Source organism: Pan troglodytes, chromosome 12, assembly GCF_028858775.2.
Source record: "Pan troglodytes isolate AG18354 chromosome 12, NHGRI_mPanTro3-v2.0_pri, whole genome shotgun sequence".
Taxonomy (NCBI): domain Eukaryota; kingdom Metazoa; phylum Chordata; class Mammalia; order Primates; family Hominidae; genus Pan; species Pan troglodytes.
In genome coordinates, this window is record NC_072410.2 from 85,969,769 (window position 1) to 86,546,484 (window position 576,716).

At 40.5% G+C, this 576,716-nt stretch overlaps 3 protein-coding genes across 12 annotated transcripts; 1 reads left to right on the forward strand and 2 right to left on the reverse strand.

The window, feature by feature from the left end:
* Nucleotides 1–13,293: 13,293 nt before the first annotated feature.
* VIT (vitrin) lies at nucleotides 13,294–127,605 on the reverse strand. 3 transcript variants are annotated; one of them, XM_016948349.3, is made up of 16 exons: nucleotides 127,342–127,605; nucleotides 110,902–110,971; nucleotides 98,175–98,240; nucleotides 84,363–84,519; nucleotides 73,083–73,216; nucleotides 69,068–69,145; nucleotides 60,850–61,041; nucleotides 54,265–54,321; nucleotides 53,046–53,111; nucleotides 46,340–46,384; nucleotides 44,709–44,771; nucleotides 40,837–40,984; nucleotides 26,686–26,789; nucleotides 22,429–22,655; nucleotides 19,107–19,620; nucleotides 13,294–13,900 (listed from the first exon to the last, which is right to left on the reverse strand). In XM_016948349.3, the coding sequence occupies exons 2-16, from the start codon at nucleotides 110,951–110,953 to the stop codon at nucleotides 13,722–13,724; spliced, it is 2,082 nt and encodes a 693-aa protein (XP_016803838.1). In that variant the 5' UTR covers nucleotides 110,954–110,971; nucleotides 127,342–127,605; the 3' UTR covers nucleotides 13,294–13,721. The 3 variants fall into 3 exon arrangements, 2 of the variants coding, with proteins under 2 accessions (XP_016803838.1, XP_016803839.1); XM_016948350.3 differs by lacking the exon at nucleotides 46,340–46,384; XR_010149152.1 differs by lacking the exons at nucleotides 13,294–13,900; nucleotides 19,107–19,620; nucleotides 22,429–22,655; ... (5 more) ...; nucleotides 54,265–54,321; nucleotides 60,850–61,041 and adding an exon at nucleotides 66,005–66,465 and having other exon boundaries at nucleotides 68,454–69,145; nucleotides 127,342–127,598.
* Nucleotides 127,606–226,999: 99,394 nt separating this feature from the next.
* FEZ2 (fasciculation and elongation protein zeta 2) lies at nucleotides 227,000–274,774 on the forward strand. Of its 5 annotated transcripts, none has more exons than XM_054677771.1 (9): nucleotides 227,000–227,292; nucleotides 234,826–234,934; nucleotides 242,361–242,477; nucleotides 244,401–244,542; nucleotides 246,970–247,238; nucleotides 265,852–265,932; nucleotides 268,208–268,283; nucleotides 270,981–271,046; nucleotides 273,539–274,461. In XM_054677771.1, the coding sequence occupies exons 1-9, from the start codon at nucleotides 227,027–227,029 to the stop codon at nucleotides 273,553–273,555; spliced, it is 1,143 nt and encodes a 380-aa protein (XP_054533746.1). In that variant the 5' UTR covers nucleotides 227,000–227,026; the 3' UTR covers nucleotides 273,556–274,461. The 5 variants fall into 5 exon arrangements, with proteins under 5 accessions (XP_054533746.1, XP_054533748.1, XP_054533745.1 ...); XM_054677770.2 differs by lacking the exon at nucleotides 273,539–274,461 and adding an exon at nucleotides 274,550–274,774 and having other exon boundaries at nucleotides 227,001–227,292; XM_016948345.4 differs by lacking the exon at nucleotides 273,539–274,461 and adding an exon at nucleotides 272,466–273,448 and having other exon boundaries at nucleotides 227,001–227,292.
* A 907-nt stretch (nucleotides 274,775–275,681) lies between these two features.
* CRIM1 (cysteine rich transmembrane BMP regulator 1) lies at nucleotides 275,682–470,696 on the reverse strand. 4 transcript variants are annotated; one of them, XM_016948339.3, is made up of 17 exons: nucleotides 469,842–470,696; nucleotides 429,691–429,864; nucleotides 384,973–385,215; nucleotides 383,739–383,859; nucleotides 361,753–361,874; nucleotides 349,323–349,505; nucleotides 346,703–346,900; nucleotides 327,075–327,203; nucleotides 316,544–316,700; nucleotides 314,300–314,421; nucleotides 312,932–313,141; nucleotides 309,161–309,376; nucleotides 304,395–304,616; nucleotides 289,153–289,347; nucleotides 282,189–282,311; nucleotides 279,539–279,726; nucleotides 275,682–278,185 (listed from the first exon to the last, which is right to left on the reverse strand). In XM_016948339.3, exons 1-17 carry the CDS (start codon nucleotides 470,170–470,172, stop codon nucleotides 278,009–278,011), a joined length of 3,111 nt encoding a protein of 1,036 aa, XP_016803828.3. In that variant the 5' UTR covers nucleotides 470,173–470,696; the 3' UTR covers nucleotides 275,682–278,008. The 4 variants fall into 4 exon arrangements, with proteins under 4 accessions (XP_016803828.3, XP_016803831.3, XP_016803830.3 ...); XM_016948342.3 differs by lacking the exon at nucleotides 384,973–385,215 and having other exon boundaries at nucleotides 469,842–470,234; XM_016948341.3 differs by lacking the exon at nucleotides 289,153–289,347 and having other exon boundaries at nucleotides 469,842–470,234.
* Nucleotides 470,697–576,716: the final 106,020 nt, after the last annotated feature.

Consider the following 576,716-nt stretch of genomic DNA (forward strand, 5'->3'; position numbering starts at 1 on the left):
CCCTCATGAACATAGATATAAAAATATTTAATAAAATTTAGCAAATCAAATCAAACAATATATAAAAAGGATGATACAGCATGACTAAGTGAAGTTTATCCTTGTAAGGGTGTTTCAACATTTGAAAATCAATGTTATTCACCACATCAACAGACTATGGTAGAAAAACCGAATGCTTATCTTAAAAGATGCAGAAGAGGATAGTATAATCTAGACACAGAGTATGAGTATTTTCATGAATATATGTGGTTCAGATAAAAGTGAGAGTGAATATCCCACACTCAGGCTGCTAGGTGCTAAGAATATGGAGAAATACAAGTTATTGTCAGCTTGACCTTAGTCACCACCTCCCATTTCTGTAAATGGGACTTATCAAAAAGTTATTCCTGGAATTTGTTATAGGCTCTCTCCTTTCTGACACATCAGATTGTGTAGCAGTCGCTTGTCTGATTTTTAAGAAGGCTTTCTACTGCTTAGATACACGCTCCTGAAGTCTGTTCTGCAGGCTCTCCAGACAAGCTCCTGCCAGAATAGGTCAAGGAATGGACTTATAATGCCGCATTTCACGCAGGAAAAATTTTAAAAGAAGTCTGTGGTTAATGAGAAATGCCTAGTTCCTACAAGCTGATGGTGTTGTTTCCAAAAACAAGTAACGTCTAGTGTGGTTCTTCAGTGAGAAAAGAGTACAAGATTTCTTGCCTCTTCCAAGAAAGTTATTCTAATCAAGTCATTTGAGAAGTTTCTATAAATACTGTTTTGAAAGTTCTAAAACAGTATTCTTTAATTAATTCTGTATTCCTGACTTCACATTTTAGACATCCTTATTTCGTTTTCACTCCGTTATTCTGAATTTATAAATTTGAACTGTCTTCTTAACTTCACCTGATTTTGTTCCATGACTTTTAGCTCATTAGTGTCATGTGTTTTCTTCTATGAGGAGCAAACCTTAAAAAATTGGTGTTACTTTTTCTTCAAAATATCAGTGTACAATTTTGTTGTATTTACTTAAATAATTTTTCAGAGACAGACTTGGTTTGGAACCTGACATTTAACAGATGTGTTTCTGAATCCAAGATAACCTTTAAAAAAACAAAAACAAACAAAAACAGAGGTGTGGCCCTGGGACAAGTTATTTAACCTCTGTAAGTCTCAGCTTTATCCTTTATGAAGTCATGCCTGGAATTCTGCTCTTAATTATATATTTAAAACAAAAAATAATCAGTATGTCGAAGAGATATCTGCACTCCTGTGTTTATTGCAGCACTATGCACGATGGCCAAGATATGGAATCAAACTAAGTGTCCATCAACAAATGAATGGATAAAGAAAATGTGGTACATATATGCAATGGAGTACTATTCAGCCATGGAAAAGAATGAAATTCTGTCATTTGCGGCAACGTGGATGAGCTTGAAGGACAGTATAGTAAATGAAATAAGCCAGGCACCGAAAGGTAAATACTGTATGTCCTCATTCATATGTGGAAGCTAAAAAAAAAGTTAATCTCATAAAAGTAGAGCATAGAATAGTGGTCACTAGAGGAAAAGAAGGAGCAGGGGCAAGAGGGCATAGCCAGAGATTGGCTACTGGATACAAAAGTACACTAGCTATAGGGTTTTTTTGTTTGTTTGTTTTCGTTTTTTTGGGACAGAGTCTCGCTCTGTCGCCCAGGCTGGAGTGCACTGGCACAATCTCTGCTCACTGCAAGCTCTGCCTCCCGGGTTCACGCCATTCTCCTGCCTCAGCCTCCCAAGTAGCTGGGACTACAGGCACCCGCCACCACCCCAGGCTAATGTTTTTTGTGTTTTTAGTAGAGACAGGGTTTCACCGTGTTAGCCAGGATGGTCTCGATCTCCTGCCCTCGTGATCCACCCGCCTCGGCCTCCCAAAGTGCTGGGATTATGGGCATGAGCCACTCCCGGCCAGCTATAGGTTTATTATAATAAACAATAGGTTATTACATATTTTCAAATAGCTAGAAGAGTGGATTTTGAATGTTCTCAACATAAAGAAATGATAAACATTTGAGAAGATGACTTGATCATTATGCGTTATACACATGTACTGAAACATCACACTATACCTCATAAATATGTATAATTATTATGTGTCAATTAAAAAAATAATAAAATGGTGCCAGAAGTGTCACTGTGGGAGTTAATCGGGATAACAGATGCGAAGGCAGCCAAGATGGTGCCAGGCACAGAAAACCTCCTTAGGAAGAAACCCACTCAATTCTCTTTCTCCCATCCCAACCCTCTGCAAACCTTGGGCAGTTGTTAACAGTGTCCAGCCTGAAGCGAGAAACTTTACTCTGAGGAATTCTCGACTTGGTAACCAAATGCAACACATTACAACAGAACTCTTGGTTTAGAACCATACATAACCTGAATGTTTCCAGGGGACTTATTTAGAAACCTCCTTAGAAAAGAATCAAACTAAAGGAAAACTAATTTTATCCATTCCTAATTTTTTCCAGTAAATAAAGAGATCTGTTCAAGAGAATTTATAGGCAATGCCACATTCAGGAAAAAAAGCAAAGAAAGCTCCCTTTTAGTTCTCCAAATGTGCTTCTTTAAGATGCTGTCTTGCTCCTTTAACCTTAAAGATGAGTAACTCAGCCCAGGCATGGTGGCTCACACCTGTAATTCCAGCACTTTGGGAGGCTGAGGCAGGCGGATCACGAGGTCAGGAGATCGAGACCATTCTGGCTATCACAGTGAGCCCTCGTCTCTACTAAAAAATACAAAATATTAGCCAGGTGTGGTGGCACGCACCTGTAGTCCCAGCTACTCAGGAGGCTGAGGCAGGAGAATCGCTTGAACCCGGGAGGCGGAGGTTGCAGTGAGCCGAGATCATGCCCCTGCATTCCAGCCTGTGTGGCAGAGTGAGACGCTGTCTCAAAAAAAAAAAAAAAAAAAAAAAAAAAAACCAACAAAAAAACAAAGATGAGTAAATCAGCCAGGTATGGTGGCTCATGCCTGTAATTCCAGCGCTTTGGGAGGCTGAGGTGGGAGGATCACTTGAGCCCAGTAGTTCAAGACCAGCTTAGGCAACAAAGTGAGACCATGTCTCCACAAAAAAGTTTTAAAAAAAAGCTTGGCATGGTGGCACATGACTGTGGTCCCACCCAGCCACTTGCTAGGCTGAGGTGGGAGGATCACCTGAGCCCAGGAGGTCAAGGCTGCAGTGAGCCATGATTGTGCCATTGCACTCCAGCCTGGGCAACATAGCGAGACCCTGTCTCAAAAAAAAAAAAAGTAGGGTAAATGCCAACTGTGAGAACTGACCCTGCCCTATCAGTCTCCCATGACAGACATGGATAATTGATTTTAGCATCTCTTTCTTTAAGAGAACCCTAAAGATTCACAATCTTTCTTCTTGTGGTTCTTCAGGCAATCATGACATCTCGACCCGCCAAGGCAAAACCTGCATATTATCCCAGCCCGTGGGCTTTTAGGGAACCATCCCGAGTGTGGTGAAGGCAGTGTAATTGCAAACATTCACAGATCTGAAGGAAGAATTCTTCGTTCTGCTCTTTGCTTCTTAGTGAGAAACAGTTCCCTGGTCACTGGCAGATGATCTGCAGCTGGGGTACGATTCGGCATTGTTATGGATGTGTAGGGGGAGGGGTGTTCAGAAGTCTCCTGGGAGACAATGTGGTATGGAGGGCATCTTCCTAGGGCATCTCAGGAAACAGTTGCTGTCAAGCAGCCCCTAATAAACAGTGATTACTGCTGCAGTGGGCTTGCCACGCTGCCACAGGTTTGGCAGTTAAAGACATGATAGACCCAAATGGATTCAGACGGTGTATTACTTACGTAGTCAGCAAAAGCAAGATCAGCATGATGCTAGCTCCCTCATCCCACAGGACAGCACAAAAACAAGGAGCCAGGTGATGGACGTCATGTGTGGTGGGATACCAATTCTAGAGGGCAATGAATGATTTTTTTTTTTTTTTTTTTTTTTGAGAGAGGGTCTTGCTCTGTGGCTCAGGCTGGAGTGCAGTGGCGTGATCAATGAACACATTTTAAAGCCTGCAGCTGGGGCGGGCGCGGTGGCTTATGCCTGTAATCCTAGCACTTGCAGAGGCCGAGGCGGGCCGACTGCCTGAGCTCAGGAGTTCGAGACCAGCCTGGGCAACACAGTAAAACCACGTCTCTACTAAAATACAAAAATTAGCCGGGCATGGCGGCATGTGCCTGTACTCCCAGCTACTCAGGAGGCTGAGGCAGGAGAATTGCTGAAATCCGGGAGGCAGAGGTTGCAGTGAGCCGAGATGGTGCCACTGCACTCTAGCCTGGGCAACAGAGCAGGACTCTGTCTCAAAAGAAAAAAAAGCCTGCAGCTGTACTCTAAAGAGGAGTGAGGAGCGAGGTATAAAGTCCTAGCCTTCACTGAAACCAGGAAAGCTAAAAACAAAGTGCTTTGGAGAAATCTCCTACAAGATAGAGAGAAAGATGGATGACAGCGGCATTGGGACAGCTCCCCACAAACTACATGTCTCGCCATGTTCCTGGGATGATATCACGGTATTCCAACAAGACTTAGGTCCCACTGCAGTGGAGCCTGGTCCACGTGGCCTACGTGGAGGCATGCAAGGTTGCCAGGGTACCGGGCCGGAGCCATTTCCCTAGAGCTGCCACCTGACTGTGCTCTGTGGAAGGAACTGGACATGGGAAAGCTTTTTACCATGGAGTCTGGATTGGAGGGTGCCTCATCGTCCTACACTGGCTTGCACCCAAGGAAACTCTCCTGAGACAGAACTACAGTTTGGTCAAGAAAAATTTCTCAGATCGACTTGTTTTTAAAATGCTTAGTTTTTAAAAATATTCAGAGTCACTTGAAATTCAAAACAATTCATTAATGAAATGACTTTTTAAAAAAATTAAAAGTGAGGTTTCCACATTAAGGACTCCTGCTCTTTCTTTTCACCCCTCAGCTGCCCAGAACATGCATAGTCTCTGCCCCTTATTCTGTATGAAACCATTTTTAGAGCCTGGAGTAACTCTTGAGCTGGCGAGCAACCCTTATGTAATGATCAGGGAAATAAGACAAGGGACACGGAGGGCAAAAGGCAACTGACAACTTCTAAGTAACTTTCCAGTCTGCCACTGGAATGCCATGGACCTGGGACTCCCTGTTGTAGGGTGAAAAACAGGGTGAAAATATGGGCACAAAATGTGTAAAGCTGAAAAGATGGTTCTGTATTATGTGACTGGAAAGATGGCCGCTGGGGGAAGAGGGAAACAGGGCTGAGAGAAAAGTGGCTGATGAAGCCAGGGAGGAAAAAGCAGACAGGGCAAGGTGGCTATTCTGTACTGAAGACAGCACTGAATCCAGGGTCAGGAGACCCAGGTTCATGGCCCAGCTCTCCATCCTACCTGCTGTGTGACCTCGGGCAACTCCTTAATCTCTCTGTGTCTCACTGTTCTCATTGGAAAATTGAATAGTAATTGAGGCTGTAATGAATTATGAAAATATGTTTGGCACATGGCGGACTTCCCATTATGTTTGATTGTCTTTCAAGACCAATCTCTCCCAAAAGAAGTATGGAAGAAGGATGGTTTTGAAATATGTATTTATTCAACAACATGAATTTTGTGTGTATTCAACGACAAAGTGTATACAGTTGCTAGTTCAGTTCATGGCACATTGGGACTTCATAACTGAGATCAATGATTGGTTTTACTATTGTCACCAAAATTTCCCTAGGCCTTTCAGCCTGTCTGTCCGTGCAAACGAAGTTACATGGACAATAACTACTCAGTGATGTTGGCTTGTCTTCACTGGCATACTGCAGGACCAAGTATTTAGGGGGTTCTCTGAGGGATGCCCCTAATCTGCTCATGAACAAGCCTGCAGGCCCCTCTGGGACAGTCTTGGCTGCTGTCCGTGTGGGCAAATCCCTGCTGAGGCTGACACAACTCCACTAGTATTTTGCTTCCAGAGATCTTCGCTGACTGTCCAGGATTAGAAAGTCTCCAGGATGAAAGGTTGATTTTCCACCTTAGGAGAATGCCCCCTGTCTGAAGGTAGAACAGGTATGTGGGTGTTCCAGGCCTTGCATTTAGGTCATAGAGCTGGAAAGGTCCCCTGCAGTTTCCACACTGCAGTTGTCATCCAGTTCAATGAGGGTGTTTTCTTAGAAGAAAACAAATTACACTGACTCTTTGCCCTTTAAGAAGCTCCGTCTGCTCATTTGTTTTGCTTGGTGTGTGTCTTAGACAGTCGTTACTAAGTTTGCAACCTTTTGATTTGTCCCTGTTCCCTCTTTGGCTTTAAAACACTGCATAACCCTCCTATTGAGGTTGGAAAGAAACTCCCTTTTACTATGATTTCAAGGAGAACTTGTAGAGTTACTAACGTCATTAAAAAAATCGTTATCATGGGATCAGGGTACAGGTTTAAGAATGCCTTGGGGATGTCAGACCAACAACAATTCAATTGGTCTTGGGTCTTGTTCTGGCGTTTGCACAGTTTCTATGGCTTACGAACCCTCCCAGTTTCTGTGCCCTGGACAGTCATGTATGAGCTCTTTGTTGAGAAACCAGATTCCAGTTTGCCGTTAACCTGAATACACCCTGCTCACCTCAACCAAGTGTGAGGCTGGAGTTGTCGCAGAAAGGAGCTATTCAGTGGGGATTGTGTTTTTTATAGCAGGATCTCAGCTGCCAAGCTGGATAGAGTATTTGCTTACTTGGGCAGCTTATTGCCCGCAGGACCTGTTTGTGTAAGAGGGATGGCAGGGATAAAGTTCAGCTCAGTATTTTTCAATTAAAGGACATTAAACAAAAAGCAAAGACTTCCTTGAAACTGTGGTCTTTGAACCTTATTGGTTTTCCATGTGGATGGTTATTTATATAGGACATTTCTCCTCAGTTAAGCCTTTATACTAGAAACAGAAGTGGATCCCAGAAGCATCACATCTGCCGCCCTGGCAGTCTGAATAGCTCTTCAGCAGTTAATGGTGTATAACAAGTAACATCTTGTAGTCATTGCAGGCAAGAGAAGTGAAAGGGAGTCTTAGAGAGGAGGTCATTGGCTTTCTATGGTTAAGCTAAGCAAAACAAAGGAAGACTATAGAGCTGGAAGACCATCACTCAGCCTGCGTTTGGCCTTCCAGACTCAGAAACTTGAGGACATGCATTCATTGGCATTCAAAGCAACTTGATGCTTCAAGGAACTTCAAAAGGTTGTGGGTGATCACATAGAAGAATGTGGGTGCTCACCTCCTTTCAGCCACGTCAGCTTGGATTGCTGGGTGGCCTTGCTGAAGGGCCTGCATTGTGGGCTCAGCCCCTAAGTGGAGGGAAGTTTCACTCTATTCCTTCTCTCCAGAGTTGTTCACCTACTTCCAGATGAAGACCACCCTGGAGGAGGGTGGAGTGAGAGGGTTCCTGGCTCTCCTGTCCTGCTCCTGTCCCTCGTCCTGTTCCTGAGGCTCTGCTGTCTTCCTGATCCTAGAGTTCATGAATTATTCCAGTTATCTTCAAACAATTGCCTTTTTGCCTGAGCTACTACAAATTGAGTTTCTGTTTCTTGCAGCCCAGAGAACCTTAACCACCACAGCGTTAGGTGGCCTGGCTCCTGCCTCTCTAGCTTCATTTCCTGGCCCCTTGCCTTAAGTTCCACACTGTCATTCTCTCTGGGCCCGACACTGTTTCATATCTCCTTGCCTTTGCTTCTATCGTTCGCTCTGCTGGACCACCTTTTCCACTTTTCTTTGCCTGGTAGAAATGGACTCTTCCCAGAAAACCTAGCCCAGGAAGCTTTCCCAAGCTTGCTTGTCACCTATCACATTAGTCACCTCTCACCAGTCACATTATCTGTTTATTTGTGTCTCTCTCATACTAGCCTATAGGTTCTTCGGGTAGGAGCAAGTCATATTCCTCTTCGTATCTCAGTGCCCACCTCAATGCCTGGCACATAATAGACAGCTAAAACATGTTTGTTGAATAAAACTCAGAAAAATAAACAAACAAAAAAAAGAGTTTGCATTTCTGGCTGGGCACGGTGTCTCACGCCTGTAATCCTAGCACTCTGGGAGGCCGAGGTGGGTGGATCACTTGAGGTCAGGAGTTTGAGACTAGCCTGGCCAAGCCCATCTCTACTAATAATACAAAACAAAATTAGCTGGGTATGGTGATGTACGCTTGTAACCCTAGCTACTTGGGAGGCTGAGGCATGAGAATCACTTGAACCCAGGAGGCAGAGGTTGCAGCGAGCTGAGATGGTGCCATTGCACTCCAGCCTGGGTGACAGAGTGAAACTGTGTATTAAAAAAAAAAAAAATAGAGTTTGCCTTTCTGCAGAAGAAATGAGAACAGACGGTGAGGAACAGAGTTACCCCATGGGTAGATACCCAAAGAAGATTCTGGTCCTAGAAAAACCATGACTGTAGTATACAATGAATAGGAGGGCATTGGGAAGGGTGGTGTAGTCTGGATGGAATAAGAGCCTCTCTTTCTCTTGCCATCATATTCTGTTTCTTTCCTGCTGAAATGTCTGCCTCGCATTCTACCAGTACCAATGTATCTGTGGTTGGTGCCATCAGGTGACTTAGGGTCAAAGTTTTCATTTTCTGGATCCCATGTCCTTAATGATGTGTATAGGTTGTGTCTCCTCGTGAGAAGGGATCAAGTTTCTGGAGAATAGGTGGGTCAGGGTTCTGTATCCAGAGAGCCTAAATCTATTTGGAACCAGGGAAGGCCCCAAAAAGGAAGTAGCATTTGGACTGAGACTTGAAGAATGAGTCAGAGTTTATCAAGCTAATAGGGGAGTCCAAAGTCTTCAATCATCTACAGGGACTGTGGACTTCAGCTGCAAATCACCCACTTTAAATGAGGGCAGGATGGCTGTCCAGAGAATCAGGATGAGTGACGGGAGAAAGTGGAGTTTGCATTGAATATTTAACAGACTCTGTTCACATTGTACATTTCATAGACTTTGGGAGTACATTTTTTGGAATTATATGTATATTTTAAATTGAGACACTTAATAGATAACTCCCTATGCAGCCACTTGGGTTATTTTTTGGGGCCACTGTTGTAAGGAGCCAAGTGGCTGCTGAGTAGTTGGAGCCTGGATTCAGGTTGCCTGAGCTTCCTTTTCAGATCTGCCTCATATCAGTGATAAGACCTTGGGCAAGTTACTGATGTCTCCATGCCTCAGTTGCAGGATGTGTTCAGTGACAATAAGAAGAGTATCTCTGCTATGGTTGGAATGCATCCCCCAAAGTTTATGCATTGGAAACTTAATTCCCAATGCAGCTGTGTTGAGAGGTAGGATCTTTGAGAGGTGATTAGATCAGGAGGGCATTGCCCTCATAAATGGATTAATGACGTCACGGGAGTGGGTTTGTTATGGCAGGAGTAGATTCCTGATAAAAGGATGAATTCAGCCTCCTTTCTCTCTCCTGTTCTCTCTCACCATTCTAGTCTTAGGTATTCTGTTATAGCAGCATAAAATGGACTAAGGCAATCTTTCTCAGCAAATCATAGGGATAAGTGAGTTAATACATATGAAGTCCTTAGAACAGGGCCCAGCATATGACAAACACTCACTGTCAGGCATTATCCCAACTTTATTTCTCATGAGATTGTTTGCAATTGCCAGTCATGCACTTTGCGCATAATTCCATGATAGCAATTGTATGATTTTAATTATTCATTTGTGTGTGGTTTCTCACTGGACTGTGAATTCCTCAAAGGCATTACTTGCATAAATGTCTCTTTTCAAGGTAATTGAATTTGTGCTTTCAAGCATATTTCCTACTTACCACATTTATATATTGGTAATCTAAGGGAGGATCTTTTCTTAGGATTTTGATCGGAAAACATTATTGTTTGTAAATTCATTTTGTAAGCTGGAATATCCTTGGACACAGAAGCATTATCTTGTCGATAAACCCATGCTGGCCCCTTGAGACTGCTGCTGGGAGGCTTTTGCTTTATGGAGGTTTTGTCCTGTTCAAAATGTTTAAAGAGCCCAGAGAAACCAGTAGCCTCTGAACACTGTCAGTTTGGCCAGAAAGTTTTTTAGCAGAGCCTTATTGCAAAACTTTGAGCCTCAGTAAAGAAAAGTCTGCCAGAGGGCCTTAACTCCTGAGAAATGGGAAAATTAAGTCAAGTGAAGTTTAGATGTGATATGCACAGAGCAGCTGGACTGATGGCCCTTGTGTGCTTGTGTTGGTTGAGTTTGAGGGGAAAGGGCTTGGAAGAGATTTTTCTATTGAGACCACGGAATGAAGGATGGAGTTGCCTTAGGAGACTGGCTCCAGAGTCTGCAGGACCCAGAGAGCTTTGCAAAGGCCAGTCGAGAGCCCAGGAGTGTGCAGAGCCAAGTTGGGTGGGGATGGGGATGGGGTGGGGGTCTCTGACCCCGACAAAAGTGGTCACATGAGCCAGTAGGTCAGCAGACAGATCCAAATTCTGGTTCTGTCCCTCCATATCTGCACAACCTTCTTGTGGCCTGGGTTTCCTCTTTTGCAATTTGAGGGATTGACATAGATTGTCTCTAAGGCTCTGTTTCTAGTGTTAAGATTTTAGGCCTGCCTCAGCAACATTAGGCACAGTTTAGGTTGCGGGAGGTGACAGTCATTTCCAAGCCTCTCACTCATCCAACATCCCCAGAACTTTTATTCCCAAACTGCTCTGTGCAAACTCTGATTTGACCTACCCCACTCCCCAGCCAGCCTTCCCCCTGGGACTCAGGGAGCTCCTCTCTGCTGTCAGCAAGCTCCCAGAAGCCTCAGCCCCTTCACCTTCCTGGCCTGCTTCTCTGAAACCAGGTTGTCTCTTGCAAACTCCCAAGTGGAGGCTGTTTTTTATCTCTCACCCCATGTATTTCGGGTCTGGAATGGGGGATAGGTCTGCCCTTTGCTCCACTGCCCCTTCCTCACTCTCCCCTTCCTAGTCCTCCTTCAAAGTCTCAGCTCCCTTGAAGGTCTCGCCTCAGATTGTATTCAGCCCCTCAAACTCATCACTGTTGCCTTCTACGAATCTCTGAGTCACTTCCTCTCATTTGCAGAAGGTGCCAGAGCCTGGCTATATTCTCTCCATCCCGACTCCCGTCATTGTCTTTGGTGACTGGAACATCCATACCGACAATTCTGATGACACCATAGCCTTTGAGTGTCTCACTCCCTATGACCTTTGTCCCCGCCCCCATAGCATACACTCAATATTTGTTGACAATGCGTAGACAACAGACTCATTGGAAGAGGTGCCAGTTATCCTCAAATTTATAATGCCTATAACTAGGGTGACCATATCATTTATTTTCCTAACTGAGACAGGTTTGTGAGTGAAAGAGGACACCAAAATAATTAAAATTATATTACTTTTGGAAATATTTACTTATTGATGACAAATTGGTTTTTATATTAAGGCCCCTATAAAATAACTAGATTCAAAAACCATTTTCCAAAATAAAATATTTCTTTAAAAAATCCAAATAACTTGTATGTGTACATGGAAGCAATGTTGAAAAACTCCTTTATGGGGTTTGTCTTCACATGCAAAGATGTAGGCGGAATAATCGTTCTTAGTCCTTCTTTAAGTTTTTATTTTTTTTTTATTTTTATTTATTTATTTATTTTTTGACGGAGTCTCAAACTCACTCTGCTCACTCTGTCACCCAGGTCACCCAGGCTGGAGTGCAGTGGCACCATCTCGGCTCATGCAACCTCCACCTCCCAGATTCAAGCGATTCTCCTTCCTCAGCCTTTCAAGCAGCTGAGACTACAGACATGCACCACCATGCCCAGCTAATTTTGTATTTTGAGTAGAGACGGGGTTTCACTATGTTGGTCAGGCTGCTCTTGAACTCCTGATCTCCTGTGATCCACCTGTCTTGGCCTCCCAAAGTGCTGGGATTACAGGCATGAGCCACCATGCCCGGCCTAAATTAGCTTCTTAGCTGAGTCTGGCATGAATAGAGTGTCACCAGTATCTTTCTGAAGAATTTCCTTTAAAAAAAACCCAGATTTATATTTTGAAGTTTTTGGACAAAATTGTAATTGCATTCAAAGTAAATTTTATGGCAAATAAATCTGAAATTGTTGACACCTTTAATTGTTTCTTCTCTGTGGACCACAATATTTTCAATTGACAATATACTCTCTCTTCAGCTATTAAGAAATATGGTAAGCTCAGTATAAATTCTGCTGACTGAATGATATCCTCGATTCTAATTTTTTATGTAAATATTTTGTCCCAAATATTGACACAATTACTGTTTCTGTTCCCACTCAGAGTAGTATTCTTCACAATATATTTTTATAAAACATAACCTATCAACTAAGTCATCTCTATTTATAATTCTTTTGGACATTTCCCAATTACACATATATTTCACATGCTGATAGGTGAGTCTTTGGAGAAGCTGGAAGTAAAAAGTGAAGTGCAACCAAACTCATCCCAGCTTATTTTAATGCAGCTAGCAATAATATTTGGTTAACAAATGAGAAATCCAAGAGAAATGCTCAACTGGATGGACCCAGGGCAGCAGGTAAAAATGGGGCCTCTTTGAGGAAATGTAACACTAACTCCTCAAGGGTAGCTCAGTGCTTCTAGATCACGGCAGCAGATACAAATCACCAGAGAGCTCTTAAAACGTGCCAATGTTCAAGCTCCAATCCCAGGGACTCAGATTTCACTGGTACTGCGGTGGAGCCTGGGAACCAGCACTGTAGTCTCCTAAGTGATTCTAATGCACAGCCTACTACACCACTTTTGGTTTTGGAGACAGAGTCTCACTCTGTCGCCCAGGCTGGAGTGCAGTGGCACAATCTCAGCTCACTGCAACCTTCACCTACTGGGTTCAAGCAATTCTTGTGTCTCAGCCTCCCGAGTAGCTGGGACTACAGGTTGGTGCCACCATGCTAATTTTTGTATTTTTAGTAGAGACGAGGTTTCACCATGTTGGCCAGGCTGTTCTCGAACTCCTCACCTCAGGCGATCCATCTGCCTCAGCCTCTGAAAGTGCTGGGATTACAAACGTGAGCCCCCGCGCCAGGTCTACTGCCCCACTTTTAAGCAAGATCAGCTTGGTCCTCAAGAGCCGGCTGCTCCTAAAGCATCATGTGGCAAGTATTCATCAACTCAGACAACAGCGAGGGAGGCACATCAGGAGAAGCAACACCACTGTACATTGTCTCTGCACCTCTGCAGGTGTGTTGTTACCTTAGGCCAGTTGTGAGCCCAGAGAAGGTGCTCTGGGAACTGAGGAGAGCAAATGGTGGCCCTGCCACGAACCTTGTGTACACAAGACACAGTCAGAAACATTGCATGTCATCCTTCTAAACATTTAATCCAGCAATTCCTACATTGTCATGACAAAAATGAAACTTGCTGAGGTTTACAGAGTTCTAATCAGAAATAACAACTTAAAAATCTCACAAAAGCTCTACGTAAGCCTGTCGTAAGGGCTGCACTGTATTCCCAACATTTATTTTGAAAACAATTGTCAAAATGTAAAATCTCCAGCACCCTCAACATGATGTAGCCTTTTGGCTCATTCTATACGTTTGTGATCATCTTTGTAACTCCAAGTTTTGGAATATGAAAAAGCATGATGGCAAAGAATAATAACAAGACATTTGTTTCTCCATGCCCTGCCCAAGACTTGATGCACCGTGCGTGCCCCATTAAGCGCTGGGGTGGTCCAACACGTCAGTCAGTAAAGCAGCACTTGCTGGTGCTCTGCCTGCTCTGAATTCAGTTCCGAGGCTGTGAGTTGAACTCTGTACAAATGTTCTGGATGATCCTGGGGACATACTGGTAGAGGTTGTCAAACTCGTCCACAAAGAAGGAGTGGTCTCTGGCGGGGTGAGTGGCAATGACTTCTAGCTCCTCTTGGGCAGCCCAGGCAACGCCTATCGCATAGGTGATCACTCCTGTGGGGACAAAGGTTAGATGAACAAATGTCCCCAAGTAAAGGTGCTGCTAAAGAATCTCTCTCTTCTTGTGGCCCTGTTGGCACAGCCAAATCCAAAATCAGAAATATGCCCAAACAAAACAAAACCAAAAATACCCTACAGGCCTCTAGGTTTCCAGAATAAAGACTAAGTATGGCCATTCATTCATTCACTCAATAAATGCCTTTGAGCATACACTCTATGCCAACAGTAACAACGTTTATATAATTGTTATCTCAGGAGTTTATAGTATTTTAGGAAAAAATGAACAAAATGGAGTAAATAACATGGTAAGAATTTCATGTTTGGGAATAGAAGAGGGGAAGATATTTTGGGACAAGTGAAACTTTTGGGGCCATGCAGATCAGGATACATGACACATGCCTGCTCTACCAGTGGGAAGAGCCAAGCCAAATCTGAGAGAGCCTTAAATGCCATCAAAAGCTGGTTCAAGATCTTTTAAACTAAAACGGTGGAATGGAATCACTTTAGGCTTGAGGGTGACTTTACAAACCATTGAATCCAACCTCATTTCCAGTGCAGGAACCCTTGCCAAAGGTGCCAGAGAGATGGTCCCCAGCATCTGTTTCAACATTGTGATGAAGAAAGGCTTCCAAGATAAAGAAGGGGGTGTCCAACACTGTTGGGTGCTACAGGGCAGTCATGTAAGATGAACATGAAAAAGTGCTCAATGGGTTTTTGTTTGTTTGTTTGAGACAGAATCTCACTCTGTCACCCAGACTAGAGTGCAATGGTGTGATCTCCACTCACTGCAACCTCCGCTTCCCAGGTTCAAGAGATTTTTGTGCCTCAGCCTCCCGAGTAGCTAGGATTACGGCATGTGCTACTGCACCTGGCTAATTTTTGTACTTTTAGTAGAGACAGGGTTTCACCATGTTAGCCAGGCTGGTCTCGAACTCCTGACCTCAAGTGATCCTCCTGCCTCGGCCTCCCAAAGTGCTGGGATTACAGGCATGAGCCACCGCGCCTGGCCTCATTGGATTTTTAAAAAAGCAAAAACAGGCTGGGTGCGGTGGCGTATGCCTGTAATCCCAGCACTTTGGGAGGCTGAGGTGGGTGGATCACGAGGTCACAAAAAATCCTATATATATATATATTTTTTTTGCAAAAAATTAGCCAGGGGTGGTGGCACATGCCTGTAGTCCCAGCTACTCGGGAGGCTGAGACAGGAGAATCACTTGAACCTCAGAGGCATAAGGTTGCAGTGAGCCGAGATGGCACTGCTGCACTCCAGCCTGGGTGACAGAGCGAGACTCCATCTCAAAAAAAAAAAAAAAAAAAAAAAGAAGAAGAAAAAACAAAACCAAGACACTGGTAGTTTCGTGAGAACAGTTTCAGGGAAGAAGATGCCGAAGAAACCAAATGAACTACTGTGAGTTGAGACTGAAAAAGAAGTGAGCATGTGGGGTCAGCATCTCCTTTCCTGAAGTCTGGCTGTGAAAGGGAGTCAGTAGGTGGTAACTGGAGCAGAACATGGAGTCACAGAGAATGTTTTATTTATAGGGAGGGAGGAACTTGAGCATGTCTAGGTGCAAATGGGAAGGAGTAAAATAAGACTGCAGGTGTTGGATTGCAGTGGGGAGAAGATGACCCAGGGAGGAGAGGACGGGATTCAGAGACAAGGCATCCATTCTTAGTGGGAAAACTGGGAGACTGCCTGGGGTGGTGGGTCTTGATTTGGGTTGTGGGCAGCTGGTCAGCAGGTCCTTGACCTTACTCTACAATAGCCTATTCTCGCGCCACCTTCAGGCTGGTCTGAGTAGGGTAAGCAAAATGGCCATGAAACAGAGGGCAGAGCCTGGATGTAGCCTTCCTGCCCTGGCACCTCCCCCCGAGTCCCCCACAGTGTTGTCACTATTTCTAGCATCTTCTGGGTGCCTGGGAGAGCCGTGCATACCTCACGTGGCTCTGACCTAAGCTGCTTTTTGATTGTGGCCCATTAAATTGCATTTAAGCTGCCAGTCCCCTTTCTCCCTCCTCCAGTTTCTTTTCTCGGAATATTGTCTAGATTGGAAGGAGCCAGCTTTGGGCTTTAAAGTGCTGCCAGGTGTCAGTGAGAGCAGCTTTGCTGCAGAGCTGGGTTTAGACAGTCTAAGCCCTCCTTCCCGCTCAAAGATGGAGAGGTTGCCCTTAAAAAACTACGCAAACAGTATTAGAAATTTAGCTCTCCGGGCCGGGCGTGGTGGCTCACACCTGTAATCCCAGCACTTTGGGAGGCTGAGGTGGGTGGATCACCTGAGGTTAGGAGTTCAAGACCAGCCTAGCCAACATGGTGAAACCCCGTCTCCACTAAAAATACAAAAAAAATTAGCTGGGTGTGGTGGCAGGTTCCTGTAATTCCAGCTACTCGGGAGACTGAGGCAGGAGAATCGCTTGAACCCAGGAGGTGGAGGTTGCAATGAGCCAAGATTGTGCCATTGCACTTCAGCCTGGGCAACCAGAGCGAAACTCCATCTCAAAAGAAAAAAAAAAAAGAAAGAAAGAAAAAAAAGAAAAGAAATTTAGTTTTCCAGATCCCAAGTCCACTCTTGTTGTAGAGAATCTCCTACTGGCAATTCTAACAGATGGTCACCCAGCCTTGACTTGGATACTCCCAGGAACACAATGCTCATTACATTTGCAGACAAATCTCAGTGTTAAGCTGAGTAAGAATCTGCCTCCAGGTAATTTGCATATTTTGGTCCTAGTTCATTAAGTCTGCGCTGACAGCACCTCAGCCATTTCCCTCAGTCTTCATTTTTTCTGATGAGTAGGCCAAGGATACCCTCTGGTTGAGGCCCAAAAGACATACATCTAGAAAAATAAGTGATGATGCAGCTGAGCACAAACTGGGGACAGATGTTTGGAGAAAGCAGGAGAGCCTTGGGCTTGCCGTCAAAGCTGGCCCATCTGGCTCTGCCCATTCAATCTAGGAGTTTGGGCCAGTTGCTTCTGAGCCTTAATCCGTCTTCACTCTGCTGATATGAGCCTGGTGGACCTTGTGATTGTTGGCATGCAGGCCATCAGCCATCCCACCATTATGAGGGTGCCCTACAGGCTCCATAAACGGTAAGTCACCGGGAAGACTCTGCCTGAACCCCGTCTCCGGCTACTTTGGATTCTAGAAACCAGCATTGTTGATTCATTAAGGCTTGTTTTAGGAAGAAATGAAAGTAGCTTTCAACCATTCAGAAAATCCTGCCAAATAACTGAAATTAAATGTAGGCACAGAAGCCAGGTGCAGTGGCTCATGCCTGTGATCCCAGCACTTTGGGAAGCTGAGGTAGGTGGATGGCTATAGGTCAGGAGTTCAAGAAAAGCCTGGCCAACGTGGTGAAACCCCGTCTCTACCAAAAATACAAAAATTAGCTGGGCGTGGTGGTGTGTGCCTGTAATCCCAGCTACTTGGGAGGCTGAGCCAGAAGAATCGCTTGAATCCGGGAGGCAGAGGTTGCAGTGAGTAGAGATCGTGCTACTGCACTCCAGTCTGGGTGACAGAGCAAGACACTGCCTCAGAAAAAAAAAAAAAATTTAGGCACTGAAGAAGAAATAACAACCACAGCACTGAGTGAGTTGTGTATATTCACATTTGTCTACAGGGCATTGGTGTTCATTGACTACTTGGTTTACTTTTATTAGTAGTAGTAGTAGTATTATCACTTGGGGTTTTCTCCAGGCTGTTTATGTTCTTGATAACTTATGACACTTTTTGGATCAGTGATTATACATAAATTCTGCAATAAAGGCATAAATGTGGCTGATTTTCTAAACATTTACAGACATATTTTGCTCATTTTTCATATTTTAAAATTTTGTTGCCCTCTTAGAAATTTTTATGTGGACATAGCTCTTTGAACATTTTATTTTTTTGAGACGGAGTTTTGCTCTTGTTGCCCAGGCTGGAGTGCAATGGTGCGATCTCGGCTCACCAGCAAACTCCACCTCTGGGGTTCAAGCAATTCTCCTGCCTCAGCCTCCTGAGTAGCTGGGATTACAGGTGTGTGCCTCCTTGCCTGGCCAATTTTGTATTTTTAGTAGCGACGGGGTTTCTGCATGTTGATCAGGCTAGTCTCGAACTCCCAACCTCAGGTGATCCGCCCGCCTCAGCCTCCCAAAGTGCTGGGATTACAGGCGTGAGCCATTGTGCCTGGCCCTTTTTTTTTTTTTTTTTTTTTTTTTGAGACAGGATCTTGCTCTGTTGCCCAGGCTGGAGTGTGGTGGTGCAATCATAGATCACTGCAGCCTCCAACCCCAGGGCTCAAGTAATCCTCCCACCTCAGCCTGCCGAGTAGCTGGGATAATAGGCGTGCACCACCATGCCTGGTCTCTTTAAATATTTTGAATCGAAATTCCTTTCAGGTTTCCCTGAAGCCCCACGAATCTGGTTAACAGTTGCTTACAGAAAAAGTACTTGTCTTTAAAAACATTATTTTTCCTTAAAAGGTACCAATACATGGCTAGGCATGGTGACTCACTACTGTAATTCTGGCACTTTGGGAGGCCAAGGCAGGAGGATCACCTGTCAGGAGTTCGAGACCATCATGACCAACATGGCGAAATCCCATCTCTACTAAAAATACAAAAATTAGCCGGGTGTGGTGGCACATGTCTGTAATCCCAGCTACTTGGGAGGCTGAGGCAGGAGAATTGCTTCAACCTGGGAGGCAGAGGTTGCAGTGATTGGAGATGGCACCGTTGCACTACAGCCTGGACGACTGAGTGAGATTCTGTCTCAAAATAAATAAATAAATAAAGAAAAGTTACTAACACAATTTGGTGGTCTAAGTACCAGTACAATTTGACATACTCAATAGAGATGGAGGTTTGGTGTTTTTAATAGAGGTAAAGTGATGAGTCAAATTCCGTTTTAATGTATCATGCTCTTGTGGGAAATGCCTCAGGGTGCAGGATGTAAAGGAAAGGGTTAATGCGCCCAGTTATCCACAGGCCATGGGTTTGTAATGACACTTAGGAGACCACCTTGCTGCCCCATCCTTGTTCCTTCTCCCTACTCAGAGGGGCTTGCAGTGTTTCTACCCCTAATGCCCTCCCTGCGGCTTTGAACATTTTTATTAAGTCGCAGAAAAAACCAATGCATAAAAAGACAATACCTTCCTTGTCCCACTGGCCCACCAAGCCCCAGAAAGCAGCCTCAGCACCAGGCTGCTTGGCCAGCCCAGCTTACCCTTCAGATGGGCAGCCATGGCTGGGATCCGGACGTCGTCGTAGGACCTCCCGTCGGTGATGAGGATCATTAACTTCCTCTTGTTGGGCTTGGACTTCTTGAAGAGCTGCTCCAGGGCGAAGTTGATGGCAGCCCCCGTGCTGGTGCCACCACTCCAGTAGCCCACCCTCTTGATGGCGTTGAGGATGTCAGGCTTGCTGCTGTACTTGTCGAACCCAAACTCCAGCCGCTGTTCGTAGGTGTACTGCACGGCCCCGATGCGCGTGTCCGTGTCGGAAATCTCAAACTCTTTGGTGAGGTTGGTCACAAACTGGAGGACGGTGCGGAAGTTGCCCGTCCCCACACTGCTGGAGCCGTCGATGACGAAGCCAATGTCAGCCGAGTTCAAGCAGGTCTTGCTGCAGGCCAGGCGGTCAGTGTCGCAGACCCGCTTCACCAGAGGCTGTAGGGTCTTGTGGAGGCCAAACCAGCTCTGCACGTGGAGCGAGTAGAAGCCGTTTGTTCTGCACACGGCCTAGAAGACAGAGGGGAGGGACCCACGCCACGTCAGGGTCAAATCCTCCAGTGTCACCATTAGGCTTGATCCCCCACGCAGGTGAAGAAGCAAGCAGGCCCTTGTTTTCTGCACTAGCCCTCCTACCGTGTTCTTCCATCTCGGTTCACCCAGCAGCCACTCACTGAGGCGAAGCCCCCGGGTTATCGCTGGACTCAGTCCTACTCCCTCAGCTGAGTCCCTGCCTGCGTTAGTGGAAAGCTGCCTGCTAAGCAAATTCATAGGGAGATATTAAATCTCTGGTGTCAGCTTCACATTTATGCTTCTCCAGGCTCCTCCTTTGTACTGGCAGCCAGCCATAAGATTGGCATTCGTGGGTACCACGGCATGAGAGGACTAAAGAAAGCTTTTATTCCAGTTGGGAAAAGAGATGACATACACAAGAAATCGCTATGGAAATGTCTCCAGAGCAGCCCTGTTCCAGGCGGGAAGGGATCCCACAGTTGCTGAATGACCACATGTTAGGGGTCCCATCAGATGCTCTTGGAATGATTCTCTCGTTAAATCCCCACCCTCACCCTACAAGGTGGAATCATAACCCCCTGCCACAAAGGAACAAACCAAGCTATGAGTGGACTTCCCTGAGTCCCTGAGATTGGAACACAAATCAATTCACCTTCAGAACCAGACAACTCTGCCTCCAGGCAAATGAATATTTATTTACCAGTGCCTAAGCTTATTCCAGAAAAAAATAAGGCAGCTGCAAATACACCTTAAGCAAACTGATTGTTGCGCTCTCGGAAGCGGCTGGTATAATGTTCCCAAGGCGTGGTGTTTCTTCCTTACCCCTGCCTCTGGGTCACAGAAAGAGTCAGACCAGACAACTACCCTTGTATAATTAAAAGATTATTTTAGAACAAGAGATGGCTTCAAACTTTCCTGGAAAATATTTTTCAAAAATTGATTTGTAAAAACCTAAATGGAGTTCACAAAACTTTCCATGGAGCTCATGACATGTGAGGTAAGTGCTGAGCTTGAGCTGAATTCTGGCCAACAGATGGAGGGAGGGATTTCCACCAGGCAGTGAAGTCACAGCAGGAGACAGAGGCGGAGCTGGGTGTGGATGGGAGACCAGCTGACCGGAACACAGGGCTGTGGGGGGTCATAATAGATGGGCCAGGAGAGTAGGTTGGGACTGCACCCCAGAAGGCCTTGAGAGCAATGGGTAGCAATGAAGGATTTGGAGCAAGGACCCCACAGGACTGAGGGAACCCATCAGAAATGTGAGTTGGGCTTCATTGTGAAATCTAAACTAGCCTGGGGAGCACCAGGAGGGAGAAGGGCCAGATGGAGGGTACCAGCTTGAACTGGGGAGGGGGCGTCAGGCGAGGGAAAGAGGAGGGAGAAGGATCTGTGATGTGGGAGCTGATGAGGAGTTCTGGGGTGACACTGCTCTCTGGGATGGGTGTGTGGTCATTCATGTAAAGTCCAGAGGAGGAAACAGTTCAGCGGGAAGGATGATGAACTTGGCTTGTTACAGGTGGGATTTAAGGTTCTGATAGAACATCAGGTGGAGAAAAGTCAGTCAGCTGAAAATGGATGGCTACAGAGCTCAAGAGATGAAGGTAGGGCCGGGCGCAGTGGCCCACGCCTGTAATCCCAGCACTTTGGGAGGCTGAAGCGGGAGGATCAAGAGGTCAGGAGATCGAGACCATCCTGGCTAACATGGTGAAACCCCATCTCTACTAAAAATAAAAAAATAAAATAAAATAAAAAAACTAGCTGGGCGTGGTGGTGTGTGCCTGTAGTCCCAGCTATTTGGGAGGCTGAGGCAGGAGAATTGCTTCAAGCTGGGAGGCGGAGACTGCAGTGAGCCGAGATCGCGCCACTGCATTCCAGCCTGGGCGACAGAGTGAGACTCCGTCTGAAAAAAAAAAAAAAAGAGATAAAGGCGGAAGCAGTGACCCTGGGAGGGATCCTGCAGGAGAGGGCCTCTTAAACAGGAGGGTGTAGACCTGGGGAGGTCAACATTGAGGGTAGAAAAAAGGCAAGAGGCAATGAAATAAGAGCCATACAGCATCCTGGAAGTCCAGGGAGAAGGGCATTTCAAGGAGCAGGAAGTGGTCATCAGTTTGAGGTGGTGCAGGAGGTTGAGCCCTGCTGGCTGTAGACACATAGAATATTAAAGCTGGAAGGGCCTCAAAGACAAACCTGTCCAAGGCTCGCTTTCTGTTTTAAAGCTGGAGCCTTTTCTTTGGAGGAAGGTTTATGTGGTGTTCCACTGTACAAAGGGAACAGCTTTGGTGGAGTGAGTGAGGGAGGCCTTGCTCCACATCTCCTGCTGGGCATCTCCACAGAACCCAGGAGGAGCATCTGAAAACGCGATCTCACTGCTGTGGTTCAGTGCCTCCTTTCTCTGGTTTATCAGGTTGATGAATCGGCAATGTGTGTATACAGGAGAAAGCGTGTGTGTGTGTGCGTGTGTGTGTGTGTGTGTGAGAGAGAGAGAGAGTATGTTCGCTTGCATGCATGTGTGAAGGCTCCTTGGGCTGCCTGGGTGAGACTCCCCTGGGGCTGTGGAAGGAGCAAGGGAGAACCTAGCTGAGAATTCGAGTACACTGCTCCTCCACAGCTGCTGGTGGGTGTGGGGTTTTGCTTTGAGAGGGTAATTGCAGGTTTCGGATTGACCAGTCCCTCCCTGGAGGCCTTACTGCCTAGAAATGAGCTTCATGCACATTTAAAGGCATGGGAAAACCACTGCAACGGCGTTACAATTTTTCAGAGTGCAGAAAATCCTGATGTTGGGTAGGTCTCCGGGCAGTCATCTACCTTGTTTGCAAAGTTGGGCTCCACCACATACTGCTTCTCATTTTCAGCAGCACCTTCAATGGTGATGAAGAAAATGTTGATTCCTGACTCTCTCGCAAGTCTTGAAGCCTCCTCCACTTTGTCCGTGGGCCAGCCATCCACCAACACCACCACCACATTGGGAGCGCCGCTTCTGTTTCCATTGGCTTTGGAAAAGAAGTTCTTGGTCACAAAGGAGATGGCCCGACCTGGAAGAAAAAGAAAATTCATGCTTGGAGTGATCATGCTGATTATAAATACAGGAAGAGATCACAGCAGCACAAAGAGGTCCAGAAAAACACACTCATTCCCTCCCTAGTTTTTTTTTTTTTTTTTTCCTTTGAGACAGGGTCTTGCTCTGTTGCCCAGGCTGGAATGAAGTGGTTTGATCACAGCTCACTACAGCCTCAACCTCCCGAGTTTAATCAACCCTCCCACCTCAGCCTCCTGAGTAGAAGGGGCTACAGGCGTGTGCCACTGTACCTGGTTAATTTTGTGTTTTTTTTGTAGAGACGAGGTTTTGCCATGCTGCCTAGGCTGGTCTCAAACTCATGGGCTCAAGTGATCCACCCACCTCAGCCTGCCAAAGTGCTGAGATTACAGGCATGAGCCACTGCACCCGGCCTGTTTCTTTTTTAAAATCACTTCAACTATTTTTATGTGTACAATTCAGTGGCATTAAGTACATTCACAATGTGCAGCCGTTACCACTGTCCATTTTGGTTTCATTTCAAGCCTTCAACTTCTAATTGTCTCCGCTTTGAAGAAAGTTTTAGGGACAGCAAGCAGGTGAGAAAGACTTTTTTTTTTTTCCCTGAGACAGATTCTCACTCTGTTGCCAGGCTGGAGTGCAGTGGCACAATCTCGACTCACTGCAACCTCCACCTCCCAGGTTCAAGTGATTCTCCTGCCTCAGCCTGCCAAGTAGCTGGGACTACAGGCATGCACCACCACACCCAGCTAATTTTTGTATTTTTAGTAGAGATGGGGTTTCACCATGTTGGCCAGGATGGTCTCGATCTCTTGATCTTGTGATCTGCCCGCCTCAGCCTCCCAAAGTGCTGGGATTACAGGTTTGAACCACCGTGCCCGGCCAAAGACTTTCATGCGAGCAGAAGTGCCCCTTTTCTGCTGGACCCACACTAAGCCCCTAAGCCAGCCCCATGTTGTTTCCAAGAGTGTAGGGTGGGAGGAGTTGACCTGGAGTGACAGTAGCCTCTTCTTGGCCCCCTGCAGCCTGGGGTGAGCCTGAGGCTCCTGCTGGCTGTACAGAGCTGTGTTCTGGGGTCAGGAGTGTTTTTCCTCCAGTTCCAGGCCAAGGGCACAGGTCTGGTTGGGCAGAGAAGAGTTGCACCCACTGGGAACTGACAGACTGTGTTCTAGCCCTGGCTGTGCTACCTGCTAGCTGTGTGGCCCTAAGTAGGTCACCCTACATCTCTGGGCCTAGCTTTCCATAACAGCAATCTACTTCAGCTGAGTGCAGCAGCCATGAAGTGCTACAAAGCCTCCTGCCATGACTTTTCCAAGTGCATATTTCACACTGAGAAGGGCTTCAGGAAATTTTCAGAGTCAACTAGACAATGACCAATTGTCTCAGTTTGCCAGGACTTTCCCAGTTTTAGTACTGAAAGCCCCAGGTTCTTCTGGGAAAACTGGGATGACTGTTCACCCTAGAGTCAGCATGGCTGTATAGAGTAGGCAGAGCTCTTAACCTGGGCTCTGTGAACCCCAGGGCACTTGAAATTATACACAGTATTTTGTGTATATAAGTATCTGTCTGGATAGAAGGGCCATAGCTTTCACGGAATTCTCAAAGGAGTCCTCAATCTCCATAAAAGTTAAGAAGCACCTTCTTTAGACTTTAGGATTAGTAGTATTATACTCAATGCATTTCTGATTTTGGCCAGCATCCTGTCTCCACTAGCTGGTATTATCTTACCTGTCAAATGAAACATCAAATGGTTACATATACAGATGCTGCAGAAATGTCTTGGAAAACCCATGTGATCTGGCTGCACAGAACCCAGTTGCTAAGGAAAAACCTTGGCTGCTAAGAATTGCTTTTATAGCCAATGGACAATTTTTCCCAAAGCACAAAGCACCCGGAAGTCCTCTCTGGCCTAATATTAGGCACCTATAGGGCAGAGCACAAGATGCCATGAGAAGATCCCCTCAACCCCACCTAACCTTATACCTGGAGGCCATGGTGTATAGTGCTCAACACACATTCCATCCACCTTCCAGTGGGTCTTGAAAATAGAGGCTGGAAATCAGAAAACTACATTTTCCAGACTCCCTTGCAGCTAGGGATTTAGCTTTGTTTTAGTTCCATGAATTGATGCACTTGCATGAGATTTAGAAGATAAAAGTGAGGCAGAGACTGTACTTTTGTTTATATTTCTGCTGACAAATATCTTTAGTATCTGACTTCTCTGGGATACTGTCCGCAGAGGTGCTTGGGGTTGGTTGCTAGCTGCAGTGGTTTGGGGCGGCAGGGTGTGGAGATCCATGTTGTGGGTGTGAATGGCACAGGGAGGGCGTGGTTCTGGAGCTGGCAGCTCTAGAAGAAGCTTCCTGATCTCCTGATCATGCTGGCTTCCTGGACAAAGCAGGTTTCTGAAGAGGTTGCCATGGCAAAATTCAGAAAGTGATTTCCTAATCTTGGAAGAAGGAGCAGCTCCCTTGGAGGTCCTACTTCTGCAGGAAGCCTTCAGACATCATCTCTTAAAGCTCAGCCTACAGTCTGCTTCTTCAGTTCTTACAGTGATTCTCCAAACTACTTAATAGCCTGAAATAAATCCCTTTCTGTTGGAATCAGTTGAATGGATTCTGTCCTCAGAACCCAAACTCTGGACAATACAGAGGCAAAGTCAGAACATGTCATCCACTGAAAAACGTATGCTGATTGGATTGAGACCCATCGCTAACCTCGTCAAGGAACGAGAGTGCCTTCTGACGTTTGTCTCCACTGGGATTTTACTAATGTAAGCATTAAGTTATAAACAAACCAGAAATCAACTCTGTCATGTGTGTGATGAAGGTAATACTGCTTTGGGGGCATGGAGAGTGACTTGGCTAGTGTTTATTTAGCATTGTTCAAAGGTGAAAAGCTCTGTATGTGTTAGATACTAATGTTCTGGTCACTACAGAGACATACACTGAAGTGGGAAGGGAAATCATTAATCAGATTTACTGTAACTCTGAGGATGCTCCCTCAAAGACAGCTCAATTCCCTGCATGTACTCTAAGCCAAGCAACTGTGGCTCATGTCTCCATTTCTTTGGATTTTGATGACAGAAACACTTTCCCCGAGAGGTGGACAGTCTCCCTCCAGTGCCCCCAAAGCCAATCTTTCATTTACAAATGAATACACTGACATGGGCTCTTTGACAGTCTTTGAGCTTGGTTAGTGTGAAACTGTTTCCTAATGGCCAATCACCTCTGGATAAACATAAAATGGAATTTCTGGACATGCCCCACTGAGGACTAGACTTTGGATTTCTGGTGAGACCCCAAAGGCTCAGATATCACAGAAGACCTAGCTTGAAACAGAGAACATGTTTCTCTTTGCACAATCATCACTACAACGGTAGTTGATTGGAACAAGATTCTCAAGGGGCACTGAGGGGCTTCCTTAACTGGTCACAAAATTTAATGAAACAAGTGATGACTTGTAGGCCAACAAAAAAATAGTCAGGACAGCAGACTTGATTGCCCTGAAGAATGCTACCCCTTCTTGCAAACCAAGCATGCTGGGACTGTACAGTGTGTGTGTGTTAAAGATTCTTGCCCTCTGAAGCCATGATAACTTTAGAAAAGATATAGATGTTGCAGGAGTAATTTCTTTGTCTTTTTTTTTTTTTTTTTTGAGATGGAGTCTCGCTCTGCCACCCAGGCTGGAGTGCAGTGGCGCCATCTTGGCTCACTGCAACCTCAGCCTCCCAAGTAGCTGGGATTATAGGCACCCGCCACCACACCCAGCTAATTTTTGTATTTTTAGTAGAAAGAGGGTTTAACCATGCTGGCCAGGCTGATCTTGAATTCCTGACCTCAAGTGATCTGCTAGCTTCAGCCTCCCAAAGTGCTGGGATAACAGGTGTGAACCACCACGCCTGACCAGAAGTTATTTCTTGACGGATTATTATTATTTTTTCCTTTTATATAGAATGGTTAGAAGACAATCACGTAGAAAGAGAACGATGGTAGCAAGATAGTATAATTTGAATCCGGATCACATACCCACATTAGAAAGTCCTCCTCTCTGGGTAATTTTCTCTATGGCTGTCTTCAGATCTCGAGAATTCGTGTGTGTCTTGAGGTTAAAGTGAGTAGCAGGGTTGTCTCTGAAGAGTCAGAACAAGAAATACAAATTAGCTGGAAAGTTAATACCTTTGGAGGAAGGCAGAGATCATGGTTGATTCTTTTATATACAAATAGAAGCTGCTTCAAAGCCTTCTGCTATGGCTTGTAAAATGTCCCATTGTGGACTGGTGTGTGTAGAGAAAAGGAGGCTATTTCAAGGCTCAGAAGGCGTGTGTTGACTGTGCCATTTCCTGGCTGTGTGATCTTGAGGAGACAACTTCTCTGGGCTTCAGATTCCTCATGTAGATGAAAACATCGTTATAACACCCATATTGCTAATGAACGGGACTGTTGTCAAGTGGGATTTTGCAAATGTCAGGATCCCATCTGTGGAGTGCTCAGCGTTCTCAGCCTACCCCAGACCCCCCTCTCCAGAAAGAGAATCTCAGCTGTCAGCCACTCTCTGGGTTACCCTTAGCACTGGAATTGCACGTGAATAGTGGTACCAAGGAGACCTCTCTCTGTTTCTCATCCTGCAACCGGGTGACACTACTCAAACTCATCTAGAAGGTCAACATCTATTTTGCTGAAGACTGAAAAAGATTAACTGGGGAGGAGTTGGAGTGAATTCAGTGGAAAAACACAATAAGAATCCCTCTCTAGAAATGAATCCCCACGAAGCGGCGGAGTGGAGGGTGTGGAGGCGTGCAGGAGGGCGGGTGTGTGTGCATCGCACCCAAGATGAGGTGTGAGATCACATCTCACAAAGCGCTGACACTCAGCCACAGGCAGTGCTGACTTCGTGGGCGTGAGACCTGCGCAGTCACACAGGGCTCCATGCTCCAGAAGAGCCTCAGTCAGAAAGGCCCAGGCTTGGCATAGTGCTCTGCTGCTGCCGTCTTGAAATTCTTCATCATTTTTGAACAAGCTGCCCTGCATATTATGTAGTCAGTCCAGGCTAGAGGTTACTGTTTTCTTTTTTCTTTCTTTTTTTTTTAACATGGAGTCTCACTCTGTCACCCAGGCTGGAGTGCAGTGGCGCGATCTCAGCTCACTGTAACCTCTGCCGCCCAGGTTGAAGCAATTCTCCTGCCTCAGCCTCCCGAGTAGCTGGGATTACAGGCACCTGCCACCGCGCCTGGCTAATTTTTGTATTTTTAGTAGAGACAGGGTTTCACCATCTTGGCCAGGCTGGTCTTGAACTCCTGACCTCGTGATCCACCTGCCTTGGCCTCCCAGAGTGCTAGGATTACAGGCATGAGCCACCGTGCCCGGCCATTTTTTTTTTTTTTTTTTTTGAGACGGAGTCTCGCTGTGTCTCCAGGCTGTAGTGCACTGGCACGATCTTGGCTCACTGCAATCTCCACCTCCCGGGTTCAAGTGATTCTCCTGCCTCAGTCTCCCAAGTAGCTGGGACTACCGGTGCGTGTCACCACACCCAGCTAATTTTTGTATTTTTAGTAGAGATGGGGTTTTGCCATGTTGGCCAGGGTGGTCTCCAACTCCTCACCTCTGGTGATCTGCCTGCCTCGTCTCCCAAAGTGCTGGAATTACAGGCATGAGCCACCAAGCCTGGCCATAGAGGCTACTAAGTTTTCAAGAAGGAGAAGACTTTTTTTTTTTTTTTTTTCAGAGACAGGGTTTCATTCTGTTGCTCAACCTGGAGTGCAGTGGCCCCATCTTGGCTCACTGCAGCCTCAACTTCCTGGGCTCAAGCAATCCTCCCACCTCAGCCTCCCAAGTAGGTGAGACCACAGTTGCATGCCACCACACCCAGCAAATTTTTTCATTTTTTGTAAAGACAAGGTCTTGCTATGTTGCCCCTGGCTGGTCTTAAACGTGTGGACTCAAGCAGCTTATTGTCCTGTTTTGGCCTCCCAAAGTGCCAAGATTACAGATGTGAGCCACCATGCCTGGCCAAGAAAACTTTTTAAAGTAGCCTTTCTACAAACACCAGAAATGGATCCAGGAAGAAGCGGTTGTGGGCAGTTTCAGGTGGGAACCTCAAGGATGCTGACTATGGGTGGATTCTTAGTGAGTCCATGCGGACCGGGACAAGTGGTGCAGTCACAAGGAAACCAGTCAGCAGGACCTGGGAGAGAGGAGAAAGTGTCTGCCTCCCCGCTTCCTTTCCTCCATCCCTGTTTTCCAAACTGCTCTCTGTCTCAAAATGATCTATGCTATCCCCAGAGGGTGGCTTATTTACAAGGCAAGGGATGAAAAACAGAAAGAGTGGACACCTTCAGGGAAGACAGGGAATTTAAAACAAGCTTAACCAAAGTGGGGCACTGGGGAAAAACCCAAATAGATGAAATTTCACCAGAAGAAAACCAGGTTCTATGGTTGGGACTAAACAGAAACAAACAACAACACAGCAATCAGCAGAATGGGGAAATGCGGGTGTTGAGCTGGGCGTGACCTTCCTATCAACCTACAGTGTGAAGTGTCTTGATCTGAGGCTAAAGTCACAAATTCAGGGAGGAGGAGTCACACAGTGGAGGAGCACTGTGGCTTTCACTCTGTATTCTTCCCCTCGGGTTCTAGGGCTTATGGGTTCATTTTTTTAAAATTTTATCTATTTATTTTTTTCGAGATGGAGTCTTGCTCTGTTGCCCAGGCTGGAGTGCAGTGGCTTGATTTTGGTTCACTGCAACCTCTGCCTCCAGGGTTTAGGCAATTCTCCTGCCTCAGCCTCTGGAGTAGCTGGGATTACAGGCACCTTTCACCATGCCTGGCTAATTTTTTTTTGTATTTTTAATAGAGACGGGGTTTCACTATGTTGGCCAGGCTGGTCTCGAACTCCTGACCTCGTGATCCATCTGCCTTGGCCTCCCAAAGTGCTGGGATTACAGGCCTGAGCCACTGCACCTGGCTGGGTTTATATTTTTACAAAGCAATTTCAGTAAATGCTATGTACACTTTTACTTATACAGCCCATCAGCCACCATCCCTCAGGTCCTGGCCATTCCTCTACATACACTCATTCGCTTTTATTCCCTACCCTGTATGTCTACTGTAACACCGGGAGTCCTGGCCCCCATGCTTCTGGCTGCCCCTAAGAATCCCTGTGTTGGTCTCTGTAGTGTTAGTTGTGTGGCCATCTGCTAGAGGAACCTTCAGTCCTCAGTTCTGCCCGCAAAATTCCCCTGCTTGGAAATCATCAGAAATTCCCATTGCTAAACTTGGTATTTTGGCTTTCAAAGCATCCATAATTTAATTTCCAACTATCATGTTAAGGCTGTTCTCTTTCTTATTCTCTCTTTCACTCTCTTTTTTAGGATATTCCATGTTCTAGTCAAAATGAACTGTTCACCCTTTCCCACTTTTCTAGCTTTGTGCATTTGCTCACTTCTTCCCTCATCTGGAAAGCCCCAGTCGTGCCCACCCTCCAAGCTCAGCGACCCATCTCCCTTACCCCCAGCCCCAGCTGACAATCTCTCTGCCTGACTCAGCTTTCTCTAACCAACACCTTGCATAATATGTGGCGCCTACAGGCACTCAATTAACAGCATTAACATTTCTTTGTTCTATTTCTGTGCATCTCTAAACCTCTAAACTTTGGTTTTCCCTAGGGTGCTAGCCCCATCATGCATCTCTTCTTGGCTTATGCACATCCCTGGGAGATTTCATCAACTCCCAGGACTCACAGACCATTCATGTGCCAAAAGCTGTCTGTGCACTGGTTGGTCCCCTTTCTTGAACCTCACATATACATAAAATGGCTTCCATACAGCTTCCTCTGGAAGGCACCTCAGGTTAGATATTTCCAAACCTGAAGTCATTTATCTTCCAAGCCTGATCCACCCAACCACCCATCTCCCCATCTGCCTTCCTCTCTGACTCACTCAGTCATCCAGCAGTGTGTGTTCCTGACACTCTCCTCATCAAATACCACGTCCTGTCAGACCTACCTCTAAATATCTCTCACATTTCTCCCATCCTTTCCGTCCCCAAGTTTGGGCTTTCATCTCTTTCCTGAATATTGCCAGTTTCCTACCTGGTCCTAACCAGGGCAGCTTCTGCAGTGGATGTTTTATCCAGTTGGCTCTAAGTGTTTCACAGAAACAGATTAACTAAGAAGTTATAATGCCTCTTCCAAGAAGTCTAATTGTGTACAGTATTTGTCATTTTGTGATCTTCACCTTAAGAGAGCCCCCAAACTGTATAAGCTTCAGAGTCCTTAAAGTCTGGATCTTCCCCTAGTGACCAAGGGTTATCAACATTTTCAGAGCCAAAAAAAAAAAAAAAAAAAAAAAAATTGGTTGAAACAAAAAAACATATTGGCTACAAAATGAAAAATTGCAAAATTGACACTGACAATAATAAATATGTAATTGTCCATCAAACATAATGTTATTTGTACATTTTTACATTAGTTATAATGTAAAACATTAATAGTAAAATTTTTAATTTATAAAAACTGAATTACATTTGAAAATGATTTGTGGGCTAGATTTTCTCACTTTGCACAATTTCCTGAGGGTGTCTGGTGACTGTCAAGAAATAGTAGCCAATCATAAATTAAACATTGCTCATCGACAAATAATTTAAAAAGCAAAAATATAAAGGTTCCTTTCAAAAGTTTTTACAGGCCAGGTATGCTGGTTCACGCCTGTAATCCTAGCACTTTGAGAGGCCAAGACAGGAGGATCCTTTGAGCCCAGGAGTTGGAGACCAGCCTGGGCAAACAAACACAAACAACAACAAAAAAAACTAAAAAAAAAAAAGTTTTTACAGAAAAAAAGTAATGTTGAACCTCTTCACTTAGTCATTTTCATGATATTCTTAATATTGATCATTAAGGTGCTGGGTTGATGTTGATCACTTTATAGAGCAATTGTCGATTCCCTGTCTCTTTCCCATACCACATACACAGCTGAGTCTTGTTAGTTTTGGCAGTTACATTCTATAAATTTGCAGTTGCCATGAGCACTGAATTAGCAAGTACTGAGCCATTCCTTCCAATGGAAATACAAGTTTTGGTTCCTGTGAGCCTCTGGTCACAACATTTTCATCAACAGAACAATATATAACCTTGTTTTACATGTGTTTTTCTTTGAAGACATTGAATTTAATATATGCTTCTTACAAATAGTTAATTATATGCAGTATATCTTTATAATAAGATATTAGCTGAGAAGGGTTTACCATTTTCCTGAATTTGGATAACATGACCTTAAATTTCTTTGGCTTTTAGCCTTACAACTATGCTGCCCACTATGTTTTTTTTTTTTTTTTTAATCAGTCATCATCTCATGAATTCGTAAGTTTAGGCTCTTTTCCATAGCTTCATCACACCCTTTAGATATTATTTCAGTACTTTCTGGAGTGGACTCATATACAGACTAGCAAATTTCCTCTTCTTTTTCTGAATGCACCAAATTATTGATTCATTAACATTGAGCTCACAACCAATAGCATTGTCACTCATGTCTGAACAAAGCTAATTGAACACACTTGTTTTCTCTGCAAGCCACAACCCAGCTTCTTGCACTTAAGAAAGCTAGCTAGCATTTCAGCGCTACATTTGGAGTCCATTTTAAATAGCAAAATCACCAAAGACAAGCACAAAAATGTAAAAAATGTGGCACTAAAAAAAGACTGCAAAAAGGACACTTGAAGAGAGTTGAAACAAGAAGGCAGAGTGGGCTGGGCGCCTGTAATCCCAGCACTTTGGGAGGCCAAGGCAGGCGGATCACCTGAGGTCAGGAGTTCGAGACCAGCTTGATCAATATGATGAAACCCAGTCTCTACTAAAAATACAAAAAAATTAGCCGGGCGTGGTGGCATGTGCCTGTAATCCCAGCTACTCGGGAGGCTGAGACAGGAGAATCGCTTGAACCTGGGAGGTGGAGGTTGCAGTAAGCTGAGATTGCACCAGGGCAACAAGATCCAGCCTGGGCAACAAGAGCGAAACTCCGTCTCAAAATAAAATATAAAATAAAATAAAATAAAATAAAATAAAATAATAAAATAAATAAAATAAAATAAAAAAATAAAATAAAATGAAGGCAGAGTGTTGTCTTGTTTGACCTTAGCTGGGAAGATGTGCATCAGGTGACTCCATTTTTTTCTCCACCTCTACACATGTCCAAAAAATGACTGCAAATGTTCCTGGAATTACAAGTTTGAGGTTACAAATAAATTTAAAGTTTAAGGAGTAGGCAAATTTGCAAATACAGAATCCAGAGATCATGAGATTTGACTGCAACCTACTTGAGAACAAGCACTTTCTCCTAGCTTCCAATCCCTAGTGCTTAGCATCCAGGAGGTACTAAATAGATAATTGTGAAATAAACAAATGGAAGAAAGGAAGCTCAAACATCCTCTCCTGTCTCGGTTCATCCCCAGTGGAGGTGAACACTCTACTTCTGAGCTCCACACTGACCACCCCTTGCTTCTATTACATCCCAGATGATGAATCCATCTTCAGAGGCATACAGATGAGCTACTCATATAATGAATGAATAGGTGCTTCTAATTTTTTTAACGGTATTTCTTTTAAAAATATTGCCTCCCTGGATGGATTGTGAGGTCCTAAAGAACAGAACCTGTACCACAGTTATTTATTTAAACAGATTGAAAGGTTGGATCAGAGGACCTCTGAAACCCTTTCTGATTGCTAAAATTATAATTAGGGGCAAAGGCATGGAAGTCATCTACCAAGGGAATTAAAGTAAAATGTAATCAAACCACTTAGATGAATTTTTCATCAGATCCTCTGCAAATGACCAAGGGCGCAGTACATGGCAAACACTTAAGAAATATTTGTTAAATTTCACTCTAATCATAATAATGAATAAGAAATCATTAATCTGCAGTCCGTGGCAGGTCTCAGGACCACAGTATATGTGTCCTTTTCCGAGATACATAGGCTGATGGCCTAATTAACTCTAGCCTGGTTACTCTTCAGACTTGGAGACTGTTTTAAAAGTTCAAAGAGGTAAGCCACTAAATTTTTATGCAAGCAATCTTTTAATTTGTAATTTTATTACAGGTTCTTATTAAATGCAAACACAAAATTTTTTTTCTAGGGAATATCAAAGATTTCCTTTGAAAATAAGAGAAGAAAACATAGAGGTTGATAGCTCACAGAGAAAATTTAGATTGTTCTGTGTTTGGAGGAAGACCTAGGATTAATGAAGAGGAATGACAGGGAGCCAGAAGTTGGCCATGCCTAAAAAGAAGGAATTTGTGTAATAGTAAATGGCTACGCTGCAAGGGTTTAAGAAGCAAACACCTGTCAGAAATGGGCACAGGTGTTTGATTCCTAGGAAGGCTTGAGGGCTAGTGACAGGGAAATTGGATGGATCATCAGTGTTTCCAGACCTACCTGATGATAAAACTCACCTAAGGCACTTACTAAACTATATAGGTTACCATTCCTCTCCTTGAAAGAAAATCCATGGGGCTGGGAGATCCAGGTGATTCTTATTCTCAGGAAAGTTTGTAAAGCTCTGGATTCTAGAAGGCTTCTGAGGCCCTTTCAGTCCTAAAGTACCTATTCTGTTTAAGCCCCAGGGTCTACTGGTTTACCCCATGACACTCTGAGTCACACAGAATGAGCCTCTCAAATGGATTTTTGTGCCAGTAGAGAAATATTAACTAATCATAATTCCCTCCAACAAGAACTTTTCTAAACTATTTTCTCAAACAAGCCATCAACTTAAGGTTACAATCAAATAACATAACTATTTAGCCTTTTAATTGTTTTACTAGCTAATATGTGATGCTTTACGGACTTAGTCAATGAGATGGACCATGCCTGTAAGATCAGGAGGATGTTTCAGGTCACACGACAGTGGCTGCAGACTTGTCCCTTGAGGGTATTACCTGGTTCAGATGGAAAATCATTCTGCCCCCATCCCTTCAGACAGCTATGAGCTCTGCTAGAGCAGCTATTACTAGCCCAGGGTGCAGTGGCCTGGGCCAATCTGCTCAGGAACTTTGCACAACTAGCCCTCGATGAATGGGAACTGGTCTTTTCCACATTTCCCAGCATCAGAGAAGGAGGAGCATGGTCTTAATAATCAAATTTCGTTTTTAAGTGAGTGGGGTTTTTTTTTTCTGCAATAACTATGAGAATTCCACTCATCTACCAAAAAGGGTAGAAAATTGAGCTGCATGAACCTCTTCCTGCTGGAGTAAATGTGAATCACGTGCAATATGCTGATCTGAGAGCCACTCCTGAACAAACTGGCTCACCAGCTGCTAATCTGCAACCACATCACAGGGCTCAGTGAGTGCTGGGGAAGTGGGGCATCTTGGCAACAGAGCTTCCCAAGCTCAGATGTGCATCTGATCACCTGGGGATCTTGTTAAAATGTAGAGTCTGACTCTGTAGAACCCGAGTGAGGTCTGAGGTTCTGCATTTCTAACAGCCTCCCAGATGATACTGTGGATCACACTTTGAGTAGCAATGTCTTAGAGGATGCTTTAGTAATAATAATAATAATAAAAATCAGCAATGGGGCTTCCAGTGATAAAACGAAGGGAGGAAAATAAATAAGTCTAGAGAAGGGAAATGAAAGGCAGAGAAAAAGGGAGGAGGGTGGAGCTCCCCCAGCCCTCTGGACTGGTCACTGTGGGGGTCAGGGGTCACTGGGGGACTGGGCTTCACTGGAGGACAGCACAGGCCCATGAGAATATTCCGGTCTTCACTCTGGTTGCACCACAGAATCAGCTGGGGAACTCTAAAAAATAATGATACCTGGGCTCTACACTCAGACAATCTGATTTAACTGATGTGAAGTTTGGTCTGGGCATCTGGAGTTTTAGGACCTCCCAGGTGGTTCTATTGGGCATCAGGGTGCCCATCTGCTTCTCTGGGGGGAGACTGATCTCAGGGACCCCAGATAAACCCAGTGGATGTGTGAGGAGAGCTGAAAGGGGAGGGGTGGAAGTCAAGCGCAGTCGTTTGTATGTACCTCCAGGAGCCCTGCATGACAGGGAAAAAAAAGCATGGGAGGAAGAAGAAAAACCTCAGAATCTTATGATTCTTGGGCATATTGTATTCACAGTTCACTTGGTCTTGAGACTCTGTGTTCCTGAGGAGTGCGGCTTGTGGGCCTTACCTGCCTGTCTCTCAGAGAGGAGAGAAGTGGCATGGTGGGGTCTTTGCAAGGGGCACTAGGCTCTGGGAAATCAGGCCAGGCAGGTGACAGGGAGCTGTTCTGAGATCTTGAGAATTACAGATTAAAATACCAAGCTCTGGGTCTCATCCCCTTGCCAGATTCTGGTTTGATAGGTCTGAGGCAGGACCCAGGCATCAGCATTTTAAAAAGCTCCCCAGGTAATGCCAACGTGAAGTCAAGGCCCAGACAGCCCCTTCCTGCTCTGAAGTCTGAGGGTGGGTGCTGTAATTCACCTCTGCCAGCCCCCATCCCAGCTGCATTTCATGCCCCGGCCCCTCCCACTCCCTTTTTTTTTGGCTGCAGACTCAGAGAATGAGACAGAGTGGTCCTCGTTGCCAGTTGTATTAGCTTCCTATTGCTGTTGTAACAAATGATCATAAACTTGGGGGCTTAAACAACACACACTTAGTTGAGAGTTCCGGAGGTCCCAAGTCCGACGTGGGTCTCCATGACTGAAACTAAGGTGTGGCCAGAGCTGTGCCCCTCTCTAGAGGCTCCAGGGAGAATCTGTTTCCTGGTGTTTCCCAGCTTCTAGAGGATGCCTGCACTTCTTGCTCATGTCCCTTTCCTCCATCTTCAAAGCTAGCAATGTCACATCTCTCTGACTATGTTTCCATCGTCACACCTCCCTTTGAATGACAATAGCTGGGAAAGCTTCTCCACTTCTAAGGACACGTGTGGCTACACTGCAACATCCCTATAATCCAGGAGAACCCCCCCATCTCAGAGTTGTTAACTTTAATCACATCTGCAAAGTCCCTTCTGCTGTGTGAGGTAAAACATTCACGGTTTCCAGGGATTTGGACATTGACAACTTCGGGGTCATTATTTTGCCTAACATACCAGACACGGCATTTTGCTTCTTCCCCTCAACTCTGACTGTCCTGCACTTGGTGGCTCAGCCGACCTATGGAAGCTGCTCTGCCCAGCTGAATGCATGACCACGAGTCTTCAGTCCACGGGCTGAGGTTGGGTGGGCTGAGAAGTGAGAAGACTAAGGAGATGCGGCCAATTCAGAGCCACTCACTAAACCACAGGACAGCTATTATAGACTCATGAGCAAGGAAAAGTCTATTTGATTTTCAAATGAAGAAAAAACCAACAGTTCCCTTCATCCCACAACTGTTTCCAATTTTGATATCCTAGGGTTGATTACAAAGAACGTGTGCAATTATGTTCCATTTATACTGAGATGGGGGCCTGAAATGAAAGTGTAGTGAAGGTCTGGAGGACATTTAGCACCTGTGGGTCTGGGATGCAGCTCAAATGCAAGGTGTTTGGCCACGTTACTAGACTTCACCTAATGGCTTGCCCTGGCTGTTCTTTCATTGACTCTTTCCGTGTTCCTGTTGGTATTAGGTGCAATTATAAGCCTTTTGGTTGTATAATTTGAACTTAGAATTCATGTGCAAGACAGGGGCTTGATCCTTGGCCTTTTGTCCACACACGATGTCTCAGTCTTTAGGAGGTGAAAAGTAGCAATTATCAGACTCTTTCCTGGCAGATGAGCGAAATCTCTGCTTTCAAGACAGTTTTGTTTGACATTTTAGGGATTAACTCAAGACTAATATTTGTCCTCTGCCCCAGTCATGCATTTAGCTGTGTGTTCTTGGGAAAGTCAGTCAACCTCTCTGACTCTGTATCAAAAGCTGCCTCTATTCCTGGAGGCGTGTGATGAGTGTGGTAGGAATGCTGTGGTTGCTGACAGGTTAATGTGATTGTGGGTTATGGGCCCTGCAGGTGGAGAACATGGGAGAGGGTGCTTGCCCAGTTCCATGGTGGTTGAAACTTCTGTTGGGCCCAGACCAGAGGTAGGATCTCAGCCAGTGCAAAGTGAAGTTATGAAGGAGCAGAAACCAAGAGCCCGGCAGAGGATGCTGGTCAGCTGAGAGAAGATCAGAATGGAGAGGCAGAGAGGTGTAGAGATGCAGGCAGAGGAGGGGAAGGGGATGGCCAATGTCTCATCAGTCCTGTGAACACTTTCCTTTCCATGAATCTCCCTTCACCTGGGCTACCTGGAGTGGTTTTCTGTTCCGTGTACCCAAAATGTCTTTGAGTAGGAGACTGAGGAGTCAAGATGTGTTGCATTTTGTAAATGAGACCATTTTTATAGGTCTTATATTTTTCTTTACCTTTTTCCCAGTTAATATTTAGTATGAGTCTTTTAACTTCTAAATTTGTCTTTCAAGTTCTAAATTTATAAGTCTAAATTCTGACTCAGCTCTCCTAAGGAAACCCAAGGAAGGAATCTTCCAGGAAGCTGTGTGGACCAGGGGCAGTGGTAACAGAGGGGAGAAGGGAGGGAAGGAGCAGTTCTGAGCTCCGGAGTCCTCCTCCCTTGGCCAGGTCCTTCTCAACTTGAGTCTCTCCTTCCAGTGCTAGTTCTTGATGAGGCGGTCATTTGTTTATAGGGCCTCATTTCCTCACTACAACACAAAGAGGTAGAATCAGGTGCTCTCAAGGCCTCAGCCTGTGATTCCAAGAGTGCAGGGATGATTTTAAGGGGGAGCAAAGAGGGCGTTAGAATCTGGTGAGAACCCAAATCACCAGGATGCCCCACTTCCTTCCTCTGTGTGCTCTCATGCATACAGTGGGGATTGAAGGGGACCATCCAGGAGAGGAAGCTGGGCAAGTGAAACCAATAGCAGTTTCTGCTGAATAAATGTGTCTCCCCCTCAGCCTCATCATACCCTTCTCGGGCCGCCCTCTCATTTGTTTTGTTTCCCACGCTCCACGGATGGTTGTATCACCGCTGTGCAACACATCAATTCGTCACTGATCACCCCACCTCCTCGGGACCCTGAGACTGAAAGGAAGGGAAAGGCAGTTATCTGGTCTGTTAGTCCCACATTCATTGATTGGATGTCTTCTGAATACAGAGCTGGTCACTGAATTACAGGACGCCAGGGCTGGCAGAGCCCTAATAAATCATCTAGTCTGACCCTCTTGCTATGCAGATGGCAGCACTTACAAGGAGAGGTTAAGTGACTGGCTTAAGGTCACACAGAGGAGCTAAGGCCCGAATTCAGATCAACTGTCAGCGGTTCATTGCGCTTTCCACTCCACCCTGCTGCTGGAGGAGGGCGAAGATGATAGATTAGCTTATGTGAGCATAAAACAGTGGAAAACACACACATTTCCCTAAGTGCTCCAAATTAATAAGAACCCCGTGAAAAAGGCAGACACAAGGGATTTTTTTAGATAGTAAAACTGAAAAGCATGGGGGTAAACTCTTGCTTGTGAATGGCGATCACATTAGGAGTATGTGGGGAAAATGTTTTGGGGGAAGGTGTCTTTATTCTTCTTCCTTCCCTGCAACATTTGTTCTCTAATCCATGCTCTCATCAGCAACACTATTCTCATGCCATTTTTCTTTTCCCTGACATATTTATCATCTTATTTTCATATTATACTATAAAGCTTGGTATATACAAGCTTTTAAAGCAGCTATTTTTAATGCAAGATAACACAGCAAGCTTTGAGCCTCCCAGTAAAATTAACTAAGGACATTTGGCATTAAAACGCGTATGTTTCCTCTCTAGTAAAACCTGTCATCCATTGGCTATCTGTAAAAAGTAACATAGGAATGAAAATGGGTTGGCATTTTGAAACCAAAAAATACCCCCTAAAACTGCACTTTTCTTATTTCAACTCAAAAACTTCAAGATAGATCACCTGAGCTTGAGAGGTGACATTTGCAGCAATGGGTTATTTTTATCTAATTGAGTGTGACTACATACAAGTGCCAGTTAACTCATCTATTAATTTTTCCTGACAGGAATAGAAGGTAGTATCAAATGTGTTATCGGAATTAAATTCTAAAAACACAAATGTAGGTTCTTATGAAAATAAAGCATTTTATTTATTTCTCTTGACAACTCAAAAATAAATATTGATCTCTTTGATAGAACAACCTTGGTTAAAATAAAACCTCTGAAGGCACTGGAGACCCCGCGGGTGTTGTCAGGTATGGATAGTTTTTCTTTTCAGGAGGGTGAGTAAGCTGTGACCGCACTTCTAAGCAATAGGCACCAAAGGTTATGATGGTTTCCACTTCCATCACCCCTTCCACACCCACTGGTCCTTTGTAGAAGGCATGATACCCATCCTGCCCTCAATGATTCTTGGTCAAAAGGCTACCTATTTAAGATGTGTGTATAAATTTAAGATTATGCACGCTTGTTCTTTTGATTGTTTATTATCAGTATCTGTGTATCTGTTTCAGTGAGAAACCTATTCATATCTGAAATAAGAGTGATTTATTACCGCCAAATGAAAGATTGAGACTGGATGTCAACATGAGCCCTCCATTTCTACCCTAAGTATAATAATAGAGCAGGTTGGTGAAAGTCATCTAGGTGCTCAGCTGACTGATGGGGGCCGTCTCTCTTCCCACCCATTCTTCTCCATTGCCTAGTGAGTTTTTCCAGTACCAGTGCAGGGGCCTAAGGTTATTTGGAGAAAAGAGAAGATACAACCTAAAGCACCATGTTCTCTAGGCGTCTAACCTATAGGTGGATAGGTTGTAGCACAGGGTGGAGTCCCTCAAACAAGTGCTGTAATAGGGTTGAAACCAGATCCAACCTTCATGATCTACAGATGAGGAAACTGACAATCAGAGAGGTGAAGGCCTAGCCCAAGGCCACACAGCTGGTTATTGGCTAAGTTAACACTCACACGCATCTCTCCTGTTTGCCAGACAAATAAATATTCTTGAGTGCAAATGCCATCTACTTACAAGTGTTTTTTAATCTGTCCCTTCAGGAAGTCTCAGATTTCTTAAAGGCATCTGGATTCCTTCAGTTTTTTTCATTTACATTTGCATTAGGGAAGAGAACAAATCTGTGCTCAAGGACATGTTGGTAATATTTGTGGCATAAAATTAAGCACGTGGCATAAAATTAAGCACATGGCATGACTTCCTTTCTGGATTCAGAACATTAACTGCACTTACCCATACTGGACAACACCCATCAGTGGACCGGCAGGGCCAATGTCAAGAGCTTGGGCAACATCAGCCAGGAGCTGCTTCTGGATTCGGAATCGCCGTTTGCCAATGCTGGTGCTCCCATCAATTAAAAACGACAAGTCAATTTTGCAGTCTGAGGAACGGAAAAAGACTCTATTATTCTCATGATCTCTCACTGCATTTACCTGGGCATCCTCTTGTTCTTCTTTCTCCAACAGAGCCCCCTGAGAAATGAAAAGAAAGGGAAAAAGAGGTAGGAAGATGCAGGATATATTTATTTACATCCCACAGGGGTTTCCCTGAGCACCGGGGTCTTGGACACTTAGGCTAGTCCTTCTTTCCATAACTGTTTAAAACTCTATGTATCTGCCACAGTTATGGGTTTCAGAAGCAGCGACGTCCTAGCCAAGCTTGGGAAGGCTGTCAATGGTTTCCTAGGCTAAGATCTTGTAAGTGCAGACTCCCCGTTGTGAGAATTCATCAAGACTGAGTCTCAAGAGCGTGTGGCTTTTTGCTCTCATCCTAACTTTTTAGAAACAAGTGTTGGATTTTTATAAGGTGTGAGAGATCTGCAAGGCCAGCACTGAGGGAGGGCAGGAATTATAGAATAAGAAATTGATATCAATCTTCTCCTTCATTTCCCTGGGCAAGGGAACCAAAGAAATTATCTACATAGTATAGGATGTCAGCCCTTGTTCGTAGCTATCTGAGATTTTTTTTCTTTCTTTCTTTTAGTTGTGATGAGGACTAGGATAGTTATTCTGGCTTAGGATCTCTGGATTTCTGTGGATATATGAAGGTTATAAGAGAGGTAAAGGGATGGATAGGCTGCAAGCTCTTTTCACCCTCTCAAACATCAAAAGGAACTAGTGAAAAGCCACACAGGCTAATGGAAATTAGTGTTTCCTTTGCTGTAGACAGGAATGATATCATCTCAGTATAAAACTGACTATTCAGTGCTGATCAGAGGTTCTTATTGGGAGCTATAGATCCCTTTGATTAGTAAAAAGTGAAAAATAAATTATTTAACAGTTGCAATTTAGAAGACAAAAATGTTTCAAAACAGAGCTCCATATAGGAAAAAAAAAAAAGAGTGAGTAAAGTTGGAAATTTCTAGGCTGGTGTATCCGAGAGGACACTGGGGCACTGCCCATTGTGGGTGGGGAGCAGCGGCCAGATAGGCCTGCACCTCTCTAATCTGCACACAACCACCCATGTTCTCCACGGTGCATTGTTGCCACAGAGCTGGAGTCTTCCCATTCTTCAGGAGGAGAAGCTCTGTAGGTGGAGAGGGTTGTTGCTGGTTTTAAAAAATTGTTTTAAAGATGAAAGCAATAAATGAACATGAGTTGACAAAGTTTTGAGCAGAAGAATTGATGAGAAATATTTATTGCTGAGTGCTACTGCAGAACTGTGATTAGGAGAAAAGTTATACCTGAGAATGTGTTTTATTATCTTGCAGTGTTGCATGGCAATCAAAACCAGGGAAGTAGGAGATGAGAGGGACCCGTCTGGGACTGGCTGACTTCACTCCATCTAGAATCAGGGCACCTGTTTGTACCTTGGCTCAGTAGCAAATCTCAAAAGAAAAGCTTTTACCTCCTGTCTGCCTGGGCGTTCAGTGCCTACCAATTCATCCTTTTCAACTGGCTTCCCTTGTCCTTTGCTGTCCCCAAACTGCCTATACCCAAGCATGATCTTGAGATGAAGAATGAAAGAGGCAAATAAAGTCCAGAAGCAGAGTTTAAAAATGCCACTAAAACCTGGGGTAAAGGAAAGAAGAAGCAGCATGTGATTCTCATATGCAGCTTATCATGTTGTGGATTCCCAAGCAAGGCCAACTCATTTTTTTTTCCTGGCAGGGCTTGCAGTGTGAATTGTTGCCAGCAGGTGGCAGTGGAGTTCTTCAGGGCTTGCCGCCTACTAGCACCTACAGTTTGCTAGACTCTCAGGCCCCACCCAAACCTATAGAGACAGATGTGCATTTTAACAAGATCCCCAGGTGATTCCTGTGCACAGTAAAGTTGGAGAAGTAATCCTGAGGTGGAGTTTCCCTTCCAGATGTCAGCAGATTAGTTCAATATGCCTTTTGGAATAAAGTATTTTTGGGAACAAGTGTTAATTAGAGTAAGGGCCAGAGGGGATTTTCTTTTTACATGAATAAAGTACATGGATATTGTAGCATCTATTTTGATTCCTCACAGGCAGTTTTTCTCCTTATTTCTTACATCTGGAATTGTTTTCAGGATTAACGTATTCATCTTATAGTTAGGTCTTAAGAAGGTGAGCTGTTTCTCTATTTGCTTAATTCTCTTTACTCATTAGCCTGATGGCTGATACCACGGTTCCCTTTGCTCCTCTTTTAAATGACAATGGTTCCAGCTCAGGGCATGTTTTGACTGAGACCCATGACTTTCTTATATAGAGGTGAAAACATTCTGATCTGAAGATGCCAACATCAGTGCTAACAGGTAGAATTGGGTTATACAATGTTCAGTGTGAGCAATTTATTATGGCTAAAGAAGAGATCAGAGGTTGAAAGTCAAGGAAGAGAAAGTAAGATATAGTATCTATGGGAATCACTCTACCAATGTATTTAATTGCTGTAGTTTCCTTCAACATGGTACCATTTTATAGACTAATGCTTTGTGTTGTCCAATACATCAGGCCAGTGTTTCTTAACTCTGGATACATACCAGAGTCATGTACATATCAGGGTTGCTAATGCAGCTTCAACAAATGAAGACTCCTGGGATTCACTCTGTAAAGTGCTTCTCAAGGGTAAATGTGCAAAGGAATCAATCACTGTAGAACCAGCAGATCTGTGTTTCTAACAAGCTCCCTGGTTGATGCTGATGCTGATTCTGCTGGTCTCCAGACCACACTTTGGGTAGCAAGGTCTAGGGAGAACCTGATACAGTAGGTATGAGGCAGGAATGTGGGCATCTTTAATAATGTCTTCAGGTGATTCTCATATGCAGCAAGGTTGAGCCTCACTGTCCATTGGTGGCTGACTAGTAGTGACTTTCTAGCGGAATATGCAGGTGCTTTCTTTCCATACCTTGCAGGCTACTACTTTGTCTTTCTCATTTTCCTTGTTTTTCTCTGGTTCTTCCTTTCTGATATCCTCAGGTGGTTTCTCCTCCACCCAGTGTTGTTCTCCAGGCTTAAGTCTTCTGTATCTTCTTACTTTACTGTGTCTCCCTAAGTCACATTTTCTGTTCTCATAGCCTCGGTTTCGAACCATAGCTCATCGTCTTACAACTCTAAATTTCTGATTGGGCTGTTCCTTCTGAATATCAGACCTGGGTAGTCTTCTCTCTACCAGATCAAATGTCTCGAAGAAAATGATAGACATAAACCTGCTTCATCCCCAGTGTTCCTCATTGTAGTACCATTTACCTAGTCGCTCAACTCATCTTTAACTTCTCCCTCTCTCGAACCTCCACCTTCCATCTTATAGATTCTCCCTTCTCTGTATCTCTTGAATATGCCCATTTATCTTCATTTCCACTTCCAACTCCGAGTTCTGGCCACCATCATTTGCACTAGACCATTGCCCCTGCTAACCTGCCCGTCTCCTCCTTTCATCCTTCCTTGTCTTTCCGTTCCATCCCATTCTTCACCCTGTTGCCATAGTGATGTTAAAACATTTTGATCCTCTCCCCCTCATGCACATAGACAGTTTATATCCTTCAAAAGCTTCCCTTTCCCCTTAGAACAAGGTGTCAGAAGAGGGGAGATAAACAGATCCACGGTAGGAGAGAGGCAGGTTTGAGTGGGAGTGAGTGGGAAGAGAGGAGAGAGCAGTTCAGATGTCAAAGACACCGTGGGTTTCTAGTTGTCAATTAACTTACTTGGATCTCCCAGGGATACTGGCTCCAAAGACTGTGTGCTCAATTCTTCTTTTGGAACAAGTCCTGGAAAGAGCAGTAAAACTTTTGGTGACTTACAAGGAAAGGAAGCAGCTGGCCTTACCCCATGGGAGGGGACATAATGGATATTCACACCCAGCTTGGGGGCTTGGCTTAAAGCTAACTGTGCTTTTTTTCACATTACCCCCATCCTGAGAAAAATAATAAATTAATATTTACTTACAGCCTATCAAAAACATAGTACTCTGCTGGGGGATTTGAAATCAGGAGACTTGAGTTCCGTTCTTGTTAATTTATTCTTTATTCTGAGCCTTAGTTTTGTTATCTGAAAGCGTTAAGCACTTGGCCATTGTAAATTATGTCTCTGTAAAATTCTGAAAATCTTGAGCCACAGAATGTGTCTTGCTCGAATAAACCTCCACCGTGCCAAGATCATGTAGGTCCTCAGTCAACATTTGGTGATTGAGACAATGAACGAAGATGAGTAAGGCACAAGAAGGACAATCTAATGAGGATTGGATGTGGACTGGAGGAAGACAGTTTATTTAAAAGTAACTCAAATAAGAGGGCTTAAAATGCAACTCCTCCCTCCCAGGTGTTTGAGACTAGAAGTAGAGATTCAAAAAGGTTTCATGCTCTCAGAAGCTGTGTGTGTGAGTTGCATTTCAGCCTTGGGGAAGGGGGTGTCTTTAGAGCCATTTACATGGGAGCCAAGTTCATAAATATACCATTTAAAGAAATAAAGACAATGAAAGCGAATCCTTTTAGGCTTGGTAACACGAATGGGCTTCCCAGGCAGAGCACGCTTGCAGCACTGGAAGTGAGTCTCCCCGTTTTCAGGATGCCCGGAAGTTCCGGGATTCCCCGGAGTGGAGGAAGGTGCGGGGGTCTCTGCTCGCGCTTGGCTGCAGTGAGCTTTCTACTGGCTTGTTATTTTTTCCAGTTTGCAAAGCACATGATTTCATCCTTCCGTTAAAGGTCAGCTAGCTCATCCCACTTCCTCACATCATTTTAAACATTCACTTTGGGTGGCTAACGGCATTTCGCAGCCAGGAGCCTGTCGTGGAAACGCCCCAAGACTCTGCGTTGGAGGAAGGGGAGAAGTACAAGTCCAGAGGCGGAGTCCTCTCCTTCACCTCCTTCTTCCCCTACCAGTACAATCTTCCCTCCCATGAAGAGCTGGAAGGTCTAGTGTGTTGGAGTTTCAAATATTTAATGCAGTACGCAGCAAACAACACCCATTCTTGTGAAGGGAAAACCTGAAAGCCATTTTGCAAAGGAGGAAGTGGAGTTGGAGGAAGTTAAAGTGTGCTGCCAGATGGAGTCAGGGTCCAAACCCATTTTGAGGGTGGGAAACTAGCTCCCTTCTGGCTTTTTGTCTTCACGTTTCCTCTCTCCCTTTTGTTATCCAGTATTGCTCCTTACCCCAGGCCTCCCTAGGGAGGGAGTTTCAATGTGCCCTTTGTAGGACCCTTAAATCAGAGGCGGGAGCCATTAGAAATCCTAGGCTAGTGGAGCTCGGCCGCTATGCCAGCTGGATTATTAGACTCTTAGTTCTGCTATCCTGCGCATCTTGATCCACGCGTGGCTGAGAGGTTGGGCTGTATAATTACCTTCATCTAAAAGGACCGATCCAGGTTTCCATGAGTCCATCTCTCCTGATTTTCAAAATTGAAAAGAAACAAACTTGTTACTTAAACCAAACCAGCAGAAACTCTTGAGTGAATTGCCGGGATGATAAGGTTTCCCAATTGTGTCTGAAAGTTCAATAAAGGAATAGAGGGCCAGAATTTTGGATGAAGCAACCTGAAATCTGTATGATTTTTTAAAATCTGAAGCTCTTAAAGTCAAAGGCGTAAACATCTTTACCAATTTCTTTTTCATTATGCACCAAGAATCTTGGAATAATGGGAATCCTTGGATTCAAAAGGAACTAAAAATTCATCCACTCCAAACCACCTCCCAATCTGTTTTTGCAACATCTCTGGCCTGTGAGTGGCTGGCTAGTGCTTGATACCTCCAGAGACAGGGGATTCATTACATATTCAACCAAAGCAGTAGATTCCTTCTTGCACTGTTGAGACTGAATCTTTTGCCCTAAATCCTTTCCCATCTATCCATACATCCACACTTATTAAGCACTCACTATATGCCTAATATCGTTCTAGGTACATTTGTCCCACCTGTTTGAATTTCCTTCCTTGGAACTACACTGAACAAATATGGCCCCTTCAGGGATCAGGCAATCCGCTTATTTCCCGAGATTCTGCTTCTCACTGTGTGACTCAAGCAGAATAAAGGAAAGTGGCACCTGGACCTGTATGCAGTAAGATGTTTAATGGCCTTCACCACAAACTGGTGCTAATGAAGTAGAAGGGGTGGAGGGGAGGAGGAGAGTCTTACTCAATAATCTCTGATCTTTTTTGGAAAATCATGGCTGAGAGGGGCTCAGGGACAGCACAAATGTGTCAGGAAGCCTTATAACACACAAATGGCTATTTCCCTTTCTTTCTGCCCCTCTCCCTCCTTTCCTCTCTTTTCCATGTCTCCCCTCCCTCCCTCCATCCCACCCTCCCTCCTTCTCTATTTTAGCTCAGAAAGTTGAAAGCATGATCAACTGTTTTATTTCTTAAAGGCTATCAGCTTTTCTGCCAGCTGAAATTACTAACACACTGAAAAAAGGGTGATATTTTTCTTTATGTGATGAAGATGCCAGACAGTTTTGAAAGGCAATCTGTTACTGCACATTCTGGTTTAATGGTGAGACCTGAGTTTAATCTAGTTCAGTCATTAACCAGGTGTGTGACCTTGAGCTAGTCACATACCCTTTGTGAGCCTTAATTTCTTTGTAAGTAATATAAGCAGATTGGGCAAGATAGTCTCCGCATTCAAGATATTTATGACATGCTTCAACATTCTGATCAAGAACATTCTGCTTCTTTAGCCTTATTACTTTATCGCCACCTACTGGTGAAAATATGCACTTTACCCTTTTCCTAAAAAAATGTGCTGCTGGCTTCCCTCACTTTTTGCCCAAGGCTTGCTTGCTTTCTCTTTCCTTCTTCCGATGCACTCTTGAATGTCAGGAAGATTAGGATGCTGGGTGCTCTCTTACTTTATCAAGAGATAAACAGTCCCCCAACATCAGGGATTTCCAAGCGTCTTGCTCCTGTCCTAGAAGCCTGTCCTTATATTCATGCCACTTTCGGTTTGTTTGGGACAAGTTTGAACCAAATTACATTCATCCAAAAGCCAAAGGCTGAAAAATATTTGGACAGCTGAGACTTGGTGTTTTTTGGACTCAGTAGTAATGAGAAGTAAATTTGTGAGAACATTTGTATTCTGGCGTCAAGGAGGAACAGGGTGGTATCAAGAAAAGACATCAGAAGCCCATCCTGGGTCAACCAAAGACCAACTGGGAGCCTGGGGGGCTCACTTACTTTCTTTCCAGGTTTGCCTCCAGTTTTTTGCAGTGTAGGATTGTCATAAAGACTTTCCCTACACTGTCACATGGAGGAGACTTGAAGGAGGTAAATGTGTATAAAATCACTCTGAAAAGTGTAAGTCACTCTTAGAAAACCAGGGAATTATTTTTGTGTTTTTGTGACAATTCTTGCTTGGTCATCTCATAGATACAGTCAGGTCTAAAAGAAGTGTTGGTTCTAATACTGCATGTTCTCACTTACAAGTGGGAGCTGAATGATGAGAACACACGGTGGGGAACAGCACGTGCTGGGGCCTGTTGGAGGGTTGGGAGGTGGGAGGAGGGAGAGCATCAGGAAGAATAGCTAATGGATGCTGGGTTTAATACCTAGGTGATGGGATGATCTGTATAGAAAACCACCATGGCACCCATTTACTTATGTAACAAACCTGCACCTTTGGCACATGTACCCCTGAGCTTAGAATACAAGTTGGAAATTAAAAAAACAAAGGTGTATTGGTTCTGAATGATTTCTGGGGTAAAAATGTAGAAGCCATTGGTGTTTATGGAGAGCTTGCTTAGTGTCAGGCACTGACTGAGCACTTTCTACGTATTAAGTCACAATCATCCAGTGAGTTAGGTGCAGCTATGATCCCATTTTACAGGTGAGGAAACTCATGCACAGGGAGCGGCAGAACAGAACTTTAAGCCCATGCGGGCAGGCTCCAAAGCCTACCCCTAACCACCATCTGTTTATCACAAACGAGGAGTCATCATCGCTTCAGCACCTCGGGGTACTTGGTTAGGGCACTGAAGAGCTGGGCCTGGCCCAGCCACCTGCAACTCATGCTAATGTAGTCAAGTCTTCAAAAGGGCCCAGAAGGATGCCTGCTCCTAAGACTGTGGTGTGATCTTGGTGCTGGTTCCAGCTCCTTCTGTTCCATCTAGAAGTCACCAACACAGGACCCAAGCAAGAGCTGCAAACATGGCCCTTTGGGCTCTCAAATTTTATAAGACAGAAGCCCGAGTGTCCCTTCAGCTCCCTCGTTTCTTCCCAGTGACTCCCCTGGGGTGTAGTTTTTAGGAGGAAGTGGCTCTGAAAGGCAGCAGGAATCTGGACCAGCAGAATTTCTAGGCTTCCCTTCCCTTCACCTGGCTTCATGTCCCAAGGGCTGCACTTTCCCTGGAGGGCTGCTTCTTGCTGTACTGAAGTGGGGAGCACTAAGAGGGTGGGCTGTTGCAGCTGTGCCCAAGGTGTCGCCATGCTGGTAGCGCATCACACAAGGACTCTCAGAGAAGGCTGAGGACAGTCTGGGGTCCTGGGCGTAAGCCATCATGCCAACAAAGCGTCGACAGTCCCAGGTTTATAAATGGGCTACCATCCAAGGCTCGGTGTGGGGTATTTTTTGGGAAACCTGGCAGCCTTTTCTCTTGGAAACATTAACTCCATGGTTAGGTTTCCAGACCAGTGAAGCTTCTTTGACTCAAACACAGCTCATGGTACCAAGAAGCCAACCAGCATAAGGATGGTTCTGAGGAAAAGCCACCAGGTTTTAACTTGAATTATCAGGAGCCCACCAGCCCTGCCTCCTCCATACAGCAGGAGTAGCCTGCCCCAACTCCCAGAACCGTGGTAGGAGGGGTAAAGGCTGGCAGTGGGGGACGCAGTGTGTAGGAGGCAGTGGTGTTGCTGATGACTCTGGAGTAGGAGAGTGTGGGGCCTGTGAAGGCAAAAGCCCCAGCAGCATAATTCTAGAATTTGAAAATATTTGATTCGTGTTTGTAGCTCTAATGCACAGGACAGTATCTGACATATAGTATGCTCAGTACATTTTTTAAAAATTAAATAACAGATCCCCTTCATATGAGAGCTTCAGCTTAAATGGGGGGTGCATGAATTTATATCTGTGGCTGAAAGCATAGTGGGAGAGAGTGGCAGGAATCACTCATGGGTGACACCTGGTGTCCTGTAGAAAGGAGGATGACAGATCATCAGGTCCACATGTAATTGCTTGTGTCTGGGTTGATCTAAACACAAAGGAGGTGTTTAGTGTGGATCGCAGGATTCGGTTGCCCCGTGTGATATATTTTTATCAGTAAAGGGAATGGAGACAGGTGGCACGTTTATCCATTTTTCAGATGACACAAAGATTACAAGGATGTTAACACACTAAATGACAGAACTAATACTCAGGAAGATTGCAGCCGACTAAACGAAGGAAGGATTTAATAGAGATATGTGATTTTCCAGTGTGGGCTTCAAAAACTCGATTGTGTCTAGACAGGATTGAGGTGACCTGCTTCTACAGAGGTATATGATAAAAAATCCCAGCGACTTTAGGTATTGCAAGCTCAGTAGGAGATGAGCCAGTGGTGAGACAAGGCTTACCCCAAATGGAAGTTGGGATGTTTTAGTGGGAGCAGAGTATTGAGGACTAGAGAGGCAATTGCCTGGCACACTACCCTGGCAGCACTGTGTTCTGCTCGGGGTGCCCTGGTGTATGAATTATTAATAGTCTACAGCATAGTTAGAGGGTGTACTGCCAAGTCCAGCAAAGACCTATTGGAGGGATTAAAGAGATATCCTGGAAAAGATGAGATATAAAAAAAGACATGAAGTCTAGCTTCATGTATTTGAAAGGCTCTCAAATTTAAGGCACTCTCAAAGGTTCTCAGCCTTTTTATGCTCTCAAAAATTGTCAAAGACCCCAAAGACCTTTAGTTTGTACGAGTTATATCTGTTAATTTTTATCATTTAGAAATTACAACTATGCACTTTCTCATTTGAAACAGAATACTGACAATTTATTTAACTATTAATTTACTTTATTTTTACTTATTTTATTTTATTATTTAATTTTAATTTTAATTTTAATTTTTTTGAGACAGAGTCTCGCTCTGTCACCCAGGCTGGAGTGCAGTGGCGTGATCTCGGCTCACTGCAAGCTCCGCCTCCTGGGTTCATGCCATTCTCCTGCCTCAGCCTCCCAAGTAGCTTGGACTACAGGCGCCCACCACCACGCCTGGCTAATTTTTTGTGTTTTTAGTAGAGACGGAGTTTCACCATGTTAGCCAGGATGGTCTTGATCTCCTGACCTCGTGATCTGCCCTCCTCGGCCTCCCAAAGTGCTGGGATACAGGCGTGAGCCACTGCGCCAGGCCATTTTATTTTTTTTGAGACGGAGTCTCACTCTGTGACCTAGGTTGGAGTGCAGTGGCGCCATCTCAGCTTACTGCACCCTCCGCCTCCCAGGTTTAAGTGATTCTCCTGCCTCAGCCTCCCGAGTAACTGGGATTACAGGCGCGCACCACCGGCTCATTGTTGTATTTTTAATAGAGACGGGGTCTCACTATGTTGGCCAAACTGGTCTCGAACTCTTGAGCTCAAATGATCCACCTGCCTTGGCCTCCCAAACTGCTGGGATTACAGGCATGAACCACCGCACCCGGCCTAACTATTAATTTACTTCAAAGTGACAATAGAATTAGTATATTTTAATGTAAGCATTAATTTTTACCAAAAAATAACTGTTTTCTAAAACCAAGGGTTCAGTGAGAAGAGTGACAAATGTCTCCAATGTCTATCATAATAGAAGATAGCTGGAGTCTGTTATCAGCTCCTGCAGTCAGTTGTGATATGTTGTTGTTGTTGAAATATGTGGAGAAAATCTGTCCTCACAACAACATGTAGTCAGAGAAGGGAAGATGTCACAGAATCTCTGAAAGCGGGGTCTTTGGACCACACTTTGAGAACCACTGGTTTAGACAAATTAGTAATGAGGAGCTGAAGTTCTGGATAGTTACGTCTAATAGTGCCACCCACCACATGAAGGGGCTGGGAATTCCCTACCACTTGAAGTTATTCGATATAGGGTAAAGGCCTCTGTCTGGCACACCATAAGTGATTCATTTTTAGGTGAGCAGTTAGACCAGATGTACTTTATACAATTCTTTCCAATTCCATAATCTGACGATTTTATAGCTGAGGAACTGGGCAGCTTGCCTTGTATACATGACTGCATCTGAGATGAGAGTTGGTCGAAGGATATCTAAGAACTCCAAATGTTCTTACCTGCCTTTACTCAGGGTATGCAAATGGCTTCCTTCCCCTGTAGGAGCCATAATGGAGCTTCATAACTAGTCTAGGTCTGAGCACCTAGAGGGTGTTGGGGGAGTCCTTTAAGTCAGGAACACTCTGAGAGTTCATGGGAGACACTCAGAGCAAAGTTGCAGGGATGATGGTGAGGAGAGAAGCCGCAGAAATTGGGTAGGATTTGAAGGTAAAGGAACATCTAGGAACATCTGTGTGGGTCGAGACAGAGTGGCATTATTGGGAGCATAAAGGAGAATGGAGAAGAAACAGAGAATCCCAGAGCTATAGAACTGGAGGATGGTAAACTCAGAAAACGGGAATGAGGCCAAATACATTCAGCAGAATACAGCATTGAAACAAACCCAACATTGTCAGGCAGTAAAAAATTGAAGATGCAAATCAGGTAATGTGCCTCCTTGCCAACCATCCCCCATGCCATATCCGAACCATGTGCTGTGTCTGGGTATTTGTGCTTTATCCTGGAGGACTGTCTGAGGATGGGCCTGGTAGGTGCAGAGAGGCAAAGAGGCTGCTTAGTGAGGGAACCTCTTGAGGAGACATAAAGTAATGACAGCCCTTGGATGTCTTCGTTGACAAAGATTTTCTCTTTGATGCACTGAGAACAGATCAATCAAAGAGACATTTTCTCGAGGTTAAAATATCTTAGCATGCTCCCAAACTCTGGTGACCTGAAGTTGAGCTGCAGAGGCCAGGAACAAGTGTGTGGGGAGGCCCTCATGTTTGCAAAGTGCCACAGAGCAAATTCCTAGGGAGCAGAGATGGTAAGCAGTGGGCAGCTTACCCAGGCTGACATCCGCTCCAACAGGTTTCTGGAAGGCAGCTCCTGAAGGATCTTGCCTTTGGGTACCTGAGGGGATTATACAGGGTCAGCCGATTTACACACAACCAGCAGGCTGCTTTCTTTCCTTATTTTGCCCCCGGTGAAAATTACCTTAGTTCAGATTTTCCTTGGAAGTCGGCCGAGCTCTCTGTGCCTGGCTGTACTTCTGGGGGTTGCAGAGGAGGCAAAAATCTTGGCCAGGGGGACAGGAGGAAACAGTGCTCCATGGATTGGGCTCCTGTAGAGTCCCACAAGTCTGTAGAGGCCTAAGATGGCCTTGGAGTCCTTGCCCTGGCCAGTGTTCTCATTCTCAAGCCTTTTTGTCCAGGACAACAGCATGTGCATTGGCAAAGGTGCAATTGTGAAGCTCATAGAAGCTGCTCGCCCTGACCAGAGGAGCCCATTGGGCCCCTGTTCCTATCCAGTAGCAAGCAAAACAGAACCTACAGTTTCTAAGAACATGTGGAGAGTGGACGAATATCCCCCAGCAGGGAGAAGACCTGCTTCTGATCCTAGTGTCCTGTGGCTTCAGAGGGAATGGTATACTTCCACCAAGTCTATCAGCTCATAGACCGGGCTGTGCGTAGAGTTTGTGGAGACCATCAAACCCTGCTAGATTTTCCTTTCTAATCTCTGCAGGCCTTAACAGTGCTGCAGAGAAGAGAATTTGCTGGATTCCTAGTTCTTCGGCCAAACCATACAGAAATGAAGACAGCCAGGGGCATTTCAGAATTCATAGGTGAACTCCCGGGGAGAGAGAATGTGTTTCTGTCCCCCGTGGCATAGAATTACTTAGGCAAAAAAGAGAGAAAAAAATCCTCTTTCCTGGGAGATGATACAAATTTCCCTTTGTGTTTTACCGTAGTTCCTCAAAAATAAGCCCCAGAGAGTGTCCCTTTTCAGGTCTGTAAGAGCCCGGTTACTGAATCCTGAGACATTCCTATCACAACCTCTACAGACTCGCTTCAAGGGAACAGAGAGTGGGACAGGGCTTTGCTTACTTAACCACTTCTTTACATGTTTTCTTAGAAGTTGGGCCCTTGAGTGGCATCTTCTGTTGGCCTAACTGGTTTAATAGTCCTTGTCCAAATCTAAATTAAATGGCAAAGATGTGGAGAGGAACTGCATGTAAACAAGCTTAACTTTCATCAGTGGCTGGAAAGGGAGTTTAAGGTCTTACCTGGATCAGCTCCGGGCCTGTTTTGGCTGCTTGTGTAGGTGGCAGTGGACCAGAGATCTGTAAGGACATTTGACTGGTCAGAGCATGAATTTTATTTAATTAATTAATTTATTTATTTATTTTTGAGTCGGAGTCTCGCTGTATGCCCAGAGCTGGAGTGCAGTGGCGCGATCTCAGCTCACTGCAACCTCCGGGTTCAAGCGATTCTCCCACCTCAGCCTCCCGAGTAGCTGGGATTACAGGTGCGTACCACTAGGCTCAACTAATTTTTTACATTTTTAGTAGAGATGGGGTTTCACCATGTTGGCCAGGCTGGTCTTGAACTCCTGACCTCAAGAGATCTGGCTGCCTCAGCCTCCCAAGGCATGAGCCACCACGCCCGGCCAATAAATTTTAACCTGACTGTTTTCATTCTTTCTATGATCCAACCTAGCAAGACATTACCAAGGTCGGAAACAAGGTGAAGCTCTATATTTGGGCAGTCCAAACCTGCCTTGGAAGAGGAATTCAAATGAAAAAAAAAAAAAAGAGTATTTAACCTAAAACACCAACTAAAAACTACAGGTAATAATAACCTTTGTATTTCACAACTATCAAAGTATCTATCTTTTAGTCAAATGCCATATTTCTTTACACTTCATTATTCTTACAATAATTCTCAACTGTGCCACTCATGGGGAGGTTGAAGTAATCCTTCAGTAGAAATGTCACTTAACATTCAGCAATTTGCTTAAGCTGCGTTAACATGGTATTGATGCAAATAGCATTAGCTTTTCATCATTTTTAGAGGTACACAATGGGTTATCCTTAATTACTCTGTGAGCGAAGGAAACACACTTCAACATTCATTATTTATTGAGCAATTTCTCTAAAGCAAGGTTTTAAAAGGGAGAAGGGAGATAAAGCATTCTGTTAAGAGAAATGCAAAGCCTTTGGAAGGGAAAGAGGCACGTAAAACCCAGCTGACGGAAATAACCAAATGTCATGAAGGGGAAGAGCAAGAGGGCATGGAAAAAAATATCAATTTGTCTTAGAACTGGAGTTATCCAAAATCAGCTTTTGACTCTTTTTGTCTATGTTCTAATTATTTGGCACAATTTCAAAGTAGGTTTCTTTGTTTGTTTGGTTATTTTTTGTTTTCAGTCAGGCTCTCACTCTGTCCCCCAGGCTGGGGTACAGTGGTGTGATCAAAGCTCACTGCAGCCTTGAACTCCTGGGCTCAAGTGATCCTCCTGCCTCAGCCTCCTGAGTAGCTGAGACTACAAGTGCACATCACCATGCTCTGCTAAGTTTTTGTTTTGTTTTGTTTTTGAGATGGAGTTTCGCTCTTGTTGCCCAGGCTGGAGTGCAATGGCATGATCTCGGCTCCCCACAACTTCCGCCTTCCAGGTTCAAGTGATCTCCTGCCTCAGCCTCCCGAGTAGCTGGGATTACAAGCATGTGCCACCATGCCCGGCTAATTTTGTATTTTTATTAGAGATGGGTTTTCTCCATGTCGGTCAGGCTGGTCTTGAACTCCTGACCTCAGGTGATCTGCCTGCCTTAGCCTCCCGAAGTGTTGGGATTACAGGCGTGAGCCACGGAAGCTTTTTTTTATTTTTGTAGAGTCAGGGGTCTTGCTCTGTTGCCCAGGCTGGTATTGAACTCCTGGCCTCAAGTGATCCTCCTGCCTCGGCCTCCCAAAGTGTTGGAATTAGGGAGGCATGAGCCACCACGCCCAGCCTCAAAGCAGCCTTATTTTCTGTTTAATTATGCAGATAACATAGGCTTACTGTAAAAATAAGATGATATACTATGCATAGTAAGCAATCACCTTTTATCCTCTAGCCAGCAGTTACTGGTATACAATTCTGGCATACAGAGTTGTATCCCTTTTTCTGTGGGATGTACATGCTCTCATGTACAACACACGTTGCAAAAATGAGATTGGTTCCCATGCTGTTTTGTAGCCTGCTTCTTTGACTGAATGATCTGCCCCAGGCCAATTCTCTTGTGGCACTAAGCGCACATATTTCTCAACATTTTACTACCTGTATAGTAACTTCTTTAACCATTCTTCTAGTGATAAACAATTAAATTATCTCCTTTAAAAAATTATGAACAGCATCTGTTCTCACCCCGGGTTGATAATTACCTTAGGATATATTCCTGGAAGTGTGAATTCTGGGTCATTTCTCCACACTCTCATCCAAACTGTGTATTATCGATTTCCAATGAGAGTTGCTGAGAAATGATATTTTGTTGTTTAATTTGTACTTACTTGATTCCTGGTGAAGCTGAACATCTTTTTTTTTTTTTTTCTTTTTCTTTTTCTTTTTTTTTTTTTTTGAGACGAAGTCTCACTCTATTACCCAGGCTGGAGTGCAGTGGCACGACCTCGGCTCACTGCAACTTCTGCTGCCCGGGTTCAGGCGATTCTCCTGGCTCAGCCTCCTGAGTAGCCGGTATTACAGGTGCACACCACTGCATCTGGCTAATTTTTGTATTTTTAGTAGAGATGGGGTTTCACCATCTTGGCCAGACTGGTCGAACTTCTGATCTCGTGATCCGCCCGCCTTGGCCTCCCAAAGTGCTGAGATTACAGGCGTCAGCCACCGGGCCCGGCAAAGCCGAACATTTTTATAACAATTTTTTTTTTTTTATTGGCCATTTGTAGTTCTTCTACTGTGGCTTGCCTGGTTATGACCTTTCCCCATCTTTCTTTTGGAATATTTGTCTTTTTCTTACTATTTGTAAGACTGGATTTTAAGAAAAGCCTTCTCCAAATACCTTAAGGAAGATAAGCCTTCACTGGTGAGATGAGTGTTGGTAAGGGAAACTGTATGTGGAAGGAATGAGCTGTGATAGATGCTGGCCTCTCTTCCTGCCTCAAATTTCACTTTCTCTCGCTTAGCGGTCCTTGGTCAGAAGGTGGAGCCCAGGGTAGAGAGGTGTAGGATCTCTGTCATCGCTATTCCCTGCCACTAGGCGGCGCTCTTCTCCCCTCCCTGGTCTACCCTTGGTTGTGGACAAGTTCAATGCTAGCTCAGCTGAGGCAACCATGGCATGTCTTGAAATGAACCTGATTAAGAAAACAAAGGAAGACACAGCCACTCCACCTCCTTAGCCTGTGGTAGATTCACCCAGACCTGTAGCTGAACCTGGAGGGATTTTCTGTCTTTTCCAGAACTCTTTCCTAAGCATATCTATAGATCTGGCTCTCCCGGCTTCCCCCTCTGTCCCTGGGGATGCCATTGTCCTTGGCCTTTCCCATGAAGAACAGCCTCCTTCCTGCACCTGTAGGAAGTCTCTATTGCTCTGGCTTTCGGCTCCCTTACCCCCAGCCTTGACTCACTCCCTTCTGTCTTGCTGGTGTGCACATTTATGGGTCAGTTAAGGGGCCATGATGCGGCTTTGGTGTCCAGCCCCACCTTCCACCTGCATCAGCTCCTCTGCATGGGCTGGAAGAACCCCTGTCTCTTCCTGCTATGTACTTTCCGCTCTCCCTTGAGCCCTCTCCAAGTTCCCATGTCTTGTATCAGAGGCAGATCTTGATCCCATTGTGGAGTACAAATGAATCACAGACCCCAAACACAGGTAGCTCCTGTTTTGGCTACATACTCTTCAGGTGTCCTAAGCCGAAGCGACTTGCTGCAGGGATCTTGATGGGATGTGTTCATCGATGTAGCCCAGATTTAGAACAGTGCCTGACACATAGTGGGCATTCCATAAAACGTTTGTTGAATGAATAAGTGAATTAGGTTTTGCTTGAACACCCTGTCCACAACCAGTTCTAGAACCTTTTGCCTACAGCCACATATATAAGAGGAAAAATCTTTAATAAGTGCAATAACAGCAGCTCACTTGTCTATCACAGTATAAGGAGATTTGCTTTCCAATTTTCAGCCCATTTGAAGGAAAAACATGACTTATCTAAATATTATTTAATATAGTTGGACTGAAATATCACAGCAAATATCTATAGCCTTAAGATAGGCATTCATGCAAGTCAATTGGCTGCCTAGTGCTGGGGAGGAGGGGTTGGGGAAATGATGAGTAACTGTTTATGGGCACGGGATTTCTTTTGGGGGATGAAAATGTTCTAGAATTGATTGTGGTGATGGTCACACAACCCTATGAATATATGAAAAACCATTGATTTGTACTTTACATGAGTGATTTGTATGGTTTCTGGAAAGTCTCTCATGAATACTTTTATTTTAAGAAGACATAAGCAATTAAATATTAATTTTCACTTCTTTCTAGGCCTTCAGAAACTCCTTTGAATAGGCAATACAACTTTTAAAAAGCTCTCCCCCCTTCCCCAGTTTGGTTCCTATCCTAGCCATTGTGGTGAATGCTTCATGGCTTGCTTGCTCCGAGCGTTTGTCTAGCAGTCTGTGGATCACCATAGAAGTGGGTGCTGGACAAGGATGAAGAAGGAACACTGATGGGCCAGGAGGCTGTTGTCCAAAGCTCCTGTTCCCAAGCCAGGAATAAAGAAGCTTTGCCAGGTTAGGAGCCACTACTGCAAGTTTCTTAGGTTTTCCACCAGCAGAGCCCAACTTGCAACAGATTTCCAAGCTCCCAGCGTAGCCAAATAAATATGCCACATGTTTAATTATATGTGTTATGTAAGAATTTAAAGTCCTCTAAGGAGAAAACAGGAGCAAACAACTAACTCAGATACTCAAAAATCTTTGAAAGAATCAAGGCATCTGAAGTCAAGAGCCTGAAATTTTAGAAAGGAGAACTTCTGGCTACAGAACCCCTCTTAACCCTTGCCATCCAGCATCCTTCCTGTTTCTCTTTTGCTGTCAAGTATTGTGCACCTGTGTTAATATTATCCTGAGTTAAACAGGAACAGAATGGTGGAGGAGTGTTTGATGTATTTCAGAACACCAAAAATTCTTTTTGCGGTATTCTTATTTTGGGACTTTATATCATAGCTTCTTCAAAGAGTCGTCCATAAAATACCATAATAATAATTCTTATTTCAAAAAGTTATTGGGAAGATTAAATAAGAAAATACATGCAGTATACCTGGTAAATGAGATATATGTACTACATGCATTCTGTTATTTATTATTAATTCAAGAAGAAGTTGGCTGTGCTGAGCACCTTTTAATTTTGCCATACTAATCATGCCAAGATGTGCTCTGCCTGGGCCTGGGGTGTTCATTTTTGGCAGGGATGCTCCCCTGCAAGGAAGAGGAGAGCCGGGCTGCTGGAGTTTGAATTCCAGTTCTGCCACTTCCCAGCTGTGTAGGCTGGAACCAGTTTCCTCACTGCCTTACTCCTTGGTTTCCTCATCAATACAATGGATTATTGAAATTGGAAGTCATAAATCTACTTCATAGGGTTGTTATGGAGGATTCAATAGGCTAATATTTGTAAGGTGTTCAGAAGATGGGCTAGCACATTCAAAGTGCTGATTTGCATTTTTATTTATTTATTTATTGAAACGGAGTCTCTTTCTGTCACCCAGGGTGGAGTGCAGTGGTGCGATCTCGGCTCACTGGAACCTCTGCCTCCCAGGTTCAAGCGACTCTCCAGCTTCAGCCTCCCAAGTAGCTGGGACTATAGGCACATGCCACCACACCTGGCTAATATTTGCATTTTTAGTACAGATGGGGTTTCACCATGTTGGCCGGGCTGGTCTTGAACTCCAGGCCTCAAGTGATCTGCTTGCCTCGGCCTCCCAAAGTGCTGGGATTACAGGCATGAGCCACCGTGCCCAGCCTGATATGCATTTTTTAAATAAGAAGATGGATAGGTAGGTAGCTGGCCTCTGCTATGGGAGTGGAGAGGGGGAAGGGTCATGCTACGTGGCAGTAGTGACTGGAAGCTGGAGGCGAGCCTGAAAAGAACAAGTCCAGAGCACTTCCTCCTGGAAGGAAAAAGTGGCACCAGGTGGGAAATATTCAGAAAACATTGCTAAGACAATAGTGGAACTCCAGCTGCAGAAGTTTTCGGCCCCTTGCTAGAAAAGTTCTGGAAGTGAGATAGATGCTTATTAACTTAGGATGGTGTAGATATAAGTCTGTGCAGAAATGAGATCAGATGATCAGATGGGCTCCTTAGGCCCTATTTGATGTAGTACGAGATGAAGTCCATAAACTGGACCTTGATAAAACCTTCAACATGATTTGAGCAATGGGTAAAAGTAGTAAGACAAAAAACCATCAGAAAAGGAACAAAAACATTAGCTGACTTTTCCTAAAGGGATTCTTTTGGTTTTGTTTGCTTTTAATATTTGAAGACTTCCAAGTCTGTACCATTTGTCACTTAAAAACCAGTAACAACAACAATAAACCCCAACAATGTTTACATAGAAATCTACCATCCCTTCAACTGAGCTTTTGGAGAAATGAAGATTTTGCAATGGGAAAGTATTCTATCTTCAGAAGTACGGTGACAGCAGTCTTATTTTTGAATCTACATCCTCCCTTGAATCTAGGAGGAGGACACAATCACATACCCCCGGCCCAGTTCTCCAGTGCTCCCCATTCACCCAGCCCAGTAGATGCTCAGACAGAGCTGTTACTCTAAAAGCCCAATTTCCCATTTCCCTAGCACAAAGCAACACATGGTCTACCTACTGACCCATCTCCTGGCTCCTGTGGCCCACTGATTGTGGTCTGGGGATGCTGGTGGTAGAAGCAGCAGAAGGGGATGGCCTTGGCAAGGTGGTGGGGGTGGCCACAGCTACAGTGACAGCCAGAAGCTGCATCAGAGTGACCGGCTGTGCAGTTGTCCCTGGAATAGGTGGCCTCTGATAGGCTTTTGTGGTCTCACCTGTAAGAAAATGGAATTATACCAGGGCCCACAAAATAACCTGTACACTCTTATAGAACTAGAAATAAAATAAATGTTGATTGAACACTAGCTATGAGCACAGAGCTGTACTAGCCACGGCGAAGGGTGAAACCCAGGTAATAGCCACATTCTTGCCTGAAAGAATGTATGCTCTCAGAGCAATCACTCAATCAACCAAAGATTCAATAGCAATAAAATAAATGACAGGTCAAAACTATAGCAACATAGAACATAGACAAGGCAGAACATGATTAATTGCTGAATTACTTTGCCTGGCACCACTAGCAATGGTTTATGTACATATTTTTTTGTTTTTGATTTTTGCTGATTTGATTAGCATTGGCCTTGGAATAGAAGACAGAAAGGTGCATTTGGGACTTTCACTATGACTTAGTCTTAGAGAATACGTTTCAGATGCTCTGGTTTAGGTTGGTTCATGACTAGTCAACTCCTCTGGGCCCCAGTTTCCTAATATGTAAAATGGGGTAATAGAACTAACTGGATGGTAAGAATCATCCAGATTCTACATTTTTTTTCTTTTTTGAGACAGGATCTTGCTCTGTCACCCAGGCTGCAGTGCAGTGGCACAATTATAGCTCACTGCAGCCTCGAACTTCTGGGGTACAGTGATCCTCCCACCTAACCTCCCAAGTAGCTGGGACTACAGGTGCAAGACACCATACCTGCCTAATTAAAAATTTTTTTTTTTGTAGAGAAAGCATCTTCCTGTTTTGCCTAGGCTGATCTTGAACACGTGGCCTCAAACAATTCTTCCATCTCAGCCTCCCAAAGCTCTGGGATTACAGGTGCAAGCCACGTGCTCGGCCTAGATTCTACTTCTAAATGGTGCTCTTCATCCACGTGTGATGATTTAGATCACTTCTCTCCTTTTAAACACCGCTGTAGTTGGCTCCCTATAAAGCAAGTCTCAGTTTGTTAGTGCTCTGAGAATATCTCTGAAGGTTTAGAGCAAGGGGACAAGTGGCTACCCACTGGGCATTGGGGTTTGTCTTGAGAACTGTGGGTTCTCAGGGAGACACACAATGGCCCCCAGAGTGAACAGCTCCTCGGTCCTGGGAAGGAACAACTCACTGTTGCTTGTGCCTGCTGGGCCCCATTGGGGCATGCCAGCTTCTGTCCCTGTGTACCTGTATCGACTGCTAGGGCTGCTGTAACAAACTACCACAAACTGGGTGGCTTAAAATGACAGAAATTTATTCTCTCACAGTTCTGGAAGCCAGAAGTCAGACATCAGCATCACTGGGTCAAACTCAAGGTGTCAGCAACACTGAGCTTTCTCAGGAGGCTATAGGGTAGACTCTGTGTCTTGCCTCTTCTGGTTTCTGCTGACTTCTGGCATTCCTTGGCTTGTGGCCATGCCACTTTAGTTTTCAAGGCCAGCATCCTCAGTTGTTTCTCTGCTCCGTCGTCATATGACCTCTGATATGGTTTGGCTCCGTGTCCACCCAAATGTCACCTCAAATTGTAATCCCCATAATCCCCACCTGTCAAGGGAGGGACAAGGTGGAAGGTGATTGGATCATGGGGGCGGTGTCCCTCATGCTGTTTTCGTGATAGTGAGTGAGTTCTCACAAGCTCTGATGGTTTTATAAGGCAGTTTTTCCTCTCTCTCTCTCTCACCTGCTGCCATGTAAGACATGCCTGCTTCCCCTTCTGCCATGATTGTATGTTTCCTGAGGCTTCCCCAGCCATGTGGAACTGTGAGTCAACTAAATCTCCTTTGTTTGTAAATTACCCAGTCTTGGGTAGTGTCTTTATAGCAGTGTGAGAACGAACTAATACAACCTCCTCCTCTATGGATGTGAAATAATCTCCCTCTGCCTTCCTTTTACAAAGATGCCAGTGATTGCATTTAGAGCCCACCTGGGGAATCCAGAATAACCGCCCCGTCACGATCTCAGGATCCTTAATTTAATCACATTAGCAAAGCCTCCCCACATTTTTTCCATATAAGGAAACATTCAATGGTTCCAGGGATTAGGACATGGATATCTTTTCCAGGGTGTTTTTCAGCCTACCACAGCATCCTAGCTCTGGCCTTAACTCTGCTTGGGGTTGATACATTTTTGTTACACAGCACAGCAGACCAAGAAGATAGCATCTGAAATAAGAAGGTGCTTCTGTCTTGGGGGGAACCATCCACCTTCCCCTTTGACATTGTATAACATCCAGGAAAATAGTGCCAGAATCATAGTCCTGGACAAGTGATGCAAACAAATGTGTGGTGGGGTGTTTAGACCCACAGCCAACACCAGCACCTGCTCATTTCCCCACCCTGACTCTGCCGTCTTTTGCAGGAATCACAGCACTGACTTAAGACAGCAGGTCAGCAAACAGTGTTCCTGGAATCGGGTTGGAATTCAGCCATTCGGTCTGCTCTTGCAGGCATTAGCTGATCAAGGTAGGAAACTGATCTTTCAATTGCCTTGTTTCTTGCTAAGTTGGTCACCTTTAAATTTGCCTGTAGCCTGTGTCAGACAAATCACTAAAGAGCTCACAGCAGCCTCCTTCAAGCCATCCTCAGGCAAAAGTGAATCTGCCTGATTTATGACATTTTCATTATTTTAAAGAGTTTGAGCTTTCATAACAAGTACTAGGGAAGTTTCTAATTTCTCCAAAGTACTTCTCCGTCTTACCCTCTGGTAATGCTACCAGGCATTATTGCCTCTTTAGGGAGATGCAGGCCCGGGTTTGACCTACTTCATCTAGGGAAAAGCCATTTAACAAATCCACTTGTATATTTTATGAAATAGGATGTAATTAATAATTTGGAAAGAAACATACATAAACTGACAATCTATTTTACTTGTAAATGATTCATGAAACTGCAATGTACTAAAAATAAAACTTCTACTTGCAAATAGTGAACACTTTTTGCCACCTAAAACTTATTATATATTGAAAATCGGAATTATCTTTTTGTCACAGCATTGGCTAATCCCAAGGCTGCTGACTATCCCAGTCTGCCTTTGCTAAAATTGATTTGCTAAAGAAAGGCTGAAGATCCTGAGGGCAGTCTTTGTATCACTTGCTCATAATGCAGATGCTTTCAAGTGTATCATAAATTCAACTAACAGCCATGGGCTTCCACGGGCTTCCGTGGGCTGTTGTTTTTGCCTGCTCTCCTTCATGGATTAGAACTGTCTTTAAGAGGGAAGATAGACGCCTGTAATCCTAGCACTTTGAGGGGCCGAGACGGGTGGATCACTTGAGGTCAGAAGTCTGAGACCAGCCTGACCAACATGGAGAAACTCTGTCTCTACTAAAAATACAAAATTAGCCAGAGGTGGTGGCACATCCCTGTAATCCTAGTTACTCCAGAGGCTGAGGCAGGAGAATGGCTTGAACCCGGGAGGCGGAGGTTGTGGAGAGCCGAGATCGAGCCATTGCACTCCAGCCTGGGCAACAAGAGCAAAACTTCATCTCAAAAAAAAAAAAAAAAAAAAGGGAAGATAGAGAAAAATTACTCCTCCTATCCCAATTGCTCCCAATTCCTCACTGAACATAATACCCTTGATTTGATCCAAGGTGAATTCTTCATGGAACCAAGTTCTTTTTGAGCCATTTGAAAAAAAACTAGTAAAATAGTTTCTTCCTGCAATCTCAGCTACATAAAGGTTTGATCTTTTTTCAAAGATTTTTATGGGAAAGCATTTCAAAACTTCCCTTAAACTCTACACATATTCCTCATTTGGGTGTGGTCGGAAGAGCTCCAGGCAGCCACCTTCTCAAACGTAGCAGGTGGTGCCACACCGCTCCCCACACCTGGCTCATCGTTAGAACCACACTGGAGGTGTTAAAATGCAGGTTCCAGGGCCCTGGTCGCGGAGATTCTGACTCACTGGACCCAGGGTGGGCCGTGGAATTCTGATTTGAGAACCACAGTGGGGGACTCAGCAGACAGCCAGGGAAGGCAGAAGAGGTTTTTCCCATGCTAGCTCAGTAGCCTCTAACAAAGATTTACTTTCCCTTTTCTTGCTGTGATACTAGGAATGTGCCTTCCTAGCTTTTTTAAAAAAACTTCTACAAAGCAACACTTCCCTGTTTTTATTTAGCTCAAGGCTCTAGCCAAAAAGCAGCTGCCTGCCTAATGGTTGCTAAATGCCAGGGCAGTTGGGGCGCGGTGGTGGTGGAACAGTATTTAAACCTCAGGGAACGCCTGTTCTCAGTGTGAGCCGCACAGGGCAAATCAAAGTGCCTTCTATTTTTTGAGGGGGATAATTTCCCATGGTAGAAGGTTGTCATGCTTTTGGGGGTCATCCTAGCCTGATTAGCCTGTTAATTCATATTCTCAGAGAGATGGGACACATTTTTTAGGGTCATGCGGAGACCTGAACAGCTGCTCAGCCTTCATCTCTTCTGCTTCCCCAATGACTAAAGGAATTCTATCGTTTAAGGAAGACCAAGGGGACCACTCCTTTAATTGTACTCATTGAAATTTTTTATTTGAATTCGTGAAAACTTACTGCTAAGTAAGACTAAGGACTTAGGACTTGGGGACTAAGACTTTACAGAGAGAGGCTCTTCTATCCCCAAGAATCCCTTTTATGTTGGAATGCTGGTAGTTTAGCTCAGGGTCTTGCACGTAGGAGATGCTCACTCAATGTAAACATTGAATGAATGAATAAAATGAAGGAGTAAATAATTTTTCCGACTCTGACCGTCATAGATCATCTAGTAACAAGGAGATGATAGTAATGCCTAGTGATACTGTCATCAAAAGTTTAAACGGTTTGGTAAAGGGGACAAGTGACATCAGCAATGCTTGGCTCTTGCTAGTTTATAAATTTCACGAAAAGCTCCCTTGGCTACCCACACTCATTGTGGATGTCAATGACTCAGGCATCTGGAACAAGTGCTTGCTGGGGGTGAATGGTGCTTGGGGTAAATAGGTAGTTTTAGAAATTGTCTCTGCTGCGGAGAACGTACAAACCAAGTAGACTTTTATTATCCGAGTTATCATTTGGCTATAGTTTCTCTGCCCTACACTCTTTTCCCTGCAACTTTCCCTGCTTTAAGGTGATACCGAGTTTGCATACTTTTTGGGCTGCTTAGAACTATGGCCTTGGGTGAGTTACTAAACCTCTCTCAAGGTCAGCTTCCTTATCTGAAAAGGGAAGATACTGGCACTCTACCTCAGGGTTACTGTAGTGCAGGTGTGTGGCACAGAGAAAGTACTGGACAGACGACTACAGTCACAGAAGATTATGTGGCCCTCCCTGCTGTCCAGATACAGCCCAAAGCTGAAGCCAGAAGGGCACACGTACTCCTTTCTTTTTTCTTTTTTTTTTAGATGGAGTCTCGTTCTGTCACCCAGGCTGGAGTGCAGTGCCGTGATCTTGGCTCACTGCAACCTCCACCTCCCGGGTTCAAGCGATTCTCCTGCCTCAGCCTCCCGAGTAGCTGGGACTACAGGCGCGTGTCACCACGCCCGGCTAATTTTTTGTATTTTTAGTAGAGACGGAGTTTCACCATGTTAGCCAGGATGGTCTCCATCTCCTGACCTCGTGATCTGCCTGCCTCGGCCTCCCAAAGTGCTGGGATTACAGGTGTGAGCCACTGCGCCCGGCCACAAGTACCCCTTTCCAAAACAGGAGAGATGCCACTGAACTTCCCACGGGTGAGGCCATTCCAGTAGAACCTGCACAACACCCCCGACACCCCCATCCCAGGCCAGTGGACAGAAGGAAAGGACCCGAAAAACAGGAGGGGTCAGAAGCCACCTTTTAGAGGGTGCTGTGTTCAGAGTCAGAAGATATTTCCTCCCTTCCTTCACACTTTGTCGTACCCAAGCCAAATGAAGGTGCTTTAAGAGAGTCATTCGTCAAGATTGTGGGGACCTGCCAGGAGGGCAGGTGGGCATCTTATTTCCCACCAATCTTTCTGCAGATCCATCACACGTGTGCAATACAGCAACAGAGCTTGCAGAGTTTTGGGGGTGTATTCTGGGAGTCTAGAAATGCTCTTCCACTCATGGTAAAAATAGGGGGTGCTTGACATGTGGTCCCTGAAGTTGGGGGCTTTATGTGAACCTGGGGACTGTTTCTGCCCTAGGGATCTCTGAGAGAGGGAGGGGTGCAGCTGGAGTGGCTCGTGCCAGCAGGGCTCATGCAGCAAAATGCGAGGAGGGAGGTGACCTCACCCCATCCCAGTTCTCAGACCTGAGGGTGCCAAAGAGAAGCCTGGCTGTTCCCATGGCTCTGTGGGAAGGGGCTGCCCCAGGGGGCTGCTGGAACCAGGCATCCGTATCTACCTTGGAGAAAGGAGTGAGGGGCACAGATTTCTGGCCCAACAAGAGGGTGCCAGGATGAAACTAAACACTGTCTCCTTGCCTTCGATATCTACACACATCACCTACCCAGGAATCAGTCTTTCCTCTGGCTCTGCAGAGCCACAGGGCCAGATGAAACAACAGAGATGCCAGCCACTTAAGGAGACCTGTCACCCATTCTTCGTCTCTGTGCCCAGGTCAAAAGAGGACAAGCGATATCTCAGAAATGGCCCACGAGGCACCAGACCCACTGCCAGTTCACGGGTGGAGGTGGGGAACAGCTCTATCCTTGAAACTAAACAAACAGGACTAGACCACTGGATCCATTAAAAAGTAATTAAAGATAGAGCTGGAGCAGTAATTAAGAGAAAAGACAAAAAAAATTCCTTATTTGTATGCTAAGTCTCCTCAAATCAGGAAATCAGCGATCTATATACATACTATTAGCATAAGAAAATCTAGAATGGGCCAGGAACAGTGGCTCATGCCTGTAATCCTAGCATTTTGGAAGGCCGAGGCGGGAGGATCATGAGGTCAAGAGATCGAGACCATCCTGGCCAACATGGTGAAACCCCGTCTCTATTAAAAATACAAATATTAGCCAGGCGTGGTGGCAGGCGCCTGTAGTCACAGCTACTCGGGAGGCTGAGGCAGGAGAATCGCTTGAACCTGGGAGGCAGAGGTTGTAGGGAGCTGAGATCGCACCACTGCACTCCAGCCTGGCAACAGAGTGAAACTCTGTCTCGAAAAAAGAAAAAAAAAAAAAAAGAGAAAGAAAATATAGAATGGTGGTTTAGAGAGGGGTTTCTGTTTGATGGAAGTTAATTTAGTTAACTTCTCTGTGCTGCATTTTCCTCAGCCAGAGTAATAGTATAGGCCAATGGTTGTCTACGGTGATTAAACACAATGATCAGGTAAAATTCTTGGAATGATGCCTGGCATACAGCAAATGCTCAATAAATGCTAAGTTCTACTGCTATTCTTAAACCATGTTCACCTTAAGTACATGAATAGAACCTGAACTATCAGGCTCATAATGTATTAGCTAGCCTATCAAGTTTCTGGAAGCAATGCAAAATCCCGTTATAAAGCGACTCACAGTTTCTCTTTGTGTGGGAAATCAAAACACCTCTGGAGATACAATAATGCATAGTACAGTTCTTGATTTAACACAGAAACCTGGAAAAAGGTCTTTTCTTGGCCTGAGGTCTACCGATACTCCCTTTTGTGGTTCACATGAAAGCTGAGTTGGCACAACCTTGTAGACAGTGTATTTTTGGCCTGGGTTATTTGGATGAGCAGCTTGCTGTTATCACATAAACCACCTCGTTCTCTTTGCTTCTCTTCATTTCATACCTAAGTAGATACAGCTTTTTCCTTTTAGCTGCCAGGAAACATTTCCGGACAGAATGTCATGTCATTTTCTAAAGTAACAGTACATTAAAACTCAAGGCAACAGTCAATCTGAATGAAAATGACACAAATATAGAGACACAATCTCGGAATTGCAAAAACAAAAAATAAAGCTTTCATTCTTCAGCCCCAGCCATGATCTCATTGATTTCTGTGCCCATGTTCCTGGCATCTGTTAAAATATTGCCAGAGCCAGTGGAGCTTGACCGGTTAAGATGTTAATTTCTCCGCTATCTCCCAAAACACGTCGCGTGTTCATGGACTCAGAAGGTTTAGATTCAATCACACGTGAGCACTTGCCTGCTTGGGCAGCTGGACTTTTCGATGATGAGTATGTAAGAGCTGATGGGTAGGTTACACCCTTTTTGGGTTTACTTTCTGCAAAAAAGAAAAAAAAAACGAGATTTATTTCTAGAGCTAGAGGTTTTAGATGGTTCTGTACTAAGTTGATTCTCTCCTTTCAATTTATCTCTCTTCAGTTCAATAAAATCAGTCTCCCTCATGCTGAATAGTTGATTACAATGAGAATGTCAAGTGGCATTTTGTTTTCCTATATAGCTTGTGTCTTATTACTATTAGAATGGAAGCAACCAACTCTCCATGATTCAGAGTTGCTTAACATCAGCAATCCTTCTTTCACCCGTGAAGATGTGACATGGAAGTGAAGGTTTTTATCTGTGTGGCTTCGAATGTTTAATTGTATCAGTAGGTGAACGGGAAAGCCCTCCACATGCTCTCCTTTGAGATGATGGAGTGCTCCGGTCATAGGCTCACTTTCACAGACCCTGTGGGATTCATTTGAATTTCATAGCAGTAGTAAAACCTAAAAGTAGGTAAATATAGGTCAACCTTGAAAATAACCATGATAACCATGTGTTGCTCACCCAGGGGGAGACACGGTAGCTAGCAGGCAAGGAGGAGGAATGGTAACGTCTATTAGGGAAAAAAAAAAGCATAAAAAAATTGCCAAAGTCTTCTTCTGACCATAAAAGGACGCCTGAAATTCCACCATATGGTCTTTGTTCCACAAGTAAAGTGAGAATGCCACTGGAATACAGTAAGCCCCCTGAAGGCAAGTCATTTTTCTGACTTGGTAATGGTTGAATTTTCAGAGCTCAAAGCAATTTGTTCCTGGCGTGAAGCAGTTGCTCAAGAAGTATTTATTCAGTGGGGGAATATCTTAAAGCTTAGATCTCTGTTAAAATTAAAATACCTTGGTAGGGGTACTACCTGTTAGCCAATATTACATCTAGTAATGAAAGCATTTCTTCTCCCATCTGGAGGGAATACTTTTACAGGATGTGAAGATGGTAAGCAGTGTGGCACAGAGAACCTAGGTGGGTGGAGGAGGATCTAGGGCACTATCTTGCCAACCATCCTGCTGGCACAGGGATCGTAGGGTCATGAAGCAGAAAGAATAGCAGGGTCTAGGTAAGAAACTAGGATTAGGAGTAAGACAATCTAGGTTTCCGTTTCTATTTTACCTTTAATTAACTGCCCCAACCTTTGAGGCTCTTGTGTTTTCTTTCACAAAAGAGGAATAATGACATGGCCCTGCTTACTACACAAGATTGTAGACATCTAATGGAAAAAATGTTAAAATGTTTTGGAACTATGTATCTCCATAGAGATGCAAAAATTTATTCTGGTGTTACCTATAAATGCCACGTGTTTGGGCTTACTTGCATTACTTTACCTCATTAGAATCACCTGGGGAACAGGATTGGCCTTTCCAAGTCCTCCACCAATGTCAAGGCCTGCTCCAAATGACAATGATTGAGGTTATTTTAGGCCCAGAGAGGGCCCCATGGCTGTGGGCCACACTTTATCTGCAGAAAGCGAGGAAGAGACATCTTCTCTCTCTATTTATTGATCTAAAACGTGATTTTTTTGTGTGTGTTTCTATTCAGAAGGAAAAGGAGCATGAGCTCAGTTCCCTGAAATGTGGATCAAAGAATAAAAGGGAAGTATTAGGGGGTCCCTCACTGACATTTCATATCCCTGGACTGTGTAAAGATCATGCGGGCCGTAAACATACATCTCCTCTTTTGCTCCCCCTCTTAGCTCACCAAAGTGAATTAGTTAAGTAGCTCAGGGGCATATGAAAATTAGAAATAAAAACCTAGAGAAAGATCATGGTGGCACCTGAGCCTTCAGAAGAGGATTCGGACATCATGCAGTTAAACTTGCTGGCCATGAACCTCTGAATAATGGGAAGCATTCCTTGGCTGCCAGTCAGTTATCAATGCTTATGCTGCAGTGAGCTCCTAACTCATCCATTCAAGAGAGGCTTCCAAGCCATTGCAGAAGCACAAATGTTTATTATCATTGGCAAAAAGTATTTTCGGTTAACTGTCACTAGGTCGAATGAGGGGAGATGGAAGTCGAGATTTATAGGGAATAATATCAGCAGATTGATTTTCACTTAAAAAGCCCAAAACATCTCTACTGCCATAGAATTAATTTTTCTTTTAAACCTCTGTTGAGATTCTTGGATTGCAGACTGAGCACTTAAGGCTGAAATGCTCTTATTCAGCCAGGATCTACTTGGTGAACACCTATGCGGAGATTATATTTCTCTCTGTCTCAACATATTTGTATTCGAGACATTAGCATTTTTATATGGCTCCCGTTGTGAATTTTTTGTTACAAGGCAAAAACCCCACAGTACTGCGGTTGATACTCTTCCACTATCTGACAAAGAAACCAGTCTAATTTGAACTGTGGGCGTGTAGAATTTGGCAGGCAAAAGGAAACAAGGATTGCTCAAGTTGAGAAGAATAGTAAAAGGTCTGTTTGTTGTCCTGCTAACGACTCTAATCAGTGGAGGACGGTAGGGGCTTGAGGCATGGGGTGCCTAGCAGTGCTAGAAAACCACCCGGATTGGAAGACCTACTGTTTTATGAAACATTTCTCTCTTCCCTGTTCAGCTAGTTTTCTATAAGTGGCTCCTTCTCAGGACAGTCCCAAGGCGCCTAATTTTGTTGGGAGGCCAGGAAGTTGGCTACAATCTAGTTTAAAATCCCATGGAACCGCCTTAGAGAAAATGGGAGATTCAGGTTTAGAGTAGGGTAAGTATAAGGTGAGTATAGAACACTGTTAGGCCGGGCGTGGTGGCTCATGCCTGTAATCCCAGCACTTTGGGAGGCCGAGGCGGGCGGGTCACCTGAGGTCAGGAGTTCGAGACCAGCCTGACAAACACAGAGAAACCCCGTCTGCACTAAAAATACAAAAATTAGCCAGGCATGGTGGCACATGCCTGTAATCCCAGCTACTCAGGAGGCTGAGGCAGGAAAATCGCTTGAACCCAGGAGGCAGAGGTTGCGGTGAGCCGAGATCGTGTCATTACGCTCCAACCTGGGCAACAAGATTGAAACTCCGTCTCAAAAAAAAAAACAAAAAAAAAAAACACTGTGTTGTCCTCAAGCACTACCGTGAACATGTCAAAAGCCTGAAGGTCTCCCACTGGGCAATCTCAGAAAATATGAGCACCAAAAAGAAAAATAAAGATAATAGATGATAACATTATATTATATTTTTAAAAACAATCTATGAATCCATAGTCCACTTAAAAATAATAGGTGCAGAGGGGGAAAGCAACTCTTCTTTATATAAGAACACTAGCTAACAAATGTGGAAGGAATGACAGAATTAGAAAAAATTATAATTTTGCAATTACTAATGTAATACTTGTTACAGTGAGGATCAGCAATGGATGTTAAAATCACTGGGTGAAATTTGTTGGGGAACAAGCTACTCGAGCATGTTAAAGCATTACCCTACAGATGCTTACTAATTACGAGGTATCTTTGCCATGGAGAGATATGGTAAAATATCCAATGAATCAAACTTAGCATCACCAACAATGGAACAGACTGCCATTATATGCCTCTTGATATGGCCATTGTGTATGACACAATGGATTTGCTGTGACAATACCTATCTATCCACTTAAAAGAAATCTCAAGGAATAAGGTTCTAGACATGAGGCACATTTGGCATAACTAAAGGACTGGTTTAAAAACCCAAGCTATTAAATGTGATTAATGTAATTAAAAATCTGATTGGACTTACAGATAACTGCAGTGTAATTAAAACAAGCATGTGGAGCCTTTTAGTATTTTCAGATATGACTTTGTGGTGATTTATCATGTAATTCTAATTTATTGTATCATGATTCTAATTATCAGAAAAACGAATGCTTCAGATTTTTATGAAATGAGGTGTGCCATAAACAAAAACCAACAGCACAATGAAAAGAGCACATTTCATCTTGTGGTAGGTTTAGCAGCGTTTCTCCAGTGTGTGGTCATACCTAAGACGATAAAGGATTCTCTCCATCGTGGTAGGGATAACGATTGGACACCGTTGGAATAACTCCCTTTGTAACCAGACTGTCCAGCAACCTTCCGAACAAGTATTTTCCCTCCTGAATTATCAAGCACACCACTATGAAGAGAAAAAATAATTTTTCAGGAAAGAACAGAAATATTTTTTGACGGGATCAACAGGCTAGAAAACCAGTCGCCATCTTTATTTACACATAGGAAAGCAGCAAGGTTAAGCAAAGTTTACCTTGACATGAAGCCCAACCCACAAGAATGGTGCCTCCACCAGCAGACCCAGCATCTGAGCTCCCAGGGTCAATGTCCTTCTCTTTCTTCTTACAGGAGCTGATTGTTCTGTCAGGGATTTCTTTTTGCCACCATGCCTCAAATTTCTTTTCCTTGGTTTTCTCATTCCCACTAGCTCTTTTAAGTAAAGCCTCTTTCTTGACAGTTTCCAGTTTGGTTTTGTGATGGCACAGAATGAATTTAGTTATTCCAAAGGGTGATATAAAATGATGAAAAGTAAACACTCCTTTTTTTTGGGTCAGGGAGGAAAGGTGTGCAGCTAAGTTAAACTCATTAAAAAAGCATCCCCCAAAGATGGAAAATTGTTTCTTTAAATTTCTGGGATTTTGCCAGGTTTTAGATCCTGATGGGACGGTGACTGACATATGAATGTCTTTCCTTTGATGTTAGGCAGGGTCTCCATCTGGTTGCTAGATTGCACTTTTACGTTGTCATTTCTTGCCCCAGAGTCGAACATGCATGGCTCCTTTGGGTATCCTTAATTTATGGCACCGGGAGATGTAGATTTCTCCCCATCAACACCCTTCCTTCCCTCCAGGAGTGAAAGTTGCCATTTCCTGCCCTCCCACCTTCCTGATGAGTCAACAACGTGCAACCCTCAACCTCCCAGTGGCATAGAAGGAAAGAAAGTGCTAATACTACTCAACATGTAAAGCACTTAATTGCTTTAAAACTGTTCTCAACGTGTGGTGTCCCACTGGGTTCTCCCAGCAAACCTGAGTTGTGGAGTGGAAGGAATGCTATTATTGCCATTCATTCCATAGAAACAGGCTGTGTGAGGTTGCATGACTCACCTGGGATTTTCTAACTAGTAAATTGCAAGAGGGATTTAAACCCAGGTTGAACTCACCTTAAGTCCTCAGTTTGTCCCTCTTGCTCCCATCTACCTCTCAAGAGTTCAAAAGCACAGGCACCTCCCTAAGCCAACTCCTCCTCACTCGCTCTCTTCTCTCCGGGCTCCCTGTGATTGAGTTCCCTCACATCTCCCGATGGCAGGCAGGCTGGTTTCAGCCATTCCCACTCCCACGGCTCTGACGATGCTGCTGTTTCACCCCAGAAGACCTGATTCCCTCTGCCTGACCAGGCCTGTGCTGCTGTCAAAGGGCAGTGAGTTCCCAATTTCTCCTTCCCCACAGAGACTCTGACATGACTTTGCTACCTCCTTCCCTCCTTAGAATCTTGTTCTCACAACTTAAACTCTGATTTTGTTCCGTCTTGTACTACTTCCTAAAAATTTCTGGAGTTTATTTTGTCTCTCAACAAAATGGAAATATTTCTTATGGAAAGGATAGCATGTTATGTTTCCACATGAGAAGGTGCCGCGGACACCTGCTTTTGAGAGCCAATTTTTTTTCTTCAACTTTTATTTTAAGTTCAGGGGTACATGTGCCAGATGTGCAGGTTTGTTACATAAGTAAACACGTGCCATGGTGTTTTTGCTGCACAGATCATCCCATCACCTGGGTATTCGGCCCAGCATCCATTAGTTATTCTTCCTGATGCTCTCCCTCCCCCACCCCCAACTCTGACAGGCCCCAGTGTGTGTTGCTCCCCAACTCATGTGTCCGTGTGTTCTCATCAGCAGCTCCCACGTATAAGTGAGAACATGCGGTGTTTGGTTTTCTGTTCTTATGTTAGTTTGCTGAGGATAATGGTTTCCAATTTAATCCATGTCCCTGCCAAGGACATGATCTCATTCCTTTTATGGCTGCATAGTATTCCATGGTGTATATGTACCATATTTTCTTTATCCAGTCTATCATCGATGGGCATTTAGGTTGATTCCATGTTTTTGCTATTGTGAATAGTGCTGCAATGAACATATGTATGCATGTATCTTTGTAATAGAATGATTTGTATTCCTTTGGGTATGTACCCCGTAATGGGATTGCTGGGTCAAATGGTATTTCTGCTTCTATGTCTTTGAAGGATTGCCACACTGTTTTCCACAATGGTTGAACTAATTCACACTCTGTGAGAGCCAATTGTTATGCTTTCAGGATTGGGTGAGCTGGCAAAGAAGCAGGATGCACAGGAGGCTTGACCAATGTAGGAGACACTGGAGGAGGAGGGAGAGAGTCTGAAAAAAGCTGTGGTTCCACTTACGAGGCAGATGGGGGCTCAGAGCCATGGTAATTTGGAAAATTTATGTAAATACCACCTCATCATTTGTATCACTCAGATGTAGGCACTTCATAGATATTCTCTGGAAAAGCAAACCCAGTTCCACTTCCTTGCATTCCTCAGGTGCCCTGCATGGTGCTGAGCATGGCCTTGATGTTCGCCTCCTCCCTGATTGCAGTGCCAGGGGACTGGGATAACTGAGGGTCAGTCCCTTGGCTCAGAGAGAAGGGATAGTCCACCACTAGGGCCAGGTGTCGAATGGCTGCTGTTCTGAGGGTGGGCACTGGTCAGAGATCAGCGTGAAGAGTGTCCTGCATGGAGCTGGTCTTTTCATTGCACCTTCTCAGAGAAATCTCTCCTCTCCCCTGCACTTGGCCATGCTTTAAACATAGGAGTTAGTTTAGGATAAGCCTGAGCCAAAATATGGTGCCTCAAATATGTTCATTATCCCTTTGGTTTGAAGAAATTAAGGGAATTTCTTGTACTAAGACCTCTGATCATGATATAGAATATGAACATTAAACCCTTTAGTGCAAATTAATCTGAGTTTCTAAACCAAAGTATACTGTCTCCAGTCTCCCACTTCTGACTGTTGGGACTCTGGCAGGACAATGGTTATAGATCCCCAATATACTTTCTGCTCATGTTCTCTACATCTTAAATCCTGCCTTCGAAAACAGATTTGCACTGTTTGTGAAAAAAAAAAAAAAACAGATAGCTTCCAAAATTCCTATCTGTTTCCCCTTAAGACTTTTATTTATCTTCCCTTTGAATAGTGGTACCTCTTTCCAAATAGATTTTCCACTATATCAGTCACTAGTCTGGGAAGTCACAGTGGCACTCAATTGCTCAAGCAGCAAATCTTGTTTTTTGCAAAACAAGCGAATCAAGCTCTTCTCTTCTGCCCTTCTCCCCTCATTTATATTTTTCCCACCAAGTTCCTACACTCTAACCCAAAAGCTGGAATTATAGAGCCTTGGTCCTGTCAATGCCCTTCTTATTTTCTCCACAGGGCGCCTCCTTCTACCATAAAGCATTTCCCAACTTTCACTACTGTAAAGTCTACACCTTGCTTGAGTCCTCACTTTGTACGCTAAGTAGTGCTGGGACTCCCCAGTTCTTATGTCAATATATCACCTGGGCTCCGGGCTGGAAGTAAGGGGGCATGAGTTTTAATCCTCAATGTGGATCTAACTAGGAATTTATTTATTTATTTTGAGATAGGGTCTCACTCTGTTACCCAGGCTGGAGTGCAGTGGCGAGATCTCAGCTCACTGCAACCTCCGCCTTCCAGGTTTAAGCGATTCTTGTGCCTCAGCCTCCTGAGTAGCTGGGATTATAGGCACCCACCACCACACCCAGCTGATTTTCATATTTTTAGTAGAGATGGGGTTTCACCACGTTGGCCAGGCTGGTCTTGAACTCCTGACCTCAGGTGATCTGCCAGCCTTGGCCTCCCAAAGTGTTGGGATTACAAGCGTGAGCCACCACACCCAGCTAAATTTTTTTGTATTTAGTAGAGATGGGGTTTTGCCATGTTGGCCTGGCTGGTCTTGAACTCCTGACCTCAGGTGATCTTCCCGCCTTGGCCTCCCAAAGTGTTGGGATTACGGGCATGAGCCACCACGCCTAGCCCTAACTAGGAATTTAATTAGCTTTTTGATACCTCGGTTTCTTATATAACAAATGAGGATGCTAACAATAACCTCATGAGGGTGATGAGATGCTGCTAGAAGGAGAGAATCACAGTGCAAAAGATTACATGTTATTTTTTTTTCTTCTTTTTTTTTTTTTGAGACAGAGTCTTGTTCTGTCACCCAGGCTGGAGTGCAATAGTATGATCTTGGCTCACCGCAACCTCCGCCTCCCAGGTTCAAGCGATTCTCCTGCCTCAGCCTCCCGAGTAGCTGGGATTACATGTGTGCACCGCCATGCCCAGCTAATTTTTGTATTTTTAGTAGAGACGGAGTTTCACCATGTTGGCCAGGCTGGTCTCGAATTCCTGACCTCGTGATCCGCCCATCTTGGCCTCCCAAAGTGCTGGGATTACAGGCGTGAGCCACTGCACCTAGTGATTACATGTTATTTTAATGTCATCTTTGGCGAGGTCAAATTTACTCTTGTGGCTGTATACTGCCTCGGAAGTGTGAAAGTGCAAGAGAGACCCAGCAAGTGCCAGAGGAAGCAAGAACGAATCATCTAGGATCAAAATTGAAAAAAATACAAGCAACCTTAAGACAGGCTCACCCTTTGCAGCAGATGTCACTTTCTACACAGACACTGGAGTGTGTACAAAGACACAGACTGGAGAGGGCTGATGGTGCTGTGGGCTGGAAGTATGTGTGGGAGGCATGCATGGGTGTGCAAACACGTGTGTGTAGATCTGTATAACTTTTCCCTTTTAGTATGAAATTGATTTCAGGGTGAAAGCAAAATATTTTTATTTCATAGTCTGAAGTTATGAAATAGCATTCAGTGATTTTTATTCCATAGTCTGGAGTTATGGAACAGCTTTTCGTGTTGTTTTTCTTTAATGTTTTACTACTTATCCTTAATAGAGCTTTTGTAATCCCATTCCCTTTGAAAAACCAGTTCACTCCTCGTCCCTCTGCAGTAATGGGGAAAAGATTACTATAGCCAATGAAATCTACTAGTAATTCTTAAACTTTATTTTATGCATAGTTTTTGTCTTACTGCTCTCTCAAATTTCAGAGAGTCTACTAACTAGACACCTTGAAATAGAATGAATTTTATATATTTTCTCTCCCTTGCAGAGGTACAACTGAACAATCAACCCACTTATGTGCAAAAAAGGAAAAGGAAAAAGACACCAGAAATCTGAATAATTCAGAAACTTTATCCAGCATCCAGTAGCCAAGTATCGACTCCCGAGTCACATCTCAAAGCTGTCCTGGGCAGCAGTTAGGAGTACAGGTGCTGCAGTCAGCTGGACTTGGGTTTGAGTTCCCACTATGATACTTTTTAATAGTATGGCTTTAGAAAAGTGATTCAACCTACCTTCATCTTTAAGATGTGCATAAGAGTAGTAGAAACTGCACAGAGGAATTATTGTCAGGATTAAATAAGATAAAGAAGGTAAAGTGCTTGGCACATACAGGCTAGTCTTAATTCCAAAGATATTAAGTAAGCATGCATTTATCTATGTTTTGACTGTAAACTTAAGCAAGAGTGGTATGAGGATTCTGTTACGGTATCTTCATTTAGGTAGTGACTTAATCCAAAGCATGCCATGCCTCCTGTCTTCCTTCCTGCATCCCAGACCAACAGCTGACCAAGTGGTATTACCTGTCACCCTTCTCCACTTTCCCCATCCCCATTTTTCTCCAACCCATCACCATAGCTGTGATATTTCTTCCTCCAAACTTTTGGGCCTTCCTTGGTAACATCTCCATAATTTCCTTGCTCAGCACATACAGGTAGAAAAAAATGAGTTTATATCATCAAGAACTTTGGATTCCTTGTCATGAACATGAAAGAGTAAAATTCTCTTCCTCTCCCCATCAAAGTTTAAAGAGAAGTCAGTTGTCCTTTTTTATGGAGTGCTATGATGAAAGATGCAGGACCATGCATGACTTCCAAGTCATCCCTCCACAGTAAGGTCGACGGAGAAAACACAGGATGCTCAGTTAAGTTTGTACGTTTTTCAGGGAGGGCGTCAAGATGATTGACTACACAGCTGGGAAGTGCTTCTCTCACAGAAAAACCAAATATCAAGTAAACCAGCACACTTTGAACAGATGTTTTGAGAGAAAACACTGAAACTCAATAGAGAGGCAATGCAGACACAGAGGTGAAAAAAGGAGGAAGCTAGCAACCTTGCACGAAGTTGCTGAGTGCCAGGACCAGCTCAGTCCTGAACAGGACCTGACGAAGATGTTAGTGAAGAAACTGTGAGGCAAAGAAGCTCAACGAGATTCAGAAGATAGTTGAAACCCAATCCAAGGAAGCCAATGAAATGATCCAAGACTTGAAAGACTACATAGCCATTTTAAGAAAGAACCAAACTGAACTTCTGGGATTGAAAAATTTACTACAGGAATTTCATAATACATTTGGAAGCATTAACAACAGAGTAGATCAAGCTGAGGAAAGAATCTCCAAGCTTGAAGACCAGTTCTTTGAATCAATGCAGTCAGATAAAAATAAAGAAAAAACAATTTAAGAAATGAAGAAAACCTCTGAGAAATACAGACTTACGTAAAGTGACCAACCAAAGGAGGCTGTGACTCACTGGCCTTCCTGAGAGAGAAGGAGAGTAAGCAACTTAGAAAAGACATTTGAGGATATATAGTTCATGAAAATTCCCCCAGTCTCACCGGAGAGGTCAACATACAAATTCAAGAAATTCAGCAAATCTCTGTGAGTGAGACGCTATGCAAGATGACCATTCTGAAGGTAGATAGTCATCTGATTCTCCAAGGTCAAAGTGAAAGAAAAAAGTCTTAAAGGTAATCAAAGGGTCAGACCACCTACAAAGGGAACCCCATCAGGCCAACAGTGGACTTCTCAGCAGAAAGTTTACAAGCCAGAAGAGATTGGGAGCCTATTCTCAGCATCCTTAAAGAAAAGAAATCCCAACAAAAATTTCATATTCTGCCAAACTAAGCTTCATAAGCAAAGGAGAAATAAAACAATTTTCAGATAAGCAAATGCTAAGGGAATTCATTGCCACTAGATGAGCCTTACAAGAGGGCCTTAAGGGAGTTCTAAACATGGAAATGAAAGAACGATACCTGCTACCACAAAAACACACTTAAGTTCATAGCCCAGAGACCCTATAAAGCAACTACACAACCAAGTCTACAAAACAACCAGCTGACAACATTATGATCAGGTCGAAACCTCATATATCAATATTAACCTTGAATGTAAATGGTCTAAATGCTCCAATTAAAAGGCACAGTGTGGCAAGTTGGATTAAGAAACAAGACCCAGCCATCTACTGTCTTCAAGAGACCATCTCACACGTAATAACACCCATAGGCTCAAAGTAAAGGGATGAAGAAAGATCTACAGAGGTCACTATTCTTATATCAGATTTTAAACCAACAACAGTAAACAGACAAAGAAGGGTATTACATAATGATAAAGAGTTTAATTCAACAAGAAAACTATCCTAAATATATACAGACCCAATATTGGAGGACCCAGATTCATAAAACAAGTACTTCCAGTCCCATGGAAAGGCTTAGACAGCCACACGATAATAGTAGGGGACTTCAACACTCCACTGACAGTGTTGGATCCTTGAGACAGAAAACTGACAAAGAAATTCTGGACTTAAACTCAACATTTGATCAGTTGGCTCTAATAGACATCTACAGAATACTCCACCAAACAACCACAGATATACATTCTTCTCATCTGCACGTAGAACATACTCTATGATTGACCACATGTTTAGCTATAAAGCAAGTCTCAATAAATTAAAAAAATTTGAAATCACACCAATCATACTCTTGGAACACAGTGCAATAAAAATAAAAATCAATACCAAGAAGATCTCTCAAAGCCACACAATTATATGGAAATTAAACAACCTACTCCTGAATGACTTTTGGGTAAACAATGAAATTAAAGCAGAAATAAAAAACTATTGAAATTAATGAAAATAGAGACACAACATACCAAAATCTCTGGGTTGCAGTGAAAGCGTTTTCAGTGGAAATTTCATAGTACAAAATGCCTATATCAAGAAGTTCTAAATATCTCATATTAACAATCTAATATCACACCTTAGAGGAAATATAAAAATAAGAACACACTAACATAAAAGCCAGTGGGAGAAAAGAAATAACTAAAATTAGAGCAGAACTGAATGAAATTGAATTGTGAAAATCCATATAAAACATCAATGAAACCAAAAGTTTGTTTTTTGAAAGGATAAACAAGATTGATAGACCACTTTATATCCCAGGAATAAAGTAGGCTTTATTCCTGGGATGCAAGGTTGGTTCAACCTATGCAAATCAATAAAAATGATTTACCATATAAACAGAATTAAAAACCATATGATCATCTCAATAGACACAGAAAAAGCTTTTGATAAGATCCAATATCCTTTCATGATAAAAACTCTCAACTGACTAGATATTATAGGAGCATAACCTCAAAATAATAAGAGCTATCTATGACAAATCCACAGCCAACATCATACTGAATGGGCAAAAGCTGGAAGCATTCCCTTTGAGAACTGGAACAAGACAAGGATGTTCACTCTCACCACTCCTATTTCACATAGTACTAGAAGTCCTAGCCAAAGCAACCAGGCAAGAGAAATACACAAAAGGAATTTAAATAGGAAAAGAAGAAGTTAAACTCTCTCTCTTCACTGACGATATGACTCTATACCTAGAAAACCCTAAAGACTCCACCAAAAGGCTCCTTGAGCTGATAAATGATTTCAGTAAAGTTTCCGAATACAAAACCGATATATAAAAATCAGTAGCATTTCTGTATATAATGTTCAAGCTGAGAGCCAAATCAGAACACAATCCCATTTACAGTAGCCACAAGAAGAAGAAAATGCTTAGGAATACATCTAACTGAGGAGGTGAAAGATCTCCACAAGGAGAATTGTAAAACACTCCCGGAAGAAGTCAGAGATGACATGAACAAATGGAAAAATATTCCATGCTCATGGAGCGGATGAATCAATATTGTTAAAATGACCATACTGCCCAAAGCAATGTACAGATCCAACATTATTTTTATCAAACTGCCAATGAATTTTTTCACAGAATTAGAAAAAACTATTCTAAAATCCATATGGAACAATAAAAGAGCCTGAAGAGCCAAAATAATTCTAAGCAAAAAGAAAAAAGCTGGAGGTATCACATTATCAGACTTAATACTACAAGGCTACAGCAACCAAAACAACATGGTGTCAGTACAAAAACCAGACATGTAGACGATGGAAAAGAATAGAAAACTCAGGAATAAAGCCATACACCTGCAACTATCTGATTGTCCACAAAGTTGACACAAATAAGCAATAGGGAAAGGATTCCCTATTCAATAAATAGTGCTGGGGATAACTGGCTATCCATATGCAAAAGAATGAAACTGGATCCCTCCCTATCAACATATACAAAAATTAACTCAAGATGGATTAAAGACTTACATGTAAGACTTCAAACTATAAAAATCCTAGAAGAAAACCTAGGAAATACCCTTCTCGACATTGGTCTTGGCAAAGAATTTATGTCTAAGTCCTCAAAAGCAATTGCAACAAAAACAAAAATTGATGAGCAGGATCTAATTAAACTAAAGAGCTCTGCACAGCAAAGGAACCTATCAGTGGAGTAAATAGAAAACCTATAGAAAGAGAGAAAATATTTGCAAACTATGCATCCAACAAAGGTCTAATATCCAGAATCTATAAGGGACTTAATCAAACAATCAAAAAACAGCCGCATTAAAAAGTGGGCAAAGGACACGAACAGACATTTCTCAAAAGAAAACATACAAGCAGCCAACAAACATATGAAAAAATACTCATCATCACTAATCATCAGAGAAATGCAAATCAAAACCACAATGAGATACCATCTTACACCAGTCAGAATGGCTTTTGTTAAAAAGCCAAAAAATAATAGATGTTGGTGGGCTGCAGAGAAAAGGGAATGCTTATACATTGTTGGTGGGAATGTAAATTAGTTCAGCCAATGTGGAGAGCAGTTTGGAGATTTCTCAAAGAACTAATGTACAACCATTTGACTAGCAATCCCATTGCTGACTATATATACCCATTGCAGGGTATATACCAAAAGGAAAATAAATCCTTCCACCAAAAAGATACATGCACCAGTGTGTTCGTTGCAGCACTATTCACAATAGCAAAGACAATGGAACCAACTAAGGTGTCTATCAGTGATGGATTGGATAAAGAAAATGTGGTACATATACACCATGGAATACTATGCAGCCATAAAAAAGAACAAATTTTGTCCTTTGCAGCAACATGCATGCAGCTGGAGGCCATTATCCTAAGTGAACTAATGCAGAGACAGAACACCAAATATTGCATGTTCTCACTTATAAGTGGGAGCTAAGTATGGAGTACTCATGGATGCAAAGATGGGAACAACAGATACTGGGGAATACAAGAAGGGGGAAGGAGGGCGGTGAAGCCTGAAAAGCTACCTATTTAATACTATGCTCACTTCCTGGGTGATGGGTTCATTTGTACTCCAAACCCCAGCATCATGTAATATGCCTTTGTAACAAACCTGCACGTGTACTCCTGGAATTTAAAATAAGAGTTGAAAAAAAAATAAAAAAAGAGCAATGTCTCAGTGACCTGTGGGATAATTTGAAGTAGTGTTAACATGAAGTTTCAGAAGGAGAGGCTGGGGCCAGGGCAAACAAGAATATTTGGAGACAATTGCTTAAAATCCCCAAATTTGATGAACTATTTAAGCTCTATGACTCTCAATTGGGATAACAAAGAAAACTCCACAAGAGCACATTATAACCACATCTTTGAGAACAAATGATCAAGAGAAAATCTTAAAAGTAACCAAAGGAAAATGACACATTATGTATAGAGGAACAACGATAAAAAATGAATACAGACTTGTCATCTGAAACTATGCAAGGAGACAATGAAGCATAATAAAGTGCTGAATGAAAGAAGAAAAAAACAACTGTTGGCTAGATTTCTATATCCAGTAAAAGCACTTTTTAAGTGAAGATTAAAAAAGATTTTGAGCTAAAAAATATTTGTATATTTTTGCTTGCTAAATATGGCAACCTTGCATGGGGGCTCCCCCCCTGATTTCTAGTTAGTTATTAAGTAGCTCAGGACCACTCACCTGTGTACGGCAGCGCCACACACACTGGAGTAGGATGCATATACGTCAGTGCCATAAACGTGGTATTTGGGGTCTTGGCATCCTGCTGGACATTTCACAATGAACTCAGGATTGATGATCTTTCCGGCTTTGACATCGCAGTTGATCTGAGGCACAGCTGGGAATACAAAATGAGGTCAAAATTACACCTTGTGCTATTAGTTTATCTGTGGGGTGACTCTGTTAGGTCTTAACTATTGACTTAATCTCTAAAAGCCAGAGCCTGGGCTGACTCTACATCCCCTCCCTATAATGAAAGCAAAGATGTAATTAAGACATTTCCCAGACCAAAAGAACCACAATGACCGTTCATTGCCTTTAACCTCTTGAGAACAAAAGCAAAAGGCTGATTCCTGTGCTTATTGAAATAATCAATTAACAAAGCAGAGATCTCTGAGAAAAGACCACGCATCTCCAGTGGCAGAAATGTTATCTTGAGTCAATGGCAGGAGAGTACTGGTCTTTCAGATGCTCTATAGCTAACCCAGCCTTACAAAAGGAAGGAAAAGTATTCCAGGAAGGGCATACGGTGGGAGCATTGGAGTTAGGAATGACCTGGACAAGATTGGCTTGCTGGGTGGGGACTCCATTATGGGGCCTGGTGGGAGGATGGTAGATTGGTAGGGATGGACCAAATTAAGAAGGCTTACATGCTTGTGTTCTATGTAGGATGTGGGAGGCAATGAAAGACTTCTGGACAGGGAAGACAGGTCAAAAACATGATATTTTGTCTTGGTCCTAGAGGATCCTCTAGGCTTAGATCTGAAGTCATAATGGGAGAGATCTTTTCTTATCTGCCTGAATGCTTGATAGAAAGCTGGGAACTCTCTGGCTGAGCATCCAGGGGAAGCTCATTCATTCTTTCCTCCCTCTGTTTTGGCTTTGCTATTGCTACTGCCAGCCTCACATCATCCAGTAGGCAAGTTTGCTGAAGCTGAAAGGTTGCCTGAGGATGAGGTGGAGTAGATGCTCTATTGACTGTATCCAAGAAGGGGTAGGACTGCAATTTTCCTGCAAAGATTTTTCCTCAATAACTCCAGAAGGAAAAGGTCCAAGGTCCCCTAGAGGACACTTTACTGGTGCCTTTTGATCTGGGAATATATTCAGTTCTGGCCCCCATTCTTCAGAGGGAACTTTAAAACATGAGCACAGTCCAAAGAGGCAGCAGGCTTGGGAATGGTCTGGAAATTACCAAATGAAAGGGATGGTTTGTAGAAATGGGTCATTTGGGCATGAGGAAGCAAGAATTGGAGGCAATGATAGTTATCTTCACAAGTAGGATTGTTGTGTGCTGTGATGCCAGAGGGTGAGCTAGAACTTAAAGAACAGACTTTCTATAGAGGCAAATTTTGCCAAGAAGAACTTTCTAGGAACTGAAATTGTCCGTGAAGGACTGAGCTGCCCCAGGAAGCAGTGAGTGGGGTGTTGGTGGAAGTATGCAAGTGGAGACTGAACAGTTACAGAGAGGATTTCTACATTGGGTGAGAAGTAGAATAAAACCTCTCCCAATGCTAAGAGTCTGTAATTCACAGACTCTTGGATCCAGGAGCTCTGCCAGGCCACCCACCCTCTAACTGGGTTCCTGAGATGGTCTCAGAGTTGCTAATGGCTTCCAGCTGTATCCAAAAAGCATATTCTTTTTTAACCCTTGTGTACCTGAATGAGGAGAATTGCATTTCATTCAGGCTGGAGAGAGAACTGAAGTTTTCTGCTCTTTTCTTAAACACCCATCCCAGACAATCTTTGCTACTCAGGGCTGGGCCAACAGGGAACTTCTCCTGGGAACCGAGGGGTTGAGTTTGATCACAGGCTTAAGCAATTAGTGGTTTACATTAAGAAGTAGAACGCTGTGCTTCAAACAGTTTTGTGGTTTCATTCTCCGCATCAAAGGTTGCCTCCTCACTGGCTATTTTCTTTTTACCTTTCATTCTTTTAAACTCTGATACTCAAGGCTGCATTTACTATTATGAGTCTCAGAGTATTTTTTAAAGGCACATTTTGGGATGAAGACGCCAGTGTGGTCTCTCTTCAAATTAGTGAATTGTTTGATTCCTGGATGTAACTGTGTGTTCAACTCTCCTCTTTTCCCCAGATCACTTCCTCACTCCCAAATGCATCCCCCGCTTAGAGGTAAAGAAAATGAAAGATTTCTTCTTTGTTCTTAATTTTTTGAAATAGGAAGTGACAAGCTGTGTGCATTAAGATTAAATTTTGATGTGACCCTGGCACTGTGAGATTTTGAATGTCCTGTCAGACCACCTAAATATTTTGGGGTTGCGTAAACGAGTCTCTATCTGGAAGCTTATTTCATGAGTATTAGACAATGATCAAACCTGTTGAAAGACTTCTGGGTGCACATATTACATGCAGTAGGATTTTCCATGAAATAATTGGTTTAAAAGATAAGGGAAAATGTCACATTTTACTTCCTGCTAATCAATTTTCCCTCCTTTCTTTAAGGGGGCATTTGTTTTTTGTTTGCTTGTTTATTTTGTCTTTTTTTTTTCCCCTTACAAATGTCAGGGAAGTACCTTAAATAAGATCTGCTTTATGTGCACCTAACCAGATTAGCAAAATTTGTGGATTCACTCATTAATTTGTCGCACGGGGGAAAAAAATGAAATCAGGCACATGTGTTCATGCACTTTGAAAAAACAGGGAGCCACGGCAAAGTGTGGCTAAAGGTAAAAAATTTGTTAAATTTGTACAGAAAATTAAGCTGGAGAGAGTGAACTAGTTAAATTTTGCACAGTGATTGCCAAAATTATTAAAAAGTGTAATGTCTATGTTCAGCCAGGAAAAAGCAGGCATTTGCATCTTTCTGGCAGCTCTTCTTTAAGTATATGGAAACTATGGTTTGTTTCTCTACAATATTTTCCCAGTTATTTGTGAGGTAGTCTGTTTTCTTGTAACAGTCAAAGAATCTTCCACCGCTCCACTTAAGGCCCAGATGAAACGAATGTTGGCCTTTCCTCTGAAGGTCTTTGAACTATTCAGTGCTTGCAGCTTAGGTTTTCCTTTCTTCCTCTTTCTTTGGTTGTTAAGGTTTATTCATATCTCCCTTCCCCCTTCTCTGAGTTTGATCCTAAAAGTGCAGAAAATCAGATTTCCTTAAGAAGATAAGCTAAAATTAAGGCAGCTCAAGAAGTATCAGTTTTAGGTCTAAAGGGAGCAGGAAGACATTTGGCAAATGCCAGGTCAGAGGGGAATGCTGTGTCCCCACAGCTAACCTCAGGTGAAAAATTATTTGTAAGTTCTAAAAAGAACTTATTCTGGAACATTTGAAGAAAGCAAGACAAAAGCCTCTTCTATTCCTTCCTGACTGGACAGTTGCTAGCGTCCGTGAGGGAAAGTCCACACCAAAGTCACAGAGAGCCGTGGGGAGCCCAGACCTCTTGAGTGGTACCTTTGCACAGAAACCTGTTGCTTGGCCACCTGCTTTGCTTCTCCCTTTGTGACCCCACCCACCCACTGTCTCATATGATTCCTTAGGATAATCTTGCCTTCTCATAGACACTCTCACTTTCGTATCAGAAATCACATTAGAGCATCTCAGTATCTGCCAAGGGTTCCTTCCCAAAGGCCCTTGGAACTAGCCACAGGGAAAAGAGAACCACTTGCAAACCAGATCGAATTGTAGGATTACCTTTAGGTCACTGAGGTTCATGTGTCTGCTGTAGTGATCTCACAAGGGTTCCTGGGCAAAAGGTCTCATCTCAGAACAGAAAACTGGTACTATTTGAGTCAATTTTTAGTACAAAATTGGAATCTGAGAGGAAGAACTGCAAATATTTCTGCTGTTGGTTGGGTCTCCTGCCTAGGCTAATAACAGTGATTATTAGATGATGTCACATACAACAAGCCGATTATGTAGTAGGCCAAATCAAACTGTAGATTCCTTATTTTGCCACTCATCTTTTCAGTAATCCCAGGCAAGCCACATTGCTTCTGGAGAACAAGTTTCCCTATCAACAAGCAATCATCGTAAGCTTGCCTCATGCCTGTTAATAAGGAAGAATTATTATTATTTTTTTTAATGAAGAAGAATTATAACATAAAAAATCACTTATGTATGAAAACTTTTAATATTAAACTTAATTTTGTTGCACTGTGATATTCAACTGGAGTAAAATCCTGTTTTTAAGAGAATTGTGCAAAAAGTCCTCAGTTTAATGAAATAAAAATATCATTAATTTGAAGATGAATGCATTGTTCTCCTTGCTCCTGACATCTAGGTCACTTTAATTCTTCCTTTGAAGCACCTTCTTTTGCAAAGCATTCTTATCCATTTTTCTTAAACAGTCTTTGATCACATTGAATCTTTGCTCAAAAACCACCACTAGGTTTTTGCTGCCATTAGGAAAAATTCCAAAATCCTTAAGGCCTTTCCATAGTTTCTTCCATGGAACGTCTGGGCTTGCCAATACTTGCCAATAAAGTCTTTACTTTCTAAATGCATGTTGTCTTGCACACTTAGCTTGAATCATTTCTCACCTCTGAAACCCTTTTTCCTTTCATCTGTTTGAATGTTACAATCTTTTAGGTCCCAGTTCCAGTTAACGTCTTCATTCATCTCCTAGAATATAAAATTCATGAGGGCAGGGACTTTTGTCTGTTTTGTTCACTGCTGTTCAAGAGAATGTCTGCTGAGTGAATAAATGAATGGATGGAGTGATTGGATGACAGAGGGTAACTGGCCTGTGGCAACACAGTTTTGGGGCAGCTGCAGAAGTTTGTGTCTCTAAAAATACATATTTTAGTTTACAAAGGACCCTAATATAGGTTCTTTCATTTGGTCCTTACAAAACCCTAAAAGGCATTAGTCTTCATTTTTCAGAGAGGCAAGTTAATTTGTTCAATTAACAATTGAACAATTGTTCAGATATCAAGTGGCAGAACTAAGACCTGAACTCAGGCCTATAAACCCAAAGCTTTGCCTGGTTGCCACTTCCATGACTGAAGGGAAGAAGTTAAACTGCAGCTTCTCTAGTCTAATCTTACAGGCTTTTCTGAACTTGAAGATTGCTGACAACCACTAGTGGGTGAATGCAGTATATATCTTACAAATAGGTTGTGTGTATGCGTGTGTGTGTGTGTGTTTATGTGAATACATGCATGCATCTGTGCATTTACCCCAAATACCTGCAAAGTAACTCTTCTAGCGTAATTTTCCATTGTATTGTTTTCCCGTTATTTCTGAGAATTGCCACGGTAGAGTCTACTCAACTGAAAATCTGTAACACAGACAGTCTCTGCCTTCTTTCTCACCCATATCAGAAGAAGGGCTAGAAAGTTAATCCTCTTCCTTTTTCATGGTCTGAGAAAGGGCCCACATACCAATCTGTGTGGAGAACCCACTGGTGTTGGCGCCAGGTGTCTAAGAAGCAAGAAACACTGGGGATTACTTACAAGTTGCTACATATAAACCTACCCAAGAAGCTGTGTGCATGCTATACCAAATCTTACAACCACGGAGTTGTATTTCTCTTCATCAGTGTCCAATGCATTAAGTAAGTCCCAGAACAATGACCTCTTCATGCCCAAGGCAGTAGGTTCAGGAATCATCTACTCTTTCAAGGTTGATTGCAAAAATCTTTCCATGCCCTACAAGGTATTAAGATTAACTCATTGGAGAGAACTATGTGAACTACATGTTGTATGCTTCACCCCAAATTAAGTGTATTTCAACAGACTTCAAAGTAAATGGGAATATTTCAGAATGTAGCTCTACTGCCTGTGGAGAATATCGTGTTTATCTCACTGATTGTTGTCTTCATCATGTAAATTTCCTGCTTAGAAAACTCTCAGGAGTCCCCGCCCTCTAGTGAATGACAAAGAAAAAAAGCTTCTCAGATTAGCGTTGCCTGGTGGGTCCTAATCCACCTTGCAGCTGCATTTCTGTGACTCCTCAGTGCTTAAACCCAACCGTGCCTTTCACTGCTTCCTGACCTCATCCTCCACTTGTTTCCCATGGTATGTGGGCTTAGTCCACCTAGAAAGCCCTTTCCCAACCTCTGCCTGTAAAAATTCACTTATTTTTCAGGTCTTATCTTGAATGTTCTTTCATAAGACCAATAGGAGTCCTATGGTAGACTCCTTGTTTGTTATTCTGCTATAGAATTTACCACATTTTGCTTTATTTTATAGTAGCTTTTGTTGTTGTTCATTTGTCCATACATCAAACAATTACCTAATGAGCACTAATTGGATCTTCATGGTACTTTTGGTCTTGCTGGGAAGATAGACTGTATAAAAAAAGCTCTTAGAGTAATACGTGGTAAATACAGACAGTCCCTGATTTACAATGGTTTGACTTCAGATTTTTCAACTTTATGAAAGGTTTTTCAGGGTATTAAATGCATTTGTGACTTACTATGGACTTATGAAAACACAACCCCATTGTAAGTCAAGGAGCATCAGTACTTGACGGAGAAAGTGCAGTGCATACAGGAGGCATCTAACCTACTTCTGAGTGTGTGTTGGGGATAGGGATTGGGTCCAGCAAGGCTTTCCTTTACATACTTTTGTTTCATCTTATACAAGATTGATGCTTACTGAGGACACAGACTTTGCAGGATGGGCAGCCAGTAACACGTTGCATGGAATCATCAATGGCTCCCATCTGCATAATGTGATCTCGCCTGACACCACTTTGGACTAAGGCCATTGCTTCTGGGGCTCTTCTGCAGCTTCATTATGTGTGAAAAGCCATTGATGAGATTTTACAACTTAAAAGCTTTTCTCCCTCTAGCACAGACACTTTGCCAGGCAGGAATTGTTCTAGAGTCTGGTGGACATAATTTATGTGAAAATATATGATGTATTTATTACAGTATGGACTGAAAGTCTCACAAGTTAAAGAGTAGGCCTTTTTTGAATGAGTAACCTCCACATAAATGAAATTAATCCTTAAAATGTATAAGGTATTATGACTGCCTTAGGAAGTGTCTTATGAACACACCTAAGCCCTTCAGTCTTTACTTGTAGCCTTAAACAATCAAGAAAAATGCAGCCACACTTTGGTAATCTGTTAGAAACTGCTTGAGTAGGTTTATGCTGACTAAACCTACCACTAAGGTGCCTCTGGCTAAGGTTAGATCTATGGCTCTAAGTCTTATCAGGAAAATGAGAGCCTTGAAAATGTCACCTCTAAAAATAAAGTGATAAAACTCTCATTACTGCAGTAAGGTAAACTTTACCTTGGATTAAACAGTCCGTTAATTTATTAAGTCATTAACTTACGTTTCTTCCCATTGCATTTTTTCCCTCTTACTATTCTAAGAAGGTAGACAGGCTCATGTTTTCCCACCTCTGTTTCTCAAGGTTGCAGGAGAGAGGGCAGTGTGTCGCAAAGACAACACTCTCTCCAGGCTTTGAGAAGTAGACTCTCCAAATTCCCCTTGTTTCAGAGGATTGGGCTTGTTCAGCCCAAAGAGTGATGGAGACACAATGATCTTCTAAGACTGGGAAGGTGGGAGTGGCCAAATAGGTTCCAGTAAAGGAAATGTCCCTTGCCCTAGCAGCTGCTTTGAGAAGCACCCAACTCAGGGCAGCATCTGGTGTGATGCACCTTGGGGTGGAGATTTAGGTACAGGGCTTCCCCACCTCTGCCAACATCCCATCATCCAGGAAACAGTGGGGTTGCCCACCTTCTAGAGATAACATGGACTTGGACACTGAGTAGCTGAAGGGACCACCCCGAATCTTCTAGACTGCACAAGCCCACTCTGCTGGAGCAAAGAGGGAGGAAGCCTTTGTAATTAAGGAATTTGAATTCCACCCCCTACCCCAGCAATTGGCAGTTTGGAGTCAGACTTAATTTGATTTAGAAAATAATGTGATAAGCCAAATATGGTGGGATAAAATTGTATCCAATACAACTGAGCACACAAAAGCAAAATATTAGCTTGGAATGAATGGGCCTATGGGTTTGTGGAGTAGAGCTGTGAGAATCCATCCAACTGATTTTTTATATCTTTGTTTTTCTTCTTTGTAAGACCCCCATGCCAGATTATTTTCTTTTTTCTTTTTTTCTTTTTCTTTTTTTTTTTGAGACAGAGTCTCGCCCTGTTGCCTCGGCTGGAGAGCAGTGGTGCAGTCTTGGCTCACTGCAACCTCTGCCTCCCAGGTTCAAGCAATTCTGCCTCAGCCTCCCAAGTAGCTGGGATTACAGGCGCCTGCCACCACGCCCGGCAAATTTTTATATTTTTAGTAGAGACGGGGTTTCATCATGTTGGCCAGGCTGGTCTCGAACTCCTGACCTCAGGCAATCCACCCGCCTCGGCCTCCCAAAGTGCTGGGATTATAGGTGTGCCCAGCCTGCCAGATTATTTTCAACATGCTCTTAAGTATTACCTCCTTGGTGCAAAGGGCCCCCCCACCAGTGGTGCTAAGTAACATCCATGGGGGGGCACTGGAGCCCATGGACAGACCAAAGAAATGCAAAGAAGGAAAAAGGGGTGAGAAGACAAAGAAGTGACAAAGAAGGGAAAGTAGAGAGGAGAGAAAGAGATAACTACCAAAATCAGTGGGAACCCCATGAGTAGGCAGAATAGATGTACTGGAATGGCAGGCGTTTTCAAGCCAAGTCCAAGGAAGACAGTTATGCTCTTCTCCTTCTCCCATTTTTCCCATACGTCTTCTACTTTACTTTCTACTTGGTCAGCCTTTGATTATGCAACACCCTTATCTGCTACCAGGCAACAGACACCTCATTCTTTAGTCCCACCCAGCTTGAGAGGAGGCCACTGGGGAAACATCAGGGGTTGAATCTAACCCAGACCTGAGTTTCAAATCTGGCCCTGCCAACTAGTGTCACCGTGCCTCAGGCACTAGATCCTCAAGAGTCTAGGAGAGTGCCCCCTGTCTAGGAGGGGTCAGGATATTAATCACTGACCAACACTACCAAACTACCTTCTCCTTGTTATTTCACTTAAGACTTCTCGGTTGTGAAGATTGTGAGTCTTGAAAAAACACTGGTGAAAACTGAGAGCTTCTAAAAGAGAGGTTAGAGGGCACTAAAGGGAACCTACCTAAAATGATTTCACATTCATATTTGTACGACGCCTTTGTCTTGGTCCTCTCTCTAGTCCACCGGTTATCACATTTTACAAGTTCTCAGAATCACCTGGAGAGCTGGTTAAAGCACAGATTGCTGGGCCCACCCCTGTAGTTTTTGACTCAGGATGTCTGGGCTGGGTGAGACAAAAGGTCCCGGATGATGCTGATGCTGCCGGTCCAGGAGCCACACATTGAGAACCACTGACCTAGTCCAATCTCACATTAAAGCTAAAGTGATTTGTTTAAAGCCCTGCTTTTATCATTTCACTTTCTGTTTAAAACTCTTCAATAGCATCCTGTAAGATATATTTTGAGGTATCGACGCTAACGGTTAGATGATCAAGCTTTTTTTATTTAGTGAAGAGGAGAGAGCCACTGCCCCCCACCACCCTGTCCTCTTAGGATGTTTTCTAAAAGACGTAAGACATAAGAGGCCAGACTTTTGATTTTACAATGCGAGGGCTCCGGCCTTCTGTAAGGATCTGTAAGCCCTTACCTCCAGAACGGCAAGAGAAATTGTAATTGTCTGTCTTCCAACTTACTATATAAAGTTGTATGAAATTCTGTCCAGACTTTGTACACACTTTCATACGATCTGTATATGCATGTAAATCTGCAATGCTTACTCACAAGTTGTGTTCTCTCTCTTCTCTCTTCATAACTTCAAATATTGCTACAAAGGAGTTGTTGTTAATGTTGGCAGGATTGTTTCATTTCCCTAACACAACCTTCCTTAACACTTTACTATTCTCTGAGGACCATGCTCCTTTTATAGGGGTGGACCCCTGCCAGGCTCGCCTGATGCAATTAGATTCTCTCTCCCAGGAATTTGGGATCAGGACTGAGAGACATGGTCTGGAGAGAGAGAGAGAGACAGCAAGAGAGAGAAAGAGAGAGATGCACAGAGAGAAGAAGCAGGGGTGCCGGTTCCTGAGGACTTTCCATCTGCAGTCCAACCGGAGGGAACTGGAGGGAGTTACAGCTGTATTTCCTGCCTTGGGTTCTGTGAGCTACCCCACGTCCTGCCCAAATCCCCCTTTTTGCTTAAGCAGATTGGCCGTGGAGTTCTGCTAATTGCAACCAAAATAACCCACATGAAGACACTTCCCATTGCCCTCTCGAAGAAGTCCAGATCCCCTGAACATGGCAGTAAAACTCTTCACCATCTGGTGTCTCTTTGCTTTTCATCTTTTTCCTCAACACATTCACCTTCTATTCTCTATTTCTGTATGTTGAACTACTTTTTAGCTTTTTCTACCCTTCAGGCCTTGGGCATGATGTGTTCTTTCTGCTTATTACACTTTTCTCCTTGTCTTTGCCTGGCCAATCCCTATTTGGCCTTCAGAATCCGTGTGTGTCATTTCCTCCAGGAAGCCCTCCCAGATACACAACTTCTTTTCCTAACTCTCTGAGTACCTTTAGCTCCTCTTGTCCTAGCACTTATGTGGACATTATCATTGCCTGTTGACTTGTCTTTCTTCCACCTTCGATTGTGAGCTCTGTGAGGGCATAGATTGAGTCTGGATTGCTGTTGTTTCTGAGTGTCTAACAGTGCCTGGTACTTGGCCAGCACCCAATAAATACTTATCAAATGAATGAATAATGTGCCTTCCTTGCCATCAGTCACCTCCCCCAGCAGCAGACTGACAGTGTTGAATAGAAAAAAAAAGAAAGAAAATGACTTTGGCCTCAAGCTATAGACTATGATTTGGAAATACTCTGGAGATCAAGAATCAGATATCTCCGTGGTTTGGGAATATCCAATTACCTTCATTGTATCTTTTTTTCCCTATTTAATAATTGTGCCAGAGTTTCTAATTAGAGAAAAGACCTCATGCATTTACTGATTCCAATGTGCTGCATCACTAGGGAGATTTTGAGAATAAGGCTAGAATTTAGCATATCAGAAATTCAATCCATTTGAGATCTCTCAAAGAGGTTTGCCCTTGGGTCATTTAGCACAGACTTTCATAGTCACTGCAAACTGTTGTCATGGTAATCATGGAACCTTTCGTGATTTTTGTATATGAGTTAATGAAGATACTGGAAACAGCCCAAAGGAATTCATACTTGGGCGTGCATTTGTCTCCATATTAACCTAATCATTGTTTTGAACACACATCTGCCCCAGGGCTGGTCCTCTTGGCTCTTGGTCCTGACAGAAATAAATAAACAACTGATTCCTTTTTAGTATTTCTGCCTAGGAGGCTGTGGATGGTTGCCCTTTTGGTCTCATTTCAACAGGAAATCTCACATGGAAGGTTTAAAAGAGCAGAAGAAAAAAGGAGGCTGTGTGAAGCAAATCTTTCTTTTATTTCAAATGATTAATGTGGTTGATTTCAAGGTACCTAAATTTAATGCCTATAAGAAAGTTTCAGTTGTGGAGAGCACAGAATGTTGACTGCATCTAAAGCCTTTTTTATGGTTCTTTATAAACACACTTTAACTTAAGCTTCCATCAAGACTACAAATTTGGATACAGATATCCCAGTGTGTTTACAATATTTGAGTGTGAGTTTTCCATCTGTGTCTTCTTTTGTGAGTGATTTCCCAATATCAATTCTTCTCTTTTTTCATAGTAATAATAGCCCTTACTTTTAGCAAGGGACGTGGATGTTTAAAATCAAGACATGGCCGGTTGCGGTGGCTCACGCCTGTAATCCCAGCACTTTGTGAGGCCAAGGCAGGTGGATCATGAGGTCAGGAGATCGAGACCATCCTGGCCAACATGGTGAAACCCCATCTCTACTAAAAATACAAAAAATTGGCCGGGTGTGGTGGCTGGCACCTGTAGTCCCAGCTACTTGGGAGGCTGAGGCAGAAGAATCACTTGAACCCGGGAGGTGGAGGTCGCAGTTAGCCGAGATTGCGCCACTGTACTCCAGCCTGGCGACAGAGTGAGACTCCGTCTCAAAAATAAATAAATAAATAAAAATCAAGACATTTCCCACTCTGCCTTACTACTGGCCAATAATACTTTAAGAGAGGGGTTCTACTGAACTTTCTGGATGTAGCTTTAAAGGGAGCTATTGAGAGCTGTAGGAGGCAGCCAAATGCCTAGGCAGATAGGGGTGGGTCCCTGGTGAAACCCCACCTCCAAGCAGAAGACAGTTTAAATCCTGAAAGCCAAGCTACAAATTAAATCCTCAGACTGGATTGAGAACCTGTCTTCCTGTTTGGTGCACTTTCCTCTGATGGATCCCCACCCTTCACCTATTTTACATATACCTACCCTTTTCCTAATTGGTTTTCTACACTGTCATGCCCACCTTTGAGTGGTGTCTTTGCTGTAACCTTTTTTGCATACTCGCAAGCCAATCAGCACGTACTCCCCATTCTGAGTCCGTAAAAGTCCTCAGACTCAGCCACATTAGGGACTTTCACGCCTTTGGGTAGGGGAACCACCCCTCATGTCCCCTCTCTGCTGAGAGCTGCTCCCTCACTCAATAAAATTCGTCTCAGCCCTCCTCACCCTTCAATGTCCAGCTTATCCTCATTCTTCTTGGGCATGGTACAAGAGCTCAGGAACTGCTGAACATGAGTATAAGCTATAACACAGGTGAGCTGGGGCATGCCAATGTGGCTGAGCAAGGCCCAGGTGAGGCATCACCGGCTGGGGTTCCCTGGCTTGCAAAATGACTGAGAAGAAAAATCCTGCATCCCTATTATGTGCCCTTCGTCATCCCTTCCTACTGACTGGAATGTGGACATGATGGATGGAGCTGGGGCAGCCATTTTGGGCAATGAATTGGGAGGCACATGGAAAATGGCAGAATTAGAAGACAGAAGTCTGGGTCCCTGGAGATTGTGGAACTTCCATAAAAGCCAAGACCAGGAGAGAGAAAGAAACTGCAGTCTTAAGTAAGCATCTATTATTCCAGATTTTCTTTTTTTTTCCCTGTTTTTTTTTTTTTTTTTTCACACAGTCTCACTCTGTGGCCCAGGCTGGAGTTCAGTGGTATGATCTGGGCTCACTGCAATCTGCATCTCCCAGGTTCAAGTGATTCTCGTGCCTCAGCCTCCCTAATGGCTGGGATTACAGGCATGTGCCATCAGGCCTGGCTAATTTTTGAATTTTTAATAGAGACACCGTGTTGGCCAGGCTGGTCTCGAACTCCTGACTTCAAGTGATCCGCCCGCCTCAGCCTCTCAAAGTGCTGGGATTACAGGCATGAGCCACCGTCCCTGGCCTTATTCCAGATTTTCTGTCATCTAATCTTAACTGATACACCACTCAAAAGTGAAATTTATGTTTTCTCCTTCCACTGATTGGGTGTGAAATTGCATGGGCTTTTTTGCGAGATTTGCCTTCTGCTCCCAGGGTCTGTTGGAAGGTGGGCAGTTTTGCTAGACCTTTGCATTAGCCAAAATAAGTTTTCTGGTATGGGGAATTGAGACAACATTTCAATGTCAGGGCTAAGCTTTTTCCGCTTAGCCATAGAGACATACTGTTGCCTGGTCTTTGGATGTGCATTTTGAGTTTTCCTAGTGCAGGGGAACTACATATCTTTTACCCTAAAGTCAGGGCTCCTATCTCAAAGACTTTTTGGAATGTGGTAGGGGATAAGACTTATCACTAATTAATCTGAGTGGAAATTAATTGACATAGAGACAAAAACCAAACCAAAACAAAAATTATCTAAAACAAGTATAATAACCCTCCATGTGGGAGAAACAAGCATTATGCCAGCAAGGAATTGTGATTTTACTTACTGAACTTGGGCCTTTTAATCTTCTTTGCCGTTTCTTTGTTTGAATGTACTCCAGTCAGCAGCAAAACTACATAAAGAAAATTTTTAAACATTTAATCAATATTATTTTACTTAAATTCTTTCTCTTTTGACTCATACTTGCTTCGATCATCCACAAAATATTCTCCATGGCAGAACTAATTTTCCCTCTTACAGTCATGCATCACTTAATGATGGGGCTACTCTCTGAAAAATGTGTCAACAGGTGATTTCATCATTGTGCCGATATTGTAGAGTGTACTTGCACAAACCTAGATGGTCTACTACAAACCTAGGCTGTATGATATGGTCTATTGCCTCTTAGGTCAAAAACCTGTACAGCATGTTACTGTACTGAATACTGTAAACAATTGTTAACAACTGATAAATATTTATGTATCGAAATATATCTAAACATAAAAAAGGTATAGTAAAAATACAGTATAAAAGATAAAAAGTGGTACACCTTTAGAGGACACTTAGCATGAACAGAGCTTGCAGGACTGGAAGTTGCTCTAGGTGAGTCAGTGAGTGAGGGGTGAGTGAGTGTGAAGGCCTAGGATATTACTGTACAAAGCCGTAGATTTTATAACCACTGTATACGTCATCTACACTAAATTTATAAAAAATATTTTTTCTTTAATTTAATATTAATCTTAGCTTACTGTATCTTTTTCACCTTATAAACTTTTAAATTTTTTAACTGTTTGCCTCTTTTGTAATAACGCTTAGCTTAAAACACACACATTTTACAGCTGTACAAAAATATTGTCTTTCCTTATATCCTTATTCCATAAGCTTTTTTCTATTTTTGAGATTTTTAAATTTTTTACTTTTAAAATCTTTTGGTTAAATGTTATAACTTTTCTTTAAGTAAGTAAAAGGAGTATACTCTAAAATAATGATAAAAATGTAGGATAGAAAATACAGGCTGGACGTGGTGGCTCACGCCTGTAATCCCAGCACTTTGGGAGGCAGGGGTGGGTGGATCGCCTGAGGTCAGGAGTTTGAGACGAGTGTGGCCAACATGGTGAAACCCTGTCTGTACTAAAAATAAAAAAATATTAGCTGGGAGTGGCGGCACACGCCTGTAATTCCAGCTACTTGGGAGGCTGAGGCAGGAGAATCGCTTGAACCCAGGAGGCAGAAATTGCAGTGAGCCGAGATCACGCCACTGCACCCCAGCCTGGGCGACAGAGTGAGACTTCATCTCAAAAAAAAGAAAACACACACGCCAGCAACATAGCTGTTACTTGTTATCAAGTAATCATTATCAAGTATTATGTACTGTACATGACGGTATGTGCTATACATTTATTTGGCAGCTGGTGGCTCAGTAGGCTTGTTTACACAACATCACCACACACATGTGAGTAATGTGTTATACTACATCAGTGGCTACAATGTCACTAGGCAATAGGAATTTTTCATCTCCATTACAATCTTACAGGCGGCTGTTGACTGAGACATTGTTATGAAGTGGATGACTGTATTAAGATTGGAGAAATGAGATGTCTAGTTTGTATACTTTTCTCAGCCCCTGCTGAAAGGTCCCTTGAAAGGCACCTCTTGGATACTTGTCCTTTTTTTTGCTGTGTTTAAATTTGACCACACCAACCTGACAAATCTCCATTTTCCAGAGGAAGGAATGTGGGTCTGGAGAAGTCCACTAATTTGTCTCATCCCATGAATTAATGATGGAGGTGGGATGAGCACCCTGGCCCTTCCTGTACTCTGTCTTCCCTTCCACAGCAGGTTTCCAGATGGCCAATTTCCAAATAGCCAGAGAACTGCATGTGCATGTGTGTGCACCTATGTGTGTGCACGCTATATTTGTGTGCACCTATTGTGTGCACCCATGTGTGTGTGCATATGAGTGTGCCTGAGGGAAGGCTGAATGCAGGGAACATAAAAGCCTCAGAAGAGAGGCTGTCTGGGAAAGAAAGGCACAGAGAAAGGGGCTAGGGAGAAGAAGGAGACTCATCACAATGTCTGAGAAGTGACCTGAGTATTCCCTCCTAGTTCCCTGGCAGCCCTGGTTCTGTGTCCCATCGAGGCAACTGCAGATAGTTGAACTTCCTCCTTAGAAACAGGAGCAGAACCTCCAATAGCATTTGGACACCACTCTCCTTCAAGTATATCAATAGGTGAAGAAGGGAGAATTCTGTATCCTTTCTAATTTAAAGTCTGGTTCCTTTTCAAGCACATAAAATGAAATAGAGCTTTCTCAGACCTCGTGATGAGTCTCTCCTTCTTCTCCCCACCCCCTTTCTCCTTGCCTTTCTTTCCCAGACAGCCTCTCTTCTGAGGTTTTTTTTTGTTTTGTTTTTTGTTTTTTGTTTTTTTTTTTGAGACAGAGTCCCACTCTGTTGCCCATGCTGGAGTGCAGTAGTGTGATTTCGGCCCACTGCAAACTCCGCCTCCCGGGTTCAAGTGATTCTCCTACCTCAGCCTCCTGAGTAGCTGGGATTACAGGCGCCCGTCACCACACCTGGCTAATTTTTGTATTTTTAGTAGAGATGGGGTTTTCGCCATGTTGGCCAGGCTAGTCTCGAACTCCTGACCTCAGGTGATCCACCTGCCTCGGCATGGGCCACCACACCCGGCCTGAGGCTTTTTATATATTCTCTCCATTCATTAAAAAGTGAATGTTGGCTGTTTTTATTATTGAAAAAAATCATGTTCTTTGTAGAAAAACGTAAACAACACAAATGTGGATGAATACAAAAGTATAATATTTTCCAGTCTTTTTCTATATGTATACAGGTATTCATATGAATACCTTTAAACAAACATTTGATCCCTCATGTTTTTTACAATGTTTAATAACTTATTTCTACTTAATGATCTATATCGACATTTTTTCATGTCATTAAATGTTCTTTCTACAGTAATTTTAATTGCCTTCAAAGTATTGCACTATATGGATGTATCATAACTTAACCAAACTTTAATATAAATAGTGTAATCTTTGCATCGATCCATTATTTCCTTAAAATAAATTTCCAAATAGAATTTCTTGTCTGAAATGTATGCTCACTTAAAATTTTGATACATATTGTGAAAATTTCTGATAGCATTTTTTTTTTTTTTTTTTGAGACAGAGTCTCGCTCTGTCACCCAGGCTGGATTGTAGTAGTGCAATCTCGACTCACTGCAACCTCCACCTCCTGTTCAAGCGATTCTCCTGACCCAGCTTCCTGAATAGCTGGGATTATAGGTGGACACCAACACGCCTGGCTAATTTTTGTATATTACCAGAGACGGGGTTTCACCATGTTGGCCAGGCTGGTCTTGAACTCCTGACCTCAGGCGATCCTCCTGCCTCGGCCTCTCAAAGTGCTGGGATTACAGGCATGAGCCACTGTGCCCGGCGGGTGTGTTTGTTTTTAACTGAACACAGATCATCAATTTAGGTATAAATGGACTTAGGAGTTCTTGGATTGGCAATTATTTTTGAAGAAAAACGTGGCAATGCCACCAAGTGTTTAAAAAAACTTTTTATTTATCTTATGATTATTCAGCTACTATGGTCTCAATGTTTGTTTACCCACCCCCCCACCCCCCAACTAGAGTTCCTACATTGACATCCTAACCCCCAGTGTGATGATATTAGAAGGTGGAGCCTTTGGGAGGTCACAGGTCTTGACAGTGAGCCCTCATGATGGGATAAGTGCCCTTATAAAAGGGGCCCCAGAGAGCTAGTTTGCCTCTTCTGTCATGTGAGGACACAGCAAAAAGATGCCTCTCTAGGAACCAGGAAGCTGACCCTGACCAGACTCTGAATCCATCAGCACCCTGATCTTGGACTCCCCAGCCTCCACAACGGTTAGAAATAAACTTCTGTTTTTCTAAGCCACTCAGTCTATAGCAGTTTTGTATAGCAGACTGCATGAACTAAGACACTAGCTAACCTGTGCCAATGATGTGGCCATTGAATTATCTCCAATTTTGACTGTTAGCACTAGTTGAGGCCTGAGTAATTGACGTACCGTATCCTAGGAGAACAGAAACATGAAAGAGAACTGAGTGAGAACCAGAAGTCTAGCCAGGCAGAATGAAGGCAGACGTTTTTTAGGTGTATTTACTTCTGGGGTTTGAGTGGGTGTGAGTGTCCCGGAGGTCTAATTTTTATAGTAGCCTCTTGTCAATTAACTGTGCAAAGACCATGTTTTCACTTAATGCTCAAAAATAAATATCTATAATCCTATAATATTTTTAAAACAAGCACTAAATACATACATAGAAAGAAAATGAGCAAGGAGAGGGAGTAAGTGAAATAATAAATTTGGGTATCAATTTTTGTGGAAAACCAAAAACTGTTCTTGGCCTCTGTGCCTGAGGCAAGTGGCTTATAAGTCCTGGTATCATTAGGACTATAAATATTTTAGTAAGAACACCCCATCGTTTGCTTTTGGTTGCCCAAGACCTTTTAAGCTGAAAACATGCAGAGCTGGGTTCAGTTGAACAGCAGTAATTAATAAAGTCATTATCTTCGATGGCACAAATAGGCCCTCCCCTCAGCTTCTGTGCTTATAATTAAAGCTCCTCAGAAACCATTCCTCCAGGGGACGGCTGGTCTGCAAATGTGCTTGTGCCCTGGAGAAAGTCTTCACTCCTCCCCAGCAATCCCCTCTTGCTACATTGGAAATGGTAAATTGCATGTTGAAGTTGGGGAAGAGAAAAATCAGTCTTGTGTTCGTTTTCCTAGGACGCCTAGCAGAGCACCAGAATGGATGGCTGATGCCCACTTCAAAGTGCAAAGCCGCAGACAGGTCTGAGAGCCAGTCCCTGGGTGAGAGTAGTTGGCAATGGAGGCCATGCATGTCAAGAAAACTTGAAGAGAGTTAAGTCTGGAACCCCAAATTCCAAGGCAATCATGCAGCAATGCTTCTCAGCAATGCTTCTCAGTCCTTAAAAATCCAGTGTTCTCTGGCCAACATGGTGAAACCCCGTCTCTACTAAAAATACAAAAATTAGCCAGGCATGGTGGCTGGCGCCTGTACCCAGCTACTCGGGAGGCTGAGGTAGGAGAATCACTTGAAACCAGAAGGTGGAGGTTGCAATGAGCCGAGATCGCACCACTGCACTCCAGCCTGGGCAACAAGAGTGAAATTCTGTGGGAAAAAAAAAAAAAATTCCTGTGTTTCAGTTTTGAATAACATAAATAATCCCTCCCCTCCCCTCCCCTCTCTTTTCTTTTCTTTTCTTTCTTTTCTTTTCTTATCTTGCCCAGGCTAGAATGCAGTGGTATGATCACAGCGTACTGCTACCTTGAACTCCTGGGCTCAAGGGATCCTCCTGCCTCAACCTCCCAGATAGTTGGGCTTACAGACGTGTGCCACCGTGCCTGGCTACTTTTTTATTTTTTATAGAGACAGAGCCTCACTATGTTACCCAGGCTGTCTTTTCCTTCTTTAGTAGTGCCTGAAATGTTGAAGCATATTAAATACTAAAATTTCTCTTTCAGAAAAAAATTTCTCCCACTTCACTTTCTCCCTCTCTGATGTGACAAAAAGGACAGTTAAAATATTGATTTTTAAAATTTATTGTTTAATGCATAGAGAAAATATAAATGAATAAGCTTGAAACTATGTTTAATCTTGTTAATGTTAAAAATGCAAGCTAAAGCAAAATGAGGGGGTGTTTTCCTGTATCATGCTAGTAAATATGGAACATAAAATTATATTTAATCCTGGCAGGGATTTGAGATTAGGGCTTCCCTGAACACTGTTGGTGAAGTATAAGCAGGCAGGGCCATTCCGGAAAGCAATTTCAAGAGCCTTAAAAACTTTTATATTGTTTGACCTAGAAAACAAACTCCTAGGAATATATCCCAAGTTATAATCAGAGGTATAGACAAAGATTTATGTAAAAAAATGCTCATTAGAGCATTATTTCTAATGGATCTGGAAATAATAAAATGTTGAAAACACGCCAACAATAGGAAATCCTAGGCATTTATTACAAATGGTGTGTAGTAGAATATTAAATTACCTGTGAAGTGTTCAGCTCTAACCTTAAGAATGACTCTGACAAGGTTAAAATATATGCAGATAAATAACTGGAACAAATATACTAACATGTTAATAATGGAGGAATTATTATTTCCATTTTATGTTTTCTGTATTTTCCCCTTTTACATTTGTATTTAATATAAAATATATATTTTATATAGACATAATTTATATAATTAGAATCTTATATAAATGATAAATTGATATAATTACAAAAAACAATTATTTTTTAATCTGGTCATACTGAAATCATATAGATTTATAATAATGAAAATTGCTTTCTAAAATTATTGGCATGATTAATCTGTGCTCATGTTTTCCAGTTTTCCTGTCAGTAATGAATTGTAATCAGAATCCACATTATGTTCAAGAAAAGACATGAAATACCAGAACATCTAATCAATAATCAAATCAGTAGGTACTTACTGAATATTTGTGTACCTAAAACTTTTATAAACATGCCTCATTCTAGCCCATAAACTTCCTGTTAGATCTTTTTGGAGACCCTCTGTTTGCTAACATAGATAGTATCCACAATGCCTTCTTGAAAACCAATTTATAAGGCAGATCCTTTAAACATAGTTCAGGTTTCCCTGATGCTTTAATATAGGATTATATACTCAATGAAACATTTAGCATCAAATAAATCAGAACTTCATAGCAAAGCCATGACAGCTTATTCTCTACAATCACATAAATCATAAAATTATGCTTCAAATCATAGGATATTTAAAGCTAGGAGGAGCTTTGGAGGTCATCCTTTTTTTTATAGAAAGGAAACCAGAGCCAGTTTTAACCCCTTGGCTAATGCTGCAGTCGTTTGGGGGAAGAAGTTGGAACCAGAATGCGAGTTTGCTGGCTACAGTGTCGGCCTCTTTACTCCACTTGCTCCCTGTCAGAACACACGTGGATGATAAACAATACTCCAATGACAATGAGCAGTATAAAACTCTGCTCTATCATGCATTGAAACATATCTAAAGCAAGCATGCTACCTCTTAAATATATTAATTAAACACATTAAACACTTAATTGACATTAATTTAGAGAGCTTTTGAGGGATCCTTGGATGGCTCCAATACCTTAAAAATCCAGCGTCCTTAAGGACAATTATTTGTTTAGAAATATTTATTGAGTGCCTATGATATGTGGTGAGCACTAGAGATACAACACTGAGCACGACACAGCTCCCACCCTTAGTGAGTTAACAGATTTTGGAGACTCAGAAAAATGACAAGGTCAATATCTTGCAGCTATGGTGAGAATAAACACAGGACACCAAGGAAGTGCTTAGGAAGATGGCCCAACCTAAAGGGGGTGGAGGGAAGCTTCCTGGAGGATAGCATGGTTGGTGGGAGGAAGTGAGAGGAAGAGCATTCCAGGAAGGGGAACGGCATGTTCAAAGGCTTGTAGGTGAGAAATGATGCATTCCCCAGGGAAATCAGAAGTTCAGTGCCAGAGTGGGGGCTACGGTGAGTGACAAGAGCAGGGGAGGAGAGCAAGAGCCATATCAGGAAGGCTCCACAAGCAAGGCACTTGAAGAAACTTGCACTGCATCCTAAAGGCAAAGGGAAAACACTGAGTTTGCATGGAGAGCAAGAGTGGAGGTCAGATGTGGGCTTTAAGAGATTAATAGGGGTATGGTAGAAAATGAGGTAAAGGCGTAAGGATTTGGGGCAGGGAAGCCATCACAGCACCCAGAGGAGGGGTAGGGGGACTTAAGCAAATGGCCCTGAGGTGGAGACATGTGAGCAGAGGAGAGAGATGGCAGGGAGGCAGACACATGAGGACCTGGAGAGGGGACTATGTGAACGCAAGCCTCCTTGTTTTTCATTAATAGAGTGATTTATTATTCCCCCCAGCTTCATTAAGGTATAATTGACAAAAATCGTCTATATTTATGATGTTTTGATATATGTGTATGTTGTGAAATGATTAAATCAAGCTAATTAACATAGCCATCACCTCACATACTTAACAATTTTTATGTGTGTGGTGAGTACATTTTAACTCTACTCTCGTAGCAAATTTCAAGTAAACAATGCGGTTTTATAAGCTGTAGTCACTGTGCTGTACATTAGATCACCAGAACATATTCATCTTATAACTGAAAGTTTGTACCTTTTTTTTTTTTGAGATGGAGTCTCGCTGTTGTTGCCCGGGCTGGAGTGTAAAGGTGCAATGTCAGCTCACTGCGAGCTCTGCCTCCTGGGTTCCAGCAATTCTCTTGCCTCAGCCTCCCAAGTAGCTTAGATTACATGTGCCCGCTACCATACCTGGCTAATTTTTATATTTTTAGTAGAGATGGGGATTTTGCCATGTTGGCCAGGCTGATCTCAAACTCCTGACCTCAGGTGATCCACCCACCTTGGCCTCCCAAAGTGCTGGGATTACAGGCATGAGCCACCACTTCTGGCCTGAAAGTCTGTACTCTTTGACCAGCATCTCCCTATTTCCCTGGCTCCCCAGCCCCTGGAAACCATTGTTCTACTTTCTGCTTCCATCAGTTTGGCTTTTGTAGATTCGATACAGTATGTAAATGAAATCATACAGTATTTGTCTTTCTGTGCCTGGTTTATTTCACTTAGTATAACATCCTTTGGTACACTTACATTGTAAATGACAGGATTTCTTTTTTTTAAGGCAGAATAATATTCCATTGTATATGTACAGTGTGAGCTAAGGGCCCAATTACATTCTTCTGCGTGTGGATATATTATTTTCCCAATAACACTTATTGAAGAGGTTGTTCTTTCCCCATTGTGTGTTCTTGTCACCTTTGTTAAAAATCAGTTAACTATAAATGTGTGGGTTTCTTTCTGGGCTCTTTATTTTGTTTCATGGGTTTATATGTCTGGTTTTATGCCAGTAGCATGCTGTTTTGATTACTATAGCTTTGTAGTGTATTCGGATGTTGGGTATTTGATGCCTCCACCTTTGTTCTTTTTGCTCAGGATTGCTTTGGCCTTTTGGAATCTTTTCTGTTTCCATATGAATTTAGAATTTTTTTTCCAAATTTCTGTGAAAAATGCCTTCGGAATTTCAATAGGGATTCTACTGAGGATTGCATTGAAGAATCTGTAGCTTGCTTTGGATAGTATAGGCATTTTAACAATATTAATTCTTCCAATCCATGAACATGGAATATCTTTCCATTTATGTACGTCTTCTTTAATTTTCTGCATCTTTTTGTGTGTGTGTGTGAGTCAGGGCCTCACTCTGTCACCCATGCTGGAGTGCAGTGGCATGATCATGGCTCACTATAGCCTCAATCTCCCTGAGCTCAGGTGATCTTCCCACCTCAGACTCCCCAGTAGCTAGGACTACAGTCACATGCCACCACACCTGGATAATTTTTAAAATTTATTGGTAGATACAGGGTTTCTCCATGCTTTGCAAGCTGGTCTCAAACTCCTGGGCTCAAGTGATCTGCCCACTTCAGCCACGCAAGGTGCTGGGATTACAGGTGTGAGCCACTGTGCCTGGCCTCATCAATGTTTTATAATTTTCAATGCAGAGATCTTTCACTTCTATGGTTAAATTTATTCCTAAGTAGTTTTTTTTTGATACTATCGTAAATGAGATTGTTTCTTTTTCAGATAGTTCATTGTTAGTGTATAAAGGTGCTACAGATTTTTGTATGTTGATTTTGTATTCTATAACTTTACTGAATTCATTTATTAGTTCTAACAGGTTTTTGGTGGAGTCTTTAGGGCTTTCTGTATATAATATCATGTTATCTGCAGAGGAAATTTTATTTCTTTTTCACTTTGAATGTCTTTATTTCCTTTCCTTGTCTAATTGCTCTGGGTAGGACTTCCAGTACTATGCTGAACAGAAGTAGCAAGAGTAGGCATCCTTGTCTCATTTCTGATCTTAGAGGAAAAGCTTTTAGGTTTTCACCATTGATTATGATATTAGCTGTGGCCCTGTCATACCTGGCCTTTATTGTGTTGAGGTATAGGAGTCTCCTTTTTCTACTTTGATTTCTTGCTATCTGAATAAGCAAGCCAGAAGGGCAAGGGCAGGCTGAGAAAGGCAGGGGACAAAGGACAGCCAGATCTTCCTTTCTTGGTTCTGTGATGCTGGGAACATGCAGAAGGTGAAATGGCCTCAGTTTGTTTGTTTGTTTTATTTGTTCGACTAAACCCTATTCCTAACCTCTTGTCCCACCCTCAACCCATTCTTAAGTTAGAAACCTACTAACTTGTATGTTAGAATGAAAAGAGAGGTAGCCTCCCAAAGGGGCAAGGTAGAAATGAAGGACCTTGTGCTTTCAAGTTGTAGTTCCCCAGTGTGCTAGCCCATTTTTTTGTTTGCTAAAGCAAGCCAGGCATATACAGCCATTGTAGAGGCAGTGTTGGGATGGTTGACCCCTGGAACTTGCCCAGTCTCTGAGGATAATAGCAGTGGTTGGGGGAGGGCTCCTGGTCCAGGTACCTAGAAGTTCCTCAGGGCTTCTCATGGCCATCTGACAGGAGCCAGGGAATAGTGCCGCTGGCTCCTGAGAGTGCCTGCTATCCTTGAGGACCTATCCAAAGTGAAGAGAGGGCATTGTTTGTGGCCTTTTCTTTGGCTCCAGGAGAAAGTAGCTTACCTGAGAGACAAGTAGCTTGGACAGAGCTGCCCTAGGTCTCTGGCAGCCATGTTACATAGGGTTGGGTGATTAATAGCTCAAACATATAATTTGCAGGAAGCTCTGAGAAGATGAGTGACTTGACAAAATTGGCAAGTTGATGGTGGAGTCAGGACTAGAACCCATATCCTCCTTTTGACTCCTGGTCCAATACTCCTTCCACCATGCCTGGAGCCCCCTTGCCTTCCCAGCTGTATTACCTTCTTCTCTTCCAGTCCCCAGTTCTGCCAGGTACACACCCTCTGAACAGACCTTAAGCACTCTCATTATATTATGAGTTGAATTATGTGCCCTCAAATTTATATGTTGAAGACCTAAGCCCCCGTATCTTAGAATGTGACCTTATTTGGAAATGGGCTCATTGCAGATATAATGTTAAGTTAGGATGAGGTCATACTGGAGTAGGGTGTGCCTCTAATCCAATATGACTGATGTCATTATAAAAAGGGAAAATGTGCAGACAGACACAGCTACAGGGAGAATACCATGTGAAGATGAAGGCAGCGATCAGGGTGATACATGTACAGGCCAAAGAAACCCAAAGATTGCCAGCAAACAGCCAGAAGCTAGGGGAGAGACATGGAACAGATTCCTCCCTTGCAGCCTTCTGAAAGAACCAACCCTCTTGACACTGATTTTGGACTTCTAGTCTCCAGACGGTGGAGGGAATGGGTTTTCGTTGTCCTAATCCACCCAGATTGTGGTGTTTTGTTACAGCAGCCCTGGCAAACTAACTAACAGGCTGTCTGAAAGGCTTCTGTGCTCCTTCCTGGCAGTAGTTTCACAATGCTCCACAGGGTTACTCTACCTGATAAGGCACAGTGGGGCCAAGCTTAATGGAAGATTACCCTTGGGCTTGGCTCTGAACCCCTCAGCACTTCAGCTGAGCACTTCTAGTTGACCTACTGCTCTTCAAGGGCCTATCCAAGATTGCGTACTCTGGTGATAATGGATTCTTTTTTAAAAAATCATCTCTGGGCCGGGTGCGGTGGCTCATGCCTGTAATCCCAGCACTTTGGGAGGCTGAGGCAGGAGGATCACAAGGTCAGGAGATCGAGACCATCCTGGCTAACACGGTGAAACCCTGTCTCACACAGTGAAACCCCATCTCTACTAAACACACACACACACACACACACACACACATTAGCCGGGCGTGGTGGTGGGAGCCTGTAGTCCCAGGCTGAGGCAGGAGAATGGGGTGAACCCGGGAGGCAGAGCTTGCAGTGAGCCAAGATTGTGCCACTGCACTCCAGCCTGGGCGACAGAGTGAGACTCCGTCTCAAAAAAAAAAAAAAATCATCTCTGGCCGGGCGTGGTGGCTCACGCCTGTAATCCCAGCACTTTGGGAGGCTGAGGTGGGCGGATCACGAGGTCAGGAGTTCAAGACCAGCCTGGCCAGCATGGTGAAACCCCGTCTCTACTAAAAATGCAAAAATTAACCAGGCATGGTGGCATGCACCTGTAATCCCAGCTACTTGGGAGGCTGAGGTGGGAGAATCGCTTGACCCTGGGAGGCAGAGGTTGCAGTGAGCCAAGATCACTCCACTGCCTTCCAGCCTGGGTAAGAGAGTGAGATTCTATCTCAAAAAAAAAAAAAAAAAAAAAAAAAATCATCTCTAAAAGCGTGAGTTGCTAATGCTATAGGTAGAGCCATGTCAGCGGTAAGAATTTTTGTTCATTTGTTTGCAAAATTAAGAAATAAGAAGATCCTTAAATTTACAATCTGCAAATATGCTGTATCTGAAATACTTGCTAATTGCTGAGGAATACACAAGCTAGGTGTGTGTATGTGTGTGTGCAATAGGTAATATACCAAGACATATATGTAATATATATACAGTATTTGCTTTACATAAAAACACATACACATGCATCCTGAATTTGATCTTTGCTTAACATTCTTACTTAAAACATCTCTTCAAAATGTTTCTTATAAAATGATACACTGTATTGCTTATATGTTCTGTCTTGGTTTAAAACTTTTCTTGGCTAGATTCTTTGGATCTTAGGAAAATTTTAAAAGGGTATCCAGATACACATATAAAAGTACTTACCAAGGAACATTTCAATAACAGATGCCTTCATAGTGAGAACAACAGTCCTCATAAATATCAGAATGACACCCTGGAGAGAAAGAAACAATAACATCATCATATTTCAGCCAGGGGTTCTGATTTGGATGCACAGAGTGTGTGGGGATGGACTGCATCATTTTGCATTGCCCTCTGGAGTCTTACGATTCCAGGCTATAGATTTCCATAAGCAGCACATAATGATGTCAGTGGCTGGCCTTGCTGGTACCCAGAGATGCTACTCTCAGTTAGAAAGCCCATTCTGGCCACCAGCCTCCAATTCTTCAAATATTTGATGTTTACTTAGAACTGAAGAGGAAATAACTCTACAATTTTGAGAATATGTCCAAGTAGTCTTCTAATTAGGATGAAAGCCACATTTATGGCATTCAGAAAACATATTTAGATTACAATTATTAATACTTCACTATTCATTCGATAAATATTTATTAAACTCCTATTACATGGCTACGTTTTGTTAGAAAGTGCTAAAAATTGAATTAAAAAACAATTCTCACCCTTGAAAGACTTACAGTTTAATATAGGTGGAAAAACATAAGTGGACACAAATAACCATGTTAAATTGCAAAACAGAATGTTAAGGCCTCGTAAGAGAGTATAAGGGAAGTTTGTAGAGCAGTGGTTCTCAAACTTTGCTGCATATTATTTAATAGTATCACCTGGGAGTTTAAAAAAATTCTGATGCCCAAGCTGTACCCCAGACCAATTGAATAAGTCTCTCTTGGGTTGGGGTCTAGTTAATTAAGTTTTTAACAACTTCTCGAGTAAATCCAACATACACCCAAGTTTGAGAACCAGTGGTTTTGAGTCGGGCTTCTTAAATTTTTTTTTTTTTTTTTTTACACGTAGTCCCTCTCTGTCACCCAGGCTGGAGTACAGTGGTGTGATCTCGGCTCACTATAACCTCTGCCTCCCGAGTTCAAGCAATTCTGTGCCTCAGCCTCCCAAGTAGCTGGGATTACAGGCATGTGCCACCATGCCTGGCTGAGTTTTGTATTTTTAGTAGAGACTGGGTTTCACCATCTTGGCCATATGGTCTTGAACTCCTGACCTTGTGATCCACCTGCCTCGGCCTCCCAAAGTGCTGGAATTATAGGCATGAGCCCCTGAGCCCAGCTGGCTTCTTAAATCTTAATGTGTTTGCTCATCACCTGGGGCTCTTGTTGAAGTGCAGGTTCTAATCCAGTAGGTGTGGGGTAGTGCTAGAGAGTCCCCAAGGGCCAGAAATTTTAGAAGGAGAGAGACTATGGCAGCCATGGGAATAAGAGAAAGCCTCATAGAGATGGTAGCAACTGGGTCAACTTTGAAGAATGAACAGACTTTGAACATGCAGAAATAGGAGAGAAGTGGCTCCAAGTGGGGGAACAATGCCAACAGAGACCCAGATGCTGGAGAGTGCAATAGATATGAAAATGCTGATGATCTATAAGGGAGTTTCTCATCTTTCTCTTAAGGCTATGATGACACTGCCAAAGGTTTGCTGATACTGCTATTAATTGAGTATATTCTGTGCATTCTGTATTGTTTTGAATCCACACAATACGTCACCATGGTAGGTTTTATGATCCTCATTGAACAGATGAGGAAACTAAGACTTAGAGAAGTTAAATGTCATAACCGTGGTCCAAGGTGGTGAATAGGATTGGAATGGAGGTAAAAGTGGGTGGAGGAATCTGCCCTGGGCACAGGCAATAAGGGAGAAGTTTGTGGAGAATGAAAAGACTTAAAGTTGGTCTGCTTTTTATTATCCTTATGAGCTAACAATTTTAAACAATGTCAATGGTAGTAAAACACTCCTCCCCTCTGGACAGATGGCTTCCACTATATCCCCCCTCCCTCCAGTGCCATGGTTGTGTGGCCCAAAGCTGGCATTCATAACTCTACCCTCTGCTGTGTTCAGTGGTGTACTGGTTAAAAAAAACAAGAGATAAAAGCCCTGATCTGCAGAGCTTGTCGATTTCTGTGGTAGCAAATCCTCCTACCATGGCTGATTTTGAAGCCGCCAAAGTAACATCACTGAATGGAGATCTAGAAGGAGATAATCACAATCTAGTACTAGCTAGGCCCAGTATAAGCTTCTATCCAATATTTGATACACTGCTATGCATATTTATTAATAAAAAGCAATTATTAGATTATGGGTTGAGATAATATACAAGTACTCAATGCAATTAACTTAAAGTTGTTTAGTATATGAAAGCTTTATTACAAGCAATTAAATTAAACAGCAAGAGTAACCCCAAACAGAACTGATCACTTTGTTATTTTCCAACAACAATTGCAATGTGTTAAATTTCCCAATTAAGGTAGCTGGCCACTGGTTACGTCTTTAGCTTCAAAATAAAAACAAAATCACATTACAATCTGTTTGGCAACTTGGTGTTTAAGTAGCCAGATTGTATTTTGGAAATAGTGTGATAACAGGTACTTTTTTTGTTTTTTATTAACTTGAGAAACTCCAGAACAATTTATGTATCTTCAAGCCTGAGTGTTTAACTTTCCTATTGGATAAATGCAGTATGCCAAGTTGTCCTATTGGACCCACCTATGCAGCCCCATTAATTGGCTGTTACCACTCAAGACTGCAGATTTCATCTGAGTTATCCTTGACTTCTCTTTCTCTTTCTCTTACACCCCACATGCTCTCCACCAGCCAATCCTGTTGGCGCTGTATTCAAAGTCTATCCAGAAACTGACCATTTCTCAGCATCTCAGCATTACCAATGCCATCTGTGGTAGGTTCTGGCCTGTGCCACCTAGATTATTGCAATTAGCCTCATAACTAGGCGGTTCCCTTCTGCCTTTGTCCTCTGCAGTCCACAGAGCAGCCAGCATGATCCTATTCAAAGTAAATTGGTTCATGGCATTTCTCGGCTGACACTCCACAGTGGCTCCCCATCTTACTCAGAAGAAAAGCCGAAGTCTTTACAAGTGGCTCAAGACCCTGCTTGATTTGGCCTCCGTCGACCCTTCTGTTCTCATTTCTCACGATTCTCCTGCTCAGTTAGTAATCTTCAGCCACACCAGCCTCTTGGCTGTTTCTGGAACACCTCTTACCTCAGGGTCTCTGCACTTGTTGTACTACCTTTTCCTCTGGCTGGATGCCATTCCCCTGGATAAGCACATGACTTGCTCCCTCATTTCTTTCAAATCTTTGCTTAAATGTTACCTGTCATGAGACATTCCCTAGTTATCCAATTTAAAATCACAATCCTCCTCCCACCTCACCCACCACCAATGAATATACCCTATCCCTTTCCTACTGTCTTCTTCTCCATTGACTTATCACTTCCACCACCAAATTTAGCAGTGATTCAATTAACATAAACCAGATAGAGTCTGCAGAGCTTCATTATATGTGGTCTGTTAGGAAGACAACATATACAGACAATGTTGATCTCAAATGGGAAGCTGCAGCAATCTCCTAATTCACTCTTGCTCATTGCTCCAGGTCACTCTCTCTTTCAGTTGGAAAGGATCATCTTCCTAAAGCACAGGTCTGATTGTGCATTCACCTGTTCAGAATTCTTCTTCATAGTCCACTCATTCTCTACAGAATAAAGCTCAAATTCCTTAGTGAGGCATTACAAACTCTTCATGAAATGGCCTGCCTTCCCTTTCAACACCACCTCACTGCAATTCTCCTGAGTAATCCTCTCTTTTGACCCCAGCACACCTGGGCTTTTGGTCTTTTCTCCACACTCTGCATGTCAGTACCTTGGCTCACATTCACATTATTGTTCTATCTGGACTACTTTACCAACCCTCACCACAAACCCATCCATCTTTCAAGCTTCAGCTCCTGGGCCACCTCTTCTATATAAATCGCCCTGATTTCCTAAAAGCAAAATTCATCTTCTTTCATGCATCCATTAATCATTAAAAAACAAAAGTATACGTACTATGTGCCAGGCAGAAACAAGATGCAGGTCCTGGCATCAAGTTGCTTTGAGTCTTCCTGCGGGAGACTGGCATGCATGCATCATAAGTAACATTTGCTGAACATATACTAAGTGTCAGTAATATATTAACTCATTTAATCTTCACAACAACCTGATGAGGTAGAGACTATTTCTTGCCTTCATTTTAGAGGTAAGGAATTGGAAGCACGCAAAGGTTACGGACTTTCCAAGGCTAGGAAGAAGAGGAGCTGGATTCAAACATTCTAAGTCCAGAAGCTCTGCATTTCTCCCCTTGCCATAGCTGTTTCATAGTACGTGCACTTACTCCATCTTCATTCTAATTTAATTGACCTGAGTTGACATCGATATTGTTTTATTTATTTATTTCTGAGACGGAGTTTCGCTCTGTCACTCAGGCTGGAGTGTAGTGGCGTGATCTGGGCTCACTGCAGCCTCCACCTCCCGGGTTCAAGCGATTCTCCTGCCTCAACCTCCCAAGTAGCTGGGATTACAGGCATCCACCACCATACCTGGCTAATTTTTGTATTTTTAGTAGAGATGAGGTTTCACCATGTTGGTCACGCTCGTCTCAAACTTCTGACTTCAGGTGATCTGCCCGCTTCGGCCTCCCAAAGTGCTGGGATTACAGGTGTGAGTCATTGTGCCTGGCCCAATATTGTTTTAAAGCTTTCTAGGTGACTCTACTGTGCAGACAGCATTGGGAACCTCTGCTGCTAGGGGTGCAGTGATGGCAAAAGGGTGGATGGGCACATACGCCTGAAACGTGGGGACTGGGAGGGGCTCGAATTTCTTTAATTGGCAGGTTGGAAAACAATGAATGAGTGAACAGGAAAGGACAGGACTCAGCGACAGAGGAGCTTCAGAACTGGGAGTTGTTCAGCCAGGCTGGGAGAGGAATCAGACTGTCAGAGAGGGATGAAGGGCCATGTCAGCCTTGAATGTCATGCCTAAAGAATGTGGAACTGATCCTTTAGGCAACAGGGAGACATGGAGGGCTTAAAAATTACTTTTGCATTCATCATTTTTAATAAGCCCCCTAGAGGCTTACTTGAGCCACTCGCTTGGAAAAAAATCTGCCCTAGCAGACATGTAGGATTTATGTAATGTTGGTGTTTGTCTGATCTACAGTGCTACATCGGGGAGCACCCAACCATACTCTTTGTCCATGAGGTAGAAAGAGCCAGTATCCATCTGGAAACATTTACGAGTTATAAGAGGCTTGTGCTATGTTTCCAAAATGCCAAAAATCCCTTGAGGACAGACATCTCTGAATGGGGAGAGGCCACATCTGCAGCCTTGCTTTCTTCATCTCTGCCTGACCGTAAAGCCTCCTCCGCTTGTCAGCGGATGTGGGTTGATCTGGTGAGGACGGGAAAAGGAAGCTGGCACTAGGTGGGGGGTGTGGAGGTCCTTTACAATGTGGTGGTGGCCTCTATCTGTTCATAAACCTTCATACAGATGTATTCCTCTGGCTGAGGTCTGAAACACTGCATTTCCTGTTGCCACAACACCAGCAGCCACCTTAGGGTCATCACTACAATCCCCCAGGATTCTGTGAAAGAGAGAGAGAGTGCCAGAGGGGACAGTAGTTTTTCTTTCTTTCTTGATTTTTCTTCTCTTCCCAATTCTTCTTTACTTCCCTTTTTTTTTTCCTAAAGAAATTCCGGCAGAAAATGTGAGCCAAGTAGGTAAGGAAGGCAGGGGAAATTTTGTCTTTTCTCAATATGGTGGTTCCTAAGAATGCACAAGGCTATTGAAGATATACTCTGAGTCAGGCTACGTGGACTGGATGGACACTGTTGGTGGCCTACGCAGAGCATCGTTTTCCCTTTCCTCCTTCCTAACAGAATCCCGATTTGGTAAAGGAAATCAGTGCAGCCCAGCCACTGAGAGGAAGCGGGTCCATCCACAGCTCCTGGGCGGATGCCAATTCGAGGCATAAGGCAAGGATGGTTAAACATCCCCGCTTGCTGGCAATTGCTCCAGGCTTGGGCCCATCAGCACCAGGCCCTTGCCAGGTGATCATACTAGTTACTAGTCCAGGTGGGCTGTGTCCTGGGTTGTAACAGGCAGAATGGAAGGACCTGAAGCCTGTGTTTTTTGGGGAGAGGGTGCCTCTCTTGTTGGAAATGAACAAGGGGGCAGGTTGTTGGGGGTCTGCTGGCTGCCATCTTGTGACCACGAGAAAAGTCCAGCCGAGGAAAATGCTAACTCGAGGGGAGGAGGGCAGCCAGGCAAATCACAGAGAAATGAGTCAGAGCTATGATTTGTCTTGTGCCTGGGGGCTGGGCCTGCCCCTGGACTGTCTGTTATGTGAGATAATACATTTCCCTTTCACTTGGCTGGCAGCTGAAAAATTATTCCTAACTGCTACCTAACTCGCAGTGGCCGTCCATACAGTGGTTTTAACTAGAGAAGGCTATAATAATAGGGGTTTATACCAGAGTCTGCAGAGAGTTTTCTCACTAAACTGTTTTCTCATTTGAACCACCAAAGAGCCCCTTGAGGAGGTGAAATGGACATTATAATTCCTATAATTCAGAGCAGGGAAGTGACTTGGCCAAAGTCACAGAGCCCAGGTCTCCAACTTAATATTGCGCACTTTCTACCCTGCCAACTCCTCACACGGTTGTCACTGTAAGTTTCAAATGATTCTATGATCTGTAATGCTATAATAAAATAAAAATGCCACTCTTCATTTGCATAGTACTTTTCATTTTTCAAAGCCTGGTTACATCTACAACTGAAGCAGCTCAATTATTATTGTCAGCTGCAGAGATGACAGTCACTGAAATGTAAATGACTCAGCTGGTCAAAAGCTTGTGATCTAGCAAAAAAAGAAACTGAAGCCAATTGAGGTCTCCCCTGGGATTTTGGAATCGGGATTCTGAAAGCTTCAGAAGCTGTGAGCGCCAAGTTGCAGGTCATATGGGGCCCTGAATAAGATGTATAAGAGGACGGCAGAGAGAGATGGAGAGAATAAGTGTGTGGCCCTGGGAGGAGCAGGGGGAGAAGATCCCTTCATTTCTCACCACTTTCCAGGTTCTATTTCCAGTCTGAAGAAGGTCCAGCTGGACTCTGTCTCCTGTGCATGATATTGATGTTTTTGGGCCTTTGACTTGAGCCAGTTTAAGTTGGTTTCTGTTTCCTGCAGCTTTAATTAAAACCCTTTTCATATTTATTGTTCTAGTTATGTCCTGTTCCCCTGAAATGATCAGTAGTAAAATGAAAACACTCAAAATGAAAAGAACACATGTGCTTGTCTTTTGGTAGCATCAAAGCAGAAGGTCCCTAGAGAGGCTGCGCCAACCCTGAAGCCAAGCTCTGGGAAGAAGTGTGGCAAGAAATCCTGTGAGCTGTCGCAGCCACTGAGAAGGTCCAGGATAATCAGGAAATAAAAAGTGGAAGTGGGTGACCTTGAAACCATGCTGTCAGAATGTTGCTGTAGAGTTTCCTCATATATTTATGACAGTAGTTCACAACCAGAGGTGATATGGTCCTGCAGGAGACATATAATAGTGTTTGGAGACTTTTTGGGTTGTCACAACTTTGACAAGAGAGGGGGATGCCGCTGGCACCTAGTGGGTGGAGGCCAGAGTAGAGATACTGCTGACCATCCTGCAATGCCCAGGACAGCCTCCACAACAAAGAAGCGCTCAGCCCCACAGGCCAATAGCGCCAGGGCTGAGAAACTGATTTATGAGAATGTTTATTTCTTGATGTATTTATGAGAACGTTATGCTTACTGACATTCCAATCTAGGAACTTCCCATAAATATTCTATGTACTTTTGTGATAACTAGAATGTGTATCCCCTTCTCCAGGATCACCTTTCACCACCAATAGTTAGAGAAAATCCTGCAGCAAAGATGTTTCCTCATGGGCAGTTGGGTGGGGTTTAAGACCTCATCCATGTACACAGCTGATGTATGCCTGTGCCATTAGGTTCATTGATTCATGTGGCATGTTTCTACATGTCAGAAAACCAAAAAGGGAAAGCCTTTTTTGGTCGTGTGTTTCAGATGGTTATTTTGTACTGTGTTAGGAACCTGACATATGGTAATGCTTACCACATCCACAAAGGCTTCGACCAATGGTGATTTCTAGAGACACTGCAAACAGTAATTACATTTCTGAAGTGGTAGTTTAGATCTTATATTGCCAGTGGGAAAAAATACTAGTTTGCAGGCATGCCCCAAATGAGCTCTAAAGAACCCCTTCCAAGAGTTATTTATCCTGTGTAATGGAAAGGGGCACGAAGATCAGTAAATCTAAAGGAAAGAGGCTAGGACCTCAAAAAGACGAGGGTGGGCCATGATTGCTCCTCTTAGTTACCCTGGAAACCATGAGTGGTTTAAAGATTCTCATGAAGCTTTGGAAGATGAGTTTCTGTCATCACAAACTTCTTTGCCTAATGTGTTTGACACTGTGGATTAGCCTTGCCTCCTCCCCGTTCTTCCCTTTGGGCTTTGAGGTTTGTAGTTGCCAAAGGGCCGTCTACTGTGAATTTGGAGCTGGGTGTTTGGTTCTGCTCAACTATGATCCCTAGAGCCTGGACTAGCCTGAACACTGTGTGCTTTTTGGTCTGCCTTCAATTCTGAAGCACAGCAAAACATTCTCAGGTCCGGCAAAACTTTCCAGCTGAGATAGGAAGGAAGATGAGGGTGCGTCTGCAAGATCCACACCCTCCCCTCTGCTGCTCGGTAGAGAATGGGCTCCTCTCAGATGACAGAGTTCTGAGAGGCAGACATAGAGCTGCCTCTCAGAAGCACATTCTTGAATCCCAGCAACCAGAGACCTGGGTAAAATGGAGGGTGTGGAGGATGGTGTCTGTGGCTCAGGAATTGAGGGCTGTGGAGGATTAAGCCTCAGGAATTTCCAGGGACCAGTAGAAACAGAGTCATTTAGAAGCAGGAGACCCAGCTCTCCAAAGGCAGCCACCAAATGTCCTACTTCAGAGGCCTTCCTGGGAACAATCCCTGCTCTGAAGGAGCCCTCAGACTCTCCTGCAGGGGCCCCTGACTATTTTGGCCTGGATATATAGCGGCCTGTTAAATGAGATGGGATTGATCCCTTTGCTCTTCTTCCTGGGAAGTTTTAGAAGTGTAGAGTTCATGCCCATAGTAATAACTATCATTTACTACATGTTTCCTATATGCTGCACACGGTACACAGGTGATTTTACTTAATTGTCATGGTGATCCTATTGGGTAAGGACTATTGCGCCCATTCATCAGAGCAGGAAATTGAGACTTAAAGAACTTTAATAAACTGCTCAAGCTGGCCGGGAGTGGTGGCTCATGCCTATAATCCGAGCACTTTGGGAGGCCGAGGTGGGTGGATCACCTAAGGTCAGGAGTTCGAGACCAGCCTAGCCAACATGGTGAAACCCCAGCTCTACTAAAAATACAAAAATTAGCCAGGCATGGTGGCGTGCACCTGTAATCCCAGCTACTCCTGAGGCTGAGGCAGGAGAATCAATCAAACCCCGGAAGGCAGAAGTTGTAGTGAGCCGAGATCGTACCACTGCACTCCAGCCTGGCGACAGAGCAAGACTCCAAAAAAAAAAAAAAAAAAAAAACCCCAAACAAACAAACAAAAAAACTTGCCCAAGCTTATAGAATAAATATGTAGCAGAACCAGAATTCTATCCCAAACCTCAAACACTGAACTCCATTTAACATCTAATTTTCCCACTGTACAAGATGATTTTATCTTTGTTTTTACCTTGGTGCCAATATCCCAGGCTTTTTGAGATACTTTGCTGACAATTGTTAAAACACACACTGTAAAGTACATACCTTCTATAATAAAGTGATCTTAGTTACAAGGTTAAGTGATTTTTCAAGCGTCATATTTGAGCCTGAACTCACTCACAACTCTGTCTCACACACAAACGTTATTTAGGGTAGAATGATGCACCAGGCATATTTTTAAGTGTAACCAGGCATAACACACCCATCTAAGTAAACATTTGAGTGTATTGTAATTGACTGTGTAATGGGATGTTAAAATAAGATGATCCTTTGGTCTTAGTTTCGGTTGAGGCCTCAAGACAATAGGTGCCAACCACTTCCATGTTCCAAAGTGGTCTCTTTGAAGCTCCTCTCACTATTGCCTGAAGTGGGCTGGGTGTGGGGGGGTGGGGGTGGGGGAGCCACCTGCTCCTCTTCTGCATCTAGGTAGGGGAAAGAGGAGGGAAAATGCCTACAACTTGTCTTTAAGAAGTTTTTGCTCTCTGATCTCTGACTCCCTCTCTCAGCTTCTGCAACCTCTTGCATGGAGAGGTCATCAGCCAGAGATCTTGGTTCTCAATCAGCTCCTTTGAAAAGACAGCTTGGATGCCCAGTAACCCAATTTGAAGTGGCTGAGTAGTTGTGTCTCTGGAGCTGATGTCTGCCTCCGTGGACTTGGTGTCTGTCCCTTGATTAAGTCCTCTACAGGAGAGGGGAAGAGCTTGTGGCAATCAGGACTCTCTGTGTGACAGAGTCAGCCTGGGGTTGTTTTAGCTCTGGTCTGAGTCAGGTGCATGGAGGGCTGAGGAGCCTAGGCAGAAAGCAGCCAGACAGAGCTTACCAGTTGCCCAAGGGCTGAGGGAGGAACTGTAAACCCCCAGACAGAACGGATTTATTTCATAACGTCTAGGGAACTACAGGTGAGGAATCCCCAACGCAGTAGGGGAGGGTATCTTCACAGCACCCATAGACATGCCCTATGGGAACAGGAAGCAGCTGTAAACCCCTGTGAAGCTCAGGGAACCTGGATGCTGGCTCACAACAGTACCAACTAGTGAGGCCTGTCCCTGCCTCTCACCTTTCCTCCCTGTACCCACTTCAACTCTGGACATGAAGAGACTACCGTTGGTGGCCAAGGGGAAGAGAGGTAAAGGCGCAAGGCAGAGAAAGAAAATTCAATCATGCCCCCTTTCCACTGCAGAAAGCAAGCCTGGATGTGGAGGATGAGAATTTAAGCTTGAATATCATCTTTATGTTTTTAAGGATCACGTAGTATTACATACATGTTAATGACTGAATTAAGATTGTTTGGGAGTGGAATATGAACAGGGTCTTTTTAAAAAAAAAAAATCCTCTGAGCATGGCCTGACAGATTTCATCCAGAGCAGAGGCAAGAACTGCCCCCTAGTGTGTGAGTGAGCGGTAGGCGGTGTCTGGGGGAAATTGAGGCATGTGAGGATGGCACGCTCTGTGTCTGCTTGTCCAAAGCACACCCTTGGGCTTCCCTTTCCTGCTCCTTCAGCTTGCTGCAGACACACTGGCCTCCCAAGCATGATTCCACTCAGGGCTGTTTCATTTGCTTTTCCCTCTGCCTGGAATGCTCTTCCCTGAGGGACCCACATAGGTTGCCTCCTGGCTTCCTTCATCTCTCTGTTTAACATTCACTAAATCATGCAATGCAAATCATCACCCTGACTGCTCTCTGCATCCTACTTTGCTACTTACATTTTTCACAGCCCATTATCACCACCAGGCCTCTTACTTTTTTTGTTTATTATGTGCCCCCAGATTGGGAAAATGGAAATGATTTTGTTCACTCTTCTTCCCAAGCACATGGGATTGGGAATAGCACATGGAGGTGGCCCAAAAAATATTTGCTCCTGCTGTTGTTGAATGTTATCTCTCTTCCCCCGAATTCTTTTTGTCTTTTGGAGTGCAGATTTACTCACTATGGTGTATAAACACGGCCGGTCTGGGCAAGTTAACTTGCACCTTTATGTCCAAAGCATGTTTTCTCTGTCTGGAACAAAAAGAAGGCTGGTGGAGGGAATTCACATAGCATTAAGGTGCCAGTGACCTGATCCCTTGGAAACTAGATGTAAGGTTCCCCCGAGGGCATAGGTATATATTTTTTCTTTTTGAATAAGAGAAGAAAGAATGTAGAAACAGAATGCCTTCTCACTATAGCCTGAAGGGCAGTTTTTATGAATTTTACCACACGTCCACACAGAAGTTTAGCCTTTCTCAAACTGAAGGAAAGAATTTGAGAAATGTTTACTAGAGTCTTGTCAATGTAGAGACCCTTATCAGGGAAAGTGATTGGCTGAAGTAGTTTGAGTCATAAGGAAGCATGATTCTTTCTGCGACAAGCTGCTGAGTTAACCTTCCAGTGAAGATAAAGGAAAGGTTTTGGAGACTGGCTACACAGAGGGTTTCATGATGGAGTCTCCTCAGTGTTCCCTCCACTCGCACCACCTAACTCCCCCTAGTCAGCTTTTCCCCATCCACCCAAAAAGGAGATTATCCAAGAATGACAGAAATAAAAGCCCTCTTCTCCTGACAAAACTTCCCCTGTGAGTTCCTTGCCTCCACGCCTCTCCATTGTTATTACTACGGTGTCTCTACCTGCAAGGAGGTACATTTTTTTTTTTAAAGAAATTTCACTTGGCTTGATAATTATGTTCTCAGGGATGGCAAAGACTAATTTAGTGCTGTCACAGAAAAACCAGGGCCATGTGTAATTGTTGCCTGGCAGGTTAAGAGTATGACTTTGGAAGTAGACCTCTTGGATTTGAAGCTGAGCTCCATCCCTTACTAGCTGTGTGGCTTCGGACAACTTACACAACTTATCAGTGCCTTCGTTTTTTTCATCTGTATAATGGTGATGGTAAGAGCCCACTTCATATGTTTGCTGTTAGGGTTAAATGAATTGATATATGAAAAGGGCTTGAACAGTGGGTGGCACATAAGAATAGCTCTGTAAGTGTTAGCAGTTATTATTATTATTATTATTTAATTGAGATAGGGTCTTGCTCTGTCGCCCAGGCTGGAGTGCATGATCATAGCTCATTGCAACCTCGAATGCCTGGGCTCAAGTTATCTTCCTGCCTCAGCCTCTTTAGTAGCTGGGACTACAGGCGAGCACAGCCATGCCTGGCTAATTTTTTAATTTTTAGTAGGGACAAGGTCTCACTATGTTGCCTGGGCTGGTCTCAAACTCCTGGCCTCAAGCAATTCTCCTGCCTCAGCCACCCAAAGTGTTGGATTCACAGGTATGAGCCACCACACCTGTCCTATTATTATTGTTGTTGTTGTTGGGGTGATGGTTAATCATTATAACATCGCCACCACCACTGCCACCATCATCATCATCACCACCAACATCTTGCAAAATGCTATGTGTGTTTGAGGGCCAGGATTTTCACTGTCTTCTGCAAACCACAGGGAGATACATTTTAAGACAGTGAGAGGGAGACCTTTTGAGGTTTCTCAGATTATGACCATCACAGAAGTTGCCTCTCTTATTTATTATTTATTGATTGACTAGCTCAGATTCCCTGGATAAAGAGATGGCAACTAGTTTCTAATGATCATATTAATATCACATAATTCCATGAATCTATTTGCTAAATGTATCCGATGAGTTAATGTGTAAAAGTTTGAAGATTATTACAAATGGTATGTTTCACAGCTTATCTGATTTCTTTATTATAGTCACATATAATTTTAAAAAATTAACTAACATTTGGCACTGATCAAACCTCTTTGCCACAGCTCTGTGGGGTAGGCAGTAATAATAGACCCATTTTATAGATGAGAAAACTGAGGCCAAGAGCCTTTAAGTAACTTGCCAATGTTAACACATTGAAAAAGTAACAGAGCTTCCTGCCTAACACCCACATGACCCATAGCACAGGAAGGGCTATTTTTGCCTTGACCTCACATGTAAGGCTTTAAATTAAGGCATTTGACATTCTTTCCGAATGGGGTTATTGACAGTCACAGAAATACAGCAGAAAACTGAAAAAAGTCTTTCATACAACTTGGACCCACAGTCTCCAGTACACTATGTATATGTGTGTGCATATCTATCTATCTATCTATATATCTATCTATATCTATATCTATATCTATAATCTCCTCTAATCATCTTCTGAAGAATATGGAGACATCTATATATATGTGTGTGTGTGTGTATATATATAACCTCCTCTAATTGTCTTGTGAAGAATATAATCATGTCAAATTTCATTTTTGTATACATGTAAGTCTCTGGTTAGGTAAACATGCATATTTAAAATATACCATAATTTTCATAGCACTATTTCGATACTTCTTCATTTACCAATGTACAGAGAGTCTCAACAATGAAATTTTCCTGGCCACATTTTGACACTGGAGAGGTCCCAGTGCATAGAACCATAGGATTGAGAGGGAAGCTTAGAGACTATCTTGTGTAACTTCTTCATTTCGTATGTGATGAAATAGAGATGGAGACATTGAGTGACCTCTCCAATGCACCACGGCTAAATGCCCTTCTACTGACAGACAGGCCCATTGTGTTCTGTCTTGTCCCCACTGCTGCTGATACTTGGCTCACACCTCCAAGTGTTAGCAAGGAGAGGGGAAGTTGCACATGTGGACACGGCATCATGGGAACATGTTGGGGGCCATGAGGTTTTTATTATATAAATGCTTTCTAAAGTAATCTTTTTTTTTAATATGTGTGGAATAAAAGATTACATTTCTTTTCTTTTCTTTTTTTGAGACCAAGTCTCACTTTGTTACCCAGGCTGGAGTGTAGTGGCGTGATCTCAGCTCACTGCAACCTCTGCCTCCCAGGTTCAAGTGATTCTCCTGCCTCAGCCTCCCGAGTAGCTGGGATTACAGGCACCCGCCACCATGCCTGGCTAATTTTTGTATTTTTAGTAGAGATGGGGTTTCACCATGTTGGCCAGGCTGGTCTCGAACTCCTGACCTCAGGTGATCCACCCACCTCGGCCTCCCAAAGTGCTGGGATTACAGGTGTGAGCCACTGCGCCAGGCCAAGATTACATTGCTATAGAAGTTTTGACATTTCAAAACTCCTTTGGAGCTGAGAATCACTATTGACCCTTGTGGCCGCCCTGGGAGGGAGGGTGTACAGGCATTGCTATTTCTGTTTTTCAAAGAGGGAAACAAAAGTCAAGAAATGTTATATACATTTTCCAAGGTAATAGGTAGTGGCAGAGCTGTTACTATAATTTAGGACTCCTGGCTTGGCGCATGCATTGAACCATACTGCTTTCCTGTATTCAATGTGTCTTATAGGAATCATAGCTGAGAACCATTCTCAAACCTCATGTATTTTCTCTGAAAGAAACTATTCTTCATGTGATCAGTAACTTGGTGGAAAAGACAGATCTTCTTAACAATATTCATGAATTAAACAGTTTTAGGATAGATATTAAGCATTTCCAATCTTCCTAAGGTATTTTTATTTTTTTTAGTGGTGAGGCATAAGATATATTTAAATGAAGCTTAGTCTGGGAAACCAGCATATTGCAGTAAAAAATGCAAGTCCTTGCAATCTTGTAATTCTTTGTCTAAAGCTTTTTGTACAAAAGAGGGTATTTTAATTCAATAAATAAAAGATGGGCACTTCCAGCTCTCCTACCAGCACTAGCTACCATTTGCAGCTAACACACATAGAGAGAAAATACACAAACAAACAGTGTTTGATCCTGCTTTGCTGCAGGGTGTTTTCATCTTTCAAGAGACCAAGGGAAAAACAACCTCAGAACTTTACCACCAAAACTTCCAAATTTATTGCAACACAACGTAACGGCAAAATACTATTTTCTTAGCACACGCAATTTTGAGCAACCACCACGGCCAAGGATGCTTGGTTTTATTTTTACAATAAGTCCAAAGAAAATTTTTAATTCCACTCTTGATTTAGGAATGGCAAAGATGCTGTGGGTTGTTCGGAGAAAACTGTCATGTCTAATTATTCAGTCTTATCCTCTCTCTTTAACCTGTGCTTGAGGCGTTTATTTCATGTTTATACTAGTTGGACACAAATCATACTTAAAAGAGATTTCATATCCTGTCTTCCTGTGAAAAGCTGAGCTACAATGGCAGACTTAACAATGCCAGCCTCTTCTTGGGCTTATCAGTAACAGAAGCATTCAGCCTAAGAAAACACTTTAAGTGTAAACAAGACACAGAATCGCACATCTAGCCACATTCCACTGAAATCTGTCTGAATAGAGAGAAGTAGAGATCCACGCGAAATAGTTTCTCTTTTAAGTTAGCATCAACGTGCCCATTTCTCATACTGCCATTCACAATCTTTATAAGCAATTTGCTATATTGCTATTACATTCCACATATTCCAAGCAAAGTTTCTAAAAAAGCAAGAAAATAGAGACTTAAATTACTTTAAAATTCTACACAAATGTCATACTTTTCAACTTATTTGTAACCATAATTAAATTGGTTTAAAGGAACAGTAAAAATCTTGTTATGATATCAATATCAATGCAGTTTATTTATAATTGATAAATATATATGTATATTACTAGTTGTTTACAAGGATGCCAAGTACCATCCACTTTCATCTCAACTCTCTTGAAACTGAAATTTGTACAGGCTGCTTACTCGGTCAAGCTTTGTATTGTAGTTTCTTGAAGTCAAATACATTTCAATGATAATGAATGGAAAGTAACTATATACACAGCTTAGAAATTCATCAGACATACCTTGTTTGAAGAAGGCAATTTTTTTTTCAAAAAATTTTCACCACACAGAATGAATATTCTTTTTCCCTTAGGCTTTTCTGCATCACAAATCCCATTCAAATTATTCTAAGGAAGAAACAGGGAGAGGTCCAAGAACCTTTTCTCTTCTCAGAGGAGCTAATCGAACAGCCCCATCAACCTCTCAGTACTTTGAAAAACACATTTTACACCCCCCCACACACACATACACACACACACATGCTCACACATACTGCTTCTCACACTGGTTTTAGTGCTGAATTAGGCGGTCCTCTTTCAAATTTCCACTCCCACTGCTTTTTTTTTTTTTTGGTAAGGATTTCTAAATATTCCTTTGTAGCCCAAAGCACAAACTTTCAGTAAGCAAATTCTACAATTTGACATTCTAAAAAGTAGAGGAGGACCACTTAGATAAAAATGGAAAGTAAAAGATATGTTTTAAAAATTACTTCAGCAGGGGCAATTCAATTTTTTCTTTCTTTTTCAAAAGCTAGTGAACAGCTGGACTGAACTGCACAAAGAAGGAAAACTGTGCAAACACTCTCAAACTTATTCTACTGGACTCCCACTTTTGAATTGAAAATATGTACTTTTTCCTACATATTAATGCTATTTTTTTGTTTTGTTTTGCTTCAGTCCTTTCTGCGTTTTGGCAAGTTTTATGAAATGACTCAATTATATGCTGGTAGTTACAGGACACAAGATAATCATAGTGGGAAGCAAAACCTGACTCATGTTTCAAAAAAAATACTGATGGATAATCTCACATGAAATCTGCCAGTTTTAGTTATTTATATATTAGTGTCATCAATGAAATCTAAGAGATTCAGATTCAAAATGTGTATTAACGTATCACAGCATTAAAAAAAAATCAGACCAAAAAAAAAGTACATCTGGCAGATCTTGAGATTCCAGTGTCCATCAGTGTGGCAGAGCATCTGTTTTCAAGCACAGGAGAAGGTAGCAAAGAGTCATTCCTCCTCCTGCTGGGGAGTGTGCACTCACGCAGCTAGGGAGGAGAACCTTCTTCCATTCGAGAAGCCTGCTGTCCTCATCTGTTGGCCCTGGAACTGCTCCTTCTTTAAGATAATTGTTTGACAGATCTTGTGCTCTAATGCCAAGTTATACATGGGATGGTTGCTGGCACGTCTTCATTGGCTATATAAAATGTGGCCGAGAAGATAGGCTCTCACGGTAAGAAGTCTGTGTTGATTAGGAGTAACTTTGGTCCAGCTCTCTGGTCTAAAGCTCTCAAATGTGACTATGTGAATCTGGGTGGGATTCATCTGCTCAATGCCATTGTGCAGAGATGCATAAGCTTTTTAATGCTGTAAAACATGGTAGCTGAAATTAAATGCCACTTTTTCAGAGGTGAATTAATGAAGAGCCTGATGAAATTCAAAGCTTTTTGATGTATAAAACTTGATAAATGGAATGATTCCATCAATAGGCGAAGTGTAGCAAGCTATCTAGATGGATAGTATGTAATTTCTGCACAGGTCACTGTTGAATAAATACATCACCGTACACTGATCAGGAATCTTGCTCCAATAAAGGAACATGAAGACTAAAAAAAGGGAGATAATGATTTGAATGTTATTTAATCATTTTTACCCTTACTTCTTTTGGTTCTGCAATGAAATTATTTCTCAATCCTCTTTATTCCTCCACTAAATTCTGAGCCCAGGTTCTTTGGTGGTAAGGATGATAATGCTGTAACACTGAGGATCCCCTGTCCTACCATTTGAATTAGGGAAGGTTCAGATGAAATGGCAGCCTAAGCATAATTCATGATCACATTATTCCTAATACTACTACTACTAATGCTGCCGGACTCGGTGGCTCAAGCCTGTAATCCCAGCACTTTGGGAGGCCGGGGCAGGCAGATCACCTAAGGTCAGGAGTTCAAGACCAGCCTGGCCAACATGGTGAAACCCCGTCTCTACCGAAAATACAAAAATTAGCCAGGCGTGTGATGGCGGGTGCCTGTAATCCCAGCTACTCGGGAGGCTGAGGCAGGAGAATCGCTTGAACCTGGGAGGTGGAGGTTGCAGTGAGCCGAGATCACACCACTGCACTCCAGCCTGGTTGACAGAGCAAGACTTGGTCTCAAAAAAAAAAAAAAAAATAATAATAATAATAATAATGCTAGTTGCTATTTATCAAATACTTACTTTTACTAAGGACAGCAACCCTGTACATATATCATTACATTTAATATTTAGAAGAATGTAGAAGGATTAGTAGTATAATCTCCATTCTATAGATAAGAGAACTGAGGCCTAAAGAGATTCAGCAACTTTCCCAGGGTCATGCAGCCAATAAGGCAAGATATTGGATTCAAATCCAAGGCTTCTTGACTCCAAAGCAATGGTGCTCTATTAAGACTTAGAGCTTCTTTTCTTTTACTATAATAGTTTAACTTGTTTTCTTATGGTAAATAAGGCAAAATCAAATATAAATGTATTGAAAAGCATATGAAGAGATGCTCACTTGCAGTGATGAAGAATTTTGGAAATAGTAGTGATGGTTGCACAATATTATGAATGTAATTACTGCTACTGTATTGTACACTTAAAAATGGAAAAAATGGCAAATTTTATTACATTTTTTACCACAGTTAAAAATGGTAAAAAAAGAGCCATTCTCTTTTAAAAAACAATGAAATATCATTTTGTTTTCATCATCTTGGCAAAAATTAGAAATCTGAACAAAGATCATGGCAGACATGTCATAACCATGATGAGCTGCTACTGGTGAAGACAAATGTGGCTATTCTAGAGGAAGATCCAGAAGTACTTGGTTGAATTACCTGTGTACCCCAGGATCCATCCACCTCTTTCTGGGGGTATATTCGTCAGTGAGCTTCTCACACAGGGCCACTAGAAGTCCATTGCCAGAGAATTCATGAGTTAAGTATGGGAGAAGCACACCATGAAGTACTGTTCCGAAGCTGGAAGCAAAGGCCTGGAGCCTTCGTACGTGCTGTCCCCGAAGTATTCTCTCAGATATCTGCGTGGCTCCCATGCTCACCTTCTTAAAATCTAGGCTCAAATGTTACCTCTTGAGTGAGCCCTTTCCTGGCTGTCCTGTTTAAAATGGCACCAACATTCCAAGCCTTTCCTTTCCTTTTCCCTGTTTTATTCTTCTCTCTAGTGCTTATTGTCCTTTAATAATATTTACTACTTGATTTTTTTTTTTTTTTTTTTGAGACGGAGTCTCGCTCTATCGCCCAGGCTGGAGTGCAGTGGTGCGATCTCGGCTCACTGCAAGCTCCGCCTCCCGGGTTCACGCCATTCTCCTGCCTCAGCCTCCCGCGTAGCTGGGACCACAGGCGCCCGCTACCGCGCCCGGCTAATTTTTTGTGTTTTTAGTAGAGACGGGGTTTCACCGTGTTAGCCAGGATGGTCTCGAGCTCCTGAGCTCGTGATCCGCCCGCCTCGGACTCCCAAAGTGTTGGGATTACAGGTGTGAGCCACTGCGCCCGGCCCTACTACTTGATTTTTTAATCGAGCGTCCCCCTCTAGAAAATAGGATCCGGGAAGGCAGGAGTTTTTATCTGCTTTGATCAGTGATGCATTCCTAGCCGTTGAAGCCAACATATAATAGGGCATACAATAAGTATTAACTAAAAAATGATTGAAAATACATTAGAATGGCTGCCTATGGGAAAATAGGATGGGAATGGAGAATTGGGATAAAATGGAATAAAAAACATTAAGGCAAAAGTCCTGGGGCCTTGCATGGACCACTAGTGATGGTGCCAGGAGTGGAATCAACCCTCCATCCCAGACGTCTGGCAGCAACAAAAACACTTACAACAAAATCAATCAAGGTGGTGGCCTTGGGGAAATCTTTTCTCTTTTTAAAGTAAAACAAGATCACAACTTCCTGGTGAGTGGCCTTGAGCTTGCTACTTGGCATAAACTGAACTATGTTATTTCAAGTTGAGAACAAGAATTGTGATGTTCACTTTTTCCTGCTATTACTACTTAAAATTCTGTTTTACTTATAAATCACCTATGGTTGCTTGAATGCATCAGTTCTTTCTTAAATAACTGTTTATCACCACGTAAACTTAGTATCCCAGTCTTGTATTGTATCCAGTACAAAAACTCGAATCTCTTTTAGAACATTCTCTATTAAAAGTTTTTATTATTGTCATAGACATTGAACTTGATGACTCTTTAGTATACTGCCTCATTTTTTTCTTCATTCCGGAGACAGAATGTGGAGAAATCAATGCATTCTTCATATCACAAATCCATTCTTTTATGTGACTTTTAAAAATTCAGTGTGGCAATTTAAGAGTCTAAGTAATGAGATAGTCTTTTCAGACACTCCTGATAGTTTTACTGTGTGCAGGTATAAAACACAAGAGTTACACCTTTCATAACACAAGCTCACTTAACTGTCTAAGGCAACATCATCTTTGATGCTGCATCAATATTTCATAGAAATGTGATTTGCCTTGAACGCTTCTACAACAGTTTTGAGACTGTTTTCTCCCTGCACTTTGGCAGATGTTTACTGCAAGCATCCATCAGTTGTTATTTCAGTTTCCTGGACACTGCTGAATATGACTGCTAAGTATACATGTTTGGTGTAGTTTCAATGTGAATGGGAAATTTGCCAGTGTAATTTGTTTTTGTTAAATGTACACTATCACCATCAAAAGAGATTTTGCTGAGCAATGTAAAAAAAGCCTCCAAAACTAGAATGAAGAGTTTCTTAAGAATATGTCAGGGAGCAAAACATGATTATTAGATAGGAGTCATTGATTACTAGGTAAAAGGTAGGCTCTGAGAAGAGCAAATGATGAACCTGTAGAATTCATTTTCTTTAGGCTATTTTTTTACAAAAGGATGTCAGAAAGATCACTACTCCCAAATGCTTCCTTGAAAGAAATGAGCTGAGAACCACTCTATCAAGTATTAGACAATACCTACAATATTCTAGGCCAAACTAACAAAAAATGAATGTGGGTAAGTCACTGTGATTGTAAGAATATAAAAGAGATTAAAAGACCTAAAGGATGATACTGGGAGCTGGAAGCTATCCTGTAGATCCTACACTACAGAGCGTTGCTGGTCTGGCAGATTAGAAAAATACAAAAGTGCCTTATACAAAAACGAGGGCTCAAAATGGTGGGCATGAGATTATAGGCCTTATATCTCCCTATTATGCCAAATAAGCACATGAAGGCTAAAATAAAAGATTGGTTCACAGAACACTGGTCAGCTGGGGCTCTGCTGATCTAAGCTGTTCTGTGCTGTGCGACTCTGCTTCCCATTATATGTCTATGGGTTGGCTGGGGAACCTCTGCTCTACATGTGTTTATTTTGTTGTCCATGCTGCTGGGACAGCAGCTATACAGGAGATCTCATGGCAATGGCAAAGTCGCAAGGGGGCAATGGAAAATATGTGAGGTTTCATAAGGCCTAGTCTTAGAATTGGCATACTATTATTTCTGGTCCATTCCAGAGTAAGTTCCATGACCAAGCCCAAAGTCAAGGGGTGGGGAACTAGGCTGCCCATAAAGAAGCTATGGTAAGAGTGTGAACGAAGAGGGAATGAAGAATTAGGATGAATAGTTCAACTTACCCCACCATCTCTCCCCTTTCAACCTTTCTGTATCCTTACATTTTAGTTGTATATCTTGTAAATAACATTCAACAGGATTTATTAAAAAAAATTGTCAATCTCTGCATTTTATTGGGTAAATTTAATCTATTTATTTTTATTATGATTACTGATACAGTTGGTTGCATTTATGTACCTTATTTGTATTTTTTATTTACTCTCTTTATTTTCTTCTTCTGTTTCTGCTAGATTAATGAAGTTTTCTATGTTTCCTCCTCTCCCTACCTGCAATGCTGTTTTTGTAATCTACAGATTGTATTTCTAAACTTTTAGTGTCTACCTTTTAAATTTTAATCTATATATGCAACTGTAATTTTTTGAAGTTTAAAGTTATTTATTATTTTTACTCCTCTCTTAAACTCGAAAAGAATCTTAGGCCACTTTAACTAGGTTCTCTGCAACTTGTCCTTTTGTTAATAATTTTAGTGTTACCTTTTTAAAACACAAAATTAGATTGTTATTGCTAATATTATTTTTTTAAAGGGTTTTCACAATTAATATATTGGCATATTTTATCAGTGTGCATTTTTGCCATTGTGTCTTTTTTCCCATGCCTTCCTTATAAATTTAGATTGCCTCTTTATTGAAAACATTCAAGAAAATAAGAAATGATGGGTACTTTAACATAATAAAGTATATATGCCTTTGTCATAAAACCCATCATCTTACTTAATGGGAAAACTCTAGAGGCATTTCCACTAACATCAGGAATTCAACAAGGATAACCACTCTATCTACTACTATTCAACATTGTGTTAAAAATATTAGCCAGTGCAACTTGACAAGAAAAATCCATTAAAGGAAAAAGAATTGGTAAAGAAGGAATAACGTTATCTCTATTTACAGATATGTAAATAGATGTGTGTGTGTGTGTGTGTGTGTGTGTGTCTGTCTGTCTCTTAGTTCTGCTTATTGAAAAGGCCTAGAATCAATGAAACCTCACTACCAATGAGCACACACAGTATTAAGAGCTTGGTTTCTAATATTGTTTGATACATAGAATCAGAGCTCCTTGAAAAATAGCTGATTCTAGAACTGGGGATGGGAAATTACAAGTGTGCCTGGAACATTTTGGAGCCAAAAAGCAGGAAATGCTCAAAAGATAATGGTAATGCCAAAAGGAAACAGGAGCTAACCTGAAGTAGCTCTCAGCCAAATCTGGGACAATTTGAACAAAGTAAATAATGATATCAATGAATTACAACACAATAAGATAATATTTTATGGGTCTATACTGACACAAATAATAAATAAATAGGGAGAAGGAATAACTTCATTACAAAAGAATTCCAATTAATAAATAAATATTAGTTGGAATAAAGAATAATGAAAGAAATAATAATGGTAGAAGAGAGAATAATAGAAATAGAAAATTATTGTTTGGCAAACAACAAAGTAGTGGGTAAAAAGATGATAAGAAACAGGACATTTATTGGTCTCAAAGTATCTCCCCTAAAAGATATTTGTTAACTAAATACGGAAAAATAGTGTCTTTACAGTGGAGAAACCTGGAGAAACCAAGTGATCACAATTGACATTGTGAGTAATTAGACAAATTGACATCATGTGCCTCCTTACATGCAGGGAGAAGAATACGACATCATTTCTGTGGTGTTCTTGCCAAAAATACATAACCGACTTTAATTATGAGGAAACACCCGACAAACACAAATGGAGAAACAGTCTCTACATTAACTGGCTAGTACTTTTCAAGAATGTCCAAGTCATGAAAGACAAAGACCCATGGATTATTACAGATTAGAGAAGACTAAGGAGATATTGTGTCCGGAATTGGTGGGTTCTTGGTCTCACTGACTTCAAGAATGAAGCCGCGGATCCTCGCGGTAAGTGTTATAGCTCTTAAGGTGGCGCATCTGGAGTTTGTTTCTTCTGATGTTCAGATGTGTTCGGAGTTTCTTCCTTCTGGTGGGTTCGTGGTCTCGCTGGCTCAGGAGTGAAGCTGCAGACCTTCGCGGTGAGTGTTACAGCTCTTAAGGCAGCGTGTCTGGAGTTGTCCGTTCCTCCCGGTGGGCTTGTGGTCTCGCTGGCTTCAGGAGTGAAGCTGCAGATCTTCGCAGTGAGTGTTACCGCTCATAAAAGCAGCGTGGACCCAAAGAGTGAGCAGTAGCAAGATTTATTGCAAAGATTGAAAGAACAAAGCTTCCACACTGTGGAAGGCGACCCAAGCGGGTTGCCACTGCTGGCTCAGGCAGCCTGCTTTTATTCTCTTATCTGGCCCCACCCACATCCTGCTGATTGGTAGAGCCGAGTGGTCAGTTTTGACAGGGTGCTGATTGGTGTGTTTACAATCCCTGAGCTAGACACAAAGGTTCTCCACGTCCCCACCAGATTAGCTAGATACAGAGTGTGGACACAAAGGTTCTCCAAGGCCCCACCAGAGTAGCTAGATACAGAGTGTCGATTGGTGCATTCACAAACCCTGAGCTAGACACAGTGTGCTGATTGGTGTATTTACAATCCCTGAGCTAGACATAAAGGTTCTCCACGTTCCCACCAGACTCAGGAGCCCAGCTGGCTTCACCCAGTGGATCCTGCACTGGGGCTGCAGGTGGAGCTGCCTGCCAGTCCCTCGCCGTGCACCTGCACTCCTTAGCCCTTGGGTGGTTGATGGGACTGGGCACCGTGGAGCAGGAGGTGGCGCTCGTCGGGGAGGCTCGGGCCGCACAGGAGCCCATGGAGGGCAGGGGGGGCTCAGGCATGGCAGGCTGCAGGTCCCGAGCCCTGCCCCGCGGGAAGGCAGCTAAGGCCCGGTGAGAAATCGAGCGCAGCGCCGTTGGGCTGGCGCTGCTGGGGGACCCAGTACACCCTCCACAGCCGCTAGCCCGGGTGCTAAGCCCCTCATTGCCCGGGACCGGCAGGGCCAGCCGGCTGCTCGGAGTGCGGGGCCCGCCAAGCCCACGCCCACCCGGAACTCCAGCTGGCCCGCAAGCGCCGCGCGCAGCCCTAGTTCCCGCTCGCGCCTCTCCCTCCACACCTCCCTGCAAGCTGAGGGAGCCGGCTCTGGCCTTGGCCAGCCCAGAAAGGGGCTCCCACAGTGCAGCGGTGGGCTGAAGGGCTTCTCAAGTGCCGCCAAAGTGGGAGCCCAGGCCTAGGAGGCACAGAGAGAGAGGGAGGGCTGTGAGGACTGCCAGCACGCTGTCACCTCTCAATATGACAATTAGATGCAACATGTGATCTTAGATTTGACCTTGAACCAGAAAAAGGACATTAGTGGGAAACTGATGAAATTTAAATGAGGTCTGTAGACCAGATAATGGTCGTGAATCAGTGCTAATTTTCTGTTTTGATAATTGCATTGTAGTTACATGGAAATATTAATATTTGGGAAGCGGATGAAGAGTGTACAGAAATTCTTTGTATTAATTTTACAACATTTTTGGTAAATTTGAAATTATTTCAATATAAAAAGACAAATTTTTAAAACCAAAAAAGATGGTGTCATGAATGGAAAATTGGATTAGAAATAAGAAACATGTTTTATTAAATATGATATTACATCTGTGTCATGGCTGTATTCATGGCTTTTGGCTCTTTAGCCTCCAACAAGTCACTTGAACACTCAGTTTCTTCATTTGTAAAATGAAAAAATTAACTTGCCTTTTGATTTGGAGTATCAAATTAGATAATCTTGATAAAAGGCTTCCCATGCCTTCTTTATGGATTTAGATTGCTTTCTTATTGAAAACGTTCAAGAAAATAAGAAATGATGGGTACTTTAACGTAATAAAGTATATATGCCTTAGTCCTAAAATCCATCATCTTACTTAATTGGGAAAACTCTAGAGGCATTTCCACTAACATCAGGAATTCAACAAGGATAATCCCTCTATCTGCTACTATTCAACATTGTGTTATAAATATTAGCCAATGCTGATATTAGCCAATGCAATCTTGATAAAGATTAGCCCATGCAATCTTGATAAAATACCCTATGATCCATAAATAGCTATGCAAAATATCATTAATAATAATTATTATATAACTCATTCTAGAGATTAGAGTATTCAGGAACCAGACTTTTTGTTTTTTTAGAGACAGGGGTCTCACTATGTTGCTCAAGATGGTCTTGAACTCCTGGCCGCAAGTGATTCTCCCACCAGAATCTCCCAAAGTTCTGGGATTACAGGCATAAGCCACACGATTGCTGGCCAAGATCTTTTTCTCAGTGGTTATAGCTACCGTGGAAGAGAAGCACATAGCAAATTTTAAAGTTTCTCATGACATCCAACTACTCTGGCTGATAAATCTAAGTGAATGAGAAGCAAACAGAAGCCAAATCTTGATGGAGAGCAACACAGTGTGATGTATCTGGAGGTAAACCAAATTCCCTGCCTCATGTATAAATGAAGGGCTCATAGTGCCTTTTAAATGACAGAGAAAAAGGGACTGGGTCTCTTTGCAGAAAGGCTCCCAAGAATGCCTGCACAAAGCCTGGGTCACATAGATCAACATGTTTGTCATAATATTTTTGTTTTAAAGTAGAAAGAAATGGCATTTCTTTCTCACCATTTGGAGAGGTGAGTATAGGTGACATAGGCATCTGGGCAGGGGTGGCCAGAGTGGCGGGAGTGATGCCACGGGAGGCTGGCTCTATGGGTTCCCACCGGCAGTACAATGCCCAGAACTTCTGTTTGGAAGGGCAAAGTCTGAGAGCAGACGTGACTGAAATTGCATAAAAGCCATGGAAGAAATCACAAAGGAAAAGATTAGTAGATTTAACGATATTAGCATTAAAACTATAACATGGTTTTAGAAAAACAATGGACACATACACTATGAAAGAGTTATAAAGCAAATGATCCAATGGGAGCACATATTTGTAATAAGCATGACAAATTGTTAATATTTTTAAACTATAAAAATATTTAAAATCAGTAAGAAAACTTCAAAAGCATCACCAAATAGAAAAATATAGGCCAGTGATATGAACAATACACACACACACACACACACACACTCACACACTTTAAGTGGGCAACAAATGTGGAAAAAATCATTTAACCTATGTGGACACTCAGGAAGTATAAATTAAGATGACATTAAAGCATTTATTTTCAGCTCATTGATTTGACACAGATTTTTAAAAAAATTCAATACTATTAAGGGCGAAGATCAACATTCTCATGTATTACTCATAACACGTGGTAAAAATTGCTACAATCTTTTCAGAAAATAATTTGGCAAGCTGTACCATGAGATGAAAAACAGTTTGACCCAATAATTCCCCTTCTAGGAATGTATCCTAAATAGAAAACCAGAGACGTGTTATGCTGTGTCTAGGCATAATACAGATAGACAGCATAGTCGATAGGCTGCATCCCCAAGCTGCAGTTTGCCCAGCCAAGAGGGACTGTAAGCCAGAAACCCTGAGCTTGGCTCTTACCTGGGGTAGGAGTGTGGGAGGGGCTTTTCCAGCACCTTGGTCACAGAGCACCCTGTTGGTTGAGCATGACCTATTGTCCTTTCTGTTGTATCCTCTAAGGTGCTGGGTTGTGCCCCAGAACCCCAGTTGTCATTGGCAGAGTGGAAAGCATCTGGAACTCCTAATAGATGGGACAGGAGTGCAAATTCTACTACATGTTACTTGAGTAATTTTGTCTTTCTGTGTCTCTGGCTTCAGAAAACAATGATAATCACAATAACTATGATATTAATCATGTTTACTGAGCATTTACTGTATGCCGGGTACAGTTCTAAACATCTGCATGTATGAATTCATTTAATTCTCAAACAACTCTAATGAGTAGTAGTCATTTTGGAAATGAGAAAATGTAGACAGAGAGATAAAGTGACAAGGCTGGCAACACACAGCTAGGAAAATGAAGTCAGGATTTGAATGCAAGTGGCCTGTCCCCTGGCTACGCTGCCTCAGCCCCAGGTTGCTGAGAGGATCAGGACAGATAAAATATGCAAAAGACATGTTTTGAAATCATGAAGCAGGACTTGCCCGTAAGGCCTGTTTATTGCTTGCAAGGTAATAACAAACGACATAAGCTGGAGCATCTGCTTTGGCAGTGTTTGCTTTTGCTCCATAACTTCACACTTAAAAATCAGTTAAAGAAATCCTGACTAGATATAAAAATGACTATTGAAAAATCTCCCTTCCTTTGTTTTTTTCCAAGCCACAGGCTAGTTGAGAACGGACACCTTGCTGAGAAAACTAGGTAACTGAATGGCTTGGGTGATTTTATTTTTCCTATTTTCCAAGTGCTAATTTTAATGTAGACCTGAGAGTCTTTTTTTTTTTTTTTTTTTTTTTAGCAAAAGGAGGTTTTCTGTGGCCTGATGTGTCTAGATCTTTTTCCTTCTGCTTTGCTTATAGGCTGAAGAAGCTTAATTTAATTTGCTAGTAAGGAAAATGTTTTGCTTTCATGAGTTTTGTGATATATTAATGTACAAAAAGATTAATTAGCATAAAAGATTAATTACAAAGCACTTGAACTAAATGAACTCTAATTATGATGAAAGCCAAACATAACCGCTTCATTAGTAGGACAGTGAAAATGAAAACTGCACAGTGAATAGAGAGTGAAGTTCCCAGCTACGTGACAGGTGAACAAAGGCAGGAATACACTCCATTTCATGAAAGCCCAGAAACCTGTGGTCAGCATCCAGCTAGGAGTCTGGTCACAGTGCAATGGCAATCTTACGCAGTCCAGGATGGGCCTACTTGAATACCAAATCCCCTGATTTAGCAAAATTGTGTTTAGAGATGCTCCTAAGTATGTATTTTAAAACACTGAGCTCAGGAGGTGACTGGACTTGGTGGCTTTTGGGGTATTTATTTACCTCTTTGCTTTCTAACAACTTCATTTCACCCCTTTTCAAGGCCACCTCTTCTTCTGTCTGCAATGACTTTCCCTAGCGGTCTAGCCCCAGTCCTCTTCTCACTCCATGTGCCCTCCTTAGTTTGTTTTATTCAACTTCCATTGTTTTGAGAACTAAGTATATGTTAAATTCTTTCTAATCCTTATCTCTGGACCCTCTTTTAAGTTCCCCTAGCTATTAATGATCACCATCTTCATACCTCTGTTATGGACTTATGTTTATAATACCTCTGTTATGGACTTAGGTTTATGATACCTCTGTTATGGACTTTACGTTTGTGTCCCCTCGAAATTCATATGTTGAAGCCCTAACTCCCACTGTGATGGTATTTTTAGATGGGCCTTTGGGAGGTAATTAGGTTCAGGTGAGGTCATGAGGATAGAGCCCCATGATGGGATTAGTATCCTCATAAGATGAAAGAGAGAGACATCAGAGTTCTCTCTCCATCCCTTCCCCTCCATGAACTCCTGTTTATAGCCACACAGTGAGAAGACAGCCATCTGCAAGCCAGGAAGGGGACCCTCACCAGGAACTGAATCTGCAGGCACCTTGATCTTGGACTTCCCGACCTCCAGAATCATGAGAAATAAATTCCTGTGCTTTAAGCCACTCAGTCTATGGTGTTTTGTTACTGCAGACCAAACTGACTAGTACAATTTTGCAGGCACTTCAAACAAAATGTCCAGGAAGGAGCTATCATCCTTCTGAATTCCCCATCCTGATCTGTGGCAGCCCCAGCCACACAGATCTGCAGGTCAGAATCAGAGTGTTTTTACCGCTCTTGTTCTGGTCTCATTGTTTCTTTTCTTTTTTTCTTATAAATTTTTTAAATTGAGATACAATTCACATTCATAACATTTCATCTTTTTAAAGTGTACAGTTCAATGGTTTTTAGTATTTTCACAGAGTTTTGCATCTATAACCATCATCAATTCTAGAATATTTTCATGACCCCAGAAGGAGGCTCCATATCCCTTAGCCATTCTTTCAATTCCTCTGGCTGTCAGTGCTAAGCAACCACTAATCAACTTTCTGTCTCTATAGATTTGCTAATTCTAGACATTTCACACAAAAGGCATCATACAATATTTGGTCTTTTGTGATTTGGTTCTTTCATTTAGCATAACATTTTTGAGGTTCATCCTCAAATGTTGTAACATGCACCAGTAGTTTATTTCTTGTTATGGCTAAAAAATATGCCATCATCATCATTTCTTGCCTGGATAATTGTATAAATTCCTGACTTGTTTCTTTGCCCCCAGTCTTATCCCTTCCAGCCCATGCCCCCAACTGTTTCCAGAGGAATCTGTAAGCATAAATCTGAGTATGTCCTGCTTAAAATCTCCCAGTGGCTTTCCACTGTTTGCAGAAGGAGGTCCAAACTCCTTGGCATGCTGTACCACTCCTAGGATGCCTTCACTGGCCTGCCCAGCCTCTTTTCCCACACCATTCTTCTATACTCATGGCGTGGCTCGGGATATCACCTCCTCTGTTCTTTCTGTGTTAACAACTTCCTGTCTTTGCAGGTGCACCTCCTCCGACGGGAGTGTCCTTTCTCCAGACTCAGCCCAGCACACTCCTCTTCGTCCTTCTATACTTATCTGTCATCTTCTCTTTGAGTTTCCATAGGACAATTCTGTTATGGTATGTGTCACTTGCTATAATGATTTATGAATATCTGTGAACTTTAGCGCAGGAGCTAAGTTTTGCTCCTCTCGCTATCCCCAGGCCTTGGCGTAGAGCCTGGAAAACAGCTAAAACTTACTAAATGTTTATTGAATAAATAAATGATTAGAGGTAGAAAGAAGCATAATATTTTAAACATTCATGTTAGTAGTTCACCAAATAATTGACAATTTGAAAATTTCTGTCTGAGCACATGTTTAATAACTGGGGCTACTAAATATCAGACTGTTCTGGGATAAAAAGAAGCAAAGCTGCCATTAACAAGAACAGATATTTTATTGCCTAGGAATGGCTTAATTTACTTATCAAGAATTTACTAGATAACTGCTGACCACTCTATTTCACTTTGACACTAATAGCTCAAGGATCTCAATAAATAACTGGTTTGTAGAAAGAATCTGCTTTTGAATTTCAATGTGCAAGGTGCCTTTAACCCATACTCAATGAATTTTGATCACGTGATTTTTTTAGTAACTGAAGGCATGATTAATAGATGTAGGTATCAAAGGGCTCCGTTGCCACACACTAAGTTTAAGAAGGCAAAGTAAAATTCCTGCTTCTTAAGAAGTAGGCAGTTGATGCTCACTGAATTGATCAATGAATATGCTATTTCTGATACTAAAGTTAATTCCATGGTTTGTGTTTGATATTTTAGGGAATGTAATAAAAGATCTCAGTTCTGTAGTGTTCATGCTCTCTTTAATTTATAGCAACAATATGAGAAGTTCCTTTTGGAATCCTGAATTGGTGATGGGATTGTAAAGATTAATTGATTTGACAAACAGGTTCACAAGGTATGTGATATCAAAGGCAGATCATGGATTATGTGCTGAAGCACTAAGAAGCGTAAGTGAAGTAGTAGTCTTAAAGCATCAAGAGTTAGTGAAAATCAAGATAAGCAAACTACCCAAATATCTTTTCGCCTTTCCCCTGTGCCTTTCTCCTTCTATTTCTGGAAAATTACTTGAACTAGCTATCTGACTCTTAGAATACAAATTCTGATTAGTAAAACACTATAAATTTCTTTCAGTTGCTCCCCAGAGCAACTCAGTTCTCCCGAATGTTTTCTTGGGTGAATCTGTGAAAGCTGAAGGCTCATAGGCATCAAGAAAGAGAATAAATTTCTATAAGGAACTTTGTTTTCACTGTCCAAGCCAAGGGGCAAACCATCATCCATATTACCAAGACAATTATTGCCTCACCATATAGCATTAGGCCATCTCAAATCCTAGTTCTCTGGCACATGAAAAATAGCAATGACACTTAAAGTCTGAAAAATCTAATCTTCCACATACAAAACACCAAGAAAAGAATTATGAATGAGTACCACTACACACATATTAAAATGGCTAAAATCTAAAGCACCAACACCACCAAGTGCTGGTGAGGATATGGAGCAACAGAAACTCCCATTTATCGCTCGTGGAAATGCCAAATGGCATTGTCACCTTAGAAGACAGTGTGGCAATTTACAAAACTACATATGCTTTTATCATAAGATACAGCAACTATACTCATTGGTATTTACCCAAATGAGTTGAAAGCTTATATCCACTCAAAAACCTGCCACTGATGTTTGTAGCAGTTTTATTCATAATTGCCAAGACTTGAAAGCCACCAAGATGTCCTTCAGTAGGTAAATAAATAAATAACTGTGATACATCCTGAAAATGAAATATTATTCAGAGCTAAAATGAGATGAGCTATCAAGCCATGAGAAGACATGAAGGAAATTTAAATGTATATTACTAAGAGAAAGAAGCAAATCTGAAAAGGCTTCATATTATATTATTTCAACTATATAGCATTCTGGAAAAGGCAAAATTAGGGAGACAGTAAAAAGATCAGTGGTTGCCAGGAATTAGGGAGGAGGGAGAGATGAATTGTCTGGGCACAGAGGATTTTTAGGACACTGAAACTATTCTGTATGATGCTATAATCATGGATATGTTGTCATTATGCATAGCATGTGAAACACCAAGAGTGAACTCTAGTGTAAACTATGGACTTTGAATGATAATGATGTGTCAGTGTAGATTCATCAATTGTAAGAAATGTACCACGCTGGCATAGAATCCTGGAGTAAGAGAGGCTGCTGTGAGTTGGGGGTAGGGCATGGGAGAGGGTATATAGGAACACTGTACTTTCCACTCAATTTTGTTCTGAACCTAAAACTGCTCTAAATAATAAAGTCTATTTAAAAAATAAAGTACTCTTTGGAGGCACTGGAGAGTTACCAAAAGATGACAGACAGTGGAGGGCATACGGCACTTGAAAGAAAGCTGCACTGCATATGAGCTGCATTTATTTGGCTTTTGTCCTGAAAATACTCTCCAGTATGTGCAACCCTTGGAGGATAGAACTCAAGCTGGAAGAGGCTGCATTATAGATTTGAAAAGTCAGAGGTTAGAGTTTGGGGATGTCAGAGCAGCTGGATATTAAGGAAGGAAATGCTATAAAACAGGGTCACAGAGGGTGGGGGGAACCCCAAATCTACATATAAACACCTCTCAAATGTTTGGCAGATGTTCAACTGTGACTGCGTGCAATGAGATTCCAATAAGCCCCAGAGAAAATAATCAGCTGGAAGACTGAAAAGTTGACCGAAATTTCTGCAGCTGCTTACTGCTGGGAAGACAGAATTGGGAGTTAATGTCCTCTCAAGTTAGAAGGGCTTGGTAAACATCTCAGGCTGCCCATTGAATCCACAGAAGGGACTTGCCTTAGGAGTAAAGACTACATCCCAGGATTAAGAAAACCACCATAAGATTAATGGCAAAGCCTATAAGATGACCCTAACGAAACTTAAACCAAGCCTTTAAGAGACAGGTAATTGGTGTGGTGGCTCATGCCTGTAATCCCAGCACTTTGGGAGGCTGAGGTGGGTGGATCACGAGGTCAGGAGATTGAGACCATCCTGGCTAACACAGTGAAACCCCATCTCTCCTAAAAAATACAAAAAAAATTAGCCAGGCATGGTGGTGGGTGCCTGTAATCCCAGCTACTGAGGAGGCTGAGGCAGGAGAATGGCGTGAACCCAGGAGGCGGAGCTTGCAATGAGCCAAGATTGCGCCACTGCACTCCAGCCTGGTCGACAGAGCAAGACTGCATCTCAAAAAAAAAAAAAAAAAAAAAAAAAAGAGAGACAAGTAATTAATTCGTCAATAATTATACTGTTAAAACAAAAGGTAATGTTCAGAGGAAAATAATAGAATTTAGAATTTCTAAAATGCATCATACACAGTGTTCTGAATACAATTTTTAAAAAATGCCATACATTGGATGTCACAGGAAAATGTAATCTATAGACAACAAGAAAAAAACAGCCAATAGCAACAGATCAAGAGGCAAGCCAGATCTTGGAATTAACAGACAAGTCCTGTAAAATAACTATGATAAATACAGTAAAGAATTTAGAGAAGCATAGAGATATAATGGCAAACAAGGTAAAAATGGCAAAATTGAAAGAAAGAAAAACAATGGAAATCCTAGAACTGGAAAGTACAATATCTGAAATAACAAATTTATTAGATGGGATTAACACAGATTGGACACAACAGGGAAGTAAACATTAATACATCAATAAAAATTATTAAAACTGAAGCCGAGAGGGAATAGACTAAGAAAAAAATGAACAGAGCTTCAATAACCTGTGGGATGGAATCAAGTGGTGCAGCATACATATAAGTGGGGCCCCAAAAGTAGAAGAGAGAAAATAAGGCAGAAAAAATATTTGAAGAAAAACTGGCCAAAGTATTCCAATTTTTACCTTAAAAAAAAAAAAAACAACAAAACAAAAATTCTCAAACCACAGAATCAGGAGGCTAAGCAAACCCCAAGCAAAATAGAAATAAAGAAAAACACATTTGGGAACAGAATATCAAATTGCTGAAACTCTATCCAGAGGAAAAAAGAAGCATTGTTTATAGGAAAACAATGATAAAAATTATCCCTCATTTTCAACAATAGAAGCCAAGAAACAATGGGATGACATTGTTAAAGTGCTGATAGAAAAGAAAAGTCCACCTAGAATTTAAATTCAATGAAAACATCACTTAAATACTAAGGTGAAATAAGAATTTTCAGATAAATACAAATGGAGAGAATTTGTCACTAGTATAAAAGAAATGTGTAAGGGTTCTTTAGATGGAAGGAATAAGTTCCAGTGTTCAATAGCATGGTTGGGTGACTATAGTTAATAACAATTTGTTGTATGTTTCAAAATAACTAGAAGATTTGAAATGTTCCCACCACAAATAAATGATAAATGTTTGAGGTGATAGATATCCTATGACTGGACATTCCTATCCAGCCACTGGCTCAAATTTTTACTCCCTTTACAAACAAACTTCTTGAAAGTTGTCCAAATTTGCAGTCTCTACTTTCTCATTCTCTTTTCCACCTCACCTAATGGGGCTTCAGGTTTCATCATACCTCTGTTCCTGCAGAGGTCACCATGCCCTCCAAAAGGCCAGATGTAATGGTCACTTCTCTGTCCACCTCGTGCTTGGCCTTTCAGCTCGTTCGATGTGCCTGCCCACTTCCTTATTTTTGTAACACTCTTCTTGTGGAAACGCTGGTGGCACCCTCTCTGGTTTTGTCCCACCTCACTGGTTACTCCTTCTCCACCTCCTTTGCTGGAATTTCCTTTTTTAGCTTTTCCTCTATTTGTTGATGCCCCCAGCAGAGCTCAGTCCTGGGCCCCTTTCTTATCTGTTTTACTCTCCTCCTGATATCACTGATCCCTACTGTTTTCTTTTCACCTACTTGCCAATAACCTCTATTCTGCATGTGAGGATCTCTAGCCCCAGACACAGGCTTCTGATCCTACTGTCAGGGTGGTTGAGGTGTGGTCTCTTCTCCTGTTCCACAACACTATATATCCTAACTATTTAACAAATTAGGATCTGTCTCTAGACAATACGTTAGAAACCCAGTTTTTTTAAAAAAAATAAAACATTATTTCAAAAGACTATTACTCATTATTAAATGATATTTCTTATGGTAAATTATTTTATCATTTCAACATAGGAAAGGTCATTTCCTGCCACACATAGCCAAATGCATTGCCTTTGTTTCAGGTTCCAGCTTCCTTGGCTCTAAATTTAAAAGTGAACTCAAGTCAACCAGAGTGCAAATTCTCTGTGTGTGGCCTGCCCTCCCTCTTCCCCTAATTTTGTAGTTGGAAACACCTTCCCCTTTGGGCAAAGTGAAGCAAAAATGTAAACCATTTCTATACTATCTTGAACAAATGTACATTTCCTGTCATTGTACTTTGTGGTTAAGAGTGAGCTCTTGAGAGAAAATGGGGAAAAAAATAGAAAAACATCAAAGCACATGCAGAAAACCATAAAAATAGAAAAGAGGGCTATGTGAGAACTTACTGGGGGTGGGGGAAAAAGTAAACGGATCTATTTCATTCTCCTGCCAGCAAAATTTTTAGCATCTCTCAGAATAGTTGGTAAGAATAAAAAATGGGCTTTCTCCATTGAGCTTCCCAGTCTCTGCAGAATTAAGGTTGGTGTTTACTCTCCATCTCTTTGGACAACTGGTTCAGCCTGTAACTGAGCCTCCTTGTCTAGAGGTGATGTGTGACTTATTTCTTCAGCAGTTTGCGTTCACTCACCACAATACAATTACCACTTTGTCTTCCCCTGGGGTGCACTCCTAAGGCTGAAGGATGCTCTCTCCTCCCCATCACCAATCTACTCAAATGGTTGGTTAATACTCTGGAAATTCCTACAGGAGTGTCCATACACAGAAACTACAAACAAATTTGAGAACAGCTGTCATTAAAAATCACCATGGGATTGCTAGAAGGTGCAGGAAGGGAAAGTGGGGAATAGTAGTGCAGTGGAAGTTAATGTTGAGGAGGAGGAGGAAGATTGACGTAGATTTTTAAGAACTCTGGTTTTTATGCCTTCTTGCAGAAAATTTCTCCATTATGCCTATTTCCCAATTGCAGAGGTGGGTTTGTGGGTGAAGAAGTGTGTGTTTAAAGTAAGATTATATGATATGTGTTTTATTGTCTCTGAAACAGCTGGTCCCATCAGTGGAAATTTATCGTTCAAGCTTTGTATTTTACAGCCACAATCTGTGAGAAGTTTTAACGGTTGAGTATATACAAAGGTTTATGAATACATCATATAAAGATAAAATCCTCCTTCTTACTGCTCCCAAAGACTTTTTGCAAAGGAGCAGGCAGTTAAAGAAAGAGGTTGTTAAACAATGCAAGTCTTAGGGGCACTAGTAAATTCCTCTGCAAAGCAAATAGTGCAAAGCTGTTAACAATCAGAAAATAATGAATAAAGATTGAAGATGGATAAATAAAAGCTGAAGTAAACAGCAGTTTAAAAAATGAAGAGGGGGAACATTAGGGTGCATCTGAACTTTTTGTAAGCTCTGATCATTTCAGGAAAAATGTCAAACTGCTATTTAGTCAATGAGAGATTTGGATATGCATGGGAATGGTAATTAATGAAACACAGAGTCTTACAACAAGGGTAAATTGGAGTTCAGATCTCTTTTTTTCCCCTCTCTCTCTTTTTACAAATTTATTGAGAAAATTTACATACCATAAAGTTCACCGAAGTGTACAATTCAGTGTTCTTTAGTATATTTCCAGGGTTGTGCAACCATTACCATAATCTAATTTTAGAACAATTTTTATCATTCCCAAAGAAACTCCAGTGCTAATTAATATTCCCTTCCCATTATTTCCTCCTCCTAGCCCCTGGCAACCACTAATCTACTTTCTGTCTCCATGGATTTGCCTATTCTGGCATTTCATACAAATAGAATCATACAATATGTGGTCTTTTATGACTGGATTCTTTCACTAGGCATAGTGTTTACAACATTTATTTATGTTGTAGTGCTATCAGTACTTCATTTCATTTATGTTCAAATAGTATTCTATTGAATGGATATACCACATTTGTTTATCCTGTCATCAGCTGATGGACATTTGGGTTGTTTCTACTTTGGGGCTATTATGAATAATGCTATTATAAACATTATGTACAGGTTTTTGTGTGGACATGTGTTTTCATTTCTCCTGGGTAGATACCCAGGGATAAAATTACTAGGTTGTATGGTAACTATGTTTAACACTGTGAGAAACTGCCAAATTGTTTTCCAAAGTGACTGCACAATTTTATATTTCCACCTGCAATGTGTGAGAGTTCCAATTTCTCTACATCCTCACCAACATTTTTTATTGTTTGTGTTTTTAAAAAAAAATTTAGCCTTCCTAGTGAGTGTGAAATGGTGTTTCATTGTGGCTTTGAATAGCATTTCCCTAATGACTAATGAAGTTGAACATCTTTTTATATTCTTATTAGCCATTTTTTCTGTCTCTCTTGCCACCATAGATTCATTTATTATTCTTTAATCTTCCATCCTTTCTTCTCTCTGGAAATCTAGCACAAAACCTAGATAGGTAGGAACTGCATTGAGAGGCCATTTTTCTGTGCTGCAGCTGTGTCCCAATAAAACTCAAGGACAAATTTATTAATATTGATTCTGAACCATTAAAATTACTAATTTTGGCTACATTCAAGCCAGAAGATTTTTATTAAGTGCTTTGTTCAAACTAGTGGAATATTGTGGATTTACTTACCATTAGGTTTAAAATCTAGTAAGGAATACAAGTTAAGTCCATCAATGAGTATAAAATAAGGAAGAAATAGGTAAATATCATAAGAACGGTATTACAGAGTGCTATCTATGGCTGAAGTGAAAACCTTGAACGTGCGCTTACCCTTTGGCCTAGCAATCCTTTACGAGAAATCTATTTTAAGGAAAACACTACACATTTCCACGAAAGTTTAGATACATGGATATTTACCGGACAATATTTCTATTTGTAAAAAAATCAAACAGTTCAATAGGTAGGTAAATAAATTATAATCTTTGCCCAAGTATTATTTCTAATTGTGAAAAATCAAACATTTCAATAGGTACATTAAAAATTATGATAGATCCATATAATAATTATACATTTATTTAAAATGATGCACAAATATGTTTATTGTATAATATGCAGAATGTATGGGAAATCTCCTGTGGCCAGGAAAGAAAAAAAGTCGGGATGGGAATAAAACCAGAGAGGTAAACAGGTGAGCTGGTATTGCCGCTGGCTTGGGGAGAAGGGGTTGGGGAGGGACTCTTAGTTTTAGTAATTTAGGGATTTAGGTTTCAGCATTCACACAGGGCCAGAAGAGAAGACTTAGGGTCTACTAAAGGTAACAGATTCCCCAGCATACAGCCAGAGTCATTACACGGCTACAACCTCAGGAAAAGGAGAGATTAGAAAAAGTTTCACTCAACAGCAGAGGTGCCATGAAACTCTGATGTCTTGGGTTAGTCTCTGAGTAGAAAAAAGAAATCTATTTTGAGAATTTGTAATCAAAGACCTATAACTCATGTAGGGTTGGGGCTCAAATTATGCTACCTGAGTTCAAGAAGACCTCAAAGTAGGAAATTAACAAAAAATTATCTCCCAGCCAAAGGCCCCAGGGCACTTGTCAGAAGAAGATTGCTCAGGTCACCAACCGATCAAGTTTCCTGAAGATGAGCACATAATCCACAATTCAAGGTCAGTTTCTTCTACTTCATATATTTTTTTTCTACAAGATTCTTCATTTTTCAAAAGTCTCAAAAGAAGGTCCACATTCATTCTTATCACTTTCATCTTTAAATGTTGCTTCCTATTTCTTTCTGGCAGCCTGGAAATCCTGCCTTAGTTAAAGTATAAAATCGTGACAAGTACATGTCAGTGAGGATTATTTCTGAGTGGAACTAAATGGGCTCTCTTAATGTGCTGAATAACAACATGCCAAAATGATCCTTCAGATCAGGAAACAGTTAAGCAAATTTTTTTCTGCTTATGTTTCTTTATTGTTGGCATTTTGTGATTTATCTAGTAACCCGTTATCTGTAGTCGTACACGCTCCTATTTTTTTAAATCATCTTCTTTAAACCATTGTCTTCTATTTGACTAATTTCAGAGCACTTTGTCTTTGTAATGCCAGCCAGTGCATCTGTGATTCTTTGCTTTGCAGCATCCACTGCTCTATCTACGCTTTCAGTTTCTCTTTAGTGTTTACAAACGTATAATTTGTCAGCTATCATAGTGCATCTTGCTTTAACCATCATTATTTATTCTTTAAAATGAGTTAGTGCAATTTTATTTATCACTTTTTTCTTTTTTTGGCTTTTAATATCTGTAAGTATCATTTATAACTTGTAAAAAAAGTATTATTATTATTGTTATTATGAGACTACCACTACTCTTGAAATCTTTTGCTCTGGGTTTCTGCTGACTTGTACTTCTTCAATGATGGATGGTGTAACATATTTTAACAGAAACTCAATTTTTTTGATGCTTTGTTCATTGATTTAGAAACTCATCTGGCTGGATAGTACTGTTTTTCCTCTTTCATATGATTTTACTTTTAAGTTTTAGTTTAAGCTCGGAGGTGGTGTCCTCCACAGAGTAGTCCTATAGATTGCAACAAGGGGACAAGCAGACAAAACCACGTCTTGTGAAAAAGTGTTTAAGGTTCTGGAGATGATTCACCTAAAAAAGAGAAGACTCAGGAATATTGGGGCAATGAGGGAGTGGGGGAATAAACAAGGAAGGAGTTCTAGCCTTAATATGCAGAGGAAAATGTTAATTAGAACCATGCAACAACCTGATAGATGACATTACAGATGAGGTGTTTTTTTGTCAGTAGGATTTGAAATATCAGGCACAATCTTTAAGCATGGACCCAAGATTTTGCTCCATTTTAGACTTGTAGAATGTGCATTCCACAATAGGAAGAAAAAATATGCATGTGAATTATGATATACACAGTTCTCTTAAAATTTAATTGTTTCAATCATGAGATGAAGCTTGAAAATAAGGTGCCATTATATTTTACAACTCTTTTCCTCCCACATCCTTAGAAGAAGAGATTTTTCTGTGATATTGCCCATGTTCTTTTTATAGTTTTTAATGTACTTACCTTTGGGGCACCATATGTAGAAAAATAAGGCAGTACTTTTGACAAGTAGCCTTTATTTTCTCTTTACTCTTTGGATTAGTCATTAAAGTAACAAGTTAGGAAATGTTAAAAGCATTTTGTTTCTAAGAAATATACATTCTTCATGGATATGATTGGTTCTTTGTTTTTGTTAACACCTAAAGGAATTTAGTTATAGTTTCTAAACTAGAGAAAGTTTATCTTATAAAGAAAACAAAACAGAAGAAAAAATAGCAAAGCCTGGATTAGCTGTCAATTGTCCCACAGTTCCACAATGGGGCACTATTGAGTTTTGCAAGTTGCCCTTTAGAGAAAGGGAACCTTGATACAAATGATCACCTAAAAGGCACTAAGTTGATTTCTCATAAATTAATTATGTAATACGTAGTTTTCTTTAAATGGAAATAACAATTCCTCACTAAAAAGCTGAGTATATATTTGTATAATCTTACTTCAAATATATCACAGTCTTCTTTTAAATGGTATTAATTGGGCCTGAATACTTTGGAGACATGAACAAGCCTATGCTTTCTCTATAGAAATGTAAAAATATGCTAGTAGTATGCTAGATTAGAAATTCTCTTCTAGACTTTGGATTTGTGAATATGGAAAGAATTATTTGAGTATTTAGATTATTTTTAGTCATCTAAAGTCCCATTAATTTGTAGTCCTTTCAAATATACCACTTTGCACTAATATTGAGTTGAGACGATGTCATATATAAATAACCAGCTAATTTGATGACGACAGCAAACTGGTTGTTCAGCATTGTGTAGGCAGATCAGATGAATTATTTATTGGTTCTATTTTCTTTTGAAGTTGTTCTTTGTCATCATTAATGAATGTATAAATGTACAGTATTTAGGTATGCATTTTTCTTACTAATGTTTTTTATTCCTGCTGGATGAAAGAGCTTTTGTGTAAGAGAGCAATTTTGAGAAGAAAGGGTGAAGAAAATGAATGTGTTATGTAAAACATGGTTTTATTTTTCTGTTTTGCTTCGGAGAAGGGAGATGTATCCTCTGGTGGCATCTTGCTCTATCCATTTTTGCCTGTTAGCAGAATTACCCACCTGGTGAGGAGCACATTGGAGAAATACATGGTACATTTAGGTGGGAGGAGTGAACAAATGAGAATCCACTATACTGAGAGACAGTGTAAACATTTCATAAATTCTGTACCCATGATATTAAAAAAAAGCACAATTATTAAGGCCTGAATAGCATCTTCCATGACACATAGTACGCCTGATGAGTAAGAAGGCAAAGTCACAGTGTGACCCAACCGATCCATGAGATCTTCAATGAGTCAATGCAATAGGCAAATTTCAGAAGTGGAAATAACAGAATCCACTCTGGTTAGTTTAAGCATGACATGGATTTGTTAGAGAACATTGGGAATCTCATAGAATCTCTGAAGAGAATGTAATTTACCTGGCATACATTTGGTGAGAAGAAACTCAATCACATTTGCTGTGTTCTACTTTCTATTTATTGAAATTCTGTCCTCATTTTGGGTGCAAATCAAGTCTTACTTCCTCCCGGAAACCTCTTCTGGCTCTCCCAGTCCTGACTCATCTTACAGAAGTGTGGTATTTAGAGACGTAAGAGACTTCAGAGACATTCAATCCAACCTTGATCCCAGTGCGACCTGGAGTATCCCAGGAAGAATGTCATTCAGTTTCTGCTTACCTTCACTACAGAAGGACAAAGCTTTGCCTGCCAGCCAGAGGAACCTCCTCAAATGTTAAGTACTTAAAGTTCTTTTCCCAATGGCCTGGAAAAATAATATGTCATTTTTATGTTGTTCCAGATATGCCAGTCTCTGAGTACCATCATGGTTATAGTAGCACCTACCATCTATCTCCCCTCTGGAATGTCCTGAGAGACAGGACATTTCCTTAGTCCTTAGTCGTCACAACCCCAGCACAGTGCCTGGCAATTAATTAATAGCCATTGAAGAAATACTGGTTTCTACATTGATAGTTCTGGGGGCTGGAATGGCTTGTGCTTTCAGCCTCTGCAACATTGTTCTGTTACAAATCTCATCTGAGCACAATGAAACTCTTTCTTAAAGAATATCGCATGCGTATACCAACTAGAGCTCATTTAATGAGTAGAAAGAAAGCCAGAGTTACTTCTTTCAGGGATTTAATAAGCTGAATTGCTAGCGCTTTTAAAGGATTAAGGCCAGTGTTTATTCATCCAAACTAGATTTTTTTTTTTCTGGAATTAATATCAAGCTCATCTGTCTGTTGTTTCTGTACCATGTTTTGTTCCTTTCTTTGAAGTTCAGGCCTGCATGTCTGTCTGTGGCCTGAGACATTCCTCCCATTGTCTATGATCTTGTAACTCTTACCTGAAGTGGCTTTGATATGACATTGACAGGTTTCTTCTGCACTCTGGTTATTTGAGCCTGCGATCAACTCATTTGGCCTATTACCTCTTCCTTGCCTGTTGAAGGCCATGCGTTCCATTTTGAAAACGAATTCCACTTGCTGAAGAACATGGGACAACAAAGTAGCCTGAGAGGCCTGGCTTCTCCCAGTCATCAAAGAGTTCTGGGTGGAGTCACACTGAGTTCTTTAAATTTTTGTTTCTCCCCCTTTCATCCTCTTCCCTTTCTTTCCTCTACTTCTGTCCTTTAGCCATTTTGGAATTACGGGGGATCTTATGGTCAGGTTTCAGTTGTTAGATGCAGGCATTACATTGAAGCCACGTGCTCTTTGAGAATATCTAAGCATGAAATCTTCCCCCTATTTTCTCAAATTTATTTGAAACTCTGTTAGGCTTGCTATTTAGTTTTTTTTCTGACCATAAAAATTAAATTGGTTTATTAGCAAATATTTAGAAAACACAGAAGAGTACTGAGAATAAAATAAAACAATTTATGTTTCCCTCAGAGGATTCTGTTTTGCATTTTGGGGGGTGAGTGTGTGTGTGTGTTTACATTATAACAAGTCCCAAAATATGCTTTGCACCTCTCCTTGTATGTGTGAACTTTTGTCTTTGAGGGTCACAGAATATGAGACAACATAAAAAGTCCCATTTAACATTTCTGGTTTAATGTAAATATGTATAATCTATATATAATACAGTGGGATGACATTTTGAGGTATTAATTGATTTTTTTATTCCCACACTTCCTCATACCCCCATAATCTCCCCTCAGATGGGTCAGGAGACAGGAGGCTTCCTTTGCTTCAAGGAAAGCTGTCATGGTGGAACCAGATGACAAAGCCTGCATACTCTGATTTTCATTTTCAAAAACTACAACCCCGGAGTGAGACTGATGGATCAGGAAAAAAATGTAGTCAACTCACTTCTTTCCATTACCTTTGTCCCTTTCTATTACAAATATGTGGAAATATGACAAAAGTTTTATTAGGACCTATAACAAAAGAAAACTCCCAATTACAACAACAATAACAAAAATTATCAAAAAATAAGCCGGGCATGGTGGTTCATGCCTGTAATCATGCACTTTGGGAGGCTGAGGCAGGCAGATCACCTGAAGTCAGGAGTTCAAGACCAGCCTAGTCTGGCCAACGTGGTGAAACCCCATCTCTACTAAAAATACAAAAAAAAAAAAAAAAAAGAAAGAAAAATTAGCTGGGCATGGTGGTGCATGCCTGTAATCCCAGCTACTCAGGAGGCTGAGGCAGGAGAATCCCTTGAACCGAGGAGGCAGAGGTTGCAGTCAGCTGAGATCACGCCACTGCACTGCAGCCTGGGCAACAGCGCGAGACTCCATAAAAAAAAAAAAAAAAAAAAAAGGACAAACTCCCCCTAAATTATCAAGAAATGAATTTCAAAAGAAATGTACAGGTCTAGCATACAGAAATTAGTATAAAAATGAGTTTACAGAGGGTCATAAAGGAAGACAAGAAGGCAGAAATAAATGTAGAGAGAGATATGTCTTTTGGGTGACAGGAAGGCTTACTACTACCAAGATGCTAATTCTCCCTAAATTAACTTGTAAAGTTCAGGCACTTTCAATCAAAATCTCATCAGGATTACTTGTGGAACTTGACAATATCATCCAAAGATCAAATGGAAGAATAAACATGCAGGAATATATTGAGGAAATTCGGAGTTGAGGGGTATGAGAAAACTTGCTCGATGACAAATCAAAACTATTATGAAGCTATACAAAACTGGTGCAGGAATAAAAATCCAGATCAGTGGAATGGAATAGATATCTGAAATAAATTCTAAGGTATATGAAAGTTTTTTTTCCCCTAGATTTACTGCAATAATTTCCCAATTTTAAAAATTATAGTCTCCTATCTCTTTTATTAATCCCTTTCTAGGCTTTCTCCTCAAGACACCCAGAGTCATTGCCTAAAAACATAATAGGGTTATATATAAACCTTTGGCTTAAAAGCTTTCAATGGTTTTCCTTGCACTTGGAATTAAATCCATATTCCTACACTGAGTGGCCAGACCTGCTTCTCCTGCTAACCTAACTCACAGCATGCCTCTCCATGCTCAGCAGGTCTCAGCCACGCTGGCCAGTTTCCGTCCTCCATAGAGCCAAGTTCTTTCCCCCTACAGAGTGTTTGCATGAGCTGCTCCTTCCACGTGGAGCGCTTTTCCCCCGACTCTTTCCTAGGCTGGCTCAATCCTATTATTTGAGCTCCAGCTCCCATTCAATGGAACTTCCTTCCAGCAGTCTGTGAGAGGAAACTGCCCCACATCTACGCTTCATTATTTTCTCTCTGTGGTCATTTGTTTCCTTCGCAGCACTTTGCAAGTTGCAATACTTATCTGTTTGCTTATTATGATCTCCTCCTCAGTACTCTATATTCCACGATGGCTGGGACCATTCTCTGCTCATCATTGTCCCTCCGGCATCTAGCACAGAACATGCCACAGCAGTAACTCAGTCAGTGTTTGTGGAGTGAAAGAAGGAATGCATACATACGTGGATAATAAAGTTAGCTCTTTGAATCAGTGGGGAGAAGCTAGGTTATTGAAGAAATGATGTTTGGGCAACAGGGTAGCTCTTTGGAACAACAAAACCCACGAATTCCTTACCTTCTTGCACAAAGCGAATTTATGGTTAATCAAAGTTTTAGTTTAAAATTTTAAAAACATAACATTTTTGTCTCCACCGTCTTCATTGAGGTATAGTTGACAATACGGATTATATATATTTAAGTGTACAATGTGATTATCTGATATAGGTGTACGTTGTGTGATGATTACCAGAATTCAATTAACTGACACATCTATCACCACACAGTTACCATTTGTGTGTGTCTGTGTGTCTGTGTGTGGTGATAAGGACACTTAGGATCTACTCTGTTAGCAAATTTCAAGTAGACAATACAATATAATAAACTGTAATCACCATGCTTTACATTACATCCCTAGTACTTATTCACCTTATAACTGAAAGTTTGTATATTTGACCAATATCTTCCCATTTTTTTCCATCTCTAAGCCCCTGGCAACCACCATTCTACTCTCTGCTTCTGTGAGTTCAACTCTTTTAGTTTGTACATATAACTGAGAACATAAAGTACTTATCTTGCTGTATCTTATTTCACTTAACATAATGTCCTCCAGGTTCATCCATGTTGTTGCAAATGGCAGACTTTTCTTCTTTTTATGATTGAATAATATTCGTGTGTGTGTGTAGATACCACATTTCCTTTATCCATTCATTTGTCAATGGTCACTCATGTTGTTTCCATATCTTGGCTATTGTAAATAATGCTACAGTGAACATGATAGTGCAGATATCTCTTAAACATACTGATTTGGGCCGGGTGCAGTGGCTCATGCCCATAAGCCCAGCACTTTGGGAGGCTGAGGCAGGAGGATCACTTGAGGCCAGGAGTTTGAGACCAGTCTGAGCAACATACTGAGATCCTGTCTCTACAAACAATTTTTTTTTAATTAGCTAGGCCTGGTGGCATATACCTGCCAGCTACTCGGGAAGGTGAGGTGGGAAGATCACTTGAGCTCAGGAGTTCCAGGCTACAGTGAGCTATGATCACACCACTGCACTCCAGCCTTGGCGACAGAGTAAGGTCCTCCTCTTAAATATATATGTATTTTATTTCCTTTGTGTATGTACCCAGAAGTGAGATTGCTGGATCATATTGTAGTTTAGGTTTTAATTTTTTGAGGAATCTTCATACTGTTTTCCATGACTGTATCAATTTACATTCCCATCAACAGTGTACAAAGGCTTCCTTTTCTCCACACCCTCACCAACACTTGTTATCTCTCGTCTTTTTGATAACAGCCACCCTAACAGGTGTGAGGTAGTATCTCCTTGTGAAAACCTTAACATTTTCTAAAGAAAACATAACAATATTTTTACATCTCTTGTGAGCTAATACATGCGTATAATTCTTTGTGGGTTAAAAACAAAACAAAATGAAACAAAATATGATGGAGCCCATATGTGGCCTAAAAGCTTAAAAAATTTACTGTCTGGCCCTTTAAGGAAAAGTTTGGTGATAACTAAGAAGTATCTTGTATCTTTTGTTAAAAATTTAAAATCACTCTATCTTATGTTTAAAAAAATTTTTGGCATTGATGTATATATAAACCTAATGTCATAAGCATATCATTGTCTTGACTTTCAGTGTAAGTTGATGTCACTGTGAGCTAATACATGTGTATAATTCTTTGTGGGTTAAAACAAAACAAAACAAATATGATAGAGCCCATATGTGACCTAAAAGCTTAAAAGATTTACTTTCTGGCCCTTTAAGGAAAAGTTTGGTGATAACTAAGAAATGTCTTGTATCTTTCGTTAAAAATTTAAAATCACTCTATCTTATGTTAAAAAAAAAATTTGGCGTTGATGTATATAAACCTAACGCCATAAGCAATATTATTGTCTTGACTTTCAGTGTAAGTTGATGTCACAGAGACCACACCAAAGGCAATGGTTTAAATGAAACAGGATCTAATTTTGCTCTTGCAAAAAATTACCAAGCTAAGCTTTTCAAGGCTGATAGGGTGACTGCAACCTCAGTCTGCATCTTCCGTCTCCCAGCCAATGGGAAGATGGAGGGGCAAAGGGAAACACAGGCAATTTCACCTTATCCAGAAGTTAGTCTCATGGACATGGTGTGCATCTTTTTTGTTCACATTCTGCTTACTGGAATATGGCCATGTCTAGCTGCATGGGAGACTGGGAATGTTGTCCTTAGATGGACAGACTTCTTCCAAGCTTGAATTAAGAAGCTCCATTATTAAAAGCCAGGGAGAATGATTACTGATGGACATCTTGGAGTTCCTGCCACAAAGAGTAACTTGGCCCCAATGCCACTGTGCTTATTCTTCTCTTCTCACTCATATTTTGCCTTAGATTAGTTCTAAAATTAGTTTTATTTATATTTTCCCTTTTTGAAACTCAAGATTCAAAGTTCACAGAGAGGTTTATGCTTTTCTTGCCAGTATCATTTCCCTGTCTTTGCAAAAGTTTATTCATTCTATCCCAGGTTAGCAAACCCATTGCCCTTGTAATAGGGACTGATTCAGAAAGCCAAACTATGTATTTCAACACCTTCTCTGTTCCAGGCATTCATTTTTAAAACGCTTTCTCTTTCCCAAAGTCATGTTCATCAGCCTAATTTGCAGAGCAGCAGTCAGCAAACTTTTCCTTAAAGGGCCAGACAGTAAATCTTTTAAGCTTTTAGGCCACACATGGGCTCTATCACATTTTGTTTTGTTTTGTTCTGTTTTGTTTTTAACCCTCTAAAATGTAAAAATTATTGATAGCTTTCAGGCTGTGCAAAAATAGACTGCTGAGCTGGATGTGGTGCACATGCCATAGTCTGCTGACTCTTGTTGCAGAGCAATGTATGTCTGTATATTTCTCTTGAACAGTGGGGAAGTGGAAGTTACAGTATTCCAGCACCAGATGGTATATATCCAGGAACTATAGGGAACATCTTGCTACATCTGAACAATGACTACCCCTCTGTAACCCCAATACAGCTATGTTTGCTGCTGCACACTGAGTCTGATGGCCAACAATTATAACATAGTCAGATCCTAAAGCTTTATGCTCTCTATATATCATGTTGCCAGGATGAAAGTTGAAGTTTGAGGTTCAAGGTTGAAAGATGAAAGTTGAAACTTTTTTTCAATGTTATAAACATCAGTCTGTTTGTACATACCTTTGTTGATACTGTAATAGCTCAGACAATATATAGCTTAGAAATGACTTTCAAATTCCCGACTTTAAAATTCATACAGATTGCATAATCTATAAATATTCATTATCATTCATGATATAATTAATCAGCAAGTATTTATTGAATGTCTACCATATGCCGGGCACTGTACTAGATGGCGGGAATACAACAGTTAACAAAACAAAGTCCTTACTCTCCAGTAGGGGGAGCTCACATTATAGAGGAGAAACATGGCAAATAAACAAATAAGCACATCCATTTAGAATACAGCCGGTGCTGACAAGTGCTGTGATGAAAAACAAAGCAAGACAAAGAAATAGATATCGTTTGAAGCGACTATTTTAGAGTGGTAAGAAGGTCTTTAAAATGAGGCGAGAGTTGAACTCAGTCAAGAATGCAATGCGGGAGCAAGCCATACAGTTATCTAGGGGCTATCTAGGGAACGGAGGAGAGTCGGGGGAGGCTCAGGGAGCAGGGTAAAGGCCTTCAGTGAGGTGTGTTTAGGATCAGGAAAGGGCCAGCTGACTGGAGTGGAGAGAGGCTAATAAAGCCAGGGAATATAGGACCTTTTAATTCATTATAAGGTCTTTGGATTTTATTTTGCGGGAGACGGGAAGCCTTAGAAAGATTTTGAGCAATGAAGGGTTATGATCGAATTGAGGTTTTAAGGGAGCTGTTGTCGTTGCTGTGCAGAAAATACGTTAAGGGCAAGAGGAGAATCAGGTGCACTAGGTGGGAGGTTATTATAATTGTGCAGGTGAGAGATGACAGTGCTTGGGCTAGGCAGTGGTGGGAAATGTAACTATTTTCATGTGGTTCAGCACACAAGAAAAAGTTTGTCTTTAATTGTATATATTTTCTAATCCCGGAGGAATCCAGTACCACCTAATTGTTTATCCCAGAATAGGCACTGCTAGCCAAAGCCTCTTACAATGGAAAACACAGGCTAATTAAACTAGGATTTACTATATGGTTTACTTTTATATCTCAAAATCTAGACATAGCCATGTTATAATTGCTAATAAAGGGCCGTGGCTATAAATCAGGATGACTTCATGAGGCAATGTTTGCTTTTAATATTGAAGAATTGACAGAACTCTATTTAGAACTGAGTTATGTACAACACTAATCTTTCAGGGATGGCTTGATTTTCAGTCCTCTATTTCCATCATTGGATTGCTTTGTTGCAATAGGAATGAACACAAGCAAATGTAACTCTATGCCTAACAATGCAAGGCAACGACTGCATACAAACAAAGCTAAGCTCAAAGTGCACGCTCAATTAATTGTTGTGAATGACAACTGAGTGATAAAGTTTAGCATTTAAAAATTAACACATTCAAGTGCTGAGGACACCATAGAAAATTAGATGTCTATGGGTACCCTCCAAGTTAACTTACTTTTCTAATTTACTTCTAAGGAGTGGCTTAGGTGCAGGGTAAATAAAGTTTATTTTGTCTCCGTTCTTCCATTTCTCTGCCATTTTTTAATTCTCCAATTTAAAAGTTTTAATTAAAAAGTAAACCTTAACGTCGAAAATGCAAACCTGGGGAGGGCAGAAAGATCACACACTAGGCTGTAACTTCACACTAGGTTGCACCCTGGCCGGGCAGAGCTGCTCCTCACTTCCCAGACAGTGGGGCGGCCAGGCAGAGGCAATTCAACTTCCCAGAGAGTGGGGTGGCCGGGCAGAGGCACTCCTCACTTCCCAGATGGGGCGGCGGCCAGGCAGAGGTGCTCCTCACTTCCCACATGGTGGAGCGGCCGGGCAAAGGTCTCTGCCATTTTTTAAATTTCACTTCAATACTAAGTTTGGCATTTTTTTTCCCTCTCCAACATTCCCCAAACTCACTTACTAGTGGAATTTTTTTTTCTTTTTTTTTTTTTAGTTGTTTCTCTTAAAAAAACAAAGAGGAGGGTATTTTATCAAGGCAAAATAGGTTCTCTTGCTAAGACTAATCTTTCTTCTTTTACTTTTTTGATAGTTACATAAAAGAAAATGTACAGATTCAAATACACTCTGCAGCTTAATGAGGTTTTGTTTATGTATATACTCATGCAACTACTATCCTGATCAAGATATAACATATTTACAGCATTCCAAATAATCCTTTCTGCTGCCTACTAGTCAATACCCCACCAATGGGAATCATACTGAGCTCTATCTCCATAGTTTTGCCTGTTTTTGAACTTTACAAATGGAATCATATAGTATGTATTGTTGGCCCTTTGTATCCATGGGTTACACATCCATGGATTCAGTCAACTATGGGCTAAAAATATTTGAAAAAAAAATTGCATCAGTACTAAACATGTACAGACTTTTTCCCTTGTCATTATTCACTAAAAAAGACAGTCTAATAACTATTTACATAATGTTTATATTGTATTAAGTATTATAAGTAATCTAGAGATGATTTAAAGTGTACTGAGAGGGTGTGCATATGCAAACACTATGCCATTTCATATGAGGGACTTGAGCATCCTCAGATTTTAGTATTGGGGCAGTCCTGGAATGAATCACCAATCATGCGCAGGTACCAAGGGATCATTGTATTCTTTTGTATCTGGCTTCTTTTACTAAAAAAAAAATTTTTTTTTTTTGAGACAAGGTCCCACTCTGTCACTCAGGCTGGAGTGCAGTGGTGCAATCACGGCTGACTGCAGCCTCGACCGCCCAGGCTCAGGTGCTCCTCCCACCTCAGGCTCCCAAGCATCTGAAACTAGAGGCATGTGTCACCACGCCCAGCTAATTTTTGTGTGTATTTTTTGTAGAGACAAGGTTTTGCCTTGTTGCCCAGGCTAGTCTCAAACTCCTGGGCTTAAGCAATCCACCCACCTTGGCCTCCCAAAGTGCTGGGATTACAGGTGCGTGCCACTGCATCTGGCCTGGCCTACTCAATGTTATGTATATAAAATTCATCAAAGTTGTCACACATAGCAGTTCTTTTTTTTTTCACTGCTGTTTGGTACTCCATTATGTAAATAGACTTCAATTTATTTATCTGTTGTAATGTCTCTGGACTTTGGTAGTCTTCAGTTTTGGGCTATTGTGAGTAAAGCTCTGTGAACATTCTTATACATGTCTTTAGGTGGATGTAAGTACTCATTTATGTTGAACGTATACCTAAAGGTTGAATTGCTGCATGAGAGGTTCTGTGTATATTGACTAACTTTTGCATAAAACAAAGAATAAGTTAGTGCCAGGAAGATGATAGTGTTAGATGATTGATTTGATTTGATAACATTTAATTAAATTACTTGAAATTGTTTGCTTGGTTATTATATTGCTCTTTATAAAAGACAGTGAAAAAATATACCTCACTCATTAAGATGGCCACTGTTTTAAAAAACACAGAAAATAACAAGTGTTGGCAAGGATATGGGAAAATTGGAACCCTATGCATTGCTTGTGCAAATATAAAATGGTGCAGCAGCTATGGAAAATAGTATGGAGGTTCCTCAAAAATTCCAAATAGAATTATCACATGATCTAGCAATCCCACTTCTGGGTATATATCCAAAAGAATTGAAAACAGTATCTCAAAGATTGATTTGCATACTCATGTTCATTGCAGTGTTATTAACAATAGCCAGGAGGTGGAAGCCACCTAAATGTCCATCAACAGATGAATGGATAAATGAAATGTGGTCTATACATACAATGGAATATTATTCAGCTTTAAAAAAGGAGCAAATCCTGCCATGTGCTACAACGTGGATGAACCTTGAGGATGTTTTGCTAAGTGACATAAGCCAGTCACAAAAAGACAAACGCTGCATGATTCCATTTATATGAGGAATCTAAAGTAGTCAAACTCTTAGAAAGTAGAATAGTGGTTACCAGGGGTTAGAGGGAGGGGAAAAAGAAAAGTTACTGTTTAATGGTTATAGAGTTTCAGATATGCAATATGAAAATTTCTGGAGATTCTTTGCACAACAATGTGCACCGTATAATACACTTAAAAATGGTTAAGGTGGTTTAAAAAAGATATTTTAAAAACAGCAACAACAACACCCCATAGCTTTGATTGAAAAATATTCCTGTCATACTTTAGGTAAACAAGTCTTAAAGAAATGAGATGCAGACTGGTGTCTACTCGATGTACATGTTTCAGAAGCTTTTGTGGAACATCAATGTACTTGCTCATGAAGGCTTCTCTATTCCCTTGTTACCACATGAAGGATTTGGGGGAAAATAAGATCCTTGAAGTTGAGTATACTTATATAATTAATTGAAGAAAAGGGTACTGGAAACCATAACCACAGGAAGAATGTACAAGACAGTTATTTTCTAGCTCTTTCTGATTAAATAAAGCTATTTTCGTACTTCTGACCTTTGCATGAAACAAAAAAACCCTGAAGTCATGGTGACTCATAAATAACCTTGATGAAGCATTCAGTCCATGACCTAGCAGGTTGCAGATTGTCAATAGATGTGATTGAGTGCAAAGACCTCTTGACAACAGGAGTGCTGGTGCTAAAGGCCATCTCCTACAGAACAAATGTTACCTCTCCAGAGGAACAACTGCCTGAAAATCCTGGTGTGGGCACCAGAACTTGATGAGCAAAGCTGAGGCTTTAGCAAGACATCATACCTTTCCCAAAATGGTCATGAATTTAGTTAAGCTGGAGAGCTCTGTAGACATGTGATTCTGTTGATGAATGGCAGGCTTTCCAGCCAAGAATATTATTGGCTCTTAGTTGTCCTAAATTCAGCTTTCTGACTTGACCTTACTTGAAAATAGAATGGGTCAGTCATATGCTCACAGTCGCCATTTATTGTTATGGAATTTGTGAATTAGTTCTTACCTCTGTTGAGGCATACTTTTGTGTTTGTCCTAGGCAGTCTTTGACCTTGGGCCATATGCTGTCTGCCCTACCCTTGCCATAGGCCCCAGGATCTAATTTCAGAATAAAAGTTGGAAAGCTGCCTCCATTCTGCAACTTCCTAAATAGGCCCAGATAATAATACTGTAATAGCTAAACTAAAAAGTATTATTTTTCTCATTAGTCTCTAGTTTTCAATAAAGCAGATACTCTAAGTTTTAATACTGTACATTTTCCATGGGACTAAATACAATTATTTAGATTTACAATTATTTAAAAATAGAATATAAATAATTTTTTCCCTGAATCTAATCTTTTCTTCTTTTTTCCCCTCTCTCCCTCCCTCCCTCCCTTTCTCTCCTCCCCTCCTCCCCATTGCATCTCTATACCAGCTGAGCTAATTTGAAATAGAAGCCATGAATTTGGACTCTGCAGTTAGACAATACCAGCGCAGTTCTCACTAGCTGTGTAACTTTGGGAAACTCTTACTCCCTCAATGTATCTGTTTCTCCCCTTATAAGACAAAGATGATAATATTACATCTCTTAGAGTTGCTATGATGATCACATGAGATGCTTTGTGCCTGGCTATAGTAAACACTCGACAAATTTTAGCTAATCTATATTATTAACATGTTGTCATAATCACATGAGCAACGTCGAGAACATTGACTTGGAGAAAGAAAAAAAGCTCATACGAGCAACCAAATTGCCACAGATGATGGCTACAGGGGGTTAAAAACTTTGCAAATTAAAGACACAGGAAAAAAAGTGAGAAGTAGGAAAAATATATTTTTAGTCAATGAAACAAGAATAAAAATGTTGCGTTAAATGAATAAAAATTAGTTCCGGTCACACACCACAACAAGGAAATTTTCCTATGAGTAGCATTTATATTGGTGAAACTGGTTTAGGAGATGACCTTTCTTTGAATTGTACAGGACATCAGAAAAAATTTTAAGCTTAAAGATCACCTGATCCAACTCAGTCATTTCACAGGTGAAGAGATAGGTTTCAGGAGATTAAGCAACTTGCCTAAGGTTACACGTCTGGTGGCAGAGCTCAATCAGAACAGTAGATCTCCTGATTGGAGCCCAGGGGGTCATTCTACAGGAGCACACAGCTTTTGAAATGTGACAAGATCAAAAAGCCCAGAGAACTTTCATGCAGGAATGAGAACAATTTTGCATTCACATCAGAGGTCATTTTTCATACCTGGAATTCAAAGCATCTGAAAACAGATATCATTATTCCTGTTGTACAAATGGAAAAATCTGGACAAAGATAAGCTCTAAGCTGACTGGCTTTGTTGTCCAACTTCAGCCTCCATAAATACACTCATCGTGCCCATGCAAGCTGGTATGTCAACCTGCTGCAGGTGCCTGCTCTGATTCTGGCACACTTCATAGGTTGCTTTCCATTGCCTACTTCTGTATTTCTTGGTCATTGTCAGTTCCTTGTCAAATATAGATCTTACAAGGGACAAGTATTCTTTTTTATTTCATTGTATATGCTGGTCACCATTCAAGAAGTTCAGGATTCACTTCATTCAAGATGTGAACTTCTTGAACAGTGCCCAGCATATACATGACTATCAGTGAGTATTTCTTGAATGAATGAACAAAAAATAAGCACTCTGCATTTCTTTATCTATCCACTCAGATTGGCAGATGAATTTGAGGCCATGTGTCTAGGCTCTGGTTTTGAGGCCATGTGTCTAGGCTCTGGTTTTGAGACCTCTACTATATGATGGCCAGTTTTATGCTCTGTGACTCTGGGCAAAACTAACCTGACCTTGAACCACACCCTGAATTCCAGAGCACAATCTGCTGAGCACAGGACTGACAGGAAGGGGAATAAGACAGGGTATATCCCAGAGAATTGGATGCAGAGGTATAAAATGGAATTCTTCATACCCTGCACATTGTGAGGACCCTGTTGAGCTTCACTAGTGAAGTCAATGAAGTAGCCTCTCTGGGAGAAGGAATAGAACCAAACACCCATATGCATAAATGCAGCGAATCCAAATAGGGCCTCCCTCCAGTGGGCCCATTAAACCAGCATTACCAAGGCTAACTCATCCTTCAGACAGGGTGTATGGGGCTTCTTTTAGCCTCAAGTTGCACTTGATGTTCATTTGATGCATACTTTACCAGTATACAGATAGTCTGTAATTTATAATGGTTCAACTTTACAATGGTATGAAAGTGATACACATTCAATAATCATATTTCATACCACCATTCTGCTTTTTCCTTTCAGCATGCTATTTAATAAGTGACATAAGAAACACAACATTTTATTATAAAATAGGCTTTGTGTTAGATGATTTTGCCCAGCCATAAGCTAAAGTAAGTTTTCTGAGCATGTTAGAGGTGAGCTAGGCTTAAGCTATGATGTCCAGGAGGTTAGGTATATTAAAGGCATTTTTGACTTACAATATTTTCCGCTTATGGGTTTACTAAGACATAACTCCACCGTAAGTCAAGGAGCATCTATATACAGATTGCTTACTTGCTCTTGTCACAAAGAGTGGAATAGCAAAATAGCTTTAGCCTTTTGCTTTGTTTCCTTTAGCAAAACAGCTTCAGTTTCCCTGGTGAAGCAGTTCCCTAGTCCATACCCTATGTGAGTGATCAAAAAAATTCTCCGCAAAGGGTGTCTTCTGCAAAACTGCAGACCTTCTGACTCCCAAATGTCGTCCATAGCATTTTATAGACAACATGACCCTGAGGGTTCACACCCACTCAACTCATACGGTCATCCTCCCAGATGGCACATTTGGGTCATGAGACCCACCACTTCTGAGATTTCACACTACTTTGGCAGTCAAGCCAAAGACATGCTAAATGTGATCTTCTCCTCTAATGTATGCTACAGGGAGATCATCAAGTTATAGTGTGTCCTGGGTGTTGGCAAATACATTGCTCATGAGGAAAGCTCCTCAGAATGGGTATTGTGTTTTCATTTTTCACCCAGCAAGAGCAACTTCATCATCATTAACTACAGCTGAAATTGGCTTATCAAGACCTAGAAGCTGACCATCTACTAACTGAGAAAACCTCATTGATCACACAGCTGACTGATGGTAACATACAGCTTCTGGAGATAAGGATAGACAGGACATTCAATGATCTTCAGCATGGACAAGTACTTTCATGCCGTGGGGATGTTTTCAATGCTTCTTTTGAATGCCTCTGCTCTAACCCTAGTTGCTCCTATCTTTATGGATCATGTGGTCAATAGTGAAATATGGAATTTTAAAGGAAAGATTATGATAGGTAAGTTGAAAGGAGAAAACAAACAGCATCTGCGACACAAGCTAGTTGTGAACATACCTGACCAGGTTTTCTGTTGGCCAGACTCTGCTTGTGGCTACACAGGTAACCTGCAACCCCTGATAGGCAGACCCATCAAACCCCTTCTTGTCAAACCCTTGAAAATAAAGACCTTAATTTATGATGCATAGAAAATATCATTATAAGAGTGGAAGAAGCCTTCTCCTGTAAGCAATCCTGGGCCCTATACACCCTTACAGACATTTGGAATCGACGGGGATGGTTACTATAGCACCTATTGATTGAAGAAAACTATCTTGGGGCTTTAGAGTGTTGGAACAATATTTGTAAGGGACACCGTCATTATCAGGAAGGGAAGTAGATGGAGCTTTTGTGGCTTTGGTGGGGTTTCATCCAGCTCTATACCTGTTTCCCTGGTGAACCATTCTGCCTTACATTTGTTCCTGCACTTGCTGGGAAGGCAAAGTGTGTGGGTTATCGACGGGTCTTTAATAGACAAAGAAGACCAACATGATGCTTCCTTCTTCTGCCTGGCTCCCACTAAAGTGCCAAAAATTTAGATAATTCCCCAAGTCACCAGGCTATAGGCTTCTGACAGGAAGTCTCAAGAAATGTTTTGCAAATAGCTTTCCTCAGAGGAAACGTCAGCTGAGTCAGGAGCATTGTTCCACTAGTGGACCAGAGGGTTGACGGACTTAATTAGGGTGAATAGTTGAAGCGGGACCAAGATGGTTTTTTCCTTGGGGACCAATGTACTCTGTTAAAAGACAAAAAAAGAAATGCTTATGCAATGACTTTCTTCCTAAAAATTCAGAACACTTCAAAAATTCCCATTAATTGTATTCTCACCACAACTCTGAAGGTTAGTTCACTTATGACGCCAATGTCTTTAGGGCAGTTACATGTACATGCATAACTTCTCTTACAGCAACCCATAGTCATTAGAAACACTGAAAAGTTATTGAGTACCGTCACAAAATATTTTCTTTTCTTTTTCTTTCTTTCTTTCTTTCTTTCTTTCTTTTTTTTTTTTTTGAGATGGAGTCTCGCTCTGTCACTGGCTGGAGTGGAGTGCAGTGGTGCGATCTTGGCTCACTGCAACCTCTGCCTCCTGGGTTCAAGCGATTCTCCTGCCTCAGCCTCCCGAGTAGCTGAGACTACAGGCGCCCACCACCATGGCTGGCTAATTTTTTTTTGTATTTTTAGTAGAGACGGGGTTTCACCATGTTGACCAGGCTGGACTTGAACTCCTGACCTCAGATGATCCACCCACCTTGGCGTCCCAAAGTGCTGGGATTACAGGCATGAGTCACCACGCGCGGCCACCAGATATTTTCAAGGGCTGCAAACTGTGCTTGGAGAGGAGACTATTTAGAGATACTTTATGGACGTAAAAAATGAACAGCCAACTGTGTCCTCCTACAACTTACATTTTTTTCAATTTCAGTCTTTGAGCACTGGATCTTTCCACTTGCTTTGTCTTGTGTGGAGAGATTTGATTTTAAAATCTTTTATTATATGAGTTTGCATCTTTCCATCACTTCTATTTTATGAAAGTAGACGCTATGTTATTTCATATATAGATATTTATAACTGCCATATATTCATTGTGAATTGGAGTCTTAAACATTATAAAGAAGCATTACCCAATAGAGCTTTCTGGGATAATGGAAGTTTTCTCTGCACCACTTAATTTAATTAAATAAAATTTAAAATGTAGTTTATCACATTAACCATGTTTCTAATGTTCAGGAGTCACAGGTGACTAGTGACTACTGAATTGAAAAGTACAGTTATACAGTATCCTCTTTGTTTTGCTTAATGCTTTTTGGCTTGAATTCTACTTTGTCTGACATCAAAGCCTTGATCCTTGCTTTATTTTTGCTTACTTTTGGCTGGCACAATTTTGCCTAACCTTTTATTTCTAACCTTTCTGGATCACTCAGTTTTAGGCAAGTCTTTTGTATAAAGCAAAATGTTGAAATCTGTTTTAATCTTCAGTTAAAGCCTATCTATATTTATTGATATATACTCTGTTTAATCTTATTTCTTTCATTATTAATACATACTATAAATACTGGTAATTTTCTCTCTCCTTAGAAAATGTCCAGTGGTTTTATACTATGAGCAAAACAAAATTGACTTGTGTCTTCTTTCTTCTCTCATCTCTCCCTGACTTTCCAACTTTAGTCAATAATATTATCTTTCATGATGTTTATCTTTGTACTCTTACACTTCTACAATTCAGTTTGTCAGCATTAAATGATATCCTCTGACTCTGTCCTTCTGCTTATGATGCAACTTATGTTCTTATTCTGCTTACTCCATTCTCTTGCCTCTTTTTCCGCCAACGTTTTATTATGAAGATTTCCAAACCTACAGCAAAGTTGAAAGAATTTACAGTGAACGCCTATATACCCACCACCTAGATAGTATCATTAACATGTTACTGTCCAGCACTTGCTTTAGGTATAGTTATCCATATATCCAATCTTCTATCCATATGTTAATCTATCTCATTTTTTGTGTATTTCAAAGTAAATTTCTAACATTAGTACACTTTTACCCTCAAAGTTCAGGATGCATATCATTAACTAGAGTTTATTATTTGTTTAAAGTATTTTAATATAAAATTTACATACTGTAAAGTACCCAAACCTTATGTATACCTTTGCTAGTTTTGAAGAATGGATATGCCTGTGTAACCCAAACGTCTAACAAGATACAGCATTACCGGAAAGTACCCTCATGGCCCTTGCTATTTAATTCCCATTTCCCCAGAGGTAAGCTTCTGATTTTTTCTACCATAAATTTTTACCTGCTTTAGAAATTCATAGAAATCAAGTCAAACATTGTATCATCTTTTTTGTGTAAGGCTGCTTTTACTCAGCAAAACTTAAATTTTTTTTTTTTTTTTTTTTTTTTTTTTTTTTTTTTTTTAGAGACAGGCCCTTGCTGTGTTGTTCAGGCTGGAATGCAGTGGTGTGACCATTGCTCACTGCAGCCTTGAACTCCTGGGCTCAAGTGATCCTCCTACTTCAGCTTGCCAAGGAGCTAAGCAGGTGCACAGCAACGTGCCTGGCTACTTTTTTTTTTCAAAATTTTTTGTAGGGATGGGATCTTGCTATGTTGTCCGAGTTGGTGTTGAACTCCTGGCCTCAAGCAATCTTCGTGCCTCAGCCTTCCAAAGCATGGGGATTACAGACCAGTGCCCAGCCTAGCATAATGTTGAGATTCATCTATGTAGTTGCTTGCGTCAGTAATTTAGTCCTATTTATTAAAGATAAAAATGTATGGCAGTTAGACTATTTCCAACTTGGGGCTATTATGAATAAAGCTTCTATGAACATTCTTATACAAGTAGTTTTGTGAACTATTTTTTTATTTTTATTTGGTCAATACCTAGCAATAGTATTGCTGGGTCATAGCAGATATGCTTAGCTTATAAGAAATTTTGAGACCATTTCCCAAACTGGTTGTACCATCTCACATCCACACCAACAATGTATAAGAGTGCTGGTTTTTCCATATCCTTGCCAATATTTGGTGCTGTCAATCTTTTTAAATTTTAGTCATTCTGGTCGATGTTTAGTAGTACTTTATTGTGATTTAAATTTTTATTTCCCTAATGATTAATGATGTTGAACACTTTTCATTTGCTTGTTGGTTATTTATGTATCTTATTTTATGAAGTATGTATTAGATTTTTTCCCATTTTAAATTAGGTTGTTAATTTTATTATTGAGTTTTTAGTTTATTTGTTGATTTGTTCAATACGCTAGCTACCAGCAATTTGCCAGATATATACTTTGCAAGTATTTTCTTCTAGTCTGTGGTTTGCTTATTCATTTTTATAACAGTATCTTTTGATAGGCAGACATTTTAAGTTTGCTGTTTAATTAATCATTTAAAATTGTTTTTATTATTGCTTCCCACGACCTAAGGAGCTTTTGCCAACCCCCCAAGTCACTAAGACACATTATTATGTTCCCTTCTAACTGCTTTATTGCTTTAACTTTCACATTTTGGTCTGTGATCCATTTTCTCCCCTTTTTCTCCCATATTTTGTTACATGTGTTAGTTCTACAACAGCAGAGCATAAAATAGCACTTGCATAACATTTTCCCACCCTTATCTCCAAATTCATTTTAGTCCTACATCTAAATATGTTCGTGCTCACCACTGGTTTCTTGCTAGTACTTCCCCAGTCATCTTTTGGTTGGGTGAAGCTGGTTCTCTAGTAGGCACCTCTGGAAGGGTGTGTTGGTACAAGATTCTCTAATATCTTGCAGATTCAACACTGTTTTTCTTAGCTTCAATACTAGAGGGAAAGTGGGATTGATAAAACATCCTTTTACACACTTTTTTTTTGCTTTGATGAATGTATTACTTGTTATCTTCCATTGTTTATTGTTTAAATATTCATTATCTTCCATTGTGCATTATTTTTCCAACGACATTTCAATTATAGAGACACTGGAAGAGTAATCTACTTATTTCACACTATTTTCTGAAAATAAACGTATAACCATTTCACCTTAACATTATCTTCAGGTTCATGCAAAGGGCTGCCTTATGGATTTCCTTGGTATTAGGGTTAGAAAAGAATTCTCAGTAAAACTGGGTTTCTGTGAGCTTTGAATTTGTGTGCACCAGTGAAAGCACATCCTGAATGTAAGGTACTATATAAATAGTGAATGCCACTATTCACTATCTTTATAATGAGAAGATTATATCTAAGAAGGCAGAAGGAGTTTTCCCTAAAACAAGGCTAACATTCTAGGTCTAGAAATACCAGGAATAATGTATCAAGTTGATATGCCAAAGTTTAGATAACTTAAAGTTTATCATAACAACTTGGGACCCAGATGTGAATTAAGTTCCAATTAATGACTTAGGAAATCTTTGAGTTATCCTGCTCCTCTTAAATGGATTTGTAGTATGTAGCCTGCCATTGTATGAATGTGCCTTTACTGAGTTAAGAATTGTCTGCTGATGGATGGATAGTCAAGTTTGTTCCCAGTTTTTTTTTTTTTTTTTTTTTTTTTTTTTTTTTTCTCTGACGCAAGGTTTCATTCTATTGCCCAGGCTGAAGAGCAGTGGCATGATCGCTGCTGCTCACTGCAGCCTTAACTTTCTGGGCTCAGGCGATTCTCAAATCTCAGCCTCCTGAGTTGCTGGGACTACATGCGTGCATCACCACACTTGCCTTTTTTTTTTTTTTTTTTGTATTTTTAGTAGAGATGGGATTTTGCAGTGTTACCCAGGCTGGTCTCAAATTCCTGTTGTCAAGCGATCTGCCTGCCTCAGCCTCCCAAAGTGCTGGGATAATAGGGTGAGCCACCGCACCCAGCCTCTTCCCAGTTTTTTGATGCTATAAACTACAGGATAATAACACTCGTATAAATACATTTATCTAGTATGAGAACTTATTCTATGTATTTTTAGAAGTAAAATTTTGAGAGGAAAAGAAATGATCATTTTAAATTTTGATACATAATACTAAATTATACTTATGGGTTGTTATAAACCTCAGGACTTATCTTGGCTTGGAAGATGACCAATAACCGAAGGTATTAAGGTCACATTAAAGTTAATATGTATTATTAAGTCACTATCTTTGTTATGAAAAAGTTAATAGAACTGATGAGAGAATTCAAGGTATTGAATGACTGTTGTACAATATGCAGAGGTCATGAAATGGAATGGATACCCCTCACTTTTTTTATAAGATGGAGATAAATTCCTTGTAGGACTATTTAGATGATTTAAGAGATAATAGTTGTAAAACTCCTCGACTAGTACCTGGCACATAGTAGGTGCTCTGTAAACAATTACCATTTTACTATATTTTTATAAAGAGAAGTCATTATCATAATAGAGCCCTCTTTTAGCTTTCATGATCACATTTTATCTAACTCCTGTCGGCTTCTGCTTTCATCAAGTATGAGACCACTGGTAATTAGACTTTAACATTTAAAAATACTAGTATTATTTAGTGTGAGTAAGAGAAAGTTGTGGAGTCTTTAAAAATGAGTGATCAGATTTTATGCTCCAAGGAATGGACAGCTAGGGGTTACTAGTCAAGGCAAGAAGTTGGGGCCAGGAGTGTCTGCCATAGGCCAAGGGTCGGTGCCTGAAGGGTGAGAGTTACCAGCACAAGCTCAGTTGTCAGGAAGTGAAAGCAGGCCAAGAGTCAACAAGCAAGATGACTCACAGGTAACAGGACACCCAAGTGTCAGGAGTCATAAGAAGCCAGGAGCCTGGCTCCACAACCCCAGAAAGGCTCCACTCCAGAGGAGGTTCAGGCCAAGGCACTGTCTGAAGTTCTGAAGCTCAAGGTAGCCAGCCAGGGGCCCAGGGGGACTGAAGCACATCTCCATGCAGAGTAGACTTGGCTGATCGCTGTTTCCGGGCATTTACAGGTTTGTGTGGGTCAGAAGCCAACTACAGAAGAGCTTGTCTGGGTCCCCCAGGTACAAGTAGGTGAATGGGGGAGCAGAAAGTTAGGTCAAATTTAGAAGAAAGAAACAATAAACTTTCTGTGATAGTTGCAGCACACGGTGATGAAATCCTCCTACAGAAAAGTGTTAGAAAAGCTATATACATTTGCATTATCAAGCCTCACATCTGCTGTCATCTCTTGGGAAGTGGAATGTTGCTGTATTCGTTCCCTTGGTTTTCTAAAAGAATGATCTAAATTTCTGACAGATTTGCTAAGATTTAAACAATTGTGGCACTAAATCTCCACTGTATGTTCTGTCTGTGTCTTATTATCACTTATGTTTCTTCCTGGACAACACTGGGGGTGATGGTAGAGGAAGACATTGCTATGTGCTGCTATGAGGAAGATGGGGACAGGAACATGAGAACTATGGTAGGAGTGTTGCTCTTATACTTGGAACCATGAGATATCTATGGAAGTATGAATAACTGTCTTAGCCAGGCACAGTGGCTCACGCCTGTAATCCCCAGAACTTTGGGAGGCTGAGGCAGGCAGATCACCTGAGGTTGAGAGTTTGAGACCAGACTAGCCAACATGGCAAAACACTCTCTCTACTAAAAAATACAAAAAAATTAGCTGGGCGTGGTGGCAGGTGCCTGTAATCCCAGCTACTTGGGAGGCTGAGACACGAGAATCACTTGAATCTGGCAAGCGGAGGCTGCAGTGAGCCAAGATCCCACCACTGCACTCCAGCCTGGGCAACAGAGTAAGACTCTGTCAAGAAAAACAACAACAACAACAACAACAAAAAAAAAACAAGAAAAAAAACAGGCAAAACCCAAAAAACTGTCTTAGGCCCTACTAGGGTTTGAATATGGTTTGTTTGGTCCCACCAAGTCTCATGTTGAAATTTGATTCCCAGTGTTGGAGGTGGGGCCTGGTAGCAGGTGTCTGGGTCCTTAGGAATGGCTTGGTGCCATTCTTACAAGAGCGAGTGAGTTCTTACTCTTAGTTCCTGCATGACCTGGTTGTTGAAAAGAGCCTGGCACCTCCCTCGCCTCTCTCTCTTGCTCTCTTCCCATGTGATCTCTGCACATGCCAGCTTTCCTTCTTCTTTCACCATAAGTGGAAGCAGCCTGAAGCCCTCACTTGAAGTGGATGCTGGAGCCATGCTTCTTGTATAGTCTGCAGAACAGTGAGCCAAATAAACCTCTTATTTATAAATTACCCAGCCTCAGGTATTCCTTTAAAGCTTAGGGTCATTAGGCTTAGGGCCTAATGGATGAAGACAGGCCCATTCCCTGGAAAACAATGCCTGAGGCTATACTTTAAAATACTTTATTGGGAATGTCATCCCGTGAAGCAGGAGGGAGGCAAAGGAGAAAGGAGAGCATATATTTTAAAATGTGGGTTATTAAGCTGACCGTGGCTTGGTGAACAAGTGTAGTTGATTGCCTGGTCTCACAGGATGTCTTCAGAGAGATAGTATGAAACTATTACAGCTCCCTCCTGGGGGTGTAAGGCAAAAGAATTAGCCTCTGGCTTCTATTTCCAATTGATTAAAGTTAGCTTCACAGGGCATTACGCCCCCACACTTCCAGGTTGCACCACCTGGTCTCACCATCAGCTGTTGGGGAGGCTAAATCCATGACAGCAACTGTGGCATCTGCAGCATAAGCCGCCGTCCTCAGGGCAAGCCAGAGAATAGGCCTGAGACAGTGGCCTTCCCACATCCCTGCCTGCAACTTGCAGCCTCAAAGGCCCTGTTAGATGGATACCCAATGGGTTCTGCAGCACTGTTTAGCTGAAAACCCCAGCTTCTCATGTCCCAGTATCTCATGCCCCAGCAGCAAAAGGGAAGTCCAGGTCAGATGCCGGTTAGTTATGCTCACAGGTGTCATGAGGGACCACAGCATTGCCTGATGCAGCAGCCATAGGAACACGCAAGCCACTGTGCTGTTCAGCCAGAATGCAAAGCCCAGTACAATGATATTTACATGTCAGCCAAAGGGAAGTCCAGGTCAGATGCTGGCTGGTTATATCCACAGGTGTCACAAGGGACCACAGCATTGCCTGATGCCACAGCCATAGGAACATGCAAGCCACTGTGCTGTTCAGGCAGAATGCAAAGCCCAGTACAATGATATTTACATGTCAGCCAAAGGGAAGTCCAGGTCAGATGCTGGCTGGTTATATCCACAGGTGTCACGAGGGACCACAGCTTTGCCTCATGCCATGCGGCCATAGGAACGCGCAAGCCACTGTGCTGTTCAGCCAGAATGCAAAGCCCAGTACAATGCTATTTACATGTTCCTGATTATACATTAATAACTAACACCATTGAGCACTTACTGCACAAAGCACTTTGCATATAATCTTATGTATTGATCTCATTTAATATACAGTCATACGTTGCTTAATGATGGAGATATGTTCTGAAAAATGCATCATAAGGCAATTTCATTGAGTATACTTACCCAAACCTAGATGGTATGGCCTACTACACACCTAGGCCACATAGTATAGCTTATTACTCCTGAGCTAAAAACTTGTACAGCATGTTACTGTATTGAATACTCCAGGCAATTGTAACACAATGGTAAATACTTGTATATCTAAACATATCTAAACATAGAAAAGGCATAGTGAAAATACAGTATAAAAGATTAAAAAATGGCACACCTGTATAGGGCACTTACCATGAATGGAGCTTGCAGGACTGGAAGTTGCTCTGGGTGAGTCCAGGAGTGAGTGGTGAGTGAGTGTGAGGGCATAGGACATTACTATACACTACTATAGATTTTATAAACACTATACACTTTGGCTATCCTAAATTTACAAAAAAAAAAGCACTTTTTCCTTAACAATAAATTTACTTTATAAACTTTTAATTCTTTTTTTATTTTTATTTTTTACCTTTTGGCTCTTTTGTAATAACACTTTGCTTAAAACACAATATGTTGTATGACTGTGCAAAAATAGTTTCTTTACTTATTCTATAAGCTTTTTCTACTTAAAAATTTTTACTTTCTTTTACTTTAAAAACTTTTTTTGCTAAAAACTAAGACACAAACACACACATTAGCCTAGGCCTACACAGGATCAGGGTCATCAATATCATTTTCTTCCACCTCCACATCTTTTCCTACTGGAAAGTCTTCAAGAGCAATAGCACTCATGGAGTTTTCATCTCCTATGATATCAATGCCTTTTGCTGGAATATTTCTTGAAGGACCACCATAAGCTCATTACTCTATGACATTATGCTAGTTACCATGTCACTAGGCAATAGGAGTTTTCCAGCTCCATTATACTCTTATGGGACCACTGTCATATATTCCATTCCTTGTTGACTGAAATGTTATGTGGCGCATGACTGTATATTGTTTTATATTCTATGTTTTCATGTAGTTTTTTATGGTGAAGGGTTCTTTATCTAATTTAATATTTTTCAAAAGCATTTCTCACTGCCAAGGACATATTCCGTACTGTGGATGCATAATAATTTCTTTCACTTTCTCATATTTTTGTACACATGGGTTGTTGGTAATTGTTTGCTCTCATAAATTATTCAGTGTGTGTAAGTCGGATTTGTCTAATCTATGTTATTAAAACAAACAACCCTCAAATCTCCATGCTTTAAAATAACAGATTTATTTTTCACTCACATATTGAATTAGCAAGAAACATTTGCACATCACAGTCACATTGGGACCGAGACCAACAGAACAGTCGCCATCTCAAATGTTGTTAGACACTGTTCCAGAGGTAAAAGATAGCTCTGGAGAGATTCACACTGGCAATTAAATGCATCCTAGAAACGACACATGCCACTTCTGAACTCATTCGTCAGATCTAGTTGCAAGGCCCCACCAAACCACAAGGGGGCCAGGAGAGAACGAGAACCAGAAATGGCCAACATTATTTAAGGAGTATGACATCATTACAAATGTCTGTGCAAAATCTTCTTGTTTTGCTACTTGTTTATCTAAACATTTTTATAGAAAAATCATTATAATAATATAAACATTTATGTTTTATTTATGCATTGCTGGAGTTTTGTATTTTGGCTTTTAGACTCATATTTACCCTTTTATACTCTCCTGTCAATGGGAGGCTGGGAGCCTACAAAACTACATTTCCCAGACCACTTTTCTGCTGGATTTCAGTTAAGCAGCGCTAGTGGGGGAAAATCAGAAGAGAGGAGGAAGGGAGAAGCCACGCTTTTCCTGTTTCTGGCTTCACGAGCAGCCATGGGAGACAACTACAAATGATTACAGACTCCAGCAGCAACAAGGTCAGAAACATCAACAAGATTATGGTCTCCTGGCCTCCTTCTGTTCGGGGCCAGTACTGGAGCTTGTGGGCTCTGTGTCATATCGCCTTCTCCCTTTCACTTCTCCAGCCCAAGGGGTAGAGGTAGCTTCCTGCAATCAATGACCTCTAGGTGATAGCATCATCTTCCCACTTTGGTTCCTCCAGCCCTTCTTTTTTTTTTTTTTTTGAGACAGAGTCTCACTCTATCGCTCAGGCTGGAGTGCAGTGGCGCGATCTCGGCTCACTGCAAACTCCGCCTCCCGGGTTCACGCCATTCTCCTGCCTCAGCCTCCCGAGTAGCTGGGACTACAGGCGCCCGCCACCGCGCCAGGCTGATTTTTTTTTTGTATTTTTAGTAGAGACGCGGTTTCACCGTGTTAGCCAGGATGGTCTTGATCTCCTGACCTCGTGATCCACCCGCCTTGGCCTCCCAAAGTGCTGGGATTACAGGTGTGAGCCACCGCGCCCGGCCTGGTTCCTCTAGCCCTTCTAACAATTTTCTAACTAATATGACTTCTTCCTTCCTCCTCCCTTCTAATTACTCTCCCACTATACTGCTTAACTGGAGCCCAGCAGGAAAGTGGTCTGAGAAATGCAGTTTGCAGGCTCCCAAGCCCCTGTATATAGAAAGGCAGTATTAAAGGGTATGAGTCTCAGAGCCAAAATATAAAACTCCAGCATAGGCATCAATATAATCAATCCCATATGAAGCCGGCTCTGTCTAAAATGCCTGATTAGACAGCAACTGATGTAGTATATATATTGCCAAATTGCCCTCTAAAAAGTTTGTGTTAATTTATACCACGTCTCAAAGGATTCAAATGTACCTCTTCCCTTTAACTTTAAAACCACTTTTGCAAAGATTATGACAGTGAGACAAATCTAACATGGCTGACTCCATCTTCCTTGTAGACTCACAGGTCAGCTATCTTCACTCATTCCTAGGAGTAGGCCAAGGTAATCACTGAAAGAATTTAGTTTATAGTTTTACTTTTGAAAAGAAGTTTTGTGGGTACATAATAGATGTATATATTTATGGGGTACATGAGATATTTTGATACAGGCATACAATGTGTAATAATCACATGAGGGTAAATGGGTTATCCAACACCTTAAGCACTTATCTTTTCTGGGTTACAAACAATCCAATTATACTGTTTTATTTAAAATTGTACAGTAAATTATTGTTGACTATAGTCACTCTGCTGTGCTATCAAATACTAGATCTTGTTTATTCTACCTATATTTTTGTACCCATTAACCATCCCTACTTTGCCTGCCCCCCTGCCATCACTACCCTTCCCAGACTTTGGTAACCATCCTTCTATTCTCCATCTCCATAAGTTCAATTACTGTAATTTTTTTTCAGCTCCCACAAAAGTGAAAGCATGCACTTTCACTGTGCCTAGCTTATTTTAATTAACATAACAACTTACAGTTCCATCCATGTTGTTGCAAATGACAGGATCTCATTCTTTTTTATGGCTGAATAATACTTCATTGTGTATATGTACCAAATTTTCTTCATCCATTTGTCTGTTGATTTGTCCAACTGGGTTGCTTCCAAATCTCGGCTACTCTGAATAGTGCTGCAGTAAACATAGGAATGCAGATATCTCTTTGATATACTGATTTCCTTTCTTTTGGTTATATACCTAGCCGTGGGATTGCTGGATCATAGCTCTATTTTTAGTTTTTTGAGGAACCTCCAAACTGTTCTCCATAGTGGCTGTACTAATTTACATTCCCACCAAGAGCGTATGAGGGTTCCCTTTTCTCCACATCCTCGTCAGCATTCATTATTGCCTGTCTTTTGGGTATCAGCCATTTTAACTGGGGTGAGATGATATCTCATTGTAGTTTTGATTTGCAGTTCTCTGAAAATCAGTGATGTTGAACACCTTTTTATATAGCTAATTGCCATTTGTATGTCTTCTTTTGAGAAATGTCTATTTAGATTTCTTGCCCGTCTTTTAATCATGTTACTAGATTTTTTTTTCCTATTGAGTTGTTTGAGCTCCTTATATATTCTGGTTATTAATCCTTTGTCAGATGAGTAGTTTGCAAATATTTTCTCCCATTCTGTGGGTTGTCTCTTCATTTTTTTGATTGTTTCCTTTGCTGTGCAGAAAATTTTTAACTTGATGTGATCCTGTTTGTCCATTTTTGCTTTGGTTGTCTGTGCTTGTGGAGTATTACTCAAGAAACCTTTGCCCAGTCCACTGTCCTGAAGAGTTTTCCCAATGTTTTCTTGTAGTAGTTTCATAGTTTGAGGTCTTAGATTTAATTCTTTAATCCATTTTGATATGATTTATGTATATGGCAATAGATAAGGGTCTAGTTTCATTCTTCTGCATGTGGATATCCAGTTTTCCCAGCAGCATATTATTGGAGAGACTGTCCTTTCTCCAGTGTATGTTCTTGGCACCTTTGTTGAAAGTGAGTTGACTGTAGATGTATGGATTTATCTCTAGGTTCTTTATTCTTTCCTATTGGTCTATGTGTCTATTTTTATGCCAGTACCATGCTGTTTTGGTTGCTGTGGCTCTGTAGTATAATTTGAAGTCAGGTAATATGATTCCTCCAGTTTTGTTCTTTTAACTCAGGATAGCTTTGTCTAGTCTGGGTCTTTTATGGTTTCATATACATTTTAGGATTTTTTTTTCTATTTCTGTGAAGAATTTCATTGTTTTTTGATAGGGATTGCATTGAATCTATAGATTGCTTTGGGTGGTATGGACAATTTAACAACATTGATTCTTCCAATCTACGAATGTGGAATATCTTTCCATTTTTTGGTGTCCTCTTCAATTTCGTGCATCAGTGTTTTATAGTTTTCATTGTAGAGATCTTTCACTTCTTTGGTTAATTCCTAGGTATTATATTTTATTTGTAGTTATTGCAAATGGGATTACTTTCTTGATTTCTTTTTCAGATTGTTTGCTGTTGGCATATAGAAGTGCTACTACCGATTTTTGTATGTTGATTTTGTATGCTGCAGCTTTGCTGAATTTGTTAATCAGTTCTAACATTTTTTTGGTGGAGTCTTTAGGATTTTTTTCAGATATAAGATCATATCATCTGCAAACAAGGATAATTTGACTTCTTCCATTCCAATTTGGATGCTCTTTATTTCTTTCTCTTGTGTGATTGCTCTAGCTAGGACTTCTAGTACTACGCTGAATAAGTGTTGAAAGTGGGCATCCTTGTCGTGTTCCAGATCTTTGAGGAAAGGCTTTTAAGTTTTTCCCCATTCAATATGACACCAGCCGTGGGTCTGTTGTATATATATATATGACTTTTATTATGTTGAGGTATGTTCCTTCTATGCCCAGATTTTTGAGTGTGTTTTTGTTGTTGTTGTTGTTGTTGTTGTTGTTGTTGTTATGGAGGGATGTTGAATTTTATTAAATGATTTTTCAACATCCGTTGAGATAATTATATGATTTTTGTCCTTCATTCTGTTGATATGACCACACCGATTGACTTGCATATATTCAAACATCTTTGCATCCTTGGGATAAATCTCACTTGGTCATGATGAATGATCTTTTTTAATGTGTTGTTGAATTCGATTTGCTGGTATTTTGTTGAGGATTTTTGCATCAATGTTCATCACAGATATTGGCCTGTAGTTTTCTTCCCTTTTTTTTTTTTGTTTGCTTGTTATGTTTTTGTCTGGTCGTGGTATCAGGGTAATATTGGCCTCATAGAATGAGTGTGGAAGTATTCCCTTCTCTTATATTTTTGGGAATAGTTTGAGTAGGATTGGTATTAGTTCTTCTTTAAATGTTTGGTAAAATATAACAGTGAAGCCATTGAGTTCCAGGCTTTTCTTTGCTGGAAAACTTTTCATGATGGTTTCTATCTCTTGTGTTGGTCTGTTCAGGTTTTGGATTTCTTCATGGTTCAATCTTAGTAGGTTGTATGTGTCTAGGAGTTGATCCATTTTTTCTAGGTTTTCCAATTTATTGGCATATAGTTGCTCATAGTAATCTTTCATGATCCTTTGAATTTCTGCAGTATCAGTTGTCTACTTTTTCATCTCTGACTTTATTTATTTGGGTCTTCTCTCTTTTCTTCTTAGTCAATTGGGCTAAAGGTTTGTCAGTTTTTTTTTTTTTTAACCAATGTTTCATTTCATTGATCTTTTGCATTTTTTTAGTTTCAATTTTATTTGTTTCTGCTCTGATCTTTATTATTTCATTTTTCTATTACTTTTGAGTTAAGTTTGCTCTTTTTTTGCCCTAGTTCTTTAAGATGCATTGTTAGGTTGTTTATTTGAAGTTTTTCTTCTCTTTTTCATGTAGGCACTTACAGCTATAAAATGTCCTCTTATTACTACTGCTTTTGCCTTATCCAGTAGGTTTTGGTATGTTGTGTTTCCATTGTCATTTCTTTATTTCCTTCTTAATTTCTTCATTGACCCATTGGTCATTCAGAAGCATATTGATTGATTTCCATGTGTTTGTATAGTTTCCAAAATTTCTCTTGTTATTGATTTCTAGTTTTATTTCATTGTAGTCAGAGAAGATAGTTGGTGTTATTTCAATTTTTTTTAATTTTTAAAGACTTGTTTGTGACCTAACGTATGGTCTACCTTTGGGAATGATTCATGTGCTGAGGAAAAGAATGTATATTCTGCAGCCGTTGGATGAAATATTCTATAAATATCTATTGGGTCCATTTGGTCTATAGTACAGATTAAGTCTGACGTTTCTTTGTTGGTTTTTCTGTCTGGATGATATGTCCAATGCTGAAAGTGGAGTGTTGAAGTCTCCAGCTATTATTGTACTGGGATGTATCTCTCTTTTCAGCTCTAATAATATTTGCTATAAATATATATATTTATATTTATATATATTTATATACAAATATATATTAAATATATATTTATATATTTATATAAATATATATATTTATATATATTTATATTTATATATAAATATATATTAAATATATATATTTATATATTTATATAAATATATATATTTATATATATTTATATAAATATATATATTTATATAAATATATATTTACATATTTATATAAATATATATATTTACATATTTATATAAATATATATTTATATATTTATATATTTATATATATTTATATATATTTATATATATTTATATATATTTCTGCTTCAAGTTTGGGGTGCATATATATTTACAATTGTAATATCCTCTTGCTGAATAATATATTGACCTTTTTGTCTCTTCTTATAGTTTTTGTTTTGAAATCTATTTTGTCTGATACAAGTGTAGCTACTCCTGCTCTTTTTTGGTTTCTATGGGCATAAATTATCTTTTCCATCGCTTTATTTTCAGTCTATGTGTATCCTTATAGGTGAAGTGTGTTTTTTGTAGGTAAGAGATCATTGGGTCATGTGTTTTGTTTTGTTTTAGCCATTTAGCCACTCTATGTCTTTTGATTGGAGAATTTACTCCATTTACATTCAATGTTATCATTGATACGTTATAATATTTTATTTGTGTATGTGTGTTTATGTGCGTGTGTGTGTGTGTTTCTGGTTGTTTTGTGGTCTTCTCTTCCTCCTTTTTTTTTTTTTTTTTTTTTTTTTTTTTGAGATAGAGTCTCACTCTGGCGCCCAGGCTAGAGTGCAGTGGCGTGATCTCGGCTCACTGCAACCTCCACCTCCTGGGTTCAAGTGATTTTCCTGCCTCAGACTCCCAAGTAGCTGGGATTACAGGCATGTGCCACCACACCTGGCTAAGTTTTGTATTTTCAGAGTAGAGACGGGCGTTTCACCATGTTGGCCAGGCTGGTCTAAACTCCTGACCTCAAGTGATCCACCTTGGCTTCCCAAAGTGCTGGGATCATAGGCATGACCCACTGTACCCAGCCCTCTCCTCCCTCTTTTCTTCCTTCCTGTCATGCTCTAGTGAAGATAATTTTTCTCTGGTTGTATAATTTAACTTCTTGCTTTTTATTTTTAATGTATCCATTGCATGTTTTTTGATTTGAGGTTACCATGAAGCTTGCAAATACTATCTTATGAACTATTATTTTAAGCTGATAACAACACTGTTTGCATAAACAAACAAGCAAAAAGAAAACTGATAAAAACTCTACACCTTAACTTTGTCCCCCCACTTGTTAACTTTTTGTTGTTTCTATTTATATCTTATTGTACTACCTGTGTCTTGAAAAGTTGTTGTAATTATTCTTATTCTTATTCTGATTTTGAAACAGTCTCACTCCATTGCCCAGGCTGGAGTGCACTGGCACAATCTACTCACTGCAGCCTCAACCTCTCAGGCCCCAGTGATCCTTCCATCTCAGCTTCCCAAGTAGCTAGGACCACAGCTGCCCACGACCCTCCTGGTTATTATTATTATTATTATTGCTTGTAGAGATTGGGCCTCCCTGTGTTGCTCAGGGTGGTCTCGGACTCCTGGGTTCAAGATCCTCATGCCTTGGACTCCCAAAGTGCTGGGATTACAGGCATAAGCCACTGCATGTAGCCTTGTAGTTATTATTTTTGTTAGGTTCATTGTTTAGTCTTTCTACTTAAAAGTAGTTTACACATTACAGCTACAGTGTTATAGTACTCCATGTTTTCCTGTGTAGTTACTACTAGCAGTGAATATTGCACCTTCAAAGGATTTCTTATTGCTCCTTAACATCCTTTTCTTTCTGATTAATGTACTCCCTTTAGCATTTCTTGTAGGACAGAGCTGGTGTCAATGAAATCCCTCAGCATTTGTTTGTCTGGGAAAGTCTTTATTTCTCCTTTATGTTTGAAGGATGTTTTTACAGGATATACTACTCCAGGGGTAAAAGACTTTTTTCTTTCAGTAATTTAAATATGTCATGCCATTCTCTCCTGGTCTGTAAGGTTTTTATTGAAAAGTCTGCTGTCCGACATATCAGAGCTCTGTTGTATGTTACTTGTTTCTTTTGTGCTTTCAGGATCCTTTCTTTATCCTTGATGTGTGGGAGTTTATTACATGCCTTGAGGTAGTTGTCTTTGGGTTAAATCTGCTGGGTGTTCTATAACCTTCTTGTAGTTGAGTATTGATATCTTTCTCTAGGTTTGGGAAGCTCTCTTTTATTATCCATTTAAATACATTTTGTGGTTTTTAACTTACTTTTAAGTTCAGGGATACACGTGCAGGTTTTTTACATAGGTAAACTTGTGTCATGGGGGTTTGTTGTACAGATTATTTCATCAGCCAGGTATTTGGCATAGTGCCCATAAGTTATTTTTCTTGATCCTCTCCCTCCTCCTACCCTCTTGTAGGCCCCAGTGTGTGTTGTTCCCCTCTATGTGCCCATGTGTTCTCATCATGTAGCTCTCACTTATAAGTGAGAGCATGTGGTATTTGGTTTTCTGTTTCTGCATTAGTTTGCTAAGGATAATGACCTCCAGCTCCATCCATGTCCCCACAACACGATATCATTCTTTTTTATGGCTGGATGGTATTCCATGGTGTATATGCACCAATTTTCTTTATCCAGTCTATCATCGATGAGGATTTAAGTTGATTCCATGTCTTGCTATTGTGAATAGTGCTGCATGAATAAATTTTCTACCCCTATCTCTTTCTCTACCTCTTCTTTAAGGCTAAAACTCTTAGATTTGCCCCTTTGAGGCTATTTCCTAGATCTTGTAAGCATGCTTCAATCTTTTTTATTCTTTTTTCTTTTGTCTTCTATGACTGTGTATTTTCAAATAGCCTGTCTTCAAGCTCACTAATTCTTCTGCTTGTTCAATTCTGCTGTTAGTATACTCTGATGCATTCTCCAGTGTGTCAACTACATTTTTGAAATCCAGAATATCTGCTTGATTCTTTTTAATTATTTCAGTCTCTTTATTACATTTATATGGTGAATTCCTTCTCTATGTTATCTCAGATTTTGTTGAGCTTCCTCAAAACAGCTATTCTGAATGTAATGTCTGAAAGGTCACATATCTCTATCTCTTTAGGATTGGTTACTGATGTTTTATTTAGTTCATTTCATGAGGTCATATTTTCCCAGATGGTCCTGATGCTTGCAGATGTTTGTCATTTTCTGGGCATTGAAGAGTTAGGTATTTATTGTAGTCTTTGCAGCCTAGGCTTGTTTGTACCCATCTGTCTTTGGAACGCTTTCCAGGTATTTGAAGATATCTAAGTATTTGGTCACTGCAGCTGTATCTATATTAGGTGGCACATCAAACCCACTAACGCTGTGGTTCTTGCACACTTACAGAAGTAGGTCCTGGGTGGTCTTGGGTAAGATCCAGGAGAATTTCCCTGGAGTACCAGGCAGAGGCTCTTGTTCTGTTCCTTTACTTTTTTCCAGACATATGGAGTCTCTCTCTGTTCTGAGCTGCCTGGATCTCGAGGAGGGGTGACACAGGCACCCTGGCCATTACCACATGGACTGTACTGGGTCAGACCCGAAGTCAGCACAGCACTGGGTCTCACCCAAGGCCCACAGTGACCGCTGCCTAGTTACCACCTATGTTCACTCATGGCCCAAGGAGTCTACAATCAGCAGGTGGCAAATCCAACCAGGCTTGTGTCCTTCCCTTTAGGGCAGCAAGTTCCCCCAGGCCCCGGGCAGGTTTGGAGATGCTGCCCAGGAGCCAGGGCATGGAGTTAGGAACCTCAGAAACCTACCTGGTACTCTATTCCACTGTGGGTGAGCTGGCACCCAACCTGCAAAACAAAGTCCTTCCCACTCTTCCCTCCCCTTTCCTCAAGCAGAGAAAAGGTTGTGTGTCTGGCCACCATCACCCCAGGCCTGGGGTGACTGCTGTCTGCCTACCACCAGTATTCACTCAAGGCTCAAGGGCTCTTCAGTAAGCTTGTGGTGAATGCTGCCAGTCCTGAGTCTCTCCCTTCAGGGCAGTGAGCTCCCCTTCTGGCCCAGCGCACATCCAGAAATGCCATCCAGGAACCAAGGCCTGGAATCAGGGACCCCAGGGACTGCTTGTTGCTCCACCCCACTGTGACCCAGCTGGTACGCAAGCTGCAAGACAAAGTCCCTTTACTCTTCCTTCTCCTTTCCTTAAGCAGAAGGTGTCTTTCCCCATAGTCACCACAGCTGGTAATGTGCTGGGTCACATCTTAAGCCAACATGACTTGGAGTCTCACCCAAGTCCTGCAGCAAGTACTACCACTGTGGAGATTATTCAGGGCCTAACGGAGCTTTCATCAAGAGGTGATGAAGTCTTCCAAGACTGGGTCCTTCCTTTCAAGGTAGCAGGTTCTCTCCTGGCCCAGGCTGTGTTTGGAAATGTCATCCAGGTGCTAGGCCCTGGAATGGGGGCCTCAGGCCTCTGCCTGGTGCCCTATAATCTTTTTATACGTCTCTGTAATCCTTTACTGCTCAGGAGTTATGTGGCCAGAGGTCACAAGATTTGTGGCTTCCCCAGTTGCTTCTATAGATAACATTACTATTGTAGAAACTAAGAGTGGTCTTTTGAGAGGTGTTTCAGACTGACTCCACCTGGACTCATGACTCAACTGGTCCTGTGGTCCCCTCACACAGAGGCAGACTTAGTACATGAGGACAGTTTTCCACACCCCTATGACTGCATCCCCAACCAATCAGCAGCATCCATTCCCTAATTCCCTGCCTGCCAAACTATCCTTTAGAAACCCTAACCTCCAAGCCTTTTGGGAGACCAATTTGAGTGATAACTCCAGTTCTTCTGCGTGGCCAGCCTGATGTTAGTTAAACTCTTTCTTTACTGCAATACCACTGTCTCAGTGAACTGGTTTTGTCTGTACAGCAGGCAAAAAGAACCTGCTGGGTGATTACAAATTTGAGGACTCATCTGGGATTCACCCATCCAGGTGCCTGCCTGCAGTTCATCAGGCTCCCACTGGTACAACACACTTGCACGTGAGCTCTAGTGGCTGCTATTTCTCTTGAACTGTGGGCCCTCTATGGTGCTGTCCCTGTCAGTGAGGCACTGTTGACCCATAGTGCCACATTGGCAATGGGGCACTATTCCCCATTGCAATGGATTTTCTCCATTGCAATGGAGAAATCATTCCTGTAAGTCATCTTTAACCTGGTTTGATGAGTCTTCTAGGTGAAACAAACATTCCCTTCCTTCTCTTGATCTGTTGGTCTCTCTGAAGTCACTGTAGTCCCATTACAGGGACTATTAGGCTCTCCCTAAATTGCAGGAAGAGGTTTGGTTTGGGGAGATTTATCCCCACTTGGATGGAGAATAGGGGGCTGGTTTGGAAGAATACTCTTCTGATTTGGAATCTGATCTGCAATCTTGGTTTTGAAGGCCTTCTATTTGTCTGTTTACTTCACCGTGTGTGTTTGCATATGTGGAGAGGACCCCTGAAAGAATTGCTGTTGGAAGTCCAGCAGGCCTAATTTGGTGAACCCTTTTTATTTGTCTGGGCACATTCAGTGAGCCCTGAAGGAAACTCAATAGCTCTAACTCAGGGTGACTGTCCACTCTTCCATCTTACCCAGAGACTGCTCACTAGTCAGAGGTCATCTCAACCCACTTAGAGTGAATCAAAGATGACAGGGACCAATAAGGGCACATTTGAGCCTTACCAGGTTGGTGCCTAGGTGCTTGAGCAGGTGACTAGTGTCTGTCTTTTGTTGGTGTATATTGTTCTGGCCAGAATGAGAAATGTTAATTCAGTTCCCCCATGCAGCCCATTTAGCTGCATCTTGAAAAACTGAGTGGCTTTCGCCTGTGGTTTCATGAGATGAAAAACGATGATTTTCTTTTGTAATTCAGCTTGGCCCCCACAGCTATGGCAGAGCAAGCAGAATCATGAAAATTCACTCTGCTCTTCCAGAAGCTGAAGAGAAAGAAAACACAGAAAGCTGGCAAGCTGGCAAAAGGACAAGAATTTCTTACCAGCCAGGCTTCTGGCCTCTCTCTGTGTGCAAACTGGTTGAGTTAATGGTAAAAATTGCTGTTCATTTCCTCTTCAAAGTTTTTGTTAATGGGAAAAAAGATTTGTGAGATTAGTCTTAGACTGTAGTAAATCTGGTATACTTTGTGCTATGAGTTTGTCTTTCTACATTGTTCTATCATAAAGAGAGATACCGTAGGATAGAATGCAGGCCTTTGCTCCATATAAGCCCACAAATCATTCTACCAAAAAGACAAATGCACTCCCATGTTCATTGCAGCACTGTTCACAATAGCAAAGCTGGTACTGCAGACTGGCCAGTTACAAACTTGCCTGTGGGTCCCTGAAACAAAAACTGAACAAAGTTTCCCTTTGTCTTGTTTTATGTCCTTGAGAGCTTGAGTTTGTGACCATGTGGGGGTATTCTCTCTTGGTCTGTGCCACCTGAAGGGTGGGAATTTTGGGGTTTATATGAGGCAGCTGGTCTGAAAGGACTGGGGTCTGAAAGGACTGGGAGTTTGAGAACTGCTAGCACACTCTTTGTCCTGAATGTGTCCAGCCCTTGGGTAAGTTTTGTTTTAAAAGGTCCCATTCCTATGGGGCATTTGTCATCTTTTGCTATCGTACACCCATTTCTGAGAAGGAATTCTTAGGGATCATGGAGATGCCTCCTCTACTTCCTCTCTAAAAATACTTCTTGCTTATATGGTAGAAACCTGGAAAATTACCATCTGGGCCTTAAAAAGGGTTTTGGCCAGAGGCATCACATTACCCATACATTATAGTATTCAAACTATACCATAAGACTACAGTAACCAAAACAGCATGGTACTGGTACAAAAACAGACACAGAGACCAATGGAACAGGATAGAGAACCTAGAAACAAAGTCACACACTTACAGCCATCTGATCCTCAATAAAGCTGGCAAAAATAAGCAATGGAGAAAGGACTCCCTATTCAGTAAATGGTGCTGGGATAGCTGGCTAGCCATATGCAGAAGAATGAAACTGGACCCCTACATTTTATCATATACAAAAATTAATTCAAGATGGGTTAAGAACTTAAATGTAAGACCTCAAACTGTAAGAATGCTAAAAGAAAACCTAGGAAATGCCATTGGGACATTGGCTTTGGGAAGGAATTTATAACTCAGTCCTTAAAAGCAATTGACAAGTTTTCAATTTAGAGCTTAATTAAAGAGCTTCTGCACAGCAAAAGAAACCATCAACAGAGTAAACAGACAATTTACAGAATGAGAGAAAATATTTGCAAACTATGTATTCAACAAAGGTCTAATATCCAGAATCTATGAGGAATTTAAACAATTCAACAAGCAAAAACCAAATAACTCCATTAAAAAGTGGGCAAAAGACATGAATAGACCCCTCTCAAAAGAAGACATACAAACAGTCAACAAACATACGAAAAAATGCTTGTCATTGTGAATCATCAGAGAAATGCAAATCAAAACCACAAAGAGATATCATCTTATACCAGTCAGAATGGCTATTACTAAAAAGTCAAAAAACAACAGATGCTGGAGAGGCTGTAGAGAAAAGGGAATGCAAATTAGTACCTGGGTGATGAGATCATCATTCATACCGTATTCATTCCCCAGGAGGAACTGTGGAAAGCAGTCTGGAGACTTCTCAAAGAACTTAAAACAGAACTACCATTTGACCCAGCAATCCTATTACTGGGCATATACCCAAAAGAAAACAAAAAGACACATATAGTCACATGGTAGACATGTGTCTACCAAAATGACACATGTATTCACATGTTCATCGCAACACTATTCACAATAGCAAATACCTGGAAGCAACCTAGGTGCCCATCAGTGGTGGACTGGATAAAGAATATGTGGTACATATATACCATGAAATACTACGTAGTCAGAAAAAAGAATGAAATTATGTCCTTTGCAGCAACATGGATGCAGCTGGAGGCCATTATCCTAAGCAAATTAATGCAGGAACAGAAAACCGAATACCACACGTTCTCACTGACAAGTTGGAGCTAAGCATTGGGTATTTGTGGACATAAAGATGGCAACAATAGAACTTGGGACCTACTGGAGAGGGGAGGGAGGGAAGGGAGAAAGGGTTGAAAAAACTATGGGGCACAATGCTCAGTACTTGGGTGATGGGATCATTCATACCTCAGACATCACACAATACACCCAAGTAACAAATCTGCACATGTACCCCCTGAATCTAAAATAAAAGTTGAAAAATAAACAAAGAAATAATCAAGTGAATGAATTTTAAAAAGGCTTTTGGATTGAGCCACTATTGGACCTAAGTACACCATTAAAAGAAAAAGGATTTTAGAGGCCTTTTTAAAATCAACAATTGAAAAAAAAGGTTACATTTTTAAACAGGTTAAATTAAAAGAAGGACATACGAGAATGTCATGGCTGGCCTTAGAAAGTTTTCTTGAGCAGTTAAAATCCTTTGCAAGCTCAAAAATGACTGTCCTAGATTCCTTCTGCAAAGTGAAAGAGTTTTCCCATGCTGTAGCTCAGGAGCTAAGGCTTTGACCTTTCATGATGCCCACCTGGGTTCGACATCTGCTTAGGGAATGAGTCCTTTCTGGTTGGATAGTTGTGGAACTTTAGCCATTTATTGATTCTTTTGCCCTCCATGGACAGCTTTGGATTCTTGTTTTGAATTTTCTTTTATCTGAGCTACTTTTGGGATGATTCTAGATCTTGTAAAAACTGCTTGCTATCTCTTTGGAGATGACTTGTGCCTGTGTGGTTAAGTTATAACCTTAGTTAAGGGTTAATGGTTTCACTTGGGAGAATACCTTTGGGAAATAAGGCTTAAAAGCCACAGGTGTTGGCTGTTTATCCCAGCTAGAGTCTGGTGATAAGTTATTTAAAAGTATTTCCTTAAAAGAGCTCTATGGTTAAATGTCAGCCTCGTTAAAAGCTGATATCCAGCTGGGTGCGGTGACTCACACCTGTAATCCCAGCACTTTGGGAGGCCGAGGTGGGTGGATCACCTGAGGTTGGGAGTTTGAGACCATCCTGGCCAACGTGGCAAAACCCCATCTCCACTGAAAATACAAAAATTAGCCGGGTGTGGTGGCATGCTCCTGTAATCCCAGCTACTCAGGAGGCTGAGGCAGAATTGCTTGAACCCAGGAGGCAGAGGTTGCAGTGAGCCCAGATCACACCACTGCACTCCAGCTAGGGTGACAGAGCAAGACTCTGTCTCAAAACAAAACAAAAACAAAAACAAGCTTGGATATCACAAGCTCTACATATATTTTGAAGCCTTTATGCTTTTCCTCTTCTTAGATTTTGTTTTTTGGAAAAAGTTTTTTCTTCTCCATCAACTGAATTCTGTTTTTCCAGGTACTTCTGTCTGTCCCTCCTTCCTCTTGCCACACTCGATGCCCACATGACAGGACCTAATATATTTTTAGCAACCTGGGACTCCTTGGGAAAAACAGAGCAGACACCACAGACCCCCTTGTGGGTGAAACCTGTTTACCTCATGGAATCCAAGGATTGTAAGTGGACAGATCCCTCTCAAAATCCAAGGCTCTGCTCTGTTTGCATTGTGTTACATGACCCTTGTGACATTTGGGGACATCAGAAATTACTTGGCATTATGACAGAATTTTTACTCTTGGTATATAACAGTTAGATGGGAGATAGACTTTTAGGGATGGCTGATGGCAGTTGCTTACAGTGAGTGGCTATCACTATAGGGTGATGCTCCGTTGTGCATTTAGGAAAGAAAAGCATGCTCTTGGGCACATAAAAGGTATGAAATGGAGAATGGGCTGATTACAGAGTGGGCTCTTAGACACTGGGTTGCCCAGCAGCCATAGGGAAATGCCCTTACTGTGAGATATAGTGTGTAAGCATTGCACTGCCTCATTCCGTAGCACTTTCCTCTTTTTTGGGACTGTTAGAAATACCAAAATTGTTAGAAATAGACAACCGGTGCCACGAAGAAATGTCAGCACAGAGACAAAAGATCTCTCAGCAAGGCCATCTTTACTTTCTGCAGAAAGGGTGCTCAATCACAGATGGAACAATGGCAAAAGCACACTTGAACAAAGGAAAAGCAGACATATTTATCCGCCATGCATTTGGGTCATCCTTATTGCTATGTCCTGCGTCCATTGGCTGGAGCAGGACCTCACAATGTTAAACTGATACCCAGTTTGCTAATAACCTGAAACATTCCTAAATAGGTAAGTGCAAGGAAGAACAAAGAAGTTGCTTATGAAAGGTTTAAGGAAGCAATAACATTTCCAAATAAGGAAGGGACATAGGCTGTGAGCTGGAATGTGTCTGTGAGCATGTCCAACAGTTACACAGACTAGGGCTTAACAAAGAGTTATTAGCACAAAGCAAGGAGACTTGAAGAAAGTCTTTAAAAGAAACTGTTACTTCTAACACTTACAATTTATTCTTTAACAAGAAGGGGAAGTTTGAAGAGGAAACTTTTTACTTTCTACAGGGACTCAGAATTTGGTGTGAAAATGGGATCCCCTTGATTTTGCGGGAATCTGTTGTGTCTCCCAGCTGTACCTGTGTATTAGGCCCTAGATACTGCATGCTCTCTTGGCCTTGTTCCTTAAAAGGCTCCACCTTAACGCCAGTAATCCAGTTAAGAAACTTACATCTTTAAGGAAATCTCCCTGTATAAGGGTGTCTGCTTCTCCTAGCCATCCTAATTGAACTTTTACTCATACCATTCTTCTTTGGTTTGAGTAAAATATGAATCCTCTATCTTGTTTTACCTAAGACTTGTCCCTTTAGAAATGCAAATTTAGAGCGGCCTAGCCAACAATTGTTTAGGGCAACAAGTAAATAGGTAATCAAAAGACTGGTGGTCTAAAGTGGGAAAGAAAAACTTAAAAACTGGCAAATGAAGAATCTTATAACTCTACCAAATCTGCTTCTGTCTGTCTGTGTATTTATATATGTCATGTGTGTGATGTTTCACCACCAAAATATATAAAGGAGCTCTAATTAATTGGCTTAAAAAGATAAGTGCTTAAACCAAATATTTTGTCAGAAAAATGGAAATTTGAATGCCTTTTAGTTCATATAATTTTAATAATCTTTGGTAAATAAAGACAATTTTTTAAGATAATTGGTAAAATATAATAAAAATATCTTCAGAATTTAGACACTTGGTCTGAATTAGGCAGTTCGGATACTGTCTTTGCTAGATGTTTTAAGGTCATAAACTACTTCTGTGACATATTTTGATAATTGTTGGACTTGTCTGTTTTCCAGCCATTAGATTTTAGGTAAGGCCTGGGGCATGTGGAGTTAGCCATGTCCCCCCACTGTGCTAGGAAGAGTCAGACATTGTTGGCAGCTCTATCCTTGTCCTGGGCTCTGCATCTGACACATGGTTAAAATTGCTTACTTACAAGGTTTTTCACTAAAAATAAATGTTGCTAAGAGTTAACATTGTAACATATGTAATGGAGAAGTTCACAAAAAGAGTCAAAACTCTGTAAAATATTTGGAGAGATTTATTTGGAGCCACATATGAGTGACCAATGGCCTGTGACATAGCCCTCAGGAGATCCTGAGAACATGTGCCCAAGGTGGTCAGGGTACAGCTTGGTTTTTATACATTTTAGCGAGACATGAGACACCAGTCAATACATGTAAGACGTACATTGGTTCAGTCCAGAAAGGTGGGACAACTGGAAGTGGGGGCTTTCAAATCATAGGCAGATTAAAATTTTCTGATTGGCAATTGGTTGAAAGAATTATTATCAATAGAAAGGAATGTCTGGGTTATGATAAAGAGTTGTGGAGACCAAGGTTTTATCACACAGATGAAGCCTCCAGGTAGCAGCCTTCAGAGAGAATAGATTGTAAATGGCTCTTTTTTTTTTTTTTTTTTTAAGATGGAGTCTTGCTGTGTCGCCCAGGTTGGAGTGCAGTGGCCTGATCTTGGCTCACTGCAAGCTGCGCCTCCCGGGTTCATGCCATTCTCCCGCCCCAGCCTCCTGAGTAGCTGGGACTACAGGCGCCCACCACCACGCCTGGCTAATTTTTTGTATTTATAGTAGAGACAGGATTTCACGGTGTTAGCCTGGATGGTCTCGATCTCCTGACCTTGTGATCCACCCACCTTGGCCTCCCAAAGTGCTGGGATTACAGGCGTGAACCACCGCGCCCGGCCTGTAAATGATTCTTATCAAACTTAAAGAGTCTATTCTATAAGTAAGTCCAAAAGAGAGGATGGCATAATGAGGCATGTTCCAGCTCCCCCTGTCCATCATGGCCTCAAACTAGTTTTTCAGGCTAACTTTGAAATGACCTTGGCAGAGAGGAAGGGTCCATTCAGATGGTTGGGGGCCTTAGAACATTTTTTGGTTTTACAGAGACTATCAGAGAAACAGTTTTACATGCAAAGTATATAAGGAAAGCAAAAAGTGTTTTTGGTAAAAGATTATAAAAAGGAATGGGAATATGGTTTTTGTTAAAGGTGAAGTAATTTTGTCTAATGTAGAGGTTTTTAAGGATTATCTTAAGTTAAAAGAAGGATAGGACAAAACCAAAGATTTAAGCAAGTTGTAGAAGATTTGTGAAAGACTCATCTTGTAAAAGAAGTTCTGTGGATGTAAGCAAGTTGGCCAAAATGTAAAGGGAGCTATTTAGTTTTTCTTTAAATTAAACATTAAGATAAAAAGCACACTAATATAGGGTCAGAATCTGGGCCCGTGTGTCAGAATAACAGGATTTCCTTGGAACATTGATCTGCAATTTAATAGAAAATTGTAAAGAGTTATAAAGGTTTATGGAAATCTTACCTTATGTCCAAATTGTCAAACTGATTAAGATTGAATAGATTTGTTTATAAGGTTTTATCAAAAATTGGACCGGCCTGGGCAACATAAGGAGATCTTGTTGCTACAAAAAAATGTAAAAACTTAGCAGGCCTTGGTGGTATTCACCTGTAATCTCAGCTGCTTGGGAGACTGAGATGAGAGGATCGCTTAAGCTCAGGAGTTAGAGGTTCCAGTGAGCTGTGATCATGCCACTGCACTCCAGCCTGGGTCACAGAGTGAGATGCTGTCTCAAAAAAAAAAAAAAAAAAAAGATGGGGGGGTGGTGCTTAACACTAATAATACATGAATGCAAAGGTAAAATTTGGTTTTCTCTTTTGAACACAATTTTTATGTAATATTGAGATGATGAAAGATTTTTATTTTTTATTTTTTATTTTTTTGCCTTTTGAGTACACTGCAGGTAAAAAGGAGAGAAAAGAGGGGAAAGAGAAGAGAGAGGTTCAGGTTCAGTTGACCTCATGCTGTCTTTATTGAGTCTTGTTGTTTGGAAAGCTGTCTCCTCTATCAAAGAGTAAAGGTTTTTTGCCTTTTTGAAATTTTTGAGTTATCACTTCAGCTAAATAACCTGTGATTCTGTTTTGCGATATAAAGTGTTTTAAACCTTCGGTATTTGACAAACCTTCCAAAATCAAAATCTCAGGTTCTAAATTCAACCCTTTTGGCCTCATTAACCTTTTAGGTATTAGGCCCCCTGAAGTCCAAAAGGCACATTTGCCTTATTTGGTATGTGAAAATCACACAAAAAGCATTGTTAAGTATGAAATAGTGTTTGACTTTCTTTGGGTTATATTTGTATGAATGTGTTATTTGTGTGTGTTCCAGAATTGTAGTGAGACTCCTGTAAGTCTAATATGACTTTGTGTATTTTATCAACAATAATTATGATTATGTTAAATCATTGTATGCCACAAAAATAAAGAAATTTGCTTGTCAATTGTGTTTTTAACCACGATTGTTCTAAGATGCTTGTCGTCCACAATTGTTGTTTTACTTTGATCCTTCTCAAAAGGTGGTTTTATAATCAGCTATAGGACTTTGTTGCGTGCTCTTGAATGCAGGTTCTTGATAACTTTAGAAATTGTACTATTGGAATAGAGAAAAAAACTTCCGGTACTGTCATGGAAAGCTGATGTTTCCATAAGGATTGCTGATCCAGTATCAAGTAGAACAGTCCATTCACATGGACTGAATGAACAGAATACTGAAATAATCTTTTAATGACTTTTTGCTTAAAACTTTGCTGATTTTTTTGTTTTGCTTTTCAGAGTCAAGAAAACTTCTTTTCTTTTGAGTTATTTATAGCTTCTAACAATTGAGCAAAATGTAAAACATATTTCTTTCTCTCTGCCTAATTTCTCTAGAATTTGGAGTATTGTGAGTATTCTTAACTTATGGCAATATGGTTATTTACGTAAGTACAGTAAAAATCTGTTTTGTTAACAGGACACAATTCGAGACGCTGGTTATTTTACCAAGGCTTTGACTAGAATGACATGTTTTCAGACTACTTTTAGGAATGAATGTTGACTTATAGAGCTGATAAAAGGCTCTTGGAAGAACTGGCCTCATGTCTGGTCCTGAAAAGGGTTCCTAGCCTGTGGTAAGTAAAGAATGTCATTTTCTGACAGCCCAGGAACCCCAAGTTATTTTGAAATGTTGAGAAGAGGGGAATTCACCCAAACCACACAGATATTTGCGGGTACAGATAAATCCTTGGCTGAGCTCAAGAGGCTTTTCAAAAGTCTACTCTGATGTTCTGTATATTAAAAAAAAATTCAGCAAAGCCAATTTTTTGAAAAAGAGCCTATATGGCAAATAATTATTCTTGTGCACTTTATGCAAATACTTAGGCAAACTGTAATAAGACTGAAACTTATTTTGCAAATAAATTGATCCTGCTTTGATTTGTCTTTGGTAGAAATGAAAAATTGGAGAGAGAAAAATTATGCTTTAGAAAAACGATAGTATACCTCTTACTAGATTTCAGCCTCGTCTATTATTTTTGAGTCTCTGTTGATGACCTAATATCTGATTGGTTCTTGGATCATTCACCTGGATCCCTCAAAGCTTCAGATTAGTTCTATGGGAACTTCCGAAACTAGAACTTTCACTCTTATGTTTGGGCTCATCATTTGTCTTATAGTCTGCTGTTCTCTTAAGCGCTGTACTAAGCCTGTGTGGATAAGAATACGATTGCTTTTTGTTATGTAGACCTTGGGACTCCAACTCAAAGTTATGTAGACAACTGCAAAGTGGTTTCATTCTTCTCACTCCAGACCCAACCCTGACCCCAACTATGCCCCTGTCAGCAGAAAAGTTAGACTGATTGTTGGCCTTTTCCCATCTCTGTAGCTCACACCTCAGGAATGAGGTATGCCGAAACCCAGGGTGGGAATCGAAACCGCCTTTGCAAAGGTTATAACAGCGAGAGAAATCTAACATGGCTGACTCCATCTTGCTTCTAGTCTCACAGGCTGACTGTCTTCTCTCAGTCCTGAGCATAGGCCAAACTAACCATGGGAAGAATTTAGTTTATAGCTTAACTTCAAAGCAAGGATGATAATAGTTCCTCCCTAAAACTGATCCCCTTTTTTTGTAAGACTAATAAAAGGTCACAAGATTAGGATTATAAGAGGGGCCTGAATTCTGCTAAAACGTAGGCATAGTTTCTTTTTTATTATTATTATTATTATCATACTTTAAGTTTTAGGGTACATGTGCACAATGTGCAGGTTAGTTACATATGGATACATGTGCCATGCTGGTGCGCTGCACCCACTAACTCGTCATCTAGCATTAGGTATGTCTCCCAATGCTACATAGGCATAGTTTCTATATCCCTTACTGCTTGCTCAGGAGTCATGTGGCCAGAGGTCACAAGATTTGTGACTTCCCCAATTGTTTCTATAAATAATATCATTATTGGGTTTTTGAGAGGTGTTTCAGACTGACCCTACCTGGACTTGTGACTCATGTCTCCACTGGTCCTGTAGTCCCCCACCCAGGGGCAAACTCAGTACATGAGGACTGTTTTCCACACCTCTATGATTGCATCACCAACCTATCAGCAGCACACATTCCCTAGTCCCCTGCTCACCAAGCTATCCTTGAGAAACCCTAACCTTTCAGCCCTTGGGGAGACTGATTTGATTGATATTTCCAGTTCTTCTGTGTGGCTGGCTTCGTGTTAAACTCTTTCTTTACTGCAATACCACAGTTTTAGTGGACTGGTTTTGTCTGTGCAGTGGTCATGAAGAACCTTTGGGCGATTATGATCTTCACCATAAAGAATACATTTGATATCATTTAAAAATTACCTTCCAGCTGGGCACGGTGGCTCACGCCTGTAATCCCAGCACTTTGGGAGGGCGAGGTGGGCAGATCATGAGGTCAGGAGTTCGAGACCAGCCTGGCCAATATGGTGAAACCTTGTCTCTACTAAAAATACAAAATTAGCTGGGCATGGTGGCGTGCGCCTGCAGTCCCAGCTACTCGGGAGGCTGAGGCAGAAGAATCAATTGAACCCGGGAGGTAGAGGTTGCAGTGAGCTGGGATCATGCCACTGCACTTCAGCATAGGTGACAGAGTGAGACTCTGCCTCAAAAAAAAAAAAAAACCTTCCAACTTGATAGGTACTGTATAGCTCATTGTTTCAAAGCTTTTTGCTTTAGCATACATCAAGATTTATTTAAAAACTATAGTAATTAATATAGTGTGACATTTATACAGGGCTGGACAAATAGATGGAACAGAATAGAGTCCAGAAGCACAACCTATATATAAGGTCATATAATTCATGAGAATAAGACATCACAAAAGGTGGAGAATGAACAGCCTTATTGACTGTGCTGAGATAACTGACTCCATGTGGGAAAAAAAAGAAAGAAATTTGAGCCTATCTCATACCATACATAAAAATCCATTGCAGATAGATAGCAGATCACTACTAATAATAGAAAAACTGTAAAGCTTTTAGTAGATAATATTTCCATGATCTCTTTTATTTGTATTTCTGTGTTTACTATTTTTTTTTATTAGATATAGTCTCACTCTGTCACCCAGATTGGAGTGGACTGGTGAAATCATAGCTCACTGAAGCCTTGAATTCCTGGGCTCAAGTGCTCCTCCCACCTCAGCCTTCCAAGTAGCTGGGACTACAGGTGCATGCCACAATGCCTTATTAGTTTTTTAAAAAAACTTTTGTAGAGACAGGGTCTCGCTTTGTTGCCCAGGCTGGTCTCAAACTCCTGGGCTAAAGTGATTCTCCCATCTCAGCTTCCTAAAATGCTGGGATTATAGGCATGAGCCACCATATCTTGCCCTTTGTTTACTATTTAGACTGAACTTTTAAAATGTTTATTAGCCATTTGTTCTTTCATAAATTGATTATTCATGATCCTCACTTATTTTAGAGCTATCTCTATTTTTCACTGATTTATAAAATATCTTTATACATTAAGGATTTTCATCTTTTGTCTTTTATTTATGTTTCAAATATAATCCCAGTGTGTTATTACATTTTAAAACTTTTTTTAACTTTTATGTTCAGGGGTACATGTGCAGGTTTGTTAGGTAGGTAAACTGTGTGTCACAGGGATTTGGTGTACAGATTATTTCATCATCTAGGTAATAAGCAAAGTACCCGATTTTTTACTGATCCTCTGCCTCCTTCCATGAACATTTTTTAATACTAAATCAGTTCTACTAATCATTTACTACATAAATCAGTTCTACTAATCATTTAGTATATAATTTCTGTTTTGAGATTTTATTTTAAAGACCTAATTAAGGTTTAAAATTTTCCTCCATAAAATATTGTTTTAACCTAGAGCTATGTAGGGTTTAACAGATAATGAAATTAGAGATACATGGCTTCTTAAAATGTTTTTATTATTTCTTCTATTTATATCTTTTCTTATCTGGTAACAAAGGGCTGTCCAAGGGGCAAAGAGGATGGTACAGAATTACCTCACTTTAGTGAAGTAAGATGCTCCCCATGGAATCAGGGCGGCTCTCCTGGCCAATGAGCCCTGCACACAATTCCAGTGAAAAGAGGCCCCTGAAGCTGCTCTGCCGTGGGTGTAGTTGTGCCATGAGAAGTAACGACTAGAAGCTCAGACCTCCACTAGCAGCAGTCTTGCCTTCCTTCTTTGTCAGTGTAGCCACCTCCCTTATCTCTATGTTCTAGACCTGCTGTCTCGAAAATTGGTTTTTGATTAGTATACAGATGCTTCTCCGGGCACTACCTCACATTTCCAGTTATGCTTGACATTTTTAGCTAATGCCCTTTTCTGCCTTTTTTTTAGGTGGTTTAAGGAGATGAAATTATGTGTTGAATGAATATATATCTAGAATGTATAAAATTTTAAATGTTATAAATATATAAAATTGTATACATTCTAGATACATATCACTGGAGGATGAGCCATTTTTTCTGTTGTGTTGCTTTTCTTTGCTTTATTTTTATTCGTATTAATTTCTTATTTATTATTTTATTTAAGAAATTACATTTTCATCTCCAAAACAGAAGATCATTGATCCATCTTTTCTGTTAGTTTGGATATAGAAGCTTTCACTCTGAGTGGGGAACAGTAGTTGGGCTGAAGAAAAATCTTGGAGCAAACAGCAGAATGGTGTACCATAAATAGCATATTTGCCTCTTGTTCCTTTCCTGCAGGCTTTTCTTCTTTCATTATGAGAAGCATAATTTTTCTATAGTCTGTTCCACTTCATTTCCCTCCCGGAGACTATTTTATGCGCTCAGGAATAAAAGAAGATGCTGGAGAGGGTGTCCATGGTTTTACACTTTCCAGCGGCAAATACCACCACTTCCTCAGCTCTGTCCCTCCAGTCCAGGGACTGGCAATTTTTTTTCCTGTAAAAGACCAGATAATAAATCTTTCAGAATTTGTGGGGAGTACAGTCTCTGTCTCAGCTACTGACATCTGCTGTTGTCATGGACAGTAGTCAAGGCATGGTGTAAACTAATGAGCATGTTCCAATACATCTTTATTTACAAAACCCATAAAAGCTGTAGATCCTGCTCTAGTCTCAGTGCTGCAGGAGAGGGTAACTGGCAAGCGTGGTTTGTAAACCCTTCAATTTTTGTGACTTACTTTTGTGTAAGAAAGGCATGCCAACCAGTTTGAACCTCACCAGTTTGTTTAGTTTGGATATTAGTTATTGCTGTTAGGTGAGGCAGCTGTGATTGGTGTCATCTACACCTTTTTTCTCTTCCTTATTAAGTCAGGTCACTGTCATTCAAGTCTGTGGGTCGTTTCTGTGGTGGTGGTAACTGCAGTGCCATTTTGTCTGAGAGGTGAACTGGAGAGCAGTCATGAAGTAGGTCAAAGGCCTCGCCTGGGAAGCCATTGATTGCTTCAGCCCACAGACAGAATGTTCATTATCACAGATTGAGGTTGTCAGATTTCAAATACCTCAGAAATATGTCTGTTCTCCTGATGTTTTTTGGAAAAGCACCAGTCACTTCCTAACATACTGTAATAGCTAGTTCCATTCCCTTTTCTAAGTGCTGTACATTAGTACTGTATAATTCCCATTTCATTTTTCAGAAAAGAAATACAGTACACTGCTGCTGCTTCATTTGACCTTTTGTATCCATAGGTCAAAGCACATTATAAGAATGCCTGGATTCTTCCATAATTTAGATTATTGTCACTCTTAACCTTTTTAATATACACCTAGTTGGGAAGGGGCCTACATATTACCTAAGCATGCCAAGTTGTTGTTTTTTTAAAAAAATCATTTTATAGTGTAAGGATTAGATTCAAAATCAATGTCACATTAATTACACTTAAATCTTTTAATCTCTTATTTATGAGTCATAATGGCTGCTCAATAATGTTTGGAGGTGAGGAGTGGGTCAAATAGGTTTGAGAAAATGCTAGAAAATATAAGATTAAGAAGGTAAATTTTTTAAAAATCTGATCTCCATGATCCTTTTAAAGTTCTTTCTTCCCCTAAGTGTTTCAGAGAGCAAATTAGTGAATAGCCTCTACACACCTTCTATTCCTTCCTTCCCTCCCTTCCTCCTTTCCTTTTGCTTTCCAAAAATCCAATTTTAATGGCTCACAGTAGTAATAGAATAAAATAAATATTAACTTTATTCTCATTTCAGAGAATTGATATTAAACGGTACTAGACTGACACTAGGAATCCCATTCTAGCTTCATGCTTTGAAATCTTGCTTATGTCCACTATGTTAGGGTCTTTCATTTGCCTAGACTTGTCATCGAGAAAGTTCAGAGAAACATCAGAAATACTGAAGGGTCTATTCTCTTGGAGAATTAGGTGTGTACAGAGCATTTTTATTAACTGGACACCTGGTTCAGGGTCACTACACCCAAGCCTGAGCTGGGATTCCAGCAGGTCTAGCCAATTGGGCTCACCTAGAGGGTATCTGCATGATATTCTGAGGTATCTCCTGGAAGAAAACTCATCCTGAGGGTAGACAGAGCCAGGACTCTTAAGTGATAGGGAAGGCATGTCTCTGAGTAAAAAGAAATATCTATAATTCAAAGTATTTCTAACCCAATCACATAGATTCATATCTGGCTGTAGGGACTAGAAACTATTAAGATATAAAAAGTATAAAAACTTAAAAGTATAAAAGGTGTAAAAAACTCAAAGACTTACAATTTTCTAAGGCAAGGGGGTGCCATAGATGAGAATAAGAAAAGGCTGAAAGGGGTATTTCCTGCCACCTCCCTACAGATCTTTTTGTCCTTTTAGAGCTGTGCTGAGTAACAGGTCATTGTTCTCAATGGGAGTAACAGGGAATTGGCAGAGGCCATGGTGCTCATCAGAACGAGCAATAGCCCAGAGCTGCTACAGTGGCACACACTAGATATGATGGGGTTGTAGGGGAAGCACCTGTGGGGGCCTGGAAGCATGTGCAGTGTTCAGCCTCTCTTCTGGTACTTGTATCCTGGGACCCAGCATTTGTGTCCTGCAGATGTGCCACTGGTGGCTAGCAGAAGCTGAGTCCTTGGAAGGAACCCTAGTAGCCAGAAGAAGGAGAAGCTGAAAGGACTTAATTCTAAGCAGATGTGAGGTATCTCCCTGGGTGACGGTAAGGCCAGACGTAGTATGAGCTTACAGCCTGCATGAGCCACTGTCTTAGTCTGTTTTCTGTTGCTTACAGTGGAATACCTGAAACTGGGTAATTTATGAAGGAAAGGAATTTACTCCTATAGTTATGGAGGCTGGGAAGTACAAGGTGGAGGGGGCACATCTGTTGAGAGACTTCTTGCTGGTAGGGACTCTTTGCAGAACACCAAGGTGGCACAAGGTATCACTTGGTGAGGGGACTTAGCATGTCAATATGCTAGTTCAAGTCTCTTTTCCTCTACTTATAAAGCCATCAGTCCCACTCCCATGATAACCCACTAATTTTTTTTATTTTTTTTATTTTTTGAGATGGAGTCTCACTCTGTTGCCCAAGCTGGAGTGCAGTGATGCGATCTTGGCTCACTACAACCTCTGCCTCCCAGGTTCAAGCAATTCTCCTGCCTCAGCCTCCCGAGTAGCTGGGATTACAGGCACCTGCCACTATGTCCGGCTAATTTTTCTATTTTTAGTAGAGACGGGGGTTTCACCGTGTTGGTCAGGCTGGTCTCGAACTCCTGAGCTCAGGTGACCCACCAGCCTCAGCCTCCCAAAGTGCTGGGATTACAGGCATGAGCCACCGTGCCCAGCAGATAACCCACTAATTTTTTAATCCATGAATCCATGAGTGGATTAATCAATTCATAAGGTCAGAACCCTCAGGATCCAATCACTTTTAAAGGCCCCACCTCTGAATAATCCCACATTGAGGATTCATTCAAACCATAGCAGTCAGTAAGGGCAAGTGCATTAAAACATGAATTTTTATCATTAATGTAATTTGATCCAGGGAGTCCTGTGAAACCATGCTTTGCACTTAGGATGTGAAACCTAGAAATAATCAGGGTTGACAAAGAGCATAGATGTTGTCTATGCCAACCTCCATCCCAATGCAGGAATTCTTTCTCTAGAATCTTTGGAAGATCTGAGCCTAAATATGCTAATAAAGAGAAAGTCACAATCTTTAAAGGTCTATTACACTGCTTGGGATAGGTCTATTTCTTCAGAAATTTTAGTACCTGCTCAAATACCCAAATGTCAGAAATGCTAATCATATACTGTAGCCCAGCAGTCCCCAATATTTTTGGCAGCAGGGGCTGGTTTCATGGAAGACAATTTTTCCGTGGATGGCAGGGGAAGAGGAGGGGATAGTTGGGGATGAAACTGTTCCACCTCAAATCATCAGGCATTAGTTAGATTACCGTAAGGAATAGGCAACCTAGATCTCTCACATGCACAGTTCACAATAGGGTTCACGCTCCTATGAGACTCTAATGCTATAGCTGATCTGACAGGAGGAGGAGCTCAGACAGTAATGCGGTAATGTTCACTCACCTGCCGCTCACCTCCTGCTGTGCAGCCCCAGTCCGTGGTCTGGGGGTTGGGGACCCCTGCTGTAGCCTATAATTAACTAGTAATGTAAAATGGGACCTACAAGAGAGAAAATGTGACTTCAGACATATTTATTTTCATATGTTTATATGCACAAAACATATACGTTAATATACGTATGTTTATACACAAGCAAGTAGGATCTTATAACATAATTTAAGAGGAGTGCTATTTGTCCACTAACAGAAGCAGTATTCACTAAGATATTATTAGCTGTTGTAACAGATAAACCTCTGAATCCCAGTGTTTTAAGAATAAAAAGTTTATTTCTTGCTAACTGGAAGAATAAGAGTTCAAATTTAGTTTTCTTCCAAGCAGTGGATCAGAGACCTAACTTCCTTTCATTGTGTGGCTCTGCCATGTTTGACAGTGGCTTGTAAGGTCACTGTGCTCATGTGCATTAAGCCAGTGAAAAGGGAAGAAATAGGTGAGCAATTGTGGGAGGTTTTCATGGCTTAAGTCTGGAAGGGCTGTACATTGCTTCCATCATCTGCATTCCATTGGCTAGAACTCATTCACGTGACTACATGGAGCTGCAAGGGTGCCTGGGAAATGTAGTCCAGCTGTGTGGCCCAGAAGAAGACTGGTTGAGAGGTGGGCTAGCTTCTCACACAAGTACCCTTGTCTGGCTTTAATAACATCTCCCCACAAAACACTGAAGTATAAGTCAGTCTTGTGTAGTTTTAACTAAAGCCTTAAACATTGTATCTTCATGGATTATGAGAGAAGAAAAATTGCTCAGAGCATCCTGAGCTATGTGAGGTGCATAAAATTTATCAGGCCCCAAGAGACTTGAGTATAGGGCTTCTGTCAAACTCCACCACACACACACCCATGCCTACGGGGAATTGTTTAAAGTTGTTTGGTTCTTAACTAGTTGCCTCACCCATTATCTTCATGTTCCTGGAATTTGTGATACAAAGAACAGTATATAGCCAATCAATAATATGTTATTTTAATGTAAATTTTTGATAAACAAAATTTTTAAATGTTTCCTTTAAAAATTTACTTGTGGCTGGGTGGCGGTGGCTCACGCCTATAATCCCAGCACTTTGGGAGGCTGAGGTGGTCGGATCACCTGAGGTCGGGAGTTCAAGATCAGCCTGACCAACATGGAGAAGCCTGACCAACATGGAGAAACCCTGTCTCTACTAAAAATACAAACGTAGCCAGGCGTGGTGGCACATGCCTGTAATCCCAGCTACTCGGAAGGATAAGGCAGGAGAATTGCTTGAACCCAGGAGGTGGAGGTTGTGGTGAGCTGAGATCGTGTCATTGCACTCCAGCCTGGGCAACAAGAGTGAAACTCCATCTCAAAAAAAAAAAAAAAAAAAAAAAAAAAAAAAAATGTACTTGTAACTGCTGCTAATCAGAGTGTATATTCATGGCACCTTGAATCTATGCTCCTGGGTTGCAGTCCTCAAACTTGGCCCAAGTAAACTCTCTGCTTTTGTTAATTTTGCCTCAGCATCTTCCTTTTAGGTCAACAATTACATACTTGGAAATAATGATAGGTAGCAGGCCAGGCCAAGCTCATTCCACCCAGCTTCTTAGCACAGCCCACTTGATGAGGGTCAGATTCAGAGTTTGTGGAGGCTGAAGCTTATGTAATTTGGTGGAATCTGCTTAAGAAAAACAATACAAAATTAGCTATTAAAGTAAATATTTAGAATGAGAAAAAATAACATGATATATCTTAAAAGGTAACAAGTATCACAAACAGTATACAATCTAGAAATACAACATAATATTTTTAAATTGTTACTTTTCTAACACATCTCTGCAATACTTTTGTAAACCAAAAATAAAATTCTAAGCCCCCCAACCATCTGAATGGACCCCCTCCTCTTGGCCAAGGGCAATCTGAAGTTAACCTGAGAAACCAGTTTAGGCTATGATGGGAATCAGGAGACAGACATTCCTCATTATTTCCTCCGCCCTGTTGAAATTCAGGCCCAGCTGACCTGCATTAACATTAAAACAGATCTTAAGACTCACAAAGGAGACTCCATGTAGCAATAAGATAACAAATTCCAGCCTGACTCTAGTATAGCATCACATGACAGATGGCAGGCCCTGAAAGAAATTAATGTATTTTACCCCAAATTATGTTTCTTTACCATCTCTTAAAATAGTCCTGCAATGCTGTCTCTTGTGGGGAAAATCTACATTCTGAAGAGAAACCCCTTCCTTTTCTAGACCTTTTTCCTGATCCAGGAGAGAATCAACTCTGATAAGAAATATTACAATCTATTCTCTCTGAAGCCTGCTACCTGAAGGCTTCCTCTGCATAATGGGAATCTTGGTCTCTACAACCCCTTATCCTAACGCAGACATTCCCTTCTACTGATTCTATCTGCATAATAGGAACCCTGGTCTCCACAACCCCTTACCATTTTTTTTTTTTTTTGAGACAGAGTCTTGCTCATCTACCCAGGCCGGAGTGCAATGGCGTGATCTCGGCTCACTGCAACCACCATCTCCCGGGTTCAAGCGATTCTCCCGTCTCAGTCACCCAAGTAGCTGGGATTATAGGCACCTGCCATCATACCTGGCTAATTTTTATATTTTAGTAGAGACGGGGTTTCACCATGTTGGCCAGGCTGGCTGGTCTTGAACTCCTGACCTCAGGTGATCCATCCGCCTCAACCTCCCAAAGTGCTAGGATTACAGGCATGAGCCACTGCTCCCGGCTGACCCCTTATCTTAACCCAGACATTCCCTTCTATTGATTCTAAGTATTTAGACAATAACTCAACTCTTTCAACCAATTGCCAATCAGCAAATCTTTAAATCTACCTATGACCTGGAAGCCTCCCAGGCTTTGAGTTGTGCCTTTCCAGACTGAACCAATGTAGCTCTTACATGTATTGATTGATGTCTATGTCTCCCTAAAATGTATAAAACCAAACTGTAGCCTGATCACCATGGGCACATGTTCTCAGGGTCTCCTGAGGGCTGTGTCATTAATCACTGGTCACTCATATGTGGCTCAGAATAAATCTCTTCAAATACTTTATAGAGTTTGACTTTGTTCATTGACACTTTCCCCTTACAATTTGGCTTTTACTCTTTTTTTTTCTTTCTTTCTTTCTTTCTTTTTTTTTCTTGAGACAGGGTCTTACTCTGTCACCCAGGCTGGAGTACAGTGGTGCGATCTTGGCTCACTGCAACCTCCATCTCCTGGACTCAAGTGATCCTGGCTTTTACTCTTGAATTGGCTCTTCACAGGACTGCAATTTTACGACATTGTTTTCCATAGACAATAGAAAACTCAGTCTTTCCTCTAACCTAGTTTTTCAAAATATTTTTCTTTGTTACTGATAGTTTAGAAAAGTTTCAGGTTTATTGTTACCTGAAAAAAACCAGGGCTCATTTGCCTGGTGAGTAAAAAATGACTCTGCCAGAGAACACAGGTTTTGATCTATAGGAGTTTTATTATCTGTCTCAAGTAAGGAGAACCCTGGGGGGATTCTCCAAAGCAGTGTCCCCAAAGAGGAAAGTGACAGGAGAGTTTTATGGGGCGATGGAGAGGGGAGAGAGTGCATCATCGCATGTAGGGGCGGGGTCCGAGTGGCGCAGATGCATGAGTCATGATGCTGGCACATATGTCACATGTTATGGTAATGACGCTATAGCCCCTGCTGGGGTGGAGATTTTAGCATGGTAATGGGGAAAGTTCACTTGGGTTCATCTATATGTTGCCAGGATCTGTCAGTGGCTGGTTCCAGCTGACCAAATTCCACACTGGGTTTGGGGAAAAACAGGCTGCAAGGCAGGAGGCTGTAAAACAGGCTGATTGCTCAATTTGATTAAATTCCCATAGTCCCTGGGGGCTCCTCTGTTTGCTTACATTACGACTTTGTTAAAAAAAGTTTAGTCTAAAGCTGCCTTTTTATATATTTTAAAGGTTTCCCTGTACCTAGTGAACTGTAGCCTAACTGGATGTGTGAACAGGCTGTAACCTACTCTTGTGCCTATCACTGAGTTTCAGCCAAAGGTGGGCGCTGTTCAAAGTATGTTCAAATAAGGCAAACACTGAGCTGTAACCAATCTGGCTGTTTCTGTACTTCTGTTTTCTGTGTGCCCCTTTTCTTTTTTTGATCCACAAACCTTTTTTGACTGGGCCGTAGTGCTGGAGCCTCCCTGAACCTATTCTGGTCTGGGGGCCGCCGGATTTGCAAATCATTCTTTGTTCATTTAAGCTTTGTTACATTTAATTTGTCTAAGGGTTTACTTTTAACAAGTTGTAAGCCATATTGTCAGGTAAATGTGCAAGATTATCGTCAAATTTGTTAAAACTGCTGTCAGGTTTCTTGTATGAGCACTAAGATTTCAGGGCAATGCAAATGTTTTGTGCAGCAATTTGTCTTTAATATTCTCTGAACTGACAGCACTTTTTCATATGCATTGCATTGCCTCTCCTGGGGTTTTGTAAGTGCCTTGTGCAAGTAAGGGTCCCTTAAGCTTTTTTCCTTAGTTTCATGGTAAATCTACCTCTGCACCAGATCCTACATGGAGGCTCAACCTTTCCCCATTTTCTAAGACCAGCCAATGACCTGGAGAGGCCTGGCTATTTGTTAGAAGACCACCTAAATTCAGCCCTTTTCCTGCCTGCTGAGTCTCTGGGCTTTGCCTGCTTCTGAATCCCTTGTCACTGTGCTTTGCTCCACTGTGAGGCTAGAGAGCCCAGTGAGCCTGCTATAGGGAGCTACGGAGTCGTACACTCTTTTCTGAATATTTTGTTCTGCTAATGACTTGGATATAACTTCAGTACCTGTAGCAGGGCACCTCCACGCAACCCTCCAGGCTGATGGAATTCTAATGACAGGTCTGATTGCAAGTCCTCTACTCCCCCAGTGTGCCCACCCTGCTAGAGATGGTTGGTGAGGTCCTATCCAGCCTAATCACTAGGTATAACTGTAAGAGGAAGGCAGGAGTTTCCTTTGGAGAATAATAGGTGACTTATTCATCTTTTAGGATTCAGCGTGGGTTAGCCAGAAAAGACTACTTGGATGGGAGAGTTTCAAATGCCTTTCTAAATAGCAATGAAAATATTGGAGGAATTGGGAAAATGCTGTTCTAAACACATAAATGGCTCGAGTCCAACTCTCATGACATTCTCCAAAGTAGAGAAAGTCATTTGGGAGCAAATGAAGAAAATAAAAGAATGAAGAAGTAGATGAGAAAGTAGAAAATAATTAAAATACTTATAGATAAGGAAAGAGAAATTGTATAGATAAATTTAAAGGAAAGTTGATAAAATAAGGGACGTATGTAGGAGGTTTGCGTAAGGAATAATATTTGAAGGCTACAACTGGGCCAAATGAGTGAATACATGGATTTAAAAATTGTGCAACAACACCTAGTGGTGTGTCTTGCCCATCATTTAAGGTAGCTATTTTCAAATTGTCAAAACAATCAATATGATAATTCAGTTGCCAAGCATAAAAAAGAAATTTCTGTGACTTAGAGAACTACAGAGGCTAATTACAAATTCCAAGGGTATAGGGAAAATACTATTATTCTATGAAACCAATTACTAGTAAATTTGATTTTTCAAAAATAATTTGGCACATGTATAACCACTATCATTTGCAAAATACAGTATGTATAAGTTATTAATTTTGTAGTCTTTCTTCACTCTTCTGACATTTTTGGAAGATGTCAATGCTGTATTTCCTTATAGTGATCTTTGATTAAAGAATTTAATTTCAAAGAAGTAAACATTGTTTATTTTATTAGACACTGGAGATGTGTCTCTGCTTCCAGGGTCATTTAACATTTATTATTAAACAGATATAAAAATCAATGCCTGTTTCATGGAGTATTAAAAGCACAGTCTTTTGCTAATGTCACCCTTTGCCTATGGGAGACTATTTTAATATCACTTTTAGATACAGAACAAACTTAGAAGCAAATCGATCCTCAAAACAATTCAGAGAAACAAACAAATTCCACTTTATAAATCATTCATAGGTAGGATACCACCCATAATAATAGAAGCTTACAGAGGTCTCTCCTTTGTTTAAGTGCAAGAGTCTATCCATATGCTGTTGTTTCTCTATGCATTTTACTGGGAGAATTGGAGAGGTATCTTCAGTTCTCTGTACTATTTCTTGGGTGTTAATGACAAAGGAAATGCTCTCTAGTGCTTCCAAAATTTTGGTTGTTTTTACCCCATTCATGGAAGATTATTGAACTAAGGAGTAAAATCTTATCAGGAGTGAGAGGCTAAAGGACCTATTTTTTTTTTCCTATCAACAAATGCATAACACAGGTATCCCTATTTAGAGGGCTGGGAAGTTGAGGTTTGTGGCAAAGCAAACTTGAAAAGGAAATGAATAATTTAAAAATTGTTTTGACAAATAAAAATGATGATATATTACCATTAAACCGGGTGTTCAACAAAGGAGAAAGAGTCCTTACTTGTCAAATACCAAAGCCCTACACTTGGCTGACTCAAATCCAAGCATCTCATAGCAAAAGATAACCTTGTTACCCTCAGCTTCTGAAGGTGAAGCAAAAGGCAGCATTACCTTGACCGTCTGTACTGCACTTTATCTCAAACTTACTTTATTCCACAAAACTGGTGTCTTTGGTCCCCTGTGATTTCCAGTAGTTAATACCCTTAATCCATCACCCTTTCATGATGGGACCAGAGAGCTGGTAAATTTTTTCCCTTGATTTCTGACCTATGTAAGCAATTGCATTGCATCCAGATCACAGCCTGGAATTTTGGAGACATTTTCATTGAGATAGTTCTCATCTGTACTTCCATTCTCTAGTAACTATTTCTACTTGGCATTGATCTTGATTGGTGGTTTAAATGTAGATTAATTACTGCTATGGTGGTGCCAGGTGATCTCAAAGTTGAGTCTCATTGTATTGGAATAGCAAACGTCTTAAGCATTTATATTCTCATGAACTGATATTTATCAGGACACTGCTATCATTTTTGAAAGAAAATGAAAGGGCTCTGTGCATGGTGAGGCAGGGGGTGGGAACCATCTAGGAGAGATGAAAATTGAGGGCTGCAATGGTATCTGTCCAAGGTGGTTAGAGCTAAAATTTGAATGGGTTGAATTTGCTAAAGTACACTAAGGCTAAAGCTCCCTTTCTCCTCCCATCCTCATCTTTAAACATAAACTGTCCCATTTCCCTTCCACACTCCTGGCTGTCGTCTTTGGCTGGAGTCCATGGCTTTTCAGTGACTTTCATATATAAGAACAGTCTTACTATTAGGTATGAAGAAGTCTGATTCAATGTAAATCACAACCTCTATTTGTGTTAGCCTCCCGGCCTGCTCAGACCTGACCTGGGAACTGGTTTGTGCTTTCACTTTTCTCCATCACATCCTCCCCCACTCTGCATCCTCTCTTCCTGTTACGTTGGGGTGGTCTCCTGCTGGGGCCTCCTCAACCCTGCTAACCCTTTTCGTGGGACCTTTTCAAGGTGACTCAAGTCTAGCTCTCCTCAGGGCTGTCTTTCCACTTGGCCCCAGGGAAAACCATGTATCCTTGCCCAACAGATGGTGTAAGCATGGGCTGCTCACTCTGTAGACCTCTTTCTCAGCACTGTCATCATGGGAAGCTCCCCAGCCTCGTGCCTTCAGAGTTCTTTAGGCAAGAGTTTGCCTCAGTTTTTAACTTCCCATGTGTCTCCAAACTCCAGGGGACTTCAATCAGGATCTCCCAAGAACTCGCTCATGGTGTCCCACTCTGGGCTCACAGGGGCAGCAGTGTCCAGGTCCTTCATCTAAGTATCCAACCAGCTGGAGAGAAAGACACTGTTTATTGATCCTTCTTGCGAGATTGGCCCACACTCTGCTTCTCAGGAAGCCCTCACAATTGGCTTGAGTAGGAAGCACCCCAGGCCCTCCCTCCTAATCTGGCTGACAGTTCTGCATCTCAACGACTCGAATTCTTCTTTAGAATTTCTAGTTTTCTCACCTGTAGGTGGGTCATAGGGTAGGCAGAAAGCTCTGGTTCTGCTCTCACTAGTAAGTCACCCAGTTAACAGCCAGTTGCTGTTATTTCTAGGAGAGAGCAATATTCAAGGCGACAAAGAAGCCAGAAGGAAGAACAGAATCATATCTGTCCCATCTCTGTGGAGACTCCCAGGAACCACTGGGATGACTATGGATGGTGTCTGTGAGAGCTCCCATCACAAAATATCACAGACTGGACAGCTGAAGCAAAATAAATTCATGTCCTCACAGTTCCGGAGGCTAGAAGTCTAAGACGAAGGTGTCAGCTGGGTTGGTTTCTGCTGAGGCGTCTCTCCTCGGCCCGCACATGGTCGTCATCTCACTGTGTCCTCACGTGGTCTCTCCTCTGTGCGAGTGCATCCATGCTGTTTTCTTGTGTGTCCAAATTTCCTCTAGATACCAGTCAGACTGGATTAGGGCACACCCTTAACAAATTTTCTTTTCTTTCTTTTTTATTTTTATTTTTAATTTGAGACAGTCTCACTCTGTCGCCCATGCCGGAGGGCAATGGTGTGATCTTGGCTCACTGCAACTTCCACCTCCTGGGTTCAAGTGATTCTCCTGCCTCAGCCGCGCGAGTAGCTGGGATTACAGGCTCAAGCCACCATGCCCGGCTAATATATATACATATACATATAGTATTTTTAGTAGAGACAGCATTTCATCATGTTGGCCAGGCTGGTCTCAAACTCCTGACCTCAAGTGAGTGATCCGCCCGCCTCGGCCTCCCAAAGTGCAGGGATTATAGGGATTATAGGTGTGAGCCACTGTGTCTAGCCAAAAATTCTTCATTTTAACTCAATTACATCTATGAAGACTTTATCTCTAAATACAGTCATACTCTGAGGTGCTGGGGCTTACAGCTTCAACTATGGATTTTGAGGGGACACAGTTTAGCTCATAACAAAAGGAGAAGGCTGAGGCTGAGTTTAGCTGGCCCATCTGGGTAGATGCAGTCTGGAGAGTGCCTGCTGTCTCCCATGCCCACTTACCCACAGAGCTGCGTACATCAACAGCACAATGTAGGCACTGGGGGTACCAGGAGTCTTGCATTTCCATGGCTGGGGGTGAATGAGATACTGAAATTCAGGCACTGGTGGTAATTCAGTTCATCACAAATCCCAGTTTGGTGAGACTCACAGACATTCGGGGTATGCACTAATCCAGTTTTCCAAAGAGCAAATCAATCCTCCGGAGTTACAAAGTTACTGTCTCTGTCTTTGCAACATGGAATGAAACTAACATTTCTTTCTTTAAACAATAAGAACAAGGAATTAACAAATCTCCTATGCTAAACCCTTTAATACCAGATTAGAAACAACTAGTTTAGTTTTATGTCTGCCCTAGTCAAATCAGGCAGAAAATTGAGCAATTACATGTCTGTTTGCTTAAATTATGTAAACAATTATCTTAATAGGCTACTTTGTTTTGTTTCTGTAGACCAACACCCATCTGACTTAAGTGGGATTTTTATTTAGCTACATAACATTTTGATTAAGCTATTTTGATGAGCAATATTGGTGCAGCTCTTTTGCTGTCAAGACATTTTGATCACACTTGAGAAGAAAAAACCCTACTAAACTTACAGCTTAAAAAAATTAAAATATTTAATGTAAAATAGACATCCTCACCTTTAGTCCCACTTCATCCCTACCTTGTTTACAATGAAGTTTTCCTTTTTTAAAGACAGGAAATTTTAATATGTTTGAATATAAAAACTTAGAGGAAAGAATACAAATGAAAATCAAAGACCTAAGAAAATAAAATTCCAAAGGAATAGGACAGTTTAACACTCATCCTTTTTTTTTTTTTTTTTTTTTTGAGGTCAGTCTCGCTGTTGCCCAGACTGGAGTGCAGTGGTGTGATCTCTGCTCACTGCAACCTCTGCCTCCCGGGTTCAAATGATTCTTGTGCCTCAGCCTCCTGAGTAGCTGGGACTACAAGCATGAGCCATTATGCCCCGCTAATTTTTGTATTTTTAGTAGAGATGCGGTTTTGCCATGATTGACCAGGCTGGTCTCGAGCTCCGGGCCTCAAGTAATCCGCCTGCCTCGGTCTCCCAAAGTGCTGGATTACAGGCATGAGCTACTGCGCCTGGCCTAATGCTCATTCTTATACTACCCTTAGTGCAAATTTTGGCAGACTCATCTGGCTGATTTTGTGGAATATTGCTGGATAGTATGGTTCCCTTGCCCCAACACTTGAAACTAAGGAAAATTTGGGACAAGTACTCTTATAAGAAATTTATATTAATAAGTATGCCAGAAAATAAAACATAACGCTACCCAAATATAATTCAAGTCTCCTTGTTTCTTTTCAGCTGCAAATGCCTCTGAATTGTCTATGTCAATTTCTCTCTATAAACCTATTGGTGCCTCTTTTGATGCCACCTAGTCTCCAGATGTGCCCTGTTACTCTATTACGGTGTCACCTACTGACGGTCACTGTGCTCAATGTAACTTTTTTCTGCTTTTTTTCTCACTGGTTTTCCCCCAATTCAGTGGGAAGTGGACTTATTTCTGTTTTCTTGAAGGTTCACAGCTTTTTCTCTTTTCTTCATCTTTTTTTTTTTTTCTTTCCTGTACGGGCCAGAGAAAGATTTCCCATTTCCACTGATTTTTTTCTTCTTCTCAAATTAGTGCCTCAAATGCCTCCCTGAAAACTCAAGTCCACCAATGACAATAGTCTATTTTATTAATTTTGTATTACTTTCCAGTGAAGTTAATTTACATAACTGTAGTATAAAATACAGATTTAATCAAGAGGCAAAATAGGAGGGATGGTAAACAAATTATAATGTCAGATAAACAACTACTGCCAATGGTTGTTTCCATTTATTTTTAAGACACCAGCATTTGATTACTCAGAACACAAGCAGCCATGCACTTGGCAGTTTTCCCTACCCAGCTATTGAGGTGCCTTGTAAGGGTGCAGCCGTGGCCAGTCACCTTGGTTCCTTCTCTTGGAGCCTGCTACTGCTTCTTCTCAAGGTGGTTTTGCCTGATCAGGACGCTGGCTTAATCATTAAAATGGAAGGTATGGCTGTTCACTGAAGATTTATCTCTATCGAACTTGAATGAACTGGAATGAAATATTCATTAATAAATTCTAGATTGTGGTCTTTGTCTCCTCAACAGTTTCTTGATTTTTGTTTTTTAAGAGACAGGGTCTTGCTTTGTCACCCAGGCTGAAGTGTAGTGGTGCCATCATAGCTCATTGTAATGAAATCCTGGTCTCAAGTGATCCTCCTGCCTCAGCCTCCCAAGTAATTTGGACTACAGGCATATGCCACTGTGTCTGGTTAATTCGATTTTTTTTTCTTACTGGAGAAAAAGTGAAGAGAAGCTGCTCTTTCCTTTTTGGCAAGCAAGCAACCTTTCCTTAAATTATTGGGTCACCATATAGATTTTTAAATTATTTTTACTTTTGTTTCATCAGCTGTTTTTTTCTTCTAGTTATAAATGATATCAGCAATTACCTTAGATCTTCTCAATAAACTTTCATTTACATACATTCTCATTATTTTACTGTTGCTTTATAATGCCTCTGGCCTTTGCTAAATATGATACTTTGACAACCAGATATTTTCTGATTTTCTATTCAACAGTGTCTTTTGCAGTTCTTATATTTTCTGACTGATTATACTTTTAGGTGGTGCTATGGTTTGAACGTGTCCCCCAAAGTTTATGTGTTGGAAACTTCATCCCCAATGCAACAGTTTTGAGAGAAGGGACCTTTGAGAGGTGTTTGGATCATGGGGACAATGCCCTCATCAATGAGTTAATAGCATTATCCCAGAAGTGGGTTAGTTATGGCAGAAGCAGATTTCTGATAAATGGATCAGTCTGACTTTCCTTCTCTCCCTGCTCTCTCACACTCTCTTGCCCTTCCACCTTCTGCCTTGAGATGACACAACATGAAAGCCCTCACCAGATGTCAGCACCATAATATTGGACTTCCTCACCTCCAGAACTGTGAGAAATCAATTTCTTTATAAATTACTCAGTCTGTGGTATTCTGTGATAGCAACACAAAATGGGCCAAGACAGGTGACCTATATGTTGAATAACTTATTTTTTAATTTTTTGTCATATAAACTTCCACTCTGATATATATGTGCAAAATTTATGTACATTGTCAAACCAGAAAAGTAACCTTTTAAATCTTAAATGATTAATATGCATATAATGCTCAAGTGCTATGAAGCTCTCTTTAAAAGTTCTTCTATATTCTCTTTCTAATTTTGAATCAAGGGCTGAAAATTAATTCAATAGGCTAGCTTTTCTTAATATATCAAGTGAGTAAGCATGTTTACACATGTTCATTTTCTTATGGCCTGCAGGAGTTGGTAGGAAATAAAAGGTCCAAAATAAATAGATTTTCGCGGACAAATTAGTAGAAGTAGGTTATGTGAGATATAACAAAGTGAAAGAACCTCTTCTTAATTGGAAGCTTTTGGGTATTGATGGACTGATCAAAACAGGTGAGGCTGGCAGGAAGCCTGTGGTTTTTCTAGATTTGTGGCAGTGTAGGAAGCTAGAATTTGGCTGATGGGTATGAGAGTTGCTGGGAAATGAGCTAAGCTTGCTGTCAGGAATTATTAAGAGAAGGGGTTTACAGAACAGTAACTTGGAGCCGGATTCTCTTAAAGAAGTCTGGGCCCAGTACCAAAGGAACTAAAGGAAAAGGCGGGGATAAGGGAATGGGGCCACGACCTGAGTGGAACATGGTCTCTCCTCCTGTAGGATGATCTGGAAGGCTGTGGAGCAACCTGAAGTCCCCAGATAAACACGGGAAGGAGAGATGTGTGGTAGGCACTGCAGAGAAACGTTGCTACTTTATAATTTTATCTGGTTACAAACATTTAAACGGTTTAAATTTACAAGTATTTAAACAGTTTTCTGCTGTTACGCGTTTATGTTTACAGTTAACTATTTAAAATCTACCAAAGCACCAATTAACAATTTATTCCACTCTACAGTTTCTTTCTAATCTAATTGCTCTGTCCCTATGAAGTGGCAAAACTATAGAGAAATATAGTGTTTTCTCACAGACACATCTATTTGGAGCATTCTTATGGATAGCGTTGAGTGCCAAGGTTACCATGAGTGTGCAAACATAAGTTGACCAAGAAAAGTGAGTTTCATCTTGTTTTCCCAAAGGGATATTCAAAATGCATAGGGTAATATCAAGTAATTTATATTTAATTAAAAGTAAAAAGCATCCTGTGTAAGAAATTTGACTAAAATAAAATTGTAATACCATTGGAGCTAAACCAGTGGCAATTTATTTAAGAACATCTGAAAATTTTGACAGTGCTACATTTGGGTTCTAAGAGCAATCATTTTCACTCATATGTGGACACATTATAACAGGTAAATGGAAATATGAGTCAAGAAAAATAAATGAATTTTATCTTAGCCATGTACATAATTTAGAGAGTCTGCATCAACTAGATAGTTTCCTCATAACTTTGTGTCTGTAGTCAAACACCTGGAGAAAAATTGCTCTTTGATACTTTGGAGCATCACTTTTGAGTAATGTTCAGATAGCTGAGTCAGAATGTTTTCTCATCAATCCAAAAGCTATTGTTCACTGTTGACTAATTAGTTCTAGCTCTTGGCTAACTGGGGATCAACATCCACTCCCTTTATGGTTTCAAAGGAAATAGGGAACAACATTTCCTTTAATTAAATAGTATCTTAGGGTTAATCACAGAACTATTTCATTTGATATGGGACAAATCACTAAAGTAAAACACAACATTTATTGGACTAGTAAACAAGAAAATGTTGGTATTAACATGTATTCATGAAAATGTGTTTCCGTGCTGCCAAGAGATGGACAAAGCATATTGGGAAAAATTTATTCTCTATTACTAACTTCAGATTTATTTTTCAAACTATGAGCTCATCTTTCATCACCTAACCAGCTCCACCTTCTAAGTGAAGTATTTGATCATGCCAGTCCAGAGATGTCACTCTTCTCAACTCCCGAGCATTCGTTGCCTCTACACATTCGTATTTCCTTATGATAATATTTACTTTTTCCTCCCTTTAAAAAAAATTTTTTTTGGCCAGGTACGGTGGCTTACGCCTGTAATCCCAGCACTTTGGGAGGCTGAGGCAGGCGGATCATGAGGTCAGGAGATCGAGACCATCCTGGCTAACACGGTGAAACCCCGTCTCCAGTAAAAATACAAAAAATTAGCCGGGCGTGGTGGCGGGCGCCTGTAGTCTCAGCTACTCGGGAGGCTGAGGCAGGAGAATGGCGTGAACCTGGGATGCGGAGGTTGCAGTGAGCCGAGATCGTGCCACTGCACTCCAGCCTGGGCGACACAGCAAGACTCGGTCTCAAAAAAAAAAAAAAAAAATTTTTTTTTTTGGACTGAGCCTAGCTCTGTCGCCCAGGCTGGAGTACAATGGCGCAATCTTGGCTCACTGCAACCTCTGCCTTCCAGGTTCAAGGGATTCTCCTGCCTCAGCCTCCCGAGTAGCTGAGATTATAGGCGTGTGCCATCATGTTTGGCTAGTTTCATGCGCGTCCCTGTGAAGAGACCACCAAACAGGCTTTGTGTGAGCTACACGGCTGTTTATTTCACCTGGATGCAGGCGGGCTGAGTCCGAAAAGAGAGTCAGCGAAGGGAGATGGATTATCATTAGTTCTTACAGGTTTTGGGTTAGGCGGTGAAGTTAAGAGCAATGTTTTGCGGGCAGGGGTGGATCTCACAAAGTACATTCTCAAGGGTGGGGAGAATTACAAAGAACCTTCTTAAGGGTGGGGAGATTACAAAGTACATTGATCAGTTAGGGTGGGGCAGTAACAAATCACAATGGTGGAATGTCATCAGTAAAGGCTATTTTTACTTCTTTTGTGGATCTTCAGTTACTTCAGGCCATCTGGGTGTATACGTGCAAGTCACAGGGGATGCGATGGCTTGGCTTGGGCTCGGAGGCCTGACATTCCTGCCTTCTTATATTAATAAGAAAAATAAAACAAAATAGTGTTGAAGGTTGGGGCGGTGAAAATTTTGGGGGGGTGGTATGGAGAGAGAATGGGCGATGTTTCTCAGGGCTGCTTCAAGCAGGATTAGGGGTGGCGTGGGAACCTAAGGTGGGAGAGATTAAGCTGAAGGAAGATTTTGTGGTAAGGGGTGATATTGTGGGGATGTAAGAAGAAACATTTGTCATATAGAATGATTGGTGATGGCCTGGATACGGTTTTGTATGAATTGAGAAACTAAATGGAATAAGAGAAGGAGAAAAACAGGTATAAAAGGTCTAAGAATTGGGACAACTCAGGACATCTGATTAGAGAGTGCCTAAGGAGATTCAGCATAGTCCTGCCAGCAAAGATTATTTATTTACTTCAAGAGTTAAGAGTGGCAGTTTGGGGATAGCACCAGGAGATATCAGCTGTGATGGCTTGGAGAAACTGTAAACCGGCAGTGTAAACAAGAGCAGGGCATGTATGAGTAGTTGAGAATGGTGAATAGGAGTATGACTAGACAAAAGATAGTATGGATGACAAGTTTTTTTGGGGCACAGTCTAAGTTGGTCTGGTGTCGAATGAGACTGGGGCCTAATAAAAAGGAGCATCTATACAGGAGCTTAAATGGGCTGTGCCCTGTAGCATTTTGAGGACAGGTCTGACTTCTGAGAAGCGAAAGTGGTAAAAGTATTGTCCAGTCCTTTTTAAGTTGGTGGCTGAGCTTGGTGAGGTGTGTTTTTAAAAGACCTTTAGTCCATTCTAATTTTCTTGAAGACAGAGGACCGTAAGGGATATAAAGATTTCACTGAATACTAAGAGCCTGAAAAACTGCTTGGCTGATTTGACTAATAAAGGCTAGTCTGTTATCAGACTGTATAGAGGTGGGAAGGCTAAACTGAGGAATTATGTGTGACAGAAGGGAAGAAATGACTGTGGTGGCCTTCTCAGACCCTGTAGGAAAGGCCTTTACTTATTCAGTGAAAGTGTCTATTTAGACTAAGAGGTATTTTAGTTTCCTGACTCAGGACATGTTGAGTAAAGCTAATTTGCCAGTCCTGGGTGGGGGCAAATCCTCGAGCTTGATGTGTAGGGAAGGGAGGGGGCCTGAATAATCCCTGAGGAGTAGTAGAATAGCAGATGGAACACTGAGAAGTTATTTCCTTGAGGATAGATTTCCATGATGGAAAGGAAATGAGAGGTTCTGAGAGGCGGGCTAGTGGTTTGTACTATAGCATAGCCTGCCTTTGCTGGTGTGTGGCGATTAGGCCTGGTGGAACTGCCATCAATAAATCAAGTGTGATTGGGGTGAGGAACAGGAAAGAAGGAAATACGGGGAAATGGGGTGAATATCAGGTGGATCAGAGAGATAGTCATGGGGGTCAGGTGTGGTATCAGGAATAATGTGGGAGGCCAGATTGAAGTCCGGGCCAGGAACAATGGTAATTGTGGGACTTAACAAAGAGTGAGTACAGCTGAAGGAGCCAGGGAGCAGAAAGTATATGCGTCAGGTGTGAGGAAGAAAATAGATTTTGGAAGTTATGAGAAATGTAGAGAGTGAGTTGAGCATAGTTTGTGATTTTTAGGGCCTCTAACAGTATTAAAGCAGCGGCAGCCACTGCATGCAGACATGAGGGCTAGGCTAAAACAGTAAGGTCAAGTTGTTTGGACAGAAAGGCTACATGGTGTGGTCCTGGCTCTTGTGTAAGAATTCTGACTGCACTAACCATGCCTAGGAAGGAAAGGAGTTGTTCTTTAGTAAGGGATTGAGGTTTGGGAGATTAATTGGACACGATCAGCCGGGAGAGCACGTGTGTTTTTACGAGAATTATGCCGAGATAGGTAACAGATGAGGATGAAATTTGGGCTTGACTGAAGTAATGGGGGCTGTCTGTGAAGCCTTGCGGCAGTACAGCCCAGGTAATTTGCTGAGCCTAATGGGTGTCAGGGTCAGTCTAAGTGAAGGCAAAGAGAGACTGGGATGAAGCGTGCAAAGGAATAGTAAAGAAAGCATGTTTGAGATCCAGAACAGAATAATGGGTAGTAGAGGGAGGTATTGAGGATAGGAGAGTATATGGGTTTGGCACCACGGGGTGGATAGGCAAAACAATTTGGTTGATAAGGTGCAGATTCTGAACTAACCTGTAAGCCTTGTCTGGTTTTAGGAGAGGTAAAATGGGGGAATGGTAAGGAGAGTTTATAGGTTTTAGAAGCCCATGCTGTAGCAGGCGAGTGGTAACAGGCTTTAATCCTTTTAAAGCATGCTGTGGGATGGGATATTGGCGTTGAGTGGGGTAAGGGTGATTAGATTTTAATGGGATGGTAATGGGCATGTGATCGGTTGCCAGAGAAGGAGTAGAGATGTCCCATACTTGTGGGTTAAGGTGGGGGGATATGAGAGGAAGACGTGAAGGAGGCTTTGGGTTGGGGAGAAGGGTGGCAATGAGATGTGGCTGTAGCCCAGGAATAGTCAGGGAAGCAGATAATTTGGTTAAAATATCTTGGCCTAATAAGGGAACTGGGCAGGTGGGGATAACTAACAAAGAGTGCATAAAAGAGTGTTGTCCAAGTTGACACCAGAGTTGAGGAGTTTTAAGAGGTTTAGAAGCCTGGCCGTCAATACCCACAACAGTTATGGAAGCAAGGGAAACAGGCCCTTGAAAAGAAGGTAATGTGGAGCAGGTAGCCTCCGTATTGATTAAGAAGGGACGGACTTAACCTCCACTGTGAGAGTTACCCGAAGCTTGGCATCCGTGATGGTCTAGGGGGCTTCCGAGGCGATTGGGCAGTGTCAGTCTTCAGCCGCTAAGCTGAGAAGATCTGGGAAGGAGTCAGAGAGCCTTGGGCCAGAGTTCCAGGGGCTCTGAAAGTGGCTACCAGGTGAGTTGAACAGTCCGATTTTTCAGTGGGGTCCCGCACAGATGGGACACGGCTTAGGAGGAATCCTGGGCTGTGGGCATTCCTTGGCCTGGTGGCCAGATTTCTGGCACTTGTAGTAAGCTCCTGGGGGAGGAGGTTCTGGAGGAACGCCTGGCCGCTGCGGTTCAGGCGTTTGGAAGTTCTTGTGTGCTGGAGATTTGGCTGGGGTTTGTCTCACAGTGGAGGCAAGGAATTGCAACTTTATTCTATTATTGTACACCTTGAAGGTGAGGTTAATTAAGTCCTGTTGTGGGGTTTGAGGGCCAGATTCTAATTTTTGGAGTTTTATTTAATGTTGGGAGCAGATTGGGTAATAAAATGTATATTGAGAATAAGACGGCTTTTTGACCTTTTAGGGTCTAGGGCTGTAAAGCGTCTCAGGGTTGCTGCCAAACGAGCCATGAACTGGGCTGGATTTTTATATTTGATGAAAAAGAGCCTAAATGCTATCTGATTTGGGATAAAGAAAAAGGAGCATTAACCTTGACTATGCCTTTAGCTCTAGCCACCTTTTTAAGAGTAAATTGCTGGGCAGGTGGGGAAGAGCTAGTCGTGGAACTAAACTGTAAGCCGGACCAGGTGTGAGGAGGGGAGGTGATAGAAGGATTATAGGGTGGAGGAGTGGAGGCTGAGGAAGAATTGGGACTTAGCTCGGCCTGGCGACGAGCAGCCTGGGGAGGACGGGAAAGGTCAGATGGGTCTGTAGAAAAGGATGACTGGAAAAACTCAGCGACGCTTGGGGTTGGGACTGAGGGGACAGGCAGGAGGGAAAGGAGGATCTGGGAGGAATCGCATTGGGAACAGAGGCTAGGGAGGGAATGAAGTGTGAAAAATGCCTGGACGTAAGGCACCTTAGAGCATTTGCCCATTTTCCTACAAAAATTATTTAGGTCTTGTAGGATGGAGAAATCGAAAGTGCTGTTTTCTGGCCATTTAGAGCCATTGTCAACTTTGTATTGGGGCCAAGTGGTGTTGCAGAAGAAAATAATGCATTTAGGTTTCAGGTCAGGTGTGAGTTGAAGAGGTTTTAAGTTCTTGAGGACACAGGCTAAGCGAGAAGGAGGAGGAATGGAGGATGGAAGGTTTCCCATAGTGAAGGAGGCAAACCCAGAGAAAAGAGAGCGTAGAGACATGGAGGGAAGGGGTTCAGGGTTCCCACCCTCCAGAAAAGCGGGAAGGGGGGTTGGGGCATGGAAATAAGGGATTGGGGCACAGAGATAAGAGATTGGGGTGTGGAAATAAGGGATTGGGGGTTCTTGCCCCCTAGAAAAGCGGGACTTGCCACTAAGGGTGAAGGAGAAGGGGTTGAGGGGTTCTTGCCCCTGCCCCAGAAAAATCATAGAAGGGGTAGAGACAAGGAGAGAAGGGGTTGGGGTACTTGCCCCTTCCCCAGAAAAGCAGAGAAGGGGTTGGGGTACTCGCCCCTTCCTCAGAAAAGCGGGACTTGCTGCTAAGGGTGAAGGACCAAGGCAGGCGTCCCTGCGTGGTCTGACACCTTTGAAACGTGGGTGAATAATCAGAGGCGTCCCTGCAATGATTAAACACCAAGGGAAGGCTGCCTTCCCAGCCCATGACCGGCGCCGGAGTTTTGGGTCCACGGATAAAATGTGTCTCCTTTGTCTCTACCAGAAAATGAAAGGAACTGAAATTAAGAGAAGGGAGAGATTGAAGTGTGGCGCCAAGATTGAAAGGAGAGAGAGGTTGAGGGATAGTGAGGGAAGCTGGAGAAGACAGTAAAAAGGGGCCGCTTACTGGATTTGAAATTGGTGAGATGTTTCTTGGGCTGGTCGGTCTGAGGACCTGAGGTCGTAGGTGGATCTTTCTCATGGAGCAAAGAGCAGGAGGACAGGGGGATTGATCTCCCAAGGGAGGTCCCCCGATCCGAGTCACGGCACCAAATTTCATGCGCGTCCGTGTGAAGAGACCACCAAACAGGCTTTGTGTGAGCAACATGGCTGTTTATTTCACCTGGATGCAGGTGGGCTGAGTCCGAAAAGAGAGTCAGCGAAGGGAGATGGATTATCATTAGTTCTTATAGGTTTTGGGTTAGGCGGTGAAGTTAAGAGCAATGTTTTGCGGGCAGGGGTGGATCTCACAAAGTACATTCTCAAGGGTGGGGAGAATTACAAAGAACCTTCTTAAGGGTGGGGGAGATTACAAAGTACATTGATCAGTTTGGGTGGGGCAGAAACAAATCACAATGGTGGAATGTCATCAGTAAAGGCTATTTTTACTTCTTTTGTGGATCTTCAGTTACTTCAGGCCATCTGGGTGTATACGTGCAAGTCACAGGGGATGCGATGGCTTGGCTTGGGCTCAGAGGCCTGACAGCTAGATTTTGTATTTTTAGTAGAGATGGGGTTTTACCATGTTGGCCAGGTTGGTCTTGAACTCCTGACCTCAAGCGATCCGTCCACCTGGGCCTGCCAAAGTGCTGGGATTATAGGTGTGAGCCACCTCGCCCGGCCTACTCCAATTTTTTTGTATTGTAGTAAAATAAACATAAAATTACTATCTTAACCATCTGTAAGTGTATAGATCAGTGGCATTCAGCACATTAATACTGTCGTGGAACCATCACCACCATCCATCTCCGTAACTCTTTTCATCTTGCAAAACTGAACCGCCCAATCACACTTACTTTTTATGAGGTCTAAACAATTTCTTATTACTCTTATCACTCCGACATTGTAAGCCCTGTGTATGGGGCACCCATGTATTAGTTATAACATACACATAGGGTATCTACTATTAGGCATTGCTCTAAGTGCTTTGCAAATGTTATCTGGCATAATTATCTTTGTATGTTCTGCAGGATCTAGCAGGTGCTTTGCACGTGAGAGCTAAAATATTTGAGGAATGAACTTCGGTACCACCTAAACATTTCCCATTGACTCTGGCTGTTATTCTGGTTGGCAAGTTAGGAAAGGAGCAGGTTACCTTGGGGAAAACGACTTTCAGGGCATAATCTGCTATTAGGTCGTAAGTTTAAAGAATTCCTTTATTTTAGCCACATTTAGGCCAAGTTGCTAATAAGGGAAGCTAAGAGGGAAGTTATTCCTAAATGATAGAGAATATAGGAAGTGACTCAAGGCAGTTAAGGTCTTGGCTTTCTAGTAGCACCGCGTTCAACTCCAGGAAGACTCAGGCCACCGGGAGACCCAGGGCTGGGACAGCCTGGGATCTGTCAGCCCGGTAGCGGGCGGGGGCGGGGCTTCGGGCCGGGGCGGGGCCGGGCTGGGCCGGCCTGGGCGGGGCGCGCGACTGCTCTGGGCGGCGATGGCGGCGGACGGGGACTGGCAGGATTTCTATGAGTTCCAGGAGCCGGCCCGGAGCCTCCTGGACCAGGAGAACTGTAACGGGAGCCCCGAGCCTGGGGCGGGGGCGGGGGCCGGGGCGGGTGGGGGCGCCGACGGTTTCCCGGCCCTGGCCTGCAGCTTGGAGGAGAAGCTGAGCCTGTGCTTCCGCCCCTCGGATCCGGGCGCCGAGCCCCCGAGGGCGGCCGTGCGGCCCATCACGGAGCGCAGCCTCCTGCAGGGGGACGAGTGAGTGCGGGGCCCCGGCCGGGAGTGGGCGGGAGCCTCCCCTACCCCTCGCCCGACCTGCAGGCCCTACGGCCGCAGCTCCTCCCTGCGCCCTCCTTCCGCCCGGACGCGGGAGTCCCCGCCCTCTCGCCTCCCTCCTCTGGCCGTCGCCTCTGCTCGCCCAGCAATTTAAATCCTCTGCCCCCCGCCGCCACGCGCCCTGAAAACCTCCGCCTCGGTCCCTCCCGCCCTCCTTCCTGCAAACCAAACCCTCGTTTGTATTAGAGGGGAGTCGCCCATGCAGAGCCCATAGTTAGAGACGGCACCTCCTGGGGCACGTGTGTCGCCATTCATTCACGCAAGTCGCATTTATTAAGCACCTGCTGAGTGCCAGGCGCTGCTTCGCACAGGGAACACCAAAACGACTGGGCACTGTCCCTCCCACTTAGGACACAACGTAGGATGGGAGATAGATTTGTAAACAAATACATGTATGGGTGTAATTAGCGCTGCAATGGTTATATGTACCAAATGTGAGAGACTTAAAAGCGTGTGTTTTGGGGAGAGTAAGGAACGACTTTATAGAGAAATGTGCAAACGAGATCTGACTGATGAGTGGGAGTGTGCCTGGCAGGTGGAAAAAAGTCTAACGTTCTAGGTGGAGTATATTGCCTGTGCATAAGTACCAACGTGCGAGGCAGCATTTAGGGCACAGGAATCTGTGGGACCCACCCGGGAGCCCTGGTAGAGTGCGAGCCGCCACAGAGACGAAAACGAAGGGCCCTGCTTACTGATGGTAACGATCGCATGGTCTGGTGGGGAGGCCAAGGCATACACAAGTAATATTAATAATTACAGAATCACCTAATAGCAATGATAGGAGGATCACGGGGTTTTATCACAGCTGGGAGAGGTGAGGCGCAGAGTTCCTGAGGGCACTTTTTAAACCACCTGAGCCGCAATTATAATTTGGTTAAGTAAGAGTTGTAATTAGGTACCATGGTTTTACCCCCAAAAGATGGTAAATAGGAATGGTGAGAGTAAAGGGACTTGAGCATGTTGTGTATATAGGGGGAGAGGAGCCTCCGGAGAGGCTGAAGGTAAAATGAGTGGAATAAGATTGGGCGCGGTGGCTCACACCTGTGATCCCAGCACTTTGAGAGGCTGTGGTGGGAGGATGGCTTGCTTCCAGCAGTTCGAGACCAGACTGGGCAATATCGTGAAACCTGGTCTTCACAAAAAAATTAAAAAAATTAGTGAAGTCCGGTGGCGCATGCCCGTGGTCCCACGGACCCAGCTGCCCAGGAGGCTGAGATGGCAGGATTGCTTGAGTCCTGGAGGCGAAGGTTGCAGTGAGCCATCATCGCACAACTGCACTCCAGCCTGGGTGACAGAGCGAAACTTTGTCTCAAAAATGAGGACATGGGAAGGAATGGATTTTCAGAGCATTGATGGGATGGAGAGACTCTTAGAGGTTAGGGAAGAATTTTTGAGAGACAGGACAGGAGTCACGGGCACGGAAAGGAGTTTCCAGCCTGATTGTCTCCTTTCCTTTGTGAAACAAACAGATTTATCAGGAATAAAGTAGGAAGCTTGAAAAGACAGCCTTGGGAGTGGGGCCTGTAAACATGGCTGAGCAGTGGTGCAGGCCCACCTGTGTTTGGAGACCATCTCCTTTTATTGGTTCCTCAGTACAGTGTTCTGCCCAGGTGTAGAGAAGGGAAACATTTATAATTGGATTTTATACACACATGCATGCAGTCAGTAGCAAAAGATGACATTTTTGGAAGCCTGTTCCCGAAGAGAAGATAATTTTATGTATATGTAGATTTAGATACTCTGAATCACTAAACCCAGGACACATTCTGGATTTAAAAATTAGTGTGGATTTATTATGTATTTGGGTTTTTCAAGAGTAGCTGACTTAAATCAATTAGATGATTGTACGTAGATCGTTAAGAGTTTTTGTTTCACTTAGACCGTCAGGAGAGTAGGTTATTTTAGCCTTTGCTTAAAAATATTTTGTTGCTCTTGTTAATGGTATTTAGTAGATGATATGTTGGTGGTAATGCATGTCTCTTGACTTGGGAATGCATATGAAATTTCTTTTTTTTCGGGAGTTGGGAGCTGGTCATCACTGGCATTGTCCCTTTTATATTGCAAAAACATACTCATCATTGCTTGATAGTCTGTTCCAGTTCCCTTTTCACTAGATATAATTGATAATTGTTTTACTCAGATATTGCTGCGCTTTAGGTCAAGGGGTCCCCAACCCCTGGTCCACAGACCGGTACTGGAACTGGGCCACACTACAGGAGGTGAGTGGCTGAGTGAGTGAGCAAAGCCTCATCTGTATTTACAGCTCTTCCCCATTGCTTGCATTACCACCTGAGCCATCTCCTGTCAGATCAGCCACGGCATTAGATTCTCATAGGAGCGTGAACCCTATTGTGAACTGCGCAAGTGAGGGTTCTAGTTTGCAGACACCTTATGAGAATCTAATGCTTGATCATCTGTCACTGTTTCCCCTCTCCCCCAGATAGGACCATCTAGTTGCAGGAAAACAAGCTCAGGGCTCCCATTGATTCTACGTTATGGTGAGTTGTAAAATTATTTCATTATATATGACAGTGTAATAATAGAAATAAAGTACACCATAAATGTAATGTGCTTGAATCACCCCAAAGCCCTCCCCCACCCTTGGCACTTCATTTAACTTCTCTGAGCCTCAGCTTTTGTTTTGGTTAAATATGGATTGTATTAACCTACTGAGGTTTTACTTATAAGAGTATTCTGCAGGATTCGATGTTGGCAGGACTTTGACCTCCTTGCAAAAGAGCTGTCCTGACCGTTGTTTACGACTGGTTGTAATACTTCATGATAAAGATGAAGGCAGTTCATATGTCTTGACTGCAGAATTCTAGAAATCTTTCACTAGAGTTGCCTCTGTGTCCCTCCAACTACCATTGTTTTGACCTTGGTGGAGACTGTTAGTTGGCTTTCATTTTCTTGGAAGATCAAACTCACTGACAGGCACTTCTAAGTGAAATATTCCATCCCATTTGCCTTTTTCTTACAGCCTTGTTTAAGAAGGAGCAAATAAGCAGACAAAGCAAACTCCTCAAATTCTGGACTGTCTTCACCTGCTAGTGTATCCTGCTTAAGCTCCTGACCAGGATTAGGTCTATAGTCAGTGATATGGTTTGGCTGTGTCCCCACCCAAATCTCAACTTGAATTGTATCTCCCAGAATTCCCACGTGTTGTGGGAGGGATCCTGGGGGAGGTAATTGAATCATGGGGGCTGGTCTTTCCTATGCTATTCTCATGATAGTGAATAAGTCTTAAAAGATCTGATGGGCTTATCAGGGGTTTCCGCTTTTGCTCCTTCCTCATTTTCCCTTGCTGCCGCCATGCAAGAAGTGCCTTTTGCCTCCTGCCATGATTCTGAGGCCTCCCCAGCCATGTGGAACTGTAAGTCCAATTAAACCTCATTTTCTTCCCAGTCTCGGATATGTCTTTATCAGCTGCATGAAAATAACCTAATATAGTAAGTTGGTACTAGTAGAGTGGGGCGTTGCTGAAAAGATACCTGAAAATGTGGAAATGACTTTGGAACTGGGGAACAGGTAGAGATTGGAATAGTTTGAAGGGCTCAGAAGACAGGAAAATGTGGGAAAGTTTGGAACTTCCTAGAGACTTGTTGAATGGCTTTCCCAAAATGCTGACAGCAATATGGACAATAAAATCCAGGCTGAGGTGGTCTCAGATGGGAGATGAGGAAGTTGTTGGGAACTGGAGCAAAGATGACCCTTGTTATGTTTTGGCAAAGAGAACTGGTGGCATTTTGCCCCTGCCCTAGAGATTTGTGGAACTTTGAACTTGAGGGAGATGAGTTAGGGTATCTGGCAGAAAAAATTTCTAAGCAGTAAAGCATTCAAGAGGTAACTTGGGTGCTATTAAACATATTCAGTTTTATAAGGGAAGCCGAGCATAAAAGTTTGGAAAATTTGCAGCCTGACTATGCGATAGAAAAAAAAACCCATTTTCTGGGGAGAAATTCAAGCTAGCTGCAGAAATTTGCATAAGTAGCAAGGAGTCTAATGTTAATCCCCACGACCATGGGGAAAATGTCTCCAGGCCATGTCAGAGACCTTCATGGCAGCTCCTCCCATCACAGGCCTGGAGGCCCAAAAAGGAACAAGTGGTTTCGTGAGCTGGGCCTAGGGTCCGCCTGCTGTGTGCGGCCTAGGGTCTGCCTGCTGTGTGCGGCCTAGGGACTTGGTGCCCTGTGTGCTCCAGCTGTGGCTGAAAGGGGCGAAAGTACAGCTCAGGCTGTGGCTTCAGAGGGTGCAAGCCCCAAGCCTTGGCAGCTTCCATGTGGTGTTGAGCCCACAGGTGCACAGAAGTCAAGAATTGAGGTTTGGGAACCTCCTTCTAGATTCAGAAGATGTATGGAAATGCCTGGATGCCCAGGCAAAAGTTTGTTGCAGGGCCGGGGCCCTCATGGAGAACCTCTGCTAGGGCAGTGTGGAAGGGAAGTGTGGGGTTGGAGCCCCCACACAGAGTCCCTACTGGGGCACTGCCTAGTGGGGTTGTGAGAAGAGGGCCACTGTCCTCCAGACCTCAGAGTGGTAGATCCACCTACAGCTTGCACCATGCGTCTGGAAAAGCCGCAGACACTCAACACCAGCTTGTGAAAGCAGCGGGGAGGGAGGCTATACCCTGCAAAGCTACAGGGGCAGAGTTGCCTAAGACCATGGGAACCTACCTTTTGCATCAGCGTGACCTGGAGTCAAAGGAGATCACTTTGGAGCTTTAAATTTTGACTGCCACACTGGATTTTGGACTTGCATGGGCCCTGTAACCCCTTTGTTTTGGCCAATTTCTCCCATTTGGAACAGCCGTATTTACCCATTACCTGTACCCGCATTGTATCTAGGAAGTAACCAGCTTGCTTTTGATTTTACAGGCTTCTTGGTGCAAGGGACTTGTCTGAGATGAGACTTTGACTATAGACTTTTGGGTTAATGCTGAAATGAGTTAAGACTTTGGGGGACTGTTGGGAAGGCATAACTGGTTTTGAAATGTGAGGACATGAGATTTGGAGGGGCCAGGGATAGAATGATATGGTTTGGCTGTGTCCTTACCCAAATCTCAACATGAATTGTATCTTCCAGAATTCCCACATGTTGTCGGAGGGACCCAGGGGGAGGTAATTGAATCATGGGGGCTGGTCTTTCCTGAGCTCTTTTCATGATGGTGAATAAGTCTCACGAGATTTGATGAGTTTATCAGGGGTTTCTGCTTTTGCATCTCCCTCATTTTCTCTTGCTGCCACCATGTAAGAAGTGCCTTTTGTCTCCCACCATGATTCTGAGGCCTCCTCAGCCATGTGGAACTGTAAGTCCAATTAAACCTCTTTTTCGTCCCAGTCTTGGGTATGTCTTTATTAGCTGCATGAAAATGGACTATACAGTCATTCAGTGTTTGAAAATTTCTTATCCAGGAAGGTATGAGCCAGAAACCCAGCAAGTTTAGTAGTCCACAGAAACCCAGCAAGTTTAGTAGTCCACAGACATTGCCTCTAATTCTACTTCACTGGCATTAGAGGAGATATTCCAACAGAGAGGAGAATAGGAATGGACTGTGCATATGGGAGCTTTGCTGGGTAGATGAGTTAGTTCTCTAGAGCTTTTTGGGTTCACATTTTTATTAAGGCTAATTTTATTTTTTATTTTATTTATATATTTTTAGAGACAGGGTCTTGCTCTGTCCCCCAGGCTGGAGTACAGTGGTGCCATCATAGGTCACTACAGCCTTGAGCTCCTGGGCTTAAGCAGTCCTCCTGCCTTACCCTCCAAAAGTAGCTGGGACTGCGGCACATGCCACGGGCCTGGCCAATTTTTTTTTTTTTTTTTTTTGTAGAGATGTGGGTCTCCCTTTTGTTGCCCAGGCTGGTCTTGAACTCCTGGCTTCAAGCAATCCTCCCACTTTGGCTTCCCAAAATGCTGGGATTACAGGCATGAGCCACGAGGCCCATCCCTAATGTGCATTTTAAAGCCAAACATCATTTGGGATGTTACGCTTTTAGCCGTTGCAGTCCTATTGCTTCTTTTTAGCGCCCAATCCCTCTTTGTTAACTATGTTATGTCTGTATTTTAAAATTTTCATTCTTGGGCTTAATACCTAGGTGATGGGTTGATAGGTGCAGCAAATCACCATGGCACATGTTTGCCTGTGTAACAAACCTGCACATCCTGCCCATGTACCCCGGAACTTAAAAAAAAAATTCATTCTTATGTTTATGCCCCAGCCAGGATTGTTTTTGTATCCTAGTGTCTTACACACTTGGAAAGAAAGCCTATTGCTTATTCACAATTAGATACCTAATAAACATTTTAGGGTGTTTTTTCTACATGACATCTTTGTGTATACCTCTAACTAGTAAGTAGCTTGTATATTTAGTGTTTGATTTTACGTATCCCAATTAGATTTCAAGTCACTTGTATCTCTGAACTTTAGTTTTTCATAAAACATCATGTTTTATTGTGCTGATTATTACTTTGGTATTGAAACCTGAATTTTGGTTATGAAATTTGAGTTTGGTGTTCTTATCTGGTGTGGTTTGGGACTCTCTTCAATACAGCTCATTTGAATTAATGCTTAGAGTAATGGAGCTGGAAGGAGTATCTGCTTCTTGTCCAGGTCTCTCATTTATAGAAGGGCAGAGGATACCTAAGGAGGTTAAGGGGCTTGGCCAATGACTCGTTATTTGAAGAAGGATGGAGATGAGAGTTTGTTTCCCTAGTCTCAGTCAAATGCCCTTTCCATTTGACCCTCTTGCCTCCCTGTAATGCTGTTGGGTAATAAGGTCAGATAACTGCATTGGATAGAGCCTGGGTGTGTTTTATTGTGAACTCCCTCTCTTTCTCCTTTTCGTTGTATCTGCCTTAGTGCTTAGCTTCTTTATTACAAATTAGATATTAAATCCTATTCTCACATTGAGAGCGAATTCTTTCTCCAGAAAGGATAACAAACCTTTTGTTTGAGAGAGATTTTTCACTTTTTGAAATGGTCTGTTTGTTTGAAGTTACAGAAGAAAAATAAGTGTAATGCACAGTTGTATTTATTACTCATGTGACCCTGGAAACATTTCTTACCCGCCCTGTGTTTCAGTTTCTTCATCTGTAAAATGAGGATAATAATGGTTCCCGATTCTAATGTTGTTTTTGAAGATTACATGAGTTAATACGTGTAAATTGCTTAGAACAGTGCCTAGCACCTAATACAATGGAACTGTTGCCTACTGCCTATTGGCAGTTTTCTGTATGGCTTCACCTTCACTTAGGACTTCTTGTCAGCCCAGTTATGTGATTTTTCACCTAGTTTTTGTTTAGGAGACTCTACTTTGTTTATGTTTTTCTGAGAAACAATGTGCTTTCTGTTTTTCTCTGTTTCCTTTGGCATTTGCTGTTCATCTTTCACTGAATATTTGTTTAAGAAAGACATACAGAATGTTAATTTTCATTGATTGTAGCTTTCTTCTTTTTAAGGATTTGGAATGCCCTGACAGATAATTATGGGAATGTGATGCCTGTAGACTGGAAGTCATCGCATACTAGGACCTTGCACTTGCTTACTCTGAACCTCTCAGAAAAAGGGGTAAGTTAGGAATTGAACCAATAGTGTTTGAATGACTGATGCTGATAATAGAACTAAAACAGTAGCATTTCTGCTTAACACAGATTCACTGACCTGCCTCTCATTTCTGAAATTATAGCAGTTTGGGTGGCTCTATCTTGCTGTCTTGGCTCTAGGGCCATCACCTTGCTGGCACATTCCTCCAGTTCTTCTCCAGCACACTCATTTTTGTATGTGTAGCTAAATTTCCATCACAATTTTTTTTTTTTGACGGAGTCTCACTCTGTTGCCCAGGCTGGAGTACAGTGGCTTACTGCAACCTCTGCCTCCTGGGTTCAAGCGATTCTCCCACCTCAAACTCCCGAGTAGCTGGGATTACAGGCATGAGCCACCAAACCCGGCTAATTTTTGTATTTTCAGTAGAGACAGGGTTTCGCCGTGTTGGCCAGGCTAGTCTCAAACTCCTGACCTCAGGTGATTCACCTCCCAAAGTGCTGGGATTACAGGCGTGAGCCGCTGCACCTGGCAGTGATGATGCACTGAAACACTCAGTAAAATTTTGATGCACTGAAACACTCAGTAAAAATGCTAGCCTTTGGTTTAATGTACTGAGAGTATAGGAATCTCAACACGGAGTTAAGTTTTTAATGAGTGTAGTGACCTGCTAGACATGATATGTTGTCAGGAGACTGTGTATTCCTGTGAATACTGGAGAACCTTTAAAAGATATTTTAGTTCTTGGCTTTTAAAATACGGTCTTGGCTAACTTACCTTTCTTGGGGACTCCTGTGTACATCCTGGTATTGTAAAGTGAAGATGCCTTGACTAGGAAGTGTGAGCATGAGTGATGGGACAGGTAGGGAGGCAGAAAAGGGTTGAGAATTACTTGAAATGGAAAATCACAGTGTTAAGCTTGTTTAAATCTGATGAGAAACATAGCCAAATTATCTAAGTTTCAGGGCCAGGCTGTTTAAGTTCCTTATCAAATAATAATGTGAACTCATGCCACATCTTCTTGCGTGCTCTATATTTCATTAAGTGTAATTATGTGATTATTGAGAATATAGTGCAGTAGGCCTGTCAGTATTTTACATAGTATTGTTAATGTTTTGTTAAAAGGATTTTCTTACATATGTGATCAGAAAAGCCTACTGTTATTATTTTCTAGTAAAATGTAGAATTCTGGCTATATTTCCCAGTATTCAGTAGCTATGGAAATCTTCCTGACTGTGCCAGTCATTAATCCCATTAAGCTTTGCAGACTGACCTGGCATACATTTAATGAAAAGGAACAAAATGAGGGATCTTTTGCTCTGTCTTGTTTACTTAGGTCCTGGCTATCATTTTGGGCTTAAAGTTTCCCTTCCTCTCTGAAGCTTCCTATTACTGTTTTAGCCTTTGCTGATCTCATGGAATTATACAATTTTAGAGTTGGAAGGGGCTTTAAAGGACACTTAATCCAGCCTCTCACTTGGGGGGAATCCTCACCTCCAGCATCTCTGACAGATGGTCATTTAGCCATGGCCTAAATTCCTGCACGGAAGGAAAACACACTCCCCTCTAGGGGAACTGATGGCACTTGTGGGGTTGTGAACTTCGAAAGGACTTGTTATCTGTGCCAGGGGGTTTAGCCTTGCTGTCTCATGGGTGCTAGTCCCCAGATCACTTTGTCCCTGTCTCTAAAATTACCACTGCCTTCTCTTGTTAATCATATGTTTCTGGGTCTGTCACTAGATTGTGACTTCCCGGCAGGTATTTGTATTTGTCTTTATAGTAACTATACTGTTCCTGGCACATAGTAAGTATGAAGATACCTGTTTATTGAGTGAATAAGTGAATAGCCTTGTCAGTGAAACTGTAGGGCCCAGAGATCGTGATAGAAAGGTTTTAAAAAAATATTTTCTATATTATTTAAAAAAATGCAGAATGCACCAAAACCAGTCCATGGGTACTACTTTTTTGACATATTAAAAAATAGCATAGAAGAGTTTTCATTCATAGTTTCAAAGACAGGCCCATTAGCAGCATGAATGAGACACTTTAATCCAATTTCATTGACTAAATGTACAGTGGGCCCACCATATTGTCTGGTTTCACATCTGCTGCTTTAGCCAACTGTGGATTAAAAAACTTGAAAAAAAACCCACAATAAAATAACAACACAACAATTGAAAATAATGAAAATAAAAAACCAAAAACCAATACAATATTACTTTATAATATAAATATTGTATAGTTATATACAATATAACTATAAACCATTTACCTTGTATTAGGTATTATAAGTAATTTACATATAATTTAAAGCTTATAGGAGGATGTGCACAGGTTATATGCAAATACTACCCCACTTTATATAAGGGACTTGAGCATCTGCAGATTTTGCTATTGGGGTGTCCTGGAACAAATTTCCCTCAGATACCGAGGGACTGCTGTATGTCTTGTATTGTTCTTAGATTGCATCTTTGGAGGTTGCTCCCTTTTGCTGCCTTTTGAATGTTATTTTCAATGCCAGGGTAATGATACGGCCAAGGCAGTGATTAGTAATGACGAAGAGTTTAATGCTAGTACTGACATTAAAAAGTCTTACCTGGGTGGGCGTGGTGGCTCATGCCTGTAATCCCAGCACTTTGGGAGGCCGAGGTGGATGGATCACCTAAGGTCAGGAGTTTGAGACCAGCCTTATCAACACGGTGAAACCCCGTCTCTACTAAAAATACAAAATTAGCCAGGCGTGGTGGCGCATGCCTGTAATCCCAGATACTTGGGAGGCTGAGGCAGGAGAATTGCTTGAACCTGGGAGGCAGAGGTTGCAGTGCGCCGAGATCATGCCACTGCACTCCAGCCTGGGTGACAGAGCGAGACTCTGTCTCAAAAAAAAAAAAAAAAAAAAAACAGCCTTACCTGGAAAAACTCAGCAGATGAAAGTGAACACGTGATCATTCACCTATCATCTCTCTGTTGTAACATGACTATTCTGGTGATGAATAGAATTGAAATCAGAACTCTGTTTCTCAGGGAGGATTAGCACACACTGAGTTTCTGAAAAACAAATGGGCAATAAGGACTATGTAAGAAGCCACCACGTCATTCTATTACATGGTATATAATTAAACATTTTTTTTTAATCTAGCAAAGTTACTCTATTTACCATTGCCACCTGGTGCTCTATTCGTGCCATGACTAAGCTATGTAAAATTTACCTTTTGAAAGCATTCTTTAGATTATTTTACTTATAAAACAAAGTGTATAGAAATTTTTTTTGACAGAAGAATGGTTTTTGCATTAAAAAGAGAAAAACATTCAGGAAAACTAGTTTGCTAGATTGCAGTTTTAAATTTTTCTTTGATTGAAGATTAAGATGGCATACTTCTAAATTTGATATGTCTTTTTTAGAGTAAGGCAACTGGTATCTTTCAAATTCTTACGTGGGCACATTTTTTCCATTTGATGTATCTTCAGTTTTATACAGGGAAACAGCACCACCAGGTCTGTATCTAACCCTGGCATTGGAAGGAGTGATGGGAATGCTTGGCAAAGAGAAGGCACATTTAATGCTGAAGGGAGGAGTGAATAATGATACCCATGACAGCCAGGGCTAGTTTGCAAAGCCTGAAAGATATTCCAGCTCTTAGCATATGCCATCTCTGTGGGGAATGGACTTGGCTCTCTCTCTGGAAAGATGATGTGGGATCATTTCTGTTGTCATGGAAATTTATTATAATAGTTTACTGTTATTACGCATGTGTTTTGGCCATAACCCTATTCTAAATCTGGTGCCATTCTTGAATATACTTATATGATAGAATGCTTATCATTCATTTCAGCTTAAGAACATCTTCTGTGCTGTATTTCTCCTTCCATGTGCATTTCTTTCAGGACAGGGACTTTTGTATGCATCTTTATACCTTTAAGAGTAGAAATAAGAAAAAGATAATGTCTTTTGACATTTGATTGATTGATTGATAGATTGAGAGAGTGTCTCCCTCTGTTGCCCAGGCTGGAGTACAGTGGCGCCATCATAGCCTACTGCAGCCTCCAACTCCTGGGCTTAAGCGATCTTCCCGCTCCAGCTTCCTGAGTAGCTAGGACTACACACGAGCACCGCCATGCCTGGCTAATTTTAAGAAAATATATTTCTGTAGAGACGAGGTCTTCTTGTGTTGCTCAGGGTGGTCTTGATGTCCTGACCTCAGGAGATCCTCCCACCTTGGCCTCCCAAAGTGTTGGAATTACAGGTGTAAGCCATGGCAACCTGGGCTGCCTTAGGAGTAATTTTTTTTTTTTTTTTTGAGACATGGTCTGGCTCTGTTGTCCAGGCTGGAGCGCAGTGGCACCATCTTGGCTCACTGCAACCTCCACCTCCTGGGCTCAAGTAATCCTCCCACCTCAGCCTCCTGAATAGCTGGGACTACAGGCATGTGCCATCATGCCTGGCTAATTTTTTGTAGCAATGGGGTTTCACCATGTTTCCCAGGCTGTTCTCAAACTCCTGAGCTCAAGGAATCCACCCGCCTCAGCCTCCCAAAGTGCTGGGATTACAGGCATGAGCCACTGTGCCCACCCCGGATTAATTTTAAAATTAAAACTTTTAGTATTTATAAGCCAGAAGGGGAAAAATAAAACAAAATCATGGTCCTCAAGTTGCAACATAGGAAGAGTGATTGGGAAGGGGGTGTGAAGTGTTCGAAGTGTAAGGATCGATGAAACTAATCGGTAGGTCTACTCCATGGTATCGACATGCCTTTGTGATCACAGTGTGCCACATTTTCATCTTCTACAATATTGAAATCATACATCCCCTCTCATCAAGAGCCTAGTCTCTTGATCTTTCTCCTTCTTTAAAAAATTAAATTATTAAAGGAACAGCTGTCATAGTTTAAAAAGTAAATTAGAACTGTAAGACTTAAATGAAAAGGCAGTCTCTGCTCCACTTGATTTCTCCTTACCAGAGGTGGCCACTTTAAATGATATCAGCTATTTCTTTTAGCAGATAACATGCTCATGCCATTTTACTTGATATTATTTTCTCAGTTTTAGACTTTATTTATTTTCTACCTAGAGGGTGAAGGTTTAGCTCTCTTACTGTCCTTTGCCAATCCCTGACACCATACCCTCCCAAAAACTTCCCTTTCCCCATCTTCCCAATATAATTACATAACATCTGGGGTTGAATTAATCTTCATCATTTATATTTACTATTTAAATGTGCACAGTTGACCCATTATGATATATTATGTTTACATTTTTTCTACTTAGGTTTTTTCTTACGATACTACCTGCCTTTTTGTGGTTTATTTAGTTTATAATTAGCTGACCAGTTCAGCCTCAATAGAGCCGTAGAACTCATTTTAGTAAATGGACCACACTAGGTAATCTATCTAGTCCTTCTGCTCTCCCTCCCCACCCACCTCTCCCTCTTCTCCATGCTCTCTGCAGTAAAAATTCTAATCTGAATGTTACTCTCTAGTGTAGCTTTACAGTCATCATTCTGGGATTTTCACTTTACTATCATTACGAGAATTCTCTTTGTCACTTGTTATTAGACCACATATCTTTTTTCTTTTTTCATTTTCCTCCTGGTAGCTTTTTGAGAAAGGGCGCATGAGAGGTAAATTTTTTCAGAACTTGTATGTCTGAAAATGTCTTTATCCTAAGCCCCTGCCTACTTGTTTTAGCTGGATATAGGATTCTAGGATGGAATTTCTCCAAACATGGAAGTTACATTGATTATTTTCTACCATCTGTTGTTGCTATTGAGAATTCACGTGACATTTTGATTCCTGATCCTTTTAATGTGATTTTTTTTTTTCCTCCCTGGAAGCTTTTAGATTCTCCTTTTTTCCACACAGTGTTCTTAGTTCATGATGCTGTGTTGAAGGCCATGGCCAGGCCTTTGCTAGGCTGATGGTGCAGTAAGAAATAAAATGAGAAGGGATGTCGTCACTGTGCAGGAGCCTGGAGTTGCACTATAGGGTTGTAGGTGGACCGTGCAGTGTTAATGGGGCCCTTCTCCCAGCCTAATGTTGGAAAGCCAGCATGCCAGTGCTTCTTCCCTTGGCCCTTCTCACGTGCAGGTTTCTTACTCTGTAGGCTGTGTTCACCTGCAAACTTCAGATGCTCATGTTATGAAGAACTAGGGAAGCAGTAGGAACCTACATCCACTCTATTGTGTCCTCAGCTTTAGACATATATCCTCTGCATGGATAAATAATTTTGCCAGGTAAAATGTTATCATTTTAGTTCTACACTATGTAATAGAATGACATGGTGGCTTCTTACGTAATCCTTGTTGCCCATTTATTCTTTGGAAACTCAGTGTGTGCTAATCCTTCCTGAGGAATAGAGTTCTAGTTTCAGTTCCATCCAACACCTGAATAGTCATGTCATGACAGATAGGTAGATGATAGACAGATGTTCCCTTGTTCATTTTAATCTGCTGAGTTTTTTCAGGCAAAGTTTTTACAATCAGTATTGGTACTAAACTCTAAGGCTGTTTATATTGGTGTGGGCAGGGTTAAGGGAAACTAACTTGATGTGGTGCATTCCCCCAGGGCTGGCAACAGAAACTGGTACTTTAGCAGTCCTGGGCGTGAAGAGGTAAGGAGAGGGAGAAATTACCAGAAACTGTTGAGATTGGCCTTGTGGGAGAAGTCTGCTAATCAGAGCTATGGCTTTGGTGAAGAGCCATAGTCAACAAATGACAGTCTGACAGGGAGGAAGACAGCAAAGTACATGCCCAGCCTTCACCATCCCACCTTCCAATCTCCCAGTGTCTGCCAATGGGGTTTAACCCACCTGGAAGCCAGACAGCAAGGGCATCCTTTGATGTCTTCCATAAAGGTCGTCCTCCTGGAGCACAGAGCAGGGTGGAAGATGGTGAGGAGGTGAGTGGTGAATCACCGGCTTAGTTAGGTTTAAAGATGTTTTTGGAACCTAGGGTTATTATTTTTTGTTAAGAAGGAACGTGCAATTGGAAGGGCTAAGTGTGACGCTCATGGACAGATCCCGTCGTTCAGGGAGTTGATCATCTTTTACTCAAATATTAGAAGTTAGTTTGCAAGTAACTAACTTTTATGTTTTCTTTAGAATGTTAACGTCTACCAATCTTACTGTGTGTTGCTAACCCTGCCCATATTCTCCCTTCTATTCACTGTAATTCCCTATGACTTGCTAATGAATACCATATTTTTTTCTGCATATCTGTCAGCTTTTATAGCAGTCTTATGCAGCGTCTCAGTGATTTCATATTTATTCTACATTCTTTTCATTTCTGTTCAAGATGAATATGTACTCATTGCCTGGTACAGAGTGATTGTAATAATTTCACCCTCTCGAGGGAAAGCTCTTAGTAGTTGCTTTTCTCTGCAGCCTCTTTTACTCAGAGCTGTTAACTTTGTTTTGATGAGGATGTCCTGCTTTTAATGATGGGTATTTTTGTTTTTAGGTAAGTGACAGTTTGCTCTTTGATACGTCAGATGATGAAGAGCTGAGAGAACAGCTGGATATGCACTCAATCATCGTCTCCTGTGTTAATGATGAACCCCTCTTCACGGCAGACCAGGTATAGAGGAGATACTCAGCAACGCAAGGAAAGGAGACTCTAGAGCTGAAAGACGGCTTCTTATTATGACAGTACATGATGGCTGTTGGTTTACTTATCTTTCCTATTTTTTTCTGGTTATACAGGCTTAATAGTTAACTCTTCCACAGAGAAAAATAAGTATTTGTGATCTGAAGCAGAAGGGATTATGTTAGTTGGGAAGGTTTCCAACAGAGGCCTTGTTGAAGATTATAGCAAGGTACCAAGGAAAGGTTGTTGCTTAACCCCAAACCAGAAAAATATGTGAGTTTCCTTGTTTCTTTAGATTTACCCAAACACAGACAAACTGTAAAGTATCTGTGTAGAAATTATTTAGTATCTTTAAAACCCTGGGTAAAAAGCATTAGCATGTATTAAAGTAACATATTGTGTGCCCCAGAAAGAAGTGAGCATTATTCCCGTGGAATGCGCTAATAAGGTCAACCCTGTATTCACTTAAAACCAGTCGAATCAGCTTTCTCATTTTCTGAATACTCTTCCCACCTCTGTTGTATTGTTGAAATGCGATGCCAGAACTTCTTCCTGAAATAAAATGTTCCATGGCTACTCGGACTGTGAATTCTACCACACTCTATTTTTAGGCTGGAAAGATGAGATCAGTAAGGAGATATATTATGGCAAGCTTGGGAGGAGTACATTAAAAATGTACATTAAAATTGTGTTATTTGGATCCTCCTTAGTCATATTTGTGGTTGAATTGTTCTAGGCGTGGGAAGAATGTGGTGCTTAAAAAAGCAAGGTAATAGTAGGTTGGAAGGTTGTTTTGAGGTAGTGGGTAATCTAGGGATAGACATGACCTTGAGAATTCATTGTCCCCTCACTGACCTGCCTAATACCGTAAACTCTCCCTTTTTTTAAGAGTTGGAATAACAGATTCTGTAGGATCCTTGAGTGGCTCATTGTACCATATTATATTTCCTGTTTTGGAGACTCTTCTTATAATTAACATAATCCCATCTCCTTCAGATTTGCCTTTGTTTTTCCTTGGTGGAAATCTTACCTGTTAAGCTTGTTAATTCATAAAGCATGGAAATATGCTCATGATGTCTTACTCCTTCATTTAATTGTGTTTAATTTTTTTTTTTTAACTTTAGGTCCTTTTTTCTAACTATTGAGTAATTTTCCTGGGTTTCCTTTACATTTTCGCAGAGTTCTATATCCTTCTCAACTTTTAGAATCTGGAACAGGGCAAGATACTGTTGTAAGATTTGAGCAGCACTGCACTAGACAGTAGATCATTGTTTAAAGTCAAATGTATTTCTGAAGTTTTTCTGCTTTTCACAGCATTTTTCTCTTTGGACTTCTACTTTTTGAGTAATATAAAAAATCCCTTTTTTTTTCGTTGAATTAATATATAAAATTATTTTTCTGCTGTTGAAAGAATATTTTGCTGTCATAGAGGTAATTTCCCATTTATATATACTTTTTTTGTGCTATTGTATTTTATAAATTTTATGTCAGAATTTTTGATGAGATACCTTTAAATTGAGCACTTGTATGTCTATGGTAAACTTTCTGTTATTTGCTTTCTTCTAACGATTACTCTATGATCTAGCTCTGGTGTGTCTGAAGTAAATTATTATGTGTTTGTAGCACGATTACCTAGACTTTGCAAGACATGTTAGGGCCTTCTGAATCATGATGGACGTAGTAAATCCAATTCTATTTAGGTTTGTGTTTAGTATATTTTAATTTTTTCTTGATAAACCATGTTCACTCCTACAGTCAAAATTTTGATTATTTGGAGCATCCACACCTGAACACCATTGGTTAATGGAGAATTCAGTGCATTTCTGCTCTGGGTGCCTTAGGTGAGCACCGTGTTCCAGATAGATCATTTTCCTTTTGTATATTTGATTAACAGTGGTATGTGTGTTTTCGAAGGTTATTGAAGAAATTGAAGAAATGATGCAGGAATCACCGGACCCAGAAGATGATGAAACCCCTACACAGTCAGATCGGCTTTCAATGCTTTCCCAGGAAATTCAAACTCTTAAGAGGTCTAGTACCGGCAGTTATGAAGAGAGTAAGGGAGCCTGCTGAAATCAATGATTTCTGTGCTTTTTGTCTGTATCAAATGTATAGTATGATCATCTCCAGAAAGCTTTGATTTCATCCTCCTTCTGTTTGTGTCTGTGTCCAAATTTACATTTTTGTTGTTGTTGTTGAGACAGGATTTCACTTTTTGGCCCAAGCTGGAATGAAGTGGCATGATTTCAGCTCACTGCAACCTGTGCCTCCCGGGTTCAAGCAATTCTGCCTCAGCCTCCCAAGTAGCTAGGATTACAGGTGCCTGCCACCACGCCTGGCTAATATTTATATTTTTAGTAGAGATGGGGTTTTGTCATGTTGGCCAGGCTGGTCTCGAACTCCTGACCTCATGATCCGCCTGCCTTAGCCTCCCAAAGTGCTGCAATTACAGGCGTGAGCCACCATTGCCTGGTCCCAAATTTCCTCTTACAAGGACAGCAATCATATTGGATTAGGGCCTATCCTAATGACCTTATTTTAATGTAATTACCTCTTTAAAGACCATATCTCCAAATACTGTAACATTCTGAGGTACTTGGGGTTAGGACTTCAACACATGAATTTTGGGGAGGACATAATTGAGTCTATAACAAACCCCATCATATTTGAAGTGTAGAATAGATATTCAGTAATTATTTGTCAAATGCAATTCCTGTTTGTACAAATAGTCTTGTGTGTTACTATGAAGAATTTTGGGAACCATGGATCTATTTGACATATGTGAGAATAATGAACTCTAGAAACTCTACAGTTGATTTTCATGAAAAATTTCTGAATAAATATAACCAGCCTGTGAATAGCCTGAGGCTGGTTGGAAGGTGTGTATCTAATCATTGCCATATGACTGGTCCCTTCCTTGAATAGGCACTGATGGGATCTGTATCTGCTCAACTCGTGTTGTCACCTAGTTTTATCTTTATGTCATGCCCAGTCCAAAGCTTAGTTACCTAAAGACCTTTGGGTTGTATGGCTTCAACATACAGATGGTCAGACAGACCAAATTCTTTCAGATGGTCTGATTTGGCCATGCTCCTGTAGATATGGGCTAAACAGTGTTAAGGTCCTGACTCCCAAATACAGTCCTGATACCTGATACAGATACTAAAATCTGTATTGGTTTGCTAGGGCTGCCAGAACAAAGTACACGGAGTGGGTGGCTTAAACGACAGGAATTTATATTCTATAGTTCTGGAGGCCAGAAATCTGAGATCAAGGTGTTGGCAGGTTTGGTTTTTTTCAGAGGCCTCTCTCCTTGACATGCAGATGGCTGCCTTTTCCCTATGTCTTCACGTGGTCTTTCTTCTGTGTCCTGATCACCCTATTTTATAAGAATACCAGTCATATTGGGTTAGGGCCTATCCTGATGCCCTCATTTAACCTTAATTTACCTCTTTAAAGACCCCCTCTCCACATTCTGAGGCCCTGTGGGTTGGGACTTTAACAGTGTCCTATATGTCACAAGGGGCAGAAGTGCTGAGAAAAGACTGAAATGAGGTTTCAGGGAATATTGTTCCCTTTTGTCTTCCCAGTTTTTTTAGTCCATTCTTGCACTGCTATAAAATGCCTGAAACTGGGTAATTTATACGAAAAGAGGTTTAATTGGCTAATGGTTCCACAGACTATACAGGAAGCCTGGCAGCATCTGCTTCTGGGGGGGCCTCAGGGAGCTTTTACTCATGGTGGGAGGTAGAGCTGGAGCAGGTATCTTCACATGGCTGGAGCAGGAGGAAGGGGGCCGGGGGGAGTGCCACACACTTTTAAACAACCAGGTCTCATAAGAACTCTGTCATGAGAACAGCACCAGGGGGATGGTACTAAACTGTTAGAAATTGCCCTCATGATCCAGTGACCTCCCACCAAGCCCCACCTCCAACATCACATTTCAGTAAGAGATTTGGGTGGGGACACAGATACAAACCATATCACCAATTTCAACAAAATTCACAGATCAGGACGTATGTAATTAAGTGTATATTTAGTTTAATTCTTTCAGATCAACTCCTTTCCTGTTCAGAGATATCCCAGAACCCTGCTGAACGACTTGCAGTTTTTTGTCAGCAGGTGGATTCTGTACTTTCCCTCGGCTTTTGTGTTTGTTCTTTTCCATGTACAAGCCTTCACAGTCTTGACTGAAGTATTATTCATGCAATGATTTATTTGCACAAGTAAAAACTTTTGTTAGACTTTCTTGCCGGCAAGCTGAGAAGTGACTCACCTGCCCACTTACCTCTACTCAGATCTGATCTCCAGAAGTTGTAGAATTCTGAGAAGATCACACGCAGTCAATTTAATTGCTTGGAATATGATTTTTGCTCTTTGGCATTGATTACATAGGTGTTTAGTCATTCCTAGTGACTACTCTGTTTTGCTTCCTTGAAACGTTTTTGTCTTAATATCTGCTGTATTTTGTTTTTGGTTACAGGAGTGAAAAGGCTCTCAGTGTCTGAGTTAAATGAAATCCTGGAAGAAATCGAGACTGCCATTAAGGAGTACTCTGAGGAGCTGGTGCAGCAGTTGGCTTTACGAGATGAACTGGAGTTTGAAAAGGAAGTGAAAAACAGCTTTATTTCTGTTCTTATTGAAGTGCAAAACAAACAGAAAGAGCACAAAGAAACAGCAAAAAAGAAAAAGAAACTAAAAAATGGCAGCTCTCAGAATGGGAAGAATGAGAGAAGTCATATGCCCGGCACAGTAAGTGATGTTTTGCAGGAGTCGTCGAACACTGGAAACAGGTTCTGTGGTAGTCCCAGCCTTCGGGGCTGGTGGCAGGTGCGACAGGTTGTACATGGGCAGGAGTGTTAACACTTCTAATCAGAGCCCAGTGGGATTTTATTCCAGAATACCACTGTGCTCAGCTTCTTCAGAAAGTCGTTTTCTTGACTAGGGTGTACTGGTTATCTGAATAATACTGAAATATTTAGCAAGGAAGTAAGTGGCAGGAAGAGGGGGCAAAAAAGGAGAATGTCTTGAAGAAAAGAAGCTTTAGCAAGTGACCATTTTTACCACATCAAAATGTGAAGAGTGGTTATGTATATTTGGCTAGTAGTTTTTTTCTTACTTTTGCTGAACTCTTATGAGTTGTGTGATAAGAAATTAGAAGGGGTTTATTTAGAGGTAGCAGAACTCTGCTCAAGGCACAAATTGTTTGTAAACAGGTTCCTCCTGATTTTTCAGTGAGGTTGGAATACAAGAAGGTAAGTGACATTAGCCATGTGGCCTAGTATTTGGCAGACTACACTATTTCTGACTGGTGAAAACAAGTTTAGAACATCTGAAACGCTGACCCTTTGATAAGATTTTTTTGTGTCGAAGTCTTGTGTATTCCCACCTTGATTTTGTTTGTGTGTGAAGAAATGTTGGTTTTATTTTTAGAGTATGATGGTTGGGTAAAGAGATCTCTTTTTCTAAATGGGACATCTCTTTTTAATTTGTGATATCAATAACATGGTCTTACAAATCACAAACTAGCTATTATGGCTTGCAATAATATGAGTTCTGTTTTTGATAAAGTCTGATTTATTTATCTAAAGAATACTTAGCAGAGAAATAGATCTCATTAAGCAGATGCTGATGGGATCCTGGAAATACAGTTCTAGGATGGTGGGCCACCAATGAGCAGTTAACACAAAAAGAGTCTTACCATATAGCTCATTTATTATGCTGTAATTAGCCTATGAATAAATCCATTTTTTTTAGTGTGATGTTCATTTGTATCTATTTTGAAAGGACATCGTGGCCGGGCACGGTGGCTCACGCCTGTAATCCCAGCACTTTGGGAGGCCGAGGTGGGCTGATCACCTGAGGTCAGGAGTTCGAGACCAGCCTCAACATGGAGAAACCCCGTCTCTACTAAAAATATAAAATCAGCCGGGTGTGGTGCTGCATGCCTGTAATTGCAGCTACTCTGGAGGCTGAGGCAGGAGAATTGCTTGAACCCAGGAGGCGGAGATTGCGGTGAGCCAAGATCGCGCCATTGCCCTCCAGCCTGGGCAACAAAAGCGAAACTCCATCTCAAAAAAAAAAAAAAAAAGGACATTGCTTATGCATTGACTTTGAAAAAAGTTCTCAGATATCTATTATTTTTAAGAAATGGCAGTATTGATTGAATAGGTGTTTATTTAGTTATTCCTAGTGAGTACTCTGAAAAAAACCCAAAACCAACCCACATTTGTTTGAATATACAATCCTAGAAAATTTGCTTTAAAATATTAGGGACACTATTTTGCATTTGCATCTCATATTTTTAGAACTGGCACCCTTTAAATTGCCCTGTTATGCAAGTGAGATTAAATAAAATGCTTAGTTAAAAAGTCATAGCATGGTTGGTAATTTCTGCCTATTTGCTTTTAGGGATTACATGTAAATCCTCCATTTATTGCTGTTAACACTTGGCTGAGAAAAGTAAATTTATCCCTAGAGGGGTTTAAAGGCTTCGTTTTGTAACTCCCATGTAAAAAGGGTTAGAGTAAATCTATTGTGTAATTTTACATGGCATTTATATTGAGAAATGGATTTGGCAAGGCAACAGTTAGGTCTTACTTCAGCCTTCATTGGTCTTGAAATAGATTCATAGTAACAGTAAATATTTTTCATAATATTTGAACTTTTGAAGTTGCATTTTGCCTGATTTACAATTTGTGTCAAAAATTTTAATCAGTTCAGTAATGGCACGGCTAAGCTTGCAGTACTAGTTTCCTGTATCCTTTTAAAGCCTAAAATGCGGCCGGGCGCGGTGGCTCACGCCTGTAATCCCAGCACTTTGGGAGGCCAAGGTGGACGGATCACCTGACGTCAGGAGTTCAAGACCAGCCTGGCCAACATGGTGAAACTCCGTCTCTACTAAAAAATACAAAAATTAGTTGGGCGTGGTGGCGCATGCCTGTAATCCCAGCTACTCGGGAGGCTGAGGCATGAGAATCGCTTGAACCCAGGAGGCGGAGGTTGCAGCGAGCCAAGATTGCTCCACTGTACTCCAGCCCGGGCAACAGAACGAGACTCTGTCTCAAAAAAAAAAAAATAAATAAAAATAAAAAGCCTAAAATGCCAGGGAAAGACCATCCTATCTGTGACACAAGTAGGCTGGAAGGGTGATTCTGAAAATAGTGGTAGGTTGCTCAAAAGAATCCCAAAGTGAAATAGGCAGTTGGATAAACAGATTCCAGGAGCTTGCCAAACATTTTACCTAGCATTTTATATCACATGCAGTCTTGGCAAGACCTGGTCTCTATGAGTTTGCTATTATCAGTGATACTAATTTCTAAAAAATGGTGACCTCCTTAGAATTGTCATATGTTACCTGTTTTTCCAATAACAGTCACTTTTTTTTTTTTTTCCTGCCTGAGATATTTTTGTTTCATTAGCAGGACTTGAAGTTTTTCGTTAAGTATAGAATAGCTTCCATTTTTCTTCATGTATGTTTCACTGAAGCAGTACATCAATTTGTAGTTGGCATATCACTTTATCTAAAATTGTTACCTTGTTCTCTTTGGTCCAAAGATACTCTAATGAAATATTGGAGTGGGTATAGAGCAGAGTTAAACTTGGAGACAGATTTTGTTTTAAATATTTGTTGTGGTGAAAAAAAAAATAGAGGGCATCGGGATGCTATTTAGAGCATTGGAAAATTTCATTAGACCATGAAAATATGTGAAATGTTACAGAAAGTATTATCTTATAAAAGTGAAATATGATTTTGATTGGAGTTTTAGGTTTAAAATAACCATAATGCTGGAGGTTGGGTAAGATGAAACAATATTCATTCATTCAGCAAGGATTTGTGGAGTGCTTTCCTGTGGCAGGTGTTCTTCAAGATACAGTGGGCAGGATGACTCATGATGGTAATTCTAGGACTTTGAGAGGCTGAGGTGGGAGGATTCCTTGAGCCCAGGAGTTTGAGGCCAGACTGGGCAATATAGTGAGACCTTGTCTTTACAAAATAAAAATTATAAAATTAGCCAGGTGTGGTGGCATGCACCTGTAGTCCCAACTACTTGGGAGTCTGAGGCGAGAGGATTGCTTGAGCCCAGGAGGTTGAGGCTGCAGTGGGCCATGGTCACACCACTCCACTTACAGCCCGACCCTGTCTCAAACAAAAAACAAAAAACAGAAAAACCACAGTGGCGAATAGAATAGAATAGATGAGGCCCATCCCATGCCTTCCTGGAGCTTATAGTCTAATGACGGAGAAAGGCAATAAACAAGGAAAAAATGAATAGATGATGGAATTTTAGTAGTAAATAAAGGCCATGAAGAAAACCAAAGGCTGGGTGAGGTGGTAGATGGTGATGCTGTTGGGAAGCTGTTTTGGAGAGTGTCACTACACCACTGCTTCTCCTCATTGACAAGGGAGCCTGCCTAGTCCCTTTCCAATTCTCCGTTTGAAGAGGAGGTTAAAGGAGTGGACCTCTTTGGGAAGTGCAACTCAAGAGAGTGGCAGGCTTTATATTTCCTCTGTCCTTTTTTGCAGCATCTGGAGGAGCAGAGGATGAGGGTTAGTGGTTAAAGGGCACTGTCTGTTTATCACTATGGTGACCTACATGTATTTCTTTGTGCTGACCATGCTGTTTTGGGTGACACTTCTTTATATTCAATGCTCTTCTTCTGGAATCAAATTCCTTACCTGCTGCTTCTGTCCACTTGGGGGATTTTTTTTTTTTTTCTCACTCATCCTTTAAAATCATGGCCAAGCATTGTCTTCCTTTCTTAGAACCTTTCTTGATGACTCTGTGTCCGATGCAGAGTTGACTACTCTCTCTTTTTAGAGGGGTTAGTGTTATTCCTCTTTAGTATTTCTATTATCACTGTTGTATCATAACTGCAATTTTTTGTTTTCATGCCTATCTCTGTTTTATGTCCCTAAGGATAAGAAATTTAACTTTACTTTCTCGGTATTCGTAGATCCAACCTTAGGTACCTAATAACTTTCTGCTGAATGAATGAGTGAACGAAAGATAAACTTGCAAATATATATTTCTATATTGGATCTTTCTGCCAGGTGTCAAACCCATGGACAATGAATATTGTCTAAGACAATAGAATATTGACTAAGAGCTTTGGGTTAAGAGCTGTGTTTGAATCTTCGTCCTACATACAGACGGCTTTGAATTTTGGAGAGATTAAATGAAATAATGTATATAAGATAAGCAAACATAGCAAACACCATGAGTAAATGCTAATTGTTGTATATGTCCAACTGCCTACTACACAATTCCCTTTGGATATCTTGTAGGAGTCTGAAATTTATACTATTAAACCAAAGTTACCATTTTCCTAAAATTGAATTATTTTCTTTTGGTTAGCAAAACTAGTTTATCCACTCACTGAAACCGATAGAATTTCCAAGTCAAAGAATATAGAGTTTTAAATGGCTTTAAATGACCAGCTTTTCGAATTATTCTGTAGAAGTGTAGCCCAGTAGAGCGTAAGAGTGACCATTTTCCCACACCTCCCGCCAACAGTAGATATTAAGAGCTTTTGAATATACACTGCATAGGCAAACAATGGGTTTGATCTATTGACCATTTGCATTCTTTTATGAGTTGCCTATTATGTTTATATGCCTGTTATGAGATGTTTTCATATTTATTTGTGAGGGTACACATACTTGTGATATTGAAGTACCACACTGTGTTGTAATCATTGGCTTAAACCTCTCTTCTAACAGAGTGCAAGCTCTTTAAAGGCTCATTTACACTGCTTTCCCAGCACCTCACCTAATTTCTTGTTCTTCGCACGTCACTTAATGCATGTTTGTTGAATTGAAACTTCAGTGTACAGGAGATTGAATCCCGGAGGATTTAGATTTGTAGTATTTGAATTATTATTGTTCTATTGGGGATTTTTATTGGGGGAGCCAGGCTTCTGTTATATCAAACATTCACAGGTCATTGAATTTCAGTAGCAGTTCTCATGAATACAAGAATAGGTTGAACAACACCAGGTTATGTTGTAATTTAGTAGTTGCTATTCATCTAGTGTTATCTGCAGTTGTCTGGGCATTATGGCCTACCTGCTGAGCATCATAACTTAGTAAACTTATATGTATGAAAATGGAATAGTTACTCTCTGAGTATCTAGTAACAAATCTTTGAATTGAATGTCACATGTAAGGTTGTTTATGCTAAGTCTTGTTGAGAAGATAGGAATCGATAGTCTTTTCTGTTTGCCATAATGACATTGAACTTTCTAGAGAGAATTTCTACTGTGTTAGACTCCACCATCAAAAATGCATAACTGCGTCAGTCAACCCTGAAAAAGTTTATATTGACAACTTTTGGGATATTAGCAATCAGTGACTAATGGTAGTAGAGAAAAGAAAAAACTGTAAAAAGAATCACATTACCCTAATTTATTGCTTTTCGGGGGTTAGGGAGAGAATTGCTGAAGGATGGGGGAGAGCTAGGGCTTAGATGATATACACTCTTTCTTGTATATATTTTCTTTCACAGCTACATTGCTCCGTTTCTGTGACTCAGCTCATGTTATAATATGATTGATAGCCTTTGTTTGGGGCTTCTGTTTAAAACAACATGGACCTGGCTTTTTCCCCCCTTCTTTTTAATTTGGAATTTTTTAACAGCACATTCGCTCAGATGATTTAGACCAGGGTTTGTCAAGGCAGACTACTGTCCAAGGGCTAAATCAACTCTTCACCTGTTTTATGAATACAGTTTTACTGGAACACAGCTATGTTCATTCATTTATATATCATCTGTAGCAGCTTTGGGGCTATATGGACAGAGTTGAGTGGTTGCCGTAGAGACTGTGTGGCTTACAAAGCCTAAAATAATTAATGCCTGGCTCTTTACAGAAAAAGTTTGCCAATCTCTGATTTAGACTTACTAAAATTAAAAAGTAGAACAAAAAGTTATGAACTCCAGTTAAGTGAGTTTGCATAGATAAAAAGAGTACTGTAATGTGTCTAAAGTTTGTATTTAAAAGGTTACTTTGTTTTATCTTGAGATTATGTTGAATTGTTCCTTTTCTTGGGGCCCCTTCAGCAGCAGCCTGAGTGATAGTGACACCTTGGCCAGCCAATCTCCAAGCTACGTGTGGCAGCTTCTTGTCTAACAGCAGACCTCTGTGCTGTGTGTGTCTGAATCCCGGTAGCTAGGTAAAGAGAGTGAGCAGGTAGACCAGTGTTCTCTAAATATGGAGACAAGCAAAAGGAATAAAAATGTTGTATTATACACAGTGATAAAATGTGGTTTTAAAAGAAGGTTAGAGGAGAAGTGGAAAAGGCATGAGTTTTCTTCCCCTTTATCTTTTTTTTTTTTTTTTCCTGAGACGGAGTCTCACTCAGCCGCTCATGCTGGAGTGCAGGGGCGCGATCTCGTCTCACTGCAACCTCCGCATCCCCGGTTCCAGCGATTCTCCTGCCTCAGCCTCCTGAGTAGCTGGGATTACAAGTGTGGTCCACCCCGCCCGGCTAACTTTTGTATTTTTTTTTTTTTTTTCAGTAGAGATGGGGTTTCACCATGTTGGCCAGGCTTGTCTTGAACTCCTGATCTCAGGTGATCCACCTGCCTTGGCCTCCCAAAGTGCTGGGATTACAGGAGTGAGCCACAGTGCCCAGCCTTTTCCCCCTTTATCTAAGCAGTGGTGCTTGAGATACTAAATTCTACCTGATATACATTCTTTTTTTTTTGAGACAGGGTCTTGCTCTGTTGCCCAGGCTGGAGTGCAGTGGTGCCATCTGGGCCCACTGCAGCCTCTACCTCCTGGGTTCAAGTGGTTCTCCTGCCTCAGCCTCCTGAGTAGCTGGGATGACAGGCGCCCGCCAGCACACTCGGCTAATTTTTTTTAGTAGAGATGGGGTTTCACCAAGTTGGCCAGGATGGTCTTGAACTACTGGCCTCAAGCGATCCGCCCACCTCGGCCTCCCAAAGTGCTGGGATTACAGGCGTGAGCAACCGTGCCCGGCTCTGATATACATTCTTGAATGTAAATATCGACACATTTTAACAATAATTTGTTGGTGATATTTGATAGTATCTTGCTGCATTTTCTTTAGTGCAAAGCATTTACTAAAAATTACTATTAGCATGATAGAAGATCATTGTAGGGTGCAGAGAAACTTGAATATATAATGGCTATTATTTTAATAATTCAAACCTATGAATTATGAATTACTTTAGATGTGGAACAAATTTGTTTTATGAAAAATAATATTACCTAGAGAAATATATGTCATCATCAGTTTTTGATATGTTTTTATCATCTACTCTTTGTTTTCTGCAATGGTTTTTGGTGGTAGGCTGGTAATAGTGAACTTTCATGATCCATCAGTTAATGTAGTAAAAATCAGGAGTCCATTCTTGACTTCTTTATGTGTTAGGTCATTGTTAATATAAACAAGTTCACATAAAAGCTGTAATATGCCAGGAAATTGCGTTCTTCTTGTATACAGTCTTGTGCCACATAGTGATATTTCGGTCAGTCATGGACTGCGTATAGATAGATGATGGAGTCAGGATTATAATGCTGTATTTTTACTGTACTTTTTCTATGTTTATCTATATTTAGATACACAAATACTTACCATTGTGTTACTGTTGTCTACATTATTCAGTACAGTAACAGGCTATATAGGTTTGTAGCCTAGGAGCAGTAGTCTATACCATGTAGCCTAAGTATGGAGTAGACTATACAATTATGTAGGTTTGTGTAAGTACACTCTGTCATGGTCTATACGACAAAGTTGCCTGACTCATTTCTTAGAATGTATCCTCATTTTTAAGCAGCACATGACTGTACTTAGAGTATTTATGTTTCAGGAAGGAATTTCTAAAATTGCCAAGATCAATTATTATATTCTAGTTTTAGTGGTTTTGAAAATATTTGGCAATAATTAGTTTAGTTTCCACATTAATATTAAGTTACATAAAAAATTTTAAAAAGATCTTCAAAGATAAAAATTAAATTATTTAATGCTAATTTTGAAGATCTTTGTATTATTTTTTTTTCTGCCATAAAAATAAAATTATATAACAGTTGTTTAATATTGAAGATTTTCAAGTGTGTATCTGCTTTGGTATAATGTATATTTTCTAATTTACTTAGATCTGTTTTTTAAAAAAAAATTTTGGTAGAATTTGCTTTTATAACTGCTTTATAATTCACATTAAAATTATTTGAAGTTTTTTTTTTTTTTTTTTTTTTTTTTGCTGCAGTTGCCTTTGGAGTCTTCATCATGAAATCTTTGCCAAGTCCTATGTCCAGAATGGTATTTCCTATGTTTTCTTCTAGGGTGTTTTTTTTTTTTTTTTTTTTTAAATTTTTTATTATACTTTAAGTTTTAGGGTACATGTGCACACTGTGCAGGTTAGTTACATATGTATACATGTGCCATGCTGGTGCGCTGCACCCACTAACTCGTCATCTAGCATTAGATATATCTCCCAATGCTATCCCTCCCCCCTCCCCCCTCCCCACCACAGTCCCCAGAGTGTGATATTCCCCTTCCTGTGTCCATGTGATCTCATTGTTCAATTCCCACCTATGAGTGAGAATATGCGGTGTTTGGTTTTTTGTTCTTGCGATAGTTTACTGAGAATGATGGTTTCCAGTTTCATCCATGTCCCTACAAAGGACATGAACTCATCATTTTTTATGGCTGCATAGTATTCCATGGTGTATATGTGCCACATTTTCTTAATCCAGTCTATCATTGTTGGACATTTGGGTTGGTTCCAAGTCTTTGCTATTGTGAATAATGCCGCAATAAACATACATGTGCATGTGTCTTTATAGCAGCATGATTTATAGTCATTTGGGTATATACCCAGTAATGGGATGGCTGGGTCAAATGGTATTTCTAGTTCTAGATCCCTGAGGAATCGCCACACTGACTTCCACAATGGTTGAACTAGTTTACAGTCCCACCAGCAGTGTAAAAGTGTTCCTATTTCTCCACATCCTCTCCAGCACCTGTTGTTTCCTGACTTTTTAATGATTGCCATTCTAACTGGTGTGAGATGATAATCTCATAGTGGTTTTGATTTGCATTTCTCTGATGGCCAGTGATGATGAGCATTACTTTTACATCTTAAATAATATCTTAACTATTTGAATATTTTTACTCTAAATTTTTTACACTTGTTTCCTCATTTTGATTATTTTAATTTATTAAAAATTAAACGTAGTGTTTTATAATGTTTGAAAATCATATTCAAGCTATTGAAAATGTCGTGATTTATAAGGAACAATAATTATGTTTTCATTTTGCTTTCATTTGAACCTCCTGAGTATAAAGAATATTAATGAAGTAAGAGTAGATTAGAGTAAGAGTCAGAAATAGATGAAAAGCATTCCTTGATTGCTTTTTCAAACCTTTTTTCTGACCTTGAGCTTTGATATTGAGATTTTAAAATGATTTCCTGGCCAGTTAGAAATCTGTACCAGTTGGTGTCAGGTGAGGCTGAGAAACAAGTTTGATAGCCGGAATAGTGTAAATTTCCTGAGCCCTTTGTTGTCTTGCTTTTCCCTGTCTTGGATGTTGCTTTCTGTGAAGTTGGTTGAACTGGTGAATATGCTGTGTGTAGAATCAGCTGATATATTTAAGATACCACAGAAGAACTAACAAACCGCAGCACTGTATCTGATTCTTGTTCACTTTTATGTAGCATAGTGTTCTCTAGCTCTTTTCTTTTTATTGTTCAGAAAGACCGAATTATTTAAGTGTTAACTTGTTTTCTGTTTAAGCTTTTTTGCTGATTCTGTGCTTAGTCATAGATAGTAATGTGTCTTTATGTTGTTTTCAGTCCTATCAGCTAGGAACTATAATCGGGGATTTATTTTTTCTCAGCTGCAATTTTATTTATATTAGAAGAACTTGAAATGCCGTTTTTGCTGTTCTGGAGAAAAGTAGAAGGGTGTGGTTATTTCTCTTTGGGAGTTGTGTCTAAAATATTATTCTATCCTTTTTATTTTCAGGAATTATAGCCAATACTTTTTTGAATATTGATATTTGCTGAGCACTTTGCTAGGTACTTGCATGGATTATTCCATGTAACCTTCACAACAACTCTATAAAGAAGGTATTATTGTTATTATTTCCATTTCATAAATGAGTAGACAAAAGCTTAACAGGGACCTTAGCTCACAGAACCAGCATGCATTGGAATGAGGATGTGGAGTTATTTAGAGGTGGATGGAAGGATCCTTGGCTTGAATTTTCGTTTTCTGAGCTTTGCAAGGATGTTGTAAATGGGCCTTGGGGATCTTGGCCCATTTCTTTGTCTTTCAGATTTTGGTGAATTTTTATAAATCTATATCCTATTTATACATTGTTGCTACTGGTTTTGTCTGAGAAAAGTTTCCAGATAAGGACTGATTTTGAGACTTCCAATACATACTTAGGCCAGGGAAGGAAACAACCACGAGGCAGTGGTGAGTATTCTCAGCGTAAATACTGGTGTTGAAGCTGTGTATTGAATACCCTCTTCCTCCGTCCTTGCCACATTACTTTGGCATTTGTCAGTAGTGAGGGCAACAATAAAGTAAATACTGTAATGCTTAATCATTTCCCTGCTCACAAATGGGCTCCTATCAAAAATTCCATTCTGAGAGGGGGCATTTTTATAGCACTATTAACTCCTTCCTAAAGACGTAGTGGGAAATGGATGAATCAATTACAAAATAACTTCAGATTCAGAATTTTCACCAGTTCTTCACTTTGAATTTGAACACTTGGATTCTTTAATCTACCATTTCCAAGTTTGAAATAAATGGAGGGAGGATTGGGTTTTCTGATATACTGCGTTATTGCAGTTAAATTAAACCGTAACAAATTGTTTTTTCTTTTCTTTTAAAAACTTATTTACTTATTTATTTAGTAACAAATCTTTAATGTCCTTCATTTCATTCAGCATTCATAACCCTGGAACTTAGTTCTGTTGGCGCTTTGGTATGTCTTTGGTACTTTAACCTTGAGAAATGTTAACAAAGAAATGCTTCCCTCCCTTCCCTCTCCACTCTGTCTCCCTCCTCCCCTAGCCCTTCTGTCTCTCCCTTTCCTTGTCCTCCTACTTATAAAATTTAAGCATAGAGAAAATCTTCCCTCTGGCCCAGTTAAGCACCATAAGCACCTAATAATACCGCATCTGCTCTCAAGGTTGTAAATGTAGTGTTTCTAAATGAGGTGACGTTTACTAAAAAGTATATTTAACCTGCCTCTGAGGTTTTATCTTTTTAAAATTCATTTTGCCTTCCAAAAGGGTGTATTATTTTTTGGAATTTACAGGGCAGCTATAAAACAGAATGCACAGTATGCTCTACACAGCTCGTTTCCTGTTTCTTCCTGGTCTCACTGCCCTGGTCTCTCTTTTCCTTTATCCTTCTAGATCACTGATCTCCTGGTTGCTACTCTTTGATTATCCTAGCTAGGGGTTTGAGATTTCTTTTTTTTTTTTTTTGAGACAGAGTCTCGCTCTATTGCCCAGGCTGGAGTGCAATGGTGCGATCTTGGCTCACTGCAACCTCCGCCTCCCGGGTTCAAGTGATTCTCCTGCCTGAGCCTCTCGAGTAGCTGGGATTACAGGCACCCGCCACCACGTCTGGCTAATTTTTGTACTTTTAGTAGAGATGAGGTTTCACCAGGTTGGCCAGGCTGGTCTTGAACTCCTGACGTCAGGTGATCCACCCACCTCAGCCTCCCAAAGTGCTGGGATTACAGGCGTGAGCCTCCGTGCCTGGCCGGGGTTTGAGATTTCTTAGTCGCTCCATTGTTTTATGTTTTACAAACCATGCCAACAAGATTATTTCATTAATCTCATCTTACTTTCCTAGACTAGATTCTTCAGTGGACTTTTCCAGAACTCCGTTGTTCACTCTTCTGAAAAATAACTTGATGTTCTGTCCTGTCATCTTTATTCTGTTCATACTCCACTTATTTTGGGCTTTTTTTTTCTTTCTCTCCTGCAAGAAGTCAAGACACCTCATGATATGGTGAAACGATCACAGGCTCTAAGGCTCTTGGGCTCTGGTGTTAGGAGTGTCACAACCTCAGCTTATGAGACGTTTAAAAATGCCTGCTATGGCCCAGGCACTATGCAAGCTGCGGGGATGGAAAGATGCCTAAGACCTGTCTCTCCCTTCAGAATGTAGTCATTTCCTCATAAGAAAATGAAGCCACTGGACTCTGAATGTATCATCTGGCTGTGCAGTTCTGCCATTCTGGAGCACTCATTTATTTAGTCCTATAGAGAGAGAGAGAGTGTGTGTGTGTCTATGCATATGTGTGTGTTTTTAATTTGCTTAATAATGGATCTTTTTGATTGAATTAATTCATAGACTCGTAGGATTTACAAATAAGACGTTTAAAGTTAACATGATTTAATCATCTGTTTTACAGGTGAGGAAACAGGCCTTAGCAGTAAAGTGACTGCCCTCCTGTCACACAATTAGTGGCAAAGCTGGGAAAGAACCCAGATCTTCGATTTCTAATTCAGCACTTTTCTGTCCAAGTTGACCGTTTAAAAATTTCTTGATTCTAAGACTTTTGCCTGAGCTATGATTCCTGGTTTCATACAGAAATCTGGAAGTATCCCACTGGTATTGGTAATGATCGCTGTAGCGTTTTGCAGGTTAAGTCACTGACTATCAGTCAGATGCCTCCTACATACTGAAGTCTGGTTTTTGCTTTTTGGAGCATATGAAAGAAGTATCTGACATTTTTTTTTTTTCTGTCCTTAAGGATTTTGAGAACTTGAGTTGAATTTATGAAAAATTAACCTGACCAGGATTTTCATTTTTCTTTCTTTATTGTTTCTCTTTAGATCTTGTGCCCTCTACCTCCCCATTAAAAATATCTTGATTACTTTTTTTTTTTTTTTGAGACGTAGTCTCGCTCTGTCGCCCAGGGTGGAGTGCAGTGGCGCGATCTTGGCTCACTGCAAGCTCCGCCTCCCGGGTTCACGCCATTCTCCTGCCTCAGCCTCCCGAGTAGCTGGGACTACAGGTGCCTGCCACCGCGCCTGGCTAATTTTTTGTATTTTTAGTAGAGATGATGTTTCACTGTGTTAGCCAGGATGGTCTCAATCTCCTGAACTTTACTTATACTACTATTAGGCAAACATTAATTGATCCACAGTTGTGTTCCTGGCATGGGTGTTAAGGATGTAGAATCAATTTCAGTTTTCCGGGAATGTGCTGCCCATAGGTTGCAGATTGAGATGATGAACCATCCAATGTGCTTTAGTGCAGTGATTCTCAACCAGGCCAATTTTGCCCCCCATGGGACATGAGTCAATGTCTGAAAACATTTGTTGTTGTCACAACTGGGCAGGGTGGGGAAGGATGGGGGTGGTACTGCTGGCATCCTGGTGAACAGAGACCGGAGGTGCTAGTAGAGATCCCACCCCACTACACTGACCCCCGTGACAAGAATGATCTGACTGGAAATGTCAGTAGTGTCAATGTGGAGAAACCTAGGTACAGGGTGTGATAATTGCTATATTCAAAACAACTACCACGTTTTTAGTGTTTTCTGAGCCTGGCTCTGTTCTGTGGTCAAGGTGGACATATATTACTATTGCCCCTAGCTAGGTTTAGGGGTCTGGGAAGGCTGAGTTGCACTCGGAGGTCAGGTAGAAGGAGGAGGGAACAGGCACAGACAGCAGAGGGGGTGGTGTGTGCCACCACTTGGAGGGGACAGTTAGGGACATCTGGGGAAATGCAGGCTGCTCATTATGGTGAAAGCTAGAAGGTGAGGGGGCAAGAAACTCAAGAAGAGGCTATGGAAATTGCACAGTGGAAGCTGGAAAATGGATGGCGTCGTACGACATTCTGAGGCACCTGGTTTTTATTTAAAGGGTTTAGAGAACCAAAAATGGATTTTAGGTCAGGTAGTTACGTGTTTGGGTTTGTCTGTTTTGGAAGAGAACTTCAGTGGTTTCAAGGAGAACTAATTGGAAGGAGGCAACTGGAGAGATAAGTTAATTGGGAGGCTGTTGCGGCCATTTCATGTAAGAATTGAGCCAGGGAAGTGAAAGTAGGGATGGAAATATAAATAGTTGAATTTCAGAGATATTGGTGAGGTTGATTGGTTCGGACACCAAAGAAGGGAGGAGTTAGGGTCAGGTCATTGATTGTTGACGAGGGCAAGCATAGATAAAGCACATGTGCCCCTTCCCCAAAGGGAGGTATGTAAATCTTGTCAGCAGTACCTGCTTCTAGCTTCATGTCCAGCAAATGAGGGGATGTCTCTCTTTTCCGTCAACCTATGGTCTGAAAGTTAAGCCAGCCATTGCAACACATTGGCACACAACAGGGGAGAGAAGACAGGGTTGCTGCAGTAAAATCTTTTAAAAAGGAGGAGAGAATGGACATATTCCATAGATGCTTTGTTCCATCCCATTGAATGAGAATTGCAAGACCTCCTGCACACTAGCTGTGGCGTGAACTCCCGAGTTGGCCAGGTTGGCTGCTTTTGGTTTTGTTCTCTGAGAAGGTCTCCCTTGTCCAGTGTCCTTTGTGGCTCATCTAGGATGGGTGTATAAGTCATATTTCAGCTCAGATGTCATCTCCTCGGGCAGCTTTTCTCTGACGTCCGAGTAGAAAGTAGGCATCCAGTTTTTAATCGCCTTGCTGGAGCTAGGGATAGGGCATGTGTTAGTTATCTGCAGCATTCACTTCATTTACGTGTTGTGCTTTTTGTGCCCCCTTATGCTGGAATGTAAGGTCAGGAGGGTGGGAGGGGCCTTGGCTGATGTGTTCACTCTGAATCTCTAATACCTGGAATGGTATCTGGCTCAGGATGTTTTTTGAAAGAAAGAGGAAATGAATGAGCGAGGAGAATAAAATGCTGAAGGAGGAACCGGTTTTTAAATTTTTTTGTTTGTGTTTTGGTGGGGAAGAGGACATTGAATTCAGTTTTGGATATGAGTTTTAGAAATATTGATATTAAATATAGACAGGAGCATAGGCTTGTCAATAGGCCATTAAACATACAATAGGTACAGATGTCCAATTGGCCATTAAACATGCAGAGTGAAGCTCAGGGAAATTACAGTAAAGATAGCTAACATATACTGAGCTTTGCCATGTGCCAGTCTCTGTTCTTAGCACTTTACTGATCTTAGTAAAGTGGAGCTATCAATTTATGGAAGCAGAAGCTGAAGCTATTGAGTGGTAATGCCCAGAGGGGGTGCATGATAATTAAATAGGGACAGAATCCAGAGGCACAGCAGCATCTGAGAGGTGAGTCAAGAAAGAGGCACAAGATCCTAGGGAACACTGGCATTTAAGGGATGAGTGAAGAAAGTGGCCCCTCTTAGAAGAAGCAACTAGAGAGCAGGAGGGTTGGGGTGAGGGAAATCTGGGAGAGTGTGGTGTCTCTGAATCCAAGGAAGCGGTTCAGGGAGGGGGGATTCCTGGATGTCTCAGAGATCTGAAAAGTGGCCGTGGTCTTCCAGATCAAATAAATGATGTTGGGAAGAGCTGTTTCAGGAAAACCTTGGGAAAGGAAATAGGTTGAGGGTTTGAGAATTTCGGGTTGCTGTCAGGAAGGAGCTAGTAGAGAGGGAGAGTTTGGAAATGCAGTGGAGGGAGAATATTGATGCTGCCTGACTTCTGGGGAGGTAGGAGTTGATTGCAACTGAAGCGTTTGATAGGGGCACGTTCTCAGACGTAGATTTTAGGTTTTTTTTTTTTTTTTTTTCCTGTAGAACCTTCTGATTTCCTTGTTCTGTAATTTTCCAGTGGATCAAGAGGCGATTGAACTGTACATGCTGCACATTGCTTCCCTGGTTCATTGCCAGTGAAAGAGCTGGGGACAGTAGGGTCTTGTCAGCTGCAGCCACTGACTCAGCAGCCATCAGCAGCAAGGACAGAGGTTCTGCTGCATTCCTTACTTTACCTTCTTTCACTGGCATCAGCTGTTAGTTTTGTTTTTCCAGGTTACCTTGGCTTCCCATGGGGTTGCATTTTCACTAATTTCCCCTAAGCCTAAAATTCTGGTGGCACAAAAGCCATCTTTCACAAGTAGTCAGGCTGTCAGTAGTTGAGATGGCTCAGTAATGTCTGCAACCACACATTTAATAAAGAAAACCTAAATTACATCTGCATGTTACGAAATTGAAACTGCATCAACTTTTGTTTTTTCTAGTGACAGGAATTGGCTTTCTGATTGCAAAAATAAAGCTAGTGTTTTTGGAATGTGCTTTCCAAATAGAAAGTGTGTCTTAGTTTCCTGATAGGTGGATTCTGAAACTTTTTATCTAGCTTTAGATTTTATGAATTTGTATCTAGCTTCAACATGCCCATAGATAATGGAGCCAGGTAATATAGACTAAGTACTTAAAAACAAGTACTCGTCTCTTTGTCACATTTGAAAGAAAATATATTTTATGAAAATAATTTAAAAAATAAACTGACTTGGTTATTTGAGAATAGTTTCTCATAATTGTTATTATATACTCTGAAGCCTAAGATGTTATCTCATTTGATAATCTGTTTAAAAAATATGAATGAATTATGATAGCATTGGAAAAATTTACAGAAATAGTTTTCTGTAGGTTTTTGTTTTATAACTAGCCTCCTCCATCAAAGCTAATAGTTACGCTTTCAGTGAAGTGAAGAGTAGTCAGCAAAGTATCTTGACTAGACTTTTGATTCTTGCTGAAGCAAAACTGGCTTGCAAATCTGGGAAAGGCTAGGTAGGGAAGTTGGATGGTTTAGGAGGAGAGGCATATTTGTACAGTCTCCTGTAAGGTAAAATTTGGAACTCAGATTTTCAGTAACTCCATAGAGTTACATGACTGATACAGAAGCACATAGCTCCCTCAGTGATTCAGCCTGTTGGCATTTCTTAGCTTTTTGTTATCAAGACTTCTTTACGCTCTTAAAATTTATCAAGGACCCCAAGAAACTTAATATTTGCTATGTTACAAATTAAAAGTGATAAAATTAAAAATATAAATTCATGAAAAATACCAAAAATAAATTGATTATAAAGAGCATATATTTATGAAAAATAATATTTTACAAAATCATAAAAAAATGTCATTGCTGTGCATTTTTGTCAATCTCATTAACATCTGGCTTGATTAAAGACAGCTAGATTCACAAATGTGCTTCTGCATTCAGTCTGTCATTTGGAATATTTCACTGTAAGTCATGAGAGAATGAGAGTAAAAAAGACAACTTGTATTTTAGTAGTATTAAGAAAACATTTTTGAACTCCTGAACTCCTGAGAGGATTTCAGGGACCTCTTGGCAGGAGTTGGGTGGGAGGGGGTCCCTGGACTACACTTTGAGAACCACTGGATGAAACTATATGTATTTCTTGATGACCATTTCCTTGGTTTCCTTTCTTCTGCCCCTTGGGGCCTGGTAAAATATTCTTTATGTTGACTCCTCAAATGTGTTTACTGATTTAAATTTCCTCTATAAAATTCCAGGGGAAGGAACCATCCAGTGAATCAGGCCTTCACTTCCTTTTCACGAAGCCTTTCCCCTTAATTAGTCATGCTGTAAGAATCCATCTCACTCCTTTGACTCAGCCGCCATAGAGGTGCCACCAGACGCTTTTTACTATGCCTGATGACATTGTAGACTGGTTACAAATCAAGATAAGTTGTTTAGGAAAAAAATACTCCCTTTTCAGTACAAAGAATTCTAGGAAGTCTTGGAGGTTGCTGGGAGAAAGAAAGTAGAATTGTTTCCTACAAACGGAGTGGAAAAGTCTTTGGAGAAGTTTTTGGGGGCCTGGCTGGCACATGGGATCCACTCTGCTCTCCAGGAAGCGTATGCCATCTTCTAGTTCGCATTTCTGCACCAAGGCAGTGGCAGGTGGCCCGAAGAGTGAGTGGGAAGCAATAATCAGCTCTCCAAGTAACAGCATTTTCATTTGCTAAATGTTATGTTAATGTTCTCCAAACTGATGGTAGAATTATACAAACTTAGGCTGAAAATATGCATACTGTTCATCTTAAGTTTTCAGACTTCTGATAAAATGTAGGTAAATAATATCAAAAAGTATCTTAAAAATTACACAGTAAATTTTGTATAGAACAAATATGTGTACAACTTACAACATTTACATTGGAACAATTAGCTACATCAGAAAAATGCCTGCATGAATATAGTAGCATAAAAACAGTTGCTTTTGCATTTAACTTGCAAAGAAATGGAAACAACAGCATTTTAAAAAGAGCATGGGTTTATGTGCTTTATGTGGATGAGTAGCGGCATTTTCTAACTGCTTGCCTCTTGGGCACATAAGTCATCATGGTACATTCTTACTAATAGACTTTGAACTTCTTTCTCTGTCCTTTTCTTCTGGGCCGTATATTGCCGCCTTTAGCGCTTCAGCATGGAAGGGATCTCAAATGTCATTCAGAATGGCCTCCGCCACACCTTTGGAAATTCAGGTGGAGAGAAACAGGTGCTCGGTTATCCTTATTTTCCTCATTCTCTGCTTTTTCATTTTCTGTGTAAGTGAAGATCCTGAAAGCTGGTAGTTTACTAATTTACTAAGACCATTGCTTAACGAGAGAAATAAAAGTTTATTATAAAAGTTCATTATATTTATAGTCTTGATAATGAACAGAATTTCCCTTTGAGGAAAAAGCATTTTTCAAATTGGACAATAGATTAAATGCATTCTTAAGACGTGTTTTATAGCTCCATTTTTCACTCTTAGTTTTAAACAAATAGATATTAACATTTTAACATAATGTATTGCATGTGTAGAAAATCTGCTTGTGAAAATAACTAAACTAAAATATGTGACTCTAATTCTAAAAGTCTAAGTCGCAAGATGTCATTTTTGGGGGAAGAAGGCCAGATGTCGGTATGTTTGAGACTAGAGTTCTAGGTCAAAAATATGTATAGCGTATATCTTACCTCCTTTAAATGAAATTCATGTGTTTTTAAGGTGTATTGCATAGTCAGCCAACTCAGTTGTCTGCCAAACGAGGCATGCGACATTATTTATACAAAATTATACACAGATATGAATATATAATCAAGTATCTAGCAATTTGCTTTTTATTCACATTTTTGTATAATGATTGAAGGAATATCATGAACATGGGAAACATTCACATTAATGGGTATGCTTAAAATTACCTTTCACTATATGAAATTTTCACCTTCAAAAAGAAAAGTCTTTAAGTTAGCTCTTCTGTGCAGATTAAGAAGGTGTACAAAATGTAGCTTGTAGGAAGTTTAGCAAAAGAACGCCTAGATCAAATGCCTGGAGTTTTTACTGCAGGTAGTTAATTGTTTCTCCGGAAGGGAGATCATTCCTATTAAAGAGGGAAGCCTCACATTGACATTTGCAGCTCATCAATGAGCTCCATGAAGGGATGTTTGAATTTTTGTTTTCATTCCGGTGCCTCTCACCTCTCTCAACCTCAAAAGAAGGCAAGGAATCTTCCAAACTGTGAGTGGAGCAGGGAGGCCTGAAGATGCAGCCAGGTAGCCAGAGAGCGGGCCAGGGCGCAGCCGCCTGGTGCCTCTCCAGGTTGCCTCACACATGCAGAGTGAAGCCAGGAGGACATCATTTCTGGCCTTTTGTTGTTGTTGTTCTTTACAAAGAAACATTCGATTATACAATTGGGCATCACCTGCAAGAAGTCTACGTCAAAAAGACGGTGGGACACTTAAGTGTCTCAGAGATTGAACTATGCAGTTTTACCACTTTTCTGGACTTAGGGATCCAGTTACTGTAAAGCAGCTTTCTTTATCCTGTTTTTCAATTATGGGCAGGATAAGATCACTCAGTGAGAATTAGCCACAGAGCTGAGATTTAGGGCACGAGGTTAAATAATGGGTGGAGCTAAGAGATTCCAGGTAAAAACCACTGGCTTTCTATATGAGCATATGTGAAATGCACGGAACTATTTTTTTGGTGGGATGGTAAGAACAGGAAAATCTGGACAATCATTTATGGATTATGCTTTCATGGGATTAGTTAAAAGACATGGCGCTGTTACTTATGAGCCTTTACAAGTAGTGAACTAGGAAGTTTATCTCAATTTTAGACATTAATTTTCATTATTCATTTCCCCTTAGGCCATTCTCTACTTTAACTTTTCTCCTTTAATGCCTAAAAACGTTTACAATGACTTACCCAATAATTTAAAATAATAGTAACGCATTTCTAAAACGATTTAAGTGTGTCTTTGTTAGCTTCTGAAAGAAGCTAGTGTGTGTTTTTCAAAGTTGTCATGTTATATATGTGGACCATTTGTTCAACCAGAATAAAAATGGTCTGAAACAGAATTATTTTGCTGTTGGAAATTACGTTATTGTGCAGAACCGTTAAAACTATGTTTTTAGTTTAAATTGCTATTTTTAAAATGTGTTGAAAAATATGCAAGTAGAATATGAGATAATACTTCACTTTAAAAATGAACAAATTGAGTAAACCATCCTCAGACTTAGTCCTATGAAATTTTCAATAACTGAAATGCAAAAAGGTGGTTGTTTCTGTTGACACTAGGTTTGTATGAAGCAAATAGAGGTGGGCAAAAAAAAAATGAGCTCCATCTGAGATAGTAAGATAACTTTATTCCCATATAATACCTGTGTTTTCATTACCAAAGTAGCTTGTGTTTTATATTATCAGATAGACCTTCTAGTAACAGTATCAAATTTTTTGCAGATAAGGTAATTCCGATTTAAGTGACACTTTTTTTTTTTAAACTTGGCAGTATTTGACTACAGTCATTCCTTATGAGAAAAAAAACGGACCACCGTCTGTTGAAGATCTTCAAATATTAACAAAAAGTGAGCAAAGACAAAATGAAACTATTACCTGATTTCCTTTTGCTGATTGGTAAACACCTGACTTTAGTTGGCTGATTTTGTTGTTAGTGTTTTGTCAATTTAGGATGTAAATGATGCATATAATTGTTTATTTTTGTAAGAATGAAGCCGAAAATGGCTGTGACATTAAATACAACAGTAACTCTAGTGTTGATTTGTAGTTTTTCTGTTTTTCTTACCTTGTGAAATATTTATGAGCTAAAATTTTGGGAAAAAGCATAACCTAAATCTCCATCATCTCTTATATGTTTAAGAACATATCCATTTATCATAAATAAAATTGCTTATGGATCTTATATATCTATGATTGTCAGTAACTGAATAGGAAAGATTTAGGGTAAACACTTTTTATTTCTTATGAATGTAGAACCCGAGGTAGTAGTTATAGGTAGAACATAAATTGACAGTGATGTTTTAAGAACATGCATTCATTCAGCAAATATTTGGTGAAGGCCTACTCTGTACCAGGCCATGATCTGGGCACTTGGGATACTTTAGTGAACAAAGCAGACAAAGATAACGCACCTTCAAGGGGCTTGCCTTAAAAAAAATTGTTAGATTTAAATATACATGATACTGAGTATCTCTTATGATGGCCGCAAATGAGCCCTGAATTCTGGTTCTATCCCTGTTATTTTCAGGGATATCCTTGGAAGTTACTTACTCTCTTTTGCTCACATTGAAAAACTAGGATAAAAAATATTTGTTCTATTTACCTCACAGTAAATAGATTAAGATTAATATATGTATGATTTTGGCTAAGTTACTATCAATTAGCCGTTAAAATGGAGGGATTGAATTTGCTGATCTTTTAGGTCTTTGTTATGGTAAATATTTATGATACTTGCTAATTAGGGGGGAACCAAATGAAAGAGCATCACATGGATGAGTATGGATGATGATACTTATTTTGGCAATTTAAGAGGAATGGGCAAGGAAAACCTAAGAGTAGAAGCAAGTGTCTTATTTCTTAGCTCCCTGCCTGCTAACTTGGAGCTTTTATTCTTTCGTTTGGTGAATAATTCTTTAAAAATTTTATATTTAAATATGGATAAATCAAGTGATGCCAGCCAGTCTGAAATAAAAAATCAAGAGATTAACTGGGTAGCTAGCCCTCTTATTTTCAGGAAGAACTTAAGTTATATGTGTCCAAGATCACACAGGGGGATGGTTAATTACAGAGCTGGATCTCTTAATTCCCAGGAAATTATACTTTCAATGATGCTGGTTTTTGGTATGTGATTTTATTTAGAAGTTAGAAAAAATTTTAAACATGATTGGAAGCAGAAATACTGAACATGGTAGCCCTCTTAAGAAGGGAACATAAATAAATATTGCTCATCAGCCAGGAATTACTGGCAGGCCTCAGCTTCTCAGATCAAGAACAAATACTTCATTGGTCAAACTAAAGTCATCATAATTCCAGCATCGAGATGTCTTTATAGGTTGTCACAGTTTGGAATCTTTGGACATATTTGGGTCCAAAGCTCCTTTTCTTTCCAAAAGAAGAGCCCTGTGGAGACAGTCACAGTGTTTATGGATATACAGTCTTCCTGATAAAAGCTATTCGGGGATTTTGGGTGCAATAATAATAGTTAATAAAAATTTAAATAATTTGAGTAGTGTTAGTTACAGTTAATACATAGCATGTACTATGTGTCAGGCACTATGATATGACCTTTATATCTGAATTAGTAGCTTAGTCCTCATAACAAACCTTTGAGATTAAATCTAATTATTATTCTCATTTCACAGATGAAGAGCTTGGTGCAAAAGTGGTTAAGTAGCTTGCTCAGCGTCACACAATTAGGAAGTGGCAGAGCCAGGGTTTAAACCCAGGAAGGCTGATTTGACAGTTACACTATTTTGCCTTGTCGTATTGGTGGGGAAAAACAGTGAAATATTTTTACCAGGATGCTTTGGAGAAAATTTGAGTTGGCAGTCTCTGTTAAAGTATAATATTTGTGAGTTTATCTCAACCTGAATGGTCTAGCTTAAAAAAGAAAAACGTTATACTAGGTGGCTGCTTTTTCTATTTTAGTTTTTACTTAGAAGATAAATTTGTCAAATTAGAATGAGGCTAATTCTCCCAGGTTTCTCCCTAGTGCAGAGGAGGCAACAGCCAGGCAGATGCCAGATGCTGCTTCATGGAAGTCTGTTCTTCATTTGGGTCTTTTATTTGAAAGTTTCTAAGGAGTCTGACAGGATACGCTTGTTGGAGGGTATAGCTGTCCATTTCTCTAAGAGTTTCTCTAGTTTGCTTGATCTGCAGCACTGAGGTTTTCTTGCTGCACAGAGTTCATTGAGGTGCACATTATAGTAACCCACTTTCCGGTATTATTACAGAGCGAAGGCTCCTTGTAAATAACCCAATTCCTCTTTTTTTGTCTCCACTGTTTGGAAATTTTAAATCAGGGAAGCAACTGTCAGGTAAGTGGGATATTCTTACCTAAAATAAATTCTTGTGGACTTACTCCACTAAAATAAATTATTGGGCCTTTGTTGTTGTATCCCCTTATCAGGAAAATCACCTATAATTTGTATGAGTCAGTTATATCCTATAATTAAGGAAGATTAAGGCCACAATGATTGAAATTAAATAATATTTTTGATCTAAATTTTTAATTGTGGTCTTTTTTCCCCTCTTCTATTTTGCAGTTCTTCGTGCCATGAAGGAGGACAGTGAAAAAGTTCCGAGCTTGTTAACTGATTATATTCTGAAAGGTGAGTTTTATAATGGTATAGGTGGGATGGCTGGGAGGTTTGGATTAGTCAGTAAATACATCGCCTTGCTAATACATTAGACAGTAACTTCCCAATGCACAACTTTCATTAATCTTACTATGCGGGGTGAGGATTAGCTACATGACTGACTTCTTACCAACATTATATATTATGGTTTTATATAATTTAAGTTTTATTGGAGGTTCTGGGTTGGAAATAATCTCCACAGTTAAACTATAAACATCAAGAGAGGTAGTAGAAGAAAATTAGTGAGATGGCACCATAATCATGTGGGTATCAGATGTTGGCAGATTGGCACTGGGAAATTTGAGAAGGGTGGTCTCTGTCATCTGGAGGACAGTGGAAAGGAGGACAGATCATTAGTGAGGACGGATGAAGGAAGGAAGAGTCACATCTGTGAACAGTGCCAAAGGGAATACGAAAGGGACTGATGTAAGACACAGGGAGGGAAGCGGGGAAATAAAAAGAATGGACTTGCATAAACCCAGGACAGTGAAAAAGCAGCCACAAATCTTAGAGGCAAGGTGAGGCTCACACAGGGTGGGAATATTGATGAGGCAAAAGAAGAGTGAGAGGTTGAGTTACTTTGCCGAGGAAAGAGCAAAGTTTGGATGATAAAGAAGGGACGGAAGAACTTAATTAGAGGCAAAATTAATACTTTTCAATGAAATATTTTTTTAAAGTAGCAGGTATTCAGGGACCAGATTTTGAAAGCATCACAAAATGCGTCTTGTAGTGTTTGATCAAATTTTGAGAGCAATCCTCTTCTAGTAACAGTCTTCTTCTCTGGGTTCTCTCTCTTCTCCATTAAAGTTAGCTGAGCACAAGGAAGATGAAGATTTCTGAGACATTAGAAACCTCAGATGGTCTTTTCTTAAACCACAGTGTCATGAAAGGGGAACCTCAGTAGTATACACAGGGTGCTCAAAGTGAATCACACATTTCACTTCTAAGAGTCTTGATGCGGTGAGAGTAAGAAGCATGAGCTAGACACTAGTGGGTTAACACTGGAGTAGAACAGACTGAGTTGACATCATTTTAAAAAATAAGCTTTTTTTCTAATGGAGGACTTTTTCTCCCTATAAAATTCTGAAATTTTTTTTTTTAATACCTGACATCTTTGTTTGCTTTTGTGTTGTGCTAGCATTGGTATGAAAGCTGGATTGTTCTGAGGTTCGTTCTTCTAGATGTGAAACAGGAATGAGACGAACATAAAGAACATGTCTTAAATTTTAATTATATGGGGTTCCTAGGCCTCTATGAGGGCCAGAGGTAGAATGAGCTTCTGAAGCATTCTCTAGCTATTTTAGCATTTAACTGCATGGAAGGATGTTATGACCCAAAGAACAGAGTCCTCTGGGGAAAAATGATTTTTAATTCTTTACTCTGAAAACCTAGGACTGTAATTGTGAACCTACCTATACCGCATGCCTTAGGGAAGCAGCACCCATCTAATTCTGCTCCTCATGCTCGGGCCGCTGGCTCCTGTCTGTAAGCCCAGTTCTATCTATACTGTACCTGCTTCTGATGAGCTGTCTGTGTGCATGTGTTGTGGTTTTGTCTTGGCTTTGTATTGTGAGGACTGGGTGGAAAAGCAGCAAGGATTTAGACTACAGCGGAGACTGTAGTCAGAGAAAACGAAGACGGGAGTGCGATGCGGAGATGTATTTACCCAAATGTGTGTGGGAAGGTGGGGAAGTCGGGTCATTGAAAATGCTCTTTTCCACCCATCCTGAAAGTTCACAGCTGGTTAACTGTTCCTCTTCCGTGGGGACCAATAATACGACACTTTGCCTGGGAGGGGGATATTGCTCAAGGGGAGAATACTCCTTCCCCTTTTTTGGATGGTTTGTTGTTGTTTCAACACAGATCAGAGTGTGGCTTGGCTGCCTAAATACACCATCTTAGTTTTAATGCAAATGTCAGAAGTGAAAGAAGGTAGAAAAGTGGTCTCATTTGGCCTGAGAAAGGGAGTAGGGTGGGCACTGTATGGGCTAATTGAGCTTCTCTTTCTCGCACCTGCTTAATGACCCCCCTGCGGCCTGCCGCCACTGCTGCCTTGACAGTAGTACCCAAGGCTCATTCTGAAGTAATGTGCGCGTGGCTGCTGCCGTGCTGCTAGTTAGGAATAAAAATGTGTGCAGAAACGTGCACCCTTCTTTGACTTCCCTAGGGATCCTGTTTGCTGTGTCACAAGCCTCATGGTATAGGGCGAATGTTAGGGGCTTCTATCTCCAAGTGGCACCCTAAGAGACATGGCCTTCTGGTATCTCATTTCTGGGAAATTCTAATGTGTGTTGAGAGAACTCATCCTTGTTGGGTATAGCCTCTTAAAACCTTAAAAAAATTGCTACATAGATCTTTGCATTTAGTTCTCATTAATGGTTTTTAAATGTACATGTAAAATGTATGTTTTGTGTAAATGTATACAAAATATACATTTGTAGCTAAAAGTTCTCTTTTTCTTCTAGTTCTGTGTCCTACATAGAGCAGCAACTTTATCTGCGGTGGGCTCCAAGCTAGATTTCCTACAGCATTATTCTGAGAGCTGGCTACCATTACCCTTCTTGCTATTGGAAACTCAGCACATTTGAACTTGGGTTTGATTCAGTACTAACAGATCTTGACTACACTAATTCTTTATATTATAGAACCAACGGAAATATGGGCACTATTTTGAATTCTAGAGATGGTTTTTGTTAAATCTACTAATAAACTGTTCTCTTAGTAGATTAAGAGAGAGTAATATTAATTGTGCATGTGCAGTTGTATTTCTCATTAACTGACAGTATGCCCATTTGTTTTTATGGCTTTCTTATCTAAACTGCACTGATGAACTAGATTAAAGCCTTGGGAGATTTATACTATAAATTCAGTGATGGCAAGAACCAACGCTGTTTTTTGTGAGAATTGTCAGTATAACTATTACCTACCAGTATTGTTCAGAGAGATTGAAACAGAATAAACGGGCTGTTCTTGAAGAAGCAAAGCCAGAATATGCATTACTTTGGTTTAATACTTAGTGCTAACATTGAAACTGTTGGTGATGATGGATTTTGTAGCTTGCTGCTTGTTTCACCACTGGTCAAATTTTAACCATTAAATTGCCATTCACTTTTAGAATCTTGTATTTAACTTTTGATTTTCAAATGTTCTGCTTCATGTGTCTGTGAAGAATTGTACTTTAAAAGTGTGTGTCCTATGAGGTGCTTGAGAAAGTGTACACTGCAGAACTGCCCATTCTCATTACTGTGTCATATTTTATTCATGCCTGTGTGTTTTTCGTAAGTATGAATTCTAGATACAGCTACTTACGGATTCATCAATATCATGAGCACTTTTGCTGGTTCCAATCAAATCAATGGCATTTAATAAATTTTTTAAGAAGTAAAAATACATGTTTGAGAGCCTTATATTTGGGAGTTTTGTGTTGTATTTTTTTTTCCTTACAGTGCTAGATTCTTTCCCTTAATTCCACACAGAGCCCATCGCTACAATATGTGAGCAGATGAAACCCTGATTAGTCCCAGAATGCTACGAAGGGGAAGAGGAGGACGTTTATTAGAGTATGCTGAGCTGCTGTGGAATGACAGAAGTAAGTCCTGCTCTTTTTCTGGGGCTGTGAGACATTGCAAAAACAGCCATGCAGCCCCCTCCCATAGACGACATGAATGAATGAAGAGTCTATAATAGGACCTGCTACAGGAGGCTTTCACAATTCCACTTAAACACCTGTGAGCAAAACAAACAGGGCTAACATATTCCTCACTCCACTCAGCAACTGAGACACCATGACTGCAAAGGCAGGGGCGCGGTTTGAAGTTTAATGCCTGCTTGGCATTTCAGCCGTCATCTCTAGGGGTATGAGAAACTCGAGATGGTTTCCTTGTTTTATTAATGTTCTTATGTGGAACTTACTGGCCCTTTCCCCAGATACATGTACTTACACAGTAATAATAATTTAAATTAATTTGAATTTGTAAAAATGACGCCTTGTACTGAAGAAATGTAGCTTTAAAGGGTATATGATATAGTAGAAAGTCCTTAGGGGATATATTTTTTTAAAGGAGATTCAACATGGGTCTGTTTATAGCTCATTCCTAAATTGATGCTTCTAAAATGTATGAAAATATACCTATTTATTTTTTCCTGTCAGTCAGCTCAAGAAGTCTCTTTGCAGTTAGGCTTCCCCTGGTCATGCTCGGTAAAGTCTTGCTTCTTCAGCATCGAACCACTGTAGGATTTCCCACCACAGTCCTCCTGTGCGTAGCAAGTTAATTTTGATACCAGCTATGAGCACGTTTCTGACAGCAGGTAGGTTTCTTGTCTGTCTCCCTAAAAACAGCATCGCTATTCTGGGTACTCTGGGAGACACTTTTCTTTTTGCAAGGATACCTTGGGAAAGACCCGCCTAACGACAAAGGCACGGGACTTCTTGTTACACCAGGGGTTCATTGGACTGATAAACCTTAAAAGTCTTTCGGATCCCAGAGATGGAATCTTTTTGCAAGTTACACTGTGTGATTTCAACTCAAAATGTTTATTTCCTGCCAAGAATCAAGTTGCAGATAATTCTCTTACAGCTTTTTTGAAGAAAACAAAAACAAACTGTAGAACTATGATGCACTCCAAGTGCCATATATCTATTTTATTCTTCAGGAAATTATATTTTTCTTTTACAAGAGCACAACAGGAACCAAAGTAAAAGAGTAATAGATACAGCACTCAGGATAAATCATATCTTTAAAATAATAATAAAAAAATTTACACCTTGTCCTATATCCTGTTAGTATTTTCATAATATGGCCATGATTGAAAAAACAAAAAGCAAGCATCTACAATTTTTTTTGATAAAGACTTTTTATGCCAGGAATGGATTAATTACCAACAAAATTTATACTAATCAGGCTGATGTCAATCTATTTTTGTAATGTATCATTAACAAATTTATTTTGGAAAAGATAAAAATATTGCCCCTTGATAATAAATCTTTTTTTCCTTTGATGCAAACAGCTAGAACACCTTTTTCTTTTTCTTTTTGATATTCTAAGACAAAAAAATGGTTAATCTTCAGATTAATAAATTAGGTCATTATAATAATAAATTAATTTTTTTTAAAGTTCAGCAACCTCTGTCCAAGTATTTACAACAATACTTGAAAGTTCCTTTACAAAACAGAACACATTTTCTTTTCACATTAAGCATACTGGGTATCTGTGTCTTTCACAACAAGCATTTTTAAAAGAAAACTCAATGCACAAATGGGTTAATTAGTATAAAAGTGCTAAGGGCTGTTTGAAAAGTTAACACTATATAGTCTACAGTCAGTTATATTTGAGGCATACTACAACAAACTTCCAGCTTATTGTGGACAATATTCCAGTAGTTGTTTCAAACCATTGTTTGAAAAAAAAAAACAAATCCAGGAGCTGATTAGTGATGCAGATAAGAACTGCCATCAATGTCTCGGGCCAGTGAGCAAATTGAAAACCAACTGAAAGCAAATCCAAATGAGGAAGATTTTAATAAAGGAATACCCTTCTCCATAGCAGGTGCAATGCTGACTGCTCAAGGCGTGCGTGCACACACACACACATATACATACTCTCACACACACATCTTTCCAATTAAACTGCAGGTAGAATGAGATTTTGTGTTATTCAAAAAATTTCTAAGTGATCAAAAGCATTGATATGGAATGCCTGTTTATCTGCCTTTGTTCTGGTTAAAATCTCATAAAAATACATTCAACAGGAAAACATAAATTGTATGTGTATAAATATATATGTATATATATATTATATACACATGCACACAAATACTTTTGTTTTTTGAAGCATAAGATAGTTACATAAATACTCCTATAATTGCTAAAGTTTAAAGAGGCATCATTTTTTTTGAGCTTCAACAAAGGTGCTTGAATAATATACAATTAAAATGAAGTAGTTTCTATTTTGTAGAATCAGTATATAATAAGGAAAAAGAATCCCCAAACAGTCTTTTTAAAAAAAGTTTCTTCTTAAGCTAGAGCTTCAACAAAAACTATGAACAACCAACAATATAACAGAACAAAGCAACAACAAACAGTGAAATATAGCCCCTGGAAATGCCTGGTGTTTGTCACCCTCTCTCCCTCCTTCCTGTCACGTTGTAAAAAAAAAAAAAAAAAAAGCTCCAGTGCTCACATCAAGAAATGACTTAGATCTTGTTCATGTGCTGACTCTGCTAGGAACTGGCTGATTGATTGGCTTGGAAGAAAAAAGCAGCAAAAAGTATAACTGTATATATCCTTAATAACCCGCTTTAGAGAAATGTCGCTATCGCATTTCTCTGGCTTCCTCACTGCCTACTGCAGTTGTGACTGTATAGAAAAGAAACTTGTGGCTTTAGACCTGGGATGGCTGTCAAAGGGTTCTGATGTGCTCGTCTGGTAGTTCTAAGGTGGTTATGGCAGCTGGGTCGCAAGGCCTTTTTTTGTTTCCTGCTCATTCAGGCCTGAGCTTTGCAGCAACCAGTGCAGTCTTCAGAGCAATAGGAAAAAAATAACCTCTGGGCCACTGAACTGCTTTTATGTTACCAGGTTTCTCCCCGAGCCAAGCTGACCAATTTTTCTTCCCAACACCACCCTCCCACCCATTTCCCCATCCAAACTCACTGTCCCCACCCCAAATATCTCTACAGCTATCTTACAGGCAAATATATCTTAGCAACTTTAAAAACTTTGGTTCTAAGAAAACACTTGGTCAGTTATCTTGAGGAAAAGTGGGAATGCTTGTTCTGCACATTGCTGTAGACAGAGCCCATCCCAGTAAGGTCTTAGCGCTGTACATCAAGTCACAATCCAATACAATCCACTAAGCAAGTGCACAAATTCTAGTTTACTTTTTAGAGCAGATTTAGTCGTCTTCCGTCTTCTGAAACCTCATCCTAGTTGCCTTTCTTCACACTGTTTGGTAGAAATTGTCTGCCTGTAGATGGTTCTGTTTTTGCATGCTGTAGAAGCCACTGAATCTTGCATCTGGTTCTGCAATTCTTAGCATTCTCTGGGAACTGTCCACCTGGACTCTGGTTCCTTTCTTGCAGTCCACAGATACTAGCTGATTATTTAAGGAAGAGGGCTATTTAATGAGAGGAGGAATAAAACCACAAAAAATTAGTTGCTTTACATTATCTCAAATGAACAGAAATTTAGTACCTAACTCAGGTGAGATAACAGTTTCACAATTCATTGATAGCCTGTATGCAGATTATCACATCTTGTTCTAGTACCAACTATACTTTTATGAGGGACACTGACAAACTGTATTTTAAGGTGAAATGTCAAGAAACTGTCAAATAGGAAGATAAAGGAACTGAAAAAAAAAAAAAAAAAAAAAGACTGGTGAAATGATTTCAAATCCTTGAAGTGCAGACCTGTGTTTAAAGGGGGCTGAAGAATGAGTGGAAGGTAGGCAGATTTTGAAAACAAAGCGATGATTTCTAACCACTCAGACTATAGAACACTATCATAGGCTGGGCCAGCCTGTGTGTTTCTAGTCACTCCATACACTTTATGAGTGGGTCTGTTTCCCAGCTTTGGACACTGGCAACTGTATCCTGACCCAGCACAGAGGCTGTACCCAATGTACATTTGTTCAAAGAAAAATCGGAGGCAGGATAACCGCAGGACAGAATTTTTACATGGAAGGGTTAACCAGATGGTAAATTACATTACATAATTGTTCAGGCTGTTTCCAATTCTTAAGGTTTATGATTAAAATAAACCAACTCAAGGCAAAAGGTAGAATTAGAGTTGGAAGGGATTATGATTGATTTATTTCCCTTAATTCAGTTTTTTCTTGTCTTTCAAAATAGGCAGATTTAGAGGCCCTTTATGTTTGTACTGAAAACAAACATACATCTTTTCTCCCTCAGTGTGAAATCTGCCTCTCCCTACCTTGTCTACTATTACTTTCCACCACCTCGTCATCTTTTGCGACCTTTCCACTTGGTGCTTGCCTTTGGTGCACTGACCTGTTCCTTTTGCCTTTTGTGTACCCTCATGATCTTCCAGCCCTCTCCTGAGTATTATCTCCATCCCTTTGTGACTTTTTTTCTCTCCCAATTCTAAGTTGACTGATGACTAAGAAATGCCAGGTGATCACGTTTTAATGTCTAATATAAACAATGATTTACGAATAAATCCAGGAGTATTTGTTCATTTGAAAACTTGAGAGTACATCGAGAAAACTGGATCCATGTAAGGTTAGGCTTCATTAACCAATGGATAATGGATAATTCACCTTGTGATCAGTCCAGCCCTGGGCAAGTACTATATATTTGATTCACACTATAGCCTGGTATGGATTTGAGGCTATGAAGAGCAAAGTAAAAACTTCACTGGTTAAGACACAAGGTTTCAAGCAATTTCAATATGAGTGTAAGTTTTCCTAGATTCATCATTCAAGAGACTAACTTTTGCAAGACAGTACCTTAGTTGGTGTTCGATACCAGCAAAGCAGTGGTATCCACTGTTTCTTCTGATTGATGAATAGGAATGCTATTATAATAGAGAGGCATATAATTATGGGAACCACAACTGAGGCAATAGAGTCCAGTGAAGAATCTTCACTTGGGTGCAGCCTGTTATCTCTGTAATCTACCTGGAGGTGACCCATATCTAGGAGAAAAAAAATTATAAGCATTTATTACCTAAACCAGAATTGTTAAGGATTATTTTAATGACATTGCAAATAGAGATCAGCAACTTGGTTTTATTGCTTCCCAGTTTTTTGAGGCTAAAAATGTGATTAAAATCTAATGTTGATCCAAAGAGCTCTTAGTAGAGAGCAGAGCGCTTAGGGATGAATGTTAAAAAAAAAAAAAAAAAAAAAAAATCAGAGTGAGAATCTTAATAATTGGGTAAGATGATGCCGGCTCTAGCTAATCAAGGAAATAAGAAGGTGCTTAGGTAGATTTTGAAAAAGTGAATTAGACCATTAAAATATTTTGATTACTGTTAACATACATGGTCTTCTCAGATTTCGAAGGAGAAACATTAGCTGATTTATTGGCAAACAGGAGACTAGAACAGAGTGTATTCTTTTAGTGTTAATAGCTAAGACTAATTAGATTAAAACTAATCAATCAGGAAGTTGGTCTTTTGGTTGATACTCTGGTTCACTGAACTCTAAGCAATATTGTCTTACTTTTCATAAACTTGTTGAAAATCTTGCTTAGGCCTATTACATCATTTTTCTGCCTTAATGAATTATATTGTATAGGTGACTACATTTAGTTTTGCACTTACGAATGATGACCTTTATGTTCTTTTAAAATATCTCTCTTACAATGAATGTTGCAGACAAAAATAAGGTTAAACACATACCAATAGGGGGCACTCCCTAAAGTTTCCTTATTTTTATTTTATTTTGTTTCAAATAAATCATTGTAGTCAGGTTTTCTAAATGCATTAAAAATCAATTTAGTTAAAGACACATGACACACAGTATCAAAAGGAGTTACTCTTAAATTGTTCTGGAAATTCAGCTCATGAAGTGACAGAGCTTTGTGGTATGTAAGACTGTGGTTTAAAACTCAGATTTTAAATGATATGCTTCTGTGTGTGTTCTGGAGGGGTGGTGGGAGCAGGGAGGAATGGGAGGTAGAAAACATTCCTAATCATTTTAGCCAGTGCAGATGGCAATAAAACTTTATAGAAACATATTTTCCAGCATCAAGAAAAATGTCAAAGAGTAAAATTTTATTGATGAATTCAGATTTTAAATATACAATGAATAAAAGAATGAATTTTACTTTCCCATATTCCAAATGAAATAGAAAGCAGTTTTAGGAATATGTGTCATACAAGAAGAATAAGATATAACTTAAGGAAGGTCTTGGTGAAAGAAAAATGAAGCTGCAAATGAGGTCTGTTTACAAAATTCAGTCTTCCAGTGCTGTTTCTGTGCTAAAACCAAGCCATCAAAGTTAGCTTTGAGCTTTGCAGCAGCCAAAGCCAAAAATGGAAACAACTATCAGTCTTTAATAGGATTCACAATGTCTTTTAGGTTAAAACAAATCAGTTGCCTAGGAGAAGCATACATTTTCTTGCTATTGATGCATGAGAAAATTTCTCTTTAGGGGCTTTATAACATAGATACTATGCAATGCACAGGTCTTCAGTCATAAGAATAGTCGTACTTATAGTATGTTGAAGTCTAGCCTCTAGAACAGGGTCTGGCATACAGCAGGCACTAATATTTATTGAATGAATGAATGTAAGCATAATGCTAAAGCACACTCAGAACAATTATACAGAGAGCCAAAAACACTAGGTCCAGGAATTTGACTTTCTGGTCATCTGGTTTGATCCAAGCATAACGTTTAGAATATCTAGAGTAACAGACAATCTCTCTCAAGCAATGAATATTGCTTCTTCCAAGAGAAATATAAATTATATAGCAATGATTTGGAAAATATGGTTGGAGTACACAGGAGGCAGTACTGAGTCACGGCTAAGAGCAAGTTTATACTACTGATCAAGAAGAGGTCTACTTTTATAGAAAAGGAAATAGTGACAGCTATTGGGGGACAAAATAACATCTTTATTACGCACAAACTGAAAGGATAGAGCAAGATAAAAAGGCATGGAGTAAACCTGGTGACTAGAAAAATCAACATAGGTGATAAATTTAGCTCACATGAAGTGAAAACTGCCCAGAAGTAGAGGGTAACCTAATGTACAAATGCTCAGTGCGGATTCTACAAGAGACAGTGACTAATTCATGATTACTCTCCTTACAAAGTTTATATATACATACGTTTGAGAGATGGCTTAGAAGTTCCAGATACCAGGCTCTTATGACTAGGAACATATTTATTTCCATTTATTTCCATCATCACAAAGTCTCTGAGCACAGAGGGCCAGGAAGGAGGCATTTAATCCAGTTACCTGCTGACTTATTTTATCAATGTGTGGTGTAAATATGTTTCAGCCAAGCAGGTCTGCCCGGGAATAGTTATTTGAATTTACTTCAGCAAGTCATTTTAAAAGTTACTCATAGGAAATTTTAAAAATTAGAAAACAGCTAAGTAGGCCACATAGACAACTAGCAGATCTCAGCTGCCTTCAATGCTTACCTCTAGGGAGATGGACGATATCATTTTCACTAGGCGTGGGCCACAGGGGAACCTCCAGGTCAACCTCTCCTCGATGGTTTGTCTTCTCAATGGGTATATTGGTTGGTTCTGGGACATACATTTCTAAAAGAAGAGAACATTTCCTAAGAGATGATGAAGCTGCTGTATTGTTGGCTTTTGTATTCTCAATCCAAATGGTGCACTCAATTCAAGACCACATTTCCTGGGACATGAAAGACGCAGTTTCTGCCATTTACATCATTCATCATTCATGCTAGAGAATCACGAGCTTTGCAGTGAGGAGAAACATGTCTTATAACATTTAAAAGACAAAAGAATTCTCTACTCCACCAGGGTCAAAAACTGCTTTTTCACATCAAATGGTGTTGGTTTTATAATTTTATGGAAACTGAAGGGGACTAGCTGAAGTGGAATTATTTCTTTTACTTTCCAGCAGCTAATAAATGTTGGTGTTTAATAGCTGCTGCTCTTTAATATAGGGGTATTGAATAACTTACATAAAATATGTTAGCAAAACTTGAAAAAGTTAAAGCACTGTCCACTTCTTATGGACTTCTTGGCCATTTCCTCTCCTTTCTGTTCCCCTAAATGGGAATGGACTGTAGGTAGACCTCATAAGTCTCAGATGTCCATTATGTTACCACTGGAACCATTTAGATTAGAAGCTGATCTTCAGTAAATATATTTACATTATCCAGTTTGATCAGATAGGTATTATACTACAACATAAAACAAACAAGAATATTATTTATCTCAAATATCAGGTCTTTTTTCAAAAAAAAAAAAATCAGAACTTTTCTCAGCTCCTACAAATATTTCTTTATATTTATACTTCATCCAGCTGACAACAACTAGCCCCACATTTTAAAGCAATTAATTCTTAAGAACCTGTTTTCAAAAGGTGACAATAAAAGTTTGTGTCATGCACGTATTTCCTTTCGGCCAGATCCTGCCATATTATTCACTGATTTTTTATAAAGCAATTACTCAACACGTAGGATCCTAAATACTCACCATAGCCTAATTTAGACCAACATAAAATATACAGTATAAGTATATAAATTAAAATAGGATTAATAATCCCCTCTGCTCAGAGTGATTGTTTTCTGTCTCAAAGTTAACAGGCTTTTGAGAAGTAAACCTTAAGATGACTTTGAGAGAAGAGGAAAGTGATAGAGAAGAGAGTACTTGCTAAGCTTCCCCCATGAGTTAACTGAGTACCCAGCCAGGGAAAGAAACCCAGAGAGGTTAAGTTAAATCGCTCAAAATCATGCATCTAGTAAGTGGTAGAGCTAGGATTCAAATGCAGTTCCGTGATTCCAAAGCCCAAGTTATCTTGCTGCCTCCAAGAATAGTCTTCTGCTTTCTTAGTTATATTATAAAACCTTTAAACATAAAAAGAACTGGGAACAATTGTAGTTTCTATAGGTTCAGTGCATCCCTGCAAACTCGAGAATTAAAAATAGAAGTTACTGAAAACATTACCATTTGCAGGTGCAAGGGCCTGAGCACAAACCAGTGACTCTCAAATTTTTAAAAATCATATCAATTACCCAAAGAGCTTAGAAAATGTGCGGACTCTCACAGGTCCTGATTCGGTAGGTCTGGACTAGGTGATTCCGGGAGGTGTGTGCAGGGGGATGGTATTTAATCCACCCACTGAAAAACTCTCATATGTGGTATGCATTTCCTGGGTGAATATGGGCAGAAAAGCCATGTCGCCATTTACTTGACACCTTTCAGTGCCACACACCCTTCTGCCCCTCCCCTGCCTAGTCCAGGGCTTCACACTGAGCCTTCCTATGACAATAGGGGCCGAACTGCCACTGGTTTCTGAGGCCTCAGTGTAAAGGGCAAACGCGACACCAATTCCACCAAACCTGTAAATGTCAATGGCTAAGTAGTAAAAGTTTCTGCAGAGGCCCCAGAGCTGGGATTGATTCAGTTCCACCTCAGGTTTTTTCCTGAGTGAGAGGGAGAGACGTAACTTTGGAATTCTTTTGCCTTGACCCTGCATATGGGTAGATTTCAGGTGAAACTCCACCAAGCTGAGGCATGACAGTGAGTCCTCTTCCCACAGGGGCTCTACTTGGAAACAGCAGGGAAAGTTAGAAGGATCTGTCTATGGTGAAGGAGGATGTCTCCTTCAGTGATTAACTGTATTACCATTTGTTCAACAAATATTTCCTGAGCACTTCCTACATGGCAGGCACTGGTTTTGGGCATACAGTTTTGAGTGAGACCAATCCTGGCCCCCATGGGTCTCTCCTGATGAGTGATGCCTGACAGCTACTTCTTACTTCCAGCAGCTCATAACCTGTCCTGTGTATTAGCTCACTCCACCACTCAGTTCAGCTCTGATTAAAATCCACCCACACCTCCTTCTTTATCACAGAACACGCACAGCTCCAGTTCACAGTCCTCAAGTCCAAGGGAAGAGAGTCATTTCCCTTTAATTTGAACATAAAAGGGAAGCTGCCTCTGAGCAGTTTTGCCAAAAAGAACAATTCTTTCAGTTAAAAAACTGCTTGTTGAAACAAAAAGAAGTGGGAATGCTATTTGTTTCCACGCCTAGACCCAGGCCTCCTTCTATGGCCAAAGACCGCCTTCAACCCAAGACTCTAAAATATAACCCTTCTGGTATTTACTAGAAGAGCCCTTTATAGCTGTTGGCATTACAGATGGACAGTGCCAGGGAGATTTACACAAAGCTACATCCAGCCCTACCACGAATATCATGGGCACACGGTCACAATCGCTCCCGTGCTCATACTTGACCTGCGCTTTGGAGGAACTCAAGATAATTTACTGGGGATATATTTTACTTTCAGAGGCATCTGGTCATCTGTAAGAGTTGCCTTCCTTAAAATGTCCTCTTCTGGAATATGGGGCGAGGTGCTTGGTGCTTACAAGCTGAGGTCAGCATTTTTTTGGGAGATGGAACCTGAGGTCAATTTAGGAGCAGGGGTCTCATCCTCTGCTAACCAGCTGCATGACTGTGGATAACCCTCTTACCTTTCCTGAGCCTCAGTTTCTTCTGTAAAGAGACAGGTGCTAATCACCTAACAGCTCATAGGTTCTGTACTCATATCCAAAGATGGTGAAGGTGGAAAGTGTTTTGTAAAGAAAGAGGATATTCAGAATGTTAGTTGCTATGTCTAAAGGACAAAGCAAGGTTCTTGTTTGCTGGACAGACTGGGAAGTGCTCCCACACCATCATTTCTGAGATGGTATAATCCTCACAGCATTTCTGGGAGGTGGCATGTGCTATCCAGATGAGAAATGGAAGCGTGAAACTTTGGTGGTGAGTTTTGACTAAGATCACACAATGAACCGATGCAAGAATGGGACAGGAATACAGCCTTCCTGGCAGCCCATACTGGATCAAACAGAAGGTGGCAAAAGCTCAACTGATTGCAGTATTTGCTTAAAGATGGAAAAATGTTTCATCAGGAATACAGCAGATGCAGAAAGGAGAGTTAATCAACAGAAATTAAGTTTCAACCCAATAGTAAATCTTAACTGAGAAGTCACTGGAGAAATCTCTAATGATGAACAAGGATGTTAGCAATATCTGTACTCTCTCTTATCAAACTCACAAACCAAGGAGAATGAATTGACCTCTATTTCCACCACCACTACCTGAATTTGGGTCCCTGTTATCACACCTAGGACATTTGCAGTGCCTGTTACAGATGTCCTGGCCTCTGGTCTCTCTCAGCTTTAGTCCTTCCTGCACACCACCCCGTTACACAAAGGTTACCCCAAAACATCTTTGTGATCATGTCATTCAGCTGCTCAAAAATAAGCCTCCCCATTCCCTATGAAGAACAAAATCTACACTCTTCATTTGATAATTAAGGCCTGAAAAATCCTGGCCAAAGCTACTGTTTCTGTCCTTACCTACTGCTACTAGAACTCACTGCTCCAGGGGCACTGGCCTTGACCTTAGAGGCACCGGCCTTGACTTTTCCCATCTCAGGTCTTGGTTGGGTTATCCTCTTCACTCCAATGAAGACAGCACATCTGTCCTTTAAAATCTAGCTCATGTCCTTTCTCTGTGAAACCCTCCAAGGACCCTCAACTTCACAGTCTGTCTTATTCATGAACTTGGCACTTACGGTCTGCATGACAGTTGCATAACCATAACTCCCAATGGGAGAGGTGAGTTGAATTCACCTCTCCCATTCTTTTTTGAAACCACTCTGATTAGACTTTGCCTCCACCACTGTACTTCTGTGAAGTTCATTACAGCAGTGCTAAGTGCACAAGTCTGTTCCCACATCGCATCTTACTTGGCTAACAGTGGCGCTTGATTGAGCTGTTTACTCTTTCCTACCAGAAACCCTTTCTCCACCTGGCTTCCATGTCACTGACCCTCTTGGCTTCCTCCTTTATTCCTGGTGCTCCTTCTCTATTTCTTTTGCTAGGCCCTCTGCACCTGCTCAGTGTCCAAAAGTCAGAAGGTCTCAGGGCTCGGTCCTGCGCTCTCTTTTCTTTTCTATTTATTCTTACTCTTCGGTGCTCTCATCTAGTCTCAAGGCTTAAAAACCTTGAGACTAGAAACCACCTATGGCTAAACTTTCAAATTTGTAGATCTACTTTCAGTTTCTTTCCTGAACCCCAGATTAGATATTGTCTATTCATTAGCTCCACTTTGATGCTGAATGACTATTTCAAGCTAAAAATGCCCCAAACCAAAATGTCGTAGTCATCCTTGGCTCCTCTTCCACTCACTCCCCGCATACATTGAAATCCTACTGATGCGACTCATATGGCATAGTCAGAACCTGCCCACTTCTCCCCACCTCCACGGCTACCACCCTGTCCAAGTCACTGTCATCTCTCGCCTGGATTCTTAAAAAAGTCTCCAAGTTGGTCTCTCTGCTTTCACTATTGACCTCCATGCCCCACAGTCTATGTTTAACCCAGCACCAGAGAAATCCCATTCAAAGGTAAGTCAGATCCTGTCGCTCCCTGCTCCAAACCTTCCAAGGTTTCATCTCACTCAATACAATCCTGCACTCATCTGCGAGACCCTTTGTGTCTGGCCGTGGCTGCCTCTCTGCCGCACCTCTTACCTCCTCCATGCTCACTGAGTTACCTCCACACAGCTCCTCCTGAACATGCACCTTGAACACTGCTCTACCTTGAACACTGCTCTACCTTGAACACACACAGCACGTTCCCACTCCAGGGCCTTGGCGGTGGCTATACCCAGAGGTTCTGCCTGTTCCCCATGAGAACTGCAATTCTGGGTCTCTTCATTAAATCTCATCTTGTTGGTAAGGTGCTCCCTGACCATTCTACATAATACAAAACAACCTGCCTGCCCCACTTCTCCCCAGCCTCTTTGTCTTGCTATGCCTTTCTCCAGAGCTGGATCCCCATCTTGGTGGCTACCTAGTTACTGTTTACCTGTTAGCTGCCTGGCTTCTCCCTACTACAACGTAAGCTCCGTGTGCACTGCTATTTGGTTCACTGCTGTGTCCCCAGTGCCTAGAACAGTGCTTGGCACCTAAAAGGCATTAAATGACTCTTCGTGAAATAAATAAGGTCAAGTTTCATCATTTATATCATTAAAAGCATATTACTGGGGAAATTGGTATGAAATTTGTGAAACATAGGTGAATATACACTAGATAAAATAATTCCAGTGGAAAACCATATATTTTTTCTTATTCTCATTTAAAGCACTTAAGACTTGTTTTTTCCATATACACAGCAAGTGTGTATGGAAAACTATAAAGAGAACCCAACTGAAGGCTCTGAAAAATGGTTCCACCCCCTTACCTGGCAGAACATCCTATCCTTTTTAGGAGATAAATGGACATTTTTAGAAATGCTCAATTGGGGCTAGTCTGCACAACGCCTAAACAAAAGGCCAACATGTGCAGAGCTCACTTAAACTCTTTGGGTTTAACAACTGCCCTATCTTATAACTGCATAGTACAGATGCACTTGTGAATTGGCATGGTTCCCAGCTCCCTGTATTGAATAGAACAAGGTTCTCTAATATAATGCTGCGAGAAAACATGAGAATCGAGGTAAGACAGAAAAGCTCCTGACTCGCTGAGGACCTCAATGAGATCTTAGAGTGAGCCTTCACTTGGGTCTGTGTGGTTTATACCACCGGGAAATCTGTGTGTCTAGGGGTCAGTCCCCAGGGAGAGGGCTCAGGTCTTACATTTCTGGGATTAGACGCAGGGGAAAGAGGAATTGTTTGGCAGGAGATGCAGACATGGAAACTAGGAGAAGGGCTAGGTGAGGCTCTGGGCAGCTGAGAAGGACTTAGGTTTGAAACTATGAGAGGGATAATGCAGCAGACACAAAGAGTGGGGCGTGGGGAAAGATGTAGGCATGGGGATTCACAACAGCCAGCTGGGGTATACTCAGTGGTTGCGTTAAGTGTGGAAAGAGATGGGAAGTTCAGCTGAGGGCTTGGGAGAAGGCTGCGTGGATGGTATGGGTACTGGCTGGAACTGATGAAGTAAAAAAAGAATGAACCAGAACTATATTCTTTAAATGCAGGTCTTCTACTTTGGTTCTAATATATTTTCACAGTGTAATGGCTTTTAAGCATCTTCCCTTCTGGGTCCCATCTTGGACCATCTTCTCTAGGCTAGTCCAACACTGCACTAAAACTGTGCTAGTCTAATAGGGCAGGTGTCATTAACAGGTTGGTTATACTAAAGTTTAGAGAATGCAAATGAGAAGAAAAGAACCAGAGGAATTCTGGCATGGAACCAAAATCTGCCCCTCATCTGGATGGTCATAGTTTTCCAAGCTACCCATAGGGTCTTTGGGTGGAGGCGCTAACTGGGCCTGACACGCTACTTGGGCCATGTGAACGAATGAAAGAAGGGGCAGGTCGAGCTCTGCTTCGATTTCATCTTAAATCAACATTACAGCTTGACAAATGGAAGGATGGTGGCTTAGATACCTGGACACATTGGGCAGCAACTTCCTTCCACGTTGATGGGCTCAACACAGGGCAGAGGGGGGCAGCTGACGGTCGAGCAGAGGGTCTGGCCCTGCAGGCAGTAGCAGTGGGTGCAGCTGTCAAGGTCCCACCGCTCCTCGTCGGCATAGGCCTTCCCACTGAAGTGGCACACCACCTTCTTTGGAATTGTGTCTTCTAGTGAAAAGAACAGCACATGGTGGAGTCGCTGATGTGACAACGCACACGATCTTATTAGACGTGAGAGATCAAGGGATAGCTTTGTATAATCACAGTATGCTTTAGGACTTCTGGAACTTGGTGAAACTTTTGTTTCCCTAGTCTTTCATTTTCTTAGGAGGACCCTCAGGGCTCTCATCTTGTGGCCACTGAGGCTAGCACAGGGTGGTCACTACCACAACCGGCAGGGAATGGTACCTGTTAGATAAGTGTCCTTAGACTGTCATCTAGAAAGAGATAAAGAGATTGATAAAAAGTCCAGCTGAGTTTATTTACAGAGATGGATTCAAGAAGTTCCTGTTTTGTAAACAATACAGGGGAATGGTAAGGAGTGATAATGGCAACATCACAAGGAACTAGCAGGTTTCCTCTGCAACCCTTGAGTGGGAGTCAGCACCGAGATAACCACTTCCTTCATTTTCCAGGGATGCTGCGTAGATTTCTCTCACCTACAAGGACATTTCTACTTTAAAAACAGCTTCATTTCATTGCAATCCATTTTTTTCCCCCCAGAAAACTGGTTTTTGAGAAAAAAAGAGCTATTTGTCTGTACAGTATATACAGGGATTTCACTTTAAACATTGTGCTCCTTCTTCCCATTGTCCCTTGTCATACTCGTTTCCTCCCTCTTCCAAGCTTCTCCTTGAAGGTTCCTTTCTCTGGGACTCAACGCCTTTTCCTGGTGTACCTGAACTTACTGACTCCCTAGTGGCCACATTTCACACACAGAAATTTCCCTCTAGCACACAAGAATGTGGTTCAGAGTGAGGCCCCAAGGACCAGCAGATCCAGCAGCAAAGGAGAGATGGGCAAATCAAAACCCGGTGGTGGGGGTGTGAGCACGAGACTGATAACTGGAGGACACCTACTAATCCGGGGACATTTTGTGTTCAGATTCTAAAAGCAGCGCCACTCACTACTTGTCACTTAAACATGAAAAACTACAAAGGCATCTAGAAGGAAAGTTCCTTAGGAAGGCAGTCGTCCCCAGGGCCCAGGGTTCTTCCTGGAAAGCATCTGGGAAGCTCTTGAAGGGTCAGAATTCACTGAATAGACACAAGAAACAGAACCCAGCACATCTCAGGGCACGATGAGAAGCCCATAATGGCATCAGGAGCCATTTTCTCTGAGCAGCCCCAAGCTTTGCAGCGAGTGCTCTAAGGCAGCTGGAAGTGGCTCTCTATGAAGACGCAGTTTGTGCTTCAGACTGAGCTTTTCCAGAGGAAGGTCACAGACAGAAATGCTCACAGATCTGTGGTCTCTACATTTTCTTCTTACCAATTACAATTGTCCCTTGGGAGACTGGTTCTAGGACCCCATGGATACCAAAATCCAAAGACGCTCATGTCCCAAGTCCCTAATATAAAATAGTGTAGTATTTGTATATACCTACTCACATCCCCCCATATACTTTAGGCCATCTCTAGATTACTTGCAATACCTAACACGATGTAAATGCTATGTAAATAGTTGTTATACTATATTTTGAAATTTGTATGTTTTTAAAAATATTTTCAATCTGTGGTTATGGATAAGGAGGGCAGGCAATACTCAAGCATATGCACCTTTATAAATGGCACTAATAATGGCCTAATATTGTAAAATTTTTACTCCACAGATACAAATCTCAATCCATTGGGGGGGGGGGTGTTAGAAACAAGTCCAAGGAAGAAACTGAGATCGAGTGTTAAATGCATCATCTCTTATGTTCTCAACAACTTCTATCATTTTTCTCATTACTGCTGTCTAAGGTTCAACAAGGGGCATTAAGTCAAGTAATCATGGAAAGTTCTAGTTGTAATCAGAAATCAATTTTTCAGTATCTATTAAAAAATGCACTTCCCTATGTTTGTAGATGCTCCACAGAAATCTTCTGGCACACTAATTATTAGGCTAAAAACTCATTTGGAGGCTTTCAAAAGAAACTCATGATAGAAGTTCTTGATTAATATGGAATCCTTAAAAGAGGCGACTTCACTAAGGTATCCAAAATGCACGTGTCAAATTGGCTGAACAGAATCATCCAATGATGCCTAATTTAAGTAGTACTCTGAACTTCCTTTCCCCTCTCTCCTTCCCCCTCCCTCACCTTCCTTCCTTCTCCCTCCATCCTTCCTTCCCTTTTACCCTCCCTCCCTCCCTCCTGTCCTCCTTCCTTCCCCCTCTCTCCTTCCTTCCCCTTCCCTCCCTCCCTCCCTCCTTCCCTCTCTCCTTCATTCCTTCTTTCCTTCCTCTCTCCACACACATGAGAATAATGATGGGAAGAACTTAGACTGAGCCTGGACACTGCATTGAGGACATTAGTTTTGGCCATCAAATTTAGAGTCTATTTTGCTGAGAATTCTTTATGAAAAGAAGCAATGTTTGATAGAGCAGTATCACTGATTATATTTTACATGAACCTTGGCCCATACAATGCAATATCACTGAATAAAATTTGAGTAACAGTGTTACCGTACAAAGAAACCAAACAGGAGGTAAAACTCCTCATTCCATCTTGTCCATAACTCTTCTGACTCAAGGCCAAGCAGTGGTCTATACTGTCTATATTCTTTTTTTCTTTCCTTCCTTCCTTCCATCTTCCTTTTCCTTCCTCCTGTCTTCCTTTTCCTTCCTGTATTTCCTTCATTCCTTCCCTTCCTTTCCCTTCCTGTCTGTATTTTCCTTCCTTCCTTCCTGTCCCTCCCTCCCTCTCTTTCTGTCTCTCCCTTCCTTCCTCCCTTCCTTCCTGTATTTTCCTTCCTCCCTTCCTTCCTGTCCCTCCCTCCCTCCCTTCCTTCCTGTCCCTCCCTCCCTCCCTTCCTCTCCCTCCCTTCCCTATCCCTGTCTCCTTCCCTGTCCTTCCCTTCCTTCCTGCCTATATTTTCCTTCCTGTCTCTCCCCTCCCTCTCTCCCTCCCTTCCTGTCCTTCCTTCCTGTCTGTATTTTTTCCTTCCTTCCTTCCCCCTCCCTCCCTTCCTTCCCCTTCCCTCCCTCTTTCCTTCCCTCCTCCTCTGTCCCTCCTTTTCTCCTTCTTTCCTTCCCCCTCCCTCCTTCCTTTCTCATCCCTCCTTCCTTCCCCTCCATCCTTTCTTTCCTCCTTCCCCCTCCCTCCTTCCTTCCTTATCTCCTTTCCCATCCTTTTCTCCCTCCTTCCTTCCCACTCCCTCCTTCCTTCCTTCCTTCTTCCCCCTTCCTGCCCTCTCCCTCATTCTTCCCTCCTTTCCCCTCCTTCCCTCCCTCCTTCCTTCCTTTCCCCTCTCTCCTTCCCACTCCCTCACCTTCCTTCCTTCTCCCTCTGTCCTTCCTTCTCTCCTTTTCACTCTCCCTCCCTCCTTTCCTTCCCTCCTTCCTTCCCCCTCTCTCCTTCCTTCCCTTTCCCTCCCACCCTCCTTCCTTCCCTCTCTCCTTCATTCCTTCTTTCCTTCCCTTCCTCTCTCCACACACGAGAATAATGATGGGAAGAACTTAGACTGAGCGTGGACCTAAAGCACCTGGCTATGATGTGTGGTGTTTTCTGAATGATACTGACCTATGTAGAATAATTTCAACTGATGTATCAAAACCACAGAAGAAATATCAAAGATCAAATGCTGAGCTACAGCATACAGGGCTTATGCAAATACTCTTTCAGTAACTGTATGAGATCACTGTCTAAAAGAATATTTATAAAATGATATTATGAGAAAGAACAACCACTCTGAATGCCTTGGAGGCAATGGGAAAACCAATAACTTTTTTCTTTTTCTCAAGAAACAGGGTCTCACTCTGTTGCCCAGGCTGGAGTGTAGTGGTGCAATCATAGCTCTTTGAACTTCTGGGCTCAAGTGATCCTCCTACTTTAACCTCCTGAGTAGTTAGGACTACTAGTATGCACCATTATGCCTGGATAATTTTTAGGTTTTTTTTTTTTTTTTTTTTTTTTTTGTGGAGATGGGGTCTCACTGTGTTGGCCAGGCTGGTCTTGAACTCCTGGCCTCAAGCTAGCTACCTGCCTTAGTCTCCCAAAATGCTGGAATTATAGGCATGAGCCACCAACACCTTGCTCAGTATCCTCATTTCTTTTCCTAGATACACTGTCTCCTTCAATGACACATAGGGACCCATTTGCGAAAACGCCATCAGGAAGTTTTGGAAGCTACCAGGTTTAAAGGGAGATGTGGTAGCTATTCCATGCAATTCGAGGTTCTATAAATTAAAATAATAGTCACTGTAGTCTTTTGGGGGAAACAGCATAATCTAATTGAGACTACATATAAATGTATTTTAAGCACTCAGCCTGAAGAGGGATGTAGAAATAAAGACTGGGAATATCCAACTAAAAATAACCAAAACAGTTTATGTGTGGCTATCAGGGTTGTGCCATTTAACTCTAAAGGCTACATTTATTATTCCAACTGGTTTGCTTATTCTGACAATTAAGTTTTGTTCTTTGATACCTAATAATAATCGTAACTTCCACTTACTGAATGCCCACTACATACCAGGCCCTGTGTTAAGCATGTTACCTGCATCAATGCCATTTGATCTCCATTGCCCAATGGGTCAGGGTATTGTTTCAATTCCACAGAAAAATGAGGCACAAGATTCAATCAGTTGTCCAAGATGCACAGCTAGGAAGTGGCAGGGTGAGGAGGGGAACCACAGCGGGTCTGGTTCCACAGTCCGCCAGCACCTCTGTCTGTTGTGTGCCAAGCCGGATAACCTGTGGAAGGGCCGCTTGCCCGGACAAGGATCAATCAGTGCCACACAAACAAGCTGTTACTTCTCACTGACTCTTGAAAATGGGGACTCGAATTTATCTTTGTCTTCAAAGATAAATTGTCCTTCACCTGACTGCATCATACCTCACACAGTGCTATCAAGGAGTGGAGATAACGAAGTGGGTTATTTAGGTAATTTAGGATTCCTGGTCCTCCTTAGGAACATCTCTGTTTAACACTTCTCTCTCCCCTCACAATCTCTCCCTCCCACTCTCTCAAAGAGGATTAGAGGAGAATGTTCCAAGGAAACCATGAGGTATGACACTAACATAATAACATTTATTTTTAAAACAAACCAATCAGGGGTTATATATCCAAATAAACATGATCCCCTTCTAAGTAGTCCTGGTAGGCTGTAAACTCTTCCAATGGTACTGCCGCTGCTGCACAGCTTTGGAATTTTCCTCTTGCGATGGCGTCCAGGGCCAATTTTGAAACGTGCAAAGAAGATGGTTACTATTTCACAGTTACACCTTGGTTTAGATTGGCTTTGCTACTTATTTTTCTCAGCTATGGCCCCTATCTTATCCGTCAGATTCAGTTTGAAATGACTTTTGGCCTCTTTCAGAAACAAAGTCTCTGTAAGAATACAAAGATTGACTTCTGCCATCACCATCAACTACGTCAGGGACCTGGAGCCCTTTGCTGGATGCAGCTGGTCCTTCCATGGGGCTGCTTACCTCATGGGATGCTCAGACAAACATCTTCTTTTCTTTTGGGATTCAGATATGAGCAATATTATCTTGCATCACATATGATTACAATAAAAATATACAATGTCTTTCAGCGGTAGAGTCTGGAAAATTCAGTGTGGGTTCCCTCCTGCCTATTTTCCCTCAATTCTGGTTCATATCACAAGAGGAGGAAGAAGCGGCAAGGCCTTGAAATGTTAATTCCTTTCCAGTTAACTTCTTCAACTGTTTAAACTTCATTATCTTATCTCTTTTCAAGATAAGAAAAGAAGACTTAACAGCCTGTTAAGGCTGGACTTTGTTTTTACTCCTGAGCTATTTTAATTATGCCATAAAACTAATTAACAGCTAGGGAAAATCTAGAACTGTGTTATTTTCTTCCTCTACAAAGATCCAATTTAGTATTCCAGGAGTCACTGAGATGGTGGCACAGCCCTGCTCTGAAACTGACTATGATGTAGGATATACATGAGCCTCTGGAAAAAAAAAAAAAAACACCAAAAACGCATCTCCAGATTCTTCCTCCTCTTTCCTCTGTGGAAGGATATAAAAACCAAAATGGACTCTAACCTATGTTATAGTTGGATTTCTTGATTTCTGCCTAGGAGGCAACTTCTTACATAGATACTTCAATTTCTAAATCTGGTGGTCATGAAGTCAGAGTCTTGGTGTGGGAGTAACTTCCTGGGAGGAAGTCAGGCTGCTTTAGAAATTGCATCAGTTCTTTCAAATCTCCTGCGTACTATTTAGAGTCCTGAAAAGTAATTTACTCTGGGATCCTGGTGGCCAAGAAGCTAAATGCAGCTCTTAATCTCAGAATAAGTCTCACTGCAAAACGAGCCAACACAGTACTATAACGGGGGCATTTGTTCTTCCCACACATTGAGATCAAGGCCCCCTGAGTGTCATCCTAAGTGTTGGGGATGCAGACGTGAACAAGGCATTCAAGGCCTTGGTCCTCAGGAGACGCTCCTGCACCCAGAGGGTCTCGTCAGCTTTGTGGGAGTCCATATCCAAATGGATGAGCCCAGTGTCTGGAAAAGACGCGCAGACAGCTGGTCCTGCTAATAACATGATATTACAGTTTGGGTTCTTAAGTTTGAGGTTTGAGGGATTTACAGAAAACTTCAGTGAAGTCATTTAGGCAGGCATACAAAGGGCCCATGTATACTATGGGTAACATGAGATTTAGAAAAGGGAGCGGTAGAAAAGGCAGCCAAGTATTACCAATGACATAGCTGACCTGGGCAAGAATAGGGGAAGTACTTCTAAAAATGTTAGTTTATACCTGTAACAATGCATTACAGCACTCTCTAAGCCACAAAGGAATAAAATACCACTTCCATTTCACTTTCTAACAAGACACTGAAATCCCTGGCTTGTCATGTGCTTTTCATTCTGTATTGTCGGTCACATGCTGGGCACAAACTCCACACTTGGAGAATAAATAGAATGTGAGCACCTCCTGTTTGAGAAACTGGCTTCACTTGTTTTTTTAAAAAACATAAAGAAGAGACTTAAACACATGAAAATTGTAATGACGCAGGAATCTGAGAAAATAATGGACGGGCCACTAAGAACTCATAGACAGAAGATGATGACTGATTTTCAATACGCTGACTCACCAGGCCTTTACAGACTGTAAAAGAATGAAAAGATGGAACTCAACTGAAGTCTTGCTAAAAACAGATGCAGGGGGCCTAGACAATTTCAATGAGGCAGAGATCTAATACACAGTCATTCTGTCAGGAAATGATTAAAGAATTCTGGTTAAAAATGCAACAAATGCTTACTGATTTAGTTAAATCTTTGGGTATTTTACTTTATAACTTTTAGCTTCCAATAAAAAAAATCTGATCTTAATCCATCTTTCTTTTAAAAAAATGAGGTAAATGCTGTCATGTCGGCTGACTCCTACCTCTCCATACTGCCTCAATCTTAATTGCTGTGAAAGCAGATTTGGCCACAGTTTAAGGCTTTTCTTAGAATTCCATTTTTGTTTTATTTTATTTCATTTATTTCTTAGGGTAGGAAGTGCAAGTAATTTATAAAGGTTAAAAGAGCCTATCAGATTTCTTCAACATACTAGAAAGAAATAGGTGATTGCTCAGGCTTCCAAGTCCTAGTTCTACAAAAAGAAATCTCACCAAACTAGTAAACACAGTCGCTTTTGGCTGAGAACCACTGCATGCAGAGGACACAATTTCTCAGTAATAGAGCTTACTCCTTGTGTTAAGCATTTGTTATGGGTTGATTAAGCACTTCATGGATAGTTGTTGAAGGAAACATTTTATTTTCAACTTTAAATGTGGTCTCATGTCATAGTAGGGCCTACAATCCAAGATGCATCTACAGGTACATGGACATTATTCACATAAATCATTTTGGAAATATAAAAATGTCATTTTAAAAGGCAGGCAGCAACAACTAAAGATCAAGGTGGCCCAAATAAGGAGGAAGAAATACAACTTCTTTTAGGACTTAAAAGAAGCAATCCATGTAAAAGTCGGGGTATACCATCTTGTTAAGAAAACCTTAATGTAGAAGCCATTGGACTTTCCAGATTGGCCAGTTTCTGCACCTATAGAAGATGTTTTATCTGGTCACAGTCCAAGTCCTGTTAAGAAGACTCTGCCAGCAGTCTCCAGAGGGTTCTTATCAGGTGGGCCCTCTTGTGATGGGGTCTTCCCCCATATCCTTGACCACTAGAGGGTACAAAATCAGGTTTGGCCTCCTGGACCGAAATAAGAGAAAGGCAGATGCTGTTGCATCTCTCTGGAAATAGCAGTGCAGCAGCCTAACTTCCGTGCAGCAGAGCTCTTTAAATTAAGAATGTGGGGCTGGAGCGGAGCACACCTAAAGACTATGCAGCTTAGGGGTTTTTCCCAAGTTAACCAGAACAACTTGAATTTCTGTTTACACAGCCGGGGGCCTGGAAAGGATACTGAAGTGAGAAGAGAAAGCTGCTTATGGAAGCAGCAAGATCAGTTGCTTCCTAGGGCATAGGGTAAGACCCAAACAAACTGAAATCAAACACTGCTTATTTTTGTTGTGATAACTTTAGACCAGTTCCGAAGTTAGCATGGTGCACGACAACCAGAATGTTTTCATTTTTATACTCTCTAAACAATACACAGAAAATCATCCTGTTTCCCCTTCTTTCAAATCACACCTCTCATCTTTTGTTTCAATCTTTTTAGCACTAACTGTGACAACCTGGGCCTCCGTGTAGGTCCACAGTAACTGACAGCACTGAAGAATGTGCAGGAGGTATACATCTCCCTATGAGGGTGCGCCCTGATGATAAATGCCACGTACTCTGTTCCCAGGAATCACAGTGGATCATGCACAGTAAGTTCAGACTCTTCAAATGGGACTAGCCTCTCAACATAAACAAAAATAAATGAGCCCTATTTTCTCACTTCTGATAATGTCTAGAAGTATGAAAGAACAGTGCGGTTTGTGGGCAAGGCCCTGTCACAACACAGCTGAGCTACAGAAAGCACACTGTTTCTACCCGGGTTACAATGGAGTGACCAAAGTGACATGGGCTTTTTAAGATGGGAGCAGGCAGGATGAGGTACACTGCCAAAGCATTCTCTAAGATATTCTCGGCCTCGAAAAGCTCATCACTGAGATGTTATATCCAGGCATTTCTCTTGTAGAAAGCCAGACGCTACATTTAACAGTGAGACACTAGAATCTATTTGATAACGTTACTCAGATCAGCTGCAATCTGTGTTACGAGAGCAGCAATTCTACTGAATCAATATACACTTAAATTGTGTTTACTGTTTATAAAGTATTTTTGCATATGTACATTATGTCATTTAATATTCTTGGCACTTTTGTGAAGCACAGGACAATATTATTATTGCCATCTTATGGATGAGGATACTGAACTAGGGTTACATCATATCACCGAGACATAAAGCTAGAATGTGACAGAGCTGTGATTATAATGCTCTGGCTCCAAGGGAAGTTCTCTTTCCAATGTGCAGAAGCTTTTAATTTTAAGAAAATACACTGGAGAAGCAGCGGTGAAAAATGTTCCAATGAAGGTGGGCACCATCATATCATTATGGTTTCAAAATGCGTAACATTAAGTTTCATGGGTTGTATAGCTTAAAGATGCCTGAATTAAATATTTACTATAATTGATTCTTGGGCTGAATTAAATACACAATGACCAACAGATGTTCCAAAGAGATGCTATATATCTCTAAGATACCAGTTTAGTAGAGTTATGTTTAAATAAACAGAAATCTAAGCAAAAGGAATAATGTATTGACTTGATATAAGGTATAGGCATTTCCCTATTAAGGTTAAATATTATTTAATCATTTGCGAGTTGAAGATCACTATGGAGGAGATCACTATACAGTGACAGTATCACAGCCAGTTGAGAAGAAATACAGTCACAACACAAGCTAAGCCAGCTCCATGGGAAAGTCCCACTTCGAATATTAGTAAATATATAAATATAAAAATAGCTAACTTCTAATCAAACAGAGGTATTAATACAACCTGTAAGAAATTTTTAGTGTACCATCGACCTATAATAGAACTCATTTTCACAGATCCTTAAAGATATATGACACTTAAAAACACTTCAATGATACTGGCTGATTAGAAGGCATGTAATCAGAACATTTTAACTTAGTTCACATGGAAGTTATGAGCCACATATATACTTGTATTTATTTTATATAATGTATAAGTAAATATTTATATTATATATAATAAACACAAACAATCATCCACAATTTCTGAAGTGAGAAAGATACACTGACTCAAGAATTTCTAGCCAACAAATGACTTTAAAAATCTGACCTTGAAATATCTTCTAAAATAACACGTAGTTACAAACAGATACTTGCCAAGTCATAATTTTCAAAACAATGCTCTACATACTAACACTTAAGACTTAGCCAACACATGAGCTATTTATTCAACGTCAGTCCTGATCACCTAGAGTGGCTTAATTGGGGGACATACCTGAGCATCTTGACTTCCAAAGTCAACAGGTATGATGCAGCAATGAAGTGGGCTTGAAAATCCTGGAAATTAACCTAAGATAGACTTTATGATCAAAGTCGTACTTTTTCTGTTTAATATCTGACCAGGAATGACTGACCCCTGGACACAGGGAGGTTCCACTGAAAGACTCATGGTCCCCCCTCCAGAAGCTGCCAGAGTCTGGCACTCAGTATGGGCAGAAGCATCACCAACACGAACATTAGAGCAAGGTTGATGTGGTCAGGGCTCATATGGGGATATGAGTATCCCCAGAGGCATATGAGTGGTGTGGTATGAGGGCTGCTAATTTACTTGTCTGCTATCCTCCTTGAAGTCATGAAATAAAGACTTCACTGAAAGCACTGAAATAATTTTTGCTCTGGCAAGGTTTGAGAAAGGCATGTAGCATGTCATCAGTGAAATGGCCATGGGATGCTTTAGAAACCAGTACACTCTTGCATGGCTAAGTAGGTCATAACAGAGGCATTTGCTGTTTACAAGGAACCACATATGAAATCTCTTTTCACCCATCAGAATTCCCACCAGACCTTTTATCTCCACCTGAGTCATACTTGTCAACTTTTGATTCTTGTTCTTCATCCTTTAACCCTTCATTATAGTCAGCTTATGAAGATAAAATCTAAGTTTGAATGTATTTACTTAGAAAACCAGAGTACAAAAAAAATTAGGGAATCAGAAGATGTTCCATTAAAGTGAATGGGTAATTACTACTTAGTTTCTTTCTAGTAGAACAATGAATTCCCTAATGATGGATATTATAAGAAACTAGACAAAGCTGTTCACTTTTCAAAATTAATCATCAATCCTATTAATTATGTCTATATTACATATCCTATTAAATTAGCACACATAATATGAGGCCTTCGCACATCAAAAGAGAAGCATTATCATTGCTCATTAGTGACTTGACAATTTAACAAAAGGAACACAAATACTTGTAATCAGAAAACTATTTTTGGTAGAATCACCACTTTTCATTTTTCTTACAGTAGGAAAAAAGGATACTTCACACGCATACTTTTTTTTTTGACCACTAACAAAAGAGGTCCCTTAATTGTGAGTTTGAGGTTTTTAGAGATCTGTATGTGACTAATTAGGGAGAACATTCGTCCACGGAAGAGCCCTACAGCCAAGGTGAGGTCAGCACTGTAGGCTGGGGTGAGATAGTCTGTACATTCTAACAGTGAGATACACAAGATCCTGAGAATAGATGATAATCTGAGTTAAAACTGAGAAAGCCTAAACCAGGAAACAATGCGAGCACTGGTCTTTGGTGCCCACTGGAAAAACAATTGGGTGCTTTAAGACATGCCGCCTGATGGTGTGTTTCCATGTTTTTCCTTTGCTCAGTGATCTCTGGATGGTGATAAAGGCTCTGCCAATGAAGCACAGCTGGCAACTGCCTTTGGGTGTGCTTCTGCTGGCCAGGCTTGGCACCCTTATATAGGGACCAAGCTGACTGGAAGTCAGGACTTCTTAGTTGATAAGAGAACAAGCCCAAATGCAAACTGGAGAGTCAGACAGGAAATCCCTATATCATAGTCATGAACTTGACTTCGTACGTTTAGATATAGCAGGGCTAGATGAGAAAGGATGAAGGCCTATCTAACAACGCTACTTGCAAAGTAAATATGATGCAGACAGAAGAGGGCTTAATGACTATTTCAATAATACAACACATATAAATTATTAAGATGAACGAGTGAATAAGGTACATGGTTACAGTTCATCAAATGTTAAGTCTTCCCAACATGGTCCCCTGAAGCTAAGTCATAGGTTTATATGATAAAATTATACACGCATCAGTTTGGGAGGGGGAGGGAAGTTGTGGAGGGAGATAGATCAGAATCAAAATGTCCACTATACCATTACGAGCTCATATGAACCACAATTTAGCAAAAGTGCTGCAGTCCAACTTAAAATCAAAATCACAAATTTGAGCCAAACTGGTCCTTTTTTTCTACACCAATGAAGAATGTGTAATCTAGATGCAGGAATTGGAATAGAAAGTATGAAGGCAAAAAATAAAAAATAAAAAGAAAGACTACAGAATACTATGATTTGCAGGTTTCTCTTCATAATTTTGAATTTGTTAAATTGGTTTTGTGAGAGATGATTATCTACCATCACATGAAAACAAATTTACTAGTCGAATAATTTACTAATTACAAATTTAACAATTAAGTAGCAAAACAACAATAAATTTACACAAAACAATCTGAGAATTTTCAACACACGAGAGATCTGCTGTTAGATTTTTCCTCTGAAGGTAACATGCAGACCTCCTGGGCCCTGGTTTCCCAAGTATGACATAAGTATCCCTGGTGGACTTGTGAACCATTTCCTTTAGTATTAAAGTTTTACTGCACTTGTACCTCTGAACTTAAAAAGTTAAAAAAAAAAGTTTTGATATATAACTATGGGGATATTGGCTATACTTTCCCCTTACCCAGCCTGAGAGAGTAGCTTAGTTATAGCTTTCATTTAGATCTCACCAAAGGCTGTGTCATTTTGTTGCGTGAATTTTGGTCAGCTCTTTGAAAAGGTAAGTAGCACTAAATTGGATATATGCCTTGATACATTTTTCCCTCCACTTAGGAGCTAGAAAGCTTATGGGTAGAGTACAGAGAAGCTGGTGCTAAAATGCAGGGCTGCCACATATCCAGTTTGCTTGGGACACTCCTGATCTATGACTATTGTCCCATCAGAATTATTAACAGCCCCCTTTTCACTCTCAAAAGCATCGTGGTTTGAAGAATAAATTATATGGATGGTAACCCTATTAAAAGAGAGAATCTAGCTTTTAAAACAGAACTTTTATTACTCTTTGGCCATCTAGCTTTTAAAACAGAACTTTTATTACTCTTTGACCATTACAGTAAGAAAATCTGTGTAAAATTCCTAAGAACAGGTATTTCCATCTCATATACCATCATGCAGAGTAGAAGACTCAAGAGTGGCCCTGTCTAGTGGCCAGAAGTCACAAGACAAGGACAGGGAGATGTCCTCATGAGCTTGAGTTATGGCCACCATTCCTCAGCTTATCTATCAGAAATGCCACAAAACTGTGTAGCCAGATCTCCTTTATTCCCCATCTATCACTCCAGATATATGCAATGACTTGTGTTTAGAAAACATGGAAAATCCCCAACAATAAATGTGCAATTAGTACAGACTGTAAACTTTTTCATTTGCTACTCTGATTATAGGTGCACTATCTGATTGAGACGTGTCATTGTCTTTCATTTGACTTTGAGCTTTACTGGACACAAAAGCGTTAAAAGAGGGTGAAAGCCCAGGGAACACGGGCTGTCCTTGATAGAACTGCCAGCTGTCTCACCTTTTGGACCTCAGAACAGCATCTGGCTTATGTCCATAGGACTAGTTTTGCTCCAGATGTTAGGTGCTAATATACATAGATCCTCTGCTCACAAAGATGCATCACCACCACGGGTCACAAGAAGGTGAGGGCTCTAGAGTTACTCAGGCCTCACTCTGTGTGCCTAGGCCACTGACAGGGACAACCACGTGGTTGAAACAGAATCCATTAAGTGCCAGAAGACAGGAACAACTGGGAGATTAAATTAATATTTCATATTTAGTTGATCTCAAGGCAGCAGCAAGCTTTATACACTAAGTGGGCTCTAATATGAGACATGGTGTTTCTATCTGGAAAAAAACACCACTGTCCCCGTCTCTACTAAAATACAAAAATTAGCTAGGCGAGGTGGCAGGCACCTGTAATTCCAGCTACTAGGGAGGCTGAGGCAGGAGAATTGCTTGAACCCAGGAGGCGGAGGTTGCAGCAAGCTGAGATTGCACCACTGCACTCCAGCCTGGGTGACAGAGTGAGAATCTGTCTAAAAAAAGAAAAAAAAAACCACTGTAAAAAATAGGCTGGAGAAACAGAGTTCTGAAATTGAAAACCCTGAACTGGCAAAGGACCCCGATAGAACACGACAGTGCTATAACATTATGACATTCTCAGAGAACATTTCTTTCTCCTTCTTCTTCTTCTTTTTTTTTTTTTTTTTTTTTTTTGAGATGGAGTCTTGCTCTGTCACCCAGGCTGGAGTGCAGTGGCACAATCTTGGCTCACTGTAACCTCCGCCTCCCGTGTTCAAGTGATTTCTCCTGCCTCAGCCTCCGGAGTAGCTGGGATTACAGGTGTGTGCCACCACACACAGCTAATTTCTGTATTTTTGGTAGAGACGGGGTTTCATCATGTTGGCCAGGCTGGTCTTGAACTCCTGACCTCAAGTGATCCGTCTGCCTCGGCCTCCCAAAGTGCTGGGATTGCAGGCGTAAGCCACCACGCCTGGCCTCATTTATTTATTCTTACAGCACCTCCTCTTGGGAGTACATCTTCCATACCTTTCTTCTGCTCGGTGTTGCTACACTGGGTCTGTGTGACATGTCAAGCAGGGAAAAAACCAGTTTCAAAAATATTAATTGATCTAGCAAATGGCTGTCAATACAGATTTAGTGACAACTGGTAGAGATGAGGGATTTTTTTTTTCCTTGGTCTTACCTATGCAGTAGGGACAACACTGGCCTTTTCTCAAGACAGGTCTTTCACAGGATACAGAAGGGCAGGACTCAGAGAAACAGCTAATTACGCTATCGATGCAGATGCAGCTGGTACAAACGTCAGGCTTCCAGGACTCAGCTGCCAGGAATATATCCCCTTCATCATTTTTGCAGTAATTAGGTACGCTGTTATTGCGGGACAAGGAAGGCCGAAAAGGCTGATCTGGAAAAATGAACATATAGGTCAGCAAAGAAGATGCTGTTGGCCAGCAACTATGCAACATAGTGTGTTTCAAAGCACACCCAGTCATGATGGCTTTCGGTGCCTCCTTAAATACATGACGCAGTAACAAATCAGAAAGTATGATTCGGGAAGGGTCTTAAATTTTTAAACAAAATAACAAAGATCAAAAAAGAGATGTTACAGTTATTCTGTTAGTTGTTTATATAACATCCGCTCTTTCTTCCTTAATGAAATCCTGGTTTTCTTTGGGGAAGTCCCAGGACTTGGATTACAATGCATGTAAGTAAACGGGACAATTCTGTTCCCTGCTTTCCTAGGCTCCCTTGAAACTAGGGTGGCCCCATCATCTAGCCGTAGCTAATGGGACCTAATGGCTAACAAGGGGATTTCTGGGAAAGCTTTCACTTTCTTCAAAGAAGGGTAGATATGTTCTGCCATCATCCTTCCACATTATTCCTGCCTTGATAGGAGTGCGTTGATCACGGCTGTGACACCCCTATCAGAAGAGAAAGGCCTTGACCCCACTGAGCCGCTGAATCAATGCTGATAAACATCTGCCTCCAAATGTCTTGTCATATATGTAAAATAAACCTCTATTTACTTAAAAATTGTAGCTGGATTTTCTCTTACTTGTGGCCACATGCAATTTTGACCAATCAATATTCAGACAAATTCTCATTGTACCAGACTACCAAAAACCACCTAAATGCAACATTCCAATGTTCAGGAATTCACATTAATGGCTGAAAGATAAGAAATCTAAATCACTCATTAAGGATGCAACCACAGAGAAATCATGTGCAAATCATCTGTGTCTTTGCTATTTAAAGACTGAGACCTGAAAGTCCCCAGATCTAGTTACAACTTGCAACAGAAAATGTCACCAGAAAATCCAGATAGCACTTTGGGCATTGGTTTCCACTAAGATCAATGAAAATTGTAACTTCAAGCAGCAATATGATTGAGATATCAGAAAGGAAAATGTAAGTGGGTGCGTTTCCAGTTTAGAAATGTCATAGTCCAACTGATAAGAGAGCACTTCTAATCAACTTCACCACTCAAGAGTCTAGACACAGCCACGACAGCCCTACCTAGCAAAGCTCTAAGAGGGCCACATTTTCTCCATGCATACACAATCAAAAGAGTTGTCGTATGTTCTTCCCAGAACCAACTTCATGAGCTCTGTTATTTTTAGTCAAGAACCAGAAACAACTGAGACATGTAGTTGCCATATGATCCAGAAGCTCTACATGCCACTTTTTCCTTCTATCCACCTCATGAATATACCCTACAGCCAGTAAGTAGGATGTGACAAGAAGGGCCTTTTTGAGGACCAAGGCAGTTACTTCATTGTGGACCTTCTCTGAGGGACAGGGAAGCCAGCATAATGGGATTGGCCCATACTCTCTCCTTTAAACTGAGTAACTCTATCTCCTATGACTAGTCCCAAAGGCAGCAGGCATAAGTTGAAGAACAGCCATTGGTTCCACGGCTCCATGGTACTCTAGGTCCTATTACAGATATGATTCCACAGATCCCACCCACATAGGTTAGAGATGGTAAGATGGGATGACTTTCTCAATGACCTTTTCGTGGTTATCTACGTCGAGGGATAATTTCTTCTTTAAGAGACTGACCAGTGCTAACTTTTGCTTTGGCTAGAAATAAGGACAACACCCTCTTGTTCACACTAGGCCCTGCAAATCTCCATGAGGTTTTTGTGACTTACGTTAACTTAGCTCATGCAAGCATTGCCCAACCTCTGTCTAAAAACTGAAAAGAAGAAGGGACAGCCGTGATGAAGCTATGGAATGACAGTGAAACAAACAGCCTGGAATCTGCAGGGCTCTCACTGAGGCCTGGAAAGAACCCAGAGGACATCAGGATACGCTGGCAGTGACGGTGTGAGGGCTGGAGCCGAGGTAGAGTCTGCAGGTTTCCTTCCACCAGGCAGGAGGCTCCTGGCCCAACCCTGACCGACAATGTCATTTGGAATCTTACCCACAGCATCTCCCTTCTTTGGGCCTCTTTTCTCATTTTTCCTGCTCTAGACCCTTTTCTTTACACTTCTGTTTCCAAACGTTTACTCCTTTATTTGATCTTTACCAGTGTTTTCACTGGTGTTCCTTTTTTCTTTTTATTTTCTACCTCCCTCGCTCTTCTCTGCCATGCTTTTTTCCAACTCTAAAAATAAAGGAAAGAAAATTTTAAACTTATGGAAAGAAACAAGTGCTATTTTACCCTCTCCCTTTTGTATGCTGGTGAAGTAGCTTCACTTGCAGTGATGTGCAATCTTTCCTCATTTCCTCACCAGACCTTGCTTTAAATCAGGCCAGAGAGGAGGGAAAGCTGAAGAGAGGAAATGACAAGGCATCCTACAGATGGAAGCATCATGAGGGATTCGACCCTTTGGAAGCTGTTATCCCACTGTGGAGCTATGACTTTTGGGCCATTTTAGAATGCAAGTGTCCTAAGATTAGAGATGATATTTTTCTACATGTGTAATATGCCACTTATCAATGCCACTGTTGAGAATTACTGTGATGGGAAGAAATTGATAATTTGAGTTTTAAGGCTTTTTATTTTTTTGTATCTCAATACAACTATGAATGAGAAAGTCCAGAAACATCCTTTAGTTAGAGGTAAAGAAAAAAATCCAGGCCTAAGTTAATGAATGAGAAGTCAAAGCCAGGCATATGAGGGGTTGCCTGTTCTTTGGAAAGATGGAAAGGAATGCAGGACTACCACTGCCTTGCTTGGCTAGAACCCATGGGCCTCTGCACATGCCACCCATGTTAGCATACTCAGAGGTTCCCATCTCCACATAGCTCTCCTTCTCTTTATGGGTGGAACCTCTGAGTTCAGTAAGGTTTCCCATCAATGAATTTGAGCTAGTGGTCCTGGAGGCATTTCCTCCCCCAGTGCCACTCCCTTAGTCAATCCCTAAGTTCATCACTCAAATCCTAACACAAATAGCACCAGGGGTATTTGCTGCTTTAGTTTCCCAGATTGCCTATGTTCTTGAATCCTCCCTTTCAAGGCACACCTCTTACTTTATCATTATTGACTTAATGTGGAATATTGGATTGTTTGGCTTTTTGGCTATTGCTCCAGGACAGGAATCATGTCTGTTTTCATTAACCTTGGAATCCCCATAGTTCAATTCAGGCATTCTACAAATATTTGTAAACTAAATAGCTAAAAGTATATAAATTCATTATCACCAAGGAAAAGATCACTCTAAGTAGTTTCTACCAAGGTGATGTAAGTAAAGCCACTGCTATATATTAACAAAAAACATCAGTAGGGTTTGAATCTGAGTGAATTGTGATGACAACAAATTGGGAAATCATAGGTCATGCATATCCTAAAAATGTAACACATATGAACTATTTCTTATACTAGAAAAGCTATAGTGCTAATTAAGCTTCTCAGATTAACAGTTCTGTACTAAAATGGTAATACTTGGGCTGCCGTGCATGATGACAACAGCTAGTAATGTGGCTATGCCTATAAGTTCATCTGATCAATTCCAAAAATGCCATCAACATAAACCTATAAAAAATTTAGACACTGATGATGCTGCACATAATGACGGAACAACAGATTCTGGCCAGCTGACTAGATAATCCAATGTAAAAAAAAAAAAGTAATAAAATACAAGGGTTTATGTTTTGCTGAGCAGAAATGCTCTAAGAATATGTTTAGAAAGTAAATGCTTATTGATTTAAGTTGAAATATGGGAATAAGAAGCAACAACAACAAAACAAAACTAGTTCTGTCAACTTGGTAATTTTATATTTAAATATCTTTTGAAAAAGTCACATCTAGTATTAATTAAAAGTACTACTAAAGTTATATAAAACCAGTAACTTATGATTAACATCTTGACAAATTTCCTTCTAACAAGTTTCATGGCCATACATTTACCTGCTAAGGTCAGATTATCTGAGAAATAAAAAGTAGAAAATAATAGCACTCCTTATACATGTGCAGTGCTAGTCACTTAATGCTTTTTGGCATTAACTCACTAATCATCCCAACTTGGAGGGGGTGGCATTATGCATATTTCAAAGTCTCTTCACCACCCTTATATTTCAAAGAATTTTATTTACAAATAATTTTGTTTACATTATTTATAAATAACTATTCTTCTCATTTGTTACATAAAGATGACTTTTCACAGTAACAGAATCGTTTGGTTAATTTGGTGCGGTGGGACTTTCTCTACTTAGGTATACTCCTCGAGTTTGAGATGTAGGGTTAAGGAAAAAAATTGGCAAGAGAAAGAGTCTCCTTTTTTGTTTCACAGTCATCTCAGGTGTGAGGCATACTGACTGCATAAATAGGTGGTTGATAAAGAGAATACATGCAGGAAGCAGGCTGCCAGCTGTTCCTGATGGGATACTGGGTTTGGCACACTCCCATATGGGGCTGATCCTGCCCTGTGGGTCCCACAGAATGACAACACCCAGAGCTGCATCCTTCCCCACCAAGCACCCACAAGGCATGGTGTCGCTTACCTGTACACTGTGGGCAGCAGGAATCCTGGGTGCGTGAGGGGTTCTGGCAGAGCAGCGGTGGGCACACCTCTGTCTCACACAGCACCCGTCCGCTGTGGCAGGTGCACTGAGTACAGGAGTCAATGTTCCACGTTTCTCCTTCCACAAAGTATTCTCCTCCAGGGGCGTGGCAAATGGAGGGAGTACTGAGCTCTGGCTTCTGCACCACAAAGTCATCTGGGAAATGACACAAAATCAGAACACATTATTCATCTGCAATCTTTCCAGCTCTTGAAAGCCTGGTGCTGTTTGCTTTAAGGGATAGAAGAGATGAACTGTGAAGAGCATCTCGCTCTATTCTTATTAAGAGAATAGTGAAGAAAATATTCCATGCATGGAAACAGAAGACAATGGCAAAACAGCTAATATTAGGACGTGAGGTTCAAGTGGTTTAAGTCTGTCAACAGTAATAAGAGAATTCAATAAGATCATTAAATTACAAGGAGGGGACTCCCACTCTAGAGATGAGAACAGGGGCCTCTTCTGGCATTTCTGTGAATGTGTAGGAACTGTCTCGGATTCAAATCTCTCATTTACAGAATACTTGGTATGGTTCAGTTATTTCCATGCTAAGCACTTCACCTGTGTTATTTCATTTATTCCTTACAGTCACCTTATTTTATGCATGAGGAAACTGAGAGCTCAGGGAGAGACGAGGGAAACTGCAACCCAAGTCTATGGTTGTTTGGATCATGGATATGTCTCCAGATTAAATAAAACTTCCAAATGATCGATGCCCTATCTGCTTTATTATTTCTGGGATCCTGAGTACTTTTATGCTTGGAAATATGTCCTGCTGTCGAGCAGGCCACACCCCAATCTAAGCCAGCTGCCAGCAAACTGAGCAGGAATGCTCCTGTAGAATCAACAGTCTGAAAACCCTCACCTGAGACTAAACATGTGCTTGGCAATATCATCATCAAGAGAGGTAAATGCTGGCAGGCTGGTGATAACTATCATTTCTTTCCCCAGAGGAGAGGTAGTTTTGGTCTCTTGGAGAGATGACACTGATAGAGAGGGAATTTAATGTTGAAAATGTCTGAAGAGGGGCTGGGAGTTGCCCTGAAGTTTTGCTGGGGAAATGAGAAGTATGAAGACATTAACCATAGTCACGTAATCCAAATGCAACAAGCACTTCAGGAAGGTGTTGACAGTGTTGAATCCCGCCGAGAAAGAGTCTGGAGACATCACGGCTAGCTCATGCTTGGAGCTCAGTGGAAGTCACGCCCCAGAATGGGCCCATATATGCAGAGATGCTCAGAGCTGAAATCTTCTTAAGAGTGAATTGGGGCTATGACTTTCAAAGTGGTGGTTAGCATGAGAGTCAACAATACTAATGAAATTAAGTGATGTGGGCTGATTTCCAGTTAAGAGGGTAACAACTGCTAATACAGCTTTATCTCAAGGGAATTACAAAAGGCTGGAACTTAGACCCAGGGACAATATCACAGAAAACTGATACTCATCAATCAATGCTTACATTCACAAGCAACTGTAACCAACTTTCCAGTATAAGAACAACAGAGAGGAAGATAATTACAATGAAAACTGTGCTGGACAAGATGGTAAATGTGCATCTGTGGTTTACAGAGAAACAAAAAGTCCCAAAGAGTATCGATAAATGAATATAGCAAAAGCCTCCCTTATTGCTTTCAAAAAGGGCTTAGAGAGGACTGCCAATTACTGCCTTGTTAAATGCTGACATGTACGGAAGTGGTCAGAATAAATCTGATGTGCGTGTTGGCAGGTATGCTTTCTTGCTCCCCTTTTTGCCATACGATATGCCTCAAGGCAAAACACAAGAGGGGCCAGAGACATGGAGACAAAAGAAAAACTCAAATGCAGAGTGTATGGAAGACAGAAAATCTGAGAGACACTATCATTTAGTAAATATTCATTAGAAGAGTTCAGGAGATACTCATTTATCCCAAGAAGAAAAACAGCTGATCTCGGAATGAAGAGGGGAGAAAAATATTCTTTAAAGTAGGAGTCCGTGAATGCAACAGCTCTGGAGTCTATAATCAGAAGGAGGCTTATGTGGCAACATGCTAAAGATTTGCAGAAAAAATTTACCTCTACACATCCATATACATAAATGTGTTTTCATACACGTATATCCAGATGTTGACATACCCACAATAAGGTATCAACAACAACTTCACGTGTGCTTACGTAAGAACTTTCCATGACTCTAATAGAGAAAGATCTTTCTGGTTCTACTGATTTTCAGTTCTCAGGTCAATTATCCATTCTTAATGTCTTTGCATTTCTACCAATCTAGCTGTTAGAATTCTTCATTGAGGACATGTTTAGCAAAGACCCAGGTACAAATCCCTCCTCTATGCATTCACACCTATAATTAAAGCAGGGGTCTTCATGCAAACACATGATTTTTCCCTCCCCAAAGAGTCAACACAGAGTTCTATCATATTAAAGTCCTCATTTACCCTTCTTATGCAGGGGACTCTAGCAGTTTTTCACACTTAACTAGCAAAATATCGGAAAAAAGGAAAGAGTTCTGATATGGAGCACCTCTAACTGAACTACAGGGAAACAAAACAAAATAAAAAGAGTCATCTCTTCTGCGTTGTAATCTCGTTTTCTACAAGGTATGGGAGCTGCCTGTCACTCTGATACTGTAGCTATTGAGCTGTGCATAATCTCAGAGCTGAAAGGGACTTCAAGTGTCCCTCTCCCCTACTCCCCAACCATGGCGAACAAGGTCAGTTTCCCTCCCAGGCTAGTCTTGTTGCAAAAGGACCAGGCCTCAGGCTCCCGGCTACACCTTTTGCACAGGTGGACTCACGCACAGGGAGATACAGGACCTGGACTGACCAGAGGAAAAACAATCATCCTCCAAAATCTGACAGTAGACTTCACTTTGAAAGAAATCTGATACAAGATTTGAGAGACTTCATTTCTCCCAGGCCTTTTGGTGGACATACTATTTCACTCTTGGTAAGACAGTCAATCTTTCTGTGTCTGTTTTCCAAATGAGAAACTGCCTCAATGTGTTTTTCCCTAACTCAAAGTGGCCTGCACAGAGAGGGAAATAATAGATATAAGACTGTGTTGAGCTCTTTGGATAAAACGTACTAGATGAGGTTTATGGTTATAATTACTGTTATTGACAATCATAATTCAGACTCCCTTGAATTACAAATCTGTTCTGGTTTTCTAGTAACTTGATTACCATGATTATGATTTTAAATGTTTTGGACGTGTGGTCACTCTAAATCTCTCCATTTGGCAAGAGTGCCACATGTCTATTAATTTAAAAAAGAGCAATAGCCACAGACTTCAAAAAGTTTCTCCCTCTCAAACATTACTTTAAATGTGATAAGGTTTTATGGGATAAAACTAGTACCAATCCCCTCATATTAATGAGGACATTCAGACTTTATGTGCTATCAATAAAATGGAGAGCTGGAATGTAAGAACATCAGCCCACAAACCTTTACAAAAATGTAGTCCAAAGACCTTACATAACTGAGTCAATCATTCAAAAAGGAGGAGACCCATTTCTACAATGATAGAATTTTCTCTGGTCTTTGGTTCTTCACTGATAGTGCCTGGATGATTCTGTGGTGGTTGTTGACAAAAACCACACAGTGCTGAAAAGTGTTCCAGGGGTTGTCCCCTCCAACCTCCCCATAGTTACAAATGCGTCTAGGGCCCTGCAAGGCAGAAGTCATTTGCTTATGGAGCACACAGATGGCAGCCAGCTTTTACCTGCACATGATGGGCAGCACTGTCCAGGGTGAATGGTGGGGTTGCCACAGGCAGGCACCGGGCAGGTGATCAGGGCACACATTTCCCGTCCATTGAGACAGTAGCATTCCCGGCACCCATCGTGCCAGCTCTCCTCATTTTTATGATGATGACCATCCACGGTGAGACAAGTGCCCGAAAGGATGGGTGGCCCGGCTGAAGCAGAGGCCTCTGGACAGACAAAAGGCAGCCTGGTAAAGAAGTGGCTACTGCACAGGAGAAACAGCCTACAGAGTCTGTACATGGACTGGACCCCAGCCACCAACAATTATGTCTACACAGGACAGTTTGTGACATGGGACATGTTCATGAAAAGAATTTAAGTCAATATGTTCTCAATCTTGAAAAAAGAAAACAGAGAAAAAAACCGGCAAATAGTTTCTCTCCAATTCGTGGGATGATCGCTGATTTTTTATTCCTTCCACTGTACTTTCTCATATTTTATACAATAAACAAGCACTGATTTTATAACAAATTTTACAAATATGTTGAATGTATTCAGAAAAATCGCTCTAGAAGCTTCATCCAATGGGGACATCCTGGGCCCCTTGCAAATAACAGAGTTTTGTTCAGCAGAACAATTAAAGCAGTGACTAGATTTTTGTTTACTCCAACCCCTTAGAAACACCATTAAGGTGGTAACTGTCCAGTTTTGAAACATCGTAAAACAAAGTTTAGGAATCTTTTATAGTTTAATCTGTGGATCATGCTGACAAGTACAACATAAAGGGATAGGCAGCAGGGCTGGAGCTGGGGTAAGGGCAGAAACGGCGGTCAGGGTGCATGCTCAGTGGCTTCAGGAAGCTCCCTGGAGAAGCCTCAGGCAGCAGGGATATCCAGGCTCTGTGCTTATTCACAGCTGTGGGCTGGCATGTGCTTATTGAGCCAAAGGCTAAATTCTCATGGAAAACTGTTATCTGGAAATACAGCAGCTAACTTCTGAGCTATACCCACCCTCTAGAACTTTGAAATGGGGCTATTTACTGTTGCAGTTTTATTAATCTTACTCCTGAACAGAGAGAGGCTCTATAGAGGTTCAGATAATTGTGCTTTAGGCTAAAGTTCCTGATAGAAGTAAAAAGAGCTAGGAAGTGATTAATTTAGTCAATGTGCTTGTCCATCATATACTTACTTTACATTCTATTCTGAGCTTTTACTTCATAAAAATGAAAGGAAAAGGGAGTCCTGTGGGACGGTCCCACAGAGACTGACATTTGTGTTAGAATAGGCAGCAACCACCGAAACCATTTCATTACAGGGTGTCCTTATGTTCCTTGTTTCGGTGCCCCTGGCTGCTTTGAGGGGGAAGGGCCATGTGTACACACTTACCTCTGCACTTGCAGATAAGACAGCCGTGACTGTCCTGCTGGAAACCCAAGGGGCAGATCTTACTGCATGAGAGCTCTGGACATTTCTTACAGCGACAGATGTCACAGCCGTGCTTATTCTTCCTGGGTAATTAAAATTTTGTCAGAGGTCAGAAAATCACAAAGTCTCAAATGATGCCCAAGCACTCAGACCAAGGGTCAATAAAGTGATATTGCTATTAAACAGAATGACTTGACTTTTGCTCTCAAAGATTCCTGGAGTGATGGGTAATTAGCTCCCTGTGGCCATTACCACCACTTACTCATGACCAAGGCAGAGAGTTGCTCAAGCACTTACGTGCTTCTAGGATGTGGCTCTCAGAATCTCAATGACATGACTGTTGATTTAATTAGGGAGAGTGGTACACCACAATAAAAAGATGAATGTGCAACTCCATGAATAGGAAAGTGAAGGAGATTTTGTTGGTTTATCTGTGTATTCATTTGTTTCTCCATCCATCCACCCACACACCCACCTACTGATCCATCCGTCCCTCCCTCCCTCCCTCCCTTCTGGAAGTATCTGCTGCATGCAGAAAGTAATTCTTTAGTCAGCAGGTACATAAAAGGGGCACCAACTGCTGCCTTCATCCTGACACTCCCACGTGGTGTCTGGCCAAGAATTCTCTTTTGGTGTGTGTCCTTAACACATGTGTTCTAGCCAGTATAATATTCAGTTGTCCAAGGTGTCCAACTGGGTCCTCCCTGAATGTGCTGACAGGAATACAAAGTGAAATCTACAATCTCCTAAGAGATTTTTCTCCAACATGACGGTTGGATTTGAACACAGCCTTGATTCTGAACTGTCATGATACTGTAGCAAGTGGTTGAAGCTACCTACTATTGTGATACAACTACTTCATTTTATATTAGCAGTTAGGCTAAGACATAATACTCTTATTGATATCATATTCTTATTTTAGGATTAAGAATGATGATGATTCATTATTTTATTTGGGGAATTTTAAGGAACAATGTTTCCAATTTAATTATCCAATGAAAATTATAAAGACGACCCCTCCCAAACCTAGAATTTTTAAATGAAGAATGAAAAAGATGACTGACAGAAGATGGGAAAGAGATGATAGGTCTAAGTCCCTTATAATTACTAGCACTAGGCCAGGCACAGTGGCTCATGCCTGTAATCCCAGCACTTTGGAAGGCCAAGGTAGGCTGATCGCTTGAGCCAGGAGTTCCAGATCAGCCTGGGAAACATGGTGAAACCCCATCTCTCCAAAAAAATACAAAAATTAGTTGGGCATGGTGGCGCATGCCTCTAGTCCCAGCTACTCGGGAGGCTGAGGCTGAGGCTGAGGTGGGAGGACTGACAGCCTGGGAGGTTGAGGCTGCAGTGAGCCATGCTTGTGCCACTGCACTACGGCCTGGGTGGCAGAGCACTACCCTGCCTGAAAAAAAAAAAAAAAAAAAAAAAAGGAATCTAGCACTACATAAACATATCAAATTGGAAAGACAGATTGAAATGAAAGACAGCAAAGGAAAAAATATAAATTAAGGTGATTTTTCTAAAGGCATCAACCTGATATAAAGGCAAATATAGGTGCTTATACAGACACGAAAGAAACAAATATGAAGTGTCTATTTCTCCCCCTGGAATAATCTAGATTCTCATGGGGTTTGACTCAATAAAGTATATTAAAAAATAAAAGTAATGGCCCTTATCTCCAAGAAAATTCATAAAAATCTAACGCTAGATAAAGAAAAAAATACGAAACGCTGACTAGTTCCAAGGTGAGACACCTAGGCATGGCAGCTAAGGATGCACTGTATTTCAAGTGAGTGGGGGTCGGTCTTCAATTGATCTTAAAGTATGTGTTAAATAAATGATCACAAATAGACCTTGGGACAGGTGTGAAGAGTTGTAGCACTTCCAACACTGGGACCTCACAATTCCATCTCCTAATCTTGCCAGCAGTGTCTAAAGGACTCTGCTATGGGAAAGTCTCATATAACAGGCACAAAGGGTGTGTCTGGCCCATGTCCATAAAAAGTAAAAGTAAAACTTGATTCTTTTTTTTGGACATACAACCTTCTCCCTGCTTTATGAATCACCTAACAAAACAAGTATAGACATTCTGGGCTCAATATACCATAGATTAATTCACAAACAACATATAAAACAAAATGTGCAGAAACATTTCACCAAGTTGCACTTCATAATAGTTTTTCTGAATTAACAAATACGTACAGCAATCCAAGTGGACAATACTTGTCACAGATTATGGGTCTGCACTTCTTGGGCCTTGGGCGGCACTCACAGATCTCACAGTTTTGGGCATCAGTTAGGAAACCGAAGGGACAGTTCAAGGTGCAGCCTTGTTTACGTTCTGAACATAGTTCCTCGGCTGTGAAGACACAGAGACGGCATGTTTCTTCCAAAGATAAACAGAGCAGAACACTTCGATGCTAAAATACGGTCCCTGAATCCTCCACTCTTCCACAGATCTCAATTTCTCAGCTCTACCATGGCACTGGTTATCATTAAAAAGCATAGACTGTGCTATTTCATGGTTATCACATGACTCCATGTTTTGGTAATAATAAACAAAATAAAGTCCAACTTTGAAATGCATAGATTTCTAAAGTGTACTCAAATCTGGTAGGCTCTGAGTGAACAGCAGGCTGATAACTATTACAATTAATGACTGAGATCATTTTTCCATGAACTTTATAAATCACTTCAAACCACTGATGACCATTTACATTATGTGGGAATTAGAAATTTACAGTCCAATTTTCATTATATGTTTTATTTCTATTGCATGTCCATAATAATCCATGTCCTTTTTTCTTTTTTTGGAGACAGAATCTCTCGCTCTGTCATTTAGACTGGAGTACAGTGGCGTGATTTCGGCTCACTGCAACTTCTGTCTCCTGGGTTCAAGTGATTCTCCCACCTCAGCCTCCCAAGTATCTGTGATTACAGGCATGCACCACCACGCCCAGCTAATTTTTGTACTTTTAGTAGGGATGCGGTTTCGCCTTCTCTACTAAATGTTGCCAGGTTCTTCTTGAACTCCTGACCTCAAGTGATCCGCCTGTGTCAGCTTCCCAAAGTGCTGGAGTTACAGGTGTGAGTCACTGCGCCCATCCCATAACACATGTTTTTAAATATCCACATGATAATTACTTTTATGGGTGTTAGATGCTATCATATAATACTGCATATTGTATGCAGCATAAGGGATTTCTTACTATTACTTTCAAAAAAGTACATCTTTTACAACATGATAGTAATTAAAATATTCAGTGTTACATTTAGATATGTTTTTTCTCTATGTGCTGACAAATACCCCTGTATTTGGATATACTTACATAACAGGCTTTTTAGTTAACAGGCTAAAAAATGTGTGTGTTGAAAAAATACTCATATTAATGTTTAAGTAACCACTATTTGAAGTGTTCAAAGTATCCCCTGTTAGCAGAATCTGGAGAGATGTTTAACTGTCCTCTGCTAGTCAGTTACAATACTATTTTAGAAGAACAAAAAGGAAAGTAGCAATGGTGACTAGCAACATTACTGAAGTTATTAGCCTAATAGAAGTCTTCTAAAATGATTTTAAAAGGTTATATAGGGCTTACGAGAGAAAAGGGAAATAGAAATGTTTAAGGTTAAAAAGAAAAAAGCATGCTTAATTATACAAAGCAAGCAAGTTGAGACCTGTGTGAATTAAATGTAGAATATGAAAGACAATCAAATTTAAAGAAGGGAAGTTAATATGGTAATGGCCAAAGTACAGCAATGTTTGAATATTGTTCTACATGGACTGGTGAAATGGGAAATAGAGTCTAATTATTGGAATGATGAACAAATTTTTATTTTATCTGGCCATCCTTTAAGCATGAATATTGTAATAACACATAAGTCACTGGGAAAAACAGAACGCATCTGTCCCCTCAAAACACACTTATATTATAATCTAAAATTAAACCTTAACTACAATGAATAGGTGAAATGGGTCCGTGTTTTACATAAATATTTCAAGATAGCATCTTTTGTGAATCTTAGTTGGCAATATTTGCATATTTAATTTGCTATCTTTTAAAAAGGAAAATGTGATTTATGGTGTAATTTTCTACTCTGTCATTATCATAAACCTTTTATTACACATATAAATATAACCTCATGGGCCTGTATTACACTGTAAAGCAACTGATTACTAATTTGCATCCTTAGAAGAGAAATTCTAAATGGTTCATTTAGAAATTTGTAATTATATGACTTGAAAGGTCATAATTTTTCATTCCCCATTATTAAGGGAATGGTGAAAAAAGAAGACTTTATTAGTCATGTTTCTCTAACACAGATCTAAATTGTGAATCCATTTTTCTGTCACAAGAATGCTTAGGTCATGACTACAAATGAATTATGTTGGGAAATAGATGAATTAAAAACACCCTGAAAACCTCCCAGAGTCAGTCAACATCCCTTGGGATTAAATTCCCTGAAATTTTGGAGCCTGAGCACCTTGGTGCCTTTATTTTCCTGGTCCTGCAATAAGGAAGGAGTTTTTCCATAGACCTTGATCTTGAATGTGCTTCACCTTTAAAGAAAACGGTTCTGTCTCCATTCAAGTTTAAACAATGTGATAAAAACTAGTCTGTAATATACCTCTGCTTTGCAATGGAATGGAATTTCAAACAAAGGCTGGTACATTTAAATAAAAATACAGGACATTCATTAGAAGGAGACTGGCTATGCCTCCTAGGAGTGGGATGCTCTAGTGCTGCCTGAATTGGGACCATTCTCCTGCATGTTATGCTCTGGCCCATCTACATTCAGCTTCCCAATAGAGGGAGCTCTAGGCCCAGGCCCTAGTATCTTTAGACACACTGTATAGGGACTACCATGGTATTTGGTACAGAGTGGGTATTCAACAACATTTGCTAACTAAATGCATCAATCAATGTTCTTGTTACCTACTCCTCCACTGTCATCAAGACTGCTATATTATCAGAGAAATGACAGCATGAAAATAACTTACTCTGATAACATTGAAATTTTCCTGAAATACTAGCACTTGACAAAACATCTCAAAATACCATCTTCTAGTTCAGAAAAAGACAACATTAAAAACTGGAAAGTAGTCCTAAATCCACATATGTCAATTATGAAGTTTTCTTAAGAGAAATGCATCATCATGGCAAACATTTAAATAAAGAGCAGACTGACTGCGGCTGCCTGGAACCTGTAATCCCAGCACTTTGGGAAGCTGAGGTGGGAGAATTGCTTGAGGCCAGGAGTTTGAGACCAGCCTGTGCAACATAGTGAGACCTTGCCTCTGCCAGAAAATAAAACATTAGCTGGGTGTGGTGGTGAGTGAATGTAATCCCAGCTACTTGGGAGGCTGAGGCAAGAGGATTACTTGATCCCAGGAGGTCGAGGCTGCAGTGAGAGCTATGACTGCACCACTGCACACCAGCCTGGGTGACAGGGTGAGAACCTGTGTCTAAAAAAAAAATAAATAAATAAAAACATAAATAAAGAGTAGAAAAACAGTATTCATAGAAGGGTAGGGGTTTATATGTTTGTTTGTAAAGCTTTAGTACATCACTTGAGGCAACCACGCAGAAAAAGGTGGCTTTATGTTCCTAATTTTTCAGCATTATGACTTTACCGTGATCTAAAATTGCTTTCTAATCCATGGGGAGAAGTTACGATTGAAGAGAAAGTGATGAACAATGGCAAAGTACAGGGCCTGTACAGCATGGCCGGTCGATAGCAACTATGTAGTAAAACTCTGTTCATTCTGGAAAAAAAGAAATGTTTGCTCCTGTGCTCAAAACGTGACACAGCTGTCGGGGGCGCCATTCATTATATATAAATACAATGTAACCTCCATGGAGAACACACTGTGGATGGTGTCCCCTAGAGGAGTACTGCATACTTCTTTGCTGTAGTACAGCAGGTCCTCAAACAGCAATGGTTTTGTTCAACATCATTGTGTCATAACTTTTAGGAGGGGAATAAAAACCAGTTCTCGGTTGGGGCCACTCTCTGTGTGGAGACTGCATGTTCTCTCATGCTGTGTGGGTTTTCTCTGGGTACTCTCACATCCCAAAGATGTGCACGTTAGGTGAACTGGGGTATCTACATGGTCCTAATCTGAGTGTGTGTGTGTGTGTGTGTGTGTGTGAGAGAGAGAGAGAGAGTGTGTGTGTGTGTGTGCACCCTGCAATGGGATGGTGTCCTGTTCAAGGTCGATTCCTACCTTGCAGCTTGCAGAGCTGCTGGGATGGGCTGTGGCCACCCTCAACCCTGGACTGGAATAAGCAAGTTGGAAAATAAATGAGTGAATAAATACAAATTCTTATAAAATACAAATCTGTTAAAGCAGGTGATAATCACACAAACGTACAACCATAAACACTGCAGGACAACAGCGTTCAGTGAGCCTGCCACACTGGGTATGGTATGTGTTTGAACTGCATGGCAGAAGGAGGTGCTCCTTACAATGTTTGCTTTGCAAACATTTATTCGTCGATTCAACACAGCACCACTACAACCACTATCACTCACTGATTCATTAAAAATGGGGAATCATCATTGTACTTGTTTTTTGTTAACCTTTCTTAAATGTATATATAACTCATGCTTACTTTAATTGTTACTATTAGAAATGTTTTAGGTCTTTATTTAGAAGTTTGGTGATGTTTTCGTGACCAGAAATATATGGTAGGAACTTAACTCTTGTTTATATCAATTAGCCTCTGGTAAAACTGGTTTTGTTACATGTCATTTCACGTAAAGTCATAGTTTCCAAGAATCTATAGAGGATGTTAAGTGAGGACTTAGTGTATTTTAAACTCTTAGATGCTGGCAATTCCTACAAACCTATTATCAGTTCAGGATGGCCATGAAGTTCCCAAGACTACTAAATAAAGAAATGCAACATTACAAATGGTGGTCCCAATTTTGACCCTGATAGGTGTTAGTTTAGAATTACAGTGAAATAAAACAAGGAGCCTGCCTCCCTATATTTGATGCTGCAACCTTCTTGTGATGCTTGATTCAGATACATATTTCATGAAAAATATGAAGGCTCTTTCCTCTCTGCTGACTGATGCAGAATTCTACAAGTCTGCATCAGTTTCTAGAAAAAGCACTATTAATGTCTAGAATTAAAGAATGTTAAAATTGGAAGAGAAGTTACAAATAATCTGATCAAATCCACTTGATTTAAAGATGTGTACACTAAGATGCCAAAAGACTGATGCTACTTAATTCATGCAGATGCCTTTCATACAGAGTTTATGTAGTAAGCAGGTATATTATGTCTATTAGCAAAAGACACTGGTTAAAGAGCAATGTTGTTAAAAGCTTGTATCTATAAAGTGTTAGGTTACTAGTTGCTTTATATCATTTTAAAATCATTTTAGTTTTAAACTTTGTTGCTATCATACCTTTAAAAACATTTTTTATTCTAAACCAGTTTTTGAGGAACTGAGTCAGGAATAATGTAAACTTTCTGTATGTCCTGGAGTACTACTTTTCTTAGTGTTACAAGAATGTTATTTGTTGCCGATTAAAACAGCAAATTACATTATGTTCAAATGAAAGAATTCTGTATCATATACTTGCCACATACTTTTGAAGCACATGTTTCTATAGGGTTTTGATTTCAATCCTAATGTGACTGCCTAAAATATGCTAGATTATGTTGTCTCTTTACAACATATTAACATATGACTAATATTACCAACAAATTACCAATGTGAGTCAAGGGTAAGGACTATTTTTAATCTTCTTTAGGATATAGTAGGCACTCAACAAATGCTAGATGAATAAAATAATGAGTGAATGAACAACAACAAATCAATGAAGACAGAAGAAATACTTGTGGGGTGCTGGCCTTGTTTTAAGAAATCTTGAAGGGCCAGGTACGGTGCCTCACACCTGTAATCTCAGCACTTTAGGAGATAGAGTCGGGCAGATTGCTTGAGGCCAGGAGTTCGTGACCTGCCTGGACAATGTGGCAAAACCTTGTCTCTACAAAAAAATACAAAAAAAATGAGCTGGGTGTGGCGGCAGTGCCTGTAGTCCCAGTTACTTGGGAGGCTCAGGTGGGAGGATCGCTTGAGCCTGGGAGGTTGAGGCTGCAGTGAGCTGTGTTTGCACCACTGAATTCCAATCTGGGTAACAAAGCAAGACCCTGTATAAAAAAAAAATCTAGAAGCTAATGGAAACTAGGCCTAATCCTTAAGAGAAACTTAGGTATAAATGCTTAGGACTACTGTATGTGAAAAAGGTTTTGATGGGATGCAGAAAAATAATGTAAGGGTGAATTTGGGACAAAATAAATACCTATATAAAGCAGCTGCAATAGAAAAAAATAACCTATTATTCCATAGTTAGCTATAAGAAACTCCCTTCTCTAAAACCAAGGAGGAGAAAGATAATATTTGAGGGTTACAATGAAATGAAAAAGTAAAAGGAAAGCTGTTGGTGCGAGTGTCCTTAGAGGGCAGGAAGAACTGGAGGCAGGCTGATGGGGTGGGAACAAAGGGGGGCGGGGACGCTGGGGGCTTTCCATGTTGGCTAGCTTGGGCCGACTCAGAGGAAGATGCTATAAAATAGTTACAGTGCAGAGTAAGCAACGGCCATATGCCAGCCAAAGAGTTAGCTTTGCATTCATTCATTTATTTAGTCCTCAAAATAACCCATTAGTTTGGTACTATTATTTGCCCTTTACATATGTGGACACAGAGTCCCAAAGAAGTAAAGCAACTTGCCTTTATTACCCATGTGGAAGTCAGCATAATTTGTGATGGACCCAAGATTCAAACCCAGGCAGTCTGACTCCAGTCACACTCTCAGCTTCTGTGCAACACAAAAGCTGCTGTGCAGAGCCTGAGAGGAGAGTTGCATACGATCGCAAGAATCTGACAAAACCCAGGACCTGGAAATTTGGTTTGATTTGACTGACATCCCAAAGGTGTGGCTTCCAAAGTTGCCAAATAACCTGGATTGCTAATACGAATGGGGGAGGTGAAAGCAGAATGCTGTATGTCTAGACTTCTGTATAGGACAAACTGAAAAATTCCAATTAGTGTTGAAGTAAGTCTTTAGGTATACAGTGGGGCAGTGAGCGAGATGACAAGACTAACTTTAAGAAGAATCCAAAATAGTATGGATATATTACTAGAATAGCAAGACCTCAAAGGGAGACCTCAGGCAAGAATGATATCCAAAGGCATCTCTGATCCTGAAGGTTTCCTTTTTATTCACTCAGCCAGTATCTGCTGAGCACCAAGTAGAGCCCTGGGAGACGGGCAGTTCTTTCTCTACTCTGGTGTGAACATAAGCCTGGGTTCTGCTGAAGGACCAAAGCTTCCTCTTAAAAGAATTTACATTTGTACGTTATAGCTTTTGGCTTAAAGAGGTGATATTTCATGAGTGTTTATGCTACAGAAGACTTTTTTCCTTAGGGAAGGTCTTGCATTTTAGTCATCTTTGTGGCCTTAATACCTAGACTACTACCTAGAATGTGGCAGGTGCTCTGTTTATATTAGGTGAAAAAAGGAAGGAAGGAAGGAAGGAAGGAAGGAAGGCCAGCTATCTGTATAAATGGGTACAATTTGCAAATAATAAATTTATTGATACAAAATGCAATGGTCTCCTCCTGTACCTATTTCTTCCTAAGTGTGAATGAAACGGAGGTGCACTCAGGTAGCACATGCTGACGATCCTTTTAAAATGCCAAACAAAACACTAACCTAAAGATAGGGTAAATATGCATCCTCCTTATAGTCTCAACTTGCCAAATGACTATTTGCCAGTGACTATTTGCCAAGGGACATATTTTGACTCTTCCTTCAAAGGCAGTTGAGGGAAACTGCTTCTTTGAACTTAATGATGAAAGATTCCGTGTGAAGTGACCGAAGTCTTAGATAAGCATGACCGGGTGGCCAAGATTTCACAATAGCAAAACCCAGGCGCAAGTGTAGGTGAGGTGACTGGACACAATGAAATCTGTATTTTTAGACTTTTTAGAAACTCAGAAAAAATGTATTAATATATATGATCCCATGTTAAGAAAGATGTAGCTTTCTTAATGTAAGAGGCATTAGAAGGATTAAAATATAAACACTTCATGACAATTACTAATTATCTTGTTCAAAAAACAAGGTTGGCCATTTGAGAAAACTTGGGCTGCCAAGGCAACTCTAGTGAACTTGGCTTTCTAAAGGGAGGTATAAAAGGCAACAGGGACTCACCCTTCCCCGAACAGAATCAAGTGTAGGAAGTCACAATACCCCCAAATGGGTAGAGGCTTATAGGAAATTTAAAGATGGCAGTAACTACAAGCTCAACAGGAGTTTTTTTTTTGTTTGTTACTTTTTTGAAAAAGGGTCTTGCTCTGTCACCCAGGCTGGAGTGCAGTGGCACAATCACAGCTAGCTGCAGCCTCGACTTCCCGAGCTCAAGAGATCGCCCCACCTTAGACTCTTGAGTAGCTGGAACTACAGGCCCTTGCTATCATGCCTGGCTAGCTTTTGTATTTTTTTTTGTAGAGGTGGGTTTTTGCCATGTTGCCCAGGCTGGTTTCGAACTCCCGAGGTCAAGCAATCCATCCACCTTAGCCTCCCAAAGTGCTGGGATTATAGGTGTGAGCCACCACGCCTGGCCAACAGGCGTTTTATAAACTCAGTTTTAGCACTAACGCCACTGTAGATAGTGTGATGGTCACATGTAACTGAGGAAGCAGAATGGCTTAACTCCTATTTTGTATCTTCTTCAAAAATATTTTTAAAATAGTGACAAATGATTAAGGTTAAGTGGTATGTTAAAGCCTGAGATAACTGATAAATCAGAAAGTGAGCATCTGTCTACGTTAAGTCCAAGTCTCTGAGCCATGGTAATTACAACCACAGGCCCACAGAAAGCCTGCTTATTACAGAACCAGTACTGTGTGCGAGAGAGATCGAAGAGAATGGAAAGAGATTTAAGAAAATAGGCCAAATGTCAATTCAAAAGGGACAAAGTGTTCTAAAAACTACATAAATTGACATTCACAACGGAAAATTCTTCAGAAATAATTGTTAAATATATGATTTGTGACATTTAGGGGAATAAAGCACTGACTACCAGGAGCCAGTACAGATTCTGGGAAAACAAGCCAGGCCCCTATAACTTCAGCTCATTTTAAAAATAGGGTTTCCAGCAAAGGAATGCTCTGATGTATTTTGTAATATATTTTGACTTCAGACAAGATATGGGCGAAGTGTTTTTCAAGATTTCTTGTGGAGATATATGTTGTCAGCTAAATAACTCTACTCAAGGTATAAATGCTTAGGACTACTGTAAGCAGCTATGTTCAGCATCATTCTGCAGGTCTTTGTCCTTGGTTCTGTGCAGTTTATTTTAATTCAGTGATTTAGATAAGGAAATATAAGTTGTGCTTATTTAATATAAGCTGGGAGGCATAAAGTATAAGATCACATTATCGAGATTCAAAAATATCCCAACTAGTTAGAAAATGGTTTAAAATGATTCGGATAATTTCTTGTTATATTTGGCCGGGTATTTATATCGTTTAAAAAAAAATCAAACGTTCTATTACAGAACAGATGAGAACCACCTAACAGCAGGTGATGTAAAAAAGTTCCTAGTGTTTTTAGCTACTTATAACCTCAATATCAGCCAACGAAGTGCAATTCAAGGAGCTAATGCAAACTTAGGCCACACAGTAGCACTGTATTCAGCAGACCAAATTGCGGAGTACCTTTTTCTGAGACAGTGTCTTTTGCTGTCATCCAGGCTGGAGTGCAGTAATGCGCTCTCAGCTCACTGTGACCTTTGCCCCACCAGGCTCAAGCGATCCTCCCACCTCAGCCTCCCGAGTAGCTGGGACCACTGGCGCATACCACCACGCTCAGCTATTTTTTTTTTGTATTTTTGGTAGAGGCTGGGATCTCGCCATGTCGTCCAGGCTGGTCTTGAACTCCTGAGCTCCAGTGATCTGCCTGCCTTAGCCTCCCAGAGTGCTGAAATTATAAGCGTGAGCCACCATGCCTGCCCATTCTGGAGTAGCTTGATTGTGGGCCATATTTTATGTAAAGACAATGACATATTGTGTGTCAAATGATGGAAAAGATCAAGAAAGTTCTAGGAACTGTCACCTGAAGAATGGTCAAGGAGAATGAGGATGTTTATTCCGGCAGAAGAATTAGGGGAATTCGAAATGGTTTTAACATATATGGGGGTGGGGTGTGTGTGTATTATTTTATTTTTTTCTGGAAGAAATACAATATACTCTTCTATACTCTAGAGGGCAGGGCCTGGATACATGATTGGAATCTGCATGGAGGCAAAGCTGGGGTCAACAAAGTGAAGCACAGTCTAAGGATTATGGCTGTCATATGCGGAATGTGACACTGTATGTGTGGGTGACCTCCCTGTCACTGGATGACCTGGCAAGTGTACTAAAGGGAGAGCGTTCTGGGTGGCTGGAAGGATGCACTCCAAAGCCACTCCAGGTTGCACTCCTGATGCAACTGGCCATCAAGGAAACAGAGAAAAAACCACAATAAAGCAGCAGCTCCTTTCTCCCAAATGACTATGTATTTGTTTGTGTTAAAAATAACTTTTTTCCCCTTTTTTTCAGGTTGTCAAGGGAATGTCTGAACAGAAGTGAAAAAGATATTCAATTACATAATATGCTTTGACAATATCATATTAGGCCTCAGAAAAAACATACAGTCTTCTGTCTACTCACTGTTTATGCACTGACAGGTCCGACAACCATTGTGATCGCGTTTGAAACCATGAATGCAGTCCTTCCCTGTCAGAGTGCAGTTTGATAACTCCCCACATGCAGGTGGATCAACTGTGATGATGGTTGGTTCTAATAATAAATAGAGAAAAAAATAACCAATGAAACATAACCAATGAAAACCTTAGATGCTATTCAATTTTTGAAATTCCACACCATAATGTTACAAAAATCAAATCAGTAATTGTCATCAAATCCTAAACTTTTATGCTCTAGTAATATCTTTCACCCCTGAAACAGATATATTTGTGTTCAGATTTTTGAAAATGTGAACACTCTACTTCTTTGCGTTTGAGCAATTCATGCAGTTTTTGGTACCTTCACACAATTCTTCTCTGATGGTCACCACTACTGGAGGCAGACGAGAGAGGTTAACATCAACTCTGTTTAAATTGTTAACTGCTCTTCTATTTCTTCCTGATGTTTTCCGGTTTATTTTTTATAATAATCAGGATACAGCTGTCAACTATCAATTATCTCAGTCCCATTCGGTAATACTTCTGAAATCGGTTACTATTTTTTTCCAAATTAATAAATCAGTTTTTGAGACTAGCTTAAAACACCTGGATTTCTTTTATGTGGCACTCCCTCACTTATGGTAGATGATACGACAGATACCTACACACTTATCCTCAGGGCCCAGAGACTTGTGGGAGCAGAGGGAGATACACACATTCAGGAGAAAGAGTGAGCAGCCATGCTGGGAATAAGGGCACTAAACAAAGCAAGACCAGAGGTGACGCTTTACCATATTAATGAAGAATTGCTTTGGGTAGTAACGGTAACTACATATACTTACATAAAGCATATTATGTATTTATATAAGGCTTAAAGTGCTGTTCACAAATGCCTTCCAGCTTTACCATATTCCAATGAGGTGGGTGCTATTATTATCCTCAATTTACAGATGAGGAAATCTAGCACACTGACCTGCCCATGGTTACAGCATTAGTTTGTGGTGGACCCAAGATTCAAACCCAGGCAGTCTGACTCCAGTCACACTCTCAGCTTCTGTGCAACACAAAATCTGCTGTAATGGTACCTGTTTCTCAATGCATCAATAAGGGACAGTTTATATAATGCCAGGTTGTGGGAACGGTGTTGCCAAAGGGAACAGAGGCACTGACATACTTATGCAACATCTTTTCAACAAAAATATACTAACGTCTTCAAAATAAGCTGTTGCTCACAATATCTTTGTGAAAGAGCTGAGTATAGAATGTCTCTACCTACATTTTCGCAGATGGAAAATATGAGGTGCAGAGAGGGTAACTGGCTTATCTAAGTTTACATAGTAACCCAGTAGCAGGCTGGGAATAGAACAGAACAGAGGTTCCTAACCTCCTGTCCAACACTCTATCCATTAGTCCACACTGTTTTCTCAAGTTTCATCTCCTGTTACCAGGGAAGACAGATCAAAATAAGTGTTTTAGCTGCCACTGCTGAGATCAAGAGTTCTAAATTTTTATCCATCTACTAAAAGGGGACAGTGATTCAACTCTTCACAGGTAGCAGGCAACGATGACTTACTAAAGAGATGCTTAGATCAGCATTCTCCCAGTAAAAATATGTATCAAGTGAGTATAGCACATTCTCTATTCTTATTACAAAGAACAGCATCTTACTAAAATTTTTATATAAACTTTTCACTGCTGTAGTTTCTAATTTCCTTCAATAACCAAGGTATTCTTCCTGACAGATAACTGTAAACATCAAAAAATAACTAAAGTTTAGTTGTTTTAAGACATCCTGAGTTAGCGTATTGCTGCTCCCCTCCATTCTCTTAAAATTTACTGCAAACATCTTTAGTTCTCAAACCTATTAGTCTTTCTTTTATCACTACTTTTCTTAGCTACCCCAAATAATGATTCTATTCCAGTCTTCAGTCCCAAGACTGCCAATGTTTTGTCAAAATTACTCTAACCACAAATATGAGAGAGCGCAGAAGGCAAGTATCAGGTTTAAGTAAACCCACCACAGGTTATCCCAGTGAGAAAGGACTTCTATGTTCTAGAGCGATTAGGCCAAAGTTGAAGGAAGAATTCTGAACTCTATGCACACTGCTTTCCTGGACAGCTTATGGGTAAAGAAATGTCCTAAGCATATCTACACATACCAAAATCTTCTATACTTTACTGACATTTAAGATGTGAAATTTATGAGAAAATTTTGCCTTCAGAAAATATACTATGGAAAAGTATATATTGAAGATTAAACTGACCTTGAAAAATGTATAATCATCATATCATAGGGTAGTATGGAATTTTAGCAGCAGTGAATTTTAGGGATTTGCTTAGAGAATCCATCGTCCAACTTTTACAAAGATGATCTTCTACCTCTAAATGATATTTGCTCTCAATAGTGATGTATGTGCTGTTTTTTAAAAAATATATTAGATTAACATGCGATTAAGGTTGTGATCTGTGGCTAGAAAGTGAAAGGAACAAATGGACTGGGTTATTTGAGGATCAGAACCACAATGCTGACTTGCGCAGCCCCATATCAGTCACAGAAGCCAATCTATCCAAATGGCTTCAACAGTTAGGTACGCAGTCACAGATGTACATCTAACACACATTTCTCCAGGAGAGGAAATATGTTCAATATGTTTTCCTAAAATATTCAGCATAACAGGTTTTGTTCACTTGAACAAATAAAATTGCATAAAGGGCCATTCAGTATGTGCTGGTCTTACAATGTGTGTGTTAAATATTTCAGGTAAAACAAGTCCCATGGGATACCTTCCAAGCCTCAATGCTGTAGCATGCAAGAAGCAAAAAATCATTTTGTGCCTCTGAAATTAGTATTTTCCCATTCACTTATGACCTATATTAGATGAAAGAAACAGGGAAGTACAGCCATTTCAAATTTTTATACCCTCAATATTTAACATTAAACACAGAAAAACACAACAAAATCTTTTATTCATGAAAACTTTCAATTTACATTAGAACTATTCAATTTCCCCTCGATAGATTAGGCTGAACACAACAATAGTCATTGTGATATGTTAAATATAGCTAGAAATCTAGGTTTTCTTAAGAAGACATTTTAACACTTGGCATCTCATTTTATTACATTTAACAAATACATCTCATTTTCCTACTCAGACACAAACTGGAACAAATTTTAAAGTTTTTTTCCGGGTGGTAACACATGTGTCTTGGGTCCTTACTGCTAATACCCTATGTAATTGGAGTAACCGTTGAGTTGTACACATTTGCAGGCAACTAGTTGTCTCCTGGCATTTCAATTGAAGTCATCATCCATTATAGTGTACTGCCTTTCGTCATTCTCCCAACATTTTAGTGCTTGGTTTCCTATCATGTGAGACCATAGCCAGAGTAGTTAGATTTCCATGAGAACAACATTACGACAAAAATATGACCTGTAAGTATATAGATTATCTACCTATTTATGAATTATCTAGAAAAAACCTCACATTATTGTTAAACATATTTGAGAGTTTGCTTCCACTCCAACATATTATTATATAATCTCAGAACTGATCCTATTACTAATGTCAGGGCAATTTTTTGGAAACAAGTGCCATGAGACAACTGAGATTCAATTTCTTATGCTAAATAATTAGCTCCAAAGTGAGACATATTTGACACCGTTCTCAATTAAACCATTTCAAATCAATATTATATTTATAGTTCTTAAAGAATAATGACCAAGAGCTGGTCAGATTCTTAACATAGCTTTTATCCAAGAGAGTTCCTGGTGGGAGAAGAGGTGATTTTAAAGAATCTAGAATCATGGTATCTCAGTATGACTGTTTCTCATCCACAAAAAAAAATAAAAAATAAAAAAATAAAGAGGCTTGAGGGAGTGTGAGCAAAGTATGTGAAATATACATTCTGCTTGTCTAAAAGTTAGAGCATTCTGAAATTTGCTCATCAGGAATTGTTATTATCCCAGACTTTTCTCTAGTCTATGCAACAGTGCTTTGAATACGGAAATTGCCTGTCAGATTTTGGTCTGAAGACCAGAAGATTCTCATTTAAATCCTACATTTCTGTGCTCCTATGTTACATGGGGTATGGCACTGAAATTGTGTGTCGGAGAATACAAGCCTTTCTAGGATGATGGTGATCCCCTACCTTTGGCGTGTTTCGTAAGCAAAGTTCAATTGAACAGAGGTCCTGCTAAGATTTCCGGAGGCACTGATGCATCCCTGTACATGATACTTGCTGCTTGGAGCAAAGAAAACTGTCCCCCTTTAAACTAGCTTGGTAGAAATGTGTTAGTAGGCCTCTTTCAAAGGAGAGAAATGTTCTTAGATTTCCTCATTTAGGAGAATGAGGAAATCCTTGCACAGAGGTGGGGTTTTGGAGAGGGGAAATTCAGTGAAGTACTGTTTATAGGATCACCTTGAAATTCTATCTCATCTTGTATTGAATCAGCTGAGGAATCAAAGAAATACCTTAATGTCCTCCAAAGGAAGAAGGCTTGAAACAGCAGGAATTCACTGTCTTTGGCTACAACTATTTCTAAAGGGAACCCTCCAACAGCTTCCTTGTGGAGAAGAATTCTAAAATAGTCTGAGCCTAGAAGCAATAAAGAACAAAAATGGGTGTTTGTTATGTCTACATTGGTTTGCTGTTTTCTACTCAGCATCTGAGTGGGAAACTTTACTCTTCTCTACCTGTTGTTTTCTTGAACGATTTTTAGAGACCCTCCAAGCACCTTACACTGTCCAGAAGAGCTATTTTTAAAGAACCCTTGGGATTGTGTCAGGAGTGCAGATGCTCAGCCACCAATTCTTATCCCAAGTCTTAGAAAACAAAATTTTGAAAGAAAATATCTTCTAACATGCAATAACATACACAAACACATGTTGATTCTTTATTTTACATTTATTAAAAATTTAGGGTTACTTCTTTCATAACCTAAAAAGCCTAACAGATGTCTTGTCAGTAAAATTATTTCCAGGAAAATGTTAGTATTTTTTACAAATTAGAGAGCTTCAGACACTGTTATTGAAAAACACCATCGGTATTTTATATTGATGCTCACGTATTTCCTAGGAGCAATTTTATCTACTCAATGGCGAAATTAAGCTACTGGGATCACAATTAATTTGATTAAAAATATAAAGTTAAAATGAAAATCATGAATCTAACTTCAAGGCCACGGTACTAAACCATAAATACATATTCGGTTATTCAGGTGTTATAAATGTGTTAAGCAAACAAATCTAAGCTCTCTACTTTCTTGCCTTTTGTTAGTTTATTTTATGAGAAATTCTCCAAAAACTGGCCAAGGAAGTAAGAAGCTGAAACTCAAATTCAACCTTTTAAGATGCTGGTATAAAGTTTTTAGATCAGTCTTACCCTCACATTATATAGTTCAACAACTCTGGGAGAACAATAAAAATGAACATATTTTGATCCTCAGTTATTTTTAAATGTATAATTATATATATTCACTTCTGAAACAATACAATAATTTTTATATTTCAGGTATATGTAGCCTAAATGACAATATTAATGGATGCTTTTAAATTGCTGTCTAATCTGTATTACTCCACTGAACTGCTGGTTTTGAATTAATCCATACAAGGTTCTTAGATAGATTACTATGAGCTGGTTCTCTCTCAGAAATAATATTAATTATCTCCATTGAGAAATGTGTGAAGCACTCTTTCTTATTAGCAGCCCTGGGAAAGCTGACAATCAATTAGCAGTTCTTGAGTATGGGTGGGTGACTCTGTAAATGTACAACTGTGGAAGGCATACACAGCCATCCCTGTTGGGTCTCTGTGTAGCACTGTCTTGTCAGGAGGGTAATTAACTCTGCTTCCAGATTCTGATGGTCTCTAGGACTGCTGCCTCACTGTGCTGTCCTCTGGTAAACTGCAGGCCTGGCTGTGGAAAGCAGCTGTCTGCCAGCACCCTCTGTTCCTATGCATTCATATGCACACACACCCACACACTAAGAAAAGTCTTTCTGGAAAAACCTCTTTGTAGGCAAATTTCTAGAAAAAAATGCTTTTTTTTTCCTTTTTATTTTTATTCTTTTGACATGAGGTCTCACTACGTTGCCCAGTCTGGTCTCGAACGCCTGACCTCAAGCAATCTTCCTACCTCAGCCTCCTAAAGTGCTGGGATTACAGAAAAAGTACTTTTTAAAGACACATACATTCTTACATTTCTTTACAAGTGAAAAAATACTCAAGTAGAAGTATTAAGATAAATGAAGCTAACAATTCCTATCTGTCTCTCGTTTCTCTTATTACCTCTTCTTTCAGGCTTTAATAATGCTTTGCAGATTTTACATAGCTCTTCTCTGTAAATTCCCAAGCCTGCTTATTTGATTATGAGAGACAAAAATGAACAATCATGCTTTCTTTTCAGACTTACTTCAGGCGCTCTTTCTTAAGGTAGTTTTATTTTTCTATTTTGGGCAGGGATTGGGGGGTTGGAGGGGGCTGAACTTGGTTAAGCAACGTGAATATCCAATGAGTAGCAAAATTCCAAAATGTCACTGACTTGACATGGCAGTTCAATGGCTAAATATATCAGGTCTCCTAGCCAGGGCCATAAAACTGGAGATAAGGCTGGCCAAGACAGCATCAAAGCTTGTCTGTTTTGCTGTATTTTCATATGTCAAGCTGTTAACACAGATGCTTTTCAAATGTGACCCATAACTGGTCAGAACACCTTTCAAATAAATCACTAAATTGTCAACATAATTGCATCTTGGGAAGGAAAGTACAGTGAAGATGAAATTTTCCCAAATGAAGCTAGAGGGAAAACTCTACTAAAGCAGACAATAAGAAAAAAAAAAAACTGAAGATACAAAAATTCCCTAATCTGGAAGTGGGAATTTCCGTAGCATTTGAATGTGTACTTAAGAAAGCCTCATTAAGTCATGGAAAAAAGTCTCTTACGGTTGGAGTTTTCAAATTCTTTTAGCCGCTACACATTTGGTTATCCTTTTTCCCTTTGTACACTTCTCATAACAACACCTACATCCTTGTAATTTCTGAAGTACTTATCTCAGAGCAGTTTATTTTATTTTAAAATGAACAGTGTGCAAATGTTCCCAAGATTTGTATTATTTTGTGATCGGAAAAGGAAGCAACCATGTATTTATTTTAGACCTATTTATTAATTTTGTATGCTTTTCCCAAGGAATCTTGGCTGTTAGACATATTAATATTTTTCTTCCTTTACCAAAAACATATTTAATAGGAAAAGATGGTAGCATTATTGAGATTATTAAAAGACCACAAAAGACAAATTAAAAATTTTTTTTATAGAGTGGGGTATCTTTTTCCAGGAATCCAGCTTGAGATAGCTCACAAAATTATCACTGGATTCTAAGAATCTAGATCTTTTATACTTGTCTTACATTTTATTCTTATTCTTTTTATTGCTAATGTTCATAGGAATTATATTTTGGTAGCTTTAAGTGGAAATAATGTGTTACATTAATAGGTATGCGGGTTTGTGTGTGTGCACATTTAAGTAGCTATTTTCAACTTGGAGGATGGGTCAGGCGGTCAGAATTTTGGTAACTGGAAGCTAGCCTTCTGGCAAATGGTTGAAAACCAGGGAGGAAGGGTCTGCACGTTAGGGACAATACTTCATTCATCGTTTATAACCTCAGCACCTAGTACAGTTTGGTCTATAGAACTGCTCAATGAATGAACAAAACGGGAAAACGAAAGACATCTAAGCACCTAAAGTCAGTGTAACATTATTTGGCAAAGAAGAGCTCCCATTCAAAATTGTCCTAAGAGGCTGTATCTCTAATTTTCTAACTTTTAGAAGATTAGACAGTAAGTTCCTTAGGGTCCACACCACTGTGGCAGTCTTTTGCACATAGGAGGTACACAATAAATGAGCTCCACTGAAGCAGAAAGCCAGATCTTAAGGGTGTTGTAAACCTGACACACTTAATAATGGTGAAAATGGAGTGCAAATCCCCAAATCCAAGCCGTCCAAAATGAGATTACTCAGTGATGACACTCGGTTTCCTGAGATGGGTTAAAATACGATCATATGATCTGTATCTTTGGCTTAAGAAGGCAGAAAAGTACACAAAGCATTATAGAAGGCCTCCTATAAAATTCTTAATGTAAGATCTGACATCCCAAATTTTAATTATCTGGAGAATTCACTTCTGGAACTACCCTACTCCTTGATAATGCCAAATAAAAAGTGTTATTAAAATAATCCTGAAAACAGCTAGGCAGTCATTCAACTCAGGAGCTCATCTTCTACTGCGTGAAGTTATGGGCACTTTTGCTGACTGCTTGGCAAATTGACAACCGGGTTAATTAGAGACTGACAAGAATCAGAGAAAGAAAAGGAAGAGTGCATAGCAGAATGCACACGTGCTGATGATGGTATCCTGGTGCCTGGCAGCCTGATGGAGGCTGAGCAGCTCATTTACTCAGTGGGGACTTAAGTGCCAATGGTTAGGGCCTGGGGCCTAGAATTTGGATGGATATGCACAAGAATGGGCAGAGGTCAAGCCTGACAGGATGGGAGAGTGGGTCGGGGCTCTTGGGTTGAGTAATGTCCCTAGGTGGGAGGATGCAGGAATAAACAAGTAGAAGCAGAAAACAGATCCAGCTCTCCCAGAAGTCAAACAGCAAGGTCAAAATTCCAGTCAGAGGCTCATCAGAAGAACCCGGGATCAAAGGCTGGGCCACAGAGTTCAGAATAACAGTAACTGGGTCTCAGCAATGGGGATGGAGCCAGGAGTGGACTGGCCTTTGAATCTAAGCCACAATGATCAAGTACTTTGACATTCATCATCTTATTTTTCTCATCCCGTCTTCTCACAATGGGGGTCTACTGGGAAGCAATGCCAAGGTCATGGATTTGGAGTCAGAAAACATAGCTTGAGTCCCCGCTCTCTCATTAGGCTAACATGTTATGATGGACCTCTCTGGGTTTCCAGAAAATGGGAATACTCATTATTTCTACCTCACAATATTCCAATAATGCTCAAACAAGCTTGTCAAGAAAAGACTATACTGTAAGGGTGACAGCAACATTACTTCTTGTTGTAATTATTGATGTCATGCTGATCTTGTCTGCTCAGAGCTATAACTGGTCTCAGGTAATGGCTAATTAATGAATTCTTAGCCCTTTCACAGACCTCAAATGCGCAGCTGATAAATAGTATGGCAATTGGTTCAGCATTCTGAACCCTGCCTGTTGTAACTTAAGCATCATTTTTTGTCTCCACTGATAACGTGAAAAGCATCTGAGATGGTGGGTGGGTCTGTGCTATCTTTTCATATGGTCTGGTAAGCTTTGGAGCACGTTAGTGACCAGCCAGTGACGCCTTTCACATTTGCTGAGTAGCAGTCTGATATCATTGTTCTACATTTTGACTATGTCTATGATGTCTCCAAGAGAACAGAAATCTCTTAGTAATCAGCTAATCCAATGTGGGTCGAAACAATGACTCTGTGTGCCTGGCCCCTGTTCTTCCTCTCTCATGATGGGGGCCTTGCTAGATCTTTAGGGACAAGGGCAAACTCATCACAGAATCATTTATACTACTTTTTATCTTTGCCAGTGTTTCTTGCCACTCTCAAGTTGAAAGACACAGAAGACCCATTTCTAAAAACTGTCTTTAACGAGCAGATCTCAGTGTTAGGAAGTCAGGGATCTCAAACATATGTCAACAATAAGAGAAAATTCAACCAGTACTTTCATAACAAGAATTGTAGGGGCTCCTCATGCAATGAGTCATGTTCTTAGTATCTCTGTCACAGGACTGTGGAGCACACCCCCTGTGGAATTCGTCTAACATAAAATCTCCATGGAATCTTTTAAAAACTTGATTCCCAGAAAGGATGAGAGATTTGTGGCTTTGAAAAGATCTGAGCTTGCCGACCCTCTCAGTATGCAAGGCCCAAGGCCATCCCAAGTGGATAGCTTATTATCTCCAAACATATTACAGCTCCCCTAACAAATAGAGACTCCTTGAATTGTTTTAAAAGTGAGCTGACATGCAGGGCAATAGCTGTCCATTAAGGTGAAAAACAACATGATCTCCTGTCTTCCAGTTGATAGGCAAACTAAGGGGGTTCAACCACCATGCAAGGCACAAAGGCACAGGCATGGGCAAATGGTAGGCACTGATTATACATAAAGAAGCACATAAATATACCTCATTAGATTATGTAATAGATCCAAGGAAGTCTCAAATTATATCACGAATGAATACTTTTTTAAAGTAAGGAAATGGGGATCCAGGTAAATTTTAGCTAGACAAGAATAAGCTGCAGTCAGGGATGAGGTAAGCACACAGAATGCATGCTTTGAGTTCTGGTGCTGGTCGAGCGGTGGCTTGCAAATCAACTCTCGGTTTGCTCCAGCAGCCAATGTGAAAGTTACATGATTTGCAGGGTCCACAAGGATCAAGTACTTGGCCTTAGGATCTTGAGGATTCTTAGTTGTGTTTCAGTAGGCTGCTGCAAAGTAAGAGCTGGAGCCTGGGACTGCATCTTTTTACTGGCAGCTAGCATTAAATTCTGTGATCTCAAATGGTCCATATACCTGAACTAGGCTGTTTCAAACAAACCAGATAAATCCAGCTAATCTCTCAGATGCGAAAGTTAAACTCCACTGAGGTGTAAACAGGTATTCTGTAGATATAAATGGTAAATAAAAATTTGGCCAAACTGCTGATCAACTTAAACTCAAAATATTTATAAAACAAAATGCATGCTTTCTGGCAAATTTCAAAAACATGCTACATGTCCCGTATTGCTCAAAGCACATCAAATTTAGATTAAACTGATGGTATGACCCCTGGACCAAGATCTGGCTTTGCTGAGTCCCCTGGCAACAGATTTCCCAATCTGCATTCTGGGAGCTCATGCAGGGGAGTATTTGGGAGTCTCAAATTAAGAGGCTGATAGGTGGGTATGATGCTGCTCCTGCCACCTCATCAGCCACCTGTGATGGGGAGACCCACACATGCGCAAGAGGCGTTCTTTAATGGACATTTCCCCTCTTTGAACCTGTCCTACGATTTTAAAATAGTATTGCAACAGATGGTTTATATGCTTGTGTGACACTGTATCTTCAATAATCAGATAGATACAACACAGAAAAGTTCTAATGGGGGTTTAACAGTGACTCACTGGATTTTTCACTATCTTCAGTGCTAACCCTCATATATTAAGCAATGTGAAATCATTTTTTTTTTATAGGATATACTTAAGACTATACCAGGAAACAGTATGGTATAACTAGAAGTGGAATTGGATAACTAAAATACTAAAAATAAATTATATTAGAATCGCAACCTATTTTGACCTGTTTCTGTAGGCAAATTATTTTAGTCTAATTTATTTGAAAAAAATGTTGGAATAGAACACCTGCAATTTCAGAAAAACGTTGTAATACAGTATATGACCATTTAAATATATGCCTCTAATCCCTAGAAGTCATAAAAATACTATGTAGTAGGTGAATTGATTTTTTTTAATAAACACACCAGGAGTTATACTTACAAATAAGTGTTATTGATAAAAGTACTCACTTTTAGAGGCTATATTCTTATGCCAAAATGCTGTTCATGTTAAAATTCTGTTTGAAACCTCTTCATAGTTGCTTTCAGAGCAAATTACTATGTCATAGAAGACAAAGTGCCTTTATTTTACTGTCACTTTTTGCTTCCTCTAAACAGTTTTACTCAGCTAGATCGGCCACCTTTTTTTTTTTTTTTAAACCAGACTTCAACATAAATGACTTTGGCTATTTCCTAGAGTCTAATAAACCTTCAAAGTCAAGGGTTTACAAAGCTAAGGATATTCAAAAGGATGTGCTATGATCTCTAAAGTCAGTTTCAAAAGAGAGGCACCAAAAATATTCTGAATGACTGTATTCCTGGAGTTAAGTATACATTTTTCCCACATAACTTGTGAAAGGAAAAACACTTCACTTGAATATGTACATTTTAGTATGTTTAAAAATAATTTTATTATCTGGTGGGACCTTGTATTGGTGGGACTAAACAAACATGCTTCATAGGAAAAGTGTAATCAGGTGCTATAAATACAGGAGTGTTGAGTCCAATGAATTCCTTGGAACTGAGGCAAACAGTAGGAGATGAAGATGAGGATTTTAAAATAAGATGGTCTAATATAGCCATGTTAGGTAAAATGGTATCTGTTGAACATTGGGCAGTATGATTACTAATTAAAATGTTAAATTCTACTGGGTAGACAAAAGCTAAAAAGTAAACCAATTCTGCTATTTATCAATGGTTGCAGCATAAAGAAGATGGAATCTTTTTAAAGTCTGCAGGCCTTTTCTGAAGGGCATGTCTCTTAATAACCTTCATTAACTTCTGTTTGGTTGCCTAAGAGTTGTCTCATCCAAAAAAAGTTTAGCACAGTCTCAAAAGAGATTGTGTTTATTTAAGCTTGTTGGAAAAACATTCCTATCATTTCAAGAATGACTAAATATTTTTCATTCACATAGTTAGCATTCCAGACTATGTTTTCCTGCCTCTGTTGATTAGATGAAAATTAGCAGGCCCAAGTCTGATCTATTAGATGCAATTATTGTCTTAGTAGGAAAATTATGAGACTCCCAGCAATAATACCCTTTTAGGTATGGGAAGTAGACAGCAGAGAAAATAAAGAGCAACCCACCCCCTTGCACGCCACTTCAACAGGGAAATACTTAACAGCTGAGCTCTGTAAACTCAGGGGCAGAGGAATTTCTAATCATGTGTTTCAGAATTAGCTCTCAACAATTCTGAACATTTAAGGCATTGATCAGTTTGGTCATCTAGCAAATTAAGAGTATAAGACCAACCTTCATTTTTACTCGTAAAACTTGGTTCAGTATGACAGTCTTACTCAAAATCAAGTACAAAGAGCAAGGCATTACCGACACAAGCAAAGACATGCTGGACTTGGAGAACCAGCAGCAGAACTCCTAGGTATAAGTAAGAATAAACATTTCTTCTCTATTAAACTACTTCTACAACATTTATTTCTACACTTATTAACTATTAATGTAAGTGGTGGATCTAACATGTAAAGAAAGCCACTCATATAATGTACATATTTCTATATAGCTGTGAAAAATCACAAAATCTTGAAAGTGATATATTAAGGCTGGATATGAGTGTCTTTTACATTTACTTTATCTATATTCTAGTTTTATTGCAAATATGTAAAGACATTTTAAATGATCAGAGAAAAATCAAAATATGACAATATTCATCATTGAAAAATTTCTGATGTTTATGTTAAAGACCTAGGTTAACAAACAGTCATTTGCTACGCATTTGTTACCCAACATATGACCTTATTTGGACAAGCAAAAAATAGACTGTGTTATATTTTAATTTCCATTTATGGAACTAGTTTCCAGGACGTTTAGAGTTAAAGGATAAAACACATGCCTAACAGTCTTTAGGCTATTACGAATATTTTATTATTCTTGGCTTACTAATAATAGCATAGTATATGGCACTGAAGCAATACCACCCATAAACTGAGTTTTGATCCCTGTTATGTACCAGAATGTTAATAACATGTGACCCTATGGCATCTTTGACTTCACTGCCTCTTGGGGTCAGCCAAACTATGTTTGACTCCGTGCCACAAAAGCAGTAGCTTAATCATTTGAGATACTGTTCAGTGAGGAAGCATTATGGGCAGGGCTGGAAACATTTTTTCTTGTTTCAAAGAATTCCCACCCAGATATGAGCCTGGTACAGACTTTTCTGGCAGCCCAGTGGAAATCTCATTAGAAGGGCAACTTGATTCAAGCTATATCATCAGCCTTCAGGGAGAGAATATAGTGCTTCTATAAATTTGGGATTGATGAAGAAGACGACAGTGCATTTGACAGCTCACAGAACTCCAGCCTTTTAGAGGAGCACAACTTACAATATTGGGTGAGCTGAGACTGAAGTGGCTTACTAAATCCACATAGGTCAAGACGTGCCTGACATCCAGTCTTCAACACTGTCCCAAGTAGGACCAGGATTCCCTAAGTAAGAGATCCAAGAAAGCCAGGTGGCAGGAAGAAAGATAGTTGATTTTTTGGTTCAACCACATTCCATCCTAAACCCAGAATTAGAAAGAATCCATGCACAGTGAATCTCTTATTCCTCTATCGTCTACTTCAAGAGTTAAGTCCAGGTTAGCAGAATTATTAGGCCTGAAACTCAGCTGGGTATCTGATAATATGTCTGCAAATAGCAATTTTAACTTTTTATTAAGAAGAAAACTTAAAAAATACTGAATACTATGGACTCTGATATACCTCTCATCCAGCTTTAACAATCTACAAGTAACTCTTTGACTTCCTGTTAGAGATAGAACATGGATTTTGCTTTGTTTTCAGACAGACAGAAATAGTAGAGGGGAAACTACGCATTTGCCCAACCGCGAGCATGGAATTTATTTACTGGCAACCTGAGTATAATTCTGAATGCTACCTTTTAAAATATTACCTAAGTTGTTCCTAGTTCTTGAAAAGTGATACTCTGGTGTTGGCTTCAAAATCCCTAAGGTCATCAAAATCATCGGCTCCTCCCTGCAGGAGATGGTGCACCTAAGGAGGCCTGAAGAACACTCAGATCACAGTGGCCACCTGGGCAGGGTCCAGCCGCAGCCCAAGATGAGAAGGCAGATCAGGTCTGACATCAAGACTTCAAAGTCCCCAGGAAGCTCTAATCTCTTGCATCAGGTGTCACAGCTAAGCTGGCCACACACCTGTCCACATCTCTTGAATTTTTCTTATTGAGTAATCACGGGGATGTTATAGATGTCATGTAGCCAAAACTTCCCTCCCCAATACCTTATCTTACCTTCAATCACAAAATAGATTTCTAATGGAAATGGCAACCTCTCCTCAGGATCCCTCTGACATTAAGAATCAGCTCTGGCAGCATTTATACTTGGTATTATTGAAAAAAAAATCAGCAAATTATTCTCAATATCTAATGACAATGTAAAAAAAATCCTTGCCCGTGTAAGTAACTGAAATGCAGTGGCACCTACACCATGCACAAGGCATCTTAAAAACAGTACATTAACGTGGCAGCAAGCATTAGCCTTAGACGGTCTGGGAAGCCCCACTTAAACTCTGTGATTCTGGACTTCAGGGGCTGAACTGGGACAGAATAAACCACAGTATACACATCAGTCTTGGAAGGCCCATGAGGCTGCCACAGGGATGGAGCCCAGAGCTGAGTGCCCATCAGAAGGGTGAATCGTCAATGCAGGAAACTGGTCCAACTGGCCTGTAGACATGTGGGCCCACCTCATGTCACACACTTCCATAACACTCTTACTTATGTTCTCAAAATGTGTTTTCAGTGATAAGCATCCTGACATTATTCTTCCTTCAACTAGTAGATCAGGGGTCCCAGTGGCCATCAGCTTTTGACGCTCTGGTTAAGGTAACCCTGTATCAGGGTCTGCTCCCTCACTCAACTAAAAAGAAGATCTGTATGAAGGGTCTGGTTGGGACTTCCTGCTCCAGTCTTTCTTTCCTCCTCACTGTCCTCACTTATTATTTACTCATTTAAAAATTTTGAGCATCTACTTACACATCACATGTTGTTTTAGGGATTCAAAAGAATATGCCAAATTCTTTCTTTACAGGGGGATGGAGCCTCTTTCAGGGTATAATGCACTGCAGCGCAGAGGCACTGTCCATTCAGGGTCCAGGGTCTGGTCCTGGGGACACACTGTGTTGTCAGTTATGAGCTGTATGACCCTGGGCAAATTACATGGCCTCTGAACTTTGTGTTCTCTGATGGTAAACTGGGATGACAGCACCCATACCGAAGGGATGCTGTGAGGATCTCAAATTAGTTGCTCCCCTTAAAGCACTTAAACCTGACACATAACAATTGTATGAAATGTTAGCCACTGTCATTAAGGGTTACAAATAACAGTGGCCCTGCAGATGAAGACCTAATTCTGCCGTCCAATCTCTTTTTTGTTTTTAGTTTTTAAGGAGATTAAGGCCGTGTCGTCTATGTATACCATTCAACTGAAAACTTTATATGCTATTCCACACGTTTCCACCCTAGCTCTTCACAGGGGTCAGAAAATAAAAATAATGAGATCGATAAACAAGAGATGTAGAGAAAAGTCAACAAAGCAAAATGTGAGAATATAATCAGTTAACAGACTGGAAAGGCTTATCTGTATACCTGAATTGGGTGTTGACAATAACTTGCTAAGAATTCATCATGAGAGTACTTAAGTGCCAATTTAAAAAGCACTTAGGTACTTGTGAATCAAGTTAGCTGTCAAGTAACAGCCTAGTCTTTAAGGGCCCCCAGGTTCATGTCCCTAGTCCTCCAGGAGTAACCAAAAGACACATTATCTTGTCATTTGGAAGTTATGTGTCTCCAGTAACAACAGCCACAATAAGGTTCTTCCTCCCTGGAGGTCCTAACACTCCATATTTAGTGATGCTGTTAGTTTACTTAGAATCTAAAACCACAATCCTTGTGTGGGGTCCTTTCATCTAATTTCATACTCTGACGATGTACCTAGAGACTGTAGCTAATAGGGTAAGGGCCAACACTGGTTATGCAACTGTGCACAGAGGAATTTATTGTGTGTATTAACTAAATAAATACCAGTGTTTCTGGTTTTCCTCTAACTATTTCTGGGTGATTGCTTATTTATTGCACATTAACACCTTGCAATTCTTCTTATTTCATACAATCCTTTTGCTACTCTGAAATCATTTGAAATTATATTTAAGTATGATATTGAATGACTGCTGAGAAAAAATGTCTTCAAATGATCCCAGAGACTTTCTTGGACTCTATAAACTAAGCAGTAAGATCCATTCACCTTGTGTTATTTTGTAAGTTTATTATTAGTAGCCATAAATAACCCTTTAGTATCATTATCTTAAGCTGTGCACTCTTTTTTAATCCTATACTAAAATAATCTGTGTTCTTATTATTAATACATCTTAAAATGAAAGCATTATTGGAGAGTAAATACATTCATATGAAACTCACTACTCAACTAAGTTAAAAACAAAAACAAGAAAAGCAACATAAATTATTTCTGAGAACCAGAAAATGGAATCTTCTGAAAGGTTTGATGAGAGATCAGAGCCAGAGCATGAAAGAGACAGAGAGGAAAAAAGGCCAGCAGAACTTTACCGCTGAAATGACAAGGATGCTGAGCTCTGTTGAGGTGGAGGGGGCTGCCCAGACCTGAGGCTCTAGAAGTGAACTCAGGGATGCATCTCAAAGGCATCTTTCCCCTGAGGTCTTCAAACTGCGAGGAGACAGTAGGTGGACGATCACATTCAAAATACCTGGAGTAGTTTTCAAACTGCAAAATGATTTCCTCCCTTGCCTCCGCTGACTGCCCTCACTCCTCAACAGAGCCAAAAGCCAGAGGTGAGTAGAGATGGGTGAGGACACTAGAAGCAGGGCATGAGTTAGGCTGGGATGCTGTGTGGGGCAGGGGAAGCAAGCACAAATGGAGCCGAATCTGACAAACTTCAGTTGATCTTCACTCAGCCACACAATGGCAACTATACCCTTGGGGGAAATGACCTAAATCGCCCTAAACCTGAATGTCTTCATCTCCAAAATGGGATAATAAAGGCTTCAGCAGTGTTGCTCTGAAGGTTAAATGAAATTGGGTACAAATGTGATGCACTTACCCCACCATACCTCAACGGGGACATTCCCTTTCTTCTGGTTTAATTCAAAACTCAGCCTAAATAGCTTCTTCAAAGTTAAAGGTTATCTCTTACTTATCTTTGTGTCCAATGCTGTATCTGAATTCCAGGAGGTTCTTAATTTTTTCAAATTAATGGCTCACCAAAACTGTAACTCTTTTCTCAAACAGTAGATGATTAGATTACAACTCTATGCAGATGTTGCAGAGACCAAATTCTAAGTGACCACACTAAGTTTCACTCCTTACCCAAACATCAATGTGTGCTAAGAAAATGATAATAAATGAGTTATATATATATTTACCTGTTCACCAACTGCCTTCCTTCTCCACTCTTCATGATGGCTATGCTGATAAATGCAAAAGGTGGGTGCAAAAGGATCAGCCTTCCTTTCATTTACTTCCAGAGGAAAGGCTCTTTTATTCAACAAGTTTTTAAAGTTTTATTTTGAATTTATGACACAAGACCCATGAGGTTAAAAGGCTAATGTTTACTGGATTATGAATTTATGCTTTTCATATTCCTTACCGTGTGTCCCAAATATTCGTAATTAAATATTTCAAGTTGGCAACAGATTGTCCCTAATTCTTAGGGACTGACATTCTTATCTTCATCTGCTTCAGTAAGGCACCCTTTCCTGTAAGGCTGACTATACAACCATCATATGTATTTCTACACGCTCTTTTGTTTTCAGCACTGAAATGCTGCCTTTAGGGAATGGGAGGAGTATATATACATGCAGGGGTGGGTGACTTCCACAAAACTGGTCATCTGGAAGCTGTAAAGTTCTGGAGTGTGGCAGCTGCACTCTGAGTACAGTAATGACAAGGGAATTGGTGATGTCAACAGAAAGAGAGTCCTCAAGCTTAAACTTTTATAAGATTTTTAAGGTCTTTAATAAGTCTAGCCCCTCAGAGGCTGATGAAGCTAGTCAGGCAAACTCTGGAGTCTGAGTTTATGAACATTTCGGTGGAAGCACAAGATTTCTTCGTATTTAAAAGACTTAGTCTACTTAACTGACTTTCTGGAAAGATAAGTCCATTTTTCAATATCTGTTTTTAGAAATTCTAGAAAGATCCATCTTCAACATGGATTAATTTTTGATCCACGTTAGTTCATTTTACTATGCAAATGTACTTCTTAATGCTGGATACCCTCTATTAGAAATGTCTGTATAAATATTCAAGCCCTTGTCTGCACTAACAGACATGGACACAAGATTAAAGACTGACATGAGTTAAGTATGCAGAGAATCTTCCCAGGATGGAGGAAATGTGCTGGAATAGGAGTCGGGACAGAAAAACTAGTCCAGGATGCCTCAGGCTTCCCTCCACTGAACAAGAAGAGAGATAGCAAATGCAGGTAACCACGACATAAATAACAGCACTAGAGGAATTGCAAAGCCACAGCCATTGGTATATGAGAAGTAGAACAGATACTCGGTGACGGCACTAGGCAGTGGAAATTGGCTTTCATGGTTCCAGTCTTTTCTTCTAGTTGCCAGGACGCTTGGGCATATGGAAGCATCACAAGTCAAATCTGCTAAGATTGACTCATCGGTCTCATTTTCAATTTCCTTTTGTTAGGCTGACCTTTGGGTGTTAATTAGGTTCAAAGTGAACTTAATTAAAATGTACATATTCTTATACTGTAAAGTATTCAGACGCGCCTATTTGCAATGGCAAAATAACGACCACACTATTCTCATTTTACACGTGCAACATTTCCTCAAATCATCAGTTTGAGCTGTTTGATAAATTTGTTGGCAACTGGTAACAGCGTGAAGCAGACATTATGCCCAAGGAAATAAACAAACAAGAACGTACGCTGGTAGAAGCTTCTCCAACAGAAGACATTCACCAGGGACTCATTAGCATCTACAAGATTTACCTTCGCACACAGGGCAACACTCCCCAGGCACTTTCACAGGGTTTGTGCAGGTCTGTCCGCAGACGGTCGCAACGCAGTGGCGTTCACCGTTGACGCACTGGCAGAATGTGCAGTCGTCTTCCCGCCACCGGTCTCCGTGGGCAAGGATCAGGCCATTGGCATAGCAGCCAGCGGGATTATTAAAAGGATACACTGGATCTAAATGAGAACATGAGTTCAGAGTTAGACTGAGCATCTTCTAAATCTTATCTCTGTCAGTACCCAGAGACATTTTTTCCCTGGGTTCTAGTCATCAGCAGTTCTATTCCCACTGTGATCAACAGAAGCGCAGGGTTGCATGAGGAGTCTCTGGGGGTGCATGCAAAAGAAGCTGTCACACTGAATTTATGTCTACTCATCCTGACACAGCAGTCCCAGAGAAGAGGATCTGTAGTCTAAAAAACCAATGTGCAGGTGTTATCACTCTGTAAAGTTGGAAAGCTTTGTGGCAAGAGCTGTGGGTTGGTAATTAGAAAACATGACTCCATTTTAGGCTCTGACAATGTCTTCACAGTTGTAGACATAAATGTTTACCAAACCTCAATTTCCCTAACTGTAAAGCGGAAGCAACAATGCCCTAAGTCAGAGTGATATTGTTACTTCTAAAACTCTATCTCATGTACCTGCAGGACCATGTGGGCAACAGTGGTCTTGCTGTGGACTTGTTCATGACAAGGCTAGTCTAGACATACCATGGGTCACTGTGCCTTGGAGGAGGGCTGTGAACTTAGGCCATTTTTTCTCCCATAAGCTGGGAAGCTAAGCTGCAGCCCCAGGTGGGAGACAGAAGTAGCCAAAGCTACTGTAAAAAAAAAAAAAGTTTCTGAGGTTATTGACAAGTATATAAATACTGCATATGAAACCCTCACTTATCCCTCTACTGAGAGCAACCAGATAAATTACTCAATTTTCTTTCTCAGAAATACATAAAAAACTGGCTTCAACAAACAACTACTGCTGTGCTGGGAGAGGAATCCAGACAGTTCACAGAGTTTGGTCATCATTATTCTAAGGACATAGTGGGACATTATGATAAAGTCAGTTAGAAGGTCAGCATTTAAAATAATGCCATCACAGCGTTAGGAAGGCAGTCTGCCAGAGAGGGAGGCGGCCAATGGACCTGAGCAAGAGAAGATTTTTTAAATTCCTGTGTAAAAAGTATTAGAATACATATTTTTCTACGTTGAGCCTGGATCTGAATTCCAGGAAGTGGGACATAACCGGATCCATGCCCAGACAACTCATTATGATGACTACACAGAGGTTCGTGTCTACATTTTTACAGCATCAACTGCTGCACAGTTTCAGAACTATTGCAGACTGGGGGCAGGTAGGGAACAAAACAATTAGGAAGGTTAAAAATTTGAAGTAATTCTTTTTAATTGTCAACATCACCTAAAAAATAAACTACTTTTCTCCTATGTTGGGTAAAATAACCTCTAGTAGGGAAAAGAACTCACTGTTATGAACTACGTTAGGAATGCAATTTTTATACTTTAAACATTTTCAGATCTTCAATATTATGTTGCAAATATAGCTCAAATATCAAAAGGAGAAAATTTTATGAAAATGAGGAAGTATGGAAAGTGGCATGACACTGTGCCCTCCCACTTTGTGTGCAGAGATCAGGCATAAGATTAACACATGTGACTTTAGATTGAAGATCTGGGGCCTGGTTAGGACAGGAAGGCTCACAAGACCTTCCTTTCTGGGGAAACAGTGTTGTGTTGTCAGAAGAACACTATAGACACAGTCGGGCATGGGGTTATTGTTACTGGCTGCACTGTAAAGTGACTTTACAGGCAAGTGACTTTTCTCTTCTGAACTTCAACATCCTAATCTGTAAAATGTGTGGGTTGCAGGGAGTGATATTAAGAGCAACAGTTTTGAAATGCTTATTGTTTATGAACATCAGTGATGGGAAGATGCAGCCTGTTGAAGGAATATGAACATATTACTTCTTGGAGAGAAAAGGGGAATCCAGACAAAGCAGATTCCTGGGAGTCACACCTGACACCTGGCTGGGCCTTGAGCTGGTGTCACCACCACCTGATACCACGACCCCATGTGAACCACCACATATTTTCAGAGAAGCAGTAGCAGGTCCCTGACCTCCCTGGAGGGTCCTGGGTAATACGACAGTGGCAGAGTTAGTTCCTCTCTAGGCTGGCAAGCTGAGACTGTCAGGGTGAGGCCCACATTATCCTAAATGAGAAATCTGAGGTGAGCAGGTGGTGAGCTCTAATGCCAGGGTGAAGATAAAGCTTTGCCCTAGGACTTGCTGAGGAATTGCTAGAACTGCAGGGGAGGAACGGAAAACAACTCTGGGACATCTCACATTGCCTGTGGAAAGAGGTGACCCATTGTCTACACCCAGGCATAGCTTCCCTTAGGGAAGTGTTTCCACACACTCTACCTGGCTTTAACATGCTAAAAGATAGACCACGGTGTCCTAAAAAAGGCTAAAAAAGGAACTTCAATATTCCTTTACTTTTGGATGAGACTGAATTAGGACGATTTTGATTTTAGAACTCTATACCATGTATACTCCTGTTAATCTGTAATTAGCACCTTTTCTTACCTTCACACACTGGGCAGCACTCTCCTTCGGGCACGTAGTACCTCTCGCAGTTTATCTCACCACACTGGGCAGTGAAGCAGATGGCAACGCCCCCTTGGCATCGACAGAACCGACAGTTGTCCATTCGAAACATGTCTCCATCATAATATTCCACATTGTTAAATACGCAGGCTGGCTTTGTATCTGAAAAGAGTTAAAACAAACAAGGCATATTTGTAGTCATTTTTTAGTTGTGTCCTTTGATGTTTTTCAAACAGCCTCTAGAAAATTTCTAATAGGAGGTTATAAGTTGATGGAAATTTACTAAACTCAATGTAAGTTCATGTAACAGAAAACAATAAAGTGAAGCAAAACAAAATAAAATAAAACACACTGTTATCCAGTTTACACCAAGGAACAGAAATTCCCCCTAGGAAAATCTACAATGACTTCCTTCCATCCCAGACAAAGCTAAACTTTATGACCATGACACTCACATATCTGGTATGTGCTTTAAAGTGATTCTATTTGTTTGGTTAAATCATTGTCTACCTCAAATGAATGATCCTGCCTCCACAGTAGGTTTTGTTCTGCTTCAAAAATTTTATTATGGTCTTTTTTGAAGTGGTGATGTTCTGTTCCTCCAGTGCTCTCTCTTAAATTCTTTTTCTCTATACATGGTATAAACACGTATAATTTTAATAGTGTTTGGCCTTTAACAAAATACTCTCTATATGTATCACCTCACTTAATCCCTATAATAAAGGTCTGACATAGGTATTATTATCCTGAGTTTAAAAGTGAGGAAATCCTAGGTAGTTTACTCAAAGTCATACAGCAAACGACAGAAGCCAAAACAGTAGCTCTTCAACTGAAACCTTGTGCTCCCTCCATTGTGCTTCAGGGTTATGTTCTGCTAAGGACTCACAGTCCCATATTTAGAAGTCTCATCACGATATCAATGATTTTTAAATTTTTCTCTGCCTTGAAACACTCTCCCTACATTCATTCTTTAATTTTAGTTGATTTAAAATAACTCCCACCAAGACAAGAAAACACAACTACAGATCAGTATATTATAAATGTAGACACAAAAATCTTAAAAAAAATTACTAGCAGACCACTTCCAGCAACATATAAACAAAATTATACACCATGACCAAGTGAGACTTATTCCAAGAATGCAAGGTTGGTTTAACATCCAAAATATTAATGTTAATACGATATGTCACACAATAAGGAAAAAAAGCAACATGATCATTCGATAGACACAGTTTTTGGCATCTGACAGAATCTAATATTCTTTCATGATAAAAATGCTCAACCAACTAGGAATAGAATGGAACTTCCTCAACTTGATAAATGGCATCTACAAAAGTCCTACAGCTAACCTCATACTTAATGGCAAAAGTCCAAGTGCTTTCCCCCTAAGATCAGGAACAAGACAATGAGGTGTGCTCTCACCACTTCAATTCAACATAGTAATGAAAATTCTAGCCAGAGCAATTAGGAAAAATAAATAAATTAAAAGCATCCAGATTGGAAAGGAAGAAGTAAAACTATCTCTAATTGCAGATGACATGATCTTGTATGTAAACAGTTTTAAGGGATCCACTAAAAAACTATCAGAATGTATAAACAAGTTCAACAAAGTTGCAGGGTACAATTGCAACTCCCCAAATTGTGTTTGTATACCCTAGCAATGAACAATCAGAAAATGAAGAAAACAATTCCAATCACAATAGCATCAAAAAGTATACAATACTTAGGAATAAATTTAATAACATAAGTGCAAACTTGTATTTTGAAAATAACAAAACATTTTCAAAAAACTAAAAAGGCCTAAATAAACGGGACATCCCGTGTTCATGGATTGAAAGACAACATTGTTTAAATGGAAATATTCCCCAAATTGATCTACATGTTCAATGCAATCTCTATCAAACTCCTAGCTGGCTCTTTTGTAGAAATTGATAAGCTGATCATAAAATTCATATGAAAATGCAAGGGACCCAGAATTGCCAAAACAATCTTAAAAGGGAGAACAAAGTTAGAGAACTCCTACTTCCTGATTTCAAAACATAATACAATGCTATAGTAATCAAGACTATGTGGTACTGCCACAGGGATAGATATATAGTTCAATGGAATTGAGAGTTCAGAAATAAACTATCACATTTACAGATATTTTGACAAGATGGCCAAGACTCAATGGGGTTCAAAGTCTTTTTTTTTTTTTTGATATAGAGTCTCACTCTGTCACCCAGGCTGGAGTGGAGTGGCGTGATCTGAGCTCACTGCAACCTTTACCTCCTGGGTTCAAGTGATTCTCCTGCCTCAGCCTCCCAAGTATCTGGGACTACAGGTGCATGACACCATGCCCAGCTAATTTTTGTATTTTTAGTAAAGACCATGTTGGCCAGGCTGGTCTTGAACTCCTCTGACCTCAAGTGATCCAACCACCTTGGCCTCCCAAAGTGCTAGGATTACAGGTGTGAGCCACCATGCCAGGCCTGAGGTTGAAAGTCTTTTGCATTATCTACATGCAAAAGAGTAAAGAAGAAAACCCTATGCCTCACACCATATACAAAAATTAACTCAAAATGAATCATAGAGTTATGATCTAAATACAACAGCTACACCTATAGTGCTCTTAGAAGGAAGTATAACAGTTAATCTTTGTGGCCTTTGATTAGGGAGTGGTTTCTTAGATGTGACATTCAAAGCATAAGCAACAAAGGAACAAAACAGATAAACTGGACTTCATCAATTTTGGGACTTAAAAGGACACCATCAAAAAGGTAAAAAGACAACCCTACAGATTGGGAGAAAGTATTTGCAATCATATATCTGATTTTAAAAAACTGGTACTGAGAACTCCCATAATTAAATGATAAAAATAATCTAATCAAAACGGGCAAAACTTTGAACAGACACTTCTTCAAATAAGACAGAAATGGACAATAAACACATGAAAAGATGCTCGAATCATCAGTCACTCGGGGAATTCAAATCTAAGCTGCAATGAACACCATTTCACACCCACTATGATGGATATAATTAAAAAATAGTAACGAGCACTGATGAGGATGTGGAGAAACTGGAATTCTCATAGATTTTTAGTGAGGATGTAAAAGCACAGCTGCTTTGGAAAACAGTTTGTGAGTTTCTTAATTTGAGTTACCATATCATCAAGCAACTCTACTCCTAGGTATATACCCAAGAGAAATGAAAATATATACCCACAAAAAAGCACTATAAACAAATGTTCCTAGCAGCCCAAGAGCCAAGAAAGAATGAACCTAAATATCCATTAACTGATATATAAACAAAAAGTAGTATATCTATACAATAAAATATTACGTGGCCATAAAAAGAAATGAAGTTCTGATATGCAATGTAACATGAATGACACTTGAAAATATTACGCTAAGTGAAAGAAGCCAGTCACAAAAGACAAGGTATTAATATTATATAACTCTACTTATATGAAACACCCATCATAGGCACGTCCATAGAGATAGAAAGTAGATTAGTGGTTGCCTAGAACTGAGAGCTTAGGGGGAAAATGGGCAGTGACTGCAATCAGTTCAGGAGTTTTCTGATGGCTTGATGAAAATGTTCTGAAACTGATTGTGCTGATGATTGCACAACTCTGAGCATACACTGAAAACAACAGAATTGCACAACTTAAGTTGGTAAATTGCATGGTGTCTCCTAAAGCTATTTTTTAAAAAAGTACTCCTAAGCTGAAGAAAGTTCTCCTGAGGTGATGAGCCCTGCTCAATCTGCCGGTGAAAGCTGGATGATGATATCCCCATCTTTCAAGGGCTCTTCTATCCGTCCCCAAATCATTTAATATGTCCCCTTGCATGTCTAAAATACTTTCACCGCATTTGGAGGATATTTGCATTTGCATTATACTCAAGGACAATTACTTTATATTTATTTTATAACAACCCCGCTAAGAAGACAGAACGAGTATTATTAATACCAGTTTTTTCGATAATGAAGATGAAACTTAAAGAGATGACGTGATTTGCTTAAAGTCACATGAATGAGGCAGTGATTTTATGTGTGCACACACAGTACATGTGAATGTTTAAACTCCTTCCTTAGTGCTACATGGATACAACATTTTTTCAGAAAATTAATGTTAAAAAAGAATCATCTTACCATGGCTCAGAATTCTTCTATATACTTTTAGCTAACAAACTAATCTGAGTTGGGATTGAAAGGAATTGTGCAGCTAGACTATATGTTCCAAAAAGTATAGAAAACGGAGTACTTTTATACATTAAATTTGCAGGCTGTAGAGCGAGGCAAAATACTGTACTCTAACAAAATGAACATCCATGGAAACTAAAAAATATAAACCAATCAATACTAATTATTTGGTTGAGTTGATCAACCACAGCTACCATCTGGGTGAAGCCACAAACCCTGGTGCATGATCTGAGGAAGTGTGGAGGGCAGGTTCTGGTTATGAATAAAGCTGCTTCAAGTGGACTTGATTTTATGGTAGGGTGTGCAGAAGCTTAAGCAGGAGGGGATGGGACTGACGAGAGAACTGTGGCACTTAGGTTTCACTAGCAAAAGCACAAGGATCAAGGGAGTGGAAGTGAGAAAGATGGAGAATCCTAAAAACACAGCCTGGAAACACAATCAATCTTTAAGGGTGAAAAAAGTCACACAACACAATGAAATCTGTTTGATGTTCAAAGAGATTTATAGAGGCTCTTAAGTAAAGTATATGATAAAAAGGCTACCTGTGGTTTTTGAGGAGCAATGACCAATTACTTCTTCACCTATCGGGGTAGATGTGAATCTCAGAACAGTGTGGAGATTGCCACAATCTCCACAAAAGGGTGATTTAAGTGGATGTGGAAAAGTGTTATGAAGAAATAATTTACTGTGTAATTTGTACTTCTCAATATGAAGCACAGAAGTGCCTTTTTAGTGATTTTTTGTATGTGTTTTGTGTCTGCAAAATTAAACTTTAAGTTTCTAAGTTCTGGAATCTTCCCTTCCTTCTTGAATATACTTCAGAACTCCTAAAAGAGAATTTTGTAATATAGACTATTAGTACATGCTACTGCCTACCAAACTACACTGATTGGTGGATGGTGATAGATACACCTCAAAGATATTGTGGGTTCAGTTCCAGACCAGCTCAAGCAAGTCACACAAACTTTTTGGCTTCCCAGTGCATTTAAAAGTTATGTTTACACTGTACTGTAGTCCATACTTGTCTAACCTGCAGCCTGCGGGCCACATGAGGCCTAGGATGGCTTTGAATGCAAACTTTCTTAAAACATTGTAAGATTTTGTGTGTGTGTGTGTGTGTGTGTGTGTGTGTGTGTGTGTTTTTAAGCTAATCAGCTATCATTAGTGTTAGTGTATTTTACATGTGGCCCAAGACAATCTTCTTCTTCCAATGTGGCCCAGGGAAGCCAACAGATTGGACACCCCTGCTATAGTCTATTAAGTATACAATAGCATTATGTCTAAAAAACAATGTACATTCCTTAATTTAAAATACTTTATTGCTAAAAACTGCTAACGATCATCTGAGCCTTCAGTAAATAGTAATCTTTCTGCTGGTGGAGGGTATTGCCTTGATGCTGATGGCTGCTGACTGATAAGGATGGTGGTTGCTGAAGGTTGGGGTGGCTGTGGCAATTTCTTTAAATAACACAATAATGAAGTTTGCCACATTGACTAACTCTTCCTTTCATGAAAGATTTCTTTGTAGCATGTGATGCTGTTTGATAGCATTTTACTTACAGTAGAACTTGTTTCAAAACTGGAGTCAATCCTCTAAAACCCTGCTGTTGCTTTATCAACTAAATTTATGTAATAGTCTAAATCCCTGGTTGTCGTTTTATCTGGTGAAGATGTTGTCACAGCATCCTCACCAGGACTAGATTCTATCTCAAGAAACTACTTTCTTTGCTCATCGATAAGAAGAAACTCCTCATCCTTTCAAGTTTTATCATGAGATTGCAGCAATTCAGTCACATTCTGCAGGTCCCACATTTAATTCTAGTTCTCTTGCTCCTTCTACTACATCTGCAGTTACTTCTTCCACTGAGGTCTTCAGCTCCTCAAAGTCATTCATGAGGGTTGGAATCAACTTCTTCCAAACTCCATGTTAATATTTTGACACCTTCCCCTGAATCACCTGTGTTCTTAATGGCATCTAGAATGGTGAGTGAATCCTTTGCAGAAGGTTTTCAATTGATTTAGTTCTGATCCATCAGAGGAATGACTATCTACAGCAGCTAATCTTATGAAATGTTTTTCTTAATTAACAAGACTTGAAAGTTGAAATGACTCCTTGGTCCATGGGCTGCAGAATGGATGTTGTGTTACGCACGAAAACAACACTAATCTTGTACACCTCCATCAGAGCTCTTGGGAGACCAGGTGCATTGTCAATGAGCAGTAATATTTTGGAAGAAATCTCTTTTTCTGAGTAGTAGGTCTCAATGGTGGGCTTAAAATAATCAATAAACCATGCTGTCATCCAGGCTTTGTTGTTCCATTTATAAAGCACAGGCAGAGTAGATTTAGCATAATTCTTAACAGCCGTGGGGTTTAGCTTAAAGCTATCAGCTGCATTAGCCCCTAATAAGAATCAGCCTATTCTTTGAAGCCAGGCATTGACTTCTTCTCTCTTGTTATGAAAGTCCCAGGTGGCATCTTCTTTCCATACAAGGCTGCTTCCTCTACACTGAGTATCTGTTGTTTAGTGTAGCCACCTTCATCACTTTTCATAGCTAAATCTTCTAGATAACTCTCTGCAGCTTCGACATGCAGCTTGTCCCATCCCTCCACCAAAACAAATTCAAACCAAAGTGAAAAGAGAAGGACTATTCATGGAGGATGTTCTCTCCATCTATTCATTCAGGCTAGTGTTTTCAAAACTCAGGAGTTCTTGAGTTCTGTGTGTTTTTAAATCCTTAAGTTTTCCCTTTATTAATTATACTGATGACATGTTCTTAAAGTTGTGAATGTGGACTAGCCTCAATAAATATCTGGTCTTGCTAACTATACTCTCATAATTAATGGCTCGGTATTAAATACTATAAGACTAAAAATATGTTTGCTAGTTTCAATTGGCTTATTCCACAGGGAGAAGAGGGAAGTGTGTGTGTGTGCTGGAGGACACCAAGCATATCCTATTTCAGGAAAAGGGAAAGAGAACAACCCTTAGAAAGGATTACAACAATCTGTTTCACTCTTTAACAAAATTAGCTTAACAAGGCCCCAGGAACATGAGGGGTGCTCAATAAACACATACTGAGTGGAGTATTTCTCTCAAAGTATCAGAATATCTCCATTATTCTATCAGTAGAAGACATTATGTCCTTAGAAACATTACGAGCATAATTGCTATATAGACAGTGGGTTCTTAATCAATGTTTTCTGTACTAGCGTTTTTTTTTTAAATTAACAGCCTGCAGGTCTGAATTTTCTAGGCCAAAATTTTACATGAGGAGCAAGCTGACGCTGGGTACGGCTCCCCTTTAAATGGTGATTTCACATGTTACTGTCTTAGAGAAAATTCTGTCAGGGCCAACATAAGATTACTTCCAGTTTTTATTAGCCTTTCGTATATGTCTGAATAAAACAGGAACTAATTACTGGGTGGGCAAAATGACCTTCATCCAGGCTCCTCATTGTTAGTGCTGCATTTTAATACTGCTGTGAGAAGCAGAGTGCTACAGGGACAGTGCTCCAAAACAGAAGTATTTCAAATGGCACAAAACAGGCTAAAAACACACGCTAAGTTGTATTCAGATCCCCTTTCTCTGAACTTACTTCATAACCCCCTGAAATTGCTTTTGGCTAGTTGTGCCATACACAGTAATGCTCCCATCCCCACCCCATCCACCCACCACTCTTGGCACCACTGGGAAGAGGGTACTCTTCCTCTTTTGTGCTGATGACTTGCTTAGAGCTGTGAATGGGGGCTAGCCTCAATATACACCTGGCCCTGCTAACTATGCTGTCAGAACTAATGGTTCAGTATTAAATACCGTAAGGCTAAAAATATTTCTGGTAGTTTCAACTGGCTTATATCCAATAACAATACTATAGACTAATTCATTTACTCACTTGGGGAACGCTTCATAAGTAGGTCATACAGACAGAGTCAGCTTTTGGCTACGACATTCCAACCAAGATATTCCATTTTATCTAGATGTTTGTGTATATACGTTGGACAAATGCTCGTATCTAAGAAACCAAATAATCACTTGCACATTCTACACCGAGGATTTCAAACCCAAATGCCTCCAGGAACAAGAGGTGGGCCATGTGTAAGACAGCAGGGGGTACTGTGTTAAGTGGAGAGCATACACCCATCTAACAGTAGAGGCCATTGTCCAGCTCCAGCTGACTGCTGATGGGACATTTGTTTGTGGGCCGGAGCAGACGTACAGTGGGTTCTTGACGAAGGTGGAGGGCTGTTACAACACTGCTTTGGAGGTCATATTTCTAGGTGATGATTTTGATGACTTCTAAGTTCACATAAAAGGAACATAATCATACCACCTGTTCCTTTGGTTTCTAAATAACAAGGATCTTGTTCAGCCAAAGCCTCATAAGTTCTACTTTCGGCGCTTGTCAGAGAATGCAGTTACAAACTGTCATGAACTGGTCTGCAACTCTCCCATCCCTCCGCCACAACAAAATAAAATCAAACTACAAAAACAAAGTAATATTTATGGAGGATGCTCTCTCTGCATCTACTCATCAGGCTAGTGTTTTCAAAACTCACGAGTTTTCGAGTTCTGTGTATTTTAAAATTGTATGTTTTCGCTTTAAAGTTGATTTTAAAAAGAAAAAAAACATAAGCATATGGATCACATGGATGGCAGCATAGGAAGTGAGTGCGGCAGTGCATAATCCATTTCTGCATGTGGGGTCAGTCATGTTAACATTCTACCCACAGTCTCCTGAACTGGGGTCTTTGGATCCACCTCACCATGGTTGGGCAGTTTGCAAAATTGAGAAACAATGTTCCAAGCACCTAGGGTCTAGCTGTGTCAATCTGACCTTTTGGAACTGAGTTGTATTTTAATATTTTGCCTTTGCTTTTTATTGAGAACAATCCCAGGAAACCAGTTTCTGCATTTGTGGTGTTAACGCAATTAAGCACATGATCAACTTCATCATTCAGTGGGATAAAATCCATTCCTTTCCACATGAAAAATCGCTATTAGAGAGACAGTCGTCCCATCCAGCAGGGTTTTTCCTCTTTGAAAATAAGAATAGCGTATTTGACCCTATCTCCCTTTTCACTTTGATGGCCAGAAAACTGGGGGCCTAATTTAACATTTAACTCCCACAACTGCATAGGCACTGATGGACTGTATACCCGTGGGTGCTTTCTGTTTGATTTTTCACTTTCAACTTTTACTTACAATTCTATGGCTGTGATTCTCCTTTCTCATAAATATTTTATCACTATGTTATGGAATCTGTTCTCACTGTAAAGTTTCCTCAAATCCTCTGTGTATAAGCGAGTGGTTTTATACATATAAAATAGACCTCTGCTTTTCTAAGTGATGATAATGAATCTTTGATATGTAGTATCTTCTAATGGTGACCTTACAACAACAGATTTTTCTAGGACACTAGGTGGTAAGTATATTTATATATACATACACAAACACATTCATCTATCAATATATATGTGTGTGTATGAGTATGAATGTATATATCAAAAGAAGTAAAATGCAGGCTTTGAGACAGAATGTTCTTAACAATATTCTGTAGGATTATGAATCTTCACAGTATTAGTTCCTAGTCTCCTCTACACGTGAATGACTGATATATCAATAGAGACAGTTCCGCAGGATTAGGAAGAAAGCAAAGATCACTCAACAAGTTTATGGTGGCAAGAAAAAAGCAACGACCAGAGATGTAGTGACTGTGTTTTGTCCACTCAACATCTTCTCACGACAGATGGCAAATCCTATTCCAGAAGTCAGGGCTCTACAATAAGTGGCAATAAATGAGGACAGGCCCTGCAGACTGATCCCAAGGTTGCTAAGGTAGAGGTATGGCTATTAGTAGTTTGAGACACATCAGACTGGAGCAAGACATAAAGTCTATGTTCTGATAAGAAAGGAATGACCCATGGGTATCTAGAACCAAGAAGCAAGGAGAGAAGAAGGGCACTCCGGTTCCTCACCCATAGGAAACACCAGCAAATCTTTCTACTAGAGATGATATTTTCAGGGGACAAATGACTTAAGATTAAAGTGTAGGGCAGTAAATAGATGGAGGATTCCTACAAAGTAACCCATTTACGGGCTGACATTTAACAGACACCTCTAGAGGGAACTAAGATGATACGAATTAGATCATTCACTGGCTCATGCAACAAAATCTGGGTGTCCTCTGTGAGGCAGATAATAGGGTAACAACTACAGACACAAGGATGAATGTGACAGACTCCTGTCCTCCAGTAGTTCACATTTTGGAGTGAGAGACAGGCATGAGTGTTAAGTATTTTCCAAGTGATGAGCCCTGGATGAAGCACATCTGAGATGCTGGGAACCCAGGGAAGCAGTGCCTATTTCTGTCTCCAGTGGTACAAGTATTCACAGAATCTCACCTATCATAAATCAAACTGTAGCACCTCCAGAAAAAAGGTCTGCTTGGCCATTTGCTTGTGTTTAATGGATGTGATTACTGGCTAAATAATGACCGGAGTGGGGAGAAGCACCGAGAGGTGATTTAAGTGTACAGAACTTTTTCTGTTCCCCTTTCCTGCATGCTTGTATTTATAAGGTCTGTAAGTCAGGAAGCTCAACCTTACCATCTCTATCCCCCATCCCCAATGTCCAGAACTGTGCCTCTGGATGTGAATAGAAAGTGTGCACACAGAAGATTACTGGCCGGAAGCGGTGGCTCACGCGTGTAATCCCAGTACCTTGGGAGGCCGAGGCGGGTGGATCACGAGGGCAGGAGATCAAGACCATCCTGGTTAACACAGTGAAACCCCGTCTCTACTAAAAATACAAAAAAATTAGCCAGGTGTGGTGGCGGGCGCCTGTAGTCCCAGCTACTCGGGAGGCTGAGGCAGGAGAATGGCATGAACCCGGGAGGCAGAGCTTGCAGTGAGCCGAGACTGCGCCACTGTACTCCAGCCTGGGCGACAGAGCGAGACTCTGTCTCAAAAAAAAAAAAAAAGAATACTAAAGATTATTTACATCTGAGGCAAAATTCAAGGTAGTTCACCTATAATACCTTGTTTAATTTACTGTTATTCAGTCCATTTTACAGATGTAGAAACTGAGGCCCAGGGAAACCAAGAAGCTTCCTCAAAGTTAACACAGCTAGTGAATGGAGGACCCAATTTTCAAATTGAGGTTATTAATTCTAGTCTGTGTTCTTTCTTAACCATAAAGCCATACTGCAAGTGTTTCTTCAAAGCAAAAATAAACAATAAAAAACAACGTGGCCACGGGCCTAAAAATCACAGGATGCAACCAAATAGGACTCAACTGCAACATAACCTTTCTTGCCTTGGGAGGGCAGGAAACCTTATGACATCTGAATTCCTACAGGAAGTATTTGATATGAATATTTCTATGTGTAATTTTGTTGTATTTGTCCAAATCCATCTCCATCTTCCTGTGTATACAAGTATTGACTAAATAATGCTCTGAATGGTTATTGACATGTAACTTGTTTGAGTTTATTTTATTTTTTGTTAATGAATATTCTGGTAGAGAAGCATGTTGCAGGTTCCCCTTCCTTCTAGCACCTAAACTCAATAAACATCAAGCCACCAAACACCAAATCCTCCCATATAAAGTAAAAGGGAGAGGCAGATTCTGTCAGAAGGAATCTCGTGACCCAAGAATCCTTTTTCAGGGCCACGTGGGTCAAGCCTACAGCAGGCCGCTGTCAGTGACCAACCACTGATTAAAGATGTCTTCCCCACCGCCTCTCAGCCTTTTGGCTAAGATCAGGTGCAAAGATGTTCTAAGTAGGAAAATGCTAAACAAGATGAGCCATGTTTTTCTTGTTCCCAAGTGTGGCAGGCCCAATGCAGTTTTAGCCAGGTCACCTCCCGACAGCCATGGGACCAGTTACTGAGTGACAGCAGGAAAACTATCACAGGCTCCAGGATCCTTTTCCTGAAATCCCTAAGTTTTGGAAATTCTGTAACACAGCTGAGTATGACAGCTACATGCAATCTGCTATTACATTTCCAGAATCCTCCTTCTGATGGGTGGAATGATAGTTCCTAACCTAACTTTCTTTACTGCACTGTGGATCTTAAGCAAACCTTTTTGAGTGCCCTTCAGCAAGTCCCTGAAGGTAATCCCTGCTTTGTAAAAGGCAGAAGCAGCTAAGTTGAACCCTCCCTCCTCCTCCTCTGCACAAATGTACACTCTCTGAGAACAAGAGAAACCCCACGTACCATTAACACATTCAAAGACATCACAGCACTTTCCAGGTGTCCCATCGCCACGAGAGACTATGCGGGGAGTGGATCCCACCTCACACACGGGGAAACCACATAAGCCAGAGAGACACTCGCATCTGAAACCAAAGAAAAGGGAAGGAAAACCCCATGAATAAACAACAACATAGAAGTCGGGAGACCACAAACAAAGTGGCAGTGGCTGTGGCAAAGTACCTGGTCTATACGACACTGCCTCCTTTATCTGGTGTCACTGGGAAATGGGAAGGCAGGAGGGGTTCTACCATAATTTGCTTTCAAATAACTAAGGCTTGTCTCCTTTATGTACACCCCAATTTTTAACTTTAACCATTTTGACAGAAATATTTCTAAAATGCATTACCTCATTTCTTACTTAACCAGACTGGTATTGAGCGTAACAAACATTTTCTGGCTGACTCAGGGACATCTTCATATGTATCTGTTATGCTCTTCTGTGAATCGATGCTTGCACAGGCTAATACAGAGTGAGTGTTCCCGTGCTAAATGGCCCCATGTTGCTCCTTTGCTGCAACTGATGTTTAGGTGTTTTTCAGAGATTTTCTGACTCCTGGTTCAATGATTAAGTTATTAGCTTTTTAGTATTTTCTTGTCAGTGTGATTGTCTTAAGTCCACTCTCATCTTGAGCAATATTTAATTTATGATTGTGCACAATAAAAGAAACGGACTGAAGACTGAGGAGCTCTTTATAAATAGAGGGCCTAAGCTGTAGTAAGTGAACTTTATGACAGCTATCTTGGAAGCTGAAGTCTTAATTTTTTGGATCTTAAGCTCCCACCTGAGCATCGATCTCTCTGCACGCATGAATGGGGGTGTTCCATGAGCTGCAAGCTGGCTGTGCTGGCTCTCACCCCTAACTTCAATGCTGCTGCAAAAATTGCTAAACACAGAAGCCTGGCAAATACGGGCAGGTGAAATAAGAGGAGACAAAATGTTGCATCTGCTACAATGAAAGAGAGGCAGGACACAGGAAACTTCGGGCAGCTGGGTGTCAGCATGTGAATGTAAGATGAGGAAAGAGCCGCTAGATTTCTGCTCTGGGACTCCCCTGGGGAGAGATGTATGGGTCAGAGGGTGGAGAAGATGACGGCGGGAGTTCCCAGGTTGACAGGAATAAAAGGAAGGCATCCTAAAAAAAGACATCCTGGCAGGAAGTATGTGGGTATTTACGTACGGTAGAGGTCAAGATCAGGGGAGGTAATGTTCCCAGCAGGGAAAACTATCAACACATTCATTAATTGTGCTTTTGTCCCCCTTTCTTATTTAAGTAATTGGTTTGTTCACTTATTGTTCTTTGGATCTTTAATAAATTAAAATACGCTTATAGTCCACAAGTACTTCAATAATGAGGCCCAGAGATTTAATTACATTTATAGTTAACCATGGAACTAGAAAAGAAATTACTTTAGGTTATGATTTGCATCAAAGACTATTAAAGCCACTGGAAAGGTGGCTTTAAACACCCCACTATCACCCCAAGGCAGGCTCCTTGAGGATTCTTCCATGTGGGGTGACAGTTCTATTGGATTCCTGGGAGAAGAGGGTGTTAGGTCATTCAGGTTTTGCTGCAATTGTATTTCTACCAATGGTTTCAAGTAAAGGTTTGCCTGTTTTGTGTGAGTAGAGCTTGGAGCTCTCAATTCATACGCTATATTCCTGCAGGACAATCATTTTCCAGCGCTGAGTAAACGTGAGCTGGGCTTTTAGTGCCTGATAAGGTCATCCCATACTTTTTCATGCTTATATCCCTAGCCATTGCAGTGGTAAGCACATAATCATCCTGCTGTGATATAACAGTAACATTATATTGTTTACATTTATTGTACTTGGCACTCTGTACAACTTAAAACTCTCTGGAGTTTATAGATAAATGGGGCTAGAATACTGACAGGCCACACCCTGACCCCAATGTGTAGATGTGATTACAATGAAAGCATCCCGCAAGAATAGCCGATTAACTTTCTCTTACAAATCTTCTATGATTCCACATTCTTGCCTACACATGTGCTCCAGGGAATCATCTAATCTAAACACCTGAGAGTGTACAGTCAACCAAAAAATACCTCTTCAGATGTTGTCCTTCATCACTTGAACAACCTTTACTGAACACGTGCACTTACGTGCTGGGTTCTCTGCTATGCTGTTAGGAGTCACACCACACTGAACTCCATGACTAAGTCTGCCATGAAGTCTTTTTTCCCCTTTTATGTTTGACCTATTCTCCCAACATTTGTTTAAAAAATTTACAATTTAAAAAATACATTTAGGGAGTACAAGTGCAAGTTTCTTATAGACATATATTGCATAGAGGTGAAGTGTGAGCTTTTAGTGTACCTGTCACCCAAAGAGTAAACATTATATGCATTACATCTTCCTAACATTTAAATATTCCTATTATTTTTTTTAAAGTCCCTTACAAGTTGTCTCCAGCAGGCTACAGAAGAGCTGAAGTTGCACCCAACTACCTATTAACCCACCTAGGAAAGGAAAATGTTTTATGCTGAATCTTTACAACTAAACTGACTGCATAATAAAGACCCTGGTTGTGCTAGCTGGTGTGACCCCAGCTCCTGTCTCCTTGTTTCCTTCCCTGCAAAGCCTTCTGATCTACCTGTTGCCATCTTTTGACTTTTCACAGCTTCCCCTGAACCTGAAATTAGTATCTTAATCAAGAAAGAGCTGATGAAAGAACCACAAAAGGTAAAAATCTGGGCTTAGGTCGGATATCTATTGGGTAGCTATCTATTAGGTTAAAACCTTACTGAAACTGCCAGTTCTGCAGTTCGAAATGGTCAAATAGCAATTCCTTATTTTCAACATAATACAACTCACATGAGTTATCTTTTAACAGGTATGTTTACATTCACTCTGTCAGGTAACAAAAGGGGACCCCATCATGACCCATATTTGCCCAGGAAGTCTGTTATATCTACAAATGATATGAGTCCCATGTAGTTTTAAAAAATTCTTCAGTAAGATTATTCTAGATTCTCTGGTTAACACACACTGCAGGAGGTATTCTTCCCTCTCACCGATGGGAACAGGAGTTACACAGCTTAGTCAAGTGACCTGATTTTAAATAGGGTTTCCTGTTCTCTGTGTTTTCCACTAGAAGAGACTAGATTTTCCTCTACTGAGTCATGAACAGGAAATGCTGAACTACAGAAGAACTGACGCATGCAACCTGTACCGTCCTCACCACATTCTTTCTCTTCATTTTAATTCTTTTTGTCCTCCCTAATCTTTCCCTCCCTTTATCCCCATCTCTGGATAAGGAGCAAGCAAAGGAAAGGAGAACACAAAAGGGGCAGAGGAAACAGCATTTCATGAGAAACGCTGCAGTGAGCTGATTTCAACACTTACCCCTCATTTCTGAAGCCCTCTCCCCAATTTCCAGTTCTAGTCCAATCTCCCCCTGCCCACGTCTCTGTCTCTCCCAAACCATGTTACACCCATCCTAAGGCTCAGTTCCCAAACTTCTGCAGTCAAAATTTATCTTCCATTACTCCTCATTTTATGTATCACTTTCTCAGCCTAGCATTCAACACTCTGAAGTCCATATACCCCTTTCCCAATTCTGTTTCCCAGTATTTCCCTTCATTTTCCAGTGCTACGGTCATGCTCTTTTCTCCAAATAAGTCCGCACTTTGCTGTCTCTGCACTGCCTGCCCTAATGGCCTCTGCACATTCCTCATCCAGCCCTTATGCCCAGTTGTCTTTCTAGGCCAACCTCAGATAACAGCTTCTTCTCTGAACCCCCAAACACCACACTTTTCTTACAGCACCCTCTTTCTCTATTTTGTGGTAACTTGAGGAGTCATCTTAACATAAGCTCTTCTAGTACCTATCATGTCTAGTCATATAAATGTTTCTTAAGTGGAAGTGAACTGCAGAGGAACAAGACAGGAATAACAGTAACACAACAAAACAAAAACACAAAAGAAAGTGAGGAGAGCACTGAGATTTCTCTACTGTGAATTCATAAAGGCCACCCCAGGCAGAGCTATTTGCATGACCTTGAGCAGAAGTGCTAAGGTTTTAAAAAATGAAACAAAACAGCTTTATTGAGATATAATTCACTTACGATAAGTATTCACCCTTTTAAAGTACACAATTCAGTGGTTTTATACTCACAAGGTTGTATAACCATCACTAGTACCTAATTTCAGAACATTTTCATCACCTCAAAAAGAAATCCTGTACTCACTAGCAGTCACTCCCTTTCCCCCGATCTCCGGCCCTTAGCAACCACTAATTTATGTTCTGTCTCTATGGACTTGCCAATTCTGGATAGTTCATGTAAATGGAATCATACAATATGTGGGCTAAGGGCTTTTTAACTTCAAAGAAGATGCAACCTGTATTTGCAAGTAACCAGAAAAATAAAGCCTCTAATGTAATCCTTAGAGTTAATATAATGATCAATCGAGGTACCACATTAACAAATTTTTGCATAATGTAACCACAGCTGCAGCCAGGTGGGACTTGGTTAAGCTGTCTTTTTTTTTTCTCAAGTAGGTAATGGATTCAAGCTCAGTGGGCACCTGAGTGCCTGAGTACAATGGAACTCAGAAATCATGGAAACCCCTAGAGGGCACTCACCCCTTTAGGAGGTTCTGCTGACTGAAGGGCGGTGAGTACACACTTAAGCTTTCCCTTCATGTCCTTTGCTTCCTGGACTTCACAGACAATCCCAGGCAGGCCAGAAGGTCAGAGTCCGAGCTCCTGGGCATAGCTTGCAAGGTGCTCCTAAGTCTGCCTCTACCTGTTATTAGTTTCCATATTCTACTGGTTCCTGCACACACCCTACGCTCCAGCAACAATGATGATCTGATGTCACTGAATCACCTGCCACCACCCCTTATCACTCCAGCCACAGCTCATGTCCACCCAGCCTCAAATCCCTGCCTCTCCCTTGCCCCTGGTGAATTCCCCACAACCTTAAGACCATCTACCCTATAAGACCTTCTCTGGTCAAAAAACAAACAGGATTAATTTTCCCTCCTCTGACTTGCAACAGTACGTAACGGTAGTAACTCTTGAAGTGCATCGGCCCATCATACTAAATCAAAATCAGACTGTTTCTCCTGTGAATTCCTCTAGTGCAGGGGGCATGTCTTACTTGTCTTATAAATAATAGTAAAAAAAGATAAAGGTACCCAACCAATAATCTGAAATAAACTTTTTCATGGATACTAAGTCAGGGGTTAGACCGTGTATTGTTTTATATTTTTTATTTTTATACATTTTAGACTGCAAGCTTCTAGGTACAGTGCTTTTCAAAATTAGTATGTGGAAGGAAAGACTGTGGAATGTGTTTAAAATGCAGATTCCAGGGTACCCACTCAAACATTGTTTTTCTGCAGGTTTGGGGAGCGGCTCCAGAATCTGCCCATATAATAGGCTCTCCAGGAGAGTCTGCTGATGGGAATTTGCAATCCACTTTCCAAGAACTTTGTGCCTAGATGTGCACAGCCTGGGTGGTCACAGTTTAATTTGTACTTTCCACTAAAAAAAACCAAAAAAACAAAAAACAAGTACAACTAGTTTTAACATTATAATGAGAACAATGATTACTAGTACTTGTTTTAGATCACTTACAAAGACTCCTTCCTGCCTGAATACCATTGCTTAAAAGTGAGAGATACCACGAGGGAAGAAAAGAACAGAAATATTACCAATTTATCCAATACTGTCACCCAAAGAAGAAAAATGTGTGACTGCTAGCAAGCTACTTAAACTCTTGCAGACTGTTTTCTCATCCATAAAGTGAGACAGCTGGATCATAATAAACTTTTCTCTAAATATAAAATCCTTTGATTCTATCATTGCCATTCCCATTCCCGTCACTGCTGCAAACTGACCTCAGCTCATCCTCTTCTCACTCACCTGCACCCTGTCCTTCAGGAACATCAGTCACCTTGTGTCCCTTACTCCCCTGATCCTCCTCCTCTCCAAGCACCTCAACCTTCAGGCCCAGCTCAAGATAGGGCCTTTGCACTGGTGATGTTTTGTTTTTCGTGGGGGCATAATAATTATATAACTTTTTTTTCCCTACTAAAGAACTCTAAGCAAGGCCGGAAAAGAAACAACATGCTAGATGCTGTTGTCTCCCTACCACTAGGCATGTTTCAGACCCTACATAACTAAGCGCAAGGGTCAACAGTTTGTTTTACTACAATGACCAGAAAAACCGTAAAGGAAGGTAACCTACAGGAGATTCCTGGAGGAGGCCACAGGGCTAGGAGTCCTGTTTGCCCCTCCCACAGCCCTTTCAGCAAAGAACAGGAATGCCCCTCAACCTCTGCCTCGCCCCGTCACCCCAGAGGTATCCTCCTGGTTTGGGTGCTGATGTTATCCTAACATTCCCCATAGTAAGCTCCTTCTGCAGAGGAGGCAGCTCAGAAGCAGCAAGCCATCATATTCCTCATCTTCCCCAGCAGACTCTGATCTTCCTCTGCCCGTATCCTAGAGGAAAACAAGTCAGTGAGGTCTTCTGGAAAAGATTTCTTCCAATACTGGATCTACTACACACCGGAACTGAGTGCTTCAGGCCTTCAAAAGTGGAGACATGACCGTCTATAAATTAAAAACTACTTACAGGTGGGTGGAAGGTCTCCCTTTAGTCAGGAAACAAGGATAAATGAGGAGCAAAAAGGGCAAAGCCCTTGTGTTACTAGGATTCTACACAGTGTATTAATGAAATAGCTTGTCGGGAATGGAAATTATAATGACATATAAAACACAGTGCTATTCTATAAAAAGTAGCTGCAACTTTAATTAAATTTGATGTACTATCTTTCTACTGATTAAATTTCTTACTCTTTCCAGGAATGCGTAAGTTTTTAATTTTTTTAAAGGCTGCAAATAAAATATCCAAAAAGAAACAGGTTTCCTATCTGAGGGTCCAACCCTTCTTATGGAAAACAGCACTCCTCCCTATGAAAGTTCCTTAGGCTCACAGTTTTCCTCGTGCCTCACCGTAAGAGATTTACTAGTATCTGTGTATGAATAACTAACCCTCCTTCACCCTTTCTCCCCTGTCTCAAGCTTATTCCTGCGTGATTTCCTGGCATTTCCACCCCCTAACACTGACAAATGTGCTGTAGCCACAGCAAGTGCAGCCCTGCTCTGGGGATCACACTCTCCCCCCGCAGCCATCCCTCCCCTGTGTACAGTGAGCAGAAACTGTACCTTCTTCAACACTTTCCCTTTGAAGACCACCAGAAAATCACTCTGCCTTTCGTTGTTGTGGTTTTGGGCTTTGTTTTTTTCTGGGGGGAGGAATCAAAGGACATGCTCACATGTAGGGAAGGTATAAGTTAAAGACAATTAGGTTTGGGTTCAGTGTATACTGTTCAGGTGATGGGTGCCCCAAAATCTCACAAATCACGGCTAAAGAACTTACTCATGTAACCACATACCACCTGTTTCCCAAAAACCTATGGAAATAAAAAATTTATAAAATAAATAAAAATAAAATAAAATATTCCTTTGCCTTCCTACTATTGGTAATAATAATAAAGCAGTCATTAAGCTCTTCTCTTCCTAGCTTCCTCCTCGAGGCTGGCATGTGGCTCCGGAAGCTTATCTTAAGGTGCTAAGTTGAAAGGAAAGTGGTATAAGCTGCAGGAGAACAGAAGTTGTAAGTCTATGTGGTTCCTATAAGAATTTAACAATTATCTTCTAGGACTCTGCCCCACAGAAAGTAGGTGTGGTGGGGAGAAAACAACGGCATCTTTCACAAATTACTACCTTGATGTGAGTGGCTAAAAAAAAAAAATCAGGGTTAGTTTTGAAGGGACTCAACCCCAGCGGTGGGTGGTGGGGGGGTGGAGACAGACACAGCAGAAACACAGCTGAAAGTAATCGCAGGGCCCGTGCCCCTGTTGAAATGTTACAGCTGGGATCTGGCAGAAATCCTGGGCCACTCAGTCCAGCTCAACAATCCGATATCACATATCGAGAGCTGGCCAAGTCCCAGGAACGGAAGGCTCCCTGCCTTCACTTCCGTTGGTCTAGGGGAAGACAATGGCATCTGCTTTCATGGCTGGTAGGATGGCTTTAGAGAGTAAGACAGGATGGGAGTGAGAGCTGCATGAAGGACTAGTTTGGAAAAGTAGGAAGGGAAATTGGCACATCACGCTGTGGAAAGGAGAACTGGGCTGGGAAGTGGAGAATAAGTTTTAGTTTAGCAACATAGGTTATTCCCACTTCAGAGTGGAATTTCCAACTGCCTCAGAAAATAGATGCTTTGGAACAATGAATCAGCTTGTTTATGAACACGTAATGATTTTGTAGCTGTTTACCGAGTGTGTACATGCAGCAGGTACTAAGCTGGATTGCGGCTGGGGATACACAGGGTTCTGGCCCTAAGTTTAGGGAATTTAGTTTAGGGAAGCTTTTATATATAACCACAAATGAGAACACAATGGGAGGGTGACTATTAAATCTTCTCCCCAGAGCACACAAAGAACAAACACCAACGATGTCTGGACTAACCTTCTACTTGAAAATCTGAGCAAAGCCTCCATTGCCTGGCTGCTAACACTCCTTCAGGCCGCCAGAGCCATCTGGGGCCTGAGCTAGTGCTGAAACAGATGACTTTAAGCATGCATCCACTTGGATTCCTTTGGGCAGTCAATTCCCTGCCTCTCATCCTTGTCATCAGTGCAAAGTGAAAGACCGTATTGTCTCTCATCCTCCAAGGAATGCACATCCCCAGAGAGCACTGCTCTGGGACTCATCCCTTCCAACTGACTCCCCTGCTTCCTCCAAACTTTCCTCTGCAGACAAACTCCCCCATCCTCCGAACTTATCACACAATGCACCACTCAAATTTGTTTCTAACATTTACCTGGCTCTCCCCTAAAGATTCTATTTCCTTATAGCCATCTCCAGTGAGACTGAGAATCCCCACATCCTACTCACTTATTCACCTGGGATGGAAGGGAGGTCAGCATTCTCCAAGTTGACCACTGGCTACTTCCACATGGTTGCTTTCCTCTCTCATGCAAACCTTCCCTTCCGGTGACTCTGTCTCCTATCCAACGCTTTAGAGGGCAGAGGTTTGGGGAATGCACTTTGACAACAACACAGTCTTAGGTTCAAGTTCTGGCCACTTAGGAACTATGTGACCTTGAGTAAGTTAAGTAATCTCTCTAAGCCTCAATTGTAGCCTATGTACAGTGGGGATGATTAAAGTACCCACATATCATATGACTGCTATGTGGATTAAATGAACTGATGAAAAGCACCCAGGATAGTGCCTGGAACACAGAAGCACACAACACCTGTTAGCTGTTTTATATGATTATAATCTGAGAGGCTTGAGAGTCTATGTGGACAAAGTATTTTCAACACTCTGGCCTCACTTGATCTTTTGGAATCCAGTGACCCTTGCTGCCCCCTCTACTTCGGTGACTCAGTCCTGCAGCCACAGCTCTCTGAACTCTCTGGTCACACATCCTATCTGCTGATGACAATGGTTCATCATTCCAGTTCTCCCTGGCCCATGCTCTACCACACTGACACTTCAAAGTCACTGAGACATCTACTCCCCAGATCGTTTCCTTTTCTCTGCGGCCTGAACCTCCTCCTGACTGTACCTCTTTAACAACGGAGCCCAAAACCCACGGTGTTTCACTTGAACCACCATCTTCCTAACGCCTTTACCTTTCCTGCCTCTTTATCCTCCTTCTGTATCTGTCTCCCAAACCCAACTTATTTAATCCCAGAGATGGCAAACCTGAATGTCTATAGGAGTCAGGCAGGAATCCTAAAAGAGTAGAGGGGGACTGTAGACACCTCAAGAAGGTCTGTGACCTCTAACAGGGCATCACTACTCATTCCATGCCAAAGGGTAAACTCAATGAGGGCATACCTTCCATGTACTCGAGAGAAGCCAGATTTTTATGTGAAGTATGCCAGTTTTTAAATATCAGTGACTAATTTAAAAATAGAAAAAAAGGGGCACATTAAAGAAAACATGTCTTGGGGTAAAATTCAGCCCCAAGAACTACTAACTGCAAACTGTGATTCAACCCTTTGACTTCCTCTGTGCTGATACTCAAGCTGTTAAGAGCAGCTAGAGAAAAGTCAGAGCTACTCTGCATCTTCTACCCTGAAGCCCCCCATCATGCCTCACAGACCTCGGTTCATTCCTGACGATCACTTCTTCCATGATGCCTTCTCTAACTAGCAGCACAAAGATAAACAGCTGATGCTGTATGTGTGTGTGTGTGTGTTTGTGTGTGGTGGTGGTGAGGGGTGTGAGTGGCAGTTTGTGAAATGACCATCAAATGTGGGGGAGTGGGCACAGAGGGAAGGCATTCCAGATAGAGGAAAGAACACACTAAATTTACAAAGGCAAGAAAGAATACAGTGTGTTTAGTTTAAACTAATAGGTTAGCCCACCAGAAGTACATTATGTACTGAGAGGAGGACTGGGGTTATTATGGGGGTACTGGCAGGAGTCATGGCCAGAGAGGGAGGGCAGGGCTGAGTAATAAGGGGCCTTGCCTACCATACTAAGAAGCATCTTCACTTGTAAGAAACAGGAAAGTAACAAAACATCTTAAACAAGTAATGCAGTCTTGCAATGGAGTGGTTATCTCAAGAAAACCCAATATTGTCATGAATTCCCTTTTTCTTGAATCATAAAGGTAGGTGGGATTAGTGTTAATGTTTTAAGCTGCAAGACACATTACAAATCGAAAAATCAACAACAGCCTAGAATGCCCTTCTCTCTTTCTCCATCTGGTGAACTCTGACTCATTCTTAAAGACTCAGTTCAAAAGTCAAATCTGACTGTTCTCCAAATAGGAATTAGCATGTCTTTGCTTTGCTAACTTTGTGTTTTTTGCACACTTCTACTTCCAAAGCACACAACGCTTTAAACTACAATGACTTATACATATTTGCCTTCCCTTTCTAATATATGCTCTTAGACATCAGCGACTATATTTTATTCCTGCTGGGCAGCCCAATGCTTGGCACATGACAAATGCTCAAAATATTTGCTCCCTGAACAATCCAAGAACACTATGGGGTTTTGATGCTAGGACTTTTGCTGCAGACTAATTGTCTATCTAATTTAGTTAAAAGCATTCATTACTTACCCGTGCTAGGTACTGATGAGAATGAAATATATAGGGTGGGTCCTTGCCCTCAAAGAATCCACAATCTAATGTCTTAGGAATTATCATTAAAACTCTTCATGATCTAGCTATGGAAATCAAAGTCCCTGATCATATTATCATAAGAGCCATGACATATAACTTCCTTTCTTTTCAGTCAAAAGCAAAGTCAGGAAAGAATAATTTACAAAGCACTTGCTGTATAATACATTCACAACAGACTGACCAAGGCCAAGAGAAACCAGCTGTCTCTACCTCCTGGGTTCTAATTAGCAATTAAATGTCTACCAAATATAACCCTGAATTATCTGCAAACTGTTGCAACTACAATGATGGGGAACCCAATAAGCCATATCCAATGTAAAGGTGTAAATGAAGAGTAAAATATATTCCGTGATTTGGGTTACTTTTGGTATTTTTCATTACAGGTAGGGCTTTTACATTTTAGACTTGCTTATTAGCTATGCAAGTAATTTCACAAAGCATTTTTGCAGAGCTGTTCTGTTTGCATGTGCCATGATGATGACATAGCAAATGAGGGTATGGAGAGACCTCTGAGTTTCAATATTATCATGCTGTGGATTCCGCTTTCAACTTTACTGAAAGGCTTATGGAATTCAGTTAAGTTACCTTCTCTCAGTCCGACTCAGAGGGCCACATATACAGTGTCTGGTGATATCCATGACCACTCGGATTAAACTGGAAGCCACTGACTGAGAGCCTTGCTTGTTTTCGGGACTAAGACAAATACAAAATAAGGCTAGACACTAGGTCAAATTTAAGGTGAGATACAAATAAGCCTAAGGCCCTAGTACAGGAAACACAGCACACACGCATCTGAAGAGAATTATTGACAAATCAAACACTCTACTAGGGAGATAGTTCATTTCCAATGGGCAAGGGCTTTACTTCTAGGAAAGCATATTTTCTTCAATCTGGGGATAGGTCCAATAATAACATGGAATTCCTACAATTATTTTGTTTTAAAAACATCAGAGTTTAATATAGACTCTGGCTTTTTTAGTCATGAGTTGACTCGCTCTTTTGGGCCAAAAATTACTGTGACAGAGGGCAACAGAATAGATGTTCTTTTCTTAGTTGAGAAAGATGAGCTTCAAATACACTTCCAAATTTTTTTCTGCATGTGTTTAAAAACAGAGAGAATGCTACCATAATAGCATGTCAAGAGTCAGGAATGTTTTAAATCTGTGCTGTGCTAATGCATATTTTACTTATTATATAACTTAATTTTATTTACTCCCAAAAAGCAGCTGGAGAAATTATTCAAATTAAAGGGAACAACAACAACAAAAATGAACTGAATTATGGAAATTTGTCTACTAACAGATCAATCGTAAAAAAAAAAAAACCCCAACTGTTAAGTGCCATCTTCTCTGAGACACTATCTTAGAACAGATGGACATGATAATCAATTACAACACTCTTAATTAGATAAAGTCCCTTTGAAAATGCATATGCAGGGATAGTTAAAACTGGTTAGCTTGAGTAGGCATGATATAAGCAACTTAATTGCCTAGCACAATGGTAAAAGCACATAGATCTACAGGAAATATTATTTGATGGCCTAAAAAACTTAACACTGTCTCCAAGAAGAAATAAAGAAGTGCTTTCTGAGCTCTGAACATGACCCTGACAGTTCCAAGCCACCCTCAGGAAGTTTCTGGCTTTGACATATTTGTCAGGATGGGTTGATGCACCCTGTGTTGACAGCCTCTGACTCTTGCGTGATCCTCCCACCTCCCAACACCCTTCTAAAGGCTTCAAACCGCAGAGTTATGGGCTGTAGCTCTGGAGATAAGAGTTGACAAACTTTGGAAAGCTCTACCACGGAAGGATAAGCATTTGAGCACACAGAGCACTAAAGGATTCTTGATCCTGCTGCTCGTTCCATTTCTCGGAAGTAGACAGATGTTCCAGAACAGAGGAATAAGAAAATCCCTCCTGTCCTACTGAGTTTTCAGGAGGGAAGGGAGGGATAAGAAAAAATTGTCATCTGCTGTTCCATATGTATATGTGCTTTTTGAGGTCCTTGATTTCTCAGTTTGGATTTAAAGCTGGCATATTACTGTATGGTTTTTCTTAAATTTGGTTTTCATTGTTTGGTAGAAAGACTGTCTATTAATTGATTCTTCCCTTGAGGGCAGATGACTGTGTGTGTGTGTGCGTGTTGTGTGTTTCCTTCTTATTACCTTCCAAAACTTGGGAGCCTTTTTGAAACTGGCATTGGTCATATCTGTAAGATGTTAAGACTCTTTAAAGCATGTGCCACATTTTATTCACCACTATACCCCACACCAAGCCCAGTGTTCTGCCTTCCATGAGGTCCTCGATGAGTATGTAATTATTTAACTGTTTTAACCGATTGGAGCATTTTAAAATCTGTACCTTGTTTTCACTCACTGTAGCTATGTGGTTAGATTAATTGGATTTAACTCAAGTGCTTCTGAAGGGAAGGGATAACCTGCCAAAGATTCCATTCAGCTGGCCTCATCCAGTATGAGTCAATTTCAGGCTGTGAATTCTGGAACCCCAGAAAACTTCTTCTAAACATCTCTATCTATTCACAAGAAACAGTGTGCTAGCAATCTGCTAAGATTCTATTGTCATAATGCAAGACAGCACCAACAAAATGAATTTTCTCGAGAGCACAATTTCAAATTGAAGCAGCTTGGTGCAAATATTTAGATGTTATAGTGAAAGCAAACGACATTGATGACCTTCACTCTGCTCATGGGCTGTATATTTGACACATTTTTCAGACACAATGGGACTACCACCCTTCCTTTTATCTTATTTCCTTTCCTGGAGTTACAGAGTTTGGAGCTGTGATGATAGGACAGGGTATGAGTGGGAAATTGCCTTCTAAGGTCAATGTTTTATGGGAGAGAAATAAAACTGAGGTTCAAACAAGGAAAAAAGTCACTTTGAGTAGATCTTTTTTCATTTTAAGAGACAGAAAGAAATGGTCCAATCATAAAGTTAGGAAAAGAGAACCTAAAACTTGTCCATGAATATTATTCTGTGTGTGTATGCACGATTAAGTGTAAAATACAGAAAAGAACAATATGAATATGGAGCAGCTGAAGACAGAGAAGACACACACACAATCAGACCTCAGGGAAAGTGATGTGGCAACAGAAGGGGAGAAACAAGTGCAAATATGGGTCCAGGAGCCAGCAAGTAGCCATGTATGGGCTGATGCAGTTTCACACAGGTGAGCCTGTGTGGGCACCAGGAACCATACACACATGGCCCTCTCCAGCACATTTACCAAGGCAGGCTGACAGGCAGAGATATCGACATTCTATTAGAAAGCAGTTTAACAGAGTAAATCCTTATCTTGTGGAGTCAGCCTTTGGCCAGATATTCTCTGCTTCTGCTATGTAGGGACTATCTATTTATAGACGTAAAGAAAAAAAAAAGGTTAACTAGCAATAGTCAACTAACCACTGACCAAATACGTAATCTATTTTACTGAATTGTTACTCAGCTTTCACAATCCAACCAGTTCTGATTACCCTGGCTTAAATCGTTACTCTAGTAGTTTATTTCATTTTGCTGTTTCTAAGGGTTTTTTTTGTTTTGTTTTTTTAAGAAAGTTAAAAAAAAAAACCCCATAATTCTTTTATAACTTCCCCTGGACTTTCTCCTTTTCTTATCCCTAGGCGAGCCATATATCTCTCCCATTATTTTCTGAGCTCTGAAATTTCCTAAAATTTTTCTTTACCTTTGTTTCCCAGGAGTCTCTTGTCGCTAGTGGCTTGGGTTCCTTCCCTTCTAAAGGCTTTTGGAAAGTCAAAGAATTTAGAGGTAGAAGTTACTTTTGAGACAATCAAATCCTTCCTCCCCTCCTTTCTTCGATTGGAAAACAGAGCCAGACAATGTGAGAGCCTCACCCAAACTCATGCAGAAGTGGGCCTGGATTCTAGCTTTGGACACATGATTCGTGCCCTTTCTGAATAGCACCAGGTGATGTGCAGAGGAGTATTCTTTAGCTACAGAATGGTTTACTCACAGGTATGTGTCTGCTTACAGACAATAACAAAGTGCATGACACAGAATGTTAGGGCTCCTGAGAGGCAGGACTGGAGAGGGCCTGGTGGTGAGTGAGCCCAGGGCCACAAGGGACAGTGCAGCTCAGTGGTAAGTGCCACACAGACCTGTTCTGCTGATGCGCACCGGCTAGGACCCTTCCAGCTCCACAATGCTCCCTCTATGAAACAGGAGAGTGATACAGCCTGCCTCCTGTGTTGAGCTCTGTGATTCTGGCTTGTCAATATTTCTAGTGAAATTGTACTTAGAATTTCATGTGTCCAACATATTCTATTACATTTTTTCGTGACAACAGAAGTCACATATTAGTCAACATATTAGCTAACAGATAATCTAACATTTTTAATTACCTTGAAGCTAAGGAAAAAAAAAACAAGTAAAAAAAATAGTTCTGAAGATTGATTTAAAAATAAAATAGGATTTTTGGTCTAGTGTCTCAGAACACAAGAGATACACGTGTTCCAGATATAGGTTCTGGAAGAGTATCAGGCCCTTGGTCAGAGAGAGGCAGGAGCCAGGAGGGAGCTTGGGAATCTGGCTTTCTGAAATGCACACAACCCAGAAGAAACTCTATTTTAAGTTTTTGAACATTATAAACAATGACTTAATTTATTTCTACCTTAAAATAGCTGGATTGGACTTTTCTCAATAACTTTTAAGAACAGCATATTTATAAAACAAATTGATAACAGAACTTTTAGAACAAAAAGTTTGGGACAAATTTCATAAAAATAAATTTAAAATAGGTGACTTGTCAATAATATGGTAAGTTCATTCATCTTAATAAAAAGGTACAAAGTTACTCATCAAAAGGCGTAGGGTATTTAAAAAACTCGTGACTTACAGTGAAAGTGAGTAAGGTGGAGGTATTACTGTCTAGATTTTTAACTAGTTAATGTCTACCCTGTAAGCCTGTATCTGAAACACTGGTGAAAAATTACGGAGGCAAAGTGAAGAGTCTGTAAAATTAGGTCCAAATACTGGAGAGAGCAAGGAGTGGGAAGTGCAGAGAAAACACTGTGGTCTTAGAACTCTCTATCTTCTTGAGAAATAGCCCAGTTGGGCTGAGGTCTGGGCTGGTGGACACCAGGAGAACATGGACTCTCAGATGTATAGCCCAGGCTGGATCCATCCTTCAAATGCATCTGCCTCTGGTGAATCCATTTCTCTCAGGTAAGCTCAATCATTACAGAGGAGAATCTCTATTCAACATCTTTGCAAGCTTTGTTTTGTTTTAAAAATGGACCCGGTTTTATCAGGCAGATTTTTTGGTATCCCAAAGTAGCATTCCCTTTTGTATGATGGGAGAAAACCGAGTTTAACCTAGGTGGTCACAGCACTCTTCAAGAAGCGGAACGTTAAAAACAATGGTTGGCTAAATGATATTAAAGCTGAAGCTGTGGCTCAGAGGCTCTTAAATCACGTGTTTGCTCCTGGGTGGACTGCCAAATGGCAAGTGAAGAAAGAAGCAGAAAAAGAGCTGCTGGGGACACAGGGGGCTTAACTATAATGCTGCCCGAATTTCACCTGAAGACCCAGAGTTCCAGGGCCAGAAGGGCATGAGTTTTTGGAAAAGAGTCATGTTTCTGAAACACACCACCAAATTCCTGCAATCAGAAAATGAAAACTAAAGGGCATCTATCTTGGTTAAATGTAGATTAGGGTGGATTAAAAATGGCCACAAATTCTTTGTGGCTTATCTCATCAAGAAGTGGAACCTACTTTCCAACCCTTTGAATGAGGGCTTGTCCTGGGACTTCCTTTGACCAACAGAACATGGCAGAAGTGTTTCTGTAACTTCCAACTCTTGGTCTCCAAAGGCTTTGCAACTTCCTCTCCTGCTTCTGACATCATGTAGGGAGAGGGGTCTTTCCAGCCATCCCAGCTGAGTTTCCAAACATGGGAGGGACATCCAGTCCCAGTCAACCTGCCAGCTGGCTACAGAAGAACTGCTCAGTCAACACACAGAATCAGGACAAAGAATAAATCTTTGTCATTTTCAGCTACTTCTTTTGGGGCGGTTGTTACACAGCAGTGAATAACTGAAACACGTATGTGGTATGCAGATAGAAATGTGTTGGTGAGACATAAATTCATATTCCCTGATATATTTCTTGGACTTAAAGACAACAAAACATTGTTATCAAAAAAGCTCCAGTGGAAAGAGCACAGGGTTTTCAATAAAAAAAAAATTTAAAAACCTGGGTTGAAGGCTTGAACCTGCTCTGTCTCTTGTATCAAGGAAAATTTGTGATTTTCTGCAAGTCTCTTATTATCTCAATCTCCATTCTCATACCTATAAATTCCTCATAGAATTAAAGTGATGGTAAGATATGAATAGGGAAAATGCTTTATAAACAGCAAGGCACTTTACACATTTAAGCTGTGACTGCTATTGTTATCTATATGTCACTTAAAGACTATCTTGGTTTTTTTCTTCCCTGCAAAGAAATAATTTGCATTAATGTATCTGTCTTTTAAGTTTCTATTGTAAATTCTCTTATGCACAGCAGCATCTGTACGTGCTCACACATGCAGACACTCACAAAGGGACTTACAAGGACCACAAGGTGTCCTAAACCTTACAGACAGTCCCATTTTCCCTTTTTGTCACTGTGTAGTGTTTAGGCCCAGTATAAGTCCCAGAGCCACTAATTCTTATCCCTCTCCACCCTCTCCTGAAAGGTAGAATGCACTGCCATATAACTCATATCATGTCTTCATGCCAACAGAAAAAAAAAGGATAAAAAGAAACGGTGGGATGCCTGGAAATCTACGCCAAGTTGAGGGAAGGAAGAATTAAATAATGGTTAAAAATTAATTACATCACACACAAGAATGATGTTTAAACAGGATGAAGTTCAAGAGAAAAGACACAAAAGAAGTGAAAATGAAAGGCCATTAAACAAGACAGAAAGTCAGCAAGGAAATAAGGAAGAGCCTATACTCACAAAGGCCACAGGTAGAAGGGAAAACCAGTATTTGTCAGGGATAGAAGTGGAAAGTGAAACCCATGTACAGTAAGAACATCCGGAGAATAGTGTCTGTCACTCTTAAGAACTCAATTCATGTTTGATGAATAGATGAATGAATCAACTGAAAACATACAATTCAAGAGAAAACTAACAAATCAAGCTCACACAGAAATGGGGCAGTTAAGGGCCCGAATGGGTGAAATAGTCTCATAGGGAAGGGCAATTCCATTTGGATGGGAATGAAGGAGGGAGGAATGTATTCTTCAAGATAGGGGAGAAAAGTCCACAAACCCACTTTCCAGCCCATGAAAGTGCAATAAATTCTTATAAAAAGGGAGTTGTTACTTTCACTGAAGGTAATTCTTTACAGCTAAAGTTTCAGATATTTTACCTTATTATGTCCTAAAATGTAAATAGCTTTCTCCCCTGATTTCTCCACATAATCAGCTTTGCTCTCAAATGGCTCTGATTTCTTAACAATGCTCTTATAGGTATGCTGGTAAAAGTCAAATAATCATAATAGGATCTTATATGTTCTATAATGTTCTTCTTTATGCCTAAATATGCTCTTAAAGAGTGGACATTTGACATGGCTCACACACAAGAATAAAGTTACGTAGTTTTTCTCTTAAAATACTACCATTATTATTACATGTTAGGCTTTTTTTTCCCATTTGCACGTGATTATTTGGGTTGTTACTCTCTAATCAATGTACAACCTATCATCCCATTACCCTCCTTAATAAGCAGGAATCCACTGAATATGCTAAACTAGGCTGAATGGGTCTAAGCCACAGCTTGAGTATATTCTGCATTTACCGACTCATTCAGCACTAATGCATACAGAGGAAAAGAAAAGATGACACAATTCCTGACCTTTAGGAACATCGTATAGCTGATAAGACAAGACTTCACGCATTCAACAATTCAATAACAATGTATGAAAGTCGATAATTAATTGACAGCATAGGAAAGGATATGTGGGAAGTTTCTAGGCAGTGGGACCTGTTGGTTGAAGCATGAAGACCACGTGGATAGAGGAGAAATTAATTAGAGTCCTGCTGGATGAGCAATATGAAAAGAGATGGAATGGAGAGAGAAAGGCAGCCCATGCTGTGAGAGATGACTGCTGTGCTTGGAATGGAGGGTTTCTACAGGATTGAGGAGTACCGCACCATAAAGATGGGGACTGGGGGAAAAGTGCAAGGATTTGAAAATGAGACAGGGAGTAGTATTACAACCCAATGGCAGGAAGGTAACTAGAAACTAAAAATATTCATTCTTTTTCTTTTCTTCAACATATAAATCATCTTGGCTAAGAGAGGGCCTGTTTGTTCATCCATTTATTCACCAACAGATGTGGGCTGACACATTATATTTAGGTACAAGAGGCTACAAAATACTCCCTTTCCTTGACAATCACACAGGACAGGAGAGACAGACAAAAAAACATCAGTATGTTCAATGTGTTATGAAAAGTGCTATGATAAAAAGATACACAGGGGATGGATGACAAGGGAGCAGAGAGGGACACTTAAGTCATCTTCAGGGGCCGAAGAGTGACAACACTTCAAAGAGCAGGAAATGCAGTCTTGAAGGAGAGGTAGAAGCTGCCTATATGTATGCAGAAGGGAGTCCGGGAAGAGGTAGTGGCAACTGCAAAGGCACAGGGCTCGTGAGAGAGCTGGAGGAGGAGACCCTGTTCAAAGCGAACAAATGAGCAGGGGATGAGTATGGGTCACTGATGATCTGACATACAGGAAACTAAAGAGCTGTGAGAACCTATCCCTTCTCTGCAAATAATTTACAGTGGGATGTTGAATGACTTCCTTCTCTATGTTTTCAATGTCTTCATTAGAGGCAAATTTAACTCTGGCCATTCTTCATTTTTGAATGCCGAAGTCAAAATTATGTCAATACAGTAATAATCATCTTCAAGTTTTATTTTCTAGACTCACAGAAGCTTGAGGATAAAATGGAAGGCATCTAGTTCAACCTCCTTTCCAACCTAATACAATTCTTGTAAGCATTCCGGGCAGGTGGCCATCCAGACGGAAAGAAATCTATCCAGCTCCAAGGAGCTCTGTCTGCCTCAGGCAGCAGCCAATTCACTACAGAACATCACTAGTTGTGGGAAAGTTTCTTCTTAAATTGAGACTAAATATACCTTCCTGTAGCTTCTACCCATTTCAACCCCCTAGAGTGACTGAAAAAACAGCTGACCGTGCCTCCTATGTGCAGATGGCACTATGTGACATTTATAATAGTGAACTGAGAATTGTCCATTTTCCTCACTAAAGGACTTCCTCGTTAACAACTGGCTTAGTTTTGATTAATTAGGTTATCCAATATAATGTACCACCTTCCTTTTCAGGAAGACCCTGAAGGGACACCTGTTACTGTTAGCGATGCTCCATTTATCTCCTTTACTGATTAGTAATACCTTATGTTTGCAAAATATTTCATCCCTTCCTAAGCATCTGCACATAAATTATCACATTCTAATGTCATAGGAAGGTTGCTGCACCAATGTATGTTATCTTCACAAAAATCTTTACATCTGTTTTATAATACAGTATAAAGGATATGTCTTAGAGAATCCTAGGTTTGACAGAACAAAGGCTAGGAGATGCCAAGGATTTAACTTATTTTGTGAGAAGAAAGAAGGAAAAAGTAATTATCAGAACAAATTCTGGATGTTTCTTCAATTACGGACAGATAACTGATACTTACCTTACCTATGGACCACATATACTCCTATCTTATCCAACCATTTGCATAATCACAGGTACTCATGCAACAAACCTAGAAGCTAAATGCCTGGCACTGGGACTGAGGAAGAAGAGGTTGGAAATTGAGTTAAATAAGGCACAGTTTTAACTCATCTTATTAAATGTAGAACGAAAGCTGAAAAACATGAGATGACTTAGTCATAAAGATGGCTTGTTGACCTGCAAAAGATGGAAGGGAGGTCATGGCAGAGAAGAGGGGTGAGTAGTCGGGGGAAAACAGACTGTAAACCCTACATTTCCAAGAACAGTCTTCCCCAAAGCCAAGTACGAAGGAGGGACAGCTCTATGGTGGTGCTTTGTAGACTAAAAAGGACAGAACCCGGAGATCCTCATGTTCTAGAGAAAAACTAGTTCTAGGGGGCTAAGTGCATGCCCTGCTACTAGGGTTAAAATGACAGTGGCTCTTCCCCGCAGTCAAGCCAAAGAGAGATGTGTTTGTTATTCCAGAAAGCATTGTAAGAATTAAGACTCCTCTTGACCTCAGCAAGAAATGGGTCTGGGTAGATGTGTGATTCCAAACATCAAGGGTCCCTGTGGAGCAGTGCTGTGAAGCATGCAATGTTTCATCACATTGAACATGTTGTTTAAGCACCTACAAGATTCACTGCAGAGGATCAAATGATGTGTCTACTCTTGATAGACACCTCACTGCCTGCCTCCCTATCTATATACAGAGGGGCATATTTGCTTATATAGGTCCCAGCCCTCAAAAGTGTACAGGCACCCTTATAGAAAGAATCTATAAGGTTTAACGACTTAATCTGATGACACCTGGTTTTGATCTGAGGAAAGATGTATATAAATACCAAGTAATGCAAACAGTTCAGTGATTTCTTCCAGAGAAACAGGAAAGGACTAGGTTTCTCATGGGAAAACAAACTGCATGCTCAAAATGTACCTTAGATGATGCTAACAAATGAGGAGAAAACTTGACAAACTAATGGCAAACTAACGGCAAACTAACCTTGTTGGCAAAGTACAGCAACCATCTGCAGTTAGTCTGACTTGAGTTTCATAGCTGTCCGGGGGACACGCGGTCTGCTGAACAGGAGGGCATTCCACAGTCCTGCAGTCCACGCCGAAAACTGAAAGGGGCAAACAGAGAGGCACCGTTTATTGTTATATTTACTTGCTTTTGGAGTCCCTAAATGAAATACTAGCTCTTGACAAATTTCCAAAGTCTCCCTGCTTCCACAAGCCCAGTCCTAGTGTCAACATGTTACTCCAGTTAATGCTATAGAACTGCAATATTCCTCAAATTTTCTGTGTAAGGGAAGAGGTGGGGATGAGATATTTAAGAGCTACAATGAAGACAGAGAAAGAATTAAACCAGCAGTGGTTACATGGATAGTGACAGTTAGCCAGAGGCATTTCTGATTGATAGAATAGTTCAAGAGATGGACAAAGGATCACTTTGCTTGGAGCGTTTATCTAGCAGTTAAAAAAAGAAAGAAAGAAAGAAAAAGAAAAATCCAAACAAAAAAACAACTGGCCGATGATTAGAAACTTGCAAAGAGGAAATCGCTATAACTCAGAAGTGTTCACAGACCACATCGGAAATGCTGCCACAAGAGCAAGGATGTTAGAAATAATATAAAGCAAGAAACAGCTGGGATACAACAGTACATCAAATGTTGGCAAAGAGGGTGAGTAAACAGTCAAAGATGACTTGGCACATGCTATAAAGTAAAGAGGGCAGATGAGGGGGAATTGGCAAAGAGAAAGATTGGGGCTGAGTGTTGCATTATGAAACTTCTGGTGTTTTGATGCATGTATTCATCTAAAAATAACTTTCTGTTTTACGTATGATGATTGTTTTTAAATATAATAATTCAAAGTGGCAGATATAGCTGCAAATAAGGTCTCTGACCTTCTCTGGGGAAATGAAGCAGATTGCCATAGTACCATAAATTTTAACCCTACCTCCCCAGTCAAGCATACTTTGAAGGAAAAAAAGAAGAAAAGAGGAAAAGACACGCTCGCTCTCCGAAGGCGCTTATGTACCAGTGGATGATCACTCTGGTTCTCTGACTAGAAGGCCAGAAGTCAAGCTGCCATTAGCCCAAAGTGGCAGATTCACAGGACACCGGTGAGAAGGCCCATCTTCGTGTGAAAGGAGAGGCCAGGGGTGGCTGAGGAGGGATCTGCTACCCTCTGATGCAAAGGAACAAGGCTGCTGAGACAGAGCTCGTGCATACCTGGTTTGCACTCATAGAGGTCACAGCACTCTCCCGGCTTCCCTGAGGCTTTTGACACTAGTATGTTCAGGTTTCCCGGCTGGCAGACTTTGCGCAGACAGCCTGCGGGGTTGCACACGCAGCGGCTGGGTAAGGGACAGCACTCCCCGGGAGGAGCATAACCCTCGATCAGAACAGAATCTTCAGGACAACGTGGAGAGAACTGGACTTCACAGCGGGCCTTGGAGCAATCTGGCTTCTCTTCTAAATGGGAGAGAAAGAATTTAGCTTATGCCCAGGGCAGTGTGGGGCACTTTCAACAGAAGAACAAACAGTCCTGATGATCTATTTAAGTGGCCAAAGAGGACGGTAGGGAAAGAAATTCAGTGTAAACCTTCAAACTTAGTTTAACTAACAATGAAAACCTCACCCAAGATCTGCCCATGACACCAAAATATGAGCCTGAAATTCCCTTCTTCTCCGTCTCCCTACCCACTTGTGTTAAACAATGAACATCTGGAGCAATGACCAAAATGAAGAAAGCTGAAGGGAAGATGCACCCATGGTGTGGAGAATCTGAAAACTGGACCCATTCCTTGACTAACTGAAAGATCTTTGAATTCAAAAGAGCTTTAAAGGCTGTTCTTTGAAAACAGTGTACCTTAAAACACAAACAAATCATGGCTACTTCAGAAACTGGAGACAATGTGTATGACAATCAACATGGAGGAACTCTACCTGCACACTCTGAGTTATCAATGGTATTCTATTAATAGTCTGTGACTTTATGATGTGGCAGCTTAGCAAGATGGATAATGAGCCAAATTCCCGTGTAATTTCCTGAAATGGCACCTGATGTGTTTCTATTTCTAGCAGAGCTCCATCAAACGCACCTTATTCCCCTCTCTCTAATATTATCTGCTGACCCATTGCTGTGCCTCAATTTTAGAGATGCGAAAAATAAAACAAGGTGGGTTTACTCAGATTTTACGATGGAGGAGCAAAGCCCTGGCTTCTGAAACCCCAGTCCACAGTTTAGCTTCTTGGGTTGAGTTTTAAGAGACCTATACGAACATAAGGCCCTTGAGGAAAAGATGGAAATAGACTAAAAGACATCATCCCAGCCCAGGACCTTCGGTGGGAGATGGGGAGTTCAGGAGACATTAGGTGAAACTGATGCCAGTTAGTACCAGGCAATGTTTCCGTAAGTGTTAATTGGTCTTCCTAAAGTAAAACCCAAACACAGAATTGTGTAGTAGGATAAGACCCAAAAGGTCACCTAGTTTAGTTTTCTCATTTTGTAGATAAAGAACGTCTGAGGCCCCAGAGCTTAAGTGACCTGGCTAAGGTCATTGGTAAACTTAAAGCAAGAATCCAGGTCTCCTCATTCCAGTCCACTCAGGTCTTGATATCATAGCAGTGGATCTCTTTTTAAAACCATGCCTGTTCCTCTAGTCATTTTCTACCTTGATTGCTGTATCTTTCCTCTTCCTTATCTATTTCTCGTCTACCTAAGACATAATATAGGAGACCCTTCATACTTATAGTTCTAGTAAATTCACTGAAACATTGACTGAGCACCTGTTGCTTCAGCAGCTTGGGATATGTCCGTAAAGAGGAAAGACACAGGTTCCTGCCCTCGTTAGTTGATATGGTCGTGGAGGATGACAGAACATAAGTAACAAACATTATAAAGAAGCAAATTATATAGTAGTAAAGGGTGATATGTGCTATGAGGGGAAAACAAGAACAGAGTAAGAGGGAATTGGAATGCTTAGAAGAAGTGGGTAGCAGTTACAATGTGGTGAGAATGGATGGGCATGATTGAGAAGTTTATGGCTGAAGGAAGACTTGAAGGAGTGAGGGGACGAGTCATGGAGATACTTCGGAGAAGAGCATCCCAGCAGAAGGAACTGCTGACGCAGGCTTGTGTGTCCCAGGAAGAGTAAGAATGTCAGTGTGGCTGAGGCACAGCAAGTGAGAGGAGAAACAGGAGATGAGGTTGGATGAGCAGCAGGGGTACCTGGCGATTTAGAACCCCTTATGCTATTTTCAAGACTGTACCGTTCACTATGAGACAAGTTAGAGCTTTGATTATGTAGAAAGAGGAAGAGAATAATTCAGAAAAACAGGTCCCTTCTTAGAAAGATAGGACTTTGGGAACCTGGGCAACAACAGGAAGGCACACAATATCTGGGGAGGAAGGAGACGTGGGAGGAGGTTGGAAAGGCACTTGGCAAGAAGGAATATGGAGGAAGACAAATACTAGCACTGTTTACCACAGCTGGGTACCGGGTGTGTTGGAGAACGAGATGAGATGGGTTGAGTCTTAATGCTGCCTTCCTTCTGCCACCTACCTTATGACTACACTTAATTTTCCTGTTGGATAGAATACCACTTCATGGCACCTGTGCCTCACTCAGGGGAAACATTCATTTGCAGGCCTCTACCCTCCCTGTGGCTATCACCCACATGCCAATATCTAATAAGCAGCTTAAAGCAGAATGGAAAATAAAACAGCCTCTGTCCTAAGAACAGACTTCATTAACACACATGCCATGTACTCATGTCACAATAACCCCAGAAGGTGAGTTATTATTTGCTCCATTTTACAGATGATGAAACTGAGATTCAGATTTATTTGCCCAAGGTCACACAGCTAGTAAATGGTGATGTGGTGATGTGAAACTTGGTCCATCCAGTTCCAGCTATGCTCCTCTGTAATAATATGACTCCTGTCTCAGGAATCACTACTGTGATCCTGAGAAATCAGCTGATTTCTCTGGGCACAGCTCCTTCCCTTTCAGAAATGTGGTTTTTGTTAAAGCTACCAGGTTAGCTACATCCCTGCTCCCTCTTACCAGTCTTATCTCAATGCGTGTCTCATGGGAGCTACAGCCTATATGCCACATGTGCTTGGGTCAAACAGGAGTCTCAGAGAATCCATCTAGCCCACTTTCATAGTATAACCCCCCAAGGAACTGCCGTGAGAAGAGAACATGATTAACTAATAAGGAATTCCACTCTCAGAGCCCCATCGGTATGGAGGAGAATAAATCAAAGAGGTGAGGAGGAGAAGGCGAATCTTGAATGTATGCAGATTAAGTTGGAGTTTGTAAAGTGCATTTGGTAGACTGCTTATCTGGCAAACACATTGTTTTATAATTAAGAAAAGCTTTGTGACTTTGATTGCAATAGCACTTAATTCCTACTCTTGTTAATTTGCTGTCATTAATATATTCTTATCATATTCTATTACATTTTTATTTTACAAAATATTTGGTATGTAATAATCAGAATTTTCAAACATATGCTTCAATTAAACATTTCCATTAAAACCCAACATATTAGATCTTGCTGGTTATCCCACTCTTTTTTTGTTTTGTTTTTTTTTTTTTTTTTTTGAGATGGAGTCTTGCTCTGTCACCAGGCTGGAGTACAGTGGCACAATCTCAGCTCACTGCAACCTCCACACCTCCTGGGTTCAAGCAATTTTTCTGTCTCAGCCTCCTGAGTAGCTGGGACTATGGGTGCGTGCCACCACGTCCAGCTAATTTTTGTATTTTTAGTAGGGATGGGGTTTCACCATGTTGGCCGGGCTGGTCTCGATCTCCTGATGTTGTGATCCACCCGCCTCAGCCTCCCAAAGTGCTGGGATTACAGGAGTGAGCCACGGCGCCCGGCCGGTTATCCCACTCTTTAAGTTCTTTTTGACAGTCCCAACATTGTCACCTCTCGACATGTGTTTTGCAGTTCGAGCCTGAAGAGATGGATTTATGTCTTAAGAGCTGCCTTTGTAATAAAAGCGGAATAGGGTAGGCTACCAAAGACACAGTCTTAAGTGTAAGTCGATCAGAGTTTGACGGCTAGAAGGGATGTAAGAATGTTAAAAATGCAGGTTAAATCTTATTAAATGCTTTTCAACTTTTCAAGATGATCAATCACACTGGCTTTCTCTTTAATTTATTAATAAAATCGGTTGGATTTTAAATCATCCTTGTGTTCTAAGAATAAACTGTTTTTAAAGATCCTGTTGAATTTGACTTCCTAACATTTTATTAAGATTTTTAAATTTATAAACTTGAGTAATGTTCATCTTTAGTTCTCTCTCTTTTATGTTGGCCTTATCCAATTTTAGTTTCAAAGTTACGCTAACTCTTTTTTTTTTTTGAGATGGAGTCTTGCTCTGTCACCCAGGCTGGAGTACAGTGGTGCAATCTTGGTTCACTGCAAGCTCTGCCTCCCCGGTTCACGCCATTCTCCTGCCTCAGTCTCCGGAGTAGCTGGGACTACAGGCGCTCACAACCTCGCCCGGCTAATTTTTTGTATTTTTAGTAGAGATACGGTTTCACCGTGTTAGCCAGGATGGTCTCGATCTCCTGACCTCGTGATCTGCCCGCCTCGGCCTCCCAAAGTGCTGGGATGACAGGCGTGCGCTACCGTGCCCAGCCTCCTCTAGTGTTTTAAGATTAATGCTTGGTTCATTTCTATTTGGTTGTCTTATAACAAACACATTTCTTAAAGAGTTATTATACAATTTTAATTATGCTTTGAATATTTCAATCAAATATTGCTTTGGTTATATTCTGATTTTTGGTATGTATTGCTTTCAATGTGACTAGTTGCTAAGTAATTTATATGTTTCCTTTTTCAAGACTTTTTAGAAGAGTGATATTAAATTTCTGCATAGCTAGATTTTGGGGAGCTTTCTTTTTTAATTTAGTCTTACTGCCTGGTTGCCAGAGAATGGAATGTAGGCTGTACAATTCTCTACTTTTGTTAACTTCTTGAGTTTTGTATGTTTTTGGTTTTTAGCACATGTGTGTATGTATGTGTGGCCTCAACCAATTTTAAAATAGATAGGTATTTGAAAAGAACATATATCCTCTGTTTATTACATATAATCTTGCATTATCTATTAAATCAAGCTTAATTATGACATTCTGATTACCTATACCTCACATTTTTTATCTGATTTCCAAGAGGGATCTGTAAAATCTACTATGAGCCAGTAACTTCTCTTCAAATTTCCAGCACTTACTTTAATTTTTCAAAGCTATGTTTTTAACTTCATGACTAGCAGGCATAAGATTCAAGCCTTTAAATTGTGAAGTTATGCTTTCAAATAATTTAGATTTCAAAAGTCTCCATCTTTCTTATTTTGTAATTAACATTCCTTTTTCTCTTCTTTCAACCCTCTATTCACCTTTCAATAAATTATCTAGAATCCCTACTCACCCCGCATCTCCCTCTGCCCCGAACTAGTCATCAGCTTGTCACTTAAATGTAGTACGATTACCATAACATCAGGAATTGTTTTTCTGAAACCTTTTTTTTTCAGCCTTTCCTATAAATTCTCCCATCAGATTTTATTTATTCTTCTCTGTCTCTATTCTATGTTTTTTCCATGGAGAAAATAAGGATAAAACTACAGCCACTCCATCAATTAGAAAGTTTTTCTGACATTACTTCTGAATTTTTAATTTTATCTATTTGAAAAGAAGTCTCTCCTAACTCTTTCCCTATGGTGTCTAACAGATCTATATATAATACTTAAAATAACTTCTATGTCTGATTACACTGATAACAGTGCAACAGACATTAAAAAAAAAAGCCTGCCCAGATATAGAAAGACCAAAGTGACAATATCACTTGCAACAGAAGTAATTATGGAAAAATAACCTGGTTTCATCATCTTAATAATCTTTAAGAAGTTAGTATTAAAATATTGACAGGCTCACCCAATATAAAATGATTTTACCATAACCCTGGAAAGTTTCTATCAATCCTGGTCACTTTAATGTGTATGACTGGATCTTGGCCATTTTTAGGCCCTCTTCAGGTCCATATGTCAAGGAAGTATAGGCTGGTGCAAAAGCAATTGCTGTTTTTGCCACTGAAAGTAATGACAAAAACTGCGATTACTTTTGCACCAACCTAATACAATCATGATCTACAAGAAGCAAATGCATGCAAGAGCTTCTGCTTAAAAGCAAATTTAAATAAAACACAAAGACAAATGAAAAACTACTGGTAGTAAGAGGAAAAAAAAAGAAGATAAAAATTACATTGGCAGATTACCATTATTCTATTTAAACTTTGTAGAGTCCCATACATCTGACACTGAAAACTTCTATTTCGAAATCTCTTCTCGTTCTTCATTCTCTCTCTCTGTCTCTCTCTCATTCACACACACACACACACACACAGTGAGATACACAGCCATCCTGAGACAATCTTTGGGCGGTTCAAGCTACTTCGGGGAATTCAAAGGACCCCAAATTTGGATTATATTTGATAGCAGAAATTTAGTAGGTAGAACACAAAGTCAAGAGAAGAGTCTGGGGTCACTGTTTTTTCCGACACCTCCCTCTGATGTCTTTTATAATCTAAAGCCCTAGAGTAGCTGTGGTATCAGCCTAGAGTATCACGGGGGCCCTTGGTCACTCAGTAGCACAGGGAGACCAACCTTGAGAATTACAATTCTGGAGAAGACAGACAATAAAAAGCTACACAGCACCGTGCCAGAATATGATAAAGGCTTTGCAGCATATTCAGTGATACGGGTGCCATGTGTCACCAGGCGAGTGAAGGAAGGTATCTCTGACATGGCATCGGAACACAGGCTTGCATGAAAGAAGGGAGAAGGCACACAAAAAACAAAGCAAGAGTGTTCCAGACACAGGGAATGGCAAAAATGATGGCTCTAAAGCAAGAAGAAAGGGCCTACTCTTCAAGTGGAAAAACAGACTTCATGATTATTAATAAGAAATCTAAACTGATACAATTAATAGGCAGAAAATACCAATAAAGACTCAACAAGAAAAATGTTTTGGTGGATAATGCTTCTTATTAAGCATTAAATTCTCATGGTCATGCTGGAGAAATGAAAGAAATCTCTACTAATTGAGCATCTCCTACGTGTGGGGCATGCCTCTACTCATTCTCACGCGCCTCTGTACTCCTGTGTGAAGAAGAGATTATATCTTCATCTCTACTTGACAGATGAAGACAGAGACCCAGAGAGGATAAGAAACTTGGCCAAGGTCACAAAGCAAGCGGCAGAACTGCCAAAGCCCACGATTTTCCCACTAGTCCATAATGCCAAAAGCAAGAAGAGCTTCAACTTTCCTACTCAGCGTTGCTGGTATCTGTATATTTAGTCAATAGCTACATTTTTGCTTAAATACAGAGGACAAAATTAATTTGCAAAGATAAAGAGGTTCAGTGTCTTTGGCGTATCCTCATTACTTTCTTGCTGGCTGTCCTATTTCACTTGTTCCTTGGCCTTAGAGATATCATGTGATAAAAGGAGGAACTTTCTTATATTCAGCATTACTTTGTTCTTAAAACTTTTATTACAAATGTAATACGTATGTCATCCCTAAGTTTTTAAATTTAGAGACTGACTCCTTTAAAGTTACACTGTGAATTCTTTTCATACACATTCCATGATTTTATCATAACCTTTTTTGGCAAGCTTTGCTGTGAAGACTTGTTCCGCACAATCATAACCCCAAGGGGAAAAAATTAGACTTGTTGATACAGTCCCAGAAACATTTCATATTTCAAGCTCGTTCAGAAACACCCACTGCACTTTCCCAGCACTATCTTAAGACTCTGAATTTAGGATTTAACAGCGACGGAATCTTTGCAGAGTCTTTTCTTGGTGGTTTGTCAAAAATGCCATATTAATTGTTTTTGACTACCTAATAAAGCTAGTTTGCAACACAGCGCAGTATAACTTAGCCAAATATAAAGGGAAAAAAATGATCTGTAAGACTGTAACATGATTCCTTAATTCAGTGGTTCTCAACCCTGGCTGTGCATTAAAAATCACTCACAAAGATTTTAAAAATACCACTGTCTGGATCCCACCTCAAACCAATTAAATCAGAAATTCTGGGGGAGGAGCCTGGGCATTAGTACTTGTTTAAATAGCTCCCAGGGTGATTCTATTGTGCAATTGGGCCTGAGAACCACTGCCTTACTCCAAGCAAACAGAGAATCTTTACAATGAAGCTCCCTATTGACAGTACAGCTTCGCCAAGGGCATGTTCCAACACCCTGGCACGTCACAGCTGGCCAAGTGCCAAAGAAGCACTGAGCCCTCCAGATCTCTGCCTGCCACCAGGTCTAAGGCATATATCGGCCCCACCGTGCCTCTAGGAATCTCCTGAACCACACAGTTTTTCTTCCCAAAGGATGTTATGGAATTGCGTTCATAATGATGCTTTAGATTAGAGATTTGTTACTTAAAGTGTGGCCCCTACACCAGTAGCCTCAGCATCACCTGGGAGCTTGCTGGAAATGCAGAAACTTAGACCTCACTCCAGTCCTACTGAATCAGAATCTGCATTTTAGCAAGATGCACAGTAAAGTTTGAGATGAACTGCTCTAAAGTGATGGTTCTCAAACAATGATCCTTGGACCAGCAGCATCAGCATCTCCTAAGGAGCTCGTTAGAAATGCAAATTCTAAGGCCCACCAGACCTACAGAATCAGAAATGCTGGGAGTGGGGCTCGGTAATCTGGGTTTGAACAAACCCTAGAGGTGATTCTCATGCATACTATAGTTTGAAAATTTAGTGCCAGAATAATGACTTTCAACCCCGGCTGCCCATTAAAACCCTAGGAGAAGATTAAAAATCCAAAAGCTCAGAGTGCACCCCAGACCAATTCCAATTAAACAGAATTACTGGAAGTGGTACCCTGGTATCTTTTTTTTTTTTTTTTTTTTTTACAGTTCCCCAGCTGACTCCAATCTGCAGTCAATGCTGACCTATTGTTCTAGGGACCCTCAACCCCTTCATCCTCTACACTCCCAGGAGATTTAAAGCTGCTTTAATTCTTAGGAAATCGGATCCAACTAGTGTTCCCTGGAATCTTCCTGGAAAAGTCAGAGCTTCCTGGGAGGAAGGAAAAAAGTTCAGAGTGGCTTCCAGGATTTGCCTTTTATGGGAGGTAGTGGGGTGGAAGGACTGGGAAGTGGGAGAGCCGGATGCCAAATGTGGCCTGTTTGCATCCTACTGAATTTTAAAACAGTTTTCAAATATTTACTGAGTTCAGAGACATTTTATTTCATCTGTTAATTCACACCAGAAAAATATATCCAACTTACTCCCAGAAAAAATTGCCATTCAAATAATTATATTTATATATTCACACACCATAACAAATTTCAAAATGTAACAATGAATTTATTTTTTTAAAAATCTGGCAATAAAATAAGGCCTAAGGATGGTTTAGATAAATGTACAAAGAACTAAAGATTGGTTTCAAAACGTTTAATTTTACCTAATAAACTACAGTCTTCTCTGAATACCTCCCCCACCGAACACATTTTGCCATAAACACTGACCCACAAAAAAGGAATCAAAATTATTAGAGAATGGGACAAATGACTAATGAGGTAAATTAAATGAACTAAATTTGTATAGCCAGCTCAGCAACATTTTAAGAAGACTCTTTATAACAGCTTGAAAATGTCACAGAGGCATAAACATTAGAAATTAAGAACTCCCCAGGTGATGTTTACCGGAAGGTGGCATCCATTTTAGAACAACAAATAAAACCTCTATCAATTTTTCCTCCACTGAGGAAGGGACACGGTAACTTGGTTCTTCCTTTGTGCAACAATGACAGCAATTTGAAAAAAGTACATAATAAAATGTCAGATTTTAAATATGTCAGAGTGAAGGGTCTGGTGTTCATCTGTAAAATGAGGGGCTGGCCCTTGTGGGTGTCTCCTATGAACATATTCCAACCAGATGTTCTGAGAGCCCTTCCTATGCAGTCAGCTTCCAAGGATGCTGAGTTCCTGCTCATTCAAGGAAGACCGACAAACGCTTGCTGAATTAAAGGAGCAGCCAGTCATGTTCCTTTAAACCTCCGGTATTTGTCAACACTCTATAGAGTTTTTAGTAGTGTAGTAGAAAGTGTGATCTTACGTGATTTTAAAGACAAGGAACAATAAACCAAGGGTATTATCAGTAATATTGTCAAAAAATTCCTGAGTCCCAGAGGTGGCATATGGATTTCAGATGTTTTTAGAAAGACTTCAAAGAATATCATGTGTTGATCTGAGATTTCTGAAAGTGACTTTACTTATGTAATTAAAATGATATAGCAAGAATAAAAAGAGGGTGCTGAATAGAGTGTACAGGGCATAAAGACATTTATTCTACAAGACTGTCTTGGAGAGTAAAAGAATATATACTTTTTCATATTATGTAAAATATAAAGTGTGTAAGTATAAAAACATTTCATACATGTATGTGTATATACATATACACACACACACAGAGTACTCACAGGTCCTTATGTTTTCTCCTCAGTTTGTTTTAAACCTAACACCTAACGCGATGTCCCAAGGCACAGATGTAATCACTCCACGCTTGCTATGTCTCAGAAAGGTAAAGCTGATTCTGAAACACAGACACACACTCACAGGCATGGGTACACACACACACAGTCCTCTTACATGCCAGAAGTTTTACTCTCAAGTGCTGTTTCTCTGTCAGCTTCCATTACTTTCTCTTCATAAATTGTCTCCACTCGGGAGAGAAGGAAGGAAGCAGCCTTATATAGGTAATTTCTCCTGGAGACTGTTCTCAGCTATTTCTACATTCAAGATGTGTGGATGGGCCCTGTTCACAAAGTTGTCAAATTGACAAGATGGCATAGAATGGTAATGAGTGCCTCCAAAAACAAAGACCTCCCAGTGTTTAGACCCATACCATAAAGGCTCTCCCTGGTGAGAAAGTGCTTCTGCAGACCCCTCCCAGAGGTGGGCATGCCTCTGAGAACAGCCTCATTCTGGTCCTAGGACTCCTTCTGTGAAGGCATCTCCACCCTTCTGGGCCATTCCTTCGGCTCCAGCAAACTTTCTAATCAGACTTGCACTGGGGCAAGCCCCTGATGGAGCCCCGCGTTTCTATGCCCTGTTTGTGTCCTTTGTGTATCCACCACGACTGCCAAGAGGGCACCCAGAGACTACAAATATGTGAGCTGCAGCTGAGCAAAGGGATGTGTTTACTTTCCATCCTGAACTACAACTTGACCTGTAGCAAAAACAAAAATACTGCAATGTGTATTTTTTTCCCAGAAATGATAATTATAGTACTCCAAACATTTTTCAAACTTCAACTACCAAAATAGAAAAGGCATTTCAACAAATAATTTATTAAATAGGTACTTATATTCTTGGTAGCCCTTACATGGAAATCATACTTTTTCCCTCCTTCATAGCCATTAAAGGGCTTGGCTTCTGGCTCAAAGCCATCTTCCAGGGCAAGATGGGGTTCAGCCTCCCAAGCAGAGGTAGGCGGAAAAAGTACTCCCTGTTCATCACAGTCAGCATGGGTTTATAAGCACCTTTTTCTATTTCAAAATACCAGCAATTTAAGCAGTACAGTGTGTATACAGAGGAACTTTTGCACATCTGGCTGACGGGATGTGCTGGAATGGAAGCCTAAGGCTAGATACACCCTTGGTCCCAAACACAGGAGGTACAGTACTTACACTCCTTTCAGCAGCATCATGAGAACCCCGGCTTATTTTAACAACTCTCTCTGAAGGGAATGCTCCCTCACCTGGTCCCTTACTTCTAGTTCAAGTCTTTTTGATCCCAGGACTCCCATCAGGGTACACCCTTGTAACTACCACCGTCAGCCTTCCCAACACTCTTTAGACCACTGGTTCTCAGAACTGAGCAAGGCAAACGCTTTTTTAAGCACAGATTGCCAAATCTTATCCCCTGGTCTTGGGTGAAGCCTCAGGATGTGCGTTTCTAACAAATTCACAGGCTCCTGATGCTGCTGTCTAGGCACCGTGCTTTGAGAACTACTACTTTATACCATATCCACTTGCAAACATCAGTCTCTTGTAAGCTCCACCATCTTCTCTCCTCCCTCTAAAAACAGCTGCTTTCTCTCTTTCTGTGTGCTGGTCTCTCTTTTCTATAAATGCACAGTAGAGCTGGCTCAAGGTACAGAGGACAGCGACAGTCTTGATGGACCTGAACAAGAGCCGTCCCCGCCGATCTCATCCTCTTCTATACCATACAGCAACCCACACAGAGCCCAGCATCTAGGCCTGAGAGAGAATTCAGAGAGGAGTACAATGGAGGGAACAGGCAAACTGTTGAGGCTTCCACAGCAAGAAGAGATCATGACTGCTTCCAAAGTGAACACTGTGTTCTGCGTCAGTGTTGCTCCCATATTCCAGGATTCTCTTCCATTTTCAAATGTCACGGGACATCATGATTCCACAAATAAGTCTCAACAGATTATGGTGAAACAGCTCTCACAAAGCCACATGCCAGTAGTTGGGAATTTGTGTTATGTGCAATAAGAGTGTCATGAAATTTAATTCTATAAATGTTATGGAGATTGGGCTCCACACAGGTGCTAGGGACCTAAGTTCCTTTCAGCTTTTTTGCCCATTCAATCCCTACGGTGCAGCCCTTGTCCATATGGTATTCCAACTGTGGGAGAGGGGAAAAGTAGAAGGGGAAGGCCCAACTCTAAACGGCATTATGGGAAAAGGAGCACTGTCATTTCTGCTCACTTCACGGACCAGGACTCAGTCACGTGGCCACACCTCTCTCAACTGTGTCTTTATTCTGGGTGACTGTATCTTTAAACATTTTATATCTACGCAGGAAGAGGACAATGAACACATGTATATGGGGACAATTAGAAACTTCTGCAACAAGTTTCCTAAGACAATGAACTGTAAGAATAATGGAAGTATTTTGCCTTAAGAGTGAATGTAAGTAAAGCATTCTGAATCACTTGAGAAACACTCAAACAAGTAATATGTGTACTTCTTACCAAAGCTCTACATCTATTTGTTACAAGATAGAAGATTCTTATTCATTAACTCCAGGAATATTTAACCAACTGCTAAATAAGAGACACTATAATAAGTTGGGTATTTTAATAAAAGCAATGATGTATAGAAAACGCTTTGTCATCCACAAGCCTAGATTTTCTGTACATATGAACTTTAAGCAGAAAGCCCAGGCTTCTTTTACAGTATTCTATAGCTCAGAATTTTCAATAAATCAATCTAATCCTTCCTACAAAAAAGATGAATTAGAGATTTGAAGCTTTAACTACAAGAGAATAGGGGAATCAATATTACATACAAATGTGGGAATGATTCTGTCTACAAGACTTACTTGTCAAAGGAGAAGAAAAGTTGTCTTAATCAGAAATTAGTAGATATGAGTAAAGAAAACAGTGACTTAGAAAAGCCAAATGACTTGCCCAAGGGTCATTTACCTATGAATGTCAAGGCAGGGCCAGAAGCCCAGTCTCCTGGGAAATCCTGCACTGCTTCCATCAAAACACACAGTCATCATCCTAACCTTCTCATTTTTCAGTCTGTAGTCTGCATCTTTCCCTGATAGTTATTTGATCTCTTACATAATATTTAAAATTGCTTAGAATCTAGCTGAAAAAGTGTTTGATTACAAAGTTCCTTTATCATGAAATCAGCTAAATATACAAACCAAACCAAGACAAAAATAACCCTTTATTAGTGGAGTGGCTAAGAAAGGTCAGAAGAGCAACCTTTGGTCATAGGACAACTGTAGTGCTGTCCACCAGCCAGGTGCTGATAGGCTACCCACCCACACAGGCGGAGCCTCGCCCCCTGAGACACAGGGAACAAATGGGCTAGGAATGGGAGCGAGGGCAGGCCTGCAAGATGGAATACAAGGGCAATCTGTCTGTACACCAAGGATCTTGGGGCTGGAGCCCTAGACAGAGAGAGCGCCCATGAGGAACAACCTAGGGCCTCCATACCATATGGACTTCTCTGTAACAACTGAATCCCCAGAAGTTTAGACCTCTGGCAGTCTCCTTAACCCATTCAGAAGATGAAGTCCAGCCAGAGGAAAGTAGAAGCTCTTCCACCAGAGCCACTGGTAAGACTAGACAGGGTGTCTCAACATGAAAGATGGTAGAATGCTTCATGTGGAAGTTGTGTGTCTGCTTCAGGCCTTGGCTTGTTACGGCTCCCACCTCTGAAAGCTTTCTGTCTACAAGACCCTCTCATGCTGCCATGGCTTCCTCACAGTTCAAACAGTGCTTCTCTGCTCTTGTTCTGATCCTTGGTTTTATGAGGGAAGTGAATTACCTGAACATCTCCTGTTGATGCTTGAAAGACTCTATCCCTATACTGAGTGGATGCGTCTGCCTCCCTAGTCTTGTGAAGGCACTGCAGATCTCCTGCCTAGCAAATGAGGAGGATGAATCCAGCCTTCTCTATTTCTTCCCCATCTTCTCCTCTTCTTTTTCTTTTCTTTTTTTTTTTTTTTTTGAGACAGAGTTTCACTCTGTCACCCAGGCTGGAGTGCAGTGGTGCGATCTCGGCTCACTGCAACATCTGCCTCCCAGGTTCAAGCAATTCTCCTTCCTTAGCCTCCTGAGTAGTTGGGATTATAGGCGCACACCACTACACCCGGCTAATTTTTGTATTTTTAGCAGAGATGGGGTTTCACCATGTTAGTCAGGCTGGTCTTGAATTCCTGACCTCGTGATCCACCCACCTCAGCCTCCCAAAGTGCTGGGATTACAGGCGTGAGCCACTGCGCACGGCTCCTTTTCTTACCATTTTTAAAGTCACTGCTACTCTCATTTTCAGGAAAGTCATTTATTAAAATTTGGGGTTTATGTCAATGCTATCCTTTGTCCATGTTATAATTAAAAAACATAAAAATGTGTCTTGAATAGGGAAAGCACTACACATACGAAAAAGGAGCCTTGTGGGAGGTCAGATATAAACAAGGGGGAGTGGTAGTACCACAGGTTTTCTTTAGTGATACTGGGAGCTTGATGGACTGGCTCAATGTGAATTTCTACTCTAAGTAATTTTTAACAACAGATTAAGAAGCCACCTTTTGTCCCTGACTTACTGCCCATTTTCTGAGCTCCAGGATCCAGACTATTGCTCTAATTCCTAGTTCTACTTGGACATACCAGTTCTTCACTATCTTCCCTATTCAAGATAATTTCTTCCAAAGAGGCTAAGGGAATCCCATAGCCAGATATTCTGTATTTAAAAAACATACACAATGTTTGAAACAGGTGGCTATTGATACATGCTAGGGAATTTTACTTGATCTCAAAGACTTAAATAAGAGACTTGAGACATCTCAAATGACCTTCAAGATTAATGATTGTAACTCAAAAAGGCAATTCAGTCAAGATATCATTACTGGGCCTCCTATAAAAAAGGGATGGATCATAATTGTCCCAGAAAGTGAAATTTTACATTGGCCAGTACACTCACTGAGGTATTTCCAGAAATTGCTCTTCTTGGTTCTGGACTATGCATTTCAGAGATTCAATCTATTGCCAAATACAGCATGCCGGCTTTTTAATTGGTCCCAGATTTCTGTTTTTTGGTAAAGAATCATCACTTTCTAGGAACTTGTTATTCCTCTGCACTCCCATCACCAGGCCTTCTTTTACAAAGAAAACAGTTTTGACTAGTTCATGACTTCCTACATATGTGATAATGGGCTAAAAACAATTGGGTGGTTGGCTTGTCACCAGCTAAGTGATTTTCCCCTGCACAGGGGCTTCACCTGATTCAAATGACAAATCACTACATGACATGGATCCTCTGGGTCACTGTTTCATAAATAACTGAATTCATGAATGTTAAAGCAATGAATTACAAGGCTCTACTCTGTTGGTTTCTGAGTAATAAATCTCGTATAGTTCATGGCTATTCGTATTTAGTAATAACCTCATACCTAACTCTTCTACCCATTACCCACTTAAGAATGCATCAGAAGGCACCACCTCATCTGTGCCTCCGATGAGAATGTTGCTGACAATGGAATTTGTCACCAGTAAGCCTCCTTTTGAGTCAGAAAAGGTTTTTTCAATTTGTAATTACAAGGGCACTCTGGAATCTAATTTCCGTTCCAAATTATGTTATTGTGAAGCAAGAATTATTAAATTAAGACAATGATTCTATATTGGAAAATAACTTAGACTAACTTCCAATAATAATTTAAAAGTAAGTAATCTAAGTTTAACCTGCTAGAAATATGTAAAGCTAATAGAGTTCTTCAAGTGAGTTTTCAGTAATGAGTCTAACACCAACCTGTACCAGTACTCCTAGTGAAAGAGTTTTAACATGAAAATTGTGCTCAGCAGTTGATCTTCTGATATTATTTCTGAATAAGTATATCTAACAGCTGAGGGCTTACTATCAATATGTTTAGTCTGCTAGAGCTGTTTATTAAGGCTGGGAACCACATTATCTTTATATTACTCAGAAAGCCAAGTGGTATTCATTCTTTCATTTGCAAATGTTCCTGAGCAGCTACTTGACCCACAGTGAGTATGATACCCAGTCCCTCACCTCCACAAACTCACTACTGAGCTCGGAAGAACAAGAGGAACATTAGCTAGCATGGATTGGTCTCAGCCATGGACTCAGTCCTGGGCCTGACTTTAACTGCTTACGTGATTTGGACAATTATTTTCATCTCAATGGGCTTCCGTGTCCTCTTGTACTGATAGGAAGGGTAGCCTATGAATCCTAAGGTTCTCTGCACTCCAAGAAGAGAGAACAATAGAGGAAATAATTTAACAAAAGAAAACAATAATCAAAGAGGTGACTGCAGGCAATCTGTTATATTTTGGGGGTGGGTACATATGATAATTTAATACATGCATACAATTTGTAAAGATCAAATCAGTGTAAGTGAGATATCCATTGAGGCTCATGAGTGGCAGGAACAAAAAGGATTGTGACTAGAGAAAGGAGAGACTAGGGTGCATGGCAACTGTTGAAAAAACTTCACGGAGGAAGTGAGAAATTTTTATCAGGGTTTTGAAACACAAATACGATTTAAAGCAGGTAAAGTGAGGATGTTGGGAGTAGAGACTAAAAGTAAAAGGAGAGTGGTGTGTGATGTAGCACAGTGGCCATGCTCCCATATGTCCTACTTCCCAAGGACACAGCCCTACAGTGGATGAGCATACCATGGCCTTATCTGCCTCTCTGCTTTTCATCAGATATGTCCATCTCCTACAATGCTCTTCCCCAACATTCACCCATCTGGCCAGACTGCTACCACCTACCATCCAACATTTACTGAGCAACCATGACATCCTGGGCACTTTGCTAGAGATCTGGAGAGACAAGGTTGAACAATACATGGTTCCCACTCTCAAAGGGCACTGTGGTCATCTTTAAGCAAAAGCCTTCTCCTCTGTGAATATCCCTTCACATCTGCCTCCCCTACAAGTCGGATTCCTTCTCTCAGTCTATTTTCGTAGACTTTATGCACAACCTACTTTATAAAATGTTCACATTGCATCATTAATTATTTACACTTATATCAGGGTAATCCATGACCAAATGTGATTTCCATGGGGACTGGGCCTGAGTTTCATATATTTTTGTTTCCTTGTAGCCCAACATAATGCCTAGACCACAGCAGGCAGGAAATCAGCTATTATATCCTTTACTGACACCTTCTACTATTCTTAAATCTCTTTTTTTCTCTATTTCTTTCTATCCACCTACCTACGTACCTGTCTGTCTAGTTTGTTCTACCACTTACTGCTAGTCTGTGGGCCTCAGTCACCTTTCCTAGCTTCAGCTTCCTCATCTATAAAATAATAAAAGTCTCTACCTCACTGACTTGTTGAGAGGTATTAACTAACACATCAACGGCTTAGACTAATACCTGGCGCATAAGTAAGCATCTATTATTAGTTCTGATTATCATTAGCTGTTGACCTTTAAATAGTTACAAAAGATTCTGGGATCTTTTTATAAATCATGGAACCCAGTCAACAATGTAAAGTCTAACAATCAAATGATACAAGGGCAGAGGACTCAAATACTTTAGTACCATAATCAGGTAGCACCAACCCAAAGTATGCAAAAACATATCAAGTTTACAAAGCCTTCCTATCCTAGCTACACAACAATCGCAAAAGGCCTGAACTCTTTTACTGTGTAATTATTACCATTATCTTACTTTGGAAATGTCTGTACACAATGAATTGCACATTACTATAATACATACTTCAACCACATAGATCTTGTTAACAAAGGAACATTGTAAAGTGGATACGGTACTTGAGTAGCTGAGCAGAGGGTGTGTCTCAAGGTGTAATTAACTTTATGGACTATTCACAGGTATCCAGGTCCAGCATGGTAATTATTTTAAATAGCTAAAAACGTGCTCTATAGGAAGCCCTGGGTGGTCACGTGGTTCAACGAGTCCAAGCTGACTCTAGCTTAGGGTCCCCAGTATAGGACTACTTACCTTAAATAGTATGCTGAAATTCTTCAAATCGGTTCTGAAAACAAACTGCCTAAATTTATTTGTCATTTTTAAAGGGCTATGGTACATTAAAATGAATTTGAAAGTACCCAAGAATCTCTGATCTAGACAATTAAGAGATCAAACAAAGCTGTAAAATACTCTAGTATGGAAGTAATTCCTTTCTTACCTAAGCACCCTAAATTCTGTTTCCATTATATACGCTACTTATATGCTTAAAAGCTCATTTGAAAGAAAGTAAAGCAGGCTTAGATTGGATAATGCACTGCAGTATTTCTGTAAGCAGTCCTTGGTGTGACATATCTAAGGAAACTGAGGAAACATGACAACAAAAGACAATGGACTAGAATTAAGAAAGCAAATTTCAGCCCCAGAGCCATTACTGACTTTGCAATAACAGCTCCTATGAGAACAACCATTTCCGAGGTATTAAATGAAGCATTTAGGGAGTTATAGCGTAAGCATCCCAGGAATAAAACTGGCATCATTAAATCTGGGGAATTTAATTCATGAAGCTGATTTATACCACATATTTTTAATTTTTCTACCTCAAGAATCGTATCATTAAGGAAGCAAAAACATAGTATCATAATACTATCAGAAGCAGAGCTTGCCCCTTCTGCAATGGTAAATTACTACCTAAATTCATGGTGAATCTGAAGAGCGATAAGTAGTGAAATAACTCTTACAAACACCAGCAGCTGCTGAGAGCAAAGCTTCTCAGGCTACACAGTTATTGGAATCCAATCTTGGATATTCAGGATTTCAAATGGCACTTAAAACTATTCAATTATGCAGGGGGAGAAAGGTTTACCACCCTGCCACCTTTTATTAACTACACACTCTATTAACTGGTACAGGTATATCCCCACATATATAGTACTACACTAACAGACATTCATATTAAAGACTGAGTGCTACTAAAGTATCCTAAAGATTTTTTTTAATTAAAGAACATTAACTATATTGAATATATAAGATAAAACCGCAAAATAAAGAGACAAATCCCCCAAGAAACAAAATAATAGGACTTATAAATTCACATCAATAAAATTGTTCTTCAAAGTCACCTAAGGAAGCTATCTAGTATCCCAATTCTGCCACTTCTCAACATTTTTCTGTAATGTTCCTTTTGACATTTTCTTTAAAGGCCGTTCATGAGATATACAATAAAATCTGCCTCAGTGCCTAATAGTTTAAGCTTATGTTTTAGCAAAAATAGAATTCTCCAAAGTGCTTACCTATTTTATTAATCAGGTATGACTCCATATGCCTTTTGGCTGTTTCCCAAAATTAAATCCAACTTCAAAAAATCAAAGTTTGCCATTACCAAAGGCATTGAAAAAACTGCTGCAAACACTGAAGGCAATTAAAAATAAAAAAAGGAAAGAAGGAAAGAAAGGAGGGAAAGAGCAAGAGACACAAAAAACATTCCTCCTTCATGCAAGGGCAGCTACGTTAGGACAAGAAAATGGGCCTCCAAGGTAATGGCTGTGAAAAGAGGCCATCTTCTGGATTTTAAAATTTTTTTGAGATTTGTTTCAAAGAGTCCCCACCTAAGAATCTCAATGTGAGATAACGCCTGACTACACTTCATTGTACTGCTTTTTCGCCAGCTGGTAATTCCCTTTCCCTCAGTAAGCTACGGCAATATATTTGCAATTCCACTGAAATGTTAATGCTAATTATTTTTCTTACTGAAAGTAGAAAAGTAAGAATTCGAGTTTAAACTGGGCTCATATCTAGTCATCTTACTACCACCAGAAAACAGACTAATAAAAATGGTTTTTGAAAAAAGTCCCATCAAGAAAGATGTTTGCTTTATAAAGGTGAATTTTAATAGTGAGTTAGCATTTTAAACAGTACTGATTGCAGCTTTTCAACAGTATCCAAAGCCTTTTGTTTCACGACATCATTTAAATTCTCAATTTCTCCCCCAAAAAGGAAATTTAATCAGGAAAAAGCACATACCATACCTGCATAAAAGTCATACATTTAAATTTACATTAAAAACTTCTTTGGAAAGTATCTCTGTATTCATCTTACAAGTTAAGAATATAAGCACTCATGTTAAATTTCTGCTTATGGTTTTGGATTTAACAGTAGTTATGCGGGACCAAGGATCAAAAGACTGTATGAAAACACTAGTTTTTACAATGCTACTGCAATAAAATTTCCTCTAAGCTGATCACGCAGAGGTCTCAGCTGCCAATGTTAAACACCGTGGGGTTTCCAGATCTCCAGTGGCCTCTGTGGAATGAGGCAAAACAGGCAGGAGAGACTGAAGAAGGTTGTACTAGCTTCCTAAATGGCTAAAAAATGAAGTCCAAATTCTGTGCCATGACACTCAAAGCCCTTGGCCACCTGGACTCAACCAACCCCACGACGTATTCCCCAACTGCCCATCTGTTCTGCTATGGCAGCACTTACGCTCCAGTCACATGAGAGCTGCTGCAGTGTCGACTGTGCTCTCCTTTCTTACCCCATGTCCCTGTGCCTTCTCTGCTTCCCCAGCTGGCAAACTCTTACTTATCCTGCAACCCTCAGCTCCACAGGGGTGAAGACCTCCCGAACTTTTGAAAAGAGTTAGGCACTGGCATGCACAGCTGCTATGGAAGAACCTCTCAAATGGCACTTAAGACCCCGTACATATGGCAAGAGAAAGGGATCTTGTGTCCTTGTGTCTGCACTGTGCCTGGGACAACACTGGTGATCATTAAATCTTGATGGACTGAACAGTTGAGACAATAAAGTAACAGGATTGGTTATGAATAGGAGATCCAGAAAGAAACCATCTGGGTTCCAACCTCGGCTCTACCTCTCCCTGCTGTGAAATCTTGGGCAAGTTACTTCACCCCTTTAACTTACTTCATGGGATTCTTGGGTATATTAAATAACATAATCCATAGAAAATGCCTGGGGACATCTGATATACAAGCATGCTCTAAATGTTAGTTAATAACACCACATTCTCATTCTCAAAAATAGGAGATTTGTTTTTAAACAAATGAACCAAACTAACATAGGTTGCTGGAGGGCAAGAGAACACTAAACATGGAAGACATGGTTATCAAAGAGAAGATATCAGAAGAAGAAAGAGGGCAGGAAGTTGGGAGGGGGAAATAAATACACCTGAGTTAAGGGCTCAAACACAAAAACAGAAAACAATAAGAGGAAACAGAAGTCAGAAGCGACAAACATTTAAAATGAACAGAGAACTGAATGCCATTTTAAAGTCACAAGATCAACAGAACAAAGAAAACAATCACATCACAGGGCCTTAAAGCCACATATTTGCTACAAATTAGGATTATTTATAAACTGCCATCATTTCTGAAAGTCACCACTGAACATGATGACCACTGTATATAACCACATCCCAGGTATTTCAGATGTGCTGCGCAGATCGCCTATGTCAGAACATTTCCCAAAAGCCCCCTTTAAATTTATTTACTCATGCACTTCTCATTTTGAGATCATAATTGGCTCCAGGAAAAATGAAATGAAGCTTTATGCTCAGATTCTAACATAAGCTTCAGAAATAAGAGAAATAATACTAAAAGAGCTAGTTCCCCTAGGAGGCACAAGACCTCCTTCTTAAAATCAGTGCATTCAGTCTCTTCAATGTGGTAAGTAAGGGCTGTGTACTAAGAACGTGGTACATTATCAAGAACATGGAATGTGAATGGCCTGGGCAGCCTTAACAAGTAGCTAATATCAAAACTACCTATTCTGGGATGTCAATGAGTCTATTTCAAGCGGCAATAAAATGTGCTCTTGTTAATGATGCAAATAGGAGATTAGAATATTAACAAAAGTACTTCAAGGAGCTGTAGTTTTTACTGAACCATGTGTTCAATCTGATGTCAATCACAACTGTCCAAAGAAGTAAATCAAAAGGACAAAGCTACTACTGAAACTGTCAAAAGTATATGTATCTTTTAATGTTGCAGAGAGTAAGTCCTCTCTCAACCAAATTACCATGTTGTCCTAATAATAAGAAGCCTTCTTTATGACTAGAACCTTAGTTTTAAACCTTAGGACACCTCCCTCTTGAATAGGAAGCCTATAAACCACTCAGCTACTCTACCGATTGCTGGAAACTTTCTTTAAAAATGCTAGCATTTAATTAGCAAATTCCACTTATATTTATTACAGGGATAGTGTCAGGATACATCAGGCTAATGACTACAGCAGGAGAGAGGAAGGGGAAGTGGGGAAGGCAGTGGGAGGAGGAGACAGAACCTATACAGCCTGGATTTTAAACAACTCCAGTGGTGGTGACACAAGAGACCTAAGACAGCGCTGGGACCATCATCTCATTTTAACAGACAGGGCAAGGAAGGTGCCTAGGGGTTAAATGACTTGTCCAAGGTCACAGATCCATGGAGACCTCAGGACAGAGACCCAGTGGAAACAAAACTTTTGATCAAGACACAGACACCTCAGTCATCTGACCCTGCCAACAGAGCGGTGATCTATAGATGTGATTTCCCATTGAGTGAAGAAGGCAGCTTTACCTTGTTTCTGAAGCTGATTCCTTGGTTTAGTGGCTTTATACCACCGCTGCATTGCATAGAAAAGGGGAACCCGGACATGGCAGAATAAAGAGCTCAAGTGGCTGGGCACGGTGGCTCACCCCTGTAACGCCAGCACTTTGGGAGGCCGAGGTGGGTGGACTGCCTGAGCCCAGGAGTTCAAGACCAGCCCAGGCAACACAGTGAAATGCCATCTTTACAAAAAATACAAAAATTCGCCAGGCAGGGTGGTGTGCACATGTATTCCCAGCTACTTGGGAAGCTGAGCCTGGGGAGGTGGAGGTTGCAGTGAACCATAATTGCACCACTGCACTTCTCCTTGGGTGTCAGAGCGAGACCGTTTCAAAAAGCAAACAATAAAAAGAGCTCAAACATGAAAAGTGAGAGAAGCAGGACTCAAAGAAGAGTCTGTCGTGTTACCTGGGGCCTTGCACTCCTGCACTGTGCCTTGAATTTCTCCCTCTCTGCTGGCTCTATTTATAAACATGCTACATTTCTAAAATTCAGGAAGTAAACACTCCTCCTTGAGCTCTTACTTTACCTTCAGGCTACAATTCTAACCTGCACCTGTTCCCTTACTCCTAACTTCTTGAAAGCATAGTCAGTGCTCATTTAGGTGCAATGTGCCTGCCACCCAGTGCTGCACAGAAGATCGGCATGCACAATTCTCCTCCACCCACCACCACCATCACCTCCTTGGTCTAGGAAGCCCTCCTGCCTTTCTTCTTCATTTACTGAAATCCTGTTCATCCTTCAATGTTCACAGAAAATGCCACAATTTCTGATTTTCCTAGTCAGAATATAACTCCTTTCTCAGTAATCCTGTGCATTTTTCTTGTACCTGTAAATTATGAAAGTACTTATTTCATTCTACTTTCTATTCTAGTGAGTGGTGTTCATGCCTGTCTCCCCAAGAAAACTGGAAGCCTCTTGAGTTCGGGCCATACCTTATTTATCACTCAAATGCTCACTGCATTTAAATCTTCTTTGGTTAGAGTTTAACTGACACCAATTTATTCTGGATCTTCATATTATTGTTTTTAAGATCTCAGAGATGCAGTGGAGATAGGTCTTTAGCTTTGAAGATCCTACAAGGATCCCAAACTCCAAACACTCAGATAACAGACCCCTGAAATGAAATAGATTGAGTCTAGAATAAGGAAGGAAGATAAGAGAAAGGTAACAGAAATTGAACATATACAATCTGCTATGACAGTATTTCATATTTCAGGCCCCAAATACTGCCATGAACCACCTTAGCTTTGTTAAATTGGTAAACAGGTGAGTAAAAAATTGAAATATGTTAATATTGCTGGAAACAGGCCAATAAACAAAGCTATTTCAGTGTAAAGGGGAAAATGCAATAGCTGAGAGGAAAGAAAGGCTGTACAGAAAACAGAAGAGGTATGGTGGGCGAGACAGTAGGGGAAGAGAGAAGAGGGGTGAAGAAAAGGATGTCAGAAAAAGTTACAAAGCATTTAATCACCACAGACACAGGAGCTAAGTGGTCTGGACAAAAAGACAAAAGAATAAGGGAAGGACTGCAACATCTGCACCATGCAGAATGACAGCCTTCTGAAGAGGACAGAGTCCAATGGGAGTGGCGGGATTCTGGGTGGACGGCGCCACGTCTGTTACCTGCTGAAACGTCTGAACTGACCTGGATGCTCTTCCCACCTCTCTGCTTCCCCGTCCACCACCTCCGACATGCTGAGGAGCAGAATCAGAAACAGAGCCCTGGCAATGGCTTCAGCTGCACAGCTGGTCATGCTCTGAAGCCAGGACAGACTGGGCTCAGGAAAGAGGCTGTTCGACTACAGAACAGATTCTCCCATTAATCAGGAATGCTCATGGGAGGAAGAATTGGAGCCAGTCAGCTACTGGTCTGGATATGGCTAATAATTTCTGTCTTTGGTTTCTGGAGGAACTGTGCCAGGGTTTCTTCCAACTGCACACAGCAAATATGACTTTCCTTCTGTATCTGAAAAACTGGCAGCAAAAACACTGAAAAGAAATGGGACTATGGCCAAAAGGATAAGCTTAAATGAAATTAGGCGTAAACTAAAATCAAATGACAGGTCAAAAAATACTAAACCTGTGATGTCTCTTCCTTTCAGAGGACAAATGCAGTGTTGTGGTAGGAGTTACATCTTGTTTTCTAAATTCTGAATGTGTTTTATACTTACAGATACTTTCTGATAATCTGTTCACAGCACCTTTATTGATTGTTTTCAATCAAGGAACCGGTCATTCTAGTCTTAACTTCACATGCTACCTCTCTCCTCACAAGCTTGCAATGGCAATAAAGTTCCCATTCTTTTAGCATATCATGAAAGTTATCTTTTATAATTTAGGTTCCTCAATGGCAATAAAGTCCCATTTTTTTAGCATATCATGAAAGTTATCTTTTATAATTTAGTTCCATAGTTCCAATCCATTATTATTATTATTATTATTATTATTTTGAGACAAAATCCCACCCTATCACCCAGACTGGAGTGCAGTGGCACGATCTCTGCTCACTGTAACCTCCACCTCCCAGGTTCAAGTGATTCTCCTGCCTCAGCCTCCTGAGTAGCTGGGATTACAGGCACACCCTACCATGCCAAGCTAATTTTTATATTTTTAGTAGAGACAGGGTTTCACCATGTTGCCCTGGCTGGTCTTGAACTCCTGACCTTAAGTGATCCGCCTGCCTTGGCCCCCCAAAGTGCTGGGATTACAGGCGTGAGCCACTGTGCCCAGCCCCAATACATTATTTTTTTAAATCATCAGACACTCATTAACTATCCCCTAGATGCCAGGCACCGTCTCTGCTTTCAGAGGATATTGGCAGGCACATAGGAAAATAAAATGTGGTATGATAAGCACACAGACATAGACTAAGTATAATAAGGTCCTACCACATAAGTCCTCAGTTAGGGGATGGAGGAAGAATGATTTAAATGGTATGGGCTTCTCCACATGCTCTGGAGTGTGCATGAGATATGACACTCACAATCTTTCATTTCCCCCAGCTAGCCTTGGTTCCACCGGGATTCTAGTGTGACGATATTCATGCCTGAAATAGTAGATGCATGTAGTCAAAAACTTACAGAAAGAATCTATGAACAATTTTAAAGAGAAGCCAAACAAATTGGGATATGGGTTTTGTTGACATCCCTGGGGAAGAAACAAAAGCCTTCTCCAAAGGTCAGAGAAACAGCCTACAGAAGAGACAGAGGATTAGATAAAACAGCACAAGACAAAGCTGAAAAGCTGTAACCAAGAGCTACCAAGGTGGAATTTTCACAATTTTACTGATGTGTTCCAGGTAGTGAAACACTCTAATGACTTGATTTCCAAACAGCATCACCACACGAAGAAAAGGACTCAGAATCACTTCTGCCTCCAGTATACTCTCAGTTTCTCAAGCAGGTAATTTTGACTCCCCTTAGTTTTTGCCCAGTCTTACCCATCTTAGGAAATGGTACCAACTGCAAGCCAGAACCCGGGGGTCACTCTGAAGTCTACCCCCAACCTCACCCCCAAATCCAACCTAATTGAGCCCTTTTAACTGTATTTCCAAATGGAACAGAGAATCTACTCCCTTCTATCCAACTCCTCTGCTAGCACCCTGGTCCAGCCACATAGCAGTCTCCTGGCTGGGCTCTCCTTCAGTGGCCTAAATAATGTCTCTGATTCTACTCTAGCTTCCCGCTACAATCCATTTTCCACATGGCAGCCACAGTTGATCTTAAAAAGGACATCCTCTCATCTCCATCTGAAGCTTCAAACTCTTTCATGGATTCCCATTATACTTAGAATAAAATCCAAACTCCTTACCATGTTGTCTATGTAAATGAGCCCTTCCCTGCCTCTCCAGCTTCCTCTTCTGCCACTCTCCCCAACACTCACTCAATACACTACAGCCACATCACAACTTTAAGTCCCTCGGGACACAAAACTCTTTCCCCCATACTGGGGTCACTGAACATGGGCAAGTTCACTCTGTCTAGAATGTTCTTCCACGAGCTCTTTGCACAGCCAGCTCCTTCTTACCTTTCAGTCCAACTTAAAACATCAGCTCTTCAGAGAAGAGACTTTCTCAAGCTATCCTATCTCAGTCTCAGTACCCTGTACGTCAACAGCAATCACATAATTTTATTTTTGCCACTTAAGACTGAAAGCTCGGGGGGGACTAGAACCTTATCTGTCTTGTTTGCCCTGAATCTAGCACAGTGTCTGAACAGAGCAGGCGCTCAATAAATATTTGTTGAATGAATGAATGAATAACAGATTAAGGAAAACTAAGCAGGCATTTGCTAAGGGCTGATAACTACCCTATCCAATGTAACTCTACAGAATAGACATATAAACTTCAGACAAAACAAGCTTTTGTGTGTCATTTAACTTTTAGGCTGCTTTTGAGAGCTGCATTTAATTTTAAGGCTATAAGGATTTGTATATAACAGCACTGCTTCCTAATATTTCCATGTCAGAACCAGAAAAATGGCCCACAATCACCGGTAAGATGAGAGCAGAGATGCCAAAGCATGAAGGCCTTCAGCAGTGAGAAAGGCATATGGTACCCAATTGAATTCCCATTAAAAAAGGTGCATTAGGGTGTGCTGCTATTATTCAGTCTCAGGAGAAGCTCATACACAGAAACCTATTGGATGTAAAGCAGGGAAAACACAAATATATGAAGATGTCTCCAGCTTACTGTTATGATGTATATTTTTTAATTAATGGAAAATCAGATCTCACCGTTTCATTCCGCAAAGCTTAAAAGTGACCTTTTGCTAATGATAAATGACAATATGGTTGACATATGAATAGGGCTGAAATAGAGCACCCCCATCCAAATATATACACTTTACAAGTGTTTGTAATGAAACTAGGTTCTCTTTCCAGCTGTAGAAGAAACATCTTTAGCCAGCTGAAAATTCAGATGAAAATCCAAAAACTGCAAAGATGAAAGAATTGGAACATGGTGACTAAGCCAATGAGCTCAAAATAAGAGATCACTGACTGCATTTTTAGTACATATCCATTGATACGCACATGTGTAGGTATCTAATTTTATACGCAATTTGTATTTGTGTGGGATTCTGTTTGTCTGCTTGTTGGTTCTGGGCTCCCTCTGAAACAACAAGCCATTCAATTAGGCTCTGCCGTGGAGCACAGAGAAGAAACATATTGCTTTTGGCCTCACAACCATCCTTTCCCGCTTGTGTGAAAAGCCTGTGTTGACTGTACTGTGAAAAAAATTAAAGGACAGAAAAGCCCTACTGTTGTAACTATGCCAAAAAAGTATAAAGAAACAAACCCAGATGCTAGAATTTGAGGCATTTCCTCTGCTATGAGACTATGTCCTTTAACTGAAGGTCAAAGGAACATTAAAGGGCTTACATATTTCAAAGTGGTAAGTGGATATTTTTTGTGGCCCTCTCACTTTATGCATGCAGGTGACATACATTCACTGACATTTAACAAGCAGAATTTATTCAGCAGCATTCAAGGAAAATCCTGGTATCGCTTTCAAACATGATTTATTTATATTTCTAGCGCTTTATATTAATACAGATTGGTTCATTTTCCTGACAGCCTGAGTCCCTCCCAAATGCCAGTAAGTGAATAAAGTCATTCGTAAGCCCATTTCACATTTACTACCTACCTCAATGTGTCTAGGTGTTGTAATTTTATAACCTTTTTCCTGGGGATATTCATTTATTTTTGATGCTGCAGATAATAGTAACTAATGTGAGATATACTCATTTTACTTCTCTTCTTAGGAAGTACTTCACATAAGATTTAAAAGATCTGAAATGTCTTCTCTGGTAATAGAAAACAACAGTACCTCAGCTCATGGGAAATATAACAAAATCAATCATGTTACATTATGTTAAGCAAACATATATCAAATGGGCCACCATTTGTATACCAAATTTAAGATATCAAAGATATATAAATTTAAGATGTATAAAATTTTGTATATCAAATTTAACATATAGCAAATGGGCCACTATTTAAAATTCATTTGTTTTAAATATGTCTTAAAAACTTTGATATGAGTCATATGGCAAAAATCTTGATACAAAGGTTAGTATGACTGAGGAATACACAAATAATACAAATCCATGAAGCATCAAAGTCAGTATATGATTTAAAAATCCCTCTGAACTGAACAGTGACAGAACTGTCAGATGTGGCAAATATTTCAATAGAGAGCAGTAAAATACAGCCAAGAATTCCCACTGCCAATCTCTCGATGGCCAAATATGGAGGCTTCTCCAAAACACAATTTCACTTGGGCTCGGCTGGAATGGGTTAAACGCAGAAATCTGGTGACTTCCATTCTATGTCGATCTTTACCTTTGTCCTCGGTATTCCGCGCGCCCCCGCCCCCCCGCGCCCCCATTTGTAGAAAACTGAAACTGCAAGTTAACAGCTACTCCCCTTTTGCTTACTGGAGTTCTTGGTTATTTACTGAGAATGTTTCAAATAATTCCGTTGGGCGTCATCACAGTTACTAGTGGACATACCATCTAATCATGACCCCTAGCAGCTCTGGTCTACCTAAAGGGAGACAAGCTTTCTGACTTGTTGCTTTAGAAATGTCAACAAAAGGAAGACAGTTTTCGACTTTATCTCTCATATTTCCTTTGAATTCAATAGGGTCAGCTTCACTAGTGTGCGGGAAGCAGATAGACAACACAATTTAATTGCAAAGTTGGGTGTGGTTGTTATAGTGATAAGGGAAATGAAAATGGAAGCAGTTTGAATAATATTTATTTCAAGAGTCATAGCTTATCCTCTATAAGCTATTTACAAAGTGCATAATATTACATCGATTCTTAGAAACGAACCACTGGAATGTATCTCACGGGTTAAGAGTCTATAACTAATGTGCACCATTAAGGAAGACCAAAATTCTCAGGAAACACTTAACCAGAGAATGTAACACTGTTATCGGCACTGTCACATTTAATAGCACACAGGTAACTGTACGCACACACACACACACACACACAAAGAATAAGATAAAAATAATCACATGGTTGCACTTATTTCCACATATTACCTATGATATCATCATGGATGTATATGTGCTTATATACATGTAGCTATATAAATTCATATATGCACATGGGACATATTTGTATACAATGTTCTTCCGGCACATAAAGTACAAAAAATACAAGTGACATGCATAATTTTTTTCAGAAAATGCATTATTTCCTATGCATATGAACACAGACTATTTATTATAAATCCATATAGAATACACTCTCCTGACTAAAGAGGTTTAGTTCTTGATATATCAAAAGGACCCCCAAGGGCAACATTATAAGACCTGTACTTAGACAGACATGAAGCCAGGCTGAGAGGCATGAAAGAATACATACACAACATTTTTGGGAGTTCCATGCTGCAATGAAGTGTTAACACCACATAATAATTGTATTTGAAAAATTCCAGATGAAACAGAAATAAGTTAGGTCTCAATCAGAAGGCAATCTGAAGGTCCTATTGTAATTAGCAATCAAAATGCCAAAGGGCACCAAGAACATGTAAGTGGAATAGTATTTTCTTTTTAGTACCACACAGATAAATGTCACTTTAGATGTTATATGCAAGATATTTATTTAGGCAGTTTAGAACCCTGACTAGTACCCAGATCTGCGTCAGACACGACTGAGAATATGAGAATTTGTTTCATGCCTTAAAAAAGTCAGCAAGCAAGGTCCTCTGAGGTCACAGCAGGACCACCATGGAACAAGTCCCAAGTTTCCTCCTCAATGTGGCTTCAAGGATACTTGCAGACGCCACGTTAATGCACCCTGCCATGAACTCAAACACTGAAACAAGTGTCTTTTCATGTACACTGTTGCAAAACCACAACTCTGATATTTATAAAAAGTCTGTGAGGCAGATTGGACTTTTTTTTTTCCAAAGCAGCAGGAAGAGTAAATAACAATATTTAATAGAATATAGATACATAAACAAGATCAGAATGTGTTTTAGGAATCTTTAAAGTGTCCTTCTGTTAGAGGATAACCAGTGTTTTTACCTATCTTTGTATTTTCAGGACTTTTCCTCTTAATAACAGAACATGGGAACACATTTTAAAGAGAAAAAAAAAAAAATCCACTTTCTAAACTTGGTGAAAAGACAAAAAAGAAAACCCTGACAAGGACAAGATACAATAGTAGCTCATTTTACTTATATAAACAGCTTTCCTCTATGTCTGTAAAACTTGGATTTTATCTGCAGACAAATAAATGGATATATTAAGAAAAAGACACAGCAATTTTTTAACATTATTAAATTCCTGTATTGTTCTTTTGTTATTGGAACAGGAAAAGAAAGGCTACTGATAAGGATAAAGCACTTCATTTGCTTTTCGGGAAATTGAAAAAAAAATCCCAGTGACAGAGAAAAGAATAATGAAGTGTAGGAAAACTAGGAAGTTGTCAACCAGAAACAAAAAAAACACATCCTCGATTTAGAGGGACATTCCAGTTCCTTAAAAACTCACACAGACATTAATTCATGTTAATTCCTTCCCTTTTCCAACTTTACAGGCACCACTTACTGCTGTCACCTCCTCCTCATGCAGAAAACACTTAGCAAGAGAAACCACGAATCAAAAGCAGGAAGGCACACTGTAAGAGTATATCCCTACCTTTGCATGTATCATCAACCAACGGGAATCCATTATTCTTATCTTAGAGCGTATGCACCATTAAAAGAATGGTCTCATAGCTTTTGAAACAAATTATTCAAATGCCCCAGAACAGTATTCTTAGTGAAGGTCAATATGAACTAGGGAATGAGTCAAATTTTATTATTAGAATGCTTCTTTAAAAAAACTCAAATATTTAATTTTAGTGCTCCTAAATACCTTTCTTAAGTTACACATTTCACAAAGAACAAAGAAGTGCCAATTCTAGAAGTAAACATATGTGTCTATAAATCACAAAGTAGCTTTTAAACTGATTAAAGTTAGCTTTGATTCTTGTTTATCAATATCTCCTAGAATGTCTACCGGGCATAACACTATTCAGACTGGGTATGGCTGCTCTACCCTCATTATAACTCCTTGTGTCTATGATCTCTCCCACTAGACTTCTTAGGGCGATGTCCTTTCCATATTCATCTCAAATGCCCCTGTGCAATGGGCCAGCCCCAGGACAATCCTCCCCAAGTGAGCAGGGCTCAGTCAGGAAGGGGTATCATTGACTGCAGAAATCCTTGCTCCTTCTTTCTGGATTGAATTCAATATGAATTTCACAATTAAGATTAAAATGTGGGGATGCTGGCAGAGGTAACACTCTAGGGTACAACCAATCAAAAAGGGTAAACAATTTAAAATTTTTCCTAGATTATAGTTACTGGTGGAAACGAGAGAAAGATGATGCTGGGCTTCTGAGGTGGAAAAAAACTAAAATAATAGAATAGGGAGGGCATAGTGGGAAAAAGACAAATTTGGCAATCTTTACAATTTTCATGTAAGGTTAGCTCTATTAACCTTCAACAAGAACTGGAGGAAAGTAGGGCTTTGCTTAGTGGTATATTTTTACGTATGATGGTATGCATTCAGCCCTGCTTCCTCCCATTAGCAAATTATTTTCTTTTTTAATTAAAACTCTATTTAAAAGAGCTTTTTTTTTTTTTCCTCTGAGGATCTCTTAATCAAGATACTAGTAAATATATAATACTGGCAAGACAGGAGAGTAGAAAAACACAGTGTCTAATAGAGATTCCTTACCTATAGTGATAAAATTATAAGAACATTTGAAATGATCACTTTTTGACTGTCTGTGAGTTTATGCTAAAGTGGTTATGCTCCCAGACTCTTTCTTGAACTTCCCTTGCACAGACTTTTTTTTTTTTTTCTCATAAGCAGGATATAAACTGTCCAGCTTGGTTGAGTTGTCCAAAATCCCAGATCATGGTCTTGGAATACTAATTACACTAACTAACGAGGTTTTAATTGCCTGACAGCTCCTGCTTATGCAAACCCTCTGGTTGATGGAGACAAGCCTGGGGCTGCAGCTCCGCTCTGCAGGAGGCGGAGAACCCCTGTGGACACAGAAGGGACAGCTCCAGCTCCCCTTAGAGGGAAGGGAGCTCTGCCATGGGGAGTGGTCTCCACTCACAGCAGCCTTTGCCAGCAGCTCAGAAGGCCTCCTGGGCTGGGATTCCAGATCCTTTCTCATGTCAGGAAAAACCTTTGTGGGGGCCAGGGCTTAGCCGGACACAGCTGGGCAAAGCAGCAACTCAGCAGCTCTGTGTTACAGAGCACACGCCGAGCCCTGGGAAAAACTGAGAGGTCACCTACAGCCAAGTCAGAAACCACAAACACGCGCAGGAGTGCTCAGGGCTACCCCAGCAGTGAACATGTCACCCTGCTAAGGTCAGTCATTAGACCAACATTTTTTAGGCATCCTGGGTTGGTGAAGTTTTAGGCACGGCCCTCAAGAACACCATTTATCTGGCTCAACGTGTCAGGTTGTTTTTGTCCTTGCAATATTAACAATAAGTCTCTTTTAAAAACACATAGTAAGTACATTCTATTTAATCCTGAAATAAAGCCCAGATGTAGCAAAACCTGCTCACCTACAACTTCTGGTGCTCCTTTAACCAACCTGAGATTAGGTATGGAAAGAGGACAGAAAGGTGCTTGAACTAGGCACATCTTTGGACAGAAGAGATGGCTTCAAAGCTCAGAGTTAAGAGTTAAAGCAAAGAAGAAGGTGAAAAAAAATCCATGAATGAATGGTATAGAACATTATTATGCTGTTTACAGATGACTGTATAGAAAGTATCACTCTAAATGTCAACTGGAAAATTTGTTTTTTATACCAATCCTTTTTGTAACCTAATGTGTAGGAATAAAGAGGCTCCTTTACACTCACACTCCTGTTGGTAACTGGACATAAGATATTTAATCGTGACTTCCTTTTTTTTTTTTTTTGACGGGCACAAGAAATCACAACAACCAGAAGGTCGCTGTATGACTTCCAACAGTTAAAATGCAGGTATAATTATTCAACCAACAACTGCTCCTCTCCAACTGGTCTCAGGCCAAGTTCCCTGAGTTTCCTGTTTTTATTTCCCAGATAATTTGAAACTGGTTTCTGCCTTTTGGTAACCCTTTTTATTTTCCTGGTACCAGTTATCAAGACATCAGAACAACGATTGAAAACATGTTTCTAAGGACAATTCTCCCCAAAATTTGTATCTGTAACAAAAAATTTTTAAATATTAACTGTCAACGTAAATAAAAGTATACTACTTACAAAAATATGTAACTTTGTCTACACTTTCTTTCCCAATGACATTGCTAGAATTTAAAATGAAACACATGTACTTATATTTTAAAGTCACTTTACATATCTGTGTTTACAGATATACATATACATACACACGAATATGTATATGTGTGTGTGCTTCTGTATATATGCTCCAAAAAAGAAAAGACAAAGAATATTGTCAATTTGTGATTGTCTTTACAAACAGAGTGGGATAAAATTTAAAGTTGCATAATGGTCTTACTGCCTTATAAACAAGTACTTTTGATGGCACTTGGGAAGCTAAAGGAAAAATCAGCTGGGACCTTGATGATAATGAGATCCCTGACCCACGCAGAAGGTGAGGTTAAATGTGTTTTCCTTTGGTCAAGGGAAGGGAATTCCAGATCCTCTGCTCATGTCAGGAAAAACCTTCGTGGGGGCCAGGACTTAGTGTTTCTAAACTTGATAAGCAGTGTTAACTGGATTCCTCTAAAATAAACTTTTTAAACAAATTATATGAGCTAAAGCAACACATTCACAAGCATAATACCACTTTCAGATGTAACTAGCCTAAGAAAACTAGAATCTATGATGAGTAAGTTTGATGAAGCAGCTGTGTAACTTAAAATTTAGGAATCTGTACACATGAAAGTCCTGAAGCAAAGAAGGCATGGCCCTTGCAATACAGAATGCTTGGTTTCAGGACGAATAAGAGAATCAGTTTGAGAGGTTATCTTTTTTTGTTTTTTTTTTGGGGGGGGGAGGGGTCAAATATTAGCAGAGTTAAACTAGTAAGACTTATCAAGTTTAAAACACTAAGTCCTGGCCCCCACAAAGGTTTTTCCTGACATGAGCAAAGGATCTGGAATTCCCTTCCCTTGACCAAAGGAAAACACATTTAACCTCACCTTCTGGGTGGGTCAGGGACCTCGTTATCATCAAGGTCCCAGCTGATTTTTCCTTTAGCTTCCCAAGTGCCATCAAAGGTCATATATTCTACTATCAATGAGTATATTAACAGCAGTTTGGAAAGGCCAAGAGCTTTCCCCAAAATCCTTTCCCTTAAACTTCATAAACCTTATAAAATGTACAAAACCCACCCATTTCCATCCTCCCTCCAATGGAACAATTACAGTGGTGATAATTTATAACGACTGTCTTATTAGTTTAACTCTGTTATATAATACTCTCACAGTAAACAGCAATTATATTTTTGGAGAACATATAATTTAATTTTCAGTATATCTGATTTTGTGAATTAATGATTATTTCTAATACAGTCAATAACATATTAGGAAATATTTTGAAATAATGGCATTTAATGCCATATAGGAGATCAATATAATTGCCAAAAAAAATCCACAGACATAAAGTTTTAGATATATTTGTAAAGTTTAGCAAAGACCAAATGGGTAAACCTATGAAAAGGATCAACTCTATTAAAAGCAAATGATTTTTCCAGCATCCGAGTCCCAGGGTTTGTTTTGTCCCTTACCATGAGGTCCTGTATAATACGAAATATTTCATTTTTAATTTAACATTTACTTGAGAAAAAAATTTTTTAATTGCATAATGAAATCATTACCATGTATTAACATTTGAAGCTAAGCAATGTATAAGATATGCTTTTTAAAAAAAACAATGAAAGAAGTAGTGGAAATCAAAATTAGGTCCAGCGACTACTTGAAGATATGATGTTCTCTGACACCAGCACAACAAATCCATTTCTCTGTGCAGCGAAGTCGATTCACATAAACACTCTATAACTTTTCTACTCAAACTGTGGTGAAAATGGGCAGCTGCAGCTTCTCCTGGGGCTTGCTGGAAATGCAGATTTCCCTAGCCCTAGTCTAGTCCTAGTTAAGCCAGCTCTCTGTGTGACCATCAAGCTCTCTCAAGTTTGAGAAACTTAGGAGACACCCTCAGTGCATGATACCCAGGCTCCCCATGGACCTTCAGCTCCGTATGGGACAGCGGGTAGGGGCAGAGCTGGGAGCCTCTGTCTTCCCTGTACTTATGCAATGGCAGCAGGTTTCTTGCTACAGCTGAAAAGTGTCTCCATGAAGCGGTTCTAGCGGCAGGAACATTAAGAAGAAATTCTGTTGCACTATCTCAAAGGCGGCATGAATGCTAATACTCCCAGCTCCACCAGATCACATTTACTTGGGGTGTTTTCTGTGAGCATTTTCTCCCACGCACATAAAAAATACCCAAAATGCTTTTGAGAAAAAAGTTATATAAGTAAAAATATGGCATAAAATTTCTTTGTAAATACTAAAGATTTGTTTACTGACAAACATTACAGATGACATAAGATTTACAACATTTTATTAGGCCACACACAGCACAGGGTTGTACTACAGCCTCTAGACCAAGGACGAGGTAACAATCGAGAATAAAATTTAGCACGTACGCTTTACTTGTGTAAAGAAAAAAAGGAAGTGAAATAAGTGAAATGTAAAAAACTAAAAATGGAATAAAAAACTCATGATATTACCATTTCCTTAGGTAGCACTGAAATAGTAAATTTAGAGTACAGGATAATTAAGTTAATGATCTGAGGCAACTGTTATCTAGGCTTTTAAAAATGAAAAGAAAACAGGCTATAAAACAGAAGTCTTTGTGTAAAAATTAGTTTCATTTCAGAGAACATAGCCATACAATGTAAAATCAAAATAGAAAAACAAAAAAACAAAGCAAGCTCCCATAGTATATTGAAAATGTGTTGCAATTTAGGTCATTTAGAAAATAGTCCTCAGGTAAAAGCAAACTAAATTTGCCCTAGTGAATCTGAGGTGTAGTGGCACATGGCATGTGCTCAATACATTCTTTTTGAATGAATACATGAATAAATGCATGAATGAATCAACAATTAAAGCAGCTCTAAACTGAAAGCGGCCGCCTCGGAAGGTACTTGTAGAGAATGCTGAGTACCTTCCGGACTGAAAGAGTCTATGACTATAATCCTATTTCTTGACCTCTCTATCCAATTAATCATTTCAGTGCTTCTACTCTGAACTAGCCCTAATTCCAGGTGTGGGTCTGACCAGCCCTACTATAGTCAGATACTTTTAAAGGCTTTTTTGAACAAGGGAGTATAAATTAGTCAACCAATCAATTAACAATTAATTAAAATAATGTATTCCATTTTATACATCTCAATATCATGGGCACTGGCAATTGTGTTTTAGACTTTCACTTGGCTAACAGTAGCAACCCTTGGATTTTCTTCTACCATGCTAACAGAGGAGTCACTTCCTGTGCCAGCTTCCCTGCACGGGGTCCTTTTGTGTAAGATACACTTGGTATCACTCTTGGTGTGTTAACATTGCCAGTCACTTTTTTCCTCCATTATGCACATTACTGTCACATTAATCTTCCTAAAAATGCTCATACTCCTCACATCATTTATGTACTCAAAAAGTCATTAGACACCAGTCTCCCTCAGAGGGTGACTCATAAATTCTTATCTCCAGCTCAGATCTTTCTCTGAGTTCCAGACCTGTAACTCTCATCCTCCCCTTGATTCTCCATAGATACCTCAAACATAACCAAACAGAGTACCTACCTCATCCAACCTCCCACAAAGCTGCTCTCCTTGTATTTCACATTCTAATAAATGACACCACAATATATCCTGACTATCATCCTCCCAAAATCTATCCTGACCACCTCCTCTCCAGCATTTATCTTGATAATACTCCTCCCCCAATCTGGAAGTCTTCCCTTTCTTCATTCCCGAAAGTCAATCAGCCACTGAAGCCCACTGATTTGGCCTCCTTAATATCTTCCTATCTGTACCTCTCTATCCATCCTCTCTTTTCTATCCAAGGCTGCTCTTAAACTCTCCTTCCCTTCTGCTGAGCCAATCAACAAATTTCTCAGAGTTGGACCCAATTCCTAGTTCCTCCACAAAACCTTCCTTGATTTATCCATCTTATGAATGCAACACGGTTCTTATTTGTCCACTCAATATAAAACAATGATGTATAAGAATCACATGCCAATTTTTGATTGTCTATTTTTTCTCTATATATTTAGAGAAAATAATTCAAAACAGCCAAAAATCATAAACCATTCAACATTCTCCAAACGTTTTCAGCTAAAACAGAGGAGAATTATCTAAAGCCCTAAGTGTCTTCCTCCTTTTGCAAAATGTTCACTGTGCAAGCAGGACTAGGTTCCACATATTCTACACCAATCTAACCCATGTGATGTGTGATGCAGCAATGATGAAAACACATTTTATGGATAACACAGACACCCCTTCAGCCAGCTTCTGCCTGGTGATAAATCACTGCAAAGTAGGTTATTCTTATTTTTCTATACAAACTCCCAGTGAGGTTATAACTTTTTCTGGAGAGATTTGACTTTTCTCAGGGATATCTCTTTGTAATTATACACCATACAGCACGTATGTATGAATTCTACTTAATGAGTTACTGAATTACATTTAAAAATTGCTTGTGACAAATAGTTCTATGTGGATGTCAAATTTAATTTGCCCAAAACAAAACTCCTGAGTCCTTCCTAAATCTGCTCCTCCCTCTAGCAAAGGGCACTACAATTTGCTTAAACTCCACATCTAAGAGTACTCTTTGATTTCTCTTTCCCTCAACATCCATATCAACAACTCCTGCTAATTCTATTTCCAATGGTATCTCGAATGCACCTAATTCTCTTCATCTCCAGCTCTCAGGTACAAGTCCCCATTATCTCTTACATGAACTACTAAAAGAACCCCTACCAGCCAGCTCTGTTCACACTCTTGCATCTCCCTACCCCAACCAGTCTCTTTTTCCACCATATTCATCTTTTAAAAGACAAATCATGTCAAACCTTTGCTCACAGTCCTTTAATGGCTTTCCGTGTACTCATCACAAAATCCATACATCTCATCATCTTCTACAAGGGCTCAGGTGGTCTGGCCCTTACCCCTCCCTCCCCCCATTCTGGTCACGCTGTTTCTTCTTGCTAGTCCTTCAACACACCAAGCTTGTTCTCTCCTTAGAGCTTTTGCAGTTGCTGTTCCGTCCATATGGAATTCTCTCTCCTCAGGTCATCATAAGGCAAACTCCTTTGGGCTTTGAGATTTCAGTTTGGACTGCCCCTCCTTCATAGAATATGTCCCTGAGGTCCCTGAATACAGCAATTTTCCAAGTAATTCTCTATCACAGCATACTGGTTACTGTTTTCCAAAGCTTTTATCATACCATATGCTATTTTCTTGTTTATTTATGTATTTACTGCCTGTGTGACCATCAGGCTCTCTCAAGTTTGAGAAACCTAGGAGACACCCTTGGTGCATGACACCCAGGCTCCCCATGGACCTTCAGCCCTGTATAAAAATGTGGGTGGGCACAGAGCTGGGAGCCTCTGTCTTCCCTGTACTTAGGGGATGGCAGAAGGTTTCTTGCTACAGCTGAAAGTGTCTCCATGCTAGAGTTCCGGTGGCAGGACTTCAGTCCAAGTCCCCCTTTGGAGTTAAGCTCCATGAGAGCTGTATCCTCAACAACTACAACAGTGCCACGTACGTATCTGGCATTTTATAAATACTTGCTGGATGAAATAAACAGATGAATGATTTCCAGGGTGTTTTATATTCGTCACCAAATGTGGCATGGTTTCATATTTCTGATTAATTCTTGAATTATGACCACTGAATTACAATAATTTTTTTAAAAGCCATGTACCCAACTTGGAATTATAGGCAAACTTAAAAGTTCAACTTATTCACTGCATCATGGAAACCTTTGGTATTGACATTACTTATGACCACTGAGCCCAGAGAGACTCCTAGAACACCCCTGTGGCAGCTGCAGAGGCTGGCGCTATAGAGGCTGGCACTGCTTTTACTACTGCATCAAACTGATGTGCCCATGGTGCACTAATTTAACTTTTGTGGTGCTCAGTCTAACATATCCCAAATCACTGATGAATAAGTAGTAAGGCACAGAAGCATAAACTTTGTTAAGATCAAGGTGGGATAACTTGCAGGTCATTCCCTTTATCAGGCTTCTTCCTTAGAAAATACAGATCACTCTGATAAACTATTCTGCACTAAGCCACGGCTGACTGTTATCCAGTATCCTATTTCCTTTACATTTTTAATAAACTGATTTTATGGTGATATGTTCAAGTATTTTAGAAAACAGTGAGTAAAATTGAGGACCAACTCCTTTTAAACAAACATAAGTAATACACAGGAACTTTTTCAATGCCCAGAAATTTCCAGTATTCTCCATAAGTCTATAACATTGAAATGGCCTGCAATGACTTCCACACGTTTTAAAAAATGTTATAGCAACATTTCGAATTCATTTTCAGCATCACCACCAAAAACATAGAAATGGAGACCCATGTTTTCTCATTACGCTCTGCCAAGAATACTATTCTGCTTGCCCTATCCCCACCACTGCACATCCATAATATATAAACTACTCAAAGAAGAGTCCCTAAAAGGAGGCTTTAACTAGACTATTCACCTTCCTGTAAGAGATTCGAGAGCAAGTCTAAATTCGCCAGGTCATCCATCATCACCGCACTCTTAACCCCTCCTGGCTTTGCAAAATCACCCATGCCCTGTACAAGCCTCCCTCCCAAATCCCATTCTGTGCCTTCTAGAGCTTATCAACAAAATCCTTTCTGCCCTCATTCTTCCATCTGGATGTTCCCTTCACCTTCTTGTGTAAATTGAAACCTAGGTAGTACCTGATTACTCTTTTTCCCTTAGGTCTTCTCAAATGGGAATGGCTTTATCTCCCACATTCCATAAATCCTGGCAGGGGCATAGGTATCCTCTTTGTTCTCACTGCTACTTAAAGATCATTCTTCCTTTTCCCCTTTAAAAAATAAAACTTTCTCCACTTGAAGCATATGCAATTAGGTTATCACCAGCCACACGGAGGTGTGGCATTTACCTGCAGAACCTCTGGCTCCATGTCTCTTCCCTGCTACTATTCCTTGGCATCTTCATCATTGGTAGAGGCACTCCATCCTGACTCACCTATCTGACCTTCCACCCCCAGTGATGTTGTTCTTCACCCCTCTTCAATCAACTACATCATCCATAGTAATTTCTAAACCTCATTACAACCAATAATAACTTTCTCTTCAAGTATTCATTTCTACTTGCTTCCTTAGCTATCTCACTCCATTAATTCTTCAATCCCACTAGAACCTCCCCTCTACTCTCCATATCACTGACTCCCTGATTTTGTCTCCTTCTCAGTGTAGATTAAATGGTCAATCACCATAAAGTTCTCTTATATAATCCTCAATCCCCATGACTCCCTCTCTCTCTTTCTACCAGAATGGTCAAGAAAATACCCAACCTGCTACCTCTCTACCTAAACTGCACACCTACATAAGAACTAGAGAAAATCACGCAACTGTGCTGGCCAGCCTCTTTTCAAAGGCATAACCACTAACCTCAAGTAAGCTGTCAGCACCAGTAGGTGACCCTACTACATTTCCCTAGTTAATTCATTTGTCCTCTCCTTTAAAGATGTCTGTTTACATTTTCCTCTTTCTCTTTGATTTTCCACACCCTTTCTTCCATCTCAGTGTCAGATGATGACCTTCTTTTATACTTCCCTGAGAAACAAACAATTTTGTCCTTTTTATTCCTCAAAGTCTTTGCTCCTGCAATCGCCTTTCTTACATTATTGGCTTTTCCTTCTTACTAAATCATTCCGGTCATGATCCAAACATGCTGTAGTATCTCCTATATTTTCTTAAGCTCTTCTTGACCTCTACATTGCCCTAAAATAATTACCCCTATTTTCAGTACCATTTTATCACGAGACTCCTCAAAAGTCTTCCTACTTCTATTACTTGTACTATCATTCTACTTCAGGTTAGAAACCCTAGAATCATCTTTGTGTAATTTTCATCCTTCCCTTTCCTGCTAGCAGATACCGTAGGTTCTTCCATCAAAATGGTGCATATCCATCTCTTCTTTGCTGTTTTCCTGCTGCCACTCTAGTCCAGTTTCTTGTGGTAACACATCTAAACAGCTGAAAAGCTCTCCAACGAGCCTCTTGACTGCCATTATCTCCCTCTGCTAATCCAATTTGCATTCCACCACAACCAAAGTCTGCCTAATGTTGACTTCACCATCTTCTTTCTGATTCTGTCTGTTCATAAACCTATAATGATTTCTGATTGCTCATATTACCCGGCTTAAGCTTGTGGCACAATGTTTAAGACATTTCATAATCTGGTCCTAGCCTCCCTCCAATCTTTATTTCCTATTGTCCACCAACATAAAACTCTGCTCTTTCAGACCAGTTTCCCAAGTGTATTCCATGTAAGTCATGCAGATTCCCACTTCCACATTTTCTTCTTTCGTCCATGTTGGCCTCACTCCTGAAATCTATCATCATCATTATTCTAAATCGTTCAGTCTACCCTCCATGATACCTTATCATACAATTCCAAATCATACTTTCTTGGCATTGAGGTCCTATAGCATTCCAAGTCTCTGTCACTATTAACGACGTGACTATTTATTAAGTATGATTTCATCACTAATTCTTTCATATACAATATATACCTGAATATAAGTATGCTTTTTCCTTCAAAATTCCTTCTCAGAAAAGGGAAATCCCCTAATCCTGACTTCTTACAAGATCTCACATACTGCCTGGTACTTTATTTTGAATAACAAAGCACTGTTTGTAGAAGATACATTAACCTTAAATGACCTCAACTAATTCCACATTTGGATTACATAGAAGCCATCTGAAATAATAAGTTGGAAAATAACAAGTAAAGAAATTCAATCAGATACGGTAATTATTCCTGTGGGAATGATCTCAAAATTGGAAATGCTGGATCTCACAAACAGCCTTTTTAGAATCACTTTAAAAATCAATAAAGTTAATCTCCACATTGCAAAGATCATAAATACATGCCTAACTAATTACAAATGCAATTGTCTTAATTTTATGTGACGAGATACTGGGTTTTGGGACAAAACTTCCTGGGATAGCATCATCCTTAGATTCAAAATCTGCTGCATCTCAAACAACTTAGGTGGCAGTGAAGAGGGCATGTTCAGGAGCAGGGCATTAAATGACCTGGAAGGGGGCCTGAGTAGAGACAATGACAGCAATGGTGACGCACTCACCATTTAGGACAGCTTCCTGAAATGTAAGAATAGCAAAAAGTAATAATTCTAAATTGTGTATGACTTTATATGAGTAAGTTTAAATGTGTATGCGTAAATTATTAACTATGTAAACAGACATGTGATCACGTCATCTATATCCCTAAATGTTTACATACTGAAGTTGGCAAAATACCCTTTTGTGGCAGGCAATGGGTGTGGGGAGCAAAGGGCAACCGAACAACAGAAATGAGTTAGGTAACCCATGGCATTGTTTAAGTCATGATGTGACAGGAAGAATACTTGGTGTGATTAGTACCAGCACTGATACTCATCAAATGCGTGGAAACTCAGTTTCCCAGTGTTCAAGTTCAAGGACTGGACTAAATGTTCTCTAGGATCCTCTGCAATTCGCAAATGTTATTTCTATTGTTTTCTACTCTATTCTTTTCTAATGATTCAGGAGCACTGGTAAATACAAAGAGAAATGTTATTTTGTAGGCTACTGCAAATTTCTTCTTCCTTACCATTTAATATAACTTGGAAACTAAGTACATTTCCAAAACTTCAATCCTGCTTTACTGCCCTTATAAGCTTGATTTTTGGACTTTAAGAATCCTTGGTATTATATTACCAATCACTCCATCTTACGACGACATCATTTTAGAGATAAGAGGTATATTTAAGAATGCCTCTTTCAGTACTTTTTTCCCTCAAGAAGAAACTGGGGCTACGAGAGTTTAATGCTGGTTAGCGGCAGAGCTGAGACCCAAACCCAGGCTTTACCCCTTTTGGCTATGAGCCATGGCACCAAGCTCTGGGTACTTCACTCAAGATTACTGTGGTGATGAGTCATATATTCAATTTCTTGAAGTTTTTTCTTGGTTGTGTGTATGAATGTACAAAAGTTATGGGCCATATCAGTATAATTTTCTTGTTACTTGAATGCAATTTCTGACTTATCTCCAGAGGTGAAGAGCCTAATGATCCCTCCACGCCCTATGTGATTCCTGCCCTCCAGCAAAACCAACCTAAGCCTTCAATCATCACTGCATAGTTCTCCCATTTCTGCTAAAGAGATAACTCTTTCACGCCAGATGAGCCGCATCTCTAATTAGCAGACTCTCCTCATGGAGCACCATCCTACGGTAAATCAAACAGAATGGACCTGGTGACAACAGATGCTGATCTCAAGCACACCGCTTGTGAAATCATCCATTATGCAGAGGTGGCCTAGGAGGGCTGGCACAGAGGGCCCTGCTCACACCACCACAGCACCGCCATTCCACAGCGTCTCGGAAACACACCCACCACATAAGCACCTGGTAAACTTTATGCATCTTAGTTGGGATTATACAAACTACCACTCTCTGTAAACTTGTCTTTGCCTTTTCAAGCTCAAATACTATTACTACTCAGGGTTACATAAAGCTAAGGCTTACGACTGGATGGTTAACAAAAATTAATGCTTACCTTCAATTCTCTTTAAAGCTGAAAGGCACATATCCTGACTTGGAAACTCAAAGGGATTGCTGCAGGTTCGAATGGTGTTACATTCACATTTCCCATTGATTATATTGCAGCCAGCAATAAGGTTTTCATTGCATGGTTTAAAACCAAGCAGTTGGTCATCAGTCCAGTTCTCATCTGTAAAACAATTAACAACCAGATAATGTGTGTTTGCAGCTTCATTCAAAGGCCTGTTCGCGGGCAAAAATGCACTGGGATGTCAAGATTAACATTCAATTTTGACAAATCAATTTGTGAAAGGCAGTCTGGCTGAAACTTTACAAATGAATGAAACCCAATCTCTTCATAATAACTGAGAAAACTGAAATAATAGCCATCCATGTACGCATTAAATAGCTATATGCACAAAGGTTGGAAATAAAAAACCACTACTTCTCTTAATGTGTTATTACAACAACAACTGAGATGCCTTTAAAAATGTTTAATATCAAATAAAGATTCCTGGGTTTTTTCATGTTCAATAAAATTACAAGAGTCACATTTGTCAATCTACAAAATTATTTTTTAAAGAGCTCTTTTTTGGCCAGGCACAGTGGCTCATGCCTGTAATCCCAACACTTTCAGAGACCAAGGCACGGGGATTACTTGAGCCCAGGAGTTCATGACCAGCCTGGGCAACACAGTGAGACCCAGTCTCTACAAAAACAAAACAAAAAATTAGCTGGGAATGGTTGTGCATGCCTGTGGTCCCAGCACTCAGGAGTTTGAGGTGGGAGGATCACTTGAGCCCACGAGGTTGATCACGCCACTGCATTCCGGCCTGGGAAACAGGGTGAGACTCTCTTTAAAAAGCTAATTTTTTACTCTATTGATAGAGACCAACTTTAGGTTTAAAACAGCTCTTCAACTTACTACATTAAGGCAGCTAATAATCAACATCAAAAATCAGACACCACCAAAAGAGTTACAATGGAGGGGATCCCCTCTAATGCGTTTGGGGAGAATGATAGTATCCATCACTGCCAATCCAAAGCCAGAAACAACAAAAAAACTAAAGTGGTGCAGCTTAGTGACAGGCTGAGGTAACTGAATACAAAGGCTGAGACCAAATCAGGTTCTGATCATGGAATGGAGCAGGCCACAATAAATAAGGTCGATTTTAAAAAGAGTTATCATGGGACTCAGCTCCAAAAAATGCAATGAATATGACAGAATCATATGCAGGCTCAATTCTTCATAATATTCCTCATAGGAAATTAGACTATTTCTCTCTGTGAATCCTTGGGCCATTATATGGGTGTTTTTCACACTTAACATTATCTTTAACAGATACTTTACCCACCTGAAATGGGAACTGACTGTTACATAGTAAACATGTTTCTGATAAGCATATCTGAAGAGAATTTTTTAAAGCACTTGAATTTAAGAAACCTTAAACCTCTTGCTCAAACTAAGGCAGGTATAAATGCCATCTTAAAAATCTGTTTTTGGCTGGGAGTGGTGGCTCATGCCTGTAATCCCAGCGTTTTGGGAGGCCGAGATAGGCAGATCACCTGGCCATCAGCCTGGCCAACATGGTGAAACCCCATCTCCATTAAAAATACAAAAATTAGCTGGACATGGTGGCGCATGCCTGTGGTCCCAGTTACTTAGGAGGCTGAAGCGGGATAATTGTTTGAAACAGAGAAGCAGAGGTTGTCGTCAGCCAAGATCGCGCCACTGTACTCCAGCCTGGGCAACAAAGTGAAACTCCGCCTCAAAAAAAAAAAAAAAAAAAAAAAGACAGTACAAACAAATGGCTCTTATTTTTATAGGGTAAGCTTTTATTGCTGGCATCATTGCTCAGTACATAAGTGAAGCAAAAGTCTGCTCTTCCTGACTGAAATAAATAATTTTCTCATCAAGAGGTCGTTACAAGAATGTCATCTACTACATAAAGAGCTTCAGGGCGGTCCTTTGAAAAGGGAGAATAGAAAATCTCTTGTTTTAGATTTCAAGAGATCAGGCTCACTTATTTGATCAAAGCCTGAGCTTTTAGTAAAATGATTATCTTTCGGATTTGAAGTTTATACCGACACACAATTTATGTTTTATTTAAAATCTGTTCTCCTATTTAGCCTAAATTTGGTTCTGAGAAACAACATACATATATAAGATATATATATATATGTTATATATATATATATATAGACAGAGAGAAGCAACATACACACACACACATATAACATAGACACATAAAGGTACATTCCTATCTTCAAGACAACAATGAAATTAGTAAAGTACTCTGAAAGGAAAATCAGAAAAAGAAGAAAAACACCATATTGAAAAAATCCAACATAGAAAAGAAGGTGATATTTGTCTTCGGTTATAACAAAATGTGCATCCAAGTGATTTCTTCTCTGTTTAACTGTTAACATGCCAGTAGTACTAGCATTTTACTACAGTTCAGTCAGATTTGCCATGAAGGAATTTTTGTGACTACATATGCAAATTTATAACTGAAAGGCAGTTTAGCCCTAGGAATTAAAAAAAACTTGTAAGAAATTCAAGTAACATTTGAACTACTGGAAACCATGTATATTTGTCCTCCTTTCCTTCACAGTTTTAAGAGGAAATCTTTATTACTGTTCTTATAAATATGTGCAGTTATTCAGTTGATCCTACTGCAGAATTTTTTCCACAGTAAACATCCCTTCCCACCATTCTAATTGGAACTCCCTGAAGACACCACTCTCCTGAATTACCACAATGTCTTCTAACCTGGCTCCCTGCCACTATTCTCTTGTCTCTCCACCTCATTCCCCACAATGTCCTCAGATCCATCTTCCTCAAAAAACAAACCTGCCCAGTAATTCTCTCTTGGCAATAAGAAAATGTCCCAGCTTCTTACTGCTGAATATCAGCTTCTTCATGGCATGGCTTGTAGCTACTTCTGCAGACTCATTTTTCACCAGTCGCTCTCACATCCTAATGCTCTGGGCACACTGAGGCTCTTACCAGAAACCCTCAGGAACTGCTCCCATGCTTTACTCGGGAGTGTCGTCCACCTGGAATACCTCCTTCCCTTCTTCCTCTGCTATCTCCTGCTCATCCTTCAAAACCTAGCTCAGATGTTACCTCTTTTGAGAAGCCTTCTCTACCTGCCCCAGGAGAATAAGCTGCTCCATCCTCTATGCTCCCGCAAACATCTGCACAGACCTGTTGTCCCCTACCATAGTGGTTTTATGTAAGCCATAATTCCCCGGTAGACAAAGAAGCCTCACATATGCATATATACACACATGTATATATATATGTATTATACGTATATGTGTATATAGACACACATATATGTCACTGGTATGGTCAATGCAGTTGTGTCTTTAACAAAAAAAGTGTCTAATTAAAAAATGTGTGTGTGAATACATATATATACACACACATATATACAAAACATCACAAGGAAAACTATGTTTCAAGATAATATAAAGAACATGTTTAAACAATACAAATCCTATTTTAAAAGCTTATCATTACAGCACTGTACGAGGCACACATTTCAAAGAAATGCTTGGAATACTGGGCACACTTCTCACTAGGCATCATCTATCATTACTCTCTTCCCCCCATTCAGCTCTAAGACTTCAACTTCTTATCACCTGGCTGGCATCAACAGTCCTTCCAAGCAGCCCATCTCACAGCCAATTGGTTTTCACTGCCAGATGCTTTTCTCTGCCTCCCCACAGGAAGACCATTTCCCTCAAATCTGGAATCACAGCTAAAAGGCCTTTGATGAGGCCGCTGGCCCCTTGCTGTTTTCTGCTGCTTTCTCAGCAGAAGTTTCCTGGCAGCAGCAGCAGACTCACCTGAAGATGCTCAGGTGAAGGTGACCATTCCCCTCAGAAACATTGCTGCCACTATGCTCAGCCAGGAAGCATCACTGACTCTAAAGCTAACAACATCGTAGACACTTTTATTTTCTTTTTTTTGAGAGTAAACTCTTTCAATTCTCTGCCCGCTCCTAATCAATACTTTGTTTTTCTTCTTGGGAAATGGTTTCCCTAGCAACCACTGCTTCATAGGATCAAGTACAACATGCTACTGAGACAAATGCTTTTCTGGTATTCAATTACAGAACACTATATTTTAAAATAATTTAACAAAATCAACAAGGACTGAAAGCAAAAATGTAATGAGGTTTGATTATGGAAATCAAATCTGAGCCCAAGAGTTCTGCTAATAGCAGTTGGCAAATTATGTTTTAAAATCTCTCTTTTCCTAAGTAAATCCACATACACAGCACAAGAATCAAGGTTCTAATTCTCTAACATAGTTCCTGGTTTCTCCTTGGACTGGTCAGGAAAAAAAAAAGTTAAAAACAGAGGTACTCGTTTTTAACTATATGAAGTAGGTTTTTTCCTGGTACCCTAAATGTGACAAGATGTAGTCTCCTAGCCTGAAAGGTGAAGACAACTGAGGTACCTCTGCAAATATATTTTTAAGTTTATAATTTCTGCAAGATACCAAATTAGGATATTACATAAGTTACTTTCTCTAAGTATAAAAGAGAGAAACCTAATTTCATAAATATATTCAAATTCATATATGTTCAAATATGTCCAATATTGAGTACTACAGTGAAGTGCCAGGTATATTAAACTGCTAAACCAACACTTCCACTTGGATGTTCAGAAGACATCTTGAAATATAACGCTTTTTCTCATGACAAGCTCTGTACTTCAGTATGCAGCAGAATTACTTTATGTGTATTTCCCATTTCATCCCACAGAACATTAATAAGATGTATAATTGAGGGCTGAAATGTAATAAACTTAATAATTTGTATTGCTTCAATCAAGGGCATTCAAGGAAACTAATTTTTATTTTATTATTTTAATTACTTACCATTTTGCTTTACTGAAAGTACACGGTGAATACAATAACTTACTAGCACAATTTGGTGCCACAACCTCTATTCATACTAAAGTATCAGGAGTTTTATGTACCTTTTTTTTTTTTTGCACCATTAGTGCAAAGTGGAAAAAGAAAAAAAAGCAAATAAAATGTTAATATGATTATGGAATTAGTTTTGACCTGATTTACCACCCAAAAAGGGCTTGGGGCTTCTGAGCGGTCTGTAGCCCACACTTTGAGAACTGCTGTTCTAAAGAGCATGTCCTGCAGGTACACCTAGGCCAAGGAATAACAAAAGAATGCTGGGTACCTCTTCTAACAGTTACCGTGGAACCATAAAAATGAATGTTTCTTTAATGTGATTTAGCTAATATGTAACTGGTAAATAGGAAAATGGTGTCAGTATAATACAGCGGTTCTGCTGGTTCTCATGTGATTTTTCCCAGCACATTAATGTTCTAAAACAATCAAAAGTGGGCCGGGCGCGGTGGCTCACGCTTGTAATCTCAGCACTTTGGGAAGCCGAGATGGGCGGATCACGAGGTCAGGAGATCGAGACCATCCTGGCTAACACGGTGAAACCCCATCTCCACTAAAAATACAAAAAAATTAGCTGGCGTGGTGGCGGGCGCCTGTAGTCCCAGCTTCTCGGGAGGCTGAGGCAGGAGAATGTCGTGAACCCAGAGGCGGAGCTTGCAGTGAGCCCAGATCATGTCACTGCACTCCAGCCTGGGTGACAGAGCAAGACTCCAACTCAAAAAAAAAAAAAAAAAAAAAAAAATCAAAAGTGGGCCAGGCGCAATGGCTCACACCTGTAATCCCAGCACTTTGGGAGACTAAGAAAGGCAGATGACTTCACCCCAGGAGTTCAAGACCAGCCTGGGCAACATGACGAAACCCTGTCTCTACAAAAAACACAAAAATTAGCCGGGTATGGTGGTGCATGCCTGTAATCCCAGCTAATTGGGAGGCTGAGGCATGAGAATTGCTTGAACCTGGGAGGTGGAGGTTGCAGTGAGCCAAAATCGCACCACTGCACTTGAGCCTGGGCGACAGAGCAAGACTCTGTCAAAAAAATAAATAAATAAAAATAAATATCAGGAGCAAGTTTTCTCACAGTTAAGTCTTGCCAGTATATGGAAGACCTGAAGAAAAGGCTGAAAATTTTGCTTAAATTCCTTTCTTTAGTGCAAGAAATGACTGCTCTCATGGTTAAAATGTCCTCTGTATTAAACTATCTGGGGAAACTGCAAGCAGAAATGAGAAGGCTGGAGACACTTGCCCCTGTATTAAAAACAAAACAAAACAAACAAACAAACAAAAAACCCCCATAAAAACAATGATGAAGAAACTACTGGATGTTATGTTTAATTCTGATAACACCGTTCCACATGAAAAGTAAGTATCTTCAACACCCCGTGCCCTGAAAGGAGGCAGAATGAGCTTCGGAGTGTGGAGGGCTGCAAAGCATGGGCTACCAGAGATCCAGGTGCAAATAAATGCCAGGGACAGCTTACCTGGGCCAGTATTTTTATTTGAGTTCTTATTGTTTGCATTTATCCTCTATACACACAGTTCCATAGGTCTTGAGTGACCTGCCCCAACCCTATTTTTTCCCAACAGCTCTCTTATTTTTAGTGTAATGAATGATTTTGCAGAATATGAGTAGGTTTTTTTATTTGCTTTACAAGAGTGAACAACTTATATTGCCAAGGCAGGAAACACCTGTACTTCCAATAGCTACATGTATTCAGTCTTGTCCTGGACTTAGTCTTTCTCCTCTAAGAATATCTTTCAATATTCTCGGTGATGCCTGAAATTCTTTCCTTCTACATTTGACATGAAAGATTTTCAATGCAAAGGCTAGTTGGAGAGAAGTTTCCATCCTGAGGGCAGGAAAGTGGGCACTGAGAAGGATATGAAGGATGAGGCCTCTTACAAGATGTGTGGAGGCATAACGAACACCAGATATGTGAAGAAGCAGCTCCAGCAGATACAGCCCCCTGTGCTAAGGAGCTACAGGAACGAGCTGTGGCAACACTAGCCTGAGTGGTCCTGGATTCAACCTCTATGCTCTTCAACATATCTTTCCATCTGCTTGCTGGTGTGTGAAATTCCACTAACATGAAACAAAACATTTCAGGTATGAGTGCACGTACTGGACAAAGTACTGTGTGTTCACATGAAATTTCTGCCAGCCTGAAGGTGGAAGGCATTTGTATACTCAGATTCTTACCTTTTCCACCTTGTATCTGTTTAGGTTAATAGAGTTTACTCCAAACCAAGAGATGGCTGCATCCTATTATATGGCAATCCACTTACCAGAAATATGCTATAGCAGATATTAAAAAGCAAGAAACAAATTCACAGTACACACTCAGAAGCTCACAGTAATGGAATTCTGTTGGCAGAAGAGAAGCTTCTGGGAATATATATCAAATTAATTCTCCAGCTGTTCACATATCCCTGTGGCTACAGGAAGATGCAAATAGCTAATACTGGCATCTCTTTTCATGCCAGCCTAGAAACTCCAGTGTAATGTAAAATTGCTGCTCTTAACTCCCCCAGCTCCTGGCTGGCTGTTATCAGGCATTCAGTTCTGCTCGAGGAGGAATCTAATACAGTCTGCTTTCACTCTCTCTGCTTCAAGCTTAAGGCCTATGTTCCCAAAGCTGGTGCTTCCTTCTCTTTCTCTTCCTTGTGCCGCAATCAGTGCAAAGCAGGAAGGGCAAATTTATGGTTATCAGTAGAAATGATTCATGTTACAAAAATGTATTTTACAGACATTTCCACAAAGTGAAACAATTTTAAGCATATGTAACTATAAACCAGAGTGGACAAAGCCTGAATCTTTCAAACAATGGAATACTAAAGTGTGGACACAAATATTTGTTGAAGACTAACTTTTAAACTGATGTAAATGTCTAAATGTATAACAAACAACAAGAACACTGATTTGTATTACGTCCAAGTGAGGAAATCACTGAAAAACAAGCAGTACTGATCCAATATAATAAATCAACTTACAGCAAAATATTTGTTAATAAGTATATGTCCCATTGCTGTACTTTTCATCATACACCTCAGCAATACAACTAATAGAGAAGCACCAGTTTCATGTTTCATGAAACAAGAAATGATAAGGACAGGAGAAACTGGGGCTACGGGACACAACTCTCCTACTTCACAGTTCTGCCTAACCTAGGAGCCATCTTAAACTGCATACGAAGAAACAGCCCAGAGGGGGATGGTGTAATGGAGAGGACCTTGGCCCAGGAGACCACAACCTTAGCTCTGTCACTCATTCACGGCAGGACCCTGAACAAGGCATTTAGCTCTCTAAGCTCCAATTTTTTAATTACAAAAAGGACATAGAATGGATAATTCATGAGGCCCCTTTAGACTTTATCCTCGTGTTTGATTCTAGCATCTTTATTGAAATTGTACAATGCTAACAATTTATTGGGGACAGTGCCAGAGAATCACATGCCTATGGCAGTCATAATTTAAATTTAAAATAATGTTCCATTATCAGACCAATTTGACTTTGTTTTGAAAACAAAGTCACTATGCAGAGTAAGGCAAGCCAAAGGTCTTTTAATGTAATAAATATCACTTTCCAGGACCTTTCCAGTATCTTCATTCTTAGAGGATTCACTAGCTGAGGTCTCAGTAAATCTCGTTTAATAAAATAGGATTGGCTATGAACTGACAATTGCTGAAGCACTCTGTCATTACACAACTGTCTCTACTTCTGTATATATTTGGAAGTTTCTATAATAAAAAGATTTTTTAATGTGAGGGGTTTATAGGGAACTTACCAAATACTTAAAAATGAAGAACAACGGAAGCACCATATGTCAACATTGATGGGGACACAGTTAAGACAGTGTTTAAAGGGAAATTTCACAGGGCATAAGACAAGCTTAAAAAAAAAAAAAGAATGAACTAAGCATCCAACTTGAAAAAAGAGCAACAGAGTAAGTCCAAAGAATCAAGGAGGATGGAAATAATAAATCTATGGAGAAAGTAAAAGCAACAAAAACAGTTAACAAAATTAAAAAACTGGTTCTTGAGAAAGATTAAGACATCTTATAAATGGCTTTTGATGAGTAGTCTCACACAGCATGTTAACTCATCCAGATACTCTGATGTCTATTTTTTCAATCACTTTCTCTTTTGAGGTTTTACCAGGAAATTACTCAAAGTTAGACACTGAATGGCTCCATTTCCGAAATTTTTTAAATAACCAAGGTAGGTATTTAATGCCCATTTACATGTTTTCCTAGCTGCACTTTGTGGCACAGAACTTAACTCTCTTATATTCCCTCTGCTTTGAGAGTAAAATCCAATAGTTTCCAAGGAAAATCTCAGGTCTTCTCCCCTGTTCCATGTTTGTGCTGTGCTAGATCAGCCTTCTATTCAGACACATGCCATGATTAAGCAACGCAGCTGTCTCTGAACTTGAATGTCCAGTAAAAAATGTAACTGCATGTTTATCCAGCTTCAAAGCATATCAATTTTCAGTTATCAAACATACTCTTACCTAAAAATTAATGAATCTTGGTTGAGGAAAAAAGTATTTTGGAGAAATGTCTAATTATTTCCTATCTGATCTCTTCATCAGGATACTCTAAAAAGACATCCTTGGATTAAGCCAGGTCATTAGCTGTCTCTTACATACCTGGTTCAGAGTGTTTTATCCTCCTACAGAGGTGCTTTAATGTAAATAACACCCAGCAAGGAGTGTTAAGAGAACAGCCTAACCAAACTTCTTAAGGATATGGAGTTGCAAAGCAATGGTCTACAAAATGAAGTCCAACATGCAGTCATTTGAGTCCCCGGCATGGAACAACGCAAAGCCAGTTTAGACTTGATCCCAACAAACTTCTTCAACCTCATCTCTGCCATGCCTTCCTCTTCCTCCAGTAAGACTTAGTGACTATGAATTGCCTGAATGTCCCATGTTGTTTCATGACATTCATGGCTGTTCTCTCTGCCTAAAAAGCTACTTCTCTTCATCTGCACTGGAAACTTCTCAGTGGTTAATACTTCCTTTAGGTTTCCCCACTCTATAGGGACTGAATTAAGTACTATTTCCAGTGTAGGACTTCTACTGCATATCTATTAAAATTACTTCACTTATAGCAGCACAATGAAATTGTTCATCTAATCTCCTTTACCCAAAGTGGGTTCTTTGAAACTAACGATCTACTTTTTACTCTTCATCACTGAACTATCATAGGGCTTAGCAAATAGTAGCTTAGCAAAATAAATACCTGCAGAAGGAATAAATAGGGATAGAGAGGACGAGCACATGAATTTAATCAAAGCAATGTGAATCTTTGAGCAGCAAACTTTTTCTGGAAAGTAAGTTTGTTGGTAGAGGAAGAAAGTCAATTATTTAGAAATAACAGAGAAACATCTTTGGATCTCAGTCTTCCTACTTGTGAAATATTAATATTAGCTCAAGTTTTAACCTCAATACTGTATCAAGCAACACTTCCACAAATCAATATTTATGACATGTCAAAAGAGTGAATGAATATAATATGCCTCAACCATGTTAGATAAATAAATAATAACTTAAATAATAAACTTTTAATCTCCCTTCCTGCCACTTCTGTGTATTATGACAATAATTAGATAATGTGACACACGTTAATGCTTCTTGCCAGAATGTGACTTGAGGACATGAATAATGCACAGTACCATTTTATAAATATTAATGGATGCTCTAACCTAAAATCTGTTAGTCAAATCACCAAGAGTAAAACAGAAGACTAGGTATGGGAATTGCGCACATCCAAAAGTGTGAACCACTAGAGTGAAAAGAAATGTGACTAGACCTTCTAACAATTAAATACACATGGTGCTCTGAAAATAAGCACTGTGAAGGATATACATTTTTCATTATACTAGGTGAAGAGGTAGCACAGATAATAAAGCACATTTCACCCCGAGACTAATCTTCTGATAACAGCTAACACTCACTGAGCACTTTCTATGTGCCAGAGACTGGAATAAGCACTCTCCATGGATTAATCAGTTTTACTGAGGAGGGAAGCTGAGCAACCTAGGTCTAAATCCCATATAGGCTGTCACCCAGCAGGGGACATGAGGAGCTGAAGAAACACGAAAGTGATGTAGTCAAAGGCTGGGCAAAATTTCAAGTTCATGTCAATCCGGAAGACCTGAGCATCAGGGAAAAGAAGGACAGGAACACCACTAATTCTCCCGTCTCACTCTGGTGAGGTCCGTCTCCAGTAATATGGCCTGGAGACCCCCGCTGATGGTCCTTTAACCACCAGGACAAGCAGAGGCCCCTCTATGACACCTTGCAGCCAAGGAACAGAGCTGCAGAGCTGCAGAGCCATCAGAACTGAAAACCCACCAATATAAACATGATCTCAACTAATCTATCATCGAGGAAAACAAGAGGTTCTTTGCTAAGACCTTCATATACAGCAATACTCCTGAAAAGCAAATAATAGTTTTTAAAAGGTGTAATGATCTGGAAGTTGCAATAAGGAATCTTTTCAGGATAACAACATTGTGAAATCAGCTAGCAATCATTTTTGCAAGGAATGTTTTTACAAATCAACCTCAGCACTGCTGTGCACTTTACCTTAATAATTTATCTGAAGTCTTCAAAATAAACCAAGGGGAAGATAAATGAAAGAGTGACACAAATTCCAACAATTATACTACTGATCCTTGCCATTAACTCTAATACTGGTCTACAAAGAAATATCTTCCCTAAATATCTTGCCTGAAAACCCAAACCTTTGATTTTTTTTTTTTTTTTAGTGAAGCAAGATTGTGTTTGGTCTTATTTATTCCTACTACACACTCCAAGAATCTGGTCCTAGCAACAAAACAAAATTTGCCACCAATATTCAATAAACAGTGCTTCATATGTACGGCATACCATCTCCTAGTTGCCCAGTTTCATCTTAAGTGGAAGTCTGGCATGTATGTCAAAACCTTTTTTCTTAAAACATCATTAAGATCCACATGGTTAGTGTATGTTTAGGTGGACAGTAGTGCTATAAATTAGAAATGAGAATCACAGAGACAACTGTGGCCCATTAAGAAATCTCGCGACACAGGGCCTGATCCACTGATTTTAAAGGCATCAAGCCCTTGAAATTCATTTTAAAACTCTCCAGAAAGAAGCAAATATAAATTAGGGGACAATGGAAAGCAGGACTCTTACCTTAGGCCATGTCAAGAAATGAGTATGAATACCTTGGTTGGACTATTATTTACACAGCAGTGATCTGATCCCTAACATTCATGGGAAATAAACCAGACAACAAGAACATAGAAAGATTAAAAAGTCTTAAGAACATGTTTGAAAAACATATTTACATGTTTTTCACAAAACTGAGTTTCCTTTGTGTAGTATCTTACCTCTATACCTAACAGACACTCAGCTCCAACTCACTGGGTCCTCACTTTGGGGGTCCCAGAGATGACAGCACAAGCCGTATCTATAAATCTATGATGGCACTCTCCTGACCACAGGGTCAAGTCTGACCCCTCACACTGATAAATGAGGCCTGTGCCTAGCCCTAGCTGACCGTCCAGTTACCTCCCACTGTGCAGACAGCTGCTCTTCCCTTCCCCGGCTACTGCAGCCTCAAGGCTTTGGCACTTGTGTTCCCTCTGTCTGGAACATCCTACTCCAGGTGTGTACATGGTTCACTCCAGCACACCTTCAGGTCTTCAATCAACCTCAACTTCTGGCAAGACTTTGGCAGACCATTAAAATTGCAAACCAGATACCACTGTGGCTGTCTCTGTCCCCTTTCTCAGCTTTATTTTTCTCCGTAGCACTTCTCTCCTCTTGTATGCTGTATGTTTTCCTTACTAATTTGGCTGATTCTGTCTATCAGAAAGCTCCAGTTGGTAAGAATTTTTGTCTCGTTCACTGCTGTATCTTCTGCACCTGGAACAGGGCTCAGCACATAGTAGGGCCTCCATAAATATTTACTCAATCAGCTGATTCCCTGAGTATACTATGCATGTTCACTCCAATGGGCCTTTACGGATCCCATTTCTCTGCTTAGGAACACTTTTTTTTCCTCCTGTCTACCTAGAAAGCTGCTACTACCATAGTGTGCCCAGCTTAAGTATCTTTTCTTCAAAGAAGTCTGATTTTCAATTTTCTTCCATCCATCCCTCTCTCTTTCCAGCACACCCGCCCCCAGCACTTCCCTTATCCTAAGGCATTGCTGAGCTTCTTGGGAGCAGAAACTGCTTCCCTCATTTCTATACTCACTCTGTGCTGAACACACAGCAGGCCCCAATATCCACTTGCTGAAGTAAACAAACGAGTAAGTGACTGCTCTACGAGGTAACTAGTATTATACTCTACTAACAGTACTGCATGGAAAAAAAGAAGCAGCTTTAAAAATGTTCTGTAGGTATCAAACTTTCAGGTTTGTTTATTCACTACTTATGCATTCATATTTAAAATCTTTTGGGAATGGTTGAGATGCAAAGAAATAAACTTTATAATAATTCAGGCCTTCCAAGGACTAGGAAGCAGGTAACTTTCAGATATTTTAAAACATAGCAGTCAAGGAAAAATTTTTTATAGATTTTTACATTTCAAATTAGAACACATGTAGGCATAAACATACACATGTAGAAAATAATTTGCTTCCAAAAGAAAATGTAAATATAACAGGTATGCATCAATCAGTCCTTTTTCCACATGCTACAGAAATATGTATTCCCACATAGAGTTAAGTAGGTAGATTTTTCAAGATCATGATTCTGTCATATTATTCTATTTAAAGTTGGTATTTAGAGTGGAAAAGAAGTCTCAAAAAAACTATCCAAATGACAAAGCTCACAATTTGTGGAAATACCTCTAATTACTATTTTATTAGGTTCAATACACCTTTCAAGAACTAACAGCTTTCAGGATATAAAAGGAAATACCAAATGCAGATAATTCCCAAAGGATGCTCTGATCAAATCCATATCCTATGTAATGAACCATAATGATCACCAAGTTTCAAAGGACTAGAATACACAGAGATGCACAGCTTTTAACTTATGTGTATGTGCTTGTTCTTTCCATTGTCCATTCCATTGCTTTGAACTTCCAATTTATGGAAGACTGTTAAGTTCTCAAGGTAGACCAGAAGATGCACCCCTTGAGCTGGGAGACACAGGCCAACTCAGCTGCAGCACTGCCTGGAGCATCACACTGGACCTCACCTGGTGGTGTCTTATCAATCGGGGGCAGGAAAGGGATGCTGCACACCTGGGCTGGCAGGCCCAATAAATTAGTGCCATAACCATGACATTTCTATTTAGCACCAGGACCACTATTCCTAGGACTTCATATAATGTCTTGTGAGAAGAGAGGAAAGGACATTAGCACCCTTGCTTCAGACAGGATGTGTGGCATGGCCACGGAGCACTAATTATCATTCAAGACTACCCTGGGCACAGAAGTTAATTTACTCAGCACAGAGAGATTCCAGCTGCACAGGAAACACAAGCCCTTGAGGTATGGCAGCAGTTAGGATCTCTCTCCACTTAAAACAGGTGTTTCAGAAACAGACTCTGCCTATAGTTTCTATTCCTTTCCCAAGAGCATGGAATTTAATTTTAAACATCCCCAACGAAAAGCTGGCTTGCCAACACGCGCAGTTTGGAAACAGCATGATCTGCTAGTGGTTCCACAGGGGTTTACTGAGGCGGTTCCAGGCCCTGGTTCTGCATCCTGATTCTGCCAAAGGCTTTAATTAGGAGGAAGTTGAGGATACAAGGTTCCCTAATCCCGGAGAGGAGCAAAGAGCTGCTGGGCATATCATCACCCTGAGGCTCGTCCTCAGGTTTTTCTGAAAACCTCTTTGAGGGAGGTAACAGACCCAAGTGTGGTCCAGGTGGGTCCACCAATGACAGAAAACAGAAAGGGACAGGTGAGTAACAGTTGGCCTCACACTTGCATGTGCACCCACCCCTTTCACTAACCCCAGCGACCCTATCTTTGCCAAGGCTGAGCATGTTAAAAAGCACTGGGGTATCCAAATGGGGTGTGCTTTACTCTAAAATAAAAATGGCATGGAGGGTTCTTTTTGAGACGAAGTCTCACTCTATCATACAGGCTGGAGTACAGTGGCGTAATCTCGGCTCACTGCAACCTCTGCCTCCCCGGTTCAGGCAATTCTCCCGCCTCAGCCTCCTGAGTAGCTGGGATTACAGGTGCGAGCCACTGCACCTGGCTGGAAGTTTCTTTAGGAGGGTCTTTTCCGCTTTCTAATATACTTGGTTTCTAAAGTGAGAAGTGTGTCTAGTCCACACAGTCACTGGACATTCCTTTTCTCATCCATCACCTTTGTCCTCTCCTACTACAATTGCTTCTGCATTCTGGCCTGCTCCTCCTCCTTCCCCTCACATCCTTTCCTCCTCACCCCAACTGCTCTGGCAGTTCACCTTCCTGAGTCTGGCTCTGCCAGAGGCCCCGGGGCCACAGGCCTGGTCTGAGGAAACCTGCCGGCTCCCTGCCCTGCCAGCCCCGCCCCCAGTGTGGGAGTCTAGCGGGAGCTGCCTGTGGGGCCGCGCTGGGCAGCATTTCCTTTCCCTCCATCCCACCTCAAGGCCATGGGGCACTCCTTCCCCCTCCCCCGAGTCCTTCCTGTTTCCCAGGCCAGGTCCATCCAGGACACTCAACTGCCAGGGGTCAGAGTGCCACATTCCAGAGGCTTCACACCACCACTGGGAGGGCTCTAGATTCCTGTGTGGGGGGCAGGGGCGGGGGCAAGAAGGCGGGCAGGGAGGCTGGCAGGGAAAAGTTCAGCAGAGGCTGATCCAGCCCACTGTGTTCTGTATTCTGGGACAAAGTCATGGGGCAGGGAGAGCAGCGGGGGGCCCCAGGAGTTCTCTCCAGAGTGGGCAAGAGAAAGCTCCTCGACCCCTTTGGGTGAGGCAGGAAAAAGAGGCCATAACTGCAGACATGGTCGAAATATCTTTTAAAATAAGAGAACATGACAAACTTTTATGGGTCTCAGTTCCTTAATCTGTAAAGTTAGGCGGGCCTAAAGGTGCTTTTCTGAAGAAACTTCCAATGCCACAATTCTGATTCCTGGTGTGGCAACAGTCCTCTGACCTCACTGATTTTCAAAGTCTGATGATTTTTTGGCTAACGAACAGAAATACCACTTTCATTCGGAGGGCAAACAAAACTTCAACCTCCCAAAGCAAAATCTTCCCCTTGCAATACTGGATTTCTTTGCTTTGCAGACTCAATGTCTCCCAAACTTTCTTTATGTCCTTCTTTTGATTTCTTTGTTCTGCAGGTTTTAACTCTGTAGACTCTGCGCTCAAACCCACAGGATCTGGCCTCTCAAGGGCTTCCAACTCCTCCTGCTTGCAGGCCCCCAAGGCTTATGAAATTAAGCTCCAGGATGTGCATCCTATCAAGGTCACCCTCTGGAGCTTAGGGCTGCAGCATGATGGGACTGGACAACTCTGGCCCCATCCAGACCCAAGCGGAGCAGCGCAGAGTACCATGACATAGTGGGCAGTGCTGAATCCCTCTGACACAAGAGTACCACTCCACTGGAACTCAAAAAAGGGAGGCCGGCAAAAAATAAGGAGCTTGAGCTCAAACTGTGTAGCATCAACAGGTGAACAGGCAGACTTCAGCCTGGTCTTGTGGAGAAGGATGCAGAGCTGGCCCGGCACTCTGAGGACAGGAGTACCTGACTGATAAACGCAGACTCTTGCAGGGAAGGAAACGGAACACAGTGCTGGGGAGATTGGGGAGAAGGAATAAGTGAAGAGGAGCCCATTTAGGGCAGCCATTCATGCATCAGAGTCATAAGAAGCATATGCAGTTAGGCTCTACCTCTGTAAGACAGTCCATGGAGAAAATACCCCTGAGTGGTCAAAGTCTATCAACTGTACTTCAACTAAATGTCTACATTCTTCCCATACACATACCTTTTTTTTTTTTTAACCAAACCATTGCTTTTAAAAAATCCTTATGAGTAAAGTTTGACCACAAAGTCAGTCTGTGGGTAAGATGATTAATATGATCCTACAAAAACATACCCTGATATAGATTCATCTCATTCTAAGCAATTGCTTTTCTTTAAAAGAAAAAAAAAAAAAAAAGAGAGAGAAAGAAAGAAATAGAATCCCTGACCAATTATGACCTCCTTCCTCTCAAGCAAGGATTCAACACAGAACACTCATTTAACTAAGACCCAACACTAGTGAGAGGATATGTTTTCCGGAATTAACTAGAGTTTGGACCCCAAGTACATATTACCCTTCATTAAAAACCAGTTCAGTGCTCTGTTCGGAAGACTGCACATTACCTCTGCATGCTGCTCTTCTGGTACTTTGGGAAGGCCGCACTGTTGTCAGGGCTGAAATAAAAGTGCCTGATTTTTGTACCCCAGCAGAGTGTGGAACTACAGCAGAAGCAAATCAGATGGCTCATAAATCAGATGTCCTGTGACAACTCTTCCTTTTATGAAGATCAGATTTTAAATGGACCACTTCAGGTTGGGTGAGAGAAACATGAGAAAGAAGGAAAGCGTTTGTACATTCTTCTAGTCTTTTAATAAAACGATGAATCCTTCAAACCACCTGCATAATTTTGCCACCCAAGAACCACAGTGTACTCATTTGCACTGATAAATTTATTTCATTTTAAGTTGACTACAAGGCAAGGATTTCATAGTTACAAAAAAAAATCTGGAACACAGAGACCTAAAAAAAGGAAAGACAAGTTATTAAAATTTGTACAATGGACAACAGAAATATTTCTTTAAAACAAGACAAGCTGTTTCATTTGAATGAGTATGTGTGTATGTTAGCTGAAAGCTCTAAATTTCTCCATAAAAAGGATTTTTACTACTGTTGCTATCCTGTTACAGAATTCATTTTTAAAATCAATACATATTTTTAGAATGAGAAGAAGCACTTACAAAATGCTGATAACAGGACTGCAGATTCATGTTCTTGTCACCTTTGTAGATATGATCACCTGCACTCCAGCCTGGGTGACAGAGTGAGACTCCGTCTCAAAAAAAAAAAAAAAAACCGAAAACAAACAAAAAACTCCCATCTTCTGCAAATTTTAATCTCTAGCTTGATGTCTTTTGTTAGCCAAAAAGACATTAGACTTTGAAAATGACTGAGGTCAGAGGACTGTTGCCACACCAGGAACAATCCAACCTCTGGATCAAAATCTTTTACCTTTAGGACAGCAGTCCCCACCAAGAGAACACAAGGACGTATACCCTTTAGTCTCTGTCATATGAAATGGCATCAGCATAAACTTTCAAATTAACTTTCTTAAGTTAAAAAAAAAAAATGACTTACCGCCTTACGTTACAGCTGTGAGCTTCATCCAGAGTATGGCCCAGGCACCTCAGAATGAATGGTGGTACTCCTTTCCCTACTGTCGCATCTGGACCATTTGGGGGACCATTTGTTCCTCTTTGAGATGAGCAGTAATGCTGAGAGCAGCCTCAAATTCAATACCCCGCAGCTAGAGAGAAACATGTTAGGTGGCGCCTGCCTAGGAGGACAATCATGAACAAAACTTCCTCACAAGCATCTTCAATGTGATGTAATGTGAAGAAAAATATCCCATCAATTACTCATTGATTTAAAATACATTTACTGAACACCTGCGACTTACACAGTGCTGTGCTACACAGAAGCCCAGTAGGCTATTCAATTATAGAGCATCTATCTACCCATCTATCACCTTAAAAGCAAACATAAGTTACAATGCAGAGTAAGCTCCTAAGTTTAGAAAGGGTAAAGTCTCGTGAATATCTCCACTGCACATGTTGGAGTCTGAAATATCCCAATAATGCTTATTGAAAACAAATCACCTGATGGCTTTGTCCTTTCAAAATTACCTTGGGAGCCAGTAAATTTTACTGAAACACCTGACAGACTGAGTTTGTTAGGTATGATTAACAAATCATAGGCACCCAGTTATCAACATAGAGTTTGGAACATTCTACTCCCCTGCCAGCAGCCAGGGAGTAAATGTCTTCAGGCCTATGATGCCTTATTTCAACCAAACATAACTCTTATTTTATGATAAGAGAGAAGGAAATCACTTTCCCACCTTCTGAATATTACATTTACTCAACAAAGCATGAATGAGTATGTGCTATGTATAAACCATAGTTTCAGATGTTGAGGTACAAAGATACAATGACAATGTACATTTACTGTGTGCTTACTGTATACAAGCCACTATTCAAGTGCTTTACATGAATGAATTAACTTAAGTATTCCTTATAACCACCCAAAAGAAATGGATACTATTGTTATTCCCATTTTACAGATGGGAATCATGAACAGAGGTTGGGGAGCTTTGGCCAGGGTAACACACCATGCCAGGTCGCCAGGCTGGACTATGCACTGGCTTCTGAGCCTGAACTCCCACTAGTGCACGGTTTTGTTTCTCATTAATAAAACATGATTTCTCCCTATGGAATTTATCATCTAAATTTCTCCAGAGGAAGTCATTTCTACTGGGCAGGTTTTCTTGAGACTGTATCCCTAACACTCCTTGGCAAGTGGATGCAATGTGTGCTAGTCATACAGGTGGGTAAAATGCCCCAAGACTGGGGTGACTAATCCTCCAAGGAGGAAGCAACAGGGCCAAGAGGGCAGAGCCAGCACTGGAGTGAGACCAGCGCCACCAGTGAGCTGTCATCAGCTGGCTGGACAGTGCCCCTGAGCTCTGAACAGCAGAAAACACCTGTGTGCAGGGCTGGGGGTCGACCAAGGGCAGCTGTTGGATGTGGGCCTTCCGGAACCCACATGGGGGGAGGCATGGGAAAGGGATTCAGACCCTGAAAGGGGAAATCAGTGACCAACCCATGAAGAGACAAAAGACAGAGCTCAGGAACTGCTGCTCTGTCTCTCTACATTAGAGAGAGTGATACACAGACACACGGGGTTCACAAACTCCAAAATCCCACAACTCCATCCCCCAAATGCTATAAGCTTGCAGTATTTACATACCTGTCTTTTCCCAAGAAGCTTGGTGTTCATTATGTTTAAAAACCCTCACAGGAGGTCAGGAAGTCAGGCATTTGAATACAAATACCAAAAGAAAGGGAAAAGAACTGCTGTGGTTGGTGCAGCAAAGAATTCTGAGATACCCACTAAAGGAGATCCAGACAATGAGCATCACCCCTTGGAAGCACCAACTCCAGAGGTAAAAGCGTGAAGCAGCTATAATCAAATCCATCCATAAACAAATCCAGCCAGCATTTACCCCTGGCAAGAACCTCCAAGTCTACGACCTCCCTCAAACTATATTTACACCTTCTCCCACATTCTCATATCCCCACAGCCAGAAATAAACCCAGGGCTCTCAAAACTGAGCCTCTCCTCCTCCCGCTCATGCGAGTTGGCCCAGCTCCAAGGCTCTGTAAGCAAGGAAATGCAGTCCAGGGACACTGTATGAACGCTCACCTACTGTTTAAACATTCGCCTCAACCTGCAGCTTACACAGGTCACGAAGGCTTCACTATCTACTGTAGAGCAAGGAAGATACAAATCCATTTCACTATAAATGAATTTAAACATTTATAATCACATTGGTTAAGAAGCTTTTGGCAATAAATAAAAATAAAAACCACTTGAAGCTTTGGCTGAAGATCAACTGATTAAAGAGGAACTATATAACACTGGAGACAATCTATTGATTCCCACCTTGAAGTTTTATAAATTGGTTCCAACAGGAGCTACAGGCCCTATGTTGGGGTTAAGCTTAGGGAAGTCCAGGCCCTCTCTCCCTTTCTAAACCTTTTTTTCTAATGGGTGTCAGCTTGCCTTACACCTCTTTATTCATCCTGGAGACACAATTTCAGCATACATATTTTGGTAGTGGTGGTTATGGTGGGTGCCAAATATTTATTATTGTAGAACATAAATGACTATTAAACTTCAAAATGTTTATTTTACATGCTTGCTGACTTTAGCTAATGTCATTATCCTATGATCCAACTAAAACTCTACAAATACACAAGGTTAAACTGTTAAATTTGCTGTGATTTCACCTTCAAATTAGTTTTTCAGTACAAAGTATGCTCCCTCAAGTCAATATGTTGGTCCAGAAAGTATCTGTGAAAGTGTAATAGTGCATATTAATCACTTAGCCACATACTGTGGCTTAGAAAGTCTAAATAGGTACTCTTTCCAACTAATAAGCAGCCAGGTTCAGGGTTTTCTGGACTATGTTGATTGGTATATATCTTACACTAACTATATCTTCAAAGATTTATCATTCAGAAACAAAAATTTAGTATTAAAGAGGTAATCAAAATGTTTGTCTTCCTTTTGCTAATCTAAAGAGCACTTAACATTTACATAAAATATATTTGAAGCCTGGTGATTTCATTTTGTATACCGTTTATACAATTTGCTTTGAGGATTTGTATTTTTAAATAAAGATTGCAGAAATCAACCTGAAATATTACAACAGGTGCTATATACCTTCTGAATATGAAACCAGTATGAGTTGCATTATATGAGTCAATAATAATACAAGGAAAAGTCTATTTTCCTGATACAATTTCAACAAACTTAATCCTGATAATGATCCGAAGTTTTTTTTCAAATTTTGTAGGTCCCTTGCTGGATAACGTCTAGCCCTCTGGTTTTAATTTATAAGATGGTGGAAGTGGAAAACTGCTTTACATCCTTGGAAACAACAGCATATGGCATATGCAAAGCATACGGCATATGCAAAGCATACAAGTTGCAAATTCATTTTGAAGTTAATATCTAGTACCCATTTAGAACTTAATTATATCCATTTTTCATACTAAGTAAACATTTGCAATACAATAATATGCTACAAAAAAAAAAGCAACAGAATTAAAATGTCTCTACCTGGAGAGCTGGCTATTTGCACAAAACCTACAAATCGTTAGTTAACTTTACAAAGCTTCCATACTCTTAGAGTCAATACAGTTCTGCTGATACTAAGCACATCAAAAAAAAAAAAAACATCAAGAGCCACAGCCCTCATGCCATGAGCCTAGGAATCAGATGCACAGGTAGTGAGTGGTCAGATGCTTAGTAAGAAGAGATGACACAATCACGGCTATCTGTTTGGAGCACGCCCAGGCACTCAGGAAAATAAATTCCATTACGACTACATAGGATTTTATCTTAAATAGAATTTTTTTTTCCTTTCTTGCTTTTTAAGTAGTATGGAAAAGAAAGGGGGAAAGGAAATGAGGAGTAACACTGCAGTCAGTACAACCCAATTGCTTGACAAATCATAATAATGAAGACAAGGTAGCAACATAGGACAATGTATTTGATATAATGTTAGATGGGGATAAAAAACATACACGATGGGTGTGGGGGGAAGGATGTCTACAGAGTAAGACTAGGCAGGGATATACACAAAAACATGAAGCTAGTTTTTGTGTTTGGAACAAGAGCATTCTAGATAACTGTTTCTTCTATTTCCCAAACTGTCTAGTAAAGTTATCCCCTTATAGTAGCATTCTTTAAAAGATGGCAGTGGGCCCAACATTTGGCTCCAGCACACACAGCTAGTGATGGGGAATACATTGAAGAAATAAAACTACAAAGAGGGAATTTAGATAACACCTTTTTCTGAGTGACCCCTTTAATAAGGGGCTTCGGTCTCCTTTCACGAGGCAAGGCCCCTTCCCTCATGCAACTAAGGTCCAAGAATCTTTGGGCATGAAAACTTCTAAGGAATATCTGCATCAATCCTTTTTGAGTCTACCTTTCTTGACACATAGTATGGGTAGGACATCAGCAACTATAAACCTGGTAGGTGCCTTAGGAACTGCCGAAGAGGAGACACAGGAAAAGACACCCATGGCTTTATGTAAGCCACTTAGGAGACAGACTATATGTATCTAATCTATGTAAATTAACGAATGATGGCCAGAGGCAGATTTTTTTTTGTTCTGTTGGAATTAACAGAACCTAACAGCTTCAGTTTGAAAAACATACTCCTATTACAGAAGAATGGACATAACAGACTACCAGGACACGCACATGACCCTGTGAGCAATTTTTGCATGGGTGTATGTTGTATACATGGATGCACATGCACACATCACATAATCTCCAACGTGTGCACAGCTGTCCACTGTAATGACATTTTCTCACTGTGACAAAAGACTGACAGAGAATGCCTGCATTTCCATACATACAGGTTCAGAGATACCTTCCCATGGCCATTCTGCTGGTCCACCGGCTCCGCAAATGATGACTTCATTTCTACCTCTCAAAATGCCCCATCGGTTTGCTTTCTTTATCACAAATGTGACCTTTTCTCCCCAAGTGCCATCTTTGGGTACAGCTGTAGGAACGATAGGCCAGTCAAAGGCTGGTTCGAGCAACTGATTTCCCCAAATAGCTCTGAGAGGTTCTTGTCAGGACTCAGGTTAACCCAGCTGTCTGTATCACTGAAAATGGTACTTGCTGGTTGCACTTCACACCCACTTCTCTGGTTCTCTCCTTCCAGGAAGTCTATTTTTCAGTTACAAGAACCGTTTACTTTGGCTTACAGGCTGATGGGCACTCCCTCCTTCAAGAGTGTTTCCCAATCCTCTGCCTCCATTCATTTACTCTACTAATGTCTGAGGAAAAGTGTGCTATTCCATCAGCAAGAACAGTTCTGGGTCCTTTACCCACACCCTCGATTTAACTGTGGAATCACGAGTTTTGAGAAACACACACACTTCTCATTTTGGCAGCATTTGCCATCAGCTCAAACACTCCTTCTGCTGATAAAGTCTTAAGAGAAGGCAACACTCAAAAGAAAACATACCTGCCTAGGAAGTCTGGGAACAGATTTTTAAGCTTTTTTTATATGAAGCCATATAAAAGTTTTAAAAATATTTTTAATGAGTTATAGGAAAATCATCAGTGGACCCTCAAAAAATAACCTTGCTTAAATCTTCACTGTTCATTGCCACTGTTCATTATGGACAACCAGAGCTCTACAGCTGTAACTTTACTTAGCCATCAGTTCCAGCTTCTCTCCTTCCCTTTCCTAAAACTTTTGTAACTGGTGATGACCAATAAAAGGATCTGAAGTGGGCTACTGGGAAAGCCACCAACCATACACTAACATTATCAACAATTTCCATCAGGTATGAGATGAGCATCGTAAACTTGGGAAAGCTGAAGGGCCATGCCGCAGCAGAAAATTAAACCTGCCCTAAGAAAATGGGCACATTGACTAAAGTGATAAAATGGCACAGGTACCTGAACTTATATCCAGGAGAATTCTGCATGTGTCTTTAACTCTATATACTTTATCTTGGCCAAAACTCTCTAACTTTAGCAGCTGAAAAGCTTAGCACCAAATGTATCAAGGTTTTAATTTGCTATGTATCCTTAAGTTTCTAATGTCTTATTCCATCTTAATTTGTAAACCTCCTTAAAACCTTTAGAAAAACAAACAAACAAAGAACTTATAACTAGTGCTACAGAAAAAACAATTCCACACTGAATGTGGAATTACTAAATAACAAGTTGGGGCTCCAGCCACTAATCATCAAAAATTCCTGTCTCTGAAGTCATAGGGTTTGGAGTAAATCCAAACGGAATTTTGCTTTCCTAAATGCCTTAAAGTGCATTCCTATGGAATTCCTGCTCGAACCATTGTGAGGCATTTTAATTATTCCCAGTCACACACTTCCACCCTCAGGTTGTTGGCTTAGGATTTCCTCCCCCAAAGAAGCTGTACAGTTAAAAATTCCTTAGGATATCTGGAGATCACCTGAAGCAGTAAACAGGTTGCATCATACTGCACTTGGCACTCACATATTGAACATTCAATACACGTTTCTTAAACTAAACACCCTCCTGATTAATCAACATAAATGTTTGTTAAGACACAATCCTGGATTAGTTGAGAATTCAGAAGTCTATTTTGCTATCACCAAGTCATGATTATATGGTCATCTGAAGTGTGTTGACAATTTATAACCGATTTATCAGTTATTGTTTACAAGCAGCTGATCACCACAGTATCTCAACCGTTTAGTACATCAGATCCCTGGCAGTCAAGAGAAGGTTACAAGCAACCACCCACGAGGAAAATTCCTATAAGCTGATAAGAGGTTAGTGAATGAAAGATGACACCTTTATGACAAACTGACAAGAAGAAAAGTCCACACAAATAAAAATTATCTTTAAATATTTGCCAAAAAAATACAGCTAAAACTAATTCATCATGGAAACATTACAAAAAATTCTAAGACTGATCGGCATGAGCAAAGTTAACCAGTTTGAGCTTCCTCCTGCAATGCTATGGCTTCTCACTGGGATTCTCTTAATGGGGAGTGCCATTCGTTTCAGTTTCCACAATGCAGACCAAATGGTTCGACGAAAAAGTTTTTGTATAATATCTTGGATGACCTTGAGTCTAGATTTAGTCAACAAATGCTCATTGAGTTCTTCCTGTGTGCCAAGCGCTAGAATAATACACAATCCTGGCACTCAAATAGATCACAATGAGGCAGAGAGACAGAAATGTGAACTCTAACACAGTATGAAAAGTGCTACAACAGGGGAAGGAGAAAAGTGCTATTTATGGTCACTGGGGGATGGGGGATGGGGGATGGCATTACTTTTTCCTGGGCAGGGCAGGAAGGCTTCACAAAGGAAAGAGCATAAAGTGGTAGGGCTTGAGGGATGCCAACACATATTAAAGGACGTGAAGACAACTATGGGGGCATCTGAAACCTGACACCACACCCATTTTCCAGTTGCTGGCCTTACCAAGTCTTTGGTTGCACTAGATATTAAGAAGAATGTGTTGACCACATCTCCTGATTTTCTGAGCTCTCAAAGGGTCTTTGTCCAAGATACACTGGAAATAAAGTTGGAAAACCTAAAACTTTAGGAGCACGATGGTCAGGTCTTTAATTTAGGGGTCTAATTTTCCCTTACCTGTGGGCTTTAAGTAATAACATGCAGACCACTAAGGTCCTATGGGAAGTTAAATGCTTATTATACTAAGATTAGAAGTAGAAGGGGAATAACTATGCATATGAAATATGTCCCCTCTAAAGAAAAAAAGTTCACTGTTCCTTCTTAACTAGTGGTCATCCTTTATCCCTTCTCTCTCTTTTTAGCTCCTAATACCATCTACTTTTCCATTCTCTCAAGAAATATTATCACCCAAGCATTTCTGACTCAAGGGCATTCACTTACATATTCACACACAATTTTAAAAATATAATACCTGGATTATTTTCAGTGCCAAACATAGCTGTAATTATGTATTTCTTTTGGACATGCTTTATGTTATTAAAGCATGTAAATACTTTATCTCCCTCAAGTTTTCCAGCCCTCAGTTGGCAGAAAGTCTTTTCTTTTTCCTTTCTCTTTCCAAAGCTACTAATACAATTTCCTGAATAGACAGTCAATAAACTTGGTTGCTGAGGGCTCACCTTTTCCCAGGGCAGTGTTTGAAAATAATTTCATCTACTGCCAACAAAAAACACCTCTGGCTTCTTTTATTTTACTTATTTACCTACAGAGGTCTTCCATTTCTCACTGTAAATTTCTGCTGCTTCTTTCCGCTGTCACATCTAAAGTTTCTGCGTAAGGTCAAAAAGTGTTTAATGATGGCATACTATTTAAAAAAAAAAAAAAAAGCTTTTGTCCCAATCACTAAGTCAGCAATATTCAGAAGCTCTACTTGCCCACTTATAGATATCCCAATTAACAGGCAGTTTAAAACCCAAAGCATCTTAATTAGAATTGTTTTTTCAAATGCAGTAAGTAAAACAATGTGCAACCTTTTATTAAGAAGTCATTTTCAGTTTGCTGATCTACAGAGTAGATACTACAGTCAACTTGCTTCAAGCTGGGGCGTTGTTTCCAGCACGTCCGTAATACAATGCACGGTATTCTTCGTCTGTGTTGTGCCCTCAGCAACTGAAAAAACACACATGCACGCGCACACCCTACATCCAATGGCACAAAGTTAACTACACATTCAAAGAAGGAATTAGCTTCCTGTCTCTCAAAGAGTATTCTCACTCAGCGGCCCAGTGGCTGATGCTACAGAAATAGTTTACTACCCTGGGTACATCTTTTCAGGCCAGCAAATCTACCACAACCTTGTACAGATCCTTGTTGTATAAACTTTTATCACTTTCCTCACACTTATCATCTTCTCGAATGTTCCTATATGGCAACATTTCTGACCTATATTACATATAACATTTCATATGTTCCTATATGGCAAAACGTTCTGTAGAAATGTTTTCAGGTCAAAAGCTCCCCCTGCAAACATTTTTACAGAACTTTTTGTCGTTAATGCAGACACTGTTATTGGAAGGGATCCTCACAGAGGAATTGACTCTTGCACCACCTTCTGTCAATGGCTGGGTTGCCCAGTAGCTGGAAAGCTGTGTGCACTCATCCTTGCTGGGAAGAACATGGAGGCAAATGTTAAGACTGCTGGAAAGCATCTTTCCATTGGCTTTCAGGACACTTGAGATCCAGCAGGCACTGGGCTGTGGTAGGGATTCACCAGAGGAGGAGGGCCAAACTACAGCACACAGATGTGGGCAAGTGGGGTCTCTAACTGACCTTCTAACATAGACCCCTCACTACAGCAAACACACATGCACTCATGGGCTGCTTTGTAGAGAAATGCTGGGCCCCTGGCATGCAGATTCTCATTACTGCCGCAGAGGTTTAAAAGTTCTTAAGCTAATATGCACCAACCAACCTGGAAGAAAAGCAAATAAAGACCTATTTATATACCAAAAAAGAGTAAAGGAGACCCTAGATTGGGCAAAAGCTCAGGTTAGTAAATTAACACCACCCCATCCCAGAAATCTAGCCTGGAAGAGAGACGGTAAGATCTGGAACAGGATTTAACTTTTGATATTATCTTTTTAAAATGGAAAGAAAGAGCAAGCCATAGTACAACATAAAATGTTTATCCAGTTATTAGTAAACTTTTAACAATTTCACAGATTGGAGTGAAAAAAAATTTTCTGGAGCAAAAAGCAAAACGTATTACAGAAAACTAAAAATTATGTAAGTTTACATACCTAGGAAATGGTGGCTTAGGTAACTGCACTGCAAGTGAGAATCATGGAAGAGAGCTATGTAATAATTAGCCACTGAGTTTTCTCATATGACATACTCCCAAATGGAATATTTCACATTCAGCAGACTTATTAATGAATAAATGCCCAATGGGAATTAACTAGTACCTCATTCTGGAAGGCTGCTCTTGGCAAAAAATGTAATAACCACAAGGCAAACAAGCGGATTGCTAATATACACTGGAAGCCGTGCTGGGCATCATTTTCTTTCGAATAATGCCTATTACTTTAAGTTTTAGAGCCGCAGGTTCATGCTACCTAACCTTGCTCAACGTCCTGCCGCTGGACAACATGCAAAGGAAGGGTGAAGTTTCTGGACAACTTTCCAAGCTTCGCAGTTGGCTTGTACTTGAAACATATTTAGTGAATATTTGCTGTCTCACATACAAGCAAAGAGCTTCCTGGTCAGTGGCTCAGCTGTACACAGAGGTGAGGGAGCTTGCGCAGTGTGCAGCATGTCCCTCTGCAGGAATCATCCTTTCATCCTCCCAACGTGAGGCACCAACATGCCACGTTTGGCCAGCGACCCCACACCCCCTTTCATGCACTATTACTGCTATGTTTCTTTAAATTCAGTCTGCTCCTTAAGGAAACTCCCTGGCAAGTGAAAACAGCAGCAAAGGTAAAAGAATGTGGAGAATTTGGCTGCTGCCTGCAGTATTAGGAAGAAGAGCAATTACTCAACTCTCTCCTAGTGTCAGAGGCAGAAATGAGCATGTGAATTTGGGCAAGTTTTGGCCTGTCTTCGCTCTAGCTTCTCCCTTTGCAGTCTCTGTCACCTACCTACCTCATAGTCTTAATAATTAATGAAGTACATAAGAAAATGGAGAAAGGGAAGGCAGCAAACACATAAGAGAGGTTTGAGTTCTACCCTGAATCCAGACTCAGCCACAGTGAATATGATTTAAAAGACTTCAGGCATTTAAAAGCTGTCACTAACTTCTCAATACTATGCTTTGCTGTCTCCACTGCCGCTTGATAAACATAACCATGGAGGAACTCTTGATCTTTTCCTCTAAGCCCTTCTGTCTACAGCACCTGGCAGTCATGTAGACACTATCACTTTTTCCTTCCCTGGCTCTGCAAACACAAGGTAATATTCGACTCCTGTCTATCACTTCTAGGTCATAAAAACATAGATCTTATGACCAGTAGGACCTTAAGATATCATCTGATTCAGTTCCCGTCTTCAGGTAGGTAACTATTTAATTCCCTTTTGACAAATTAAGGCAAAGTCATGCCAAGGGAAGTTGAGGGGTTTTATTTAAGTCACTGGGCTATTAAGAGAGGAAGGGGGATTCAAAAGCCATGGCTGTTTTTTTCTCCTTTATCATGTTATCACATACAAGAATTCTGTAATATTCACCTTTCTGGGCAGCCTCAAACCCCTTCTGAAACAAAATAGGATATACACAAATACAGTCACACTCTTGATTAAAATACAGAAATTTATTTGGTCTTTCATTTTTATGTGATAGGTAGTGGTAATAAGTTTTCTTAAAATCTGCCTGAAATATAGGAACTCAGTGGTTCTGAAAAGCACACAGTATACCCATTCTGTCTCCAACTGTTTAAAAATCCTTCTACTTTGACTTCCACAGACAAAACTGTCTAAAATCTATCCCTTTCCCTCACTCAGACTGTAAAAGCCCATACTTTTCAAAAAAAGCAAAGCTCCCAACTATGGGAAGTGAGAAAAGGTTTTCGAGATCTGCATTTGATAACATGATGGAATATTCTGTCTCTACAGACTTATAAACACACACACAAAAAGGTCCAAGCCTATGCACCCCACACTCCTCACACCATAAGGCCTGAAGTGGTCCAACTACTTCATAAAGTCTAGTTCAGGTCAAACATCCTCAAGGTAGCTTTGCCTTATTTTGGCAGGTCTGTCGCAGTCTTAAAAAGAAGTATCACAATTCTTCAACAAAAGATGTCTTTTGTTTAATCACAGCTGTGAAACGTTTTGCTGTGGCCTTTGGATAAGAAGCTAAATAAGTTACCTCTTGTAGACTGGGACTCTGCAGTCTCAGGTTTCATTCTGCCCTGCCAGAAATTCCTTTCTGTTTTGAATCTGAGATGTTTGTTTATGGTTTTTGTTTTGAAATGCTAAATAAGACAGGCATAGTTTCTAGTTACAGCCTATGGACCACCATCTACTCCCTCTCCTTTTTTTTTTAATCTTTCCATAGGCAAGGTAGCTGGTTGCTAAAATTTCCAAATAGCAAACTGTTCAAATTCTCTTCTCAGGAACTTGAAATATAAAATGGTAACACCCTACAATATAATTAACACTTATTTTTTTTTCTTAAATATTCAGAAGACCAATGTTCTCAGGATAGTCTGAATTAGGGTGTTATTTTGACATCTTTCTCATTTTGTTTGTAGGTTACATGTCCGAATACCAGCACTCTTGATAGAAGTGCTACAAATGAGAGGTACTAAAGGAGTTTCTGGAAGAAAATCCAATTTCTACTATGCGATAATACGGTTTGGTCATCAGGAAGGAAAAAAAAAGTTGTAAACCACTGATTCCAAGGATTTTTCTCGTCATCAAGTTCTTTCTCCTTGTTCTACAATAGCCAATTTAAAGCATCTGCCTTATGAATTATCAGCCAATATTTACTGGATAAAAATGATACTTATTTTCAGGTACAAAGGAAAGAGTCACAGTTAAGCAAATGTAGTTCTGGGCTGGGCGCGGTGGCTCACGCCTGTAATCCCAGCACTTTGGGAGGCCAAGGTGGGCAGCTCACGAGGTCGAGAGACCATCTTGGCCAACATGGTGAAACATGGTCTCTACTAAAAATACACAAAGTAGTTGGGCGTGGTGGCACATGCCTGTAATCCCAGCTACTCAGGAGGCTGAGGCAGGAGAATCGCTTGAACCAGGGAGTCAGAGGTTGCAGTGAGCCGAGATCATGCTACTGCACTTCAGCCTGGCAACAGAGTGAGACTCTGTCTCAAAAAAAAACAACAACAACAAAAAAACATAGTTCATAGTTCTGTTCTCCTAAAATGGGACCATACCCACACTAAGAACTAAACAGCTAGTAACATTAGATATTTTGATTCAAGGTGTTCTTCCTACCCCGCACTATATCACAAAGACTCCCTAGAGACAGTGCAAACCCATGGCCAACCTCGACTATTAGTCCACATCAAAGATGGCTAGAATGACTGGGAGAGAGAAAAGCAACACAGATGTCCTCTGGCCCTCACACCCTCTCCTGCTCATTCCCAAGCCCGCAGTGGTCTCTGAATCGGCTAGGCTTGCCGCTGCTTCCTTCTGTAACCTCAGTGAGATATATCAACCTGGCCTGGCTATATCCTTGGGGTCTCCAACGTCTCCAGTGATGTCCAGAAATCCTCAAAAAGTTCTAACAATAAAAGGAAATTTAATTCACTGTCATAAAACCATATGCCATTAATATTAAAAGGCCATTTTAAAATAAATATTAATTTGAAATAGCTCTTTGGATGTAGGGGCTCAAACCACAAAATCAAGCAAGTGTTCACATTCTGCTGAAATGCCAAAGGCGCTGGGAACTGTAGTTGCACTGGATCAAACCAACGCATGTTTCCTTGCTGCATAAACCCTGTATTCCCAGCCCCCTGTTCTCGGTACTTCACGGTTCTTTTCTCTTTGACAAACATCTGACATTTGAATTCCCCCTCGAAACTCCCACCCCTTTGAAGAGATTTAGTTAAGTTTGGAGGAAATGTGTGTCCACAAAGTAAAGTTTTAAACTTACAGAGAAAGCTAACAAAGAGGAAAATGGGAAAGGATACAAAATAGAATGGAAATTAAAATTAATATTATTTTAAAAAATCTATTTGGTACCAGAAACTAGCATATACACATACATACTATACATACACACATATAATCTTATATGTACATCTATGTAATCATATATATAAATCTCTAATCCTCACTACAATATTTACTTAATAGAAAGCTATTAATATTCCAGTTTCACAGATGAGGAAACTGAAACTCAGAGAAACTAAACAAGCTGATCTCACGATTAAAAAAATAACAGATTTAAGATTTCAACGCAGGTTTGTCTAGCCCCCAGCCCTATTTTCTTTTTCCTAAAACATCCTGCACAAGAAGTGCAGGAAAAAAGGAGGGAGGAGAGGAGACCCTCAGGTCTTTCTTGTTGCTGCATCCTCCACTAAACTTTTCCTGGTGGTCAGATTTGGGTTAGACTCCCTCTTACTTGCTCCTGACATGCTTGGCATTTCCGTTATCTCATGGCTTACTGAACTGATTGTAACAAATTGTCTGCTTTTCCAGTTTACCATCAGATAATGGCCTGTGTGAAAACAAGGTCCATATCTTATTCATTTTGGCTGAAAAATAATGACTATAATAGCAGGTAACATTTATCAGGTCTTTTAATATGCATACTCTGTGATACATGCTGTATACATAGGTACTAGCTTTGTGCTACTTAAAAGTGTGGTCCTGGCACCAGTGACACTGGCATCAGCCAGGAATTTGTTAGAAATGTAGAATCACAGGCATCACCCCAGACTAACTTAATCAGACTTGCAATTTTAAATACCTAGGTGATTTGTGTGCACACTAAAATTTCAGAAGCACAGTTTTATCTCACTTAACCCCCACAGCGAACCTAGGAGGTACCGACGACTAACAGAACAACTGGCTTACACAAGCGATGTCACTACTGTAAAGCACAGAGACAAGACCCATAGGTGATGCTCATGAATATTTTCAGGCAGAAGAATGGCAGAAGAACAGGTAGACCTAGAAAAAGAACAAGAGGAATGGATAATCCTCTGACTTCTGGTTTTGCCTAGTTTATACCAACTGCAGCAGCAGGTTGGAACCATAGCCCCCATGGCGTCAAGCTGTTTCTTTGCTCAAGCCAGGCCAAAACCTGCAGTGGTCACCAGTGTGCACACTCAGGAGCTAGGAGCAAAATTTCCTCCCAGAAGATAATGTGAAGCAAAGTGCACACTGCTGATTACAGCACATCTAGGTTCCCGCCTCCTCCCCAAATTAAGTATTTTTAATTATTTGCTCACAGATAAATGGTTACATTTATAATTCCTACAAATCAATGCAAAATAAAATCAGACCTAAAACATTACTCAAAATATACAAACTTTGTAGAAATCATTTAGACAAGGTATAAAAAGATAGTCATGGGCGGGGGGGGGGGGGGGGGGGGGCGGCGACTGCTGAATTCAGTAACAAACAATTTGCTCCCTTTCTAAGAGCCCAACCTCCTTAACTGCTTACCATCAATGACTGAGGTAGATGGGGATTAAGAGAACAAGAGACTGAGCCCAAGTAAAATTGTTTCACTTACACTGGTTAGTAGCCTTGTTAGTAAGCATGTTGCATGTGCCAGTCATTCTTTTAACTGCTCATTAGGGATGCACTGAGTCCTTATAGCAACCCTATCATTAACCTGACTACACAGATGAGAAAACTGAGACACACAGAAGCAGAGTGCAGATTTGACCCCAGAAACCAAGTTCTTTTTTTTTTTTTTTTTTTTTTTTTTGAGACAGGGTCTTGCTTTGTCGCCCAGGCTGGAGTGCAGTGGTGCGATTTCAGCTCACTGCAGCCTCCGCTTCCTGGGTTCAAGCAATTCTCCCACCTCAGCCTCCCTAGTAGCTGGGATTACAGGGGCCTGCCACCAAGCCCGGCTAATTTTTTTGTATTCTTAGTAGAGACAAGGTTTCACCATGTTGGCCAGGCTAGTCTTGAACTCCTGACCTCAGGCGATCCATCTGCCTCAGCCCCACAAAGTGCTGGGATTACAGGCATGAGACACCACGGCCGGCCCCAAGTTCTTGAACATTACACTTTTCCACCAACATATAGGTATTTTCACGCGGGGAATTAACTGGGGCTGGAGGAGGGAGGTAAGGAATTGATACCTGTTCACTTTGCAACTAACAAAGGAAAACAGGCTCTTTAAAAACATTTATTTTTTTCATGTGGGCCCAAGATAAAACACGTATGAGTTTAGTGTTTACCTTGAGGGTATTCTTACATAGAGGTATATTCAACCATTCCTCTGTCTTGACTTAGGAAGCCTTGACTAAACAGAGGTTTTCGAAGATGTGACCAGGCTACTGCCCAGGGCAAGCAGCAGGGTGGGTGAAGCTGAGAGGTGCTGATAAAGGGACACCTCCCAGTTTACTGCCCACGCTTATCCGCCTAGTGTAACAAGCTAGAACAAAGAGAAAATCACTCTCAAAAGGAAACTTGCGGTTTTGAAGCACAGCTACTAAAGCATTAAGAATGCAGCTTCATTCTTAGATGTTGAGAAACACTCTGAGACAAATTGCACAGGCTCTAAGGAGAATGGGTAGGATCACCTCCCCTGCCAAAAGAAAGGGCTACTACTCACACTTTTAAACCTAGTTCAATTCAAATTCCCCTTTTTGCTTTGCCACCAGAGCCTGAAGAGATCACTTCAGATGCTTTAATTCCGACAACTAATTTTATCCATATATTTCACTAGCCAATTAATCACACACAGACTTGCAATATCACTTCTACTTGGCTTGAATTTATATTATTATGTAGACTTTTTGCAAGTCTACATAATAGACTTTTTGCAGTCTTGCTGTCTTTATTTCTTATCTTGATTAAGTGTACAGAGCAAAGAATATGTTGGAGAGGTCCCCGGGCTCCCTAGTTTCCCCCTCACCCCAGCAGAAGGCCTTATACAGCATAGAAGACCAATGAATGAATGACTGATTTCCATGCAAAGGCAAGTCAGATCTTTGAAAATGCAGCTTTGCAGAATTAGACCCCTGAGAAGGAAAGCTTTCAATGTGTTATTCATGCATGCTTGGCTAGTCTACTGTTTCTCCCTCAAATAATTAAATGAGCTTTACTGGGGTGTCTCCAAAATCCTGATACCAAACGTGCCATACGGAACACAGTGTTACAGGAACCCGCTTCACTAAATGTATTTCCCTTCCACTCATTTTACCACCTCCTACCCTCTTGTATTTACAGGCTAAAGCAACACTATCATCTCTGCTTGCACCATAGCCTGGGAGATGTTAAGCACACCCACATTTTTCAGGAATTTCACAATTAATGTCTGGAATGTGTTTTGGATTATTCTTCAAAGGATGATATACTTGCGCTAAGATGAATTCAATATTTTCCCTTCTCCCATTCGTCATTCTTCAGTCCACCCCCTCATTACCTCCTTAGGGTCATCTGTTTCATCTACAATATATACCCCAACTTCATAATGCCCATCCCCTGCCTCACCCAGCTGTTCACTCATTCATCCCGGTCACTGCATCTTCAACAAGCCACACAAAACAAAGAAACCTGCACCAAGTCACCAAATACCTCCTACAAATGGATGTAATGCCCACACAGATTAAGGACTGTTCAGTTTTCTTCATATATTATTAATCTGACTGCTTACAACCCTACTGCCAACCTCTTGCTTGGAGATTTTCCTGGTCAGTGTTCAATATGTGTGAATGGCAACAAATATCTCCAGACTTGCTATTTTTGCCATTCTGATAATACACAATCCATCTGCCCTTTGCCAAGTGTTTTATGTGACAGGACTCCTCAATAACAGGGAAGATTCTATAAGCCTGGCAATCAAAGTGAAGGTCACTGAGTCCTGTCATTTATTTAAGTGCAGTGAATAGTTGGTCTCTCCATGTTTTGTCAATATTTACTTTTGGGAGGAACTAATTATTTCCTTGTTTACTTCGTTGGTTTCTCTTCCCATTCCCTGCTAACATAATGTTATAGGCCCTCTGCTTGTTCCTCTCTGGGATCTAAGGGCTCCCTGTCTACCTAAGGACTTCTGAGAGGAAAAATGAAACCCATTATTCCAAAACAAAGCCAAGAGCTTAATTTTTCTAACTATAGAAGCTGATATTTTGCCCCCCTCCCGTTACTTAATTAGTGAATTAAAATTCGCGGACTCTTAACTTCAGGCCCTACTACAGAGTGGTGAGAGTAGTTTCCATGCGGCTTGTGCAGAACGAAATGTTTGGGTTCATTATCTGGCCTCCTGCAGCCTGCTCTCTGGAGCAGATCCCGCACACATTTTCTTCCAAGCAGCCATCATCTTCACTGACTGTCTTCCAGGGATAAGCAAAGAAACTTTGCATGGCAAGTTTCAGGAAACAAAATTCTGTCTTTTGCTGTAAGTACCCCACTACATATACATAGTTCTCTTACACACTGCCCAATGAAAAATGGGTAAAAGGAACAGTTAAAATTCCTGGGGGAAATAAAAGGAGGATTGCGTTCTGAAAGAGGTCGTTTTTAGATAGCAATGGTGAAAAACATGGAATGCTAAGTTCCAAAATATGAAGCTACTGAGTAAATAGTCACCAGGAAAAAAGTTGGTGCTTATCTGATCTAGCTATCACCTGAATCTAATACAGCAGAGTCCTCGGAACAGTGACTCAAATAGTCTCCACCTGGTTCCTCATCAGTCTGTCTGTACAAACTGCCAAAGCAAGTCACCATCTGCCCTTTAACTGCCCAGAGAGGCTGGTCATGCTCTCTCACCTTGCCTTACTCCTTATAGAAGCATAAAGCGCTATGACACATGGGAGAAGAAATGGCTCTCAACCCCTTAGCTCAAAACATAATTCTCACTGTCCAATCAAAATCTTCTTTCTAGAAAATCTCACTTCATTAATTTTTCGAAACTCTGCCTTCGATCCTCCAAAGATGTCTTCCATCCAGATTTCTTTCTCAGGGGTTCAGGATCCACACTTGTTTCTCTGGCTTCTAGGTGATTTTCCTGGAGGCAGGCAGCCTGGCCAAGAAAACAGGCCAGTTAGGATGCTGCAAAGAGCAACAGGAGGTCTTAGCAGATGAATGGAGGAAAAAGACCTGCACTCTCCCAAGTTCCAAAAAGCACTTTCTAGACTGACAGAAAGTAGGAAAAACTTTTAGGTATCAGGCTCCATGCTCATTTCTTCAAATGCACTTACCACACCCAGCCCCCACCACAAAAGGAATAATTCAATTAGAATTTATTTAATAACAATCTAAACAATGCGGAAAAGAAATCCAAGTGTACATCTCACATGGTGCACAGGACACAACTCATCACATTATTTAATCATTCAGAAAATACTTTTTTTCCTTCAGCATTCTTTCTATGGATAGGATTGTTCTTCTGTTTGTTCAATGTACTTTTACTGAGAGCCAATTGGGCCAGCATGCCTTAAAAACCTAAGGCTGTGAGCCACAAGCTGAAAGGGGCCCATTTCTGCCCATGATTTATCTAACTCATTTTGTGAACTGCAGTTAAAAATGTAATTTTTTTTCCCCTACAAAGCCAGTATGAGAGTAAACACAGCTAAAAATTACTGCAAGTTGGCAAACAGAGAATATAATTTGTATTTAAATTATGTCATCGAAAGCAGGGAGATTAGTCATGATAATATTTCTATACCATGCAATATGTTTTTACAATGTAGCCAATTAAATAAGTTTTCAAGAGTTTTCATTAACAGATACAACCAGTAGGGGTCATTTTAGTGCAAAAATTGCAGCAAAAGAGACTTCAACATGAATAAAATATATTGATTCCTATTCATGTTAGTTATGATAACCATGCTTCACCACGTGAATTTCTGAATAAAAATGGAAACTGAGGGAAACACTGGCCATTCCGAAATTTCTTGTAAACTCACAGAAAAACAAGAGATAATCAATACCTTCTAGGTAACTGCTGACATCTGAAGACTCCTCTAATTCTTTTTTTAAAAATGGCGGGGGGGGGGCAGTTGGGGTATCACTTATCCCATGCTTTCCATAAATCTTGTCGTTAAGTGAAAACACTGAAATTGTAAACACACGATTGAAAATATCTGTCTAAATCCAACCATTATATCATGCCAGGTAACACTGTCCTTACTTTGGTTTCACAAATTTATAATGCAAGTTGACTGCTGTTTTCAGCATTTTTTTTTTTAAAGGAAGCGCCCTGGACACACAATATTGACAGTTGAAAACAGGCCTGCAAAATAAAAAGTGTTTCTAGAGAAACTAATTGAGATATAATCATGTCAACAAACCCTTCCAAGCATTTCAAAGCGAATACCAAGCACACAGGGTGTTACCAGAAAAAAGGAAGCTATGAGGGATCACATCATTTCAAAGGAATGAAAGGCTCACGAAACTGCCAAAATAACTCTATACTGTGACATGGGATATTGCTGCCAAAACACTCGATTACTGTAAATGTTCCCTGAGCATTTCCTTCAGCAGAAACAGACTAAGAAGAAACAAAACAAGGGTTAGAATCTTCAGAACCTGCAAAAGTCCTTCTTGGAACACAGCAGTTTCCACTGCATTTAACTGTGTTTCATGTCGCCTGTTCTTTTCAGATTTACGAGAGGCCGGATTAAGTTATACACTTGAAGCGGCAGGGTTCAAAGATGCATCTTTTAGTCTAGGTCATTCAGAATTCCCAAAGTCAAAACACATAAAATGGTATCAGAAGTTAATCTCATGGCCGTTTTTCTTGAGGTAAGGCATAAAAACAAGTTATAAAAGGGGACAATACCAGGTGAGAGGCTTTTTTGTACTTCAGGCAAATGAACTCTTCTAACCCAATGTCTTATGTGTGCAGCAAAGCAAGTCCCTCCCCTCTGAGAAGAGTTCCCTTCACTCATCACTGCCCACTAGCTTCCAAACCAGAAAGCCCTCCCCTATTTTCCTGAACTGTCCAAACCCCAAACTATTCAGGTATAAACAAGTACCTATGTGTGGTATCTGTGTGTATTTAGAGAGAATCACAGCACTGAAGCCTTTTAATAGGTCCATTGTTATCCTTAAGGCTGTCACCTCCGTTTTCAGTATCCCAGCATACTAAACAAACACACACAAAGATGCTTCGGAATAAACCGTTCCCTGGACGGTGCTGGCTGTGAGTAGTGAGGAAGGCACGCCGGGCAGAGGGCGCCTGTCCCTCCTCGCCGCCTCCCCAGAAACGAGGCTGCTGCGTGCGCTCTGCTCACTCGCCAGGATGCCCCCGGAACAGCATCATCAGCCCAACGTCAGCCCGAGCAGGGATCCCACTTTTAACTGATGCTTACCGAACCCTGCCCCCGTTAGCCACATCAAAATAACTCACTGCCTCGCTCTAGACCCCAAACCAGACCAGGCACCCTGAAGGCCGACGCAACCGGGCAGGGATTAAAGCCAACACGCACTAACATTGGCTCCCCAACGAGAAAGACTCCACTAATCTAATCTCTTTCTCCCTCCGTCAATCTCGACACCGCGGAGCACAATGCGTGCTGGTGAAGCCAGCAGAACAATCCCCGCTGTCAAACAAACAAAAAGGAAGAACCGGCAACACGATAGGAAACGCGCGGGTATCTGACATTAAAAAGCAGCCACTAATAGCAACAACTTTTCACTCCCAGGTGCAACCCCCACCTCCTTTTCCTTTCAGGAGAGAAAGCCTTTGACCGTTTACAATGGGCAAATAAATGAGTAACCACCGTGTGTAACTTCCCCTGGGCTGACATATTCCGCGGCTGAAACTGATTTATGTGCGGAGGAGGAGGAAGGGGTGAAGGAAGAGCTCAAGGAAAAAATAATAAGAGTCACTCGGGGAGTGCGAGCTGGAGACACGTCTCCTCCGCCAACAGAAAAAGGACTTTCGCGGCCAGCGTGCAGCTCACGGTGCCACACTGCGCCAGTGCGGGGAGGGCGGTAGGGCCGGGCTCCCCGAGGGGCTCGCGCGCGGCAGAATCCGCAGTGCCCCCCGCCCGCGGCGCCCCCACCTCGGGGTGCAAGGCCGGGCCACCCAGTCCCAGCAGGAACGGCCACACGTGTGCGCGTCTGCGCGGGGACAGGGGCGATCCTCCACTCGCTCGCCCCCACCCACCATACCCAACCTCGCCTAAGCGTCGGGGGGAACAAGGAGAGGGAACGCAGGGCCGCGGGGGCACTCTCCTGGGGGCGGCGGCCGCCCCTCCTCCCGCAGAGCCCTCTTTCCTCCAGAAAGTGTCGGCCAAACTTTGTTCGGCACAACCAGCGCCGAGAGGGCGGCGCAGGCCAGGTGGGAGGGGGCCCGCAGCGGGCGGCCGTACCTTCGCAGACGCCCGCTTCGTACTCGGTGAGGGAGTCGCCATTGAGCGGGGGGCGGATGACACAACGCAGCCCCCGGTCGCAGGTTCCGTAAATCCCGAAGGTGCCGCCGCAGCTCTCGTTCCTCTGGCTGGCGCACGTGTAGCAGCAGCCGCAGACGCCCTGCACGATGCTCCCCGAGCAGTTCCTGGGCTCCTCGCACTTGGACTCGTCACAGGGCAGGCAGACCAGCGCCCGGGTGCCGGAGCGCGCCAGCAGCAGCAGCAGCCCCAGCAGCGAGACCAGGAGGTGCCCGCAGCCGGCCAACCCCCTGTCCCCCGCCACCAAGTACATCCTCCTGCGCCGCCGCCGCCTCCTCCTCGCAGCCGGGCCGGGAGCGGGGCGGGCGCCCTCCCCTGCGCGGGGCACACGCGCCGCCGCCGCCGCACCAGCAGCCCGCGGTCCTCACCGCCCCTCTCGGGGCCCCCGGGGCGCGCCTCCCCTCGCGGGGCGAGGCCCCCGCCCCTTCTGCGGGCCGCGCCGACCCCGAGCCCACGAGCCTTGGCGCCGGCGGCAGCGGCGGCTTCCCCTCCTCCTCCTCCCGGGAGGGAGGGGGAAAAAAGAAAAAAGTTTCCTCCCGGCAGCTCCGGTTCAACCCAAACTTCTGGCGCGGCGGCGGCGGCGGTGGCTGCTGCGCTCGGCTCCAGCCCGGGCCGGCGGCGCCTCCTCCCTCTCCTCCTCCGAGTCGGCCGGCCCCGCAGCGGCGCAGCCTCCGGGCCGGTCCCCGCCTCCCGAGCTGCCGAGTGGGCGCGGTGGCGCAGCACAAGATCCGCGGCGTCCGCTCCGCGCGCCCCGCTCGCCCCGCTCGCCTCACTCCTGCGCCGCTCCTCCGGGCGCTTGTTTATGGCTGGAGCCTCCGCCGCTCGGGCTGCGCCCTCCCCCATCCTACCTCCTCCCCCAGACCTTCCCCCCACCCCCACGCGCCGCGCGCCGCTCATTGGCTGCACCCCCCACCCTCTCCCCGGCCCGGCCGGCCCCCTCCGCCTCCCCCTCCCCCTCTCGGGCGGCCGGGCCCTTCCTCCCTCCCTCACACGCCTCCTCCTCCCGGTCTCCTCCTCCCCGAGCCCGGCGCACCGAGCCGGCCGTGCCACCGAGCTGCGGCTCTGGCCCCGGCACCGCGGGTGCGCTGCGGATGGGCTTGGGGCGCACCCAACGAGCAGCGAGAGTCGCGGTGTCCCGGGCGCCCGCTGGCACCGTGGCCGCAGCGGCCGGCCTGGGAGCCAGGAGGGCGAGGCGGCTGCACCTTCGGGGCCAGATTGGAGTTCGAAGAGTGGCGGGTACCCCAGCAGCTCGGGGCCGGGGCGATGGCTGCAGCCTCGGGAGGGTATCGCCGGATCGAACTCCGGGAAAGGGAAGCAAAGGCATGGAACCTCCGCACACTGGATGAGAATCCATCTTCCACTCGAGCTGGGAATAGACTTTGTAAAAGATATTATGTAATGGAGTCTCGGGAACCCTGAGACCTCTCCAGCGAAGCTGAAGTGAATTAATTAAGTGCTTTAAACGGTCTTGGTAAATATTCCGCGGGAGCTGGGGAGGACTGTTGGGATGGCTGTAGCTTGAGTTGAATTTTAACTGTCCTCATTCTGGGTTTTGTCGCTCTGCTGTCTGTGCCAAGGTGCTGTGTTACGGGAGGGAGTGACTGGAAAGTAACAAAGCTGAATCTTTCTCCCTGGAGTAAGGCCGAAGACTGGATTACTACACGCCTAGACGTGACACTACACCCATAGATCTCATGCATCATTAATGCCATATGACATTGCCGTTTTCTTTCTCAGTTCACGGACAAAAGTGGTGGGTTTTCATTGTCTTCATTGATTATCAATGCATTAATAAAGAAGATGTGTGGTACATAGTCTTTGTGATAAATCAGGTACAGAAGCAACGGAAGTGATGCAAAATGCACGGTGTGGAGATGGTTTCTCTTCAGTGGTTGTCAGAAAAGGTTTTCGTAATGATGGCTCTGTCATTGATGGGATATGAAGTAGTAATCCGCTCCGTAGTGGCCTACCATTCACAAGATGGGTACCAGGTGAATAACATTCATTAATTGACAAAAAGTGACTGTGGTCAATGGGGGAAAAAATCGATCCCGTGGCAGGTGTGAAGTGGGAATGGCTGGCCCAGCCTCTGATCCAAGATGGTCTGGCCGCAGGAAGGTGGCAGCCAAGTGGATTCTGAAAATCGTGACTAATGAACCGAAAGTTAATAGCTGGCAGTGCAAGGAAAGAGGAAACAAAGCTACCTTTGAAATGTTATGTTTGTGGAACAAATTTATAGTTATGATAAATAGTTTAACCACTCTGTCTAATCCTGAACCCAAAAGCCAGAGTTACCAGTGGACTATTCCCCCATGATGGGCATCAGCAAACTAAACATTTCTCCTATCATATTTCTTTGTCCAAGGAGAGGAAGAGGCTCATTAATTATCATTGATTATTATAGGGCCATGAGGGAGATGTTCAACCGTGGAAAAGGGGAGAGAGCATTGCATTTTCTAGAGGGGTTTAAAGAGTTGTTGCAATGAAATGATTCCTGTAGTTGGGTGGGAAGTCCGATTAGATGATCTCCAAAGGCCCTCATACCCTGTGGGTCCATAATAAGTGTTAAGTGGCAAAATCGTTTAAAATATGCTAGGTTTTCTATTAGAAAAACCGAAGAGGCTGGGCGTGGTGGCTCATGCCTATAATCCCAGCACTTTGGGAGGCCAAGGTGGGCAGATCACTTGAGGTAAGGAATTCGAGACCAGCCTGGCCAACATGGTGAAACATGGTGAAACCCTGTCTCTATCAAAAATACAAAAATTAGCCGGGTGTGGTAGCGCATGCCTGTAATCCCAGCTACTCAGGAGGCTGAGGCAGGAGAATCACTTGAACCCAGGAGGTGAAGGTTGCAGTGAGCCGAGATTGCGTCATTGCACTCCAGCCTGGGCGACAGAGCAAGACTCTGTCTCAAAAACAAACAAACAAAAAAACTGAAGAAAAATAAAACACACATTGTTAAACATTGTTCTTTCTTGTCACCGAACAAGGCACCAGCACTTCAGTGTGGGATTTGCCAACAAACTGTCATCATTGCTCTGTGTTAAAAGGTCCCTCCCACTCTTGCAGAGGAGGTTATCTGTATTTCTGTTCAAATGCAAGTATAAAGACATTAAAATGTAGCAGATAACATTGTAGGACCTGCAGGAAAAGCCAAGGTCAGGTGATGAGAAAAAGGCAGAAGTGAGAAAGCTACTGTGGTTAGGAAAGAAGGAGGTAATAAGCATCGTCAAAGTTTAGCTTCTATTTATTTTTAAGGGGATATATTAAGGATTAAGGAAAGCTACAGATGAGCACAGGCAAAGGATAATTTGGAGATGACTATTCATTGTTCCTGGGACTTCAGAAGTAGAACCACCTGGAAGGTAGATGGACAGATACAAAATGAGAAAGGTTGACTTCTCACAGGAATTCAAGTCAGGTTTAGAAAGGACTAGGGAGATTCTTTAAGATGAAGATGATTGTATCAGCTCAAAAAGAAAAAAAAATCAAGTTACATTACACATGCCCTTTGGCATAGAATTAATAGTCATAGAGGCAATAGAGAAAATAGGATTCCTTGAAGCCAGTAACTAGTGGCAAATGAGAAACCTGCAAGGTCCTGGCAGCTTTTCTGAAACCAGTGTGTGAATCAGGAGCTCAGTTATGAAATAGCTCTTTCTTATCTGGGATCCAGGAGAGATGATAATGAGGTAGTGAGAAGCTGAGGCAATGATACTGAGGCTCGAATACAAAAGTATTTTCTTATCTTCAAAGACCAGACTATGGTTACAGAAAGAGTTTGGGTGAGCCCAACATGATGACAATCAGGTGTCACGGGTGAAAGTGGACTAGGAAGAATTACCCTGAAATTGAATGGACCCTGAAAGTCATGAACGAATGTTAAGAATTAGAGCCACACATGAAAGGCCTCCCTTTCTGAGAAGCCTTCTTGAGCTTCTTTATCTGTTCTACAGCATTTGTAAGTACCTCTGCTTGTAGCATTTATCATGTTACATTATAGTTATTTAAATAACTCTGAACCCAATTACCTTGTCAGCTTATTGGAGAGGGCAGGATTTATAAAAATGCATGCATGAATGAGTTGAAAAAGGGAGAGTGAAGAATTACAGTCAAAATGATATTTGAATATTATTGTCTGCAGCCCTTCTCTCTTGGTTTTAGTAAATACCTCAAAATCAGTACTTGAAAGGGATGGTATGGGCAGGAGGGAGTCATCGAAGTTTGGGGTGGGGGTGGTGGGGGGGTGGGGGAGGGGTTGGGGAACAGGTCTGCAACGAACCAGGAATTACGAAGTATTTCTGATGGAGGTCTAGAAGAAGAGATCGTCTGCCCTCTATTGGCCATCCTGGGGATTAATAAATTGTTGAAAATGTCGAAAATCAAAGTGCCCATTTGTTGGCCTAAGCAGAAAGTGGAAATGAGAGGGCAATAGACAGAATGTTAGTATTAGACCCCGCCTTTCCGATACAGTGTCTAGTCCACCTATAGTCACACTCTCTGTATTTTCTCTTCCTGAAATGAAAAGAAAAATGTGGAAGTTGCCTTTGAGTTTGGCTCACATACTCTTGGAATTGAGTTGCACTTTGTATTTTCTCTTCCTGAAATGAAAAGAAGAATGTAGAAGTTGCCTTTGAGTTTGACTCACATACTCTTGGAAGTGAGTTGCACAAGAGAAGAAACCTCATTGTGTTATGAAAACGTTGCATACATATTAGAAAGTGGTACGAATAAACCAGGGTAGCAGGTCTGGCCCGTTTTACCCTCTTAGGCCATCTCTCTGGTCTCCTCAGCTGGGATCACCTATATATGGGTTCTCACTTAATCTAGGCTTGGCCACTGCAGTGATATAGACAGACCCTAGTTTGGAGGCTCAACCATCTGGATGTTGGACTCTTAATCTGAAATTGAACTCTATTATCACCACGTAATACCTTATTTTTGCTAAGTGGGTTCTTATTTACTCTGCCTGTGAATGATAGCTGCTGCAGAACTACCACAAGGGTTACAAGACATCTGCACAGAACACAGGTTCTCTTTGATGTTTGGCCTAGGATCCTGACACACACACACACACACACACACACTCTCTCTCTCTCTCTCTCTCTGTCTCTCTCTCTCTGTGTACAAGTTTAAACAAGGTATTTATCCTTTCTGAATCTGTCTTCTCTGTAAAACAGAGACAAGAATACCAACCATACAGGGTATCGTGTGGATAAAATGATTGCTCTCCTTTTCTATTGTTATTTTTAGAGTCCTTCTAATTGAGTGTCTCCTCAAGTTTTATGCGTGAGCTGGAATCCCTGCTCTCTGTTATCTTAGCATCCATTGCTGTGCAACATCTGCTGGATCAGATATTTGCTTTTTTTTTTTTTCTTTCTTAGGATCTTCTGTTGGCCTTGTTTTGACAGTCTGTCTCATCTTGGGGTTTTAGCCTCTGTGATATTTTCTCAGACTCATTTTGGTCTCTGACTTATTTTAAAGAGCAGTAATTGGTAATGATAATAGTAATAGCTAACACTAATAAAGATCTTACTAATTGCTAGTCAACATGCTAAGTGCTTCATATAGGTTATTTTAAGTAATCTACGGAAGAGCGCTGTAAGACCAATGGTTTCTATTATCTCTAGTGCCTTATGTTGTCTTCATTTTTTACAGGTGAGGAATCTGAGTTATAGGAGGTTGTGTGGCTTGCCAAGGTCTCAGAGCTATGTGTATGGATATTAAGCTTAGAACTCAGTCCTATTCTGCCTTAAGGGCCTGTGTGTTTAACTACCTCAATTCAGTAAGCTGGGTAATGGTGAGCTGCTTTTCTTTTCAGTTTTGTTGTTTTTTGTGGACCTCATTTAAAGTTGCTAACATCTATGACAATATCTTGTCTTCTTTGCTAATTTGCATATAAGAAGTTTAAATACTGATCAGCATTTTCTCAAAATGGAAATAAGACCATTGCTTTCCTAACTACTGAATAACAAATATTTATGTAACGTTTGCCATGTGCATATTTTTTAATTACCTTAGAATATTACCACATTTAATCCTCCATATAAGCTGATGAGGTAGGTACTGGATTTTACAGGTACATTTACACCTATTTAAAAGGAAAAATTGGGCTGGGTGTGGTGGCTCATGCCTGCAATCTCAGCACTTTGGGAGGCCAAACTGGGTGGATCGCTGGAGCCCAGGAGGTTGAGACCAGCTCAGGCAACATAAGGAGACCCCATATCTACAAAATAATAATAATAATGAACTAGCCAGGCATGGTGGGGTGTGCCTGTACTCAGGAGGCTAAGGTGGCAGGATTGCATGAGCTTGTGAAGTTGAGGCTGAGATGAGCCGAAATTACACCACTGCCTTCCAGGCTGGGTGACAGAGTGACACACTGTCTCTTACTTTTCCAGTAAAGGAAAAATTGGAATTCAAACCTAGGTAGTATGGGGACAGAATCCACTCTATGCAATATTACTTCTAATGTATGTTTTTTAACAAATACATGCTCACTGGGGGAAAAATGAGAAAAGACAGACAAGTAAAAAAGAAAAAAAGAAGAAAGAAAACCTCACCTATAATGGTTTTATCTCAAGTGAGATAAAACCACTGATAACATTTGTGACACATCCTTGAAGGTTTATTTTCCCCATACAGTATAAAATATAAAATGGGATATGTATCTATCTCATAACTGGCTTTAACTTTCACATATACATGGCATATTGATCTTTAGAATCAATAACTGCATCCTTTTTACCATTGATTATTATTCCACTGAATGTACATATTGCATTATATTTAACTGATTCCATATTAACATAAGTTTAGGGGTTTTGTGTGCTTTACATTTTCACTATTATAAACAAAGCTGCAATATATTTCCTTTTAGCCAAATCTTCAAACACTTGTCCAATTATTTTCCTTGGCAAATACCTAAAGTGAAATTATTGTTTGTGGGTCAAAAGTTATGCCCACTTTGACATGCATGGCCAGATTGCCTTCCAGAAACTTATTCACACAAATTTCCTCAAACACTTAATGCAAGTTCCCATCTCTCCAGTGTAGAGGCCCTTCAGGTTAAAAACCATTTCTTCTTGCTTTAAAAGCACCTTACATTGTAAAGCTTTAACATTTTTTTTAACATGAAAAATTCCTTTCACATTTATTATTTCATTCCATCCTTTAAAATGTTCAACATTAGGAGAGTTTAGCTGTGGATCACCAAATGTTTTAACCTTACAAATTGCCAAATCGTGTAACCTGGCAAATTATTTGCTGTGTGGTTTTTAACGAAAGTGTTATGTACTCAATTAAAAATTTCTCCCAAGAAGGAGTGTTTTTTATAAAACTGAACTAATAAAAGGGAATAAATTATCGAGACCCTCCACAGGTTAAGGAAATTTATCCTGTGCTTACAGACATTTTTTGGAAAGCTGGGAAAAACAAGTATAAGAAAATTGAGAAGAGAGGACCTGGTCATGCATTATAGTGAAGAGGAGGAATTTCCATCTGTTGCAATGCTACCCACCTCTCTTGTCTTCTCTTTCTACCCCACTGCCTATTCTACTATGTGCTTTCAATAACCTGAAGAGTCATACATCCAAATTGTAGAAATTCTTCCCCAAATCTGTGTGGCATCTGTGTTAAGAAATACAGGTCAATTTATTTCAACAATGACATCATTGACATACACATTTGTGTAATGTTTGTTTTGGAATTGCCTTGTATAGTCCCTTGAGAAATAAGACACATTGTTTGTCCTATCTGACCCAACGTATAATAAGTGAAGCAGATTATCTTCATTCACCAAACTGGCTCTAATTTACTTCTTATAATCTTTATCAAATTCACCCTCAAAGGAAGATTTACCACTGTTGAGAGTATTATAAAGAACCAAAACATGTTCTAGAGAAAATAGCAAAAGAAGAGTTTTTAAATAAAAGTAGGCATTAATGGTATCCATGGAACAAGCAGACAGCTTTTCCAAGTAACTGCTGGCAAATGGACATCACTCATTTGAATGTAAATCCTGGTATTATGATGTTCTTTAGAATACTGATATTTTGTGCTCATGTCCTATATATCATGCAACTGCTGTGTCATTCAAATGAAAATTTATTACCTATTTTTGGGTGGGAAATGGTGGTGCTCACCAGTATCTCTGTTCCTTCTCTTCATTTCTGACACACAGCTAGATGACACTTACCAGCTTTCTTGCAGTGAGCTGGAGCCATGAAATATGGATGGAAGTGATGAGGATCTTTTCCAGGGCTGGCCTCAGGACCCTCTCCACAATCCGGCATATTGTCTTATTCCCATTCTGCTGGGGGGTGGCAGGGCTCTGCATAGAGGACTCTGAAGCACTAGAAGAGTCTAGAACCACTAGGTGGATGGATCCTGGGTCCTTGAGTGACTGCATGAAGCGGACCTCTCACATACATACACATACCTCATTCAATTTCAGTGGTCTCTGATTTGAGTGACAAATGAATATTTACTGTGATAAGTCACTGAGATTTGGGGCTTGTTATAGCAGTTAGCCTCCCCTCACACAATTTTGGCTTAAATAGAAATAACATTGGCCGGGCATGGTAGTTCACGCCTATAATCCCAACACTTTGGGAGGTCGAGGTGGGTGGATCACTTGAGGTCAGGAGTTTGAGACCAGCCCTGGCCAACATGGTGAAACCCCATCTCTACTAAAAGTACAAAAATGAGCCAGGCATGGTGGTGCACACTTGTAATTCCAGCTACTCGGGAGGCTGAGGTGGGAGAATCTCTTGAACCCGGAAAGTGGAGGTTGTAGTGAGCAGTAGAGATCGTGCCATTGTACTCCAGCCTGGGTGACAGAGCGAGACTCTGTCACAAAAAAATAAAAAAAGAAATAACATTAAACATTTATTCATGTTCTCAGAAAAGAAATGCAATTTGACATGTACTTACAACTCACCTGCATTTGTTTGTTGACTGTGTAATGAATGTGTAAAGATTAGGTTACCAATCCTGGCATTTAAATTATTTCCAGTGTCATAATATTCCAAGTAGGCCTTAGCATTTTATTAGTACTGATTAATAGAAATTAAATAATATAAAAACCTTTCACCTTACTCAGTTGGGAGAATGGCCATTTCTATTATGCTACCCAGTGGGTTTTAGTTCCTGAACTTCCACACTCTCAGACCATCTCTGCTCATGACTTTATTGTAGTAACCAAGATCCTATAAGCTCAAAAGAGAATGAGACTCTTCAAACCCCCATTTTCTCCCTTTCACAAGTCCTTCATATCCACAGGGTTATTATGAACTATAAAATCAGTACCACTTCCTATTATCATTTAAACTTAAAGAATATTTTGATATTTTGCTATCAGGTTCTAAGGTTATCATATCCATATTCCTTATCATTATTCTTGGTAGCTTAATGTGTCTTGATCATCTTATTGGTTATATTTGTTATACTTCACCAACTTTTTCAACCTCAAACTAAAGTTCATACAACAAATCAAGTTCATTGCCTAAAAGCTAGTTGCCAATGAACTATGACTGGGTAAATGACTACTGGTTTGAGATTAGCCAGAAAAAATGGAACATTGAGCTCATAAGGCATGAAACCATGCAGAAAAAAACTGTAAGAAATAGATTCCAAGAGTGTTTCCATCATCAGCTGATTATTGCCAAAGACCATGTCATGTTTCCCATTTAGATTTTGCCAGGAAGAAAAGCTAACCAGCAATGCCAATCACAGGTGTTTGAAGAAGAGAATTTTTCTATTTTTCCTTGACAAGCAGTTGATTAAATTAGGAATATCCTCAATGATGATGAGGCATTGTGCTGCAAAGTGCTCTAATAGAAAGAAAAAACTCTTGGAAATCAAGTTGACCTGGGATCAAATTCTGACTGTGTTTGTCACTGTCTCTCTGAGTTTGAATATGTTATTTGTTTGAATTTCCTTTCTCTCACCAGTTACTTAGGAAATAAGTACCTAAAGGATTCTGAGCATATAATAGATGCTCAATAATTCTCCTAGCATTTCTTATGATTGACTTTTTAAAAATTGTAATAGGGTTAGCTATTCACTGAATGTTTGCTACTTTCAAAAAGTTTGTGAGATGGGCTCTAGTCTGGTTCTAAAATATAGGGGTATTTCCAGTCTGTGTGAGAATCAAAGCCAAGGACTTCACTTCGTAATCACTATGCTCCCTTGGCAGTCTGCAGTTATCCTGTCATGTTACTTACCTGTCTCCCCACTTAGGGTGCATGATTTCTTATTGGGCAGGATAGGAACTCTGAAGCCAGGAAACTGAATCCTACTTTCCTAATCACTAGACTGATTGCAAAAATAAATGTCACTTTCCTTGCACTCAAAGGACCTACTATCTAGTGTGGGCAATTGATAAATCAACATTTTCAACATAGTGCAGTAGAAGTTTACCAAATCAGGTCTACATGAGGAAATTGGGGATTTTCACAAAATTCCCTTTTACAAAAGAAAAGATAGTTGGATTGGATCTTGAAGGAAAAATAGATATTTACCAGGTGTATAGGGTAGGGGAGGAAGAGGAAGAGATTCCAAGCCAAAAAACAAAACCAAAAACAAACAAACAAAACAAAAACAGTGAAGTGCCTAAAATAGAGTTTGGAACATAGTAGGAATTCAATAAATGTTGAAATAAGAAAAAGAACATAGACTTTTGCAATGGAAGGAAAAATTAACTTTGAGGCAACTGGTTGCTCAGTGGTAAATGTTAGGAGAGAGGATGGTAATATTGGGCTGGATGATGAAGACCCAAAATCTGCAGCAGAGTTTAGACTTCATCCTGTAGGGTTTCAGAGATAAGTGGAACTTTTAGAGACAAGTGACCTCATCAGATTCCCATTTGTAAAGATACCATACTGCACTGATTTTAAGACATACTTTTAAAATATTTTAACAGTTCTATAAGTAAGATGCATCCTACATTTAATGGCATATTATAGTTTGACAGTGTTAATTTTCTTTCTCAGTAGTGTATAAAGTAACATTTTTGCTTACGAATGATGGCATTTTTAATAGAAAATTGAAACTATGGCAGTAGAGTAACAGAAGAACAATGAGTGGAAACAAGGAAACCATTGAGAGACTTATCAAATAGCATAGCTGTGGGATACTGAGCAGTGGTGTAAAACCAACTATGCACTGATAGATTTTAAAATTCCAAAATAGATTAGGAGCTTCTGAGTTTAATGGATTAAATCTACCTTTGGTTTTCCATTTTGTTATTTACTTTGCTTTGCTGAACAGCTAGAACCTGAAAAAAGCTCCTAGCTTTTCACTAAAACCATGTTTCTCAGGTGAATAACCTAAGTATAAATAGTATTATTTAATATCTATTAGGTATCGAAATTTTGGATGAAAGTACAAGCCCTTTGTACTAAGAAGGACTACTTTTAGTACTGTATCCAAGGGTGCCTGCTCTTTTCTCTGAGATTTCTTCTAAGAAATACAAAAAGTTTAAAAGCATTGGAAAAGCCTTCAGATATACCCAGATCCAACTCTTTCATTTTGCAGATGAGGAAAATGAAATCATGGGGTGCTGGTGACTTTAAATATGCTGACTCTTAGCAGCAGGTGTAGTTTGGAATAGTTTGAAACCCTCCCCCACCATCCTGTGTATCAGCGGGTTACCTGTTTATCTATCTCTGGATTAGCTCAGACTCCAGTTCTAGTCTTGAGCAGACAGTACAAAAGTATCCTCTACCTCCAATTGCCACTATTTAAAGTTAATAAATTTGTTACCAGTTCTCCTCTCTTTTTACTGTCTCATTATTACTTTTGCCTGGACACCGGGTTGTGTGCATTCTAACCTCTGCTGATTAGATGATGATGTCTGGGATAGGGCTCTGTGGCCTGGAAATTTGATGCCTACCTTACCTTTTCCTTCTCCCCTCCACTCCCTTCTCCTCCCCTCCCTCCCTTCCGCTCCCCTCTCCTTTCCTTTCCTTTTATCCCTCCTTTCATTATTCCTTCCTTTCCTCTCTTCCTTATTCTTTCTTCCTTCCTTCTTTCCTTCCTTCCTTCCTTCCTTCCTTCCTTCCTCCCTCCCTCCCTCCCTCCCTCCCTCTCTCATTCCCTCCTTCCCTTCCCTTCCCTTCCTTCCTTTTCTTTCCTCTCTTTCTCTCAACAGGGCTCAGGTGATCCTCCCACCTTAGCCTCCTGAGTAGCTGGTACTACAAGCATGTGCCGCCATGCCTGGCTAATCTTTCTATTTTTTTGTAGAGGTGGGGTTTCACCATGTTGACCAGGCTGGTCTCGAACTCCTGAGCTCAAGCAATCGGCCTACCTCAGCCTCCCAAAGTGCTGGGATTATAGGTGTGAGCCACTGCACCCTGCCTAGTGCTTGAGTTTCTGATGGGCACCACCTGTCTTTCTGTGCACCAGACACTATCACACTACCTTGAGGCACTTTGCCTGGTACCAGAGTAGCAGTCTCTAGAATACAGAACTCTGCCATAGTACTATTTTTTACCTTCATCTGGTTTTGTATGTGGCATGCCAGCTGTAGCTCTATTGGATATTTACTTTTTTCTCCATGCCCCAAATTCTGGCATCCTTAGTCAAGATGAAAACCCCTTCTTATCTCTAAGAAATAGTATGTGCCAGTAGGGTATGCAGGGCTGTGGTCCTTCTTATTGGTTGGGCCAACTTTTTTATTCACCGGGAATCCTTTCTAATTGACCTCATTGGTCAGGCATCCGTTCTGATTAATCAGTGCTCATGCATTTTAGTTCTTAAATATTTTTACTGTCTCCTCTGCTTCCTAGCAACCATTAATTGAGCACATGAAACTGACTGTATGCTAAATGCTTTGGATATCTCTTCTCTTTTAACTCTCATAGTAATCTCATCATAAGGTGTGACCAGACAGATTTTTACAGATGGGGAACTGTGAAAAAAAGCTTCACAGAAATTACATAAATATTCTGAAGACATAATGCATGCGCCTGGGTTAGGATTCAGATCTGGGACTCGGTGACTTCGTGCCTCACTGTGGCACGGTAGTTCTCTCAATCTAGAACCAACTCATTGTACACTGAATCTGCTCTGTTTATCGTATTCCACATTAGAACATCCTGCTAGGTTGTATGGTACTTCCATGTCCTTACTTGCTGCTTTGGGTGGTGGCCATTGACCTTATTCAGAACCATGAGTTCACCTAAGGCCTACTGACCAATAGAGCTTCTAGGTCTTTCCCATCTCCTTGTCTTCTTAAATGCTGAAATGGCCAGGGAAATGAGACAAACTGGCCTAAAGTGATAAATTGATTTCATCATTGTCCTGTTCCTCAGCTATCTAAAACCTGTCTAGGTGATGCAGATACTGCATTTGTCAGTGTCAGAACTGTGCAAATGCAATATATCCTTGTAACAAACCTGCACATGTACCCCCTGAATCTAAAATAAAAGTTGAAATTATAAAAAAAATAAAAATTTAAAAAAAGAACTGTGCAAAGATGTAAACATCTTTCTTCTTGTTACATTCTGAAAGCCACCAAAGGAGTAAAGGGAGAGTTCCTTTTGGTTTGTTTCTCATTATAAACTTTTTTTTTTTAAGTTCCTAAAATAAAATTGTGGGAGTCTAAGCATATCATCAGGGAAGCTTATCTGCAAGTAAAGCAGTAAAACACTTATTTTAAAAGTGCCTTAGGGCCGGGCGCGGTGGCTCACGCCTGTAATCCCAGCACTTTGGGAGGCCGAGGCGGGCGGATCACGAGGTCAGGAGATCGAGACCATCCTGGCTAACACGGTGAAACCCCGTCTCTACTGAGAATACAAAAAATTAGCCGGGCAAGGTGGCGAGCGCCTGTAGTCCCAGCTACTCGGGAGGCTGAGGCAAGAGAATGGCGTGAACCCCGGAGGCGGAGCTTGCAGTGAGCCGAGATCACGCCACTGCACTCCAGCCTGGGCGACAGCGAGACTCCGTCTCAAAAAAAAAAAAAAAAGGGCCTTAGGCTGGGTGCAGCGATTCACGCCTGTAATCCCAGCACTTTGGGAGGCTGAAGGGGGTGGATCACCTGAGGTCAGGAGTTCGAAACCAGCCTGGCCAACGTGGTGAAACCCTGTCTCTACTAAAAATACAAAATTAGCTGCGTGTGGTGGCACATGTCTGTAATCCCAGCTACTCAGGAGGCTGAGGCAGGAGAATCACTTGAACCTGGGAGGTAGAGGTTGCAGTGAGATGAGATGGCACCATTGCACTCCAGCCTGGGCAACAAGAGCGAAACTCTGCCTCAAAATAAATAAATAAATAAATAAATAAATAAATAAATAAATAAATAAAATAAAAAGAAAGAAAGTGCCTTAACGTACACTTGGTGGTCTAAATGTGAACAGATCATGAATCTAAAATATTCCAATTTAATATTTACTGAGCACTTGAATTGCTCCCAACTCTTTTCTACATACTTTATGTGCATCCTTTCATTTAATTCCCCAACAACTCTATGCAAGAGGGACTATTATTATCTTCATTTTAAAGATGCGGAAACTTAGGCACAGCGTAGTTAAATAATATGTCTTAGATAACCTAGGTTATATGTGGGAGGCTCAGGATTTGAAGATAGGCAATTTGATTCCAAAGCACAAGCTCTTGATATAACCTAAAGAATGATAATGTTTTATTTAAACAAATATACAAGTATCAGATAAACAGATGAATGTTGCTTTTCAAAGCACTAGCATTGTCACCTTGGAAAAGTATACCCTTTCTAAGAATGTTGACATTTCTCAAAGTGTTCTTGCAACTGATCTCTTATCTAATTACAAATCTACAAACAAATTAGACTTGTTAGCTTCATATCTTTGATTTGATGAGAAACACTATTACCTTAGTATAAAGATAGTTTCTTAAATAAGTAAAATTGATGAATATTGCCCAACCCATGGAAATATACAAGAACAGGTAACTTCTCAAAGAAGAAATATAATTCACCCATGAACTTATAAAAAGATGTTTAACCAAATACAGTCAAAGACACACAAGTTAAAACAATGAGAAAATGCTTTTTATCTATCAAATGACAAATATTTCTAAAGACTAGCAATATCCAGGATTGGCAAGAATGGGGGCAATAAATCCTTTCATGAATTATTGGTGGTAATATAACTTGGCACATTTTTTCTGGAAAGCAGTTTGGAAACATGTATCAAAATATTAGCTGGACATATCCTGATTTAGATATCACAATTCCAAGAAAAAAATTCTTTTTCCCAGAATACATATTCTAAGACAATTTCTTATTCTAAGAACCCTTCTTCAAAGAAGATAATGAGGGCCTGGCACAGTGGCTCACACTGGTAATCCCAGTACTTTCGGGAAGCAGGCCTCCCTGGCTTGAGGCCAGGAACTCGAGAACAGCCTGGGCAACACAGCAGGACCCCATCTCTACAGAAAATTAAAAAATTAGCCAGGTGTGGTGACGTGTGCTTGTAGTCCCAGCTACTCAGAAAGCTGAGGTGGGAAGATTGCTTGAGACTGGGAGGTTGAGGCTGCAGTGAGCCATGATTGTGCCACTGCACTCTAGGTCAAGGGCACAAATATCCAGGAGTGAGGATGTTCATCATAGTGTTGTTTATAGTTGAAAATTTGGAAATAAACTAAATGTTGAGTAACGGAGTGTTGACTAAATAAGTCTATGTAATGGAAAATTATAGTTATTAAATTGATGATGTGGTTCCGTATTTATTGTTTTGCAAAGATATCCGCAATATATTGTTGATGTTAAAAATGCAGATAATAATATAATAATTATGGTAGAATCTCATCTTACATTATTTTATTTATATCTGTATTCATCTCCATATCTATCTACACAAAAACCGACAAATATCGACACAGTTCTGTAAAGATATTCTCCAATACAAGAAGAGTTACTATCTTTGTGTGTTAGGATTTTACACGATTTTTATTGTCTTCAATGTATTTTTATATTGTTAAATCTTTATTTTATAGTATATTTTCTCTTTATACTTAGGAAAAACAAAAACTCTGCATTTTAAAAAATTACTGTTATCTAGGTGAATCATTCACAATCTTTACTGGACACAGGTCACAATAATTTTGCATTGTTTTCAAGAAATGAAATACACTCAAGTGAAATGAACTTGCCATGTCTGAAGACATTCTTTTGTCATGTGAAAGATCAGTCTCAAAAGAGAATTTACAAAATTGTTTCAAAGCATTATGGAAATAAGAGTCTCCAAATGATAATGATACTTAAATTCTCAACATTTATTTGGAGGTATATTTCTGGACTATTTGTTAACAACATCATCTCACCGCTTTTATTATTGCACCTCATTTGCTCTGTTTATTCACATCAGCTTTCATAAAAAACTTGAGAGCTGAGGCCTAAAGAAATTCTCTCACCCGGTAGATGAACAAGCTGTAATTTTTTTTAGCTTTGGCATGCATTGGTAAATGAATGCATATTTTTACTTGCTTGACCAAGCTCAGGAATCTGCAAGTCTGCTAACATTGCATTATGTGGATGATGCCCTGAATAATACCATGTGCCCTGTTGCAAAAGCTGAAGATGCGCTTGTGGAATTTATTTTATTCCGATTTATGAGGACTGCTGCACACAAATAGATTATTGTAGTGTCTGTGATTAATGGGACACCACACGGCTGCGTGGACTTCATAAATCATTTGATGCAATGTCTGAGTGAATTTTACTTGCAAAATCAGTTTCAATCAGCTTGACTTGAAAACTAGGTAAAGCAGAAGGAGGCATCCGATGGTGGGAGGTATCTAGGTGGTGCAGCAGTCAGCACTGTGTCCAGTTTTATGTCTCTTGTTATCAGTGATGTGGAAGAGTGAATAAGCAGCACGTTAATTAAATCTGCAGATGGAATTAGAAATGTCACAAATGCTGAGAAGGCCAGGGAAATGATACAAATTGGCCTAAAGTGATGTGGGGCTTGAAATAAAGGCCAAAAATACAACAGACTTGAGTGTGTGTGCACACACACATATACACACATGAATCAATAAGTGATTCGAGAAGTCAGTTAATTTTATAACTCTCTTAAGATTCCAAATATCATATGAAAACAATTTGGGAATAGTGAATATTAAAAAACGGCTGCAGGGTTTAATTCTAAGATCAATATTTAGCATTTGTTTTGTTTTTAAAATAATGATTTCTTTGCTTTTTTGATACATAATACATATTCATTATAGAAGAATGAGAAGATACAAATCAACAACAAATAAAAAGTATCACCTATGGTCCCACTCTTGGTGGGATATATAATCATATATGTACATAAACAAAAATGAGAAAACGAGATCATATTGCATATTTAATTTGGTATCCAATGCTATTCATGTAAAAATATTTCCTTTTTAAAAGGCCACGTTTCTGAGAAACTTGCTTGATACTCACCTTTCTCTGGCTCATTGAATTTATTACCTTTAATCTTAGTAATTGGAAGCTCTGAGAAAATTACAAAAGGCTAATATTTGTAAAGGCAAACACTGAAGAGAAAAAAAAGAAAAGGAATTTTCTTTGAATTCTCTACCTACTACTCAGAAATTCCTGACATTGCTAGCTAACCGTCCATTTATCTTAGCCCTAATGAGTCAGTCTCTCACCAAATCACAGTCACAGAACCTCCTCTGTCTTTCTTGACACTGTGGGGAGGATGACCCCTGATTCTGAGAATTATTGGCAATTCAGTAGAATTGTTATTATGAACCAAGGAACACTACCACTTCCATAAAGGATTTAAAAGGAGAAGGCAATTCTCTACATGATTATTCACAATCGTCAAAGAAGATAGTAATCTAAGATAAATGTCCTTCATAGAGTTGGGTCAGAGGAAGGATGAAGGAGGGAAAAGGAAGAGAGAGAAGGGGAGGGTGGCAGGAAGGAAGGAAGGAAGGAAAGAAGGGAAGAAGAAGTCTGCTTTTCTCCCCTTTGAAATGTAGCTCTGAGCATGCATGAATGTGTATATAAGATGGAATTTTATCTCTAAGGAAAACTGAAGAAATGAAATAAAAGCCTAATTTCAACTAACATAGGCAGAATCTGAATCCACTATGAATCAAACCTGAAAGTATAGGGGAAAGATTAAGCATCAAGAGAGACCAAAATTATTCTTGGAGTTAATTTAGGAACATAGAATTTGGCATCAGGTAGGCTTAACAGGAGTTCAGCTTCCTCTTTCCTGGCTATCACTTCTCGGTGATGAGGATCACAGCCAGGCTGACCTTGGCTAACCTGTTCTTGCTGTGGCCAGATGAAAGGGACAGAGCTATGAGCAGGAGTCAGGGTACCCGGATTTGGTTTTTCTGTCCACCACCTGGCTGTCACTAAGCAATTCCTATCACCTCTTTGAGCCTCAATTTTCTCACTTATGAAATGATGAGTTTGCCCTGGATCATCTCTAATGTCCTGTTCAACAAGACCTGTAGTTCTGAATTTTAGCTGTGCATTAGAATTACCTTGAGAGCTTTTAAAATCCACTGGGCAAGGGCCTCGCTCCAGACCATTCATTTGTATCAGAATCTCTGGGGTGTGTCAAAGAGGCAAAAATCAGTATTTTTATGCTCCCCTAGTAATTCCAATGTGCTACCAAGGTCGGACATCTCTGAACAACACCAGACTATTTTTTATTCTTAAAAAATTAAAGAAAAATAGCTAACATTTATTGGATGCTCACTATACACCAGCAGCACTTTATACACTATGCTTCATTTAATCCTCACAAAGACCCCAGGAGTTACAATTTACCATTTCTCCAATACTGTAGCTACAAAAATGGAAGCGCAGAGTTGTTAGGTAATTAGTCTGAGGCTACCCAGCTAGTAAATAGCAAGCTAGAATTCTAACTTAGACCAGTTGATTCCAGAAGCCATGACCTAGTACCCTACACCTTCCTGCCCACTAAGCCATGCTGAAAATACAGAAATCTGAACAGCCTCTTGTAAGTGGAGTTCAGCTTTGCATGTTTGGTAGTACTAGCATTTTTTCCGTAATATAAAACTGTGTGAGGATGTTTCATTCTGATTCTATTTCCTGTCTCTACTTCCAATTTTACAATTTATTTTCATTTTTACTTAGAGTGAGTGTGATATGGGCTGGGTTGTAAAGCATCTGCACAAGTGTAGCCTCATGTAATGTTAACTAGTTTATTAAATAAGGCATACTATGTGCTAGCCACCATCCTAAGTGCTTGTGTTGTGGTATATATTTTATATATGTATATATTTATATTTATATATATATATATTTTAAATGACCACAATATATTGAATCTCCTATCAAGAAGTAGTGTCTATTACTTTACCTCTTCACTCTGGACTTGGTCATATGGCTTGCTTAAACCAGTGAGATATTAGCACATGTGGCGTAAGGCTTGAAAAGTGCTTGGGCACGGGTGTGTGACCTTGCGTTTCCAGCCTTTAGAACCCAGTCACCTCGTGAAAAAGTCCAGTGAGGCTACTACGTGCGGGTGATACATGGCTCAGACACCCCAGCCAAGTGCAAGACATATGAGTGAGACCAGGTGGGACCAGCCAGCCCAAGCAGATCTGTGCACTGACTCCCAGCACATGAATGCATCTAGGAGAGACCAGCAGAAGAACTGCTTGGTTGAACCCCATGCAAACTGTCAACACAAAAGACGTATGAGCTGATAATTATAATTGTTGTTTTAAATTATTAAGCTTTTGGGAAGTTTTCTATGTACCAACAGCTAACTGATACACATAGATTAACTTCATAATTTCTCATACAGTACTATGAGGTCGATTTTGTCATCATATCCATTTTATAAATGGGGAAACTGAGGTACAAACAGGTTAAGTAATTTGTCCAAACTCATTTAGCTAGGAAGTAGTTGCATGAGGATGTGAACTTAGGCTGGCTTTAAAACTCATGTGTTTAACATCCATGTAAGTGCATATCTTATAAGTGCATGCTTTACTGCGTTCATGCTCAATGATTTGGATGAGGAACAGCATCAAAAATCAAAACAAAACAAAGCAAAACAAAAATAAATAAATAAATAAATAAATAAGTAAATAAATAAATAAATAAAAGTCATGACAGTGATGGTGTGACAAGCTTTGACTTCCCTGATCCCTCTTAAGGAAAGCTATTCATTTTCCCGCCTGTGCCATGACTGTTCTTTCTAAAAGCCTGTGTACTGGCACTTCTCACCCTGTGCTGTCTCATATTGATACAGTTGTTTCTTTTGATAACCTGGGATCTCCCCGTAGGTGGGGAATGTGTCTGATTTATACAGCCCTAGTGCCTGGCACAGAACCTGGGAAATAGTATAAGTTTAATAAATCCTGATAGAACAAATGGGTGAAGAAAAAAGAGAGAAGTAAACAAATGAGCAGCTTTCCTTAAGGGAGATCAGGGGAGTCAGAGCTTGTCACATCACAATTGTCATGACGTTCATTATGTTTTTCATAGTCTCCTCTTGTGTTTACTTTAAAAATGTGGGGGAATGCTTCTTTATTAACATTTATTTTACATAGTTCCTTTGTTGCCCTCTCTTGCCTCCCTCCCTCCCTCCTTTCCTTCTTTCCTTCTTTCCTTCCTACCTTCCTTCCTTCCTTCCTTCCTTCCCTCATCCTTCTATTCTTACAGCTCACCTACTGTGGAATATTCATCACAGCAGCAATTCATTGACACTTCCAATCTGTTGACTTTCCCCTTCCTCGCTATGTCTGACCCACCCCTATTCTTTCCCATCCCTCCACCTCCACGTACCACTATGTTCTCTTGTCTCTAAGCTTGTTCCCTTCTCAGCTTAGGACTTGGTGCAAGCTATTCCCCCTGCCTGGCATACAGTTCTGCCTCATACCTGAATGGCTCACTTCTAGTCGTTAGTATTTCAGCCTAAAGATTACCCTCTCAAAGAAATCTCCTCTAACTACCCCATGTAAAACAGCCATTTGGTCTGTCTAGCACAACCAACACATAATCCTTTGCAATTCTCTGTAAAATGTTTATTACTAATAGGAGTTTTTCTTCTTGCTGATTTGTAGTCTGTCTTCATTAATTTCAGTATAAGCTCCATAAAAGCAGAGACCTGGTCTCTCTTGTTCATTGAGAAACTGTGACTGACAGCAAAGTAGTTACTCAGTGTATATCTTAAAAATGGAGGAAAGAAAGAAAGGAAGGAATGCATGAGAATTGCTTGAATCAGGGAGGCAGAGTCTACCGTGAGCCGAGATCGTGACACTGCACTCCAGCCTGGGCGACAGAGTGAGATCCTGTTTCAAAAAACAAAACAAAACAAAACAAAACTGTACATATTAATTATTACATGTCAACTAAAGCTAAAGGGAAAAAAGATGCCCCTAGTTTCTATTCAAATAAATGTCAACACTCATTAATTTGTATATATATATAGCAGTCCTCCTTTATCTGTGAGTTCACTTCTTCAGTTTTAGTTACCTGCAGGCAACTGACATCTGAAAGTATTAAGTGAAAAATTCCAAAAATAAATAATTAATAAGTTTTAAAAAATAAAAACAAACAATCTGTACATATTTTCTTCAGGAAACTTGTAGTTTAACCTCAAATAATAATTGGGAATAATGTTTTGAGTTTAATTTTAATTCAGAAATTGAAATGGTTATGAGTTGGAACTGGTGAAAATGGGGCTTAAAGTTCTTTTTTTCCATAAGGCAAAAATTTGAAGAGAGAAGGTACAACCTATGGCAGGTGTTCTCAACCATTTAAGACCACACTGTCCCTTTTAATAACAAATATTTTGTAAGGTCCTTTATACTTTCTTTAGATGTAATTTATAGCTATACCCATATATAGCCATATATACATGGGTTATCTATAAATTATATATATATATAGCTGCTATATATGGACATATATATTTATATGTCCATATATATATACTATAACTATATATAGCTATATATATCAGTATAGTTATAAATTTATATTTATGTGTTTAGATATATATAATCTTAAAAATTAATATAATTAACTAAAACAAGGATGAATTAAAAGAAAACCATTTGTAATAGAATAATCTGTATTTCAATATGGAAATGCTTAGACACAATTCCATCAGAAGACACAGAATAGTAGGCATATGCTTGCACCCCTGCACAGCATCTCCTGTGACTTGAACAGCTACGAATGCAGACTGGTATAGGTGCTATGTTGGTGACCTAAATTCCAGGAACAGCATTTCTTTGAGTGATATATTTTATTTTTTTTAGAACGGCAAACAGTCATTTACCAAGAACTCTTGGTAAAGTTGTAAAGTTAAAAAAGAACAACTTTTTATTTACTGGATTGTTGCATTCCTGAAAAACTCAGTATATATTAGGACTGTAAAACTACTTTTTGTTTATATGTAAAACAGCATTAGATTCTAGGCGAAGATAATTATAAACAACTCTTTTTGCTTTCATAAAAAAGTTAGCAGGACATTAAAAAAAAAAGGTGCAGGACATAGACAATTCTTTGTTTAAAGGACTGGTCCATAAAGTTTTGGAAGCATATCGTTCCTTTGCCCTGCCTATTGTGTGTCAGGAACACCACTCTCCTACAATCATTGTAGCCATAAAGCACTACCCCATAAAAAATCACTGGTATAGGGGAGACTCCACTAAGAGCTAGGAGAAAACTGTTTGTGATGAAGCATAGACCTTTTATTTTACATTGAAGTCATCAAGAATCGTTGTGTAGGTAGGGAACTGCATAGCCCTAGAGGGCACTAGTTACAAAGACCGTAAGGCATCCTTCACCTATCAAATAGAAATCATAAGCCTGCTGGTGGCTCCGGTGATGTTACATGTGAGAATACAGTAGTTTCCTTTATCCATGGTTTCACCTTCTGCAGTGTCAGTTACCCCCAGTCAACAGCAGTCCAAAAATACTAAATGGAAAATCTCAGAAATAAACAATTCATAAGTTTGAAATCTCTTACTGTTCTAAGTAGCATGATGAAATCTCACACCTTCCAGCTCTGTCCCACCTAGGATGTGAACCATCCCTTTGTTTAGGTACCTATGCTGTATACACTACTCACCCATTAGTCACTTAGTAGCCATCTAGGTTATCAGATTGGCTACTGTGGTATCAAAGTGCTTGTGTTCAAGGAACTCTTATTTTACTTAATAATGGCCCCAAAGCACAAGAGTAGTGATGCTAGCAATTCAAATATGGGAATGAGAAGCTGTAAAGCGCTTTAAGTGAAAATGTAAAGGCTGGGCATGGTGGGTCATGCCTGTAATCCCAGCATTTTGGGAGGCCGAGGTGGGCGGATCACCTGAGGTCAGGAGTTCGAGACTAGCCTGGTCAACAAGGCAAAACCCAGTCTCTACTAAAAAGACAAAAATTAGCTGGGCATGGTGGCAGGTGCCTGTAATCCCAGCTACTCGGGAGGATGAGGCAGGAGAATCACTTGAACCCGGGAGATGGATGTTGCAGTGAGCCAAGCTGGCACCACTGCACTCCAGCCTGGGCGACAGCAAAAATCCATCAAAAAAAAAAGAAAAGAAAAGAAAAGAAAAGGTGAAAGTAATTGACTCAATAAGGAAAGAGAAAAAATCAGTTGCTGAGGCTGCTAAGATCTACAGTAAGAACAAATCTATCCATGACATTGTGAACAAGGAAAAAGAAATTTCTTCTAGTTTTGCTGCTGCACTTCAAACTACAAAAGTTATGGCCACAGTGTGTGATAAGTGCTTAATTAAGATGGAAACGGTATTAAATCAAATCATAGGATGTATGTATAGGAAAAATAGTCTCTATAGGGCTTGGTACTATCTTCCATTTCAGATATCCAGTGGGGGTTTGGGAATATATCCCGCAAAGATAAAGGGTGACTATTGTATCATACACGTATTATAGATGACATGGAATTTTCTTTAAACAACTTGAATTTAGTAGTACTTAAAGTGATTTAGATTTTTTCATAAAAACCTACAAAATTTCATAAAAACCTATAAGATTTATTTCATATATTAAAAATGAAGCTTTTAAACTTTTTTTATATTTTAAATTCCATGCACTCACAAGTCACAACTCACATACATTCCTTGTCTTTTTCTAGAAAAACCTAGTCTGTCAGAAGTTGGAATAAAACAAACCTTCAGGTACCCGGAATAAGCAACGAACTTTCCAAATTAGAAAGCCAGTATAAATTGCAGATATGCTTGAAAAAATAATAGGTATGCTATTATATTAGGATAATAATAGATATGGAAATACTATACAGATGAATCAGGGATTGACTATTTTATATCACAAAACAATTTATTTCTTTACAAAATGGATCTCTGATTTACAAAGGGGTTTACCTCATGCACATTTATAAAGCAAGCTTCCTTATTACAGCATTTCCTTGGGGCACACTTCTTAAGAATCTGAATATTCATTTGGCAGTATTTATTGAGTTTCTACAACATGCCCCTCCACCATATTAGGCTCTTAATTTCAATTAAGACAAGACACTCTCTCTGTGCATGAACAGTTTCCAGTTTGTAAAGAAGATATATAAACTGACAATTCAAGCACAATGTCACAAGTGATGAGATAAAAATTGTCAACCAAGTGCCCAGGGAAAAGTGCATGTAACTCAGCCTGAAGGAGGTGGTGAGAGCCTTACTGAAGGGATGGCATTTGAATTGAGTCTTAAAAAACTAGTCACCGGCGAAGTAAGAAGAAGAGCAAATCAGGCAGAGGAAATAGCAGGTGCAAAGGCACTGACGCCTGACAAGTAGATTGTCAGACATGTGAGGCTGACATGAGAGAGGTGTAGTGCTGGGGGTGAGAGGGACAATAGCAATGAAATTCAGGATATAAATTAGTTATAGGCTGTGGAGGGTTTTGGATATCACGCTAAGGAATTTGAACTTTATCCTGCAGAAAATTGTGCCTGTAATTGCAAGTCTGTAAGACTTTTTAGCGGACGATAGTATCAGTTTTGTTCCTGAGGAAAATAACTGGCAGCTGTGTGGAAGATAGGCAGCAAGGGGGAAAGACAGATGGCACAGAGAACTTTTTGGATACCTGTGTTAATAGGCATCATGCTCTGGGAGCTTTAATGTGTAGATTTCACCCTCTGCAGTAAGGTCAGAAGAGGGGAGTTGTAGGCAGGAAGAAAGGTTGGAATTGAAGCATGAAGGTAGCTCGCATAGGCAGACAGGTGAGAGACTGAGCTCAGAAAAGTAAGAAAGTGCAGGAATGAGCCTGCAGATACAGAGTTCAGTCCAGAGAGGACAATGGAGGCTGGAATCAGTAACTCTCATCTAGGGGAAACAGTGACAGGGGCAAGATACAATGGAACAGGTATTCAGGCCATAGGTTCTGAGAAAGAAGTGAACCGGCTTTAGGCAAGAGGTCAGAATGTGAAGAATGGCACAGAATAACAAACATGCCAGGGCATCTCAAACTTTAGTTAGTATCAGGATCACCTTTAGGGCTTTGAAACATTCAGATCTCTGTGCCCCACCCTCAGAGATTCTAAGTCAGTAAAAGTCTGGAATAAGTCTAATAATTGGCATTTCTGCATTACCCAAGTGATGCTGATGCTACTGGTCTCTGGACTAAACAAGGCTCTAAGCAGCCTTCCAGATCTACAGTCCTCTGAATTGGTTTCAGGATTTAAAAACATTTCAATGTTCAGATGCACACATTTACTTACCAGACTAGAGAGAATTCTGAGTTGGTGGAGGAAGGCCAGTTCCTGATAGATCAAACATGCAATCTGAGAGGCCCAACAGCAAAGTAGGCAGCTTTCCATGAAGACCAAAGTGAGGGTTGATTTAAAAAAAAATTGTTTTTGGTTCCTCTACAGGCAGCTGCTGGAAAACAGGACTAATGGTTGTTTGAGGAGTGAGAGAAAGGGGCAGGCCCAAGCAAGCACCGTGCTCTGATACTGTCTCTCCTGAAACTGGGTCTGCCAGTCTGGAAGCTGGGGGCTCTGCCCACCTAAATCATTGCTCAGATAGTCACACACAGAACATCTAGGCCTCTCTCTGTTTGTGCCTGCCCTTATGCCAGTATCACACTCTTCATTTCTGCAGTTTTATAATAAGTTTGAACTCAGCTCAGCATGAAGCCTAACAGTTTCTGAGGCTTTCTTAAAATGGGACTGAAGGATTTTGTTACACTATTAAAAAGAAAATATATAGGTACAGATAATCAAATTCTTGAATTGATTACATTATTGTGCATCTTTTAATATGGCAGACTAAACAGGCCTCCAGAAACTAGGCCACATTTTCTGGATAGCTGCCAGTAATTATATGTCAGGAATGCCTATATAAGCAAGATGTTAATGCTCAACAATTATTCCTTCTTCTTTTTTCTTTTTGACTTAAGCTGCAAAGGTAACAGTAACACTGAAGCCATAACCAGTGCAACCTGAGCAACAGATGGCAATTTGCTTAAATTTGCAAGAAGGATTTGAAATTTGAATTGATTAAAATACTGGTACCTATGGTAGATGAAAAGGAGTTGATTCATGTTTCAAGATCCTTCAAATATGGAAATTATTAATCAATGAGTCTGCTAGTTTATCACTAGGTATTAGCACATACAAACACCAAATTCCTCTAACATTCTCAGAGGATGTGCGACACAAATTCCTTTGGCTGCATAAGCAAACACACACTTCATTTCCATGTCAATGAGTAAAAACAAAATTAATCAGAGCAACAGAGCAACTGGAACAGTGTGGGGGTATATATTAGCTGTTCATAGGTATTGGTTGAATAAATGAATGGATGAATAAATGAGTGCCAAAGCACAGAGTGGAGGTAACTATCAACCTTCCGCAAGACCAGGACAATAAAAACAAAAGAGTGTGCATTGTTTGGCTACAGAATTCCAAATTTAGAAAGCAGAAGATGTAGAAGGACAGGGGAGACTGGAGAAGAAGAGGGGGCTGGGACATAGTAAAGGCTGGATTATTGGAAGATGAGGAAGATGAGTATAACACAGAATTGAATCGCTTAACTCCTAATGAAAAACACTTTAGCAAAATAGCTCTTCAGACAAGGAATGGAATAAAATCAGCATTGACATAAACAATCTCTTGGTTCTAATTATCTGGCAAGCAACTGCTGCAGATCTCAAAGAAGCTGAGTGGGTGAGGCTGGATCTGTGGTTTTGGAGTCTACTCAAGCATATTGAAGGCTCTTAGGGAAACATAAGTGTTAGAAAGCTTGGAGTGTTGGGGATATCAATTTATTCAACAAGGGTTTATTGATCTCCTACCAGGTATAAATATTTTTCTTGATACAAGAGTAAATGGCGTGTGATTCTTTTCCTTAAGCATCATACAATCTATATGGGGAGGCCATACATGTTCAGAAATAATCATATAATAGGGCAAACTTTGATAAATGTCTAGAAGTGTAAGGATGATTTGGAATAGTCATTCATTCATTCATCCATTCATTCATTATTTAACAAAGTGTGCAATCCAGTGGTTTTAATATGTTCATAAAGTTGTGCAACCATCACTATTATGCAGTTCCACAAAATTTTCATCATCCACCAAAAGTCCTGTAAGTACTAGCAGTCACTCTCCATTCTTTCCTCCCTCTAGCCCCTGACAACGCCGCTAATCAATTTTCTGTCTCTATGGATTTCACTATTCTCAATTGATTCCCCAAAATAAGCTGACCATAAATGTAGGGTTTATTTCTAGACTCCCAAATCTATTCCAATGATGTTTATACCTACCCTTATGCCAGTATCACACTCTTCATTTCTGCAGTTTTATAATAAGTTTGAAGTCAGGAAATTTGAGTCCTCCAACTATGTTCTTTTTCAAATCCTTTTAGCTATTCCGAGTCTTGCATTTCCATATAAATTTCAGGATCAGCTTGTCAACTTCTGCAAAAAAAGTCAGTAGAAATTTTGACAGAGATTCCATTTAATCTGTTGATCAACTTTTGGATTATTGCCATTTTAACAGTATTAAGCTTTTAAATTCATGATCTTGGGATATCTTTGCCTTAATCTAGATATTCTTTAATTTCTTTCAACAATATTTTGTAGTTTTCAGAGTACTAGTTGTTACTCATTTTATTAAATTTATTCCTAGGTGTTTTATTCCTTTTGATATTGTAAATGGAATTGTTTTCTTAATTTTGTTTTCAGATTATTCATTGATAGTGTATAAAAACACACTATTGACTTTTGTATATTGATCTGTATTCTGCAACCTTACTGAACTTATTAGTTATAATAGTTTTTAAGGGGTTATTCGGAATTTTCTATGTATAAATTTAAGACATTTGCAAATAGAGATGATTTTACTTCTTTCCCAATATGGATACCTGTTATTTCTTTTTCTTGTCTAATTGCCCTGACTAGAACCTCCAGCAGAGTGTTGAGTAGAAGTATAAAGAGTGGACATATTTGTCTTATTTTTGATTTAGAGGGAAAGCTTTCAGTCTTTTTCATTAAGTGTAACGTGACCCGTGGGTTTTTCATAGATGCTCTTTATCAGGTTAAGGAAGTTCCTTTCTATTCCTAAGTGATGCAGTATTTTTATTGATGAAATGGTGATGGATTTTGGCAAATGCTTTTTTCTGTCTATTGAGATGATCATGTAGTTTTTGTTCTATATTCTATTATTAAGGTATATTACGTGGTTGATTTTTATATACCGAACCAACCTTACCTTCTTGGGATAAATCTCACTTGGTTATGGTGTACTTTTTATATGTTGCTGGATTTAGTTTTCTAGAATATTTTTGAGGAATTTTGAATCTGTGTTCATAAGGGATATTGGTTTGTAGTTTTTGTTTCTTGTGATGCCTTTGTGTTTTTTAGAATCAGGTTAATGGTAGCCTCATAGAATACGCTGAGAAATATTCTCGCTGCTTCTAAATTTTAGAAATTTTGTGAAGGATCGATATTGATTCTTCTTTAAACAATTGGTAGAATTCACCAGTGAAGCCCTCTCATCCTGGGAAGATTAAGAAACCTTTTTAAAATTGCTGGTTCAATCTCTTTACTTGTAATTGGTGTATTCAGATATTCTGCTTCTTCTTGAATCAGTTTTGATAGTTTCATTTTTTCTGTGAATTTGTCCATTTTATCTAGATTATCTACTTTATTAGAATACAATTGTTTTTTGTCTTCCCTTATAATCCTTCTTATTTTTGTAAGGTTGGTAGTAATATTCCTTCTTTCATTTCTGATTTTAGTAATTTTACTCTTTTTCTTGTTTCTTGGCCCAGTCTAGCTAAACATTTGTCAATTGTATTAATCTTTTCAAAGAACCAAATTTTACTTTTGCTTATGTTCTCTATTGGTTTCTTGTTATTTATTTATTTACACTTCAATATTTATCCTTTTCTTCTTCCCACTTGCTTTTGTTTGTTCTTTTTCTAGTTTCTTAAGACAAAAGGTTAAGATATCAATTTAAGATTTTTCTTCATTTTAAATATAGGTATTTACAGCTATAAATATCTAAGTACTGTTTTCATTGTGTTCCATAATTACGATATGCTGTATTTTCATTGTGATTCATCTCGGTGCATTTTTCTAATTTTTTTAAATTTCTTTTCTTACCCATTGGTTATTTAGGAGTGTGTTGTTTAATTTTTACATATTAGTAAATTTCTCAAATTTCTTTCTGTTATTTACTTCTAATTTCATTTTATTGTGGTAGGAGAACATACTTTGTATTATTCTCTTTTTAAAAATTTACTGAAGTTTATTTTATGGCCTAACATATGGTAAAATGTTCCATGTGAGCTTGAGAAGAAAGTGTGTTCTGTTGTTGCTGGATTCTGCTGTGTTCTATAGATGTCTGCTAAATTAAGTTGCTGTGCAGTGTTGCTCAAGTCCTTTATTTCCTTGCTGATATTCAGTTGTGTTGTTCTTTCCATTATTGCAAGTGAGGATTAAAATCTCCAATTATTCATATTGAATTGTCTATTTTCTATTCAATTCTGTAAGTTTTGTTTCATGTATGTTTGGATCCTGTTATTTGGGAATTTTATGGGGGGAATACCCACCAGGAAATGCGTGTTTCCTCAGACACACACCGTGTGTGTGTGCACTCACGCACCCCCCACACAGATGTCTTTAAACAGCCTGTTCTTCTGCCTTCTGTGTCTCCTCAAGAAACACGCAGGAAACAGGCAGCAATCAAACGAGCTGCCAGCTAAGCACCAGGTGATTCTCTGTTTGAATTAGACAGGTTGGAGCAGAGAATCAGGGAGGTGAGAGGAATGGAAGACAGAATCACGTTATCTCTCAGCTGCATGGAAAATTGTATTGTGGCATCCATGCATAAGGAAGGATAAGGAAGGGAAGTATTACCTCAGTGGCAATAAAGCTAGAAGGCTGTTTGAACTTGTTGTATATATTCAAAGTCACATTGGGACCTTGAATATAATATTCCTAAAGAGAATAGTGCATGTCAATGGAGGAAGGAAAAACATTTGTCTTCCAGGATCTGATATCCTCCAGGCACACCGGGATTCTTTACCTGTCAATGGCAGATAAATTTGATACACACACACACACACACACACACACACACAGTCACAGTTACCTCTTTATATATTTATTTTTCTTCCATGATTTTACCTCAAAAATTAGAAATATATTCCAAACTTTTCTAGTAAAATAATTCTAGGAATATCTAAACTTTTCTTGTATTGTTTTATATTTTAAATTAATGCCTCTTCTTAGAAATCAAGTTTTCTAAATTTATTGTTTTATTTTTCTTAAGTTATCTTCTTGATGCAAGAAGAGGCTCATAGGTTTTTTTCTGAAGAATTTCTGTATTATCTTTAACTCAACTTTTGATAAATATTGAATGACTTTGAATTCAAATTGCTCATTTCTGATGTAAAAAGCACTAAGTAGAAGATTTTGTGCATATTTTAAAAGAAGTGAGCTGAGTATTCTTCCAATCAGCAGAGTTGGGGATAGGGATTAAATTCTCTGAGGACAGCTGAAGAACCTGAGAAGGAAGGACACATGCCCACAATGAAAGGCCACTCTTCCCCTGACACCTTTCCTGGAAACATGCACAAAAAGGTGAGGAGTGGGACTCCTGGTTTGGGCCAAAATTCTCCTCAAGAAGCAGTTTTGTTTTCACTCCAGTTCATTGAAGAATAATATTCAAGACCCCAGAACTTGGGTACTTAATCATGTCCACAATGTTATCAGTCTGAAAATATTTTGTAAGAGGTATAACCAAATGCCCATGTGGGATATACAATAATGTGGTAAAACACCAGTAGAATGTATTACCTTGGGCAGTCTAAGAATTACCTACAAATTGTCCACCTGATTTCTTGAATGAACTACTTTTCTATAGGTTTTGTTTTTTTTTTCTAATGTTTGACTGTAACTCTTTGGTGTAGAAAGTAGGGCTGACTGTCTATTAAGACCAATAAATGCATGACAGTAGAATGAAGCCATCTGTATGTGTGAGAATGCTTATCTTCATTATTTTATTTTATTTTTTGAGAATGGGGAGTACATGCATCCAGGTCTTTGAAAACAAAAATGAAAAATCAACCACTGTATGACAACATTGAATAAAAGGACCATCAAACCGATACTCATTTTACCCCATTTGAAATTATTTCTTCAAAAAGATCTTTAAAATAACATTAAAAATATTGCTAACAACCATAAACCAAACCATACGGTAAGACACAGGTTCTGTATTCATTTTATCTTATTTTACTTATTGTTACTTTTAATATTAGGTTCAGGGGTTACATGTGCAGGTTTGTTACAATGTATTCACTTAAAAATGGTGAATCTTTATTGAGCTAATGCAATGTAGGGCAGAACTGACTGGTCATGGAGTCAACAGTGCTCTAAAGGGCAAATTTAAAGGTGACAAAAACATGAAACTATAAAAAGTAGAGAAAAAATGTATGTAAAGTTTTGGGTTGAAAAGGTTTGATGCTTATTAAAAAAACTGCAATGCATTTTGGGGTTGAAAAACTTACAAAGTAATGGGTTGGGAGAGGTCTTCTAAGTCCAACCAGATAGAGTCATGCCTGTAGAGATGATGAAGAGAAACACATTTGTCAATCATCAGAGTCCACCTTTCAATTTTGTGGACAGAAAGTATTCTCTGAATCCTATTTGGCATGAGCTTTTAAAATCAATTATAAAATGTAATGAATTGTTACCAGGTCTCAGGTAAAAATTGGCCTGGGACTTGCAAAGTTTGGGGCCAGTTAACCTTTAATTTATAAAGCTGGGAAAACCAATTCTTGCAGGTTTCTACTAGGATGTCTATCAGGTGAAATTCACCCCCAATATTTCATGTAGATTCTTTTCTATTTTCCCTAAGTGTCAGCCAGTCTGAGAAATAAAGGGAAAGAGCACAAAAGAGAGAAATTTTAAAGCTGGGTGTCTGGAGGAGACATCACATGTCGGCAGGTTCCGTGATGCCCCCCGAGCCGTAAAACCAGCAAGTTTTTATTAGTGATTTTCAAAAGGGGAGGGAGTGTACGAATAGGGTGTGGGTCACAGAAATCACATGCTTCACAAGGTAATAAGATATCATAAGGCAAATGGAGGCAGGGCAAGATCACAGGACCCCAGGACTGGGGCGAAATTAGAATTGCTAATGAAGTTTCAGGCATGCATTGTCATTGGTAACATCTTATCAGGAGACAGGGTTTGAGAGCAGACAACCAGTCTGACCAAAATTTATTAGGTGAGAATTTCCTCATCCTAATAAGCCTGGGAGCTCTACAGGAGACCAGGGCTTATTTCATCCATCAGCTATGACAATAAAAGACAGCCATCCCCAAAGTGGCCATTTCAGAGGCCTCCCCTCAGGACACATTCTCTTTCTCAGGGATGTTCCTTGCTGAGAAAAAGAATTCAGCAATATTTCTCCCATTTGCTTTTGAAAAAAGAGAAATATGGCTCTGTTCTTCCTGGCTCACTGGCAGTCAGAATTTAAGGTTATCTCCCTTGTTCCCTGAGCATTGCTGTTATCCTGTTCTTTTTTCAAGGTGCCCAGATTTCATATTGTTCAAACACACGTGCTCTACAATTTGTGCAGTTAACGCAATCATCACAGGGTCCTGAGGCGACATACATCCTCCTCAGTTTATGAAGATGACGGGATTAAGAGATTAAAGTAAAGACAGGCATAGGAAATCACAAGGGTATTGATTGGGGAAGTGATAAGTATCCATGAAATCTTCACAGTTTATGTTCAGAGATTGCAGTAAAGACAGGCATAAGAAATTATAAAAATATTAATTTGCGGAACTAATAAATGTCCATGAAATCTTCACAATTTATGTTCTTCTGCCATGGCTTCAGCCAGTCCCTCCGTTCGGGGTCCCTGACTTCCCGCAACAGATGTGAGCTAATTTACTTTAACTTCTCCCACCAAATTCTTTCCTCCAGTATTATTTTCCAGCATCTACTCTTATTACCTGTTTTGGTGGCCAAACTCAGTCATGTGTGTTATAATTTTTTGATCCCCCAAATGGAATTTATAAGATTTAAGTCTGATACCTTCTAGTTGGCTTCCCTCCATTTTCATTTTGTGTTTTACCTAAAAAGAAGTTCTTGTCAACGTAGACCCTTGGAAGCCAAATTCAAAATTTTCTGGAGCCTTCTTTGGAAGATAATCTATTGGTAGGAGGAAGTACAAACACCTCTCTTAATGTACCATGGAGGAGTTTTCCAGTGGTTCCTGGAGAGCAATCAATTACCAGGATAAGTTCAGATTTCCCAAGTACATTATACACTTCTCAGCCCCTTAACTTCTCCGGTCCAACCAGGAGTACAGATGGGCTAGTGGAAAAGTTCACTGGGTGAAGTGTTAAAGGCAGAGTGGGATCTTGTGGAGATGAACTCTGGCATAAACTCAGAAGACTCCAACTACAGAAGCCACTGATTCTTTGAATTCTGATGGATTGGATACTTTGCTTTGTTGCTGCCTTTTCTATTCCATATTTGGACAAAATTATTGCTCTCACACATCAGAATCATTGTTGCTTTCTAGTTGGTGACATCTATGGGCTGCTCAGATATTAAATATTAATGGTCAGAAAGATGTGGTATTGGAATCAAGACCAATTAACAACTCAGTTTTTTCATAGTTTAGGAATCTGTAGGAAGAAGAAAGGATGCTTTGCGAAGCCTGAAACACACACACATACACGTTCTTCTTACTCTTGCTATTAAAGGAGTTCTGGAGACCACTAGGTGTCAGTCTGCACAGATCCCTACACTGGTGGATGCAAAGGCAAGAAAGAATTCTATTCCTTGGAAAAGCTGTTCTTTCCCTTGGGAGACAAAGGCACAATACCATACACAATGAGTTTGATTTCCTCTTCCTTGCCAGAGAAAGTCTTTTATTTAGATCAGAGAGAAAACCCTCTTGGGTCCCTTCTCACATCAATCTTCTTCTTTTTTTGAGTTTAGAGCAAGGAAAAGCTGTTTCTTCATGAAGAAACACATGTTGAAAGCTGAAGAGTCATGTATGGGGTCTTCCTGTAGGAGTCACACCCAGTCAGGTGCAGCATCTTCTTAGATTCCTGAGCTCTTCTCAGCAGAGCAAACTTTAAGAGAAGAAGGCCACTTTCATGGTGTAATTTGAAGCTATGACTGCAAGTATTTTCCCTGCCTCAAATATCCACTCATCAGTGGGCTCTTCCTACCTGGAGTGATGTTTGCTGTTTGCACCAGTGAACTCTTATCCCTGGGTTATGTACATTATGTAAGTAAAAACATTCTTGCTTAGATGTATATGCTACATGGTGCTCCTCAAGAGCACATTAACGTTAAATCCAGTTATGTCACAATATTGTTTTAAGTTATATTATCTATATATCCCCTTGAAAGACACAGAGAGTATAGATTTGAGGGTGTATGTTTCAATTAATAAAGATAATGGGAAGAGGGACAGGTCTTGATCAAGGCAATCAAACTGGACAAGATTAGGCTATAGGAAACAGAGAGACCAATTTGATCAGGGAGCAAAGAGGGACACTATTCTCTATCCTTGCTCAAAGTTACTTATCTTTCTATCTTTATTACTCTTCTATGGGCACCCCTTTTCTCTCAACTAATTTGGAAGATCCAGAATGATCCCTATTTGGGATTATTTAATTCATTAAATTGTTGATAAAGTGCACAAAAAGGAAGGGTAATATGTGTTTTCCATGCACTGGGCACTATATTTTGTTATGCAGCAGTAGAAAACGAATGCGTCTGGTGTATCAGAAGCTGATGGAAAGTGATTTGTTTATACCTTTATGAGTTTAAACATTTTTATGGTATGTATGCATTACTTTTGTTTTATTGTATATTTTTAAAATTTATTAAACTTCAAGTGGACATAATTGAGTTGTGGTTCTCAGTTCACAGTTAATGTTGCTGTTAATTGTGAAATGTCCCTATCTTATTTTTTTTATTTCCTCTTCATCCTGTGTCTACTTCTCCTACCTGATAGACATCAATTTATAGATTTGTATATATGTAATATATATACAAATATATATATTTTATGCACATATATAATATATACAAATATATATTCGTATATCAATATATACAAATATATATATTCATATATCAATATATACGAATATATATATTTGTATATCAATATATACGAATATATATATTTGTATATCAATATATACAAATATATATATTTGTATTGTATATATTGATATACAAATCAAATATATTATATACTTGTTTACATATATATGCAAAGATACACATGAATCTTTATAAAATGTATAGTGGTATTGGTGGATGTGTGTGTTTTTAATATACATAAGCAAAAATTTGGCTATAAGTTTCATTCTGCTTCTGATTTTTCTGTATTAACTAGGCTTATAATATCTATTAATGTTGTCTATCAGTCAACATATGCCCAGGAATGGGACTGCTGGACTGTATGTGTTATGTTACTTAATTTCACTAGGTACTAACAGATTGTTTCCTGAATGGCTATAACACATGCCATGCCCACAGCAGTGCACAATGATTCTCCCAATACTTGTGTGATCTGACTATATGAATATTATGTTACATTAAAACCCAAGTTTATCATCACCAAAATTCATGCTCTTATTATATTTGATAGTCATGCAAGTTCTGTAGATGTTCAAAGACACATTTTTAAAGATGAAAAGTATAAATACCCAAAAGTACCACGTATTACTGTAAGAAGTTAAAAGACAGGTCATTATCTGAATATTTTTTGGTCCATTACTGTTTGTTGTTCTCCCTCCACTTCCTCTGACCTGATTGTGAGAGAAAAATAGGGGTGTGGAAAGAGATACGCTTGGAATATTGCACTGAAATATCAGGGAAACAGGCATATGTGTGTATGGACATAGACACATACACGCAACAGGGGTAAAGGAAGAGCGGCTACGAGTTTAAAGTAAAAAGAAGCAAGAGTGACATGTAGTAACAAAAGAGGATGTTTCCTTTTAAACATTGAGAGTGAAGGTGGTGAGAGTAGGATATATGGAAGGGATTAAAAAATCGAAATATAAGAGATGCACAAATTTTCAGGGTACTTGTGATAGTTTGATACATTCATATAATGTGTAAAGATTTTCTTTTTTTTTCCTTTTTTTTTTATGAGACGGAGTCTCGGTCTGTCGCCCAGGCTGGAGTGCAGTGGCGGGATATGTGCTCACTGCAAGCTCCGCCTCCCAGATTCATGCCATTCTCCTGCCTCAGCCTCCCAAGTAGCTGGGACTACAGGCACGTACCACCACACCCGGCTAATTTTTTTTGTATTTTTAGTAGAGACGGGGTTTCACCATGTTAGCCAGGATGGTCTCGATCTCCTGACCTCATTATCTGCCTGTCTCGGCCTCCGAAAGTGCTGGGATTACAGGCGTGAGCCACCGCGCCCGGCCTGTGTAAAGATTTTCAAATCAGGGTAACTGAGATATTCATCATCTTAAATATTTAGTTTTTTCTTGATTCTAGGAACATTTGAATTATTCTTTTCTAGCTATTTTGATGGAAGGGGTTTTTAATATGAGCTTTTATGTATGTATGGTGTGAGGGGGAGGCAGAACTTCTGCTTCATTGGGTTGCTGAAGCCATCTCCATATACAGAGCTTAACACTGGAAATTTAATACATCTGCAGAGCAATAATTAGTACTGTTGTTCTTGTGTGTTTGGGGAGATGAGGAAAAGGTAGAATACAATGACTGAATTAAGTTTTAGGGTCATGTCAGCATGACCAATTTCGTCTTTGCTTTTTTCCTTTTGGGCTAAATTGTCCAGGTGTTGGAAAAGAAACTTGTAACCAGAATCTACTCAATATCAAATATTATGTTATAATTACTAGGCATGCCAAGTTTAAATAAATATCACCAAATCTGCTTATCTGAAGCACATAAAATGTGGGCTTTTAAAAGAAATTAAGGTCTGTATAGGTTTTTCTTTCCTGAAAAATCTTGTTTAAAAACGTATTTTAAAATAGCAATCTGTCTTTTACCAATTTGATGACTGATTTAAGTGTAACTGTCTTATGTAAATCAGTAGCAAGAAGTATGCATTCTGTGTTGTAGTTAAATGATAATCCATGCTAATGGAAGGGACTGAAATTTAGATAATTGCAACCAATGACTAACCAAAGGAAAAAAAAAAGTAGACACCTTTTTGAAATGCAGTTACCTAAACACACACTCGCATCTTACAAGCAGCAGCCTGACTCTCTCAGGGATGTGAGACTCTCCTCTAAGTCACCTGGGGCTTAAAAATAAGGCCCATGTCCACTGTCCCCTGCATTAGTGTTGCTGATGGAACAATAGAGACACTAGAGGGGAAGGTTCAAGGTGGACCTGGAAGTTCACTCCGTTTCAGCTCCATCTGGTGGTTGATTCTCCTCAACTTCTTGTCATGTGACTGTCCAGATTCTATTTAAATATCTCCAAGGATTGAAAGTTCACTGCATCTCAAAATAGCCTATTCCACTTTCAGACAATAAATAGAAAGATCTAAGGTTGCTATATTTAAGCATACATTTGTACACATTTGATATCCTACAATTAGTCCTATTTTTGACCATTTGGGTAACACAGGAAAAAAAAATTTCTACTTATTTCTAGTGATAGCATTTGGAAGGCATCTGCCATTTCAATCCCAAAGGTTTCCCTTTGTTAAGCAAAATATTGAGATTTCACAAATCTCCTGTGTTTGAGGTTTATTCACTATCTTGGTTATTATTCTCTGGACACATTTTTTTTAATGGTCCTCAAAGTGTGGCACTTAAAACCAAGGATAACACCCAAAGAATAATAAGAAACTGAGAAGAGGGGAAATCTCTCAGAATAAGACAGGGTCAGGGATGTGGGTAAGTATAAGTCTGGGATGTTAAATTGTTTTAGTGTATATTTTAAAATCCAAGATGGTTCTTATAAATAGAATGAGGTTTTTTAAAAAGGGAAAGTGATATAGGGCAGAATTAAAATGTTAAGGTCCTGAAACAAACAATGACAACAACAAAGAGAAAACTAACTATGGAAAGTGGGAATGAGGTCTTTCACAATGTCAAGGACTTTTGAGGTCTAAAGTCATATGAAAGACCAGAAACAAGTTGGGAAGAGCAGAAGAAATCCATTAGTCTTTGCCTATTCTCTTTCTCTCTGTTTTTTTTTTTTTTTTTTTTTTTTTTTTTGAGACAGGGTCTTGCTCTGTCACCAGGCTGGAGTGGAGTGGCACTATCTCAGCTGACTGCAACCTCTGCCTCCTGGGTTCAAGTGATTCTCCTGCCTTAGCCTCCTGAGTAGCTGGGATTACAGGCATGTGCCACCATGCCCAGCTAATTTTTGTATTTATAGTAGAGACAGGGGTTCACCAGGATGGTCTTGATCCCTTGACCTCGTGATCCACCTACCTTGGCCTCCCAAAGTGCTGGGATTACAGGCGTGAGCCATCATGCCCAGCTGCTTATTATCTATTGATTGGATATGTGGAATAACCTCCTTGCTTTCACTCTGGTGTCTCTTCATCCATTTTCCACACTACAGTCAGAGGGATCTTTTCACAACTTAAATTCCTTCCATGGCTTCCCATCTTTCCTGGCTTAACTATCAATGTTCTTAATCTGACTTACTGGCCAGATTAATCTGACTTACTGGCCATAATCTGCATTTTCCTCCCAGTCTTACATTGAATCACTTTCTCTTCTGCAGCCCACATTGACTCTTGTCCAGCTCTTAGAACACACCATGGTCCTCTCATTGCCATGCTCTTCTTCCCTTTGTCTAGTTAATTCCCACTTGTCATTGAAAATTCAGCTCAAATGCCATTTTCGGAGGAAAACCATCCCTGACCCTCCATTCTAGGTCAGATCCTTTTGTTAGGTGCTGTTAAATTTTTTTTTCCTTTGGAGCACTCACCTCAGTTTGTAATTGCATATTAGCATGATAATTAAGTTATTGTCCATGTAACAGGGGTGTGTTTAATCACTGCCCCAGCTTGAGGAAAAACCTCTCACCAAGATTGGCCATGGATTCTCTTTCCTTCCACACCTCATCCACTCCCTATATTATCAGGATCTCACCTTGCATCTGGGGTGTGTGTGTACAAGGAAGGTATTGTTCTTGCAAGATGGTTGGAAGCAGATTGATCAGTTTTTCTTAGATGGTTACAAGCTCAGATGGAAAGCTACTCTTTCTACTATCCAGTCTTCTTCCAAAGATCAGAAGTAAAGCTAACGAGGTAACTTAGCAGACAGAGGGTGGTCTAAATAGAATAAAGACAAAGGGTATTTGTCTTACAACCTACTGATGCTTTAAAACCTGAGCTACCATTGGTCAGGGGGATGGGGTGGTAGTTAAGGTAGTAAAATCTGTAACTTGATTTGACTGATTGTGATATTACTTAATTTCCTATACTTTAGACTCTCAAATACATTACTTTGTGCAAATCTATATTCCATGCAGGTATACCTGATTATCTCTGCAATCCAAATGGCTTCTGAGAACTTCCTGTCCATTCACAGGGGCCATTCTGATTCCCAAATGTACAGCTTGGGATGCTCTCCTATGTCTTTTCCACTAGTGCTGATGAGAACAGGGTACAAACTCAATTCAGTTAATTTCTGTATGTTTCTGGAACTGATGGCCATATGAAAACTGAGCATTGGTGGGCCAGGGAGAGGTGGAATTGCAGGGGATTGATGGCTATGAACTGACAAATTGAGAAAACAGGTCATGGAGAATGAAAAACAAATGAATCAGGCAGGTAAAGAGAAGCAGAGATGAGAAATGAAGAAAACACCTCTTCTAGGTTCCTAATGTAGTTCTAGCTTCCAATTTCACTTCTATCTGGAAGCCTAACTGCTTTTTTGACAAACTAGCTGGAGTTAGGTTTGGTTATTTACATTCCGAAGTGCCTTAAGTGAAGCTCCTGTTCAGTTGTGTGTTGGCCTCATTTCCGACCTTTGGAGGGTGCTACGGTCTGAATGTTTGTGTTCCCTCAAAAGTCACATGGTGATACCTAATCCTCAATTGATTGTATTAAGAGGTGGGGGCCTATGGGAGGCTATTAGTCATGAGGCCGCATGAATGGGATTAATGTGTTTAAAAGAGACTCCAGAGATTCTGTTCCAAGGTGGCCCAAAAGGAACTGCTCTGGTCTGCAGCTCCCAGCGTGATAGATGCAGAAGACGGTGATTTCTGCATTTCCAACTGAGGTACCAGGTTCATCTCATTGGGACTGGTTGGACAGTGGGTGCAGCCCATGGAGGGTAAGCCGAAGCAGGGCAGGGCATCGCATCACCCAGGAAGCACAAGGGGTCAGGGGATTTCCCTTTCCTAGCCAAGGGAAGCCATAACAGACTGTACCTGGAAAATCAGGACACTCCCGCCCAAATACCACACTTTTCCAACAGGCTTAGCAAATGGCACACCAGGAGATTATATCCCACACATGGCTTGGCGGGTCCCATGTCCATGGAGCCTTGCTCACTGCTAGTGCAGCAGTCTGAGATCGACCCGTGAGGCAGCAGCCTGGCAGGGGGAGGGTTTTACACCATTGCTGAGGCTTGAGTAGGTAAACAAAGCGGCCGGGGAAGTTCGAACTGGGCAGAGCCCACTGCAGCTCTGCAAGGCCTGATGCTTCTGTAGATCCCACCTCTGGGGGCAGGGCATAGCTGAGCAAAAGGCAGCAGAAACTTCTGCAGAGTTAAATGACCCTGTGACCCTGTCTGACGGCTCTGAAGAGAGCAGTGGTTCTCCCAGCATGGTGTTTGAGCTCTGAGAACTGACAGACTGCCTCCTCAAGTGGGTCTCTGACCCCGTGTAGCCTAACTGGGAGACACATCCCAGTAGGGGCTGACTGACACCTCATACAGGTGGGTGTCCCTCTGGGACGAAGCTTCCAGACAAAGGATCAGGCAGCAATATTTGCTGTTCTGCAATATTTGCTGTGCTGCAGCCCCCACTGGTGATACCTAGGCAAACAGGGTCTGAAGTGGACCTCCAGCAAACTCCAACAGACCTGCAGCTGAGGGACCTGACTGTTAGAAGGAAAACAAACAAACAGAAAGGAATAGCATCAACATCAACAAAAAGGACATCCACACCAAAACCCCATCTGTAGGTCACCAACATCAAAGACCAAAGGTAGATAAAACCATAAAGATGGGGAGAAATCAGAGCAGAAAAGCTGAAAATTCCAAAATCCAGAGTGCCTCTTCTCCTACAAAGGATTGCAGCCCTTGCCAGCAACGGAACAAAGCTAGATGGAGAATGACTTTGATGAGCTGACAGAAGTAGGCTTCAGAAGGTCAGTAATAACAAACTTCTCTGAGCTAAAGGAGGATGTTCGAACCCATCACAAAGAAGCTAAAAACCTTGAAAAAACATTAGACAAATGGCTAACTAGAATAACCAGTGTAGAGAATACCTTAAATGACCTGATGAAGCTGAAAACCATGGCACGAGAACTACATGACACATGCACAAGCTTCAGTAGCCGATTCAATCGAGTGGAAGAAAGGGTATCAGTGATTGAAGATCAAATTAATGAAATACAGTGAGAAGAGAAGTTTAGAGAAAAAAGAGAAAAAGAAATGAACAAAGCCTCCAAGAAATATGGGACTATGTGAAAAGACCAAATCTACATTTGATTGGTGTACCTAAAACTGACGAGGAGAATGAAACCAAGTTGGAAAACACTCTTCAGGATATTATCCAGGACAACTTCCCCAACCTAGCAAGGCAGGCCAACATTCAAATTCAGGAAATACAGAGAACACCACAAAGATACTCCTCGAGAAGAGCAACCCCAAGACACATAATTGTCAGATTCACCAAGGTTGAAATGAAGGAAAAAATGTTAAGGGCAGCCAGAGAGAAAGGTCAGGTTACCCACAAAGGGAAGCCCATCAGATTAACAGAGGATCTCTTGGGAGGAACTCTACAAGCCAGAAGAGAGTGGGGGCCAATATTCAACATCCTTAAAGGAAAGAATTTTCAACCCAGAATTTCATATTCAGCCAAACTAAGCTTCATAAGTGAAGGAGAAATAAAATCCTTTACAGACAAGCAAATGCTGAGAGATTTTGTCACCACCAGGCCTGCCTTACAAGAACTCCTGAAGGAAGCACTAAACATGGAAAGGAACAACCAGTACCAGCCACTGCCAAAACATGCCAATTGTAAAGACCATCGAGGCTAGGAAGAAACTGCATCAACTAACTGGCAAAATAACCAGCTAACATCATAATGACAGGATCAAATTCACATATAACAATATTAACCTTAAATGTAAATGGGCTAAATGCCCCAATTAAAAGACACAGACTGGCAAATTGGATAAAGAGTTAAGACATATCAGTGTGCTGTATTCAGGAGACCCATCTCACGTGTAGAGACACACATAGGCTCAAAATAAAGGGATGGAGGAAGATCTACCACAGAAACAGAAGGCAAAAAAAAAAAAAAAAAATCAGGTGTTGCAATCCTAGTCTCTGATAAAACAGACTTTAAACCAAAAAAGATCAAAAGAGACAAAGAAGGCCATTACATAATGGTAAAGGGATCAATTCAACAAGAAGAGCTAACTATCCTAAATATATATGCACCCAATACAGGAGCACCCAGACTCATAAAGCAAGTCCTTAGAGACCTACAAAGAGACTTAGACTCCCACACAATAATAATGGGAGACTTTAACACCCCACTGTCAATATTAGACAGATCAACGAGACAGAAGGTTAACAAGGATATCCAGGACTTGAACTCAGCTCTGCACCAAGTGGACCTAATAGACATCTACAGAACTCTCCACCCCAAATCAACAGAATATACATTCTTCTCAGCACCACATCGCACTTATTCCAAAATTGACCATGTAATTGGAAGTAAAGCACTCCTCAGCTAATGTAAAAGAACGGAAATCACAACAAACGGTCTCTCAGACCACAGTGCAATCAAATTAGAACTCAGGATTAAGAAACTCACTCAAAACCACACAGCTACATGGAAACTGAACAACCTGCTCCTGAATGACTGCTGGGTACATAACAAAATGAAGGCAGAAATAAAGATGTTCTTTGAAACCAATGAGAACAAAGACACAATATACCAGAATCTCTGGGACACATTCAAAGCAGTGTGTAGAGGGAAATTTATAGCACTAAATGCCCATAAGAGAAAGCAGGAAAGATCTAAAATCGACACCCTAACATCACAATTAAAAGAACTAGAGAAGCAAAAGCAAACAAATTCAAAAGCTAGCAGAAGGCAAGAAATAACGAAGATCAGAGCAGAACTGAAGTAGATAGAGACAAAAAAAAAAAAAAAACCCCTTCAAAAAAATCAATGAATCCAGGATCTGGTTTTTTGAAAAGATCAACAAAATTGATTGACTGCTAGCAAGACTAATAAGGAAGAAAAGAGAGAAGAATCAAATAGATGCAATAAAAAATGATAAAGGGGATATCACCACAGATCCCACAGAAATACAAACTGCCATCAGAAAATACTATAAACACCTCTATGCAAATAAACTGGAAAATCTAGAAGAAATGGATAAATTCCTGGACACATACACCCTCCCAAGACTAAACAAGGAAGAAGTTGAATCTCTGACTAGACCAATAACAGGCTCTGAAATTGAGGCCATAATTAATATACCAACCAAAAAAAGTCCAGGACCAGACAGATTCACAGGTGAATGCTACCAGAATTCTGTGAAGAATGTTAATGGTAGTTTGGTGGGAATAGTATTGAATCTATAAATTATTTTGGTGAGTGTGACCATTTTCACAATATAGGTTCTTCCTGTTCACGAGGATGGAAGGTTTGTTTGTGTCCTTCCTTATTTCCTTGAGCAGTGGTTTATAGTTATCCATGAAGCGGCCCTTCACTTCCCTTGTTAGCTGTATTCCTAGGTATTTTATCATCTTTGTAGCAATTGCAAATGGGGGTTCATTCATTATTTGGCTTTCTGCTTGGAATGCTTGTGATTTTTGCACATTGATTTTGTATCCTGACTTTGCTGAAGTTGCTTATCAGCATAAGAAGCTTTGGGGCTGAGATGATGGGGTTTTCTGATGATAGGACCATGTGATCTGCATACAGAGACAGTTTGACTTCCTCTCTTTCAATTTGAATAGGTTTTATTAATTTCTCTTGCCTGATTGCCCTGATCAGCAGAACTTCCAATTCTGTGTTGAATAGGAGTGGTGAGAGAGGGCATCCTTGTCTTGTGCTGGTTTTCAAGGGGAATGCTTTCAGCTTTTACCCATTCAGTATGATATTAGCCGTGAGGTTTTCATAAATGGCTCTTGTTATTTGAGCCAGTTTATTGAGAATTTTTAACATGAAGGGATGTTGAATTTTATCGAAGGCCTTTTCTGTGTCTATTGAGATTATCATGTGATTTTTTGTCTTTAGTTCTGTTTATGTGATGAATTACATTTATTGAATTGCAAAAGTTGAAGCAGCCTTGCATCTCAGGGATGAAGCTGACTTGATCTTGGTGGATAGCTTTTTGATGAGCTGCTGGATTCAGTTTACCAGTATTTTATTGAGGATTTTTACATAAATGTTCATCAGGGATATTTGCCTGAAGTTTCCTTTTTTGTTGTTGTATTTCTGCCAGATTTTGGTATCAGGATGATACAGGCCTCATAAAATGAGTTAGGGAGGAGTCCCTCCTTTTCTTTGGTTTGGAATAGTTTCAGAAGAAATGGTGCCAGCTCCTTTTTGTATCTCTGGTAGAATTCAGTTGTAAATCTCTTCGGTTCTGGGCTGTTTTTAGTTGGTAGGCTATTTATCACTGCTTCAGTTTCAGAGCTTATAATGGGTCTATTCAGGGATTCAACTTCTTCCTCATTCAGTCTTGAGAGTGGGCATGTGTCCAGGAATTTATCCACTTCTTCTAGATTTTCTAGTTTATTAGTATAGAAGTATTTATGGTATTCTCTCATGATTGTTTGTATGTCTGTGGGGTCAGTGGTGATATCCCCCTTATTTCTGATAGTATCTATTTGGTTCTTCTATCTTTTCTTCTTTTTTAGTCTAGCTAGTGGTCTATCTATTTTATTATTTTTTTCAAAATCTACCTCCTGGATTCGTTGATTTTTTAAAGGTTTTTTTGTGTCTGTGTCTCCTTCAGTTCTGCTTGATCTTGGTTATTTCTCATCTTCTACTAGCTTTGGGGTTTTCTTGCTCTTGGTTCTCCAGTTCTTTTAGTTGTGATGCTAGGGGGTTGATTTGAGATCTTTCTAGCTTTTTGATGTGGGCAGTTAGTGCTTTAAATTTCCCTCTTAACACTGTTTTAGCTGCATCCCAGAGATTCTGGTACATTGTCTCTTTGTTCTCCTTGGTTTCAAAGAACTTCTTGATTTCTGCCTTAAGTTCATCATTTACCCAGGAGTCATTTCAGGAGCATATTGTTCAATTTTCATGTAGTCATGTGGTTTCGAGTGAGTTTCTTAATCTTGAGTTCTAATTTGATTGCACTGTGGTCTGAGAGACTGTTTGTTATGATTTCAGTTCTTTTGCATTTGCTGAGTAGTGTTTTACTTTCAATTATGTGATCCATTTTAGAGTAAGTGCCATATGGAGCTGAGAAGAATGTATATTCTGCTGTTTTTGGGAGGAGAGTTCCATAGTTATCTATCAGGTCCACTTGATTCAGAGCTGAGTTCAACTCCTGAATATCTTTGTGAATTTTCTGTCTCAATAATCTGTCTAATATTGACAGTTGGGCATTAAAGTCTCCCATTATTATTGTGTGGGAATCTAAGTCCTTTTGTAGGTCTCTAGGAGCTTTTTTTTATGAATCTGGCTGCTACTGTATTGGGTGTATATATATTTGGGATAGTTAGCTTTTCTTGTTGAATTGAATCCTTTACCACATGTAATGCCTTTCTTTGTGTTTTTTGATCTTTGTTAATTTAAAGTCTGTTTTGTCAGAAACTGGGATTGTAACCCCTACTTTTTTTCCTGCTTTCCATTTGGTTGGTAAATTTTCTTCCATCCCTTTATTTTGAGCCTATGTGTGTCTATGCATGTGAGACGGGTCTCATGAATACAGCACACTGATGGGTCTTAACTGTTTATCCAGATAGCCATTCTGAGTCTTTCAATTGGGGCATTTAGCTTATTTACATTTAAGGTAAATATTGTTATGTGTGAATTTGATCCTGTTATCATGATGCTACCTGGTTATTTAGCAGACTTGTTGATGTAGTTGCTTCATAGTGACATTGGTTTTTGTAGTAGGTGGTAATGGTTTTTCCATTCCATATTTAGTGCTTTCCTCAGGAGCTCTTGCAAGGCAGGCCTGATGGTAATAAATTCCCTCAGCATTTGCTTGTCTGAAAAGGATTTTATTTCTCCTTCACTTATGAAGCTTCATTTCACCAAATAAGAAATTCTGGGTTGGCAATTCTTTTCTTTAAGAATGTTGAATATTGGCTCCCAATCTCCTCTGGCTTGTAGGGTTTCTGCGGAGAGGTCTGCTGTTCATCTAATGGGTAGTCTGGCCTTTCCCTGTGGCTGCCCTTCACATTTTTTCCTGCATTTCAGCCTTGGAGAATCTGATGATTATATGTCTTGGTGTTGATCTTCTCATGGAGTATCTTACTGGGGTTCTTTGGGTTTCCTGAATTTGAATGTTGGCCTGACTTGGTAGGCTTGGTAAGTTCTCCTGGATGATATCCTGATGTATGTTTTCCAACTTGGTTCCATTCTCCTCATCTCTTTTGGTATTCCAATCAGTCATAGGTTTGGTCTTTTTATACAAACCCATATGGAGGTTTTTTCTTTTTGGAGATGGAGTCTCTCCCTGTCACCCAGGATGGAGTGCAATGGCGCAATCTCGACTCACTGCAACCTCGCCTCCTGGGTTCAAACTATTCTCCTGTCTCAGCCTCCCAAGTAGCTGCGATTACAGGCACCTGCCACCATGCCCAGCTAATTTTTGTATTTTTAGTAGAGACAGGGTTTCGCCATGGTGGCCAGGCTGGTCTCAAACTGCTGACCTCATGAGCTGTCCCCTTTGGCCTCCCAAAGTGCTGGATTACAGGCATGAACCACTGCACCCAGCCGTTCTTGGAGGTTTTGTTCATTCCTTTTCATTATGTTTTCTTTAATCTTATCTGCCTGTCTTTTTTCAGCAAGATAGTCTTCAAGCTCTGAAAGTCTTTCCTCTGCTTGATCTGTTCTGCTGTTGATACTTGTGATTACATTGTGAAGTTCTCATGTTGTGTTTTTCAGCTCCATCAAGTTATTCTCTATCAACTGGTTATTCTGGTCAATTGCTCCTATAATGTTTTATCATGGTTCTTAGCTTCTTTGCATTGGGTTAGGACATGCTCCTTTTGCTTAGCAAAGTTTGTTATTACTCACCTTCTGAAGCCCACTTCTGTCAGTTCATTCATCTCAGCCTCAGCCTAGTTCTGTGGCCTTGCTGGAGAGGTGTTTCAATCATTTAGAGGAGAAGAGACACTCTGGCTTTTTGAGTTTTCAGCATCTTTTCATCGGTTCTTTCTCATCTTCATGAGTTTATCTTTGAGGCTGCTGATCTTTGGATAGAGTTTTTGTGGGGACTTTTTGTTGATGTTGTTCTTGTTGTTGCTTTCTATTTGTTTTTTGTTTAACAGTCAGGCTCTTCTTCTGTAGGGCTGCTGCGGTTTGCTGGGGGTTCATTCCAGACCCTATTCACCTGGGTCTCTCCTGCACATGGAGGTGCCACCAGTGGAGGCTGCAGAACAGCAAAGGTGTCTGCCTGCAAGGAAGACATTTTTATTCTCTCTTTAAAAATGAGAAAATGGAGGCTTGGAGAGCTTAAATGACCTGCCTATGAAAATTCAGGTGCCAGGGATAGAACCATGACTTTGGGCAACAGTTTTCACTCTTTTTGCCATATAATGATACATTCTTCCTATAATGTATAGAAAAGTGTCCAGGAAGAAGCCACAGATGAGAGGTGATACACTTTCATAAAAATATGCATGATTAGGTCAAGGTAATGGCAAGTAAAGTATCCAAAAATAATTAAGAACTGTAAAACAGAAGTATAGTTTCACCCAGCGAAGTCAAGAGTGAAAGTATCAGATTAATTTCATCCAACATCTCTGGCAGAAATGAGAAATGAGACTCTCATCAATTTTAATTTAATTTAATTAAGAAATTCAACAAATACTTATTGAATGCTTGTCCGCCCCATGCCAGGTATTGTGCTTGACATTGGCGATACAAGCTGAAAACACATGGATGCAATTCCTAGTCCTAAAGGGCTCATGAACCAGAGGGGAGATATATTTATAAACAATCTCAGTACAGTCACTTAAGGGCACTGCAGAGGGTATGATATGTGCAGGGTCCAACAGTAACTTAATTGTCAATCGTGCCTGTGTAGTGAAGCTTCCACAAAAATCAAAAAGGCCAGGGAGTTTTCAGATAGCCAAACACATGGAGGCTTACACATTCACATGCTGCCAAGTCCTCAGGGACAGGAGCTCCCACACTTGGGACCCTTCCAGATCTTGTCCTGTGAATCTCTTCATCTGACCATCTGTTTGGATTCATTAAAATATCCTTTGTAGTGAACCGATAAATGTAAAAAAAGTTTGTTTTTGCTGTGGTGGGTGGGTGTGGCAGGGTGGGAAACACTGAAGATATCAATGAAAAAGTAGTGATTGGGCTGGGATGTTAAGGATGGGTAAAATTTGTTAGGTGGACAAAGAAGTATTGTTAGCATGAAAAAAACCACTGCCTATTCTTTTTATTTTAATTTTTTTGTAGAGATGGGATCTCCATATGTTGCCTAGGCTATTCTCAAACTTTTGGCCTCAAGAGAGACTCCCAGCTCAATCTCTCAAAGTGCTGAGATTATAAGCGTGAGACACCATGCCTGCCCCTGATCACTGCCTATTCTAATTGCTTCAAGAATCCATGTGAAGGGGCAGAATTTGGAATTTTCAGAGCCAGTTCCTCCACCAATATGTGAGTCAATTTTTTTTGGTTTTGAATGAACATGGACTAGAAGAGGGAGTTGAACAGCATTGGGAAGTAGTTAGTTCTAACCGTACTACTGTAAAATTTCCTTTCCTGAACTTACCATGTATAGCTCTTCTACATGCAGGTGTGTGTGTGTGTGTGTGTGTGTGTGTGTGTGTATCTAGACTTATATTTTTCTTCCTTTTGCTATTGGAAGATGGAGTACAGTATTACTGTGACAATATGTAATTTGATAAAGCACCAATTATATTTCTGATTATATTTATTATTTTCTTACCATAATTAATCAGTATTTCATTAGTATCACATTACATATGTGATATATATAATTATTGTTTACATGTTTAACTGCTGTACCAGCTGTGTGCTTCTAGAAAATGTATTGTTTAGTTTTTTGTTAAACAGTTGTTGTTTCCAGATGGAAACATATCATCAATATACTTTATTAGAAATTTTAATTTGGCTGTGGCATTCACTAATCAGTATATAGTCAATTAATATTTAACAATTAAAAAAAATTGCATTAATTGCACTGAAATGCCCAGTAATATCTTGTTGCATACTCTGAGCATTGCTTCAAGGAACACTTCTTCAGACAAGAAGATACGGGGTCATATAAAATGTCTGGAACAATTGCATGAAATTTGTGATTTTTAGAAAGTCAGGTTTTCAAGATCGGTAAGAGTATCTGATGTAATACTGATTTAATATGACATAATTTAATAAATGCATTAATAATTGGTCACTGAAGAGCATGTTAATTGATTTGTACATTTGCCCAACACAATATAAGGCAGGCAACTACATGCATGTAGACCATGCATTGACAAAGACAGGATGTTCTCTACATGTGTCTCTATATGTGTTATGGCCTACATAGTCCCAGTGGGAGCTATTCTTTGAAGTTATAATTGAAGTCACTGGGACATGTTATTAGTTCTTAAAGTAATTGATTTACATAAAGCCTCAGAAAAACACTGAATATGTAATGCAAACCCATAGCCGTAGTGATGTTAAATGTAAACAGCGTCTGGGAACTCAGTTCATAGAGAGTTTGACACAAAATGTCACCAGGAAACTTGTTCATCTCTGATGTGGGATCATAAAAGAATAAAAACTTTAGTTGATAAATATATGGAAGACCTGAGGATACTCCATGGTCATCCCAGTTATTCTGTGAAGAGCTGATCATGTGAGAAGACTAGTTTCCTTTGGGCAATGTGTGGAAGAAGAGAGTAATACAGACAGCATATTTGGAGTCTAGTGGGTTTTATTTCATTCCACATGGCATTAACATCGGCAGGAAGTACTGATGTTATATAGAAGCACTGATGTTCATATAGTAGTACTGACTTAATGTCTATCCACCTGGGTTAATGTTGTCGGTGGATGACACTGGCTTAGCATTTTATTTTTTTAATCACTAATCTGGATAATGTAATTATGAGCATTATTGTGTGTGGACAGCACCAAGATGGAAGGACTTAACACTTCACAGCTCATATACAAAGAGCAGAGCATAATCTTTTGTGTCCAAAAACTTGAGAGCAGTTGCAAATCCTCTTCAGTGACCTAACAGTAGTCTGTGGGTGATCACTAAAATGAGAAAGTACAAGGTGCTACCTTCTGTAGGACCTACTGAGTTGTTAAGAATGACCTGCATGACATTTTGTTCCAACTCAACAGATCTGTACTTAGTCAACATGTAAAGAGACAATAAAACATTGTTCAAAACTCTTGAACTTGCCCCCAAATTTCGGCTGTGTTTTGGTAAGCTATGAATATCTTTTTTCCATCGCTCTTTATTTCTTTCATAATACTTTGTCTTCGCTAGTAATTATGTATTTTTGTGTTTTGGATTTACTAGTTTTAAAAGCAGCGGGACTATGTCTTTTTAAGAAAAATGATCAAGGTATTCCAAGTATTCAACACTTAGTTTCTGTTCTGAGTTTTTTGAAGAATAAATGAGCTACATATTTACTGGCTCTTTCGCAGAAGCCTAGGATTCAGCAGGTTCTTCTTCAAGGACTCTAGTTTGAACTTGAGCCATGCTGACCACTGGGTTCAGACATGTCAGGCATGACTCATTTTTTAGATGTGGGGGAAGGCAGGTGGGAGACCAACGAGAGTCTGTGTCTATTTTGTTGGGATAACTTACATGGGAGGAAGAGCAAGGGAGGCATGGTCCCTAAGCCCTGTTTCCATGAGGGTCCTGTGAGACATAGGACATACATGATGTGTAATGTAAATACGCAAGAGACAATCACTTCTTCTTTCTAGAGCTGTTTTGGTACCTCAAGGGTTGGCATCTTTTGGGAGGGTACAGGTATCACAGGCATGAATGTCTCAATAGAGGAATGGTATGAGTGATGAAAGAGAGACACATTCGATGAAGTGGACATCAAGCAGAGGGTGAAGGAGAAGCAAGTGGCAGAAAGTGTGCATCCTAGACTGTCTCCTAATCCTGGCACACTTTTGGGCTTTCCCAGATATAAGTAGGGGAGGCTTTGACTTCTTAAAGTAGGTGGGAATAAAAGCCAATGTGCTGTGCATTATTTCTGTGTCCGTGACATTATCTGCGCCCACAACTTCATGAAGTCTGGGGAAATGTAGGCAGCATTTCTGCCAGAACATTTTTTTAATGCCTTTCTAGCTCATTGGTTGGCAACATTTTACTTAATAAGGCCAACTGACATCTTTGATGGTAACTAATTGTCTTCCAGACTTTTGGTCAAAAAGTTTTGGGTTGGAGATTCCATGAATTATGGCAAGTTTATTTCTAATTTTCCATGTTTGTTTCTTGAAGGAAGAAACAATAGCCTTGACTTTGTACTCAAGAAGAATGTAGATTCTGAGTGTGAACTCCTATCCTAGCTGGGAAACTCCAGGAGGGCAAGGTCTGTGTCTTAACTCACTTCTGTATCCTCAGTGCCTACCCAGCTCCATGTCTGGCAAACAGGAGATGTTCAGGAAATCTTTTTTTTTTTTTTTTTTTTTTTTTTTTTGAGACGGAGTCTCGCTCTGTCGCCCAGGCTGGAGTGCAGTGGCGCAATCTCGGCTCACTGCAAGCTCCGCCTCCTGGGTTCACGCCATTCTCCTGCCTCAGCCTCCCGAGTAGCTGGGACTACAGGCGCCCCGCCACCACGCCCAGCTAATTTTTTGTATTTTTAGTAGAGATGGGGTTTCACCGTGTTAGCCAGGATGGTTTCGAGCTTCTGACCTCATGATCCGCCCGCCTTGGCCTCCCAAAGTGCTGGGATTACAGGCGTGAGCCACCGTGCCCAGCCAGGAAATCTTTTTGGAACAATGTTTCATTCTACTTCATAACCATCACAGGGCAGAGTACATAGAATCATTATTTTCATGGAAAAAGAGAAATAAAAAAGCAAATGAGGGACTCAGCGGATCCCACAGTGCTAGATGTCTGAATTTCTAAAAAATCATTTTCCCACGTCTCTGCTCTCCACTTTAACAGCTGATGCTCTGACTTGCTCCCACCTGTGCTCTTGAAGATTCCACCCTACCTGTCAGCTGGGTTCCTGTCAGCAGGCAATGTAGCCCATGCAGGGAACATTCTGAAACTTGCTTAGTGCCTTTTTCCTCTACATGTTATTCCTCGTACTAAGGATTTTAGGTTTAAATTGACTTGCGTGGGACACTCACTGAGATTTGTAGAGAGAAATCCCTGGCTAGAAGGCAGGGATGATATATGAACCCTGGACCCTGCCCCTCCCCGTGCTTCATTTCGCTCCCTTCGCATCATTCCAGCCTGCATCTCCTGGTAATTTGATTCTTTCTGGAGGAACATCAAGAATTTAGAATATCACGAACTGCCTTTCTAATGGATGCTGTGATGTCCATCTATAATTGCGATGATAATTTCTGGAAAGAGTAAGGACTGAAATAATGACACAAAATGCCTTAGATTTCATTGGCCTAGTTAAGCCTGTAGTATCAGAATAAGGAATGTGTCGATCTCCTGCCAAAAAATTGTAATGGTGTCATGTTGTCACATTTTGTCAATGGGAAGGACCATCTGGGCTGTATGCTCCCTGGGAATGGAGCACACATGGGCAGGCCTCCCAGAAGGAAAACACTATTAGGAGTTGCCCGAGACTCATTGATTAACTTGGGGGAAGTTTTATCCTCTTCCTAGATGTTAGTATCCAGGCAGTGGTGCCACCCGAGTTATAGTATACACTTACCCACTCTGAGCCAAGGCTTGGGCAAAGACTGCTTTTTTCTCCTCAATGTCATAGATAAATTGAAAGCTCCCTGTTACATTTTAGTTCTATTGATGTAAAATGTTTCAAATAAGAATACCATATGTAATACTTTCCTTGACCAAGATATGCACATTAATCCAATGAATTGATGTATTCAGTTGATGCATATTTATTGAGTGCCTACTATGTGCCAGACTCTCTTCTCAGCCCTGGGAATACATGAGTGAACAAGTCTTTAAATAGCTCAGAGTTTGCCAATTCAGTTTTATTCCATTTAAGTCTCCATTGTTTTAAAGGGGTATGTGCTCTAAGCAGGGTCTTATATTGTGGTGTTTTTTTTTTTTTGAGGTGGAGTCTCACTTTGTGATGGAGTCTCACAGCAGGCTGGAGCACAGTGGTGTGATCTTGGCTCACTGCAGCCTCTGCCTCCTGGGTTCAAGTGATTCTCGTGTCTCAGCCTCCTGAGTAGCTAGAATTACAGGCACGTGCCACCATGCCTGGCTAATTTTTTTTTTTTTTGTATTTTTTTTTTAGTAGATATGGGGTTTGGCCTCACCATGTTGACTAGGCTGGTCTCAAACTCCTGACCTCAGGTAATCCGCCTGCCTTGGCCTCCCAAAGTGCTGGGATTACAGGTGTGAGCCACTGTGCCCGGCCTTGTTTTCTATTCTCATTGTTTACTGTTTCTTTAGAAACATGACTCAGTTATATTCTAGATTTTGTTTTCCTTTCTTTTCCTTTGCTTTCATTTTCTCCTCCTTCCATCTCTACCTCCCCAGCCCCTACCACCCCGCCACCATCACGCAGTGTTTGTCTAAGTGTCACAAGTACATAAAAGACAGTGACTGGCAATTTAATAACAGAAAATTAAGGTCTTGAGATGTCACTTCCTAGTGAGGAAGTGGAGAAACAGGAAGCTAGAGGCGCAAATATACTGCCATGTAAGAAACAGAGCTCTATCTGCACTTGTTGATTTTTTTAAAGCAGTTTGGTGACCTGTAAATTCAGAAAGTATTAGGAATACACTGACTGTATTAGCTAAGTGATAAATGGTCTTAGTGATGCAGTAGCTGTTAAGTGGAAGTTCCATCAGATTCCTCTTTTCTGAGAGTCTCCTATCTTAAATCTACCTGTCAATTAACATCTACAGATGCATGCATCTTTCTTGACAGGGAGCATGTTATACAAGAGCAGGTTGACAGGGACCAAGCCTGACTTTATTTGTAGGAGATGTCGCTTTTGTGTAGGCTTCTCCTGAGATCAGGGAGGGGCATAGCGACAATGTGCAGAATCTGAGAAACCTCCACACAATCCCTGACTCCCACAGGTGGTATGTAAAAGTAGGCTTTCCTGATTTTTGTTTTAATATATGATCCCTTTCTATTTGGGATACATGCCCCTCCTTCACTTGGTCTCTTTATTACCTCTGAAGGACATCACTGAGGCTGGGCAATTGCTCTGGAGGAAACCAGCATCAGAATGCTAGGTGGTTGAAATGGTTTGGCTTTGTACCCCACCCAAATCTCATCTTGAATCGCAATCCCCAGGTGTTGAGGGAGGGACCTGGTGGGAGGTGACTGGATCATAGTTGCAGTTTCCCCCATGCTGTTCTCATGATAGTGAGTGAGTTCTCATGAGATCTGATGGTTTTAGGAGGGGCTCTTCCCCTTATGCTTCTGTCACATGCTCTCTGGCCTGCTGCCGTGTAAGACATGCCTGCTTCCCCTTCCACCATGATTGTGTTTCCTGAGGCCTTCCTAGCCATGCAGAACTTTGAGGCAATTAAATCTTTCTTTATAAATTACCCAGCCTCCGGTATATCTTTATAGCAGTGTGAAAACGGACTAATACAGTGGTGGTGTTTGCCTTCTGAGGACATGTGGTCTGTGGAGGAAAGTGGTTCCCCGGGCAAGGAATTAGACTGTTCTGGATGCTGAGAGGGGCTAGAGACTCTGCCTCCTTCTTGGCCAGTGAGATCATTGCCCAAGTCCAACCTCTCAGAGTGATTCAGTTGCTGACTTGAGTTCTACAGTCACTGCAACAGCCCCTGGCTTGGCAGAAGTGAAACAGGTTTTGCATACACTATTTGTGATTCTTGGTTAAATTCATGTTTCTTTAAGATCCCATAGTTTCTTTTGTTACCATCTTTTTCTGTCCCCATTCAGTTTGAATGCCACATCAGGGTTGGGATTGTATTAGTGTTTTCACATTTCAACAAACACAAACTAAGTATTTTTCCAGTGTCAGTCACGAGGAAAAAAATTAGTCTTGCCAATTTTGTTTATTTATTGTTCATTTGTCATTCATTCAGTCAAAAATATCTTTTGAGCACCTACTTTATTCCATGCATTGTTGGAGGCATAGGAATATAATAGTGAACAAAAATAGACAACTTTTCCTGCAGTAATATTCTGGAAGGGAGAGAGAAACATTAAACAAACAAAGACATGATATGTCATGTAGTGAGGAATGCTATGGAGAAAAATACTGCAGGAACAGGAGGGTGAGATTTCTGTGTTTTTTTTGTGAGATGGCATCTCACTCTGTCACCCAGGCTGGAGTGTGGTGGCAGGAACTTGGCTCACCACAACCTCCGCTTCCTGGGCTCAAGTGATTCTCCTGCCTCAGCCTACTGAGTAGCTGGGATTACAGGCATGCACCACAATGCCTGGTTTTTTTTTTCTTTTTTTGGTATTTTTAGTAGAGGTGGGGTTTCACCATGTTGGCCAGGCTGGTCTCAAACTCCTAACCTCAAGTGATCCACCTCAGCCTCCCAAACTGCTGGGATTACAGGCGTGAACCACCATGCCTGGCCAGGAGGTTGAGATTTTAAACAAGGAAGTCAGAGAAGGCTCTTATGGGAAGGTGATATTTAACTCAAAAATGGAAAAACTAAATGTATTTCCTATTTTCCTGGAATGCATTGTCCCCAGTCTCCATGACAATGTATATCCTACCTGCCCTATAAACCAAGCCACAGTGGTTTTCAAGGTTTTACTGAAAAAAAATATTTGTTGTTTATCTGAAATTAAAATTTAACTGGGCCTTTTGGCTGGAACTGCCATCTTTCAGTAATTTGCCAAAGTGATGAACGTAGAGGGAAAGAGGAGAGGCACCTGATAGATGTCCTCCAGGCCTTTCAGAAAATATTGAGTTTCTCCTATAGAAAGGTAATATTGTAGACATCAAGGGAATGGGTACTGTTCAAAAAGGAAGGCCCCACAAGTGTTACCATGGCAAAACTGGAAGAGTCTACAATGCCACCCAGCATGCTGTTGGCAATTTTGTAAATAAACAAGGTAGGGGCAAGATTCTTGCCAAGAGAATTGATGTGTAGATTGTGCACGTTAAGCACTCTGAGAGTCAAGATAGCTTCCTGAAATGTGTGAAGGAAAATGATCAGAAAAACAAGGAAGCCAAAGAGAAAGGTACCTGGGTTTGACTGAAGCCCCAGCCTGCTCCATTAGAGAACACTGTGTAAGAACCAATGGGAAGGAGCCTGAGCTGCTGGAACCTCTTCCCTCTGGAGTCATTGCATAATAGACGTAAAAAAAATAAAAGACCTCTGGATGTTTCTTTTCATTGAGTAGAAGTGTGATGTCCCCTCCCCCAAATAAATCTTTAAAGCCAAAAAACAGATTTACATGTGTGTCCTGTGTTTTGTCTGGCATCCCTAGCATCCCAATGTCCCCCACTCCCAGCTGGAAATATTCCATCTCCCTTAGGAACTGCCTTGCCACCCTCTTCCTCTCTCATGGCACTGTTGGCTCCTGTGTCCTCACAGTTATATGGAGACAAATTTTATTGCTCCTGCTCTATGAAAGCAAATTCAGGTCAAACCTTACCTGATTATTTTTTTAAATTTTTCATTTTTAAGTTTTATTTTTTAAAGACAGTATCTCACACCATCACCCAGGCTGGAGTGCAGTGACATCATCCTAGCTCACTGCAAACTGTAACTCCTGGGCTCAAGCTATCTTCCTACCTCAGCCTCCCAAGTAGGGACTACAGGCACATGCCACCAATTTTTTATGTTTCTTGTAAAGTTGGTGTCTCACTTTGTTGCCCAGGCTGTTCTCGAACTCCTGGCCTCAAGCAATCCTCTCTTCTCAGCCTCACAAGGTGCTGGGATTACAGACATGAGCCACTGCGCCCAGCCTGGCTCATCTCTTTATCTCCTCAACATGTAGCAGAGAACTGGTACTTAGTAGGTGCACCTATATTTGTTTAATGGATGCACAGGGTGCTTATATAGACTTTGAGATGAGAATGTTTGTGAAATAAGCAAGTTCTTCAGGGTCACAGCCTTTTACCTGACAGCAGAGTCATCTGCCACCTCAAGTTTGTGTTTCTCAAAACACTAAGTAGGCTAAATGTCTCAATTGTCTGCTCCCATATTCTTTTCTGTTGAAGTATCAGGTGACACCTTGCTCAGTACAAAGTATTTAGGCTGCTCTTGCAGTAAGCACACACTAACACAGTTGCTCGTTGACTGATATATACATATGCATTTGAGAGGCCTCCCAAGGCTGGGTAGAACTAGATACTCCAACACTTGGTGATTGATCTGAATCGCTAGGGTGGAGTCTCTGAGGATGTTCATCTGGTTGGAATTCCAGGGATCTTGAAGAGTTATGTAGTTCAAACCTCCCCAGATTTGCGGGGTTTCCCTCTAGATGTTTTCACCCCATTATTTGTCACCCAGCAGGTACCAAGCATTTCCGATAGCATGAACCGTGTGACTTCCCAATACTCCTCGTGACTTTTAGTTCCTTTCCTCACCCATTCCACAGTCTTTGTCTTCCCAGAGTGTAGAGCTCTGGGCAAGCCAGATCAGGTTTCCATCGGTGTCCTTTCTGCAAGTGTTTCTGGGGCGGCTGCCTCGGCCCTGTGTTATCTGTCACTGCTCCATCTGCTTTCTGTCTCACAGAAATTTGCCAAAATCTATCATCCTCTGATGGCTTTCCTCCCCTCGTTTCTTGCTGTAGGTTTATACATTTTTTATCATTTAGTTTTTTTTTTTTTTTAAGAGGCTGTCTGGAAGGAGACGAATTAAGCATGTGAGTTTATTTTGCTATCTTGCAGAAGTCTGCAATGCAATCTTAAATATTCCATGTGACCCCTTTTTGCCTTAAAATGTCTCTTAAATCAACCACATCTAGTCATAATATTCTCACTTCCTGGGAATCATGACACTTAGGAAATCATTGTGAATCCTGCAGGAGCCAGGGGTGTGCTGGAGTGCACTCATACCAATATATGAGAGCCGATTCTGTGGATTTCTTCCTAGCTCTGCCATGTTAGTACCTTGGCATTGGCCATGTGGGAGAATTTACACCATGGAAATTGGCAAATGCTACAAATCTTGCTTCCTCCAGACCCTACACAGAGCCAGTCATCTGAGTATATTTTGTGGGAGCAAGGTTAATGTGAAATAAAATCTTTTTCCCACAACACTCGGGCACTCATCATCCCTTAGCAAAATTCCTTATTAGCCTGGCTAAGCAATCCCTTGACAGTCAGGGAGTAGAGTTGGAGAGAATGTGGTACATTTCAAGAAAGAGGAATTTTAATTGCAGAAAATCAGGTCATAAAGGCCCAGAGCACAGCAAATTTCAAGAGAGCCATTTGGAGAGAGCCATCCTAAAGAGGTATTGCTAAATGAAAGCAGGAGCAAGTGCCAATGCTAACTTCAAAATTAGCTGAGGGTTTTAGAGGATGAACAAGGAGAGTGCTTGATGCAGAGACAAAAAGTTTGTTTTTTCTTCTGGAAGGAGCTGACCTTGCTGGAGCTAGGGTGAATCATTTATTTCCCCTTTTTTTCTCCCTGCAACAGGGACCTGACACATATGCTTAACTACCAGGAACAGCAGCAAGTGCAAACATCTGCTGGCACTGCTAATTACCAAACACCCCCCAGGATGAGGGCACGGGCTTAACACCTGGGCAGAGGTAGCTGACTCTGTTAGAACTCGAGAACGTTCGCTTTGCAGTTACTGCAGATATCTGGATCATTAATCAGAGAAATAGTGCTTTGTACCTGAGAAGTAAAGCCTGAGAGAGTCTTTTACTTTCGATTAGCAGGCATTTGTTACAAAAAGAACACAGACAGATTTCCTTAGCTTTTCTGTAGCAGAGAACATTGACACCTTAGAAGAGCCTGATGTGAACTCATTTGTATTTAGGTAAAATTTGTTGCCTGAAACATTAGTGAAAGGTGTACTCACCAGATTGCCTCCTCTGTAAATGATCATATAGTACTTCTTTATGATCAGGTTGTGCAGCTATTTATTTTAAACCGAGGCACTTCGCTAATGTGAGTAATGTAATGACTGTTAAAAGACTACTGAAAACACTATTTGACCATCTCCCTGATATAGTTTGTCTCTGTGTCCCCACCTAAATCTCATGTTGAATTAAGATCTTCAGTATTGGAGGAGGGGCCTAGTGGGAGGTCATTGGATCACGGGGGCAGATTTCCCTCTTGTTGTTCTCCTGATAGTGAGTTCTCACAAGATCTGGTTGTTAAAAGGTGTGTAGCACTTCCCTCTGCACTCTTTCTCTCCTGTTGCCATGTGAAGATGTGCCTACTTCCCCTTTGCCTTCTGCCTTGACTGTGAGTTTCCTGAGGCCTCCCCAGCCATCCCTTCTGCACAGCCTGCAGAACTGTGAGTCAATTAAATCTCTTTTCTTTGTAAACTACCCAGTCTCAGGTAGTTCTTTACAGCAATGTGAGAATGGACTAATACATTCCCTTTCCTTTTTACTATGTCCTGCAGCCTTTTTAGTATTTCTAACTTATTTGTTGTTGGAAAATTAATAATTGCAATATTTTTTGAGTATTTTCTACACACCATTTTACTGGGCACTGTGGTAAGAACTGCATAAAAATGAACTCATTTAATCCTTACAACAACTCCATTAGAAACGAATTGTCTCTTGTGTCCCTCGTCTCCTACAGCCAATTTACAGATGAGGAAACTGAGGCTTGGAAAGGTTAAGAGAGCTGACTAAGGCCTCTTTCCATCTATCTGGCCTGCCCATTTTGATGCTTTTGAGGGCAACATGCAGGAGAGAGCTGTCTTTTCGCACTTATCTCAGAATGGGATATTTTGGCATTCTTTCAATTTTGAGTCTCTGTCACAACTCCAGTTTTTTCCTCACTCAGCTGATTTGTGACAAGGGTCCCCTCTACCTTCCTGGGACTATGGGTCAGGCATGTAGCCTGTGCTTTCTAGAAAGGGAACTAATGTTCTGTGGCCTGGAGCAAATGTTCACAACCAACCTGTACAGGGGACTCGTATCAAGATTATATCTGGGTTTTGAGATTAAGTGAAGTCGTTGTTTTTCTGGTTCTGTGCATATACTTTATAATTGATATTGTTGTACCCTGTGTTGTAAATGTTAGTAATTTTCTACTTGTCTGCACTGCAGATGTTTAAAGGATTTTCGTAGTTATTTTAGAATAAAGAAAAATGGGAAAGTCTGTGTCTTCCACTCATGAACCTGAACATAATTTCTACTTTCAAGATAATGTAAAAGGAAGTATATTTCATCTAGGTGCCATGGCTAGAAAACAAAAAGCAACAACAAGAGCCCTTTGAAGACAATTAATCTTCCTCAGAGTGGTATCTCTATTGCAGACATAATCCAAAAGGGAGCTTGGTTATTTATCTGCTGCCATTTGAGGAGATAACAAAAGTTAAGATTTCTTCAAAGCAAGTGCTAATCACATAACTTTTATTTAAACGTTTACAAATTAACATGAAACTATCATTCTAGGAAATTCTTGGACTTATTTGAACCTCTTTTATATTCACCAGAATTGAAGGGATTTTAAATCAAGGTGAGATAAATTGTATTGAGTACTGCTTCTCAAAATGTAAGCTAAACCACCTGCATCAGAATTAAATGGGCTGCCTATTAAAACGCAGGTTTCTAGGCCCCAACTGGACTTATTGAACCAGCATCTTTGTGTTTTGGGCCCAGGAATCTGACTTTTTAGAGAGTTTTTCAAGTGACTCCCCTCTTCCCATGCCACACACTATAATGATTGAGAGCTACTGGAATGGAGGAAAATACCTCAGCTTTATTATCTTACAGACCTGAATCTTGGCTATGTCATTTCACAGTAGAATGACCTTGGCAAAATGCTTAACTTCTTGGTCTTCCTGTTTTCTCATTTGTACAATGAGAATACTACTACTTTCCTATAAAGGATAGATGTCATGTATAAAAGCTGCCTGGTACAGTGCCTGGCATACTGTAAATTCTCAACACATGCAGCTATTATTACTGCTCTTTCATCACTACGGTGAAATAGCCTCTCTGGATGCCAACAGCGCTGAGAGTCTCATAATACATCATTTCATACTTTGCATCAATTAACTTTTCAAGAGGTTAACTTGAAGTGGAATGAAGACATGGATGGAATGGAAGAATGTGTCATTCAGGAAAGCTGCGGTCACCTGTGGTTTGAGAAATGCCCTCTCCCAGAGCAGTGGTTCCTGAACCCCAGAAACCATCAGACACTCCGAGAGTACTTATTACACATGCAGATTCTGGGGCTCCACGTGGTGCTGGCCAAATCAGAGCTGTGACATGGAGACCCAGAATTTGTATATATAATAAGCTTCTAAGTTGATTCTTAGGAAGCACAGAACAATTTTGGGGAGCACAGCCTAGAGAACTAAGTGTTTTATCTCCCTAATGTTATAGAACTCTTTTCTTCCTTCCGATCCAAACACTAAATCCAGGGAATATGACTTCAATTGGCAATGGTGATACTAGTGGCAGTAGTAATAATTAGTAAAAATAATAGCTAACACTTATTGAGCCTTTCCTGTGAGCCGGGTATTGTTTTAAACTTTAGATGCATTGATTATTTAATACTCACAGCAGTACACAAAGACAGGTGATATGATTATCTACAGAGAGAAAACAGGCAGAGTTGCCAACTGCAGAGCAAGGTTGGGGAGCTTGTGCCCTTAACCACTAGGCTACACTGCATCGTTCTACTTAAGCAAAGAGAAGATGAATTTCAGAGTCAGTTAAGATACATTGAGTTCCTTCCCTCTGCATTTCCAAAGTAGGAAGAGAGCTTTACGTCTTTAGCTTAAATGAGAATCAAGTTTTGCTAGTTAGGAGGAGGGGGAGGGTTTGCAGCCAGGTCAGCCTTCCGGGAAGTTGGTGTGGGGAAGGGACCGACCCAGGCAGACACCACAGATGTTCTGGAACAGTCTTGTCAGGTAGCTTGAACCAGATTATGGGATCATGGTTAGACAGAGGCACTGGCCTGGCCTTCTCCCCATTCACTGCAACACGCTGGCACACTGCGGGATTCACAGGGAGGGGCTGCGCGGTGTTTCCTCCCTAAGCATGACAGTGAGCGGAGAAAGCTAGCCTTAAGGCTCAGCACCGTACTCCTGCCAGGAAAGCAAACATCTTCCTGCTTGGAATCCTCCAGGGCTTCTTTGTCGGTCCTTGGAGGCTATTTCCTTTTTTTGCCCCAGGCCCAAGACTTCATTTTTTTTTTTTTTCTATTAAGTCACTCTCCCTTCAAAAATGGCTGGTGTTTCCATCTTCAGTGTCCCTGCAGATAAGCTTGCAAACTCTTTATTATAACCGTCTTACTAATAGTTGCTGGAGGGAACTAGGAAATGGGCAGAAACCAAACCTAATGAGCACAGCCAGAATACACAGAAGTGGAGAATCAAATAGTGTTTTCAATACAGCCGATGTACCTGGGATTGTTCCTGACTCCCTTTCTCCTTCAATCAGGTTATCTTTTATTCATTTTATCTCTCCTAACCTCTACAGTTCTGGTGTACCAGAGAGGACTCCTTATCAATCTCAGTCTGTTCACTGAGCAAGCAGGCCTGGTGACTTTGCTATGTAGAATAAATGTTGTTAATACTATGTACTAAGTGCTGTTTCTAGGGCTTCTAATGCTCGCTTTCTCCAACTTGAGTGTACAGTAGAATCTCCCAGAGATTTTGGTATAATTGCTGGACCCTACCCCTGGAGTAGGTCTGCTATGGGAATGAGAATTTGCATTTCTTTCTTTCTTTCTTTCTTTCTTTCTTTCTTTCTTTCTTTCTTTCTTTCTTTCTTCTTTCTTTCTTTTTTTTTTTTTGAGACAGAGTCTCACTCTGTTGCCCAGGCTGGAGTGCAATGGCACATTCTTGGCTCACTGCAGCCTCTGGTTCCTGGGTTCAAGCAATTCTCCTGCCTTAGCCTCCTGAGTAGCTGGGATTACACGTGCACTCTACCACGGCTGGCTAATTTTTGTACTTTTAGTAGAGACAGCATTTTGCCATCTTGGCCAGGCTGGTCTTCAACTCCTGACCTCAGGTGATCCTCCTGGCTTGGCCTCCCAAAATGCTTGGGATTATGGGCATATAGGCATGAGCCACTGTGCCAGGCCTTTGTCGTCTTCTTCTTTTTTTTTTTTTCAAGACAGGGTCTTGCTCTGCCACCTAGGCTGAAATTCAGTGGCCTAATCATAGTTCACTGCAGCCTTGACTTCCCAGGCTCAAGTGATCCTCCCAACTCAGCCTCCCTGGCACCTGGGACTATAGGCATGTGCCACCACACCCAGCTAATTTTTGTAGAGATGGGGTTTTGCCATGTTGCCCGGTTGGTCTTGAACTCCTGGCCTCAAGCAATCCACCCGTCTTGACCTCCCAAAGTTGGAATTATGGGCGTGAGCCACCACGCCTGGCCTGGATAATCTGCATTTCTAACAGCTTCTTAGCTACTACTGCTGCTTCTGGTGAAGGAACTATACTTAAGAGAATCACTGCTCTGCTAAACCCAGGCATGTAGATATAACTCAGACTGAAAATCAGTCATTCCAAGGAGCAAGGGGACCAGATAAAATGCAAAATGCCTATTTAAATTTGAATTTCAGGTAAACATGAGTTTTTAATGTACAGATGTCCCGAATATTGCATGGGACATACTTATACTAAAAAATTATCTGTTGTTTATCTGAAATTCAAATTTATTGGAGTGTCTGTGTATCCTGCATATTTATTTAAGTCTGGCAACTCTATTTCAAGAGCAGATTTATGAGCCTCTTGATAGTATAATAGCTATCCTGTTGACTCAGGCTATCTTCTTTGGTATTTTCCTTCCACCTCTCTAGCTTTCAGGCTCCTAGCATGGATCTCCTAACTTTGAGATGGGTCCTTCCTGTCCCAGTCTTCCACTGAGACACCCTCTGGGATCCATTATTATCCCAGGGTAACTGTAGTAGTGTCCCCTGGAGCTTAGTATGACCATGTGTCCCCAGGGGGACATTCTTCTTCTGTATCTGAATCTTACAATACGCTTTAATAGTGAGGATTTCTGGTTGAGGCAAAAGGTGAAGCCCACAAAATACACAGTCAGCTTCCTACTTTGTGAATGCCGGGATCAGCTAAGCTGATGCACTGGAGGACTCCTTACCAAGCTCAGTCTATCCGCTGAGCAAGCAGGCCTGGTGGCTTTGCTATGTAGAATAAATGTTGTTAATACTATGCGGTAAGTAACTTGGCAAGTTAAAGATTGCCAAGGTAAAGATTGGAGTCTGTGTTTACTTTTAAAATCCCAACATTTCTCCTGTAGATGCATTTCTGAAGTTTGACAAGCTTACTTGCTAGCATGTGTCAACTTCAGAATGTTTGTAAAAGTAGCAGGAGATTTTATTTGACGCTGATTATAAAAGGGATGATAACGACAAGACAAATCCTAAAATTATAGAATGGAGATCAATCTTATGAGACTTGGGTTCAATTAGAGTTTAACATCCAAGGCCCTGTCTTCTACTTCTGGTCATTTCCAAAAGGAACACTGTATTAGGACTCACAGCCCATCATCATGGTGAAGACAGCAGGGTTTGGACCTCACAATTTTCTGGAGTTAACATTTTTGTTAACTCCAGAATTTTTGGAGTTAACATTTAGAAAGACAACATAGTTCTCTTGTTTCAGATACTAATTATTCTGATTCAAAGAGCAGTATCTCGAAGTGTTTTTCCAGTAATGTAGTCCTATTTCTAGCACTCTAATAAAGCTAATCAGAGCCCTGAGGCTTTATTTTTGTTTTTCTCTGAGGAACGGAATTCTGTTAAGTATTTGTGTCATAATTCTATAACCTACCATTGTTTGAGAAACAGATGTTAGAGAATAATGCAGTCAAAAGCGAGAAGAAATGACTAGCTGAGAACAAATATTTATTTTTGCATGCTATGCCCATCTATCTAGTGCCTTCCCATAATGATTCGTCAATGAATGAAAAGTCAAGTAATAAATGTGTCTGTTGTTTGTGTGCAAAAATGTTATTACTAACACACCCTTAGCAGTGGCATACATTTTGAGTGTTTTTCCATTAGTGGTGATGTATTTGGTTAATGCCGCTCATAGGCTGTTGCCTGACCATACTGACAATCAGTAGCTGGCATCTACAAAGTAGATGGCCAAGAATTTCTGGTGTTTTCTGTGGCCAAGGAAAAGTGCCAGATTTTTGCTTCTAAGGAAGAGTGAGCCCATTTTCTCAACCCCGTTAACATTGTGTCTTTGCACTGCATAGCACATGCTGTAATACCACATGGCAACAGATGGGGATAGCAGAGATTTGGAGGATTTAATAAAGTTGAAAGGTTTTATGCGTTTTCTTACCAGGAAAGCCAACCTCCTCTATTCCTGCTATATACTCCATGTGCTAACTAAAGACCAAATATAGCAGCAGGAAAAACAGTAGCCAGTTAATGAGCTCTCTATTTACATTCCAAACTAATAAGCTAATTTTTTGTTTGTTTGTTTGGCTTAACAGATTGTGCTTTATTTACAAACCGTTAACCAGCCATTAATAAATGAAAGAGTTTGGATTTCATAAATATTTTTTAAATCACACAACACATTTAACATTTTAATACTCAGAAATAATGGCTGTTTTAGGCAAAATCCAAGATTTAACTGAGATCCCGTTACCTGCAAATAGCCCAGACATTCTGATGCAATCCAATGGAGCACTGGTAGTGGACTTCATCTAGGTCATGACTCTGCCATTTACTAGTGTGTGACCTTGGCAAGCTACCCAAGTTCTCTTTGCCTCAGATTCCTAATTTTTGTCAAATGGAGGCAATCGTTATTACCAACCTCATAGGAATGTTTCTAGCATTAAATGAAACAATGCTGATCAAGTGCTTAGTACAGAGTGAGCACTCAATATATATTAGCTGTAAATACAATAAAATAAGACACAATGTAAACTCTGTCCTTAGCTATGCCTTGATAAATCTCTTATTACATTTGCAATTATTGCATGAAGTAGAGACTATATTGGCTACTTGCCAAAATTCAGCCAATGATTATTTAAATTTTGGAATAAACACATTTTGTATACTAGGGATTCACTGGATACCACTAGTAAATACATTAAGGGAGCACCTAATAAATTAAAGACCACTTATATGTTAGGTCATCGTTCTAGAATAAACTTTTATCTAAAGCTGTGAAGAGACAGTACTAAATAAATATAGTTTCATTTGACTTCATTAAATATAGTTGTTTCTAATATCATTTTCTCATTTATTAATAAGCTTTAGTAATTTAAAATTCTCTTAATTGCTCTTCTCTGTAATAATATTTCAACTGACCTGGACTGTGAAATCATATATTAATTATATGCTTTACATTGAACATTTTAACACTTATTTTCAATTTCTACTTGATGAAAATGATATGTTTTTCATATAGCATGTGCTTGAAAGTAAGTTTTTTGCACTGCAATTTATTGAAATACAATAATCCAATGATAACAATGACATACAATTCAATAAATGTACATACAATAATACAGTGCCATATTTGTAATTTGTTTTGATTGATTAAATTGATTTTACACTAATTGTTTTGGATTTGGCCTTGGCACTTTGATAACACGTACATTTGTAGCTTGGTGCATTTTCTATTAGGCGAAATGAGGAGGGAGAGCCAGTGTGTCTATGGTGCTAAGAAAGGAGGATGTTCACTTGGTCAGTGTAATGTTGGATCGATCCATCAAACAAAGGGGACCAGCTTCATTTATGCAGACTCTAACCTTTGCCTGCTATAGTCATTGCTAACATGAGGACAAAAGCTGCAGTTGGAAAGATCTGAGAAGAGAAAGCTTGAAGTGGAGGAAACTCTAGTCTTTTGAAATATATCTTATGGTTGTGAGTGTGGTGTGGTTATTTGTATGGAGAAACATGACCAACCCATTAGACTTCAAAGTTACACTTCTACGCATTTGTCATAATTTCCCCTATCATAAGTCATGGTGTATGTAATCACTTCTAATTCCAGAGGCTGGTTATTGTTGTTGTTTTTAATTTATTTGCATCATTTATTTGGTTCATGTCACTGTTTCTAACCCTCCTTGTTGAAATCTTCCAGGAAGCAGCCCTTGTTTACAAGAGGAAACAAACAAGCTTTCCTCTTGTAAAAGCTCCTGTAAGTCCAACTTTCTTTTGGACATACATCCTTCAGTACATTGGGTGTATCATTCCACTGACTATAACACCAAGGATTTTCATAATCACTTTTCACCCCTGGCATATCATATTGCAGGAAGTATTTTGAAGGTTTTGTTTTTCCCCTGTTGAAGTACTGTTTCTAAGTCTATGATTTTTGGATTTGGGCAGAAGTACCACTAAGCCCTTGGAAAACCAGTGAGTGGAAACTGTACTCTCTTTAGAGCTTTGGATTCTGTGGTTCTGGCTCTCCCTGCAGCAGTCGTGGCTTGGTGACGAAGGATAGTAGTGATGGAAGAGAGTTGGACAAGTTAGATGAAGTGGCATCAGTGGTAGTATGGGTGCTTAGATCATTCAAATTGTGAAAACTTAGTGTCGATGATTTCCTGGGTGCAACCATTTTCTTTGGTGTGGCCCCCAATTTCCATGATGATGCTCTCATGAATCACAGAGGCCCAAGAATCAACAGATAGGGGTGTGGGGAAGGAAGGGCATTGGCTAAGGGGACACACAGAACAGCAAATCTTCTGTGTCTTCTCTTTGCTCTCCCACTTTGCTTGAGAAACTTAAGAATCCCTTTGGGGGCTATTTTTGAAACTACTCTAATGTTAGGACATGCACCCCTACTCTAGTTTCCTCCTCTGTGATCATCGATCAAGATTTCACTTCGGTGGCTCTTTTTTCCATGAGGGACTCTATATAAGCTATGAATGTTCTTAAAAATCATCTCTGTAAAAGTGAAATACACATTTTCTGGTTCAATTATTCTGTGAATTGTTCTGATAAAATCAGTTCCCATTTTATATCTTAAATGTTTTGCAGGACTTAGAAGAAGAGACAGAGAAGCATTGCATCATACCCAGCACAGGAGCTTGGTCTTTTCCCAGTATTCACAAAGGCCTGTGCTTATTGTCTTGTCTTGACTCATTTCGTCTCCTTTCGTTCAGTTAATGGCTGATGTCATTTCTCTTGGCTATTCCTGAAAGATGAGCTGGGCTTGCTTTGTTTATTTCTTTACATACTAGCACATATCAAGTCATATTCAACAGAACTAGCATTATTAGTCACTTACTGTATATGCTTTATATACTGAGCCTTATTCAGGATACCTTTATATCTTTCCTCATTTAAATCTTGACTCAAGAATACAAGATGAACATTCCTTTCACTCTCAATAAGAGGTTCTGACACTCAGGAAGTGTAAATAATATGTTCAAGGTTAAATATCTAATGAATGGTAGACACATATTCAAAACTAATTCAATTCAACTCCTAATTTCATGTTTCTTCACTAGGCTACAGTAAAAAACTTTGAACTTTTATGGTAAAGACTCAGAACTTTCTTTTTGAGTGCTGGATTATTTCATATATAGCTCAACACTGTTTTTATGTCATTTGGATTTCTTTCCAGATAATGTTTTCCTTCCTACACTCTCACTGAATTTCAACATTCACAAATCAAGATTCCTTTTTCTGCGGTTCAAATACATAATATCGATTCATTCTATTTTCACACAGTGCAAGGCACTGTAGGGGATACAAAAATAAATGAGCTGTTGTCGAGAATCTTAGGAGCTTCCATTTTAATAGCAAAGGAGTGAGTATAAGACCTATGTGTAAATGTCCGCAATGTGGAAGCAGAATAAAAGTGCCATTATTGAGACGCAACCCATGGTAAGGAATTCACAAGGAGAAGAAGGCAACTGCAGAAGCCTCTTTTCTGTGGATCTTCGTTAAGGTTTGCCTTATTTGCTGTGGTGCTTACGAAGGGTGGGGAGCAGAGAGAATGGTTGTTGGTTCCATTTAATAGTTCATTGTCATGGCTATTTTGTGCAAATGGCTTATATTTGGTGAGAAATAATAAATGCAAAAGAGAATCTAGGCAGGAATAGGACATGCAGATATTTCTTTATTTTGATGAAATTTGCTTCAGGATATGACAGTGAAGATAACTTCTAACAGAGTGGAAAAAAAAAGCCTACCCCTCTCACCATAGTTACATTCAGTCTGACAACCAACAAGTTCTTCATTCAATTTAATGCTAAATATACGAAATTTATTGAGTCGGGAGTAACAATGATGAACTGAAGCTTATATTCTACAGACAAAATAGAATGTCTATAAAAATAAATACCCCATGGTAGGAAGTGATAAAAATCATTAGAGAAGGACAAAAAAAAATCATCATTCTATTTGGGAGAAGGAAGAGGTTATTTTTACTAGAGGGATCAGGGAAGACTATTAGAAGGAGGTGATAGTTAATATGAATAGTCAATTTCTGTTAATTGCTAACTAACCAAATACCAGGCTTGGACTATCTTAATCATTTATTAGCTCATTTAATTCTTGCAAACACCCTGTAAGGTAGATGCTATTATTCTCTCACTTCTTCTGCCCCAATCCCCATTTTTTCAGGAAGGAAAACGAAGGCATAGAGATTAAATAGCTTGTAATAAGTGGTGCAGTTTGGCTCTAGAGTCTGTCCATTTAACCATAGAGCTCTATTCCTCACCAGACTGCATCATGGAGGTTGAATGTAAGTGGATTTCCCACACAAGCTAATAGAGCTAGTAGATAAACAGTGTGAGGAAAGGGTGAGGAAAGGATGGAGAGTAAGGTCACACAATTTAGGAAGAGTGATGTACAAAGGGAAGTACTTGTAAAAAATAAAAGGGAAGGTTATGTAATGCCAGAGTAGAGTCAGGTCATGGAGGACACTGATTAGCTCTTTAAAGGGGTTGTACTTTAGTATTTATTATTGACAGTTTTTGAAAAGTCTCATCGTATGACACAGGTTGGCTGCTGGAGGACTAATCTGATGTTCATATACAAGATAAATATGAAGGTTATCTAGAGGTAGCAAGACCAGTGAGGAGGTTCTAATCAATTAAAGGGAACATGACTTTGGGTGATGGAAGTGAAGATGACAAAGAGAAATTGCAAAAGTGGCAGCGAGGAATTACACATGGAGGTCACGGAAGTGCAAAATTGTGAGATAGATTTTACTTTTTGAGAAATAGAGGGATTAAAAGAGATACTTTGAGTTTTGAGCATGGGTTATTGCAAGGATAGGGGTGTTATCAAGACAGCTTTGGAACAGAGAGACTGTGAGGTTTGAGTAACAAATAGGTTAATTTCGCACATAGAGTGATGTAGATGAGCTGTCAGGAGGCTAATTCTTAGACAGCAAGTCTGATAATTAGTCTGATGATATTTGACTGCATTCAACAGGGTTTAACCTTTTTTACCCTAGACCAAAGTCAGAGCCTGATAGGGAAAGAGCGTACCATGAGATTTGGGATGGTATCTATGTAGATACACAAGAGCACCCTGAATTGACAATTTCTCTGAACCTTGTGGACTTTCCCCTTTATTGGAAGATAGAACCACCCCCTTCCCCTTTACTTGAAGACAATGCAGAAACCTCCAATAAAGTAGGTGCTTTATAAGACAATCCTGGCTTTCTTAGGATCTTCCCCTATTTTCTTCCTGGTCACCAGACCAATTACCAGGGCTATATCTCAGCAAGACTCAACTGGGTGGGTATTGGGACGACCAAAGGAGCAGATGGACCTGGTTCACCCAAATCAGTGAGGAGGATGACTGAGAGTGGATATGGGGGTTCTGGATCAAGGGGGGAGACTAAAGGTGGGTAATGAAGAATTGTCAATATGGGGGCATGTTCTTGTGATACAGCGTTTAGCACCCTGGAAAGGAACCCAGAAGATGATTTCTAATGTACCACTGGGATAGATCAGGAGGCTTGGAAAAAGTGATGGGCCACATGAAAAGAAGTAGAGATGTCAGAACAGCCAGGGCAGACTGTGGAGAAAAGGAAAAATGAGTAGAGAGAAACAGGCATGTAAAGAGTACTCTAATATGGGAGACTTGAACACTTACCAGCTGACTGTCTTCCTTGGGAGGAAACACTCTGCTAAGGTCATAAGGGATACACCATTCAGAGGGGACATCAGCATTGCTAAGAAGCTTGCCTTCTTCTGTGGGCTGACAATAGGAAATACTATTTCAGAAATGAAGAATCTGGTGGCGGAGTTTGGTGCAAATAAAAAATGTGGGATTCCAAAGGAATATAAATTATTCTGTTATAAAGACACATACATGTGTATGTTCATTGCAGCGCTATTCACAGGAGCAAAGACATGGAGTCAACCTAAATCCATCAATGACAGATTGGATTAACAAAATGTGGTACATATACACCATGGAATACTATACAGCCATTAAAAAGAATGAGACCATGTTCTTTGCAGGGAAATGGATGGAGCTGAAGGCCATTATCCTTAACAAACTAATGCGGGAACAGAAAACCAAATACTGCATGTTCTCACTTATAAATGGAAGCTAAATGATGAGAACATATGGACACATAGAAGGGAATCACACACACTAGGGCCTTTTGGAGGGCAGAGATGGGAAGAGGGAGAGGATCAGGAAAAATAACTAATAGATATTAGGCTTAACACCTGGGTGATGAAATAATCTGTACAACAAACTCCCATGACACAAGTTTACCTGTGTAACCTGCACATGGACCCTTGAACTTAAAAGTTATAAAAAGTGGAATTCTTGTTTAAAAAGTAAGAGAACACCATTTTCCTTTCTTTCATGGTCTCTTTCTTGACCTGACATTAAAAAAAATGTACCATTATAAGTGTTTCTTGGAGTGTACAATACTTGCAAGTTTAGAGTAGACCCTCGTATTAGTCAGGGTTCTCCAGAGAAACAGAACCAATAGGTTCTGTTTGACTGACTGATTGACTGGAATTGGCTCAAGTGATTATGAAGGCTGAGAAACCCCTTGATCTGCAGCAAGCCATAGACCCAGAAGAGCTGGTGGTATAGTTCAAGTCTGGGTACAAGTCCAAAGGCAGGAGAAGACCAAAGTTCCAACGTGAAGGCAATCAGGCAGAGAGAACAAATTCTCCCTTACTCAGCCTTTATGTTCTATTCAGTCCTTCAACAGATTGGATGAGGCCCACACACACTGGGGAGGCCAATCTGCTTTATTCAGTTTACTGAGTTAAAAGTTGATATCACCCAGAAACATCCTCACAGGCATACTCAGAATATTTTCTAATCAAATATCTGGGCAGTCTTTCACCCACTCAAGTTGACCTATAAAATTAACCATCACAGGAGCTACAAGTAGCAGGCACGCTGGATGCCTTAGTAAGATGGTTGTGTTTCAGAGAGTGGGAATTAAACTCTACAGATTCAGGGGTTCACCAAATAACTAAGGAAGCAGTATAAAACTTGGAAAGCCTCCTCAGGTTTTGGAGGCAGCATATTTTGCACTTGTAGATACTACTCCAACCATTTTATGGGGTGATGGGAAAAACAGTTAATTTTGAGTGGGGTCCAGAGCAAGAAAGTTCTCCATAGCACATCCAGGCTGTGGCACAAGCAGACATGTTGCTTGGGCAAAATGATCTGGAAGACCTCAGAGTATTAGAGATATCTGTGGGAGACAAGGATGCTGTACTGAAGGCAGTGCCAAGCTCCAACAGGAGAGTGTGGAGTAGATCCCTAGTCTTCTGGAGCAAGTGCATGCTCTCTGCAACAGAGAACCACATATCACTTGGAAAACAGATCTTGTCATGTTATGACCCTAGCAGAAGACAGAAAGTGGCAGGCTAGAAATTCCTATCATGTGCTAGGTACTGTTAGACTCACCAAGTTGGATTCATGAATCATCTGTCATAGTATGAAAGGAGTACATCTGGTATCAGGCTTCGGAAGGAAGAGAGTACAGGTAGGTTGCAAGAACAGAAACCCAAATTTCCATGCCACCCATCACAGTTGCACCAGCGCCTTCTCTCTGGTTCACATCTAGGTCTCATGGGGTTTCTTATGACCAGCTGACAGGTGAGAAAAATCCAAGCTTGGTTCATGGATGGGTTGTCCTGGCATTTTTGTAAATGTCAACACTGCTGCTGCATTGCAGCCCCATTCCAAGTGTCCCTGAAAGACAGTGGGGAAGGTAAATTTCCCAGTGGGCACAATTTTGGGCTTTATACTTGGTAATTCATTTTGTGTAGGAAGAGAAATTGCCCAAGGGAAGAATGAATGTGGACTGATGGGCAGTGGTAAATGACTTAGCTGGTTGATCATGTTCTGGAAGGAGCAAGATTAGCAGATTGGGGACAAAGAGGTCTGGGGAAGAGGCTCGTGGATGAATGTATGGAAGGAGGCAAGAGTGTGAAGATATTTGCATCATGTGTTGATATATACCAGAGAGTCTCCCTTGTGGAAGAGGCACTAAAACACCAAAATGATGACTTGGTCAGTTTATGTCAGCCATGAATATATTTTGAAGTTAGAGCCAAAAGAATTTCCTGATGGATTGGATGTGGGGTGTGATAGAGAGGAATCAGGGATAACACCAAGATTTTGGCCTGAGCAACTAGAAAAATGGAGTTACCATCAACTGAGATTTATGGAGCAGATTTTTGCATAAAGCTAAGGAGTTCAGTTTGGGACACATTGGTTTGAGATATTTATTAGCCACACAAGTGGAGCTATCAAGCAGACATTTGATATGAGTCTGAAGTTGAGAAGAAAAGAGTTCAACTTAGAGTAGAAGAGTCATGACATGGAAAAAATCATAGAAATGATCAAAGTTGTCCTCTCTGATGTCGTGAGAGGACCCAGGACAAGGCCTTTCTTCTTACTTAAATTGCTAACTATATCAAGAGGGGACAGAAGTGTGAGAATGTAAAGTTTTTGTCGCCTTTACAATTCAGATTCTGGGCAAATTTTGCAGAGTAAGAAGGGTTGAGAGCTCAGACACTGTTTAGTTAAGACTAGTATATCAAAACTTCCAGTGCCCACCCATTTCTGATGCTCCTCTTCTGGGCACATGAGAGAAGGACACTTCCCTGCCACCCATGCAGTGGGTTCTGGCCTTTGGATAGTGAGATGACTGTTGCTTCTATGCTGAAGCATTTCATTTGTGGCATGGAACCCTCCCATGTTCTCTTCCCCTGCTGTGGTGAATCTTGGAATGTGTGAGAGGGAGTATCATAAGGTGGAAGCAGTCAGATCCCTGAGCCATCTTTGAGCACTTGGATTGAGGATATCATCCAGACATGCATCAGACCTTTGTGTGTATCAGGCAACTGAGATTTTGGTGCTGTTTGTTATTGTGGCAAGACTGTTGGTTACAGATCTGTGGGGGGCATTTATGGAATTAAAGACCTGGTATTTAGAGTAGTGTGTGTGTTAAGAAGGGGAAGTCTAAGAAAGCCAAACATTGGCCAGGCATGGTGGCTCACACCTATAAACCCAGCACTTTGGGAGGCCAAGGCAGGTGGATCACTTGAGGCCAGGAGTTTGAGACCAGCTTGGCCAACATGGTGAAACCCTGTCTCTACTAAAAACACACAAATTAGCTGGGCATGGTGGTGCATGCCTGTAATCCCAGCTACTCGGGAGGCTGAAGTGCCACAGGGGCAGAGCTGCCCAAGAATGAGGGAACCCACCTCTTGCAACAGCATGACCTGGATGTGAGACATGGAGTCAAAGGAGATCATTTTGGTGCTTTAAGATTTGACTGCCCTGCTGGATTTCGGACTTGTATGGGGCCTGTGGTCTCTTTGTTTTGACCAATTTCTCCCATTTGGCACAGGCTGTGTTTACCCAATGCCTGTACCCCCATTGTATCTTGTCTTTGATTTTACAGGCTCATAGGCAGAAGGGACTTGCTTTTTCTCAGATGAGACTTTGGACTGAACTTTTGAGTTAATGCTGAAATGAGTTAAGACTTTGGGGGACTGTTGGGCAGGCATGATTGGTTTTGAAATGTGAGGACATGAGATTTGGGAGAGGCCGAGTGGAATGATATGGTTTGGCTGTGTCCTCACCCAAATCTCATCTTGAATTTTACCCCTAAAATTCCCATGTTTCGTGGGAGGAACCTGGTGGGAGGTAATTGAATCATGGAGGCAGATCTTTCCCATACTGTTTTTGTGATAGTGAATAAGTCTCACAATATCTGATGGTTTTTAAAATGGGAATTTGCCTGCACAAGGGCTCTCTCTCTTTGCCTGCTGCCATCCATGTAATATGTGACTTGCTCCTCCTTGCCTTCTGCCATGATTGTGAGGCTTCCCCAGACACGTGGAACTGCAAGTACATTAGACCTTTTTCTTGTATAAATTACTCTGTCTCAGGTATGTCTTTATCAGCCTCATGAAAATGGACTAATACAGCAATTGTGAATAAAACTGCTATAAACATCTGCATGCAAGTTTTTATGTAGACATAATTTTTTTAGCTCCTTTGGGTCCATATCAATGAGCATCATTGCTAGATCATGTGGTAAGTATCGGGGGAACCAGCCCCCAGTATTTCAACGTAGGTTCTTTTCTATTTTCCCTAAGTGTCAGCCTGTCTGAGAAATGAACGGAAAGAGTACGAAAGAGAGAAATTTTCAAGTTGGGTGTCTGGGGGAGACATCACATGTCAGCAGGTTCCGTGATGCCCCCTGAACCATAAAACCAGCAAGTTTTTATTAGTAATTTTCAAAGGGGAGGGAGTGTACGAATAGGGTGCGGGTCACAGAGATCACATACTTCAAGGGCAACAAAATATCACAAGGCAAATGGGCAGGGCAAGGTCACAAGGCCAGGGTGAAACTAGAATTACTAATGAAGGTCCATGTCCCACTGGGCACACATTGTCATTGATAAACATCTTAGCAGGAAACAGGGTTCAAGAGCAGAGAACTGGTCTGACTAGAATTCGGCAGGCTGGAATTTCCTAATCCTAGCAAGCCTGGGAGCGCTGTAGGAGGCCAGGGCGTGTTTCATCCCTTATCTGCAACTGCATAAGGCAGGCACCCCCAGAGCGGCCATTTTAGAGGCCCCCCCGGGAATGTATTCTTTTCTCAGGGCTGTTAATTATTAATATTCCTTACTGGGGAAAGGATTCAGTGATATTTCTCTTACCCATTTTTGGTAATAAGAGAAATATGGCTCTGTCCTGCCTGGCTCCCAGGCAGTCAGACCTAATGGTTATCTCCCTTGTTCCCTGAACATTGCTGTTATCCTGTTCTTTTTCCAAGGTGCCCAGATTTCATATTGTTCAAACACACATGCTTTATGAACAATTTGTGCAGTTAACGCAATCATGACAGGGTCCTGAGGGACATACGTCCTCAGCTTACAAAGATGATGGGATTAAGAGATTAAAGTAAAGACAGGCATAGGAAATTATAACGGTATTGATTGGGGAAGTAATAAATGTCCATGGAATCTTCACAATTTATGTTCTTCTGTCACGGCTTCAGCAGGTCCCTCCATTCGGGGTCCCTGACTTCTCGCAACATGAATTCAATTAGTTTTGAGAGAAGCCACCAAACTGTCTTCCAAAGTGGCCATATCATTTTCTACTTCCATCAGCAATGAATGAGAGTTTCTGTTGTTCCACATCCTCAACAGCATTTGGTGTTATCAGTGTTGTGAATTTTGGCCATTCTAATAGGTGTATAGGGATATCTCATTGTTGTTTTAATTTGTGTCTCCCTGATGACATATGCTGTGAGGCATGTTTTCATCAGCTTATTTGCCATCTGTACATGGTATTTGGTGAGGTGTCTGTTCAGGATCTTTAACCCATTTTTAATTGGGTTGTTTGTTTTCTTATTGTTGAGTTTATGAATTCTTCATATATTTTGGATAATAGTTATTTATCAGATATGGGTTTTGCAAATATTTTCTCCCAGCTGGTGGCTATTTTCTCATTCTCTTGATGATGTGTTTTGCAGAGCAGAAGTTTTACATTTTAATAAGTCCTGCTTATCAGTTATTTTTTTCATGGATTGTGCCTTTGTGCTGTATCTAAAAGGTCATTACCATATCCAGGGTTACCTAGGTTTTCTCCTATGTTATCTTCTAAGCGTTTTATAGTTTTGTGATTTATAATTAGGCCTACCTTCCATTTTGAGTTAATTTTTGTGAGGGATGTATTCTTTTCAGTTTCTATTTTAGTTTATATGTTGTTTCTCTTCTTTTCCTTTATGCTGCTGTAGAGAACCATGAGACTTATTTTGTTGACATAAATCTATAAATATTTACAACCTACCTTCACAAGTTTTCATAAACCAGGTGATTAGAGGAAACCCCTGCATGGCTTAAAGATACCACTCAGAGTGAAAGTTTGCTTATTGAACAATTAACAATTAAACCACAGATGGTTAATGGTGTTTCCAGTGTACTTAACTAACATTTATTAATGACAATAATGGACTTATGTTTTAAAAGCTTGTCAGTTAGATTTATACTATACCACACACATCTCTATCTCAGTCCTTTTTGCCCTTGGTGAGTCAGGCCTGAGAATAAAAATCTGTGTGCATTTGGTGGAAGAAATAATTTTATGATGCATGGTTTCACTTGTGTGGTGTGTTATGCTCATTTGTCATTTGTCTTCCTGAAATGCCCTGGAGGGAATATACCAGTGAGATTTGGATTAAATAAGTTAAGTATACAGCACTCTGTGGAGTTCATAGTTGATGCTTGGTGAATATTGGTCCGTGTTCAATTCACATAAAAGCTTAGCAAAAGCAATAAAATAACAACCATAACAATATCTAGAAACAACAACAAATAACAAAATCTACTGATTACATTTAAATGGAAAAAGAATTCTGGCACCAAGCTAAAGAATGAAAGTATCACACAGTGTGATGGTTAATTTTATGTTAATTTGATTGGGTCATGAGATGCTCAGCTATTTGGTCAGACATTTTTCTGGGTGTTTCTATGAGGGTGTTTTTGGATGAGATTAACCCTGGAATTGGTAGACTGAGTAAAGCAGATTGTCCTCCCTAATGTGAGTGGGCCTCATCTAATCAGTTGAAGGCTTGACTAGTTTGAGAAGGCTGACCCTCCCTCAAACAAGACAGAATTATTCCTGTCTGACACCTTCAAACTAGGGTATCAATTTTTTTTATTTTCCTGCTTTTAGACTCAAAATGAAATATTGGCTTTTCCTTGGTCTTGAGCCTGCTGCTGCTAAGAACTATATCATTGGCTTTCTTGGTTCTCAGGCTTTCAGACAGGCTGAAACACCATCGACTCTCCTGAGTCAGTCTCCAGCTTGCTGACTCACCCTGAAGATCTTGGGACTTCCCTGCCTCCATAACCACACGAGTCAATTCTTTATTACAAATCTCTTTATATATATCCTCTTGGTCCTGTTTCTCTAGAGAACCTGGCTAATACACATGGGCTTGCCAGTCTTTCAACGCTAATAGCTATATTTTCTTTGAAGTCTATAAAATTGGCCAAATGATAATTAAAGAAAGCTCATTACCAAGCAAATACAAAAAAGCTATTCACCTTTGAAAGATAGCATTTTTATTACAGAAACCAGGGAAAAGGACTTAGGAAACTAATGAAAAAACATAAAAATGCAAATTACTACAGCTAATTGGTTATGTCTTCAAACACATTCTGAATTATTAATTCATAAAAGGATAAATATCTCTAAATATCAGATAAGGAAAATGATTATCTACCACCCGACCATGATTAGCATTAAGATGATAATGTTCCATTTTCCTTAGTGAAATTGTGTTAAAATTTTTGTTGCGGGGAAAAGAGGAAGAACCAAAGAATTCAAATTTTCTCCAGAGTTCTAAACTCTTCTGCTGAATAGTTAGTTACATGTTCAATTCCCAGTTGCTGTATGCAGTTAATAAAGAACCAAACTGAAGGCACACATATTAGACTGCAATTTCCAAGAGGCTGGGTGTTATTACTTCTGCTTTATTCACAGTGGCATTCCAAGCACTTTTTAAAAACTAAAGGTGCTATTTATTTTAGAGCAAATTTAGGTTCACAGCAAGATTTGGAGGAAGGTACAGAGATTTCCCATATACCCCCTGCCCCACTTCTCCCCATTATTCACAGTCTTCTGCATTATCAATATCCCCACCAGAATGGTACAGTTATTATAACTGATGAACCTACATTGACACATCATTGTCACTCAAAGTCTATAGTTCACATTAAGGATCACTCTTTCTGTTGTATGTTCTATGAGCTTGGACAAATGTACGATGACATGTATCCACCATTATAGTATCATGGAGTGTTTTTACTGTCTTAAAAATTTTCTGTACTCCACCTGTTGATTTTCCCTCTCTATAATTCCTGGCAACCACCGATATTTTTACTGACTCTATAGTTTTGCCAAGCATTTTTCAATGTCTGGCACAGGGCCATTCACACTGCACTTATTAAGGTAATCAGTGATTTCTACCTTGACAAATCAATGGCAAGTTCTCATTCTACTTCATACCTGGCACAGTTAACCATCCTCTCCTTTTTGAAATGCCGCCTTCTTTGGGCTTCTTACTTACCTTCTTTCATCTTCACTGGATATTTTTCCTTAATCTCTGCCTCCTTCACCTCTTTTTAACATGTGTAGGACCCCAGGGCTTGATCTTTCATTTTTTTCCTTTGGTGATATCACCTAACCTCATGGTTTTAAATACTATCTAGATGTGGTTTGGTGATATCACCTAATCCCATGGTTTTAAATACTATCTAGACTTCAGGATTTTTTCTCCTGATCTGATCTTTGCCTTGAACTCCAGACTTGCACAGAAAGTCCTCACTTAACATTGTCAATAGGTTCTTGGAAAGTGCAGCTTTAAGCAAAACAATGCCTAATGAAAATAATTTTACCATAAGTTAATTGGTGTAAACAAGAGTTAAGTTCCTATGACATATTTCTGGTCACAAAACCATCACCAAACTTCCAAATAAAGACCAAGACACTTCTAATATTAAGTATTGAGATAAATATGAGCTATACATACATTACAGAAAGATTAATAAGACAAGTAAGATAATTATTTACCCACTTATTCCAGTTGAGGATCGCTGGTGGCTGGATCCTATCCCAGCAGCTCCAGGTGCAAGATGGGAGCGAAACCTGGACAGCTGCCCTTCCATTGCAGGGCACACTCAAACACACACACACTCACTCACTCAGACTTGGGACCATAGAGATACGCCGATTCACCTGCCATGCACATCTTTGGGATGTAGGTGGCAACTGGAGTACCCAGAGAAAACCCATGCAGAAATGGGGAGAACATGCAATCTCCACACACACAGTGGCCCTGGCTGGGAATCACATTTTTTTCTCATTAATTTTAAAATGAAACAACATTGGATGAAAAGACATATTTGAGGACCTGCTGGATATACTTTTTTCTCCCAGCTTTATTAAAGTCAAATAAAAATTATATCTATATATATATAAAATCAACATCTCCCCATTTCTCTCACCTCCCAGCCCCTGGTAATGCTGTTTCTATAAGTTTAACTTATATAAATGTTCTATTCTGTTTCCATAAGTTCAACTTTTACGTTACACATATGAAGGAGAACTTGCAATATCTATCCTTCTGTGCTTGGCTTATTTCACTTAGCATAATGTCCTCTAGGTTCACCCATTTTGTTGCCAGTGGCAGAATTTCCTTCTTTCTTGAGGCTGAATAATATTCCATTGTGTATATACACCCATTTTCTTTATTCTTTCATCCATTGATGAACACTTAGGTTGACTTTGTATCTTGGCTATTGTGAATAATGTTGCAATGAACATGGGGGTGTAGATATCTCTTCAAGACACTGATTTCATTTCCTTTGGCTATAGAACCAGAAATGGAATTGCTGGATCATAGAATGGTTCTATTCATCATTTGAGGAGCCTCCATATTGTTTTCTGTAATAGCTGTACCAATTTACTTCCCACCAACATGGGTTTCCTTTTCTCCACATCATTGTCAATACTTGTTGTCTTTTGTGTAGTCTTCTATACTTAGCTGCTGAGTCAACACTGCTTGTTAGGTATCCAGTAGAATCTCAAAATCAACATGCAATGAGACGGACAAATCTCAGAAGCATTATGCTAAGTAAAAGAAGCCAGAAGATTGCGTATTGTATACTGTATGATTTGATTTATTTGACATTCTTTATGATTCCATTTATATGACAGAATTATAATGTTTTCCAGTGGCTGGTGATTGACTGCAAAAGGGCATGAGGCAACTTTTTACAGTGATGGAAATATTCTATATTTTAATTATGATGGTGGGGTGTTGGTTACCTGACTCTACACATTTGCTAAAACTTATTAACTGTATCCTTAAAGTGAGTGCTTTGTGTGTGTGGGCAAAGGATTCTTTAATAAACTGGACTTAAGAGCATCCTCAGATGTCTTCTCATTGCAGTTAAGATAAAATCAAAATACTTATCATTTTCTTCAGCCATTTATATATTTTTTGTTACTTGATGTAACTAAAATCATTCTCATTTCCATGCCTTTACCCTAATTCTTCTGTCTACCTGGAAATTTCTTTCTCCAAGTATTTGAATGGCTAACTATATTGATTTCAGAAGGCAATTTCTCAGAGAAACCTTTTCTGTCTTTGATGCCTAAAGTAGGTCTTCCCTCTCCTTCAAGTCAAACTGTATCTCATTATTCGGTTTTATGCACTTAGCAATACTTGAATAGTCTTACAAATGTGTTTATTTGCTTCCTTGTTTATTTCTTCTCTGTCATCACCAGTCTGCAAATTTCTGGAGGAAATGGAAACTTTCAATTGGATACACTGTTGAGTCTCCCAAGCTAAGGCCAGTGCCTGGCGTACTGCAGGCATTGAGTGAATAAATAAATGCGTAGCAGGAACTTAATAAATGTTTGTCGACTGGCTAAATGATTGAACCTGAAGCCACAATTGCAAAATACTGCCACTTCATGTTTAATTGGAATGTTATGGTACAAAGAATGTGGAACAGTGATGCTAATGGAATATGTACTTAAAATATATACATCCATCAACAGGCATTTATTAAGGGCTTTCCCTGTGAATGGCACTAAGCTATATGTGGCAGTCACTTATTTTGAAGGAAACATTCTGTCAGTCATTTTCATCCAGTCGTTCAAACTTTTCAAATGAATAGTTTTTAAGGAAAAGTCTTCTTAGTTCTAACTTCTGCAAGAAACCTGTGGAAAGTGTGGAAGTAAGTTATTTTAGTCATTTTTTTTCTTGTTCTTAAACTTGTTGTTAGAAGTGTTTGAAATCTTTGCTAGATTTGAGAAGTTCTGAAACGAAATCCCCATGTCGTTTTCTCTATCAAATTACAATTGGCATAGTAAAAATACACTATTTTGGGCAAATAGGTAATTCTAAAAAATGTTAATGTTGCCAACTCTATTTCCAGGAACTGAAAAATGTGGCCCTGTGCAAGTAACTGGGCAGTAAGTAATCACTCCACTGGCATATAACCAGGTGATTCTTTCGATATATGCTTATTAGAATACATCACAAATTAAATCTGAAGACATATATTTTTATGTGTAAACAAATTTGAAGCCAGAGTAGAATGTTCTATGGGAACATAGCTGCATGAATAGTACTTAAAGAGAGTAGTTAAATCACCAGCAGAATCTTCCCTCTTGACACACACACATGTACACACAGTAGAAAACATAACTGTTTTTTTTTTTTTTTGAGATGGGATCTTGTTCTGTTGCCCAGGCTGGAGTGCAGTGGTGCGATCATGGCTCACTGCAGCCTTGACCTTCTGGGCTCAAGTGATTCTCCCTCCTCAACCTCCTGAGTATGTGGGACTAGAGGCGTGTGCCACCACACCAGGCTAATTTTTTTTTTTTTTTTTTTGTAAAGCTGGTGTTTCGCCATGTTGGCCAGGCTGGTCTCAAACTCCTGAGCTCCAGCGATCCGCCCGCCTCGGCCTCCCAAAGTGCTAAGATTACAGGAGTGAGCAACCGTGCCTGGCTGAACTCTTCTTTATGATAGCTGTGGTCTAGTATTTACTCTAGGGCCTTATATTACTTCTTTATTTTTGTTTTATTTTATTTCATTTTTGATGCGCATATTAAGCCGAACAGATCAAGAAGAGAAAAGTGTCTTTCAAGAGTTCAGGGTTGCAATGCACTGAGCCCAAATGACTCATTGCGGGAACATCACTCCCTTCTGGAAGGAGACAGTGAGGTGGAAGCAGGTGATGGCAAAGTGTAGAGGTGCAAGGGGTTCAGTGATGCTGACTGTCTGGCATTTTTGCTCCAGATCTTCTAACTCCCCTTCTCAAAAGTGAATAACACATACTTAGTGACAGTGACAGTCAAACATTTCTGATAATTGTGTCTTCTAAAGTAGCACCAGTTCAAAGGAAGTAACAGTAATTGAGCAACTTCACTTATCAAATGATGGTATGTCAATTAGAGGCTTAAAAGTGTCAAATCTGAATCTTCAGTGTTTTGCTGTAATTCACATTATGCTGTTTACTATAGAGTCTAGGATTTAGCTTTATTTAGTATCATTTGAAGAGAAACAAGCGCATTATTTTATTTAATAATTAACATGATTATTTTGAAGTTGATTGACCTGTATAATTTCCTGTTCCTTCTTTCTTCAATGATGAAATAGCATTTACTACGTAGTTTATATTGAATCCTCTACACAGGGTATTTTAAAGATTCTGATGTTTAATGTTCTTGGATCTAAAAATTGTAATAAAACAGTGGTGCTTTTGCTATGCCTTCCAATAATCATCACTGGCCTCCTGGACTCTTACAATTATCAAGACAAAGGCTGAGAAAAATAGTGAAAACCTCTGCCATTATTTTCAATAGCATCCCAGAACAGGCACTGGTTTGTTAGGCCACCTCTATGGAGTAGGATTTACTTACTCATTTTGCTTCTTGACTTTGGAGACGTAACTGTAACTCCGGATTTACAAAGAAAACTTAAGCATATTTGAAAGTAACTGAAGTGACACTAGAGAATGAGAACCATGAACAAAATCCTATTCATTTGTCTCAAAAGAAGAATAACTATAACAACAGGATAAAGAACATAATAAAAACAGGTACTACTTGCTGTCCACTTACCAGAGTATGGGCTTTCAAATAACTGCATGTAATTTTCACAGCATGTGAAGTAAGCGCTACTGAGACACAGGATGGTTAGTTTCCTGTTTCCAGGATCAAATAGAAAGCACCAGAGCCAGGATCTGAGCCAACTCTCTCTGCTCAGTGCACTCAGTCCACCACACTACAATACCTCCACTTCAGGATACTTGTATATGATGAACAATAATATCTTGTAACTAATATTTTTGTCTGTTTTCTGGCTGGGCTCAATTTGTGTCTTTGTTTTAGCTGGCCCTGGTCTAGAATAATCTTCAGTATGTCTTAAACCATCCTTGTCTTTTGCTGTCTTTCATGGGGCTATACCCACCTCTAGATCCAGGCCCTTATTACTAATCACAAAAAAGAAAAAAAAGATCAGGCCATTGGTATACAGTAGCTTTGAATGTAAATTATAAATATACTGCTCACTAACCTGTTGAAAGGATGCAGCTCTTCTGTGATTTCTTTTTGTTATCTGCTGGTCTCTAGTATTGATAATTTACCACCCTGAGAGTGACTTCCTTTTGGGCTTTCAGATCTTGAAGCTCTGTTTCTGAGCTCTCTGCATGCTGTCTTTGTGTTCTTCATGATCGGCATTCTGCCTGCCTAGAGGGCTGGGGAGGCTTTTTTGATGGAACAGGAACTCCTAGGTTGGGTCAGAGCTGAAAGCGAATGATTGCCATTGCTCCCCTTGAGAAATGCAGTTAAAATCCTTTTCTGGGTATAGCAGCTCTTGTTTCTGTACTTGAATCATTTTATGTCCACTGGTTGTATGAGGTATACAATGAATGCTGATTTTTTAAAAAATATGAACAATCCAAACTGATTGTCTACAATTTTTCAATGAAAAGTCCCTCTTTGACTAAATCTTTCTGTGTTTTCCCTCATATTTAACAAAAAATTAAAAACTAAAAGCCCTTAAGTTTATAATGAAAATATATATCTAAGACATCATCAGAATAATCGAGATTAAATAGAAGCTGCTACAGTGTATTATATTTTACATTTCTGAAAGTCAGATCTCCTGAAAGGCATTTTTCATACATTTAATCAGATATTTTACCCATCATAATTCAATTTAACAAATATTTTGGACTATCTGCTATCTTCTTTGTTCTGAGTTGAAAACTGGTATATGTCAAATCAGTATAAAATCATTTCCCCACTCAAGAAATTTACAATCAAATTAGAATATACTAACATACAGGTGTAAGTATGTGTGTTTAAGTATGAAACAATTAGATAAAAATCAGGACAATATATGTTTTTGTTAAATTAGCATATCTAGACAATAAGTACAATAGGAATTCACAATATTGATAGCATTTAAGATAGTTTCTTCAAGGTACTAGCCGTTTTTCTAAGTTTTTCATCTCAGCGGTGAGGCTTGACTCAGTTTGGAAAAAAAAATCCTCAACAAAACAATTTTAAACTTATGGCTCTTAGGTATTTGCTATTATTGCTTTTCTTTCCATGTAATAAAGGGGCAATGTGTACCTTTATACTCTTCTTACTCTGGAGTTACTGAGCCACTTTTTTTTTTTTCTCCTGCAGTGTCTTCGTGCCAGTTGCATCTCATTTCTTATTTTGTTTTTCCTGACTGCATTCCACAAGGTTGACCTAAAGTCAAGTTATTTGGTTTCCTGGGAAAAATAGTATCTTTCTTACCCTTGTCACTTGGTTCTCCAGCTTCAGGTTTAAATTTTAATTGACTAATATTTGTATAGTTCCATTATGTTCCCATTTAAGGATAGCATTAGGTACCAGTATCTCTTTTCTTCAGAATATTTTTTACACGTAATAATTCTAGATTTATAAGTTGCCAACATTAGTGTAATATATTTCTTGAGAAAAGACATGGGGAAAGTTGACACAAATCTGCAAATATAATATTCAGAATGTGGACTATAATAAAAACTGAAACTGCATCCTTAGCTGAAAATTATTACTTTTGTGACAAAGTCACAGAACTCCATCTCATGCTATATTTAATGCTTTTGTGAAGAGTAAACTTTGGAAAAAAGAATCTGAAAGTGCACCTAGCTGGAATAATGAAAAAGGAGCATGGTATATCATGAATCAATATAAGTTTATGGTTGAGGAAAGCAAAACGACCAGCACGGACCATGAAATGTTTCAAGCACTATAAAATGTATTGAGTTCCAGAAACCAGACAATTTTGTGTAAAATGCTCTCCAGATTCATTTCCCCATGATAATAAACAGTAGAAAAAATGTGCCAAAATAAAGAAAAAATGTTCTGAGAAGCATATTAAATCAGAGAAATGATACTGTCATAATTGATTTTATAAAGACACTCAGAAAAGTAAACTTGATATATCTAGCATCAAGCTTAAAATGGCACATCCAGCTATCAGTGGTCAATGAGAAACAACTGAAAAACTGCCTCATGAAGTTTGGAAAAAAATCCCCAAATGAAACTCCTAAAAATAAACCCTGCAATCACACTGGCATATGTGATCAATATGAGATTTCATATTGTGCACCCCTATTTACTCTGAGAATGTGCTTCTTAATGGTTCATGTATACATCATGGCTCTGCTCAAAGTCACTCCTGCAAGAAGCCCAGAGGCTTCTATCTGGAGGCTTGATCTTTTAATCTAATTTAGATTTTTTTGTCTTGACATTTTTAATTCATATATTGATTTTTTTAATTTTCTTTCCTGGAAGTCATTTTAAATCTTTATAGAATAAGAGAAGTATTTATGAATACATTTAAACATACACAAATACACATTTTAATCGACCTGAGGAGGGTGATATGTGGACTATTGCTTTATAGTCTAAATGGTCAGAGAGATGTACACCACTCAAGTTTTGCTTTATCTAGTAAAATAACTTTCTAATTGAGAATTACAAGTACAAAAACAACAAATAATTACACACGAAGTATTCATTTAGAATATTATTTGAAATAAAAAAACAGATTAACAGACTATTATAAATAAGTCTATGATTTAAGGTAATAATACTAAGATTAGGTTAAATGATTTATTTGCATCTTTTGCCTTTGTTTGGGAGGTGGCTCCTCCAAGTATTAGTTTTGTGATGTCAGGCAGTTTATTTAATGTAAGCCTCATTTTTTCTTATCTGAAAAATTGGGAAATTAATTATACCTACCTCATAGGATTGTTTTGAGGATTAAATAAGTTAATACTTTTAAAGGTTGGAACAGTAAGCAAATATAGACATACCTCATTTTTGCTTTATTGAGCTTCACAGATATTGCTTTTTTTTTTTTAATTGAAGGTTTGTAGCAACCCTGCATTGAGCAAGTCTATTGGCACAATTTTTCTAACAGCATGCTCTCTCTTCATGTCCCTGTATCACATTTTGGTAATTCTTGCAATATTTCAATTTCATTATTATCATGTATTTTATGGTGGTCTGTGATCAGTGATTTTCTTCTATTCTGTGGGTTGTTTTTTTCACTTTGTTGATAGTGTTCTTCGAAGCACAAATGTTTTAAATCTTAATGAGGTGCAAATTATCTATTTTTCATTTGCTATTTAGGTTTTGCTGTTATACCTAGGAATCTATTGTGAAACCTGAGGTCATAAACATTTATGTCTTCTGAGAGTTTTACAGTTTAGCTCTTATAATTAGGTCTTTGATCTAATTTGAGTTAATTTTTATATATGGTATGAGATAGGGGTCTAACTTATTTTCCATGTTGCTATCCAGTTGTGTCAGCGCCATTTGTTGAAAAAACTGTTCTTTTGCCCAGTGAATTGTCTTGGTAGCCTTGTGAAAAAAAAATCAATAAATGTGAGGATTTATTTCTGGACTCTAAATTTCATTGCTTATTCTTATATCAACACCATTTTATCTTGATTACTATAGTTTTGTAGTAATCCTTCTAGTACTCCCATTATGTATGTGTTGATGACTTAATATCTCATACTTTTCTGAAGCTGTTTTCATTTCTTCTTTTTTCCTTGAATTGCATAATTTTTATCAATCTATCTTCAAGGTTTCTAATTCTTTCTTCCGCCAGTTCAAATACACTATTGAGCCTCTCTCATAAATTTTTCATTTCAGTTGTGTTTTTCAACTCCAGGATTCTGATTCCCCCCTCCCCTCTTCCTCTTCCTCCTCCTTCCTAGTAATTGTTACATCTTTATTGACATTCTTTATTTGATGCGACCTTGTGATTACACATTTCTTTACTTGTTTAATTGTGGTTTCTTTTAGTTCTTTGAAGTTATTCACAATGGCTTCTTTTAAGACTTTATCTGTTAAACTTAACATCTGGTTCCTCTCAACAGGCAGTTTCTTTTGCCTGATTTTTCCCCAGTGTATAGGTCACGTTTTCCTGTTTCTTTGCATGTCTCATTTTTTTTTTTTTGCTGAATCTGGACATTTTATATAATATAGCAACTCAGCACTGGTCACCCCCTTATGGGGCTTGTTATTGTTCTTTTGTTTCTTTTTTTTAAATTTAACTAACTGACTGTATTACTATAGTGGCATCTATTCTTCCCACACAGTCCAAAGCCTTTCATGTTGCTCTTCAGGCTTGGGTGTGCTCATAGCCACTCTGGGATGACAGTAATTTTGGTAGTTGATTCATGTTTTCAACAATGCCCTGGGTATAAATTGTGTCACACACTTACCCAATCAAATTTGATCACCTTTAAAGGGATAGTTTCTGAATTCAATGTTTGAGGGTTGTTGCTGTTGTTGTTATTGTTTGTCACAAGAGGGCTCCTCCCAGCTGTCTCTTTCCTTGGTTCTCTTAGGCAAACTAGCTAGCTGACAGTGTAGCCTGTATGTACAATGCGTCTGCCAGTCTCCTCCCAGTTGCCTTTCACCACAACTTCCACTGTTTCTTAGGGTGCTTTTAGGCCTGAATTTTTCCACATTCTCTTGATAATGAAGTCAGTTTTTTTGTTGATGGGAAAGAGGCTAGGGGATATCTGTTTTTCTGCCTGCTCTCTCCCCTTAGGTAAAATCTCTGGAGTCGGGGGACAATGGTGTGCTTCTCTTTGAGTCACACTCTCACTTCAGGAGCTGAGCACTCATTGGAGGCAGACAGAGGTCTCAAGTCTTCTTGGTTTGCCTCTCCCTGTGTATGAACTCTACCTCTGAACCAGGGTAAGGGTGATTAGTGGCTCAGTATTTTCAGTGGCATCCAACACAATATAGAGCCTCTCTCCTATAAGTAGGGACTGGACAGAAGAAGGGAGCATGCCCCTCTTGGCTATACTCACCTTGAACTTAAAATGAACAACAGGTAGCTGGGGGAATGATGAGAAATGCTGACACCCTGCCTTTCCTGGGAACAGAGCCCTCTGACTGGGAGCTGGGTAGGAGAGAAAACTCTGTGTTCTCAGCTGTCCCAGCCTGGAGAGAAGTTTCCATCTCACAGAGCTGGGGGGAGGAGAGGGTGGAAAGAAAGGGAAGAATAGGTCTTGGTTGAAATAACCACGGGCTCTTGCTATTCTTACCACATTTTAGTAGATTTTATTGAACAAGTATTTCTTCATTTGATGTATGCCCTTAGGATCCTTTCCAGAGACTTTAAATGGTTGCTCTTTTTCCATAATTTTTTTTTTTTTTTTTTTTTTTTTAACCAATTTTTCTAGCATTAGGGAGGGGGGACTCCATGGAGCTTCTTAGGCTGTCATGCCAGAAACAGAACCCATGTATTTATTTTACATGATATAATAAATACATGTGATAGAAATGATATTATAAACACATGTGGAATGAAACAACACATGTTCACCTATCTGTACGTGCTGTTTGTTTATACGATTCCCCTACATTCCCATCCCTCAGAGGGGCCAAGTATTTTTTTCCTTTTTATTTTATTTTAATTGACAAATAGTAATTGTATACATTTATGAGGTATAGTGTGATGTTTTGATATGTGTATACATTATGGAATGATTAAATCAGGATAACTAACATGTCTATCTCTCAAATACTTTTTTGTGTGTGTGTGAGCTTTTAAAATCTGCTCTCTTAGGAATTTTGAAATACACATTACATTATTGTTAATTATAGTCATCATGCTGTGCAATAGATTCTAAAAACACATTCTTCTGTCTAACTGACATCAAAGGGAACAAGTTTTGACATTTTATGTTTATTATTTCCTTTACCTTAAAATTATTTTATCAAATAATTATTCACGTGTAAAATATATATTTAATATTAATTATTTTTGAAATTACGTGAAGACTTGCTTCAATGTAGCCTTCTTAGACACAATTTTTTACTCATACTATCAAGATTTTTCCACATTGCACTATGTGGCTGTAATTAATTCATTTTTACTTCTACATAGCATTTCACAGGGTGAATTGATCATATTTACAAGTGTATTCTCCTTTTGATGGGTACTGGGTTGTTCTCAGTTTTTCTTTTCAATCAGTGTTTAGCCCACTTTATTATGACTTTCATCTCTAGCATTTGACTGAAATTGGTGAGAGTAAGTCATCAATTATTTCTATGTTGCCAAATCAAACAGAAACTTTTAAGTTGCTGGGAGCCAAAGGCCGGTTACATTAAGTTCTCATCTTACAAGTCTACACATTCATCTAAGTTGGCCTCTTTCTCCTTGAAAAAAATCTCATTTTCTTGACTTCCATGACACTTGTCTTCTGGCTTATCTTCTGCCTCTGATGGCTTTTTTATAACCTCTCTCGTCTTTTCCACCGTCTTTACATGGCCTCTAAATGATATTCCTGAGAGCCTGATCCTGGGAATTCTTCTCTCATTTGACTTTCACTGATTTAAGGTGGAAAAGTATCACCTTGAGGTACTTATTAAAATACAGATTCTAGGTTCCTGGCCCCAAGAGATTCTAATATAGTAGGTATTGGATTAAACGCAAGAGTTTGCACTTTTAATGAGTACCCATCTCTGAGTGAATTTAGGTAGTTCTTTTAGGTAGTTCTCAGAATTTATTCTACTGCCTCTTGTCCTGCAAAAAATTCTTTGTTTTGCTAAATTTGTGAAGTCTTTTAGCAGTTTTACAAAATGTTTATTTTTTGCAGAAATCACTGGCATGAATAACACACTTAGAAACTCCTGCATTTAAAATTGCATTTAAATAAAGCATAATAGCTGTCAAACAGACTATACTCTTTTCTATACCTTGGCAATAGTACCAACAGAGGGGCTGGCTGTGTGGCAGATCCATCCTGGTAACCACCAGGAGTGATGGAATATCTTTTATAGTCAGTGATGCTGGTCAGGCTAAACAACTCTTTGAAGCAAAGGGGACTCAAGAACCATAGCCACCTAACAAGGAAAAGTTGATTGATTAAAAAGGATTCCCCTGGTATTTATAGGTTTGGGCAGTGTGGTGTTGATGTGCAAGATGGTGCTAATAGATAGGCAGGGGTCAACAAATTAGGATCTATAGGCCATTTTAAGCATATTTGTCTTTATGTAGCTTGGTATAAGATGCCACTGGAGAGTTTAAACATAAGGTGGAGGCAGAAGGTCCCATGATTTTAGATATGCATTGGAAAAGATCGCTCTGGTTGCATGTGTGAATAAAATAAGTATGGGGTTTAATTCTGCTTATTGGTTTAAGGAGAATAATTATGAGGTTATTGTTGAAGTCAGGGAGGGATATATGTATCTGGAATCAGAGTAGTAGCATTCGAGGTGGAATTTGATTCCAGAGATAATTATGATTTACCATCAACTGGGCTTGTAATTAGACTGGGTATAGTAAACGATGGAAAAATATATTTGAGGTGCTTTCAGGTTCCTGACTAATACCGTTAGATGAATAGAGGCGCTATTGACTGAGGAATGGAAAGATATCAGAAGAAGGCCTGTTGGACCTCTGATCTTATCAACAGTGGTGTTGTTAGAGCTGAAAGATAATGACCTACGTAGACAAGTCCTGTCTGGTGGTTTTCCTCCTTTAGTGGAAGGACAATGAGGAATGTTTCCTTTATAGTTCATGTTTATTCATTTCTCTTATCACTAACAGTTATTGCCACATGGAGGAAAACATAGCGCTGATAGTTGCTAGATCCTGAAGGGATAGTGCCTTGGCTCTCTCTGGTTTCAAGTCCAAACATCCAGGGAATGAATTCATTGGCTTGACTTCCTCAGATGGCTATATCAAGCAGTGTCTTTGGGAACCATGAATGGAACTGAGCGGAAAGAATGGAGGGATTGTGGGCATATTCCGCAGTAGGAGTCCACGATATGCTTGTTGAGAAGAGAGGAAAAAACATTTCCCTCTCCACAGGCCAATGCTAGTTTAGTGATGTTTGCCTAATCTTGTTTCAGGTGGGACACAAGCACCCACAGTCCTTGCCTTAGCACCATAAAGTACTATGAAGTGCTCACATTGTGCGCTGAAATCTGGAATGAATTGTGCTTTCTGAATTAAGGCATAAATATTTTATTTTTCTACATCATGATTTCCCTTCTGTAGGGCTCCACTTCCATAAAGTTGACAAAAAAAGAAAGTTGGATATAGTAAACATGGTAAAATGCCATCTTGTCACACTAAGCAATGATCAGTTTGTTCTATAAGTATATGGATTTTATGTACTTAACAATTACAAGAAACCCCCAGTACTTCAGTCCCTTGTTCCACCGTTCTGTGGCCTCCCTCACTCCATTGTCTCAAATCATGTTCATTTTACTTCAGGAAACGTTAAATGATTTCTTTGAGCCAGAGCTGATTCACTTGGGTAATCATTCTACCATTCCACTGGGGTTAAATGAGTATAAAGATTATGATGATTCCTAAGAAGGAAAATGAAAAAATAAATTGGTTGTGACTAAGAAGGAAAAAATTGAAACACAATTGCTGGACTAAACACGGCTTAGGCAAAGGGGAAAAGCCAATTATCCTATGTTGAAAGATTATAGGCAATAATTTTAAAAGCTTTTCTATTTGCATAATCATTTTGCATCAGTGCAGGATTGCTTCTCTCTCTTTACATGCTCATATTGATAAATTGTAAATTTTACTTCCTATAATAGTGATGCACATAAAATATTCTCTTTTCTTCAAGTAAACACATGATTTTATGACTTTTTAAAAGGCTTATATCATTTTTTACTTTGGTTTTTAATTACTACATTGCTCATTTTTCTGTTGCACTTTGTTTTCTTGGGGAAAATCAACGTGCTGTTTGTTATACAGTAACACTGAAAATAAAGAGATTTAAAAATATCTTGTGGTTTAGAAAAAAAAGAGCAGTAGAAGGCTCACATTTTTATGTTTCAACAGCTTTGAGATTTTTCGAAATCATAGCAATTCTGTGGCTTGCACTTGTAATCCCAGTGATTCTGGAGGCTGAGTTGGGAAAGATTGCTTGAGCCCAGGAATCCGAGGCTGCAGCAATGTATGATCATGGCACCACACTCCAGCCTGGCCAACAGAGAAAGACCACATCTCATATATATAAAACATATATACTCTGTGTGTGCGTGTGTGTGTGTGTGTGTGTATGTATGTATGTGTGTGTGTATATATATAACATATATCAAACATATATGTAACATATATATAACATTAAAAATTACAGCAACTTCTAATTAAACATATATAATAGATATAATAACAGCTGAATAACAGAAAAAAGGAAAATCATTAGCTAGGATTATTTTGCTACTCTCCTTTTATCGTGGAGTATAATATAAATCTTTTCAAATGCCAGATTTAAATAAGATAAGCCATATTGCATGTGTTTTTTATCACTCTCCCATTTTTCATTCACTGTAGTTGTAGGGACATTTTGAGTCAATGTATTCTTAAAACTTTTTGAAATTATCCCTTGAGTTAGAAGCAATTTTTGAATGAGGAGGAACTTATGGACAGTTCCCTTATGTATCTTTCATAGATACTGGGAAGAGAATGATAGTGGGGAGAGTGATTCAATACTTATTTTTCTCACTGTTGATACTTTAATTCTCTCATTCATTCATCAACATTTGTTGTGCATGTATTATGTCTCAAGGACTGAGGAAACAGCAAAGAAATGCAATCATTGTTCTTAAGGAACCCCAGCTAGTGTGAAAGAAAGAGCTACAAACCAGTTATTATACAGTGATTAATGCCATGTGGTGGGATGGAAGTACAGAGCAGCAATCTATGGGCATTCTGGAGGATAAGGAGACCACAGTCAGCAGGAATAGCTTGGGAGAAATGTCACTTGAACTCAACATTGAGGGATGAGTTGCTATCCTAGTGAAATGTTAGGCGAAATCACATGTGCACAGGTGTGGAAAAGCTAAGCTCAATGGGGATAATGAGGGTGGCTTTCCATGGCTAGAATTTTGAATGCTTTTGATGGGTGTTTAAGTGAAGCTGGAGAGGAATGCAACAGCCAGAGAGTATTCTGAAGGTGACAGGAAGCAGTCTATCTGTCTTACCCATAAAACACCATTATTAACCTTTTCTTAATTTTGGGCAACTTTCTCCAAAGCAATTATTTACCTTGAAAGTCATTATAATTCAGATTTGTACAGCTTTGAATTTTCCTGATTAAGGATCAGTTCTCCATTTCACTTTGTAATGTGCAGGCTAGGCCCAAGTTTCATAACTATTTCTTTAAGTTGATAAGCCAAATACAATTCCTTTTCTTTGGTCTTAAATACCAGTGAGTGCTATTGTGAATTGATGAATCCCTGTTATTTGTGAAATTACCTCTATTGTTACCGTCTGAGAAATTACTAACAGATACACATCACAAAACACCAGGCACTTCGGCTCATTTAACTGCTTTCATTGCTATTTTATTCTTTCCCCCCATGATTACTGTCATTTTTATTTTTTTTAGCTCTGTGTTAAATCACCGTCTAATTATGCATCATCACAGCAACTCATAACAGTTCAGCATCTCTTGCTCCTAAATTCTAAAAGCAACTCTTGAGTCTGGCTCACAATGAAAGTATTGTCCTTTTTATTGACCTTGCTTTACCATTTGGGTGCTGGAACTTTTCAGTTCCATGATTGTGGGGGGAATCTGCAAAGAGAAAACGGTGCAGAAAAGTTCACTGGTCACTTTGGTAAGGTGAGGGATAAGGAGCAAAGCAGAAAACCATCTCCCAGTTGTTGCACTGCTAAATTCAAATGACTTGACTCGTTTTCTAGTTTCTAAGCACCCTTCTAATAAAAAGGTATTGACAACTGATGGGAAGCTGGAAGTTGAATCTTGAGTTTTTGATCAAATATGATCATTTAGGTCAAAACGCTTAGTATAGTTTCAAGTCAGTTAATTTCTGTTTCCTTACTTGTCAAACGAGTAGAATCCCATTTTCCTGTCTCAAAAATTATTGCTTAGTCCCCATAGTTAGAGGCAGACTTTTCAACATGAGTTTCACAAAATGTTGCCTTTTCATGTAGTAATGATTGGAATTTGAGTTTTAGAAATTGCCCTATTGCTACTAACTAGAAATTTTCAGGTGGTAAATTTAGGGAGTGATGCAGAAAGAATATTAGTTTTGATCCTGGTGAATTTCCATGTAGAATGTGGTATCTAAGTGGAGTGGGACATGCAGGTGAGCCATTACCCTAGGGTCCCCAGTGTATTCCAGGGGCTCCACGAGCTCCTCTTTCACTTTTTATATGTTTTTATTTTGATGCCTCTATAAAAATAGTGAAGAATTTCAATACATTCATTTATAATCATAATCTCTTTTGGGATCATCACCTGTTCCCATTTATTAGCATTGCCAGGGAAAAGTGGTACATTTTTATTTTTATTTAATGAATAACCAGCTGCTTAAACAGATGTTTCATAAATTTAGAAGGTGCCCTGAACTTCATCAGTGAAAGAACACCAAAATGCTATCTGCATGTGTAACAACTGACAGAAGTACTTGGCTTTCTTGACCAGTAAATTTTTTGGAATAAGTAAATTCCAAATTACTCAACTCCCCAAATCAATAATCAATATATAATGACAGATTATAAAGGCACATCTGGTTTCCCTTTGTATTTTATCTAGAGGACCATTATTCAAAAATGGAAGGCTATAATGTGTTAGTGCTTCTATTGACCAACTTAATATATAACACATCAGTGTTAAGTATTTCAAGATGAAGAGCTAGAGGCTCAGAGATTTATCCAACTAGAAATAGCAGAGTCAAGATTCAAACTCAGGTCTCTCTGACTTCTAAGCATATGTTCGTTTCATTCCCACTGGTTTTTGTCAGCCAGGCATAGTTCCATGCAAATTTTCTTATTCTTAACATATTCTTTCATAATTATCTAAAGAGATATGTTGTTCAAGGGATTGAGAGAGGCTGTGTTAATAATCTCAGGGTACTGACATTGATTAGAAAGAAAGAACTAGAATTTGTATAGAGGTAATAGAGACAAAGAGGATTTTTGATGTCATGTATTCTTAGGAAGGTAATATCCAGTCAGAACACATTAGGGCCTGGTATCACTTTTCGGTGAAGGAAAGGGAATCTGAGATATGCTGATTGGGGTGACCAGGTAATATCAGGGGTTTCTGTCGTTTCCATAATGATTTTTATGGATTTAAAACATAAAAATCATTGAGAAGAGTTCCCTATGCTAAAGGTTAGTCATTACTTTTAATGCCCAAATCTTCCAAGTTACTCTGCATCTCTGAAGCAGTCACTAGGCTGGGATGTGTGAGATGAGAACATAGTTTACAATTTAATTTTAGAAACATCACCATCTGATTCCCAGTCAGCTTCATACTGACACTTGTTTTATTCAAGCAGTCACGAGTGTTTTGCTTTGTGAGAAGGGAAGCTTTTGTTGATGTTTCCTATATTCTAATTCATGCTATTCTCTTGAAATTAGTTAGAAAAGAAACAAAACATGATTTTCAACTGTTTCCTTTAATTAGCTTTTTTTTTCTATCAAAGCAGTTACTTTTCTGATGTTGTCCTGATTATTCCATAGAACCAGGTAACTCTTTTTTCCCATTTGCCCCTCTTGCATATTTACCACCTCTTGCCAAGTACCTACTCATTCAATATTCCTCTGATCATCCATCCATCCATCCGTCCATCCATCCATCCATCCATTGATCATCCACCCATCCATCCACCCATTCATCTATCTATTCATCCACCCACCCATTCAGCCACCTATCTATCCGTCCCTCCATTAATTCATACAGCATTTATTAATTTCATCATAATGCATTCAGTCATCATTCCCCATTTAACTCTCACTTCCCTTTTGGTCATTATATTTATACTTTATTGAAATATTTTTTGAAAATACCAATAATTAAAATGGCTATGTTTTTCATGTGTGTATATTAATATTTCTTTTATTGCAATACTAAAGAGGCTATTGTAGAAAACTTATAACATATAAGCATGTATATACCCTGATAATGTCATTGTAAATAGATGCACACTCATAAAAGACAATTTGGTAATGTCATTTAAAATTTAAATTGTACATACTTTATGACCCAGTGAGTCCACTACCAGTAATTCATTCTAGAGGCACGTTACACATACAGGCAACCACATACGAATAAAAATGGAAATAGGTACATTATTAAACTACAGATAAGCTAGATATTCACCAATAGAAGCCTGCTGAAAATAGCTATTTCTATTCTTTTTCTTTTAAAAGACTGTTTTCAAACTCTGTTTAAATCTTTCTTTACTGTTTCCCCTTCAATATTAGTTTTGTGTGTTAATTAAAATTGACAGAAAATAATGACTTCTCCTATTTGATAGTTGACTCGCCTATTTCCAAACAAGACACTTTTCTGCTCATTCTTAGCACAAATTCATATATTCGTTTAACAAATATTGTATTAAGTCCTTACTATGTGGCAGCAACACTTGAGGTGCCTGCGGAGAAAAATTCCTTCCTTCATGGAGCTTACATTGTAGAGAAAGAATACATAAAAATTTGCAATACACATAATAAATAAGCAAACTTCATAGAAGGCAATAAGTGGCTTGAAAAAAAAAATGCCCATGGGAAAGATATTTGGAATACTGGGGATAAGAGGCATGGTGCGCTTTTAAATAGGATTTTTAGGAGAGATTTCATTGAGAAGGTAACGTTTGGGCAAGGATTTCAAGGAGGAGAGAGAGTTAGCTAAGCAGATATCTGGAGTGTGTAAGGTCAATGTACTGGATTGAAGAATGAGGGAAGAATGATAGGAGACAAAGTTAGATGAATAATGGAAAGCCAGATCATATGGGAATTTGTAGAACATTCCGAGGGCTTTGGCTCCTGAGTGAGAAAGGGAGCCATTAAAGACTTTGAGCAGAGGAATGACACAGTCTGATTTATGTGTTAAATGGGGGCTGTGTGGAAAGGAGATTGTAGGAGGAAATCCAATTAGGAGCTTATTGCAGTCATTTAGGTTAGTGATGGTGGTAGTTTGAATGAGTGTCATAGTGAAGGCAGCGACAAGTAGATAAGGTTGAAAGTGAAGCTGATCAAATCTCAGAAAAGTGAGATTTAAAAAAGAGGAGTCAAAGATTATTCCCCATCAATTAAAATGAGGACTGAGTGGATCATTTTGGGAAGGAAGATTAGATGTTCAGTTTTGAGTTCAGAAAAGAGATCTGGTCTAGAGATTTAAATTTGGTACTCATTGTCATATAGTGAGCATTTAAAGATAGAAGACTGAATGAAATCATGAAATGAGTTGGTGTGGGTCTCCCAAAATTGTGAGGTTGGGCAGGAGTGTGGAGCTAGCAAGGAACATGAGTAGTAAATGGGGAGAGGACTCCCTATTCAGTAGTGCTGTAATAGCTAGCTAGCCACATGCAGGAGAATGAAACAGTACCCCTGCCTTTCACCATATACAAACATTAACTCAAGATGGATTAAAGATTTCAGTGTAAGATCTCAAACTATAAGAATTTTAGAAGAAAACCTAAAAAACACCATTCTGCACATCTGCCTTGAGAAATAATTTATGACTCAGACCTCAAAAGCGATTGCAACAAAAACAAAAATTGACAAGTGGGACCTAATTAAACTAAAGAGCTTCTGCACAGCAAAAGAAACCATCAACAGAGTAAACAGACAATCTACAGGAGGGGAGAAAATACAAACTATGCATCTGACAAAGGTCTAGTATCCAGAATCTATAAGGAAATTAAAAAATTCAACAAGCAAAAACCATATTACTGCATTAAAAAGTAGGCAAAAGACATGAACAGATACTTCTCAAAAGAAGATATACACATGGCCAACGAACACTGAAAAAATGCTCAACACCAGTAGTCACCAGAGAAATGCAAATCAAAGCTACAATGAGATACTATCTCACACCAGACAGAGTGGCTATTATTAAAAAGTCAAAAAATAACAGATGCTGGTGAGGCTATGGAGAAAGGGAATAGTTATAAACTATTGATGGGAATGTAAATCAGGGCAGCCACTGTGGAAAGCAGTTTGGCAATTTCTCCAAGAACTTAAAACAGAACTACCGTTCAACACAGAAATCCCATTACTGGGCACATATCCAAAAGGAAACAAATCATTCTACCAAAAAGACACATGCACTTGCACTTTCGTTGCTGCCCTGTTCACAATAGCAAAGACATGCAGTCAGCCTAGATGTCCATCAGTGATGGATTGGATAAAGAAAATGTAGTACATATACACCATGGAATACTATACAGCATAAAAAAGAATGTCCGTTGCAGCAACACAGATGCAGCTGGAGGTCATTGTCATATAGTGAGCATTTAAGTGAATTTAAGAGCATTTAAGGGCATCTAAATGAATTTACACAGGAACAGAAAACCAAATACTGCACGTTCTCACTTCTAAGCGGGAGCTAAACACTGGGTACTCATGGACAAAAAGATGGCAACAACAGACACTGGGGACTACTTGGAGGGGGAGGGAGGGAGGGAAGCAAGAGTTGAAAAACTAACAATTGGGTATTATGCTCACCACCTGGGTGATGGGATCATTTATATCCGAAACCTCAGCATCACACAATATACCCATGTAACAAACCTGCACATGTACCCCCTGAATCTAAAATAAAAGTTGAAGTGATATCAAAAAAACTTTCATCAATAAAAACAAATACAAAAGTAAAATGCTACAATTTTATGATCACAAAAGAGTTTTTGTTTTAAAGTTGAAACTGAGAAAATTATGGTTAATATAAATATTAAAAATATTTTATTAGGAGTATAATTTTAGAAAAAATTAGTCATTGTTAGTCAATAGATCTTTAAAATTATTTAAATGATAATACAGAGAAGAATAATATAGATTGCACAATTTCTTTTTATTGTTTCTAATTCTTTACATCTGAAGAATAATGTATGATTGGAAAAAGTATACTAAATGTGTGCTTTTGAAGTTGCTTTATGTGGGAATTGGATGTATGATAAAGGTAAAATCTCAAATCACTTGGCACAAAGATGGGCTTTTTAATGAATGGAGTTGAGACCTATGGATAGCCATATGGTAAAAGATCAAATTGTTTTCATACCACATACCAGGGCAAACTCCAATGAATTCCCACATGTATTTGAGGCTACATTCAGATTTCCTATTTGATTCCTTTAGTCTGTCCACATAATCCTCCATTTCTGTCCTGCTGTTTTAATTATTGTGGCTCTAAAGTATGCTTTAATTTTTGGTTCATCCTCATTATCTTCTATTTAATAGTTTTCATGGCTATATACAATAATTTGAATACTGTGGAGTCGTTTGGCATACTACTATTTGTGATATTCAAAATAAACTTTAGGCCAGACACCATAGCTCATGCCTGTAATCCCAGCACTTTTGGAGGCCGAGGTGGGTGGATCACCTGAGGTCAGGACTTCAAGACCAGCCTGGGCAACATGGTGAAACCCCATCTCTACTAAAAATACAAAAAATTAGCCAGGTGGTGGCACGCACCTGTAGTCTCAGCTACTCAGGAGGCTGAGACAGGAGAATCTCTTGAACTTGGGAGGTGGAGGCTGCAGTGAGCTGAGATTGCACCACTGCACTCCAGCCTGAGTGAGATAAAGTGAGACTCCATCTTAAAAATAAACAAATAAATAATAAACTTTAAGAACCGTTTTTAGTTTGTAGTTATTTAAATTCATTTGACCTTCCATTTATTCCATCAATGCTTACTGGGTACCTATTATGTGCTTATTACCACTTTTCTACATACTTGGGAGCATCAGTGAACAGAATAAATTTCTGCTCTCTTGTAGCTTTGTAGCCACATGCATTAGTCCTGTCTTTCAAGAAGAAAGTCTATTTGATTATTCTTCACATCATCTGAGGTTGAATTAAAGCAGAATGCCAACTTTTCCATCTTAATATTTTATGAAGAAAAAAGTGTTCAAAATCTTGCTCAACAACATCTATAATAAATCACCTTTGATTTAGAATTGTAAAGAGTATGAAGAAAAGAAATGTGCTGGGGAAAAGTGAGACACCCAAGAGATATCTTGTTCTTCTACTTATCTTGGTTGAAATTAAGTGTCTACTTAGTATCATAAATTTACAGTACAGTGACCACAGAAGCATTTCAGCCATTGACAAGGCTAAGAAATGAATGTTCCTGCACTATATCAAGCATTTAAAAATCGACTCCTGAACTGTTAATAATAAAATTGTAGTAATAATTTTTTGCTAAAATTTAAGATTTATTGTCAAATCCCAGAAGCTATGATGAATTTGATATTCGGCATCAGCTACAGCTTTGGCTGAATATCGCTTTAGGCACTTGACCACTTAGAATGACATAAAACATACATATATTTTCTGAGTTCCTTCACCACCAATTATTTTTTCCAAAGACAGAAGCCAAAATGTGAGAATAATAGAGACACAGTGCCTGCATGTCAGGAGCACATCAAGCTCATGACAACATTTTCAACAGTTAAAAGTTTTTTCAGCCCCAGATAAATTGTCCAGTGAGCAGAACATATATGGAGGCAACTTACTTGTACTTTGCCCTTCTGCCATATGCGATCATCTCATGTCCGTAGCAATTGCCACACAACTAGAATAAATTGTTTTAGGGCTTGCAGTTACAAGCCCAACTTACTCAAGGACATTATTAAAAAAAATCTCATTTAAACAGGTTACAACAGACATTTAAACCTCATATGCAAAATAATTTCTTACAGGTTTTTATTTATCCCATTGATTTTTGCCTACAACTTCCTTCCCATGTCACCTGCCTCACTTTTCAAATCTCGATAATCACCTCTGGAAGTGTGTGAACTAGTTCCCAAGGAGGAATAAAGAACACGTCATTAGTTATTCATGGTCTGGTGACTGCCTTGAAGTACATGTGATAACACGATGGTGTTCAAATTTGGTATTCATTAGAATCACCTAGAGAATTCGCTAAACTACAGATTGGTGGGTTCTGTCCTGCGATTGCTAATTGAGAATGTCTGAGGTAGGGTCTCAGAATTTACATTTTTGGCAAGTTCCCTGGTGATGCTGATCTGGGATCACTCTACAAGGGCCACTAATATAATAATGGTTTAACTTTTTGTTTCTCCTCTTGTCTAGGAGTTTATTGGAGGCAAATAAAATTCAGTTTCATTGACAAGCCTAAGAAATGATTGTAGTAAAGTACCAGGCACAGAGTAGATACTTAATAAATAGCTGTTGACTAAATGCGTAGAGAGCTTTACTCAATAGTACTAGGTTAGTTGCATAAACGTTCACAGCTTTTGTATTTGTAAGTTACTTTTCCCCCCAGTAGTCACCCATTGTCTTCTGGGAAACTAAAAATTCAAAGATTATTGATAACTTTAACTAAAATCCAAAGCACCTATATGGGGAATTTTGAATTATTTATTAATCACTAGCTAATATAAAATACAGCCTTAAATGAATGTTTTACTTATAGAAAAATTGAAGTAAATACTTATGAGTGTTTTGAGCTTATTTATACGTGCTCTCAAAAAAATCTCAGCAAAGATTTCAGATAACAACGATCACTTTTACCACTGCCTTAGATTGAATGCATGTATAATAGCATTCCTTGCATAGAATGCATGTACAATAGTATTCTTTGATGTCAATTATTATAACCTATTGCATAGTCCTACGGGGCAGTGATCTAGGAAAATATTTCCCTGAACTGAAATAATAAAAGACAAACACTCAATTCAAGTATACAAAAAGTGCCAGTTTTCTAAATTGCTACCAACAGTCACACCTTCCGCAAAGAAAATAACATGAATTAAAACAAAACAAAAACCATCATATTTTAATTTTACAAATTAGGGATGGAGAGGGATGAACGTGAGAACTATTTACAATTTTATTTCATCTCAAAGCGGCACATTGCTTTAGTATTGGTGTGCAGAAAAATGAGGTTCCCACTGAAGTCTCTTCTCTCTCTTCAGCAACACTTCTCCCACTCCGCCCCAAGGCAACCTGCAAAGCAACAGCAGGCTGGGCTGAGTTGGACTTTCCTTTATAAAGCAGGCAGCTTATTCCACGGTTTCCCTTGCCATGTGAAACTAAAAAAGCTGAAGATAAGCCTGGACAAAAATTTGGCCAATGGACTATTGAGTCAAAATACAGACTGGGATACGAGATTCCAGAAGCAAATATTTTGTAGTATCTGAAAGCAAAGGTTAAACATGTCAACAATACCATATGCATTGAGCTTTAGTGCCCATTTCCATTTTTTTGCTTTCAAGATTGTCATATTCTGTCCACATATTTGTTGACTTGGGAACTCATGAAAGTACACAGGTGAAATAAACCTTTGCCTGTAACCTTACCCTTTGGCTTATGTTCATTAAAGTGATAAAACCAAATGATATAATTTTTATTCTGCTTATTTTTTAAAACTCTTTTTGGTTACTCTTTCCCTTACCTTGTTTTCTCTAGACACATCTTCCATTGTTAGCACTATCTGTAATTCAAAAGTCTTTTCAGATGTTAAATTCTCTCTTGCAGTTATTGTCTGGCTTTAATTTTTAATGCTTTTCTTTCTTCCCCCTACACCTACTGCTTGTATTTTTCTTTTCCATGGATTTGATCTCCTTGGCAGCTGGCATTGTCTCCATTATTTCATCCTGCTCACATAAATATTGTCAAAGCACTCACCTTTCTTTTCCCCCAGAGGAGGAAGTAGTCGATAAAGAATATGCTACACCTTTTCTTTCTTTCAAAGAATAGGTAGCTATTTTTCATGAAATGTCTCCCTTGTAAATTTCTTTATATTTCCTTTTAATAATTAATCTAGTCTTTGTTATTTAAAAAGCAGTGTCATCCTCTTTGGAAGATTTATTCTATGTTACAATCTCATGAACTCTTACCACTCATAGAAAGGGAAACTATTATAAAGAGTTGAGAAGGACCAAAGTTGAGGAAAATAACACTACTTTATCTATTGTATTTCTTCTCTTTCATTTAGGACAACTGTGTAAGGTTTTACATTTTATATAAGTATCTCAATTCTATGTTAATATGGTTCTATATTTCATGCAACTCAAAACACTTAAACAAGTAGGTAATAATACTAGCACATATTTTCTAAAATATAAAAATAGATATTTAAGAATAGATATATATTTCAAATATATTGAAATTGGTTTATCTCTAGGAGATATGTTATCAATGTGTTTTCTGCAAATTCTTGATCATTAAAATTTTCTATTCTGGTTTTAAAGATAATTTTTATTTCTGGCATAAATGAATATCTTTCAGAAACTATGCTTCCTGGGATCCAGTCAAAGTATCTTAAATAATAATTCCACTTAGACTTTTCCAGCAGGCAAGAAAGGGTAATATTGGTGGCTTATAAAGTTTTGGGCTTATTGATATAGTTTGTGGACTGGAACAAAAAGGAGATTTCTTTATTTAATTAAGTTGATCTCAACTATCCCTGTGCCTCAGGGATAGATTTTTTTTAAAATCTGGAGTTTTTAAGAACTAAAGGTGTTGAGCCCAACTTTTTGAGATTCCATGTCAATTGGCTGGGTGGCTAGGTGGGGGGAGAAGTGAGTATTTTTATAAACCTCTGAGTAGATTCTAATGTACAGTCATAGTTGGGAACCATTGATTTGTCACCAAAATGGTAAGCTGTGAGTGCATATACAGATCCAACATCATCTTCAGGAAACTAGGCAAGCCATAGCTTCTTATGTCTTTTGTGTGGTATTTCCCTTGGAGTCCTAAAAAAATGGCTTAAACTTGAGCCTCACAATGGGTAAGTTTGCCTCTGCTTTTTCTTTTGCAAAGCTATTATATAAATGTCCAAATTATTGATGAAGATCAGGGTGAGAGGATTAAAGAGAGGGAAAGGCAGAGAGCATCTCTCACAACATGGAACAATGAAAGAAAGCACATGTGCTTTTGTTTCGGCAAAGTATGCCACTAATCTAGTTATATCCATCATGTCAAGCTTGCTTACAAATGTATTGTTGTCTGTCTATAGAGATGTGACATTAAGTAGCCCATATACTGTGTTATTTATTTGTTTATAGGTTAATTGTTCAGAATATTGATCTCCTGGGCTCATTTTCCCATTCTTTCTGAAATACCCTTTCAAATCAACAAACATAAAATAGAACAGATTCTTCCACACAGGGGACTCTTAAATGATGCAGATTCTTTCTACTTGGTGCCTATTAAAAAATCACTTTTGTAAGAAAGCATAATCCAGTATACATATTGCTGCTACTCCAGAAGTTAC

Excerpts from the sequence above, each read along its gene's own strand:
- VIT (XM_016948349.3), bottom strand. The coding sequence starts at position 110,953 with ATGAGGACTGTTGTTCTCACTATGAAGGCATCTGTTATTGAAATGTTC. Across the intron at positions 98,241-110,901 it reads TGTTATTGAAATGTTCCTTG|TTTTGCTGCTGACTGGAGTA; the intron begins GTAAGTACTTTT and ends TTCTTTATGTAG. Across the intron at positions 13,901-19,106 it reads CATGGCTGCCCATCTGAAGG|GAGTGATCACCTATGCGATA; the intron begins GTAAGCTGGGCT and ends TTGTCCCCACAG.
- FEZ2 (XM_054677770.2), top strand. The coding sequence starts at position 227,027 with ATGGCGGCGGACGGGGACTGGCAGGATTTCTATGAGTTCCAGGAGCCG. Across the intron at positions 227,293-234,825 it reads AGCCTCCTGCAGGGGGACGA|GATTTGGAATGCCCTGACAG; the intron begins GTGAGTGCGGGG and ends CTTCTTTTTAAG. Across the intron at positions 271,047-274,549 it reads AACTGATTATATTCTGAAAG|AGCCCATCGCTACAATATGT; the intron begins GTGAGTTTTATA and ends AATTCCACACAG.
- CRIM1 (XM_016948339.3), bottom strand. The coding sequence starts at position 470,172 with ATGTACTTGGTGGCGGGGGACAGGGGGTTGGCCGGCTGCGGGCACCTC. Across the intron at positions 385,216-429,690 it reads AGCTTTAAAGAGAATTGAAG|AAGAGAAGCCAGATTGCTCC; the intron begins GTAAGCATTAAT and ends TCTCCCATTTAG. Across the intron at positions 278,186-279,538 it reads GGTATCGAACACCAACTAAG|CCCTCTTCCTTAAATAATCA; the intron begins GTACTGTCTTGC and ends CTCATTAAATAG.